Raw genomic sequence first — 539611 nt, 5'->3', positions numbered from 1 at the left:
TACTTTCACCCTATTTGCATTCAAGAAAGGAAGGAACTTTGGAAAACGTGTTCTGCCATCTAAGAAGTTGAGAATCAGAGTCTTAATACCGTCTGGAGACTGCCAGCGACTAAAGAACTTTTCTTGCAGTCATTGCATTTAATGCCCCGTGACTGGTCAATTCTTTGAATATAAGCACATCAAATGTAAACCAAGATCATTCAGCAAATTTATTGCATTTCTGTCAGCAATGTAAGTGCAATTTAATGTAGATCAGCATGACATGTCCTGTAAACGTACCGATTGGAGAACGCCATTACCAAAATTCAAGCATTAAACGTAAAGGCACCTACAGTATCGCGCTCCAATGGAAAGGGACATTCTGGTTTGGATTTTACCTGGATGGTCTGGGAAAACGGGAACGCATCATGAGAGTTAAGCTACATTGAGAGGATGATTGAAAATGTCAAGTGGCAACAACTGCTGGTTTAACATGCAATTCATGGGCATATATTGCAACATCAAAACTCATCTGAAAAAAAATGTTTCCACGTATTTAAAAAAGCTACATGATATGAGTTAAAAAGCATACTTATTGTGAATAGATGCTTGTATTCTTTAAATAACTTGCAGAAACTGGTAGTCATCTGCCTTTTAAATTGGGTTTTTTTCAGTAGATTGTGTTTCCGAATCCTAATGCGGATCCGGTCCAGTAATGTTATGTGGGAATGGTCTAAAACAACAAAACAGGTTTTTCAAGTTTTTTTTTTTTTTTTAGATCAAAATTATGGGATTAGTAAATTAAGTCCATGTTTTTTCAGTTTTCTGGAGAGCTGTGAATGAATGCGCCTCTACACATTTTGCTTGTACACTAATGGAACGTCTTGCGTGTGTGCTAGCATGTGCAGTTTGGGTTTCATACGTCTACCCTCGAAGTGAAATGAGTGGCATCTCTGAACGCTGGCTTCACATGGTGTCTGCGAGGAAAATGAGCCTAAAAACAAGTAAGGCACCTCTGTAATGGGCTGCAATACAGAAAAAATACCCAGCTGGAGTCAGGGTACAAGTAATGTAATGGATTATCATTAGTTGGTGTTTCCTAGCACGGAGTAACATTTTGGCCACATCAATCAATTATTTAAAATTGCAAACTTTCTTTATGTGAACTATTAAGCGCGACAACAAAATTGATTATCTTAAATGGAAGAATATAAATACAACCTAAATAGTCCATGATTGATGTTTTGAATTTGTAAATTCAGACTGCCTGGTAAAGAATGGCGGCAAAGCATGGAATCTTTGAAACCCAATGCTTTGAGTGGAATGGAGTCCATTGTTGACGAGAATGCTAGTCCTAGGTACACAACCATTCCATACTAGCGAAGCGCAGTGATAATTGAATATTTTGTGTTGGAATATGTGACACTACCTCGTGATGACACTGGATACAGTCTGTGCTGTAATGTAGGGGGCTATAAAGACTGATTGCTACACTAGGCTCACCTGCCCCTTGATTGGATTGAGAAGAAAACGAATTGTAAGCCACGGATCTGAGTGATTATGTTGGATAAAGAAGTAGACCCTAATGGCTCTAGTATTCATTTAGAATCCTAATGCTTGCTGCAATTCTAACACACTAAAGACATTCTAGTCCTGAAGAATCCAATGGTACAACATGTGGACTCCAGAAACTATAGTTGACAACATATTGTAGAAATGTGTAGACTTCGAGTGTAAACACTAATGACGTCACATTTTGGTAATGTTTTGTTGTAATACAGTAATGTGATGATTTGTACTTTCCACCCATGTGAATAATTTGTTTGTATATATCCTATTTTATTATGGTTTAGGCATGATCAGAAATAAGGGATAATGTTCTCATACAAACAGGTTGTCACTTTAATACGTAGTATGATTTGAATTCGAAATGTGTCTTGTAATATATTCATTAATTTACCCAAGGGTAAATTACTTCTCAATGTCCACTGGGCTTGATATTAATACGGTATTGCTGCTGCCACAATGGGAATCCATGGTGATATCAATAATGCTATCATGCAGCAACACTAGTTAAGACATGAGACAGTAAATCATTATCCAGGCCTCTTTCTTTTTGTCTTGGTCGCACTTTTAAATGAGACTTGCAGATTTTCAACCACAGCATAAGACTGCAATGACCTGCTTCCTACTGGTCAGTATTGAAACGGTCACGTTTTGAGAAATTGCTATTGGAGATGGCTTGATGAGGTGTGGAATTATTCTATTCATCCAGTAATGTATGATGGAAATCCAACCCCTAATTTTCCTTTGCATGGAGTTCTGGGGTGATTAGGGTAGGGTGAAAAAGGTGGGGAGACATTTGTATAACCTTTAGGGATAACTTAGAAGGAACCATGTCAATCCTCAAACTTATTTTTTCAGGCAGTCCCTAAACTGCAAAGCAAACGCGCACCCTGGCTAATAGGTTTAAACCTTTATTTCGAATGGAATCCTTCCTCCCATAGATTCCCCATCTTTGATATTGTCTCTCCAGTACCTGCTGCCCTTGGAAATGTGTGTGGGAACCAAATATTTAGATCCTCCACAACCCATGACCTCATTTTAGTTTTCTCCTGCATACAATGTACACCTTGGGAACTTCAGCTAGCTCAGCTACATTGTGCCACTGTCATGTCTAACCCTTGGAAGACCTCAGGCTTCAAGCACTGTGCAGATTGCTAGAGACAGAGGTCTGTCATGTACCCCACAGGATCTGCCTGTATATTTTGGGGGAGGGACACAACCTGCACGATGTGTTATGACAAACCATGCACTCAAAAGACCTACTTTTGGCCACAAAGGTGACGAAAATCCCTTCCAAGTCGCCGGACACGCAGTGAAGGAAGGTGTGGCCAGGAGAAGAGCACTCTTCTGTCTGGAAAGACATGAAGATAAAAGTGTAGGAAGAGATCCCACTGGCCAAGCAACTCTTTGAGGCACACTCTTCTTGGATGTTGAAGAAGTAATCCTCACTCCTGGGTAAGGAACTCATCAGAGGATTTGCCTCCCAACAATGCAGGTACCCTTTCCCACCCTATCTGCTACCTGAAAGGAATGGAGGGCTTCCAGCTGAAAATGTTGGACATTTTTGCAAAAACCCTCATGGCTTGGACACTGGTGGATTTAACCTGTTTTAATCGTGCCTGTTTTTGATTTTTGTTTTTTTTAAGGGGGGTGGTCTCCACCACCTTCACCACCCCCCAAAACCCTTACAAAACACACTATGGGGATAATTCATAGAATTCAGCGCACAAGTGGCGCATGCGGCTGGCGCAAAGTGTGCACGTGCGAATGTCTGCGCCAGCCACGTGCGCTAAAATCAATTTCCGTGCACAGCGTATTCATGGATTTTAGCCTCGAAAACCAGCCGTGGCGCAGAGTGGCGCAGCGACCCTGCAGCAGCGCCAGTTACGCCCCCAAGAACGCCCTCGCGCAAGGAAAAGCCATCAAAATCCCCAATCCAGCGCAAAGGGCTACGCTAACCCTGGACCAGTTTACAGGGCTGCCAAACAGCAAACGCCAAGTGGGGAACGTGTATTACTGGGGTTCGCGTGAAGTATCACACGCGAAAGGGCCTGTGTGAGTGATCAAGCTGGCCACGCATACACACATGGAAGACCACGCACCTGCCCTGAAGGCCATTTTCCTGCCCCCCAGAGCCCCGAGCACGCTCCCACCTGCCATCTGCTGCCTGACTGTCTGCTGCCCACGTGCCCTGTTATTTGGTGCCTGCACATCAGCCATCTGAAGGGGTCCAGTTGCTGTGTCCACCCCTGCTGGAACAGAAGACTCCCAACTGGGATACCATCACTCCACAGCCCAGCCCCAGGACCCAGTTGCCCACCCACTCCTGCCTCTGGGGTTGCCATGTCAGGCACATCTCCATCTGGCACCACTGGCAACCCCCAGCCAGAGAGGCAGAGGGCCACCAGCTTCACTGCCACCGAAGTTGGTGTCCTGGTGGAGCATGTCCTGGGATATTATGATGCCCTCTTCAGAACATCATGCGCCAACAAGGAAGGACGGGAGAGGATCTGGGATGACGTAGTGGTTGCCATCAACGCGGAGGGGGTGGCAACCAGCGACTTCAAGCACGTCAAGAAGCGCTGGGAGGACTTCAGGTACAGGACCCTCCACAAGGCCCGGCACCTCGCGGAGGGGGGCCAGGCACGCATGAGTAACATCCAGATGAGCGTCCTGGAACGCATAGGCCCAGCGCTCCACGCCCAGATCCTTCGGAGTTGATCAGTAAGTGGCCAAGCATTGCTGTGTGAGACAGCACATGTTGCAGTGTGCTGGTAGTCTGATGCTTGCCTGTATGTGTGACATAGGCCATGTATGGATGTGTGTGTGCAGGGACATCATGGTTATGCATGTGAGACCAGTTATGTGTGAACCACATGGTTGGTGCATGTGTTTTAATGCAACATGGGGAGCTCTATGTGGAATGCACACATGAAAGCATGGCTGTCTCTGTTCCTGGACATGAAGGGGGGGTGAGGAATGGGTGCTGATGTCATGTACATGTATGGTGCACGTGTGTGTGTGTGTGCCTGAGAAGCGTGTGTGTGACTTTGAAACGCCATGGATGCATGTGACTTTGAAGGCAACATCTTGGTTTACAGGGGCCCTTCTACATGGATGTTGATGTTGATTGCAGGCGCCAGGACTGTTTCTGCATGTGTGTTGTGTGCATTCACCCATGTGTTGTGAAATGACAGGATGGAATTGACATTTGACAGTGCCACTCATGTGTTATTGCTTCCTGTCTAGGGTATTTTGTACTGTACCCTGATGCTTGTGTTCTATGTCTCCCTCTACGCAGTGTCAAGTGAAGAAGAGGGCGGAGACAGCGCTATGGAGCCAAGCGGCGGTGATGCCTCCACTCGGCGGCGACGCTAGGCCCAGCCACCCTCCCAGGAATTACCAAAATCTGGGAGCGAGGGGGCTGGTGCTGCGTCTGCCACAACGGCTGTGGCGGAAGGGCCGGGTAAGCCCCCACAGGGGCTTCCAATGGCAGAAGACGGTGTGGAGACATCCAGGTTGGTGGTCTCCACAGAGGAGGAGGAGCCCGCTACTGAGCCGCACATGGGGCCTGGTGGGGGTAGTATCACTGGTGTAAGTGGTGCAGTCCAGGGCCAGGGTCAGGAGGCAGCACAGGTCACCGCGGAGGGGCTTGTGCATGTCGCTGTCCCTGACCCTGTGACTGCACCAGCAGGGAGGCCCCGTCCCAGGCCCATCCGCAGGTAGGGGAGAGTGCCATGTCATCTGCCTCTCCACTACCTGTGGACGACGGGTCCCACGAATGTATAGGCTCCGTCCTGGTTGGTGGGTTCCTACATGTGTCGCGCACTCTGGCGGACCTCTCCTCCTCTGTGGATACTATGCACCAGTCGTTCACCACACCCGTCTTCCGGCCCAGATTCCACCAGGGCCCCCTGTGGACCTGGCCCGACCAACACAGCCAGCTTGGTGGAGCTCACATCCCTGCCACAGTTGGGAGTCGGTGGCCCAGCAGGGGTGGACACCACAACTGGAGACCAACTGATGGAGGATGTGCAGGCACCATCAGAAACGGCACATGGACAGCAGGAGCAGGCTCTAGGTGGCAGCAATGATGGCTCGGGGCCATCAACATCAGAGGGGCAGGCATCGGCCAGAGGGCAGGAGGACCCAGGAATGGGAGTGTCTTCCGTGTGGCACCGGTTGGGCCAGCAGATAGGTGCGGAGCGGCGGCGGGCGCGGCTCACCATGGTCAGGGCGGAGTTCTCCATGCGTCAGGCTTTGAGGCGGGCAAAGTGCCTCGAGGCAACTCGCAGGGAGTTGGAACAGGCCATGAGTGCCTCCCTGCGAGACCTCGGGGCCAGGACAGAGGCCCGCCTCTGGCAAATAGACATGGAGTTCGATGATGCCCTGGCCCGGGACTCCACAGAGTGAGCCGCTGGACTTGCCCGCCCCCACTGTATATAGTTAGTGTTAGGTTTCCTTTCGTTTTTTCTTTATTTTGGTTGCGCTTGGACAATGCACCACGTTTTTGTATATAGTTTTTTATTAGGTAGTATTTTTGATAGGTTTCATTTCATCAGTTGGGCTCATGGACCCTGGATTGTTCATCTGTACATAGTTCACCAATGGATTGTTCTCTTTTTTTTTTTTTTTTCGTTGGGTTTGATTTGTTGGACTGTGACTTTGGACACCATTTCTTTTGGATTTCTTTGGATTATGATTTTTTTTTTTAAAAAAAATTTAAGGACATGCAGCTTTTCTTTTATTATTCCCATTGTTGTGTGTTGAATTTTGATTACATTCATGTTGGGTTTAATACATTTTTTTCTTCATACTTCGATGTGTGGTATTATCTCATTGGTTTCATGCATGTCATGATATGGGTTTTCACATTCACTTGCACCCATTGTGTGTGTGTGATGGACATGTGTTCATTTACATACTTGCCATTGGGGTTGTGTCATGTAATTGCCTTTTCTATGTGGGTGGATGCAATACTTGGTTGGGTCTTTGGGCTGGGGAGGCTGGCCATAATGGCCATGATTGAGGATCGTCATGACCTGGGGGCAGGGGGACATGAATGGGACATGAGTGGGGGCCTGCTGGTAGGTGTCCTTTACGTGTAGGACTCCCTGCACACCCCCGAAATACACGTACCCTGCTTAAAAGGCGTGTGAGACTTCCCGCGAACCCCAGCAATACACGTACCCCGCTCACACAGGGCCCTTTTGCGTGTAAAACTTCCCGTGCACCCGCAAAATACACGTACCCTGCTGAAATGGCGTGTGAGACTTCCCGCAAACCCCAGTAATACACGTACCCCGCTCGCACAGGGCACTTTCGCGTGGAAAACTTCCTGCAAACCCCAGGAATATTGGCCCTGTGCGAGTGGGGTACGTGTATTCCTGGGGTTCGCAGGAAGTTTTACACGCGAGAGGGCCCTGTGCGAGCCGGGTACGTGTATTTCGGGGGTGCACAGGAAGTTTCACATGCAATTTTGCTGTCAGAGTGGTGTACTGAATTTTGGGGATGCGTGGGGGAGTCCTAAACATGAATTGGCTTTGTGGGTCCTCCCAGGTGTTGCCTCTACACGCCCCCACGGCCCCTACAGGAAGCCCACACCACAGGGGACTACCCTGCACCCCTGGTCATGTCCCGCAGGCAGCCCATCTACCATGGGCATGCCCCCAGGCCAAGCCACATGTCAGCTTGCAATACTGATCACCCACTCATTTCCCTTTGCACCCCCACCCCCAGCAGTGCAGGGCACCTGCCAGCAGGCCCCCACTCATGTCCCTTTGTACCCCTACCCCCCAGCAGTGCAGGGCACCTGCCAGCAGGCCCCCACTCATGTCCCCTTGCACCCCCACCCCCCAGCAGTGCAGGGCACCTGCCAGCAGGCCCCCACTCATGTCCCTTTGCACCCCCACCCCCCAGCAGTGCAGGGCACCTGCCAGCAGGCCCCCACTCATGTCCCTTTGCACCCCCACCCCCCGGCAGTGCAGGGCACCTGCCAGCAGGCCCCCACTCATGTCCCTTTGCACCCCCACCCCCCGGCAGTGCAGGGCACCTGCCAGCAGGCCCCCACTCATGTCCCACTCATGTCCCCCCTACACGAAATAATGATGCACAGTCATGGCCCACTTCTACACCAAAAAATACCACATCACGCCACCCCATTCTTGAGATGCAATGATTTCCCAATCCACCCCACACTGACATGCCTATCTCAAGACACAAACCAAAACTCAACTATGTACATCAACACGTGTCCATCACACAGATACACTGGTTGGCATTGCCTGTGTAAACCCTCAATTTCACATGCATCAACCCAATGAGCAAATTCCACACATGGAACTAAAATATGAAAATGTATTATGTACATAAATAAATGAAATGAAAGCATACCAAAATATCAAACATGAAATGAAAAGCATGTGAAAAAGATGAAAGAATGAAAATGATGAGCAATCCAAAAAAATTTGAAAGAAAAACCGTCCAAACTCTCCCTCCTCCAACGCAAATCCAAAAAAGGTAAAAAAAAGATATCCATTGTTTCATGTTCATAATGATAAAAATGCGAAAGCAGTCCATAGTCCAACTATTTACAATACATTGTCCTGAAAAAAAAAACCATTACTCCATGTCCATAATGAAAAAACAAAATCCAAATGAATCCATGATGTAACTATATACAATCCATTGTCCAAAATAAAAATCCATTAATCCATGTTCAAAAATCCCAAAAGAAAACAATCCATTGTCCAACGATGTAAAGTGTCCATGAGCCAACTAAACAAATGAAATCTACCTAAGAAACTACCTAAAAATATAACTATATACAAATGTGTGTGGCATTGTCCATTGACCACAAATAAAAGTAAAACGAAAAGGAAACCTAACTCTACAAACTATTTACAATGGCAGCGGGCTAGTCCGACGGCTCACTTTTGGATGTTCCGGGCCAGGGCATCATCGAACTCCTGCTCAATGTCCTGGAGGCGAACCTCTGTCCTAGCCCCGAGGTCTCGCAGGGAGGCAGTCATGGCCTGTTCCAACTCCCTGCGAGTTGCCTCGAGGCACTCTGCCCGCCTCAGGGCCCTCCACATGAAGTTCTCCGCCCTGACCATCGTGAGCCTTGCCTCTTCTGCCCGCTGCCGCTCCGCATCTATAGCATGGCCTAACCGCTGCCACACGTTAGACACTTCCAGTCCTGGGTCCTCCTGCTCTCTGGCCGATGCCTGCCCCTCGGATGACGAAGGCCCCGAGCCATCATGGCTCCAACCTTGTTGCTGCTGCTGCTGTTGTGCCTCTGCCTGTGCCCTGGCTCTTGCTGCCTGCACATCCTCCTCCGGCTGGGGTGCAGTTGTTGATGTGGCCACCCCTGCTGGACGTCCAACTCCCAACTGTGGCAGGGATGTGTCCTCCGCCAGCCTGGCCGCAGGGTCAGAAGCAGCTCCACAGGGTACCCAGGTGATACATGGGTGGGAAGATGACATGGAGTACGACTGACGCATAGGGGGTTGAGTTGAGGAGGGGGTCGGAACAAGGTCCAGAAAACGGAAGAATCCGGCCCTGGTGAGCTGTCCCAATAGGTCAAGGCGGTCAACGAGCCATTCGAGAAGACGTGCAGTCTCCTCATGATTAGACTGCAGGTCACCTCTCATGGCCCGTTGACGCAACGCCACCCCACCCAGGACAGGCTCAACCCGGTCCCGGATAGCCACGTCTGCAGGGGGAGGAAGGCCAGTTGTTGTAAGCGGATCCCCTCCCTGAAAACGGGTCTGGACGTAGGCATCTCTGCTGGTGCGGGATGATGCAGTCACAGGATCGGGGACAGGATTACACACAGGCACCTCCGCGGTGGCCTGTGCTGCGTCCTGTCCCTGCGCTGCACCACTACCACCAGTGGAATCCCCACCTCCAGACCCCGTGTTCCTTGCACAGCCTCCTCCTCCACCAAACTTGATGACTCCATGCCCTCTTCCTCCGTCGCACCCTGTGGGGTCTCAGCTGCCCCTTCTGCTGCCGAGGAGTCCAACTCTGACCTCCGCCTCTTGGACCTTCCCTCGGCAGCTGCAGCCTGGGAGGCGGCACCGGATTCCTCACTCCCCGACAAGATGACTACCTGGGAGGGGAGCCGGGCCTTGTGTCTCCGGCTGGCGGGATGATCCCTGCTGCTGTGCTCCACAGCACCCTCTCCTCCCTCTTCTTCAGTTGACGCTGCAGACAGGGAGAGATGAAACACAGGCATCAGGGCACTGTACAATGGACTGATACACACATGACAGTTGCACATGAGTGGCATTGTTTAACTACAGACAAGGCATCGCACTCCAAGACACACATCGTTTTAACTCGCACACATGAACATTTCAACAGCAATATTGCACCAGGCAGCACCATCCATACACATACAACAGCATGAACAGCCAAAGGTGAGCCTGACATCACATGAAACACAAGGAGTGCACTAGACATGCACACACGCCACCACACATGCATGTCTACATCTCCTCCAACTGTTGCAGTGATGAGATCGCCATATATGTCACATCTGCCATTCATCCTTCTACATATCAGTGTCACATGCATCCATGTTGCATCACAGTTGCACACTTGTCAGGTACACATGCATGCACATGTACACAGTGCAGATACATGCATTATGAACCACCATCCATGCCGATGTACATACACAGAAATTCAAACATGTGTGCTCCCACACCTGCATTTACCCAGCATGCTTACCAACACATACACCATCAATGTGTCTCAACTGAGAGGACTCGCATGTGGCAGCCTCACGCCCATGTTCATACACATCCCCACATGGCCCTACATAAACATATGTGCAACCTGCACACTACTGGCACACCACGACACACACAGTGTACTATCAACATGCATGTACACTTACAGTTCGACTCCAGACGGGTCTGCCTCTCAAGGATCTGGAATAGAGCGCTGGGCATATGCGTTCCAGGACCCTCATTTGATGGTTCGACAGCTGGCCCCGGCGCCCCTTGGCATCCGCTGCCTTAGCGAGGCGCCGGGCCTTGTTGAGGGTCCTGGACCTGAAGTCCTCTCAGCGCTTCTTGACATGACGTAAGTCGCGGACTGCCACCCCTTCCGTGTTGATGGCAGTCATGATGTCCATCCAGATCCTGGTCCGTCCTTCATTGTCGGCGCGCAACCTTCCAAAGAGGGCATCCTACTGCCCCAGGACTTGCTACACCAGGACACCAACTTTGGTGGCAGTGAAGCTGGTGGCCCTCTGCCTCTCTGGCTGGGGGTTGACAGTGCTGCCAGATGGTGTTGTGCTGGACATGGCAACCCCAGAGGCAGGAGTGGGTGGGCAACTGGGTCCTGGGGCTGGGCTGTGGAGCGATGGAATCCCAGTCGGGAATCTTCGTTTCCAGCAGGGGTGGTCACAGCAACTACACCCCTGGCTGACGTGCAGGCAGCAAATGGCAGGGCATGTGGGCAGCAGGCAGTCAGGCAGCAGCAGATGGCAGGTGGGAGCGTGCTCGGGGCTCTGGGGGGCAGTAATTCGGCCTTCTGGGCAGGAGCGTGGTCTTCTGTGTGTTTTCGCGTGGCCAGCTTGATACGTAGTGATTTGGCACGTGAAAAAATTGCACGTCAGCTTGTAATTCGAGGAAAGGGCCTTAGCGCGTAAGCGCGTCAGCACATGCATGCGATTTCATTGGACCAAAGGCCCTTAGCACGTAAGTTAAATTACACGCGCGGGCGTTTCCCCCTCATAGCACCTGATGACAGAACACACGTGGAAAAACTGCACGTACGAGTGTCATCGCCTTGGTGCGTAAGTGCGTAAGTTACATTACGCGCACAGGTGTTTCCCTCATAGCACGTGATGACAGAGCACGTGGAAAAACTGCACGTCTGAGTGTCATCACGTGTAATTGGAGGAAAGCGCCTGCGTACACGCGTATGACATGTACGTGTGGGCCGGTATAAAAGCTACATGTAGGATGCCATTTCCTTGTCCGTGCTTTTCGTGGAGAGCAAGTGGGTGAAATCTGTACTTCTTGTCAGTTCACACGCAATTACTTCACAGCGTTTCTAGTTCGTACTCCCTGTTACCTCTGACAGCTTTTTTCTGATTTTTTTTTGTTGGTCCTATCTCCTCAGACAGAGTACAATTCTTCTTTTGGCGGGGGTGTTGCCAACGCGCACACGCGCATATTTTTTACCTTCTTTTTCCAGGCAGACTGTGAGTTCTGCACGTACTTAGCAACTGTGCTTGCCCCGTGTGTCGCGTTCCCCTTCAGAGGTCATTGTAGGCTGCGTGTATTACGCGTACGCTTATTTTTGTATTTCTGGGTGCCAGAGTGTAGTGCGGGTTCATTTTTTCCCGCACGTGGTCTACGAGGGGTTGCGTGCACATTAATTTTTGATTTTAGGCTGCCTGTGCGTTGCGTGACCCGTCATCTTCCCCCAGGGGTCACAGACAGCCTTGTTAGAGCACTAGGGTACGAATTCCATCTAGTATCCTACCCCTTTGACCCCCAATTGCCCAGGACAATATTTTACTGCAACTCCCATACACACAACAACATCAGTGCCATGGTTGGGAGGTGACCAAGCGGTAAGGGAGGCAAAGGTGGCCGACCTTCAAAAGGTGAGCGTGGTGGGCGCAGTAGGGGACGTGGCCGGGATTTGCATGCCCTCCCCCCCCCCCATGGTTGAGGGAAACGTGGCTGACACCATCCCAGCTCAGCCCCTGTTGGACCAGCCCATTGTGGCACCTGACCTGGCACAGGATGACTCCCTGGCTGACTTCCAGGTCAGCAAGTCTAGGCCACGTGTGGCGGTGCAAGTTGTTGTCACCAAGCCACGTGGATCTGGGGCAGCTATGTCATCTGCTGCCCCAAGTATGCAGGGTGGGGAGGCTGCAGGGGCAGCTGCAGCTCCATCCGCCCCAGCTCTGACTCTCCCAGCCAGGACAGTGTCAGTCCAGGTCCATCAAACTGACGTTCCCCCTGCCAACATTACCCTGCAACCAATGCCTGCATCAAGACCTATGGTCATTGTGCATTTCCCGCACTCCTACTACCCAGTCCATCTGTGATTCTGCCCCTACTGACCAGAACAGCGTAAGCCACTCTGGCTCTGCTCCACCTTTAAAGAAGAGGAAGAAGGGTGCTCTGACATGACAGGCTGAGACACCAGACACGGCTACACACTCCGGTACCTCAAGGAAGCCTTACTTTCATGAGGCAGAACTTGATGCACTTGTGTCCTATGTGTAGGCACATAGCCACGAAATGCTGGTGACTGCAGGGTCCAAGAACACAACTGGTCAACGTAAGGCACACTGGCAGATCATCGCCGACCGTATAAGTGCCCTTGGATTTGTGAGGCGCACAGCTGATGATTGCTACAAGCGGTGGAATGACCTGAAACGCAGAGCAAAGAACAAGCTGGCCTCAAATCATGCCGCTACTCTGGTGACTGGCGGTGGGTCTCCACAAGAGGACAACAAACTCACTGAACATGAGTCTGTTGCTGGGGCCTTCGTCACAGAGGAACAGATCCAAGGTGTGGGAGAACTACCTGATTATGATGCATTGTCTGGTGAGTGCCCATGCATGTGTGTGTAATGCATGTGTATGTTTGGGTGACGGGTTGTGATTGAGTGCCAGGTGAGGGTGTGTGTGCCTGAGTGGTATGGGTCACCCATGTGCTTCATCCAAAACATTCAGCGGCCTTGGATTTGGGTGTGACAGTATCCCTTCTGCCCACCGTAGTAATTTAGTGCAACATTACGGCAGTTGCCCTTGAAGTGGCATCTTGCAACAACATTGTTTGTATTTTTCAGTGTTCGTTCAGGCTGATTGTTTCTATTCTCCCACTTTTGCTACGCATTCCTCAGCCCTATTGTCACATTTGTGACATGCTTCTGTCATTGATGAACCCCACATTGGCCCACATGTGTTACCTTGTTAGGTGAATGATTTGACCTTTCAGGCTGATTGAGTATTGGCCTGATCACATACATTTTTGGGGCCTGTTTGAATGTGGAACATGCTAGTTGTTTCCGGTCATGTTGAAGTGCACAACCATTGATGTTTACATCAGCCTGCAATCACTGTATTTTTTTACACTGGATGTGTTGCAGTGTGTGGCACATGGCTATTTTTCGCACTATGTAGCATTTTTCATCTCATCATGTCCGTCTCACATGGATGGCTGACAGTACTCATTCACTGACATATGGATGTACTTGTGGAATGTACCATGGCTATGGTACATGCTATCTGTGTGATGGCATGTGTCATGCATGTGTATTGGACATGCCACTCACAGGCCAATGTGTTATTTGCAGTGCTACCCAGCATGCAGCGAATGTGTCACTCTTCCATCTTGGTGTCATCAGTGTCTGCCTTTTGCCTCCCCTTCCAACTCAGTGACAGTGCATGCATGGGAGGGTTATAGTCATGTGGGACATGTGTAAATCATGTACTGGTTCTGTAGCTTGTCAGGCCTATTTGTGTGCTATAGTGCTAATGCCTGTTTCCATTTTTTGTCTTTCATGTTTTTGAAGGGGGTGACACACTTGATGCTGTTGAGGAGATGGTGCAGACCCAGGAGGGATCTCAGGCACGACCGGGCACCAGTGGGGGACGTGGTGGTGTGGTGGGTGAGAACCCAATCTTGCTGCAGACCATTCTGTCCAGGGGTGTCTCTGGGTGCACCTCCCCAGACCTCTATTCAGGTGCTGATTCGGATGATGAGACCTATGTGCTGTCGCAGGTAACTGTTTCTGGCAGGGATTCTGTTCTGTCCAACCCACCTGCACCACGGGTAGAACCCTCTATGGGGATGTCAGTGTTGGTAAGTCTGCCTTTGGCGGTTACGGATGCAGGGTCACACTCCACAACATCTGATCCTGTTCCTGGGCCAGCAGATCAGAGGGGGAATGCAGTCCTGCAGCCTCAGGCAGTGCCGGCACAGCAAGGCGCAGATTGCCTTGCCCTAAACAGGTGTGGTGCCCGCTGACGCGGTGGCCGTACGCAACCAGGCAATACCGCATGGGAACAATCCATGTACGGTATGGCAACCCAACAGGCAGCATCAGTTGAGATGGTGGCTCAAGCAATGGAGAGGGTGGCCACTTCCATTCTCCCCCCTGAAAGGCAGATGGAGCAACTACAGCCGGCAACAGACTCCATTTGCCAATCACACAGGGAGGACATGTTGGAGTCCAACAGGGACAGACGGGCGGCACTGGAGACTCTACGCCAATCGATATCAATAGAGTCCCAGGGCCACAGGGAAGCCCGGAGGGTAGAACTCCATCACCTCAGAGAGACTCTTGTTGACCTTGAGGCTTCCACTAACTTGAGGACAGAACAGCAGCTGGAGCGGCTCACACGTTCACTCTCAGCTGAGATGCAGGCAACTCGGGAGGAGATCCGGGCATCACGTCAGGTGGTGCATGGAGATCTCCGCACTATAATCCTCCAGAACGAGAACTTCCACACCCGCATGCTTGCTGTCATGGAGGACCATACTAGGGCTTTGCGTGGGCTGCCTCCCATAGCACCACCACCTCCTGTGGCAGCAGCAGAGGGTGATGAGAGCGACAGCAGCAGTTCTCCCACATTGGCTTAGCCGTGCAGGCCATGAGCCCATGGAGGTGTTTTTTTTTTCCCAACATCCACACAGGTGGCTGTTGGTGCGCACCCTGTCCTCGGACCTCCTGGGTGCCCCTCCCCACCCCCCAGCCCCACATGTCCATTTTTGATTTTTTTTTTACAGTGTGTTGCCTTGTGTGGCTCCCATGGGCATCCACTGTATTCCGGCTGGGCACATGCAGGCTTGTCCTGAGTTTGGGTTAGATGCTTGGGTTCGTGAGACGCACACCCCTCCTGCTTCCCGTTTCCATGGGCTTGCAAAGGGTGTGCCCAAGTGACAGTGACTTACACAGTGATGTTGAACTCCCATGAGCTGTGTGGGCAGTCTGTAGTCAATACTGTGTATACATTCCTAGTGGATATTGTTGTTGTATTGTACACTGCATGGTGTATTGATATGTGCTTGTGCATCCATGTCTTCCTCCTAATTTGCAGGTTCATTCCTCATGTCTTCACAAGGCCGTCTACTTTGGAGATGGAGTTCATGTTGTAAGCAGTGCACTTACACATTTGCGTGGCAGCAACACTGTACAGTTGGAAGTGGTCGATGTGCTGGCATAATCGGGTTGTAAGACTATCACTACTTTAACTTAGTACTGTCATGTTTATGCTATGTTTGAGGTTGTGTAGCTGCATTGTATTGTTGGTAAGTATTTGGTCATGTGTGTTGTTAGTTCTACATTACTGGGAGTATATTGTGTGTGGCCAGTTTCCATTAGGGACACTGTACTTTGTGACACTTGTTATGTTTTGGGGATTGCTTTGTTTGCTCTCACATAGCATGACATGCCATGGTGTGTTGGGTGGCGGTGCTGGGGAGGGGTTGGGTGACATGGCACTGTTGTCCTGTTGTATTTTGTAGGGGGGTAATGAATTAAGCAGCATAGAAGTGTGTCTTTTGATGACACAGCATTGGTGGTGTTTGTGTAGGTAGGGATGCACACAATGTAACACTTCCAGGTGACCAATCTCAGGCTGGTATGGTTGTGACAGTTGACTGTCCCTTATGTCATCATCATTGATTGTCAGATGGTATGTGCCATGGCTGTGTGCACTCCACAGGGGTGTGATTTTAGGTGAAGTAATTGGCCACCAGCTGCGTTCGGGCTGCCTCACCCCGTGCCCTTTCCCCTCCCATGTGCAGCGGGCGTGCATGTGGTTGGGGATGTGGGGGTACCACCATGTCCACGGGCAGGCCCCGGCGTGTTGCAACATTGTGCAGGACACATGCTGCCACTATGATCCTGCACACTACTGGGGGAAGGTATAACAGCTGCCCGCCAGAACGGTCAAGGGAGCGAAAGCGTGACTTGAGCACTCTGAATGTGCGCTCCACTATGCCCCGGGTTGCAACGTGGACTGTGTTGTATCTTACCTTGGGTGGCATGGTCGGGTTCTGAATTGGCGTCATCATGTGGGGGCTCAGAGGGTAGGCACTGTCCCCTGGGGAGGTGGTGATGGGTATCATTAGTGGGGTTGTGACATTACTCAGTATCTGACATGCATGCATGTGCTGTGGCATTTATACTCACCGAGCAGCCATGTATCGCCATGCCGCCCAGCTTCTAGGTCCCGGTTTACGGTTGACATTCTGTAAATAAAACTGTCGTGGGTGGACCCTGGATAATTGACATATACTGAGGTGATGATTCCCTTGGCATCACATACTACCTGGACGTTGATGGAATGCCAGTGCTTGTGGTTTCTATTGATGTTCTCTGATGCCCTGGGGGGACATAGAGCCACATGGGTGCAATCAATGGCACCTAGGACTTTGGGGAATTGTGCCACCCCGTAGAAATCCTGGACAGCAGCCTGCCTTTCTGCAGGTGTTCTGGGCAGGTATATGTGCCTGCGGACTTATGGGCGTGCAGTCATGATGGCCAAGACCTGGTGTAGGCAGCGTGACTGCATGGCCTGTGACACCCCCCCCCCCCACTATAGCACTTGTCCACTGAAATGATCCAGTGGCCAAGAAGTGCAGTACATTGAGGACCTTCTCCAGGGGGCTGAGTGCTTGGGAGCACAGGGTGGGTGATGTGAGGTCATCCTCCCACTCACTCACCAGGTCGAGTATTATGTGAGGTGGAAACCTGTACCTCCCATACACCTGATCATCAGGCATCCCAAAAAGGCTGGTTCTGGGTGTGAAAATTCGGGGCCTGACTATCCTCCTCCTCCTCCTGCAGTATCCCATGACCACTGCTGCTAGGAACGGTATATTCATCCTGGTGTCTGAGCTTGTTTGTTGTTTGCACACACGTTTATGCTGTGCGGGTCCATGTACGCCTGCTTCCTGCTGGCTTACGTGTTTCCGGATTAGCGCGTCTTTTTTGGCGCACGCGTTAGCCCCGTTCGAATCCATGAATACGTGTTTTGAACGTGCGTGTGGGTGTTCCGCGCATTTGCCTCCTGTACTCCCCCCCCCCCCGTGATGCCCACATTTTCACGCGTTGTTCCCCATTCTGCGTGTCACCCCCTCTGTTCCTCCTATTTTTGTTGTGTGCACCGCGCTATGTGCGATTTCGCTGTGCACATAGCGTATGCTGTTTGGAGACGTGTGCGTCAACGTGTGCCACACAGAATTTTGGCACACATCCTGGGATTTACGTGTGCACGGACTTCCATGAATCGCTGGGCGCGGGTTTCGCTGCGATTTTCGCACTGGCACTGCGATTCGCACGCTTTCGCTGAAAATTCCAGCGCACATTAATTTCATATATATATATAATATTTGTTATTATTATTATTTTTTATTGCCAAAAACGGCCTGGGTAAAAACACCATGGTGAAAATAGCCTCAGCGAAAATTGCTGCCATTAAAATAAGGTACTGCGCTAGTGGTATCCACAGGACTCGCTGTACTTGGTAGAGCCGGCAGGGATTCCTCATGGGAATGTAACCACATGCGTATGAGCTCAGTGCTGATTCCATCAGATTTGGAACCTACTCTGTGCTATGGTGCTCCACGTTCGGCGTTAAGCACTCAACGCTTATCCCTGTTGTCCTGGCACCATTAATGCCCCCCAGGAGTATGCCCCGCTTTCAGTCGGCAAGTTTGTCAAGATTGTCTGACTTCTTTGATAAGGAGGTGATTCCTATTTGTGATGGAGCCCTATTACTCTGGGGAGACAGGATACTTGCCTGAGGAGTTCTATGGCGAATAAGGTGACTTGCTGAATCTAACTGCAGGCCTGCATGAGGCAAGTGGCCTGCACACCTGCCCAGAGCTGGACATCTTTCCCCACGTCAACTCTGAGTAGGCCTTTTGCTTCTTTACAGAGGATGATGGCAAAGGTGGTGGAAACATTGGGTTTGTTGGTACCCACCAAACCCAAGGTTCAGCTTTAACTAACAGATATCCCGGAGGAGGGCTCCCATAGAAAAGCCCTGGTGCCTTTCAGCCTAGCTGTAGAGGCCCAGGGTATTGATGACATGGGAGAAGTGGATCTATGTGATTATTGCGACCCTCACAATTGTGACGGCCGAAAAAGCTGACTTTTTAAAAAAACCTCTTTACACCACATATATATGCGGTGGGAGACCCCTGCAACCCCCATATTAATATTATATTCTATACCCCTCCCCCATATATATGTGGTGTAAAGGGGTGGTCTAAAAAAAAGTCGTCATTTTCGGCAATCGTAATTGTGAGGGTGACATTTTGGTACGATTCCAGAGAAGCTGGTGCAATCCCTTTGATGGACTGTGACCCTATGAAGAAGTATTGCCTGGCACCCACAGATCCAGCATTTGTCTGCAACCATGCATCACTGGAGAGTTTGGTGGTGCAGGCTCTAACGGTCAACCTCAAGACCATGCCCTCCCTTAACTTGTCTCCTGACAGGGAGAACAAGAGATTGGATGGTTGTTGATGCAAGTTGTTTGGTTTGGGCAGCCTCGCTCTGAGAAATGTAAACGCATCTGGCACTTTAGCCATGTACTCATTTGTCTCTCGACTGTTAGTTCCAGGGCAGCAGAACATCTCCTGGCTGAGGAGATGGAGCTTCACTGCCTTGGTAAAGGTTTTGCTCCTAACGCCCACGCAAAACTTCTGGATATGCCCAGTAATGGGCATGACCTCCTTGGGGCTAAAGCATATGCATTCCATCAGGAATTTCGGGCATCTAAAGCCATTACAAATTCCTGTTTGTTGTGGAGTGACTTCGAACCACTTCATACGATTGGTCTTTGAAGGTTGTAACTGAGGGTTACTGTCTCCCTTTTGCTCAATTCTAATCTCAGCATCTTACAACCGGTTCTTTACTGCCTCTGGCCCCTCTCCTCGTGGAGGAGATTTGTTAATTTCTAGCAAAGAGCTCTATAGAATTGGGGCCTCTCTCAGAACGAGGAGAGGGCTGATGTTCTCTTTACTTTCTAGTTCCAAAAGAGGACTGGGCCCCGCGTCCATCTAGAATTTAAATTTTTTCTGAAGCTTCTCTAAAAAACGAATTGTCTCTGAGGGTGACCCATTTGGCAGGACATAGAATGCTATAGTGGATGCTCCGAGCAGACAGACTTCGACCTCCCATGACTGTAACTCTGCTAGGAAGATCTGGAGGAGAACCTCACCCTTTGGGGGGACCCAACCTCTTTGCTTCCAGTATGAAGAGGGTGTGTAACTTGTTCTGCTCCAGGAACTTTCCACTGCAGGGAGCTCTGGGGAACGCATTGGTTGTCGTACGTAACTTAGATCTCCACTATGTGTTCCCCCTGATCCTGTCATCTGACCACTGTAGGTGGTACCCGGAGCTTCTGGGCATGCACATCTGCCTTCCTAGGTGTCGTCCTATGAGGGTGGACCTTCTCTCAGAGTCTGGGGTGCTCGGTCTCCATCTGACTGAACAGACCCTGCGTAGGTGGATCATACTCTACATCTTGGAATGTTGCTATCCAGTAGGGAAGGATATGTCTGGTGGACTCAGAGAACATTGAGCTGGTGGCCTGACGGCCACTTTTACCCTGGACAGGTGAGGGCTGGTTTGAAGATATATCAAGCAACCATATGGACTTTGTAGCACCCATTTACCAAACCTTGCCTGTACTCCCTTTTGGGTCCGGACGCTAGCTTTGGCAGAGTGGTCCACCAGAGTTTTCGTGTGCAAGTTGTGTCTCCTCATTCTACCTCCTCAAGATGTATGTACTGCCAGCGCAGTGTATCAAGGATGGGCAATCTCCGAGGGTGGGGGGAAATCCATTCGAAAAAACAAATTATTTACCTCTCGGTAAAGTTCTTTCTGGTGGATGTTCCTCCTACATATTCCTTATTGCCCTCCCGACCAGCCTCTCTTGGCTTATAGCTTGTACACCTTGTCTATGCTCTCTCAGCTGGGGTAAAGGGGAGGAACTGAAGTCATGCTATGTGACGGAACTATATTTCGGAGGCTTGTTGATCCGTAGCAGGACAGTTCGGTGTGACCAGTCATATGTACATGACATTATGGCATGGCCGTTTGGCAGCAAGTCCTGTTTCGGCGCGCACTATTTGCCACATCCAGTACGGCGCAGGGATCTCGTGGTGCTGTTATGTTTTGGCACGACTGGCATGGTGCAGTTTCATGAATGGAGCAATTTAAAAATGGCACTATGAAAAAACACAAATAAAATAATTTAAAAAAAATATGATTCCTGCTGTCGCGAACCCAGGCCTGCAGGACTTCGCGACCCGCACTTCACCACTAGGCCACAGAGATATTATCGTTGCATATTTAGCCTAAATGCCTTCTGTTGTTTGTCGTTCTAGGCAATTGTTAGCACAACAATTGTGTACATCATTTATCTAAATAGTAACGTGCTATGAGAAAATTACTATTTTGTCAAGCTCATTATACAAGTGTTTTATCCATCTACCTACGGCTGTCACCAAAGGTTGGAAACATAACATGGAACAGTAGAAATCTGAAAATGGTCCAGTGGTCTCGCTCCTGTTATTTGCATATCCTATATCATAGTAGCCAAAAATAAATGGGAAAAAGCAGTTTACAAACATCTCATCTGCAAATTGAGAAAAACTTCAACATCCTTAGCCTAACACACGTATGTTGGGCCACATTTAAGAAACTTTGCACTGGTGCTATGACTGGGTCATACATAGAACACCCCAATTGGAACCTCACCTAATATATAACAGTGCTTTGGCCATGGGACGAACTCCAGCGACTTTGATAAGGGTCTTCAACCATCGCCCCCTCGAGTGAGAATAAAGAGGGCCGCAGTCTCGAGCCCACCGGATCCCTGTGTTTAAGGGAAGTCACTGATTCCGCTGCGTATTTTGTGCTGTTTTACACTGTGCCCCGTTTTCCCACAGAGGCCTTCTGAACTAATGCAATCAGGATACATTGAAGCCCTGAAGATGGGAAATCCCAGACGGGTACTTTTCTCGGTCTCTTCTCCATACGCATGATTTGCTGCTTTTTCATACATGTATATGAAAGGCGTGCACCTTGTAAATCCTGCAAGGGACGCAATACTATGACGCGAAGCCCCTTTCTTCTTTGCTGACGTGTTCAGATGTTCCTTTAATTTCAAAGCTGGAAATACCAGACGAGGCGTTTAAAAAAAAAAAAAAGGGAACCCTTTTAATAGGCCAATGAGACAAAGTTAAAATAGCAACATGCGCAAGCAAAGCTGTCAAAGATGTAGACGAAGACATTGCATAGTTTAGAAAGCAAGGGCGCTGAAGGGGTGCTGTAGGAAGAAGTTGTTCATATATATTCTAGAGTAGAACCCCAAACTGACGCATGTAATTTGGTACGGAACCTCCTGGCAGTCTTTTATTTTTCACTATTCTCCAACGGCATATACCATGTTTAAAGGATCAATACACTTCTTACCACATGGATAAGATATATAATATTCTTAAAGAAGATATATGAAGAGGTGTCTATACCACAAAAATAGGATCAAGGCTAAAGGTTCATAAAGTTTCCATATTAAAACATATTTTTATTTAATTTTAACAATCTTAAAAATGATCATGTTGCATAAAACTCAATGTCAAACGTGATATGTAAAACAAATAAAGCATACACTTTACAGAACACAAGAAAAACACATACTGTGGGTTGATTTTCAATAATTGTAACACTTCTCCGTCCGAACTTTCACACTGGACTATTTAGTCATATTCTAAGATGTTATAAGTGTATTTATAAAACCCAACTTGCACAAGTTTCTGTCCTTAAAACACAGACAAATGTAGGACATTCATCAGGGTAAAATTGCTTGTTTTGAGATGGTGATAAAAGTTTTCATTTCCTATCACTCTCTTTTTGCCACTTCTTTAAGCAATGGTGAGCCCTGTAGGTAAAGACAACACTGTTACCAAATTATTTCTTAAATTTTTGATCTTATTATTAGATTGCAAAAAGGCACCTCGATCCAAATAGGGTGTTCGGTATGTTTCTAACTTACATCCCCCTTAAATTGTGGTATTTAATTCCACAGTCTTGTACCAATGAATTGGTAAAAATAGGAGTGATTTCCTATTCAATTAGGGAGGATCCCTCCAACCTCCTCTTTGTTCTGCAAACAAAAACACAGAAAGAGACTATCTAAAATCTGTTTAGACCTGTATAGAATAGTTCTTATTTCTATAACTAAGTCCTCTTACCTACAGATGAAGCAGGTGTATTATACTCATGTATTTTCCATATAGATGGGTCATGTGACAGAGGCTCTGCGTAATTCTATAAGGGGAAAACAGACACACACAGGGGTTTCAACGCCTAATATTATGGAGTCCAATCTCACATCCAAATGTTCAAAATGTATTTTATAACAATTTGTCTGAAGGTAATTGTTATGATATTTATTCACTCCTTAGGGGAACACCAGAGATTGGTCAAACCATTGGTGTTGAAAAATTCGACAGGTGGAAATTTATGTTGGTTAATGTGATCTCACATCTAACTGTTCAAAAATGCATATATATTCAAGATGCATCTGAAAACAGTTGATGTAATATTAACTCACTAATTCCAAAAAGCAGGTAGCCATTCCATATGTATTTAAAAAAAATGGATTTATGTTAGAGCCAGGGTTTCAATACCAAAAATGATCAAAGGAATCCCCCAACAACACACCATTCTTACCTGAAAATCAAGGTCTCTGAGGGATTCCCAAATAGAAACACATTTAGCGTGCCATTTTAGTTCTGAAATGGCCGCTATACGTATTGTGTGCGTGACGTCACGCAATAACGTGATGACGTCACGTGTAACGCAACAGCGCGATGATGCACGTGCGCATCGTATGGTAATGGAAGAGGGCCATAGTTATTTGCACATGAATTCTTAAGCCTGTTGGGGGATGTAGTCCCAAATGCTGACGAGCCTTAAATATAAGGCGAGTTGACCAAAGCTTGTGGATGCAAATCCCAGTTAAGGTCTGTGAGGTGGAATTCCACTCCTGTAACTGATTTCTACAGTGTAGGTGTGTATCTTTGTGTGCCTCTGATATATACACCTATACCACATTAATAGGGTCCCCTAATGGTGTAAAAAAACGTTATTTTTCAAAAGAACTGCCATTTATCACTGAGTATCTAATTCTACGTTTTTTGAGGGTCCCCTAATGGATTCATTATTGCATATCAACACAGCAATATTACCATTCTCACATACAGTGAGAAGTCAGGCTCCTCACAGCATAGTTTACATTTAGATGGCAGAAAAACACAACTTTGCAATTCTTGTACAGTATGATAACCAGTCACTGTTTATACCTATATGACAAAGTCCCCATTTGCTAACGAGTTGGCTGAGCACATAAGTGTATTCTATGCATTGTGCCACTCAATACTCTTGTTTAGACCATGAATGTGGCTCTTAGTCAGGAAGATTCATTTTTGTTCTAAACTCAGAAGTTTCTTGTTTATCAAATATTGTGTTCTTCCTTTCACATGTTTCAAGATTGTCCAATTGAAGTCGGTGCATTTATGATTTTTCTCCACAAAATGCTTTACGAGTGGTGCTTGTTCCACTTTATTTTTAATACAGCTTTTCTGCTCAGTCATTCTCGTTTTTCATTTACAATTAGTCTTTCCAATGTAAAGTTATTGGCAAGGGCATTTGATTACATATATCACATTTTCCGTATTACAATTAGTATGTTCTGTGATGTTCCATTCTTTTTCTAAACCCAGATTAACTGTGGTGGTCTTTCTAGTCTGCATGCACATAGTGCAATTACCACAAGGGTGGTGTCCTAATACCGGAGATAGACCCCATAGTTTTGTCTGTTGGAATTCTTTTTTTTGTTGTCACCAATGTCATTCCTCATAACTAGATTACGTATGGTGATGCTCTTCTTGAATGCTACCAAAGGTTTTTTGCATTCTTTTGTCATGCATTTGTTCCAATTTTTATTAATAATACCTTTAATTTTGTATGACAAATTACTAAAGGTATTAACAAAGACTAATGGAGTCTCCTTGGTATCCCTATTTCCATGCAGTTGTTGATCAAAGAGGGCTTCTCTATTGTTGTTAAATGCCCTCTTAGCTGCATCCTTAACTAGGCGTTTAGGATAGCCTCGTTTAGTGAGTTTTGCAATCAAATTATTTGCTCCTTGCTCATAAGATTCATTAGTACTGCTGTTTTTCTTGATCTGCAAAAATTGCACGAAAGGCAAATTATTTTTTTACATGTTGCGCATGGTGACTATTGAAATGGAGAATGGCATTCTTGTCTGTCTCTTTAGAGAATGGTTTATTTAACAACACACCCTGGTGGTGGTATATGGAGATATCCAAAAAATTCACCTCACTGTTGCTCATGTTCATGGTGAATTCATTCAAGAGCACTGACAACCATAGTGGACTTAGAAATCCCTCCACCTTTTGTGCCCCTTCCCAATCTTTTTCTCCCAAATCCATCGTCTTTGAAAAGAAAGTAATGGAAGACATACGAGTCCTTGAATCCAAGGGTATTCTGAAACACTCCAATTTGAGTAAGAATGAACAATCTATTTTGAAATCTTTAGGCTCAAATCCCAATATCATCATCTGACAAGCTGATAAAGGCGGTGCAATAGTGATTTTAGACAAGTCTTACTATGTAGAAGAATGCCTGAAATTACTGTCGAATACCGACCACTACAAGAAAATAGATAGAGATCCTAGCAAGGAGTTATCCATGACTATCAAAGACAAAGTGACCAAAGCAGTTGATTTGAAATTCATTACCAAACAAGAAGGAGAGTATCTTATGAGAGAAAATGGCAGAATACCGATCTTCTATATATTGCCAAAGATCCATAAGAATTTGGAAAAACCACCAGGTACACCCATTGTCTCCGGTATAAATTCCTTGTTGGAACCTCTTTCCAAATATGTAGACTTTTACCTTCAACTATTTATTCCGGGCATGAAGAGCTATGTAAAAGACACTACTGATGTCATTAATCGGATTGAGGGCAATCATTTCAATCCAGATGAAAATCTTCCTTTATGTCTTGACATACAAGCTTTATATACCAACATACCCCAACGAGCAACTTTGGAAGTGGTAGAGGAAACTCTTTTGAAAAGGGAAGATGACATCCTGTCCCTAATTCCTTTATTAAATGGTGTACAGAAATGGCACTCACCAATAGCTTTTTCCAATTCATGGGCCAGTTCTACATACAGGTAGAGGGAGCAGCGATGGGGGCTGTGATGGCTCCCATTTTAGCTAACCTATATGTAAACAAGGTTGAAGAAACTGTCATCTATCGTAGTCTCAATCCTTTTCAAGACAACATCCTATGTTGGTTGAGATACATAGATGATATTTTTGTCATCTGGAAGGGAAGTGAAGAAGAGGCCAATAACTTCAGTGGGTGGTTGAATGAACAGAATAGATACCTTAAATTCACCATGAACATGAGCAACAGTGAGGCAAATTTTTTGGATATCTCCATATACCACCACCAGGGTGTGTTGTTAATTAAACCATTTACTAAAGAGACAGACAAGAATGCCCTTCTCCATTTCAATAGTCACCATGCGCAACATGTAAAAAATAATGTGCCTTTCGGGCAATTTTTGCGGATCAAGAAAAACAGCAGTACTAATGAATTTTATGAGCAAGGAGCAAATAATTTGATTGCAAAACTCACTAAACGAGGCTATCCTAAACGCCTAGTTAAGGGTGCAGCTAAGAGGGCATTTAACAACAATAGAGAATCCCTCCTTGATCAACAACTGCATAGAAATAGGGATACCAAGGAGACTCCATTAGTCTTTATTAATACCTTTAGTAATTTGTTGTAAAAAATTTAAGGTATTATTAATATAAATTAGAACAAATGCATGCAAAAATCCCTTGGTAGCATTCAAGAAGAGCACCACCATACGTAATCTAGTCATGAGGAATGTCATTGGTGACAACAAAAATAAAGAATTCCAACAGACGAGACTATGGGGTCTACCTCCAGTATTAGGACACCACCCTTGTGGTAATTGCACTATGTGCATACAGACTAGAAAGACTACCACAGTTAATCTGGGTTTAGAAAAAGAATGGAACATCACAGAACATACTAATTGTAATACAGAAAATTGGATAAATGTAATCAAATGCCCTTGCCAATACCTTTACATTGGAAAGACTAATTGTAAATGTAAAACGAGAATGACTGAGCACAAAAGTTATATTAAAAAATAAGTGGAACAAGCACCACTTGTGAAGCATTTTGTGGAGAAAAATCATAAATGCACTGACTTCAATTGGATAATCTTGAAACATGTGAAAGGAAGAACACAAGATTTGATAAAGAAGAAACTTCTGAGTTTAGAACAAAAATTAATCTTCCTGACTAAGAGCCACATTCATTGTCTAAATGAGAGTATTGAGTGGCACAATGCATAAAATAGAATACACTTATGTGCTCAGCCAACTCGTTAACAAATGGGGACTTTGTCATATAGGTATACACAGTGACAGGTTATCATACCGTACAAGAATTGCAAAGTTGTATTTTTCTGCCATCTAAATGTAAACTAGTTGTGAGGAGCCTGACTTCTCACTGTATGTGAGAATGGTAATATTGCTGTGTTGATATGCAATAATGAATCCATTAGGGGACCTTCAAAAAATGTCGAATTAGATGCTCAGTGATAAATGGCAGTTCTTTTGAAAAAAAGTTTTTTTTTACACCATTAGGGGACCCTCTTAATGTGGTATAGGTGTGTGTATGTATATATTTATATATATCAGAGGCACACAGATACACACCTACACCGTAGAAATCAGTTACAGGTGTGGAATGCCACCTCTCAGACCTTAACTGGGATTTGCATCCAAAAGCTTTGGGCAACTCTCTTGCTTCTCCACTCTTTTTGACTGCTTACTCTCTGTTCTCTCCTCCTTTCCCTTCACCCTTTTCCTATCTCCTCCCCTTACTTTCTTCTATGCACTTACTCTATCAGAATTGTCCCTGGACCTAATATAATAGCAACCTCGTCTGTTTCCTCCACCCTCCCATTACCGTTTTTTTCCTCCCCACTGCCCCTCCAGCACGATCTGAAATGTCGTCAGGCCTAGTATGATAGTCACTTGTTTTGTTTCTCCCCTCCCTTTCTGCACCCCTCTCCCTCACCTTTTGTTTTTCTCCGGCTCTACCAGAAATGTCATCAGGCCTAGTACCTGTCTGTTTCCATTTCCTTCCCACTCTCCCCCTCCCTTCCTTATCTATGTCTTAGCTCTTGCACTATCTGAAATGTCGTCAGGCCGAGTGCGTTAGTTAATTTCACATCTTTACTGTTCATGGCCTGTAAGAATGTGGTTGTATTTTCCCCTGTTCCCTCCCTTGCCTTGAAGCGCTTTGAAACACATTGTGTATAGGCGCTATATAAATAAACTATCATATCATAACTCACCTTATATTTAAGGCTTATTAGTACTTGGGACTACATCTCCCAATAGGCTTTAGAAAACACGTACAAATGAGCATGGCCTGTTCACAGACCTGAACTGGGTTTTACATCTACTAGTTTTGGGCAACTCGCCTTATATTTAAGGCTCGTCAAGACTTGGGAATATATGTATAAATGAGCATGGCCTTTTCACAGACCGTAAAAGGTTTTTGCTTTCACTATCTTTGGGCAACCCGACTTACAGTTAAGGCTTGTCAGAATTTGGGACTACATCTCCCAACAGGCTTAAGAATACATGTGCAAATAAACATGGCGCTCTTTCATTACCATACGATGCGCACGTGCGTCATCGCGTTATTGTGTTACGCCTGACATCATCGCGTCACGCATGCAATACTTACAGCGGCCATTTTAGAACTAAAATGGCACACTAAGTGTGTTTGTATTTGGGAATCCCTCAGAGACCTTGATTTTCAGGTAAAAACGGTGTGTTGTTGGGGGATTCATTTGATCATTTTTGGTATTGAAACCCTGGCTCTAACATAAATCAATTTTTTAAAAATACATATGGAATGGCTAACTGCTTTTTGGAATTAGTGAATTAATATTACATCAACTGTTTTCAGATGCATCTTGAATATATATGCATTTTTGAACAGTTAGATGTGAGATCATATTAACCAACATAAATGTCCACCTGTCGAATTTTTCAACACCAATGATTTGACCAATCTCTGGTGTTCCCCTAAGGAGTGAATAAAAATCATAACAATTACCTTCAGACAAATTGTTATAAAATACATTTTGAACATTCGGATGTGAGATTGGACTCCATAATATTAGGCGTTGACACCCCTGTGTGTGTCTGTTTTCCCCTTATAGAATTACGCAGAGCCTCCGTCACATGACCCATCTATACGGAAAATACATGAGTAGAACCCACCTGCTTCATCTGTAGGTAAGAGGACTTAGTTATAGAAATAAGAACTATTCTATACAGGTCTAAACAAATTTTAGATAGTCTCTTTCTGTGTTTTTGTTTGTTTGCAGAACAAAGAGGAGGTTGGAGGGATCTTCCCTAATTGAATAGGAAATCACTCCTATTTTTACCAATTCATTGGTACAAGACTGTGGAATTAGATACCACAGTCTAAGAGGTATGTAAGTTAGAAACATACAGAACACCCTATTTGGATCGGGGTGCCTTTTTGCAATCTAATAATAAGATCAAAAATTTAAGAAATAATTTGTTAACAGTGTTGTCTTTACCTACAGGGCCCACCATTGCTTAAAGAAGTGGCAAAAAGAGAGGGATAGGAAAGGAAAACTTTTATCACCATCTCAACACAAGCAATTTCATCCCTGATGAATGTCCTACATTTGTCTGTGTTTTAAGGACAGAAACTTGTGCAAGTTGGGTTTGAAAAATACACTTATAACATCTTGGAATATGACTAAATATTCCAGTGTGAAAGTTTGCACAGAGAAGTGTTACAATTATTGAACATCAACCCACAGAATGTGTTTTTCTTGTGTTCTGTAAAGTTTGTTTTATTTGTTTTACATATCACGTTTGACATTGAGTTTTATGTAACATGATCATTTTTAAGATTGTTAAAATTAAATAAACATGTTTTAATATGGAAACTTTATGAACCATTAGCCTTGATCCTATTTTTGTGGTATAGACACCTGTTAATATATCTTCTTTTCGAATATTATATATAAGTCTTTTATTTTTAACATCATACACACAGGACGCTGAACCGGATGGACTAGTTCCCATCAGTTTTATCTGCACCTGTGACATAATGAGTTACAGGTGCAGGTTCATACATTTTTTAAAAATGGCCCTAGTTGAACTTACCCACTCTGTAAACATTACTAAGTTAAGAAAATGTTTTAAAAAAATTATAGTGTTGTCATGAACCCTGCCCTGCCAGACCTTGAGGCCCAGCCCTTAACCACAAGGCCACAGTGAGCTTAGCATTCCAACATGCACACATTTCATATAAATATTGGACAGGTGTGAAAATTGTCCATATTAAAATACTAAACTCTCTCTGGCCTAGTGGTTAAGTGCTGGCTCTTGAACTCTGGAAGTCAAGGGTTCAAGGCTGCACGTTTTTTTTCTTCTTTAATTTATGCGCTCATTTGGCGCCGGGCTTTTAAGGCCCGAATCCGTACAACCTAATGACAACAAAAAAAAAACAATGAGAAATGACCATCACTTTTTAGGGATTTTGATCTTGCACATCGACCTGCTCTTGTATTTCAAACATGTGGACCACATGAGATCAGCTCCTAAATCCCTGCTGTAACTTCTTGTGCAGCACTGAATCCTTTTCCAAGGCAAATTTCCTAATCCCCTCATGCTTATTGAGAACAAATACATGGCTAATAAAATAAATAAATAACCAACCCCCCCACAATGCTCCTCCTCGATCATGGAGATGTTCCGCAACCTTGAAAACGATACCGCCCTCTGTTAACAAAAATCAAATCAGCTGAGGGATGTTCGCGCCTCAAGTCCCACTATCTTCTGGACAACGGCCATCCCTAATTAAGAGTGGCGGGACGGCGCATCAAGTTCAACTAAGCCCTAAATGCAGTGCCCTTCCAGCAAGCCTTCCCTTACTAAGCGGCCATTAGATTTCGAGTTCAGCACTGGCTTGCATAGTCTTACTCCTGTTAGTATAGTGTGAATGCACATCAATTCATCTGTTGCCAGTTTGGATGATAAGAAGGAGGAGAAAATAGGTGAAGGAATGCATGGAAAGATTATGGCTGGATTGCATAATACCACAATTTTGCTGCTCCCCCACAGATGTGAGGGAGCTCTGGCAAGCAACAAGTAGGCAGGGGAAAGCAATTCCAGAGTCGGGTGGCACAAAGTGAGAACGACAACCCACCGCCACTGTCTACCTGATGGTCACAGTAATCTCCAGAAGAAAGGCAATGCTGCATCTAAACGAGTGTGGGGCGCCCATTGGGGGTGCTAGGTTATCACCCCCCTAATTTTCTGGATCCTGAAAACTAAACTGTCAAGTTTTTTTTTAAATTAAATGTATTTAAAATGCATTACGGCACGATTCTCCCAGAATGCAAATGTCTTTGCATTTGTAAAGAATCTACACATATTTAGATTTCTTGCAAATACAAAGACTGGGGTCCTTGATGCCCTGCCCAACAGCACTGCACATGGGTCCATGGCTGACAACCAGAGACACCCATGCACTGGTTAATGTACAGCCTGTGAAATGCAGTGGGGGCATGCCTTGATGTTCTGCTCTTCACTTCCTTAGAGGGGGCTGGGAAAGCCTGCCCTATGAGGGCATGGAGGCTTTCCAGACTGTCTTAGGCCAGGGGCGAGGGGTCATAACACTGGCTGCCTGCACCCCCGCCTGATTTCAGAGCAAGTAAAAGTAGGGGCGAAGCGAGACGCTTGATCTCGGACCTGTTGTATGTGAAACTACTGGTGCCTGGAGGCAGTCCTGGAGGATAATGCCACGGTTTTAGCATGGGGCAAGGCAAGTCTTTTAAAAAGTATATTGGAATGTGTCTATGAGTGCATGCTTTTCTGAATGTATCTGTGTCGGAGTGTCTGTGGATGGGTTGTGTGGCTGAGGTTTCCATGATGCGAGACAGGCCTCCATCCCGTGCCATCTGTTTGGCGGATGAGGGAGGCCTGCTTCTTACCATGGAAACTGTACTTTACAAGGAAATACGAGGTTGTTAGATGAGTGCACATCTGCACGCATCTAACATTGCAACGATAGATGTGTGCGGATGAAAATTAAACCTGTGCATGTTTCATTTTCATCTGCACACGTCCAGCATGTTAATATGGCCCCTATTGGGGTGGCGATGGCTGGCCGCCCTCGCTACCCCCCCAGCTCACATAATCAGGCTGAATTTCCAGATGCTGCTGATGGCATTAGGAGGTAAGCCCTTCGGGCCTCCTCGTGCAGCAACCTGTGCCTGAATTAACTGCCACTTCTACTGGCACACCACTGCCAAGCTAAACAAGCATTTTCTCTGTGTGCTTGTTGCATTTCAGCATTTCATCTGAAAAATTGCATATCGGACTGCATCCTTTGGATTTCCATAAGGCCTCCCCATTCTAAAATGGCTGCCCGCTCTCTTCGTACTAGCATTGCTATAGTGACCAGATAGCACACTCCTGATTGGCTGCCTAAGTGAATTTGTTCCATCAGGAATGGCAGGCGATAGCAGGCCCCTGCATGAAGGCCCGTACAAAGGCCCCTGTCTTGACCTGGAGGGAGCCCGCTCTATGACGCTAACTATTTAATCTGCCTACCCTGCCCTAGAAACAATGGCCCCTCTACTCCCTCACATTCCGGGACTACGAAAGGCCAGAAAACCGCTTCTACACCATCCCGGTAAGCAGACCGGCTCGCCTTGTCACAGACTACTTCAGACTGGCTGCTCACTGTCTGCGCTTCTTGCCTAGTAGCATAATCACTATATGTTACTGACGTCTTATCCTGTGCACCTGTCACATACTTGCACCCAACCCAATTAATGATGCAGATTAGTGTATTACTCAAATTTTCGCCTACTGAAATAGCTGTATTTAGTGCCTTGATGGAATCCCGCACCTAGGTGGAATTCCAAATTAAAGCACTGGAAATCTTCAACGGTGCTTGGCTAAAAAATTACATTTAAACATGTGGTTAAACCTGCCTACTGAGTTTATCTGAGCTTATCTGCCATAATGCTCTTTAAGAGTATCATGATAGCTGCATGCCGGAAGCAGCCTCCAGTAACAGGAAGCAAGGCTCTCCCGGTCTGTACACTTGTACGTATTATGTCCCAGATGTCTGCATGCCTGATATAGCCCCCCACAACATGAGGCGAGGCTTTCCCAGTCTGTATACTTACACCTATTATGTCCCAGCTGTCTGCATGCTTGATGTAGCCCCCCACAACATGAGGCCAGGCTTCCCAGTCTGTATACTTGCACCTATTATGTCCCAGCTGTCTGCATGCCTGATGTAGCCCCCCCACAACATGAGGCGAGGCTTTCCCAGTCTGTATACTTGCACCTATTATGTCCCAGCTGTCTGCATGTCTGATGTAGCCCCCCGCAACATGAAGTGTGGCTTCCCAGTCTGTATACTTGCACCTATTATGTCCCAGCTGTCTGCATGCCTGATGTAGCCCCCCACAACATGAGGCGAGGCTTCCCAGTCTGTATACTTGCACCTATTATGTCCCAGCTGTCTGCATGCCTGATGTAGCCCCCCCACAACATGAGGCGAGGCTTCCCAGTGCCTGATGTAGCCCCCCCACAACATGAGGCGAGGCTTTCCCAGTCTGTATACTTGCACCTATTATGTCCCAGCTGTCTGCATGTCTGATGTAGCCCCCCGCAACATGAAGTGTGGCTTTCCTAGTCGGTATACTTGTACCTGCATGCCCCCAGTAACATGATGTGAGGCTTGTCAGGGACGGCTCTCACCTCCCGCCATATCGCTATAATCCGAATGCATATTCTTGTACTAACGAACTCTATACAAGCACTTACTGTAACCACAAGCCCCTAGATGCAACAGGGCTTTGTGCACTGAAATAAATGCAACAATAAATAAATTGCCCAGTAAAGCACATCTCCATAGCTGTGGAGGGGGCCAGCCTCGCACAAAGCAGATGCATTCTCCAGGACAATAGGGCATTGCTGGGGAGTGTGCCCAGACAGCACACGTGTCCTTGCAGTGGCAAATTATGCCATTAGCGGGCAAATCCAGGAATAGTGTGGCTAGCAGAACGTCCTTGGACTTATTTGGTAAAGCCATCATGGATATATTCTTATAGTACTGGAATTATTGGGAAAAGGCACTTATAGTACTGGCATTATTGTCAGTCAATACTGTGTTTATTTATTGGGACTTTGTTCTTAGAACAAAGACATTATTGGGAAAAGCAAAGACAAGTGTGTTTCTCTTGTGGCTGGCAGTACTGACTGTGACAAAATGATTACTGTTCTGCAAGAGTGCAGGGATGAGTAGTGGTTTCTAAACCCCTACACAACCCCCACACTACTCCCAAGCCAGCAGTGGTCCCAATTACAAAGGTGAAACAGGCACAAACCTACAGATATAACGACTTCACCTCTTGTGGTATGGTAAAGCTCTCTGGGAGCGGTGTGAGCCTGTAAAAAAGACTCTGCACAACAAAAGTATTGTGATACTAAAACAAAGGAAATGTCAAACCATTGTTCTATTAAAAAGTAATAGGGCCTCATTACACGGATGGCGGTAAGGGTTTACCGGTACCGGTATTTTACCGGTACCGGTAAATCCTTACCGCCTTACTACGAGGTCCCTTTGCGGGTTGGGGAATTTAACGCCTGCTTTTTGCAGACGCTAAAAACCAACCCGCAAAGGGACCTAATTACGGTACCGCAATTTGCGGTACCGTAATTTGCGCCTTCCCCATTCCCATAGAGCCCTATGGGGCAAAAATGGGAATGGGGAAGGGCAATGGTGGAAGGGGGAATTACCACCCCGCCAACCTTGGAATAGGGCGGTAATTCCCCTTTCCACCAAGGCGGTGCCGGTATTTTACCGGCATGAACCATGGCGCTAATAGCGCCATGGTTCACCGCCATCCATGTAATAAAGCCCATAGTCTTTAATTAAACAACTACAACCATTAATAAAAAAAAACACTTCTAACCCACCACTGAAAATGTAGACCGAATATGCAGACTTTTAAATTAAATTAACCATTCGCTTGTGTGAAGCCCGGGGTACACAGGCAAAATAGTCCCTTTAGCAATGTTCAAGTCAAAACTATGTTTTAAATAAAGGTAAGGCGTGGGGTCTTAAATTGTCACCAGGGCTCATAAAACTAGGTCACATGGTCAGAACCACTGAATACCTTTTTGTTCTTGGGCGGTGAAGCAGTGTTGAGCTGGGCTTCTAGGCACTATCCAGGGTATCAGGTAATATTATCCCCACCAATAATATTGCGATATATATATACGGTCGTCGGGATCGCCATAGGCGATATTAATGGTGGGGATAATTGATGGGGTAAATGGGTGCTACATCAGTCTCATTGCGCTTTTAGCTCCTACCCTGGTGGGGCTTTCTCGATGTGTGGCTAGAGACGTTGTACTTTGCTACTAAGGTTGTATTGGCTCCGTTTCACTTTTAATGGTCGGTAATTATCAGCGGGAGTGTGGCGTTGCAATTTTAGTGGCCATCAATGCCATAGCCTGCGGATCCTGCTATTGATTTGATACCGCCTGACGTTCCTCAATGTTGCTGGATTGTTTCACCCTGTCTGTTACTGCGGGAGTGTGACGTTACAATTCTTGTTTTAAAGCCACGCCATAGCTTGCTATTTTAGATGGATTGTTGCACCTTCTTCTGGCTCCTATTTGGAATTGGATCTAAAACTTTTGGTGCAGGAGTGTGACGTTGTGAAATTTGTATAAAGCAACGCCATAGCCTGCTTACTTTGTGGACTTGTGCTGTATCTGTTTCGTCTTGGAATAGGTGCAGGAGTGTAGCGTGGTGATTTTCCTTGTAAAGCAACGCTATAGCCCCCCCCCTTTCCCCAGCAGTCTTCATACTATTTACTCTACTCGTTCAGTATTCTCTGTGGAACTGATAATTGGAAATACTGTGTTTTAAAAATAAAATTGGATCATCACATACCCTCTTCTTTAATTGGGGGGTTTTCCCTCCATCTTGATTTTGTTTTACATCCAGCATTTAGTTTCAAATAGTGTTCCTGTTTCTTTTTTTCTTTTTGGTTGTTTTCTTGCTTTACATTGAGCATCAAATAGTGTATGGGTTTCTTTTAATTGTATTCATGAAAAACCCTTGGCTTGGAAGGTTTGGTCTAAACTGGCGACATCCGATAGTGGTAAGAAACTGAATGTTATAAATGTGAGTAGTCCAATAGGTCCTTAAAGTCGCGTCTCACCAAGTCGGGGGTTTAGCCAAGTACAAGACCCCTTGCTGAATAGTATAAAGTATAGGTGACCTGGAAGGAGACTGCGCCTGATTCTTGCTTACATTTTTTGTGTTTTTTATTTTTCAGAAAAAATTGCCCTTAACGTTGATGACACGTGTTTCGGTCCTCCAAGGACCTTTCTCAAATCAGGGCTATTGATTAGTCTTAATCATAATAAAGTCATAAAAAGACAAAAAATAAACACATAAATAATCACAAAGGAAAATATGTGCATGTATCCAAAACATTAAAGTAACGGTTTGAGTATTGAAGTTAGATTCGCATAGAAAAATGAACATTTTTAGGTGAGATGCATACACACAAAAGTACATAGAAAAAATAAAAATAAATATAAAAATAAAAAGCCAGACAATAAATGGATGGGGAAAAAAGGGGGTAGGAGAGAAGGGGTGAGATTCAAAAAGAAGATAGATACAAAATCTCCATTAGTTATTGTACATAATAAATTACTAAAACAAGCAATTTGTAATGTTCATTGTATGTCTCAGAAACAAGTGGAAACATGTTACCTTATGGTCATGTAAGAGGCCCCTGTCACAAGATGTGAAAGATAAGCTTCCATATATCATTGGGATAAATCCCTGAAAAAGCAAACATAAACAAATAACAAAAAAATTTTCTTTTGTAATAAAATAAATAAAATCTTGTTTTACCCTAATATAAAGCTCAAAAAGTGAATAATGCACTGGGTATTTGGTTACCAAATAGCGTATATTCTAGAATTATAAGGATTAATATTTGAAAATCAAAATTACACGTGAAAAGAGTAGCTTCGCACTCCTAAATAACTAATGGTACGTTTTCGCGTGTGAAAATATGCGTGGATAGACATATTTCACGTATGAGTACTTGCAAAGTGATCCCGCGTGAAAAAATATGATACAATGAAATGATCCTAGTGCTTCGCGTGTGAATGTAAACCCGTAAAATCGTAATGCTGGCTTGTCGCGTATACTGAACTTAAAGCGCACAAACGCGTGCGCGATAATCCACAATGAAGCGTAAAAGTACATCTCTACAGTTATAATACGCACATTCGCGTGCGCGTAAAAAAATTGCTCTTATCTCATCTGACCGCGTGAAAATGTGATCGCGTGAAATCGTAATTAAGGATAGGGACGTATTCTGTACTGTATGCGTACGATCGCGTGCTTGACTTGCCACGTAAACTGAACTCTAAGCGCACAAACGCGTGCGCGATAATCCATGTTGAAGCGTAAAATGCATTTCTACAGTTGTAATACGCACATTCGCGTGCGCGTGAAAAAATGCTCTTGTCTCATCTGACCGCGTGAAAATGTGATCGCGTGAAATCGTAAGTATGGGTAGAGACGTATTCTATACTGGATGCGTACGATCGCGTGCGCCTAATACATGATAAAGCGTGCGAGTAATTTTATACAGGGTGGGTATGCACAATCGCGTGCGCGTGAAATTACAGAATCTTAGCGTGAAAAACGTTGTATTCGATTCACACGCGTTCGCGTACGCGAAAATCGCATGCGAATGTGGATGCGTGAAAAATTCAGACGCTCTCTTACCTGCTGTTCAGATTAAGCGCGTACAATCGCAGAAATGCTACAAGTCTCAAGGGGGCGCCATTATGCGTCCTCCCTGTTGTTTTATATGTTGCTAAGGGAACAATTCTCATAGAATGTCCTTCCTTCATGTTTAGTCGTATGTTCACTGGTGGCCATATTGTAATGGAGTGAAAATACGATAAAGGTATATGTTGAGTGGCAAATTGTGAAGTAATAAGTATTCAAATAAAGTTTGCACGTCATGAAAAGAAGGCAATAATATGGAATAATGTACATAGACTGGTAAGAATGTTACTCTTCATCATAGTTACCACAAAGTTGTAACTATAAAAAGGACACCATTTCATTATCAGAATTAAGTCCAAGTACTGTTGAATTGAATTTGCAAATCATTTTCGCCTCAGTTTGTCTGAGTCTCTTTTCTCTGTCACCTCCACGTCTTCCAAGGGTAACTTTTTGAAGGCCAATGAACCTGATGTCAGCTTTGTTATCCAATTGATGTTTCTCTTGCCAATGACAGGCAAGAGGCAGTCTAGGGTCCAGACTTCCAATTTTGGCAAAATGTTCACGTACTCTAGTCCTGAGTTCCCTAATGGTGCTTCCAATGTATATTAATTTGCACACACATACAATCGCATAAACCACATATTTTGTCCTACAGTTTATAGATTGCTTGATTTTTATAGTCTTGTTATTACTGCCCTTGAAACAATCTGTTTTTTCATGTGCATATTTGCAAATGGTGCAAGTTCCACATTTCCTGAAGCCATGGGTAGATTGTAACCAATTCGATGTCCCCTCTGGTAGGTCTGGTAAGTCTGAAGGGCTTAGTTTGTTTTTGAGTGTCTGTGCTCTCTTAAAGATGATTCATGGTTTGTTGTCAATAAAATTGGAAATATGGTCATCCAATTTCAAGAGATTCCAGTGTTTAGCCAGTATTTTTCTCACATGTTTGTGATCGTTACCAAATTTAGTGATGAATCCGATGGTGGACGGTTCCGCAGATCTGTTCTTACTAGCTAGAGTCTGTTCCTGAGTTAGTTGTAGACTTTTATCCAATGCCTTAGCGACACAATTGTTTGAATATCCTCTTGCCAGAAATCTAGATTGTAGAAGCCCACATTCTTTCTCAAAATATTCTTTGGTCTGACAATTTCTTCTTGCTCTTATGAATTCACCTGCTGGTATGTTGAGAATCGTTGTTCGATGATGGCAACTAGTAGCATGTAAGGTGGCATTGACCTCCGTAGGTTTACGAAATGTGCGCGTTTTTATCTGGTTTTGTTCAATATATATTGTAAGGTCCAAAAAATCAATACTATTAGCATCGCAGACACCCGTGAATTGTATACCCATTTCATTAACATTGATTCTGTTTAAAAAAGCCTGGAATTCTGCTTCTGTGCCTTTCCATAATATCAACACATCATCAATGTATCTTAACCAATACATAAGATCCTTCAGATACACTTTGTCCTTGTATATGACTGAATCCTCAAACAGTCCCATGAAGAGGTTTGCTAGGGCAGGGGCATATTTGGTGCCCATAGCAACCCCTCTTGTTTGTCTATAAAAGACATTGTTGAAATTGAAAATGTTGCATTGTAGGGAAAGCTCTAACATTTCCTTGATCATGACAATTTGATGGTACATCGAGGCTGACTCTTCCCTGAAGGTATAATCAATAGTTTTCAGAGCCCATGTATGTTGAATTGAGGTATATAATGCTTTCACATCCATGGTTGCTAAAAAACAATCATGTTCCCAGTTCCAAGATTGTATCTTAGTAATGACATCTGTAGTGTCCTTAAGGTATGCCTTTAGTTGAGTTGCCCTGGGTCTCAAAATATTGTCCAAATATTGTGAGATATTCTCTGTTGCCCAACCTATCCCACTGACAATCGGACGGCCCTCTGGTATTAAATCATATTGCTTGTGGATTTTCGGTAAAAAATATATTATAGGTATGGTTGGGTTCTTGATAGTAAGAAAGCTCTTTTCATTGTCCGAAATAAGACCTTTTCGATACCATTCTGAAATGTAGAGTTCCACTTTTTGTGTGAGCTCCTTTGTAGGGTTAACTGGTAATTTCTCATAACAACCTGGGGTGTTGAGATGATTGCCGGCCATTTTCAAATAATCATCTCGGTCCATAATAACAATGTTCCCTCCTTTGTCCGCTTCTTTGATGATTATTGAGCGGTCGGTTTCCAATTGATGTAATGCTTCTTGTTCCCTGAGGGTAAGATTGGGTTTAGTTTTGGATTGAGGATTTCTAAAATCCATTTTATACAGATCTTGAGATACTGCCTTATAAAAGGTGTCAATGACATTGTCAGTTGCTAATTGAGGTACAAATTTAGATGTCGGTTTCAGCTCCTTCATTGATAAGGAATCGGGTTGCACATTGAGGTCTCTTAATACATTAGTGATGTCGTAATCCATAGGTTCTGCGATTGATCTTAGTAAGTAAATCTCTTCAATCTCTTTAATGCTTAGGTCACTATGCATGGCTTTGGGTTGATGTGTGTACATGCCTGGTGCCTTAGTGGCAAAGAACTTTTTTAGTTTCAATTTTCGAACAAACTTGAAAAGATCGATATGTAGATCTGTCTCATTATGAATTGTAGATGGCGCAAACGAAAGTCCTTTGTTAAGAAGCATACTTTCTTCAGTTGAAATCGGTCTAGATGATAAATTGAGAATTAAGTTTGAGCCTATTTCACTCTGTTCACTTCTCTTGAGGTTGCTCTTGTAAGCCTTTTGTTTACATTTTCTTGTGATTCTTGACTGGTTAGATCTTGAACCCCCCCTCCTTCCTCTCCTCCTGGTGTACTGGGTGTTGCTCCAATGTTCTGTGGCAACTGAAAACGGACCTGTTTCAGTATGGGATTTCTATTGCCTTTTTTGTATCTCTTGATTTGATTCATGAATCCTGAGGATGATCTTCCACTTGAACTCGCTTTAACCCCTAATGGGTCACTTATATTGATTAGTTCTTCTGTATTCTGTGTTTCAGGTTCCGAATCAGCATCCGAACTGGCCGATGATGTGTTGGGCGTGCTGGTTTTAGACCCAAATTTCGTCGTTGAATTATATTTTGCCTGGAAAGTGTATACCCTATCATCTCGGTAATCTCTTTCGTCCCGGTAGTGTTTCCTCAATTTTCTCAGTTTCACTTCGTCTTGATAATTCTTTAGAATGTCATGCATGGTATTATAATTTTTCTCCTTTGTCGTTTCTTGTGATTTTTTATCTGCAATTTCTTTTTTGGTTTTGTCAATTAGTTCGATCGTCCTCTTGTGTTCTCGCGTTGCATGTTCAATAAGAAGTTCTAACATCTTTAGGGAACTTCCATTTAGATTTTGTTCCCACTTCTCTGCTAAATCATTATCTAAATCATTGTTGAAGTTAGGGAAGATCAGAATGCGTAATCCTCTGGGTATTAGTTCATTTTTAGTATAGTTTTCCAAGGAGACTATCTCCCAGTATTTGTCGATTTCTTTTTTAGAAAGTCGTTCCAATTTGAAGAATAGTGCTCTCAAGTCCTCATGCTTCTGTATGGGGTTGAAGAATGCGTGTTTATTGCTGCCCTTCGGTGTAAAAAGATTTTCCGTTTCTTCCTGTCTGTTCCTAAGATATTCTGCCATTGCGTTCTATGTAGAGTCAGCCGTTGACCACAACCAATGTAAATATATTCATGAAAAACCCTTGGCTTGGAAGGTTTGGTCTAAACTGGCGACATCCGATAGTGGTAAGAAACTGAATGTTATAAATGTGAGTAGTCCAATAGGTCCTTAAAGTCGCGTCTCACCAAGTCGGGGGTTTAGCCAAGTACAAGACCCCTTGCTGAATAGTATAAAGTATAGGTGACCTGGAAGGAGACTGCGCCTGATTCTTGCTTAAATTTTTTGTGTTTTTTATTTTTCAGAAAAAATTGCCCTTAACGTTGATGACACGTGTTTCGGTCCTCCAAGGACCTTTCTCAAATCAGGGCTATTGATTAGTCTTAATCATAATAAAGTCATAAAAAGACAAAAAATAAACACATAAATAATCACAAAGGAAAATATGTGCATGTATCCAAAACATTAAAGTAACGGTTTGAGTATTGAAGTTAGATTCGCATAGAAAAATGAACATTTTTAGGTGAGATGCATACACACAAAAGTACATAGAAAAAATAAATATAAAAATAAAAAGCCAGACAATAAATGGATGGGGAAAAAAGGGGGTAGGAGAGAAGGGGTGAGATTCAAAAAGAAGATAGATACAAAATCTCCATTAGTTATTGTACATAATAAATTACTAAAACAAGCAATTTGTAATGTTCATTGTATGTCTCAGAAACAAGTGGAAACATGTTACCTTATGGTCATGTAAGAGGCCCCTGTCACAAGATGTGAAAGATAAGCTTCCATATATCATTGGGATAAATCCCTGAAAAAGCAAACATAAACAAATAACAAAAAAATTTTCTTTTGTAATAAAATAAATAAAATCTTGTTTTACCCTAATATAAAGCTCAAAAAGTGAATAATGCACTGGGTATTTGGTTACCAAATAGCGTATATTCTAGAATTATAAGGATTAATATTTGAAAATCAAAATTACACGTGAAAAGAGTAGCTTCGCACTCCTAAATAACTAATGGTACGTTTTCGCGTGTGAAAATATGCGTGGATAGACATATTTCACGTATGAGTACTTGCAAAGTGATCCCGCGTGAAAAAATATGATACAATGAAATGATCCTAGTGCTTCGCGTGTGAATGTAAACCCGTAAAATCGTAATGCTGGCTTGTCGCGTATACTGAACTTAAAGCGCACAAACGCGTGCGCGATAATCCACAATGAAGCGTAAAAGTACATCTCTACAGTTATAATACGCACATTCGCGTGCGCGTAAAAAAATTGCTCTTATCTCATCTGACCGCGTGAAAATGTGATCGCGTGAAATCGTAATTAAGGATAGGGACGTATTCTGTACTGTATGCGTACGATCGCGTGCTTGACTTGCCACGTAAACTGAACTCTAAGCGCACAAACGCGTGCGCGATAATCCATGTTGAAGCGTAAAATGCATTTCTACAGTTGTAATACGCACATTCGCGTGCGCGTGATCTGCGGAACCGTCCACCATCGGATTCATCACTAAATTTGGTAACGATCACAAACATGTGAGAAAAATACTGGCTAAACACTGGAATCTCTTGAAATTGGATGACCATATTTCCAATTTTATTGACAACAAACCACGAATCATCTTTAAGAGAGCACAGACACTCAAAAACAAACTAAGCCCTTCAGACTTACCAGACCTACCAGAGGGGACATCGAATTGGTTACAATCTACCCATGGCTTCAGGAAATGTGGAACTTGCACCATTTGCAAATATGCACATGAAAAGATCGTACGCATACAGTACAGAATACGTCCCTATCCTTAATTACGATTTCACGCGATCACATTTTCACGCGGTCAGATGAGATAAGAGCAATTTTTTTACGCGCACGCGAATGTGCGTATTATAACTGTAGAGATGTACTTTTACGCTTCATTGTGGATTATCGCGCACGCGTTTGTGCGCTTTAAGTTCAGTATACGCGACAAGCCAGCATTACGATTTTACGGGTTTACATTCACACGCGAAGCACTAGGATCATTTCATTGTATCATATTTTTTCACGCGGGATCACTTTGCAAGTACTCATACGTGAAATATGTCTATCCACGCATATTTTCACACGCGAAAACGTACCATTAGTTATTTAGGAGTGCGAAGCTACTCTTTTCACGTGTAATTTTGATTTTCAAATATTAATCCTTATAATTCTAGAATATACGCTATTTGGTAACCAAATACCCAGTGCATTATTCACTTTTTGAGCTTTATATTAGGGTAAAACAAGATTTTATTTATTTTATTACAAAAGAAAATTTTTTTGTTATTTGTTTATGTTTGCTTTTTCAGGGATTTATCCCAATGATATATGGAAGCTTATCTTTCACATCTTGTGACAGGGGCCTCTTACATGACCATAAGGTAACATGTTTCCACTTGTTTCTGAGACATACAATGAACATTACAAATTGCTTGTTTTAGTAATTTATTATGTACAATAACTAATGGAGATTTTGTATCTATCTTCTTTTTGAATCTCACCCCTTCCCTCCTACCCCCTTTTTTCCCCATCCATTTATTGTCTGGCTTTTTATTTTTATATTTATTTTTATTTTTTCTATGTACTTTTGTGTGTATGCATCTCACCTAAAAATGTTCATTTTTCTATGCGAATCTAACTTCAATACTCAAACCGTTACTTTAATGTTTTGGATACATGCACATATTTTCCTTTGTGATTATTTATGTGTTTATTTTTTGTCTTTTTATGACTTTCTTTTAATTGTGACTTATATTTGAGATTGTGTTTTTTAAGCTGTTTTTATATTTCATTTTTAAATAGTGTGCTTTTTTTGTTGGTTTTATTCTGGGAACTTGTTTGTAAAACCTTGCATAACTTTGCACATCTTTGCATAGTTTGCACCCCGTCTTCCTGTCTGAAATCTTGGCATAATTTTGCAAAATTCTGCATTTTTGCATATCCCCCTCCCATTATCCCTTCTGAAATCCTGGAATCATGTTGCACATTACTGCTTATTTTGCACATTCCTTCTTTGGGGAATCCAATAAGGATCAGCACAATAATAGTATGGTCAATACATAGATACGGTCACTATTAATAATGCAGAAGGGTTTGATGAGCCAAATAGTGCTCCAAGACTTTTCTCCCTCGCGAGTTGCAGGGCACTTCCATTCCTACGAAAATAAGGAGGGGTGAGAATAAAATGAATGTGGGAGCTCCTGGCAATTTATTAGTTGGTACAGTGGTTACTGGTACCCTCCTAGACATTCCATGTCGAAAATAAACAAAGGTGGGAATTCAGTGTCTAATGACCATCCTCTTGGGGGCAACTCTGTGGCCTATGTCTGTAGTGGAAACCGCAGTGATCTAATTGGCCTGAAAGCGCCAGCTCGCCCCCGCGTTCGGAAATTAGCCATGGCTAATCAAACATTCACTCAGTCCAAAATCGCGGTGCAACAAATTATTGATTCTTTCTTTGGTAAAATTGTAGGAACTAGCACTGAGATGAAAGCGATTGCTCCGACTAAATCCATGGCATTTATTGACCATCCTATTATGAATAATGGTAGTGCTAAGGCTGATTTTAGGGAGATTTGAGACTTAAGCATCATTGAATTGTAGATGGCAGGGCTACAGGGTGATGGGATGGTGGGTAACCCTGAGAATGATTGACAGACGTGTGATGCATCTATGCCCAATTCACCTACTGCTTTGACCAATGTTATTGAGAACAATGACCATATAGTTGCAAATGTTATTCAATCTCCCGGGGTTGATGGTCTAGAGACTCTGGGAGATGCTGGGATGCACCACACACTGAGAGAAGTTGCTGAACGAGTCTGCTTAACCTACCCAACGGTGTCAGCATTGAATATGGTGCTGAGTTCATTTGTAAATCTGTAAGCTATCTGGCATGAACTTAAAGAACATAGTCTGCTATTGATGAGCCAGGGTGAGAAGGTTGAGAGTTTGAGTAGAAAAATGCTCATGTTCCCCGGAACTCTCACCCGACACTGAGGCTCATCAAATACTTGTGGGGGAGGAGACAGTACTTCTCCCTAAGAGGGTAGTTAATTCAGATCCTATCTTGATCAGTGACGACTCAAATAAAATGGTTGCTAACAATTCTCTGGTAGGTAGATCGGCCCCAAGTAATTTGGAAGATGGTACTTTAAAGGTGAAAGTACCCCTGGATACTCTAGTTGACTCCCAACCATTCTGTAAGCCTCTGGAGGTGGCCTTGTTTGTTGAAATACCGAGAGGAAACCAAAAGGGGGGGAAGCAATTGGCCATAAGACCCAAAATAATGATCTGTTTCGTTTTAAAACTAGTCAGCCCACAAAAAGGAAGGTAATTAAACCTGTTCCTAGTGGAAAACCTTCCCAAGTGTGGCTTAATTCTGATATAGTAAAACCTTTTCAGGGGGTAAATGGAAATGGGGTTCTATACGGACACCGCCACTGGTTGAGGAAACAATGTTGAATGGGTTGGGTAAGCGAAATTGCTCTAACAGTTCAATTTACGGCTGGTCCAAACAGTGGCAAAATTCAAGCCAGTAGAAAGTTTACCACCCAAACTGAATTACTGCCCCAAGTTGTATCTATTAGATAGGCTGTGGTTAAGGATACTAGCCCGAATTTGAGTCCGCTTTCTAAGGTGCGCTCAGAGAAGACGACGGCCCTCTAAAAATTGTAATACCCAAACAGAGCCCCTTTTTCCTGGCGATCAGAGTAAAAGGGACTTGGGTGGCCATATTAATAGACCCCCGTCTACTGGGCTTATTGGAGGTCAGGCTGGGGAGCAACATCATTCAGAAGTGAAGAGGGGAGTCACATTTAACATTCTAGAATTCCCAAAGAAGGGCAAGACTGGGGAATCACTGGGAGGTTTATTACCTAACCTGTATAAAGACATCCCTGATTATAGTGCAGGGCGTGTGGCTACTGCATCGGGCCAACATTTTGTTCAACGCAATTAAGCCTTCTACTCAAATAGAAGGTAGATTACAATTCCCTGAAACTGATCCTGATTTTGCTCAGCAGGGGAAAAATATTGATATGGTATCGCAAGGATTAGGAACCAGGGGTGATGAAGGACAGAGTTTGACTCAGGGGACTGCTAATACTAACTGGGAGAACTGGAGTCAACAAAAATAACAGTGTGCACGAAATGTACCCCTGAGCCTGTATCCGAGGTTTCACTCGGGGGCTGACCAATTGCTAGATGAGCTTTATAGATGTAATGCAAACAAATGGAAGAATGTGCAGAGGTTTGGGGGGTGTCAAAATCGAAACCTTATACTGTGTTAAGACATGAGAAAGATGGTGAGGACCAGTGGAGAATGACTGGCCCTAACGAGATGCAGAAAAGAACGGTTAGTGTCTTACTTGAAGAATCGGAAAGTAGGCAAATCAATGGTGAATTTAAATTAAGTTTGACCTGTGCTTTGGGCCAGAAGTCCAGGTTTGCTTAAATAGGGGGAATGTACTTACCATTTTTGCCCGAAATACCCACTCTGAGTTTGGTCTCATCAACTGATATCGCACATGTAGCATTTCCCAACCGTGCTGACACTAAACAATGTCATCTTTATTTTGGGTCAAATCTGGTGAAAGAATTTGCATTATCAGAAGCATCCAAATTGAAAGAGTTGATATTTGATATACGTTCCGAAACAGATAGAGTGGGAGGGAATATATATGTTGGGTGGCGGGGGCTTCAAGTTTCATAACCCTGCTACTTATGGCTTAAGATCTGCCAAATTGGTCGGGGCACAAGAAGATGTGTATGACCATAATTGGACTTTAGTGACATCCACTTTGAGGGAAAAGATGGGTCCCATAGCGACTCGCAAGTTAGGATCAGGGGTTCCCAGAAGATGGGCTTAAAAATGGTATCCTGGAACTCCAGAGGAAGCCAAAAAGTCTTTAGTAACATTAAAGGTATGTAAATGCTGAGATTAGGCAGTACAATATTTATTCAGGAGACATGGTTGTTGCAATCTGCCCTGGATGGTTATCAGGTGTTTACTCAGTTGGTCAGGGCCAGTAATGGGGGTAGGACCTTCCAGGGATGGGGGGTGTCTGCTGATCGCTGTGGGTTCTACCTTAGGAATGAGGGCCTCAATGATCTCAAATCTTCCATTTGGGGTGATGGCATTCTAAGTTATCTTTAAGGCAAAACGACTTGGTTGATTATGAATATCTACTGGCACAAGGGAGAGGCAGATTTTAAAGATTTCCTTCATGTCGTCTCTGACTGCATCAATACACGGGTGAACACCTACCCAGATGGAAAAATTCTTGGGGGAAGTGATTTTAACTCAAACTGTATAATTCCTGAGAAACGGGATGAAAATTGGCACATGATTGGGGAGTTCTTTCCAAACAAGCCTAAAGTCCAAAATGGTTGGAATTGCTGGTCAACCATGGAGGCGTTGGGTTTCAGTTTAATTAACTCCATGTCTACTGGGGAGAGAGAAAATATTCCAACTTGTCATCGAAGGGGCACACTCCTCGACTTTGGATTACATCTTTGCGGATGCATTCTTAATTAGCCACTATGTGAGCTTCTCAGTTAATCATAACAACTGGCGTAACAATGCAGTTCTTATTGCTGAATTTAATTTCCAGACTAAATCAAGGTCTCGTTCCACCATGGAGATCGTAGAATCTACATGTGCAGGGAATACGATCAGGTGGTCAGATCGGAATATTGCAATCTTGAATGAGGAGTTGGGTTGTGTCGTCAGAGGTACCCCTCTGGAATGGAAGTCGTGGATATTTAACCCTCTGTGTTTTGACGATTTCATGAGGGAATTGAATGGACGAGTAAAACTGAAACCCAAATGCTTGAGTAAGGTTTTTTGGGAAAACTCCTCATGTGTATAACACTGAAATGCTAAAAGCAAAGAGGAAACTGCATCAAGATATTAGGGTTTTGAAATGTGGGAGTAAGGGGAATGCTAATTTTGGCAAAGAAATGAAGTTAAAACAAAAATACATAAACCTCTGTAAATCAAAAAAAACAACTCTTATAGTTGGATGCAGAAGATATGCTCTGTACTCTGATTAAACATGATTCTCATGCATTCTGGGTATTAGTCAATAACCTGGACCCTTCGTCTCAGACTATTGAATTGAATGCTGTTACTGAAACCCAGTGGGTGGACTTATTTGGAGATATTTACGGGGGTGGGTCAATAGATATAGAACCTGAACCGGATATTACAAAATATATTATCGAGTCTCCGTGGGCCATTAAGATTGAGTCTGAGGACATTTGGAATCTAATTGTGAGTTGTACGAAGTCGCGTGCACCTGAGCAAAATAGTCTTATGAACAAACCCTAAAACTGGATCCAGCAAACTGGTCTATGGTGCTGTTTATATTGTTTCAGAGTATATTGGACTCAGGATTCTCCCTGTGTCATGAAGCATGGCTAATATTCTCCCTATCTTTAAGAGAGGTTCAAGGTCGGACCCAAACAATTACCGACCTATTTCACTAATCGATGCAGACTGTAAAATGTTCTCCTCACTTCTTTTAGGCCATGTAGAAGAATGGACGCAGTTAACTGGTAGACTAAGCCCATTTCAGGCGGGTTTTCGTAAAGGACACTCCATGACTGAACGGTTTGGTGGTGAGGGCCCTTCAAACTTCGGCATGGAATATGGGGAATGGATGCACTTATTTGGCCTCCATTGTCCTTTCAATTGCATCTGATAAGATATCTAGGAACAGGCGGTGGAGCAAACTTGCTAGTTAGGGTCTGCCGGGTGGATTGTTTAGGCTCTTGAGGATTGCAGCATTTGTGTCAGATAGAATAAGGACGGTGCCCTATAGGAAACACATTTAAAACCTTTCTGGGTTTAAGACAGGGATGTCATTTTGCACTGTGCCTGTTTAATCTTTACATCTCCAACGTAGTAAATGATCTTGTGGGGGCAGGATTGATTGCATCTAGGTTAGGCTCATGAGAGTGGAATGGTTGGCAAATGCTGATGATTTTTTGTTATTTGACAATTCGTGGATTGGCTTACAACGGTTTTTGATCAAATTATCCGTTTTTGCTAAAGATAATGACCTTGTGGTTAATCCAAGTAAGACCAGGATTTTAGCCTACTCCCGGGGCAAAAAATCAAAGGGTCTCTAGAAAATACAGTAATAGGAACTGTGGACTCTTTGGTTTATCTTGGCTTTCAGATAAATGCCCAGCCAGGGTCCATTAACACCAGAGAGAGCCTAATAAATAAAGGGAAGTTCCTGACCAATCAGGTCCTGAAGATTGATAGGAAGTATGGGCATTTTTCAATCAAACCAGCTCTTATTTTCTACGAAGGTAAGATTGTTCCGATATTACCCTACGGCTTGGAAATGGCTGGTGAATCTATCTTTGGATCTCTTGACCTAATCGAAGTGAAAATCTGACATAATATATTGAAGGTGATGAATGCTATACCATTAGTTGCAATCAGATTTAAATTGGGGATTGTTTGCATGAGGGCACAAGTGCTGTGGCAGCTACTTGTCATATTCTCAAAATTGATTGCCACTATTTCCCTTTCGCTTTATGAGCTTTTAGGGAAACAAATCCTTTATACAAAGAATAATAGCGATTTTCTTTCTCAATTGAAAGTAAGGTCCTTAGCGATCCTTTAGGGAAACAAATCCATTATACAAAGAATAATAGCGATTTTCTTTCTCAATTGAAAGTAAGGTCCTTAGCGATCCTTGAAAATCTGGTGATGGATATGGCTACTGGCAAACCCAGAATGAGTTAAGAAAGCTTTATTTGACTAGGACTGGGTTTGCACCACTGACGTACTCCATTCGTATCTATCTTTGAATAATTTGGTATTTGACCATAGAAGGCGGGGGAGCCCATCTATGATTCTTACAGTTCCCAAATGATTATTATAGAATGATTTTACTGAGACTGAGATGGAATCTGCTGCTAACTAAAGAGATACTGTTAAGAAGAGGAAGAATCTCTGACGAGAGACTAATTGTAGATTCTGAAATCAGGGCCCAACGGAAGCTGCCCGACCTCTGGTCTTTGAATGTGAAGCTCTAAGCTGAAGTAGGACGAAATACCTGCCAACAATATCTGATTAGGTCCACAAATGTGGCTCATTTTTTTGGAAAAAATGTGTTAATTCTGTTAAAGAGGGTTTAGCGGTGGCAGGCTTTGTAAGAACTATGGATTTGATGAACTGAAGTTTTTTTTTAAAAAGTGGTGGCAGAGTTTGTTAAAACCATGAATTTGATGAATTGATGTGCTTTTAGAAAGGGGAAAAAATGTTGATGTATTTGATGAATTGATTTTTTGTGTGATGCTTTTGATTTAAGATACTGAAGTTTTGATGTTGATGATTGCATTGCAATTTATTCTTGGCTCATTATTTTAACTGTTAAATTTGTGATACTTGATACCGCTTTTTAAAAAGCAAATATAAATGAAGAAAATATAAACAGATCTGATCACAGCTAAAGAGTGTCTTAAATTCCAGGTCTTTCACCCAGGGGTGGGAGATGGTAAAGATCCCATGAGTAGGGCCTACAAAAAGCTATTCCAGAGATGTTCTGACCACGGACTATGAACTGCTGTTTTAGCAGAATTTAATTTGTCAATGATTGCTCATCCAGATATCAATAGAAGAAAGACGATGCCAGATGATGACTTTTGACAATCCACAACCACCCACCAAACAAAGAAGGACATGGGTGGTGTTGGCATAATGACAGAGCCTAAATCAAATGTAATGGATCAGCCATGCAAATGGTTGGTTAATGGGAGGACCCCACATTTAAATGTATGGGGATTGGAAAGAAAAGTTGTAATGAGAATTGTCTGCGAGGAAAAACTGGAACCAAGCAAGAGCAGTTCCACTGACACCTCAGGCCTTGACTGCCACTGGATCAGCAGTTTCTTATCAACTGTCGCTCACAGCTCCAAAAGGACCAGGGCCATGCCACTGTGACAGATATATTCCCCATATTATCCAGAAGCAAACCATCACAGATTAGTCCTCTGCAGGATGGAAATCATGCATAGGATCAAGGACTCTGGAGGATCAAATGTTGATGTGTGCCATCATTTTCGATGCCCTTAGCTATGTGAGCAAGAAAGAAGGGCCTGTGGTTGGCAAAGACCAGAGGGATCCACTGCAGCTAGAAGCATTTTCTGACCTCCATAAAATCAGGCAGCACAATACTGATACAGAAGAATTGCCCATTTTTATTAGTGCAGGATTTAGGGTGGTGTGATGATTTTGCGCAGGGCATTGACGCTAGCCACCAGCCAGCAGGACTGTTAAAGAGGAGCCTCAACAACAATCTGAGTTCTTTGAATCTTCTCACTAGTCTCCTCTGCCCTTACACGTTATACAACCTCTAATGATAGACATTGACCTGAGGACCCTGGTATGCGACGTTTGGTTGGTTTGATATGCTCTTACCTTCATTCCTCACTTTTCCTTCCTCCTCATATGTCTCCTTTGTCCCTCTTCGTGCTCTAAAGTAATATTTAATGCAAGAATGATGTCACTGCACAGGAAATGTGTGTTAATAATACATGTTATGTTTTTTGATGTTTGTATTGCGCCTACTGGCATTGTAATGGCTTCAAAGTGCTGTGGGGCGGAAGGCCCTTCAGAACACCACCGCCTGTGCAAGCATGGAAAACAAAAGAGCATTACATTGCATGCGAATAGGAATTACCATTATGTGGCAATTTAATTACTAGCAGAGATGACTAGTTTGAAACATTATAAAAATCATGCAGAGCATTGTGTGCAGACGCAAATGTGGCTGTTATGTCAGTGACTGTGACAGCTGTACCAAATATTTGATGGGACTCAGCTGTAGTCCATGAGTTGCAGTGCAAGAGGGGGAATGGGTATTATAAATAGTCTATCAACCCCTAGGGCAACTGTCTACAGTTGAGGGCTCTGCTATACTTTACATGCAGAAGACATTTACACTGAATGACATGAAGTCGAGGCGAAACAATCTGGACCTCTGCAGTCCCACCACTGGCCTATTGCATACATGTCCCATTTCACTAGCTGTCACCGCACCTGCCAACCCCCTGACCCCCCCTCACATCGATGCATCAAATCCCATGTGCAGCAAAACAAGCATCTGTGAGTAGGCAGATGAGGGGGCAAACTCCAGTCAATTCCCATAAGCAACAGCTAAGACTTATTGAATGCAAGAACCTTTGGTTCAGAGCAAGGGTTACTTGAAATTTGGGGCCGTAGTCACCCATTTTGCCTTGTTAGCATGCTGTTCGGCAGACTGAGTGATGTAACCAGGAGCAGTTTTTAAAAAAACTTCAGAATGAAAGGTTGAAGATTGCGTGTGCATGTGTTTATGTGTACACAATCTGTTGAATGCACACACAGGCTCCTCTTCATTGTCTCCTGAAGAAGTGCATACATTTGAGGCAGTTGATTTAAAATCAACGTTCTGAGGCATTATGTATTCAAAAGTAATTGGGGAAGTAACTAGAAACGTGCAAAGCAACATGATTAAACATGTACGCTATGCTGGAGCCCAAATGAGGTTTTGCTGGGAAAGGATGGCCCATCACATCAAAACCATGTGTGACCAATGTACTATTATCGTAGCCCTTTAATGACCACTCTAGTGCTATGTGATCCACCAGAGATTAGTCCTTCTCTCTTTCCATGCCCCGGATTTTTGCCACCATTTTATTTAAAAATTCAACAGCTATGCTTTTTGTTAATGTCTTTATTTGAAGTTCGGTAAGTCGACAATCTTCTGGACAAATCTAGCATGAGTGCATTTCATAAACAGAATGTACATCTCCAGGATTTACAATTTTTAGACCATTAGAACACTGGTTATTGCAAGAAAACGCAATGCGAATAGTAGGGCTATTTCACGTGGGTCCTTTTAGCTCGCTGGGTTCAATGACCTACAATCAAACAATGTCACATTCCCATAGAGACAGCATGCAAATAGAGCACTTATGTCAAGAAACTGTGTGTGTGCATCTGTAGATATGTACATGTACACACAGACATATATAGTTATGTATATTTGTCCTCTGGTAAGAAAAACACCTATGACACAAAAGCTAAGCTACTCATTACGATACATCACAATTTTGGAACCACAAATCTAGGGTTCAAAGATTTCCCTTTCCTTACTCCATGACTGCCACATAGTTATAGACCCATGAACCAAAAACCATGAGACTGTCAGGGCCACTAAAATAAAACAAAAGGGTAGTGATGTGCAAGATGGAATGCCTGGGTTTTTCCAGGTCAGTGACTGTTCATCCAATTCATTCTTGAAGGTCGTTATTGGCTTGGTAGGTTAATGTAGGTATAAAAAGCCAACTACATTTTGTAGCAGGTTTTGGAAATGCAAGATGAACAGTTTCACTTTGCTTACCAGCCTTTAAGATTAGTGTGCACCCCTCAGCCGACCCCACATTATCTAAATCCAACGGAAATGTGAGCAACTTTTTATGTCTGAAAATGTATTTAGGTCTGTGGACTTGTTTAGAACTATTTGAAAAATTCTCCTTTGCTTTCAGCACCATCTTCGACAGAAGACCTACATTCATGTTTTTAAGACGTGTGTACATCCCGGGACACTCATAATTAAAATGCTTTTCTTTTTAAAGAACGAAAGCTATGAATTAAGACATTGAGTTTAACATTTGATATAGGGTTTTCTAATTGATCAGCACGTTTCCATAATGTCAACATAACATGAACCTTAAATGTTGAGGTTTACGTTACTTACAATGTCACTGCTATTGACAGGAAATACTGGAATGGCCGGAAGTACCGTTTTGTTTGAAAGTGTGATTTCTAAGATGGGGTTGACATGTGCCCCTTTCATTTCAACAGACGGTCATCCCAAATGGCCGGTCTTCTCAGCATACACAACTGCACTCAGTTCATTTGAGTGGAAGCTTCCACCTTTTATGACCCCTTAAATAACCTTCTTCCAAGAAGAGGTTTGGTTTGTGTGAATACCTATAAATTGGACAACATTGCAGCCTAACCAAAGCGATACCCCCAAAAAAATAGGTAAGAGTTTGCCGAGTCGAAATTGACAGCACAAAGATCATCATTATGTCCATGCAGGCCAGTTTGCGCCTGCTGAAACAGCACAGACCCTAATTAGTGTCCAGCGCGATCTTTGCTCTTACACTGCAAATAACCCCACTATCTCTAACCCATGTCTTCTCTACATTCTGTTAGTGCCGTTTCCCTGATCACTACAGCATGGCTCCAGCTGCAATCATTTAGAATGTGTTTTCCTTACCTATTGTTTCCAACCGGTCTCTTCCCATGAACCTTGTCTATTAATTAAACCACGGATAAGATTTTATTTCATATTGAGGTGTACTCGTAAAGAGTCACTTTTATCGTGGATCAAATAAAATAAAACATTTCCTTGAAAGTGGGACACACATTTGAAAGCTTCTGAAATAACTACATTTGACATGCTTGTCGAAGACTGAATGTTTGGTTTATGGAATTAGGGAGCCATATGATTATAAAAGCTTATTTTACAATCTCAAATTGATAAAAACCTATATTATCAAGACAAGCATTCATAGGATATCTAAGGAAATGGAAGGTATTGTGGAATAGATTCAGTCTAACTATTTAACTACATACGTTTTTAATAAAGGACCCCTTTGACTGTTCCACAGGGTTGTATGCACAACACCGGGTTTAATAGAGTATTGTTAGAAAAGTGTGCATTAAAGCAATCTTGATAACTACTTAAGGCAGCACAACAGGCTCTTGTGTGTTATCCATTAGTTTACATTCCATAGACGCTCACGGTTCAAATTATTCCGAGTGCTGGTGAAAGAGTAGTGAGTACTTAGTACTGAATGTCCCACAACATTACAAAACAAAATAGCAGAAAGCTCATGAGAATACAAATATTCTTTGCCCATTTGTCCGGATGTCTCTCTGGCTGATTTCTCATGTTGGCTGGTTGGCCTCCATCAAGCTGACTTTATACAATGGCAGACTGAAAAGATGACAGCATAAATTATGGTAATGGCTGACTTCCCAAGGTGGCTGACTGACCTTTGATGATAAGGGAATGCTTGAAAGCAGTTTCATGGGTCTTTGTGTTTGGCATCTGTGGCACTTCCAGCTATGCCCCTCTCTGCCCCCCTACCTTCACAATTCAAGCATGCAACATGATACTATGGCAAGCAGACAATCATGTCAATAACTGAGGGGAATTTGCTTGTATACAAAAAGAAACCCCCATTGTATCACAATGATGCTTACAAAACAGGCAACCATTACAAAAAAAACAGCACAATCCAAGAAACCGCTGTCGTTGGGTATAGAAACCAGCTACCAGTTCATCTTGATTGATTATTTGTGTGTGTGGCTTTGAGAATGCATCTTGAGGAAGAGGGAAAAAGGTAGAGTGTTTGTTTCAGAGTGTGCATGTGTGTAGATGGTCTGCGTGTTATATATGTAAGTGTTGATGCCTCAGAGAGCTCTTCAAGGCTGAATCTTTTCAGGGTTCTCTGGATGTTCTTCTTCTTGACTTCGGAACCGGCGCCCAATCTCTTCGGTGAAAGCTGAGCAGCAGGGTTTCTGGAAGACAGTAGAAGACAAGTCTTAGAATGTTCACCAATTGTACATCCTAGAGCTGTACTGGGCCCTGATGCTCATCAAAAGAGAAGACCACGCTTTAAAGGACTGCTAACTGCTATAATGGGCACATTGCTTTCTCTGTTCTCTTCAATGAAGACCGGTCCCTGCAGTGAAGCAAGTAGCGAATTCAAGATAAGTAGTTATCAAATAAGAGCATATATTTCATCAAGGGGTTTTGAGTCCGAATTAATTAAGCAATAAGCCCTGAGCAGAGGGGGCATTACCGCTTCAGGTAATGTCCGGCACCCCTAGTTACAGGCCTGAGCAAAGCAAGCATCTTAAAGCCGGCCCCGGGTCATTATCTGAAGAGGGGCTTACTCCTGTTAGTACTCCAGCTGTAAGACTGAGGTACTAAAAGCAATTTTTTCAGTTGCAAGACGCTCCAGAGAGAAAATATGGCTGCCAAGGAAGGGGAAACGAAGTCTGTGCTCCCTTTCCATGGCGGCCATTGAAAATAGTAAAAAAAATAAAAATAGTAAACAAACAAAATGGCCACCATGGAAAGGGAGAAGGGACTACATGTAGTCCCTTCTCCCTTTCCATGGAGTCCATTAAAACAATTGAAAAAAATAAAACAAAAAAATGTCCACCATGGAATGGGGACTGAAACATTCCCTGTGTGTCAGCTCCAGATCAGGAACAGAATGAAGGAGGTAAGTGGGGCGGGAGCGAGAAAAATCTGAGGGAAAAGGAGGGGGAGTTAGGTACTTAACTTTCACCCCGCGGGGAAGATGGCGGCCTCCAGCCTTGAGCAGGCTTAGAGCGGTGTCTGTTAGAGCCCCTGTTCTGCGCCTACACATTGGCTGTGAGGCCACCAAACCCCCCTTGCCGGGTATTAATAGAAAAGAGTGAACCTTGAATAATCTCTGAAGTCACTCAAAACCCTGAGGTGACATACACCAGCTACGATGTTATCTCATGTATGGACCAGCTTTTCAATACATGAAGAACGGAGGGATGCAGAGACAACATAGACGGGGCACCACCCCCTTCATACTAGATTATACTTGTCCCCCTCCTTCCTCGTTTTGTCTTCCACAACTCTCAAAGAAAAGGAAAGCAATATCTTGCTTACTGCCACCTTCATTGCCTTTTCCCACCCACTTACAACAAACTAAAAGAGTACCTGCCCCTTATCTGCTGATAACTGCAGCATCAAAGCTGCTTCTCTCCCACTGCCCATTTCCCAGGGCCATGACAATAGTGCCTTACAGTCTGATCAACACAGTACTGGCTCTCTTTTTTATGCTTTTATTTCTCATTCCTTCTGCCACAGGTCTTACTTTTTTTAATCAAGCTCAGGCAGCCTACGTTGAAACCATTAGTTCTATGGCAAGGGTGACAAGATCTTCCTCACCATTACATCCACCCAGTTAATGTGCTTTGTCTATGTACCATCTATCTAACTATCGTCCGATCTCACTTCTCCCTTTCCTCTCTAAACTTCTCGAACAGGATGTCTACTTACAAATCTCCTCCCATCTTAATCTTCATTGTCTCCTTCCCCTGACCCACTCTGTTTTCCATCCCGCCCACTCCACTGAAACTGCTCTCCTCCATTTCACTAATTCTTTTCTCGCTGCACGCCACACTAAATCGTCGTCTTTTCTCATCCTCCTCGACCTATTAGCACCCTTTGATACCGTCGACCACCCCATTTTACTTTCCTCACTTTTACTAAGTCTGTCTACTTCTATTATTCAGTGGTTCCGATCTGATCTTTCCAACCGTATCCTGGGCCGGGCACACCTCCCCTCCCCACCATCTACAATACAGTGTTACGCAATGTTCGTTGCTGGGTTCTTTACTGTTCTGTATCTACACGATACTGTCTATTGTGTAACTAAGCTGTGAATTATCCTTGCAACTATGCACCCTGATACCCTCGGGTCTGGAGCACAATACAAATGAATAAACAATAAACTGTTATTGAATGATTTAATATTCTCATTTCTACGTTGTCGATTTGCAAATAATTTTCTCCTTCTCGACCTTTTCTGACACCCCTACTGCCTCTGTTTCATCCTGCCTTTCTGCTATCCAAACTTGGATGCACTCCCATTTTCTTCATCTCAATCCCTCAAAAACAGAGATCCCCACGCTCCCTTCCTTCCACTCCCTCTCCCCTTTCCCCACAACCTGCTCAGGGCATCTTCTTCCCCCTTCTCTTGTCCCTTTTTCTTCCTCTGCCAGCAATCTTGGGGTCATTTGGACCCAACACTAACCTTTGCCTCACATATATCTGTAACTGCCTGCTGCTGTCGCTTTCTTCCTTTTCAGTGTGCATAGAATTCACCCCTGTCTTTCTTTCCATGCTGCTTAATATCTTATTACTTACTCTATATTTTGCCTACTTAATTATTGCTCTGCTTTACTCTTTGGTCTGCCCTCCTCACATCTCACTCCTCTCCATTTGTTATTTAACAGTTTGACTTCTTTTTCTACTTTCTCCGTGATCTTCTGTTAGGCTTTCTCTTAGCTCGGGCTCTCTCCTTTCCTATGACTCTCACCTCCTCTTTCATTTTCCTTGCATAGTCTTCAAGCGCTATCATGGCCTTGCTCCTCTTTATCTTGCTTCCCTTATCTCACCTTATTCTCCCTTACGCTCTCTGCTCTCAACACCTTCATCTTCTTACCACCCCTGAACCACCTGTGTGCCTTCATGTTTTTGCTCTTTCTCTCTTCTAGCCCGCAAGTCTTGGAATGCTCTCCCACCTGATATCAATGCCTAAAAGCACATCATCTGTGTCTTCACCTCCCTAAATCTTCTGTTATGAAATGAAATTGAAATAGTTTTTCTTATAATTACTTAATTTATTGTACCACTCTTGCTCCTTTTGTGAACACCGCTTTGGAAAGGTGCTTGATAAATAAAAATAAAAAACAAAATACTAATACAAATACAAAAATGTACCACCAAAGAAAATAGGTGAGAGAAGAACTCCATATCGCTTGAGCTTTTATCGCGAGACGATGGACTTTATTTTGAATAAGCAGTCTTAGAATGTTCAGCAACAAAGGGCATGTTCCAATCAGCTGCCATTTAATACCTCTCTCAGCACCTCCCTTATTGGTGCCTTGAGTCCCTCGCCTCATGTTCTCTTCCTTGCTGGGCTCCATTTCCTCCCTGCTTCTATGTTTCCGGTGTGCCCGAGCCCACTCTCACCCCAAGCTGCTTCCTTTATTAATTTTATTTGTAGAGCGCCTGCACCGGGTCCTTAGGCATAGCAGCGCTATGACAAAACAAACAACCAGCTGAAGATCTCACATACAGAGACAGGGATGCGAGAGCTTAATTCACTAAAACAGGTAGCATCAATAACATTCAGTGAAAGAGCACAGTTTTCAGGTCCCATTTAAAGTTAGCAAAGATGGAGCAAGCTCTTATGTCTGGCGACAGGGCATTCCAACATCTGGAAGTGGAATGGGCAAAGGACCCTTGAGCAACTACGGTTAGTTTAGATTTTGGGATTTGTAGTAGATGAGCGTTATTTGACCGGAGAACTCTACGATCGGAAGCCATGAGAGTCTGCTGGCCAAGTAACTGGGTCTTTTGTCATGAAGGCACTTGTGAGTAATGCAGAGTGTTCAAAAGGAAATTCTGCTACTCACAGGTAGCCAATGCAAGACCCTCCTTGCGGTTGAGATATGATCGGATCTGCGCAATCCCTCTACAACGCGTACTGCGTTATTCTGACTCACTTGAAGGTGAGCCATTTCGCCTTTACCAATCCCCTGGAGGAGCCTTGCACAGTAATCCAGTCGCGCCCCATTAATTGCCCTGAATATGGTGGCACAGTTAGCCGAGTTAAGAAAAGGCCTAGGTTGTGCAAGGAGTTTGAGGTAATATGACATGCTGGAGACAAAGCTGTTTACATGGGCCTTCATATTCAGTTTCTGATCTAGTATTACACCCAGTGTCTTGATTTTGGGTAGTATGGCAAGGGAACAGCTTGCGATCTGAAACAGCTGACACTCATTGCCAAGCTTAGGAAGCTGGGCTACTTTGCCAGATACCATACGCTCTGTATTAGTATTGTTAAGTGCTAGACTGTTATCCACCATCCAGGAATCAATCAGAATGTAAATGATATTGACAGTGATGGTGTTTTTTTCCTGGTCCCCAGAGAGCGGAATGAGACACTATGGGTCATCAGCATAGTCCGTCGGGGTCACTCCCAATGCCCCGCCCCCATGCACCATTCTTCTGATGTCCCAGACGTGGCATAGAACAACAGTCTTTTTCCCTATAGGCCTCCTTTTAGTCCCACAGATGGCTGCTGATAGTGGTAATCCCCTTAAAGGCGGGCTGTACCGCTGGTAACTGCCCTCCACCAACAGTAAGATACTTGTTTTGCTTGGGCTGTTGTCAGGTGGAACAGCTTGCCTAGAACAGCCTTATTGCTAACTAGGCCCTAGTCTCACTGGGGGAGAAGTTAATCAGTTTTCATATGATGTGGGCTGCATCGCATGGTAAAGGCCTGTGTCCATTGCAAGCTGTTGACTATTCTACCTCTCCTCCATCCCACTCCTTGTTCCATGGCCATTCTAAACTGAATATTGAGGCACATGTCTATGTCTGCTGCTCATCCAAGTGTCCGGCAGTGCTCATGGACTTGCCATGGAAATGGAAAGGAACTCCTCATCGAGCTGCCTGTGCTATCTTTGTAGTTTTTTTCTTTCCAGAGAAAAAGCAGTGCGGAAATCGCACAATTCTTTTTCTAAAACAAAAACCCATTAGCAACACAGATTGTATCCTGGGGTACTACTGCCAGTAATGATAATGATGTGTTATTTATATAGTGCTTATGCCTAAGCTCTTTACGTAGAACATATATACATACAATATCACCCAACCGCAGTTGTTACTCCTTTATCGACCTCGGATTGGTGACCGGCTGAGTTGGCCATGCTGGGATTTGGACCTGCAGATCACACACAGATCGCAGCAGCGAGGTCTCAATATGCTGAGCTATCTTACCAGCTCATGCTTTCAGTGGTGGGCCATAGCTGGATAGTAACCACTCCACCCTTGTTAAAGGTACTCATTTCTATTTGTTTATTAACTCTCTGTGGCCTGCAATTTAACTCATTATTAACTAATACGGAGAGGCATAAAGCAAGTATAGTGCGTATGAAAGTGGCCATGGTTCCAATTCCCTCTAAAACTAGTGCATGCCCCATGTATCCTAGTCAGGACACCTCACTCTATCAGGTAGAGGTTACCCACATGTGATCCATGCAAAGTCTTTAAGTTACCACAGGCAGACCAATACTATTTATCGATTTCAGCCTAAGGACTAGCCTAATTCAAAAAGGAGGGACCCATGACTAATCACAGGTCGTCCCCATAACACCCTGCCCAGACAACAGTCAGAAACCTTGAATTTATGATGCACAGTGGTCGTCCACTAGAATCAAAGGATCAAGTCATTGTATAGAGCAGTTTCTTTCACAGCTGTACTACCTGATATATCATGCATGACCTAAACTTTGCACACATGACCATGGCATTTATCTCCAGTGCACTCTTAAAAGTAGACTGTGCCAATAACCGCTAAACTGGGCTCTTGGAATAGTTAGTCAATAAACTATCAAGAATCAAAACCACAGAAGTCAGGCTCCTCCTGAAACAAAACTGCAAAGATACAACCACGTCACATCAGCCCTATGTTTATTCCAATGGCTCCAGATCAAATCAAAAGGAGGGTATGCTTCATATCTCTATGCATTGCTCATGGCACCTTTCATGGCAGGGGTCCTGTTTCCATCATAAGGAAATTCTCCCAATACCCACTATCTAAAGTACTTTCGTCCAGCAATGATGCATTTTTAACAATGCAAAGCTTCAACTGGAAATGAAACAGAGGATCTTCCTTCTGCTCAAACTTTGTAACTCTCTGTCTTAACCCCTCCACACTGTAGAATCCCACATGACTTTAAGAAAACCGCCAAAGGTCTGGCTATTCGACCAACGCCAGCACCAAATCCTCAACCAACTTGCATACATTTTAACCTAGTAGAAGGGCACCTAAAATTATAGGAACATATCAGGAACACATGCAACAAACACACACCACACCAACAAATATTACTAGAAAACCGACTCCGCTAGATCAGAGTCAGTGAATCTGGAATGGGGTCTTCTGAATAATACCACAACCTTCTGACAGACCTTTTGAAAACATTTCTGCAGAGGATTCCAATTAACTCTTTTCCTTGGTTTGGCTATACCCTTCTTCTCCTGGACTGATTCCCACCTAAAATCTCCTACAACCTTACACTACCTACACACATACCCTAATGTGTCCACCCTGGGCTATCGGTTACTACATCAACACAAATTGAGCTCTCATGAGGTTCACCTCCTTAGGTTCTACCACCTTCCCCTCTACATCAGCAACTAATTCAGACGCAGAGCACTGCATCTTATCAGATTTTGGTCTCTCTCCTCTGGATAAACACATTCCAAAGCATCACAGCTAAACTCGCCGAACCAGAGAAACATTCAGGACTATAGTACTACAGAGCTGCACCCAACAACATAAGATTATAAAGCTGCCTCTCCCTCTATCCCAATTTCAACCACTGGCCTCCTTTTCTGAAAGGCCAACGTGTAGACCATTTTACATTGCATAATATTCTGGTGTCCACAAATATGTTTTGGTTGCAAGTCGCAGGAATATGTCAGGCTGCACAAGCAGGAGAAAAATACAATTTCTATTGTTTGTTTACATTTAAAAGTCTAGCTGAACTAAACCAGCAAAATAATATATCTGGTGTGTGCAAACCTCCCGCTAGAAAAAATGAAAAAAAATAACAAATTTATTTTCTTGCATCTGACCCCCCTGAAACTAGGAATAGGTTTTTATTGTATCTAACATTGGAGCCTTTATCTTCAAAACACTTTATAAAAAATGTATTTACAGCACCGTTCAGAGAGGGTTTCCCGACTGTTGCTAGAAATAGTAAAAATACAGTTTTCACTTACACTGGAAGGTGGGCAGCAGGGGACTGTCAAAATAATGCCTATTTGAATCGCATTTATCTTTGATTCAACTTGATGTCTCTGATAATTAATGCATTAGTAATTGCTAATGCCTCACTGAGTTTGTCCAGGTAGCACGGGCACTCTGAAGGCGTTCAAACCCAGATTGGCAAATATCGTCATCTATGTAGGGAGATGTCACCATAAATGGAAACCCAAAACTGTTTTTCTAAAGCAAACTGCTTCTGAGAAACTTTCCTGCTTTTCTCAAGTGTGGGGCAGATGGTTCATTGTAGGGAATAAAATTAGACATGGAAACTGTCTAAAATCTGACTGAGGGAGGCGCCAGAAAAAAAGTATCACTTTATTCAGGACTTTTGCTTCTCACTAGCTGCCAGCACAAGGATGTGCTTGTGGGATGCAAGTAATTGTCTGCTCCCTCAAGAGTCAGCTCCCCAAAATGGCATAAAGTTACCCACATACCAGGAACTCATGTGAACTGGTCCAAAGACTGACTTTTGAATAGCTGGACAGCAGGAATTGCTAAAAGCTACAGTGTAAAAACACTCTGTCTATTCATGGAGAACTGAGCCTGCCACACTGGAAAACTACGATTGACAGCAACACATATATCAGACCCAAAGTATTAGTGAAATAGAGAGCAAAATTACATTTCAATAGATCCTTTTTCATTCACTACCAATCATGGGCCTGCACACGCAGAAATACCACAGCCCAAATGTGTCTGAAATGTAATTCAGCTACAGGAGAAACGGGCCTTCACGGTTAATGAACATTTGCAATTCCTTCTAAGGACAATGTATCCTTATAAATGCAAGCTAAAATCCAAACAAATTCTAATATATGGTGTGCTGCATGATAACAATCAGGTCTGCTTTCCTAGGGCCGAGTTTCAATCAAATCCTCTTGCACTTAGCTGATCAGATTTGACATCAATTAAGGCATAAAGCACAACCGGATGGATAGCCTAATGTAAGGTGAGCAAGGAAACCTGTCAGAGAAGAATTTCCTATGTTGACATAAATAATTATTAAAATGATAAATATTAATAACGTTATGAAAAATGATTGTCAAATTAACCGCATGTGCCCAGACTTGGGTCTGGGTGCGGGATTGCAGAAATCGGTGTTTTATCAATTTGGTAAATTGCACGAAAAAATATTTTAAAAAAAATGATTTTGAATTACTATTTCTCTGAGTGAATCAGCCCCCACCTGTTTTTTTCACATGTACATAAATTATAATTAACGGTTGCAAATTGGGTATGTTCATTCTATACGAGTGCCTTACTATGAGGAAAGCCAATAGTAAAACTTGACCAATTAAAAACTGTGACATAATTGAGATATAAGTGTGGGAATATTGGACATTAAAAACATCAGAAATAACAGTGAGAGGTGCTGGCTCTGGATGGGTGCTGAATATGGGTATTATCTACAGATGACCAGGCCTCTTCCTTGAGGAAATATGAATCAACTCAACCTGAGGCAGGCTTGCTTTCCTTAAATGGGAGGAAGGGATGGGGTTCACTGAGAAATTCCTGGCCACACAAGAGGGTCTCTGCTGCCCCTGCGCCATTAAATATCATTTCAATGTGATTATGAGAATTCCCCAAAGGAAAATATATATGCTCTATACATCTTTTCTTCTGCACAAGTCCCAAAAGGGGGTGGTCTGTGAAGGTGTTACCAAAAAACATTGGTTTTAAACAGGAAATGAACAGTTCAATTCCACAGCATTTAGAAATCAAGTGATATGTCATTTCGGCCTAACCAATACATTTCTGAGCTGTGTGTGCAGTGATACAGATAGCCCTCATGTGCAGGCTCCACAAAATTATTTGTAAATTATAATCTCATAAAATTGTACCCACACTGTTTTCACCAAAATAGGTAACATTAAGTAAGCTGTGATATGAAGAGGTCCATGCCATAGCCTAATGAATATTTGTTTGATAATGTGTGTTCTTTGAAGCTATATAATAAGAGCTGGGAAAAGGGAGCACATTTTAATTGCCATTTCTACTCCCAAAGAAAATTAAGCAAATGTAAATCTCATGCAACCCCTCACTCTTGACTTGACATACTACAGAGACAAATCTTATGGCAGTGGGATGTTATTTGTGAGGTTAAGGGGGGCGGGCTCCTTATACTTTGTTAATGAAATCCTGAAACCATTCGTCCATGTTGGTTGGGTGAACTGAAACTTTGTGTGTTCTAAATTGATAAAACAGCTCTGACCATGAATTTAATGTTTTCTTGTAAAGCCAGGTCATATACTACAAATGAGCCACATTAGATTTTAGGAGACAATAGGAATGACCAGTCCCTCTATGCAATTGGGGCACTTAAGGCAAATACATTATGCTATTTAGGATCCTTTACCCAGCTAACATTGCTGCACCATAACACAGGATAAGAATAGATGGCCACTAATTAGCATTCAGATTATAACTATGCTGTCATAACCCTCTCAGCCTTGACTGAGGCAACTTTTTATTTTTTTTATTTTACCTGCTTTGGCATCAGCCCCATGACACATATATGCAAGTCTAAATTAGGTACATTCTTGACATCTTCTAATTCCTATACACTGAATTTCTAAATCAGATATAACCAGGGTGTTTGGCATACTGCTGCGATAGAATATCCATGTATGTTACGATACGTATATGAATAATGACAATGAGGTTATCTACATATGACGTCATTGCAGTAATATAAACATGAATACAAAATGGCGTCGCAATTCACCACGCGACAAGCCAGTTTGGGTAGCCGAACACGGCCTGAATTAACTTATCCATATATACTTTATGGTAAGTCACTTAAACCTAACAGTGACTCGACCACATACATTCATTTTTAGCAAAAAAACTTTACAGAATCCAATTCTGAATGTTCTTTTTGACTTTGGGTTGTGTAGCTCTTTTAATATATACTACCCGAGGCATGGATTTAATTTCACAACTTTATGTTGAATTGCTACCATAAATGTATCCATTAGTGATTACCCGCTATTCTTGGCCCCTCTATTTAGATCAAAATTGTTGGTCTTGGAAGTATCCTGAAACTACCTGTTCATATGTAACATTTCAGGAGTCATTTACACATTCTGAGAGGTAACATTGGATTATACATCTATTCAGTAACACAATAGTGTGCTTAATACCTTTACCGTTCACCTGTTAATTCTTTAATCACAGATATGCATATATTAGGAAGTCACTGAGCACGGTCTCAGTGTTGTTGGTTGCTTTATTAACTACAAAGTTGAATCGCACAGAGAACAAGCCACTTAAATGGGTAAGAGTAATGCAAGCTTGGCTTATGATTCTGGATGAATCCTCTTTTACTCAAAACCTTATTGCATTGATATAACACTCACCCCTGTGTTTTTCTTTTTTTCTTTTCCCTCCCCCTTCTTCTTGCCATTTATTTTGTGTTTCATATATATTTTGAATGTACAAAGGTTTGATTCGAGGGGATTGGTTCCTCTGACGTATTCCATATCTATGACAGGTAATCACCACAGCTGTGCCGCTTTGGAAAATTTTTGGCGTCTGCATCCTGCATCGATGACGTCGATACGCTGTCCTCGAGGGCCTCCGTTGGGCCGACGTCACCGGATGTTATAAGTAGGACGCACGACGCCCATAGCCTCAGTTCCGTTTTTTCCCAAACGTGTTCGCTTCGGAGATCTCGGTGCGCCTCGGTTCTTCTGAGTTTCTATCGGTTCTTTGAACTTGGTTTTGTGAAGTTACTATCATGTCTTCGTCTTCTTCCACCCCGCGGTCGGGTTTCAAGAAGTGTCGGGACTGTGGTTCCAAGATGTCGCTTACGGACCCGCACAACGCCTGCCTCTGGTGCCTCGGTGAGGACCACGCTACGGATGACTGTGATGAATGCCAGTCGTTCTCGTCGAAGGCCTTGCGGGAGCGGAAGAAGAAGCTTTCTGTCAGTACTAGGGTTTCCAAAAACCCCGAAAGTCCAAATCCGCTAGGCTTTCGACCGACGATTCGAGAGGCGAATCTCCGCATCACCGGCGTAAGTCCAGGGGGTCTTGGTCCTGGAGTGGTTCCCGCCATCCCTCTGCCTCTTTGAGGCACTTGCGGAAGCGCCGTCACCGGTCGCCTTCCCCGTCCTCGTCCGAGGACTCTGCCCGTCGGCGGGTTGTTTGTCCCAACAAGCATTCTTCTCCTGCGGAATGGGATGCATTTCGTAAGGAAATTATGGTGATTTTTTAATCGCAGGGCTCCAGTCCGTCCGTTCCTTCGAAAGAAGCTGGCCGCGACCGTGCTAGGGCCACCGCTCGCACGCCTTCGGGCTCTGGTGGTCAGCCCGATCATCGGGAGCCTTCGAGGTCTGAATCGGACAAGGTGGATCGCTCTAGCCATGCCCGCTCCAGGTCCCGGTCCTCGGCGCCCTCGAGACTGTCGGAGCCTGTGAGGTCTTCTACGAAGACGTCAAGGCCATTGGCACCATGTCCGTCGAGGGGTTCCCTCGAGGCTCTGCCTCCGAGGAACCCATCAACGCCATCGGCACCGAGGTCGTCGAAGGACACGCTCAGGGCACCGTCCTCGAGGCCTGTCCTGAAGCCATTTTTGCCACGCTCGACGTCGTCGGCGATTTTGTCGACACCCTTGACGCCTTTCAAGGATGCTTTGTCGGAGGTACCCCGGATACCGGTGGAAACCCTGAAGAAGGCCTTGGCCAAGTCCAGAAATGTGTTTGTCCCTTTTTCTGTGCCCCATTCCAGTCTCTGGATTATATTTCTGAGGTGGAGGAAGGGTCTGATGAAGGTTTGGTTCCTGATGAGGTTCCAGATGAACTATTGTCTGGTCATAGCCAGTTGGATGACTTGCGTCAGTCGTTGCACAACGCCAGTGGTTTGGACACCTCCCCGGAGGTGGAGTTTGTTAGGCCTGAGCCTGGCACACACGCCGAGTCTTTGTACCGTCGGCTCATGTTAAGGGTGTCGGAGTACTTGGGGTGGTCTGCGCCACCAGTGGATTTTCTGCAGGATGACCTGACAGATATCCTGGACCAAGGTCCACCAACTGACCCGGTACTGCCATTCCATATGGCCTTGCAAAGAAGGTTGGCAGCAGTTTGGACTGCTCTGGAGAGTCTCCCGGCAGTTGGTAAGTTGTTGCCAAAAGAATACCGCCCAGTCAGTGGTGACCCCGGCTACTTGTCCGTGCACTCTACTCCGGAGAGTTTGGTGGTGCAGGCGGCTACGGCCCCGGCTAAACAGGCGTCGTACCCTACACCATCCCTCCTGATAGGGACGACAAGCATTTTGACGGTTGGGCAAAGAAAGTGTTTTCTTCAGGGGGTATGGCTTTGAAAGCAGTCAACTCCGTGTGTGCCTTAGCACGTTTCACTAACACTCTGTGGAATTGTGTTTCATTGGCGGCTGAACATATTCCCGAAGGGGAGGAACGGGATGGCTTTCTTGCTCTTGTACAGGATGGCAAGGATGCCATGTGTGAATCTGTTCAGTCAGGTCTGGATGTGGCAGACTGTGTCAGCCGGTCCATGGCGGCGAGCACCGTAATGCACAGATTTGCATGGTTGCGGAAGTCAGGTTTTGCTCCGGATGTACAAGCCCGACTTCTCAACATGCCCTTTGATGGTGACCATCTTTTTGGCAGCAAGGCTGATGAGAGCCTTGAGAGGTTGCAGACCTCGAAGGCTGCAGCAAAGTCTTTGAGCGCTGCAGTTTGCCAACCTCTGCCTTTTCGTCCTAGGGGACAGCAATGGAGGGGAGGTTCCTTTCGATATTACTCGACCTTTGGTAAATCAAGAGGAGCTGCAAGTCAAAGAGGCCAACGTAGGAGTACCAGAGGTGGAAAACAGGGTACTCTAGGTGTCTTTGCCCTCAGGCACTGCCGCAGCCGCTTCAGCTCATTCATGAGGCCATGTCCCATGGTTCGCCGGTTGGGGGAAGGCTGGTGCAGCATTTTGTAGAATGGCGTGCCATTACTTCAGATGTGTGGGTTCTGGAGATCATAGCCCATGGCTACTGTCTTCCTTTTCGGCAGAGGCCTCATGACAATCCACCAGGGAATCTCTCTTTGAAGAGTCCGGATCCGCTCCTTGCGCAGGAAGTCAAATCCCTGCTGGAGAAAGGCGCCATGAACTGGTGCCTGTAGTGGAGAGGAACAAGGGATGGTATTCCCCATATGTTTTGATTGCGAAGAAAAAATGGGGATTGAGACCCATTATGGACTTGCGTGGTTTGAACAAGCTCCTCAGGAAGGACAAGTTCAAGATGGTGACTCCCGCTCAAGTCCTCCAGGCCCTTCAACTTCAGGACTGGTTGGTGTCTCTCGACCTCAAGGATGCTTCTTTTCATGTGCCGATCCATCCCAAGCACAAGAAGTACCTGAGGTTCGCGGTTGGCGACTCGCACTTTCAGTTTTGGGTCCTGCCATTCGGATTGACCTCTGCCCCTAGGGTTTTCACCAAGCTCATGGTGGTGGTGGCAGCGTATCTCAGGAAAGGGGGGATTCACGTCTACCCATACCTGGACGATTGGTTGATCAGGGCGCGCTCTCCGGAGCAAGTCCTGGATCATATGTCAGTCACCTGCCACTCCCTTCACAGGCTGGGCTTCGCCCTCAACTTAAAGAAGTCCCACTTGACGCCAACATAGCGGCACCAGTACATCGGAGCAGTGCTTGACACATCCCTGGGGCAGTGTTTCCCTCCCCAAGTGAGGGCTCATCACATTCTGCAGATGGTGCACAAGTTTCAACTTGCCCAGAGTCTCCTGGCGTTCGAGTTCTTGATGTTGCTCGGCCTCATGGCATCCTGCATTCTTCTGGTGCCAGAGGCACTGCTATGGATGAGATCACTGCAGTGGGCTCTCAAGATGCAGTGGTCACAGTCCTCTGGTGGGATGTCGGATCCCGTTCAGGTGCCGCCCTCGGTCACCCAGGATCTTCTGTGGTGGGCCGTCGAAGGCAATCTGATGAAGGGGGCTCCGTTTTGGCTACTCTGGCCTGAGGTGACGATCGTGACGGACGCATCCCTCACGGGATGGGGAGCTAATGCCAATGAGTTGACAGTCAGCGGTCGTTGGTCTCTATCAGAATCCAGACTCCATATCAATCTTTTGGAGCTGAGCGCCGTCAGACTTGCCCTGAAGGCTTTTCTGCCGACTGTGCGAGGGAAGTATGTCCTGATTCTGACGGACAACACAGTGGCCATGCACTACCTCAACAAAAAGGGGGGGGGGCAGGGTCACTTCCTCTGTGCAGAGAGGCGATGCAGCTCTGGTTCTGGGCCATCCAGCAGGAAATTTCGATCTCGGCAGTTCATCTGTTCGGAGACGAAAACGAGACGGCGGACGCTCTGAGCAGGCAGAGCACGATCTCTCACGAGTGGAGCTCACTCAGGAGATTCTCCTGGAGATCTTCGCCCTTTGGGGGACCCCACAAGTGGATCTCTTCACCATCAGTGTCAACCAGAAGTGCGAAAGGTTCTGCTCGTGGGAATTTCCTCCAAGAGGAACCTTAGGGGACGCGTTCGTGGTGGAGTAGTCCTTCCCACTGCTGTACGCATTTCCTCCAGTCCCCGTCATTCCACAAGTGCTGTGGAGGTTACAGAGGTTCAGTTCCCGGATGATCCTCATTGCTCCGGCATGAGCCCGGAGAACGTGGTACCCGGACCTTCTCGACTTGTCCGTCTGGCCTCCACGCCGTCCTCCCTACTGAGACGATCTGCTCTCACGGGAGGGGGGTCAGGTTCTCCATCCAGAGGCCATGTCTCTCAACCTTCACGCTTGGCTTCTGAAAGGTTGAGGTATAAGGATTGGGACCTCCCTGAAGACGTGATGGAGGTGTTGCTTTCGGCCAGACGGCCTGCAACAAAGTCCTTGTGCCGTTGCCGTTGGAGAACGTTCTGCGACTGGTGCAGGGTTAAGAATGTGGATCCTTTTTCATGTGACATTCCTGTAGTTCTGTCTTTTTTGCTTTTGTTAGCCCACAAGGGCCTGCAAGTGGGTACCACGACCGTCTGAGGAGTGTTCTTATTTTAAAATTCCTTTAGTTTCTCAGTTTCTGAAAGGGCTCACTAATGTGTTTCCACCGTCACCTTTCCAGGTGCCCGGCTGGGATTTGAACCTGGTTCTAAAATTCCTAATGGGTGCTCCATATGAGCCTTTACATTCTTGTCCTTTGAGACTGTTAACCCTTAAAACTTTATTTTTAGTTGCTGTTATTTCCGCTCGCAGAGTGAGTGAGTTGCTGGCTCTTTCTGTTAAGCCACCCTTCACAGTGTTTCATAAGGACAGGGTTGTCCTTAGAGTTTGTCATTCTTTTCTTCCGATAGTTGTGTCGGAATTTCATTTAAGCCAGAAGGTCATTCTTCCGGCATTCTATCCTCCTACACATCCTGGTAAGGAAGAGGAGAGGCTCCATAGGTTGGATCCTAGGAGAGCGTTAAGTTTCTACATCTCACGCATGTCCCGGGTCAGAGTGGATGATCCGCTCTTTATAGGATACGCTGGAAGGGGTTTGGAACAAGCTGTTACTAAGCAGACTTTGTCTAGATGGATTATCTTGGCAATTTCTGAATGTTACCGCTTGGTGGGTAAGGACCCTCCAGTAGGCTTATGGGCCCATTCTAGTAGGGTGTGGCTGCCTCGACTGCTCTGCAGAGGGGTGTTCCCATTCGTAACATTTGAGAAGCAGCCACATGGGTTTCTGTCCATACTTTTGTAAGACACTAGTCCCTAGATTCTATCCATGGGCAGGAACTGGCCTTTGGCAAGGCGGTCCTCTACTCTGCAATTTAATTGGGAATTCTAAATTTCTAAATTCTAAATTCTTTTCCCTCCTCCATTTGGTACTGCTTTGGGAGTCTGTCATAGATATGGAATACGTCTGAGGAACCAATCCCCTCGAAGAACAAGTTACTTTCTTACCTAGTAACGTTCTTTCGATGGAATGTTCCTTTGACGTATTCCATATCGTACCCTCCCAGCCTGCACCGCTACCGAATTTCTTATGCAATTGCAGCTTACGTTTCCGCAAGGCTTTCTGTGGTCATACTGGCAGATGATTAGTGCCACATGTTCTGGGAAAAAACTATAACTGAGGCTACGGGCGTCGTGCGTCCTACTTATAACATCCGGTGACGTCGACTCGACAGAGGCCCTTGAGGACAGCATATCGACGTCATCGACGCAGGACGCAGATGCCGAAATTTTCCGAAGCAGCACAGCTGTGGTGATTACCTGTCATAGATATGGAATACGTTGTCGGAACATCCAATCGAAAGAACGTCACAGGTAAGAAAGTAACTTTTTCTTCTAAATACTATCTGAAATGTAAATATGTGCATGATACAAGCTAACTGTATGACGCATTGGCTAGTAAACTCCCATCCTGCTAATTGACTTAACCTTTCTACTACCATGTTTGTCAAGTTAATCAGCCTTAAAGAAGACCCTTGTGGGTCAAAATACATGTTGGCTGTGACATTGTGGATCTCAATTTGAATCTATTTTGAATGTGAACTTGGGATAATTAAAGTGGACATTGAACAGAATTGGAATTTGTTGAACTAATTTATTTTGGATGGATGATGCATTACTGAAGACAGGGCAACAGTATAGACTAAGTGCAATATTGTGACAGGACCATTGTATATTAATGACATGTTCTTAGTGGCATAAGAGCATCACCACCTACTACCTGTGGACAATCAATTAAGCCAGCAACTTATTGTTAGTCAACACTAGGCGCAGTTAGAGAAGCGTTGAAGTGCCCTCACCATGGTGAGTACAATGTTTTGTTAGGTTTTCAAGAATTTTAAGATCGTTTAGTCCTAAATATTCTCAGTATACTTCTGAGTAAACTAAGCTGCTAAAGGAGGAGAACTTTGGAGGAGATGTATGTGATTTGGGAACTGGAAAATACTTTTGTTGACTTATTTCACTTCTTCCGTTTTTTGTCATTCTGTTTCTTTCAAGGTGTAAGTAACCGGGTCACAGGTTTTTCATTTTTTCAGCATTGACCGATCATTATAATTTGCAACTAAGATTTCAAGTTTAAGAACATTCACCAAGCAAGATTTTTGCCCCATATAATTTTCAATGTATGTTGCAGTTTCATATAATAAAATATTAATTGATTTGTTTTTCGTCAGCTGGGCCATGATCAGACTCCACCTCAGGCAACACTTGCTCCAGACGACGCTACAGGCTCTTCTGAGAGTGAGGCAGTTTGCATGTGGCAGTCCTAAAATTGTGTGCAATGTAATATTTATAATGCAAGTTGACGGAAAATGATTGTATTTCTGAGGTCATGTACTGTCTGCGCCAACTAAACAAGTGCAAGTGGGAATTCTGAGCCTGTGTCATGGGATCCTCGGTATATGCTCTGTGTAGCTTTTAATGTGGATTGGGCTCTGCTCTCCGTTTATTATCTGTAAAATGATTGTCTGATGTGCAGACTTTAAAAGAGTAATTGTATTGTTTTGTTAATGCCACATACACTAACTGTAAAGTACTTTTTTCAAGAGGAGAACTTACTTGCTAAATATGTATTACTAGTTTTGTATGGTATGGCATGGATCCTTATGTTTTTCCACCTTTAAGGAGGCTACTCACGTTTAATTTGTTCATATGAGTGTTTCTGCAGACTTGTATTTTGCATTTGGAAAACCTTCTACAGTCAAATGAAGCCATGGCAAGGTCGGTGGATGTTCCCACAAGTCCACCTTCAAACGTTTCTTTGGGATATAAAGTTAGGTTGTCTTCGCATTTCCTTACTGCCTGTAACATTATAGCCCCGTTATTATGGGTTGTGTGATTAGGCACATTGTTTATGCCTTAAAGGGTGACCAAGGAATGTTACCACCTGGTGGCATTATTGCTTTTAGCATCTGGGTCAAACATCCTATCGAGACAACCCTCTAAGGATCAATGCAACACCCACTGAAACAACATTGAAACACCGTGGGTTCAACCCAACAGCATTATCTGCACAGGAAGACTCAGTGCCACCGCTAGGCCAGCCACCATATACCTCTCATGATATATCTACAGCTTCCAGGACCGTCCGGATAAGAAACTGACCACAGCTGGCTATCACACTGCTGAACATGGACGAAGTAGGAAACAAAGAAAGAGTGGATTCCTAAAATCAACACAAGAATCGCTGATTCTCATCGCAGGCACAGAGCATTCTGACCACTTCCAATACCATTTACCCCCCACTGACATAATTGCTCTACAGATATGGGGCCTCATTACAAGTTTGCCGGTCTGGAAACAAGGGTGCCGGTAAGCTCACCGGCACCATTGTTTTTGGATCGGAAAATGATGTGTCTGCCTGCCGTGGCTGCTGCGCCCGACAGGTCTGACCCTGCCGGGCGCAACGGCCATGTTAGGCAGACTGTTCACGGAAGTACCACCACCGTTAACAACAGTGCCAGCGCTTCTGAGTCCCCACTCCCATAGAGTCTTATAGGACTCTATGGGAATGGGGACTTACATTGTACCAGCGCCTGACTTCCCGGGCCGCCGGACTTGTAATCTCGCGGTGGCACCGGGAAGTCAGGCGCTGGTAAAATGTTACGAGTCCGGCGGCAACCCACCCGTAGCACAGGCAGGATTCCTGCCGGACTTGTAATGAGGCCCATGGCCTTGCCTACCCCTTCTGAGCCCATCTAAACTACTCCACCAGAATAGGACTTAAACAACCATTCAACCTTGCATAGACCAGGCATTTCAAAAGGCAAATCCCACAGAGCTGGCTAGCTGCTGCCAAATCTCCAACGTACCCTACCTGGCAATGCTTCAGCAGTAGATAAACAATCAACAGCTACTTGATTACAGCAAGGCCAACGGCATCCAGCATCACATCAATGTAGGATCAACAATGTCACCTATCCAGGACATTCTAAAAAACGACACAGATGTCAACGATCTCATCTTTCTGGACATCTCAGCAGCCTGTGATGCCATTATCAGCAGACTTCTGGTAAAAAGACTATCTGAAGCATTGTTTAAGCTAACATTGTTACAGTGAATGATGCCATGTCTCTCCAACAAGACTAAGGGCCTCATTACACGGTAGGCAGTAAACCATGGTGCTATTAGCACCATGGTTGCCGCCGGTACCATACCGGTATCACCATGGAGGAAAGGGGAATTACCACCCCATTCCAAGGTTGGCAGGGCGGTAATTCCCCCTTTCTCCATGGCCCTTCCCCATTTCCATTTTTGCCCCATAGGGCATAATGGGAATGGGGAAGGAGCTAATTACGGTACCGCAAATTGCGGTACCGTAATTAGCACCAAGGTCCCTTTGCGGGTCCCAACTTTAACGGCTGGTCTACACCAGCCGTTAAGGTCGGGCCCCGCAGAGGGACCTCGTAGTAAGGCGGTAAGGGTTAACGGGGTTAACGGTCACCGGTACCCTTACCGGTGACCATTAACCCTTACCGCCTTCCGTGTAATGAGGCCCTAAAACCACTTACATGCCACTACTCAAATCAAACCAGTACAGCATCACCTGCAGATTTCTGCAAGGATCCAGGCTTTCATACCTCTGCTTCCACATCTACTTGGCCACACCCATGGACATCAATAGCAAACAAGGCCGTACCTGCTACAATGAGGCCTACGATGCTCTACAAACTAACTCCAGACTCATCAGAACATCATGTGGGCCTATAGCTAATCACTAATAGACTCCTGGATGAGAAAACGCAGATTAAAACTCAGTCCAAAAATAAAATGTAAATATGATCTGCCCGTGTAAGCCCTCAAACCCCTTAACTACCCCTTGGCCTGAAGAAATGAGCTGCTACTGCAGCCCTTTCCATGAACCCTTAAGTGAAAGCACTGGTCAGAAGCTACCTCTTTCACTTTAGATCGATGTGGAACATCAAGCCTTACTTAACGTTCCAACCATTACACTGGTGCCTTCTACATTGGACTCTGCCAACGTCCTCCTACCTAGGCCTCTCAGACAACATTCTGAACTGTCTTCAAATAGTGCACCAAGCGGCAGGCAGACTACCACTTCACTGGAAAACCCGGGACACTTCACTTTCTGCTAGTGAAATGTGAGATCTAAAAACCCTATGCATTGCCCATCAAGCCTTCCATGGTAGGGCCCCAGAATGTACTCCAGGGATGTTCATCATTTATATGCTGGCTGATATACTCTGCTCCATCAAAGCAGCTTTAGTGACAGTGAAAAACTTCAACACAGAACACCAAGGAGGATCCTTGTTTGTAGGCACGGTCACTAACATTTGGAATTCAATATCCAGGCAACTTTCCATATGTTGAGGAGCACCAGAATATGTGTTCCATAATTGCTCTAGGCCCAAAATAAAATTCCACACGTCTGATGTCTCAGCAGTAAGATACACTGATGGACTGTTAAATTGTCACAATGTCAACAGGGCCTGCCAACCTGGCAAGAAGTAGCTTATACTGACCTAGCATCCTAGCGCCCTCAACAACCCGCTCATTCTCCACTTTCCACCTTAGATTGCACACACCGCCCTACAAAACAGTCAATCACACACTGCAGTGGCCTTCCTGTTGAACACCCCTGCTTCCAATAATTACATGATGGAACTAAAGCACACCCTCCAACTGACCAAAATCCCCTTGGTGCTCCCCCTCCAACTGCAATTGTCTCAAAGGTGCTCTAAAGATGGAATCATTAGTAAGTAAGCTATCATAATGAAAGCACCTGGGGGCTGCCCTCTAGCAACACCACACCCCACGTGCCGTAACTCAACTAACTTAGAATCTGACCAGCGCACAGTTACTGTATTGGCTTCTTTTGGTCTGTATTACCCAACCCTCTAGGTTTCGCATCTTGCCGCCTCCTTCGTTCTACTTACCCTAACTCTGCCTCTTCTACGACTCGGGACCAAGAGGTGGCACAAATGACAAAAGTCATGCTAAATAAGCTCCAGTTTATGTAGAAGCCATTTGGCAGTTTCACCTAATACACTGTATTTGCAGTCATTATATCTGCAAAGTCCTGTTTACCTGTGAAAGTTACACTGTTTTCCCTGGGTACAATGGTGCAGCTGTGTAAGAAGTCTTTGTTCCATGCTACAACTGGTAGTTCTCCAGATGTTTTGTACCACCACTTCCATGATCCCTCACCATTGACTATGGTGGCGAGGAATGATGGGAGTTGCAGTCCAAGATCTGGGCAGCCGAAGGTTGCAGACCCCTTCTGTAGGTGATGAGAGGATTCCATCTAAACGGGGCTATCTGCCTTCACATATTTCGCCTTTGCACTCTCTAGAGGAAACACCTCAACACAATGGACGTCTAGTGGGTCAGCACGCTCTTTTTTTCCTTCCCTTTAGAGAATCTGCTCACGATTTATGGAGGAACTCGGATAAAGGCAAGCCTGCACCGAAAGCCTGAAGTGTGAGGTGCACAACTTCACGCATTCAGCACTCTTAACTTTTTTTTTGCACAGATGACGCTCACTTCTGGGCAACTTCTGTGCTTACACCACAACCCTTAGGAAAAATAAGGTTCACTGGCTGACCCATGCCATCCTTTTTTCACTATTTTCCTTATTTCTATTTAAATTCATGTATCTAGCAAAACACATTGTCAAAATGAAAGTGCCTAGGAAGTAGGTTAACATAAATGAAATTTATGAGAGACCCTTTACTCAACTCTACCAAACCCTTTGCCATCGCCCAAGACATTATTTAAATTAATTTAATTGATGGAACTAGCGAGTGAGGGATGTGAAACACAAGGGAGAGTGGTGTGAATGCGTACCATGCAAGCCCATATAAGTGGTGACTAAATACGCACACCGTGGATGATAGCAGTTTCTTATATCACCACTAGATGTCAGCACATCAACAAGTTATGAATAGAAAAGCGTCAATTTAAATAAGAGGTATTACCCCACGAAAGGGGCACTAGACACATTTTCCTTTTTTTGGGTGCTAGTGCAGAAATGTCACAAATTTAAAATGTTCACCAGAACCATAGTCTAGATCCAATGTGAGTTCTTCATGTGGGTCTGGGAAGTTACCGTTAAAGTGCCAGAACAGTAAGAACTGTAGCACTTTCGCCCAGTTGGACCCATCACCAGATACGGCAGAGACAGATTTATGGTTCACTAGATGAGTAGGCAGAAGGGCCGCCGGCTATTAAGAGTGGAAAGGAGAAAGTTAATGAGTCTTACGAAGGCAATGGAAAGTGGCAAGATTGGCAGTCGAGTGTAGTGAAAGCAGGCGGGAATTCAAGAGCTCAGGAGCTAGCAGAGAAAAACAGCGGAACTGTGATTGAGCACATGGGGAGAAGAACAATTTAGAAATGATAAGGAGAGTAGAGGGGAAATGGGAGGAGTATAGAGGGAAAAGAGAGAAGATATAGGAGGCAGGAAGACCGTGAACACATTTAATTCTTACCTTGCCACCTTTTCTGTCTCGTGGGTGGATGACATTTTCTTTTTGATGGGTAAGGAGTGTAGGGAGTGGGGGCTCTGAATTGTAGCTAAGGCTCCACATTTCATCAAGGATCAAAGCTATTCCCATTAGTGAGCCTAGGGTGTGAGATTCATGTGTGAGACTCAGGTTGAATCTAGTAGATGTCAGTACTGTAAACGCACAGAACAAATGCTAAAAATGAAGATTTTGAATTTGGCATTGCATAAAATGATGTTATCGTTTTGCACCACTACACCACAGTTATGGGCTGAGTTGCATTGAAAAACATGAGACTAACATATACTAAGTTATACTAATATCCTCTAACCCCTAACATATTCTCTTTTAACATTCAGAGCAAGATCAGTCCATGCCTTTTATATAAACTTGGTGCAGATTATTAAATTGAATGTGCAAGGCATTTGGGCTGTGAATAAAACGTGCAGAATTAAAGCTGTGCTGTGTTTGAATGAAGCCATGACAAGTTTGAATAGTGGAAGTTTATTGTTTAAAAGCCTTTCAGAGCAAGAAACCAGCACAGCGATGTAGCTATTTGCATCTGTTGCTGCAGCCTGGTCACGTGTTTCTTGGGAACTTTCCAAAGGGAGGTGGTTTTTGATGAGTACATGATGTCACTATCAGAGGCAGGCTATTCTTACATTTTCTTTAAGGGAACATACATCAGGAGGCAGATCTCTGGGGTTGGTTTAAAAGAGATTTGCAGTGATGTTAAAGGGGTTTGTTCTTCCTGAGCTGTCGTTTGTAGAACTTACTGGTGGTGTGCAGGCTTTCTCATCTTGAGAATGTGAGCTGAGCTGTCCTAAGCACGAAGGGGAGAAGGCAGATAAACAACATCCTCTGCTATCAACTTGTTGGCTTAGGTAAGCCAAATTAATAAATACATAAATGAATAAAGAGGACTGGGGGTTACCACAAGCTCACCATCGCAGCTCCCAGGGTCCAACAACCCTCCCCCAATATACAAATGGAGGACTCACCCAGGGGCAAGTTAGAACTGTCGATTATTACGCAAACAGACAGGGATCATACAGGACATTCGAAATTTTCCAGAATCACTGCTCCCAAGCCTGTGTCAGGCCATTTTGTTTCATTACGACATCACAACATGGGCCTTTCCCCAGAGTCTGCCTGGTTGGGTGTTTGGGATGGTATCACTTATGGACTGCACCTTAAGATATTGTGTTATTGGTCCTCACATGTCAGGTGGCGGGCCTGTCTCTTCCCAAGAAACTACACTGTTGCAGGTTTGCAGGATTACCCTTGGCCCTTGCCCTCTGCCATCCACCCCTGGATTTCTGTTCCCTGATTGGCTGGAGCTGATCGCCCCAGGCCTAGGACCCAGCTCTGTTCTCGGCGCTCTGTGCACCTTCTCAAGGTGATGAGAATGACTACGTGTTCCCACTGTAACTGTTATGACTACCACTTTTGCCTGTGAGAGTACCCTCAGAGTTGCAACGTTGTTACCAATTCCATGTTTCACTTCATGTCTGTGTTGCTGAGAACCGTTTGTCTTCCCACTGCGGGTGAATGACTATTGTCTACCTTGGCAGCATCACGTGTTTGAGGACCACGAAATCGAGCTCTCTACTTTGCAATTTATGAGGAGTTATTCAGTTTTTCTGCAGATGGCTCTATGTCTCTTAGCTTTGTAATGTGCTGTTTGTCTCTGACCTTGGCTGCCATCCCTGGCCTGCTGTTCTATGCAACCTGGGTCTGCTTTCCCTCGTCTCTCATCCTTTGGCTTATGGCCTCATGTAATCCTCATTATAATTATACTATGAGTTCTACATATCTATACTGTGCTATGTTTCCCATATGTTAGTCGTATTTGGTCCTTCCAGGTTCCTTACATGATCCTGTAGTTCCATAGGGTTAGTTACGATAAGCGGCTGCAAGCTTGCTCTGCATCTGTTTATTTGCTATGCGTTCATCGTTTCTGCACTTGACTAATGAGAAAAATAATAAAAGCTTTTGACAGTATGTATATGTATCTGTCCTCTATCTACAGAACTGTGAAAGCATGTTCTTCGTGTGTTCATGTGTATGTTTGTGTAACTTCGTGCATGGCTGTGAGTTTACTTAGTGACTAACATTGCTATGTCGTGATGGCGTCTGGGTCCATAACCAGTGTCGAGGCACCTCTGTCCAGAAACACATTCACTGGATAAGATTTGAATTGTTGTCTAAGAGGGTATCTGTCCGCATATGTGGATATCACTGGCCCTCCTGGGGGCTGTCCAAATAGCGTTCTTAATTCTTCGGGCTGTCATATTCTTGGGGGTGAGGAGGGGCTTTCCAGGGACCCTCTCTTCAGTCCCCCCTCTGGTCGACTTGTCGACCAAACCACCATACTTCGCCACTGTTTCTTTTGGTAGCCATATCTTCGTTACTCCTCCAAGATGTCCCTAGTAATTTGCATGGACATCAAAACTCCAGGTCATATAAATGCAGTCTCTTTCCAGGTTGTACCATACCCATTTCACCCAGTATCTGTTGTTGTAAAAGAGATTGTTGCATGTTATCATCTCAGTCAGGAACAGTGGGCACTCCTTTATCTTTGTCCTCAGGTTATTTCGTTCTTCCACTGTCTTGTCATTTTCTTCACCACCATTTATATTCACTAGCACTTTCATCCTTATTGTGTTCTCAGTAGTTTTGTGACATTGTGTAATGCAGATCTTAATCACACACAATCCTACTAGTCCTAATATTAGTGCCCATAGTATTACCTTCTGTCAGTCCGCTAACCATGTTGGCATCCAACGCTGTCTTTTCCTGTTCTTTTGGCATACCTCCTCCATTTTGGTGTGCATTTTCGATAATCTTGTCACTGCTTCTGTCAGTGTGCCATTCTCTCCGTCATTTGTGGGCACAAACGTGCAACGGGAACTCCCGATCTTGGTGCAAACTCCTCCTTCCATTGCTGTGAGAAGGTCTTGAACATATCTGTTCTGGAGAGCCATCACCCTTGCTGCTCGGATCTTTTCTTTTATCGCGTTGAAGCCATTTCCTGTAGAGTTTATTGTCTGCATCAGCTCCCATCTTGTTATCTGCAACCATTTTGTGTTTGTGTATGTTTGCACAGCTGGAACTACGGACGCGAAAAACATTTCTGTCCTACTGAACAGCCTGTGTTCAGGTGGCATATCGTCCAGTGATGCTTCTGATACTGATGAGAAATAGTCCCTTTTCTTCTACTGATCTCTTCTTTCTTTTTTTATCATCCATTTTAGGGAAGTCATCATCTTGATGTCCTTTTGTGGCACCACCAGTGCTAGCATACTGATGTGTACCAGCGAGCAAACTCCTCCCCAGTTGGGTGGCATCTTCTCGTATGCCTTGGATCTGCTCGCCCAATAGTGATCCATTAATAATGCCGTACCAACCTTCATTGCTGGATGTTTTTTTGTGTACCTGCACTCTGTGTTTTCTCCAACCTTCACTGCTCTGTCATTCTGGAACCATAATGCTGGTTTCTTCAGTGGTATTATGGGCACTGGTCCAGCATCATTGTCCACCCAGGTCAATAACTTGGTACTTGCATCCCATTCCATCAGCCACTCGTCATTTTCTTCTTGTACTGCATTTACCAGTGCGTGTACTAGGGGGTGTGGCTTGCTCTCTACTACTCCCTCCTTCCTTCCTCTGTGTATACCTTGCCATACATAAACATTTGTGGTCTTTCCCAATATCCTGGTTTTCCACCTATTTCCTTGACCCCCCCTATTCGGGCAGGATAATTCATTCAGTGTTATTGTTTTTGTCTCTCCTTTCTCTGGGCCATAAGTTATGTACTGTTTAGCCTGGTCTAGTTGCCAGTAATTGTTCATCATGTCAAGAGTCTTTATATAACTGTCTTCAAAGGGAAATTTTGCATTGGATATCCATCTCAATGTTCCTGTTTCCCTTGGAATCTTCCTCGGGTTGTAACCATGGATAGCTACATAAGGCATTGTGCTCTTGCTGCTGGTATTTCAGTTGCTATAAACATTCTGGAGGCCCTCATGGCATAGGGGATTAGTGAGCAGACATAGCAGCTCTACCCTGTGGTTTATTTACCACATGTTTTAATAAGAGGAAAGACAAAATAAGCACTTTTTTAATTACCATTTCTATTACTTGCGCTACTTGGATACTGGTGCAGCTTGAAGATATTAATTGTCCACCTGATATTCGCAAAAACAAGTGTTATTGGGTTAATATTATATTATTATATATAGTATTAGTTCAAGGCCCATAGATGCAGTCATTGGCCATAGCAAGAAGGAATATCTGTTCCTTTGCTTCAACGTTGCATAATGCAACGTTGAAGCTGCTCGCTTTGGTGTAAATGAAAGTGTTCATATACACAGCACGGTTGTATATGAACACTTTAATTTACACCAAAGCGAGCAGCTTCAACATTGCATCCTACAACGTTGAAGCTGCTCGCTTTAATTGAAAGTGTTCATATACACCGCATGGGTGTATATGAACACTTTCATTTACACCAAAGTGAGCAGCTGCTCGCTTTAAATGTGTTCATATACACGTGGTGTATATGAACACTTTCCTATACACCGAAGTATAGCGCCTGCTACCTTTTTTGATATACACCGAAGTAAGCAGCTTCAACATCCTGCAATGTTGAAGCTGCTCACTTTGGTGTATAGGAACATGTTCATCTGTGTTCTCGGCAGCAGTTTTGTAAAATAACGACTTTGTCGTTATTTTACAAAAATGCTGCCGAGATTGGATTGCGCCCGTTAGAACTAAAAACAGGTGCAATCCTCACAGATCACTGTCGTGCTCTATGAGGACGCCCAGGCCCACTTGAGAATAGTAGTGGAGCCTGGGCGTCCTCCACTGGCGTAACAGGGGCCCCCACAGCCCCCGCGGTGTGGGGGGCCGCACAAGCACATGTCCTGGGAGGGGGCCCCTCTGGAGAAAAAAAAAAGAAAAATATTTTTTTTCCCCCAAAATTTATTTTTTTCTTTTTCAATTTACTCTGCATTCATAAAGAAATGATTTCTGTAACAGAAATCATTTCTTTATGAAGGCAGTGACTACAAAAAGAAACATTCTTTTTGAAGTCCGAGGGCTCCGCGCCCCCCCATGGCATGGAAGACCATAGGCTGGAGGCCTCCGTGTCATGGGGTGGGGGGAGCCCTATGACTTAAAAAAGAAATAGTTTATTTTTGAAGTCACTCTGCCTTCCCAAAGCAATTATTGCTGTTATGGTTTGGTCCTTAACGGAAATAATTTCTTTATGAAGTCAGAATGACTTAAAAAAGAAACAATGGGCCTCATTACGGGTTTGGCGGTAACCGTGCCGGTGCTACCGGCAGGTTGCCGTCAGACCCGTAATGATTTACCGGTACCCAACTTCCCAGGAACACGGGGGGATTACAAGCCCGGCGGTCCGGGAAGTCAGGTACCGGCAAATGGGAAGTCTCCATTTCCATTGGACTCTATGGGAATGGGGTCCACGGAAGCACCGGCACCTTTAATAACGGTGCCGGTGCTTCTGTGAAAACTCTGCGGCTGGGTGCCGATCCGCCTGGCAGGTCTGGTCTGACCTGCCGGGCGGGATAGCAACCGCCCACAGAGCTGTAATATGCCGGTCCAGAAACAACGGTGCGGTAAGCTTACAGGCACCGTTGTTTCCAGACTGGCATAGTTGTAATGAGGCACAATTTTTTGGGAAGTATTAGGGCTCCCCTCAACCTCATGATTTGTGTGTGTGTGTGTGTGTGTGTGAGTGTATGGTGAAAGGGTGCACTCTTTAATGTACGGGTGGCTGCCTGGGTGTGCCTGTATGGTAAAAGGGTGCACACTTAAATGTATGGATGGCTGCTTGGATGTCCCTGTATGGTGAAAGAATGCACACTTAAATGTATGGATGGCTGGGTGTGCGTGTGTGTATATGGTGAATGGTGTATGTGCTTGCGTTCAGGGGCGCAACAAATCTACACTTCGGGGGGCTAACCCTTCAAATGTTGGGAGAGGCGCTCACTTCATGGGCGATGAGGGAGGGGCAAACTTATTTGTTTGGGGGATCTCATTTCTTTACGCATTTTAATGAGACTATTCTAGTGCAGCTTCAATGTTACAAGCAGTTAACTCGCTCCTTTAAGGTTGAAAGCTCCCACTTATGGACTGCCATGAGAATGAGTGGTCTCCTGCTGCCTCCCTACCCTTCCAATCACTGCCCTGGCATGCAAGTATTAAACCCACATCACGATTTCAATTGCCTAAAAAATGTGGCATTTGAATGCAGGTACTAACAGTGAAAAACTTTATGTTAGTAATTGCTGGGCTCTTGTTAACAGCAAAACCCAGGTGCCATTTAACAACTGTGTCCTGTTCTGTCAGACAACTGCTGTGAAGGTCGACCAGGTTGAGTCAACATAGCCCAAAATTTCAGGGGGATGGGAGGGAGTGCTGAATCCCAGTCAACTCAATGATGTTGCACCAATACTTGCGTTTAATGCCTTGATTACTCATTACTCCTATCCCTATTCTTCCTCGTCCCAGTGTGTATGAGACAGTACTTGTGTATGAGGCAGAGTGCCTTATACACAAGTACTGGGATGAGGTAGAGGTACATGGAGGTAATACCTGACTTAGCTACCTGTAATCATCATTACTCCTAGTCCCACTTTTCCTCATCCCAGTACTTACCTATGAGGCAAAGATCCTCATACGTAAGCTCTGGGACCAGGAAGAGGGACATGGAGGTAATTCTGGGCCCAGGAGCTGAGTTTGGAGGTTGGGGTAGGTTTGGGAGGGAGAGGGGATGTGTGGGGGGAAGCAGGATTGTGCAACAAATCATAAAGGCTGTCCATGTCCAGGCTAAGCAGGCATGATAGGTGGTATTAGTGGCTAGAGAGGCATTTTGGTGTAGCCAGTCTAGTCATTCCTCAGTTTGGTATGACATTTTTTTAACTGGGCATTTCTGATAAAGCAGTCCTGCTAAGTGAATTACCTGGCTAGACTGCCATTTGGGTGCTGCCAGTCTAGCCGCATCTTACTGCGGCTTTGTATATTTTTCTGCGCATCTGTGATCAAATGATATGATATAAGTCATTTATAACGCGCCTGTACACAAGTGTTTCTAGGCGCAACAAGACAAGGGTGGGAAGATAGAGGGAGGACAAGACAAACAAACTTACTGGGCCTTTTGTCATTCAGATCGTGGAAGTGCAAGAACGAGAAGTGCAAGGGGAAAAAAGGGGGGAAGTGCAAGGGAGAGGAGAGGGAAAAACAGGGCAGCAATGCTCTGAGTAAGTGCAGCCAGGGCAGCGTGGTTCTGGATAGTGCAAGGAGAACAAGGGACTGTAGGGTTACAGTTACAGCCCCTAAGTACATGGTAGGCCCAGAGGCAGTGCAAGGGTGACTGATCAAGAAAGAATCTGGACTCAGTGAGACTCTCGAGGGTAGCCAAGCAACCAGTTGGTACAGCAGACAGGTAGGTCAGGTAGGCCAGCCGGGGAGGGAGAGAGAGAAAGCAGAAGAGAAGAGGAAGGTTTTGAGCTGCTTCCGGAACTTCAAGTGGTCCGGCTCAAGTTTGAGAGGGGCAGGGATGGTATTCCAGAGGGAGGTGCTTGCAGAGGAGAGAGATCTACCACCCACTCTCTGCCCGGAAAAGTGTTTAACCCATAGAGAGTTGTAGGTAGCAGAGGAAAGGGCTTGAGAAGGAAGATATTTTGGAAAAGAGCGTTGGATGTAGTGTGGGCCCCAGGCCCAGAAAGCCTTGTGGACAATGCAGAGGGTCTTGAACTTGATCCTTGCAGCAACTGGGAGCCAGTGGAGAGATTTCAGGGCTGGAGAGATACAATCCCTGGGCTTGAGGCCAAGGATACATCTCGCAGCCCTATTCTGGATTAGTTGCAGAGTAGAGGAAGGCAGATTTAGAAATTGGCTGTTGCAGTAGTCCAGCATAGAGAAAACCAAGGCTCTGGAGACAATGAGCTTCTGGGGGAAAGTGAGAAAGGGAGGAGGAGGAGCAGCTGGTAGTGGGACTTCCTGGCGACGTCCGAGATGTGAGGAGAGAATGAGAGAGTGGAGTCAAAGCTGACACCAAGGTTGTTTGCCTCACAGAATGTCGAAGGAAGAGGGCCCAAGGCGGGCGGCCAGAGTGAGAGAGAGGGAAAGCAGGGGCAGGAGTCCAAATGAGAAGGATCTACATCTTACTGACATTAAAGCAGAGATCTTTGGAGGCACACGAATCCTGAATCATGGATAGACAGTCAGGAATGAGTGAGAGAGGAGAGGAGTCTGAGGGGAGCCTGAAGGAAAGCGGAGTGTCCTCCGCATAACACTGAAAGTTAGAGGCGAAGGTAGAGATCAGTTGGGTCAAAGGGGCCAAGTAGAAGTTGAAAAACCAGGGTGAGAGGATGGAGCAGAGAGAAAGGGACCAAGTTGGACCTGGGAGGGGCTGTCCAAGAGGAAGGAGGTCAGCCACTCAAGGGCCTGATCCGTGATGCCCAGGTTCTCATTGAGTCGATTGATCAGGATTGATCAGGATGGCGTGGTTGACCATGTGGAAAGCAGAGGAAAGATCAAGGAGGATGAGGACAGAAGGAATGCTGGAATCAAGATTAGAGAGCAGATCTTCACAGGTGTTCAGGAGAGCAGTTTCCGTGACTCTGGCAGCTCTGAAGCCAGACTGAAGGTCATGGAGCACAACCAACAGATTCTGTGTGGAGAGTAAGCTGGGAGATGGCCAGCTTTTCCAACAGTTTGCCCAGGAAAGGGGTGATGGAGATTGGGCGATAGGTTGCCGGGCAGGCAGGATCGGCAGACAACTTCTTGGGGAGTGGATGCATAAGTGAGTGCTTAAGGGGAGAGGGGAACGTGCCAGTGGTGAAAGTGTGATTACAGAAATCGGCCAAGGCTGGAGAGAGGGTGTGTGCATTAAAACACATATTTATATCGTTCTGCTAGTGCAGTGTGCGGCATATACCTTCAGCTGCACATTCGTGGGTATTGCGCAAGCGTGATAATCTATGCCGGCCCAGGGTGTGGCGCGACCAGTGATTTGTTGCTGAGTTGGCGGGGCCCCCTCAGCATGGCTTGCTGGGGGGCCCCCACATTTTGTGTTACGCCACTGGCGTCCTCTTTTGGCGCAGTGAATCGTGCTGTTTACGAATTGGACAAATTGGCCTTGGAATGTTTTGGGATGAGGATCATGGGGAATCATGGAACAGATGCAATAAAAACAGTCGCTCTTTCACAATCAATGTGTGCAGAAAGAACAATAACAAACAAACAGTGTTCCCTCACACTGGATGTTTAGAAAGTCCCTGCCCTATCTCTCCTGCCCATGAGTAACCATTGGTTGTCCTCTGCTAGACTGTGCTGATTCCAGGTTATTGCTTTGCTCTTCTTATTGATGATTGTTGGCCCTGTCGATGTCGCTGCTAGGAGAGGCCACTGCTTTGTAGGGCTTGATTGATGTCACCAAGGTGGTTCCAAGTGTTCTTCCCGAGTAATATGACAGCTCGCTCAGTTAACAGTTCACCTACGTGTAGTCCTGTACACCGCCGAGCATCCCATTTTCAGTAAAAATTGCTCAAAAATATTTGATCACGTGCGTACAAATGTGACTGATTAAGTAAGTCAGTGTTGGTTTTGGTTTTATCACTCTCTTCTCCGGTTTCAGGCCTCTCCTGTTGTGTTTGCAGCTGGCGAGAATTAAAAGAGGCACTAGCAATCAAAGAAGTTGTGTACTCCTAAATTTCTTGACCCAATACATCAGACACACTTTCAGCATCTTTGATTGCCCTAGTGGGAGGAGCCAGAGGAAGTCCCACTGTAAGAGGCTAGAGGCTTCTGCCTCATGCTTGTCTTCTGTGTCAGTACTGTGGTTATAACCACTCCATCGGAGTGTGAGAATATGAAAAATTCCTTTTGATAATCTTTTAGGATCCCTAACACTGGAGCTCTGCATATTGTTTCCTTCAGCTCATCAAATGCCTCAGTCATTTCTGTTGTCCATCGTAATGTCGTCTCACCTCTTCCTGCTTCATTCAATGGAGTCAATAGGGACCTAGTGTAAGTGCTGTAGTCGAATACCCATACACTGCAGTAATTACATAGTCCTAGGAACTGCTGCATTTGTCTTAAAGTTGTGGGTTTTGCTGCCATGCATATTGCCTCTGCCCTTTCTGGTGTTACTCTTCTGCCATTTTGGGATATCATTTGTCTAATGTACATCACTTCTGTCTGGCAATATTGTAGCTTGACTTTGCCTACCTTGTACCCCATTTCTGTGAGTACTGTCAACATGTGTACTGAGTAATTTCTACACTGTTCCTCTGTCTTGCTGCAAATTAATATGTCCTCTACATACTGTATAACCGTGCTCTCTATCTGTACATTGCTTCATTTGGAGTACCCTGTTGAATATGGAAGGTGATTCACAGTATCCTTGAGGAAGTCTTGTATGTTTCCACTTCTTATTTCTATAGAGAAATTAAGTTAAGTCCTGCAAATCTGGGTGTAGTGGTATAGAGAAGAATGCCTTCTTTAAATCCGACCGTGAAGTAGGCAGCTTCCGTGGGGATGCTACACACAATTGTAGCCAGATTCTGCTCCTACAATGTAGTTAAGAGGGCGCAAGTCCTGTATAAAATGTCATGACCCCCCTTTGTCACCTTTTTGACAGGGTACACAGCCGTGTTGCATGTTCATTCTGATGGCAAATGGATGCCCTGCTTCACTGGTGCTGCAATGATCTCATACATACCCTCGTCTGCCTCTCTCGAAAGTGTGTACTGCTTGACTCGTGGAAAAATTGCTCCTTGCTTCAGCTTTATTTTTACTGCTCCAATCCCTTTCAGAAGCTCCACATCATAGGGACTTGTGGTCCATAAGGTGCTGGGGACCTTTGCCAAGTCCTCCTCGAGAAAGGCCGGTGGTGCTTTCAGCGCCATTCTCTGTGGTACCTCTCTGTAATGTATCCTCACCCAATATGTGATGCTCATTTCAAACACCATCTTGTGGTCTGATCTGTTGAATTTGAAAAGTTCAACATCTGTATCTGTAGCCAAACTGTATCCATCTGCCACGGTGATCACTGCTCGCCATGGTTGCTCTGTGCCATCTGTCCTGTGCACTGCTATCCAGTCATTTCCCACTATCACTGCCTATAATTCTACTGGCACTATTGTCCCTTCCTTCTCATCTAATGGTATCTCTGGCCTGAATAATTACTTGTTTAGAAGGTGCCACATTTTCCCCTGAATCTCTGGGAGCCATGCTATTATTAATTCAGTCCCATACTGAACCAGCTTCTCGTCTACTGGCACCCCCTCTGTAACTTCTGTCCACAAAAGGCTTGAATGATTTCCCTCACGTTTAGAAGGTGTATCCCTGGTGTGGAACACTCTATCCCCTGGTCAGTGAATGAAACGGTCATGTTAAGTCTGTTCATCTTATCTCTTTCCAGTATGGTTACAGGTGTCGGTTGAGAATATAGTAGGGGCAAAGCTAAGTCATGTTCCCCAATAGAAAGTGTTATATCTTCTGTGAATGGAACCACTTCTGTCACCACAGAGAACCCTTGAGCATTCATGGCATCACCTGGCATATTATATATTTTCCTTCCCGGATGCAGGATTTAGTCACCCCTGTGTCTACAAGAAAGGAACACGTTTTGTCACCTATCGTCACCGCTATATGTACTACCTTTGCAGGGTTGCTTGTATTGGATAGGATGGAACACATCAAGTTCGTCTGTGGCCTGTCCTATTGAGTGTATAATGACATTCCATTTCCCAGGAATTAGATGCCCTCCACTGCAGTGGGGGCCTAGTTTCCTAATAGGACCCGTTGTCATCCAGTCTGTGCGTGCCACCACCCCATCGTTTGGTTGTGTACTGTTCTGCATCTACAGTATTTGCTGTGCTGTGCTATGCTGTGTATGTGTGTTGTGTGTTACTTTGCATCTGTGGTATCTGTGGTGCTTGTGAATACTGCTGCATAGGCACTTGCATTTGTTGTGCCTGTATCAGGGGCTGGTGTGTCTGTGGGTATGTGTTTGGTGTCTGTCCCTGGTGTTGTGTCTGGTCCTGAGCATAGAACTCATTCTGTTTTCCTTGATATGCTGGCTGGTATTGCATTCCCCCATTTTGTTGTGTCCCTCCCCTGCTTCTGCATACCCTCGAGACATGCCCATCTCTCCACACACCCAAAACTGGGCTGGCTTATCATTTGCCTCTGATACCCCCAGAAATCCTCCTTGGTTCTGCTGTACAAGATGCCTGTACCCGTGTACTCTTGGTGCCCCCCCTCTTCTGCGGAACCCATGCTCTGCATCCCTCTGCCCCATGAACCCAGCTCCCACGGGCGCTGGTGTGTACTGCGTCTGTGGTGCCCCTTGTACTCCCATGTTTGTTAATACAAAGGTGTATTTAGATAGCTTCTTCTGTACTAACTTCACCTCCCCCTGCGTTCTTTCCTCGCACTCTCTTGCATTAACCTATAGTAATGTACTATCATGAATTGCATTTCTGACCATGGTTTTGCTTCCACCCCACCAACTTCCTCATTTGCCTTTGCGCCTGTTCTGGTAACCACTGCCATAGTATATGATAGAATATTGCCACTGTTTTATCCCCCGGTTCTCGCGTTTCAAGATGCCAGAGCTTTTGAATAGTGTGAATATAGTGCAAGAGGTCTTCATCTTCCCCCATGCTGCATGCCATAATCACACTAATGTCCGATGTATCTGGGTACTGTGTCCGTAGAGCTTGTCATATGGCTGCTCAGCAGTTAATAATAATAATTGTCTATCAATAATGTGCTTAATACCGCAGAGGATTCTAAGCGTGGTCCTGGGATTCAAACTAGTGTTGCTCTGCTTCGTCTTGCTTCCAAGACGAGCGTGTTACCACTGAGCTATACTACCCTTGACGAATGACGCGCCCTGTCCTGGGTTGTTACTCATGGGTACCCCGTTCTTTTCCATACATCGTCAGCTGCTTTCCTGAGGATCACCACCAATAGCCCCTTTATGTTTCCCACTGCTAATTTATGTCCCGCTGTCATCCTTTCCATTTTGTATATCCATTTCCCCATACCCACGGTTAACAAGGGTAGACTACACCTCAAGTTTTCCTTATCTACATGTTTCCATGGTACATGTTGAGGTTGCTCCACCCCCCTTTTCCAGTAAGGGCAACTGTAAACCCATTCTCCTCATTCGCTCCTCGTGTCACCCTGATTTGCCTATCCGATCTCTTTGCATCTTTAGTGTCAGTACATGCCTTTGCCAGTTCTCCCTTCCTTTGTCCAGGAAGGTCTCTTAGCCTCTGCACGTATGGGATTAGTTTGTCCATACTGCGCGATGCATCCCTGGACTGCTGTGATCTCTTGTCCTCGTCACCCCTAGATCTCCTTGTGTCCCTTTCTATTTCCCATGTCACTCTTCTCCCCCATCGATTGATGCCTGGCTCGCCCCTTTCCCTCATCCTCACTTCCCTCTACATCCGCATCTGATTCAGTGTCCCCCATGTCACTGTCAATATTGTCCACAAAGCTTAGCCTCCTTGAGGTTGTGTCTTCACTTAGCTTCCCCTCAAAGTCTATTACGTTCCCGCTATCCCCCCTCCCGGAAAACCCCACGTCTGTCCTGTTCAATGGTGTAGTATTCCTGCCATGTGTGGCGCCACTTTCTTGCTCTGTTCACCTATCTCCTCCCACCTCGTCATCTATTGTGCCCATTCCTCACTTTATTCTTATGTCTCTCATTGCACGCTCCTCCTCAACCTTGCGTTTGCGCTCTATTGCGAGTCACACTATTTCCCACTTTCTCCTTTCCCTTCTTACTAAAACTTTGTTTTCATTCTCATCTTCCTACCTTCGCCTCTCTAACTCTTCGAGCTCCCTCCTTCTTCTCATCTCTCGCTGCTCACGCTCCTTCTCTTCATCCCTTTGCTTGTCTCCTCGCATTCTCTCGGGCTCTTCCTTTTCTTTCCTCTCTTGCCTTTCTACTTCCTCCATCAACTCCGACTATTCTCACACTTTGCTGCTCCCCTTATGACCCACTATTTCTTTACTTCCCCCTGCTGGTTCTCCCATTGTCTTCCTATCCAACTTCAGAAGTATCTACCGTCCTACCCACTCATTCGATGCTATACCCTCTAGCCCCTCCTTGGTGCTCGTCTGGGTCTTGCTGTGTGCTCCTTTCTCACCATCTGTCTGTCCGACCCCTTTCTGCCCCTCCTCCTTGGTGTATGGTGGAGGTTGAAATATTGGATTTGTGTACCCGTTCACTGCCTTTAGCTCCTGTATAGGGTATAACCCCTGTGCTCCTGCTGTAGCCCCTTCTTTTTCATGCTCAGGGGGAGGTGGGGTAGCAGGAGCTGAGGGTGCTGCACCCAGTGTTTCCTGCTGGCTCAGCATCTATTGACGCCTCGCTACTTCCCCCTCGTCCTCCTGGAACATCTTCCAAAGTTCGAATATCACCATGCGATTGGTCAACTTCCCTTATAGGTGTCTTGTATGTGTTTCTGTAATGGTTGCTGCACATTTTTGGAGAAACTTCTGCATTGTTGCCATGGCTTAGCCAATTTACCTTGTGTACTTTTTGTCCTTTCCACGCTATATTTACAATCTTGTCCTTATCTCGTGGAAGGGCCTTACATTGGTGCTGTAGGGGATACCCCCCCACACCTCCCTTGATACATTGCTTTATACTTACTTGACCTCAAGTCGAGGCTTTCGATACTTCCGTATTATACAAGCACAAAAAATACCTTCAATTCATTTTTCTTAATTTCACAAATTCCAGTTCTCATCAATTCTTCCTGAGCCTCTCTGGCTCCCCATCAACCTGTCAGGTGTGCTCCACGCACCACCCTTCACCAACGTTGCGCATACACCTTCCACGCACCGCTACCGAACAACCTACTCCGTCAACTCTCAGCACCAACTTCTGTACCTCTTCATGCTTTCCCAGTCCTTTCCACAGGTCCTATGGGTGACGTCACAACTTCACTAAATAAGAGAGTGCTAGAGACCACTTACACCACACAATAATAATTTCTCATTACACAAACATTTTCACTACGCTAACATGAACCCACAGCTGTCTTCCTGCCTCCTAACAGGGATACCAATATTTCCCATGTTCAATCTGGTCCTACAGCGTCGCCTTGTGGATAAAACGCCTCAGTGGGACTTAACCAGAAGAACACCTTCCGCAATCTAGGCTAGCTCCCTTTGCTAAGCCTTTACACAGGGATACCATCTTCCATGACCTGAGCTAAAATGCCCAATCCATAGGGAATCCAATATTCACATAACTTCTGTTATCTGTATCCTTAAGTCAATAGTCTAGGTATAACTGAAGACAGAATGTTCCCTAACAACCATATGATAGGATATGGCAGAAATTACATTTACTGCTGCTCCTTTCCCTTCTATACTTTACAATACTCGACACTACTAAGCAATACTTGACAATACTTCAAAAGATACTCAACAATACTCGTTACTACCCCACACCCAGCATTACTTTACCACTTCCCAAGACAATACTTGCACTCCGTGATCTGCTGACGCTGTTTGGCTATCGATTCCCCCAAAGCAGCCACGTCACACTTCTGGTCTGCTGGGCTCCTCATGGACCGCAGGCAGGATATTTCCAAGCTGGCTACTGACGGCCTTTGCACTGGGTGCACCTCCCCGTAGGGCTCATTTTCTGTGAGGTGCCCCGCAGCCCTCCAGGCGATGCGGCAGAAGAGGTGGCTTATGCCAAGCGGGTGTAGCCAACCATACCTATGCTACCAACTTGTTGGCTTAGGTATGCCAGAGGACTAGGGGGTTACTGCAAGCTCACCGTCTCCGCTCCCAGGAGCCAACAACCCTCTCCCAGTATACAAATGGCGCACTCAGCCAAGGGAAAGTTATAAGTGTCGTTTATTATGCAAACAGACAGGGATCATAAAGGACATTCGAAGATTTCCAGAATCACCGCTCCGGAACCCGTGTCGGGCCATTTTGTTTCATTATGATGTCACAGCATGGGTCCTTCCCCAAAGTCTGCCTGGTTGGGTGATTGGGGTGGTATCACTTATGGACTGCACCTATAGATATTGTGTTATTGGTCCTCACATGTCAGGCGGCGGGCCTGTCTCTTCCCCAGGAAACTATCCATTACATTGTTGCAAGGTCGCAGTATTACCATTGGCCCTTGCCCTCTGCCATCCACCACTGGATTTCTGTTCCCTGATTGGCTGGAGCTGATCTCCCCATGCCTGGGACCCAGCTCTGTTCTCGGCGCTCTGTGCACCTTCTCAAGGTGATGAGAATGACTGTGTTCCCAATGTATCTGTTATTATTACCACTTTTGCCTGTGAGAGTGCCCTCAGCATTGCAACATTGTTAACAATTCCATGTTTCACTTCTTGTCTGTGTTGCTGAGAACCGTTCGTTCGTCTTCCCACCGCGGGTGAATAACTATTGTCTAGCTTGGCTGAATCACATGTTCGAGGACCACGAAATCGAGCTCTCTAGTTTGCAATTTATGAGGATGTACATAGTTTTTCTGCATACGGCTCTATGTCTCTTAGATTTGGAATGTTTTGTTTGTCTCTGACCTTGGCTGTGAGCCATGGCCTGCTGTTCTGTTCAGCCTGGTTCTGCTTTGCCTCGCCTCTCATCCTGCGGCTAGTGGCCTCATGTAATCCTCATTATAATTATACTATGGCTTCTACATATCTATACCTTGCTATGTTTCACAGAGATTAGTCATATTTTGTCCTTGCAGGCTCCTTAGATGATCCTGTAGTTCCATAGGGTTAGTTGTGATGAGCGGCTGCAAGCTTGCTTTGCATCTCTTGATTTTCCTTGCTTTCAGCATTTTTGCACTTGGCTAATGAGAAAGATAATAAAAGATTTTGATAGTATGTATATATATCTGTCTTCTATCTACAGAACTGTGTAAGCATGTTCTTCTTGTGTGCACAGGTATGTTCGTGTAACTTCATGCATGACTGCGAGTTTACTTCTTGACTAACTTTGCTATGTCGTGGTGTCACTAATGACATCAGCACAATGGTTTCTCTGCATTAGTCAACGTCATCCATCGAGGCATCTGAGTCCATAACCAGTGTCGAGGCACCTTTGTCCGAAAACACATTCACTGGATACGGTTTGAATGATTGTCTAAGAGGGTATCTGTCCGCATATGTGGATGTCATTGGCCCACCTTGGGGCTGTCTGAATAGTGAGTTGATTTGTGCGTTCTTAAATCTTCAGGCTGTCATGTTCCTGGGAGTGAGGAGGGGCATTCCAGGGACTCTCCCTTCAGGAAGACCCAGTGCAAGGGCTGTCCAGATGGCTACTGTGCCAGGCAGCTGCCATGGGGGTGTTTCCCAACGGCACATCTGAGGGGAATCCAAACCTTCCATGTCCGGGCACACGTTGAACCAGACATCCTCTAGGTGAGCATAAAAAGTATAATTGAGGTGTCCAGTATTAAAATCACAAATTTAGATATTGATTTTGCATGGCTTTTATACATATCAGGTATCCCAAAGTCTGTTTGTTCTCCTTTCTACTGAGGTGACGTGCATTTCCCAATGCAGATTCAGTTGCCAAAAAATTATAATTGGAAAAGGAAAGAAGTTACCATTATCAGGGCTACGTGTGTCAAGGTTGTTGCATAGTGTTCTCTGCCAAGTTAGAGATGGGAGAGAGGGCTACAGTAATTCTCTGAGCTTCAGGATGGACCATCGCCTGGGATGGGAGAGAGCAAACAGTGTGCTAAATATTGCTGCTGGAATTGTAAATGCATTGCATTATTTTAACAGATTGTGAAATCAGCATAGGGGAGTGAACAATGGTGCATATCTCTTCAGTGCAATACATATGCTGTTTTATTTTATTCATGAGTCTCAATTACTTACAAAGTGCTTGCAAAAGAAACAAGTCAGCCCTGGCAATTATTTCTGTGCCCTGGTTCCTTGTTTTATCATACAGAGGTGAAGCAAGTGGAAATTGCAATTTACCGCAGACAAGTTTTCATTGTAGCACATGCGGTAAAATATAAAGCAAAGTTGGTCACTGTAAATTGTGTTCTTCTAAGAGGCTCTGAATAAATGTTCATATCTGGTCCACATGGTAAATGTATTCTAAGAAACTGCCAAAAGGGCATAATATGGTATTGTAAATAAAATACTGCAAGGGCATGAGGTTATGTTCTAGAGTGTACTAAGTCCAGTCTTGGCTTACCGTTAGTGACCCCATGATGAAAACAATCACCAGGCAGATCCCTATATTCTAGACCCACAACTATACTACAGAAATACCACCAAAACACCAGTAAAACTTACTTTCAAGAAATATCTCTAACATATCCCTTTAAATTGTATGGGGGAGGTTAGGCGTTGGCTGGTGAGGGAATGGATTTCATAGCAGGTGACACCAGCCAAAAGCATGTGAGTTGAGAGATTGTTTATTTACAATGCAATTATTGCGGTCCACAAACCACTGCGGGAAGCAGGGCAAAGGTGCTAGAAAAAGGGCAACAACTCACAATACTGTGACATGCGTACAGGGAGATGCGCAACGGCAGTGCAGGTGGTAGAAAGGGAAGTGTGATGAGTGGTACAAAGGGAGGGGTGGGAGGTGTGGAGTGGGCATGAGTGTCAGAACAGGGATGCAGGGGTTGCTTAGAAACGCAAGGAGAGAAAATGGGAGAAGATGCAGACAGCACCTTGCAGGGGGTGGAATTGGCAGGCGGCCCTATGCAACGTCACTCTTTTGTCAGCAACCTACACTCCTAGATTTCAATGGAAAGATAGTGAAAAGCAAGCTTGCGAGAGAAAATGTAGGCGAGAGTGCGTTGGGAGACCAAAGAGTAAATGAAGGGCAGAGTTAAAAATGAACTGCAGCCGAGGGAGAGCAGAAGCAGGGAGATGAGGCAAGAGGGAGGAGCAACAGTCAAGACGTGAGAATATCAAGGTCAGAATAAGATTGATAGCCTGAAAAGAAAAGTATGGATTTTATGAATAGTATAGAGTTGGAAAGGACAGATGTGAAGCTTAGATGGTAGGAAAACATACAGTGCAAAGTTAGGAAGAGTATAAATAAAGAAAAGCAAGGGGAGCCAAAATGGAACAAAAATGGTGGCTATTTAATGGAGTGGGTGTAGGAAAGAGGTATCTCCCTATCAGCATGCAGAATACACGTGATAAAACAGGCAGGAAGACAGGCAACAAAAGAGCAGAGCCAGAGAGACCAAGTGTGGAGAGTGAAGAGCAAAGTATGGAGCGACCCACTGAGCTGAACACTGCAGGCAAGCCCAAACAAATCAGAAGAGATGAGAGTTTGTTGTGACAAGTTAGAGGGAGAAAATAAGTAATGTAGAGAACAGCTGCTTCAGTGGCATGGGCTGAGCGGAAACCAGACTTCAGAGGGGGATAAAAAGAGAAAATGCATTAAGATAGTGAAAGAGTTGAATATAAAATGCACATTCAAGAAGTTTAATAGGAAAAAGAAGAATTCAAATAGAAAGTTAGATGAAAGAGATGGGTCAGGGGATGGTTACCAGGATGGGAAGAATAGAAGCATTCTTAAAAGAGGAAAGAAATACACCAACATAAAAGAGGAATTGAAAAGACATGGAAATACTGTGCAAATGTGGAATGACATGGGTCAAAAGGGGCAACAGTCGGATTGGCCATGTGATGAAGGCTGGCTTCACAATCTGTCTCAGTAGGAAATAAGAGACGGGTGAGGACAGTGGAGATTCCCATTATTGAAGGGATTGAAATGATACGTATAAGCATAAATACTAATGCTGAGACAACCCTTAACATGATTTTAGTATATAGGCCTCAGGCTTCTTCCATGCCGGAACTTGTAAATCAACTTAGTCATATCCTACTGCCTATCTTGAAACCCAACACTAGGGCGATGGTTCTTGGGGGTTTTAACCTATGGTTGGTCAATGCCAGTGGCCACATGGCTAAAAGGCTAGAGGATTCACTAGGTTATTTGGGGTTTAAGCAACACATTTGGATTCCTACACATGAAAAGGGGAACACTCTAGAATGGTTAGCTACTCATAAAACTGAAATTGAGGATCTGCGTGTTTTACTTGTCCGTGGTCCAATCACTTTTTTTTACATTGTAAATTAATTTTAGATAAACATATTATACTCAAGTTAGAGGGGAGGAAGAGTATAATGGCCAGGAACCTTAAAAAGCTCACTCAAGAGTCGATGACACCATGGCCCAATACCTTAACTCAAAATGTTACAGGCTTGGTCACAGCTAAGTAGATGGTGGGGGCATATCAGCAGTCTATGCAAGAAGCCACAGACTCCTTAGTCCCTCTTAAACCTACGTTGGTTGTCAAGAAGAAGAGCAACTCATGGTTCTCACGTGACCTACAACAGCTGAAGGCTAAACAAAGTAAATGCTTTTATGTATGGAGTTATCTCAGCAGGGTTCTGATGAAGAAGCGTATAAGACTGCAGCTAAAGAGTATACGCTAGCAGTATTAGCAGCTAAAAGAAATGCATATGATTCCAGGATCAGTAATGCTAAATCCCACTCCAAGGAACCTTTTTAAATATTAAAAGTAGCTGGAAGATCCTTGTAAGACTGAAAGGGATAGCATAGTAAAGGATGTTGCCTAGTGCACCATGATCCAGGAGCCTACGCTTGGAAAACTAGACAAGATAAAAAGGTCCATAGAGAATAACCAGAAAAATCGCACTACGATAGTCAGCCCCTGGGAAGATCGTAATTAGTCCACTAACACTCATGACCTTCAATCTAATTTTAGTCCTATTTCGGAAAGAGATTTAGCAACGAAAATTTCTAACTTGAAAAACCAGCTAAGTGTAGGGGACATTCTTATGCAGCTCTAATAATTAAGGAATGTGCTCCTTTATTGCAGAGCACCCTATGAACTCAAGGATGCCTGTATCACTCCCTTATTAAAAAAATGATTGTGTCCAGCTACTCTTATAGACCAATAACTAACACACCATTCCTCCTTAAGCATAGCTCTCAACCATTTATCTCGCAAAGGCGGGTGAAATCACCCGATTTTGTTTTTGGCGGGTGAGATGCCCATTGGAATGAATGGGCGTGCAGGAGGCTTGGCGGGTGAGTCAGCCCTTTGCAAGGCGGGTGACACCGGCCAAAAGCGGGTGAGTTGAGAGCTATGCCTTAAGATTCTGGATAGAATGGCATACCTGCAGCTATCGACCTTCTTGAATATTCATGATATTCTGAACAAGTGGCAATCTGGTTTCAGGCAGGGTCATTGTACTGAGACAGCCCGGCTGGATCCTAAATCCAGAATGCTACAGTATGAGGACAAAGGACAGACATTCATGCTGATGCTGTTGGATTTATCTGTTGCCTTTGACCTGGTGGACCATGGGAAGCTGGTCACCAGGTTAAGGGAGGTAGCATTCTTTTCAAACACTGCTGCTCGCTGGATTGCGTCTTTCTTGAGCGATCATGTAGAATGTGGAGTGATCTGGCAGAAGCCCCTTCCACACATTTGAATTTTGATGTGCTACAGAGAGCTTGTCTTTCTACCTTGTTATAATATATTTACAGTCCCATTTTCTAACGGCCTGGCAGAGAGTAATATAGTAATATAGGTTTTACGAATTATGCAGAAGATACTCAATGCGTCATCCCACTTTCGGGACTGCATAAGGATGATGAGAAAACAATAAATAAGATATATTAAATCATACAATTATGGATGATGGAAAATGGTCTGGCATTAAATAAAGAGAAAACTGAGCTAATGGTGATAGGGATCAGTAATAAAATGAGGGAAGTGTGTCCAGAAAAAGGTGAAAGCGTTAGGCATCATTTTAGATCAAAGCCTGGATATGAAGGCACAAATAAATGGTCTTGTTTCATCTACTGCCTATAATATCAAATTATTGACCCAATGATGGCCTTAAAGCTCCCAAACCGATTGTGAGATGGTGGCCAAGGCCATTGTAGGATCCAAAATTTACTACTGCAGCAGCCTTATGGTTGGTGTCACTAAGTGGGATATCATGTGGTTGCAAACATTACAAAATAGCATGGTCAGGAATATTTTAGGCTTCAAAAAGAGAGACCACATATCAGACGCAAGGCATAACCTGAATTGGCTACCAGTCGAAGCTAGGATTCATTTTCTGCTTTTGGTGATAACACACAAGTGTATTAAGTGCATTGCCCTGCTTACCTGACTGAAGCTCTACTAAGCCGAAGGTCAGGACACTAAGGACCAACAATACTAAGCAACTTTAAATTCCTATGTGCCTTTCACTCAGGTGATGAAATCCACATTCTGCATGGCTGTGACCAAGGCATAGAATGCCATTCCATCGGATATTAGGGAAATAGATTCCACTGCCATTTTTAAGAAGAAGATCAAAACACTGTTATTTAAATAGGTTGCAGTCCTCTACCATTTTTTTCTGGTTTTCGGTTATCTTGGCATGTTTATGGTCACTGAGCCTTTGGCCTTACGGTCTATGGGCCTCATTACGACCCTGGCGCTAATGGGTTAACGGCGCCGTAAAAGGCTGCGGCGCCATTAACCCATTAGCGCCTTACTACAAGGTCCCTATGCGGGACCCGACCTGAACGGCTGGTCTAGACCAGTCGTTAAAGTAGGAACCCGCAAAGGGACCTTGGTGCTAAGTACGGTACCGTACTTAGCACCTTCCCCAGTCCCATTGAGCCCTATGGGGCAAAAATGGGAATGGGGAAGGCCAATGTTCAATGGGGAATTACCGCCCCGCCAACCTTGGAATGGGGTGGTAATTCCCCATTGAACATTGGCGGACTCGTTACGATACCGGCACCAACCATGGTGCTTATAGCGCCATGGTTTAGCGCCAGTATCGTAATGAGGGCCTATGTGTCCTTTCTAGTTTTTTGTTCTGTAGCGTGCCTGTAAACCTACGTGTCCTTGGTGTACTATACACGGTTCTACGTTATTTTGCCACGGGATTTTTCATCGCGGGACTTTTCATCGCCTTTTTTTATTGGAAAAAACTCATTTTTTTTGGGGGGGGTTACCCGCCCAAACCCCCCTTTATTTTATTTGTTTAATTATTCCCTTTCACCCTCAAATATTTATTACATTTTTAAATCCCCCCCAAAAAAAACGATGATTTTTTTTCGATAAAAAACGGCGATGAAAAGTCCCGCAACGAAAAATCCTGCGGCAAAAGAACGGTATACCCTATACACATGAATACAACTAAAGTAAAGTAAAGATAAAAAAGAAGAAGAAAATAAAAAGAGCAAAGAGTAGCAATCATAGAAAAAGTACAAAGCAAATTCATAGGCAGAGAGTTAAGAGCAGGATCAAGAACCAGTTCAAAGATAATTAAATGTTGCAAAAGGATGAAAGAAGTAATCAGAAACTATACATAAGCTGCTTAGCATATAATGTAGCTTTCACACCCTGGCTGGGGGGCGGCCGCGGACATGCCATTTAATTGTCTGCCAGCCCTCGGGCTGTGGAAAGTTAAATGCCTTGTCTGCCCTCCAGTCGGGGGGTGAAAACTATTTGCACCCCAGGATTTCCCTTGGGTGGGGGCGGGTAGTTTTCTTTTTTCTTCTGATGGGAGATGTCCTCAGCGCTCTCATTCGAAAAAAGGGACATAGACCCTCATTATGGGTCCAGCGGTAACCGTGCCGGTAAAACCGGCAGGTAGCCACTGGACCCGTAAACAGTTACCGGTGCCTGGCTTGCCGGTAACACCAGGGTATTAAAACCCCAGCTGCCGGAAATACAGGTGCTGGTAACTATGTTGATCCCCATTCCCATAGAGTCCTGAAGGACTCTATGGGAGTGGGGACCACAGAAGCACCGACACCGTTAATAATGGTGCCAGTGCTTCCATGAAAGTCTGCGGGCGGGTGCCGTTCGGCCCAGCAAGTTAGAGCTGCCGGGCGGGAGAGCATCTGCCACACAGACTTGTACTTTGCCGGTCCAGAAACAACGTTGCCGGTTAGCTTACCGGCACCGTTGTCTCCGGTCCAGCAAAGCTGTAATGAGACCCACAGTTTTCTATATTTATGGCAGCGGCCATTTTTGTTGACATTTCTTTCTTGTTCACCACAGGCAGTGAATACACAATCGCGCCCGGGAGAGGCGGATTGTTATTGGTCCATCTGCCTTTGCCAGGTGCGATTAGCTCATTGGCCCTCATTACGACCCTGGCGGAAAGTGACTGACCGGACCGCCACAGCGTAAATAGCGTTTCCGCCATTGCACGAAGGAGCAAAGTGCGGCCCATTCCGACCCATCGGGCACGAGCACCACGCCATGGCGGAAGTGCAAAGTCCGCGATGGCGGAAATGACCCCAAAACGGCCCACACCGCCGCCGTACGGCGCCCTAGGTGCAATACCGCCACCCCTCTTAGCGGTCACCGCAGTGTGCGCCTACCGGAAAGTACGGTGACCGGAAATATACGGAAACGGAAGTTAAAACATGGCCCCGGAACGGGAAACATCCCGCCGTACACCTATAAAACCACTAAAACCACACAACCACTAAAATCACTACCCTGAAACACACCCCAACCCGTCATCCACCCTAGCGAAACCAAGAAAAATGGGAAAAGTAGCGAAGAAAGCGTGCGACCGCAAGCGGCAGGTCCACTTCTCCCGTGAGGAACTCACCGTGCTAACAGAGACCCTCCAGGAGAATGCTGCCGTCGTCTTCTCCACGCAAATGATCAGAACGGCACTTGCAAACAAGAAGGCCATATGGGCTCTGGTGGCACAGCGGGTAAGTGCGGTGGGGACCGCACCCCGCACCCCACAGCAATGCCGCAAGCGATGGGACGACCTGCGGATACGCGTCCGCAGCATACTCTCTGCCAACCGCAACATTGCCACAGCCACCGGGGGAGGCCCTGAATCACCCATCAAGTTGACCCCCTGGGAAGAAATCTGTGCCTCCACCATCGGAATGGAGAGCATAGAGGGAGTCGGAGGGATGGAGAAAGGAGTGCAGACATCCGAAGAATCAGGTAGGTGGGCCAAATAAAACAATGCCAAATCCACACAGTCCATCCATGTGAAGTACCATGCGTCCACATAGTGCAACAGAAACACATGTCCAGGAGAACGTCCACACACATCGGCCTGATAGCGCACGTTAAAACCCACAATAAATACATAAATAATTAAAAACCCCTAAAACACGCACTACACGTGCAGCAGGCACACCCTAACTGCAGGCTGCAAAACAACTGCACCCTCACTCCACACACAAATGAAAGCACCTCCAAGGCCCCGACCCAAATCACCCTCAGGTACCACTCCAATGCATGTGATACAATGCCATTCCAATTCCCACAGACCCATCAATAACCCTCGCCCTCCTTTACTCCACCACAGGGTCCGATCCAAACGACGAGCTCCAGGACACCCCTACCAGCACACCTGCAAAGAGGGCCAAGACCAACGGCCAGAGACCCTCCACCTCAGCTGCACGCATCAAGACACGGCAGCAGCACAAATCAGGTGGCAGCACAGAGGAGGGAACATCAACAGGCACCCCAGCAGCCAGCATGCCCACACCACCACCACCACAGGTCCCCCCAATGGATGCCACAGAAGGCACTGCCTCTGGTGGCAGCAGCACCATAGGTGACACCCCATTGATGGCAGCATGCTCGGACACCGAAGACGGGGATGTCGAAGTCAGATCCATCCATGACCTGTCCCAATCCCCCTGTCTGTCCCATCCCGTACAACATGAGGATACCACGCAGGGGCACCCACAAGACGACGACTGGCCATCCCCCACAAGCCCTGTGGCAAGGCAACATGAGGACAACAGCCCCTCTGTGACACCCCCGCAAATGGCCATGGCCCAGCAGAGGCAACAGTCCCTCGACCAGTTAATCGTGCAACAGCAGCAAATGGCCATGCTCCTCAAGGACCATGCCGATGAATGTGGGGGCACTAAGGCAGACATAGAAACATCAACTGAGACACTTAGGGCAGAAATGGAGAGAGGTACAGAGACGCTAAGGGCACAAATGGAGAGTAGCACCGAGAGCCTGAGAGTCCAAATGGAGAGAAGCACCGAGAGCCTGAGGGGGGAACTGCATGCGACGTCCAAAGACGTATGTGCCGAACTTGCCGCAGTGCGCCGTGTGCTCACTGAGCTCTCGCAAACCCTTAGGGACATGCATGGACGTGAGCAGGCAGACACATCATCCGTTGCAAGTTCCGTCCAGGGCAGCCCCCAACGTAGATCTGGGAGGAACCTGCGCTCCACAGGCAGGGGTGCCCCTGATACCCGCAGAGGGGGCTTGCAATAGCGACTGCCCACTGACAATGAGCATCTTTGGACACTGGTGTTCGGGGGGGAGGTAGGAGGGTGGAGGTGGTGTGTTGGGCTCACTTGGGTGGCGGGTCGATAGGGTGTTCAACATGATATCACATATGCCATAAACAGTGCACGATCAACCAATGAGATGTGTGGACATTGATCTTTGTGTACTAGGCCATCATAGGCGTACAGTCCATATTGTGCATGTCCCAGACACACACAGTGCCACGAGTCCCGTGTCCATGTATCAGCCACCAGGCGTGAGTGCTAGAAGCATGCATCAATGAGATGCTGACGAATGTCACGGGCCTCCGGTGCCTCGCAGACTCCATGAGGTGCTGCCACATCCCCACCCTCATCATGACCATCATCAGGTGCTTGCAGTTCTGCGTCAGGGGGCATGGGCACATTTCTACGTACGCACATGTTGTGGAGCATGACACATGCCATGACCATCTTTGCAACCTTCTCATGGCGGTACAGGAGTGCCCCGCCAGACCTGCTGAGGCAGCGGAAACGAGTCTTCAGTAGGCCGAATGCCTGTTCAATGACTACACGGGTACGTGAGTGGGCATGGTTGTAGTCCTCCTCATGCTGGTCCCGTGGGTTCCGGACTGGTGTGAGGAGCCATCTCTTCAGTGGATATCCAGCATCACCTGTATGTGGACGAGAAACGCATGATGTGGAATGCCATTGCTACGTACGCACACCCCCCCCCCTTCCTGCCAGGTCATTGCCAAATCACATACCCCACATAATCATGCATGTAATGAGACTCACCGAGTAGCCAGGATCTGTTCCCTGCGTGTCGCTCCATGTAGCGTGGTATTGTAGAGTTCCTCAAGACCATAGAATCATGGGTTGATCCAGGGAATCGGGCACAACAATGTGTAATGATCCTGTTGGAGTCACACACCATTTGTACATTCAGGGAATGAAATTGTTTTCGGTTGCGGTACTGGGCCTCCATTGCATGTGGGACGACCAATTCAACATGGGTGCAGTCGATGCCACCAATGCAACCCGGTATGCCGGCAAGTGCATGGAATCCCACTTTTGTGTTGGTAATTTCCTGCTCCGAGCGTGGTAGAGAGATGTAGTCGTCTGCGTGCTGCAGGAGGGCATCGAGCACTTGCAATAGTGTCCGTGAGAACAGTGGCTGAGAAATGCCATGCAACTGTCCGACTGTGTGCTGGTAGGTGCCTGTGGCCAGGAAGTGGAGTACAGACACCACCTTCAGTAGGGGTGGGATGGCGGTTGGGCTATCTATCATGCTGACAAGGTCAGCCTGTGTCATGTCCACAATGGCGGCTATGGTGTCCCGGTCCAGACGGTAGAGGGTGTGGATCTGCTCATCAGTGAGGTTGAACGGATGTGCTCGGAGGCGTGGGATTGCGGGCTGCCTGCGTGGTGGTAGTGGCTGTGCTGGCGGCCCTTGCTGGCCCTGCCTTGGCCTCCTCCTCCTCCTGCGTCTCCTCCGTGCGGCCGGTTGTAGTTGGTGTTCGTCTTCTTCTTGGAGTTGGAGTACTTGCAGTGCTATCAGGTCCCCCAGGGCCAACATCGCGAGTCCTGGCGGTAGCATTTCGGTGTGGTTGTGGGAGGAGACTGGCTGTGCAATTTATGTGTTTTCAGGCTGTATGGCCTCCACCTGTGGTGATTCATTCCACCTGTGCAAACTGCTCTCCCCTTTGGCCGGGCACGTCCCGCGCACAACGCTGCAATTCGGGGAATGGCATCTTGCTATTGCAATCATGTATTTGTACCCGATGGCCGTGTAAGATTGGTTGATATGTTCATTCTGCTGTGGTCCCATTGTTTCCCATACTATCTGTGCAGTCGCGAACAGACTTGTGAAGGGTCAGTGGAACGTAGTACTCGAGTAACGGTGGGCCCTCATGCATCACTGTACCGAGTTGCAACGACGGGCGGGGCGTCCCATTTGTGGGTGAAGGCAGTTGCCATTTTCACACACAGCCGCACTCGATGGAATAATTAGTGATTTCAAACGGCCACAGATGCCTTTTCGACGTGATGTTGCAAATGAGGAATTCGAAGGGCGGCGCTTTCGGTTTCCAGCTAGCGGCGAGGAGATGCCCACAGGTCTGACTGCAAATATAACGTTCTATTGTTCAATGTCCTTGAGACAGGGGCCATGGCGAGGAAGCAATGATTGATATGAATAGTTTGGGATGCGCAATAGCTACGTGGCCGATGAGGCCGGCCGTTCCCAAATACATGTTACTTCACGACATTGGAATTACGGGCTGGGGCACTGTGGATTTTGCAGGCTGCATAACGCACAGACTCAATGGATGTTTCTAATGTCATGTGAGTGATTATTCAGGCGTTTTGATCCCGGGATGAGGGAATGATGGATGGATGCATGGCCAGGTGATTTGATACAGAGTTTGCCATGTACAGGGCTTCTTGGGATCTATCCGCCTCCCCTACGCTATGTGATGCAGGGCTGCCATAGTGGGACCATCGTCTATCTGGCCTTGTTGAGCCCTCCCTGTCTCGACGCGCCCTCAGACACTTGTGTCCATGCACGTTAACATTCCCATCTGATGGAATCTGTTTTGACAGACGCATGCACAGGTACACTCGTTTGTGATGGTGTTTGCACCTCGATATAGATGGTTATGAGTCGCAAGTGGTTTTGGGGTGGTGATGATCCTTTGGAGTGGGCTAGCATGCATATGGCTGTGGATTTAGTGTGATCATTGAAGTGAGTTGTTCGAATGTAGTTCTGATGGCCATTCTGTTCTTTTTCTTTTCTTTTGGTTGACAGGTATCTCCTCCCCTTTTGCCACTGCCATCTGTATGCCACTCCTGCAGATGGGTTTTACTCCCGACACCTGCTGCTTCGTGTTAATCAGTGGAGCAGCATTACGATCTTATGGGACGATCGCCAATGGCCCACATGCCCTTACGCAGTACTGGTGGCTCGGAGCAACATTTCGGCCTTTCAGCTGGACTAGTGCCTCCCCATTGGGACGGCCCTGCGGTTCTGTGCGCTTCCATGTTGCCTTTTCGTACGTGAATGTGGCTCTGTGTACCATGAGGGAACAGGGCGTCACACAAGTAGTGGCTGGTCATTTCTTGCGGATGCAGCCCACAATGGTGAAAAGTGTTTTGGAGTTCATGGCCTGATGGCTGTATGGGCTTGGTGATTTTGATGTGCATTAAATTTCTATTCTGATTTGGCCCGTGTAGCGTTTTTCTTTGCAAGTGATGTGGCATATGCCTATTTGGGGGGCGATGTATTGTGGGGAGATCTGCATTGGGTTCCAGCTTCGGAGTTTAGTTGCGTGGTACTGTACTGGGCGCGTTTGCCTACGAAGCCCGTGAGGTCAGGGATGGGGGCTGCCAATATGACAGTTTGAATGTTGTCATGCTCAGGGGCGGGGGATTGGGTTTTGTGTGACAGATGCCGGTCAGCCAGGTGGACTGGTGGAATGATGTGATTCTCGGAATATTGCTGGTCACAGGTGCCTGTGTTTGCGTGCGTTTCTTGGTGGGGGACTGTGGTCATGTCCATTGGGATGGCTTCTGTATTCGTGCCATCTGTGCCCTGCAGCTCCCATTGGCCCCTGTTGTGTTTCTTTTGTTCGTTGGCATGCATGGGTGACTTGTACATTTCAATGGTTGCATTGTGACTTCATTGCACCTACGGGGAGTTGTACTTTGTGGGCAGGGAGCGGTGTACAGGCACTCAGTGGGGCCGTTTACGGTTGATTCGCGATGCCGTACTTCTCACCATGGCGGAATGGTGCATTCCGCCATGCTTGATGGCGTTAGGTACATGTCCGCTAGGGTCGGAATTGGCGTACCCTTGCGCCATGGTGGTGTTTGCGGTTTGGCATGGCGCGCGCGCGCGTGCTTGGTGCAGTTAGCGTTGGCGTTCACTACGGTGTCGCTAATGGCTTCGTACTTTGCGGTGACGGGTCATAGTCGCACCGAGCGCTATTCGATGGCGGTATTGCATTTCCGCCATCGTTTTCCGAATTCCGCCAGGGTCGTAATGAGGGCCATTGTCTTGGGTGGAATGCATAGCGGAGAGGGGTCAAAAGTCAGAGTGGGACATCTTCTAACGCTGCCCAGCCTAGAGCTGAGGAGGTTTACAAAAAGGATCAAAGGTAGAAAGGAGTAAAGGAAAGCCAAAGTTTATATATATCATCAAGGTCAAAAGATGATTCCGGGTGTAGTTGGGAACATTCTTGAAGTGAAGAAATAGAATGCTGCACAACTCAACCTGAAATGTGCCATCCAAACCGTGGCAGCACGTGAAGACGCTTAGGGGAGGTTACCTTAGATGCTCTTGTGTGTTTGCAAGGTGGCGTTGGTCTGACTAAGGGCACTTGTGAATTGAGGGTGCGTGTATAATGGGCTCTTGTGTGTCGGGATGGGAGAGGCCTGCCACATGGGTACTAGCATGGTGGCTGCTTGGAGGCTGGCTCTTGTGTATCAGAGATGTTGGGGGTTAGGGAGAGAAACGTCACGTGTGTGTTTGTGCTTCAATGGTTTCGGGTGTCTATAACAAGTGGCTTTTACATTTTTGGGATTCTGATGGGACTACTACATTGGCTCTTAAGGTGTTAGGATGGTGAGCGGGCGACCAGTGCTAACCGGGACAGCAGTCATACACTCTAATCCTAGCGATAACTTCACCAAACCTTTTTGAATTCCCTCTTGAGATAACAGGACTGCTTGTCCCAGTAATCATTATATGCTGCATTTGTTGACCCTCTGTTATCTCCATTGACAGTGGGGGAAACAGAAGAAATACGAAGCAGATGCAGAGAAGAACAAGCAGAGAGCAATGCAGTCCTTGGCTCCTCCTCATTTCTGCATCCATTCAGTGCAACGCTGAAGCACTACTTGCACCAGCCTCATCAAAATGAGGCGCAGTGTACCGATGTGTGCCGAAGCGCAGCATCATTCGTCATTCTCTCCTTTGCTATAGCGCCTTTTATCATAATTATGGTCCCAGCGTGCTTTTGGTTGAATGCCCTTGGAGGGACCGGAGTCCAAACATTTGGGAGAATTTGGGAGGAGCTATTATGCATTGGTGCATTTCAGCCATTAATGTTACGCGAGTCTGACCAAGACCCTGCTTGTCACCCATGTCTAAATGCAGTGTGTAGGGGCGCAGCCGAATAATATTATGAACTAATGGAGGGGATTGTTTTTAAGCAGATAGAGAGTTATGTGGGAAGCTACAGTTCAAATTTCTGTCATTAAAAGTAGGTTCCCTCTTGTGGCAGAGGTGATGTGCAATAGTGTTTTGTGTTCTATGTGAGTGCATGGTGTGTGGAAGTGAGGCTCTGCTTTCCGCTAAGTTGCAAAGGTGTAGTGTGCGAGTATCGAAGCGATACTACTGCAGATTACCCACAGCTGAATGCAATCCACAATCCTAGTCCAGGAAATAAATGAATCACCATATAGGTAATTAGATAACACGGAACACAGAGGCTCAGAAAGTTGCTAGATGTCCTGCTGCCACGCTGCTTAGCAACATAAGAAAGCAAGAACATCAATTGATTGCGTGTACATGCCAGTAAAGCTAAAACATTTTTTTTCAATCTAATACCACGTTTTCGCCTGCATCAAAAGTGAGAATTCCAGAAAGTAACTTGTATAGAACAAGTACTGTGAACAATATATTAGAATTTGTTATTTTTAATTAGCACCCTAAAGGGGAGTTCCAGCCAATCAGGAAGCCTTGAATGCAGGCTGTGTTAACTGGTATAAGACCATATTTTGTGTAGCCTGTGTTCTGCTCGGCTGGCGGCCCCCACTATCTGACTCCCCCATCCCCCTAGCATCCATGTAGCTGATGCGTGGGTGCTAAGGGAGCTTCAGATAAATGGAGAAAAAAAAGAAACAGACTGGTCCTGAAGCCCATGCACATTCTAAAGTCCTGATGACTTCCTGGTCAACTGCTAAGAAAATGGTCTTCCCAAGAGCAGCGGCATCATGGAACCGCTGTGTAAGGTCTGTTTAATAAAAAAATATATAAAGTGTCTTTGGCACATGCGTGCCAGCTGCGCGGGTCTGAATTGGCGATATGACGCTCAGGGGTGGGCCCACAGCCCGTAACAGTACCGTCGCCCGTTTCAAGAGACTGTCGATTTGCTCCGCCCCATAATTTGGGTGGCGGGCCATTACTGGCAAGTTGCTCACTCCCTCGGGTCATATGGCCTGATTATAGTCAAGTAGTTTCTGCAGAGATTCTGTGCGCTGTACTGTATTAGTCATGATTTGTCGTTGGGCTGTCACAATGGTGCAATGACAATATTGGAAGTTAACCCTATAAAGTGGTTGCTAATCACTTCCTGGTTATTGTAAATGCAAGAATAAAGGCTTGTTTTGTGCTATGCACTCATCCAGGTGCATCCCAGGCTCTTTGTGATGATGGTGGTATGGCTGGGTGGTGTGTCTAATAACTGTTGAGGAGGGCATGGGTGGTCTGTTTGTAAAAATTCTGGTATGGAAACAGACAGGGAAAACAAAAATATTGATGGATATTACAGTTACCACACAGCCCTACAACCATCATCCTAAGGAACCTTGTATGGGCCCTAATAATCCGACGATGCACAAATATCAGGATCCTGAGCTAGGGGGTTGTCTTCTCACACAGAAATAATAGGCAGTGTTAATAACCCACTCATTTGAACACCTACAATGGACCTCGGAAGGGTGAAAGGTTTATTTATTTATTTTTGATTTGATGTATTTAGAATGCGCCAAAAACCTGCAGGCATCAGGGCGCACATGGACATGCAGGGACAATACATCAAAGAAAGACAACACAGGGCTACCCGTTGGACTTCTCAGCAGAGCAAGGTTTTTAGAAATTTGCTGAAGGAGCGAGCATTGGTTTCTTGTCGTAACTCCAAGGGCAAGGTATTCCAAGTGCAAGCAGACAAAACAGGGAAAGATCTGCCCAAGCCAGTGGCCCCTCTAAATCTAGGGCAGCACACAAGGTTGTTGCAGGATCGTAAAATCCTTTTAGGCTCGTATGTAACCAGCCTGTCCTTCAGGTAGGTGGAGGCCTTGCCATATACACATTAGTGTACCAAAGTGGCCACTTTGAATTGTATTCGAGCGGACATGGGTAACCAATGCACGTCTTTCCGAATAGTAGAAACGTGGTCTATATGAGAAATACTTTTCACTGTGTGGATGACATCTTTCAGTAGAACTTGGAGCCTTTGAAGGCAGCCTTTGCTGGCACCTGCTAAAAGTGTGTTACAGTAATCGAGCCTTGACAAGATAATGGCTCGGGCTATGGTGACACAGTTCTCTTCCGAGATAAAAGGCTTAATGTACTTTAGCAGCTTAAGGTAGTATTGACCATTTTTTACCATTTGGTCAACATGTGTATCTGCACCAAGTGAAAATTCCAAGTGGATACCAAGGGTTTTCACTTGCCCAAGTGTTGGGATGTTGCAGTCCCTAATGTAGAGCTAGAATATCTGGGATCTACTTTGGCTCGAGCTTCAGGTGAACCAGAAATCAAGAGCTCTGTCTTGCTGCTGTTTAGGCACATCCAATGGGTGGACATGAAGAGTTCGATGCCTTTGTAAATCTGGGTAAGATTGGTGGCATCAGTTTATTAAAGTCTGCCAAACTCAAGTAACAACTGCATGTCATCAGCATAGTTAGTAAAGTATACTCCCGTCTTGGTTAAGAGATTGCATAGTGGCCTTGTATAGATATAGACTGGCGACAGGCATGCACCCTGGGGTACTCCACAAGATATAGGGTCAGGATCTGAAGTGGCATTGGCCTAATGCAACTTGGACCTCTGATTAGTTAGAAAAGAGTGGATCCAGCCCACAGCACCCTGTTAGCAGGTACCTGTGGTGGCAAGGTTGTCTAAAAGTTGTTAATGTTGCAGAAGATAGAATGCTGCCGATAGATCCAGTAGTATCAGCAGCCCGGTTTTGCCATTAACTAAAACCTCAAGCATATCGCTCTGAAGATCTAGCAAGGCACTCTCCATACTATGGTCTGAAAGGAACCCTGATTGTCTTGTGTGCAACTTGGAGGCTGTCTCCAAGAATCCTTGGAACTGTGCTGTGGCTATTTTGTCAACTATTTTTAGTAAAAAATCAGTGTTGGTTATGGGTCTCATGTTCTTTTTTTCTTTCGAGTTTGACCCTGCTTTCTTTTGCTAGTGGGGTAACGGCAACTTCTTTTATAGAGTTCGGAACACAATTGTGGGCAAAAAAAGCATTCACTAACCGCACGAGAAAAGGTGAAAACTGTTTTTTGTTTCCTACGACTATTTTGGAAGGGATAACATCCCCAACGCAAGTAGTGGGTGCATCTGACCCAGGGCTCTTTCCATTTCGATCATGGAGATGGATTTAAAAATTAAATTTTAGGGAGTTTGGCTTTTGTGAAGGATCTTGTTGTCAGCTCAGTGAGCCAGCCCCACGATCACATTTGTTAGTAGGAATGTTAGTCCCTAAGTCTTTTTTAATTTTCCATCATGCAGTCTATCTGTGAAAGCTTGTTGCACCCCCACACGGTCTAACTTAGTTGGGTTGAAAGGCTGTGTCTGCACTTTTGGTTTTACGAGCGCTTTTAATATTTCAAAGAGTTTTTTGGTATTATTCCCCGCGTTGTCAATTTGCGAAGTAATGGTGAAGTAATTTTTCTTAGCCTCATAGATAACTAGTTTGTATGATTTCTCAAGATTTTTCCAATCTATTTTAAGTAGGTCTGAATTCATTTTCTGACACTCCCTTTCCGCTTGTCTCGTTTTTTCTTTTGAGGATGACAAGATCTGGTGCAAACCAGTCATTATGGTGGATATTTTCTATTACAATTTTCTTCTTCATGGGGTCTACCCCCGATCTAACATACCTGTCATGGAGGTTCTGTATGCTGTGGCTAAGGTGCATGGAGAGTTGAAGTCTGATGCAGGCATCATGAAATCATTAATACATTCTTGTAAATCAGGGGTTTGGATTTTTTTGTAGTTCTGACTGCGAACGTTCTTGGGGGCATTTGCTTGCTTTTTTAATGTATTATGGAGCAAAATGTGGAACTCAACGAAGAAGTGGTCAGACCAAATACATGCTAATGTCCAAATTCCCTGAAGCCACCCAGTCTAATATATTCCCCTTATAAGTGGGTTCACTATTGTGAACACAATATTCAATATTGTTAAGGCTTTGTTCTAAGGAGATTTCATCCATATCAGTGGTGTTAACTTCAGCGATTCAGGTCTCCCAAAAATAAAGTAGCACAGTTTGGTCTGTTTAATGTTCATAGTAACTGCGCGATTTCCACATTAAAGTTGGGCATGTCCTCCAGGGGACGATAGAAGAAAACAACATTAACACAACTGTTGTGAATTGGATTTAATTTCAGAAGTAGAATTTCAGAGTGATCCCAAGTGCTAGGGACTTCAAAGAGGTGGTATTCTTTCTTAACCAAAATGGCAACTCCTTCCCCACGGCCTTGCTCGCAATTTTCGAGAATAGAAAATGTATCCTTCAGATGTTACTAAATTGATTTCAGGCCCACTTGAGTCCCTGAGCAAGGTCTATGTCAGGCATAATATGTCAATGTTGTTATCTGTTATGTAAACATGCACATCAATGGCATGTTTATTTAGGGATCTGGTGTTCAGGCTTTAATGGTCTTATTGCCCGTCCTATCAGGGGATAAAGACAGTTTAGCTTGATTGGGTCGAGTCACCCATTCTTTAGATTTGAACCTGTTGACTGATTTTTAGCTACAGCTCATCATTCCAGCTGCCTATGTGGCATGTGTGCATTTATGTGGCATGCACAATAGCTGTCTAATTGTGAAATTCTAACAACTGTCTTGTAATGAATTGTACTTAACACAAATATTTAAGGGCACAATGTGATGGTCACATTTGCTAAAAGCATGTTTGTTTGTATTGGTGTTTTTGTAGCAATGGCTCTTCTGGGTGTTTATGGGTGCTTTGTGATAATGTTTCATGCCAGTCAAAGACACTGCTCACCAGAGTGTCCATGCTGCGGTTGCATGTCTGGCTTAGAAGGACCGAAGACCACAAAAGCCCTATAATGTCGGAGGGATGACTGGATAGCCATATCACGCTGTCAAGCAAGGGAAGCTTTAATTTATACGTTATAATAATGACTGATATTCCTAATTAGAGATCCCCCTCTACCCTGCACACCTTTTTAGTGGTAATACCAGTCAATATTGTTTAATGTTACATTTCCCTTGGAGTAAGAACACATTTTGTACATAGTAAATCTACATTACAAAATTAGTATTCATCAATTCAATTAAAAATATTATGGGGATATCACTCATTATTACAAATGTTTGCACCCTATGTGTCCCGGGTGTGTTTATGTCCCCCGAACCCGAGTTGAATCCACAATTCTTTACTTAAAAACAAAAGAAGATATTTGGTGTGCAATAGGGTGGTTTTCTTTTTTTTAGTTTATGAGTTTGACGCGGAGCCTTTGGAAAGAGTTTATGCCTCTTTACTTATCAGGCGCGAACCAACTGTCGGGTGGCAGTCCCGCCCACGCATCACACGTGGGTCGCAGCCCACTCAGATAGAACAATAGAAAGGAGACTAGACTCCTCATAGTGCTAATAACAGTAGAAAAGGGACATTACACCAACTAAGTCTACAGCCTTCTGTCTGTTGTGCTTCTAAGAATGGTTGAAGTCTTCAGGTGGCATGGCCCTGTAAGTGCAACAGGTGGCTGGAACAGCCCGGAACGAAAACACCAGAGGAGGTTTCCTGAAACTGCAGAGCCATCTTGGAAGAGGGATCTGAAATGTGTCAAAACAGTGAAGAATTTCCCAGCACCAAATCTGTTCATTTCTACTGAAGCTGGCGTGAATACACTACATAAGCAGATGCATTTTAAGGTCTCACATTTTGTCAAAACATTTATGTTCTCTGAAACGCTGCAAAAAGTGATGGTCACGGTGGCGGCTGCTGAGAATTCCGTGCCAAGGAGGAATCGCTTACCTTCTGCTCTTCTGCGGTGTTCCTCGCCTTAAATGTCAGTTCCAACAAGGCCACGATCACACCGAGAGCAAGCCCGATGGCCAAAATGAGGAAGACCCCGCCAAGCGTCTGCGGCTGCAGAGGGCTGTACCCGGAGCTGCTTTCCTTGGAACAGGAACCTCCCCACCATTTGTCGCGCAGGAAGTCCAAGTGCCCGGATTCACTCATTTGCAGGATGGCGATCGACAAAGTCTTGGTCAAAGGAGAATCTGGGAATCCAATGAATTTGACAGGAGTGTAAGCGAGCCACAGAGACACCATAACACATGATGATCTATGCTAATCACAAAAAACAAGAAAGGAATGAAGGCTATAAAACATATGGAAAAGAGAATCACTAAACCCAATTACATGGTTTTTGTGCTTCTGCAAAATTGAGCCACATTACGTGTATGATTTGGCACCACTTTTGCCCATAAACTCCATGCACAATGTATGCTACTCCACATACTGTGGCATGCATGGTGAACACCTCTCCTCCGCTATCTCTCCATTTGGCGATGCACCCCATAGAATACAGTTAAGCAGGGCCAGCATTAGGGCAAGGCCGTTCTGGGTGACTGCCTGGGGCACCATTACCACCCGCCATGCCAGCTAAGGGGAGTCTTTCAAGGGCTCCCCTGAGTTGGCGTGGTGGGAGAAGGGCTGGCAGGTACCCTATTGAAATTAAATGTGCCCCGCTCTTGTGTTTGCGCCGTGCTTTCCAGCGTGGGGGCAGGAAGCATTTAATAACAATAGGGTGCTGATGCTTTCACATCAGCACTCTACAGACGTGATTAACGTCTCGCTCCGGCAAAGCTCTTCAACACCATAATCTATGCAGGAGGCGCTGTAGAAATGCAAGGTAGAATATCAAAACATATAGTGTGCATAACGATTGCTAGCATGACCAACCCCCACACTTACCCGCTAACCAGGAATGTAGAGGCAGAGTATGCCATCACTGCCTTCTAACGTATTGGATTTTGGAACTGATCACCTGACAAACACCGCCATTTGTATGATCATGTTTGGCGTATGTCAAATCTGAAATAACGGCGACCAACATGTGGCACGGCTTGTGAGGACCATATAGGATACTGCCAGAGCTGGTCGATTTTTTATAGTTTGAAAATGATCTGATTGAAATTAGCAGCTCAGAAATGCAATCGATTGAAAAGGCAATAATTGAAGCGTCAAAAGATAGAAAATATGTCAAAACAATGTAATCTTAAAATGTGGGAATCTAGGAAAAATGATAGTTTATATATGTTGATACACTTTAAAGATTGAAACCTTTTCAAATGCAGCGGTGAATGAGGCCTTTATTTGAGTGCATTCGGGACATTTTGAGTGCTTTCTAAATGGCTTAGTGGAATGTTGGAGAAATAAGTGCTTTAGAGTCATTCCCGGTCAGGTCCAGGTTGGTCACCGCCCTACTTGTAAGAGGTGGAGTTGGAGGCAGACAGGTCTAGGAGGTTCTGCCATTCTGTATCAATGAACGAGTTGGTGAAGAGGATGGGGGTGTGATTTGAAAAATGGCAGGTTTTGACAATAGGTTTTGTCAGAGGCATATTTGTGGCTATAAGGGGGAAGAGGGGTTGTCTTTTATGTGCAAAGTAGTTTTCGTTTTGACCAAATAATGTGACGTTTCATTTTGGGGTCTTTAAGTGACTCTGGCAGTTATGTTTTATAATGGCAGCACCATTTAGACTCCGCCATAAAGCCTGGTTTACCAATCCCTTCATTGCTTTTTCTCATGGAGCTCACCTATTTTACTGAACGTTTCCGAGGAGCTGGACCTATTTTACTGAACGTTTGTGAGACAGTTTACTTTTAAAACTGTTTAATTTCGAGCTCCTAAGACATTTGCATTATGCTTCTTTAGAAAACATAAGATTTGAACTTTGCAATTCAAGCTTAAGAGTTTCTACCACTTCATTTTCAAACAAAAGAGGGTAGATACCCACCCTTGGTGGGCACCCAGGCAGAGCAGCAATAATAGCCGCCCCACTTTCCACCATGCGTCCACAGTTCCAGCTCAAGTCAACTGGTTGGACATGCGCATGGCTGACATCATCAGTATGGAAACAATTCATCAATTCTTACTCCAGACTTCACTCTTCTTCTTATAGTTCTTCCGAGTAGAAATTAGAAGTCCCAAAATGCTTCGGAATAATAAACTGTACTACTGGAAATTGTGTTCACTGTACCATACACAAAAAGGGCTGGCAACCTTTCCGGGACCTAAGCATTTTGTTTTCACCAGAGGCCTTCATCAGAGCAAACACAAAGGCAGAGGCCGAAACATCTATGCCCATGGGCCGAGTTGAGTGGAACAGGAAGTCTTACCCAGGGCCGCTGCAATGCCGTATCCTCTTGCTCCAACCACCTCCGGGACTCGAACTAAATTACAATCCTTGGCTACTACAATGTCCTGCATGACTGACTCTCCGATGAAAGCGTAGTTAGACTCCTTTGCGCGCTGTACTCCGTCCGCCACACTTTTCACCATAACATAGTCTCTTCTCCTTTCCATGTAATCATAGATCATCCGGTAAGTTGGATTCTTTGAAGTCTACAGCAGACCATACACAAAACACAGAAGAATGGTTAAACCCTCACTGTTGACCAAATCTAGGGCTGGATTAACACTGCATCGGCAAAAGGTTATAACATGAACATAAACTGGGTGCTTTCTGCTCCACTGAGCAAACATTACAATATATTTCATTCATCAGGTCCTTCCTCAAAAATGAAAAAAAGCATTGCGCTCTTTAGGCATTTGCAGTGAATCTATTGTATTTATTTGTATACAGAGAGTTTGGTCATGTGCGGACCAGGCATATACAGGCATGAAAATACTCTATGGGAGTCATCACAGGTCAAACAGAATTGGGAAAACATGACATGTCAGAGAGCGAATATAATATTGAATTACATCTCTGAAATGCCTAATTAAATGCGTTGACCTTTCAGCGCACTTACACTTGAATATAATACATAAGTAGGAACACACTTTAAACAAATATTATTTGGTTAGTAACATCAAGGGTCCATACGATTGAGGATAGGCTAAGAAAAATAAAAAATTAAGTTATGGGGAGCCCATCGTTTGCCATCCAGTGTTATGTTTTGGGGTTACTGAATTTCTGTTACTCCCACAGAAATCTGCTGTCATTTTATATTAGCGCTTACGTTTCACAAACGTAAATATGTGCCCCAGCAATGGCCACTGGAGTGGTGGAGATTATTACAGCATATAAATGTTTTGCTGCATGTTTAAAAACCCTAAAATGACTCCATGTGTCCCCGTGCTTTCATGTAAGGCCCCTTGGCTTTGGTTTTGCCTCGTTGTGCTTGCGGTTGGTTAAGTTATGCCCGCTTCGAGGCCCACAAAAGCGAGCAGTATATTAAAGTTCCTAAGAGCATGGCCATTTGCAGGTTGTGTTAATTGTTCACCAGAGATAACTAAGTCCATATTGTGCCCCTCTGAAGTCAGTATGTGTCTTCGTGGACCCAAGCCTGCACCTAACAGAAAAGAGGCAAATTAATCCGTCCTTTGTGGGTACTTTGCCCCTCAGCCCAAACTGTTTGTTCACATAGGTCTTTACAAAGGAAAGCAGGCGAGGAAGTAACCAGGCCTTACAACCTCTGGGTGGAGGCTTGCTGTGGAAGCATTTGGGAGACCTGGGATAGCCCAGAGTGGTCTGCTATCTCTGTATGGTATGCCCGTTGTGAGCGGGTGCTCTTGTAGGAATTGGACCATCACTCGGTGTCTCCATCCAGCCTGCCCTGTTTTACCCCATAACATGATAAACTCTATGTGGGAACCCGTTGACAACAATTTGAGCGAGAACGTTAATCCTGCCCTGTACCTCTTGTCTGAGAGAGTTTACAGCAAACTACCCAACAGCCTTGTTGTGTGAGAAAAACATTTTACAAGGAATTTGTATATAATATAAGCACCCTAGATGGGCGCAGCAGGCAATCAGTTTGCTAAAAACTCAGGCTGAATCACACAATCGAAGTCCGGGTTCGGAGCAAGATATGTGATGGTTACACCCCCCACCATTTTCCCACCTATGCCCCATGCCTGTGCTCCACTCACACCTCGTGTCCACTCTCCCCTCCCGGCCAAACTTTCCTATTGTTTTCCCGGGCTACTGCACTGCTCCTCAACAGCTCCTGGGATACCATGAAAATGGGTGAGGGCTCCACATGGATACCCCTACCCCATCCTTTTCCATGGAGGCCATCTTTGGTGAGTATTTGTTTCAATCAATGGGTCGTGGCAAATGCATGCCCTGTTGAGTCAAACAAGTACACTATTATCAGCATGCAGGTTTATAAACCCAGGGCACTAATAACAATAATCCCCCCCATGCAGGGCTTCACGGGTCAGTACGGGAGCTTGGGCCTGGCATTAAGGGCTCTGCGATCTTGGACCTGGGCCGTTACTGGCCTGTGAAGCCCTGCAGATGGGTGATTATTGCTATAGTCACACTGGGACAACATTTTGTATTCCACCACCAACAGTTCCTGACTCGGGAATCTGTCTGCCCTTGAGACAACATTACTTGAGTTGGGTTTTGGCACCAGAGAGACAAGGGCCTTCACGTGTTCACGTGACTTGGGAATAAATCATTCCCTTGCAGACAGAGGAATCTGTGTCCATGATCTAAAGCAGTAATTTAAAAGTGCGGGGACATAGACATATGTCGAGGGGAGCACAAACCTATGTGAAAAATGAGTAATGAGGTTGACTCGGGTATAAGCTTGTGGTTTTTATAAATACTTCTGAAGTAGCTATGTGCTTGAGGAACTCTTATTTTGAAAGGCACAACTGACCATCATTAATGTTTTTTAAATGTTAAATATTTTTATGTGCAAGAAAATGTTAATGGAAACAAATGATAAAATCAGAATATCTCCAAATCATCACGGTACATCCTGCAATGCCACATCGCAAAGTTTTAAATTTCCATGACTTCCAAGAAATGTATAGTGAGAATATCAGTATTAACCAAATTGACCTTTTACAATTGACCTTTTGTCCTAATTGACCTAATAATAGTGGTCCTAATTGACCTTTACCTTTACTTTAGACATATATATATGGGGTGGGTTTGGGGTAATAAATAATATGATGTGATTGGGAAGTGGGTTTCGGGGGGTTTTGGATTGAGTGGGGGTGACAGGGGGTTTCTCCCTACATACATGTCCTAATTGACCTTCATTTCACAATCAATTGTGCAGAAGGTCAATTTTCCCGCGATCAGTTATGAAAAGGTCAATTAGTATACATCCAGATAATATCAGTAGTACTGAACACAGTTTTCATCAATATTTTTGAAAGGATACCCACGAATGCTCCCATGAAAGATTTGGCTTGGTTACTCTCATTGGCCAGATTATGCCCGAGCTGTGTTCCACTAGACATTTTGGGGATTGCTTTTCTTGTGGTTTTGGGTGTAATGCTAGCACTTCTGACCAGTGCCTACATTATGTTCTGTGATCTATTAAGGGTTCCTTAGGTCCACGCTGGGTGTTGAAGTTCAGAGATCTCCATGAAGATGATACAACCCTCATGTCAAGCCTTCGTCAGCTGGCTGTTTCTGGTGATTTGTAGTCGTTTTATTATAGTTGTTTGCACGGTTTACGTTGACAACATCTGTGATTGCATCTATGTGCCATGCTGTAATCCGCCTTCAATACAGTGCACACTGAGAGTGCAGCCTTACTCTGAAAAGGTGAAACCGATGGTCATGAAAAACTTTTGTTCTACTTTGGATTAAGTGTATAATATGCTGGGCTGCTGATGAATTTAAGAGGACCACCTTTGGATTTCCCCATAGCCCCCTGTGCTTACATTTCTTCCTCCCACACTTGCAGCTTACTGTTTTGCATTTCAAATATTGTGAGAAATTGTCACAATTGTCTAGGGTTCTGCGCCTCAAAACCCACCTTGAAAGGTGCATTGCATCTACTATGCTTATTTGAGATTGTATCTGTGTAGCCCGGGTACTTCTGGCCCTTGTCTGGGTGTTTGTGCACACTACTTCACAAAAAGGACACAGAAAGACCACTTAGCAGCAACCTCCCCACAGACCAGCTGTATGTAGAGGGGCTCTAGGCAACCTGCATTGTTGCTTGATTATGAGTATGCTTCTAGATAGATATCAAGTCTGCACGCTTGATCAGCAGGTTTAATTCTAGTAAATTGACTTCTAGTAAAGTAACATGCTCCTACAACTGCGTACCCTCCAGTAAAATAACTACTTTGTCATAAACGGAAAACGCCCACCAGAACAATTGCCTCCATTCTAACCTCCCTGAATGCCCTAGGAGGTGGCCTGCAACTTGTTTCCAGTCTCCTCCTTTTCCCCACTTCCAGAGTTTTTACACTGTAGAGGAGCAGGTGGACACATTTTCCATAGCTCCTGCCCCCTCACTGCCGTCATACTGGAACAGCAGGAGGAGGGCTATATGTGGGACTCCATGTGTTATGCCCACACCTCATCGAGTGTATGAGAGATGATAGGCACTCAGACAACCGTATCAAATGTACCCTCACACTGAAAGTGTGGAAGGATGCCATATAGGAGGATGTCAGCACACACCATTGGACATCATGGAGCGCTGAGTGATATCTGACGTAGGCAAAGTGATGTCATAAAGAAGATATATGAAGCCATGCTGAAACGATATGAAAATACTGAAGAGTGATGATGTAACTGAAGTAACAAGAGAAACATGTACGAAATGATAAACTAATCATGAATGCAAAAGAAGATAAAGTAACTTGCTGACCAATAAGTGTTAATACGCAGTAACGCAAGGTAGAAAAGATGCATAGAAGCTTGCTATAGAGCAATATATAACGTGGCAAGGATGGCCATTATTGGAAAATGGGTGCTGGCTCATGTTAATATTGAATTCAACTACCTCAGAAGCCGATCAGGGTTGGGGAGTCAGGAGAAGCTGGAAAAACAGCTTTGTGTGCAAAACAAGAGGAGTCAATGTTGGCTTGGGATCAAGAAGCCTATTTTTAAGGAATAGCTGCAAAGCACAAAGGGAGGCAGCAGATGAGTCATGAACATGAGACATATATTTCTCTAAGATTAAGGAAGAAGAAAACATCTGCAAGAGCCAAGTATGGGACAATTACAAGTGTATAGAGTCTATGCAAGGTAGAGTGAGTAAGTGTCTAGAGGCCAATAGGCGCAATGACACCCAGTATAATTAAATCAAACAGCAGTCAATAAGAGGCTGAAATTGACAAATTCGTTGTCTCTTTACACGTAACCAAAAGTAAAAAACAAGGGCTATTCATTAAGCCTCGAATGGAGATAGTGATGTGCTTCCACTCCTTCGAATGTCTTAGAACAAAGAACAGGCTATAATTTCCACTGCAGATGGGAAACTTTGGCTCATGGACGAACTGATGAGATATGATGGACTAATTGGGAAAGTGGGGAGTAATCTGACGTGATCCAAGCACCTGGGTTTCGGTTACCTTACATGCTGCTAGCCGAGTCGAAATACTAAGGTTGGGTGGGAAGGCCAACCAATCAGTGGGTCTATGGGGCAACCTGCTATACAATGTTGCATAGACCAATCCGCTGCCATTTTGTTTGCTATAATCAGTATTATACGTATGTAGAGGTAGTTTGAGGGTTGTCTTACAGATAAGAGACAGCCAATGTATTACTAACCTGTATACCTTCTATAAGTAGATATGTTCTCCTAAGCCAATCCCTCCAGCTAATAGGTTTTATGGTTTGTCACGTAGGATGATGTCATAGATTACGCATATTGGGGTATAAGACCCCTATGTAATCAAGTTTGTGTGTGAGTGTGCAAGCATCAGTCCGATGTCTGCCAGATGACCCTGCTTTATTAAATTAAGAATAAATTAGCACTTTGCCATATTCCTTCAGTATGTCTGGTTATTTGGTCTGAGATCTTTATTGGTAATTCCATCTAGCACAAGAGACACTTCAAGGTGCTACATCCCAACATCTTCTTTCCCCATATTGTTTCCTTCGCTCCAGCTGAGGTGTCACGGCTCGCTCCCTTTGCTCCTGTTCCTGTCACTTGGGGGAATATTTTGGGTTTTTGTCCCTACTGGACATTTCCTCCGAACCTTGTGCTGCAGTGCTGTGATGAATTGGGAGCGCTAAAACCTTATTTTCCAAGTTACTTCCCTTCCGTATCCATTCCTGGTTTTTTGCAGCCAGCATGCTACTTTAATCTAATGACTATGCTTCCCAGAATGCCTGGCTCACTGCCTCACCTCCTCCCTTGCAGGACAAGGTTGGGTGGAGGATAGGCAACACCTGTGGCTGCAGGTGCAGCAGGCGGCACACCTGAGGGGTGTGCTCCTTAAGCAGCTTTAAAAGCCTCAGTTTACTTCAGTCCAGCGCTGGTCATTGTTGCAGTGTTCCTGTTGTGAATGGTCCCTTGTTCTTGGTTCCTAGTTTTTGTGCCTGGTTCCTAGTTCCTGTTTCTTGTTCCTCTGCCCTGGAATTCGAATTTATGTGCTTAATTGATTTCTGCTTTCTGGATTTCCCTTTCTGTCTTCCTCTGTCTGCAGGCAGCCTTTCTCTGTGCTTTACCCTTTGATGCTGCCCAATTTGCCTGTGTTCTCTGTTTCTTTGATGCTGTCCTTTGCTACTGAAAAACTTGATGCATTAGTCTTTCCCTTTATAGATTTAGCTTCCTGCCTTTTCTCCTTGGATGGGTGGGAAAGGTTTCCTTTTGAGATATCATTTTCCCTGCTCCTGATCCTTACTTTCTATTATGATCCATTCCATGTTTTCCATTGCACTTCTACATTTATTTCCCATTGATTATTAAGTGTGGGGTGCTGTTGTAACTAGTCCCTGTGTGAATGCCTTTTGTTTTCCTCTCTATTCTAAATCACCTTTCCTACTTGCCCCTTGACTAGGGTCTTATATATTTAGTTTCCTCCACCCATTGCTGTTATAGCCTTCAGGGTCCCTGTTTCATCAACTGGGTTTTGTGGGTTTACTGACATTCAAGTGGTCTTTCCGGTCCTCGTGAGTACTGTTTCTAAGTTCCTTATTCAGTATCATTGAGAGTGTCAGCGCACAGATCCTGTCCTTGCTTGCCTTCTATGTGGGCTTAGCGCTGTCAGTATCTGTAATAGCATAGTGGGTAAGGAGTTTGCCGACTTTCCTTTCAGTCATAAGGAGGTTCTAAGTGCTTACCCCACATCCCTTTTCATATATTGGTATTATTGTTTCACTCTATTTGCACTCCTCGGTTTTAGTATACACGAGTCTTGGGTATTGTATGCACGTAGTTAGATTCAAAGTTGTTCACTGTGTGATTCCGTGCACATTTCCCTTGCCATATTCATTGCCTTCTTCCTTTCTTAACAGAATGACCAGCCGTTATTCCCGTTTGAATATGGCCAGTTTAAGAAAGAAAGGCAGCAAGGCCACTAACAAGTTTGTACAGAAAGCTTCCCTTAAGTTTACCTGTGACAATCAAATCACTGATCCTGACTTAAATGAACTCCTTGTTACAAATGGGTATTTACGTGCAAAGTATTTTTCCCACAGGATGGCCCATCGTACATTGCCTGATCCTAGTTCTGTCTTTAATTTTGATCCAGATTCTATGTCCGCACAAGCCTTAGCAGCGGAAAACAACACACTGAAAGATTTACTACACACGAGTACGTCTGTTGTTGAACCCCATGATTCCGGTTGTGCTTTACCTCAGATTGAACAGTTTCATGATTCAAACATAAAGAATGGAGGGGTTCATTGCATATCTTCTATTTTCAGCCCTCAGTCTACTGCTTACTCCTCTGCACAAGTACTTACTGTAGTCCCTAATGCCAAGAGGTCTGATGTCAGTAGTCTGCTTAAGGGAAACACAGACCAAGTCGGTAAGAGAGAGTATAGATCACAAAACCTGCAAGCAGTAAATGACAATGTACAATCAGTGCACATCCGGGTGGCAAGGGCAGGATCCAGTCCTGATGCCACCATGCCTTCCCCTGTGCCTACTGATAGGGATGTACAGTTAAGGCGGGACATGCTAAAAGCTGAACTTGAGGAGTTAAAACAAGAATACATTACTTTACAAGAGGAGAATAAAACCTTACAGTCTTTTCTGAATACACCTCAAACTTTATCCGTTGATGAAGTGAATACTGTTCAGTCCCTGAGTGCAGAGGTTTTTGTAGGTCATGATACTTGTCAATATGTAAAATCTATTGGGAGTGAAAGTCCTTTTTCTAGCACAGCACTTATTCAGGGCACAGGTTCTGACAATTGTTCTACCGTTTGTCAGGAATTGCTGTTAGATGAGGATTTACAAGCCACTCCTTTACCTAAGATTTCCTGTGTAGCAGTTTGCCATAATTCTGAGCTTGAACACATACATGCTTCTGATTTCCAAACACAATCCACAATGGTGGCATACACAGAATCAGTCACTACTGTAGGCTTAGGTTCTGCCCTTGATCTAGCTGCTGAGACTGAAGTAGACATTCAAGCTGATGTGGAAAACGATGCTACCTCTGTGTTCGCTCCTCATTCTGCCAATTTTTGTCACAACGAACAGTCAAAGACAGTACAGAATTCATGTTTTGATGGACTCATTCCACAGTATACTGAACCAAAGACCCGGTAGGCAATTCCTGAACTGTTGATTGTTAATATGCCACTTTCAGAAGCTAAGACAGAGGAATGGACATTTGACGAAATCCTGATTAACAGAGACTTTACTATGGTGATTCCTCTGGTTGATTTTGACTTCTACAAAGGAAGAGACTCTGTGCCATCCACTAAGGAGAGGGACGGCAGGGGTACAGCTCAGTCTTTGGTTACTGGTCCCAAGGAGTCAGCCGCCCTAAAGGTGCTTTCCATTCCTGAGCCACAAATGTGTCTGTCGACTTCTGGGACTTCAGTCTGTCCCCCTACAACTATTGACTCTTCGATTATCCAGTCCACGGCTCCGCATTCATCGTTGTCAAACGTGTCTTCAATCAATGAACAATTGCTATGTCTGCCAGTCACTCAAGAGCCTTCACCATCTACGTGGTCAGAGCCAAAGACCTTGACAAGTTTGTCTTCAGCTAACGAGACGGCTCCAGCTTGCATGCCCTCAGCCTCAGAATTTCCTCTGACACGCCTGTTTTCGGCTACAGTGACTCATTCAGTGGATTATCCTTCAGCCATGGAGCCTCCGGTAGCACATCCTGAGTGTCTGTCTTCGGTCCCAGAGCCTACTGCTAGTTTGGCTTCAGTTCATGAGAGAACTGTATCCTGCTCAGCCTCGCTGCCAATATCGGAGGTGCACCTGTCTACTCTGTCTGATCATGTTGCATATTCTTCTACTTCAGAGTTACCTCCTGAATCCCAACCATTTATTATGGATGAACGTCCAGCCTGCCCTTCTTATGCTTCAGGAGGATCACCAGAATGCCTGCCTTTTACACAAGTTGATTCTCCCAACTGCTTGACTGTAGAATCAGCGCCTCCCGAATATGCAACATCTGAGTCTGAGACTTCTGCCAGCTCTCTCTTCAGAAACATCAAGCTGGATCACGACTCGGGAGGGCCTTACATGCAAGGCTGTTCGACTTGCCTGGAGTGTTACGAGAGGGAGATGGATACCATCCGCCATGGCCCAGACACCGAACAAGTAGCCGACCAGGATAACGGGCTGGACGGTTCGCATTTGGGGGCCGGTTTGGATCAGCCGCTTGACAGCCTTTTTGTTGCAGGATCCCAAATGAGCCTGAGGGAGGGGACGGGCATGGCCCCCCAGCTGCTGCACCATCCGGGCGCTAGTAGCCAATGGAAGGGTATGACTGCTGCAGTTCAAGATGTGCCTGTTATTGCTCCTGCTGCAAGTGTGCCTGATGTACCAAGTACTGTGTCTATCACTCCTATCGGTATGCCAAACGTCCCTGCGGTTGTATCCCACGTGCAACAAGGTGGCTACATGACTGACACCAGGAGTGCCACCCTCGTACAACCCATTGGACTTCCAGGCCCCCAAGGCGTGGAACAGATGCAGTCGAACCTTGGTCACCCTCAACCACAGGCCTTTAACCAGATGGATGATGGGAGAAGATCCGAACCTCTACCTCGGCCGTCACCTTCTTTTTCTGAACATGAACTTTCCTGAAACCTGCTATTTTCTCACCTTCTGTGTGTCCGCTCTCGGCAGGGAGGCTACCAGAGCATCTACCATTGTCTAAAGCATGTTGCACCAGCCTGCCTCCCTCCTCAATGATGTATGAGTGTTCGCTCCCAGAGACTGAGCTTCCTGGACCTTCCAACTCTGCTTCGGGTCCTGCAAGTCCTTCATGCCTTTCTTCGACCCATGAGTCTCTTCCTCACCGAAAACCTGCCTATGGCTCTTCTAGCCCTCGGCCTGATTCTATTAATTCCAGTCCCTCTGCTTTTGCCCGCGGGTCATCGTTTCCGTCAGTGCCACCTCCGAAGACAAAGCGCTCCTGTCATGGAAGGAAGATGTTTTGTGCGGGTGACAGCCGCCTGGAGTCGGCCGTGGGAGGGGGTATAGTGTCACGGCTCGCTCCCTTTGCTCCCGTTCCCGTCACTTGGGGGAATGTTTTGGGGTTTTTTCCCTACTGGACATTTCCTCCGAACCTTATGCTACAGTGCTGTGATGAATTGGGAGCGGTAAAACCTTATTTTCCAAGTTACTTCCCTTCCGTATCCATTCCTGGTTTTTTGCAGCCAGCATGCTACTTTAATCTAATGACTATGCTTCCCAGAATGCCTGGCTCACTGCCTCACCTCCTCCCTTGCAGGACAAGGTTGGGTGGAGGATAGGCAACACCTGTGGCTGCAGGTGCAGCAGGCGGCACACCTGAGGGGTGTGCTCCTTAAGCAGCTTTAAAAGCCTCAGTTTACTTCAGTCCAGCGCTGGTCATTGTTGCAGTGTTCCTGTTGTGACTGGTCCCTTGTTCTTGGTTCCTAGTTTTTGTGCCTGGTTCCTAGTTCCTGTTTCTTGTTCCTCTGCCCTGGAATTCGAATTTTTGTGCTTAATTGATTTCTGCTTTCTGGATTTCCCTTTCTGTCTTCCTCTGTCTGCAGGCAGCCTTTCTCTGTGTTTTACCCTTTGATGCTGCCCAATTTGCCTGTGTTCTCTGTTTCTTTGATGCTGTCCTTTGCTACTGAAAAACTTGATGCATTAGTCTTTCCCTTTATAGATTTAGCTTCCTGCCTTTTCTCCTTGGATGGGTGGGAAAGGTTTCCTTTTGTGATATCATTTTCCCTGCTCCTGATCCTTACTTTCTATTATGATCCATTCCATGTTTTCTATTGCACTTCTACATTTATTTCCCATTGATTATTAGGAGTGGGGTGCTGTTGTAACTAGTCCCTGTGTGAATGCCTTTTGTTTTCCTCTCTATTCTAAATCACCTTTCCTACTTGCCCCTTGACTAGGGTCTTATGTATTTAGTTTCCTCCACCCATTGCTGTTATAGCCTTCAGGGTCCCTGTTTCATCAACTGGGTTTTGTGGGTTTACTGACATTCAAGTGGTCTTTCCGGTCCTCGTGAGTACTGTTTCTAAGTTCCTTATTCAGTATCATTCAGAGTGTCAGCTCACAGATCCTGTCCTTGCTTGCCCTCTATGTGGGCTTAGCGCTGTCAGTATCTGTAATAGCATAGTGGGTAAGGAGTTTGCCGACTTTCCTTTCAGTCATAAGGAGGTTCTAAGTGCTTACCCCACATGCCTTTTCATATATTGGTATTATTGTTTCACTCTATTTGCACTCCTCGGTTTTAGTATACACGAGTCTTGGGTATTGTATGCACGTAGTTAGATTCAAAGTTGTTCACTGTGTGATTCCGTGCACATTTCCCTTGCCATATTCATTCCCTTCTTCCTTTCTTAACATGAGGTCAGAGCTAACCTACAGTTCAAACGTTACTAAATGCTGTTGGGGTGTCAATGAGGGGCTTGCCTGTGTTTTGAAGTTTCCCATGGGTCAAGTCCTAAAAATTAAAGTGGGGGGGACTCATCAACAAACTCAATGGGATGCGATGCACAAGAAATTAGCATATTAAGGCGAAATATGCACATTCCATTAAATTGGCTCTGCATAGCCAATCAAATTGAACAGAACGAATGGCATTTGCCTTTCATAAAATCAACACACACACAAAACCAAGAAAGGACATTTTCTTCTAATAGTGTTTTTGAAAACGTTCAAAGGTGTGCATGTTTTAAACTCCAAGAACCAATACATATTTGTTTCCTGGGACTTGCAGTACCGAAATGGGATATTTCACCTTTAGTTGTTTGTTATTTTTCATCAGGTTATATAGTGCAGTGGTGACCTGTCCGGCCTACAAAACCTGACGACTGCTGTTTTATGCCAGAGGTTGGCTTTAATTCACAAATTCAAAGAGAACATCCAATGATTCTCTTTTAGCTGGGGGGACTGAGTCCACCATTTGAATAAAGTGGTTGGACTCCGCCCCCTCGCGATAACCCTCGACTTGAGCCCTAAAGTTTCCCAAGACTTTTTGACCAAGGCTCTTTGGTGCTCGTTATGCATCCCATGCATTTTTTGACACGATTTCTGCATGCTGTAATTTATGTTGCCGCAAACGTAAATCTAATGGTCTTTGCAAAATTTGGATTTGACCTTCAGTAGTGCAGTAAATTATACAGATTTTCTGAAATAATCTGAATGCAATATTTTCGTATTTAAAAAATGTATTTCCAATCCTGTGTGGGGGATGGAAATTGATTTGTAACAGACAGGATTCTTACTGCTATTGTACCATGTCATTGAAAGCACAGCTGGGCCGTAATCACCCTCAGGTCTATTGAATTACAAAGAGACTCAGGGCCTAATCACGATTTGGGCGGTAACGGTAACGCTATTAGCACGGGCGGTATTAGCCCTACCGCCGAACTCCCCGGTGCTAATAGCGCCGGATCACGAGTTCGGCGGTAATGTAACTCCCCATTCCCCACTGAGCCCATTCGGGAATGCCCCATTCCCCATTGGGCTCAATGGGGAATCTTTGTGCTAATACCGCCGGTGGATTTCCCGCCGGCGGTAATAGCACGAATTTTCGGCGGACCCTTAAATCCGGCGGTAATAGCGCTACCGCCAGATTTAAGTGTTACCGCCGAAGTCGTGATGAGGCCCTCAGAGTAGATGCCGACTTTTTCCCACCCTCCACGGATCCCTCATACAAAATTGTTTCCTTGCGTGCAGGAAAATCTGATTGCCCATCCCTACACGTAAAGGAAAGAGGTTTTTATAATTTCGTGGGACTTTTTTTGCATCCACCTTTTGGGTGAAGTTAAAAATTGGCAGATTTATGAGGTCAAAATGCGACATCATAATCGTTCTGTATTTTCTATTTTCAGGGATTGATTCTAATAAATGCCGATCAGCCCATAAGGTGTGTGGGAAAAGGCAGTGATGTTTTAGTTGTCTGTTTTTACTATTATGACCCAGCTCCAGTGGTCGAAGTGAGCGGGAGCGGTCGGGAGCGGTGCTCCTCTACTTTTATAAATTACCTTGTACAGCTCCTATGCTTTTATTTTAAAAAGAAACCATTCCGTAATGGTTTCGTTTTAAAATGAAAGTATAGGAAGAAGTTGAAACGTGCACTTTCAGTGCTCTGCACCGAACGTTCCCTTAAACAGCAGGTGCAAGTGTTTGGGGGTTTGTTTTGTGTGTGGGAGGGGGCGTGGTGATGGGGTTTGTGGGGAGTGGGGGCAGGCCAGCAGGGAACATAGTTCCACTAATTCTTTTCATACACATCGACCACTGCCCAGCTCACACTGAAGCCTGAAGACTTTCTGAAACATGTAAATACTACACATGCATTGGAAAACCACATTTAAAGTTTTGAGTAAGGTCAATGTTAACACATCAAAACCTGCCTCTTCAGGTACTTTCAAAGGTTTTGTTTTATTAATACTTGATTTTTATTGTATGGGCATGTTTTGTTGAAGCTTGTTGTTTCTTCCATATGTTCAATGCTAGTGCATAATTGTGCAAACATACAGGTTTTGAGAAAAGTGTGCTTGCCCTCACTAGCCTACCGCCAAGGCGTGTTAAGGTTTCTTACTCTGAAGAAGTTGCAGTCCCCTCTTTGTACAGGATTATGCTAAGCAATTTTAACGAGAAAACCAACAAGGCATTTTCTATTGCGAATCCGCCCTCACTGTATTGTAAGATTTGTTGAAAATCGTATAGAATTACATATAGTATTTTCCTGTGTTAAAACCTATCAATGTTCAACTTTGTTTAAAAAATAAATGGCAGAGGGGATGGATGTAGCAATCCAGATCCTTTTGCCTGTATTGTGCCTGAGAAATCTTTGAATGGGCCGCAGCTTCCCTGTGGGTGGGAGAGGTTTAAGAAACTGACACTCCTTCAGATCCTGCAGAAGTGGCGGGATAGTGAGAGGGAAAGCGAGCCCCATGTCCACCAATCTCAGTAGGGCAGCGGGTGGGCGAGTGCCTGGGAATCTCTTTGGATCCCAGCTAAATCTATCACAAAGTCAAACCTTAAGCAGTGGTACATGGCCCTGGTGCCCTGCCCTGGGAGCCTCGCCCCCCTGAACAGACAGCCATCGTCTTTTTCCTAGGCTTCTACCTGACCCTGGATCTGGGCTGAAGTGACCTTTAAAAAAGTAATAAAGGCCTCAGAGCACCTGCGCATGTACCTTGTGGAGAGGCTGACCCCTATCCTGTGGTCCTGTAAGGAGAAAATTAAGCTGCTGGCACCTGCCACGCTGAAAAACAATTGAAAAGGTGGCCCCAAAATCGAAGTGTTAAAACTCCTCACTAGTCCAATAAGCAGCGCTCACATATTCTGGGAATTATACCATAGATTTGCCACGGATACAATACTGAGCTACTGCAGGCAATAGAGGTGTTGGGGCAGACGCGCCAGAGGAGTGCTGTTTCGGCTAGTAATGATGATTGGTTGTGTTGATGAGTAAGTCCCCAGGAAAGGATACTGAGACCTTCCTTGATATGAAAGGGGAAACGAGAAAGGTGCATGCTTCGCTCATCCTCCTCCAACTCCCTCAGGGTTAGTCGCTTCTCCAAGCAGCGAGTTGGTGGTAGATCTCTTTCTTCGGCTGGGGCCTCCCTCTGGAACAGCCTCCCTGCCTCTCTGAAACGTGAGGAGAGCCATCTCCGGTTCCGGAAGCACCGCAAGACCTTCCTCTTTGCTTTTGTTTTCTCTTCTCCTCTCCCCTGTTGATCTCCTGGCTGAATCTGAAACTGCACTGGTTACCTGGCTACCCTCTGATCTCAGGCCCAGCCCCCTCCACCCCGCCTCCAGCTGCACACCTGAACTGCCCCCCTGGCAACCCTTGCACTCAGGGACTGTTTCTGTATCCATACAACCCCTACTAGCACTTGATACCCGATGTCTGCTCGTACCTTTGCACTTGCCACCAGCCGGCTGTGCTTTTATTTATTGTCTTTTATTCATATATTTAGTGTTATCCTATGTACTGCACTTCCCCCTCCCCTTCCCCCTGCACTTGCGCGATCTCAATGTCACCTGGCCTAGTAGGATCGTTGTCTCTGTCTTCCCTCTGTGTCTCCTCCCTTGCCTCATCGCACCTTGAAACACCTGTGTATAGGCGTATTATAAATGCCATATCATATCATATCATAGTTAAATGCACCACACATTTGCAAAAGTTCCAGAGAATTAGCAGAATGGGCTTAGTGAGTATGACAGACAATAAAATACATGTGGCCATTGCGCCTGAGTTACAGTACGGTGTAACATGATATGTGCCATTTTTCTACCGGCAACAATTACCTTATTTATAGTTTGCACTAGAACGGATTTACACCGGGAATACGAAGGTAGAAAACTGGTGGAGAATCTGCTAGTCTTCACTTCCATGCATGGTGAAGCCGGTCTAGTGCAAATGATAAATAAGGCCATTTCCCCCAGTGGGAAATCAAAGGATTGTATGCTACACTGCACTCTGAATCAGGCTCTATCTATAAAAGCTTAAACTGATGGTTTCGTTTTGGGGAGTAGATTGGTGGCAGCTGTACTTATGATTTGGCTTCACCGGAGTGCAAGTCCTTTTTCGGCATTGGTAGCCCAATTAACCATTTTTGGTATCCATTGGGGGAACCAATGTTTTTTTTTAATCCTGCTCATAGAAGTTTTGTATTTTAGGGATTCCTTTGTTCAGGGCAATCATGAGGTAGGATCAAAATTGCCTTTCTGACAACATGGGCTCTTTGTGAGCCCACGTGGCAGCCTCCATATTGGTTCTAACTGGTTTAGACATGTGTCGTTCCGTGGGCTCTACCTCTCAGGCAGAGTGGTCTAGCCTGAGTGGCAGCCCTACTGAACAACCACTATGGTCGGTCTTCTGATCGTTTGTCCAGATCTGTCGACAAGATGAAGGAGATTTCCCACTGATTACCAGACTTTTTGACAAGTTTAGACTCTCACTTGTCCATAGTGGCCAGGTCCAGTAGTTTAGGCATTTCCTGGTTCGAGTTGTCTGCTCCTAGGGGGCCAGTCTGGGCTTTCTGAAGTCGCCTGCTGCTTCCCATCATCTGATGGTCGACCCTTCCATGCTGGAACCATTGTCAGGGTTGTTTGTCACTGTTTTACTGCCAGGGCCTTCTGCCTTGATGCTGGAGGTTGAACTGCCTGGAAAGTGTTGGAAGACCAACAACCCACCTCAACTTCCCATTGGGACATCCTAGAGTGCCCCAAACCATTATCCCCAGACTGGGATATTTTTCTGCTGGACTGATACGCTTCAGTGCCCACCGAGCCGCTGGACTCCACCTTCATGGGTTCCTTCATCTTTCCAGACTCTTTCTTACTGGACTTTTCACTCTTGGCTTAAAGGCTGTCATTGTGGGAAGGCTGCTAGTTCTTTTTTTCTGAATGGTGGTGTTTGCTTCCTCTGAGTTCAAGCCCCGAGACACTGGATCCTGTACACCTCATCTATGAAATAAGCCCACTCTCTCCTGGGTTGTTTTGCTGTGCTGGAGCTGTTTTCCAAAACTACCACTTTAAGTATTTACCTCTGGTGGGCAATTATTCAAGATATTCACCAGGGTCAGGATTCTCTGGTGGTGAGGGTCAACTGCGTTTCCCATTGCCTTACAATGAGGGTCCTCCTGCCTTGCTGCAGATTCTCCTGGGGCTCTGGTTCTGCAACCGCCCTCTGAATCTCTTCATTGTGGTCTCCTCTAGTCCCCACTCGTATTTCTTGCCACGGAGTCCACACCTGTGGGGTAAAACAGACTTACCTTCATTTTCCGCACACCAGAGGATGGCTCTCTGACTGTGTCTTATTGGCCTCCATTGTCATTTCTATCTGTCCTCAAACACTCCTAAAATGAATCTGGCCATGTTTAGCTGCCCCTGGATATTTTACCTGGGCCCAGAGGTATTCAGGGAGTATTCAGGCTTAGAACTGGATTTTTGGTAATTACCAGATATTGTTAATGCATTATTAAAGTCCTACATGTCAATACTATAAGTGCAAATGCTTGGTACACTGTCACTCATTTTAGTAACCGTGTGACTATTTTTCCTGGGAGTGAAATGTACTGGTATTTGTTGCTAAAAATGTATCCTGATTTTTTGGAAGCACTGGTCTGGGTGTAGAAATTGTTTTCCAATATCTAGTCCTGTCATGAATTAGCATGTGTGCATTAGGAGTACCATTTTCCTCCAGTAGAGAGCCAGAATTAATGTAGATTATTTGTGTTGGCATTAGAGGCCTTTAGGAATATTTGTTCATGTGGTAAAAATATATGCTCCCTTTTCTGCCTATCCATTGCCTGTACGTCTTGCTTTCTGATCACCTGTCTAGGCCCTGCCATATATAGCCAGGGCTGGTTGTGTCTTTAGGACACTGTGCTTATGTGTGCAAGCACTATGGGATGGTGCTTGCTTTGATAGGTTGTGTGGTTGTCTTGTTCCCCTTCCGTCCCCTGTTTATTTGTGTTGGGTGCCTATCTATGATAATGGGCCCACATGAAGGCATTGGGGTGCGGAGAGTCTTCTGGCACTTGCTGCTTTCATGAAATACTGTGCATTCTTTAATATGGTGTATTATGTGCGAAGTACCTATTTGACCCGATAGAGACCAATATGTGTGAGATAATACATTTATATATTTTTCAGTATATGGGTGTGTTGTATTTTCTTGAGATATGTGTGTGGACTAATTGTAAGTTTGTGCCGAGCTGCTACCCGTAACTGAGAGTTAAGCTTTGTCACTCTATTTTGTCTAGCTTTAAGAGAGGTTTGGCTTCCCTTTCTATCGGGTATGTTAGGATGGAATATGAGAAAAGAAAGGATTAAGTACAAAGAACTAGTGGACAACAAAAGTTGTGATCTCCCTATATCAGCCAGGAGACCACCTTTGACCATCAACAAAAATCTTCTTATACCCCGCACCTCTAAAAAAAATAGCATCTCATTTCTGTGGACTGCTTGAAGAACCTAGACAAATTCATCCTTTGGATTATTTCATTCACCTTCCCACTAGGTGGAAAATCCAACATCCTTCACACGCCATCACTAAAATCAGCGAATGCCTGGACACATCACACGATTGTACTCGTACAGATATATGACTGCAATGATTAATAGGACATAGAATACATCTGTGCTCATGTATCTATTTGATTGGAAGGGTACTAGCCCTATAGAAAGCTGTCCAGACAAGTGGTCGACTGTAAATTGGTCGAAAGAGAAATGGTCGACGTAATTTGGTCGAAAACCAAATGGTCGAATTTTTTATTTATATATGTATTTTTTAGGTTTTTGTTTAGGGGAAAAAAGGGTTTTTTAGAAAAAAAGGGGGCTGGGGGGACCCCCCCCCAAAAAAAGGAGTGAAAATAAAAATAAAAAAAATTCGACCATTTGGCTTTCGACCAAATTGGTTCGACCATTTGTCCAGTCGACCAAATATCTGGTAACCCTATAGAAAACCTTCTACATATTTTATACGTTGGCAAGTAGGCTACAAATCTTCTATTATAAGTTTCCTTTGAAGCCGGGTTCACCTTTGCTGATCGTGATCACTCCTGGAGAAATGACTGAGGGGGCACTTGTAATCCCCACATGCCATGGAGGAAGCGGTGGAAGAGGAGAAGGAGAGAAGAGGGAATTGGAGGGAGTGGGAGAGGTGGTTGAGGAGGATCAGGAGGAGAATGAAAAGGCAAAGGAGAAGGAAGAACAAGGAAAGATAGAAACCCATCTGGCTTGAGTGTTCTGATCCAGGACTTGCCCCACTAGTAGTTTTGAGGTCCTTGCCACTTTCTAAAGGCAAAGACCAAGACAAAGGTGAACAGTGTTAAAGATGTATCCACACATTCTTAAACCTTACAGCCTTTTCCCAAGAGGTTGTAAGTAGATGAGGTAATGCACCCAGGAAAGTAGCTCCTTCTAGAGTAGACCCTCTTCATCTGCCTTTGTTAACCCACCTTCCGACTCTGTTAGCCAGAGTTTCACCCGTCAGTGTTTTAGTTTCATCCCATAGGATTTGTCAGTGGATTCCCAGCATCATCCCATGGACCAAAACACAAGGGTTCCATTGCTCCTTGGGACAAGGGATGAAGAACTTTGATCGAAAGACGGGTGCTGAAACCGTTCTGCACATTTTCCTCCTCCGTCCTGTTCACCATTTTCTACACTTACGCCAAGTAGGACATCCTATGCTATTGTGGTAACTGACCTCTATTCCTTTATGCCTTCATGAAACTTTCCCAGAGAGAAGGGTTGAACTAAACCTCTAATGTGTGAGTACTTGTTTGATCCAATTGCCGCACAGAGTATATATTTCTTTTATTTAAACTTTTATACAGAGCTGGTCCTTCCCAAAGGGTCTTGGAGCGTCGTACAAAGTTCCAATGGAGGAGATGAAAAAAAGGGCTTCCAATGCGTTCAGAACAGTTTAAGAAAATTAGGAATAGAGAAAGGATAGCAGAGGAGGGGTCTGGATGACTTAAGCTTTACCCAGGCATGTGGACAGGAACGTGGGATGAAGAGGTAACCTGGCCTCATATCTCCTTATGGGGGTAGCGTGGGAGGAGGCTGGCAATGGCAGAAATGTAGTGGTGGAATGTGTATAATGGGCATCGGGGTGCAGCCATCACCATTATTCACCAGCCTTCACTTAGTGTGTCATGCACTGTGCATTACCGAGCAATGACCTACTGCCAGCAGCAGATTCAGAGGCCACAGAGGCTCTCTTTTCCGGAGTGGCCCCAGGTGAAGGTGCGCACGACCTCTGTGTCTGTGGGCAGTAGGGCATGCAAGGGCATCTGGTTTGCATTCCCATTGAATGCTCCTAATGCAACCCCCTCTTTCTCCAATGTGAATTAGTACCAAGAAATTGAACCAAGGGTTTCTGGGGCCGGTCCCCCGTAGACATGTGTGAGTGGAGCAAAGCAATCGCTGGGAGGAAGACTGCACTGTATCCTTGTCGGACGGTGCGCCATTTTGAGGGAAGGATCAGCGAACGCGAAAAAAAAGGGCAAAAGTGCCTCAGGAGTTTTAGAGAGTTCGTCAAATGGAAGTGGTGCAGAGACTTTGGGTAAAATGATTTATCAACCTGCGGCCTGACGGAGCAGACCATGCCCGTTGACCAATAGGCGCTCAGCCATTTTAGTGCAATGCAGTTTCACATAGCATAGCATACGTGAGTGTGAAGACTTACAAAGAATGTTACCATACATCTAGCACACATTGTCAATCAGAACACCATGACATGATGCATGCCAGACCTTGAGTGTCACCTTCTAAACAGCACACACTGTGCCTGATTTACAAAAGCATTTTACAATGGCAAAATCGTAATGAAAAACGCTTTGTAAATCAGGCCATTGTTGAGTGTATTAACATTGCATAAGAACGGATAACAGGACAACGCTTGCTAAAACATACCCACATGTAATGCAGCATAGTACAGCAAAGCATGCTAAGGCATAATATATGTATAGCTCAGAATAACATACAGTAACGTCACTAAGCACACCAAAGAAAATAACAGCATATACATAACAGAACACAATGTAGCACACCAAAACATTTCATAATGTAACATAATATAAAATTGAGTAACAACATGTAGCAGCATAGGGCATAGAGCAAGAAAAAATAAAAGCATACCACAACTGAAAATAACAAAGATAGCATGGCATAGCATAGAGTATTAGTAGAAATATGGAACTTCTCCTGTTAGGACACTGCAAACATGGCAAAACTACTGCTTGAAAAGACAGTAGTGTGAAGCCGGAGGCAATGCTCCCTCACTGATGCGACAGGTATTTGCTGCAGATGTAGTATTAGTGCACGCAGAGGTGAGAACGCGGATATTAAAATAATTGGAAAAAAAGAACCCCCGCCTTTCTTGGCATCAAAGGTTTTTATGAAGTTAGGCAAGTATACTTACGGACCACTTTGGTTCTAATCATTGAGTTGGCTTTATGTGTGCAGTGAATGGAAAATGATGAATAGCAAATGTATGGGTTCCGCTCAGACTATGGGCCTCATTGTGAGTCTGGTGGTATCCCGGCGGTTATACTGCCGGGATACCGCCAGCGCAAATAGCGTTACTGCTCCTCAGCCCAGTGCTATTAGCACCGGAACACGAGTAGTGTGCTAACGGTTATTTCCAGCAGGTAATAGTGCCAAAAATCTGCCGAAAACCAGCAGAAAGCTCGATTTTTACCTCCAGCAAAAAGCTTTTGCTAAAACTCCAAACTTTCCACCCAACTCATAATAGGGCCAGCCCTTAAATGCAGCCAAAATAGCGTTACTGCCGCATTTAAGGGCTACCGCCCAGCTCGTGATGAGGCCCTCTCTGGCGATTTCACTTTTGGTGCAGTGTTCGAAGCCTATTTCCAGTTGTAAATAGCAGCAGAGCCCAGAAGCTCACAATACCTGTCCTAGCCTGTAACTCCCACCTTAAAATAGTCATAGTGCGCAGTACAAATATCCATTAACATTAACTAAGCCAATATTCAATCAGGTGCTACATGGAAAGTGCTTCACTGCCCGAAATGGAGGGGCAACGGCCAGAACAGCCAATAATAAGTGGCCTCTGTGTATACCCCTTTAAATAATGTTTTATTGGACTGCCTTCTCTTTTTCCATCTAAAAAGGTCCCTGCTTCAAATCTGCATCCTCTATAAAAGGGATGATGAAAATTGCTGGCCTTGAATAATACGAATGAAATGACTGCAATTAACATCACTCGCGTGTAAACAGCCATTACCGCAGGCACGGTATGTAATGCCTTTGTCATAAATCCCTACTCAGGAGCTGTGATCAGGTGTGTGTAATTGACTTCATGTTATTGCAGCATACATATGGGGATCTTGTAAGCTCAAATGAGGTTATTGATTGAGCTATGGCATAAGACACCCGAATACAATATGCTGTGAAGATGGGACATGGTAACCTTTATTCTGAAAGTTGTAAGGCTGTCAGTACATTTGGCAACAGTTCACAACAGCTTCATTAGTACAAAGAAGTTATCTTCTAACATGGCATTGATATAGTCTGCTGGACGCAAGATATACATTGAACTGCTGTCCTCTGTAACGCAAAGAACCGCAAATGGCTTAAATGTGTCAAAATCTATGAATTATAAAGTGCATTAAACATGGATTGTTATTTTATTTTTTTCAGTGTAACTGTAAATATAAAGTGTGCATTGTTTTTATGCACGCACCTCGATTGGTGTCCAGCACATCTCCTCGGCTGCCAATGGGCCATACATCTTGAGGCAACATGGGTGCCCAGGGCACTATGGGAAGTGGGGATGTAGATGGCGCTGTTCAAGGTACAGCCCCTGCCCGCCCCTTCACCCACTCCCCCACACAGACCACATCTCTCTAATATTATGTATTTGGCAGATGAAAAGGATGCCCCAAACAGAAGAACTCCATTATGTGAAATCCATAAATTGGAGACCTCACCACCTTCAAAATGTGTTACTGATCTGTATGCACCCAATATCCTTCTGGGAAAGGAAGTGCTAGTGTATCGCTCTGGCCGGGCGTAGGTAGGTGGGAAATACTTATATAGGTTCAAGTTGTACTGCAGCTACAATGGGTTCTACGAACATGAAACCATGTTATTCTATCATTGCCCTTAGGATATCCATTGATAATACCGGTGGAGAAGTGGGACAATGAGCCATATTACGAGTTTGGAGGTAGCCATGCCATTTTTTAGCGGCATGGCTACCCCCAAACCAGGTACTGGGTCCGGGTCCCACAAATAGGGAATTACCGGGCCATTCCGACCTTGGAGGGCCCGGTAATTCCCTTTCGCAGGACCCGGACCCGGTACATCCCCATTCCCATTCCCATTTGAGCCCCCAAAGGGCCCAATGGGAATGGGGAAGATGCTAACAACGGGCCCGTTAAAGACGGGCCCGTTGTTAGCATACTGATCTGCTAGCGGGTGCCGCTAAGGACGTCTGGTCTGGAGTTAAATCAGTAGCTATTAGTAGTATTAAAATATGTGGGGAGAGTCTTGAAGGATCTGGAAATATCGTCTAACTGACATTATTTAGTTTGCTGTTATTATCAAATACAACCTTCCATAAACTGGTGAGAATAAAGTGTTTGGCGGCTTTCCATATCATTTTTTGTAAGCTCTTTTCATGTAATGTTTTAACCACCTCATAGTATTTTATGTTCATCCGGAGAAAACCATACATATAATAATATGGTAAAAAAAAATGTGGCCTGCCTGGTGACCCAATGCTTGGAATCCTTACCTTGAAGAAGTTGTAGGTGGAAGAGCCCTCGATGGTACCAAACTCAATGGCTCTTTGCTTCACCAGGTCATCGAAAGATTGAATGCTCGTTGGCGCCTGCTCGTTCCCAGAGTTCAAGAGAGCAGCAAAGCTGGCAATGTAGGCCGTCACCAGGATGATGGTGAATACCCACCAAATGACAGCAATTATACGCGCTGACAGGGATTTAGGATGAGGTTCCACACCTGTAACATGGTGAGTGTCAATAAGTTAAAATATCTGCCATCCATGGAAGAGGAAAGAGAAAAAACGCATTACTGCAATTACAAATGTTGGTCTTTTTCAGTAAGTAAATAACAGTATCTAGAATCTGAAAGTGACAAATGATTTTGAAAACCTATATCAGGAAAAAATGAAATCAAATACTTACATAGTTTCGTTCAATTGTATTAAATGTCCCGATCCGGGGTGGCGCGTCTGCGATGTGCACTGAGACACAGACCCCCCACACATTATGAACGAGCCAACCCAGCCCAGGGAAAACCCTGGGTTCTCCTGCAGCTCAGGATTCATTGCTGGGCTGACGACTCCACTCCTTGTCCACTCTGGTTGAGTACTTTTCTCTGTCTTTTTAGCCCTCATCCATATTTTGGAACCTCCCCCTTCTTTCCCTGTGTATGTGTTTCTTGTCAAAATAATTTTTTCAGAGGAGCTATACCAGTTTACTTGGGATTCAACACAATTGTAAAATACTCATGATGTTTGCTTTGGTGGGTGGGGTAGTAGATCAGCTAAAGGGCATGCTGCTACAAGGGACTCTGGAGAGCAAGGGGCAGGGGGTTAAAGTATGAAATCAAATCAAGAGATTGGTGGAGATGCTGTACTAAAGCCAGTGTAAAGGTATCCATCAATTTACACATTACACCTTAAAGTCCCGCACATGCCAACATGCCCTATTCCATTGTGGAGAAGAGTTCCCAGTAACAAATAGCACACCTGATACCCATTATCAAATACAGGACTACGAGTTCAATAATGCACAGAAATGTCTATGGCAATAATTTTCTGGAAAATATTGTATGTATACTGAAAAAGCAAACAGCCCTTTCCATGCCTTGATATGGATTTTGTTGACAGAATACAATATGGTGCTGTGTTTCCTTTTTTTAACATGTTTTTAATGTGCATTAAGAACTTTATGCAGAATATTCCTTTATTTTAGAGATATCCTTATTATTAATAATGGGCAAAAGGGCAGAGCTGCACAAAATCCAAGGAAAAGGTTCTTGGTCACCTTGCAGTGGCAAACTATGAAGAGTGGTATGATGTTTTATAAGGGATTGTAATACTTGCCTTCGCCCCTTCTCCTTTGAGCATTGGTTGCCTAAGAGGGATTGAATTGGTTAATAAATGTATGAGTTTAAGCTGGTCATGGCATTCTTTGCCTCAACCAGTTCCCCCAAACTTACAACAACCTTCTAAATATGCTGTGGTGATTTTTCTTTTTAAAATGCCTATAATGTATACGTTTTTCCTGTTAAGGAGTCCTTATTTTATATCTCATTATATCGCTGAACTAAAATATATACAAAAAAAACATAACGGATAGCACTGGTAATGCGGCTCAAACCCTGTCAAGTGTGGTAGCCTCCAGTCCAACAAATCTCAAACTAAAACCTGCACCTGAGTGCTTATGTGAATGAAAAGAGGTGCCTTCCTGTTTTGTAGATAGGACATGCAGTTGCCGGCATGATTATCTCTGTTGAATGACAAGTGTGATTTCAAGTGGTGAAATGATTGGCAGTGCCTGACACGGCTTTCTCGGCTGCATTTCAGGGAGATTTCATTTGGTGCCAAAATAGTGGCATGATGTGCCAATGAAATGTCAAAAAGAGAGATCTGTCCAAATGTTACCCTTAAGTTCAATAGTCTGATTTGTGCCAGGGAAAATTTGAATTAGAAAAAGTGAACCAAAGTTGGCAACAAAATGAATGCGGTATTTGTGTGGCGAGTTATTTCAGCTCACTGATCAGCCCTACGCAGCAGGCACATCAACCAGCAATGACTGGGTTGCTGACCCTGAGCTGCTTTTTTTTTTTACAAGCACTGACTGCTGACACTCCCCATTGGGCTGTTGTCACTGATGGCCTGCTGATTAGTAAGGGCACAGACATACAATGGTCCCCCCCCTTTCACTGCTCTTAAGTGTAACAAGATGGCCATGCTGTCACACCAGGGGCCTCTAGGAAAGAGGTGCTTGTTCGCCCTGGCTTATGACAGATCTTCCAGCAGGCTTAATTTTCCTGAGTGATCACCTGACTGATCAGTGGTAGTTTTCATTAAGTTTCCTCAGAGATGTTGAATGATTATCTGGCGGAGGAGCGAGTGTCTTCTTCCTCCTTTGGGGGTGCCTCAACCTCTAACTGGTGGCCTTATTCACCATGGTCTGGCACTCACTTTGGTACTGCTCCAATCACAAGGGGTGGCAGTTGTGTGTGGAGGCCCAACATCTCTTGACACTAGCTGGGAACTATGATTCCATGGGATCATGATGCCTGCACCATCTTGCATCATCTTGCATCGTGCATGTTCATTAATGAAGATGATGAGGTCCGAGCTCTGCTTACCAATGGGGGCTCCTCAACAAATCTATGCTGCAAAACCCTGAGAGAAGCAGGCATATTGCTCCAGAAAATATTGGAACTGGGGAGATCTGATGAACGGCGAGAGCCAACCACATGGAAGAAACACTTAAAACTGTGAAAATTGAGGGAGCACATGCAGTCAGAGATCACTCCAGAGTTAGAAGAAAAGCTTGAGGAAAACTTGGTTAACGAAACCTCACAAAAGGCAGTGGTCCCATATCAGAAGAATATGTGAGAATACGGTGCAATGGTTGTTGCCTCATAATGGCAAACGCTCAGCATCAGGGCGTGTGGCAAGGAAATGGTGAGGGCCCAGTTCGTTGTCACTGCTGAGGCAAAGGACTCTCGGATGAGTTGTTTAATGGCGAAGGTTTTGGGACTAGTTCACTTTGCTTTCAGGGCCTATGAGGAGGATATTCAAATGCTCCTGCAAGAGTATGATGATCTCTTTCACGGCATTGGCTGTCTGAAAGCAGGGGTGTCATTTCACCAAAATTTCACGACAGGGGTAGTAGAAGTGACATCACATTTCCCTTGACCTCACCCGGAAGTGACATCACGGGAAGCGATGGAACACGACCGTTTACTCCTTGACAAAACAGTAAGTGGCATCACATATGAAAAATATGGTTACAATATTACTGTAACGTGATATACATATCATAAAAGAATGGATCACCATATGTATCGGCAGAAAAAAACATGCTATAACTGCAACTTGTGAAAAGCAAAATACATAGGCCGAAATTGATGCTTATTCTACTCTAAATGCTTTTTTGAGGATTTTGTTTGCATTGTGAATTTCAGGTGTTTAAAAACAAACTAAATCAGTGACTCGCCCCCTGAAGTGTGCCTGAAATAAACCTTCAATGGGTCTAGCAATTATTGTATGGAATTCCAGAAAGACAAATAGCTCAAAAAAGCTACATGGCCATAACCCAGGAGCTTCAATTTATTTAAAAAAAAATGTTTAAAAAGAAGAAAAATTGGGGGTAGCAAGGGAGACCACATGGGTAGCAAGGGAGACCTCAGGAGTCTCACCGGAGACCCCTGGCGAACCCTAAATGACATTCCCGTCTGAAAGTCCTACGAGTTCACCTCCATATAGACCTGTCAGCCCAGCAGGTGGCGCTGTGCCATAGGTGAATCCCATTCCACTTTAGAAAGAAAGCAGGATCTGGAACCGGTGCAGCTGCAAGTGAAAGGGATAATCAAGAAGGTCATGGTCCCCTCATCATGGGTGTCCCGAATAGTGACGGCAGCAAAGCTCAGGCAACCTGATGAGGTTTGCATGTGTATCGACCTAAGACTAATGAACAAAGTCATCAAAAGTGGGAATCACCTTACACCAATAGTAGATAACACCCCCTGCAAACGGTTACATCTGCATACAACGAATCAAAAAATAGTGACTGAAATAATACCGAAAAAAGGAAACTATCAATTTTCTTTTATGGGGGGGCTGCCCCTCCAACCCACTGTTTCCCCACACTTTTAACCAGTACCCGAACCACACCACACACTTTATCACCCCTTACCCCCAACCCCCATAAATTTATTTTTCGTTATTTTTTCGGTATTATGACATTCGTTTTTTTTTCTCGATAAAATTACCGTGTACCCTCGCAAACCTGTAGAGAGAGATGCAGTCTTCACAAAGGTATATTTGAATTCAGGATACCACCAGGCGGCTATGCGCGAGGTTTCAAGGTGCATCATGTAATTCTCATCACATCTAGGACTGTCATCACAAATGTCAACGTGTTTGAGTATCTTTGACAGCAAAGGTATTTTTCAGCACATGATTTTGCGAGTACTGTTAGACCTGCCGGGAGCATTGAATGTCAGTGACAATATTCGTATCTAGCCGGCGTCAGTGAAAGAACAACTAGCCCGGCTATTGGCAATGTTTGAACAAATGAGAGAAAATGACCTTACCCAAATAGGGTGAAAAGTGCTTTCCTGCCTTCTGAGATTGAGCTCTTCAGGCACATGTTTCTAGCTAAAACCATCCCAGCAGGTGCCAAAAAGAGAATGGATATACAAGGGGTCATGGCTCCCTCTACTCTGTTTGAAGTGAGAAGCATCCTCAGTAAGGTGCATTTCTCTGGCTGATTCATGCCTGACCCAGCCTCACTGGTAGAACCTCTCAGAAATGGATTGCCTGTAGACATGGAGTGAGAGGGAACAGCCACATTTTGAGACATCGAGACACTGTTACAGGAATTGTTTGTTTTTTAGTTGCGTAATTATTTTTGTCTTAGTTGCGTATTTATAATGCGCTTAAACACCCAGAGGTTTCTAAGCGCGGACCCGAGGATCAAACCTGTGTGCTTCGTGTCGTCTTGCTTCCAAGGTGAGCACGTTGCAGCTGAGCTATCCTCCCTAAATGCTAGCTCATGTGTTTCAGGGCCCAAAATGAGGAGTAGAGTGCTGTCCTTCCCATGGCATGTGCCAGACATGTGTTCATACAAACAGAGCATTGCTGCTCCTAAATTTAGAGGGAAGCACTGACGGTTCTTTGGTGGTGTAAATACTTCAACGTGTACATTTTGGGTAGGCTTGTAATTATCATTACAGATTGTAAGCCATTATTACTGCTTATAACTCGCACGGTCACCCATCCACTGGCCAAATTGACCCCTCATTGCTCCAGTTGCAGGACTGCATAACCCACTGCCTTTTTCTCTCGACGGCTGGGAAAACCAGCTGTGGGGGCCGGGATGGAGACGCTTTGGTAGATGATTACATGAACCTGGTCATGTAAGCAGGTAGTCCCACGTCTATGTCTTTAGCAGATATCCTAACTGCCACCGTTGATGACTTGTGCCATAAAGCCATTCAAGAAAGCGTATGCACTGGCCATGGGAAAGAGCAGTTGGTAGAACACGCGCACTGTATGAGTGAGGCACAGGAATACCTCCAGAGCCTGTGGAGTGTCAGAGATGTGTTGTCCACCTCTAGTGTGGGCCTGCTGCTGAGTGGCACAAGCACGGTCATTCCATCTGCGCCTATAGACAGGTCATTGTGCTTGCCCATGCAGGGCATCAAGGTGTGAGGAAAGGGGCGCTGCCTCCTGTGTTAAGCTAAAGGAAACAGCAGTCTTCTGTGATGAGTGACACCCTGGGAGACTATTAGTATAGACTTTGAAATAGTGCTAAAGGATCAACACGTCATAGTAGTGCTTGATAAACCCTTGAGGTTCCCTGAAGCGAAATGTGTCTCGCCTACTGCGACACGGTCATGCCATTTGTAGCATATGGTCGGTCAAATTTCCTAAGGTGAGACAATGAACCGCTGTTTCAGGGGAAAGAGTTAGGGAAATGTATGGTGTCCCCAAGAGTTCAACACAAGGGAATAATTCTGCGTTGACCCGGGGCTAATGGAGACGTTGAACACTTCATGTGAACACAGCTACAACCTGTCCATCAAGGGCTTTGGCCCTGTTGGATAATCCATAGTGTGACGAATCAACATCCGGGCTACCAGTGGTCCAGGGGTGAATACTGGTTTCCAAACCATCAATCAGCCCCACACCTCTAATACACCAGAAGGGATCTGAACAGATTGGAATAACAAGAACATTATAGACCTCCGCAGCAGGCTTACCTCCAAAAGGTTGTGAATTGTTGGTTAGTTGCAACACATCGAAAATACAATTATTTCCCAATGATAAAAGGAGTGTCCAGTCCAGGTTGCCTTAAAAATATCGATTTTGTTAATTACAACAGACAGTCTAACATCACTATGAAATACAACCCACCCTGTAAAGGAATGCAGAGGACAGTTTCAAAGAAGGAAAAGTGATGCACTCTGGATACTGACAGGAGGGTAGTCAGTATGGTTAATAACCACAACAGTTTAAGGTTTCTTGGCTTCAGCACAAAGGGAGCAATGGGTCTTAGGATGTCTCTAGGTGCCTTCTGGGAAGGAACAGGGGGACAGAATCACAATGTACCTTGTGCTGTAGGTGTTCTTGGTGCTGGACAGGGTTGAGTCAGCTTCAGGGTGCTTTGCAGGCTTCTGTCACAGAGTTTGAGTTGGGAGTCAGCTCTGTGTATTATGTGGCAAGATGGATCGGTGTGCGAAGCTGGACGAACGGCTGCCGGCTGGCCTATATGGCGGCATTGGGTCAGGAATCGTTGTATCTGTACTGATCAGTGGTTCTGAAGCACTTGTCGAGACATCTTGGATGTCTTTCAACGACTGCAGCTTGACAATGGTCAGTGTTGCAGTCGGTTGCGGATCGAGGAACTTGACTGGCTCAACAATTTCTGTTAAGGAGGCACTCTCCCAGCTTCTTCAGTGGGCTTGCATTGTCCATTAAGGCAGATGGCCCAAAGCTGAGGAGTGTGTTGCTGGCAGCAGCCTTGTCCTTGGGTGTAGGTTCAGAGACCTTCTGGCACTTTCTATACAGGAAACCTGCTGCAGAGCCTAGCAGGGTACGCTGTGTGCTGGATGGGTACCGGTTCTGGAGTGGCTGGAGGGTCCTCTCGCTACTGTTTTTCCATCTGTTCCCTGCAAGAGGTTTAGGTGAGGGATCTTGCTTCTCTCTTTGGATATCCTGGCCTTCCTTCATTGGGGGAAGATGTAAGGCAGGCTGTACCTTCAGCCAGAGTCCAAGGTTAAGCTCTACTTTGTTACTTCTGGTGAAGTCTTTAGATGATATGCCAAAAGATGGGCTTTGCCCTCTTTTAAAGCAAAGTGGGCCACAGTGATTGGTGTAGGCTAAGCCTTCCTTTATGAACCAATCCTGGGGTCCTGACCAACAATCTCCTGTATGCGTGAGGTCAGAACCAGAGTCTTTGCAACAGAAAAGGTAAAGGGATGAAAACAGGAACAGGGTGCGCCCCATAACTAAAATGGCAGAAAACCTTCTCTCAACAGAAAGAGCTCTGGGCACACATCCTTGTGATACTAAGTCCTACCATCTTCCTATCTGTTATAATTATAATTGTTATTTTATAATATGCTTTGACAGTTCAGTGCCATTGATAATGAGAGGCAGGAGCTGGCTTCATGTTGACACAGTTTCATATGAAATGTTGTTATCCTCTGGAGCCAGGCCCTGTGTGGGCCTCTTTGAAAAACCCATTGTTGTTATGATAATCGCTGCCACCAGCTGCAGGGCCTAACAAAAGAGCAGGACGGATCAATGGAGCCTTTGTCAGTTAATCAGGCTGACCAATGGAGGGGGAAGTTTGGCCCTCCTTCTTCCGGGAGATGACATTGTGGACCCCTTGGCTGTCACTTTGCAACTAAATATGACAGGGGCAGACATTGCCTGTAGGTGTTGTCCCGCCGCAGTACATGGGTCTATGCTTTGCCGTGGTGTGAGCATAGGAGAATGTGTGTGGATTAGCCTTAAACATTTTCCTGAGGTTTGTCTTCAATCATTCCATTTAATTAAGAATGTAAAAAAAGCCCAAGTGAGCGCACACCGACCGTGCGGTTGGTCAAATTCCTCACACATAGACTAGAGAAGTGTTGCTATAGCCCCTCCCTCGTCTTCGTTATTGCGATATTGTGACATGGGGAGGAGTGGTGGTGTTTGGGTATAAGCTTGTAGGCTCCTGCACTGCAGCCCTACTACTGAACATGCCTTAATTGTCGAGGCTTCTGTGCCTGGTACTAGAAAGCTAGTTGAGTTGGGACGCCTGCCCGTGCAGCCACTTGGCGCCCTGGACAATCCACTGACATAAATCCAAAAGAGGAGAACATGTGGGCAATCATGAGGAGCGCTAGGCTTAATCCATGTATGCTAAGAAAGCTATTTTATATGGGACTATTGCATTCATGCAAAGCAGGGTGGCTAAAAGAGGGGACTCCTGTGCAGATGTCGTGCACCAGTCATTGCTCATCTGACAAACCGCTGACAAAAGACAGTGCCACCCGGTGCATAGGGGTACATGCGTCTTTTGTGGCTAGGATGTCAGGAGGTCAGTTAACTTGCAAGTTCCGAAGTGGATTAATGAATTATACAATTATTTTAGCTGTACTTGCCACTATTGGCTAATCACATGTGCAAAGGTATTCCAAAATATAAATAGTTCTTATAAGAGTATCCTATAGCTGCCTTGAGTTGTAGAATTCTCGGTATTGTAAAACATGAACTTATAATGTATTCTATAAACAACTATGTAGTATGCTTATGAAGAATGATCATACCTGCGATGAATCTGCTTACATCTAAGATGGCTATCGAGTTAAACACACGTTACTGTGATCTGTGTTTGGTCTGTAGGCTGCAGGTTAAAATCCTGGCACGGCCAACTCAGCCTTTCATCCTTCAGAGGTCAATAAATGAGTACCAATTTCGATTGGGTAATAATAATAATAATAATGTAGGTAAATATGTCCTATGTAAAGCGCTTTAGATTAAAGCGCTATATAAAAAATAAATTATTATCTATCAGAGTGGAAACATTCAGTGCAATCTTCATATTTTCCACAACTCATCCAGTCTCAAAATCAAATGTTCATTAACCATACCAAGACTCGTTCCTCAAACAAATGGGCAACGCACAATGACAGAATACATACTACTTTCGCCATTATAGCACCAACTGTAAGCCAAACCCATTGCACCTTGAAGTACATATAGGAGGGGAAATTGGATGGCAGGAGGAACACATATCCTGTAGGTGTTGTTTGTTACCCACTAATTGACCAACCAAGGACTTGGTCATTCCTGTGGCTGTTCCCACCCACTGTCTACCTCTCACCACCTAAAACACACCCTCCTGGGATTTCTTTGAGCTAGGGCTATCATGCAGTAACATCAAACACTGTCCTGTATCAACCCTACCACTGTTAGTCACTAGTGGCAGTGTAAAATTAAAAAGTAGTGGAACAGTGTTCCCTCTGCCCCGCCCCCTTTTCTGCTCCATCCACTACCCCATACTCACTGTCACTCGCCCTATACCACCAAATTAATTTCCTCCACCCCACCCCAAGACTCGGTGTTCTACAACAGTTCTTGCAAGAATTAAGGAAACACAGTGAAATAATATGCATTTAAATGACCACCATTAGTGGGTGACTATGCCCCTTAGCATGCAGCTTTATGCAGCCTCCAGTTCCAATCACCCATCATTGGCACCTCTTAAAAGACATGGACATGCCCAGGGCTATAGCCACTGACTCAACCCTCCCATTACCTGTAAACACTGCTGCGCCCACAACAATTTGTAGATTGCTGACGAGCTGGACATTTGGACTCCTTGGGAGTGGGCTTTATGTCCCAAGCAGTCTGTTGAAATAAACAAAGCTGATGTAAGATCCTTGTGAGATCAAACCTGTGAGATAGCGCAATTAAATGTGATACCGGATTGTTACCTGAAGGGTTTAGGTTCAAATCCTCACTGGGGAATATTTTTTTTTATAAAATATAATAAATGGGGCATTACCTACTGTCCTGGAACAGTACTCTGGGGATGATGCCAGATTTTCCTGAAAAGTAAGGGAACGTTGTACCCTTTAGTTTCCTCACACTTTGACCTCTGCTTTTAAGAAGTCTTCTGATGCTTGAATGAAAACCAAAATTGTTGGCTTTGCCAGCACTTGTAAGATATTATAACCCATTCCAGTATTTGCCTGGATCCCAAGTCTCCTTGAGTGCATGCTAAGGTTTTCAGCTCATGCTCTCCTAGGTTCTCCTTGCAGATTGATGTCTGCGATTTTTTCTTCAACCTTTTGGAATGCTCTCCACAGGCTCTCTGCACAATCACTCCACAGACCATGGCAGGTCACCTGGCCAACCACAGCAGGTACTCACACACGTCTACACTCTGGCCAGGCCCTTACCCAGTTCCTGGCAGACCCTTCTCTGCACAGCGAGTGAAGGGTTAGTGCTCACCAATGAAGTTAAGACTCAGTCTTCTGCTAAAAACAGCCTGTTCCCTCATAAAAGAGTTGTGTCCCCTCATCCTTTCAATGAACCACTGGCAAGTCAATATTCAAATAGATCTCAGTGCTACAAGTGGCAAGGGAAAACGAAGTAGGGCTTATCAAGGGAACGTGGCCTAACGCCAGGGGAGGGGGTGTCTCGCCTGCTGGCTTCGTTAGGCCATGCCCCTTTGACGAGTGCCGGATTAATGGGCTACAGGCACCCCTGCCGTTGGGGGAGAGGGTGCTGATTTCTGCATCTCTTAACTAAAAGGATGCCTGGCTGGGGAACGCACCACATGTTTTCAGACTTAATGGTGGCGATGCCCCTCGCCAGGCATTCCTTTAGCAAAGAGTGATTGCTGCATCTCAAAGGCTGAAAAGGTGAAGCTGCTGGAAGCTGAGACCTTTATTTCTAAAGCCTGAAGCTCATGCAAATGAGCGGGAGCTTCAGACGTTTATAAAAAAATGGCCTTGGCTTCCTGCTGCCTCCCCTTTTCTTCCATAATGGTTAAAGGGATGCCTCGCAGGTGCGGGAGCCACCATTATGGAGAAAGTGCCTTTTTTCTGAAGCTTGAAGCTCTCACACATGAGTGAGAGCTTCAGGCTTTAGAAAAAAGACTTGTCCTCTAGCGGCCGAGGCTGGAAGGGGACATTAGAGAGCCCCAGCAGGTCCCCACCTCAGAACCATATTTTTGAGCCTGGTGGGGCTGCGTCCCAGCCCACTGTAAACCCTGACAGGTCTCATTAGCACTAGTTCACTTACTAAGCGGTCAGATAGCACAGCAAGTAGAGGGCTTGCTTCGACATCCATGCAGAGCCTGCAGACGCAGGTTCGAATCCTCCCAGGGCCAAACCAGGGGTGGACTGGCCTATAGGGAACTCTGGACTGGTCTATAGGGAACTCTGGTCTGGCCTATAGGGAACTCTGGAGATTTCCCGGTGGGCCTCTGAACCCTGGCCCTCTTTCGTGTGGTATTTCCAAATTCTCTCATAGGAAAAGCATTGGGCTTGCTGAAAATGTGTAATATGGGCCCACTTTTATCTATATTTCCAGGGCCTCTTTTGGTCCCCAGTCCATTCTTCCGAGGTCGATAAATGAGCACCACACACCAGGAGTAAAAATAAGCCACACACAGATGCCTGAGGGTTTGTAGCGCTGTATAAAATACAGCTCTGTGATACTCAACCAACACTTGGTCAGATGACCCTCTGCAACACAAAGTTCTCTCATATGATTGTTGCCACTTTCTGCCTACACAAATCTAGTTATCACACAAGTCTGTACCATGAGAACTTTACATTTTCTTGGCGTGCACATCATGGATAAAGGGTCACCCTGATGTATACCCCATTTCTCTGCTACTTTCACGTTATAAAAACCCCTTCATCTGGGATTCTTCCTGCTTCTCGCATAGTAATCTCAGGTGACATGTGCACCTATTGTAACGGTACTGAGTGGTGATCAACCAGAGATGGATGCAGGGCTGAGGTGGTTCTGCTGGGATTGAATCTATTTCAGAAACAACCTCCTGCACAATGGTGTGAGATTTGCAGAGCAGGACATTTCAGAGTAACCCTTTGTGCGCTGTGCCGGCCCTTGAGGCTCGTGCGCCGCAGTTGTCGTTTCGGCGCGCTGTGCTCGCTGCGGTTAGCAGACCGCAGGGACCTCTCAGCGGCGTATGTTTCCTTAAATATATTGTCATCCTAAACCTTAATAAATGTAGGATTAGGATGACGGGTATATTTGAGGAGTACACGGCATGCTCAATAGATGAAGCTGTACTTTAACACGCAGGTTGGTGTGTCCCGTATGCATGCTGCATACATGACATGCGGGGCACAGCATGTTATGTGTGATTGGAGAGTGCACTTAAAGTACTTATCAATTTACTCAGCACCGTCTATTCCTCTGATATACTGTTATCCTAACCACAACATTTGTTAGTGTTTAGGATGACATATATTTAAGGAAATATATGGTGCCAATAAGGTCCCTGTCCCCTGCTGGTTGCTGTCAACAGGGCGCGCCAAAAGGACAATCCAAAAAGGCCGCAAAGTCAGATGTGATGATTTAGGCCAAAAAATTGCCCGTGCTGCCGCCTCCCAGTGGGGCCAAGCACGGCCCTACTTTTGGACCCTAGCTGACCTTTGACACGAGTGCCTAACTGGAACAATGCTTTAACGTTCCTTACTTCTTCCACAGCCCCTCCCCCGCCCCATCTAAGAACTCTCTAGTCAACCGCCAGCTGCAGTACTTGCCTCTCTGATGAACTGCGATAGTGGCTGATTTGAAACATAATTCCCTTTTCTTTATTTTGAACCGCCGCTGACCCCTCTCTCCTACTTGAATTTCTCATACTTCAGCAAAACGTTTGAAGCAAAGCATTCCTGGGAAAAGCGGGCCCCCTGCTGCTTCTAGCTGGTGTTTCGATTGGCTCACGTCTAAAGTACTTTTCCTAGAAGAACTGATCTATATTCTCTCGTGGGCTATATAATCTACTCCAGCTGGTGCTAGCTAGCACAGAAAACAACACCCGGCCCAGTGTAGTTGGGCCTGCACGAGGAAAGCAATGATAACATCATGGCACCTAAGGGCACGCAGGATGGTCGCCCTCATACGAGAGTAGCCAACATGAACTGTTTGAAATAGAAAGTGAGGCAAGGGGAGGGGGGGCAGAGGTGACCACCTGCATTAATAGGTAGACCGCACATTCTTGCATTTCTTCCCAGAACGTTGGTTAATACAAACATTCCTATCGCATCACTTTTCACCACACAAACGTTCTCTTCAGGCAACCGTTTGATTTAGGTACACAATTTGCCAAGTTTGGACCCCGTGTTTCGGGCCCGCTCTGGTCAACACCGAGGACGACCCGAGCGAAAGCCAGAAGGATCTAATGACCTTGCAAGGTCCGCTTGAGCCCGCCTGCAGAGGATGCCCTCGACCCCCACCTCATACCTGCCTACATTCTCAAAAGCAAAACCCAGGGAATGACTTCACCGATGCCCCGCCCCTTCCCCAAGAGCCGCCCACCCGGCTCGACCAAATTAAAAAACGAAAAAAGAAAAAAACGGCTGAGACACACAAACAAAAGAAAAAAAAGCAGTGTTCTTTTTTTTTTGTTTGCGTGTGCGCGGGTGTCACTCTCCACATCAGTACAGGAGATGCTTCTAACTGGGCGCCGGGCTTCAGATCTGTCGCAGATCCTTAGTTTCCACCCACACCTCTATGTGATTCACCACTGTTTGGGGTCAATCACATCGAGGCGTGGATGGAGTTCCTTGGATTGCGGGAAACCTGGAGACTCCATGCTCTTCCCCGGAGACCCGGAGAAGAGTGTAAAATCCTAGAGTCTCCGGGGTAAACCCAGAGACTAGGCAGGTATGGTGCCCACCTATGAGAGTGAAATGGCACTGCCCAGGACATGCAACATGCCTCTTGCCGCACTGTCCTCACCAGCCCCGAACCTGGAGGATGAACTGTGGTACAAAAGACCAACCAACGGGAACACCCACGTAACACCCTGCAGTTCAGTTTTTTTAAATTTAATATTTGCCCTCAATGTGCTTGATGGCTCATATGGTTCGTAGGTAATAGCGCTATTCAGAATAAAATAAAAAAATAAGCATGGGCAAAGCCAATATTTTTGACTGTTGTGTAGGCATGGGGTAGCTATTTGTCTGGCACTGCCATAATGGTCATAAGATGGCAGGAGCTGGAAGATGGCGTGAGAACCTGCTGGGCATACTGTTGGGTGTGTCAGGGCTTGTTATCAATCTGACTTCAGTGAAAGAACCAGATCTAAGGGCACACATACTGCTTAGAAAATCATGTAGCTGAAGGCACACAAGGTTAATGCATTTTTATTTCACCAGTTGCACATTCATTGCTGCAATTAAACCGTTAACTCTGAGAAGAGTGTTTTGAAATAACACTAAACGGCCCAATACAGCACAATGCTTGCTATTACTGTTTGATAGAACTAGCTCAAGGAAATCCTTCAAAGATGTGTATTAGCCTGGGAGGGGCAGATATCGGTGGGAATGGCCGGAGGAGTTGGATGGCCATGGGAAGTCCGTCAAGAGGCAAATAACCAAACCACACCCACAAGATCTGCAGCTCTCATATCTCATCTGCCTCCTATCTGTACTTCAATTACATTGTTTTGGGTGACCTGTGGGGGTAACAGCTAAAACGAATGAAGGTACAGTCAGTCTAAACTCGTTTCTATGCCAACCAGCAATGAATCCAGAGCCCTTGCCTTTTCTACCTATTTCACTTCATTGCAGCTTTAAGCTAATTGCAGACCAGTGCCCCGAACACACACCTTGGTCTACATATAACAGGAATCCCCCCACCTCCCCTCACCCAACTCACCTTGCAGGGTCAGGGCTCCAGCACCAAACCAGAGGCTGTTCAGGAAGGTGAACTTGTTCTCCTCGTTCGGAGGCTCCCTCCACTCGCAGGGACTCAATCTAAGAGCAGAGGGTACAATTACATAGGCTTCATCACATTTCAGTTCCCCACCCTGGAATGCGCTATTCCCACGTCTTCCATTTTGTTCTCATGTAAGCTGGCGTCAAGAAGCAGAATGGCACTTTCCTAAGTTGGCATGTCTTACGTTACACTTTTAAATCAGAAACATAAATATACTAAGCTAGATTCTGTATATTATTTTCATGCATGCCAGGCAGGTGTGCCTATTTGACAAAGAGACGTTTTCCAGGTAGCATTTAAGGGATGCGTGACAACTGCTGGTGTTTTTCCACATTTCGTGCCATCTTTCAAACTTCTAATTATACTTTGTGTGCGAAGATTTCTGGAAAGAATATTATGTCGGGTGGTCAAGGAGGACCCCCTTAATTATGAGGGATTCATGTTGTGCACACCATATTGATGACAGTGGAACTGCAGCAAACTGGGATAGTGTTGCTAATCCATCTGAATCAAATGGAGTTAATGATATGTTACTTCTAGTGTTACAATCATTTGGAATGTATACATATTAGATCTTCATGCACATAGAAAGATACAATATTAAAACTACAAATGCAACACAAACCCACACAATGGGATGCTTTTTTCCATGGTTAGTTGTTACACATGCGTTCTAAAGTAGCAGGGACATTCTTGATGGAAAAGAGAATTAGTTACCTAGTAATAAGGTCGCACAAACAGGACAAGGTTCACAATCCTTGCAAGGGAACAGATGTTATCTAGCCCTTTGTATGAAAATCTTTAGAGGGGATTAGTCATTTGTTTAGTGATAATAAACATAATGCCCAAGGCCAGGTTTTGGCGGTTAAGTGTTTTTCCAGGTCTTCAGAGGCTGTATGTAGTAGCATAACTTAGAAGGTCTTTTAGAGGTGGCAGGAGTCTGTAGAATGGAGAGCACATTCTATGGTTCAAGGAAAATCCTGTTTTATACAGACCTTCCTCTATTTGCTAAAATACGTCAGCGAGACCATGTGCAATCATACTTAAAGTTAAAGGTCTTAGGTCAGTTATTGCTAGCAATGAATTAGGTATTCAATATGAATGTTTAACCATGTACTGACGTCAGGACCTACTACAACGAATCCCAAGAAGAGGTGTGTTTTGAATATGATCTGAAGATAATAATGAAGATAAGCCTGACCAATGAAAATGGAAGAATTGGGGAAGATGAGATTTCTTTCAAGAGGTTTTGTCCAATCATACTTGGGGGTGGCTGGTAATAAAGTATGTGGGAGTGTTTTGAAATTATTGCAAAAAGTATATAAACTTCCAACAGATTTTGAATTGTTGAGACTTGGGCTAGTTTGGTCCTGCAACACCATATAACCATGTCCCGGAACTATGTACAATAAACTTGCTTTATGTACAACCGTGTACTCGCTTCTTAAGTGGTGGGCCTGTTTTGGGTTAAGGTGATTAAAGGCCTATCTCCACAAATGCATCTGCAATATACCTTTGCTTGTGATGCACTCATCAACTATCTGCACTGTAATATACAGAACATATATCAGTTTGTATGACATGTCTTACTCGACCGATATGCACAATCTTTTGTACTTTTGGCTGAGTGGGGAAAAGTGTAGCTATGACACTTGGAAACATAGTTGGACTCTTTGGCCCTCATTACAAGGTTGCTGGCAACCTCAGCTTACCGTTTCCGCTGCTTGATATCCCAGTAATACAGGGATATTACAGGCGGCGGTACACATTCCCATGGAGTCTGATAGGATTCCATGGAATTGGGAACACTGAAGAACTGGCATTGTTGTTAACAGTGTCAGTGCTTCAGTGATTTTTCTGCCGGTAGGGGACTGATCTTCCAGCAGGACCGGCATGCTCATAATGAGGGCCTTTCTGTTTGGAGGTTATTTCTTGGTGAGATCCCCTGTTCATCACTGCAGTGTTGTTGTGACAAACTACTTCCTTCTGCCAATTTACAAAAAGGGTATCCAGATTGTTATGAATCATTATGGACTGGGAGCCCTTCTAGATATCTCAGGGAAGATGTGTGCTGAAATGCCTTTTCCGCATTTAAAAGGTCGAAGGGAGGCAATAAAGGGCTGATCTCTTCTAAACAACCGAGAGTTCAGAGAAAGCTCTCCACAGGAGGGAATTGTGCAGCCCTAAGAATTCTGTCAGATAAGTGGTGGCAGATCTCAACATACGTTATATTGTACGTTGCCACCGCCTTTAATCAGGTAGGCCGAGGAGCCATGTGGAGAAAACTGTTTGGTTGGTTCAATCCAAATGGCATCTTCAATTTAATTAAGGAGCTTTCCATGGATACTTGGGAAACCATCACATTGGATGTAGAAAAACGAGGATGCATCGTTGTTTAAAGCTGTGTTCCGCCTTAGTTTGAACTTCTGGCTGCCTTCCAGGGCTAATACTTATGCTTACGAGTGAACTAACCTTTCACTACAATAAAAGAAACTGTGAAGACTACACCCAAATTCTACTCTGCCCTGTATCAAGTTCATAGAATTTCCCTTCTAATTTAAATGCATGGCATGGGGCCCAGGAGGGTCTCTGATTGGCCAGAAAGCTCAGAAGTGGCGATTATTTTGGCCCTCTGATTGACCAAAATAAGGGATGCTCCTATTAAGTAGAACTCTACCTAATATGAGAGGTCAACGGTGTCAAAATCGGAACTCCATACTGTTGGATAGCACCCAATCTACAATTCCAATTGACCTGGTGTAAACAGGATTGAGGTAGGAAATATTGTGATTGGAGTCATAGGTAATGCAAATGGTATCATGCATTTGGGCATTACTCCTTTTGGCTTTGCATGTGCTGTGAATACTATTTTTTTTTAAAGTATTTTATTGGCATTTATATGAATACAACACAACCATCAAATTGTAACTCAACAAACAAACTACAACAAATTAACTAACTAACTACCACAGTCTTCATAGGCGAATATATTGTTCATAATTGTGGCGCATGTGCTGTGAATACTATAAGCTCATAATGCAAGAAAATGTCAATCACAGAAAAATGAAAATCTTGTCATTTGGCAAGGCAAGACGGAAATTTTGCTGTGAATACATGATCTCAAATTAGACAAAGAAGACCCTCATCTCGACTTAGGTCTGATGTTTGATGCATTCTTGTCTTGGAAAAATCATGGGACTGATGGAACACAACAAATTAGTGCCTCAATGGTGGCCCAAGCCACTGTGGCAGGATTGATCAGAAACTCATCTTTTGCATCTATAACAAAGGCCACAAGTTAAAATATCCAAGTATGGGCCAACAGGGGGTGCACGGATTATGCTTGCCTAGCCGTGTGCTTGCGGCCCGTGACTGTAGCCCCCACTTTTGGCCCCCAGGGGCATGCAACTCGGAGGCCAAGCAGTGGTAGACCCCCCTCCCCCCTGAGCCCCATGAACGGGCACGATCGGTGCAGGAGAAGAGGAACATGGGCCGGGTACGCTGGCAGCGGGAAAGTGAAAGTAACTTTCCCTGCCCGCAGTGGCCGGCGCTTCCGACGGAATGCTGCTGGGGAGCGGCATTAGGGACTTAAAGCGGCACCGAGGAGAGAACTCCCCCGCCCAGGACACTGCAAGCAGCAGGTGGGTGGCCACCTCCGGGAGACCCCAGGTGGACTGCCCCCTGTCAGCCTGCCATCCCTCGAGTCGCAGCCAGCGGCCCCTCCCCCCACAGAGTGAGACAGGAGAGAGCCCTCCCCGGGAACCACGGCGGCCTGGAGCCTTCCTCCTAGAGGCTCCATCAAAGCTAGGGGCAGCCCTGACGGGGCCCTGTGGGACCAATGCATCGCCCCACCCACTTGAGAGGACCAACATACAGCGCAGACCTCAGGCTCCAGATATCAAAAGGTGCCCCAGATATCAAAGGTGCCCCAGCACACAGGAGGGTGTGGGGGCCCCCACACTGGGGCATGTTCTCGCCCCCAGGAGATAGTGGGAATTAGGAGCCCTACGCCCCACAGCAGGACATAGTGCGCATAGAGATACGCACTGCAGGAGTCCAGGGGGGCCGCTTCAACAAAAGGGGGAGTGAGCCCCTGATGCACTGGAGGACTGCCCCCTGCCAACCTGTTGCCCCGTGAGTTGCAGCCAGCAGCCCCTCCTCCCACAGAACATGACCGAAGAGAGTGCCCCTCACCAGCCAACACGGAGACCAAGGACCGCTCTCACTGAGGCCGCACCACAGTTAGGGGCAGAATGGAGAGGGGCCCCATGGGGTCTACACATGGCCCCCACCCCCTGTAGAGAGGCACTGGATGGCACAGACCTGGGGTCCCGGGACCCAGGTATTAGCAATGCAGTAGCAAATGGGGAGGTGTGGGATCCCGGCACCGGGGCGTGTGCCTGCCCCCTGGAGACAGTGGGCAATAAGGAGCCCCGTGCTCCCCGGCAAGATAGTCAGTGAGCAGATGAACGTGCCGTACAGGCCCTGTGGGCTGTAGCAACAAAAGGGGGAGCAGGCCCCTGGAGCATATGAGAAGGAGGACCTGACAGCCCCCCGTGTTTTCTAAAGCAGACGGGGAGCCCCCACTGTACACTCGGGGCAGCACACCCTCCATCAAGACCCAGGGGAAGTACATAGGCACAAGAAGGAGCGGGGCCCCCGGATAGGGGCGCGCACCCACATTCGGATGAGTGGCCTAGTGGGATCAGCCACAATCCAGCTGTGGAAAGAGTGTCTACTCATCGGCATAGACTTAAGAGAACTTGCCTGAGGGGCGGTGAGATCCTCCATACATGGGACAGCCCCGGGAGACCCGTGGGGCTTTACCTCCTAGACACCCCATACGAGAGCACCCCCTGGGTGAGGGAGTCACATGGACTGGTCGTTGAAGCTGGAAGGCTATACCTACACCCCGAAGGCTGACCCTAGAGCAGAGGACAGCAGAGAGAACATGGCAGGGAAAGAGAAGGACTCACTGGCAACAAAAAGATGTAGCCTCCATAATGGAAGAAATCAGAAGCATGACAGCAGACATAGGCAGAAAAGTGGATATGATCACCCAGAGGATTGATAAGATAGAGGAGAGACTGCAGGAGGTCGAACACAACCAGTCCTCACTGGACATAATGGAAACCCAAATTGACGTGTGGATGACCGAAATTGAACGCAGCAAAGCCAAGATCTCCCTGAAAATTGACTGTTTTGAGAATAGAGAAACAATCTCAGGATCTTTAGGATACCAGACAAGGAAGGAGAGTTGGAGAGGGACCTGAAAAGGAATTGCACAAAATCATACAACTCATTTCGGCAAACGACTCCATAGATTAACCCAAAATTGAAAGGGGACACAGAGCGGGTGGCACCCCTTGGGCCCCAAATCTGTCCTGGTCCGCTTCCACAATCATCCAGATACGGGCAAAGAAGGTGGGGCCAGTCACCTATGGGGAAGCCAGGATCACAATCTTCCAGAATCTATCACCCCAGACCCTTGCGAAGAGAAGGCTCGGCCAGCCCCTCACCAGGCGGCTCTGCAAAAAAGGCATCCGATACAGATGGGGGTTTCCATTGTCAATTTCCTTCAAAATCGATGGACATAGGCATAAATTGGTGACTGAGGAGGAGATCAACGGAGCCAATGTAGAACTCCTGGGGGCTGCAGAGGCTCCCTCTGGCTCACAGGAGACAGGCGCTCAGGGAAGACAGTGGCAACTCAAGGGCCCGAGAAGAAAGCAGTTACCGGAAATACAGGAAATTGAGTACATCCCATGCAACTGGAACTTGAATTCCCCAAGAAGCGGGCACATAGAACTGTAAATCAGTCCTAAGGTCACGAGAGGATGGGTTGGAAATGTCAAAGGATTCATCCGCACTATATTCACTGAGGGGTCGAGTACCGGGGGGGGTGAGTTCAGGGGGGTTGTTGTGTTGAGAAGATTGCAGGATGCAGGTATTAAGTGTAAAAACTGGAGGGAGAGTAAGGGCTCCAAGATTCAAAGATGCCACTGGGAATTACCTGCATGACTGGTCCGGTCGGTGGTTCGGCGATATCCTAGGATGGATCCTGGGGGTGGGCAGAGTGTCAAAGGGATGTGAGGAGGTGGGTGGAGGGGGTTGGGGGATGTGGGCTCATAGTTATGTTGAAGTGTGGTTTGGTTCATGAAAATGTGTGCACATTACAGCAGCATACTAAGTGGAGTAGATGGGGCATTGGCAGTGGGATAACGTGATGACAGCACCAACTGGTGGGCAGCAAATGGGCATCCTGAGGGTAGGTACCCTGGATGTAAAGGTCCACAACTCCCCTATAAAGAGATCATTGGTGGCTAGGGAATTCCGTAGGTCAGGGCTTGATGTCCTCTTCTTGCAGGAGACAATAGTCATGAAGGGGGAAGAGAGGAGAATCCCGAATGGGGCGGTGGGACACAAAACCTGGGGCTCAGGCTCCTGCAGGAGAGCTGAAGGTGGTATCCTGGTACGTATGTCGCTCAGAATGGTGGTCTCAAAGGTGTGGTCAGATGAAGATGGGCAGGCCCTCTTGGTATCAGAAAACATCCGGAAGGGGAACTTTCTGTTCACCACGATCTACGGGCCCAACCAGGGACAACTGAGATTCATGAAGGGCACACTCCCCAAGATACTGTGTGAGAGCTCAGGACCCCTGGTTCTGGGAGGTGACTTTAACAACTGGGCTGATGTGGCAATGGATAGGCAGAATACACAGGAAAGGGGACGGGAGAACCCGAGGCCAGGCCCTGGGGAGATTGGGGAGACCTTAGAATTGCATTGTCTGAGAGATATATGGCATCACTTCCATCCACAGGAGAAGGGCTACACGTTCTCCCCCCCACAGAACTTTTACAAGAATAGACTACCTATACGTTTCATGAGAACTATGGGTTGTTGTGCAGGGGTCAGAGATTTACCCTATTTCTTGGACTGATCATGAGCTGGTGACGATGGACCTGGGTTGGTTGGGTATGAACCCTAAGGGCTCGAGGTGGAAGTGTAATGACTCCTTGCTTAAAGACCCAGACGTTGCAAACAGAGATCAGAGAATTCTTTATCATAAACAATATAAGAGAGGTAGCAAAGAGAATTGGATGGGAAGCAGGGATGGCGACCTGGCATGGATTATTGATTAGAGAAGGGGCATGAAAAAAGGGGGAGTGGACCATTATCGAACAGGGATTGCGGGAGAAGATTCTCAGACTGGAGAAACAGGCAAAGTTAGCAGTCAAGGGCAAGGAAGGATTCCTCGCAGATGCGAGGGCTTAAAGGGAAGAGCTGAGACTACTTGAGGAACGGAAAATAATTCGGATTTTGCAATTCCTCATGCAAAAATTCAATACGAATGTGGACAAGGTGGACGCACTGCTGGCGGCCGGGATATGGGGACAATGAGCGGAGAGGTGGGTTTCTGAAGTCTCCGGGAAAGATAAGGTACTGGTGTCAACACCAGAAAAGGTACTAGAGGCTTGTGCCGCCTTTTACGAGACTCTCTACCAGTCGGGTTCCACTCAAGAGGAAGGGAACATTGACACATACTTGGCAGACATCCAACTGCCCACACTATCCAGAACAGAGTCCAGGGAACTGGACAACCCCATAACGGGAGAGGAGATCAGGCAGGCAGTAGGGCAAGGCACCGGGTAAAGATGGGTTCTCGATAGATTTTTATAAATCATTCCTTGAGGTTCTCTTGCCCTTCTTGATGGAACTATTCAATGAACGACTTGTTCTCGTAAGCTCTCATTATGGCAATACCCAAGGAGGGGAGGGATCCCAAGTCATGTGGGTCCTATAGGCCCATCTACCTTCTTAATATTGATGCCAAAATATATTCCAGAGTTCTTGCGGCCAGGCTGGAAGAACATATAGTTCGATTGATACACCCAGACCAGGTGGGTTTCATTAAAGGCCGACAGAAGGCGGACACAATGAGAAAGTCCCTGTATCTACTACACAAGACAGCTGGGGCAGTGGGGGACCCCGCCTTTCCCTCAGTGGATGCCAAAAAGGCATTTGACAGAGTAGAGTGGGATTTCGTGAAAGTGGTCCTGATCAAATTTGGCATGGGGGACAGGCTCCTATGGGGGATTATGGCAGTGTATTCATCACCAAGGGCATCTGTCATGGTTAATGGTGGGTATTCGAGGTGACTTAGCCAGGGGAGGGACTACATGTGGGGGCGATGGCGTATGAGGTAGCATTATATGCTGACAATATGTTACTACATGTGGTGAACCCCCTGACCTCAATACCTATGGCGATACAACTGATTGAACAATATGGCACCATATGGGAACAATCTGGCATGTTTGGAAGAAGGGCACTGAAATGGGAGGGATCACGACCTGTTCATCTCCGTTGGGACATATCTGGGTACCAGGAGTGAAAGACGCCGTAGAGAATCCTGAGAGATTTCAGCCCTGGTTCGAGGCGGGACTAGAGAGTATTGGACAGCCCTGGATGGAGGGAAGATTCATTACAATTCAAGAACTGGAAGAGGCCCTGTGCATTGGTAAACTCCTGGTCCTTCTCCAATTTAAGGGGGTATTGACGAGGGAGGGCTGGAGGGAACAGATCAAGAGGGGATCTCACCCCTGTTGAGAGGCTTCTAGACACCTGGACAAAGGGGAAGGGGCTGATCTCAGCCACGTACAGAGCCCTACTGGAAGCAGGCGGGGGGCCACGGAAAAACTTAGGAAAAGATGGGAGAGAGACAGTGGTGGGGATTGAACCAGCCTCTCTGGGATAAACTCTGGAAGGGGTCCTCCCGGTCCTCAATATCCTTCCAATACAAACTCCATGCAATCAAGCTTCTACACAGATGGCAGAACAACCCTGTTTGACTCTCCATGATGTCCCGGGATGTCAGCCCCTTATTTTGGCGTGAATGTGGGACAAGGGCAGATTACTGGCAAATGTGGTGGGGGTACCCCAGGGTCCAGGTGTTCTGGGATGAAATTCTGGGTTGGATGAAGGAGCTCGATGCCATCCCTAGAGTGAAGGCTCCTTTGTTGGTCCTGTTCGTACTGGAAGAGGTGGAGGGGGAGTGCTCTAGGCTCCCCCACCCCGATGGCGGCAGGCCTAATATTGGCAGCCAGAGTATGTTTGACAACCCGATGGAAAAATGTGCACACCCCAAGCAAAAATAAATAAATCAGTGTGGCTAAAAGTATGTATGTGATGGAACGAATAACAGCGGGGCACCACAGGGCTGGTGGATCCCTGGAATTGGAATGGGCAGAGTTTGTTAATAAATACATGTCATCTGAGGTAACCATAGTCGATATATTGCCGCAGAGTTGGACTGAAAGTACCGGGACCACTGTAGCAAAAATACCAAGCACCAGGGGGAGCACCACTGATCACAAGGGACAAAGGGACCACCCGTAATGCTCCAGAATCGTAAGGGACTCTGATGCAAATGAACACTGCCGCAGTATGACATGCCAAGCATTCCAGTGGGGAAAGAGCCATATTTGGGGAGAGGGGAGTAGAGGGCAGAGGGGGGAGGGACAGGTGCGTTGTTAATGTTCAGGGTTCGATGGTTGTGTTTTATGGACGGAAGCCTGATGAAGGAATCAGACTACCTAACATGTGCTGCTGCCCTTTTAACATTCATCTTACTTTTTCTGTTGCCTCAAAGAGGCAGTTTGGTTGTAATGCTCTCTAAAAAATGTTAATAAAGTTTAATTTGAGGGGAAAAAAATCCAAGTATTGTTGTGTTTGAAGGTGGAATATACGGTTTCTAAAGCCAAAGTTAACTGGAATGTGTTGACAGGTGCCACATGGAAGAATACCCTGGGGCTCTGCTCCAATGTCAACATAGTGATGATTCACTGAGTTAAGATCTTTAACACTCCATACGTTTCCAATCCAATTCCTGGTCCTTTTCTTCCACAAATTCCTGCTTGTGCATATGGACAAAAATCTTGTCATGTTTCTGATCTTTATTTCTTGACATATTAAATTGATTGTAAAGTGTTCTAAAAGTAGACCGACGTCCCACTTTCTGTCATGTGCCCTTAATAGGAACCTGACAGCCTGGGCCGGACCCCTATTGTATGATGTCTTCTTGACATATTTTGTTCCTGGACCAAACCATCGTTACTCGTTCATGTTGCCTTCGATGGGTTAGCATTAGCAGTTCATGCAATATGGTGTTGATCAGAGAAAGGATTCTTTTCAATGTTTCCATTAAATCAAGAACCTCATTTGAAAGGTAGTGTATTCTTTGCATAAGTTGACTTGAAACCAATGACCATCTCTTGATTGATAATGTTTGTGTTGGAATTGCATAGTAATGCCATCCCAGATCTCTAATAGCTGTTCCTAAGGAATCTGTTTTAAAATGTACTACTCTCACACCCTGGTGATGCTTCCATCTGCCAGGAAGATCTGTACGCGCACCGTGTTAGGTGCTAGCTGCTGAGGCCCATTCTCACAGTGTGGGATGTCATTTCACCAAAATGCCAGAGGTAGCGGAAGTGATATCACAGGACCCATGACCTCTGATGACATCACCGGAAGTGATGTTATTTGACCCGACCCCAAAGCGACATCATGGGAAGCGATAGAACATGACTGTTCACCCCTTTAATGAGCCTAGCCATTGTTGTATAGAATTCCAGAAAGACGCATTGTTTGTTATTCCTATTCTTTCTTATTTAGGGTCACTGCTCAAAGTGTTACACTTGTGGAACCACCTGTCTTTTTTAAGAGGCCTCAACAAATTCCATCCACTCCAGAAACAAAGATCCACAAGGCACTGGCCACAGCCCAGGAAATTCAATGTAAATGTACTCTGCTCACAGTGTATGTAGGAAGGACCAGATGAGTTTTTTTTCTTTCTGGGTAACATGTATCAACACCAGTGCTGTCAAGAAGCACTATTTTAAACAGACTATTAGAATATATTTTTTTTAAATTGTTTTGCATTAGAGTACAGATAGGTGGAAATGCTATACGAGGAGGGACACCAAGCTTGTAGGTGTTGGTTTGTTATTTGCCCACACATTGACTGCTCATGGCCATGCTAATCCCTATAGTATTCCCACCCAGTTCCTGCCCCTCCCTGCCCAAGATACTGCCTCATGGGGAATCTTTGAGCTTGCTTTAACAAGCCTTACCATCAAACATGGCACTCATGTGCCTGCCAGTGTTTTTTTTTTAAACCATCGACTTAATTGGGGTTTTAAACACTTAAACACGCTACTGGTGTAATAAAAATGGCTTAACCAAGTCTGCCTTCGGCCACTCTATTTATAAGCAGTATGCATGTCCTACAATGAAATCCTGTTAAAAACAAGCATTAGCAAAGCCAACAGTTTTGGTATGTATAAGTATTTGGCATTTTCCAGGCACTGCTATGAGATGCCCAGGTACTCACACTATTTTTTCACCTGCTACCATCAATGGCCAGATCAGGCTCTGCTCCTTCTAGAAGTCAAAAGGGCATTGCTGCTGAACCTGAAGTGGACTGATTCATTTTGTGAATAAGACAACCTTTCATGACATTTGGCATAGTTGGAAGAGGCACTACGGCCACCCTAGGTCACTGGGCCAGTGGGAAGATTGTAATGGCTTAAGATCTAGGAGGAGCCTTCCTTCCTCCAATCATCTACTGTAGGTTCACCAAGTCTGCGGTAACTCTAATCAGTGCATTAACAACATGAACGTTATACAAGGGTTAACATTGGGTCACATAGCAATTCTAGTTATCTGAGTAGGGCACTATCAGCAGAGGGGCACAAGAGGTTGCCAAATGGCCCTATAAGAATCAACTAGGAGCCCATGCACCTCAAGGAAGCACGCCCAAGTGGCGCTTCATCTATGTCAGCATCAATGCCTGATTTGCACCTGCTTTTCATGTCTGTGCCCCGGCATGTCATCTTTTAGATGAGCCATTCTCAGAGTCTCTACCAGGGTTTTTGGTGTTGCTGTGCACCACTCACTGTTGCAGGCTCCAGCGGTGAACTGATTGTGAGCAATTCTATGGCACATGTAGTAGTTTTGTAATTATTGTAGCCCTTTGTACACACATCCTGTGATTATACCAGTGTCAAAGAATGTGTGATGTCATTTCTTGTGATTTTTTTTCGGGGGGTCACAGTTGTCACTTGTTGTGAGACCATTGGGGGTGACAATGACCAGGTGATGTCACTTCCGTCACCCTAATGATTTTGATGAAATGACGCTAATGAGGAACTTCGACCAGAATGGCATTTTGCTTCTTGACAATGTGACAGGGCAAAATCATCATGCAAACCGAGTCCACTGCACACCAATCGTACATACATGTCTTTGTGCCGCTTAGGAAAGCCCCTGTCATGCCTCCAACTTCTGAATCATCTCACCTTTCAGTCCAATTTTTCAAATGCTGTGATCCCAAGAACAACATCTGAAATAAACTCTCTTTATCCACCTCAAGCCCCACACGAAATCCCCCCACAGACCTGGAGCGCTGACTGAGTGCTGCCCTTATTTGTTTTTAATTGGAAAATCCCCACCCGAGCCCCCGCATCCAAGCAGTGTGCAGCTGAGGTCTACGTGGACACATAAACCCGTCAGCTCCAATGCAAAGAAGTTCTTAATGGAGAAAGCAATATCCCTTCCACAAAATTCAATTTCCGTCAAGGAGTCTGCAAATTCCGTCTTTACGCCATGCGTACTGGCGTTCCCAATCCATAGTTATATGCACAACGCTGCTGCCCTCACACACGCTCCATCAATTCTGTCACAGTGCTGTAGAGCCCTCTCTCCGAGTTGAAAGGGATATGAAGTCAAGCCTACCTGCAGTAAGATGGCGTCCACCTTAGTCTCTCAGAAGCTTCCCTGAGCATGGAATTCAGATAATGAGAGGGAGGATCCCAGGCCTGTATATTCAGTGGTGGAGTCAAATAGTGTGGTGAGAAAATATGCCAGATGGCCATGATTGCCCAAAAGCCTGGACCATGAGTTGCAGAGATCCCAAGTGGCTTTCGATGGAAGCAGGATGGATTTTGTTTAGATAAGTGGTTTGCTGGTCGAGAGGGCAAGGGTGGCTATTAACCAGCGGGTAATGGAAAGGCTGGGCTAGAATGGAATTGAGCAATCCTTTCTAAGTAGGCAGATGTGTCTTAAGTTCCCGCTCCCACCTGACCATTCCCTCAATAGAAATATGTGTTAAAAAAATATTGCCATTTTATTTAACTCAAGCATGATGTTTCCTGGTGGGTTGCATTCAAGTTCAACATTGACGGTGCCGTGCCCACCTCCCGAACACATACAAGAGGCTTCCTCCAAATTCAGCTTTTTCCTATCAATTTATGCAGCGGATGCATTGCATTCAATGATATGTGTTCAAATATATGCAAAAGTACATGTGATAAGTGATGAATGTGGGACCTAAACCAATCATGAAACAGCCCAATCAGCTTAGGAGAAAAGGCGCACACGTCACTACGTCAGTAAATGCGCGAACACGCCAACTGAAAGTTGTCTCTGAAATAAAAGTATGGTAACAGATACATAAATGGAACCAAAGAAATGACTATATGTACGTTTCGGCACAGAAATATGGCCTTCAAAGGTTTATCTTTATCGGCAGATGAGGGGGGAGGAACCTGAGTGACCACAGAGGATGCATTCATGGTACGGTATAAAGACAACACAGAGCAATGGATTACCTGGCGACGATGAAGAGGCAGAAGCATGTCACCAGGTAGGCCACCAGCAGCCCGATCCAGGTCTCGGCGCTGAAGGGCCGCAGGAAGCGGAAGAGGAAGGACGCCTCCGCCCCGGTGTCCTTCTTCAGGAGGATGCTAATCCCAGTCTGCATGAAGGGCTTCGTGAAGTCCACCACCTGCTCCCTGGCGGATGTGACGGTGAGGGGCGCCATGGCCAAATCGGCCTCCTAGTCGGAAAAAGCACAAGCCGCAGATCAGCAGCGGGCAAGTCAAGGCCACTATTCCCTAGTCTTGAATAATTATCACTGGTCATGCCAGAACATAACTGAGCTCTTGAAGGGCCAATTTGAGTTTTACGTGTTTCATTGTACAATATATAAATGTATATATATATATATACATACATATATATATATATATATCATTGTTTATATAACGCTTTTAGCAGTTAATGGTGTCACAGTGCCATAAAGAATAACATAATATAAACACTTTGTACTTTAAATACGTTACACTGTAGTGACACGTGAGTGGGCATTTGGGTTTTTGTATCCTTTAAAAGTGAAGGGATTAAGGATTCTGGAAGAAGTTGTGTGTTGCTCAGATTGCGTGTGTATGTGCCCCAAACTACTCTCACTCACTTTTCATTGGTCCTCAAGCTCCTCACACCATGGTCACGTGCACTAAACTCTTTACACTACATGAGTACCAACTTCGATTGGGTGATATTGTATGTAAATATGTGCTATGTAAAGCGCTTTGGATTAATGTTCTATATAAAATAACACATCATTATCATTAACACATCATTATATATGTGTTCTAAATCCTCACACTGTCTATATTCCTGTGAACCCCAGCATGGACGGTCCATGTGCCCCAACATTTTAACTATGACCAGGAAGACCAGCACCTTGGCGTTGTCTGATCATGGGGCCCAGACTCCTCAGAATGTCTGCTTGTGCCCTAAATGAGTCACACGCTCTCTGTCCTCACACCTATCGTACAATACACTGGGCCTCATCACGAGTTGGGCGGTAACGCCGGCTCTATTAGCGCCGGCGTTATTAGCCCTACCGCCAAACCCACCGGCGCTATTAGCGCCAGATCACGGGTTTGGCGGAACGGGAAATCCCCATTCCCCACTGAGCCCATTCGGGAATGCCCCATTCCCCATTGGGCTCAATGGGGAAATTTCGCGCTCTTACCGCCGGCGGAGTTCCCGCTGGCGGTAAGAGCATGAAATTTCGGTGGATTTCCCCCCAGCTAAGAGCTGGGGGGAATCAGCCGAAGCTGTGATTTGGCGGACCCTTAAATGCGGCAGTAATAGCGCTACCGACGCAGTTAAGGGTTACCGCCAAACTCGTGATGAGGCCCACTGTCTGTTCACGCGCCCCAACCTGTAAACTCTGTCCATGTGCACCATCATCCTAACGTTGCCCCCAAACTTCTCGCACAGCCTTTTCGAGTCCCTAACACCACACGCAAACACGGTCTGTCCATTTGCCTTTAACTCCTTTCCTTGCATGCCCATGGGCTACAACATGTTACAAATTTAGATGTACACAGTAGCCGTACAATATCTGGTCATGTGCCCCAAACTCCTCACGCTGTGTGCCGGTGCGCGCCCTAGCTTGCTGATATGGATGGATAGCTTGCTGATTGGATTAAGGCGCTATATAAATAACACATCATTATCATTATTATCATTAAATGTCCTGGTCCAGGATGCTGTCAAGGGGAGATGTGTGGAGGCCATTCCACCCTCTCCCTTGGTCACACTACAAGAATTCCCAAGTTAGTGGAGAGCTAAATTGAGGAGGACATGTATATTGCCACCTTTGTCATCTCTTGAGATGATGTAAAATTACGTTATTCTTTTTAGAACAAACAATGCACCACTGATTAGGTTACCAGAACCCTCGCAGGATATTGGATTGCCATGGTGACATCAGGTTCATGTTTTTGCATTTGCTCATTTACATATTTATGGATTTGCTTTGCTGTACTTGTATCTATGCAGTTGCATCATTTGTTTTAATGAGGGACAAGCACACTACTCCCTTTTTGTTTTGCACACACTGCTTAACACGCCTGGTTTGCTTGTTCCCTGAGAATGAGCAGAACTGATGTAAATGCACAGATGGAAATATACCGCTGGAAATGCATCGATTTAAAGAAGGCCAATATGATGTCACATGAGGGTACGGGCAGCAGACACAGGGGGGATCTCAATGTGGAAAGGTGCTTCCCTTTTAAAGATTTGACATTGTTAAAAACTAAAATTGAAAAGGCAGGAATGCTAGAAAGTGAAATAAAGTAGCATCCACTTTTTAAAGCCTTTGCTGAGGGTGGCCAGAGATTCTCTATCGAGGGACCACTTGCTGGAATTTTGTTGGATTCCGAGTCTGTTTTCATGTACGGCCCTGTTGGTCTCTATCTATTATAGTCTGAAGAGGTTCTAAGAGTTGGACGCTCAAACCTGCCAGATACACGTAGGCAATTCTACAATGCAAAGTCTCCATATACAAGCGGATGATTCACTCAACTGCTCATGATGTGACAATAAAGCTTTGGCCTCCTGACAAAACCGATCTAGAACGCAGAGCATCTATTAAGGGTATATTAGAGAACAGCCCATGATGGCCCTCTCACAGAACCCCCTCTAAACATCTCTTACAGAACACCCTACAATGGTCCCCTTACAGAACACCCTATGAAGGGCCTTTGACAGCGCACCCTACAAAGGGCCTCTAACAGAACACCCTATGAAGGGCCTCTAACAGAACACCCTATGAAGGGCCTCTAACAGAACACATTATGAAGTGCCTCTCACAGAACACCCTATAAAAGCTCTTAGAGAACACCCTATGAAGGGCCTTTCACAGAGCACCCTACAATGGCCCCCTTACAGAGAACCCTATGAAGGGCCTCAAACAGAACCACCGTACGAAGGGCCTCTTACAAAACACCTTATGAAGGGCCTCTTGCAGAACACCATAGGATGACCACCTTACAGAACACCCTAAAAAGGGCCGCTTACAGAACACCCTACGAATGGCCTCTCACAGAACACCCTACAAAGGGCTTCTTACAGAACACCCTACAAAGGGCCTCTAACAGAACACCCCACAAAGGGCCTCTGACAGAACACCCTATGGAGGGCCTCTGACAGAACACCCTATGGAGGGCCTCTGACAGAATACCCTATGCAGGGCCTCTGACAGAACACCCCACAAAGGGCCTCTGACAGAACACCCTACAAAGGGCCTCTGACAGAACACCCTGAAGATGAAGTGCCAGACATCATCCGCATTCCAGACACCCCCTTCGAAGTGCCAGGAACATTGACGCCAAGATATGTGACATATGGAGAACAAATAAACCAGCAGAGAGCCGCAGTCGTGCTCTGCCCAGTGCCTATCGGAATAACAGCACCTATTGAAGCACTAACACCTAAGCAAACCTGGACAGTAAGGTACCCACTGAGAAATCCATATCTACAAACATGACAAAAGGACGTTTGTCAAAAAGGAATACCCGAAGAAGTCAAGAAGATACTAAAAGCAGCTGACTGGTGGCGTCATGAGAGAGTGGACTGACACACATATAGAGTATATAATGACCCAAGAATGCTAATAAGGAAAGGAAATGCCATGGATAAGTGACATCTTGGGCCTCAGGTAAAACAGTTGATTTCAAGATGAAGAAACTTATGCCATATGCACGATGAAGCCATTAAGGCAGTTTAAACGTGTACATATGCAGGAAACCGCAAGAAGCAAAGAAATCGTGAAGCTTGCTTATGCTTAGTAGTAAAATAGGTTGCGGCAAGTGCCAACTATACATATCTACCTCAAAGCACTTTTTAGGTGAGTGAAAACCCACTACGCACATGAGCAGAATAGAATCAACGTTACTAAAGGTCTCAAGAGAAGAGGGCCTCAGCAGACAATTCAAGAATTAAAGACGGAGAGAAACCGTGCTGAAGGTAACCATGCAAGGAAACCAAGGTCGTGTCAGGCTGGAATAGGCTAGCAATGCCTACAGTTAAAGAGAAAAATAACAAGTCTCCTGTTCAACAAGGTCGAGATAAACCGTAGATGGTAAACAACTGACAGAAGTAAATCAAATACACAAAATTGCACGAAGAAGAGGCCTGTTTCACGGTGTCCTACTCACGTGGCAAGGCAGGCAGAACGGGATGAGACTTTCACACCTACACATGGAGCCTTGTCGTTCCCATACTCAAACTTTCTCAGACCAAGAAGCAGACTCAAGGCCAAACTACAAAGCAGTAATTGACACACGGCCACTGAGGTGATGAATGGTTGTAACATAAATTGGAGGGAAGCTGGTGTGCAGACTTACTCCGTGCACCTGGCTTATTATTGTGCATGCTGCTAAGTGCAAGTGGAAAAGTATGTGTGGGCTCAATGCCAACCCAATCATAGTGGACCATGTAATCTAGAGTCCTATAAAGAGTAGAGCCAATGGGACGTCGTACTTTTTGTGACATTTACAGTGGCCAGTTTGAAGGAAGGGCTTAGTTGCTCCATCCGATATTATTATCAAATCCCCTCTCCTCGTTACCATATACAGATATAGTAGCTATGTCAAAGTTACCTTCCTATAACCAATCAAGTTGCATGTTAGGTTTTTAAGAGTACACGTCAATGATGACGAGTTTTTGGTATAAATGTTGTTTTTCTGAAACTAATTGGAGTTTAAGCGAGAAGGAAGATCGAGCGGTTGCTGATGTCATTGAACTCCCCGCTTTCTGTACTTGTCTTTAAACAGACTCCCTTTGCCAAACTATTGAGTTGTCATTAGTATTTGATGCAAGAGTATGAATCTGCATCCCCATCTATCTCGAGGGTGCTGCTGCTCATCTTAAAGGGCTGTTTGGAGACCCACAGTCTTATGGGCCGGCTGGGATCCATCCAGTTCAACCCTATGAAGGGCCTCTAACAGAACACCCCACAAAGGGCCTCTGACAGAACACCCTACAAAGGGCCTCTAACAGGACCCCTTACAAAGGCCCTCTAACAGGACATCCTACGGAGGGCCTCTTACAGAACACCATACAAAGGGCCTCTGACAGAAAACTCTACATAGGGCCTCTGACAGAGCACCCTATGGAGGGCCTCTGACAGACACCCCACGGAGGGCCTCTGACAGAACACCCCACAAAGGGTCTCTGACAGAACACCCTACAAAGGGCCTGTGACAGAACACCCCACGGAGGGCCTCTGACAGAACACCCCACGGAGGGCCTCTGACAGAACACCCCACGGAAGGCCTCTGACAGAACACCCCACAAAGGGCCTCTGACAGAACACCCCACGGAGGGCCTCTGACAGAACACCCTACAAAGGGCCTCTGACAGAACACCCTACAAAGGGCCTCTAACAGAACACCCCACGGAGGGCCTCTGAAAGAACACCCTGTGAAGGGCCTCTTAATGAACACCCTATGAAAGGCCCTTAATGAACACCCTATGAAGGACCTGTTTAGCATTCTCCATTTCCTGGATGTGGCAAAGGGAATTCAAAATGAGAATGGGGCATTGTGTGATCTGGTCACGAGGGAGTTACTGGAGGTTTTAAGGATTTGCCATTGCAGATCTTTCTGGAAAAAGGCCCGGGGGAGGCACGTGACGGGCTTTTGGGTCGGTAGGTAAGAGATGTGATCCAATGCTCGAGTAATTTACTGGAACCAGGTGAGCTGGTCACCCTTTGACCTTAGAGTTTTCCCCTGTCAGATAGGAGTAGCTTGTTAAGTAGTAGGTTTTAAAAAATAATATTCATAAAAAACGTTTACTTTGGGTTCAGGGCTTGTCCTGCACTTACAATGACAAAAGCGAAACTACGGTAAGCAGAATGCAAAGAAAGTATTTCCTATACTGCTCACAGCAGACCATGGTCATGGAAGCGGCGCGTGGTAAAAATCAATTTAACATGATCGTGGACAAGCTGTACATCTCGCCATTTGCCTCAAATGGTAAAATATTTGGCATACTTGGAAAAATAAAAGCAATATTCACAAGAAGGGTTCTTTTGGAAGTTTCTGGTGGAATGAGAGGTCATTCTCGGGTCTGGTAAAGACTGAGATGGATGTTGAGCAAGGAGAGTGTAATGTGGGTGGGGTGAGGGGCGCTGAGGGGGGGGGTTGGGAAGCAGGTGTTTGTGCAATCAAATGAGGAAGCCTCTGTTAAAACTAAAGCCTGACATCATAATTGCTTTAACCTGGAGGCCGAGAGAAAGTCATTGATCGCCACCAAATCCCAGGCCGCAAGCCTTTATAATGAAGGAATGTCTGTTACTATAGCAACATGGTGGCTGAAATCGACCATTTACGTCAACCTTTGCCGTGTGCTAAGTACCTCTGCCTTTACAGATTTCATTCAGAGCAAGGTACGAGGAGCCGGTATGATTTGTTTTTGTCGCGGTGCACAGTGTAGGGTGGCCAGATTTTCAAGATGAAAAACCGGGATGACCAACAACATAAAAGAAGGACTACCCCTCGTAGCCCAGTTCCCCAACCCTGCACCCCCACTCAAACCGCTCCAACCCCCGAAACCTCTCCATCCCACAGTATTAACAGCACTGTTACTGCATATACATTGCACGGTTTTGACAGTTGATATGAGCATATTACTGAAAAGAGCTTTTGCTCCGATACATATTACAGGCATTGTAGTTCATGTATTTACCAACTGGTCTCTGTGGCACAGTCAGTTAATGTGGTACCCAGAACCTGTTATCGTAGGGGTCCGAGCTCAACCCACTGTTACAAAATGCCGTGTCTATTTTAACATTTTTGTACTTTACAATTTTTGCAGACCTTTCCTTTCCCCCAAAAACGGAACAGCGTTTTTAAATAAAAAAAACAACTCTCAGGAATGGCGCCCTATTTACGGGACTGTTCCGGCAAAACTGGGGCATCTGGTCACCCTACACAGTGTATCCGAAAGGAATTAGCTGAAGGCACTACCAGTGTTGGCAGGGAAAAGTAGCCATGGCTGATGACGAGAGACACTGGCCACAGATTCACAGAATTCGGGGAGGTGAAGAGGCCTTGAATGGAAGCCTGCGGTGACCAGATGACTCCGTATGTTTGTGACTTCACTGTCACAGTGTTTGGAATTTCCTGCACCAAACAAATGCATTGTGGTAGTTGATTGATTTATTTATTATGCGCCTATACACAAGTGCTTGGAGGCGCAAGGCAAGGGAGGGGGAACAGAGGGAGGACAAGACAACGATCTTACTAGGCCCAGTGACATTGAGATTGTGCAAGTGCGCAACAAGAAGTGCATGGGAGAGGATCAAGGGAGAAGTGCAACCAGAGCAGCAGGGCCCTGAGTTAAGTGCAGGGGAGGCTGGGAGTACAGGGGGCGATCCCAGCCCGGTAGTGCAAGGTTAGCTAGGAGGCAGTGCAAGTAGGGCCAGGCAGCAAGTGCAGGGGGACTGGTCAGAGGGGGGGCTGGTGACCTGTAAGACTCAGAGGACAATCAGACGGCCAGTCAGCAGACAGAGCAGCAGCAAGGAAGGTTAGCAGGGTAGAGGGAGAGAGAAGGAGGAGCAGAAAAGGTAGGTCTTGAGGTGTTTCCAGAACTGAAGGAGGTCCAGATCAAGGTGGAGAGAGGCAGGGAGTCCATTCCAGAGGGAGACACCTGCAGAGGAGAGCGTGCTACCCCACAATCTCTGCTTGGAGAATCGACTTACCCGCAGATAGTTAGAAGTAGACAAGCAAAGGGCTCTAGGAGGAAGGTACTTGGGAACAGGGAGTTGAAGGTACTAAGAGCCACTGCCCCAAAAAGCCTTGTGGACAATGCAGAGGGTCTTAAACTTGATCCATGCAACCAGTAGAGGGATTTCAGGGCACGAGAGATGTGGCCCCTGGGTTTGAGGCCAAGGATAAGTCTCGCAGTCCTGTTCTGGCTGAGTTGAAGAGGGCAAAGAGTAGAGGTAGGTAGATTGAGAAAGAGGCTGTTGCAGTACTCCAGCCTGTAGAGAACCAGAGCTCTGGAGACACTGAAGGTGAGAAAAGGGAGTGAACCCGTAGGCCCTTTAAGCAAGGTACCGCTATATGGGATGGATGGGGATGCAGAAGTTACTCTTATACCAATAATAAGACTGACTCAGGAAGTTGGCAAACTTTAGCTGTTTTATTAACAATTATCTAAAACAGGGAGTACAACGGACATCAACAGATGTCCCACAGTATTTATCACAACGTGTTACTTGATAAAACACAGTTATATAGTAAAAACTTGTCACCATTGACATCATACTACGTGGCCAAAATAAGAAAACCTACTTGGGATTGTGGTTGGTCTACAGGGAACCTCTAGGTATACTTTCTATGGGGGATAGGATTGCGATTGTGTCTCTAAAGTCAGGTGGACAACTATGCCCACCCCTAGCGCAAGTCATCTTTGCTGTCATGAAATACACAATGTTTCATTGGCTTTCAAACTATAGGGCTCTTTGCTACGTGGCCCTCTATGATTGGTTGGCACGCTTGTACCCTTCTGGAATATTCCACTCTCTAGCAACACGCAAGCTGGTACCCCATGTGCTTGTGGGTGGACTTGACCAGACCTCCCCACCCAATTAGCCCATCGTTCATCCTCACTCCTGCTGTCTGCCATTCGAATTGTCTTTGAACTGGGCCTTGCAAAGTATCACTGCACGTGTGAATAGAAGGGAGTGTGAGCATGGTCTTATCTTCAAGTCTCGATGTAGCTTGCCCAAAGCCTATTTTCATCTAGACCATGTGACAGGAGACTGTGTTTGAGCTCTTTCTTTCGTATTAAACACTAACAACTCAATAAAACTTGGTATTCATAGTGTTTTTCCATTGTACCTCATCAGGAGTTCGCCTTGCTTCTCACGTTCATTGTATCTTCTCGAATAGATAATCAGTTTCTTGGCTGCCCCGACCCTTGACACTGGGCCAGACAACCTTTCTAGATTCTTCCTTCATCGTCAGCTGTTTTTCTCAACTGCGCCACACTTTTAGCCTTCTTACAACTGAGGTCCTAGTTTGTTAAAATGCGACGTGGAAAATCCAGATTCTATATACATATATATATGGAATGGCGGCACCGCCTACAGTCTATTCACTACGTATAGTCAGCTTCATGATTGCTTAGTCTACTTGTGTTTCAGCATCTGTACAATTATAAAATGGCTTGAATTTTCTTCAGTGCTTTTCACATGTACAATCTTCATTCGACACATGAAATGTGGCTCAGTTCTTTACTTCTCCATCAGATTCTATAAGGTCTATTCACCTTCTTCCTTGGCATCTCTTCTTGGTGTCATGACCCTTGCCCCCTGGCGCTCACTGGCAAGTCAGCCTTCCAGTTAGGGCCAGGTCAAAGGCCTTAAAACCTCATCCAAGACTCTCTTGGAGTCAGTCCTGGTGTTTTTGGCGCCAGGCTCATAACCATCGGGAAGACCAACATTAGAATGGAAATATTTACTTGGGACTAACATGGAGGCACACACATAGCTCAGTTACAAGGAACTGAGCTATGCGGTCTAGTCTTTTGGGTGTGGCAGGCCTGGACTACTTTACCTGGACTACTTTGGGTGTGGCAGGCCTGGGACTATTTTACCTGGACTACTTTACCTGAGACTATTTAAACCGCACCCAAACAGCAGAACATGCTTTGCGTTATTCTGCTGTGAGCAGCGTAACGCTCACCGTGTCCGGTTCTTTGATGCCAGCTTACCTGAAACCAAGGACCTGCAGAGAGAGAAAGAACACTACGAAATTTACCTGGAACAGTATCCTGTCTTCAATCCATCGCTGACTTCAGTTCCACTCACTTGAAGGTACGATCTCCATCATCCGGCACCGCATGCATCCTGGAATACCATAACCTGGAAAGAGGAGAAAGAAAGACAGCATTAGTAAGCGTTTACTCACGTTTCCTCCCGAATGAAGAAAGTCACACAATTTTTACCTGGGTAGTCATCTCCTGGTCAGTATCATTGCTGGAACATTACGGCGCTCAGCGAGGAATATCGCAACCTGCAAGGAGAGAAAGGAGACAGGTTAGCAATATAAAAGGTGAAACAGCGCCGTGCATCGCACATTACTCACCGGACAGCATCGCGCACACCGCGCTTTCGCCTACCGGCCGATGCTCATCTTCAAACTGCATGACAACACCGAAATACCTTTCTATACCTAAAAGGAAAGAAGCAAGACATTATTATTCGAACTAAGAGGAACATAAGACTGTAAAGCAGCAAACCTACAGAGTCGCAGCAGGCCTGGAATCCCACAGGGGGGCTTGCACCAGTGAAGTAACTTGGTCGCTGCTCGCCCCCCACATCTACGCACCCCTGCCATGAGGAGCAGGGTGGAGAATCCACCTTTTACAATATTAAGACCCATCTTTAACCAGAGGATTTACCAAGGGACTGGGAGAGGGTTCGAGAGTGAAAATCATCCAACCAGGGCTGGGTTGCGTCCCCGTGGATACTAGGTGAGCGTAACAGAACGCAAAGCCTCAATAATATTATCCATCTGGGCATCATGGAGACTTCAGAGACTGACCAGTTAGTTCAGTTCTTGGGACAATTACGCGCTGAAGTACATTCAGCCAGACAAGAAACCAACGCTCTAAGGAGGGATTTGATTGTTACTAAGGATTTTACCAAAGAAATAAGTAGACAATTGCTCCAATCACAGGCAGGACAGACCCAATTGCCTGGTAACATTCCGCCAGCACCTGCACCAACTTCTTCCACCAATCCAGTACAAATAACCCTTCCTCGGGCAGTTCCTTTAGCTCCACCTGAACGATTTACAGGGGACCCCAAGAAGTACGCAACATTCATGAACCAGTGTCGTCTTCATTTCCTTTGTAGACCTGGGACTTTTCCTAATGACCAAGCGTAGGTTGATTTTGTCTTGTCATAGCTGACTGGCAGTGCTGCCGATCGGTCTGTACCACTGGTAAGTCAGGATAACCCATTGTTACATGACGTTGGGGGCTTCCAGATGGAAATGGAAAAACTCTTTGCTCGTCATACCCAAGGCCAAGCATTAGACAAAAAACTTTTGTCACTCCGTCAAGAAAGTCAAGACTTGCTTACATATATAGCAACATTTAACAGACTAGTTATTGAAGCTGGGTGGCCTGAGGAAAAAAGGGCCACACTATTTCATCGGGGTCTACGAGGGGAACTAAAGGATGTCCTTGCTCAAGTGGTCAACCCACCTAAAGACTGCGGAGAATTCATCAACCTTGTGGTGCAATTAGATCACAGATTACAAGACCAAAAAGCGGACCGCATAAGGTTAGACACTCGAGCTGTGTATGTCCGGTCAAAGGATAATGTTCCACGTACATTGGAAAACACAGTAGAACCCATGCAAATGGTAGGTGTACGGCACCCTTTAACTAAAACTGAAAGAGACAAGAGAAGGCAACAGCAATTATGCTTATATTGTGGAAAATCAGGCCACTTCCTCAAAGAATGTCCAGTGAAACCACCAAGGAGAACTGTTGGAGCCTCAGAGAAGGAAGATAATAACAAGGAGTCGGAAAACTACCAAGCCCGGCAAGCGTAGAGGTCTGCTTGTCGAGCAAGAAGGATGAGCCACAGGCCTCACACTTTGCATTACCAGTAATTTTGATCAATCACCAACAACTGTCTCGGATGCATGCTGTCGAAGCATACATAGACAGCGGAGCAGTGTAGACCAAGATCTGGCAGCAGAGATGGGGCTTCCCTTATGCTCTAAGTCGACTACTGAAAAAGTTACTACTGTTGATGGGACAGAAATAGCTTCCGGACCAGTAATCCAATGTACAGCAGCACTAACCCTACTGTGCCAGGATGGACACCGAGAATCTATTGCATTCGATCTCATCAAAGCTCCTCAGTTTCGACTAATCTTAGGGATGCCACGGTTGGTAGCTCACAACCCTCTAATAGATTGGTGTGCCAAGAAGTTGGCCTTTTCCGATGATTCTGCTCGCACCTGTTATTACCAAGAAAAGGGGAAAACAGACTTATGTGCATCTGCTACTCCCAGTACGGCAGCGATTGTACTAGGTGTGACTAGCACTCTGCCAAATGAATACCAAGATTTTCAAGACGTGTTCTAGAAAGAACAAGCAAATACTCTACCACCGCTCAGGCCCTACGATTGTCAGATCGACCTCATACCTGGTGCGCAAATTCCTTGTGGTCGAATCTATGCACTTCCTGAACCAGAAAACCTCCATTTGAAATTTTATCTTGATCAGTACCTGGCAAATGGATTTATCTGCCCATCTAAATCACCGGCAGCCAGTCCCTTATTCTTTGTACCAAAGAAGGAAGGAGATTTGAGGAGTTGCATCAACTATCGTGCATTAAACCAGATCACAGTAAAAAAATGTTATCCACTGCCCCTTATTCCCAAATTATTGGATCAAGTCAAAGACACCCAAATCTATACCAAACTGGACCTTAGGGGGGCATACCATCTTGTTCGAGTGAAGAAAGGAGACGAATGGAAAACTGCCTTTCGTACCAAATACGGCTTGTATGAATACCAGATAATGCCTTTTGGACTTTCCAATGCTCCTGTGCATTCTAGTTTTTTATGAATGATGTTTTGCGGGAGTTAATCAACGTTTGTGCCCTGGTTTACACTGATGACATCTTAGTGTATTCTGCTACAAAAGAAGACCATGTCAGGCATGTCCGCTCCGTCCTTACTAAACTCTGCCAACATAAACTGTATGCTAAACTTGAAAAATGCTCTTTTCTAGTCACCGAAGTGGAGTTCCTCGGTTTTATCCTCACACCAAAAGGTATCAGAATGGATAGGCACAAAGTAGATGCCATTCTTAACTGGCCGTCACCAACTTCATTTAAAGGAATCCGGAGTATGTTGGGCTTTGCAAACTTTTACCGCCGATTCATCCCAGATTTTTCCCAAATAGTGCACCCAATTACATCACTATTGAGAAAAAACAATAATGCAACGCTCACCTGATTCTCGCATAGGCGCCGGTCTTGACTGGGCGACTACCGTATCTTCAAAGGTGATGTGTAGCACCCGGTTGGCTCTTTGGGCTGGACCTCTGTGCACTGTATGCCTGACGTGTAGAGTAAGATGTCTGCAGATAGAAAATATGGGGTTAATGAACTGGGGTTATTGGGATGTCCCTATCTCTTTCCTCTTCTCCTCTCCTGTAGACCCCCAAAGGTTAACGCTCTCACCTTAGGTAAGTGAATGCCGAGCTCTCCATCTGCCTCGGGGCAGGGTGCTGTAACCAGTTTCTTCACTGGATAGGTAGCGCAGGCCTCTTGACTTCAGAGGACTGCTGTCTGTCGTTTACTGCACGAACGGTAAGTTTCGAGTCATTCAAATGTCTTTAAAGTCTTTAGTAATGATGTCTCTTGTTTTGCAGGGTTCCGGCGATGGCGGATGACGAGCTGAAGTGAGTTGAAGATGGAGCCCGTGTGATGAATAGAAGCGCCTGGAAGCACGTAAGTAAGCGCTTGTTGCCTGCTTCACGATGCGCTCTAACTGTCTTTTTATTTTGCAGGTACGAGTTCGGAGCGGCTGCAGGGTGCCGGAATACCCACTGGATTAGATGTGGAAAGGAGTAATGGCGCGTGAGTATTAAAGTTCCCCAATGTCTTTAAACGCACCTTGTTTTGTCTTTCAGATGCGGGATGCAGCGCCGAAGGCCTCCGGAGCGTGCGAAGAGTTGGTAAGCTTTTGTCTTTCAGATGCCGGAATGCAGTGTGAAGACCTCCGGAGCGCACGAAGAGTAGGTAAGCCTTTGCCTTTCAGATGCCGGAATGCTAACCTGTTCTTTCTTGTCTTTATAGGTGTTGCTGAAGACTGGATTCAGGATGGTAAGCCTTTGCCTTTCAGATGCCGGAATGCTAACCTGTTCTTTCTTGTCTTTATAGGTGTTGCTGAAGACTGAATTCAGGATGGTAAGCCTTTTTCCTTAGGCCCAGGACCGGATGCAGAAGACACGATGAGCGTTCTGCTGCAGAGGTTGCAGAATAACGCAAAGCAAGATTCATCCACCGGGTGTGGTTTAAATAGCCTCCTGTAGTGCTTAGGTGTCTCCTTCCACAGCCACGCCTAAGTAAGAAAAGAGTTCCTGGTAAGAAAAGAGTTCCTGCCTTCCAGAAGAGTTCCAGTGTTCTGAATCTAGGGAGTGGCTCCAGCCCCACCCAACAGGAAAAGTAGTTCCAAACAGAAGAGGATCAGAGGCTCAACTGGCAGGCAAGTAAGCAGCATGGTCTGCTGAAGGTAAGTCCACCCAAGCATTATGAGCCCGGCGCTTCCAGCGCTGGGACTGGGCATATTTATGAGCCTGGTGCCACTGGCGCCAGGACTGGGTCCAAAAGGTCCCAATTGGGACTGGTTGGCACTCGGAACTTGGGTTATGGATCTGCTTCCAAGGGAGTTGGGAAAACCCTGACCTTTTGGAAGCAGAGATCATGACAAATAAAAAGTTCCATTGGACCGAACAAGCAGAGAAGGCCTGTCAAGAATTTAAGAAAAAATTCACTTCTGCTCCAGTTCTACGGCATCCTCGCCCAGACCTCCCTTATATAGTTGAAACAGATGCCTCTAGCATGGCTATGGGAGCTGTTCTCTCACAAAGGGACCCAGGAACTGGCCAGTTAGACCCTGTGGCCTTCTGGTCTCGAAAATTCTCAACTCCCAAACTCAACTATGCTATCACAGACAAAGAACTCTTGACTATAAAATCAGCTTTCAAGGCATGGCGACACTATCTCCTTGGTGCTACACATACTGTCACGGTCATAACTGATCATCGAAACCTGCAATACCTAAAAACAGCAAAGGCTCAATCCTCCCGTCAACTGCGGTGGGCTCTTTTCTTCGCTGAATATGACCATGTGATCACCTACCGACCAGGAGTCCGACACAGAAAGGCTGACGGCTTGTCCCGCATGGGTGTTGATGAAAAGGTATACATAACTCCAGATCCAGTAGCCATCATTCCAGAAGACAAACTCCTGGGTCTTACGACAACATTGACACAGGGTGAACTCCAAAACAAGATCCAACTCTTAATGGATCCCACTTTCTCTTAAGGAGAACAGTACACCATTAAAGACCAGTTACCATATTTTAGGAACCGCCAATACTTGCCAAGTAAAGATTTACAAGAGCAGGTTATTTCGGGTTATCACGACTCCTTGATTGAAGGTCATCCTGGAATTGCCAAAACTCTAGCTAAAGTAAAATGAAACTATTGGTGGCCCACAAAAAGACGACATACAATGTATCCAAACTTGCGGTGTGTGTGCACAAAACAAGTCCCAAAAGCAGAAACCAGCTGGTCTTCTCCAACCATTGGAAATTCTTCCCGCACCATGGCACACACTGTCCCTTGATTTCATTACAGATCTACCTCCCAGTCAAGCATTCAACACCATCTTAGTAGTTGCAGACTTGTTCTCTAAAATGGCACAATTTATTCCTTTTAAGGTGTTCCAAATGCATATAATTTAGCAAAAGAATTCCTGGAGGAAATCGTATGGCTACATAGCTTTCCATCGGTCTTGATCTGAGATCGAGGTAGTCAGTTTGTATCCAACTTCTGGAGGAAATGTTGTTCAATGGCCCAAATTGACATTCGACTACCCACAAGTCACCATCCTCAAACAGATGGCCAAACAGAAAGAACAAACCAAACCCTCGAGCAATACTTATGTTGCATGTTACATCAAGTGGAAAGAAATTGGAAGGACTTGTTATGGATAGTTGAATATGCCTATAATAATTCATTACACACCAGCACTGGACAAACCCCTTTCTACACTATATATGGCAGACATCCACATACTTCAGAATTGGATCTCCCAACCCCTTTGGAAATGCCAGCGGTTAAAACCCTACATACAACTATTTCCCAGACCTTCAAAGAAGCAGCGGAACATTTACCCCAAGCCAAGAACCGTCAAAAGAAATTAGCTGACCAACATCGTAGTAAAGCCCCCGACAATCAAATTGGAGACAAGGACTGGTTAGCATTAACATATGTGCCCATAAAAGGGACTCAGACCTTTCGTACCCGATATCTGAGACCTTATTCTATTGAATCCATAATAAATCCAGTGGCAGTTAAATTAGCCCTACCCCCCACTATGCAGATTCATCCTGTGTTTCACGTATCACTCCTGAAACCGGTACAACCCGGTACTCGGGTTACAAGACCACCAAAACCAGTATTAGTTGACAGAGAACCAGAGTTTGAAGTAAAGGATATCCTAGACTCAAAATACACCAGATCCAAACTATACTACTTAGTTGATTGGAAGGGATACAGCCCTCAAGGCAGATCATGGGAACCTAGTGAATACATCCATGCACCTCGCTTAATTAAAAAGTTCCATCAGAATTACCCAGCCAAACCAGGCAGAAGTGCCACTGTGAGAGGGGCCTTGAGGGGGGGTGCTGTCATGACCCTTTCCCCTGGCCCTCACTGGCAAGTCAGCCTTCCAGTAAGGGCCAGGTCAAAGGCCTTAAAACCTCATCCAAGACTCTCTTGGAGTCAGTCCTGGCGCCTTTGGCTCATAACCATCATGAAGACCAACATTAGAATGGAACTATTTACTTGGGACTATTTAACTTGGGGGGGTTCAGCCAACATGGAGGCACACACATAGCTCAGTTACAAAGAACTGCGGCTATGCGGTCTAGTCTTTTGGGTGTGGCAGGCCTGGGACTACTTTACCTGGACTACTTTGGGTGTGGCAGGCCTGGAACTATTTTACCTGGACTACTTTACCTGAGACTATTTAATCCACACCCAAACAGCAGGACATGCTTTGTGTTATTCTGCTGTGGGCAGCGTAACGCTCATTTTGTCCAGTTCTTTGATGCCAGCTTAACTGAAACCAAGGACCTGCAGAGAGAGAAAGAACACTACGAAACTTACCTGGAACAGGATCCTGTCTTCAATCCATCGCTGACTTCAGTTCCACTCACCTGAAGGTACGAACTTCATCATCCGGCACCGCATGCATCCTGGAATACCATAACCTAGAAAGAGGAGAAAGAACAGCATTAGTAAGCGTTTACTCACGTTTCCTCCCGAATGAAGAAAGCCACACAATTCTTACCTGGGTAGTCATCTTCTGGTCAGTACCATTGCTGGAACATTACATCGCTCAGCGAGGAACATCACAACCTGCAAGGAGAGAAAAGACATAGGTTAGCAATATAAAAGGCGAAACAGCGCTGCGCATCGCGCATTACTCACCGGACAGCATCGCGCACACCGGGCTTTCACCTACCGGCCCATGCTCATCTTCAAACTGCATGACAACACCAAAATACCTTTCCATACCCAAAAGGAAAGAAGCAAGACATTATTATTCGAACTAAGAGGAACATAAGAACTGCATATAAAGACTGTAAAGCAGCAAACCTACAGAGTCACAGCAGGCCTGGATTCCCACAGGGGGGGGCTTGCACCAGTGAAGTAACATGGTCGCTGCTCGCCCCCCCACATCTACGCGCCCCTGCCACGAGGAGCAGGACGGAGAATCCACCTTTCACAATATTAAGACCCATCTTTAACCAGAGGCCTTACCAAGGGACCAGGAGAGGGTTCGAGAGTGCAAATCATCCAACCAGGGCTGTGTGGTGTCCGCGTGGATACCAGTTGAGCGTAACACCCATTGCCCCTCTAGTGGCTTCTCACCTCGCTGAACTCTTCAACCTGTCCTTCCACTCCGCTTGCTTTCCCTCTGTTTTCAAAATAGTCGCAGTCATCCCTCTCCTAAAAAAGCAAGGGGTTGATCCGAATCTTCCAGCTAACTTTCTCCCGGTGTCTCTCCTTCCACACTACTCTAAAGTGCTCAAAAGGGTTGTGTTCAACAGACTTACCAATTTCTTAGAGATCCACAATCTTTGAGTTTCCACAGGGAAACTGCTCCCATGAATGTTTCCAACTTCATGGCCTCTGTTAAGCACGCCAACCTATACTCTGTCCTTATTCTCCATGACCTGGCTGATTCCTTTGAGACTGTCGATCACTCTGATCTCATTAATACTCACTTTCTTCTATGCATTCACGATCAAGCTCTTGCCTGGATTGAATCCTACCTTGCACCTCGCCAATTCTCTGTCTCTTGGAGCAACAACACCTCTCAACTCACTCCTCCAACTGTTGTTGTTCCACAAGGCTCTGTCTTGGGTCTGCTTCTCTTTACACTCTACACCTCGGCTCTTGGGTCACTAACCTCCCCGTTTGGGTTCTCATATTAACACTTAGCGGATGACACCAAAATCATCTTCTCTATCAAAATTTCCAACTGGCTCTCGGCGATTACATATTGGATGGCTTCACACTATCTGATGTTAAACTCTACCAAAACAGAGGTGCTCTGCTTCACTGCCTAAAGCTCTCTCTCATCTCTTCCTCTGCCTATCCATTTCCCACCTGACACTCTCCCTTACTCTTCTTCAGCTTTAAACCTCTGCGTCATCTATGACCATTCTCACACCTTCCCTACTTTCATCTCCAAAACTGGAACAGCAGCTGCCTCAACCTCCTAAATATTAGGAAACTCAGGCACCTCCTTGTTTTCAACACTGCATCTCTTAACCACTCTTGTCTTCTCTAAACTGAACTACTGTGCTAGCATCCTCATTGGCCTCCCCAACCATGCTTTCTGTCCCCTCGAGAAGATCATTAACTTTGCTACCAGGACTCTCTTTGATCTCCTTCACTTCACACCTACTTCCTTGTACCGTCACCAGGCTGGATGGCTGAACATGCAAAACAGGGCCAGATTTAAATGTCTTCTCCTGGTTCACAAATGATCCTGGTAAGGCACCACTGTATCTATCCTCCTTTATCCAAGCATTCTTGTAATCTCCGCTCTGCCTCCTCAACTACCCTTGTGGCTCCTCGCCGTCCCCTTGCTTTTTCTCGCTTCCGCTCTTTCTCTCGTCTTGCTGAACTCGCATGGAATTCTCTTCCCCCAGACATCCAAGAAACAGTCCATATGGATTTGTTCAAAACCAAACTAAAAGCCTGCCCCCTCATATCCGAGTTACCCTCTTAACGTACCCCTCCTTTGCCTGCTAGCTAAAAATGTTCCCTTGTCTCTGTCCCTTACTTCCTCTGCCTTCATTCTAGCATTTCATCCATCATTGTCACATCCTGAGCAAAACTGTCCGTACCGCCTAACTGCACTTAAAAATGCCCAATGTTAATTGTCCTTAATCTATTTAGGTCTACTTTTGTATTGCCCCCGGTGACTGTTCCATTTACTACCTTTCTCAACCTGGTCAGAATGTCCCTCAAACTCACTCCATTGTAAGAAGCTCACTGGTTCCGGTCAAATCTGATTTCTTATCTATTGTATGTTCTTTTGTAATCAAAAGAGCATCCACACCATAGGAAGGGTGCTCATCCAATCAGGTGGCTGGAACAGCGGGCAAGAATACACAATCCCCATCTACTGTTCCAGCCACTTGAGTCCCTTCCCCTGGTGGTGCTTTTTTCCTATTTTTTCTAAAGTCCAGAGACAACAGGGAGGATCTCCTGTTGCCTCCCCACATTAGAAACAGCCAATTCCCCTTCCCCCACCCCAACATACCTGTGGGACTGGAGCCTTATGCTCCTGTCCCTGATGCTCCTCTCGTCTGGCCGCTGCCATCAAAATAGAAAAGGGTCTAGGTCCATTTCAATGGTGGTGGCCATTTTTTTGGTACTTTCTTCTCTCCGATGCATAGCTGATCTCCTGACCGAGGAAAAAAAATAAAAACTATCTGCACTGCGGTAAATCCCAGGGTTAAAATAGCTTTCATGCTCAGCCTGGGGCGCGTACATGGGCTTTAATGACCCGCAGAGTCCAAGTTGAGGACCTTGCTTCGCTCAGGCCTTCCAAAGCTCGGGCTGGCGGGCCATTAAATCCAACGTACGGCCCTCATCCAGGTCGTGAAAGCTATATTGTTTCTCCTGTATACAATAAATAATTAAATGAATGAAATGTTGGCAACTTTCAAGATAAAAAAATGGTACAAAATTGATTTAGCCAAAGAATTATATTTGAAATCCGAGGTTCAAAAGATTAACATATTTCTTTCTTTCTTTTTATGATTTATGTTTTCATTTGCCCACATTTTATTCACATATGTTTTCATGTGGCATCTGTTATTTCATTGTGGTGCCTTTGTTAAAAAAAAATGCCATGTGATGTCCATTTTCATTACGTTTTAGAATGTCTTAATGTATTGGATCCACTTAAAACAGGAAAATAAATCTAGCACATTCAATGCTCAACCTTGTTAGTAATGTACAGTGAATTGCTCAATAGTTTTATAGTTTTGGTGGTACGAAATGCTTTTAAGAATTCAGTTATTGTTCAAATTATCCAATTAGGAATGGTTTAGTTGAAAACTATTGGCACTGTGATTCCCGCAGTGTTAATGCGGATGTACTTTTGCTTTGAAAATATAGCTCTCTACATTTGAACATGTAGACAACGCCTCGCCATGTGGGTCTCTCTGGCGAGGCCCTGTTGCACCAGTGTTGGGAGCACTGACATGAGCCTGGAGTGCATCACTGATAAAGGTGCTGCCATGTCATGAAGAGGTGATGTGCGCCCCTAGCCATTGGTTTAGCCCGTTTTCCCTATGTGGATGGCCTGCGCCTATGGCAGTGGGTCACACTATGCTAAAGGAGCTTCATTTAATTGGAGTGTTTTCTTTTGCGCACACTCCAGTGACCATACTGGAGTTTTTGCATTTATAGGCTGTGTAAATTGCTTTGTAAATAACAGATGTTATTGTTACCCAATCAACAGCTTAAGATGTTGCATTCGTCAGAATGTGCGCAACCACTTGCGCATCCGTCCCGCGTGCTCTTGATGAATCATCGCCTAATGCGGTCTTAGGTGCGGGCTTTTGTGCCTGACACTGCTGCATGAGGTGAATCTGCTTCAAACTCAACCACGTGTACACAGCGGAAATTGGTAATTGAGGCTGTCATTATAAAAGATGGCGGCCTCCAATACAGAGGATCCTTACGGGCTAGTCCTGCTCTTGGAACGCACCAAAAAACAGGCAGGGTGAGCGGGGGCTTCCTGTCTCTTCTAATGCATCAGAATGCTGATGTGGGCAGAGATGGATTCCCTGCAGGTTGTGGGGAAACATGCGGAGCAGATCTCCCTTAGTGGGTCTACTCCCTAAGGCAAATCTCACCCAAAATGGCGCAGAGGCAGCAGCACCTGTGGAAACAGGATTTCCATGGATTCATGTGCCTTTTTGTTCAGTGCTCTGCGGTTTGGTAGCTAAGTTTCTACCATAGAAGGTGCATACAGGTCAATGGATTTGGAATGTAAACTTTCTACAGTTAGTAATGTAGACAAACCCATGCTCATTTTATACACACAATTGCTTCATTTACACGTATGTTTTGTGAAAATATGAAGAAACAGTTCTTGACTCTTGGTCTACAAGATTTAGCATTATTAGCGCGTGCCATATTGCATTCCTGTAGAGCGTACATGTACAGATTTACAAGTACAAGAATTCAATATGATGTGGCCCTGAAACCAAGATAAAGGGTAGATTTGTTCACACCTGACTGGCACTATTTATGATTCAGCTCAATAAGTTGTGTTACTTTCAAGGGTTTGAAACCGGCCAGAAGAGCCTGTGTGATAAATGTCACATGCTTCTAGACATTTTTTGATACCAGATTGCTGCTTTATTTATACATCTTGGGCACAATGTATAATTACATAAATCCATCTGAATTTGCAAATCAAACGAGCACATATGCACCACCATCAGCAGTCAGGAACAGCTCTAAACTCCCCTGAGCTGTGGCCTGAATGGCAATTTGGGCTTTTGGGGCAATGAGGGTGGAGATTGCCCCTCATGCAACACCCTGTCTATGCCATTGCGACCTACCTTTCGAATGATCTCTCCAATCATTCCACTCCAGTTGCCAGCTATGTCCAGTGCGCCATATTTCCCGTCCTTCACGACTGCCAGTCTGAAGCCAAAGCCCAGCTTTCTGGCCAGGTCAGTCATCAGCTCAACACAATAGCCCTCCAGCTCTGAGCCCTTCTCGGTTGCAAATGGGGCTTGCTGAAAGAAAAGACACACATCCTAGTATTAGCTTTGTACGGATGGGACATTCCAAATGCTGATAGTACAATGGGTCTCGTCTAATAATATTTTGCCAATTTTATCTAGCTTATATCCAATGCACACTCCTTATACCAGATGCCAGGGATGTCATTTGGGGGTCACCAGGGGTCGCACCTGCGACCCCTGAGGTCTCCCGTGCTACCCCTGTGGTCTCCCTTGCTACCCCTAAAAAATGTTTAAATGGAAGCTCCTGGGCTGTGGCTAGTGCCATGTGGCTTTTTGTTTCTTTGTTTCTGGAGTGGCTGGCATTCTTGTTCAGGCTTCTTAAAAAAACAGGGGGTTCCACAAATGTAACACTTTGATCAGTGACCCCAAATAAGAAAGAATAGGAATAACAAATAATTTGTTCTTCTGGAATTCTATGCAATAATTGTTAGACTCATTAAAGGTTTATTTCAGGCACACTTCAGGGGGTGTGTCACTGATTTAGTCTGTTCTTAAACACCACAAATTCACAATGCTGACAAAAACTTCCAAAAAGCATTTCGAGTAGAATATTCATCCATTTAGGACTTTGCATTTTGTTTTTGACAGGTTGTAGTTATAGCATGCTTTTTTCTGATGTTGTCTCTGTTACGATCATCACAAGACATTCCATCTCAGTGTCCTCTGTCACTTGACAAAATCCTTGTGCCTAAAAGCTTGTGTACGTTATAGAAATGTTTGAGCATAGCACATAAAGTGACCCTTGATGTCATTGTGCCACAATTAATCCTTTGATCTAATGTGTCTTTCTTTCCTATCTCCATGGCATGGTGCTCAGGATGTTTGTTTGCATGTATGCGGTAACGAGTATGGATTCCGTGTGAGTGCACAGCTTTTCCTGTCCTACTCTAAATTCTTTAATACACAGTTATGAACCCTCCCAATGGTATTTATTTTGCCAAATTCTGAAGCCTATAAAGTAGATACTCGCAGCATTGACATATGGCCAACTTAGCACCAGACCTGCAGATGAACTGGGCTGCCGTTAAATCTCAGTTACCAGTTTAATGGTATCCACTACACTGTGTAATTTGTTTTCTGACTTTGAGAACATTCAGACATGTAATTGCTCATTGTACTATAGCCGCAAAGATGGCTATAGCCGGTAAAATAGCTCAGTGGGCTGAGCGCTCAGTTCTTCACTGGGTGTGTGATCTGCAGGTTCGAATGCTGGCAAGGTCAACTCAGCCTTTCATCCTTCTGAGGTTGATAAATGAGTACCAACACAGGTTGGGTGATATTGTATGTATATTCGTTCTATATAAAGTGCTTAAGCGTAAGTGCTATATAATAACACATCATTATCATTTGACCTTGGACATCTGCTTGTATTCACAGTAATTTGGTAATATCGGCCTATACACACTGATATTAACGTTACATATGGTGATCCATTCTTGTATGAAATGTATATCACATTACAGTGATATCACGACCATATTTTTCGTAGTGTACTTAGGAACAATGCTATGTGATGCCATGTACTGTTTTGTCAAGGGGTGAAAGGTCGTGTTCCATCACCTACTATGATGTCACTTTGGGGTGGGGTCAAATGACATCACTTCCTGTGATGACATCAGAGGCCAAGGGTCGTGTTCTGTCACTTCCGCTAACCCTGGCATTTTAGTGAAATTACGTCCCTTACAGATGCCTTTTTATAGGAAACAGTTTTTGACCTTGCTCTGAGATATTTTATGGAATTTACGAATGGAATTGATATTATTGTAAGAAAGGTAGGAAGGTGCCTAAGTCTGGGCTCGCTGACCCAACAAATAATATTCCTGGGAGCGCTCCGGGTGTACATACACATCCTAATTTACCTAGGAAAGGACTGAAGTCGGCACACACGAGATTGTAATCCAATCAAGTTTAGAGGAGGGCCACAATGAATATGCATGAGCAAATTACACAAAAAATGGATTTCGATGCAAAACATTTGCATAGTTTTGATCATACTGAAAACCTGTTTTACGGTTTGGTGCAGCAAGAAGCATGGTGCTGCACCCTCATCTCATTAGGAGAAGCCGAGTTGGCACGCGCGCAAGAAGCAGCGCCTCTGAGATGCCAAGCTGTTCTAGTAAACATCTGGATATGAAGACACGGGCCCTTCTGGATGCAAGACAAAGCCAATCGCCTCTGTTTGCTCTAGGAACTAATGAGTGTTCATGAAAAGAAGGACACACTCATCACTGGGGATTAGCTTTCTTCCAGGTTTATCGCATTTCTTCCAAGCACTGCCAGTCTGTGTTTCCACCCAGAATGCCTCAGTGATTGCAATTCCAGGCAATAAAGGCCATGTGCAAGAAGGTCGCGAAAGGGTGCTAAAACCAGAGCTTTAACAATGAGGGCGAATATATTGCGGGAATTGAGCAGTACTTTTCTGGGAATTAAATCAACAACAATTATGATAGGATCAGGTTTTTACATAGCGCTTCAGGCCAGATTCCTGCCGCTTCTAAACACTGTTATAATTGCTGTTATTGTTACCCACTTTCATGACACTTTTTTTTTTATGGACCTCGATCGGATAATGGACTTAGTGGGCACTGCCTGGATTGAAATTACCCATGTGCTATCGACCCTCTTACAGCTTCATAGATTTAATAAGGTGCTCGGGAGGGGAATTGGTAAATCCACTTAGAGACATACATGGCATAGAGTGGAAGTGACTTTTCATTGTACCACTTGAAGAAAAGCCCCACCCTAAGCTTTTCTGGGTCTATCCTATTCAGGCCTTTTTGCTGGCAGATTCCCAGCATTCGCAAAGAGGAGTGGTCTGGCCCACTGGGAAATTGACAGATTCTCTTCGAGGGCCACTAGCACTGAAATTCTGGTAGGGCTGGAATAGAGTCAGTCACATGTCAGACAGGCCTTTGCCAGCAATCTCCAAATTGGAGCCTCCTTGGCTTGCTTTTCGTTCTGGTGGCTAGATTTGACATTGGCTTCTGATGTCGGAATCTCCAAGGCCCAGATGCCATCAAGGAAAGGGCGGAGCCTACCACCTTGTGAATACATCACATATTCTTTCCAAGACTACAAGAACAATTAAACAAATAGGTTTCTTGGCATTTAATAGAGTGCTAAAATGCTATGCCTGGCTTCTTCTGAGCGCTTTGAGACACAGCAGCGTGCCTGCTGCCAAAAAAAGAGGAAGTTAAGAAATCTGCAGAAAACAGAGTGAGCATCAGTGCACTAGTGTCACACACACACACGCACACACACAGGTTCAGGTCCTCATGGTTCCAATGGGTGCACCTTATTGCCTGCCCATACGCCCCCACTTACCCGGCTGCAGCATGTTGGTCAGAATGGGCACCTCCGCAGGAGAACGGGCCGAGACAGCCGCCCGAGGACATTACGACCACGGTTTCATTGGCAGTTGCCATGGCGCTGCACAACGCCTCGTCCGAGCTGCCGACTCGGCTGGCTTCCGCGTCGCGTGATCGGGAAAAGACGATCACATGTGACTCACGCTGAACACATGACACGGAAACGGCAAGAGAGACTCGTCACGTGATGCTTGTCACATGATACATCGCTGTGTTTAAAACCAGCGTGGGTATGCTGATACGGCGCTTCACAGCTGCTTCATTTCGAGGACTGTCTGGTGTTTATTGGAACTCACCCTTGGCTCTTTTGACTACGGAAAGCTCACAGACGTTTCTTCTTTGGATCACGGACTAACTCGCACTGATTTCCTGGATTATCGGCCTCTGCCTGCCTACTGGCCTTGGCTCTGGACTTCCCTTGGACTTGGTTCTACTTCCTGCCTCTTGCTGCCGCCGGATAACTTCTTGTCCCTGCCCCTTTTGACCCTTGGGGTTTTGGTTGTCACCTGTCTTCCACCTAGGTAAGCCTGGTTACGTCTTCTCTCTTGATACTAAAATAAACACTGCATTGTCATTTCCCGATTCTTAACCCTTGCTTGCCTTACAGTGGTCAGGGGAGTCTCCGGCGTTCCTGGTTCCTGTTCTTTGACACTCAACGCTTGTGGCCTCAAGGATTGCACGGGGAGTCATTATCTCCTCGTGTGGTACTTGGGGATGGAGGTTCTTATAATCTTCACGACCATCAAGTCAGAACAGACTGTGAAGCCTGACTGGTTGTTCAGATTATGGAGGCCTCAGCCGGAGACCCCGTGGCCGCTCTATTGCAAGCTGTCACTGTCCTCAGGGCGGACATGGCTGCTGCTACAACAGCTATCCATCATCGCCTGGACTCTTTACACAGCGCCTGGAAATCCTTACCAGCGGATTCTGAGTTCGGGGATACCACACCCCAACCCCGGGGCCCTCAAATACTTCTCCTGTCCCTGTTGTTATCCCTACTGCTTTTCCTTTAGCAGCCCCTGAAAGATACCATGGGGATCCCAGGAAGTATCGCACCTTTTTGAATCAGTGTAAACTCCACTTACTTTGCCGACCTCAAGTATTCCCCGACTCGACTACCAAGGCTGCCTTTTTGTTGTCACATTCGTCTGGTGTTGTGGCAACCTGGGCAAATCCCTTGTTAGAAGACGATCATCCAGCACTCTACGACTTTGATCTATTAGTAGGAGAGATGTCCAAAGTGTTTGACACTAGGTACAAGGCCCAATCCCGGGATATGGAATTGCTTGATCTCAGTTAGGGCAAACAATCTCTCATTGAATACATAAGACGATTCAATCAGCTGTCAGCAGAAAGCTCCTGGCCCGAGAACAAAAAAGCTGTAGTGTTCTATAGGGGGTTATGTAGCTCCATGAAGGATGCCCTCTCAGTGGTCCCGTCACTCCCAGCTGTTTATGCTGATCTGATTGACTTGGCTTTGCAGGTAGATGCCCGAAGAACAGAACAGAGGGCTCAGATTGGTCTTTCAGGGAATCGGTCCTCCCTTCCATCTGGTACACTCAGCGAACCCATGCAAATAGGTGGGATTTGTAGTCCAATAACCCACTTGGAGCGAGAACGGAGAAGAACGGATAATGCCTGTTTTTACTGCGGCCTAAATGGGCATTATGTAAAAGAGTGTCCTCGTCGTCCAAGAAACAAGAATCAGGTTTTTCCCAAAGCTTGCCCTTGAGTTCAGAGACAAGGGTGAGCACCAATCCGATTCCCTCCAAATCTATTCCCGCTTTTGGACCCATAAAACCTATCACAGTCCATGCTCTGTTAAGATCCACCCCGGATTCCACACACTCTGTACAAATAGTAATTGATTCTGGGGCCACTGGTTGCTTTATTGATATCACCCTGGCCAACACACTTAACCTACCACTGATCACCAAAAAGTACCCCGAGCCTGTACAAGCTGTCCATGGGACCTCCCTCACTTCTGGCCCAATAAAGCAACAAACCGCCCCTCTTGAAGTAATCATTCAGGATATCCATAGAGAAACACTTACCTTCGACCTCATCTCAACACCTCAGTTCGGGGTCATTTTGGGGATACCCTGGTTGTGGGTTGTGACAACATAACCCTTTGATCAATTGGGGTACCGGGCAAGTTCTTTTTGAATCAGATATATGCCAACATTATTGTCTTGTGGAACCCGAGGGAACACCTACTCCACCACGAGCACTTTGGGCGGTTGCTCTCCTGACTATCAACAAAGACAATGAGCTGATCACTACTCCACATACAGTAGGTGCCGTACTAGCTGGCATCCCTACGGTTTACCATGACTTCCATGCCATCTTCGACAAAGGTTCAGCATAGGGTCTGCCTCCACATAGATCATATGATTGTCCCATAGACCTGGTACCTGATGCCCCGATTCCAAAAGGCAGGATTTATTCCCTATCACCATCTGAAGAGCAGTCTTTAAAGGAATACATACAACAAGCCATGCGTTTGGGTCATATACGACCCTCAATGTCGCCTGCAGCAAGCCCTATATTTTTCGTCCCAAAGAAAGAAGGAGACCTTCGCCCTTGTGTGGACTACAGAGGTCTTAATGCCATCACCATAAAAGACCGTTATCCCATCCCCCTCATATCCACACTCTTAGACAGGCTAACTCATGCTTCGATATACACCAAACTGGACCTCAGGGGGGTGTATAACCTGATCCGTATTCATGATGGGGATGAGTGGAAGACGGCATTCTGCACCCGACACGGTTTGTATGAATATACGGTGATGCCCTTCGGGTTGTGTACCGCCCCAGCCACATTTCAACGATTTATGAATGACGTGTTCAGTGATATCCTGGACACCTATGTTGTAATATATTTGGACGACATTCTAGTGTTTTCCCCTTCGTTGGAAGAACACGTCCATCACGTCAGAGAAGTGTTATCCTGCCTGAGAAAGAATGCCTTATTTGCCAAACCAGAAAAGTGCCACTTCCATACTAAGGAAGTAGAATTCCTAGGTTTCCACATCTCCCCAGGTGGACTAGCCATGAACCAATCCAAGGTTTGTGCCATTACAGAATGGCCAGTCCCAGTGAACCTCAAGTCCCTACAGTCCTTTCTCGGATTCGCCAATTTTTATCGGCGCTTCATTCCGGGTTTCTCTTCCATTGTTGCACCGTTAATGGCCCTAACCAGCCCTCATGTCCCGTTTCAATGGTCTGCTGAACAACAGGCAGCTTTTGAGTCACTGAAAACCTCATTTACCACAGCTCCCGTTCTACAACACCCAGACCCGGAACTCCCCTTTGTAGTAGAAGCAGATGCTTCATCCTTCGCTCTGGGGACTGTTCTCTCCCAACCCTGCCCGACTACTGGTCACTTACATCCAGTGGCATACCACTCATGTAAATTCACATCTACGGAGACACACTAAACGGTCACTGAAAAGGAGCTCTTGGCCATTAAAGACGCATTTCAGATTTGGAGACATCACCTCCTGGGGGCCAGACACCAAACAGTGGTATACACCGACCACAGGAACCTGCAGGATCTTGCTTCCCTTAAATGCGTCAATAGTCGACAAGTACGTTGGCATCTGTTTTTTGCGGCCTATGATTTTCTGATCAAACATAGGCCTGGTGTGGTCCACGGGAAGGCGGACGCACTATCCCGTTCTCCTGGGGGGTGTCCTTCCCATCTTTTCCAGATATGGTACTAGCTCCTAGTGACGTAGTATGTCTTTGTATTCCTACTTAACCAATGTTGTCCGATATACGCCACTGGGTCACTCAACACCCATACTCATTGTCTGAGTGGGATCCCGTCTACCATGAAGGACTGCCATTTGTACAAGGAAAACTAGTTCTGCCCACGAGAGACACATGCAATTTAGCACTAGAGTGGTCACACAACGCCGCGATCAACGGTCACCCGGGTCAACAACGTACTCTAGACATACTAAAACGTTGGTGCTGGTGGCCATCGATGAGATGCGACGTGGAGTTCTATGTAAACACGTATTCGGTGTGCGCTCAGTGCAAATCACGGAAAGGTCATCCGTTAGGATGCCTCCAAAACCTTGGCATACAGTCACGATGGATTTAATAACTGATTTACCCTGAACACAGGGTTACGTTACCATCTGGGTAGTGGTAGACTCCTATACCAAGATGGCTCGCTTTATTCCCTGTAATGGCGTCCCTTCAGCCCCTACTTTGGCCAAGCTGTTTTTCAAATCGATCTTTTGTTTGTTTGGGCTACCTACGGTAATAGTGTCTGATAGGGGATCACAGTTCACGTCCCGTTTTTGGCAGGCCCTTACTAAACTGCTTGGTATAGAAGCCCGGTTCTCCTCCACTTACAGACGGAGAGGGTTAACCAGGCCCTGGAATAGTATTTACGTTGTCTGTCCCTCCAGTATCAACAATCATGGCTCCATCTCGCTGAGTTTGCTTATAACAACGCCCGCCATTCCTCCACTGGTTTCTCTCCATTTTACTCCTTATATGGCCAGCATTCACGGACCCTTCCATTCCCGGACCTGAAATCCTCCAGTACCCCTGCTGCCACTGCTTGTGTACACGACTTACCACGATCCATGCCCGTACCATCACCCATTTACGGGAGGCCCAATCATCCATGAAGGCAGTGGCAGATAGAAAAAGGGTAAGGGCTCCTGAGTATCAAGTAGGGGACCGTGTTTGGTTATCCACTCGCCATTTGCATATACCTGGCTGCCACAAGCTCCTTCCCAGGTTTGTCGGTCCATACAGGGTTTCTTAAGTCCTGAATCCTGTGGCCTATCGCCTTTTGGTCCCTGCTGATTGGCGCATGCACCCTGTGTTTCACACGTCCCTGCTCAAGCCCTGTCCAGGCCCTACCCGCATTTCTTCTCCTCCTGCCCCTGTTTCTGTTGTTTCCCCTGATGTTTTTGAAGTTAGTGACATTCTGGGGTCCCGCCTCATTAGGGGTCGGTTGCAGTACCTTGTGGACTGGTTGGGTAACAGTCCTGAGGATCGGTCTTGGGTTCCTGCTCATGATGTCTTTGCCCCTCGCTTGGTTGCCCGGTTCCACCGGGATCACCCGTCCTGCCCACGGGGATGGGGGGCTCTGTCCCGCACACACACACACACACAAACAGGTTCAGGTTCAAGTCCTCATGGTCCCAATGGCCGCACCTTACTGCCTGCCCATACGCCCCCACTTACCCGGCTGCAGCATGTTGGTCAGAATGGGCACCTCCGGAGGAGAACGGGCCGAGACAGCCGCCCAAGGTCATTACGACCGCTGTTTCATTGCAGTTGCCATGGCGCTGCACAACGCCTCGTCCAAGCTGCCGACTCGGCTGGCTTCCGCGTCGCGTGATCGGGAAAAGACGATCACATGCGACTCACGCTGAACACGTGACACGGAAACGCAAGAGAGACTCGTCACATGATGCTTGTCACATGATACATTGCTGTGTTTAAAACCAGTGTGGGTACGCTGATACGGCGCTTCACAGCTGCTTCATTTCGAGGACTGTCTGGCGTTTCATGCAACTCACCCTTTGCTCTTTGACTACGGAAAGCTCACAGATGTTTCTTCTTTGGATCAGGACTAACTCGCACTGATTTCCTGGATTATCGACCTCTGCCTGCCTACTGGCCTTTGCTCTGGACTTCCCTTGGACTTTGTTCTACTTCCTGGATTATTACTTTGGATTGGTCCTCGGACTGCTTACGGATCACTCCATTCTGAAACCTTGCTCTCGGCACCCCAACCCTTCAGGTGCTTACTGTTACTTACAGTGTTCCATCCAGAGTGCTACAGGACCCTTACGCCTCTTGCTGCCACCGGATAACTTCTTGTCCCTGCCCCTTTTGACCCTTATTGGGGATTTGGTTGTCACCTGTCTTCCACCTAGGTAAGCCTGGTTACGTCTTCTCTCTTGATACTAAAATAAACACTGCATTGTCATTTCCTGATTCTTAACCCTTGCTTGCCTTACAGTGGTCAGGGGAGTCTCCGGCGTTCCTGGTTCCTGTTCTTTGACACTCAACACCTGTGGCCTCAAGGATTGCATGGGGAGTTGTTTATTATCTCCTCGTGTGGTACTTGGGGACGCAGCTTCTTATAATCTTCACGACCATCAAGTCAGAACATCTAGAGGGTCTGTGCTTGGACCCTGGGACTTTGTCCTCTGAGAAGGGGTGAATCCCATCAACACCTTCACGTACCCTGTTTTATACTTGGGGTTGCAGGGTGGCCCTGAGGACACTCAAGTGAGGGTAGGCCTCAATTCGAAAGGTCTCAATTGAGTCACACACACATATATGTGCTGGTTGTTGAACACAGAAGACTGCAGGTACTATGTGTATATTATTTTGTTGTCAGATATTTAGAAACTCGAGGACTTAATGTATGATTAACGTGTGTCATGTACACATCATTGTCCGGTTGATGCTATTGACAACCTAATCTAAACAAGTTTTTACATTGTTGTTTCACATTGTAGAATTTGCCCTGAAGAAGGACCACAGGTCCGAAATGCACTGGTGCTAGCAATATTCTGCTTCTTCACAAAGATTAACTATAAATAAAAGACTTTATTGATCACTTGACAACATTGCAAGACATTCTTGTTTTGGCTTATACATACAACAAGATGGAATGAATGAATACACATTTTCAGTAGTGTTCACTACAATATCTAGCGACCCCAGTTCTGATGAAATCTTCATCAGAAACGTTTCTTCTTTGCATTTGTAGACCAATGTAGTGTACATTGGGTCTCTGAGGTTCGCCGATCACCTTACAAGGAATATTCCGTCCAAAACGCCAACTGTTTTCCAAATTGAGTCTACTGTCTACCCAACACCCCCGTCCTCCCCAGTGATGTTGAGAAACCGAATGGTTGAACCTTTCGTTATCAAGGCTTTATATGCCTTTTCAGCTTCCTCTCAATATACATTCCACTTACAAAAACATATACACAAAGCCTGGTTTTGCATCAAACAATCAGATACCATTTACAATAGACAAGTCATGCGATTTAGCAGAATACTAGCTGTACTCGGCATATCCTACTCTAATCTAGCCCTCCCTCTCTCTTTCTCTCTCCCTCTCTCTCTCTTTCTCCACACTTGCCTTCTTTTTTAGTTCTCTCTGTCCCCCTCTATCTTTCTGTGGGTGAGAGTTGCATTGTGAGATGCGCGTTGGATAGAGCCCCCCAGCCTCTGCTGATGGCTGCGTGACCAGGGTAAGAACACACATACCTTGGAGAGGGTGGAGGTGGATTTTTATGGTTAAAAGTAGAATGAGAGCAGTAGCAACACCAGAGATGACCTGCTATTTGGAGTCAAACATTGTCAGTAATGTTGTCATCATACTAAGGGTGCATTGTTCATATGGGGGAAGTTGAGGGCATGCGGATAGGCTCTGCAGAATTTATTAGGGTTCTGACAGACCTTATAAGGGACCAGAAAACATGTGTGCACGGTCTGCAATTGCATTTCTTATTTTCTATTTTATGTTCATTGTTGGTGTTTGTGAATAGTGTAATAAGCGTGCAAGGTCAGCAGCTCTAACAACCAATCAGTGGTCTGCACATACAATTAAAGATTGCCTTGATGTTCTCAGAAGTGGCTGACTATTGGCTTTAATCTGAGCATGACCCTTTCCAAGAAGAAAGGACATTTTGAGGGAGAGTATGGTTTCATTTCTAGGCTAAAGAAGCCATTGAAAGGAACATTATGTAATTGTACTAATATTTTAATCAGACTCTTTTCAACAATTTTAAATGCTCATATGTAATAATCACTTACAGTTTATACTGTAGTTATAATAAGAATATTACAATTGTCTTACTGAGCAAAGCCCATTAGTAAAACCTAGACTAATCATATAATTTCTTTTCTGATAGATGTTATCATTCCAAGATGGATAGTCAGGTACATTCCTATTGTACTCTTTCAAAATACCCCAGTGAGAGAGGGGAATGGGCAAACAGCACCAATAAGGGTTCTTAGCTGCTGTGAATAAACTCAAAGAGGTTTTTGGGAACATGAAAATGAACCTAGGTCACTATATCTGTCAAGTCAATAATGTATGTTATAAAAGGGTTTATGCTCGAATCTCTAAATACATCATGAACACTGGGCTTGGTGTGCATTTCATTTTTCACGACACTCACCGTAGCATAGTGTTCGTGACCATAAAGCATATATGCACACATTCAGACAGCTTCAGGATTTGACTGTAAGGAAAACATTATTGTGACATCTGCACTCCAGGCTCACAGAATTCTAAAATAGGAGGGACTGGAGCACAGGCTAAGGGTCTCTGTGCGTGCATGTCATCCCAGACATTGTTAGAGAATTGGCAGCCTGATTCATGCAATTATTTGCGTGAAAAACTCAGATTTGCGCGCCTTTCTGGACGAAAATCTCCATACTTCAAATAGGGATTTTCGGGCAGAAAGGCGCCCAAATCTGCGTTTGTCACGCAAATAATTCCATGAATCAGGCTATTTAAGAACAAGCTACGATAAAGGTGGACAATCATACGAACTTGGAAGTGACCCTTATTCAGACAACTAGGGCACCTTTAGTTTCGACACTGGGCACTGGCAGATTTCCAAGGTGTAATCTCTGTCATGGTGCTCTACAAGCAAGTTCAAAGCGACAGAACAGGCCCCCTTCTTCACGGCCATTTAATGAAAGGCAGCGATAGGGGTAAGCAGTTATTTGGATATGCTGACTTTGACACAACATACAATTTGTCCTGTCTTACAAAACGGCTGCACCCAGGCAGAAAACAAAAGGATTTTCAAAGGGAAATTGCTTCTCAAATGGCAAATCCACAAGAAGGGACCTGAGAAGCGACTGGTAATAATAAATTGGGTTCTGACGTTCTCTTTTAAGCATTTTTTATACTTGTATAAATGCTGGTGCTACCAATATAATAATGACCTTGTTTTATATGTTTCCTAAATTTGGACTTTTGCTTCTCAACTTTGTTACTTTTAGAAACAGTGGTTCTTCACTTGAACGAAAGCCTCTGGAGTTTTATTGAGGTCATAACTGCAGCCTCCAATAGCTGTCCCATTGCTCTGACATGCTTGGACACTGAGTGCAGTGCAGCATAGCGAAGCCGTGAGTATCTAGCAGAGATGGGTGTAAGCAGTTTATGATAACACTGCGAAGCTCTCAGTTTGGCATTGGGGTGAGGGGGGTGAGAGAATTCCCTCCTGTCAGCACCCAATGTCTCTTTGGATCTACGTGATCACTTCTGACAATGAAAATGCCAACTTCGCAAATCGTGCTGGGCAGTGACCACATAGATCACTTTTTCCCACAACCCCATATCCGCTGCCCCTTTATTTCCCTACTTGCCATTGGGTGGTACACTTCTTTGTGTGCCGCCGACTCCCCTCTATCCATGCAGCATCAGTTCCCTTCCACTAACGTGCGTCGGCAATGGCGACACCGGGTCCTTTTTTTAAATTCTGCTTTCTTGTCCCCCGCTATCCATGTAATGGAATCGGAGAACACCCCTGCAACTCCTGAACCCATTTTACCAGTAAACCCCTGCAACCTCTGCTCCCTTGTTTGGTATAATGGGATTCAGAGTTTTGGTCGCAGCCGAAGGCACAGCAAACGCGCCTTTGGCTTTTTTTAATCGACATTTTCGGCTAATACCATCTCTTTACATTGGAACTTACCAGGATAGTGGTGACGGTCAACGTCTGCTGTGCCCTGGGTGCCGTAGTCTTGTCAGCCTGCGGGAATAACAGTGTTAAAATGTGCCAAGCTTAATCATTAAGAAAACCAAAACGTGCACAAGCCAACTGTTCTACTTGTATGGGAATGGGGCCCACGAAGATCCGGACAGCTGAGTCTCTCTGCAGAGAATTGGGGGCTGGTGTTGTGGGAGCTGACTTTAGGTTGTGGTAGAATAAGGAAGTGATGGGCTAATGGTTTCTGAGAATGGATTCCCATTTCGATTCAGACAGCAAGGAAAACACTCTCCCAAACTCTCTTATTGATTTTTTGGTTCGCCAAATGTTTGCGAAAAGCCTGTGCATTATGAGAAATGCAGTATGTAAAACATTTCTGTGGCTGGTGTGGCAGGTCAGCTTGGTGGGTCACTGAATTATTAGTGGTTAGGATCAATTTGGACAATAGTGAAAAAGGAGCCAGCATTGTCTGGGTGTAGACAGGCAAACTAGGGAACACGGAGATGGTAGAACTTTGGGCCTGGTTAGGCTCAGAAATGGTAACAGGCAAACATATGGTCAGGTGGGTTGAATGTCCAGGTTCTTAAAGGAGGACAAGTGGGGTCTTGAAAAGAACAGAACTTGGTAGATTGATTAGAATTAACCACTAGGTTAAAAGGGATGTAAAAAGTGAATATAACCTTATATTGATGGGGCGATGTTTTGAAGGTAAAAATGTAAGGATTTTGTTGTTGATGTAAGGGGTGAAGAGTGGGAGTTGACCTGGGCCAAATTGGAGGAGATGCGGGTAAGATATAGGGCCTCATTACGAGTCCAGCGGTAATCCTGCCTGTGCTACCAGGTTGCCGCCAGAATCGGGTCAGACCTGTCGGGAGCAGCAGCTACGGCAGGCAGACTCGGAGTGTGGCGGTCTGGAAACAAGGGTGCCGGTAGGCTATTGTAATGAAGCCCATAGTCTTGAAGGAACAAGTCACTTACCTGTAACTGTTGTTCTCCAGCATGGGTCTGGCATGGATTCACATGCTCATGAATATTCCCCGTTGTCAGGCTGGGAATCCTCGGTAAAGAAAGAATCAGTTTCAGTTTCGTTTCTGAACTGTCTTTCTACTAGTAACCAATCACTGATCTCTGGGTCACACTGCCCCCAGCCAATGACTGCCCTCTACCTAAGCCCCTCCTCTGGCAGCCATCTTCAGATTTGGTAGCACGTAAATTGGCAGTAGACCAAGAAAAGAGCCACAGAGGGGTTGGAGGGAGGGGTTGCATGTGAATCCATGCCAGACACATGCTGGAGAACAACAGTTACAGGTAAGTAACTTGTTCTTTCTCCAGCATGGGGTCTGGCATGGATTCACATGATCATGAATACAAGAATACATAGCAGTACACACATGCACAACCACGGGAGGTGGAAAGGCTCAACATTAAGCATTTCAACAACTCAACATTAAGCATCTCTTACCTCATCACCAGGCTCACCTTCAAGCGAACAGGTTGTGTAACACTGCCTGGCGGACTCTGGACTCCTCCCTGGAATCCTGGTCGACGCAGTGAATCTCGTGAAGGTGTGCGTCGACCTCCACATAGCAGCCCTGCAGATGTCCAGCAAGGGCACACCAGACAGGAACGCCGTAGTAGCAGCGATCGCTCTGGTCAAATGGGCTCTCGGACGGCCGCGCAACAGTCAGTTTGCCAACCGGTGACAGTGCATGATGAAGCCGGAGAGCCATCTGGAAATGGAAGCCTTTGAGAGGGCTTTCCCTTGGTTCACAGGTCCAAAGTTCACAAACAGCTGTGATGTCTTCCGAAAACTCTTTGTGCGGTCCACGTAGAACTTCAGTGCTCTAGCTACATCCAGCGAGTACAAAGTCCTCTCTGCCGGCAACGAAGGCGACGGGAAGAAAATAGGTAACACCAAGGGCTCGTTGAGATGGAAGTCTGACGGCACCTTGGGCATGAACGAGGGGTACGTCCTCAGCACTACCCTCATCTCGTGGAATGTCAGATATGGAGGTTTACAGGAGAGGGCCTGGATCTCTCCCACTCGTCGTGCAGAGGTGATGGCCACAAGAAACTGTTTTCCATGATAGGAACTTCAACAGCGCCGAATGTAGAGGCTCTAATGGTGAGCCCATGAGCCTGGTCAGTATCACATTGCGCTCTCACGCTGGGGTTGGAGCCTTCACCGGCGGGAATGAGTGGAACAGTCCTTTCATGAACTCCTTCACCAGGCGGTGAGACCACAGCGATGACCGCCCCAGAGTTCTGGTGTAGTGGGAGATAGCCCAAAGGTGGATCTTGATGGATGCATGTGCCATCCCCGCCTTGGCCAGCGACAGCAAGTACGGCAGCACATGCGGGGAAGTCATCTGTAGAGGGTTGATATTCTGTGCACGGCACCAGACAGAGAACCTCTACCATTTATGTCCATAGCACTTAAGAGTCGAGGACGCCCTGGCCTTTGCAAGCACCTCCTTGCAGTCCGCCGGGATATCGTACCCTCCAAACTCTAGTGCTGCAGGAGCCAGGCGTGCAGGTTCAGCAAACCCGGGTCGTGACTTAGGATGGTGCCTCCTTCCCTGGCGAGAAGATCTGCATCTGTCGACAGTTTGACTGGGGGGACGCTGACAAGTGCAGAAGATCCGGGAACCATACCTGCCTCGGCCACGCTGGTGCGACGAGGATCATTCTGCACCGGGACCGTCTGAGTTGACTGACGAGTCACAGAAGCAACGGGAATGGTGGGAATGCATACAGGAACAGGCCGTCCCAGGGGAAAGAGAATGCATCACCCATGCTCCCCGGCTGGGGAAGCCTGCTGGCGAACCTCCGGCACTTGATGTTCGTCGCCATAGCGAGGAGATCTATCTGGGGGTTGCCCCATCATCGGAATAGCAGATCCACTTGATCCTGCCGGAGTTCCCACTCGTGGCATGAGCGCAGCTCCCTGCTGAGTGAGTCGGCGACAGTGTTCTTTGCTCCTGCTAGGTGGAAGGGTACCAGGAACATCCCGTGGGCAACGGCCCAGTGCCACAGATCCTGCGCTTCCTTGGATAGGGCTATGGATCTGGTGCCCCCTTGCTTCCGGATGTAGAACATTGTGGTAGTGTTGTCGGTGAAGACCCTCATCACCTTGCCCCTGAGGGACGTGAGGAACGACCTGAGGGCCCAGAACACGGCTCTGAGCTCCAGGACGTTGATGTGTAGTGACCTCTCCTCTGGCGTGGAGATCTCTGGTGTGCGCTCCCCATCCTTCCAGGGAGGCGTCCGTCGTCACTGTTTCCTGATGTGTCGGGGTCTGGAAGTCCATTCCGATCGCCAGGTGCGCGCAGTTGCCCCACCACCGGATCGCTTGGTGGAACGTCTCGTTGAGGGAGATCTTGTCTTCGAAACTGCCAGCTGCTTGCATTCAACGGGCGTACGAGGAACTCTTGCAGTGGCCGCATCCTCAACCTGCATAGGCGCATGAGGTAGATGCACCACGACATCATGCCGAGTAGGGACTTGATGGACCTCACCCTGGCCATGTCCATGGTCAACAGCCGTTGTACCTTGCCCAGGATGGCCTTTGTCCTTTCCTCCTACGGTGAAGCCAATCGCGCCACTGTGCCGAGTCTGGCTCCCAGGAACAGGGAGGCATCTTGCGACGGTGCCAAGTGGGATTTTGTGAAGTTGATCGAGAATCCCAGATCCGTGAGCAGTTGGAGGTTCTTCGTTGTGTGATCAACGGCAAGTTCTCTTGACTTTGCTCGGAGGAGCCAATCGTCCAGGTAGGGGTATACGTGGATCCCCTGCAGGCGCAGCTGCGCCACCACCGGTGCCAGGCACTTGGTGAACACCCTTGGTGCCGACTTCAAACCGAAGGGCAGGGCCTTGAACTGGTAGTGTCGCCTTTGGACCACGAATCGTAAGAAGATTCGATGTCCTTTGTGTATTGGGATGTGTAAATAGACATCCTCCAAGTCCAGCGACAATAGGAAGTCACACAGAACCGCCACCAAATCCTTTGGAGGCACCTTGAGACTTGCGTCCGGTGGTCCGAAAGGATGGCCGTCGTTGGTGGAGAGAGCCCAAGGCCCGGGCCGTCTCATTATCCGCCTTGATGGCCTAAAGTGACTCGTCTACTGCTTTGCTGAACAGGTTGTTCCTGTCAAAGGGCATGTCCAGTACCCTGGTCTGAACGTCCTGATGGAAGTTGATGGCCTTGAGCCACCTGTGCCGGCGTAGGCAAACGTTGCCCATCTGGTGAAACCCGGTGTCGGCGATGTGCGTGGCCACCGTGATGGCGTGGTCCGACGCCACCTCCCCTTCCTGTAGGATTTCAAGGGCCTCTGCCCTTTTGTCGTCTAGCAGGAAATCCAAGAGGGGAGCGATCTTGAACCACGGCTCCCTGTTGTAGCGTGCCCCAATCGCGAGGGCGTTGGCCGCCTTGATGGTCATCGCCGCCGACGAGATGACTCGTCCCATGGCGTCCAGTTTCTTCCCCTCGCCGTCCGGTCGGTAAGTGGAAGTTGATGCCGTCTCTCTTGCTGATTTCTTCTTGGCCACCGCGGAGACCACTGAATCACATTGGGGTGGAATCTGGGACCCGGTACTTCTTCTCACACCGGTCTCTTTTCGCAGGAGCCATGGACGGGTTCTTGAGCAGCAATAGTCCCTCGTCCCAGATGTCGTCCAGTAATGGGACTGAGAGGACAGTCTTCCTCTTGGCCTCCCGTCGTTGGTAGAGGAAGCCCTCCTTCTGCTCTTCAGGACAAAGCTGGAAAAGCTCTGATGCCCTGGCGATCATGGCGTGAAAGGAGCCAATTTCATTGGGAGGGGAGGCCTGGGCAGGGGGTGATGGGAGATCTGTCCCATCGCCACCACCGTCATCGTCCGTCTCCGTCATCGCTGCCTCCGTTCCCGTCTCATCCCTCGGTGGAGGGGAAGGAGGTGGAGGCTGGAGAGTAGGGGGGGAGTATGGATTTGCCTCCATTTGTTCGGTGGGCTCCCCGACAGTCCAGGCGCTGCTGGGTTGTCTGCTGGGATAAGGGCAACCTTGTCCTTATCTCCATACACAGGCTCTGGATAGCCATCAAGATCGCTCCTGACTTGTCCTGTGGCATAGGCATCGGTTGCAATGGGAACGACGGCTGGGCCATGGGATCCTCTGTGTCCTCCACGCTCGTGGCTCCTCGTCGGCTCCACCGTCGCTCTCTATGTCTGCCTTGTCGGGTTCCCTCCCGTAGGACCGGACTTCCTCGAACTTCTTGTCCAGGATCTTTTTGACACCGCCAGCTCATCTTCGGAGTTGGTATCTGTGTCCGTTATGGCAACAATGCCCCCCCTCTTTCTCGTCCTGGGGTTTTACGGGGGGTCTTCCCGATAGGTTTGAAGTGGGAGAATGGGACAATACCCTCCCCCCAATCTCATCCAGACCATGGCCTAGAGGATCACGACCCAGACACCCCCCACAAGACTTACCAGATGACAAAATACCCTGGTTCAGAAACTTACACATAAGAGGAGTATGCCCACCAGCACGTCCGGCACCAGCCCGCCCGGCTCAAGCCGACGCCTGCGACATGGATGAGCTCGACGAGAACAACAGCCGCAAGTATCCACATCGTTAGAGATGCCATAACGACATAGCCAACTGCCAAGAACACACGTGCCACCATGCACACTGGTCACTCACACACCAACCTACACGAAGAACATACACAGTGCTATGACGTAGGTGACTGACACACCCACTGACGTGCATCGTTGTTATTTTTCACATAGGCCTTTTTACAGCGCCGCAGAAACGCAAGACGCCTGAAGAGCTTGTGTATATGCTTGCTGGCGCTTCTCCCGCCACCCAGCCCTATGACGATACCATCATGTATATCTAATGCTGCTTGTGACACCCTGTCAACCCGCGACCTCCATATCATGGATTATGTACCGCCACCCATGAACTAGGCCGGAGTAGGCCGCAAGCAAGAGTCCCCAGGCAGGAGCCTAGCAATGAAAATCCTCCCAGAACAAGAGTACAAGTGCTGACCATGCAGAACAAGTCCCGGGCAAGAGCTCACAGCGAAGGCCACAATGTTGCAACCCGCATGCCGCAAGCGCAGCGCCAAGGTTATACCTGTAAAATGCCCACAGAAATGAAATACAAATCTAATGCTCATAATTCTGCTCCAGCTACGGTCTCTCCACACGTGACCAAGCCGAACTGACAAAGTGCCAAGCTCACGAGACAGAAAGTCGTCAGGGTCCCACGTCTGGGACACAGGTTGCAACAACGAAGTGGCAAGATGGACCCCTACAGCGATAGGAAAGACCCGCTCACAAGCCATGAGCAGACCTGTCCATTGCCTGCACAAACACATAGTTGCACATTGTTGCTAATGACAGGTACACCGCGATCTGGGAACGACGATGGTCCCAGGCTTGGGGGCTCACGGGAGAATCAATCAGAATCCAGGGGGGCTTATTACTGACGCCATTACCCTTAACCAATCACCAAGGGTCCCCCTGTAACAATTCTAAAGTAACAACTGCAAGGGACAACCCAAGTGTACCACCTGACCCATCCTCATCCACTAATATTTCTTTTCATATGTTATCTATACTAACCCTACCACTCGGGGAACCAATCCAGAGTGGCGATAGGTTTTGTGCTAACTTTCTCAGGAGACGCGAGTAGCGCATCATACTGCCGTAAAAAGGGCCTGCGAGCCCCACTAAGAGTGAGAGTTTCATCGGACGCGTACGATCCGAGACCCATCCATGCCATTGTTATAATAAACAGCAGAACCACCTTGCTTCTTGTGTGTGTCTCATACTCCTTTTGGGTACACAGGAGGAGTTGGGGCCAGCCCGGAGGCCTGTGGACGGCTCTGCCGGCCCCGAGAGAATCACCCCGACAAGTTGGAGGCACTGCTGAGATCTGTTTGAGGTCTATCTCCTTGGAACTTCATTCCAAGGCCCTTGCAGCGAGGTGACCTGGCAGCGCGGCCCCCTCTGCCGTTGCCCCCTTTTGAGGACTGCAGGCCATCGCGGAACTGCAAGAAGACCGGACAGCGCAATCCAGATATTGGCCCTCGGGAGCTGATTGAGAAGTATCCCGCCAGAGGTTGGCGAGTGTCCAGACGTGGTCCAGACGAGGGGAGGTGGTGAGCCGCTTGGAGGAGTGCACGCAGTCGAGCGGCCCCGCATCAAGGGAACTTGGTGAGTATGACACACCCAACAATGTGACATTGTGAGGGAGGGGGAGGAATTGTAATACGGACGGCTGGAGGTGTTTATACAGTGTGTTGCAAAGATTTGGTTAATAAGTGTTGACAGACGAGTGAGCGGTAGCGTGACAGGCACGAAGGCCGTCTTCTACCGCATCACAGAAGCAGGGTGGGTGGAGCCAGAAGGCCCCACGTGCGGTTGCTCGAAGGTACTGATTTGTCTAGATCGTGAGCACCTGTAGGGAAGGGGTGTGGCTTTCCTATGAATTGGCGTTTAAGATCAATGAGTAGATAAGGATCCCTACTAATTGAGTGTTGAAGCTCGTTAGGTAGATGACGTTTTCCCATAGGTGGTAGCTAGATTGTTGTCGAGTGCGGAAGATAATTGGCTGGTTAAGCTCCCCTGGCGAGGGGCGTATCACACGCGAGGCGACGCAGCGTGTGCAGTTTGATTTTAAGAGTTTATTGTTGGTTACCTTGTTCCGGGCGTAACAAGAGGACAGATGTGGGGTTGACGGGGACAAAGAGTTAAAACATATCACGCTCTCTCTCAATATATAGAAGTTCATATCGGTAATAGTTTGAAGAAATTGGTGACGTCACCCGTAGGGCTTCCATAGGACACCGCGGCCACACCGTGTTGGTAAAAGGGGTGGCCATGGAATAAGTACCGGGGAGGGGGCAGCGTAGAAGAGGTGGGGAGGCCGCGCATGGAGAACCCCGGCACCCCTCGATACGGGGAGGGCAAAGAGGAGAAAGGTGGCCGCACAAGGAGAACGTCGGTCACGTGAGCAAGGTGGTTGAAAAGGGGAGGGAGAGGTTTGAAAAGGGGAAAGGAAAGGTGGGGCGGCTGTACTAGCACATCACACAGGGCACGCAGCCGCAGGGGGCTCAGTGCGCCACGGCCGCAGGGGGCCATACGAGTGATATCAAAGAAAAAAACATGAGGAAAAACAAATAGAGGAAAGAACTGTACATTTGCACTGTCTTACCTTTCAGCGGACGGTTGGAAGTCCCCATATATATATATAACATAGCAATGTCTCACGGGTCAGGATACGGGGGTGGGGAAACACTCTAACTACCCCCCTCCAACACATCTGTAAGACACTATCATCCCACAAGGAGAAACTTATCAAGTATAGTATAGATTGGACACAAGGAACAGACAACAAAATGACGACACCATGGCCGCCTAAAAGCAGCTTTGACCCATACGTCCAACACTCGCTGTTGACGTACATACATAACACATACAAAGGGAAGAAATTAGCTCATCATGTAGAGATATTTAACTTGTGGAGAATGTTCCAGGGATCCAGGCCAGGAGCAGCAGGGATGTGTACTATGGAAGGGGCAACAGAGGAGAAGGGGAGCAAAGAAACAAAGGAGGGTGAGGAGGTGAAGGAAGAAGAGGGGGACATGAGCACAGCAAGCAGCAATGCCCCAGGTATGGAGGAGGGCATGAAGGAGGAAGGAGGACCGGTTGCAGTATCAGAAGTAAAGATGGAGAAGGAAGGGAAAGACGATATGCCTCTAGCGAAGGTAGTAAAAAAAGAGGAGGGAGGATTGTACCCAGAGACGGAATTAAGAGAAGCCGCTAGGCTACAATTAACAGCTGCTGAGGGGTATTCAAACCCCGCATACAGCCCTCCACCTTACGCCCCTAAGGATAGCTACCAGAGGGGGGCGGCGGCAGCAACGGGCGTGCCAGAGTTCAACACAACACAGGCCGGTACGGGGGGAGGGGAGAAAAGTGGAGAACTAGTTTCAAGCATAGGACCAAATGAGTGGATAGCAGCACAGGTACTCCTAAAACTCTGAGGGACACTAACAGAGGAAGAGGAAGACAGGGTGCGGAGAGCGAAAGAGGAGGGAATGGAAAACACACTGACAGGGACTGAGGTGAGTAACACAGAGGAAGGACGGCTGTCACAGGTGGAGGAAGAGATGCTGGAGGAAAGATTGGCTGAACTAAGAGAAGTACGAAGCGACCTGATTAGACAGTACGAGCAAGCAACACAGAGGAGAAAGAAGGAAAGAAAGGAGAGTAGGGAGGAGCAGGAGAGGATGAGGGAGAGACTGGAGGAGAGAAAGAAAGAAGCGGAAAGAATGAAAGCGATAGTAGAGAGAGTGTCACATATGGAGCAGCGGGAAATGAAAAGGAAGGAGGAGGAAAAGGAAAAAGAAATGGAAATGTGGAAAAAGAAAATATTGTCTGAAAGTACACAGAAGTATGAAGAAGGTAAAGTAATAGAGAGCATATTGAAAAGAGGAGGGGTAAAATGTGGAAGATGGGAAGAAGACGAAAGGATACTGGCGAAGGTAAGTGCCGAAGTAATGGAAGAATTACGCAAAAAGAGAGAGGAAATAGCAGGTGTAATATTGGGAAATGAGGGAAAAGAGAGGGGGGATAGGATAACGGAGAATGAAGTAAGAACATACGCTCGCCAGGACTCAGAGGTGCCTGCAACCTGGGGGACAACCATTAAAGGAGGAGAACGCAAGGAGGCCAACTTGATCGATTTGAAGACAGTTACAGTGGGGGGGGTACTAACAGACTGGAGATTGTCTTTCCTTGATGAATTTTGTAGCGAGGAGGAAGGATGTTTGGGAAGGAATGGAGGAGATGACAACCGGGAAAGCTTAGACAAACTGTACATTACACGGGTAAATTGCGAATCAGCCTGGGCATGCAGGAAAAGGGAGGAGAAAAAGACGAGCGAAGAACAGGTAAGAGAAGTAGCAGGGAGAGCGCCACAACCAGTGACACCAACACCACGCCCTCAGATACCCACCCCTGCACACACTCCATATGTCGACAGACTTAGAGATCTCCCGGGGCGCAGACAGGAGGACAGGACGAGCACACCTGCGGTGAAACACGGGGTTAACATAAGAGGGAGGAGGAGTGAAGGGGACAACAGAACAGATAACTGTAATGATATAATGATAGGATATCATGACACAGAGGAAGAGGACGAATAAACTGACATAGCCCCACGAGCATTAGGAGAAGTGAATGGGGGGAACTTAATGCCACTTCTAGAAAGGGAAGGGGTCAGACCACAATACATCCCATGGAAGAATGCCGATAAAGAAAACAAAGTGCAGGCTCCCATCTCTATGTTGTGGAGCTGGGAAATGGATATATGAGATGGAGAAACATACTGCAGGACAAAAACTAGCGGGGGATGTGAAAGGGCTCCTAATATCAATACTAGGGGATGCTGCAGATGACATCTGGAAAAGGGCAGGCTTCCCAGGGGTCACAACAACAGACACGTCACATGATGGGGCACCATTTGCCAACTGCAGGCACGCACTATGGCAGGAATTAAGGGTCCAGTACCCAGACACGTCAGACATAGGGGCAATTATGTCACGCAAAATGGTGAGAGTGAAGATCCTGTTGATTACATCCAGGAGATTCAGGAGAAGTGGCGCTTGGAAACTCGGGAACCATTGGATAAAACACTAGCCATTTTCTACCACATACTGATACAAGGTCTTCCCGAACATGTGCAGAGACAGCAGAAGAAAATTGTGGGGATGGAGGTAAAGCCTTGGCCAGAAATACAACTAACTATAGTACATCACTGTAGGATGTGACAGGAAAAGATGAAGCAAAAGGAGGAATATAGGAAGGCAGAGGAGGCAAAATTGGTACACAAAAAGCTATCCAAATACGCCATGGAAGGAGCATTATTGACAGCGCCTGTGGTAGCGACACCAGCACCTGCTCAGGCCATAGTTGCACAAGGCACGGCACAACATGTAGCACAACTTCAGCAGCTAGCACAAATGATAACACAGCAAATGCCCCCACCTCCACCATACACGGCAACCGCAGGGGGGGATATATGCCAATGGGAAATGGATATTATAACAGCTACAGAGGAAGGGGGGATGATGAGAGGGAGAGGGTATGGCCAGCATGCACAACAACAAGGGGGAGGGTTCCGGGGCTACTACTCAAATGGGCAACAAGGGTATCAGGATAACACGGAGGAAGAGGACGAATAAACTGACATAGCCCCACGAGCATTAGGAGAAGTGAATGGGGGGAACTTAATGCCACTTCTAGAAAGGGAAGGGGTCAGACCACAATACATCCCATGGAAGAATGCCGATAAAGAAAACAAAGTGCAGGCTCCCATCTCTATGTTGTGGAGCTGGGAAATGGATATATGAGTGGGAGAAACATACTGCAGGACAAAAACTAGCGGGGGATGTGAAAGGGCTCCTAATATCAATACTAGGGGATGCTGCAGATGACATCTGGAAAAGGGCAGGCTTCCCAGGGGTCACAACAACAGACACGTCACATGATGGGGCACCATTTGCCAACTGCAGGCACGCACTATGGCAGGAATTAAGGGTCCAGTACCCAGACACGTCAGACATAGGGGCAATTATGTCACGCAAAATGGTGAGAATGAAGATCCTGTTGATTACATCCAGGAGATTCAGGAGAAGTGGCGCTTGGAAACTCGGGAACCATTGGATAAAACACTAGCCATTTTCTACCACATACTGATACAAGGTCTTCCCGAACATGTGCAGAGACAGCAGAAGAAAATTGTGGGGATGGAGGTAAAGCCTTGGCCAGAAATACAACTAACTATAGTACATCACTGTAGGATGTGACAGGAAAAGATGAAGCAAAAGGAGGAATATAGGAAGGCAGAGGAGGCAAAATTGGTACACAAAAAGCTATCCAAATACGCCATGGAAGGAGCATTATTGACAGCGCCTGTGGTAGCGACACCAGCACCTGCTCAGGCCATAGTTGCACAAGGCACGGCACAACAACATGTAGCACAACTTCAGCAGCTAGCACAAATGATAACACAGCAAATGCCCCCACCTCCACCATACACGGCAACCGCAGGGGGGGATATATGCCAATGGGAAATGGATATTATAACAGCTACAGAGGAAGGGGGGATGATGAGAGGGAGAGGGTATGGCCAGCATGCACAACAACAAGGGGGAGGGTTCCGGGGCTACTACTCAAACGGGCAACAAGGGTATCAGGATAACACTGGGAACTTTCCATGGCAGGCCAGAGAACCACCAACATGTTGGGTCTGTGGGATGGTGGGACACATGTCACACACATGTAGGATGAGACCCACCCCATCAGCTTGGGGGAAACAGGGGCAACAAGGGCATATGGGGGAGCAACAAGTATACCAGCAACAACAGGGAACACAACAGTGTACCCCACAACCACAAGTGCCCCTGCAACAACCGCAGCCGCAGATACAAGTGCAAACACCCTCGCCACAGCAGCAACAGATACAAACGTACGTAGCAACACAGCAACAAGCGACACAGGTACAAACATATGCACTACCACAACAACAAGTGATAGCAACACAACAACATCAAGTGCAACCAGTCCAGCAGCTCACACAGATACAGAACAATGCAGTATCAACAACTGATGTACCCCTACAACAGACACAATTGGGGAGGGTGACAATATTGGGGCACAACCCTTATACATGTGGTGGCCAGTCACTGTACACGCAATAGGACAGCCCACAGATATCCTTGATGTGTCCCATCTTATTGGTAACACCTAATAGTGTGTAGGAACCACGCATACAGGTAGCGATAGGTGACAAAAAATGTTCCTTTCTTGTTGACACCGGGGCCACTAGGTCCTGCATAAGGAAGGGTAAATTTAAGATGTCAGGCGAGGCCATGCACACTCAAGGATTCTCTGGGGCTTGAGGGTTGGTTCCCTTTACTGATAACATCTCCTTATCTATAGGAGATAATGATATGTCTGTCCCGCTCCTGTACTCGAAGGAGTCGCCAGTAAACATACTTCGGAGGGGCATAATGAGCAGGTTAAACATGACAATCTCCTTCACTGAGAATGGCATAATTTGCTCCACACCAGGAATAAACATGCTCACAGCACAACAAATACTGCAAGCTTACTGTGGCCAAACAGTAGCTCGGGCTGAGCCAGTAGATGGAGAGATGTTCCAATATGGAACAGACATGACATTCGCATGGACGCCAGGGATTGAGGGCAAGATTTGGAGGAGGCCAGCAGCATATTTGTTCAGGCCAGAGACACCAGCAAATGAACCAGAGGGGAAGATGATTTCAGTGAGAATTGAGAGCATCATGGCAACTGCAGATTACATTGCAGTTCCTGCCCAAGACAGGGAGGGAAGGACATGGAGAGCAGTAATAGCACTGGCTGAGGGGTGCAGGCTCACACAGGTATCAGATGAGGAGCTCTTCTCAGATGATAAAGAAGGAGGGGAGATGGTGTTTATGGTGAGTGTTGACATCTGGTTAAGAGTGACATACAAGCAAGTGGCCCTAAAAATGGCAGCGGCACTAGAAGCACCTGCCCCTACCCCAGTACCATTTCATGAGGAAGACATGGCTAAAGTTCCAGCATCACTGTGGACCACCAGTCCATACAACGTGGGCTGCATAAAGAGCATTGGAGGAGTAAAAATAAAGTTGAAAAAGGGAGCAATATTACCTAGGGTAAAGCAGTACCCACTATCAAAAGAGGCAGACAAGGGCATATACGAAACAATAACAGCCCTGATAAACAATGGCATATTGGTACCATCAGAATCAACATGCAACACGGCTGTGTACCCGGTGCGCAAAGCGAAGGGAGGGTCTTGGCATTTCATCCAGGACCTTAGGCCCTTGAACTACATTGTAGAGGCAGAGTACCCCATAGCCGCAAACCCAGCCACAATACTGTGTGGAATACCAGCAGAGGCATTATGGTTTAAGGTAATTGACCGCAAAAACGCCTTTTTTTCAATACCTCTGCACCCAGATTCACAAGACCTCACAAGCTTCACGTACAGGAACACAAAATGGAAGCACACAAGGTTGCCTCAAGGGCATTGTGAATCACCCTCTATCTTCAACAGAGTAATACAGATGGATTTGGGAAACATTTAAATGGAGAGCATGGTGCTGCAATATGTTGATGACATAATAATTTGCAGCACCACTGAAGAAAGGTGCAGGGAAGACTCAGTAAAGATGCTGACAGTGTTGGCTGAGAAAGGGTACAAGGTGGACAAGGAAAAGTTACAGTACTGTCAGGAACAGGTACTATACATTGGCCAACTCATTTCCCAGCATGGAAGAAACATTGTCCCACTGAGAGCACAAGCAATAACTAACACACCACAACCACAAACAGTGCAGGAACTGCAGCAGTTCCTGCGCCTATGCAACTACTGCAGAGCATGGGTTTTTGATTACAGTTGATACATAGGACCCCTGCTCGAAGCAATAAGAGAAGCACAAAAAGGGGACAAAAGGTTGGGGTGGACAAGAGAAATTAAAGAGGCATTTGATGAGTTGAAACACACGCCATATCCACTGCGCCCGTGCTAGCCACTCCAAACTATGAGCACCAATTTTTCATTTTTTCACATTGCGACTCAGCAGTGATGAAGGCAGTACTGACTCAGAAAACAAGCATGGGCCACAAGCCAATAGCTTTCTACAGCGGCCACTTGGACCCTGTAATGTTAGGTCACTTCCCTTGCGAACAGAGTCTCACAGCCGCAGCATTTGCGGTGGAAAAATCATCATCAATAACAATGGGGTGCCCCACCACACTATTTGTGGAACATGAACTGATCTCAATTTTGAACAAGCCCAAGTCCATCCTGACCACACAGAGGGCATCAGGTTATGAGATCATCCTATCCAGACCGGAGTTGAAAATCGTCAGGTGCAGTAATGTAAACCCAGCTAGGTTCATAGCAGAAGTAGTTGAGGACGGTGATCATACCCATGATTGCACACAGGCTATTGAAATGTATTCCAGCACAAGGAAGGTTGAGGAGGATGCCCTAAAATGGGGTGAGATAATGTACATTGATGGGTCATCAACTATTGATCAGAGTGATGGGATAAGGAGAATGGGAGAGGCAGTGGTTAGAAAGACGGAGGATTTGATATATGTCCCAGTGAAGTGTGTCCAATTACCACAGCATTATTTGGCTCAGGCAGCAGAATTGGTAGCACTGATTTTGGCACTAAAAGAAAGCTATGACAAGAGAGTGACCATATACTCTGACAGTGCATATGTAACATCAACGGTGCACTCGGGATTAATAAAATGGCAAAGAAGGGGGTTTAAAAGAGCTGATGGCACCCCGGTGCAACATGCCCTCCTACTGGCCGAATTGATTGAAGTAATTAACGATCCTCAAGAAATATCTTTGGTTAAATGTCAGGCACACACAACCGGAAATGACCCCATCTCAAAAAGTAATGAAACAGCAGACGCGCATGTCAAGCATACCGCATATTTTGGCGAAATGTGGATTCCCCCAGAATACGAGAGAGGCAGAGGGAGGTCGATAGCAAGACAGATGTTGATGAAGGATGGGTACAGCCATCTCCCTGCAACCCAGATAATGGAGTTGCAGGCAGCTGCACCCATGGCTGAAAAGGAGCTATGGGTAAAAAGAGGGTGTACAATGTCTCCCACAGATGCACTGTGGCGTCAAAATAATACAGGAAAGGTGGTTATGCCACTGGCACTGTTGAACACAACCCTGGCTCAGCTACATCATCCGGCACATACAGGAAAGGAAGTGATTGCAGCACAAATTAAAGAAGTATGGTTCTGTCCCGAGTTAAATTCCCATGTTGTAAACTTTATCAGCAATTATCTAACATGCCAACAGTGTACAGCCGGTCACACGCTACAAGTGATAAAAGGTACTATACCCCGGCCGGAAGGACCCTTCCTTCACTTACATATTGACTTCGTTGACATGATCAACGTATGTCAAGGACAAAGATACATGATTGTAGTGGTGTGCCCATTTTCAAGGTGGATTGAGGCTGGACCCTGCTCACACGCAGATGCTTTCAGAGCGGCTACATTTTTAGTGAGGGAGGTCTTCCCCAGGTGGGGTGTTTGCAAAGTGCTGTGGTCAGATAATGGCCCGCACTTTGCAAACAAAATGATTGAGCACATCACAGCTTTGCTGGGCATCAAGCACAAGTTTGCATGTGCATATCATCTACAGGCTAACGGTCTCTGAACGCCTGAATGGCCTGCTAAAGGAGGAGATAGCCAAAATACAGCAGACAACTAAGAGAAGCTGCTTGTACTGCCTTCCCTTGGCCCTATTCGAGCTAAGGAATAGGCCAGGGTCTGATCACCACCTCACTCCCCACAAGGTGGTGACTGGACGTCAGATGCGCCTTCCACTAACGCCAACATCAAGAGCCCTCACAGATTACGAAAGTACTGCAAATGTCTTTGGTGATGAAATGTATCAATATGTGTCTTCCTTGATTACTAGTGTCGCCTTTATCTCTCAACAGCTCGAGCGCACACGGGGCGGGTCGAAGATCACCCATCCAGAAGATACAAACGAACAACTAGAGCAGCAAAAAGAGTGGACTATTGCGGAAGGAGACAACGTTCTCCTCTGCAATTTCAACAGGAAGTAGAACAGCCCCAGATTTACGGGGTCCCACTTGGTAGAAGCAGTGGCTCCTACAGCCGTTAAACTACAAGACAAACAAGCTTGGAATCACCTGCATGACATCAAGCCCTACAAAGGCCAGACCCGCCCTAGCGTCGACGGCAGGGCCACCGTAAAAACAACAGCATCAGCAACGCCAGCGACAGATAAAGACACAGCAACTGCAAAAAAGGACAATTGTGACACTGCCCCTGGACCCTCCCCAGCCACAAACACTGCCATAGACTTTGGACAACCGCCCTTAGCTCACCCCATGGTCACGAGATCCCAAAGCAAACTAACCTCTGCCCCGCTCAGCCCCATCCCTGCCATCACCGAATAAAGGACATTGTATGAAAAACTTGAATGATACACACACATATGAACACTTGTATGTTCTCTTTTCTTTTTGTCTCGCACATGCAGGTACTGCATATTACTGTGTTGTTTAGAAGTTGAAGTAACTAAGGTCGTGTTCTGCCCAGAAGTAAATGCTACCCACGTATGATAACACCCCTGAGGCCCTATCACACCAATTTGTATACCATATAAATAAGCCAAAGTATCTCAAAAGGAGAAGGATACACGTGTACTACACCGCGTTTGTTATGACCATAGCACAATCATTTCCCCATCTCCACGAGCACTTGCCAGCTCTGAGGGATAGGTTACCTAGATTAGCGTGGGAACAGCTTTTCGCCTGGGCATTAAATGACTATCTGATAGGCAGAGCTTGACTGAAAACACTAACCGAAATAAAGCATACCTTCAGAATTTTCAGGTGGGCATCTTTATCATCGCAAAGAATAAGCTGCAGGACCGCAGCAAAGGTAAGAGCAAAAAAGCCAGTGAGATTAGCTACTGTAATAAAGATCATAGGCGTGTTGATTGTCACTGGTCTATTGGCTGCCTCTGACTAACTGACTTACTGACGCCATTACCCTTAACCAATCACCAAGGGTCCCCCTGTAACAATTCTAAAGTAACAACTGCAAGGGACAATCCAAGTGTACCACCTGACCCATCCTCATCCACTAATATTTCTTTCCATATGTTACCTTTACTAACCCTACCACTTGGGGAACCAATCCAGAGTGGCGATAGGTTTTGTGCTAACTTTCCCAGGTGACGTGAGTAGCACGTCATACTGCCGTAAAAAGGGCCTGTGAGCCCCACTAAGAGTGAGAGTCTCATTGGACGCGTACGATCCGAGACCCATCCCTGCCATTGTTATAATAAACAGCAGAACCACCTTGCTTCTTGTGTGTGTCTCATACTCCTTTTGGGTACACGGGAGGAGTTAGGGCTTCCCCAGCCCGGAGGCCTGCGGACAGCTCTGCGGGCCCCGGGAGAATCACCCCAACAGGTTGAAAAGATGATTCCCTCTGGGGTGGCAGGGAAACTCTAGGCCCAGAAGTCGATTCCACTGGGATAGCCTCCACAGGCTTCGCCAGAGCCGCCACGACTCCTTCAATCGAGGCCTTTGGCGGTGAATCAGGGCCTTCACGACCTTAGCCGCGTCTGGGGCCTTCAGCTTAGGGGGAGGGTCACCGCCTCGCCCCCCTTTGGCTTTCTCCATCGAGATTGACCGGGGCTTCTCCCAAAGCTTACCCAGGTTATCCGACTTCCTTTTCCCCGAGCCAGAGTGTTGGCTCGTGGTGGATGGCATCGGGGTCATCGCGCCCTGCCTGGCAGCTGAAGAGCCCGAACCAATGGTGCTCCATGTGCTCGCGGACTCACGGTGCTTTGCCTTATGTTGGGCCCCTGTCTCCAGAGCACCCTCAAAGGTCTTAGAAGACTGCTCAGACTTCTTCTTCTCACCTGCTGCTGGGCCCTTCCCTTCCAGCCAGTTAGTGATTAGAGTCTGATGGTCCTTCAATGTCCGGGCGGACATGTTCTTACAGAATGCACAGTCCTCCTCTACGTGGGACCTGTCATTGTGAAGGCAGTAGAGGCACTGGAAGTGTTCATCCTCCTTAAAGACATTCTGCAATCCACATGCAGGGCAGTTCCTAAACAGCTTGGATCCAGTAGGCATTGTGTCTCCTTTGTCCTGGGCCATGTCCACGCGGAGTAGGCCTCAAAGATCTTCCGGAAACCTCCAAGTAGAGAAACTCAACGAAAAATTCAAGGGCGTAGGAAAATTCTGAAACGATTCCCCGTTGATCGGAAGAAGAATCGGTGGAGCTTGAGGCTCGAATTGACCGAAAAATAAGAGAAAACTCTTAGGAAAAAAGGCAAAATGCAGTAAAAGCTCGAGAGCTCTAGCATGAGGACTCCCAAAACTTGAACGTGCGGTAAAAATCTGAAGATGGCTGCCAGGGGAGGGGCTTAGTTAGAGTGCAGTCATTGGCTGGGGGCAGTATGACCCAGAGACCAGTAATTGGTTACTAGTAGAAAGACAGTTCAGAGAGAAAACTGAAACTGATTTTTTCTTTACCGAGGATTCCCAGCCTGACGACAGGGAATATTCATGAGCATGTGAATCCATGCCAGACCCCATGCTGGAGAATTTGCATACTTATTTAACGAGATGTGTAAAGAAGTAAGCCAGGTTTGCATTGGTGGCAACCTTAGGCCTGTCAATTGAATGCAGCCTTCCACACAGTACCCAAGCATTTGTGATGGGCTCCCACCCTTCCCTCCCAATGCTCAGTGGGTCCTTTTAAGAACTCCTGCAGTTCATGTCCTTGTTTAGGCAGGTTCTGCCTGGATTTAAGAATCTGCGCTTTTTCTATTTCAAAGGGCAGAATATTAACACTTCTCAGCAGCGTAGAAGCTCTTCCACGGGAGAGAACAAGCACTTGCCAGGAGAAAGCAGGCTTTTTGAGGCAATTCGTGCCTGACCATTAACCTTTCTGCTTTTGTGAGGCCATACATGCAACTCAGGCACTGACCAGAATGGTCTCCCGGTCTTGAGGAGACTGCCTGCATTCGGCACCTTTTCTGCCATACTGTTGATGCAACAATGGAAACCCAGTGATTTTGATACTCAGGCAGATGACATACCATGAGGTCTATGACTAGGGTATTTTATGTATTTATTAATTCATTGGTTATTTGTAATGTGCTCTATACAGCAAAAACTGTGTTTCAAGGTGCATTGGGGCATGGATGGGGGAAAGGGGAGAGGAAATGGTATAAAACTAAACTAAAAACGCTCTTTTAAGGACTTGAAACGTTCAGAAAGTGCAAGTGCTATAGAATGAGGACAGTGGAGAGGGGGAGGAAGAAGTGCAGGAGGGGGAGGAAGGATTGCAAAACAATAACAAGCGTTTCTTCTAGGCCGTGAGACGATTTGGATTGTGCAAGTGCTCAGACATGCTTGATGCATGGGTTTATCCCCTGGGCAAACAAACAGCCCTTAAAATAGCAGCCATTGGTTGCACCCTGGCACTTGTACCAGTTATTGGCATCGTTCAACTTAATGTCACCGCATGTTTCACACAAACACACCACTGCAGCAGGGCTATTAACCCAGTGATCTCAACCGCAAAGTAGAGAAAACCGACCTCCCCAAAGGCAGACAGGTCATGCACAAGGGAGGGCCCTTAGCTGTCTCCGGGATAGGGAACCAAGCTGCTCCTCACTGATGGGGAACGCCGGGGGAATCAGGTCTTTGGTTGCCAGTGCTACGTGCAGAGAGAACTTGCCCTGCCAGTTCGTATTGGACTACTCGTATTGGTGGAAGGTTCAGACAGGCTAAAAGCGAATGCATGGGAAGATGTTCAGAGCATTGCAAGTGGTTATGTATAAATCAAAATCTTCCATCCATCACTTTTTTTTAGAAGAAATCTATGTGAGGTCTTTGGAAACACTTCAGGTGGTTTATTAGGCGATCATTACATCTCATGGAAGACACAATGCCAACAGGATTAAGACTGTTTAATCTTTAAATATTTGGCAATGATGGAAACTGAGAGAATGTACCTCATCACCGACCCCTCTCTTTTCTTCAGCACCTGGAAGGCAATCAAAAAAGATGTTTTTAGACTTCAAGATGTCAAAAGGCTATTGATGATGATACATTTTCATAAATTACTTTGGTTTTTAGAGGAACCTGTACTCGATCTAATCAGAAAGAAAGAAACAAAGAAAGAAACAAAGAAAGAAAGAAAAAAGAGAGAAAGAAGGGAAGGAAGGAAGGAAGGAAGGAAGGAAGGAAGGAAGGAAGGAAGGAAGGAAGGAAGGAAGGAAGGAAGGAAGGAAGGAAGGAAGGAAGGAAGGAAGGAAGGAAGGAAGGAAGGAAGGAAGGAAGGAAGGAAGGAAGGAAGGAAGGAAGGAAGGAAGGAAGGAAGGAAGGAAGGAAGGACAAATCAAGAAGAAATGAAGGAAGTTAAAGAAAGAAAATGAAAGAGTAAGGAATGGAAAAGAAAAATGTGATACAAGTAGGAAGAAAGAAAACAAGAGAAGTAAAGAGATAAAAACAGAGGAAACCAGTGAAAGAAAATGGGTAAAATTCAAAATGCCAAAGGAAAAGAGAGAGAGACACAAAGAAAGAAGAAAGGGGAAAAAAAGAAAGAAGAAAAGAAAAAGTCATTAATAAATGTGTGTGCTCATCGACACACAGAGCTATACAGTAGCAACTATTGATTTTTGGAAATACTTGTTTATTACTCATACACCGGATTCTCAGTTATCCAGTTTGCAGACCATATTATCCAGCGTTATGAAAGCAGAACTCTTCTATCACTGGCAAAGGGAAATGCCGGTCAAAATAATGTTCTGATGAATTCTGTGCCTGACAATAACTGTGACAACACATTGTGGTGCGTTTGTGTGTAATTTGATCACCTACTGCGAGTCAGGAGTTTGTTTGACCCAGCAGGAGACGTTATAATTGTCTGGCGAGAATTTCCCTCCAAACACCCCAGCATCTTCTTCCCCTCCAAATACAAGTCAGGTCAATGTGGAGTATTTCCGCTATTGACTTTAATGAAGATGAACATCTGGGACTGAATATATTTTCTAAAAAACAATACGCTTTGGTCCAAAGCCCTATAATCCCCTTCCTGTGTATTTTTAGACCTCGAGGTCTCTAGGCATTCCAGCCAGCAACCCAGCCCTGCACACTTCCTGCAAAACGTCAATTTCAAAGGCGCCACCTTGGCACTGCATGCCCACTGTACAGAAGAGACCCCTCAACGTCAGGTTTGCTCAAGCCAGAACACCATGGAACCAACATAGGAGGTAGTTGGTATGAAACCCAAAGGGGAGCTGCTCCTATTTCTCCTCGCGGGGCATGACTGGCTTGAAAATGTCCTTTAAGGCGGACATCGGTAGATGCTTGTTGATGCACTCCTCCTAGCTTCTTCACTGGGGTTTTGTCTTCCTTTAAGGTGGACGACCGAAAGCTGAGGATAGTTGCGCACGCAGCTGCCTTGTCCTTGGTTTGGTTCAGAGACTCTCTGGCACTTCCCACCTGGGAAGCTTGCTGCAGAGCCTAGCAGGGCAAGCTGTGTGATGGCTGGGTACCGGTTCTGGAGCTGCTGGAGGGTTCTCTGGATTCAGTATCTCCCTCTATTTCCTTGGATATGTTTAGGAGAGGGACTTTGCTTCCCTCTTGGAGGTCCTGGCCTTCCTTCACTGGCAGAGGATGTAAGGCAGACTGTACCTCCAGCGAGGGTCCAATGATGACTTCTTCCTTCTGATTCTGGTGAAGCCTTCAGATGATCTGCCAAAAGAAGGGCTCAGCTCTCTTTTGCAGCCAAATGAAGCACAGGGATTGGTGTAGGCTAAGCCTACCTTAATGAACCAATTCCTGGGTCCCCACCAACAATCTCCTGCATCCGTGAGGTCATATATAAATCATAGAAATGGGAGTGTTGCTGTGCCATGGGTTGGTGTTTTGAGAAACCGGATGGGTGAATATTATTCCATGACCTACCCTCAGTCAACCCAACATTGTTGCAATCAATGTTTCGATGAATGTCACCACTAGTCCTATTGACTAAACAGGTGGGATACCTTACGTAAGAAAAAAGAGAGAAAGACACACAGTCTATGTAAAAAATTACAAAATAATTTTGTATTAGCAACATAAAACATCAAACAGAAAATTGTTTGTAATCATTAAAGGCATGAGCAAATGAAAAGCAAATGAAGAAAAACACACACCTTTCGTGCATTCATATTCCTTAATCATACGACATACAGGTTTCAAATTTGGGTGGTGGTGTGGGGTCGAAGGGGAAGCATGCATAAAAGGAAACGGAAAAAAGGAAAGGACATAAAGTCGTGATAGCAGCAGGAGTGAGACAGAATCATTCCTGTCCTAACATAGTGCTACGAGCAAATCATTAGGCTAAACAACAATTTGATCACATTATGTTTGGGAGTGTCGCTTTGTTGCTTCCGTTAGAGGTCTAAGTTGAAAAAATACCGAAAAAATCCTGATGACATTTTATTCTTCCTCGGACGTGGCTTCGTACTCCGATGCTTAGGTTTGCCAACGCGGTGGGGGAATAAGTTCAGAAGTTAAGAAAAGGAAAAGCAATCTGTGTGTGGGTGAATCTAGACCTCCGTAAAGTCATAACCAGAGTGATTTATAAGAGAAAAGGTAAAAGGGGTGAAAACATGTACTACTAAGTCCCACCCATCTTCCTGTGTGTTGTGGATCAAAGGGTCTCTCTGGTTAATGGAGTTCTCTGTGATTCCTGATTAAAATGTCAGGTCTCTCTTGAGACCAGACTCTCTGGCTCCCCCAAATCACATTCTCGTACATTCTGAATGTGGCCCCCTGTGGGGATGACTAATGTAATACACGTAGTCCCAGACATGACATTTCACTGTACATAGATACTGAGGGTGGGAGCTGGCTTCATGTTCACACAGTGAATATGAAAGGGTGTTGGGGTTTGCTGTCTCCTTTAATAGTGACTGCAGCCAGGCCCCATGTGGACCTAGTTGAATTAAACTCTGATTAGTATTCAAATTCTGCCACCAGCTACATCGCTCCAGAAAACGACACAGCGGATCCATGGAGTCTTTGTTAGTTAATTAGGTTGGCCATGGCAGGGGGAAGGTTTGGCCCTACCCCTTCTGGAGATGAATTGTGTACTCGACCTCTCATATCCAAACTAAATATGACAAGGGGGACTGCACCCATAGGCTGTGTCCACCCAGAGTACACATGTCTATGCGTAGGTCGTACAGTGAGCAATGGAAAATGTGTGTGTACACATTTTCTGGAGGTTGATGTAACATCATTCAATTTCATTTAAATGTAAAGAAAGCCCCGGCGAGCGCACACCCACCATGTTGATAGTCAAATTCCTCACAGCACCCAATCAGACTCACAGGCATTCAGGTCATTCACCCAAAACCAGACACTCAAAAAAGTGGATGTGTATTGGGGGCAACTCCCCACCTTTCAGAGCACACACTGCATTCACTGCAGTTTTAAACAGGGCTGGCTCGGGCAGACCACAGATATTGTGACACACTACCAAAACAGACACCCACAACACAGAAAGTGAATTGACACCCCTTTCCATTAATTCAGGTCTCACCCCTAGGGTGCACCCAAAACAAGCAGTCCTTGGGAAGGCTCCTACCAGTCTAGCGGGGCAACCCCAGAGCCATATATTTTCCTTCCTCCCAACATCCAATCAGAGGAAGGGAAACAGAGCTGGGGTGTCTCAGTACTTTAAGAAACAGGAAGGGAATGGCAGGAAGCCATGAGGCTTTCAGTGGCCATCTTGCCTTTGTTCAGGAATACATTGATTCACATGGCAGGACCTAAGTGTCCCAAAATGGAGGAGACCCAGAGCCACTGTCAAGTCAATGTGTAGCTGCCACCAGCCTGTACCCTGCTCTGTGGGGCAACAGTAGGTCCTCAGAAATACACACTAGGGGTGCCAAGGGGTACCCCTACCCATGGATGCCAAAGGGGTAGCCAATGGGTATTGTTCACCAAAAATAAAAATAAAGAGCTGCATTGCCAGAGGTTCAGATTGGATTCCTCTCCTATAGGATTCTCTCTCCTATCGCCTGTTCCCCTATTAATGGTGGCACTCGCTGCAAGGTTCTCCTTGACCTCTTCATTATTTCCAGAGTCATCATTAATGTTTATCTCAATGGAACTATCATGGTTCAGGGTCTTCAGCCCAGCCTTCTTTTCTTCAACAGACTCTTCCCTCACCTCTCTAACCTCACCTCTCCCTCCGGCCAGGGTCCCTTGCCTTCTGTTCTGTGCCCTCCTCCTCCTCTGCACAGGCTCCCTTGTCTTCTATGCCCTCCTCCTCTGGACAGGCGCTCCTGCCATACTGTCCCGACTCCCTTTTTTGCCTTGGCTCCTTCGCCATCCTCCACTTACCCCCTGGCCCTTTTGCCACCCTCTGGGGGGACCAATGTCCCATGTGCGCCCTGAGGAAGACTCTCAAAGATGGCAAGCTGCTCCACATTGCCACTCTCAACACTCGCTCTGCCGTCAAACATTCGTCCGACATCTGCAACCTCCTCAAACTCATGGATCTTGATGTGCTCGCCATCACTGAGACTTGGTTCAGGGATAGCTCCATCACAAGCTTTGACACACTCCTCCTTGAAGGTTACAAAATCCTCTCTGCGCCCAGGCTTAAGAAGACAGGTGGGGGAGTGGCGCGTATCTTCCCTGAATGGATACCAGTGTCCATCATCCCTACTCCTCCTTCAAGTGCCTAGTTTGCAGACTCTCACTATCCCCAAAATCTTCTCTCATTATGGCCATCTTCTATAGGCCACCAGGTTAGTCATCCACTCTCTTCCTCTCGGAATGGGCTGACCTGGCCTCCTCCCTACTCTCCTCCTCTTCTCACCTCCTCCTGATGGGTGATCTGAACAACCATCAGGACTCTCCTGACTCCTCAGGTCTTATCCTCAACCTTTGCGACTCTCTCGCCCATACCATGGGCACACCTTGGATGCTCTCATCTCTACTGACATCCCTCTTTCTATCCCTCTCACTACCCCCTTCTCGTGGACTGACCACTCTCTTCTCACTACACACCTGTAGCTCTCTTCTCCTCTTGCAGCAATACATCTGGCACAGCCACTTGGCTTCAAAGTCAACAGACCCATGAAAAAAGTGACAGTGGCTGCGTTTGCCTCCCCCTACTCTCCTCCACCTATTCCTTCAGCTGACTCGAACCCTGACACAGCCCTTGATAACCTCAATCTCTCTATATCTCCAACACTCTTGACACTCTTGTCCCTGTCATGAGGGTCCGACTGAAGCCTTCCAAAAAGTACATCTCTTGGTATGACTCTGACTTGGCTGCCCTTAAACGCAAGTAGCGAAAATGGAATGCATCAGGCGTACCATTTGACAAACTGGCCTAGCGCCTTCTTCAAAGGCATTATTGACTCTGCATTCGCACCAAGGAAAGAGTCTTTATTGAAGCCTGCATCTCTGAGGCATCAAACAACACAGCCAAACCTTTCAAAGTCTGCAAGGAACTGGCCAATCCTGCAGCAGCCTCTTCCTATGTCACATCCACCCAGGACCTTTGCTCGGCCCTGGCTGCACACTTCACAACAAAAACTCAAGACATCCTTTCCACCCTCTCTTCCACACCACAGCATACACCGGAGCCTCCCTTGGCACCCCTCCACCTACCCTCTCTTCTCTCTCACCCGTCACACTGGATGAGGTCACCAGACAAGTCCAATCTATGAAGGTTTCATCCAAACAGGTGAATCCATGCCCCTCCAAACCCATTAAAGACAATAATGACTCCCTCGCTCCAGCCTGGGCTGATGCCTGCAATCCTTTTCAACTGGAGTTTTTCCAACTTCCCTGAAGCACTCCCTTGTGCACCCACTGCTCAAAAAACCCTCTGCCGACCCCTTCATTCAAGCAAGCTACTGGCCTAACTCCATCACTCCTTTATTGGGCAAATTCCTGGAGAAACTGGCTATCTCTCAGCTGACCCACACCCCCCCCCACACTGAATCTACTTGTTGCTTCATGACCATCAGTCTGACTTTAGAGCATCCAGAGACACGGACACTGCTCTTCTGAACGAACACCTGTGAAGACCTGCTCTCAAATCTTGACACTAACACACCTTCTATCCTCATTCTCCTTGACCTCTCCTCTGCCTTCAACACAGTTAACCACAACATCATGATCGCACATCTCTGTGACACACTCGGAATCACAGGTCATGCTCGGGCATGCTTAACCTACTTCCTTTCTGACTACCCATTCCAGGTGGAACTCAGAGCCTTTCACTCGACTATCACTTTCTCAACCTGTGGTGATCCTCAGGGATCTAACCTATCTCCCTGGTTCTTCAACGTCTATATGGGTGCCCTGGCACGGGTGATTGCCACTTTCACCTTTAACTTCCAGTGCTACTGGGATGACACTGAACTATCTTTCAGGCAACCATCAGCTGCCTCTTTCTCCTCGCTTATATCTAACTGTCTGTCTGCTATTCAGTCATGGTGCGCTGCAAACTACCTCTTCCTCAATGGCACTAAGAATGAATTGTTCACATCGGGACCCCTGCTCCCGCTTTCCCACTTTCACTCTGGACAGCCTCCCTTGGCCCTGCACCTGCACCCACCTGCAAAGCAAGACATCTTGGGGTCATCTTTGACTCCACTCTCTCCTTCTCCTCTCACATTTCAGACATCTCTAAAAAATCTGTCAGCTACACCTCCTCAGAGGTACTCTACCTTTTCTCACTTTCCCCCAGAGGCTCACTTTCTCCAGAGGCTTGGTTCTCTCCAGGCTGGTCTATTGCAACAGCCTCTTCCTAAACCTCCCTTCTTCTGCCCTGTGCCCTCTGCAACTCATCCAGAACAGAACTGCAAGATTTATCCTTGGCCTGTGGCCCAGGGACTGCATCTCTCCGGCACTGAAATCCCTTCACTGGCTCCCTGTGGCTGCAAAGATCAAATTCAGGACCCTTTGCATTGTCCACAAGTCTTTCTGGGGCCTGGGACCTACCTAACTGCAACTTTGCCTACCTAAATACTGTCCCTCATGAGCCCTCCGCTCATCTACCTGCAACGTTCTGCGAGTGAGCCGGTTTAGAAGTAGATCCTTATCCTCAGCAGGAGCCGTCCACTGGAATAGCCTCCCGGCTGCCCTCCGTCATGAGCCGGATCTCCTTAAATTCCAGAAACTCTCAAGACCTTCCTCTTCTCCTCTTCCTTCTCTCTCCCTCTTCCATGCTAACCCAGTTATGTGTTCTTTCCCTCTCCCTCCTCTACCTTAAAGCATTCTGACTGGCCACCTGGTGCACCTCAGTCTCCCTGTTCCTTGGTACCCCAGCCAGTCCTCTCTCACACTTCGTCAGGGCCCTACACCTCACCCACACTCAATGCACTGAGAAATTAATCCAAGGGAGTGGCTCTTTCTGCACCAACCACAGTCTCTACCGATCTGGTGCACTTGATCCTCCCCCTTCCTGTGACCCGCTGTGCACTTGCACGATCTGTATGCACTGCGCATGAAGATCGTCTGCCTGTCCTCCCTTGTCTTCACCCCTTAATTGCACTGTTAAAACTGCAGAATCGCTGTCATGCCCATTTGCTGTATCCCAAACAGTTGAATGTATTTCTTACGCACTTACTCTGCCTGTGTAGACTATTATTGTCTCAGAATTTCAAGGGCTCTGAGCGACTGTTGTTTTTTCCCATTCTCCCACCCTCCTTGAGCACTTCAAAACAATTTTTATTTTTTTTAATACATTTTATTGATTTTTACAACAAACACAACATAACCATCACACCAGACATTTTTGGTCACAAACTTCTTAGCATACATTTGCATATTAATTATTACTGTCTTCCCCCCTCCCTTGCTTTAACTCAAGCTTACACCTCAGATCTTCAGACTTCCCTTCTCTCAGGGTTCATCCCCTTTGTCGTTCTCGGACGTGTCATATTCACTAGAATTGTCATGGGAGGATCCCAACAATGTGGCTACCAATTGTCTCCATGCCGTCAGGGGTCCCACTTCATTATCCTCCCCTCTGCAGGCTGCCTCATACCATGCTGCTGTCCCAGCTTCTGCCCATTTCAGGAGATTGTTCCACCATTCCTCTAATCTGGGTCTATGGCCTGCCTTCCAGTTCATGGCTATTCTCCTTTTGGCCAAAATGTAGGGCAGGTCCTGGAGTTTGCCCACATGTTTCAGGTTGCGTGGTATGGTGAATCCCCCCATCATGCATGCCCACACAGATTCCACATCTAGCTTGATTCCCTTTTCAGATAGTCGTAGCTTAATTTCCTCCCAGAATTTTCCCACCTCCGGGCACGCCCAGAACATATGGATCATCCCGACATCCACCTCCCTGCACTTGTAGCATTTTTGTACTTCTATACTCCCAAATTTAGCGATCTTTCAGGGGGTCATATACGCCCTGTGGGTGACATATAACTGAATCTGCTGCAGCCTCGCATTCCTGGACACCTTTTTATGAGATCTCTGAGCTCTTTCCCATTGCCTGGGTACTCCTGCTTCCTCCTCCCAATCCCGTCTCAGTTGGAGCAACTCCTTACCTACTCTGGACATCACCAGTTCATAAATCCGGGATATTTCGTGCCCTCCCTCCGAAATATCATATATCGTTTCTATGGCAGTATCAGGTTGTTCTGCTAGTGCTATTTCGGACCACGTTTCCTTCACCTGTTTAAATATTATAGAATATGTGATATATTGCCCTGTATGTACCCCAGTTTCGTTCACTACCGTCTGGAAGTCCAATGCCTTCCCCTCTTGCCATATATCTCTCAAGGTTGCTAGGCCTACCGGCTCCCAGTGTTTGTGGATCACTTTCCTCAGTTGCTCATCTACCCCACATAGCGCCACAAGTGGTGCCTACGGGGAGCATGGGATCGAGTTTCACATTGCTCGACACGGTTTGTGCCATGTCTTCCAGCCCAGTTCCAGCAGTCTCGATCACCCATGCAGCTCTGGTTTGGGCAGCCATATCAGTTCTTTTAGGAAATAAGGGTTGCATTCGCCCCTCAGCAATCTAGATTCTGCTGTTTCGTCTTCTGTCAGCCACCTAGCGACATATTGTAATTGCCCTGCCAAGTAGTATATCTCAAAGTTCGGCAGGTTTATACACCCTCTATTGTACGTATTCTGTAATTTCCATAGGGCCACTCTGTTTCTGGAGTTGTGCCACAGGAAACCTCTGCATAAACTCTGGAGTTTAATAAAGAATCGTTTGGGCAACATGTGTGGGATATTTGTGAAGAACTTTAGTATCCTAGGCAGGGCCACCATCTTGAGCAAGGCCGCCCACCCCACCATGGCTAGGGGGAGCTTTGTCCAGAACCCCATGCTGTTCTTCATATCTTCTACTGCCCTCTCCGTGTTATATTTGTGCTTGTCTACAACTGTGTGATATATGTTAATCCCCAGGTATCTGAATGTTCTGGTCTGCCAGGCTATCTATCTACAAGATAGGTAACTTCTCCTGTGGGACTCCTCTGTACCTTCCCAAGGGGAACATGCACGATTTTTTGTGGTTCACCGCAATACCTGAGAGAGTAGCGTAGCGCTCCATCACCTCCAAGCTGTATTGCAGGCTTTCCTCTGGGTACCGCAAGTACAGCAGCATATCATCCGCATGCAATGATATCAAGTGCGGTCCCCCTTTAGTTTAAACCCCTATTTCTCAGATAGATCGCTAGTGGTTCTAGTGCAAGGATGTACAACATCGGGGACCATGGACAGCCCTGTCTCGTGCCTCTGCTAAATTGCCTTTTATCTGAAATTATTGCTCCCGTTTTGACCCTGGCTGTTGGGGAGCTATACAACATTTTCACCCACCGCAGGTCCCCTGGTCCCATCCCGTATTCTTTCAAGGCTGCCATCATCCAAGACCACCTTATGGAGTCGAAGGCTTTCACTGTGTCTAGTGATACTACTGCTATTTCACTTGGGTCACCCTCTGCCTGTTCTATGATGTGGTGGAGTCTCCTGTAGTTATCAGATATGCTTCCACCTGGGACATATCCGGTTTGATCGGGGTGTATGAGTTTGTTTATTACCCGCTTAAGTCTGTTCGCCAGCACAGCCATGAGAATTTTACTGTCCTGGTTTAAGGAGTGGAATGATTACCGCCTCCCTCAGAGATTCTGGCAGTCTCCCTTTCTCGAAGGTCTCGTTTAGCATTGATAATAGCGGGGTGAGCACTTCTTGTCTATATGTTTTATAGAATTCGCTAGGGAGTCTGTCTGTCCCAGGGGCTTTGCTCGTGGGCAGATGTATTACCACTGTCTATAATTCCTCAATAGTGATTGGGGCATCTAGGTTCTCCCTATCTTCCTACCTCAATTTAGGTAATCATATGTCTTCTAGCGTCTCCTGAGTCTCCTGCTCTGCCGTCTCTCCTTCATCTTCATAAAGGAGTTTGTAAAATCTAAGGAATCCCTCGTTCACACTCTCCCGGGTGTTCCAGACTTGGCCCGCTTCTCCCATTATCTCTCTAATTGCTGGTCTTGGTGTCTCGTTCTTATATAGCCATGTAAGCAGCCTCCCAGGTTTGTCTCCCCCTGTGTGTTGTCGTTCAATGTATTTTGTGTAATTCAGGTTGCATAACCTCTCCCAGAGCCTGCCACATATCTGTTGTAATTGACTTACATGTTCGGCATCCTCGTGTGAGGCGCCCCCTCTTTTCATAATTACTTCTAGTTTCTTTTCTGTCTCCTGTAGCTCTCACACTATACCCGCTTGGAGCCCTCTAGATTTGGATATGGCCGCCCCCTCACTACCACCTTAAACGCCTCCCATAGGGTACCCTCTGACTCCACACTTTCATTATGATTTTCGAAATACCTAATTATCTCCTCCTTTAGGTCCTCTCGAAATGCGGTGGACTTCAGTGCCTCGGATCTGAGCCTCCATGTTGGGATCCTAGCTCTGGGGGGCTGATGTCACCACGCCAGGACCAGAGGGGAGTGGTCCGATAATATTCTCGCCTTATATTCTGAACCCGTCATTTCCCCAACCAGTTCCGGAGTGGCGAACATGTAATCCAGTCTTGTGTACAGGTTTTGTGGGGCGGCGTAGTGTGAGTAGTGCCTATCTTTCGGGTGTTGCTGTCTCATATGTCTTCCAGTCAAAGTCTCTTAGCAGGGCTTGTAACGTTTTCGCTGCGGGATGGCCTCATCTAGTTTTGTGTCTGATTTGTCCATTTGGGGTTCAGCGTGCAATTGAATTCCCCTCCCCATATAACCGCGCCTCCTATGTGAGGGATGATTTTACTACATAGTGGGGGTCATTACGACCCAGGCGCTAATTGCGCCAACTTTACCACCATGGTGTAAACTATGTTTACACCATGGTGGATGGCGGATTTACCGCCCCATTCCAAGGTGAGTGGGGCGGTAAATCCCCATTTCCCATTTTCCCTTCCCCATTCCCATTTTTGCCCCATAGGGCATAATGGGAGTGGGGAAGGCGCTAATTACGCCACCGTAAATTACGGTGGCGTAATTAGCATCTTGGCAGGTTAGCGCCATGGATTTTAACGGCTGCTAAAAGCAGCCGTTAAAAACAGAATAGGCGTTAAGGGTTAACGATGGCGTTAACCCTTAACGCCTGGGTCGTAATGAGGCCCAGTGTCTTGAAATAGGCCATTGTATCTTGGTTAGGGGCAAATGTATTTATGATGCACAGTTCTCTATTCTCTAGCAGCCCCCGAATCACTACCATCCTCCCATCCGGCTCCACCGTAGCCTGCAGCATCTGGAAGGGCACATGTGGCGCCACCCATATGATTATTCCTCTGGCGTATGCCGAATACGTTGCTCCTATGGTGATCCCCCTCCACCTTTTCTTTACCACCTCTTTTTTCTCTTTGGTGAGGTGGGTTTCTTGCAATAAGGCTATGTACACTTTTTGCCTTCTCCTCAGGTAAATCATTACCTTATTTCTCTTCAGGTAGCTATTGAGTCCCCTAACATTCCAGGTTACTATTCTAAGGTCTCCCATTATCATCCTTATCCCGTCCCTTCTCTCCCTTCCCGCATCTGTCCTCACTTATCCTCTCTAGGAAGCGCAGATGCGCGCATGTGTAAGCTCATTTCCCAACTAATAACACTACAAATCCCACAACTCCCCTCCCTCCAAAAGCTCCCCCATCCCTAACCGCCCCAACTCCCCAAACAATTGCCCAGCTCCATCCCTGGATCTCAGGCTACCCCGCATCTAGCCCTTTTCCCGGTGTGACCGGTACTCAGTACTGTCCTAAGAGTATCCCAACTAAACTACCTCTGGTGGGGTAGGTAGCATGTCCTGGGTGCTGCCTCCTGATCTGCGCTGACTTCCCCTTGTAAAGTAACGATATGGTAAGACCCATCAGTCCTATATATGCTTTACAATAATATAGTCCCAGTGTCTTTAAGTAAGCTGTACTAATCACTTTAAAATTATGTTCTTCCATCTCAGCTCAGCGCTTGCGGGGCACCTATTCATTTCACTGTCGCTTTCTCCTCCTGCTCTATGGTGCCCGCCGGACAATTCCTGGAATTCAGCCATGTAGTCACATCCTCCAGTGATTAAAAAAACAGAGGTTTATTTTAGTAGCACTTCCATTTTGGTCGGATACAGCAGCATGTCCCGATATCCTGCTTCATGTAACCTTCGCTTTACGGCACCGTAGTTCATTACCGTCTTTGCATCATAAGTGTGTAGTCTGGATATGATCCCTCCTCCCCTTCCGGAAGCCCTAATATGCGTATGTTGTTTCTGCGGGCCCGTCCTTCCGCTTCTACCGCTCTGTTTTCAAGAGTGCGCATCTGCTGTTGTAGCATGTGGACGTCTGTTGCGTTAGTCTTGCATGAGCTTGTGTTGTCCTTCACTGCCTTTTCAGGGTCCCTGTGCGTTCAGCCAGGGCTCTAACATCTTGCCGTAACAGATTCACATCCACACTCACAGCATCAATTTTGAATTCTAGCACAGTCCTCAGGTGGGAGATGGCAGTGTCCATCCTGCTTCCCAGTAATGTTTTTAGATCTGCTATGGCCTCCAGTATCTGCTGATAGTTAGGTCCCATCTTTTCATTTTCTCTTTTGTTTTGGGCCCTTCCGCTGGCCCCTCCGATCACATGTGGTGATTTGGGGAATTCCTCGATGGTAGGTTGTTTCCCTTTGCCCTTTGCCAGCTTGGTGGCCATCCTCGCTCGTGGTTGGCCTGGGGGCCAGAGCCTTTGTCCTTAATGTTCTTCATTATGTAGGGACCATATTGTCTGGGCTCAAGGTGTCTCTTACAGCCTGTACTCTCCTTGTTTGCCGTGCCCCCTAGCCGCTCTTGTCACCGGGCTGCGTGCACCCTCAGAGATATTGGCGGGCTCAGGTAACCACCAGGTTTAGTTCTGTGAGTCTGGTTGCTGTATGTATTGTATGGTTGGAGTTCTAGAGGCCCCTTAAGGTGATGAGTCTCTGTTAGTTCCTGGGTGTCTCATCAAAGTGTTAGGGTTGCTGGTCGCCCAGTACAGTGCCTCAGATTCGTATGTATTCTTAGTTCGGGTCGTGCCTAGCGTGCTCTTGAAAGATTCCACCCGGCGGCTCTCACTCTGCATTCACTTTCCTTGTCCATTCATTTCAACTTTGCTGCCCAACGTTTGTAGACATCATCACTGGGCCATGCCGTAATGCCATTTTGTGGGCAATCGAGCACCTCTACTGTAAATAGATCTGTCCTATTTCTGGGACTTTCAGAGCTTGTCTCTGATGCCACCTCTGCTGCTCACCAGTTTTATGTGCCTGTGGCTCGCCTTGATCTTCCCACTTATAGGGCCCGCTACAGCTGTTGTAGTCAGACTTGCAGCCTTCTTCCAAATCCGCTTACGGTCTCAGTGCCTCTCTCCGTCATCTGCTGAGGCGCTGCCGGGCCGTCCTCCCCTGCGCTTTGGTCAGAGCGCACAGTAGCACAGTGGGTGCTCCTCCTGCCACGCCTCACTTTGGCAGGCCTGCACTTTGCCCAGGCTGCGCATGTCCCCGGCTGTTGTGGCAGGCCATGTGTGTTATGTGGGACACCTGGTGATTGTGCTGTACTGGCTCCTGGACCGCTCCTGTGCGCTCAAGGCTTCCGGCCCAGCTCTCTTTATCGTATGGCTGGGTAGCCTCCATGTCTCCAGCACAACTCCCTGTCCTCCCTATGTCAGAGCTCGTTGTCTGGTCACCTCTGTGTTGGCATGGGGTCTACCGCCCCCTCCCTGGCCCGCTGTGTCAGGAGCTGTGTCCTCACCATGCTATTGTGCTCCAGGCCGGCCCGTTCCAGGTCCCACGGCCATCCCGTGTTCGCGGATCACTACAGTTGTTGATTTCGAAAGACTGGCAACATTGTGTCCGGTCGGGCTTTCATTTCTTTTTCAAATGTGCTTTCGGCTCACCGCCCTCTTCCTCCACCGCTCAGTCGGGCTCATCCACAGGGCTCTCCCGCTGGTTGTGCCGCTCGCCCCCTGCAATCTTACACGCCTCTGGTTTGGTGAGCCTGCAGCGTGGGGCGCTCCACTCGGCCCCCTGCTTCCAGGGCTTCCCCACTCCGCTGCTCACGCCCAGTCTCGGTTTCAGTGGGGGTTTCTCCACTGCCTCTCCGGTCCACCGTGCCCCGTTTGCTATTGTCCAGTGGGTGAACCGCTTCTCGGCTTCCATGATTCCTCTTCCCTCTGCGCTTCATTCCCCAAGGCCGGTCCTTTGTTCTGGTGCCGCGGTGTCACAGCCATCTTGTTTTTACACTGTCTCGCCTCGCGCTGGGAATTTCGGCTCACTTCTTCGTTCCAATTTCCTTTGCATTTCAATTTTGCTCCTCCTCAGTTCCCAGGTTGTTCATACAGCTTTGGGACAAAATGCAGTGTTGGTGGTCAACATATACCACCTTTACTCGTCCGGATCATTAAGGATCTGTAGGAGCGTCCCGGAATCGCGTCCTACTCCATGGCTTCCTAGACACGCCCCACTTCGAAACACTTGACTGTGTATAGGCGCTATATAAATAAACAATACCATACCAGAAAAACACACATAAAACACCAACAGGGAAGTAGGGGGACAAGGGCGAGGAGGCCCTGTCCCTCCAATGCATTTCCAGCAACACAGATACCTCTGGCAGGGGAACAATGTGCCAACTCTCAGACAAGCCTGAGCAATCTGAGATTAGTACAGTGGTGATTTGGTGCAGTAGAAAAAGCTATTAACATGATATAACTATGATTATTTTTAGACAGTTGCTATGTTTACAAACCACGTTGCTATGTTTACAAACCACGTGTGTCATTCACTCTGTTAGGCAGGAGTAGTTCCACAGGTGATAACCTTTGTATTTATTAGATGCACAGGGATGCCCATTTCGATCAGAAATGACTCACAGTAACACATCGAGGGACATAAGGGAGCCACTGGTTCACACTTAAGTGGGATACAATTTAAATATCCCAATTTACACTATGAAGTGTCACTGGAGGCAGTGGTGGGATCAGATAGGGAGGATGGGGTGATGGTGCTCTCTCTTTAGCAAATAATTGAAGTCTAAGCTGAGCTTTGAAGAGATCCACAGTTGGGCTGGCTTTCATTGTTATTGGCAGTTGGTTCAAGTGGAGCAGGGCTACTAGGGATGAAGAGTAAAAGCAAGAGGAGGAACAGGGAGGGTATGGGACAGTGAGGTTGAGATCAGAGGAGGATCAGAGGGAACGAGATGGTGAATAAACTGATATAATATCAGACATCTAAGGAGGATGAAGACCATTGACAGCTTTGCAGACTAGGAGAAATAACTTGAATAGAGAGTAATTGTGCATGGCGAGCCAACCAGCATGTTATCGAAAAGTAGAAGCGGGGTAGGATCTGGGTATGTTGTAGAGAGTTTAGTAGCAAATTTGAGGACATTGTGTAGAGGGAGGAAGGTGTAGAGAGGAAGGCCAAGGAGTAGGCTTGAGTAGTAGTCCAGTTTTCGTATTAACCTTCTGAACATTTGGAAAATTAATTATATAATTATAAGTATACTCTACAGAAACTATGCACTCCACTCTTTGAGTGGAGTGCATAGTTTCTGTAGAGTATTTAGTAAGAAAATAATTAATTTTCCAAATGTTCAGAAGGTTAATACGATCAACAGAGGCAGAGGTAGTGATGATTTGCTGCAGTTGTAGGTCACTATCAATAAGTACCCCAAGATTTCAAGCTTTTGGTGAGAGAGCAAGAGGTTCAGCTGGCAAAGTGATGGGAGGGGAGGGTATGGATGGCATTGGTGTCCGGGGGAAAAGATTACTTTTGTTTTTGAAGAGTTCAGCATAAGGCAGCCGAGAGCAATACAGCGTTGTTTGCAGTGAGACAGCTCTTTTTAATCTTGTCTGCGATGGCTGGGTGAAGGAGAGAAAGGAGCGAAATATTTGAGTGTCATCAGCAAAAAGGTGATAGTGAAATCCAAAAGATGCGATAAGTCTTCCTAGGGAACAGGTATTGAGGGTCAAAGTCCAAGGATGGATCCTGGGGGATGCCGATATGGAGAAGGGTAGGTCTGAGGTTTGCAAGTTACAATAGATTTTAAAGGATTGATCTTCCAGGTAGGAGGTGATCCTGGCAAACGCAGATTTTCGAGACCCATGGTCCTGGAGAGCAAAGTGTTGCGATGAGTGATTGACAGTGACAATAGTGACAGGCAGGTCAAAAAAGATGCCTATAGAAGACAGTTTAGAGTGGTGAGCATTAGAGATATAGTTGGAGACATGCATGATTGCAGTCTTGATGGAGTGTTTATTATGGAAGCCAGATTGAAGTGGATCTGTAAGGCCATTATACTCAAGGTACTTAGTGATCCGGTCAAAGACCACCCGCTCAAGGATTTTAGAATAATGGGAAAGGAGAGCAACTTGGTGATAGTATTCTGGGTTGTTTGGGTCAACAGAGAGTTTCTTCATTGGGGTAAGACATTTGAAGACTTGAAGGAGGTAGAGAAGACTGCAGCTGAGAAAGAGGTTAAAAAGATCAGTGAGATAAGGGTAAGGGATTGAGACTAAGGGCCTCATTACGACCCTGGCGCTAAGTGTTTAACGGCGCCGTAAAAGGCTGCGGCGCCGTTAAACACTTAGCACCTTACTATGAGGACCCTTTGCGGGACCCGACCTTAACGGCTGGTCTACACCAGCCGTTAAAGTAGGGACCCGGAAAGGGACCTTGGTGCTAAGTATGGTACCGCAATTTGCGGTACCGTACTTAGCGCCTTCCCCATTCCCACAGAGCCCTATGGGGTGAAAATGGGAATGGGGAAGGGCCATGGTTCAATGGGGAATTACCGCCCCGCCAACCTTGGAATGGGGTGGTAATTCCCATTGAACCATGGCGGACCCGTTACAACACCGGCACCAACCCTGGTGCTAATAGCACCATGGTTTAGTGCCGGTGTTGTAATGAGGGCCTAAGTCTTTGAACATTTCGAGAGCAAAAGGGTTGATAGGAGTGCAAGATGGGTTGGCTCTGCAAAGAACAGGTGCTAATTCAATAGGCGAGGTAGGGGAGAAGCAGTTGAGAGTAGAAGAGGCAAGGGGAGAGGTAGTAAACAGATGGAAGGTTGTGGACTCAGAGAGAGGAGGGCTGTAAATGTTTCTGAAATGTTAGAGAAAAGTAGTGAGCAAAGTCATTAGCAGAAAGGGAGGAGGTGATGGATTTTGGCTTGGCAGTTGTGAGCAAAGATTGGAGGGTAGATACAAGTTTGTGGGTGTGATTGTCAACGGATGAGATTAGGCTTGTGAAAAAGGAGGATTTGGCAGAGTCCAGTGCAAAGGATATGGCAGTAAGGGAATTTCTAAAGCTAGAAGTAGGGTAGATGCTGGTGATTTACCTCAACATGGTAGGTCACATGACATGTTTGTTTGAGGGTCTGAATTTCAGAGGTGATCTAAGGCTAAGGGCGGGGACACGAAGGTGTAAATGTGCAATCAGCATATTGTTGGTGAAATGACATCATAAGTGCATAGTGAAAATCAGAGAAAGCACATTAATGGAAGAGGGATGAATAGGGGAAAGAAACAGTAGAGAGCTCCTTTTATGATCAAGGTAAGGGGCAAGTGAATCCTACCTGACTTCTTCTTAGTCATTGAAGATGGCAGATGATGAGAAGAAGATGGACGGACCAAGATGTTAAAGTGTCCAATGAAGTGAACAGAAGGAGAGGGGTCCTTAGAGAGGACGGAGGAGCAGAGTGAATTAGAGAGAAAGACAAGTTCAAGAGAGCTTTCAACAGCGTGGGTAGGCTGGTCGTGGTGAGAGTGGTTAGATAGGAAAGAGTTATGTTCAAGTCAGGTAGCTGCATATGACTCGAGTTTGGTAAAGTCACCCAGCAAGGAAGTGACGCAAGGAGACGGGTCAGGTCAGGGAAGAAGGAGTTGAGGAGACAAGGGGGTTGGCGGAGAGCCAGGATACTGAGAGGAGTATGAGGGAGGAGTTGAATAGTAGCATATTCAAAAGAGGAAGAGTTGATGTCTTATGGCCTTATTGATACATAACCCCACACCGCCTGCCTTCCCAACAGGTCAGAAAGAGTACGAGAAGGTAGCAGAGTCAGTGTGGAGAGCTGCTATTGTAGCAGAGTCATGAGGGGGATACACGTTTCTGTGATAGCAAGAAGTGAAAGTTGAGGGTGATAAGAGTTGAAGTGATCAGTGATGTAGGAATGCTTGTTGCAGAGGGATTCCAGAGGCTAAGAGAAAGAGTGATAGTGGGTCTGGGAGAGGAACAGTTATTGTCTTGTAGGTGAAGGTAATAGATGAGGTCAGAGATCCTGGGAGAATGGGAGCATCTCATTTCAGGGGGAAGGTTTAGTGGTGAAGGAGAAAGATGGGGAGGCCAGAGAGTGATGCAAACGTTACCCCAAGTTGAGGCTAGAAGCTATGATAGAAGGGAAGGAGAAGAGTGAGTAGAAGAAGAAATCGAGCAAAGTTAGATGCACGATGAAAGGGTTGAAGAAATAGGCAAGTGAATTTAATGAAGTAAGGGTGCAGCCCAAGAGAGGGAGGGAGAGAGAGCAGCACAATGAATGGCAAGGGAAGGAGTGGATAGTTGACTATGAAGAAGCAGGTGTGCGTTCTGAGTTTTGCTAGAATGGGGCCATCAGTATCCAAAAGACATCCCAAAACAGCAATGTTCATTGGTCCTGTGAGGTAAAAGACTCTCTGTAGTGAAGGGATAGTCAATGGATGGAAGGATCCCTATGTGTTAAAGCACAAGTCAGGTAAAGGGTGAGCTTAGTTATGTCCCGTCTTGAGCAGGGGTTCTGTCCCAAGTCCCTTTTCGGCCGCAACAGGCCCAAACAATGATCTGCTCTCTGCTGCTTTCCACCCTCATCTGCACACAGATGCCCCGTGTAGACTGAATAAGGGAGGCAGTGTATAAAATGCTTCTCTGAGAGTCAATCACAGTGCTCCACATGGCTCCCACATTAGCAGGCAGATTCCTGGGTGTTGTAGGGCCAGTGAGCTTTGTTCTTCAGGCAGGATCCTCAGATGGTGCACAGGGTCTTCTGCCAAAGCAAGATGTGGCCAAGAAAAAAAAATGAAAAGGAACCTCCAGAAAGTCACATGTTCCTCTGTGAGCCAATCACAGTGATCCAGAGGGCTTCTACACTTGCACGCAGAGTTTGGGTTTGTAGAACTAGGAAGCATTGTTTTGCAGGCAAGGCACTCTGATGGTACACATAGCCCTCTGGAGGTTGTCACTTTCTAAAGATTCACACCTGGATCCAGTAGTGTGAGATAAAAAAGATGGCAAACCACTGCAAAATGTAGCTATTGAGATTCCTGACAACCATTGCCATAAAAAGGTCTTGAGCCAAGGTGATGGGCCTTGAATGGTGTGCGTCCACCTGCATGGATGGGTGGGAATCTGTGCTCCTGAAGGAATGTGTATGTTTGGTCAGCCCTTATGCTCCCAGTGGCATTCTTTTCATTTTAACTATTGCAGGGCTCTGCGGCCACTTGCAAGTCAATTTCTGTGGAGGTGTGGGACTGGATGTAACCCAGGTGGCGGAACACATTCAGCTAAGCTCTGTGATCACTAACCAGCATGAGACCTTAAGATTTAGAGCAGATTTCTTCCAATATATCAGAAAAATAAGACTTGAAGAATACTTTAAAGATATGGCTATACAACCGTATCCATGCAGCAAATGCATTATGTATAGCCAGAGTGAAAAAACGAGTTATTTGGACATAGAACTAAGGAGTGGCTGCATACTCAAAGCCTTTACGAACTGCGATACAAAAAATGTCATATATATGATCCAATGCCTGTGTGGACTAAAATATTTTGGTAAAACTATAAGGTAAACACACGGATGATAGAAAATAGGAGCTGCTTAAAGAATATCACCTTAACGGGTAAAGCACTTCATAGAAGCTGGCTATAATTACACACATTTCAAATGGATTGTTATAGCCAAAATTAGAGGCAAAAAAACAAAATGTTATGGACGATAGGCTGTCAAAACTAAACCAGACAGCCATCTTCATGATATGATAGGTTATTCATAACACACTTAATACCCAGAGGTTTCTCAGCGAAGAGGCGGGGATCGAACATGTGTTGCTCCACGTCATCTTGCTGCCAAGGTGATCACGTTGCCCCTGATCTACCCTCACGAGAGACCCAGAGCCACATAACATAAATAACAGACTGAATGGCATAACATTCCTTTACAACAAAGTTACAACTTATCAGGTCTCTTCTATCTGCTATTATCTAGCAGAAGGACAAATCTGCAATACACTGAAACGAGCAGCAATTTAGTCTGTGCCATTGCAGTACCGTTGTCATCCTTCCCTCTACCCGTAGGACAGTTCTCATACATATGTCATTTGAGCCTTGCAATGTACAATTTCCAGTTATAACAATTAAAGTCACGAGGTCCCATTGGTGTCTTTAAGCCAGTCTCATGATACCAGGCTCACTAGACATAACCGGAAGGGTACGAAATGTCAATGATGAATTCTTTGTACATTTGGTTAACCTGGTCAGACTAGACCTTTTTATAATCCATTATAAACAACACCACTAAGAAGAAAGTGACTATTCAGTAACTAGACAGAATTTCTCAAATAAAAGTACAATATATTGGTAAAAACCTTTATCCCATGCAGTTAAATACATAGTATATACAGTTTCCATTTTGGAATACAGCCGTACATATGGGGTATCATAGTTGTTTTGTGAATTCATATATGTTTGGGATGAATTGTTCTTTACTTCCTTATTAAAGGCGACAGAGAAACGCTACTTACACCTTACAAACAACTACCGAGGTAACTTATTCCTCCAGATATGCTAAATTATTACTAAATTATTAATTAATGCTGGCAAATATTTGCATACATAGAAACTGACATAAACTGTTGTTAGTTAATTTTAAGTGGTATTAATTGTAAGAAATCCTTTTTCACAAGGGAATATGTTTATACACAATGAGGAAGAGATGACTTCTCCTGAAAACAATTCTTTACACTCAGCAAAATACTGAGCATTGAGTTCTTATTTCGAATTAGCTACAAAAAAGGGCCCATCAAAACCAATATTTTCCCTGATGAATGTCATTATTGATTTAATTGACAGAAACATGTTGGATAATGTATTGCATCTATGAGTATACATAATATGCACCATTTGTTGGACAATTACAAAGTATTGTAAATGCGTAAATATACTTTTTTATTTTGAATTTAAGCTGTGACACTACACCTGGGGATTGCCTATCCTGAATTGGGACTACACAAGTGTAACACCTTTTTAGAGGAGTTCACAAATAAAACCTGCACTCCAGTCGCCCATTTTGAAGTACCAGGAACATTCACACCATAATATGTGATGTATGATGAACAAATAAACCAGCAGAGAGCCGCAGTAGGGCTCTGCCCAAGCCTATCAGAAGAGCAGCACCTATTGAAGTACCAATACCCAGAAAACCATGGACAGTAAGGTATCCTTTAAGGAAACTCTACCAACAAATGAAACAAAATGAAGATTGCCTAAGTGCAGTCCCGTAGGAAACCAAAAAGGTCTTAATGGAAGACAAATGGTGACGTCACAAGGACCCGGACAGACTCACAGATAGAAGAACTAACGACCCGAGAATGACACACAGAGACATAACGCCATGAGAAAGGATATCGTGAGCTTAAAGTAAAAGAAGGATGTCCAAATGTAATGAAATGAAGCTGTAAGCAAAATGAAGATAGTCCACCAGTTCACACCTGTAAATATGCTTGGAACCGCAAGAAAGCTAAGAAAACAGTGCGGCTTGCTATGCTTAGTAGAAGAATAGTGCGGCAAGCACCATTATACATAATCTACCTCAAAACAAAGCACAGTATTATAAATGTATTTCTACTTTGCAGAAGAAGCAGAATCAACACAGGTTACTAAAGGCCAAATGAGAAAAGATTCATATTTAGCAAAACGAGAAGAGACGGCTGAAATGAAACTCGGCAGAGGCAACTCGTGCCAGAAAAGTCAAGGTCATACCAGTAGAAGAGGCGAACAGTAGCTACTTTTAATAGAAACTAAGAACAGAATATCCTGCCTCTGAAAGGTCAAGATAAGAAGACGTAGGCAGGTGGCGGGCTAAATAAGAATCAAGTACACACATTGAGAGAAAAGAGACAAATTCATGGTGTAGGAAGCACATGGCCAGCCAAGAAGAAGCAAGGGTTCACACCTACGCATGGCACCTGATCAGGCGGAGATATCAGAACTTTTCCAGACAGAAGATGCAGTCTTGAGGCTAACCACAATGAACTAATTGACACATGGCTACTAAAGTGATGATTGATTGTAACCATAATAGGAGGAAGGCCGGGTAACTAAGGGGCACCCACCACCTGGCCAACCATTCATTCTGCGTGCTGCTAAGCAAAGTGGAAAAGTATGCATGGGGTTGGTGCCAACCCAATCACAATGGACCAAATAATCTAGGGTCCTATAGTTAGTAGAACCAATGAGACGTTGTACTTTTAGTGACATCTACAGTAGTCGTTTTTGAAGGAAAGGCTTAGACGCCCACCTGACAGTGTTTGCCCAATCCCCTCACTCCGTTACCATATACAGATATAGTACCTATAGTAAAGTTACCTTTTCCTAACCAATAGAATTGCATGTTAACTTTTGAGTGTTACACGTCAATGATGACGGTTTTTGAGTATAAATGTTACAATTTGTATGAAGTTCATTGGGTTTGAAGCGAGAAGGACAATAGCATCACTGCTGATATCCATAACTCCCCGTTATTATACTTGTCATTAAACAGACTCCCTTTGCCAAATCATTGAGTTGTCCTTATTGATTGGTTTTGGAGTAATGAATCTGCACCCCCATCCATCTCAAGGGTGCAGCTATCTCGTCTTAAAGTACTTCTGAGCAAACCTCGCCTCTATGGGCCGGCCGGGGGTCTCAGAGTACACTTGATAGCAGAGATTGATGGTTATCGATTATCGATAAGAATAAGACACCCATTGACCGTCGACATAAAGTAACTCTAGGTCCTCGGCAATATCACGAGTCCTTTGCCATTCGGCCCCGTAGACATTGGTAGAGTTAGAAAACAAAACCTGCAGGACAAGGTCTCAAGGGACCTGTGTTTCCCCACATAAACCCTTCTCATTCCTACGGGCAGCTGAGTGGGAGAAAAGCCAAAGAAGACGGTAACAAAGGCGATGATCCTGAGGGTCCAGAGAGGAAACATGTGAACAGTGAGTGAAAAAGACTGAGTGTTTTGGCAAAAGTGCATGCTTTAGAACAGTAAAGGGAAAAGGTAACAGAGGGAGGCGGGAGAAACAAAATAGAACTAAAAGTAGAGAAGAAAGTATATATATGGGGGAAGAGAATAATGACTCGACAATAACTAAGTAAATAGAGGAAAGATACCAGGGAGGACACCCGACAAGAGAGGTTACCGGGGAAGACACCCTAGAAGTGAAAGGATTCACCTTATTCCTACGCTAATATAGTGGCTAGAAGAAACGTGTAACCAGAGTCCCAAAGAAAGGGGAACAAATAGACTACTCCAGCGATTAAAGACGCAGCTAAAGGGATATGTTTAAACTCCATCTCGGGGTAAAATTTAGAGGCAGAGATACATGTTACCAGCTGCTGTTCGTCGAGTCTGTTAAACGTCTGTCTTACATGTTGTCTGTTGCGATGTCATCAGATGAACATTTTCTTTAACAAATTGACTTAAAATGTATGCGATTGAATAGCTGAGATAATATACTATACACATTGATGTTTTTGGAGTAAAATAGAAGATATAAAATTTTGTGAAAAAATTGGGATTGGAGCTTGCAGTGTTTGGTGCTCGCTCATATTGTTGGAACTGTTTAAGTCACGTGAAGCTTTAAAAAGTTTTATATAAGGAGAAAGGGAACAGATTTAAGCATGGAAGACATAACTCCATTTGCACAGCTATGCACCTAAACTGAAGAAATATAGTACAGAGTGGGTTTAGGAACCTCCCACAAAATGTGTATGCTGTGGCCACAGGGCGTGTCCTTATCTAATGCTGTCTTGCAACACATGACGACATATTTGTGTGCCACATACACTAGCTATTCTAGAACTTTGGAAGATGTATGAACAAGAGAAGGGAGAGGATCCGCCAATAGATTGAATACTTAATGTATGCACAGAGGGGGTGAGATGCCTACTGTGCCACCCACCACATCTGAAACGAAGGTTGAAGAAAACAAAGACGAGGGGTTTTACCCGCTGAGAGAACTTAAACCAGCCAAGGGGTATAGCAACCTGGCATATGAGTTACCTACGCAAAGTAGTGACGAAAATCAAAGTAAAGAAAAAGATAAGGACATCACCTCCACAGTACCAAGGGACAAGGAGAGACGCGAGGATGAAAGAAGGGACGAGACACAGACAAGTGCATCTCTCAACAAGGAGACTGAAGGCAAAAGATGGAAAGGAAGTGAAGTTAGAACTGATGAGATGGCATTCGCAAAAGACCAATGGATGGGAGGGCAAATTCTATGCGAAAAAAAGGAGAGGCTAGATTATGTACAAAGAAAGGAGAGAGAGAAAGAATTGAGAGATGAAAGAATAAGAAAGAAAGATAGACAAAGGCAAGAAAAGCTATATCGCGAAGAGCAAGAAAGACAGCTCGATTGCAAACAGAAAACAGCCAATGATCAAGACAGACGCAGCAAAGGTCAGAGGAAGAGCAAAGAATACGAGAGAAGAGAATAAAGAGATGAAGGGATGAGGAAATCCGAAGGGCAGAGGAACGCAGAAATGAAAAGAAAAAGGAAGAAGATAGGGTCAGAGAAGAGACGAGGAAGCGCAGAGAATTCGATGACGATGTAGAACGTAAGCAAAGACAGAGAGCACGCAATCTTGAGTATCTGGAGAGTGAGGTTAAAAAACCTGCTCCGGTGATAGATTGGGAAGACATCGAGGAATTCTTTCCTGAATACGATTCAGTACCAGGCACATCGAGGGCGAATATTGAGGATGATTTTGACACCAGAAGCATCAGAGAAACAATCGATAGAATATATGATGAAATGGGGCTAGAACAAACACTCCAAGGGGAGGGGGAAGACAAGCGCCTGGAGACGACTCAACTTTACGACACTGAGGATGTCTCCCGAAGTAGTGGGAATAGGGAACTATTCTTGGATAGATTAGAAATAAGTAGGAATAAAGAAGACGCAAGAAGCTGCACGAGTTGGGGACAGACAATGTCCGATACAGAAAGGGAGGAGTGTGAGGAAAAGGAGGAAGAGAGAAGGTGTGAAAGACAACTCCCAAGGGAGAAAGGGATAAGATGGCCGGACACTAGCGAGTCCGCACCAAGGGCATCAGAATTAGCCACACAGTCAGACCAACATGAAGAAGTATCTCACGGTCAAAGGGGGTTGTCTCCACTGCCCTATGTGAGCAGGCTTAGGTCATTGCCAGGCAGGCAGCGATGCGGGAACATCACCCCTGCAATAGACAGGGGGACAATGAGAGAAGAGAGAGAGGGCTATACATCACAATTTACGTTAAATCGAGAAAGGGGGAACAAGACCACAATATATTCCATGGCCAGACATGGATCAGGGAAATTTGAAAAACAAGCTTCCAATGCTGACATCAAGAGCCGGAAAGTGGATACATGAGTTCAAAAAAATTACAGGAGGGAACACGTTAGCTATAGGGATATGAAGGGTCTCCTAATCGCCATACATGGTGAAACAGCAGACGATGTTTGGACCTGGGCAGGTTACACAGGTGGACCACAATTAACACTGCACATGATGGAGCTCCATTTAACAATTGCAGAGCCGCAGTATGGAAAGCACTACAAGTGCTTTACCCAGACACTTCCGATATGGGAGCTATAATGACACAAAAAAGGAAGGAGTCTGAGGATCCGTTGCTTTATATACAGAATTTCCAAGACGCTTGGGTGCTCGAGACTCATGAATCTTGGGGGAAATCTATAACTGTGTTCTACCATATATTGTGTCAAGGACTGCCATAGCCAGTACAGAAACAGCTCAAGAAATTGGTAGGCTTTGAAGCCAAGCCATGGTCAGAAATACAGCTGACCATCACACTCTATTGCAGACTACTGTAATAAAAGAATCGCAAAAAGGAAGCTGCACAAAAGGATGAGGAAGCGAAATTGGTGCAGAAGAAATTGTCAAAATATGTTCTTGAGGGAGCCATGATAACTGGCAGAGCTGAATCGAGCATGCAACAGGTGACTAACCCACAGCACAGTAATCAGGGAAATACTGGGTTTTACCCCAGGGGAAGAGGATTTAGAGGAAGAGGATGGCAGAGCAATCAGGGACGTTTTCAAAATAATCAAAGAGGTTTTCAAAATATGCAACATGGTAATCAAGATATGTCAAATGAGCAAATGGTCCGACCACCGCCAGTGTGTTGGTTGTGTGGGATGACAGGGCATTTAGCGCGCACATGCAGAAACCAAGGCATGGTGCAGAACGGCCAAGGGACAGGAGCAGGCATGGGGAATCCACCTGCATTTTTACAGCAGGGTTTTGCACAAAATCAAACGGTGCAACAACAAGCGCCACGAGCGCAACAAGGCTTGCAACCTCAGAATATGGGGAGTTTTCCACAAGGACAGTCCCAATAGTCACTGAAGCAACTGTCACAGACAGTGAGCACAGGACAGACTATGAACCCTGGAATGGGAAGTAATACTGGGAATGGGGGGCAATCTACCAGCACACGGTGAGCCAAAATTGTATATGGACTAGGACAGCTCACTGGGAACCCTGATGTGTTCTATCCTATCAGTGACACTAGACCCTCACTGGGAACATAGGGTGGATGTTGTTATAGGGGATTGTGGGGATACGCCTCGGCGCCAGCAGGATATGTTGGCTGCACCGGCTGCACCGGTGATCGGGGGCCCTGGGAACCGCGGGTCGGCTCCTCCGCTCTCGGCTGTCATAAGCGCCGACAGCGAGGGAACGCGAGCCGCTGCTCGGAAATGCGGCGCATCACAGCTGCACTCACCTGACGGGAGGCCCGACCCCGAAGGAGGGGGGACGAGGGCGCAGGCACTCCATGGTGGCGTGGAGTGGGGGCGACCGGCCCTTCAGCGTGGCGTGCCCCGCGGCGGCCCCGGAGCGGGTTGCGGCTGGAAGGCACCCAGAGCACGCCCATACCCAATGCGATCGCGGTTGCGATCACGTGATCGCCTCCGGCGTTTTCCAGGTCTCGGGAAACAGGAAATGGTGTACGCTAGCACGGCAGCCTTTAAGGGAGGCGGGACAACCCCTCCGCAGCCAATAAGGTGTAAGCCAGACAAGGCTGATGCTGATTGGTGGGGACTTGAACCTAGGGAACCCTTTAAAAGCGCGCCAAATGAAACTGACGTGGTTCTCTCATTTTTCCAGGAAAGAGTAGAGGACGAGGAACGAAGATCGGAGTGGTGGGCCTATCCGGACACCACGAGATAGGACAAAGTTGGGAACTGCTTCAATCTACATTTGGAAGGGCCAAACACTGGTGAAGGAAACCAGAGGACGATACTCTTTCTTTTGTTAAGGACCCTTTCCCCATTAGAATAAATCTTGTTTTAGCATCCGCCTGTCTCCTGAAGTTTCATTATCACACTGGCGACGAAGGTGGGATACCGACAACGTCATGGAGGCACTGATCAAAACGCTATCGGAGTGGCAGCAGCAGCTGCAACAATTAATACAGCTGCAAACCCAACAGGCGGCTGCCGATAGACAAGCCTTCCAGCAGGCCATCCAGCTGCAGGGCACCATACAAACCACAGCCCAGGACAAACAACACGAGACCATAGCCCGTCTCACTGATGTGGTGGCCAACGTCAGAAACCAACCATTGGTGCCATCAGCTCTACTCCAGAAATATAAGGAGGGGGAAGATCCTGCCTTCTTTTTTACCAGTTTTGAGAGGATCGCCAGGAATGCGCAATGGCCTCCGGACCGTTGGGGACAGTATGTCGCCCCCCTGCTATCCGGGGTGATGCAGGGTGCCTATCAGGCGGTTAACCCCAATGGCAGCACTCCCTACGGAGAAATTAAGGCCGCAGTCCTGGATCGTCTAGGCCTAGATGAAGAGGCTTACCGGATACAGCTGAGAGAGACCAGACTCAGGGTGGGGGAAAGCCCGCGCCAGCTGTACTATCGTATAAAAGACTTGGTCGAAAAATGGCTGCTACCTCCCACCCCAGCGAATCAACCCGTCCTCGACAAGATCATCCTGGAGCAATTCATCGAAGCCCTACCAGGACAGATGCAGAGGTGGGTTAGACAGCATCACCGGCCCTCCTTGACTGAGGCGGTAGATATCGCCTCAGCATACCAGAAGGCGGGTCACCACAAGATGCAGCCAACTGGAATAACAGCCCGGATAGCAATCCCGATATCCGACCCCCTTGCATTCCGTAGTGGTAGGACCCTACCCACGAGGTGGAGACACGCCGACGACAGCTCCAGAAAACCGGAAGACAAAAAAACAGGAGGTGAGGAAAAACACCCATTGGCAGCACCAGGATACAAGCAACCGCAATGCTACGAGTGCAATGAATGGGGCCATATAGCCAGGTTCTGCCCTAGAAGGAGACCAGCCGAACCGATGGACATCGGATACCTGAGCCCTGGGTCGGAGGAGAGCATCCCGGGTCCCTATGTGGTGGACATCCGGGTGGATGGCAGACCATCGCGCGCTCTACTCGACAGCAGCAGCCGGCAGACCGCCATATCACCAACCGTGAGTAACGCTCCCTATTTATCTAATATAACAGTACCCATTAGATGTATCCATGGGGATGTAAAGCGGTATCCAATGAAGAATGTGGTGGTAGAACTAAACGACACAACCACTCCCTTGAAGGCTGCCGTCCTGCCGTGTCTGCCTGCCCCGGTAGTTATAGGGACCGACCTGCCTGGCTTTGAACAGGCCATGAATGCCCTGGAGGGAAAGAGAATTCCACGCGATTCCGGCGCCCCAGCGCCAGACTCTGCTTCCCTGGCCCCTGTGCCAGGACAGAAAAGACGAACCCGGATGGAATGGTGTCAGGCTAGTTACATGACCAGACCCATCGATTGGAATTTGGAGGAGAATGAAGACACCCTTAGGGGGGAGACCCTAACTGACCCAACCCTACGGGTAGCACGAGAAAGGGCAACACAAGATGGGGAACCCGATCTAAGTAAGGGACCAGGGTTCCTATTACCCCGGGGTCTACTATATCGAAGATATAAGGGCGAGGATGAAGTCGCCAAGGAGCAATTGGTACTACCAAAAAAACATTGTGCCATAGTTGTACAACTGGCTCACAACCATCCCTGTGGCGGCCATATGGCTTCCCTCAAGACCCAGCAGAACCTATTGAAGCGGTTTTACTGGCCAGGCATATACGGGGAAGTGGCGCAGTTCTGTAAAAACTGCCCCACATGCCAATTGACCAGCGGTGTCCTACCATCAAAGGCGCCACTACAGAAAATGCCTCTCATAACAGTTCCCTTCCAGAGAATCGGCATGGATATTGTCGGTCCCTTGGAACCTGCTAGCAGGGGGTATAGATATCTGTTAGTGATCGTCGACTATGCCACCCGATACCCGAAAGCGTTTCCCCTAAAGGGGACATCCGCCAGAGTTTTGTGTGATCAGCTTATTCCGTTTTTCGCACGAGTCGGGTTGCCTTCGGAAATAATCACAGACCAGGGTACGAATTTCATGTCCGCCCTCCTACGGCAAGTATGTGAGAATCTCCAGATCAAACAAATGAGAACCTCAGTATACCATCCCCAGACCGATGGACTGGTTGAACGGTATAACCAGACCATCAAGAAAATGCTGAAGAGGGTGACAGGGCCGGACGCGAAAAATTGGGATCGGTGTTGCCTCTGGTGTTGATGGTATTAAGGGATACACCCCAATCTTCCACTGGTTTCTCCCCCTTTGAACTGCTATTCGGAAGACAACCCCGGACGATATTGGATTTGGTTAAAGAAGAATGGGAAGCCAGCGAAGAGGTATCACTCACTGAATACACTGAGGAGCTAAAAACCCATCTGACAGCTCTACGTACCTTGGCCGAAGCAAACCTCAGCCAGGCTCAAACGACCCAAGAGAAGAACTATAATAAAGGGAGCCGAATGAGGACCTTCAAACCCGGAGACCAAGTACTGGTACTCCTGCCTACGTCTGCAAACAAGCTATTGGCCAGATGGAGAGGGCCATACAAAATCACAGACGTGCTCAGCCCAGTGACTTATCGGGTGCATCAACCTGATAGGACCACAACCGACAAGATTTATCACATCAACCTTCTGAAGGAGTGGAGCGAGCCGAGTCTGAGTGCCTTCACAGAACCCGAGGAACCAGAATCAGAGGAAACCGTGAACACCGTTCCTAACACCCTCGAAGCCATCAATTGGGGCGATGTCCTCTCCCCGAACATGAAATCAGACGTCATGGACAAATTATTCCCCTATGCCGATGCCTTTTCTACGTTGCCCGGTCGGACCAGTATATTGGAACACGGGATCAACACAGAACCCGGAAAAACCATAAGGCTTAGGCCATATCGAATCCCCGAAGCCAGGCGAAGAGTCATCAGTTCAGAAGTAGACGAAATGCTGCGGATGGATATCATTGAGCCATCCAACAGCGTATGGTCATCCCCCATAGTTCTGGTTCCCAAGCCGGACGGGTCTGTCCGCTTCTGTATGGACTACAGACAACTAAACACAATTTCCCAATACGAAGCGTATCCTATAGCTCTTGGAAGGCCTCGGAGCGGCCCTCTTTCTAAGCACCCTAGATCTAACCAAGGGATATTGGCAGATCCCCTTCCGTTCCCAGGACAAGGAGAAAACCGCCTTTTCCACACCAAGGGGACTCTATCAATACAAGGTTCTGCCCTTTGGACTACACGGCGCCCCCGCCACGTTCCAGAGGTTAATGGATATCATCTTACGACCACATGACGGATATACAGCCGCTTATCTGGATGACATTGTGGTGTATAGCAAGTCCTGGGAAGCCCATCTGAACCATCTGGAACTAGTAGTTGCCGATCTGCATAGGGCTGGTTTGCATATAAACCCAAAGAAAAGCACGATCGGAACCCATGAAACCAAATACCTGGGGCACATAGTGGGTGGGGGTGTCCTGAAACCACAACTATCCAAGACTCAGGCTATACACGATATTCCGACTCCCACCAACCGGAAACAGATCTGAGTGTTCTTGGGGCTCGTTGGATATTACAGGAGGTTCATTCCTGACTTCTCGTCGGTGGCTGCCCCCTTGACCAATGCTTTAAGGCTCAAAGGTGTTCCAAACCTAACCAACAACCCGAGCGCCCTGAACGCCATAAAACTCCTGAAACATAGGATTACATCGAATCCTGTACTTTGTTGCCCGGACTTTCAAAAACATTTCTACCTACAAACAGACGCCTCGAACCAGGGCTTAGGGGCTGTACTCTCACAAGACCGGGGGGATGCCCTACGTCCTGTATGCTTCATCAGCCGAAAGTTGCTGCCTCATGAGGCTGCCTATTCAACCATTGAGAAAGAATGTTTGGCCATCCGATGGGCCATCGACTCCCTTAAATACTACCTATTGGGTCGCCGGTTCACCTTGTACACGGACCACGCCCCCTTGCAGTGGCTTGCGCAACATAAAGATACCAACCAGAGGGTGCTCCGCTGGTTCCTCTCCCTCCAGCCTTTTGACTTCCTCACGTTGCACAAACCGGCCAGGTTTCAGCTGGTGGCCGACTACCTGTCTAGGTGTGCTTCCTGGCCCGAACGGCCTGGGACTGGGGTGGGGATGTGTGGGGATACGCCTCGGCGCCAGCAGGATATGTTGGCTGCACCGGCTGCACCGGTGATCGGGGGCCCTGGGAACCGCGGGTCGGCTCCTCCGCTCTCGGCTGTCATAAGCGCCGACAGCGAGGGAACGCGAGCCGCTGCTCGGAAATGTGGCGCATCACAGCTGCACTCACCTGACGGGAGGCCCGACCCCGAAGGAGGGGGGACGAGGGCGCAGGCACTCCATGGCGGTGTGGAGTGGGGGCGACCGGCCCTTCAGCGTGGCGTGCCCCGCGGCGGCCCCGGAGCGGGTTGCGGCTGGAAGGCACCCAGAGCACGCCCATACCCAATGCGATCGCGGTTGCGATCACGTGATCGCCTCCGGCGTTTTCCAGGTCTCGGGAAACAGGAAATGGTGTACGCTAGCACGGCAGCCTTTAAGGGAGGCGGGACAACCCCTCCGCAGCCAATAAGGTGTAAGCCAGACAAGGCTGATGCTGATTGGTGGGGACTTGAACCTAGGGAACCCTTTAAAAGCGCGCCAAATGAAACTGACGTGGTTCCCTCATTTTTCCAGGAAAGAGAAGAGGACGAGGAACGAAGATCGGAGTGGTGGGCCTATCCGGACACTACGAGATAGGACAAAGTTGGGAACTGCTTCAATCTACATTTGGAAGGGCCAAACACTGGTGAAGGAAACCAGAGGACGATACTCTTTGTTTTGTTAAGGACCCTTTACCCATTAGAATAAATCTTGTTTTAGCATCCGCCTGTCTCCTGAAGTTTCATTATCACAGGGATAAAGAATATTCCTTCTTAGTTGACATGGGTGCAACACGCTTGTGTATACGTGAAGGCAAGTTTCCCTTTTCCGGCGAGGCCATTGATACTCAGAGTTTCACAGGCGCTACAAGTCGTGTTCCCTTGACAAACACACTTCCAGCCTCTATATGAGAATGTGGAATGAATGTGCCTTTATTAAATTAACAACAGACCCCAGTAAACATTTTGGGTCGAGATTTAATGACAAAGTTAAATATGACTATCTCATTCACGGAGGAGGGCATAGTATGTTCAACTCCAGGAATGCACTATTCAAACATATCCGAAATGATTAGGGCATACACAGGATACACAGCCATGAGGGCTATACCATTAGAGCCAGAAATATTTGCATATGGTATGTGCATACTTATGGAGGAGCTGCCAGGCCTTACAGACAGAATCATGAGAACCCCAGATGAGTTTCTATTTAGACCAAGAATACCGATGCACGAGGAGAAGGGACAAGTATTTCCCTTGATGATACACACAGCTGCAGTACGAGAGAGAATGGCCTTGATTGATGGTTATGACGACAAAGGCTGACAATGGTGCGCAGTAATCGCCATTGAAGAAGGATATCGATTGACTGACATCACCGATGACGATCTGTTTGAAGAGCAAGCAGATATGGGAGTAACAATGGTGGAAGTGAGTCTCACCTTTTGGGTGAGAATGATCAAAAGAGAAGTGCCTCAGAGAATGATGATGGCACGAAATCATCCTGAATATTTTGATGACGACATGGCCCAGGTGCCTCTCTCAATGTGGACCACAGGACCCTATGACGTAGGCCTTTTGAAAGGGGTTGGAGAACTGAAAATTAAACTGAAGCCAGGAGCAATTTTGCCCAAAGCACGACAATATCCCATGTCCAGAGTGGCAGACGAAGGGAATTTTAAGACAATTTCAGCTATGATGGAGCATGACATCTTAGTGACGTCAGAGTTGTCATGCAATACTGCGGTTTATCCGATCAAGAAATCAAATTTACGTCCAATAAATGATATTGTTGAGGCAAAGTTCCCTCTAGTCCCAAACCCGGCTACAATTCCATGTAATATACCTGTTGAGGCAAAATATTTCACGGTGATTGACTTGAAAAATGCATTTTTCTCAATCCCGTTGCACCATTACTCACAAGATTTGTCGTCATTCACATTCAGACAGATGCATCAGAAAAGCACGAGGCTACCCCAGGGGTACTGTGAGTCTCCTTCTATTTTTAACAGAGTCCTGTAGATGGACCTAAGCAATATTGCATTGAAGAGTGTTGTCCTGCAATATGTGGATGACATTTTACTTTGCAGCACGACAGAAGAGCAATGCAGACACGATTCTGTTCAGCTATTGACTATACTGGCTGAGAAAGGATCTAACGTTGACAAGGAAAAGCTACAATATTGTCAACAAGAAGTGCTGTACATAGGCCAGCTGATCTCACATGAGGGAAAAAGAGTGACCCAGAAAGGGCTGAAGCCATACTGAACACAGCTAAGCCACACACGATAAAACAGATGCAGAGCTTTTTAGGCCTATGCAACTATGTCAGGGCATGGGTCTATACTATAGCTCTTACACTAAGCCTTTACTTCAGGCCCTAAAAAAGGCCCAAGTGAAAAAAGAAAAGATTGAATGGTCTGACACCATGGAGGAAGGATTTGCTGAACTCAAAAAAGCTATTTGCACATCACCAGTTTTAGGGACTCCCAATTATGCAGCGGAATTTACCTGTTTTCACACACAAATGGCAGCGTTATGACAGCAATGATCACACAGACAACCACACTGGGGTACAAGCCCCTGGCATACTCTAGTGGAAATTTGAACCCAGTGATGAGAGGCCATTTCCTGTGCAAACAAAGTTTAGCTGCCGCAGCATTCGCCATAGAGAATGCTACAACCATTGTGATGGGTTGCTCAATGACGTTGTACATGGAGCACTCACTATTTGCTATTCTAGTGAAACAGAAGGGCACATTGACATCTCAGAGAGCTTGTGTTCATGAAGTCATCATATTGAATCCATTGATTAAAGTAGTCCGATGTAAGATAGTGAACCCAACTATGTTTATAGCAGAGCCAGTCACTGAAGGAGAGCCAACACATGACTGTGCAAACTATGAAGAATTCTGTGATGAAATTCGCAGGGTGAAAGAGAATGCTTTGGCAGAAGGAGAAAGTGTCTTTATTGACGGTTCTTCGAGGATCGATCAAAACGGTGGGCAAAGATATACAGGGGTCGCTGTGATGAAGCGCACAGCAAATGGAGAATTTTGAGTACTTATTAGTGCACGAATACCATCTCATTATTCAGCACAGGCTGCAGAATTATTAGCGTTGATACTCGCCATTGAGAATCGCACAGACTAGGAAGTAACAGTGTACAGTGACTCCGCCTATGTGACGTTGACAGTGCATGCAGGCTTAGCGCGCTGGAAAAGGAGGGGCTACCTGCGAGCAGGCGGCATGCCAGTGCAGCACGCAGCCCTATTGGACAGGCTGATTAAGGCACTACAGCTCCCAGTGGGCATAGCGGTCATGAAATGCACCGCCCACATGAAAGGGACAGATTTTATCTCACGCGGAAATCAAGCAGCAGACACGGAGGCCAAACGTATGGCATCCAAAAGTGAGACTATCATGGAAGTAGAAGTCACCCATACCAATGAGAGAATGATGGTTGCACGAACTACACCTGAAAGCTATAACAATCTAGGGCAAACTTAGTTGATGGAATGCCAATGGGAGGCACCACAGGAAGAGAAAAATCTTTGGAAGCGGTGAGGGTGTTCTTTAAACCCCTCTGACAGTTTGTGGTGACAAGACAGCACTGGTAAACCAATAATGCCTATAGCCCTGTTAAAAATAGCGCTGGAGCAGTTACATTATCCAGCACAAATGGCAAAAGAGAATCTAGTGGCCATGCTCGCAGAAGACTTGTTCATACCGAACTTGACTGAGTATGTTGCATTCTTTATAGTGAACTGTATAATCTGCCAACAATTCACAGCTGGGCACTCATTAAAAGTAATGAGAGGAGTCATCTCAAGGCCAAATGGGCCTTTTCAGCACTTGCATGTCGATTACATCGACATGATTCAAGTATGTAACGGGTACCGATACTTAATTGTTGTGGTGTGTCCATTCTCTAGATGGATAGAAGCAGGTCCATGTACACACCCAGGCTCTACCTGTGCGGCAAATGTTTAGTGAGAGAAGTGTTCCCCAGGTGGGGGGTGTGTGAAGTCATGAGATCAGATAATGGAGCTCACTTTGTAAAGTTTTTGTCGGCGCATCATACACAAGGTAACGTGATCTGTGAGAAGCTCAACGGCTTATTAAAGGAAAGGATAGCCAAGTTGAAGCTTACTCTAACAAAGGGATGGTTGCACTGCCTTCCTTTGGCATTGTATGCAGTCCAGAACCAACCTGGTTCTGACCATCATCTTAGGCCACATGAGATAACCACAGGAAGAAGAATGCATACTCCACTGACACCCCGAGATAGAGCTAGATGTGATGCCCAGTCAACTGCAGAAATCTTATGGTCTGAAATGCAGAATTACCTGAATTGCATGACATCTTGCCTTACTGTAATTTCTGACCAGCTGCAGCGACGACGAAAAGGGTGCAGGGCGCCACGGAACACAGAAGGAGCTACTACTACAGGCACAGCTCAAGGACTCTGTGTACCATCCGTTTTCCCTAGAGATACCATCCTGGTTAAGAATCATATGAGGAAAAGGTGGAACGAACCAAGATTTAACAGTCCCTTTACAGTGGAGGACTTCACTCCTTCCGCAGTGAAACTACAAGGCAGGAGAGCTTGGATTTTTCTGGGCGATATCAAACCCTATATCAGAGAAGGCCCCCTGCCTGCACCCCAACGCAACGAGACTATGAGTGACGGGGAAGAACCACAGCACGTGCAGACGAGATCCATGACAAGAAAGAAGGATGCATGACCAGCCAGACAAAGACAAAGAACTTTTTACAAATTGTGGCTTAAATTAGACACTGCCTGTGAGCAAAAAGGGGGATAAGGACATAAACGAAGGACACTCTGTGCATCATAGTTGCAGGGTGAAGAAGAAAATTGCACGTATAAGCCACTACATAGTATGTTGACTTCAAACTTTGGACTGAGGCATACGCAAGCCTTGATAAAAAAAGGATATGCCAAATTTTGATCGAGGACACATAAATTGGAAGAAAATACAGTATCCAGATTCATTGCACACAGAGACCCTATTCGGAATCACTTATGGTGTCACACAATAGTGACATCACCAAAGACGTGGTGACATATGTTAATCTAGTGCTAAAATCGTACCCGTCGTTAGTGGGAAGGCTCACCAGTGTCACTGACTTTCTTCAAGATCCTGAAAATGAAAAGACAATAAGAAGATTGCTTACTGTAATTGCCAAACATTTTCTCCTACTTCCTGAGTACAGTGAGGAGAAACCAAATGTCCCAAGCAAAGAGGGAAGTAAATGAGCTTGTCAATACATTGTTCTTTCAAATAATCAAAAACTGTCCAAATCTTGTTGGAAGAACGACAGACACACACGTTTCTCTGAGATCCAGCAAATACAGAACGTCTGAGCACACTCCTAAAAAACATTGTGATCTTAGTTGCACTCCACACAAATGGACATTGCAGACATTGTTTACATTGAAGTGAAAGCATACAGTCCTGAACATCAGCAAAACGGGACAGATGTCCCTGTCACTAGAAGACAGCAGGTTGGCCCACAACGTTCTCTTTCGTTTAGTCACTGATTTTCCAGAGCTAGTGGGGAGACCGATCGATGTTAACATCCTCACATTCATCAGAGATCCAGCTAATATTGCACAAATGGGAATGCTCTTACATGGAATAGTACTGCAAGTTGAACTCTCTAACCATCAGCAGAACTATTTGAGAACATTCTAAAAGCTTTCTGCCGAGGGACAAATCGAGGAAGCAGTGCCAGGGATTTTATTTTATTCTATTTGTTGTTATTTTGTCTCCATTTTTCATACTGACCAGGATACAATATGTCTTCGGGACTGAAGCAGATCAGGGGCACGGGCTGGGAGCTGAGATAATTTGAACATGCACAGTAAAGAGACTTGCTGAATTAGCACTTCATTTTGACACTTCCCATATTTTAATAAAGGAACTGTATCCTGAGATAAGAGACAATTCACCGCTCGCAAGGGGGGACAATTGTGGAAACACCTGCAACTCTTAACAAAGAATCGGAAAGACGATATTGTTAAAGGAGTATAATAAAGTAAATGCTGCTGCCTGACATACAGGGGCATAATGTATTTGTGTGTTATATTCATCATTGTTTTACTGTCATTAACTATCAGAACTGCATTTTTTATTGGTGCACAAAGCATTCCAATTCCAGTGTACCCACCTAATGATGCATGCATGAAGTCTACAAAAGCACCCAGATCTTACATAGTCATTCCCGTCCCTAGAAGATCTGATGATGGAATGAATGAACTTGAAATGGATGTGATTAGCAATGACACACACACACTTGTGGTAACAAACAAAAAGGAAATCTGGAGACAGGGTCGGCAAAGCATGAATGTTACAACATTACAGACAACCACACGCATGCAAACACAGAATGCACACGCAACAGGCCTAGTGTCAATGACTGCAGAACCACAATCCAAAACATCAGAGAAGAAAAGACTGCATACTATGAGAAACTCCACAACAGACATTGTGGAAAGACAAGAGGAGTTGGAGAAGAAACCAACATAAATGACAGTAATAAACACCCCTGAGACGACACTGATGGAGACGAAGACAAACTCAAAGAAAATCTCACGAGCACAGTTGATAGCAGAATCCATATGGCTGTCATTAGCCAGAGCCAGGAAGAGGCAAGAGGAAATAGAAAGAATTGACAGACTTTCCTCCACTCAAATGGCACAGATGAGAAGGCCTGCACCATGGCCCGGGATAGCTGAGAATCCTCCAGCAAGAAGGAGCCATACAGATGCATTCAAGGATGTAGTTGTAGCAAACTACATGAAAACCTTAAGAATCAAGAGACGTATGCATGGAGACGACAATGAACTAAATGATTATCTGAACAGCACAGCACATTGGGAAACAACATTTGGTACCAGCACATGAAGGAAGTTGGAAGGCGAAGTTCAGAAGGGGAATGTTTTGTTTGTGCACTCCTACCATACAGCATGGGGAAGTCCAAGATCTTCGTAGCTGTAGAAATTGATGTCCAAACAGCACACTGTGTTTTAAAAGTAGCCATGTGCAAAACTAGAGGCCAGTTCATGGGCAGTGATGCTTCCCTAATATGGGGAACTGAAACAGCCTATCCCGATGAAGATGATTATCTTCAAGACATTAAGACAAGAAACAGAGCTCATACTAGGAACCATGTAATCCGGTACGAGAAGCCTGGAGTTAAAGGAGCAGAAATCAGATGGGAATTGAACCCAAAGCTAAATGTCCAACGAAAAACTCCAGAAGAGGCTCAAAGTTGGAAGAAGAGAGGCCGAATGCAGATTTGGGGAACAGTGCTTTCACCAGACAGATGGGAGAAAGGAGTAGTAATATGTAGAGCCTGGATGGTCACTGGTCGTTACCAAGGCACCATTGACAGCGTACAGAATGGATGTAAGCCATTATGGCCAAAGCTTGCAAAACTACTGACATGGGTCACAGACAGAGGAGGACCCTTGCAGATAGTGCCACTGGAGAGCCCAAAGTTCTGCTTCAGGAATAATGGCACAAGAAAAATGGAAGAGAATCAGAACTGTGGACGAGTTTTTGATGCTCCAGGAATGGTGCAGGAAACTGCAGTAATTATGGATCATTATTGGGCATGCAGATCCAAAGCATACATCAGACTGCCGAAAAACTGGGGAGGTACATGCACAATAGTGAACGACCACGTTCCAGCATTGATGATCCTGAAAAGTGACCGGAACATTGACAGTTTCCTGAAAGCAGATGCTCACCTGAGGAAAAAGAGATCTGTGGAACTGCTAACTCGGATCAAGAGAGAGAATAACTTCTCTGCCAAATCAGAAGAAGCCTTTCATGCAATCCCATATGAACATAGGCTGTTCAGCCTCACCTCATCAGTGTCCACAACAATTTTTATGCCAAGATTCCAAGTTGGAGCAAATACTAAATGGTTGCAGATAACCAGATGCGAGTTACTGTAGACCATTAACACGACAATAAAAAGATTCAATGCGATTAAGGAAGAGTTAAGAGCCATCCGACTGATGACTCTCCAGAACAGATATGTCCTTGACATGATCACAGCTATGGATGGAGGAGTTTGTGCAAAAATCGGAGAATCATGTTGCACATTTACACCTTCTCACAATGAGAAAAATGGGACTCTAACAGAAGCCATAGGTATCCTTACAAACCTGCAGAACCAGATGATCAATGAACCTGATGAAGTTGATGATGATAGCTGGTCTGGAGCACTATTCTCATGGGTCCCACAATGGATGGCAGATGCATTCAAGTTCTTGGGAGCCCTGCTAGTGATGATATTGCTAGGATTTTGTGCGATCAAGATAATAATCTCCAGTGCCAGAAGACTGCAAAAAAGCCATAGGGATGAAGATCATGATTAATGTCATGGAAGCGCAAAGACCTGACTGATGAAGAAATAAGAGACTTTGGCCAGTATTCACGCACCAAAAGGAACAAAGTTTCTCTGTCCCAGGAAACACAGCAATTATGTGGGAAGATGGGTCTATTGCAGCCCAAATGGACAATGTCAACAAATGACATGGAATAAAGACGAACATGTAAGGACCACAGGAAGCCTGAAAGGAGTAATAAAGATATGGACTCCAACAAGACACTTCTTCAAACCATCATGTATAGATCCAGAAGATGAAGAAGGAATGATCCCAGGCGATGGAGTGAAGATGAATAGAGAAAAACCGAGTAAGATGAATCCAAAGACGGAAGTGAAAGTGGTTGATGAATCGCCCAGAGGGGGGAGTGTAGAGGAGGTCCCAAATAAAACCTGCACTCCAGTCGCCCATTTTGAAGTACCAGGAATGTTCACAACAAAATATGTGACGTATGATGAACAAATAAACCAGCAGAGAGCTGCAGGAGGGCTCTGCCCATGCCCATCAGAAGAGCAGCACCTATTGAAGTACCAATACCCAGAAAACCATGGACAGTAGAGTATCCTTTAAGGAAACCCTACCAACAAATGAAACGAAATGAAGATTGCAAAAATAGAGTCCCGGAAGAAACCAAAAAGGTCTTAATGGAAGATGAATGGTGATGTCACAAGGACCCAGACAGACTCACAGATAGAAGAACTGATGACCCGAAAATGACACATGGAGACGAAACGTCATGAGAAAGGATATTGTGAACTTAAAGTAAAAGAACGATGTCCAAATGTAAGAAAACTAAGCTGTAAGCAAAATGAAGATAGTCAACCAGTTTACACCTGTAAATATGCTTGGAACCGCAAGAAAGCTAAGAAAACAGTGTGGCTTGCTATGCTTAGTAGAAGAATAGTGCGGCAAGCGCCATTATACATAATCTACCTCAAAACGAAGCACAGTATTATAAGTGTATTTCTACTTTGCACAAGAAGCAGAATCAACCCAGGTTACTAAAGGCCAAACGAGTAAAGATTCATATTTAGCAAAACGAGAAGAGACGGCTGAAACAGAACTCGGCAGAGGCAACTTGTGTCAGGAAAGCCATGGTTATACCAATAGAAGAGGCGAACAGTAGCTACATTTAATAGAAACTAAGAACAGAATATCCTGCCTCTGAAAGATTGAGATAAGAAGATGTAGGCAGGTGGCGGGCTAAATTAGAATCAAATGCACAAATTGAGAGAAAAGCGACAAATTCACAGTGTAGGAAGCACGTGACCAGCCAAGCAAGAAGAAGCGAGGGTTCACACCTATGCTTGGCACCTGACCATATCAGAACTTTTCCAGACAGAAGATGCATTCTCGAGGCCAACCACAGTGAACTAATTGACACATGGCTACTAAAGTGATGATTGATTGTAACCATAATCGGAGGAAGGCCAGGTAACAAAGGGGCACCCCACATATGGCCGACCATTCTGCATGCTGCTAAGCGAAGTGGAAAAGTATGCATGGTGTTGGTGCCAACCCAATCACAAGCGACCAAATAATCTAGGGTCCTATAGTTAGTAGAACCAATGAGACGTTGTACTTTTAGTGACGTCTACAGTAGTCATTTTTGAAGGAAGGGCTTAGACGCCCAGCTGACAGTGTTTACCCAATCCCCTCACTCTTTTACCATATACAGATTTAGTACCTATAGTAAAGTTACTTTTTCCTAACCAATAGAATTGAATGTTAACTTTTGAGTGTTACGCGTCAATGATGATGATTTTTGAGTATAAATGTTAAAACTTGTGTGAAGTTCGTTGGGGTTGAAGCGAGAAGGACGATCGCATCACTGCTGATATCCATAACTCCCCGTTTTTTGTACTTGTCATTAAACGGGCTCCCTTTGTCAAACCATTGAGTTGTCCTTGTTGATTGGTGATGGAGTAATGAATCTGCACCCCCATCTATCTCAAGGGTGCAGCTATCTCGTCTTAAAGTGCTTCTGAGCAAACCTCGGCTCTATGGGCCAGCCGCGGGTCTCGGAGTACACCTTCACTGATGTTATTACCAAGATAAATGATGGAAACTGTAAATAATCTTTTCTTTTATATAACTTTCAGCATATGATTTGAATATAACAAATAAAACATATGCATACAAACTATTATTATTGGAAAATTAGTTGAATCGCTTCTGGATATAAATGTAGACCCTAACCCCCTTTGTTAAAAAGAACACCACCAGCAACAGGAAACGGATAGGTTAGATTGCAGTGCAGCCTTGCGATCTGCCACAACCTCTTGGGTGCTGATTCTAAAAGCAATATTTAGTGGCAGCAAACAGTGACTACCGCTCTTTGCACTTGCAGCCGCATCAGATTGAATGCTCATGGTACTCCCATGTGACCGGTGCGCAATGTATGCCTGCAGCAAATTTTAAGTGCAAGTGGATCCCGAATTTAAAAGAAAGAACAGATTGCATAGAGCAGATCCCTGAAAGGAAACTTGCCAATGGTGAGGTGGCAAGAAAAAAATACGTTGACATTATGCGATTTACATGCAAAGTGACTTTAGAGGAGGACAGGGCAGACTTTCAGGAAACAAATATATTAAATAAGCCGATTTGTCCCACGATATACTTCTATGTGTTTCGCTAATTGTATTGCTTGCCTATTACCAATCAACCAGACACAAGCATTTGCATATGCAAATTAGGTTTAATTGGCGGCGCAGCCCTCTCTAACACGTTGAATCACACATGTGCTTTGCACAGCATGCGCACACACGGATCAAAATTGCACATATGCAGTGAAGGAATATGTGCACTCATTCTTTTGTGAATCAATCGCAGTTTGCGTACCCGCAAATTGTGCTTCTTTGTGAATGCAAATAAAAACGGTATGATTCAGTCCCTATCTGCCCAGAGCTCTTACGTTGTATGCATCACTTGAGGTATTGAACACACCAGTGGCCACTATTTACTGTATCTATCACACTGTAACGCAAGCTGTGGTCTTTCTGCTTCTTCCTCCACTACTTCCCAGCATACTCAATAGTATTTTTTGATCTGGGCTCCACCAATGATGATGCAAAGATGAGCCCAGCTGCTGTGCAACCAATCATTGTGAGATCTGACACTCCCTCTATCCCCCAACTCCCCGACCCCAAATTTTGCTGCGCTTCAGTTTGGAGGAGGGACAGGGGGATATCTGTGCATGATTCTGAGTAGGGCGTTTTTCATGAATCTACGAGGGGGCGGAGTATGTGAATCTGAGGACAGGACCTATGTGGTTTCGCACGCAGGCTGTGTGCGATTCAGTGGGCAAACTTTGTGAGATTCTGCGGTCGGGTTTTGCGTGGACCGCGCTGCACAAATCTAAACCCCTGCCAGGCGTAGCACCTTCACTCATCCTTTTTTGGGAAGATTAGCGAGCGCCACACTCGGACAGAGCTCTGAATGTTAGCATGTTAAACATCATATAACCCACTAACAAAAAACTCAGCATTTCTACAGACTTATCTCACTCAAAAATCTCACACAACCATCTCTTGCACAACCACCCGCACACACTTCACAACACCGCAACAACACATAAGCCGCACCAACAGCACATGAGGACTGACATCGATCGATACACGCACCAAAGCTCAGCACCCGGTGCATACCGAGTTGAAGCTGCCAACAGAACACCACTCCTCTCACTATCCTACTCCCGCTTCACCTTACTAACCCATCCCACTTTCCCGTTTGCAGATCTGCCAGAGTGCCTGGGGACAAACTCCGTTGGTGACGGTGCGCAATACAAATACCTTTAACATTTAACATTATTATATCACTCCTTTTATTACAAAGGCCACTCCTCTTTAAAAGCTTTATTAGCTACTTGGGGTGAGGCTGCGCATCACCCTTTTTAGGCCCACCGCCAAATACGGCATCACAATGCTTTTCAGCCCCCACCCCCTCGATTTCTTATTCAACTTAACGCACTAGGGCTGAGCGTGCATGAATATGAAGGCATGTGCACATGATCCTGTGGTCAAGATGTGTGTGATTCTGCCAACTGAGTGTGTGTGTGATTCTGAAGGCACGATGCACATGATCCTGTGGTCAAGCTTCATGTGATCTGCAAGCAGACTGTGTGTGATTCTGGGACAGATATTCACAAAAGAGGGGGTCTTCACATATCAGCCTATTGGTGTCCTGCGCTTAAGGTGGGTGTCGACTGCAAAGTGAAGTAACAGAGATTACCCCCTGCTCCGTTTAAGTTAAAAGAGCAATCAGGGATCTGGGAGCCCTTCTTCACTTAGTCGGCAGCGCCAGCACAAAAATGGTCAACACCAGGCATTTTTGAAAGTTAGAGTATATTTGGTGTGCCCTTTTGTGAGACACGTATTTCTGAGATAACTTCACCTTTTTCAATCAGGGCTAATAAGTGTGACAATGACTGTGTATCTGATTTACAATTTGCTGGTTGCCCTGTTCATGGGTTAAATTCCACCTCGAAAGTGTTGGTTCAATCCTCAAACGTCAGCGTCTGATTCGGGGTCAGGCTTTCTGTGATTCTGCAAGCAGGCTGTGTGTGATTCTGCAGGCAGGCTGTTCATGAGTCTAAGGGGAGAGAGTATGTGATTCTGAGGTCAAGCTGTATGCAATTCTGTGGTCAGCCTGTGCGTGATTCTGCAGGGTTGGTGTTCGTAATTCTGATGGTGGGTGTGCATGATTCTGTGGGCAGGGTGAGTATGATTCTGCAGGCAGGCTGTGCGGGATTCTGGGGACAGGCTGTGCAGGATTCTGGAAAAACACACACTTGAGGCCTACCCACGTGAATTATTTTTGCAGCAGCGGATCCGTGGGAACCAAAAACCAAACATAGACAATGATCTGTTGCATATTATTGTAACACATTTTAATCTGCAAAGATATTAATGAACAATGTTAATTTAGATTATTGCACAAAGTGTTAAAAAGACGCAAAGTGAAAGTGCATAAAGTACAAAAGCTTCTAAGGCACCAGAGCATTCAAATACAGTACATGATCATAAAAGGACATATCGATGTAAGCAACAATTTACACTTCCAAAATAAAAGACGCAATTATTCTATACAGACACTCCACTCACACAACATCTAACCAGAATATACTAAGCATACAAAACCAAAACACATTCTAAAGTGCTATCTCATCTTAATGTGCAAACAACGCCTAAAAGTGCAAAACAACGCAGTGTCCTGAACACAGACAATGCTTGTCCAGACAGTAACAGGTAACTAATACCTGTAAGCACCAATGAACTGTGCCACTACTCTGTAATAACGTGGCGCTAAAGTGAATTCACACCTACTAAATATAACTGCACAAGAAAAGTTCATCAAAAAGGGAAGTCAAATTCAAACAGCATGAGTCTCTTTTGCCTACTCGAGTTTCAGCCAAAAAAGGTCATACATGTTCCAAGAATCTAGCCTTCATCAGGGCAAATATAGTATCTTCAATGAGTGGAGAGATGTTATTCAAGCCATCTGTTTGGAATCAAAGAATTCCCAATTACTCTCATATTGTGAAACCCCATCACTATCAACCACTTGACACTTAACTTAGTGCATGCATGCACATTTACACCAGTTTTGCAACTTACACTCTTCTGCACAAGCAATAGTTCAAAAGAATCACACTGGCAAACAGGAGTGTTCTCCTCCCGGGCCCCATCAACCTCTCAGCCAAGCACCAAGCACCATGGAGTGAGCCACACAGAAAGTGAAAGGTCAAAAACACCCAATTGTAAACCATGCAAAAGGGGGGACGCCTGCCACTGCCCTGCACCTAAACCAATCTACTAAGAGTAAGCCAAAGAACAAAACGATGTCTATATACCACTCAATAGTCAGTCAAGTATAACGGAAAGCACACCGCTACCTAGTGCCAAAACCAGTATCAATGCCTCCACCACCAGCCATTATTGAAAGTTAATGCGCATGCTGACATTCTTTATTTATTTAGATTTATATAGTGCCCAGGCAGCCCATGGGCATCGAGGCACTGTTACATGTGAAAGGCTTAGTTACAGAGGGGCGTCAGTGACACTTTTGGAATCAATACAGGTTAGTTACATACATACCTAATACATTTTGGCAAGCAGTATATGCAACAGCTAGTTACGCAAGCAACTGAAAAGTACACCGATATTTAACCAAAGTATTACATACCAGCATTCACCAAAAGACCTAATTAGAATGGGTTGACCCATATTCAAACGGCAGGCGGTGGCACTCTGCGTACAACATGCCCAACACTCCTCATTGACATGAGGAAAAGCTCCAGGGATAGATCATCGTTGCACATGCTCACCATGGCCTGAAAGTTAGAGACCACCAGACATGAAAAGCTAAGCAACGCATTCACCAGCGCTACCTAACTAAACAACAAATCACAGACTGAATAAAGCATATTGGAAAAGGCAAGGAGGTCAGAGATGTGGTTAGGGAAGGCCTCAGGGGGCTATAGCTCTGGGTCTTTTGGTTGTAGCTCTGGATAGAAGCTCAGGGGCTACAACTAAAGGCCAGCTAGTCCTGAGTCCCGACAGATCCGACATTAGCATAGCCCCGGATCTTTTCCAGACCTAGCAACACCCCTGCCATTACCTCATAGGCTCCTGCGGCAAACATCACCCGAAGGCGGACAGCAATCCCTCTCAGTCTGGGGTACTGCAAGATGCCAAAAGTGTCGCAGTCAAATGCTGCATCTTGTATCCTAAATAGACGCGTGGGGAGCATCGTCAGTAGCCCCAGCAAGCCCAAGAACTACAACGGCAACTAGCTCAGTACTATCTATACTGTCCTCTGCATGACTATGGGACAGGCTGTGTGTGAGCCTAAGGGGAAGGAGTACAGGGTTCTTAGGTCAGGCTGTGTATGATTCTGCGGGCTGAGTGTGCATGAATCTTAAGGCATGTGTGCACGATTCTCTGAGCAGCATCTGCGCTATTTGGAAATCATGGCATACATGTTTCTGCAGGCAGGTCGCGTATGATCCTGCAGAGAGGCTGTGTGTGATTTTGCAGGCTGGGTATGCGTTATGTTATGTTATGTTATGTTTAAGGTATTTGTACCGCGAACCGTCACCACCGGAAGTGGTCCTCAGGCGCTGTGGCGGATCTCAAAGAGCAGGGGAGGGGTGAGTAGGGTGTAGCGGGAGTAGGATAGTGAGAGCTGTGATGTCCTGTTGGCAGCTTCAGTTCGGTTTTCACCGTACGCTGAGCTTCAGTGCGGTTATCGGATCAGTATGAGTTCCCATGTGCCATTGAAAAAGGGTTATGTGTTGTTGGTCTGGTGTTGCAGTGTGTTGAAGTATGTGCGGGTTGCTAGGCGGAGAAGTACTTGTGTGGGTTTCAGTGTGAGAAGTGTATGGAGAAAGTAGAGATTTAAATAATTTAAGATTAGTCAGGTTTTTTAAATCAATATCTCATTAATCATTGTGTTTCTGTTCTTTCTACCACATCTGCGGTTCTCCTGTGAGTTTGGTTTTGTAGTTTGTCCATCTGATTGGAAGGTATGATGGGGTGGCAGTTTTCCTTCGTGTTACTTTAATAATATGTGTACCTGGTTGAAGCATGTGTGACACTGTGGGCTGGGTATGCGTGACTCTGTGGGCTGGGTATGCGTGACTGTGGGCTGGGTATGCGTGACTCTGTGGGCTGGGTATGCGTGACTGTGGGCTGGGTATGCGTGACTCTGTGGGCTGGGTATGCGTGACTGTGGGCTGGGTATGCGTGACTCTGTGGGCTGGGTATGCATGACTGTGGGCTGGGTATGCGTGACTCTGTGGGCTGGGTATGCATGACTGTGGGCTGGGTATGCGTGACTCTGTGGGCTGGGTATGCGTGACTGTGGGCTGGGTATGCGTGACTCTGTGGGCTGGGTATGCGTGACTCTGTGGGCTGGGTATGCATGACTGTGGGCTGGGTATGCGTGACTCTGTGGGCTGGGTATGCGTGACTGTGGGCTGGGTATGCGTGACTCTGTGGGCTGGGTATGCGTGACTGTGGCCTGGGTATGCGTGACTCTGTGGGCTGGGTATGCGTGACTCTGTGGGCTGGGTATGCGTGACTGTGGGCTGGATATGCGTGATTCTGTAGCCATAGTGCGCATGATTTTTCAGGCTGTGTGTACGATTTTGAGGTGTGTCTATGTGTGTGGTGTTGTGTTGATCCTGGGAAAGTTTTGGTTCCACTGCCTGTTTTCCCACGTTTTTAGTCACCACAATATTGGCCTTGACTGCTATTATAAAAACTCAGTTTAGATGAAAAATGTTGAAAACGATGAACTGAATACATTCCACAGAAGATGGAATGTCCTTATTCTTTCACGGTCTCACTAAAATCGGTTTCCCAAGCTTGGGCTGGCATCAGCTCTCAACTAAGGCAGTCCATCAAAACGACCTCCAAAGGCCCAAACAAACCCTAAATTGTGGCTCCACAAACCAGGCTTTGTCCAGGCCTTGCCAATCTTAGGCACTGCTTGTGACCCTTAGAGGGGCTTTTCTTCGGCGCTGGCACGCGGGGGATGTTTTTCAGACTTGTCCTTCTCCGAAGGACTGTTTGGAACCCTTTGAAGCCCACAAAAGCATTTGTGTTTGCAGCCAAAGGCTCCCCACTGGGCCCCGACCTCAGGCTTCGTTTTAGGGGTCTCGTCCAGCTGATACACATTAAATTCCCATAAATAACAGGAGCTGGGCGACTTAGAAAGAGGTTCTTGGCATCCTCTGGGCCGCGTAGCCGCCTCGCACTCCCTGAACGAGGCCTGCCAAGGAAACAAGCTGGGGATGAAAGAGGAAAAGAAGGCCCGTTGTTGAGCTTAGTGGGCTCGTGCTGTTGACAGAGAGTCTTGAAGCCCAGGGACCACCTGCTGGAGTGACTGACACTTAACAAACTAAATGCGCCAAAAGTCACTCTGTGCCACTCTTGCATGTGGAGTTAAAACCTGTCAATCAAGACGGACTGGCATTCCTGATTAAGCCCGGTTGCACCTTTCTTTGCTGCTCTAACCTAAAAACAGGAGGGCATGAGCCCTCTCCGAGTTACTCATTTGATCAGACTCAGAAGGATGGCATTGTTTGCTGGCTCAGCCAAGGTACAAACTAGTGAATTGCAGCTTGGATGACACAGAAATCGGTAATAGCTGCATCAACCGAGTGAGGAACCTTAAACATTACATTAAAGTATATATTCTGAAGTTTTGCTGGAGCGCAACTGAAAAATGAAGTTTTGGTAATGGAAAAATATCATTCTGACCTGAGCACTATCATTGCTCTGGGAAGCCACCTGGGACAGAATTAACCAGCGCATCTTTGCCATTAGAGTAGGGAAATAGCCAAAGGCAAATGAGTTGGGTCCGGAACCGTTGCCGCTCAGCATTCACCGCTTGGCCACATCCCTTCGGCGCTGGAACACAAGCACTCCCGGCCATTGTAGGTCTTGTGGTCTAGCCGTTTGGGCAAAAGGGCTCACATTAGTGCCAGGATGAAAAGTGATTTGCAAATAATTGTACGGAAGGCTGCGCAGAGCAATTCTAGTGTTTGTGATTGTCGGCAGTGCAAAGTCGATTTTCAGCAGTGAAAAGTCACTTTGCACTGAGTCACGGGGTAAGGATGTGTGTCCTAGTATGATCGATCATGTGATCAATCCCTAATGCATACATATCCTTAGAGAGTGATGTATATAGGATTTTTACCATGGAAACAGAATGGAGCAAATTTGTTGTATAATAAAATCATTTTCAGTCTTATATCTGCAACATCTGAAGTTCTGCATGTGCCTTTCAGAAATATCCTACTCTATGAACAACTCTACTGTATAAGTGTTTCTGGGTATACACAAAGTCACTTTGCACTGTGCAAAGAATTCCATGAATCGGGGCCAATGACTATTCACTGCAAAAATACACTTTGCGGAGTTCCATGAATCAGGGTCTGCATCGGCAGTGCAGTCACTTTTCAGCAGTGCAAAGTCACTTTGGACCGTGTAAAAAATTCCATGAATCGGGCCGTAAGTGTCCTCTTTTTCAAATACTCCTACGAGAAGGGGGGAGTGGACAAACAGCACCGATGAGGGTTCCTTAACGCTTTAGAGCATTTTGTACTCCGCTCTATGAACAACTCTACTGTATAAGTGTTTCTGGGTATACACAAACATCAACACCCACTCCCATATACAACATATTATGTAATTTTGTAATTTTATGTAATAATTATTTTAAAAGTATATGTATTTTATTTACAAGTCATTTTTATTATACATCAACACATTTTATACTGCTACCAGTCTGTAAGTCTCTTTGCAGTGCATTGTATTGTTTTCATCATTTATATAGCGCTCTTTCCCCCTTTGTATGGCCTCAATGTGCTTTGTGGTTGGAATGCCCTCGGTGACCGCAGTCAATGTGTAGGAGGTTCTAAGAGTTAAGATTAAGAGATTCGTGTGTGCATTTTCCCCTACTTAGGACTTAGGTGTCTGGCTAGGCTCCAGTAAACAGCCCAGAGGTCAGGCATGTGGGAGGGCGAAGTTGATGGTTTAGGATTGAGTGCTACTGCTGAAGATTCGATGTGTGCCCAGCTATACCGAATTTTATTTTCATTGGTAGTCGCTGTATGCTAGTCGCAGAGGTGTTGAGGTACATCAGGGGTTTCAGTGTAGACGGCTATGTGCGCTGCTAGACCGGAATGGCATAGCCATAGCTGCATTCGATGGTGCATGGGTGGATGGATGGCCGTGCCTGCGGCCTGTGTCTACAGACGTGGTGTAAGGTATGCGCACCGTATGCTTTGATGTAGTTCGGCTGCAGCGTTCTTTTTCTTTGTCCAATGTGTACGGCATGGTCTCAATTATTCGTGGTCACTCTGAAGCAAAAGTCTGGGCAGCGGAGCTGTAACTAGTGTTCCATTAGTTACAGAGCTATTAGCATACAATTACACTGGATTCCTACCCACATAATTCCTTGTACATTCTTACATCTATAAAGGCTTATCGCGTTACACCAGCAGATCCAATTGGAACATCCTCTAATGTTCCAAGTGCATATGTGTTAAAAAGTGCAAAATATTCCCAATTTCAACATCCCCTGAAGTCCATCATTGCTATCATATCCACCACCTGACAAGGTGACCTTACCCTATCTTGCCCAACATGTTTCATTCCTTCTAAACTGAATAAATCCTGGGACTTCGTCAGGAGCTCTGACCCATAATTACCACTATTCACAAGAGACCTAACAACATAAGCTTTTAGCTTCTTTTATCAAAATGACCTTATTGGTGTCCAAACAACGCACATTTAGGTGCTTATAACCATTGCCCATCTATTTAGCATACATTCTGAACCACATAAAGGCGTCCCATTCTTAAACCCCAAGTGCTCAATAACTCTTCTTTCATCTGAGTCATATGTCTTTGCCTCAAGTATCCTCTGTACGTTTGTTCTATCTTTTTGGCTTGAAGACACTTTCCAGCAGTCAAAGGTTTATGCAAACGTTTGTACTGAGCTTATTATAAAACCTTTAACTTCTTTGTCTTAAAATGAACCCAAAGATATATGTTTTCTGCATTCCAAGGGAGGACTCCAGATAAAAAATATTTAAATGGTTTTGAAATTAGGAACTACACTCATGCCTTTAACTCGGTCTCCATGGCCCATAACTCCCAGGACAACCATCAGATTGGGCTAATAAACCTTCATTAGAACATTGGAACTTTGGCGGTTCCATTGCAGACAATGCATTGGCAGAGGGCAATATTGACTATTAGTACACAGCTGGCGGGGGGGGGAGGGGAATGGATTTTCATGTGATTTTCGACGACCACAAAAAAAAAGCCTGATGCTTGTGAATGGGATGGGCGTGTCACTGAAGATGACAGTGGGAGAGAATGCAGTGATGACTTTTGCCATTGGCTGCCAGTACAGCAATTTTCCAAAAATATTGAGCAAAGAGGTTCCTCTTTTTTCAGGGAATAGTGTGATTGCGTAGGTAAATATCTATAAGAGCACTTTCAACATAGCTTCCCACCTTTCCAAAACATCCCCTAAAGAGGTGGTGGACAGGGCAAAGGGCAGAAAGCAAACTTGTGGGGATGGGCTTTTCCCAGTAGACTTGCGCAACATTGCTCTTTGACATGTGATACATGGAGCTAGATCCTTGGAGCACCTTATGAAGACTGGTCCATTCAGGTTGCATTCTGCCCTGGTGATAGATCCTATGTACGGATGAATAGTGAATACAATAAGGTGCCCCACATCCAGCTGCTATTCAACGCTGCAATTTACGACTGAACAGCCACGGCACATATCATCACAGAAAGATAGCTTATTGAAAAAGTAAGTGAGGTCCGTTAAGATGATCATTTAACGTGTCCTAACTCCAGTAGAGATTGAAATGACTCCTCAATGTGTGTCATTAACTTTAGAGGAAACACTGAGGGATTATGGGCAATGCAGTCCCATCCCTGAAGTGTCCTACCTTCAGAAATAATGAATGATGAATAAAACTGAACAAAAGAATGACAACACAAGAATGACACCATCAACTGTGATAGACATCCCATTTAGCTGAAAAGGTAAATCTGATGATTAATACATGCTTAAATGAAAATGAGAGATGAAATAAATCACTTTGCAATACAGAAAAGAAGAAAAAGTAAAGTTTTTCTTTGGTTTGCAGTTATGGATTCTTTCGGATGCACAAGTATTGTGCGCAATAATATTTGAATTTAAACTCCTCCCACACTTGAAAGAAATTGAAAGCGGCAGGTCAGTGGGACAATCACCTCCTTCTATGTGTGTCATAGAAACAAGCAATATATTGGTATACTAGTTTTTTTAAACTGGGTTTTATTTTGTTCCTAGGCAGAAATGGCTATGCACATGGACCAGTGCAGATAGCCAAATCGATCCTACTACTAACGTATGCTAGCGTTCTGAAGACGGGGGCCGACAACACATTGACATCAGGAATTAACCTGTTGGTGTGTTTTTCTGGCCCCAGAAACACGATTTAGTTTAGACACATCATGATATCTAGAAATGTGTTCATGATTGTTCAAATCGCCTGTGTTACTAACACCACACACCTCCGAATGTAGAAAACTGTTGGTTGATTTACCTCATTTGCGGAGGCTGACATTACTACCTCCATGTGATTTTTGTTTTGCGTCTTCAAAAAACGCTGATTGTTCATATGGCCTGAAAGAGGCCTTTTATTGATTGGTTTTCATAATATATGTTTTTATATATTGTTGTATACCTATTAAAATATGTCTTTTTGATACTCGAATTGATGTTGACACACATGGTTGAGTGAAAGTTACCTTCATTCAAGAAGTAGTTACCTCACGGACGATGTGTTGGAAAGGTGGGAAGCTAGTGGTGAAAGTTCTCTTATAGATGCTAGTACAGCAATCCACTGGCACCAGTTAGTTCTCCAAAGGTGTGTACGAACGTGCAGGTATACCGAATTCTTAGAGCATATTAGTTCAAGGAAATGGGCCTCATTCCGAGTACGGCGCTAACCAATGGCGCTATTAACGCCTTGGTTGACGCCGTACCCGGACCGGCAGCGCCTTGGTGGATGGCGGAATCACCGCCCCATTCCAAGGTTGGCGGGGCGGTAATTCCCCATTCACCAAGGCTCTTCCCCATTCCCAAATGAGCCCCCATCGGGCTCAATGGGAATGGGGAAGATGCAAATAACGGTGACCGTTCATTACGGTCACTGTTATTGGCTTGGAGGCCCCTTTGCGCCCTCGACTTTAACACCTGCTCAAAGCAGGCGTTAAGGGCGAGGGCGCAGAGGGAACTCGGAGTATGGCGGTAAGGGAATACCGCCACCGGTCTCGTTACCGGTGGCCGCTATCCCTTACCGCCATACTCGGAATGAGGCCCAATGTGTTGTGGCCATTGGCAAGTACAAAGAGAATGTTCTCCTGTCTGTGCACGAGATACGCCTCTCAGGACACTTTAAAGACATTATAATGCATGTCTGAGTATATAGGAAACAAGGCAAGAATGGGTTGTTTATGAAAATGTGGGGCAAATTTCTGACATTGTATTGATTCTGACAATTTCATATTATATGATGTGTACCTGGCATCTGTAAGGGGCAGGGGGTATTTATGTGTTTGTAATTATGTATATAGTTTTTGCTACAAATTCCTTTGTTATTTCATGTTTTGTTGTTATAAGTAAAATGAAAATAAAACATGAAAAAAAATGCATGTCTGAGTAATGCATTGGTATGCATAGACATAATTTACACATGACATGGGGAACATGGCATGTCTTCAGGTCAGCGGGTAAGTCCTGGTAGATCAGAGGAAATCTAAGACAACCATGACCCCCATACATGTAGTAAGTGCCCTCTGAGAGGCAATAGGTTTATGTATGTATATGTTTACACTCTTCTACGCGCTGTGGCGCACAGTTGAATTGGTGTGGCTGAGTCTTCAATGCAGATTTTTCCGCAAGGTGAGATTTCATGAGCAAATTATCTTAGATCGTGGGCAGTAGTACATGAGCACCCTTGTGCACGTCTATGGCCCCTCATTGCAATTATCCAGTGCATCAGTACAGCTATCACCCCAAGACAAAATGTCTCTGTGAGTCTGTTAAGAGCGCACTGGCGGGCAGGCCCCTTGTCTAAGCCTAGCAACATGGATTGTGAAGGAAAAATATCTATGATATCTGCTCTTGTCAATCTGGCGTATTATAAAGTTTCCACCTTTGAATCCCTGTACAGGTCGTGCATAAAGGGCACCCTCCAGGCCATCCGGGCTGGTTTAAAGAAAACTGCAGCAAGAGGCATGCATCAATTGCGCCTTACAGCCTTACATCCAGGATTGACTCAAGGACACCTTCACTTTGTTAGTGGACCATCTGGCCATTTTCTTAAAGAGCCACGAACTGTTGTATGAGAGCAATACATGCATCAGTACAGGAACAGGCCTGTAGCGTCAGGTAGCACCAGGGCAGAATGCAACCTGAATGGACCAGTCTTCATAAGGTGCTCCAAGGATCTAGGTCCGTGTGTCACCTGTCAAAGAGCAATGTTGCTCAAGTCTACTGGGAAAAGCCCATCCCCACAAGGTTGCTTTCTGCCCCTTGCCCTGTCCACCACCTCTTTAGGGGGGAGAGTTACCCCCAATCTTCTGTTTTTACCCCCTCCTGGTTGTCCAGCTCACCTGCCCCCTCCTCCACTCCTCTCCCACCACTTCCTGCACTGGCCCCACTCACCTTTTTCTCTTGTTAGTGGTTTGGATGCAACCATTTAGAAGCACAGCGTGTTCTTAACCACCAGCCTCTGCACAGCACTGTTTTGTGACCAGGCTTCTCCCAATTCAGCATTTAGACCATTAACAAGTCCAAAAGTTGAATCACGGGCTAGGTCAGGAGCCCACATCAACTATCATATGAACACACAGATTCGTAATTTTAAGTGTGCTGTGATGTTCCAGTGTGTGTGTACCTCAAGGATGAACCTTCTAAGGGAAAGCATGTAATTCTCCATAGATTGTATTGAACAGCTTTCCCTAGAGCTTACTTCCGAAGTAGCAGTGCTCAATAAATTGTGTGGCACATTTTCTAGCTATGATAACATGCAGAAGGGCATTGAGCATGACTGTGACACAGTGTGCCCCCATCTCACTCATACTGCGCCACTGCAGGGATGTCAGCAGATATTTGTTCGGAGCTCTACAAAAGGTTGGAACCCAACTTGGTTACCCATCATTCAGTCAATTCAGTGACATTCTAATTGTGGTAGTAAATACATCTAATGATCATACTCGGTTTTGCATAGATTACTGCTTCCCAAATGAGAAGGCCAAATCCACCCCTTACCCATATCTAGAGTGGATGGGTTTCTGAACATAATAGGGCCATCCTACAACATTTGAACCATGAACATGACTTGACATGTATTGGCAGATAATGCTCGCTATCAAGTTCGGGCTGCTTGGCAGACGTGTGTCCTCCAGATACCTTTGCATGCACCGTTATGTCCCTCTAAATATACAACTGGGACACAAAAGGTGCCCTGATAGAGTATAGGAACAGAGACATTGATATTGATATTGATATTTTATTTCTATTGCACCCATACACATGTGTTTCAGAGCGCGACAAGGCAAGGGACGGGAAACAGGGGAGAAACAAAACGACGATCTTACTAGGCCCAGTGACATTGAGAACACACAAGTGCATGGAAGAGAAGGAGGGGGAAAAGTGCAGGGAAAGGGGGAGAAGTGGACAGTGCAGAGCAAAAGGAGAACAGAAATAAATACAAATAAATAAATAATAAATGCAAACAAAAAGTGGTAGTGCAGCCAGCAAGTGGAAAGTGCTGAGCTTAGGGAAGCAGACGGTAGGTCAGATATGTGCGAGGAAGGAAGAGGGGGACTGTATGGGTACAGATACAGACCCCAGTGCAACGGGTGGCCCGGAGGCAGTGCAGGATGTTGGCAAGCTGAGCAGGTACATGAGCCTGGAGGGTGGCCAGGTGCACAGTGCCAAGAGAGAACAGATCAGCAGGGGAGAGGGGGAGCAAAGGCAGAAGCAAAGAGGAAGGTCTTGAGGTGCTTCCGGAACCAGAGATGGTTCTCCTCAAGTTTTAGAGTGGTAGGGAGGCTGTTCCAGAGGGATGCCCCAGCTGAAGACAGAGATCTAACCCCAGCTCGTTTCTTTGAAAAATGACTGACCCTGAGGGAGTTAGAGGTAGAGGAGCGAAGAGCTTGAGAGGGGAGGTATTTGTGGAGGGATAGCTGAAGGTATTTTGGACCCAGGCCCCAAAAAACCTTGTGGACAATGCCGAGAGCTTTGAATTTAATCCTTGCATCCACTGGGAGCCAATGGAGAGATTTCAGAGCTGGAGAGATACGATCCCAGGGCTTGAGACCAAGGACAAGTCTCACAGTCCTGTTCTGGAACAGTTGAAGAGGGCAGAGAGTAGAGGCAGGTAGATTTAGAAAGAGGCTGTTACAATAGTCAAACCTAGAGAGAATCAGAGCTTGGGAGACCATGAGCTTCTGGGTGAAGGAGAGGAAAGGGAGAGTACCACTCAGGAGGTGCAGTAGGAAGTTAGACTTTTTAGAGACATCATAGATGTGGGAGGAGAAGGAAAGTGTGGAATCAAAGATGTCCTCGATATTCTTAGCACTGGAAGTGGGGGTAGGAGGAGGGCCAAGAGAGGCTGGCCAGAGAGTGAGGGGAAAGGATGGAGAAGGTGTGCCCGATGAGGAGGATCTCACTCTTGCTGGCATTCAGACAAAGATCATTGGCGGAACACCAGTCTTGAATGGCAGTTAGGCAATCAGAGAGGAGAGAGGGAGAGGAGGTGGCCAAGGGCAGCCTGAAAATGAGTTGAGTGCCGTCAGCGTAGCACTGGAAATTTGAGCAGAAAATGGCAATGCGGTGGGCGAGAGTTGCCAGGTATTGGTTGAAAAGCCAGGGCGAGAGGTTAGACCCCTGGCGAACACCACAAGTAGAGAGGAAGACAGATGATAGGAAGGACCCCAGTTGGACCTGGGAGGGTCGATCAGAGAGGAAAGAGGTCAGCCAGGCCAGAGCCTGATCAGTGATACCCAGGTTATCGCGGAGATGGTTGAGCAGGATGATATGGTTGTGTCGAAGGCAGAAGAGAGATCAAGTAGGATGAGGGCAGAGGGGGTGTTTGAGTCAAGGTTGGAGAGCAGGTCTTCACGGATGTTCAGGAGAGCAGTTCCCATGCTTCTGGCTGCTCTGAAGCCAGACTGGTGGTCGTTGTGACAGCCAACAGAATCGGAATGAAGGTTAAGCTGGGAGATGGCCAGCTTTTCCAGGAGTTTGCCCAGAAAGGGGGTAATGGAAATTGGGTGATAGTTAGCAGGACAGGAAGGATCGGCTGTGGGTTTCTTGAGAAGAGGATGCACAAGGGAGTGCTTCAGAGAGGAGGGGAAGGATCCGGAGGCAATGGAATGGTTGCAGAAATCGGCAAGGGCCAGAGCGAGGGTGTCAATGTGGTCCTTGATGGTTTTAGAGTAACAGGGATGAACCTGTTTTGCTGAGGCTTTCATAGATCGGATTTGTCTAGCGACCTCATCAGGGGAGAAAAGAGAAAAGGACGAGAAGGGGGTTGGTGGGGTGACTGAAGGAGGGCCAGCAAGTACAGATGGTGAGGGGAGTGTAGAGGATAGGTAGGAGAGGGTGAACAGGATGTCCTGAGTTTTTGAGATAAAATGGGAGGCCAGGGAATTGGAGAGAGCCTGGGAGGCAACAGGAGGGGTAGAGACTGCAGCAAGGTTGGCCAGCTCCTTGCAGATTTTAAAGAGTTTGGCTGAGTTGTTAGATGCTTCCGAGACACGGGCTTGGATGTGGACTCTCTTCTTGGTGAGGACAGAGAGTCAGTATTGCCTTTGGTGCAGGCGACAGATCAGTTTGTCAGAGGATGAGCAGGAAGTCCTCCATTTCCTCTCAGTTGCCCTACACTTATGTTTAAATGTAGCTAGGTCGGAGTCATACCAAGAATGGCACTTGGCTTTGGACTTCAAACAGATCCTCATGACAGGGGCAACAGCATCAAGAGTGTCAGAAATAGAAGAATAGAGAAGGGACAGGGCTGTGTCAGGGTGTGAGTCAGCCAGAGGGGTAATGGGGGGAGAGAAGGTGGCAGCGAAAGCCTCAACTGACACGCGCTTCATGGGACAGATGTCCAAGAAGGTAGGTGGCAGTGTTGGGGTAGGCTTGGCTTGGGGGGAAGAGAGTGAGAGATGAGAGGAGAGGAGGACATGATCACTCCAGGAGAGTGGAGTAGTCAGAGAGATAGAGAGGGGGAGGCCAGAGGAGATTAAGACATCAAGTGTGTGACCTGTAGAATGCGTAGGGCCAGAGGGAAGGATAGAGAGAAAGAGGGTATCACAGAGGTCGCGAAAGAGCAAAGATGAGGGACAGGGAAAATCAAGGTGGATGTTGAGGTCCCCAAGAAAGAGGAGTTGAGTGGTTGAGGCCAGAAGGGAGGAGGAGAGGTCAGGCTACTCTGAGAGAAAAGAGGTGATTTGACCAGGGGGCCGATAGAGAGTAGCAACCGTAAGAGAGTGGCTAGGAGAGATAGAGAGCCTACAGACAAGGCATTCACAGGAGGGGTACATCTAAGTGGGAATGATGGTGGCAGGAATCCACTCAGGGAAAATCAAGACTACACCAACTGTGGGCCAAGTGGATCTAAGGGCGGAGAGGATTTTGTAGCCATCAGGGAGGAGAGTGTCAAAGCTTGTGACAGAGCTGGCTGTGAACCAAGTCTCAGTGAGACCGAGGACATCAAGGTCAAGTTCTTCGATAAGGTGGCAGATAACAGAGGAGCGTTTGGCAGTGGAGCGAAAGTTGAGAGTGGCAAGGTGAAGAAGGTTGTCAGACTTAAAGACTTTCCCGGGGAGGGGTACAAATCAGAGGTACGTCCTGCGGAGGGGTTGGGGTAGCCTGAAGTGGGCCACAGGTGAAGGAAAGTGTGGGCAAGATAGCCGAGGAATGAGAGGAAGAGGAAGGGATAGCCAGAGTTGAAAGGAAGTTGATTAGGCGAGGGAAACTCCCATCAAAGAGGAGGAGATTAGCCTGAGGACCTTGGACCATGACAATGCCGTTTAGATAGACATTAAGGATGACTCTGGAGGAGTCGAAGGAATCAATGAGGACTTCCCAACGAGTGCCACCTTTAATGGGAGAGTAGGAGACAGGACGGAGCACAGAGATCATATGCGGGGTCCATAGATCAGGTGAAGGAACGACAAAGAGGATGTCTATGAGGGTCTGTCTGGAAGAGGCGCTGGAATAGGTATCAGCGATAAAGAGACATGGATTAGAGGCCAAGATATCCTTTCTAAACATCTTCTTGCCAGACTTAGTGAGAAGGGAAGGATAATTGATAGCGAAGCAGTTGGAGTAGATGGGAGAGGCAGAAGGCGGAGTATGCAAGTGCAGCGGTATGGAACAGTCACTGGGCTATTAGGTTACAATCAATGGCCAAAGTTAAATGCAAAATACACCAAGTTTGACTTTCCAGTTAAATGCAAAATGCACCAAGTTTGACTTTCCAGTTACATATAAGGCCATGTTGATACGAAATGTATTTGGTAAGATGGAAAGGTGAGTACAGAAAGACTTCAGTTAATACATAAGAGGGTGAATTGAGAGCAAAGGCAGGGATGAGAAGGCAACTAACCCATGATGGGTGAGGTAGGAGAGTCATGGTAGTCTAGCGATAGCAACCTGAGGAGGGTTAGGCGTTGGTAGAAGTCTCATGGCACGCAGCCTGTCAGCGTACAGGAAGCAGACAGGGGCCTTTGTGTGGGCCTTTAGTGCTCAGGGCCGGCTTCCGCATTCCAGCTGCAGTTATTGGCCTATCTAGGCCTGGCAGCCAATGGGGGTGGGAATCAGACCAGACCAGGTGGAGAGGCAGTCACAAAGAACAAATTACGGCCATCTTTGAAGGTCCAGGAACACACGTGCAAAGGAATGCACAGACGTAGTTGAATGAGCCACAAAAACGCACAGAAAAGGGTCCAAGTAAGAAAACAGCTGATCTTCAGCAAGCGCTGTGCCCCCAGTAGCAGAGGCGGATCTCCAAGCCTTGCAGTCAAAAAAATATGTAAATCGCGGTAAAATATCGAAATTCCGATTTCTTACCCCTGCAAGGTCCAAGAGCAATCAGGAGGCTTGAAGAGCAGGGTGAAGGCAGCATAGCAGGGGAGTTGCTAGGTCTGGAAAAGACCCGGGGCTACGCTGATGTCAGAACTGTTGGGACTGGGGGCTAGCTAGCCTTTTGGCTGTAGCCCCTGAGCTTCTATCCGGGGCTACAACCAAAAGATCAGGGGCTATAGCCCCCTTAGCCCCCCCTAGCAACGCCCCTGCAGCACAGCGTCAGAACAGCCTCAGAATTGAGCCATGAGGAAGCAGAAAGTACATTCATTCTTGTAAAAAAATCAAAATGTGATCCGGTGACCCTTCAAAACAATACAGTGGACTTGGCTAATTTCACACAGGTCCCCCGTGGGCAGAATGCGGTGGATTAGGCAAAGCCATGCTTCCGGAAGCGCACTAGTTAAGCTTCTTATTGGGCATAAGCTTGCTTGGCACGTGTTCCACTGTTTGAAAACGCTTCAATGAACACAGGCGTGTTCATATTCCAAGGGTCTGCATGGCGAGTGTCAGCGATTTCTCGCCAGCTCTCGGGCACCAGTGAGAGGGTGCGCTGCCACCGGGCACAGAGAAACTGTTCGACCCCGTACCGAACCCAATTCATAAAGTCAGAAAACTTTCTAAACAGTTCGCTCCATTCATACGTTTGCGAAGAGCTGGGTTCCTGCAGGCCGAGGAGGCGAAGGTTCTTCCAGGGGGCCGCCTCTTGGCAGCGCGTAAGGGAAAGAGTTGGCACCACCTGCCGAGCAGCTGCAGAGTGCGAGGAACCATTACTCCTCTGGCTCCTTTCCAGGGGCGAAGTTACAGCTCACTCAGCCGCAGAGCAGCAATTGCTACTAAAAACCGTGTGGGAAAAGTGAATAGCGTGCAGCAGAATAATTCACAACACACTTCGGATGCATCAGGCTTAAGCTTCTAAATGACAGTTTTTAAGGTCCAGATTAGTCACATTTTAATTGATGACGTGTGAATGTTGATTATTTGGATACTTCCTTTAGTGCTGCTTTCTGGTAATACATTTGACAATTGCGCGTCCCAGGAGCTGTAAAGCAGAGACTTTTGTTTTCAATTCCCAAATCAATCCACGTTTACTTACAAGGGGAGAGGCTGGTTTTCCTAAAGTGATATATAGCCAGGTTTCTATGTAATGCAGGTTCCTTTCATATGAAAGATAGCGCCCAAAAGCAACTTCAAAGCACTGGAAAAAGACTTAACCAGGGAATGGCATAAGGAAAAGTCAAGGTCCTGTTGTTGAAATAGAGTGGGCGGTGTGGGCCCAGTTGTGCTTTTGATAGGTGGTGGGACCAGCATGCACTTCCGCCTCTTTAATCCGTAGTGCTGTTCCCAGGTGGGGCATATGCACATCAGACACGTTCCACCTCCCAGAGGCCAGGGAACATCTTCACTACTGGCCAGTGCTGAGGAAGCAATGTCAACGCTTTTGGGATCGACATTACCGCTAATACTGAAGGCGATGGTGGAACAACGTTGATGATGTCGAATTGTAATATTTAATTTGATCACTGATGCTCTTCTAATGGCTGTACAAAGGTTTAAATGTTTGATTTTGCATGAGGTTGAATTTCATTTCTATTTAATGTTTTCTTTGGTATACAGAGTTTGTTAAAGGGTAGTATAGCCAGGGCTGGACTGGGAACTAAAAAAGGCCCTGGAAATAATTACTGGGGACCAAAAGAGGCCCTGAAAATAAAGTTAAAAGTGGCCCCATATGACACATTTTCAGCAAGCCCAATGCTTTTCCTATGAGAAAATTTGAAAATACCACAGAAATGAGGCCCAGGGTGCAGAGGCCCACCGGGAAATCTCCAGAGTTCCCTATAGGCCAGTCCACCCCTGAGTATAGCTCAGTGGCAACGCGCTTGCAAAGCAACACAGGTTCGAATCCGGGTCCGCACTTAGAAACCTCTTCGGTATTAAGCGCGTTATAAATAACCATTTATATGTTATATACATAAGACAGGGGAATTGAAGCATTGGGAATTTAAATCATTTGACCTGCATCACTCAAGAGGGACAAGTCAAGAAGTCAGGATTCAAACTCTTGTCTCTTGGTACCACAGTCAATGTTTTCACTGCTCGGCCCAGTCTCCGCACTGTGATGTCACACTCCGGGCACTTTGGTCTGAAAGACACAAGTCGGAAATGTTTTGGCCGGAACCATAGCATGAAACGTGAAGCCCCCAACTGGGATATCTCTTTTTTTAGATTCTCCAGTCCCCCCTCCCCCCAAGCAGAAAGAATCGGCCATGAAAAATTAAACGCTCAGTTCATCGAAGGATCAGTGTCTCAAGCCCTCTTCCCCCCCAAAAAACGAGTAGATTATATAACCTGAACATCAAAGAGGTGTCCCAGCTGATGCTGCTTGACACTGGATGGAAGAAGTGGAGTGCCTGGGAGGAGCAAGGAAGACATACAGGATGTGCACTGATTTAAACAAATAGAAAATAACTAACAGCATTAACATCTAAACATTTATAACGAAAGAAATACCGATTATATCGGGGCAGGGTAAGGTGTAAACATGGGTGGGGGGGGTTGGGTGGGATTATAAATGAAGGGAAATGGGCGATTTAGGGGGACCCCGGAATAAAAAATAAAAACAAATCTGTATTTTATTCATTATACATTTTTAGATATAAATTATGTTTGTTATTTTCTGTTCGTTAAAATCACATGTAACTGGCTGGAAGGTTAGTAGTAAGCTTGACTGCCCCTCAGAGAACAGGAGTCCAGTGTAAAAACATACTGTAAGCCGTTGGGAGATACACTAGTGAACATGAACCTGGCAATTTTAATTAAGCTTTATAGACCCGGTCCGAAGGATGTAACCGGCATTATGGACCTTGAAGACCGACTTGAAGGCCTGAATGCAGCAGGGGCGTTTAAAAAGGCAAACACAAGCCACGTTTTCCTTGATATTATATGGTATATATACGTATTTAGAAGTTATTAATATATAACATGGCGGGATTGTTGCAGGAAGTTGGCTGTGTGTGTACTTGGAATGCAGGATTCAGATCAACCTGCGGGCTATACCAACCAACCTGCGGGCTATACCAACCAACCTGCGGGCTATACCAACCAATCTGCGGGCTATCCCAACCAACCTGCGGGCTATACCAACCAATCTGCGGGCTATCCCAACCAATCTGAGGGCTATCCCAACCAATCTGCGGGCTATCCCAACCAACCTGCGGGCTATCCCAACCAATCTGCGGGCTATCCCAACCAATCTGCGGGCTATACCAACCAATCTGCGGGCTACACCAACCAATCTGCGGGCTATACCAACCAATCTGCGGGCTACACCAACCAATCTGCGGGCTACACCAACCAATCTGCGGGCTACACCAACCAATCTGCGGGCTATACCAACCAATCTGCGGGCTACACCAACCAATCTGCGGGCTATACCAACCAATCTGCGGGCTATACCAACCAACCTGCGGGCTATACCAACCAATCTGCGGGCTATACCAACCAACCTGCGGGCTATCCCAACCAATCTGCGGGCTACACCAACCAATCTGCGGGCTATACCAACCAATCTGCGGGCTATCCCAACCAATCTGCGGGCTACACCAACCAATCTGTGGGCTATCCCAACCAATCTGCGGGCTATCCCAACCAATCTGCGGGCTATACCAACCAACCTGCGGGCTATCCCAACCAATCTGCGGGCTATCCCAACCAATCTGCGGGCTATCCCAACCAATCTGCGGGCTACACCAACCAATCTGCGGGCAAAACTGGTGTGTATAACTCGCAAATTATCCAACGAGAATGATCTTTGAGCATTCCAACGGGTAATATAAATGTTACTTGCCTAATGTGCTTCAAAGAGCACCATTTACCATAAATGGTCTAAAAAAATGCCCTTCAGGGTTCTCCGCGAATAGTTCATCGGGAAAAGCCATCAATTACAAGTTGTGAATGCGGACCAATGCTTGGGGCTCTTGGGGCTACTTTTTCCCAGTATGATCCTATGCATCCTATGCAGTGCTTTGAATAGGACCAATAATTATATAGTGACATTTACCTGAATAATGTGATACTGCAGTAATTATATCAGACAGTGCTAACCTTTTCATGGCACCGAGGGTTGAAGAAAATGGTTTGAAGGGTTGCTTAGAGCAATGCCAGTGGTTAGGTTTGCTTCTAATCCTGCCATTAAGCACTCTTCATTGTGGCAGGGTCCTCTAAGCCCCGTGTAACATGGCGGGTAACTACGCCAGTATATTAAACATGAATGATGTCCAATGGATGCGAAAAAATCTTGGGGAAGAGACGGAAACTGCAATCTTAATCAAAACATTATTCCATTTTCCATGTTATTGTTTGTTAACAATTATTACAAAAATACTTCTCTAACGTCTTCTCATTCATTCATTCATTCATTCATTCATTCATTCATTCATTCATTCATTCATACTTCATACCACAAGGCTTCTATCGTTCTAAAACAATTCTATATATACAAAAAGCTTCTATTCTAGCTTTTGTGACTTCCAATTTTTTCAATAGTAGTATTACTACTATTGCCATTAGTCCACAGAGTAAACTTTCAGCCCATGCTTGAGCCAGCTGGAGCAGTGCGACTGGAGGTCTGACTCTGCTCGCCGAGACCTGAGCTTGCAAGTCGCCTTTACCTTGACGCTTAGCTCTGTTGTCTGAACCTGTCCAATCTGTGCATGCTCCGTGATAGGTAGCTTCCCCGCCGAACACGTGAGCCTTTAAAATACACGTAGTCATGCAGCCCTCGACTCCTGCCCACCCCTTTCCCATCAAGATACGGCACAAAATAAATACTTAGAAATGGAAGTGTGTTATGTGAAGCCGGGCGCGGCCCTGGCATATTGGGTGGTCACGTCACCACTCATGCAGTAAGCACTCTTTGTACATGGGCACATGGAGCAGCCCAGCCACCTTGGAGCAGCGTTGGTGCAACAATGAGCAGCTGGCATCATTGAGAATCTTTCCGGTCTATTTGACCACACACGGGCCTATTTGAGCTGCACAATAACCTATTTCAGTGAGACCATGCTGATCTCTGTATGGTGGCCAACTTTTTGATATCCTTTTGCGGGACACTTGCCCACAAGGCGGTGATGATGTCACAGCGTCATTCACGTTTGGCCCGCCCCATTTGTAATTTAAATTTGTTAATGGCTCTTAACACCTGGCATAATTGCAATGCAAATGGTTGGAGAAAGAAAGCAGCTGGTGGCACCGCCGTGGTGTGTAGACGGCCACTTCAGTTTGCAGAGTGACTGTGCTGGACGCAGGTTGTCCCGACTTGCTGTGTCACGGGAGTCACACTCCAAGGAACAAAGCAAGTCGGGACAACCTACGTCCCACACAGCCACTCTGCAAACTGCGGGACAGAGTCCCCAATTATGGGACAATCCCGCAAAATACGGGACACTTGGCCACCCTATGCTGACGAAAGACAGCACCGTGGAATATTTAACACACACTCTAGTTTATATACTTGGAACACTTTTACATTTGAAGGCAGGCGTTGCTATATGACAGTTGCATTTTGCAATGTAAAGGCAGAGACACTGATGGTGTCATACAATGGAGTCAGATGCTTTGCTATTTACTGGCTCTTTAGTGTTACAGAATCCATTATGGGAAGCATTTCTCCTGGCAGAGTATTTAAAACTGGCCTCCCTCCTCCGTTCTTATGATTTATGTTTGATCATTTCCGGTAGTGGTCACTGAACCTCAGAAATAGCAGTTGTAATGGAATGCAAATATTTTCTGTAGAACAACCAGTGTTTCTATTGGGCAAATAGCTTCTCATAGTCACATATGTAATTGTTTAGTATGGAGGAAGACTTCCCCTGGCAATAGGGTGATAACCTGTAGAGCGGGAAGATTTTGTTACATCCCCCTCAGAGCTATCTTTAAAAACTTGCATCTGTTTTGTTTATTTCTTTCGAAAATTGTCCTATGCAATGGACTGTTCCACCCCGCTTTTAAAGATATTTCTTAGGTGAAAACACATTAAATCCTCCTGCAGAAGTTCTTGCTCTAATGCTTGCTTGCTACAGTGTGGAACTGGTGTTTACCTGCCTCACAGCTCACCGGTCACCACTGGTTAAACATGGCGGCTGGTGAAACAAAAGGGCACACTCTGTGTGCTTACATTGCTTCGCGTTAAAGGTGCATCATTGTACTATGGAGTGTTTTTGGAGCAGGGCCTTCTGTCTAGCATAACTCGAGTTGCTGGTGCGGATAGAAGTCAAACATCTATAGAGCATAGTTGATGGCCACAAGAGGTTTGAGGCAAGAATGTTAGACTAGTGTAACTGGTAATACAAATTATTTGCACTGTGTGTCTTTTCACCACTGTAGATCTGTCAAAGTAGGAGGTCATTTCATAGTCAGGCAAGTCCCTTGTCTTGATTAGTTTTTTTTTTAAATATCGCATGGCGTGACACCAAAATGGCTGAAATGTGAGGCCACGCAGAAAGTAACTTTTCCGAATCAACAACGGACTCCTCATTAACAGGTGGCGAACTGAGATGGATGCATTGAGGATGAGGCGTCTTCTGCGTCAAAGCTGCACTCAGAGCTCGAGTGAGGGTGCTGACTGTGGATCCCGTTATGCGCGACCGAGTCCTTACGGTATCATGGTTGAAGGGCGTGTGTGATTTCAGTACTGTCCCGTCGGCGGCATGTGCCCTCAGGCCTTCACAGGTTGCCTCCTCCAACTGTCCTCGCACTTGCAGGTGATGCAGCTTCTGAAAAAAATGATATGTCAAGACCGGAAGTTTCTGTCAATCTGCACTTGAATGGCTCTGCATTGCTACGAGCGCACCACATGTTTATGTAATGTCACCCAAAAGTTGTTAATGTCACTTTCTGTGGTGGATCCAACCATCCATTTAAGTTACAATTCGAGTCCTCTGCGGTCATCACCCTCTCTAATGGTCAGGCAAGTAAAGCTGAGAAATGTTTGCTGCTTTAGATAGACTCTAATTAGCAGCGACAAACCGCAACTGAGAACCCTCTGGTTTCAAACAATATACTGTACATGCATTTCTTGGGGGACCCCTCCCTCAAGAAAACCCTTTAGGCACAAGGAAATCATTCACAATACACAGAGTGCAGTGGGTAAACGTGGGCCGCGTATTAGGCAGGAGTTAACTTACAGGTGATCCGTAACGGACGATACAGCTCCAGCGTTTCTATGCTGAGCTTCCGTCCTAAACTGTCCCCCGAGGGAGGAATAGCTAACTCCTGCCATAGTTTATGGCTTTGAAGCACTTTGCATGTCAGAGACAAAGGAGGAGTGTGATAGAACATTCAGTAGTGGTATTGAGAAGCAACAACAGGTAATACACGACACTGATGATTAACAGAGAGCTCAGCCATGGTCCAGCTAAGTGAAGCTCCAGAAGACCACGCCCAGCCCTCCAGTTATGCTGCAAAACCATCGATGCAGCGAATGGAACTTCCTAGGAAATTGTGCTAGTTGCTGTGGCCTGATGGGGAAGGCTGGCAGTTGCGAGTGCCATGCCATGATGAAAGTACCTTACATATGATAACAGTACCTGTAATAGATCGTATTTCACAATCGCCTGGCAAATCATGCGATTGTGAAACTGTGCACCTGCGAGGGATCCTGGGCATGGTCACCCAGTACTGCAGCTGCAACAAAGAGCACATGCTTGTGCGTTTGGAGAACACAGAAAACACCAAGTTGAACAAGACCTGATTTCATAGTTTCATGGCACAGCCTTTATGGCGCAGCCACACCTTTCCAGAAGCATCTGCCCGCCCCCTAGCACGATCTATTGCCCACCAAAAACGCGTATACGCCACCAGGGTCTGCCCTGTCCTAATCCAATGTGGCTCCAGCCCCACCCCACTCCCGACGCTCGGTTGGTATTTTCATTTTTCATGCGGTATTGCTGAGGAATTCTGCATGCAGTAAATACTGCCTATATTTAGTGCATTTTTTGAGCAAATCAGTCTCTGAATTGCTAAAAAAATGCACTTAATTTGTACCTCTACCGTAAATGTAAAACGTCCACTCAAGTTTTTTAAAGTTGTTTACCGTATTAAAGGGAAGTGCAGGCACGCCGCAGGGAAGAAAAAAACCCCTCCTGAATAGGGACACACACAAAGGGGTGAACAGTATCTACTTGTCAATCTTTCCAATGGAACACAGAGCAGAAAAGGGTCAAAATGGCTCCTGTCGACCATTCTATATGCGTAGACAGCAGCTTTGTGATCCGACACTGTGCGCAATGTATTTCCACCCCAAAAAAGATAGGTGAAATAGATTTAAAAAGAATTAAATAATGCATGTGAATTTTCAAAAAACAATGTATGCGGTAGTTCTGGAAATCAACATCTATTGCTGCCAATTGGCAGCAATATACTTTGCGTGGGCGGATTTCAAGAATGATGGCATGTGGTAACAGTTATGCGTGCATTCATTGATACTTTAAAAACATCCAAATGATGGTTGGATTTTATGTGCTTCAATTTTGAGAGCTAGGGAATAAAGGCACAGGAATAAAGTGAGGCACCTTTGGTCATGCTTACAAATAGAAAATGGGCATACGTGTTCCCCCTGCACAGTCTGGCCTCGGTAGTAGTAGTTGTGGTAGTTTGTCATTTATATAGCACATTTATCCCATTGGTATGGCTTCAATGCACTTGTGTGGGCAACGCCCTGAGGGGACCAGAGTCCATGGTGTGGGAAATGATCAGATAGAACTAGAATGCGTGTGTGTATTTGGCCATGGTAGGGGTTTAGTTGGGATGGCCGAGCCCCAGTAAGCTGATGGTCAGCCATGTGGATGGGTGCGGAGTGGTGTTCGGAAGAGTGCACAAGTACAAGAGACTCGATATGTGTCCAGCTTTTGTGGCAGGACATAGCTGCATTCTGATAACAACATGCACACAGCACATTCAAAAAGACATACTGCAGATGGAACGGACAGCAGGTGGCCAGAGCAATTAAAATTACAGCCACTAACTCTGGATACAGGGGGGAGTAATTCAGAGTAGGGTGTGCTCGCCTACTTGTATGTGGTCTTGTTAAAAAAACTATTGCCAGAGAGAGAGAGAGAGAGAGATACCAAGAGAGATATGAAGAGAGATGGAGAGAGCGAGCACAAGGGGGATAGAGAGCAGAGAAAGAGACTGAGTGAAAGAAGAACATGCAAAAGAGAAAGGGTGAGAAAGAGAGTGAGAGTGAAATGTGGAGAGAGCGGGAGAATGAGTGAGAGAGAGATGCATACATCTGAAATTGTGTGCTTTTAGTCCACCTACCCGCCAAGCCCCTTACCCATCCATACACTTCAATGGTTCCTCGCCCGTAAAAACAAAATCATGTGTTTTCATCCACCCTGGGGATTGAAAAGGTTAAGAGCTGTGGAGATGCAGAGAACAAGAGATTCAAAGATACAAAGGTGATGAGAGAAAGAGAGGGCGAGAGAAAAAGATAAATGGTGAAGGAGAGAACAAAAGAGGAAGACAGAGTAGAAGAACGAGGGGCTGAGAAGGGAGATAGAGAGTGAGAGAGAGCGAGAGCAAAAAAGGAGAGAAGAGTGTGTGAGAGGGAAACAGAGCATGGCAAAGAGACAATGAAAGACAGGGAAGAGACAAAGAGTGAGAAAGCAAGTTGGAGAATGGGGGACAGATAATGATTGACAGGGAGGCAATGAGCATGAGAGAAAGAGCGAGTCATAAAGAGTGAGAGGAGAGAGTGGAGAAAGGTAGAGAGAGAAAAGATAGCGAGACATGGAGGAAAGGGGAGAACCACATCAGAAGAGATGGAGAGCGGGAGCTAGATAAAGAGAGGGTGAGAGGCACAGACAGCATGAGAGAGAGACAGAGATAGGGGGAGAGATAGAGAGTGAGAAAGACAGTTAAATAAAGAGGGACTAACAAAGTGAGAGACAAAAAGAGAGAATGAGCGTGAGAGATAAAGCGAGGCAGAAACAGCAAGGAAAGAGAGAGGAGAAAGGTAGAGAGAGAAAAGATAGCGAGACGTGGAGAAAGGGGAGAAATACATCAGAAGAGAGGGAGAGCAAGAGAACCAGAGCGAGAGCTAGAGAAGGAGAGTGGGAGTGGCACAGACAGCATGAGAAAGAGACAGAGAGAGATAGAGAGTGAGAAAGACAGTTAAATAAAGAGGGACTAACAAAGTGAGAGACAAAAAGAGAGAGAATGAGTTTGAGAGATAGGGCGAGGCAGAAACAGCAAGAAAAGAGAGGAGAAAGAGATGGAGAAAAAATACAGGGATGGAAGAAAGGGGAAAATAGATCAAGAAAGAAAAAGAGAGCAAAAGAGTGAAAGAGTGAAAGAGAAGGAGAGCGAAAGAGCCACACACACAGAGCACAAAGGAGAATGATAAAGAGTGAGAGTGAGAGAGAGATATAGAGAAGGGAGAAAAACAGGGAAAGACTCAAAAAGGGGAGCACTAGAATGAGTGAGAGTGGGAGGGGCAAAGAATCGAGAGAATGAGAGAGGGTGAAATTTGTATTTGTATTTTATTGAATTTATATAGCGTTTTAATCCAAAACGCTTTACAAGAGGAACAAACAAAATACAGCAAGCATTACATAACAATTGAATTAAACCAGAAAGCCGTACAAAAATAATTTACATTATGGAAGGGGAAGAAGAGTAGGGAGGGTCCAAGATGTGAGGAGAGGTAGGAGGTATGAGCAAAGGTGAGAGAAGAAGTAAGAGAGGAGGCAGAGGGAGTAAGGGAGAAGGAAGGAAGAGATGAGGATTAGAAAAGTGCAGGACATGGGGTAGGAGGGAGTAGAGTGAAAGGAGAGAGAGAGGTGGAAGGGAAGTAGGAGAAGGAGTAGGAGGGAGTACTAGTAGAAGTAAGGGAGGAAGTAAAAGGTTTTAAGGAGGTGAATGGAAGAGATAGGATTTTAGAGAGGCAGCAGCGAAAGAGTGGAACAGGGAGCAGGAGCGAGAGAGGGGGGAGTGACTGACAAAGTGAGAGACAACAAGAGAAAAAGACAGAGATAGTGGGGGGATAGAGTAAGCGTGGCACAGAGAGAACAAGCGTCAGCGATTGAGTGACAGAAAAAGCGAGAGAAGAGCGAGGAGAGGTAAATAGAGAAAAAAGAAAGCAACAGGGATCGACGATGGGAGGTCAAAGAAGAAAGAGAGAATGAAACAAAGAGTGGAAGACAAGGAGAGCAAGAGAGACACAGAGAGGGCACACAAGAGATAATAGAGAAAAAAAGCGAGAGAAAGGCAGAAAGACTCAAAAAGAGAGTGAAACATGGACAGAGAGAGTGAGTGATAAAGAGAGAGCATGACCGAGAGGGGCAAAGAAGGGAGAGATAGAAGAAATAGAGAGCAATGGAGAATGAGTGGAATGGGGGGAAAGGAGGGTGTGAGAAAATAGTGAAAAAAGAGAAAGTGATAAAAGAGAAACAGTGAAAGAAAGATAAAACAGAGAGAAAGAGAGAGAGAGACGGGGGTAGATGATGGTGATAATTTAATTTAGTTTTATAACACATCTGATGGGCTCAATGGACATGATAATAAACCAAAAAGACTGAATGACAGTCAAATGTCGAAAGAGTTTATCTGTACAAACATCAATGGAATTGATAATATGAGTATTTACTGTGATTGTTAAACACTCACCCACATGACCTGGCTCGCCCAGAAGCAGGAGACTGATCACACAGAACACAAAGCCCAGGGCTCGATCCATTCCAGCAGAAGCCGCCGCCCAATAGGAGCTCCTGTTTAAGACAAAACCATATTGTCAAACCCATGCACCAGTTCACATCCCACGAGCTGCTTAACATGAGCAATAGTGGCCCCTCATTTGCCGATTCCTCCCCACAAGCAGAACCAGGGCACATTTCTCAGCAGGAGAGTCACATCAGGATAATGGGTGATTTTTAATTCATGAGTACAAAGGGAAACGTGATCAACCAACGTGATCATGATCATGGAATTCACCTAAAGGTATAAGTAAGTGTTCCAGGCAAGCTCTTGGCTTCCTTTTTTCGGACTCCCATCCTGCTGCTGCCACCCCTCGCCCGCCCCATCTTATGAATCCTCTTGGAAAGCAAAAAAGCACATATGCTCGCTGTGTCGCCTCTGCATCTCACCTCCAGCTCAACTCCTATTGGGCCACCATGGAAATGGAAGAGATGCGCCACCTTTTTCTTATTTGGGGAAAGAGGTGGTATGTAGGCACTCAGGGGCCTGTTTTCTCCCAAAATATAGTCTTTCAACACTCCAGACATGAACCCGGGTAGTAATGGTGATAAAGAGGTTCTGTGTGATAATGTCACTTGGGGAAAAATCATTGCAGGGTAGGCTGTTTTCTTCCTGCACCCCTAAACGTCCCCCCCACCCATATTCTAGGATGGGAATTGTTTACGATTATAAACTCAAGTCCTAGAATATTTGGGGAAAGTGCTTGATTTTTTGGGGAGTGATAATTTGGGGAAATGACGACCCTCACAACCTTTCCCCTGGCGACTTTATCAAGGAATAACGATAAAGAAATCTACGGTAGGCCATAGCAACCGGTAACAGCCGTTGGCAATAACCCTTGCTTTTCTTGGGTTAATACCTATAGCTGGCGGCCTGTTACTGGACAGTATGACCTGTCACCAGTGGCTTTATCGACATGTTGCATTTCTTTTACATATTTCATAAGAATATGTGAACACTTCCTTCACCCCTACAAACTATTGCACATCCCTGACAGCCATCAGAGGCAAGCGGTTGCGCAAATTGCTAACTCTGCGTTTTACAGCCACTGCAGAAAATAATTGAATCATGACATGACTTTACATGCTAGTATCAAGACATATATGTCCTTGTTTTTTTCAATAGAGACACAGGCTGCTCTTTTAATGACATTCATTGTGAAGCTAAAGATTATTCGTGCATTTAAGATCTTTTATGATTTTTCGCACTTCATTCCTTTTTGTGATGTGGCACATTTTTCGCATATGGCAAATCCAGCCAATAACGATGAGGCAGCTTTGAGGAGAGTCCTGTTTATAGTGATTGTCATTTTAAGCCACTTTGTGAATGAGTCTAAAGCGACCTTGCAGTTATAATTTGCAGGCTTCCTCCACACGTGTCATTCCGCAGTTTTTGGTGTAAGCTCGATCGCTGTCAATCACAATTTTGTTTCTCAGCCGAGAAGTCAAACATAGATGTGTAAAAATGTAAACCCTGTTCAAATATTGTGCTGGCCAAAAAAATTGATATCATTCATACTGGTATGTTTGATAGAGATTTCAGACAGGCCCTGCAAGGTTTCTTTTTCCTGAGAGGCTAGCGCCTCCTTTTGTACACCAAATAGGATCCACTATGTAAGACCCAGTAACTAAATATTCACAAAACACAAACATTTTGCCTATTTTCTGTCTGCCAACAATTAATTTGTCTGTCTTTTTATGTTTCAGTGGAGACATGATGTAATAATATGTTCACAAAGACTTGGTTTGCTTGTGTTAACCAAGGGTAGAATAAAGGGTTGATCCAAAAGAAAAGAAATGGGTACCTTACTTAGGCGCGCGCGCGAACACAAGTGTATGAGGAGACCAAGTGATTTGGGGCATGAGGTGGGTTGAGGGGTGAAGACCTTACATTTCATGACTGCAAAAGGGTTTGGGTGTGTTTGACCAAATAAATGTTGATCACGGCATACTGACTGCAATTTATCTGCTCAGGGCCCAATTTAAACGCACATTCATTTTTTTTGTTCTCCCCTGTCTCCAATTTTAAAGAAGCGGGGGACACCCCTGCTCCCCCAAAATTGCAAAATATCAAACATGGGGAGCGGGGGACAACCCTGCAACGCCAGCTCTCCGGGGTTGCTATTTTGCAATATATGCGATTGAATTGCCCGAAGGCCAAATCACCCCTGCAAAATTCGATCAAATTGGTCATCAGGTCAATTGTTTTAGGTCAAATAGGCTAATACCCTGCAAAAGCCATGATGAGATGTGGGGCTTGGCAGGGTTCTCTAGTAGGAGCACACACTCTGTTTTTGTGTCATGGAGCTTCAGGTATGTGCCAGACACACAGGATCACGTTATTAAGCTGTCTGATCGTCACCAACTCATGACATCTTTAGGTAGAGTTAAGCCTTGTCTCTGTACTGGTGCATTCGAGTTCTGTCAAAAATGAGCCCTGGAGGTCAAGACAGGTGCCTGTGGGAAGTGCAGGTGTCCAGTTGCACGCCACTCTACCCAGAATGATGAAACTCATTCTAGGATTTTGCAAGGGGTGATGGTGTTCTTTGGTGTTAAAGGCCACTGTGGCACTAGGAAGTATGAAGCGTGTTATCCAGGCTATCCAAATGCCATCATCCTCTCCATGGATGGGGGCTGTCCCTCTGCTACAGTTGGGTCTGGAGCCTTATTGCTAGGATGGCGGTAGGCGTGCCCGCAAATATGTTCCTGCAGATAAATGCAACTATCTTCTCAAGGAATTGGCCTTACTTCCTCACCCCTCTTCCCTTTTTACTGTACTGCTTGGAGACAGCCTATTGTGTAAAGTGCTATCCCAATACGTGTTTACATAGACACCTATAGACACCTCTTTGAAAGTCAACAGTTTGTTCATGCACTTTTAGGTAAAATTGAGCAATTACATATACATATATACGTATATATGTGTATGTGGGGATTGAGGGGAGCAAGGGGTGGGGGTGTGGGCTACGGGGAGCATGAGGGGTACCCCCATTGAAAAAACAAAACTGCCAGCAGTCATATCGACCAAAAGTGAACAAAGAAAGTGCTAACTTTTAAACAGCAGTCTATGAAAACACGTTGAACCACGTGCTATACAGGCAACCAATGTAACAGACCAGTAATAATAATCTAGTTGTGAGTTAATCTGATGGGCTCCTAACGTGACAAGTGTTAATAAATTAGGTCTCAACCAAAATAAACGTCTGTATGCTGATGAATTTTGTCGCATTGAGTGAGGGCATGGAATGCTCACACTGCCTTCTTGTTAACAATAGAATTAATTGACAACACACAAATTGCGCCAGTCATAAATACATTTATTTCAACACTGGTAACGTCTTTTGGGCGACACGTTTTTCGGCATTAGGCCTTCTTCAGAGTCAGACAGATACCAATTAGTCAGTAATGAGTATGTACTTCACCATTCATTCAGACTTTAGTTACTGGGTATATTGACTGTACCAATTAAATGGATTTCCATTCTCCTCACGTCCGCATAGGTAACTAACTTGTTTAGTTTAGTTTGTTTATTTGTATAGCGCAGCCAAACCCTGGGGTAACTGGGCGCTTTATCCTTAGAGAGCAACATAGGTTACAGAAGGTTGCACATGCGAGAGATGACAGAGGATGATACAGTACAATAAATAGCATGAGGGACCAGGTTACAGATGGGTTCATAATAAAAGGGCATAGAAGAGTTCTAGAGAGGACCAGGTTACAAGTTGGTCGGTAGCAGTGGAGGCATAAATTTAGCAGGATGCGAGAATTAGCTAAGTGCAGTTAACCGTCTATTGCTGAGTTGTGAGCAGCTCCTTCACCTTGGCTCTGAACGACCAGAACGAGGTTAGTTACCTAAGTGGACTTTGTGTGTTGGCAATTAATTCAAATGTAACAGATCATATTGGAGTAGGGCTGCTTCAAGACCTTGCCACTGCCGCAGTTAGATCTGCACATAGCTTACCCTACGGAAGCAGATGCGACCATTCTGCCTTAAGCTGGAGGTTCTTTGGTGCCATTCTGAACTCAAGTGGTTGGTACCAGCCCCCGGCCACAGATGCCATGCAGGCGGGGCTATGGAAACTGAGCAAGTCAACACAGGAATTCTCCTCTACGCGTGCATGCCTTTTCTGAGCCATGGGTCTAGCTTTCAGCCCAGGAAGCCTCCTTCTCCGCTGGCAGAGAAACATCTCTGTCTCCCCTGCTGGGGGAAGAGCTGCACCTCCAATGTTGGTGTTTCGGTGCTAAAGCACTGGCCACAGACAAGTTCTGTGATTTTTAAACTGTTTGTGTAAGAAGGTTACTCTCTCACATCCCGGTCTACTGCGGACACTGGCTCCATCAGTCAGAAGGGTGACAAATAATGCACTTTGAAAGCATTGACCATTTAATCCTCCCACAACAAGGCTACTGGGATTTCTTGACCTGGATTTTTCTGGTTGATCAAGAACCAAGCTCTGGTGGTAGCCCTCCCTTTACGGGACCAAGCCCCGAAGGAGCCGGCCCCAAGAGCTGGATTGCAGGCTACAGTAAAGAGGTGAACTGATATAGGGCCTCATCACGAGTTTGGCGGTAACCCTTAAATCCGGCAGTAGCGCTGTTACCGCCGGATTTAAGAGTCCACAAAATCAGGGCTTTGGCGAATTTCTCCCCAGCTCTGAGCTGGGGGGAAATCCACTGAAAATTCGCGCTCATACCGCCGGCGGGAAATCCGCCGGCGGCATGAGCGCGGAATTTCCCCATTGAGCCCAATGGGGAATGGGGCATTCCCGAATGGGCTCAATGGGGAATGGGGATTTCGAAATCCGCCAAACCCGTGATCCGGCACCGGTGGGTTTGGCGCTAGGGCAGATAGCGCCAGCACTATTAGCGCCGGCGTTACCGCCCAACTCGTGATGAGGCCCACAGACTCTGATAGACTTTACTGCCACTAAATGTATTAATTGTTACAGTGTGCAAACTCCGGTTTTCATCCACATTTCTTTTTGCTGTATTTTATTGGTGTGGTTTTTGGTAATACATATCATTTCAGTTACAAGTTACTCGGCTAAGATGATTTTTTTTTATTGGCAGTGTCTCATTGGTGTGTTCTATCGTGCCTCGTGACTTGTCCGCACAGCATAGAGTATTCAGCCTCACTACTCAGTGGCGAATAACAACACTTCTAATTCCTGATATGACCATACATAAAGGCCAGAGTTGCTGAGTTGGCGACACACACGCATACACTTCTGATATCGAGTGCACTGATGACGCCTAGTTTAGTCCTATAGCCTCTGATCGTCAACCAGGAAGAATCCGGCATGATAGGGCCATCAAAATGCTCATTCTGCTAGATTTCACTTCGGAGGAAAATACCCAGTATTGGTGACCGAAATGTGTGCTGTTAGCGAGGAAACCCTTGTCAGTAACACACAGTTATAACTGTGCTCATGGCTTAGAATGTCTGAATAAACACTAATTCAAGAATATTTTTGTAAAATAAATTGAATTTATCATTGAGTACATATTTCTTTATCACATCTTCAGACAAATCTGGATCCCTTCTACTGTCAATATGGGTAACTGAGCCAAAGAGAGCTTTAATAACTCACCAGAAATCGCAAAGCTTGTCATTGATTCGTACGCCCATGTCATAACTAGAAAATATCAAGACCTGCTCCTGGTTATCTTTTATCATTGAGTACATATGTCTATATCACTTAATCACATCTTCAGACAAATCTGGATCCCTTCTACTGTCAATATGGGTCACTGAGCCAAAGAGAGGTTTAATAACTCACCAGAAATCGCAAAGCTTGTCACAGATTCATACTCCCATGTCAGGACTAGAAAATATCAAGACCTGCTCCTGGTTATCCTTTCATGGAAAAAGGTGGTCATTCTGACTAAGGTCCTAAGGAATCAAACCTCAGCCAGAATAAAAATGTCCCATTCTGGATGGAGAACCCTCTAAGCCTGGTGTCATCCACGTTCTCTACTACCACCAAATACTGTGAATTTTAATGAGCCTTTCCACGTGCTCGTAGAGACTTCAGTATGTCGAACATGCTCTTATTTATCACGACACATCATGCTCAAATTTCCAATTATCTACATCCTTATTCACCATTTGCTCACAGTCTTCCATACATTTAATCAGGGTACTCCAAGTTTCCGCAGCTGGCATTTTCACAGAAACGACTCTCACCTGTTACCCAACTTCTTCACTACTATCCACCATTACACATGGTCCTCTGTCTTCATTCTCCTGGATGTCTCTACAGCCTTTGACAGTGCAGATCCCCTCTTTCTCTGCCTCCTACGGCTCTGACTGGCTCTTATCCATCTCTTGAATTATTTAACACACACCGCTGCCCCTTCACCGTGGGAGTACACAGGACTCTGTCCTCATACCTTTCTCCTTTCCCCCTACACTTCCTCCTTACTCCCTTGTCTTCTCATATCAGAAATGTGTACACAACACCCACATCTTTTGCAAGACATTGAGAGCATATAGGGGAATGAGGCCAAAGGCAGAGTTCCTTTATAAGGTAATTGACCACTGAGACGAATTGCAATACTTTTTTTTTTTTGAAAATCAAATTTTATTAGGTTTCGCAAGTGTGTTACAACAAAGCAGAGCATATTTAAACATGAATAAACAGGAAACCAGTTATAACCCCTCGCCCCCCACCCCCACCAGTTCAAGTTCTCAATAATTGCGTATTTGACGGGTTCCGAAAAAAACATTGCAAAGTCAACATGTTGTGCACTTGGCACGCCGAAGTCATGGGCCGAGCTTTGAAGGACTCGGAGTTGGACCAGTGAACGCTGGCCTGAGGTCCCCAGAGGGGGGTTCTCCGGGTCCGGAGCCTAAGATTACACTGTGCAGCCGTATTTTTCGAAGAAGGGAGCCATATTTCCTCGATGTTGGATCTAGATTTGTCGAGTAAATGCGTGAGGAATTCCATATCGTAAATGGCCTGTACCTTGGTTACCCATGCTTTTTCCTCGGGCATTCCGGGGTTCTTCCATTTTTGTGCCAGGCAGCACCTGGCCGCCACCAACATGACCTGGAGCATGTGGTCATGGGTATTTTCATGATCGTCCCCAATGTCAATTTCGAAAAGGAGAAGCCAGGGGCAGGAAGGTCGCTCCACCCCATTTATCCCCTTAATCCATGTCAAAACCTCCTCCTAGTACTTTTGGACCACCGGGCACCTCCAGCACATGTGAATATAATCCCCCTTTCAGTCCTACACTTCCAGCAATGTGGATCGTATCCCGCCTCATTCTGGCAATCCTCTGCGGGGGGTAGTGCCAGCGATGCAATACCTTGAGGGCCTGGTGGCGATACTGGAGTGAGGCCGTGGAGCAGTTGGCCCGCCTACACATCTCCCTCCACCTCTCGTCGTCGATCTCCTCACCCAGGTCCTTTCCCCATTGCGTGCGTGCAGGTGGGGGGTCTCGCGGGACAGAAAAGAGGAAGAGCTTGTAGAGGCGGGATATTATTCCCTTGGAGCCCCTCGCCGAAAGGAGTAGTTTTTCAAAGTCTGTAAGGTCTCTCCTGAGGGTGTCCCTCCAGGATGGTTCGGTAGGACTCCCTTGAGCTGGAGATAGCGAAAGGGGGACAGGGTGCTTATCCCCAGGGCCTCCTCAAGATCTTTCAAGGGTAAGAAAGAGCCCCCCACCCAGAGGTGACCAGTCCTGCTAAGGCCTGCCTCGTACCACGTCTGGTACGCTGCTGGCTCCGCTATCTTGGCCAGGAAGGGGGGGCCTAAATGCAGCTCAAGGCGGATGGCCAGGTTTTGAGGCAGTGGTAATAACCCCCTCCCTCTTTCCATAGGGACCACAACACTTTTAGGACTGGGTGATACAAGACACTTCTGGGGATCTTTTTCCTTGGGACCCAGAGCCATTCCTCTATGGTGACGGGCGCGAGAGGCCCGTTGTCCATGGCTACCCATTGTTTTTTTGTCCCCGGGGCAAAGTGGTCGACCAGGACCTTCAGTTGGGAGGCCCTATGGTAGGTTTCAAGGTCAGGGTATCCCACCCCTCCGTCCTCCTTCCGTCTGGTCAGCACCTCATAGGAGATTCTGTGTTTCTTCCCTGACCAAAGGAAGTTGAGGAGGACTTGCTTCGTTTCCTTGAAAAACGTTTTGGGGATCATCACCGGGAGCATTTGGAAAAGAAATAAAAACTTGGGAAGGACTACCATTTTTATGAGGTTGATACGTGCCATCCAGGAGAGCCCCGACCCTGACCATCGCTCTATGTCTTTCCGGATTGCTGACCGGGGGGGGGGAAATTGGCCAGGTATAGACCCTCAGGGTCACGGGTGACCTGGACTCCAAGGTACCGGAATCCGTCGTCTCTCAGCCTGAAGGGGAGCCCGTTAAACAAAGGTCATCTCTGAGTCTGGTAGATTACCCCCTATGAACGCCACCAATTTCTCCAGATTACCTTTGTACCCCGATAGGTCCCCATAACGCGAGAGGCCCTGCAGCATTCGGGGGACTGTTTGGGATGGGTTTGTAATATAGAGCAGTGCATCGTCAGCAAAAAGGCAGACTTTGCACTGCATCTCTCCGACCTGTACTGCCCTGATGGCCGCATCGTTGCGGATCGAGATTGCCCATGGTTCCATCACAAGCGCGTAAATTAGGGGGGACAAAGGACATCCCTGCCGTGTACCACGCTCGAGGGGGAATGTCCTCGACTCAGTCCCATTTGCCACCACTCTAGCGGAGGGGGAGGAGTAGAGCGCGGAGATCCAACCCACCCACCTCGGGCCCATACCGAGGGTCATGAATACCTCCCTCATAAAGGCCCAGGTGACCCTGTCAAAGGCCTTCTCCGCGTCAAGGGCCAGTAGAAGCGTGCCTTCGTCGCGGACCCCTCTCGAGGCAAGCACATGGAGCATCTTCCGCATATTATCAGAACCCTGCCTGTTCAAGACAAATCCCGCTTGGTCGGGGTGTACCAGGCGCGGGAGGCAGCCCTCAAGTCTGGTGGCCAGGACTCTGGCAAAGATCTTAGCGTCCAGATTGAGGAGTGAGATGGGTCTGTAAGACCCACATTCCGTCTGGTCCTTGCCAGGTTTGGGTATAACAGTGATGAGGGCCTCCAAATATGTCGGTGGGATGGACTCCCGGTTCCTGATCTAGTTAAACAATTTGGCCAGGGGCTTCAGCAGGATGGGTTGGGTCTGTTTGTAAAAGTCGGCTGTGTAGCCGTCTTCCCCCGGTGCCTTTCCCACCTTCAATCTTTTGATGGCGCCCTCCTCCTCCTCCTCCGATATCTCTCTCTCCAGAACCTCTTGCTCCATGTCGGACAGCCTAGGCAGAGGGTGTTCTGCCAGGTAGGCACGGATGTCCTCTAGTGATTCGCCTACCTTTTTGGAATATAGTTTGCTGTAATAGTCAGAGAAACACTCCACTATTTCCTCGCGGCCCCCGTGAATCCCGCCCGCTCCATCTCTGAGCCGAGTGACTCCCCTCTCAACCCTGCAGCCCTGAGCCCTCTGCGCCAGTAGGGTCCCCACCTTATCTCCCCGTTCATAGTACCTCTGCTTAGTGTATCTCATTTTCTTGATGACTTCCCCTATGAGGACCGTATGGAGTTCCTGTCTTTTGCCCTGCATCTCCTCCAGGAGAGCCCCTCGATCCACCCCCGGGAGGCCCAGTCTGGCTCGGAGAGCGCCCAACTCTGCGCGGAGTTTACCCTCAATTAGGCCTCTCTCCCGTTTACATCTCGAACCCTCCGCTATGAGAAGGCCCCTGAAAGTGGCTTTTGCGGCATCCCACACCATGGACATATCCGTCTCGCCGGTGTCGTTTGTCTCAAAATAGGCCAGCATTTCCTGCCTCATGAAATCACGAAATACTGGGTCCCTGAGGAGTGTATCATTGCAACGCCATCGGGAGGATCTTGGGGAGATGGGCAGTGACCAATTCGCTATGAGGAGTTCGTGGTCCGACCAAGTTATGGCTTCCACCATCGGCTGTTGTGCCACCCCGTTCCCCTCTTCCGAGATTAACAAAAGGTCGATTCTGGTGTAAGTGCAATGAGGGGGTGAAAAAAAGGTGTACCCACCCTGGTTCGGGTTTGCTGTTCGCCAGATGTCCACCCAATGGTGCTCTCTCAGGAGGGCCTGCAGGGCCAGATTGTCCCCCCTCTCGCGGAGAACCAGTCGAGCCTCGGCTCCATTATAAGGTTGAAGTCCCCCCCCAGTATCATGGCTCCCTCTGCCCACTCATTCATGACATGAAAGACCTGGGTGAGAAAGTGTATTTGTTTTGAGTTGGGCGCGTATAGAGTGGCCAGGGTAACGCGCTCTCCCTCACAGGTTCCCTTAATGCCCAGGAAACAACCACCAAAACCTCTCTTGGTTTCTATGTCCGTGAGATGGAACGCCCTGCTCAGGAGGATTCCCACTCCTTCCTTCTTAGAACTTCTATGTGAAGCCCAGTAATTGCACCCGATGTCTTTGCCCTTTATCTTCGATTCCCTGCCTTGCCTGTAATGTGTCTCCTGTAGGAAAAGAACCGTTAGGTGTTGCTTACGGAACATGTTGCTCGTGAGAGATCTCTTATTCTGGGAGTTAAGGCCCTTGACGTTCAACGTGCCTACCTTTGCTTCAATCATTGTCATTTTTCGTTATGCGCACTGATATCGCCTCTAAGTGTCCGCTACTCGGAGCCCGTTGCAAAAAAAGTGTCCATAGTTTGAGCTGGTTTCCCCTTTCCCCTCGAGCCCCACGGGGGCCACCCTCTCCCCACCCTTCCCCCTCTCTCCGTCCTCCCCCTTACCCGTTTTGTGGGGCGTTCGCCGCTGGGTCCCCGGGTGGGGATGTGACTGGCAACAAACCACCAGGGTCGCTTCCCTGGCCCCGGGAAAACATTTTCTTAGGTGTAGCGCTTTCCAACATGTCTCTCTTTGTTAAGTACCGGCCCTTTCGGATTCGCGGTGGGGAACTGGCTGTGGCGACTCCCGAGCCAGGCCCCCCCCAGCCCTGGTACCTGGTCGTATCTCCTTTGCCCCTGGCAGGGCGTATCACGACATGAGGCCCCGGAGAGGCATCGGCCGTTGTCCGTGTGGAGTCGCCGTGCAACTTCCTATGAAACCATACAACAGCCTCTAAATGGGCAACACTTCAACCCTGACCGAAGACGATTAAACAAAGAACTCTCCACGGGTCGTGGGGCGAAAACACTATGAACGGCGGGCTCCACAAATCGTCACGTGGGGTGTGGATCTGGCCTTCTGTACAGAAAGGCGAGCCTTGGTTGCTACTTGTACGCTCATATAGGATCTCCTCGGTCTGTGGGTGGATGTTTGGTTTTTCGGAATTTACGTGAGCCTTTGACCTTTAGCTTCCTCTGGGAGAGGTCTGGGCCTCGAGGGGCACGAGGGCGGTCTCCGTTGGTTTCGTCCCGATTTTCTGATGGTCCCGCGATGTTGCCTGTGAGATCCTCGGTGGCCCTTCGGATTTCCGCCTCCGTGACTAGTTGGTACCTCTGGCCCTGCCATTTGAATGCTAGGTGGAATGGGTGGCCACAGCGATAGCATGTCCCCTTTTCCTGTAGCCACCTGGTGATAGTGCCGCATTTCTTTCGCATCTGGAGAGTGAGGGCCGAGAGATCCTGGTAGATCGTCACCCTGGAGTTACCATGTTGAATATCCCGTAGGGTTCTAGCCCTCTCCAACTCCCTAGCCTTGTCCTTATAGTAGTGAAATCTTGCAAGAACTGAGCGTGGACCTCTGCCCCCCCCACCGGCCCGATGGACTCTATCAAGCAGGAGAGTCTCCCCCGAGTCCAACCCCAGGACAATCCTGATGATGTCTTGGATTTTGCTTTCAAGTCCAACCGGGGTCTCTCCCTCTGTCTCCTCAAGGCCAAAAATTCTCAAGTTGTTTCTCCTCTCCCGGTTCTCCATGTCGTCGACCTTGAGCTGGAGGTCCTCCTCGCGGTGGTGTAGTTCCTGAAATCTAGTTTCCATTTGTGCCTCGAGGATGCCTGTCGATGCCTGGTTACACTCGACCCCTTCTACCCGATCCTCCAGCATTGAAACCTTGGCTGTGAGGTCCGCCAACTTGGCCCCCATGTCTGTCCTCATGCCCCTAATCTCTTCTAAGATCGTTAGGATGTTGCTCTGTATGGTATTCATGTCCGGGGGTTGCGAGGCTGCAAGGCCGGTCTCCATTTCGAGGGACCCAGGCGTGTATTGGTATTGCGCAAGGGTCTCCCTCCAGTTCATGGGGTATCGATCGCACCAAGCTATAAGGTTCTCCTGAGGTGTCTGCCGGGTGGCGGGGTGGCCCAGGCGCGCTCCCGCGATGGCCTGAGCCTTCTCCGGTGGTCGGGTGGGCGCCTCTGCCACTAATCCGGAGCCCCGTGGGGGCTGTGGGGAGGTAGGCCGTTGGGGCAGTGGTCAGGTGTGGAACCGTGGGCCGTTGAGATGGTTCCGCGGTGCGCCATTGGCTCGGGCACAGACGAATCACTGGTGGTGAGAGCGGTAGGTGTGGCGGTGGTGCCCCCGTCTCCCCAATGATGGATGGGCCGGTCGCCGGCAGCCGTTGGAACTTCTCGGAAGGCTCGCCCGGTGTTGGGCCCTATGTGTTGGTCGCACGGGCCGTTACTCCTCTCTGGTGGGGTCGGATGACCCGCCGCATCCAGCGTGGGGACTCCTCTGAGATGTCCGGAGAGGTGGGGGCCATCAGCCGTGTGGCCCAAGCCGCTGAGGGGGATCTCCGCAGGGCCCGCCCGTGCCGTCGAGAGGACCTCAGGCCTCGGTGCACGAGTCAGAGCGGGTGGAGATTTCGACTCCTCCCACCGCTACGCAGCTAGGCGATGTGCGGCTCCCGCTCGGGGCCTTCCCTCGACTAGTACAGAGGGCAAACTGGCTACAAGAAATTGGAAAATTGGGATTATAATGCAAGGCTGGAGGGGGTGGGCATTGATGAACTACCACTGAGCCGCTGGAGAGCGGAACAGGCCACACGTGTGCCCATGTGTATCGATTTTGGCATCTTAAGAAGATTGAAGCAACTGAAATAATGAGCTGTAGCATTTACATCAAAACTACTTTGAGCCCTATTCCGAGTTTAGCAGAATTAGCCAAGATAATTCTGCCAAACTCAGATACTGATACTGCCAAATTAAGTGTTTGGGTGAGGAGGTGTAATTCACCATTCTGGACTCCACTGCACTCCATTGGGGTTTGGCGGAATTATCGTCTGTGTTTAGGGCCAGTAAATCTATTACCACATTATTTACCAGATCAACGGTACTCGTAATCAGGACATTTTAGTGTTAGCTGTTGCAATGTCTATTGGCCCTCATTACGAGTCTGCCAGTAAACCGCCGGTGCTACCAGCAGACTCGCCTTGTCGTTTCTGCCACCCGATAGCCCGGTGTTACCGGGATATTACAGGCGGCACAGGAACGGTAAGTTCCCATTCTCATAGGACTCCATGGGAATGGGAACCCTGAAGCACGGGCACCTTCAGTGAAATATCTGCTGGTAGGGTCCAGGACATCCGGCAGTTCAGGCCTGCCAGTAGTTCACAGCCTCTACCGGCAGATGTGTAGTTTACCGGTCTGGAATTTTTCCAGACCGGCAAACTTGCAATGAGGGCCATATAGTGTTTCCACAAGGGGATTCTAGCCAGCTATTGCTCTTCATGTGAAACCATACTGAACCCGTTGCAAGTTAATGGACTTTCCACTGATGGGGGGAGGGGAGGTCTGGTTTGCATGATTTTTCTTTTCCTGCTTGAAATTACTCCCTAGCCTGTTATATATAGCCGCATACATTAATGACAGCCAGCTGGCTTGTTTCACTGTTGCCTTTCATTCTGTGAAACAAGGATGTTTTCATTTCACATTTTCAGTTTTCAGCATTCTTCTATGCAGCTGTGTTATCGAATCAAAGATGGGGAGGAGCTTTGCAATTTAATAAACTGGGTCAAATGGCCTTTGCACTTTGGGTAGACAGAAAAAGCCTACCTCTAAACGTGAGCGACCAACAACTGGCAAGAGGCTAAAAGGGATGAGTGCAGTGTCCATTTCAGGAGGTTAGCACGAGCCCAAGCCAGCTGGGAAAAGAATATCACGCGGGAAAGACGGCACAGCAAGAACAACTCGGCCCTAGACAACACAGACACTGAACCATCATGCCAGGCATGGGGTCTGGTCTGTGGAAAAATCAGTCAATAACGAAGGGGTGGCAAGGGTTAAGCTCAGCTCCAATGGTTAATGCTTGCAACTGATGGTCACTCCCGCTCCTCCAATTTAGCGCCTGTCTGTAATCGACTCCATATTTTAGAATATTTTGATTTGGCCAATCTCCTTATAAACAATAGCATACATTTCAATCAATCAATCAGTACCTGATCCAGTTTTGTTGGAGGATCGTCAACGAGCTTGGGCGTGGCTTGCCGCTATTAAACTCCCCAAACATACACACACGAGATACAACTTCAGACATATATGGTGACAGGGGCATGCCATATGATTCCCCACGACACACATTCCTCTATTTATCAAAATCATACATTGGATGTTAGATTGTAAAACTTTGAGCACAACACGAAAATCCTTCATGTATGACTACTATAACCTTAAATAGTTTGATGATAGAAAGGAGAATTTAGCGATGGTACTATTTTGGCTCTATATAGATAAGAATTGTATTGAAAATAACCACTTGGTGAATACACACTTGTTGGAGATTATAAGAACTAATGCGGTATTAATCTAATACGGAGATGATATGAAAATAGTTGATCATGTATAATTGTTTTGAAAGCGTGTAGCAATCATGATATAGTTAAAAAAAAAAAGATAAGTGTTCTTCAAAAATAGGAGGACATCGTTCTCCAGCGTCCCGCGCCTACCTGTTTTGACCGCCTTCGTCGTGAGCAGCTACAGTAGGCCAGGCTGACTCATCACTCCCACCACCCATGAGCACAGCTGTGCCTAACCCAGATATTCAACCATTTTACTTTCAAAAGCCTCCCGCTCGCGCGTCACGAACTAAATGCGGAATTAAAGATCGGCAGCTGTAATTAGCAAGGCTAGCATTATTCTTGTTATTACGGGGCTTGTTCGGTGCTGAGCGCAGGGGGATATTTTGCCTCTCTTTGAAGGATAGCAGCGCTCAGGCTGCGGAGCAGACCCAACGCCTCCATTTTGCATGAACGTCATTCGGCTGTACCCTTGAGGCCCCTTGCTAGCCCCTAACACTGCCCTGGCGACATGGGTGGACTGGCCTATAGGGAACTCTGGGGATTTTCCCGTAGGCCTCTGCAGCCTGGGCCTCTTTTGTGTGGTATTTCTGAATTTCCCCATAGGAAAAGGGTTGGGCTTACTGAAAATGTGTAATATGGGACTACTTTGAACATTATTTCTAGTGCCTCCTTTTGTTCCCAGTCCACCTCGACCCCTGATCAGAGATCACAGGGGCAGAGGCAGAAATAAAAAGAAACAGGGCTCGCTTCAAAGGTGTAACATGCCACAGAATTACTAATAACTTTCAAAACAATACCAAGAGTTCCTACATGTTTCTTTCTTCAAACAACACGGATTACGTTGATTTAACTTTTAACTAATTCTGTAAAGTTTGGTATGATTTTTTTTTAGCAATAAATCATGTAATGTAATGTATGCTTCTATAGCGCCGGTAGCACGCAGGCATCAAGGCGCATTAACAGAGACAGACACAAACTATCTAGGGAGCCTCACTAGAACTGCTAAGTGTGCTGTGTTATGAGTGAAGAGAGTTACTTGAAGAGATGAGTCTTCAGAATTTTAGGAAATGGTGAATGATTCCCCTGTATTCTCAAGTTCAAGGGGAGAGAGTTGCACAGCTGAGCTGCCTGCACTACAAAGGATCTACCCATGGTTGATTTAAGTTTATGTTTGTGTATTACGAGCAGGTTTTTCGCCGCTGCGCGCAGCAGTCTCTTCGGTGTGTGTAGTAAAAGATTCTTCTTCAGGTAGTTGGGTGTGTTTCCGAAGAGGCATTTGTGCATTTGTGCATATCATGTCTTGATATAATCCTCAACTAAAACTCCCCAAAGGAAACTCAAATTTCAGTGTTTCTTATGCACAAAACAAATTCCCTCAATCGCCCATTGGAGAATGGTTTTCCAGTTCATGCTTTTTTTCTCCAGTATTGAGGAATTTTTCATTGATGGTCCATATCCACGATTCCATTTTATAAATTCAAAACCTGAACATGTTGGTATTGGCATAAAACAGCGGGGGGGAGAGGGGGGGAAATGGTGAATGCGTGTTTGCTGCGCATCCAACATGGTCAAAAATGCTGCATCTCATCATACTAAACGGGTGACCCCACTCCCTGTGTTCGGTATAATGGTTTCAGGGGCTGCGGCAGTGTCCCCTGCATCCAATGGAAGGGGTGCCGCGCTAGCGGCGAAAAAAAGTACAGAGAATAAAAAATAAAATTATACAAGCACCCTTCGGCGGAAGTCCCAACTCGCTTTAGGGGAAGGAGACATATGTTGCAGGGCAACGGACGAGTGGAGGACCAGTCGGGAGTGAAGGTAAGTGACAAGAGGCAAAAGTAAGTGGGGAGCGGGGGTTGCAGGTTGGGGGAAAGCGGCACTTTGAGATGCATGTGCACGCCGCCGTTTTTGGATTCGACATTTTCGGATTCATGAAAACGGGGCGCTCAGTGAACACAATAAATCTGGAAAGTTGAGCCTGCATGTTATGCATAACAAATGCAATAAATAAATAAATACATGTCAGAACATGGACATGTGTATCTGTACTTTACATATGATGACTATGCAATGTCATAACTGTCACGAAATTCCCATATGAGGCTGTACCGGCATATGAAGTTGGAGACCTTAGCCCATGAAATACTATGTGTTCCATGATTGCACCCATGACACATCAATGAGGCACTCTCATTATAATAGAGAAGGTACCTAAAATAGTGTTATAACTGACAGAATCTCTATTTGTTTTTTCATTAAGTGTAACACATATTGTAGCTTTTTAAACTTCAGTAATGTCACGTTCTGTGATGTCACGAGGCTCCGAGCTCAAGTAACATCACTTCCTATGATGTCGTCAGGAATGTAGAATCACTTCCTCTACTCCTAGCATTTTAGGAAATGGATATATATCCATGCTAGTCTGTTCAGATGGACGGGGCTATGGGAAGTGGGGTAATTTACTGTTCTCTTTTGGGGACCAGTTTCTCTCTAGCTCCAGAATGCTCCTCAAAAGACTTGAATGGAATCAACTTCAAACACTTCAATGGGTTTCTGTTCTAGGAACATGCCCTTCAATAGGATCACAAGCTTAAGAAGTGTGACGTGGCATGGAAACTAAATCCATTGAGCTGAATACAAGTCACTTCTTCCATGGACGTCAATGGGATGATCCTCCCAAAAATCATGCACTTTCATACAGTTATGAGAAAACACTCTGTAAAATCAGGCACTTCTATATCATTCTATAGGAATATCCACCCCACAAAATAATTTTATTAGGAGCATCATCTACAACTGTGTTCCCATCATAGACCATAATTGGAAGCAACCAACACATTTGTGCACTTGGATATATTTGGATAGGAAAGTATAAAATAATGCAGTTTTGAGGACTTTGATAGAGAACAGCACATCATGCACTTCCATGTACCAGAGAAGACTCTACAAAGCGTGCACTTCCATTCACTTTAATGGGAAACTCCCTAAAACGAATTCACTCCCATAGTTTTTGATGAGAATTACATGATCAAAGAATCCTTTCCGTAGTGGAACCACTTCTAAAAATCATATACAGCTTGCCCTTACAGAGTCATAAAAGGAATCACACCAGGGCACAGAGCAGAGTGTGCTATTAGTTGCACACAATTCATCAGCACTGCTCGTCTGCACTTTTCTTCCACAGGGTCTGGTGGTGAGGAGGCCTTCGTGTACGGCAAAGGAAATTCCATAATGCCTCAGTCAGTGGCATTGCCAGGAAGTGGGGGGGAGGGGTGTTGTACCCCTCTGAAATCCTGGGTCCCCATCAGGCCCCCCCTACGTCAGCTGGGCTACTCACTCTGCACTGTCTGCAGTGCTGTGTTCGTCTGCACAGCACACACAGGGCCGCAATCAACAATGAAAAGCTGTTAAGTTCCCTCTGCCGTCAAGACCTGCCCCTCCAATAGGAATGTAGCGCTAGCGCACAAAACTGTGAATGATGGGTCATTGGAGACTTCATGGTTGTGTGCCTACATTCTGATGGGAGGGAGGTGCAGTGGGGTTTGGTAGTTGGTGTGCACAAAAGCTTCTCTACAAGAGTGCTTGTGACGTCACATATTCCTTTTCCTAGGTGCCCCCCACCCCTATGTTTGTCTTTGGCCCCCTTACTTTTGTCTTTGGCTCCCTCTGTACCCCCCTACATTTGATTGCTGATGATGCCCCTGGCATCAATGCACCAGGACCTGGATGGGCCCTGGCCAATGTATCATTTCCTGCCAGCCCTGCTCCGTAGCGGAGAAGACAATTCAAAATGGAGGACAAGGCTCCAGCACAGGCTGCAGAGACCTGACCATGATTTTGGGCTCGAGCTGGTGAGACTATGAGCAGGTGGGAGAGGGAGGAGCAGAAGCTCATGATGCAGCGGAAACCAGCTGGTACTGTGGTTTCTAAACAAGCCCTCGTCTGGGGGGATGTGGGATGTTATCATTATTATATATTTTTACAGTGCACACCTACCTGGGAGGCAGCAGAGAGATGTGCCGGTCTTAGAGCAAAACATTGGTAGTGAGAATTTAACAAGTCATCAAGTTAACCTAGTAATAATTATCACAGTTAAATATAGGGAAGGTGGTGTGCATGAGACAGATGAAATCTAGGTTACACCAAAGTGTTGTTGGAAGAGCCTGGTCTTCAATTCTTTCATAACGTCTGGATTGCCACTGGGATGGCGTTCTAGAGGTCTGGAGCGTACCATGAAAGGGACTGTTTATTTGTTTTCCACTGGCGAGACAGTCTAATTTCCTGGTGATGGTGTTACTGCGAGCTGCCAGGTGAGCATGATGTCACATGCTTTTAGTTTGGCCATCAGGTAGGCCGGCGCACCGACTGTGGTTGCCTTTTCGGTGAAGCACTGAATTTTAACCTAGATCCTAGTTTAGAGGTGGAGCAAGTGTAATTCGCGCAAGGTGGGTATGATGTTATCAAATTTCTCAAATACTGTGATAAGGTGAACCGCAGAGCAGTGGGCCACTTTGAGGGGGACCAGGTAACCACCTGGGAGTGCTGCGAGGTGGGTATTACCCTAATTGCGAGATCAATTGGGCCTGCACCACAATACAGAAGTCTTGGAGCGAGAGGTAGGGCTTGATCTCGCGGAGATGTGGGAAAGATGGAGCTGTTTTGGGCCTTGGCAGTTGGAGAGCTCTAGGCTGAGGTTATTGTAAGCTTCCGCAGGAACTTTCCTTAGCGATATGAGATGTTCTGGCTATTTGATAAGCAGAGTCTACTCAGGGAATTACATATAATGGCGTTTTAAGCATTTCATCCTAGCTTCCTTGCTCTTCCCGCAGAAGACCCAGATAATTTAAAGTCAAACAAGAGCTTCAAGAACAGCAGAGTGGACTTTTAGCAACCTCAGATGCCAAGTGAATGCTCTGACTAGGAGTAGCGTTACCTTTGTTAACGCTTTGCTTGTTTAAGTACTTTCAACATGAGTTACGGTCAATTAAATCCCGTAGCGCCCTCTCCCAAAATAGAGACCTTCAAGGAATCATATACCATCTAGGACACAATGTATTGCACACTTCTAACACCCATGGTGAGGGCTCCTGTAGACTGGAGGATATAGTCTCTTCACAGAAGAATAACATCAACAATAAAAGCAGATGCATTTCAGATGGTTCCATGTGTTATAATATCCCTGCAAGAATATCGCCATACAAAAATATCGCCATTTTTTGCGACAATATTAATTCATGGGACCTGTGGGGGATACCCCTGCAACCCCAATAATTGTTTTATGGAAAGGGGGACACCCCCGCAATCCCTGGTTCCAATAACCCTGTAAATTATCACGATAATAATATCGCCTATGGCCTTACCCCACGACCATATATATGGCGATATTATGGGTGGGGATAATATTACCTGATACCTTTCAGATTTGATGGCATACAGGTGAGCTGGAAGGTTAACTACACGTCCTGATGAGTGACCTGCAGGCTTTTCACTATTGAGTCACCCTTATAAGAAGGCTTCAAAAAGAGGCACAATATGTCCTGGAGGAGTAGCTGCACGCCCCAAAATGGACCAATGCACCCACTACCATTCTGATTCAGGCATGGTGCTAGTGTCAAGCTCCCTCTCCAAAAGCAGTCCTCTGCTCGCCCCTCCTTCCCCCACATGAAAAGTGGCCGCTGACAAGTGGGGGCCGTCTATGACAACAACAACAGAACCTTGATTAACAAAGCAGGAGCTGTGCTCCAGGAGGCCCTACGGGTGGTTCTTTCTCTGCTCTGGGAAGTGATGTATGCCCTGCAGTAGAAAATCATGAAATTAGCACTGAGCTCAAGGGACATTTGCATTGTAAATGTAGGATGCTTACAAATATACATGCAAGCTCCTGTGTTGTATTACCTTATTTTAAACCGACAAGCTTTACTGTGGGTCTTACTAACAATTCCAACCTCCTAAAAATGCTCAGTTAAAAAGTAACACTATTTTCTGCAACTGAAAACCACCTGTTGATTTTGATATCTTAATGTATGTTTAGGTTTTTATGAGCAGCCACTTGCATTCGCATCATTTATTAAAGGAAGACACAATATAAACAATGACTAAGAGCAGGTGATTCTGGCGCAAACATATAATCCACACAAGACATTAAAAACATCTCACATTGGGAAATGTGATTGATATTCTCCACCAGTTCTGATTCTCAAGGTTCCATCAAATAAAGGTATGGGGGTCGTAGGGCTGCATTTCTAGCTGAAATATTGTTTTATTTTGCATTTTTAAAGTGCTCACACGGCCCTGGTCTCGTAGTTGCGTATTTGTTTAATATCCGAAGGTTTATAAGCGCGGACCTGGGGATCGAACCTGTGTTGCTTCGTGTTGTCTTGTTTCCAAGGCTAGCACGTTGCTGCTGAGCTATCCTCTCGGGACAAATATATGAAAGTACAAATACTTTACAAATATATAGAATGACATCAACTAAAACATCACTATTTGCAAAACATCTCAGTCCTTAGCCAGGCCGCCTTGAGAACTTTATTTCTGCATACCTTTAGTGAAATGAGTAAATATCCAGCACTTTCATTGGACTAATGCTCAGTTTTGCTTCTTATAGAGTACTGGGATATTTGAAACTGAACAGACGGAGACCCAAATAGCATTTCTATGGTAAGTCTGAAAAAGGGACTACATTGAAATTCAGGCACACTTTCCTTTTCCCTTTATGCCAACCCTTAATTGGTTTGGACACGTCAGCCTTTCTTATAATGTCTCTTCTGCCCATGCAAAGGTTGAGTGCTTTAGAATTGAGGCCACTCAAGCCAACGCAGAAAATAGACGAGTTGGCGTCCATGCCCAAAGTACTAATTTATCTCTTGCCACACTAATAAGCGGAAAACATTGCATGTTGCTGCAAAACTATAGATGCAATGGAAACATGTGTAGTTTGAAGCCTATCAAATCTGGGCTCACATCCCTGTTCCAAATGTAGCCAATATAGGCAATCTTTGACAAATCACCCAACCCACACGGGTCTTATCTTCTTTTGTTGCAAAAATTGGGAGACCCTCAAAGTGATTCTGATAGGAGTGCACTGCACACATGTCTTGTACTTAGATGGCTCTGTATATAATAATATTAATAACCATTTATGTAGCACATGTAGAGAAGGAGCCAAATGCCTCTACCAGAAGTCCCGTCCCTATTCTGCCTATATGTTGGAAGCCGGAAATTGCGACATGCACAACACCCATAATGATATCTATAAAGCGAAAGATCTTCGAGATAAGGTATCCATTGAGAAAGCCCTTTAAGATGTACCTGCAGAGAGATGACAGTCTCTTAGGGGAGATCCCTGAAGAAGAGTGAAGCAGGGAATGCAAGAGATTGGTGACATCACAAGAAATGAGAGTGACACACTGAGAAGGATGATCAGAGAAGAGAATGCATAGACGCTATAGAAACTGATGACGAAACAAGGAATTGAGTAACAATTTGATGTGTGAAATGAAGATTGCACATGTGAAGAACGTTGAAGAAAATATAAGTCGATTCATAACTGTACAGATGCTGCAACCCAAGTAGACTAAGTAATCCTGAAGGCTGGCTATACGCAGTGAATAGACTGTTGGCAGTGCCGCCAATATATATGTATATATTTTTTTTTAAAGTTTTTATTAAAATTTTCGAACAAACAAGCAATAAAACCAAACAAACATTGCATGTTCAACAGTTTCATTACACTTTATACATTCTCTAACCACTACTCCCACTCGAGTCGAACACCTTGAGTCATCAGATTCCACACCCCGTGGTTCGGTCTCCTCCTCAACAGGTTCAGTCGGGTCATCTAATGACCCAAACAGTCCGTCCGGCTATCAGTGATTTCCAGGCCATCAGGGACTCATTCTCCTCCCCCCCCCCCATTGCTGCACACCTCTTGCCATGCTATGGTTTCGGCTTCTGCCCATTTTTGCAAGTCTTTCCACCACACCTCTATCCTCGGCACATGGCATGACTTCCATCCCATGGCAATCCTTCTCTTTGCAAGCACATAAGCCAGGTCCCTTAGTTTGCTTACATGCCTGAGTTTCCGTGGTCTGGGGAACCCCTGCAGCAGGCAGGCCCATACCGTGTCCACTACTATCTTGACCCCCTCTGCCTTCTAGTTTCTCCTTTACACACCTCCAGAACCTCTCTAGGATCGGGCAAGACCAAAACATATGCACCATGCCTGCATTCTCTTTGTCGCACTTGGGGCATGCTTGCCGACCTGCATTCTCGAACCCTCGATATCCTCCAAGGCGTCATATAAGCCCTGTGTGTTATGTAAAGCTGTATCTGTTTCAGTCTCGCATTTCTATACACCTTCTTGTGATACCTTTGCGCCCGTTCCCACATCCCATCTCCCATCTAGGCCCCAACCTCCGTTTCCCAGTCCATTCTCAGCTGCGTGACCTCATTCCCCAGTTTAGACATCAACATCTGGAGACCTCATGGCCCCCTTCAGCTATATCATATATAACGTCTATGGTGGCGTCCAGTTCTTCCTCCAACACAGTTTCGGGCCACATTCTCTTAATCCTCTGTACCATTCTATGGTACGTGATGTACTGGCCTTCGTGCAACCCAGCCTCCTCCCGCAGCCCCTCGAAGGTAACACAAGAGCCCCCCTGCCAAATATCCCCCATCGTTGCCACCCCAGCCGGCTCCCAGTGGGTCCGGAGTATCAGTCGCAGCTGAGCGTCTGCCCCTGTCAATACCACCAATGGTATCTGCGGCGAGCATGGGGACGGGTTCCCCATCAATTGGCATGCCCTGCGCCACACCTTCCACCCCAGCAGCATCATTTTAGGGCGCCCCACCATCTCCTCCCTGGGTGCCCACATAACTTCTTTCAGATAAAAGGGTGCACATTCCCGCCCAAACAGCCTGAATTCGGAGGTCTCTTCATCAGATAGCCATTTGGCAACATATTGCAATTGGCTCGCCACATAGTATGCCTCGTAATTGGGTAGCTTTATACCCCCCTTGTCATGGAAGTTCTGGAGCTTCCATAACGTCACTCTGTTTTGCGTGCCATGCCACAGAAAGTCTCTACACATGCTATTCAGTTTGGCAAAAAACCCTTTAGGAATCAGATACAGAATATTTCCGAAGTAATGTAGGAGCCTTGGCAAGACCACCATCTTTAGCATCGCCCCCGTCCCATCATCGCCAAAGGCAGCTTTGCCCAAAACTGCATACATTTCTCAATTTTTTGGATTGCCACCTCTGTATTGCACCTATGCTCCTCCCCCACGGTGTGATATATATCTATCCCCAGGTACCGAAAGGTACTAACCGCCCACCGTACCTGTAAGACCGGTAGCCTCTCCGCTGGAACCCCTGTGCATCCCCCCAACGGGAACAGACTAGACTTCTGGGGGTTCACCGCTATGCCTGATAGCTCAGCGTATCTCCCAAGCACTTCCAAAATGTACTGGAGGTTCTCCTCCGGGTACCGCACATACAGCAACATGTTGTCCGCATATAGTGAGACCAAATGCCGCTCTCCGCTCACCTCAATGCCTAAGGTGTCATATTGCTGCCTCAAGTAGATTGCGAGAGGCTCCAGGGCCAAAATGTAGAGCATGGGGGACCACGGGCATCCTTGTCTAGTACCCCTACTAAACTGCCACCTTTCTGATAGCACAGATCCTGTCTTTACTCTGGCCAGCGGTTCACTATACAAAATCTCTGCCCACCTTACATAGCCGGCCCTAATACATAGTGTTTCAGGGCCGCCAGCAGCCACGGCCACTTGACGGAGTTGAAGGCCTTGATCGCATCCAGGGACACGATTGCCATTTCCTCCTCACTTCCGTTGCCAAACTCAATGATCCTCTGAAGTCGCCTATGGTTGTTGGTGATTTTTCTATGGGGGACATAGCCCGTTTGATCCGGGTGTATTAACTTACCAATGACCTTTTTCAGTCTGTTCGCCAAGACCGCAGTTAATATCTTCCCGTCTTGGTTCAACATTGACGCAGGTTTCAAGGAACCACAGCTGCGCCCTGGTTTATTTGGTTTAGGGAGAGGTACTATAACAGCCTCTCTCAGTGACTGCGGCAGGTGGCCCGTCTCAAACGCCTCATTTATCATCTCTAGCAGCGGGGGGAGGACCTCTTCTATATATACCTTGTAAAATTCACTTGGGAGCCCGTCTGTCCCTGGGGTCTTACTAGTAGGCAACTGCCTCACCACCTCCCCCAGTTCTTCTAGGGTAATCGGGGAGTCCAATTCCTCTCTTTCCTCCTCACTAATCGTGGACAACCCCATATCCTCAAGTGTTTCTTCTATCATTGCCCGGCTACGCCTGATTAACCCCCTCCTGGGTGTCCTCCACGCTACCATCTTCCCTCTCTATAGTTCTGATTTTGGCTCACAGGGTCTCGCTCTTATATAACCACGCCAAAAGTCTCCCCGGTTTGCACCTCCCGCATGCTGTCTCTCTATGTACCTTTAATAGTTAAGGTTGCACAACCTCTCCCAACAATCCGCACATTTTTGCTGCAGCTTAAGTATCAAATCTAGTTTCTCCGCTGTATCGTCGCCGGCTTTTAAGGCCTCTTCCAATTTTGCTTCCATCTCCCTCAGTTCTGTTGAAACCCCACCCTGTAGGCCCTTGGATTTCACCATGGCCGCCACCCTCATAACAACTTTAAAGGCCTCCCATAGCGTCCCCGCCGAGTCCACACTCCCAGTATTGTTTTCAAAATAGTTTACTATATCCTCCCGTAAATCTTCTCTAAAGAAGGGGTCTCTCAACGCCTCCGCTCGTAGGCACCATGTCGGGATCCTCGCCCTCGGGGGGCAATATTGCCATGCAAGAATCAGGGGCGAGTGGTCCGAAAGGACCCTGGCCCTGTACTCTATGTGGCAATCTCCGCTATCATTTCTGGTGATGCGAAGATATAGTCCAGTCTTGTTGATAACTGCTGTGGGGCAGAATAATGTGAATATTGCCTATCCCCAGGGTGCCACACTCTCCATGCATCCTCCAACCCAAAGTCATCAAGCAGCGTCTGTAGCGCTCTGGCTGCAGGGGACGGTATATCCCATTTCCCGTCCGTATCCACCCTCGGGTTTAATACACAGTTGAAGTCCCCTCCCCAGATCACTGCGCTTCCCACACACACGCTCAGGTTCGCACTAAGTGTCCTAATGTACGCCGCTGTGTTCTGGTTCGGGGCGTACGTGTTAACAATACTTATCTCCCTATTCTCTACCAATCCCCTCAGCATAACCATCCTCCCGTCTGTTTCAGCCACCACTTGCAACCGCTGAAACGGGACATGTGGCGCCACCCATATAAGTACTCCTCTTGCGTAGGCAGAGTACGAAGAGCCCACCAACACCCCCTTCCACTTTCCCGTTATCGTGTCCATCTTCTCACGTGTAAGGTGGGTTTCCTTTAGCAATGCAATATCTATTTTCTGCCTGCGCAGATACAGCATAACTTTGTTCCTTTTTAAATAGCTATTAAGCCCCTGCACATTCCATGTGAGTATTTTAAGGTCCCCCATGGCCTGGTATGATCCCATTCCCTCCCCCCCAGGTGCAGTGTAACCTTGAGTTCCATTCCAGTCTATATAGGCTCGCCTCCCCTTCCAAAACCCCATTAACCAAAAACACACCAAACTTCCCACTCCCTCTACCCCCCGGCTCCCACCCCTTCCCCAACACACCCCCCCCCCAACTGTTGCCCAGCTCCATCCCTGGATCTCAGGCTCCCCCGCATCTAGCTCTTTCCGGCTTTCGCCTGTACTCGAAGCTCCGCAGGGTGAGGCCGCCCTAGTGGCCAACCTACTATAACTACAACTACATTTCGGGGGGGGTAGGGTGCTACCGCCCTGCCGCTCCGATATCGCATCAAAGAACTACACATTGCTATGCAGTTTAAACATATGTAACCGCCACTATATTCAAGTCCATCAAGTCTCTCACAATCCGCAATATGTTATCGAATATCAGCCCCTCGTTCTCAGCCTTCGCCTAGGATGTTCGCTCGCCACCATATCAAAATGCATACCGTGTCTGAGTCACTTTTCACGTCCATTTTGTGTCTCCCCCGTGTCTTGATCCGGGCAACCCTGCAGATCCAACCACGCTGTCGCTTCTTCCGAATTGTCAAAAAAGTGCATTTTGCCCTTATACACAACCTTCAATTTCGCAGGGTACAGCAGCATATATTTTATCCAAGCAGCCCGCAGCCTCGTTTTGATGGTTACATAGCTGTACCGCTGCCTCTGAACCAGCATAGTGTAATCCGGGTATACCGTGATAGAGCTCGAGGCCCTCTCGATTGTACCGCCTTTCCGAAAATACTCCAATATTTTTTCCCGGTCTTTATAGTTCAGTATTTTGGCAATTATCGCTCAAGGAGGGGCCCCGGTCTCGGCTTCCGCATGAGGGCTCTATGTGCACGCTCGACCACAAATCCTTGCGAGAGTATACCGGCCCTGACTCCTTCTAGGAGTAGGTTCTCGATGTAATCAGTTGGGTCCTGGCCCTCCTCGCCTTCCAGCAGACCCACCACACGAATGTTGTTTCTCCTCGCTCTCCCTTCTGCTTCTTCTGCTCGAGACTCCAAGTTGGCCACCTGTTGCTTGAGGACACGGATCTCTTTTGTATTGTTGGCACCGGTGTCCGCATTAGATTTCACCGCGCCCTCCAGGCTGCTTGTGCGTTCCGCCAGTCCCCTGACATCCTGTCTCAGCAGGGAGACTTCGATGCCCACTGCTTCAATTTTAGCCTCCAGGGAAGTGCGTAGGTCCATCATCGCAACCCCCCAAGGTTCCTTCAGCTCCGTAATGGCCTCCAAAATCTGATGATTATCAGCCGCTGTCACTCCCTCAGCCTGTGCCATCGGGCCTTTGGTTGAGGTGGCCGCAGGAGACAGTTGTGCTTTCGCACAAATGTCCATCGTGGGTTGTTTGGTCTTATTCTTGCCCACGGCCCCTCGAGCTGCCATTTTATGGTCACCGTAGGGTCTCCCTATCACGATTCAGCGACCGAGTGTCCCCCCAGCCGCAATTTCCACTCTTTACCGACTGTTACGGTAGTCTCCAGGCAGTCGCCACCTCCACCTCCCCTCACCGTTGCTAGTTCAATGCCGGGCGAGCACTTCTCGTGCTGGTCGTGGTGCAGCCTGCATTTTCACACCTCGGGCCCCTGCCGTCCAGGCCAGCGCCCATGTTTTCACGACTCAAGACCTGCGGCCCACAGGGGGTTTTTGTATTCCGCCTTCACCTCACCATTGTCGTTCTTTTCCCGTGGCCGCCGCCTCTATTCGTCCTCTTCGGGTACCCTGGTTCTTTTGTCGTCGGCCATCTTGTGTGACAATGGACCGAGCCGCCGCCGTCATTCGTCGAGCAATTTCTCTAGACTCCCGCCCACGATTTTCCTCGATCTTTATACAATGAGCGGAGCATCCATTCCCATGTGTGTGTGATCGATTCTGGAACCAGTGGCGCACTTTTAAAGGTAGTTTGTACGGATCAACTGTCGGATCCTCCGGAGCTTCACGGGAAGCACATCCTACTTCATGGCTGCTCAGGCCACTCCCCGCCAATATATATATATATATATTTGTATAGAGTCTGGATATTCGATGTGGCAACTTTAGTAAGCCAGGACCCATGAAAGAGAAGGTCTGAAAGTGTGGCGCATTAGAGAAAAGCAGCTGAAAATCATGGAAGGATCGAGAAGGCTGCCTGGGACCAGTGTCAAGTGTTGGGGTATTCAAGGAGATACAAAGAACGTGAGAAACGAGGCAAGCTCCTGTTAAGGTGCGGCAAAAACACTATGAGTGACAAGTTTTATTCATTTAATATTATTAAATGCAAAGAAAGGAGCTCAACACAGTCTCCTGTCACGTGGGATAGATGAAAATAGAAAATGGGCAAGCTGCATCGAGACTTGAAGATAATAACGTGCCTGCACTCCCTTCTATTATCAGGCGCAGTGATACTTTGCACGGCCGAGTTCAAAGACAATTTGAATGGCAGACAGCATGAGTGATGATGGATGATGGGTTAATAGGGTGGGAAGGCATGGTCAAGTCCACCTACAAGCACCTGTGGTACCAGCTTGCGTGCTGCTAGCGAGTGGAAGGTTCCAGAAGGGTACAAGCGTGCCAACCAATTATAGAGGGCCATGTATTGAAGAGCCCTATAGTTCGAGAGCCAATGGTGTGTCATGTATCGAACAAATATTGAGGAGGACTTGCACAAGGGGTGGGAAAAAGTTGTCCACCTGACTATAGTATCCAATCACAATCCAATCCCCTACAGAAAGTATACCTAGATGTTGCCCGTAGACCTATCACAATCCCAAATAGGTTTTCTTAGTTTGCCATGTAGTATGATGTCACGTATGACAAGGTTTTGCTATATAAGGATGTTTTTTCATGTGATGCTTCGAGATTATGCTGTGAGAGGTCTGTTGATGTCTGTTGTACTCCCTGTTTTAGACAATTGACAATAAAACAGCGTTTGTTTGCTAACTTCCTGAGTCGGTTTGGTAATTGGTGTGAGAGTTATTCTGCACCCCCATCCATGTAATGACACGCTTCCTCACTTAAAAAGGACCTAACGGTTCACACACACACTGCAAGCCTAATTACCCATCAGCTTGCTCATGGCACTGATACTTAGCAGCCTTGTTTCGTCTCCTAACAGAAAAGATGAATAAACTATATTATATTATTTAGTATGAGTTTTATAGTATGCTCTGCTGCAGTTTTTCTGGTTTCTTGCTACTTGGGATCTGAACAAGTGTTTGTGTGGGTTTGGGGGTTGATTAGGAGGCATCGATGGAAATGAAAAGATTGCTCAGAAATTGTGTTAGTATGTGCAGGTCACAAGAACCTGGATTCTGCATGCAGGTGTATTTTTACGTGATTTGTGTCGAGGCACGTGAGATATCTGTTTTCAGAAGGAAACTATGTGTGCCCACAGTGGCTGTGTGTGTTGGTTCAAACTGTGTTATATAGGTTGGTGTCAGAGGTATAGATTTGTGATGTTTTTAGTGTGTTTTCGGAGGGTTGTTATTTGCTGTGCATCTGAATGGCTTATTTGGTGTGCTTATTATGAGGTGGAATTTGAGGGTGAGGGATGTAATTTCACTAAAATGCCAGGGGTAGCCGAAGTAACATCACATGACCCTTGACCTCTGATGAACTGATTTCATTTGACCCCACCCTCAAGTGGCATCACAGGCTGTGATGGCACACGACCATCAGATTCGTCTAACACACATGTTTTCAGGCGCTCTTATTCCAGCCAGATATAACATATAAGAACCAAGGCACAGAGGAAGGTGTGATTTTTCACCGATTACACACTTGTGGAATGTCATTTTCCAGATTCGACATGGGGCCTATATGTAAAACATACATAATGCAGTACTTGTAACAGGGTTACCAAAATCTCTAATGTAGGCAACAGCTAGTGTATGAAACATTTATAGATCAATGGACACAGAAGTACTCGTTATCTGTGGCACTGATGTGTTAAGCCAAAAGCCAAAAAAGCACTGACCTGGGAGGCGTGCGTTTTCTGTTTACCCAGGAGAAAAATGCTGCCCGAGCAAGGCCTACAAATGAAATCACTGAACAGGATTTAGTATCAACAAAATTCCATGGTTATAAATGTATCTATGAGTCAGCTGCCACTACGATAGAAGAAACCTATTGTGCGGGTGTCAGCCCAGGCCATCTATCTCTGGGTGCATTTATTTTTAAGTTATTTGACAAGCAACCACATGTTGTCCCCCTCAACCCAGAGCCAAACATAACACTTTAATGTCCTAGGCTTTGATACATGACCCTTATTCAAATTCTTTTAAAAGGATGAGGTGTGGGGAGGTGGGTCTGCACTTCCCTCAAGAGTGGGTCTCAATGCATCTAGGATTTTCAGAGCTATATGTGCAAAGTGCGTTTTTCAATGACCCCCCCAGGACCGGCTAGTGAATGAAGCTTCCACAAGGCCCGTTCCAATAAGGAGTTTGAGAGGGGAGGGGTGGGTCACTCCATTGCTCTCTCCCTTCTGAGACTCTCTGTCCAGCACTTATTTTATTAAACAGTGCTGCACCAGAGCAGGGTACTGGTTGAAATTGCGTCCCATCTCAACCATTTTTAACTCACTTGAATGTGTTCAAGGTGAGCAGATGTCGTAAATCTCCCCCGTCTCACCTGTGATCGGGATCTCCCTTGTTCGGCCGCAGGACTCTTCCTGTGGATGGTTCGGGTCTTGAATAGGCTCGCCTGAGCCTCGTCAGGTTGCAGGACACGTTCAGAGTTCCGGGAAGTTCGTGGTGCCAGGGTATCCAGGATAGCGATGAACGAATAAGAAGGGGGGGAAATCCAGGAACAGGATAAAAGGCAAGGAAGGAAGTAAGAGGATCAAAGGAAACCAATGTAGAGAGTAAACACACGTCGGGTCACTACCGAAGATAGCGTTGAGACGCGCGGACCCGCAATTTATAGTACGTGCCATGACGTGAAAGCTAGTGCGTAGCATGGAGCTTGGTACGGCCATGTTGGAAGGAACAAGGAGTACAAGCCCTTCGTGACAATGACCATGAGGTCCAGAAGGGGCAATTTCGCCGGGTCATGACAGCATGCCCCCTCCGAAGACTGGTTCCTCCAGGCTTGCCTGGGTGAATAAGATGGAATCTTCTGAGCAAACGAGGGGTCTTTAAATTAGAAACTGGTTCCCATGTTCTCTCGCTAGGGGGGTAGCCTTTCCACTCGACCAGATATTGCAGTCGACCCCTCCTATACCTGGAATCACATATCCTGGACACCTCATATTCCAACTGGTCGTCCACAACAACAGGTGTGGGTTTGAAGGGTTTTCGAGTAGAACTAACGTAGGGTTTCAACAGGGAAGTATGGAAGACTGGATGTATCTTCTTCCAGGAATCTGGGAGCTTAAGTCGGAAGGAGACAGGATTGATGATCTCCTTTATAGAAAATGGACCATAATAGAGGGGAGCTAATTTGTTTGGTCGTAGATGTCGAGGTAACAGTTTTGAGGCTAGCCAGACTTGATCGCCAACTGAATAGGAAGGTGATGGTCTTCTCTTAGAGTCTGCATATCTTTTGGTTCGAGTCTGGGCCTGTTCTAACTGATCCTTGGCCTCTCTTTGTAAGTCGATCAGCGTTTGAATCCAAGAGTCAAGGGTAGGTACCAGAGTAGATTCAGGAAGAACTGATGGTAAACCAGACGGGTGATAACCTTGACTGCAATAGAAAGGGCTGATCTTGAGAGCTGAATGATCTGAGTTATTGTAGGAGAATTCGTCTAAAGGTATAAGGAGAGACCAATCGTCTTGAACCTTGGTGGCAAAACAATGAAGATATTGTTCCAGGGTTTGATTTACTCGTTCCGTTGCCCCATTGGTTTGTGGATGATAGCCTGAAGAAAGGGCATGTTGGATTCCTAGAACACGACAGAGATGTTTCCAGAATTGTGAAATATACTGAGGTCCCCGATCTGAAATAATCTTGGAAGGAAGGCCATGAAGACAAAAAATATGTTCCAGGAAAGTTCCAGCAAGTTCTGAGGAAGATGGTAGTTTATACAATGGTGTAAAATGAGCTAGATGAGTGAACAAGTCAATGGTTACCATGATGGTTGTATATCCTCGGGAAGGTGGTAATTCAACAATGAAGTCAGTGGCAATAACTTCCCAGGGTCTGGTTGGCAACATAGGTTGTGGAAGCAGACCCGCCGGCCTCTGATTATCGTATTTGTTCTGACTACAAATAGCACAGGTCTTGATGTATTGAACTACACTGGACTTCATCCCTGGCCACCAGAACTGTCTTTGTATAAGACGGAAGGTGTTGGTTACTCCTCGATGGCCGGAGTGAAGAGTATCATGGCATAGATTCATTACCTTCTGTTGAAGTTCTTTTGTCGGAATGACCACTGAATTGTTCTTGAATAAATATCCTTCCTTGATTGTTAGACGCCAGGGATTTTTCTTCGATATGTCCTTCCAGAGTTCAGATAATTGAGTCTGTACTCTGATTTCTTCCAGGATATTGATCGCTTGAGCTACAAAGATTGTGGGTGGAAACATTTTAGGATAGATCTTATCCTCCAAGGTAACGTAGTCGGGACGCCGAGAAAGGGCATCGGCAATCAAGTTTTGCGATCCAGGAACATGTGAAATTTGAAATTGATATTGAGCAAAGAAGTAGGCCCATCGAGCTTGTCTACTGTTCCAGCACTCCATGGATTGTAGGACCTGAAGATTTCGATGATCAGTACGGACTTGAACTGGATATTTAGCACACATGAGTAGATGTCTCCATTCAGTGAAGGCATGACGAATAGCCATTAACTCCTTCTCCAGAAATGAGTAGTGAGTCTCGCTGGTGGTCAGGGTCCGTAAGAGATAAGCAATGGGGTGTTCCAACTTATCATCGGATTCTTGTTTTAAAACTGCTCCTATGGCGTAATTGGAGGCATCAGTTTCCACTAGAAAAGGACGATTTATGTCAGGTTGGGCCAGGTATGGGGCCTGAGTGAATTCTTCTTTCAAGCGTTGGAATACCTTGTCTTGTGGTATAGACCAGTTAAATGGAATGTCTTTCTTCAGGAGGTTAACAATGGGTTGAACAATCTCGGAAAAGTTGGGAATGAATTTCCGGTAGAAGTTGGCAAGCCCCAAGAAGGATTGTATTTGCTTAACAGATGTTGGGGCGGGCCAAGCCAGTATGGCCTTCACCTTTGAAGGGTCCATACTAATTCCTTCTGAACTAAGGACAAATCCCAGATAGTGAACTGATGTAACATGAAACAAACATTTTTCTGGTTTGGCTAAGAGTTGATTTTCATGGAGACATTAAAGTACTGCTTTTACATGTTCTTCATGTTTCAAGGAGTCTTTGGAGAAGATCAATATGTCATCCAAGTAGACGATAACATTGAGAAATAACATGTCAGAGAACACCCTATCCATAAAACGCTGGAAGACTGCGGGAGCATTAGTCAGACCAAAGGGCATGACTAGGTATTCAAAGTGACCAAAGGGTGTTCTAAAGGCTGTTTTCCATTCGTCTCCTTCCTGGATACGGATCAAATGGTAAGCACCTCGGAGATCCAGTTTCGTGAATATCACTGTACCTCTCACAGCTTCAAGGATATCCGAGATCAGGGGTAGTGGGTATCGATAGTCCAGGCAAGGTCTAAGCTCTTTGGTATCCTTTTTTGGAACGAAGAACAATGAAACACCAGCTGGTGATTTTGAAGGTCTTATGGTGCCGTTCTCAAGATTAGTGTCTAGGTATTCCCGGAGGGCTCTCTTTTCGGGTTCTGAAAGGATAAACATCCTGCCAAAGGGAATCACTGCTGAGGGTTCAGTATCTATGGCACAGTCTTCGGGTCTATGTGGAGGTAAGGATTGAACAATGGCAGTAGAGAATACATCAGCATACCCTTGATAGATCTCTGGAACTTGTACAATATTGGAAACCATGAGTGGTGTCTCTGGACACCTTGGTAGACTTATAGGAGCTGTGACTGAGGTATCCAGGTTTAAACAATGGTTCATAGAGAACTCCGAGCCCAGGAATAAGGATCCGGCCGTCCAGTTAATATATGGATTGTGCCTTTGTAACCAGGGCATGCCCAGAACAAAGGGGTAATGGGCTGATGTTATAATGTCAAACGCAATTCTTTCTTGATGATGATTTATGGAAAGATGGATCTCCCTTGTTTGCAGACTTATGGGTCCTGAGGAAAGAGGTCTTCCGTCAATTGCTTCCACTGGCTGTGAAAAACTTCTTGCTTCATATGGAATGTTATGACTTCTGACCCAATCTTGATCAATGAAGACTCCCATTGCTCCGCAATCCACCAAGGCCAGTATGGGGTAGACCTTGTCCTTGGATGGCGATAAAAAGGCCTGTAATATCACCAATTTGTTTTGTCCAGGAGAGTTCAAGGATGGAATTGATGTGGAGCAAACATCGCTCTCCCGAAACCTTGCTCCATTTAGGATCGGGAGCTGGCATTTCCCGAGCATCGGTGAGGAGCCAGAGGACACTCTTTAACTAGATGTTTATCTGAGGCACAATACATGCATAAGCCTGTGTGTATCCTTCTTAACCTTTCCTGCGGGGAAATTGGTCCACGAAAGGCTCCAAGTTGCATGGTTTCAGAATCAGTGCTCGAATTCTTGGCAGATTCTGTCCCTGTAGTATTCTCTGGGGAGTTTCTTTGAATTAAGACTTTATTCTTCTTCTTTTCAGCCTTTCTTTCTTGGATTCTGAAGTCTATTTGCATAGACAAGTCCAGGAGGGCCTGGAATGAACTAGGACGTGCCACCCTGGCTAACTCGTCCTTGATCTCTTCATTTAGACCTCTGCAAAACAAGGTAAAACTGGCTTCCAGGGGCCAGTCCGCCTCTTTGGCTAGCTGTTTGAATCTGGTAACATAGGTCAACATGTCTTGGGATCCTTGTTGGAAGTCAAGTAACTTCTCTTGAGCACCGTGGACCAGCTCTGGTCATTCGAACATGGTCTTGAGTTCCGCGATGAACCCTTCATAATCATCCAGGAGAGCATCCCCTGAATTGAGTAAAGGAGTGGCCCATGTAAGGGCTTTACTGCAAAGATGCAATATTATGAAGCCCACCTTAGCCCTAGGAGTTGAGAAATAGTAGGGCTTCAAGGTAAAATGTACCAAACAAGAATCCAGGAATCCACGTAAGGTCTTTGTTGAACCATCGTATTTATCAACCACTCCTCCCAATAATACGCTGTCCTTGTTCGCGGGGTCACGTGACAAGACAAGCTGTGTTAGCGCCGCTTTTTCTCGGCTTTTAAATTCTGCATCTCTGTGGAAAGTTCTTTCATTCCGCGCATCAGGTCCTGAATAGCATTCTCCATGGTAGAATCTGTATTGATCGTTTGGCGTCTCAAACTATTGTAAATCTCCCCCGTCTCACCTGTGATCGGGATCTCCCTTGTTCGGCAGCAGCACTCTTCCTGTGGATGGTTCGGGTCTTGAATAGGCTCGCCCGAGCCTCGTCAGGTTGCAGGACGCGTTCAGAGTTCCGGGAAGTTCGTGGTTCCAGGGTATCCAGGATAGCGATGAACGAGTAAGAAGGGGGGAAATCCAGGAACAGGATAAAAGGCAAGGAAGGAAGTAAGAGGATCAAAGGAAACCAATGTAGAGAGTAAACACACATCGGGTCCCTACCGAAGATAGCGTTGAGATGCGCGGACTCGCAGGGGCGTGACCAATTTATGGTACGTGCCACAACGTGAAAGCTAGCGCGTAGCACGGAGCTTGGTACGGCCATGTTGGAAGGAACAAGGAGTACAAGCCCTTCGTGACAATGACCATGAGGTCCAGAAGGGGCAATTTTGCCAGGTCATGACAGCAGAGCCCAATCAGTGATGTAGCACAAAATGTGGGGGCCCTCCTCCCTCAAGCTCCTTAACAAAGCACAGGGCAGGCCACACCCCTGGCCGGCCCAGAACACCACGTGTGTGCAATATCCATGAAGATTATGCCACTGGAGGGGCATGCACTACTCCAAGTGAAAGAAGCAAATATGTTTTTTAATCAAAGCTTAAGTGTTACACCTTGTGTAGAAAGAAGGGGGCGGGGACTGGTCCCCAAATATACCAGCCACCGGTGGTGGTTGGTGAGTTGTTTTATCGGAGGGTGTAAATATTTGCTACAAGTATGTGATTGCGACTGAGCATGGCCAGAACTAATGAAAACGGGTTTGGGAGGTTTGTCAGGGTGGTCAAGGAGGATCCTCTTTATTATGAGGGATTCATGTTGTGCACACCATATTGATGACGGGGGATGGCAGCAAACTAGGATAGTGTTGCAAATCCATATGAATCGAATGGAGTTTATTATATGTTACTTCTAGTGTTACAATTATTTAGAATTTATACATATTAGAGCTTCGTGCACGTAGAAGGATACAATATTAAAATGCAAATACAACACAAACACAAATCGATACAATGGGGTGCTTTTCTCCACGGTTAGTTGTTACGCATGCATTATAAGCAGGGACATTCTTGATGGAAAAGAGAATTAGTTACCTAGTAATAAGGTCGTACAAACAGGGCAAGGTTTACAGTCCTGGCAAGGGAACAGATGATATCTAGCTGTTTGCATTAAAATATTTAAAGGGGATTAGTCATTTGTTTGGTGGTAATAAACACGAGGCCCGAGCCCAGGGTCCGGCGGTTAAGTGTTTTTCCAGGTCTTCAGAGTCTGTATGTGGCCGCATGAATTAGAAGGTCTTTCAGAAGTGCCAGGAGTCTGCGGAATGAAGATCGCAATTTGTAGTTCAAAGAAAATCCTGTTTATGCAGACCTTCCTCTATTTGCGAAAATACGTCAGCGGGACCATGTGCAATTATACTTAAGGTTAAAGGTCTTTGGCCAGTTATTGCTAGCAAGGAATTATGTTTTCAATACTAATGCTTAACCATGCACTGATGTCATGACCTACTAAGACAAATCCCAAGAAGAGGTGTGTTTTGAATATGATCTGAAGATAATACTGAAGATGAGTCTGGCCAATGAAAATGGAAGAATTGGAAAAAGACGGGATTTCTTTGAAGAGGTTTTGTCCAATCATATTTGGGGGTGGGTGGTGATAAAGGTATCTGGGAGTGTCTCAAATTGTTGCAAAAGGTATATAAACTGCCAACTGAAGTTGTATTGTTGAGACCTGGGTTAGTTTGGTCCTGCAATACCATCTAACTGCTCCCCAGAGCTTTTGTACAATAAACTTGCTTTATGTACAACCGTGTACTTGCTTCTTAAGTGGTGGGCCTGTTTTGGGTTAAGGTGATTAAAGGTCCACCCCTATAGGTTTGGGGGTATTCTTTACCCTCATTGAGGAAATATTTTGAATAATGGGTTACAATGGTGCATTACACAGCACACTTTCTGTGACAATTTGGGTAAAAGACCAGAAAATGTGCAATCGGTTTTCTAGGGTGTAGAGTAACTCATGAAAAAAGAACAATAGATGCAGGTCACCAAAAGTGCACAAGCATATTTCCCAATGCATTGCATTGCCGGTCCCTCCAGTATATGCCAGTATAAAAACATTTTCCTGCTACCTGTGCCCATACATTTCCATGCTGGCTCCACCAGCATATGCAAATATTACAATATAAGCACATACTCATGTTCGCTTTGAGATGTTTTTATAGTATCATTACTGGCAGTAGGCACAAAGCTGGCTCTGCCAATATATGCCAGTACTCCCAAGCAGGAAAATACTACTGTTGGTTTGGCCATTACAAGTGACATGTCACAATAAGAACACATGTCCAAACTGGTTCCAATGTAAGCCAGTCTAGACCCATAAGAACACTCATCCTTGCTTCATCATAGATGCTCAGTTAATAAAAGGTCATGCTACCGTAAGAAATGTACAGGCCGCTACACCAAAACATCAGTCCAGCGAAGCATTACTACTTATCATGCTTGCTTTATCAAAGATGCCGAGTAATAAATGTCATGGCATAGTGAGCAATGACTAGACTGGCTGTACCAAAATCCCAGTCTAGCCAGGTAATGACACACATGAACTTGGCTTTGCCCGAAAATAGCAGTAAAACATGCAAAGCCAATACAAGATGTGTCAAAAATGCTCTAGTGATCCCCAGTCTCCTAGGGGCATTTACTTACACACACACACACACACACACCCCCTTAACATTCATTTACACTGCATTCACCACCCAGAACATTCACTCACACAATCACATGCATACCCATTCACCCACCAGTCACTCACCCATATACCTTCTCTCACGTGCACTCACACTGGCACCCACCCACCCAGAACATTTACACACACACTCACATTCCTTCTTACTCAACCACCATTCACTCACCCATAAACCTCTCACTACACTTGCACTGCATTCTCCATACAGGAACGCACCCACCCACGCAGAACATTCAAACACACACTATCACATTCCTTCTCATTCACCCACCGCTCACTGACCCATACACCTTCTCTCACGTCCACTCACACTGCAGTCTCCACACAGACATATAGCCATCCAGAACATTGAAACACACTATCACATTCATACTCATTCACCCACCACTCACTGACTCATACACCTTCTCTTACATTCACTCTCACTGCATTCTACACATAGGCACTCACCCACCCAGAATATTCAAACACACACACTATCAAATTTCTTCTCATTCACCCACCACTCACTGACCCATAGCACATACATACACCTGACACGTATTTCACACATTCAAAATACACATTACCTTTTCTTTTTTTTAAAAGCCTACTTACCTGTTTTTCCAGATTCGGTCCCTCTCTCTGGGCAACCCTTGATTCCTCGGTGCTGCTCACAAACAGGAACCAGGAAGATGCATCAGCTTCCTGGTTCCTGCATATGAGCTGCGAAGAAGCCAGAAGAGAAGGGGTTGGAGCTGAACGTGGCATGTGACACGTGCCACATGTCACGGCGAGCTGCAACCCCTACTGAGCACTTATTTCTCATGCTACAAACCCCGGCCCAGCCTTCACCCTGATGGGTGAGGACTGAGCTGAGCCCCCACCCCCACACCTGGTGTGGGACCCTTACTACTCCATTGCCTAGGAGCTTTTATTTGAAAAGAAAAAAAGCTTTTTAAAACAAAAAAATACAAGGGTTGCAAGGGAGACCCCAGGGGTCGTGGATGAGACCACTGGAGACCCCCAAATGATGTCCCTGTTGAGGGTGTAAGCGAGAAGAGCATGTATTCAACAGCCTGATGCACATTTGAAGTTCATTACCTAATGTAGCCGTGTGGATGTTGCAGCAGTTGTGCAAATCGGAACCACGTCACCCAAGACAGTGACACCCATATTTGGGGAGAAAGTATAGCTTGAAAGGTCATGGAGAGTGTTCAAGGGTGGGAGCGGAGAAAGGAGGTGAGGTTAGTATAGTAAGGGGACTTGTTGAGAGCCATAGCTAGGGTCAAGGAAGAATCCTTGAAGCTTGTTTGAAGAGTACAGGAGTGTTCCACAAGCCATCGTTGTAGGTAGAGGGGCCAGGTTGTTTTGAGCTGATGGGTGAATGGGGAGACACATGATTAGGGGCAAGGGTGAAAGCGGGTGAAATAGTCAGTAGAACAGTGATGATTGAATGAGATGATGAGTGTGGTGTTGAGATCAGTGAATGCTAATTCAGTGGGGTGTGAGAGTAAGAGAGAGAGGGTGTGGAGGGAGGATTTGACGTGGTCTAGGTATAGGGCAATTGAGTCCTGCTTGAATTTCCTCTTGATGATGGGAAACGAAATGGAGTGAGTGGGAGCTGCGGGAGTAGAGAAGGTGAAGCAAATGATAAAAGTGGTCGGAAGGAGTGGAGTCAATGGAGAGGGCAGAAATCTGAGGGAGGAAGACAGAAAGATATCGGAGATCCCACAAAAGTGGGAAAGGAGGCAATGTAGGTTTTTCAGTGAGTGGTCTGGGAGACGAGAGATCAAATATAACTTGGTGATATTGGAAAGTTTTAGATCGATCCATTATTACTGTAGGAGCATTTGTCGGGAGCGACTTGAGTTGTAGTCCATGTTTAGTAAAGAAAATATTGGGGTTGCCAGGTGGTCGGTAGATGAGGAGGATGATACCAAGGGACATGGTGAGAGGTTAGACTGGAATGTGTTTGTATAAAGTAGGGGTCAAGTCTGAGGGGGCAAGTGGTGCTGAAGGTGTGTCTTTGCTGATCGGATCACCTGTTATGGTGAGATGGGAGAGTGAGAGAAAGTGGCAAAGTCAGTGCGGAGGGTGACTAAACCACATGCTACATGCATCAGAAGACTCAGAGATCACGAGTGAGAGACTTGCACCCCTGCCCCCCAGATAAATAAAAGGAACCCAGAATCCCTCCAGATACATCTTCTTGCAAAAGAGTTGAAATAGAGGGATGTATGTCTTTACTTCTTCTGCATTCACTTTGCTATACATTCACTTTGTCACATTTACCTCTTCATACCTTTACGTCTTCTGTCTTTCACGTCTTCTAACATTCACCTCGTCATTCGAGACCCCCTGTTACCCTCTTCTTTGCTAACCCAAGCACGTTTAACCAAAACTGTAAATTCAAATACACATTCCAGGAATTGAGAGGCAGCCTTGGAGAGAAGAGCAAGACCTCATCTGCCAAAAATGGGACCTGGGGTTGGTGGACAATGAAGTCCACTTCTTTGTGCATTTCCCCAAATAAATGAAGACATTGAGAAAGTACAACAAATACTTTTCCAGAATGATCAACAACTTAACAAAGCACAAAGACGAGCATGAAATCAAAATCCAGCTAGAAGAAAGCCCAGACATAGTAGAGCAGGCAGAAACATAACTGAAGCCGGCAACACCACTGGGAGCATGCAATGCTAAGTGTAATGCATTGTATAGTACGATGAATAATCTGCAGGCCTTGGCAATGCTTGCATCTCTGTGAGTCATGCCCACAAAGCATCATCATATGGATCTGAATTGATCAGAAAGAAAGAAGGAAAGAAAGAAAGAAAGAAAGAAAGAAAGAAAGAAAGAAAGAAAGAAAGAAAGAAAGAAAGAAAGAAAGAAAAAGAAAAAACAAATAAGGAAGGAAAGGAAGGGAGGGAGGGAGAAAGGAAGGAAGGAAGGAAGGAAGGAGGGAAGGAAGGAAGGAAGGAAGAAAGAAAGAAAGAAAGAAAGAAAGAAAGAAAGAAAGAAAGAAAGAAAGAAAGAAAGAAAGAAAGAAAGAAAGAAAGAAAGAAAAATAAGGAAGGAAGGAAAGGTAGAAAGAAAGGAGGAAAGAACGAAGGAAGAAAGATAGATGTGTATGTGTAGAGAGAGAGAGAGAGGCTGAGGGTGATAGACAGAGCGGGAGAGGGGGGATTTTGCTCGGAGGCAGTAATTCTTCCCAAAGCTTAAAATGCCTGTATGGTTATTTGCAACAGCGGTGTTAGCTGACACACATGGATCTGAAAGATAGACAAGCACAGCCCTGTTGTCAAGTGGCACCACTAATGAGGATGAGCAGAAATGCTCCCTCTGTTATTTTTTTCCTTTTTCTTCCTCAATCTGGTTTTGTCAGCAGCCTGACACATGGAGCAGGGCAGGCAATTAACTCCCCTTTGGAAGCGGCACACTGCTGGCATTCGGCTCGCTGTTCAGATTTTTCAAAAAATAAAGAAAAGGGAAAAATACAGCGTCTCGCCAAACATCAGCTGCAACTCGAGCCAATAAAGCACTGTTATCTGGCATACTTCACAAGAGCCAGGACCCGTTCTGCAAGGACCAATAGATGCACAGGAACTCAGAAAAAGCCTTTTCATTGTGACCTTTTTCTAACACTAAGACTCCGGATAACAATGACAATGAGATCATAATCACGGTGTAAATCGCCGTTATAGTTACCTTTACTTGACCTGGAAATAGAAAAGGGAGAAATAATGTCTATCTGTAACTTTTGACCTCATCAATGTGCACTCACTTCATATGGTCTGGCCCAAACACACTTGCCACATTTAATGCACTTTCAAGAGGAGTGTCGTGTAGAAAACAATGTTCGAACAATTTATCTTTGTGTATTAGATTTTTCATAGACCCCCCAAAAATACGAGTTTAGGATGCATATCCCCAAATTGTTCTCTCTCGTAGCCCTTAGCTGAAGAGGTGCATGCTGCAGAAGTCTAAAATAACAGATCGGTCAAATATCAGAGATTCGTTTCCAAAAATAAATACATGATCTACTATTTGGACCTGAGCAGTATGTCCCAACACAACCAAACTGTGAACATTTGTGGAGTGTGCATGACACGGAAACACACACAAACACACTGAACGTATGCATTGTCACGAGGGTGATAGTGATAAGACACCAGACCAGGACTGGATTTCCAAGAACAAAACATTTATCAAGGGAAATAACGCATAAATAATAACACGAGGAAGGACTGTCAATTTCCACCTTAAGACTTTGGGACTCCCGTCCTCCATCTTGCTGCCTCTCAACAAAGCCTCTGTGGACGACTTCAGTCTGACTAAAAGGCTCCCGCACCTTCTTTTCTCTCTGCCTCAATCTCCGGCTTGAGGGTTTCCCTCACCTTTCTGCTCTCTGTCAGTCTGGGGCCTAATGGTTTCATGAACCATTGTTTCCTCTTCCAGTCTCGGGCTGAAGGGTTTACTGCACCCTTGTTCTCTCTTCATGTCGCATGCTTCAGCTTCTGCTTTGGTTGTTGGTTCTCGGATACTCATGTTGGTGGTGCCAGAGTGTTGCCTTTAAACTCTGTGCCATCTTTATGAGCTTCAGCAGATTCACAGGAACCTATTAAAGGTGCTCTAGTTTTCCAGATTATGACAGTCTCCTCACCTGAACACCCCTCTATTCTGGTCCTGGCCCTCTTCATCACTGTGTTGTGCTCTTGTCCCCCCCCCCTTCTGAATCGGGGTCTTTCCCGTACCCCATGTCCCTCTCTGTTCTTCTGCAACACTTCTTCTTATGTCAGCACCTTCTCCTGCTCACTGACCGTCTCAATTTATTTGGTCACCTCCTCCTGATGTTTACCCACCCCCTGACACTAACCAAACATCTGCTCAATACATTTTTCGAAATCTTCATGGGGTTTAACAACCCTTCCTTCCTCTTTCGCCTCCTCCTGTTTTTTCCAACCTCCCCCTTATCATCCTCTGCCACCTCATCCTGATATTTACCAACCTCCTCCATTCCTTCCTCCAATCCTCCTAATGTTTACCAACTTCAGGTGTGTCTTCTTCTCTCACCCCTTAGAGGTGTTCATCAGCTTCCACAAGAACTCTGTCTTCCACCTCACCCTGTTGACCAACCTTCTGGTCATTTCTTTTCTTCCACCACCTCCTGTTTACCATCTGCCTTACCTTCTTCTCTCACCTTCTTCTGGTGCTCAGCAACTTCCACAATTCTTTCTCCCTCCTCCTTTTCCCCCTCCATTTTCCAACCTTAACTCCAAGCTTCTCTTTTGTCCCAATCTTCTCCTACTCTCCCAACTCCGGCTACTTCTCGCCAGGCTCATACTCCTCTCCAGTGATCTAAGTGTATGAAAAGAAGTAGTGGAACTATGTTCCCGGCTGGCCTGGCCCCGCTCCCAAAAACAATATAGCCACACACCCTCCCACGCACAATACAAACCCCCAAACAAATGGGCCTTCTGTTTAAAGGAACGTTCAGTTTGATGCACTGAAGTGCACGTTTTAACTTCTTCCTACACTTTTATTTTAAAATGAAACCATTCCAAAATGGTTTCATTTTAAAATAAAAGTATAGGAACAGTAAACCTTAATATAAAAAAGTAGAGGAGCGCCGCTCCCAACCGCTCACGCCCACTTCGACCACTGTTCCTCTCCATCCAGCTCCAAACTAGCACCAGCAGCTCCTTACAGTGTCTGACTGAGGGTCTGGGGATACCGAGCCCTGTATACCCACTGCCGGGGCTGAAGTCCCTGTATGGGTCTGTAACTGTGATGGGGAATTGGTGAGGAGGCTGTGGGTCACCTGGACTCATTACCTGACTGGGGAGATGGACCAACTCTTTCATTTGATGCTCCACCATCTTGGATATTATCTATGACTTTACAGAGGTCTTCAGGGAACCGTGAGATCTGTGGTGTGCTGCTTTTCTAAGGCTGGAAGGCGGGAATGCTAGCAAGCACAGGGCAAGTGGTTTGGCATCTCCCTTGTCTGCTGTGCTTACTACACATAGAAAGAGAGAGCTGTTGGCATTGTCAGAGCACCCAGCAGTCCTGTGAAAATGTGATGCATGGCCCATACTTAAGATTTCTGCAAACTCCTGAGCCCACGAGTGAGTTCACCCAAAATGTGCTAAGACCCTCGGATGTCTGAGTGGGCGATGGTGCCGGACAGTAATTTCACAAGCAATACTTTCTATGCTTTTCTGTGACTGGTTGGCATCCTGGTCTGATCGGGTGCAAACGTCGCAGGGCTGCTGTCAGTGGTTGAGTTGCTGACCTTTTATCAGCTAGTGTGCCTTTTGTTTTTTTATAATGTCAGTGTCATTGTTGCTTTTTCCGTGAATGTCCTGCACTATGAAGGAGTCTAAGTTGGGCGGACGGGGGATCAATCCCATACCGCTCCCAAGACCACCATCCTCTAGCGGTTCCATGTGTTAATATCCCCGCAAAAATATCGCCATAAAAATATATCGCTATGGTGATATAAGCCATGGAACCTGCGGGGGACACCCCCGCAACACCCATAATTGTTTTAATGGAGCGGTGGACACCACTGTAACCCCATAAATTATCCCCACTAATAATATCGCCTATGGCCTTACCCCACTACCATATATATGACAATATTATTGGTGGGGATAATATTACCGATACCCCGCTAGCTTGCGGGAGGTACCCAGCTCACTATGTAACCTCACTAGATGTGCACATAATCAGGCAAAGTGGACACAAATATAAGAAAGCACTGAAATTCCAATTGTGACTGCTCAGCTGGTGAAGACATGTGCAAACACATGCAATCACACATACACACATTCACAACTTGGAGATCTGGTGGGCATTCCCGAGAAAATGGATCACAACAATCACCCACGCGTGCACGGGTAAAGCATTCCCAATCACACCTGCACGCACTCAACCACGATTTGTACACACTCAACACTGGCAAGCACACAGATACACACATACACACTAATACCAATATACACTCACACGGGCAGACATACTCTCATACACACAAAGCTCTACAGTCCGCATGGGCAAACAAACACACAAACATCCATACATTGCAAACATGTTTCTACTTTCACCAACACATGAACACACACACACTTGCATGCTGGCAAACACACATACACACATTACAAAACAAAGGTTTCTACTTTCAAACATGCTGTAATTTATTGAACCACGCTCATATCTAGTGCTGAAAGTATGTCCTAGAGACGTCCTAAGCCTCATATACAGTGTCAGAGTAACAACACTATATTTACTGTTACATTATACTTCAGAAATGTTTTCCCTCTGCGACTTTTGATCATGTCCATGAAATGTCACCAAATCTGGGAGGAAGCCGATCTAGCCACATTCAAGCACTCCTATCAAATTCTGTGAAGTTTCGTGGTCGAGCAAATGTGGGGAAAGAATGTTACCTTGAAATTGACCACTCTGATTTTTGGGGTGTTTGCCAAAATCAGCAGGAAATGACCATGTGGTGAATGACAGTGCATACACCTCACCACACCCTGATACCCTCACACGCACACAAGAGCACTTATATTAATGAACACAAACATGCAGATACAAAGGAGCACATACATTCACACAAACACACACAATGAGGTAATTCACTGAAGAACATTTTATTTGACTAGAGTTAAGTTAATGTTACTATCAAAAGCAAAGGCTACAAGTGTTGGAAAGTTCAATGTTAAGATTAGTACTAAAACTCCAAGTGAGAAAAAAATGGAGTCTATAACCGTTGGATATGCCAGTGTTAACGTTTCTACAAACCCTATTCCGTTTCTCTGACTACCGCAATGCCATCTATCGACTCTTTCAACCCCATCTCAAGAGACAAGTTAGTTGATCTACTGTCCGGCAGCAGACCCTCCAGATACCCTGTTGAGCTCTGTCCCACCTCTCTTCTGAAATAAATATTCTCCTCGACTTGTGCAGGAGAACAAGCAAGGTCCATACTAAATGACTCCCTTATTGCTGGCATCTTTCCTGAGGCATTTCGAATAGTGCATGTCAAACCGCTTCTAAAAAAGGTATCTCTCGAATCTCAACCCCATTGACCCTAAGAATTGCAGGCCGATCTCCAACACCCGATTCCTGGTAAAACTCATTGACGGTGCTGCGTAATCTCAGCTCAACTGCTTAGTAGAATCCAACAAACTACTCGACCCCGCTCAATCAGGCTTCAGGCCGTGCCATGGAACAGAAACCACTCTGATCTCGATCTGGGATGATCTCAAGGCAGCAGAAGACTCAGAGGGTTGTGCAGCGCTGGTTCTCCTTGATCTGTCAGCAGCCTTTGACACCGTTAGGCATGCCATCCACCTTGACAGGCTCCACTCCGTAGGAATCCGAGGCTCAGCACTCAAATGGATTGCCTGCTTCCTCAACAACAGGAAACAAATCACTTTCCTCTCCCCTTTTGTCTCTACCACTCAAACCATGATCAATGGAGTACCCCAAAGCTTCTGCCTCTCTGCTCTCCTTTTCAACCTTTATCTGACCACTCTACCAGGGATTATCGGCGTGCACAAACTCACCTGCTACAACTACGCTGACGATACCCAAATTATCCTGAGAATTCCCAAAACAAGCTCTAACCCACGTCCCGATATTGAAGCATACCTCTGAGATATTGACCGATGGATGACAAGAAGCCACCTCCTTCTGAACACAAATACAACTGAGATCATGGTGTGTGGCAACACTGCCCTTCTCCCGCAACCACTCCCATGGCCCTCTCCCTTGGCACTCCCCTCCTACCTCGAATATAGTAAAAAACCTTGGCTGCACTATGGACTAGGGCTTAACCATCTCCCATCAGATCAATAATGTATCAAAATCCTGTTACTACCACCTCAAACTCCTGAGATGCATCTTCCCCTACTTCACCTACCCCAACAGACTAGTCGATATTATGTCCATTGTGATGTCGAGACTGGACTATGCAAACTCATTATACCTGGGTGCACCGGCATACCAACTTTACACACTCCAAAGAGCCCAAAACGCTGCCGCCAGACTCCTTCTTGCTTTGGGACACAGGGATCATATCTCCCCCGCTCTCTGCACCCTTCACTGGATCCCTGTTGGACGAAGGGCCACTTTCAAAATCCTATGCATTACCCACGAGCAGTGCACATGACCGGCCCAGCATACCTTCAAGAGAAGATTACACCCTACCACCCATCACTCATCCTGAGATCAGGCACTGCCCTCTTCTAGTGATTCCAGCCTCCAAATCAGCCAGGAATGGAGCCTTCTCAATCTTGGCTCCAACTCACTGGAACTCATCGACACACCCAAGACTACATGGCTTTCCGCAAAGCTCTATAAACATGTCTCTTTCCGTAAACCGTGATAAGGACCATCCAGGGCCACTGAAACCCACCAACATTGTGGATTCATGACTTCAACGACATTACTCTGGAAAGTAATTACAGCCGGCCGACAAATGTTACAGCCGGCTGACAAGTGTTGAGTCTGTCCCTTAGTATCACTGCCTCGGTGTGACCAGGCCGGTGCAAGATATCTCCTGTCCTATAACCAAGTATCCTGCCTAAACCAACCCTGCAAGTGACCATAAACCACAAGCAGAGACCTGGAAAATGAGGCTCCTGAGTCACATAGTGCTGAGTTTAAGAATAATGACATAATAATTTACCATGGTCCTACCTCACGGTGCTGCTACCGTGAAACATGAGGACGACCACTGCCAGCTCGCTCAGATCCAGAATGTAATCCAGAAACAGTGGGTTCCTAACAGGGAATCATCTACTCCAGACCTTCACCTCTACTTCCGCTATGCTCACTCTCTACCTTACACCAACACACAATAAAGCGCAGCTATACTCCTGGATCAATTTTGGCCTAGCTGCACATATACGAACGATACTCCACGAACACCTTAACATCCTGCTAGAACGCAGCTATACCCCATGAAGAAATCGGCACAATCCCATACGATAACGCTCAGTGAATCTCAGACTCAATGCGTCTTTAAACCTAAACTTGAAATCCATAAATACATTATAAAATAATAATAACAGAGCTCAAAGATGTTTTGTTATAATTGTAAAGTGAATTATATGAATATGAATCCTGGATATACTTGTATTAGCAGTCATTTTGTCCCCATTAAAACATGTTAGATAACATACACCCTTTACTCCCTGGATTAGTTCAAAACTCACACTGAAAACAACCTTGCATAAGCCAGAGGGCAGGGGGATTGAACAAACCAAAGATGCTGATACAACTACTTCTAAGAACATTGTTAACATGTAGTCTGAAGCTAATCTCACGGCTAAACATTCCTTCTTTGATAGGAAAATCCCAAAGGGGGATCATACAAGTTGGAAACTTTTATAAATTATAAAGGACTATTTGACTCCGCAACAATGTGCAAGCACTATGACATCATTACAGCTGTCTTTCAGGACAATAACGACAAGATACAGATAGATAAACCTTTGTTGGCTGCAAGTGTCTGCTTGGTCAATACATGTCTTCAGAGGGAGCCAACAGATATCAAAACGATATCGTACTATACTGGGTGCAACAAGCAGGCTGCCATCTCAGGTCTAGCTTCGCCCTTGCTTTATTCTTCAAAGGCTGAGGGTCTCAGGATATATTGAGTAGAAAACACACTGGATCAACAATCACCTTCCAACTCCCTGGACCCAAGCATTTTTGATAGAATTCTAAACGGTGTGGAACATAATGAACAGGAAGAGATAAGCTATTCACACGTGGGTTGCATTACAAGCAATTTAAACGGGAATGCATACACAGAGCTATGGCACAAGAGCATGAGGCCTGCTGTGCCTCTTACCTTTGCACGAGACACAAAATTTACAAGCATCTCCATCTGAATCTAATGTTGATGGGATGAAGAGGATTGAATCCAGATGGGATCTGTTTGCCTTTTATAAGGTTTATGGGGTTTGGGGAAAGTGATAAATATGTGCGCCTCCCTTCATTATCTCGGGTTTTTGTTTCAATGTGTGTTAGCCGTCTGCAGTTACCTAACTGTAATTGACATTCCCCTAGTCAATCAACATAAATGTGTGCTTTGTTTGTTAACTAGGTAAGGCACTGTCCCATGGCAAAGAAATATTAAGTCTGCAAGAAGTGTAAGTTAGATATTTATTCATGTTTATAATTGGAAACAATAAATGTCGGTATCAACATTTTATCACAAAAATTGAGTGTTACTTTAAAAGCCTAATACACGCATTGTGTGTTGTAATTTGAGCCAACATTAATCGTATGGCGGCACAACCTGATGTTTCGCCCTGCTGTGGGCTTTATCAAGGCTGTTACTTTTTGGTGGTTAGCTTTTGTATCTTTTGTAAGTTGTATGACAGTCTGTAAAAGCATACAGGCAATTGTTCATAAATACAGTCAACCATGAAATCATGGCTGTTGGCATATTTGGCCCTCGTAAATTCTCAGTTGATTTCAAATCAGTTTGAGCATTTTATGTGATACATCAGTTAGTGCACTTGTATAGAGTATTCATTGCAAGCATGCTTGTGCCAATAATCATGTGTGGCACATTATACATTTGACATTATTACTGGTGCTCACAGATACAGTTTTCCACTGTTTATTTTACTGATAGTTGTCAGCCATGCCCTTTTTTAACTGATTGTTTGGGTCGGACCCTGGTACCATTCTCAATAGTTGTGGTTCCTCCTAGATAGTATTCGTTAAACTCCACATGTTGACTAGTCTGGCACTTGCAAGCCTTAGGCCTTCCGTGTCTTTGTTGGCTGTTCTCCTCATGCACATTTGTTACAATCCTGATGGTCGCAAGAGAGGCGCGCGGTTATGCCTCCGGCTTTATATTTCTTTGCAGGCTTTTCTCCTGATTACGAGTGGTGGACTTGGTTTGTTCAGTCTCTGATGGCAGTGCTTAGCTATGTTGTTCCGCACAATATAGCGAAGACATTGGTGATAGTAGAGTTCAGCAGGTGAGGTGAAACAACACAGTACCATGTAGCAGTGAAAGACTCCATCCCTGTCCCATGTCTGTTGGGTAATCATCTTCCTGACTCCGTGTTAGTCCCAGTGGCTACTCGATCGTGGGCCAAAGAGGTTGTCAGATTAAACACGCTCAAAGCCTTAGGATCTGGAGTGCTTCCGGAGGGCTTATTGGAGGGACCAAAAGGCGTGGCCGGTAGCCACTAGTCCAGTTCTGCAAACTGCTGAGTCACCTACTCCTTTCGGGAGAGGGGCCAGTAGCCACTGACGAACCTACTTTGGTAGCAGGGGACTCAGTGACTTCAGAGTTGGATGGTTCAGCACAGGAACCTTAGGTGGAGGTCCAGGTGAGTGCAGACCTAAAGGGTCTGCCCATGCTGGATGAGTTTACATCAGCTGAGGGCCCAGATCAGACTGGCTTCTTTAAAGCCCAGAAAGAGTGTCCCACTCTGGCAGGCTTGTGGAAGCGGGCAGAGGAGCAGGCAAAGGGTTAGGCCCCATGACTGTTCAAAGTATACTGGGAGGATGGACTCCTGCACAGTGAGCAAAACGACTCTGAGGGTGAGTGCACAAGAAGGTTGGTGATTCCCCAATGCCACAGAAAGTTGCTTTTGGATTTGGCTCACCAAAGTCCTTTGGCGGGTCAATTGGGAGTGAATAAGACATCGGACCGGTTGTCTGCACCCTTTTACTGGTTGCATTTCTGTGTAAAAGTTAAGGAATTTGTCCAGTCCTGCCCAACTTGTCAGACTTCTTGCAAGTCAGGTGGTGCCACACAGGCCTCCTTAATTCCACTACCCATGGTGGTGCGGCCTTTCGAGAGAATAGATATGGACATTGTGGGTCGTTTGGATCCTCAAACCAGCTCAGGGAACAGATACATCTTGGTGGTGGCCGACCAGGCCACAAGGTACCCTGAGGCTGTCCCTCTAAGGAACATCCAAGCCCCTGTGGTTGTGAAGTCTCTGATTGGGATATTCTCCCATGTTGGTTTCCCCAAGGAAGTCATTTCTGACAGGGGATCAAACTGCATATCAGCAAATATGAAGGCTATGTTGAAAGAGTGTGGAGTCACCTACCGCTTCTCTGCATCCTTCCATGCACAAACAAATGGGCTTGTTGAGCGGTTCAACAAGACCCTGAAAGGCATGATAGGTAAATTGGAAGAGCACCTGAGGAGAAAATGGGATATTCTCCTGCCATGCTTTCTGTTCGCCTGCAGGGAGGTGCCACAGAATGGAGTAGAGTTGTGCCCTTTTGAGCTAATGTCTGGGCACCCTGTACAAGGTCCCCTAGGTGTAGTGAAAGAGGGATGGGAGGTCAGCCCCTTATCCCCTATGTGGGATGTGGTGGACTGTGTACTTAGCTTTCAGTCTAGAATGGCAAAGTACATAGAACTGTCGACGAAAAATCTAAAGGCCAGTCAGGAGCTAATGAAGCACTGGCACGACCAGAAGGTCACAGAAGACAGATGCTCAGCCCGTTATTTGGGCAGAAGAGCTCATTGACAATCCTTGTGCTGCCAAGTACACGAGTACCTTTGACCTCACAGCATGGTACTGGCAGGTCTGTTTGACAGACCGAGCGAGAGAGAGCTCAGCATTCTCAACCCCAGAGGGACATTATCAGTTCACTGTAATGCCCTTAGGGTTGAAGAATGCCCCTGCCACTTTTCAAAGGATGGTTAACCAGGTTTTGTCTAGTCTGGAAAACTTCAGTGTCATCTATTTAGAAGACATTGCTGTGTTCAGCCAAACCTGGGGGGATCACTTATCCCACCTCAAACAAGTGCTTCAGGTGCTGCAGAATCCAGGTCTGACTTTCAAGACCATGAAGTGCCAGATATGATAGGGCACAGTGACTTACCTAGGCCACCTGGTCGGTGGAGGTAAGAAACAACCTCTCACAGCAAAGGTACAGGCTGTGAAGGATTGGGACAGCCCGACCACACAGACACAGTTGAGAGCCCTTCTAGGCCTCACCGGGTACTTCCGGTCATTCATCAAGGGATATGAGACCATTGCCATGTCCTTGAATGATGTAACTTCCAAGAAAATGCTGAAGAAGGTAATTTGGACCCCCGCCTGTCAAACCTCCTTTCAGGATTTAAAGGACAGATTGTGCAGGGCCCCAGTTCTGAAAGTGCCAGTCTATGGCCAGGAGTTCATAATCCAGACAGATGCCTGTGATTTTGGTATTGGAGCACTGTTAGTGCAGCCGAACTGTCAAGGGGTAGAGCAAAATGTCGCCTACATTAGCAGGCGATTGACAAAAGGGGAAAGGAATTGGGCTGTCATTGAAAAAGAGGCTGACACCGTTGTGTGGGCGGTAAAGAAGCTGAAACCCTACATCTTTGGTCACACTTTACTATCCAAACAGACCACTGTCCTCTTCGATGGTTAATGGCCATGCAAGAGGAGAACCCTAAGCTTATGCATTGGGCCATATTGCTACAGTGATTAGATATGGACATACAGCACAAGCCAGGCTCCCAGCATGTAAATGAAGTTTGCCTCAGCCGGTACCTTCACCTTGATGACGAACCAAAGCCTTGCTAGGGTGCTGGTTCACATGTTGAAGCTGGGAGGCATTTGAGGAATTCGACCATCCGCACTGTGGGTGTGCGCTCGCCTGGGCTTTTTAGACATTTTAAATGAAATTGAGTGATGGTAGATCAACCTCTTGAAAATATGTGGGGCTAATCCACTTGACATACGCATAGACCCGTGTACTCTGGGTGGACACAGCCGACAGGCGCAGTCACTCCTGTAATGGTTAGTTGGTGTATGACAGGAGATGCATCTCCAGAAGGGGGAGGGCCAAACCTCCCCCTGGCATGGCCCGCCTAATTAACTAACAAAGGCTCCATGGATTTGCCCTGTCCTTTTGTTGGGCCCTGGAGCTGGTGGCAGAGATTCACATATGAAATCAGACAGTAATTAAAACAGGCCTACATGGTGCCTGGCTGCAGAAGTAACAAAGGAGACAGGAAACCCCAACAACCTTTCAGATGCAACTGTGTCAACCTGAAGCCAGCTCCCGCCCTCAGTATCAATTGACAGTGAACTGTCATGTCTGTGGCTGCGTGTTCATAGTAGTTCACCCAGCAGGGAGACCCCAATCTTAAGGTATGAGAATGGGGTTTGGCGGAGCCATAGAGTCTGGTCAGGTCTAGCCGCAGCTTCAAGGGAGACTGGCCGCTTTAATCAGGAACCACAGAGAGCTCAAATAACCAGAGAGACCCTTTGATCCACAACAGACAGCAGGATAGGTGGGATGTAGTATTACATGTTTTCACCCCTTTACCTTTTCTGTTCCAAAGCACCCTATTTATGACCTCATGCATACAGGAGATTGTTGGTGGGGACCCCGGATTGATTCCATAAGGTAGGCTTAGCCTACACCAATCTGTGTGGTTCATTTACCTTTAAAAGGGGTCTGAGCCCCTCTTTTGGCAGATCATCTGAAGGCTTCACCAGAAGCAGGAGGAAGAACTCGTCAATCGACCCTGGCTGACATCTACCACAGTGAAGGAAGGCCAGGACCTCCAAGATGGAAGCAAGATGCCTCCCCTAACCATCGCCCAGGGAACAGAGGGAGACACCGAATCCGGAGGACCCTCCAGCAGCTCCAGAACCGGTACCACGCTAGCACACAGCGTGTCCTGCTAGGCTCTGCGGCAAGCTTCCTAGCGGGGAAGTGTGAGAGAGTCTCTGAACCTACCAAGGACAAGGCAGCTGCCTGCAACACAATCCCCCACTTTGGGGCATCCGCCTTAAAGGACATGAGCCCAGTGAAGAAGCTAGGAGAAGTGCATCGACAAGCAACTACCGACATCCACCTTAAAGGACAATTTTGAGACAGACGAGTCTCTCGAGGTGCAATCGACTGCAACAGTGACTGTTGTTACGCTTCAGTCACTTAAAGCCATCCGAGACATCCTGACCAGTGCTTCAGAACCACCGACCAGCACTGAGAGAACGATTGCTGACCCTGAGCCGCTGTGTAGGCTAGCCTGCAGCCATCCATCCAGCTTCTCTCGTTGAACTGTTTGCCGCCTGATGTTGTCTCCCATCTTGAACTACGTCACAGAAGCTGCAAATGTGCCCTGAAACCGACTGGACCCACTTGGGCACGAAGAACACCTATAAGCACAAGGTACATTGTGGTCCTGTCCCCCTGGTCCTTCTCCGAAGGCCCCTAGAAACATTTAAGACCCATTGCTCCCTTTATGCTAAAGTTAAGTATCCTTGAACTGTTGCGATTATTTACTATACCGACCACCCTCCTGTCAGTATCCAGAGTGCATCCTGTTTCCTTCTTTGAAACTGTCTGTCCTCTGCATTCCTTTATAGGGTGGGTTGTATTCCAAAGTATTGCTAGAACTGTCTGTGTGATAATAATAAAGTCAATATTTTTGTACAACCTTGACAAGACAGTCCCTTTTATCATTGGGTAATAATTGTACTTTCGCTGTGTTGCAACTACCCAACGATCCACGACCTTTCGGAGATAAGCCAGTACCAAAACCGTCCACCTTACCAAAATTGGACAAGGAGGTTTATAAGTTGCTTGTTATTCCGATCTGTTTGGATCCCTTCTGGTGTACTAGAGGTGTGGGGCTGGTTGATGGTTTAGAAACCGCTATTCATCCCTGGACCAGTGCTGCCCCAGAAGTTGATTTGTCACACCATGTATTGTGGACACTGCCCATGGCTTCAAGCCATGAACTCTTGCATTGGCCACATTATCGGGGTATAGTGGTCACTGGAACAGGATTCTGGCTAGGTGCAGTGATTAATGAGGGTGGTTTTGTGGGGCTGGAGTCACAGTTGAACCTCACACCTTAGCTGCTGAAAATGAAACACATCAGTATGTGCTGCAAACATTTTTTGTCAAGTTAGCATTATAGTCTTTTCATATATGTTAAAAGAGGACTTAATAACTTATATACAGTGCTGGAACATCATAAAACATTTCAGTTATAAAAAACGATTGACATTCAGTGAAAAAACATTGTCAAAGGGACATCGCGGTTAAATTGCTGTCATAAAAACTTGTGGAAAATGTTTTTAAAAGAACGGTATGGTTGTAGGGCAAAATCTAAAAAACAAATGTGCCATTTATGGTAATCTATGCAACCACTACCATGCACTGCTGAGACTAACACCCAGTAGATCAAAGATGACGTAATTTACTCATTCTGTGCTCCAGAGAGGACTAGGGTACATAACCCACACCTTTCCCAATTATTCATCCATTTCCAGTAACACAACCCTGGCAATGTTCTGGTTCTGTTGCTAATGATTATAGTAAGAACTAGGACCCCTGGGAATAATACAGAATCCTTCTATAGTTCTAATGCTGGATGTCTACTTCTGAACATCTACTAGATGTGCCTGGATCTGAAATTCGCCAAATCGACCTCTCGTCCCACTCCTATTTAACCATTACACAAAGAGCTTTACCTTCCAACCCTAGAACCTGCAAAGAGCTTCCCACTCGAATAGAACTATAGTGGATTTACCATTTCTGAACACCTCCCAGTGCATACAGTGTTATAACTAACTGTATGAATGCATTATGCAATCAGTAAAGGAAGCTGAAATGTAACTGAGCAACTTGCCAATGCACTATTGCCAACCGGATAGTAGCTTGACAGCACTGGTCAGTAGCTTGACTCTGAACTAACGCAAGCTTGTGCAATATGTTGCATCTTGCAAAGAGAGAACTGGTCTTGAGTTAGATGCAGTCATTTTGTATTTACCACTGAGGGTTCTCTGGGTGCATTACCTCATACGCATTCGTCTATATGCCGCTGCACACATTGACCGAGGAGGCATGCACAGTAGTTGCTTAGAATGAATGTGGTGCTGACAGAAACACAGGAATGTTAGCACAACTTTTTCGGACTGGGAAAAAAAGATGACTACTTCTGCCATACTTCTGCCGTACTTCCGCATTTACCGACCGATGTAGATCTAGACCTGAGGTTGCGCCATGAATACAATGCTCCTAGGTCTAAGGTACCGCTTCTGTGTCACGCACCGAGATAGGATGGTGGATATTGTGTGACACTGATTGCAGTTCACCAAGGAGTACTTGTGTTCCGCTGGAACCATTATGTAACCCAAGTAACCCTCACTCGGCCTCCATGCCAACAGCCATTCGCAAACATGGCCCCACTAAGCTTCATGGTTGATGATCTACCATTTCATGCAGAAAGCCAGGACACGCTCCTCCGCAACAGCAATTGCATGTTTGTAGCATGATCATGCAGGTTGCAGTGATTAAGCTTGAGTCTCGGGTATAGATTCATGTTTGCTTCATACTTCATAGGTTGCAAGTCTAAGTTCCAGGTTACGTAGAACACCCACGGGACCATCTGACACTTAGAATCCCACTCTACATCACTCAGCTGTGTCACTCACTCGTATCCCTGCACAGGTCACACCAGACAGGAAAGTGCAATTGTTTCACCCATTTAATACTCCGCCAGACATGATATGATATGATATGATTGTTTATTTATATAGCGCCTATACACAATGTGTTTCAAAGCGCTTCAAGGCAAGGGAGGGAACAAGGGAAAATACAAACACATTTTTACAGGCCATGAACAGTAAGGATGTGAAATTAACTATTGTACTCGGCCTGACGACATTTCAGATAGTGCAAGAGCTAAGACATAGATAAGGAAGGGAGGGGGAGAGTGGGAAGGAAATGGAAACAGACAGGCGCCTACCGTACTAGGCCTGACGACATTTCTGGTAGAGCCGGAGAAAAACAAAAGGTGAGGGAGAGGGGTGCAGAAAGGGTGGGGAGGAACAAAACAAGCGACTATCGTACTAGGCCTGACGACATTTCAGATAGTGCTCGAGTGGTGGTGGGGAGGGAAAAAACAGTAATGGGAGGGTGGAGAAACAGACGAGGTTGCTATTATATTAGGTCCAGGGACAATTCTGATAGAGTAAGTGCATAGAAGAAAGTAAGGGGAGGAGATAGGAAAAGGGAGAAGGGAAAGGAGGAGAGAACAGAGAGTGAGCAGTCAAAAAGAGTGGAGAAGCAAGAGTGGAGAGCAAATACAATTGCAGAAGTCAGAAGTAACACATAATGTTGCAAGCCAGGATACAAGATGAAGACGGGAACAGCATGATTCAGGGCCACCATGAGTACAAGATGCAAAGGAAGTCCTGCATGAGAGTTGAGAAAGAGTGATGCACTGTGAATGAAGTCCATAAAAGTCAAATCCAGCAAGACGGTGATGGTGAAGGAAGGCACCAGGTGGGCGGGGCTTGCTAAGTGGTGAAAAAGAGCAGCAGGCAGGAAGGCGGGGCTTAGGCCAGGTGACCTAGATCCACTTGCACCTGCTCCCCATCTGCAGAGGAAAAGAAGCTGGAGTGCTCCTTAAGTAGGGAAACAGAGCGGCAAGCAGGAAGGCACCAGGTGGGCGTGGCTTGCTAAGTGGTGAAAAAGAGCGGCAAGCAGGAAGGTCCAAGATGTCTGCCGGCTGCTCTCTTTCAATCACTTTGCTTTATTTCGCCCCTGTTTTCTCGCTAAATCTCGCTTGACAAAAAGAAAAGAAAAATGTACCTGGAGCTTCAACACTTTATCGCTCTTTATTCTCTGCGGCACCTTTTACTTCAGCTCTTATGCCACCATGGAAACAGAAAGGGGTCTCCTGGTCCCAGAAAGCTGCCTTTGCCGGTTCCCTGGTGGCTATGTTCGTCCATTCTGTTTGTTTTTCTTTCAGGTGAATGGGTATGCCCTCTTCACATGAATCCTCTCACCAAATGAAATTCCATCGTGCCCGGTGGCTAATGGTGATAATGGCCACCGCAACAGCAGTCCTGTTAAAATGAGCTGGCAGGCTGATTACAGCCAGTACATCTCTCTCCATTGGTCACTATCCCGTAATGTAGGGAACAGGGACTCACAAGATTTAGGGTTTGTTTCGCTTTCATTGCACCGCGTGACACTTTCACCTAATTGGAGAGGGTGAAGTACACCAGTGCCATCTCCAGAGGTTTGCAGAGGTATGTGACACACCAGTCAGTGTACATCTCTTGAAGCGATTGGACGAGGCACGTGCCATTGAGCGACACCTCAGAGAAGGAGTGTAAGGAACTGTGAATACCCAAGGTCAGCTTGTGGGAGAGTCACGCTTACCTGATTTTGCTCCGGGGAGCAGCAGAGGTTCAGCAAGGTGGGCCACACACCTGTCATTCTCTGTCTCTTGATTAGTGAATGGATGAGACGCATGTCTTTGGGTGACACCAGATAGGAGCAGTGGGAGGAGCTAGAAATCCCTACGGGTGGCTTGTGGGAGAGTCACGCTTACCTGATTTTGCTTGGAGGGAGCAGCAGAGATTCAGGCAGGTAGGGGGTCACACACTTGGAAACATTTGAAACACCATGTCAGCACCACAATAAGTGAGAGGCAAGATGAGACCTGCTGACCCTAGTCGTTTTCCCCCTGCAGCACCACTTGCTATGTGCACTGGGGACTCCAGAATTGCTTGTGGTCACCCAAACAATTAACGTTCAATTCCACCTGTCACAAGTCACCCGGTGGTGCATGACCCAGTACAAGAAAATAAACACTCATTCAACTGCGACAATGAATATCCACCAAGACCAGCAGAGTAGTTTGCACTTGTTTCAGAATCTCTGCGGCAGAAGAGGGAGGTGTGCAGATCTTATCTGATGATGATCACGGGAGAACGACAGAGAATTTGAATGGCAGGAGGAAACTAAAAATCCCAGGTCTCGATCACTGCCACCCCCATGCACTTGGTCAGACAGTAATGATGATGAGGTAGGTGATGATCTAGACAAATATTCTGCTCCACCAGACAGGGACAAGAATTGCTGTTGGAAAGCAGCGACACTGAGGTGAAAAAGGAGAATAACAACACTCTAGATACAAATTGTAGTATTAACAGAAGCGTACCCACACCTGCAAACACACTCTTTTAGAAAAAGACCACTCGTCGCAGATCAGGAAGCACATAACATCCAGAACTCCAGCAGCACTACCACTTCCAGCACAATCATGCCCACATAAATATGGACTGTATGCTGCTATCCCACTATGAAAGTCAAAGTTGTGGCAGTACTTCACAGAGAATAGAAAGCAGCCAACTGTGGCCACATGCCTACACTGCTGTGAACGTGTGCCACGGGAAAGCAGGGATAAACATGTGAACCACATGTCTGCAGACCATTATACAGCAGCACCATGTACAGATATGGGAAGAAGTCAAAATATCTGCGATGCATACCTCCCCTTAACAACAGACAAGCAGCATACATCCATCAGTCTACACTGTGACCCCCAACAATACTTCAGCTGCGTCAGGGTTTGGCACTGGGAGAATGAAAGGAAGCTGTATCCCTTTTATTCTAGCAACGCATAGCAGAGATCCCCTATTGTTTGAAGGCAGTGTTATGAAAGCGATTGAGCATGGCCATGAATATCAAAAGTCCCATGACAGATATGCTAACCTGGCAATGTTGGCAATAGATCTTTTGCCCTACGCATTTGTACAAAACATTGGATTTGAGCGTCATATGGGAAAAGTCGATCACCCCTGTGAGGTTTGGGGCTGGCTTTTTTCTCCCAAAAAGCATTAACGCAACTGATGAGTTTCTGGATACAGTGTGGCAGGAACTACAGCTGTTCATGTGGCAACAAGTCCACCACACCATGGGCATTTGGACCTGTGCTCAGAGCATTGACTATATGGCCAGCACAGCACTGTGGGTGGTCTTTCCTTCCTCCAACAACCAAGAGCGGTGCAGGGGTAATTCAAGGGGCAGCAGGTGTGTTCATTTCTGCACCAGGCAACTTTGTGCAGGGAAGTGTTGCAGAACAAAGTCACAGGGGAGTTGACATCTGGGTGAAGAGGGAGAAGTAGAAGCAAAGTGCTTATGGTTGATAAGGGACCTGCTTTCAATGCTGCGTGGTGATCCAAGGGTAGCTTTTCAGGTAACATTGAATACCTGGTGGCTTCCTTTGCGGACTCACAAGTCAAAGTAAAAGAGGCTGGTTTTCATCCACGTGTGTTGGGCGAGGACTCGCAGGAGCATCACAAGGAGAAGACACTGTACAAATGTCCAGGGATGCTTTGCTACAGCACTTGCAATATCACTTGGTGCAATAATGCATGCAGCAGGGAGAACACCAATCTGCCCCTATTTTCCCCAGTGGACTGGGAATGTCACACTCACGAATGGCAAAAGCATCAATGGAAAGTACGTCACTGACACCGGTTGAATTCTTTGAGAGAAGTCCAAGCACGGCCTACCAAGAGGAGAATCTGTGGTACACCTTGTTTGGTGACTCAGGCATCCCAAGTTGAGATGTGTCATCAGGAACAGACACTGGTCCATTAGCCACACAGACACTTGATACCTAGGTACTGGACACTTCATCCTTGCGAGGGGATGATGACCCATTACCGTATTTGTACAAAAAAGGGACCATGTGTCACAGAACTTATATGAGTTTCTGTAAAATCTCGATGCAAGGGTGCAGTCCAAGAGAGTTTTTAGTGAAGCCTGGGCTATTCTCCTCCCCTTACTTTCTTCTACGCACTTACTCCATCAGAATTGTCCCTGGATCTAGTATGATAGCAACCTTGTCTGTCTCCTCTCCCTTCCCCTTACTTGTCCCACCCACTCCAGCACTATCTGAAATGCAGTCAGGCCTAGTAGGATAGTCTCTTGTTGTGTATCTCCCTTCCCTTTCTGCACCCCTCTCCCTCACCTTTTGTTTTTCTCCGGCTCTACCAAAAATGTTGTCAGGCCTAGTACGGTAGTCGCCGGTCTGTTTCCATTTCCTTCCCACTCTCCCCATCCCTTCCATATCTATGTCTTAGCTCTTGCACTATCTGAAATGTCGTCAGGCCGAGTATGATAGTTAATTTCTCATCCTTACTGTTCATGGCCTGTAAGAATGTCATTGTATTTTCCCTTGTTCCCTCCCTTGCCTTGAAGCACTTTGAAACACATTGTGTATTGGCGCTATATAAATAAACTATCATATCATATCATATCATATCATGCAGGAGAGGCCTGGCAGCTCAGTATGGTAAACATCTTAACACTTTATAGAAAATAAACAGTGACTTCTGTGGAAGACTACAGAATGACATCTACCTGTAGGCAGAACACCAGCACAGATCATGACGATGATCTCTTAACCCGTACATGCAAGACGCTGAAATGTGGAGCAGGGATGTTTTGTGGTCCATGTGGTTGTGAAACAAATAGGTGTAGTAGTGACTGTGACTGAATAGTCCTGGCCAGTTGCTGACTTACATATTCCATTGCATTTACCATACTATCAGAAACAAGATGAGAAACACCCCGGATGCAATAATACACTAGTCCCCTTGCAAAAACTATGCCACGATCTCACAGATCACTTTAAAAGTAAAATCACCAACATACGTTGGATCATATAAAGTAGACCACCCAACCCAACCATTCACCAGATCCAACAACCCCTGGCTCACAGAACAGGCTGTACATCTTTCCCCAAATGTCAAGAGAATTCATCAGCTTGATCAACAAAAGCAACAAGGCAAGCTCCCCAATTGACCCATGTCCACCAGGCATCTACAAATCCATCCTTACACAGGTTTCAACATTGTAATACTACCTAACCCTCTTCAATCTGTCCCTTTCAATGGGAAGAGTACCACAAGATCTCAAATCAGCCTACATCAAACCTCTCCTCAAAAACACTGTGACAAAATCAACTTCCAGGACACCTGTGGTCCATGGATGAATATAGGTTTCTAAACCATCAATCAACCCCACACCTCTAGTACACCAGAAATGATCCGAACAGATTGGAAACATAAGCAAATTATAAATCTCTGTCTCCAATTTTGGTAACGTGGACGGAACAGCAGGCTGATCTCCGCAAGGTCGTGAATCATTGGTTAGTTGCAACACAACGAAAATTCAATTGTTACCCAATTATAAAAGGGGCTGCCCAGTAAAGGTTGTGTAAAAATATCCACTTTTATTATTATCAATACAGACAGTTCTAGCACACTACAAACTACAACCCACCCTGTAAAGGAATGCAGAGGACCGACAGTTTAAAGAAGGAAAAGGGATGCACTCTGCATACTGACAGGATGGCAGTTGGTAAAGTAATTAATCATAATAGTTCAAGGATACTTGGTTTCAACACAAAGGGAACAACGGGTCATAAAATGTCACTAGGGACCTTTGGAGAAGGACCAGGGAGACAGAACTACAATGTACCTTGTGCTTGTAGAAGTTCTTGGTGCTCGACATGGTCGAGACTGTTCTAGGGCGCATTGCAGCTCCTGCGTCAGAGTTCAAGATGGGAGACAGCTGCGGGTATCAGGCAGCAGGCAGTTCGGCCAGCGAGGCTGGACGAATGGCTGCAGGCTGGCCTACCTACACGGAGGCTCAGGAATCATTGTCTCAGTGCTGGAATCTCTGGCACTTGCCACCTAGGAATCTTGCTTGCAGAGCCTAGCAGGGCATGCTGTGTGCTGGCTGGGTACCGGTTCTGGTGCTGCTGGAGGGTCCTCTGGATTCAGTATCTCCCTCTGTTCCCTGGTAGAGGTTTAGGGGAGGGATCTTGCTTCCCTCTTCGGAAATCCTGGCCTACCTTCACTGGCGGAAGATGTATGGCAGACTGTACCTTCAGCCAGGGTCCAAATTAGTTCTTCTTGTTACTCCTTGCAATGTCTTCAGATGATCTCCCCAAAAGAGGAGCTCAGACCTCTTTTAAAGCCAAATGGACCACAGTGATTGGTGTAGGCTAAGCCTACCTTAATGAACCAATCCTGGATCCCCACCTACAATCTCCTGTATGCATGAGGTCATAACCAGAGTGCTTTGCAACAGAAAAGGAAGAGCGGTGAAAACATGTAATACTAATGCCCACCCATCTTCCTGTCTGTTGTGTATGAAAGGGTCTCTCTGGTTAATTGAGCTCTCTGTGGTGTCTGTTTAAAGCAGCAGGTCTCCCTTGAAGCTGTGGCGAAACCACACTTTTGGTTGCCACCAAACCACATACTCGTACCTTCTGAATGGGGTCCTCCTGCGGGGATGACCACTGTAAACAGCTGTCCCAGACATGACAGGTCACTGCCCTTGATGCTGAGAGGTGGTAGCTGGCATCAGGTTGACACAGTGCATATCAAAGATTGTTGGGATTTTCCTGTCTCCTTTGTTTTAGCCTTTGCAGCCAGGCTCTATGTGGGCCTGTTTGAAGTATGCTCTGTTATTATGCTAATTAAGTTTATTGATTCCACCATTTACAGATGGTAAACAAACGGACAGGGGGTAATCCATGGGGCCTTTGGTAGTTAATTAGGCTCTCCCCCGTATGGGATGTACTGTGTACTCCACCTGTCAGATCCCAACTAAATATGACAGGGAGGACTGCACCCTGTTGGTTGTGTCCACCCAAAGTACACAGGTCTATGTGTATGTAGTGCGATGAGCATAGGAAAATGTGTGTCGACTAGCCCCACACATTTCCCAGAGGTTGATCTACCATCATTGAATTGCTTATAAAAATTTTAAAAGCCTTGGCCAGCGCACACCCACAGTGCGGATGGTCGAATTCCTTACAGATACATCGGGCGATTTGAGAGACCTCTCAAACCACAGACCAATTCTAAACATTGCTTGCCCATCAAAACTAATAGAGACGTATGTCTTCGAACAAATACTGAAACATGTCTAACAAAAACAATTGATTTTACCAGGCACAAGTAGGTTTCAGGCCCATGAGAGGAACGGAGATGGCACTACCCTCTATATGGAACAACCTAAAGACCAACGCAGATTCCAACACTACTCGACCAATCTGCAGCATTCGACACAGTCAACCATAACACCCTCGTCAAGAGACTGGAAGAACTAGGGATCAGCGACACAGCGATGCTTCTGATTAAATCTTTCTTGTTCGAAAGATCAGAAACAGTTTGGATAAAACCATTCAAATCAGCACCACAGGACAGCACTTGTGGAGTACCACAAGGCTCCTCATTATCCCCACTACTGTTCAACATCTATTTGATGCCACTAATTAATCTCATCAAAAGACACAGCCTTACATGCTACAATTAGACAGATGATACCCAAATCGTCTACAAAATCAATGGCAATGAAGAGGAGAACCCCATGCTAACAGACTGCCCCATAGAACTCTACCAATGGATGAACACTAAAAACCTTAAAATTAACAGAAATCATGATTAGACCCGGCAGCCAAAGAAACAACCAGAACATCCCATGGCCCACAGAACTGTGAACCCCACCTGAACCATCCAAAGTAGTCAAAAACCTTGGAATCCTAATGTACAACAGGCTAACACTAGAACTGCAAGTAAATGTGATAATTAAGAAATGCTTCTTCAATTTTCACACAATCAAAATGATTCGACCCTTCCTTTCCTTCACGCACAAAACACTGACCATCATCTCCCTCATCATGCCCAGGATAGACTACGCCAACAGCATATACATTGGAATGCCGGAGTACTTGCTGAGGAAACTACAGCGAATACAAAATGCAGCGGCCAGACTTCTCCTCAAACTCTCCCGAGGAGACCACATCACACCAGCACTAAGGATGCTACATTGGCTCCCAGTCCAAAAACGAATCACCTTGAAAACAATGTGCATAACACAGAGAGCAATCCATGTGCAGGGATCAGAATTTATACAAAAGAAAATCACCATCTAAAAACCAACAAGAACATTTAGATCCAACAACGACATTTGCCTAGAAACTAAACTCTGCAAGAGGAAAAAACGTGGAGGATCAGCCTTCTTTTGCACAGCCATAAAACTCTGGAACTCCCTCCCGTGAGAAATACGAACTACAGGGGACCATCTAAAATTCAGGAAACTTCTAAAAACCTGGCTCTTCAGCTCCAAAGGGGATGCAAATGACTAAACAACATCTACGCAACATGAAATGAAAAAGAAAATATACAGAAAAGAAGCCCAGCAAAACTAAAGACTGAAAGAACACACCTGACATGAACCGAGAGTGAGCAATGGAACCGACACCCATCAACACAATCCAACAAACTAAACCAGACAAAATCCAGCAAGCGAGAAATGCCTGAAAAGAGAGGAATACAACCACTAAAGTACAGCAGGGAAACCCCCTAATCAAATAGCCTGATACTATACGCCTACCCCCATTTAACCTACCTGCATAGGCCAACCTTATCCAGCATACACACTATTCGTGTAATTCAGCCACTCTTGCACTTAGCATGTATGTGCAGGTTAGCCACATTCAACATCCATTCTAATAGTATAGCTAAGCATTATGCCCCTTGTTGCACCCTGAGACATACACTATATAACTACAGCATCATGCTGGATTATTTGGGTTGGGGAATGCATTAAACCTAAAAGACTGATGGGAGCAGGAATTGTAACACACCACCTGTGAGTTAACTGCACTTCCCCCTTCCCCTCCCCCCTGGCACTTCTCCCCTTCCCTCTTCCCTGCACTTACATGATCTAAATTACACAAGGCCTAGTAATATTGTCATTTTGTCCTACCTTGTCCCCCCCCCTTGTCTTGTTGCACCTCAAAACACTTGTGTACAGGCGTGTTATAGATGCCACCTCATACCATATCATACCAAGATGTATTGATTAAGAGTGGGCAGTGTGTCGCACCCGGGGTGGAAGATGGGAGAGGTGTCTCACTTGGAAGGGTGGCTGGAGACCAGAAGGGTATCTCTCCTTGATAGAATGCTGAAGGTGGTAAGCGTCCCTCAATAGGATAGACGAACAGGGGAGGGAGAGGTATCACACTTAAATAGACCACAGAAGAGGTGAAATGGGTGACACATAAAGGAATGGGTTTGGGGCAGAAATCGTGACACACACGGATTGAGTTTGGGGGACAGGGAACGCATCTCTCCTGAAGGAATTTGTAGGGCTGGTAATTGCCAGGGGGAGGGATATGGGTCGCATTTAGTTGTAATGCCGGGGGTAGAAAATGTACTCCCACTAACTAACCGTACTAAAAACTCACCCCTCTCCATAACCCTTCTCAAACTCTGAACTAAACACAGGCATACCACTACAGCACCACAAACCGCACACACGACACAACACCCCGGCAAGGAAACAAACCATACACAATCTCATCTCAACACCGCACAACAGCTACAAACCGAAAACGAACCTACGTTCATTGACCGGTGTCTCAAAACTGAAGTTGCCAACAGCGCGTTACAGCTGTCTTGCTCTTCTCCAGCTCAATCCGACTAACAAACCCTGGCACCCTCCTTGCATTGCAGATCTGCCAGAGTACCAAGAGACCACGCAGGTGGCAACAATGCATGGTACAAGAACCTTTAACATAATATAGCATAACATACTGCAAGCAATGCTTCTGAATCCTGATCATGCACCTGTCAAACCAGGGACGTCATTTGGGGGTCGCCAGGGGTCGCAACTGCGACCTCTGTGGTCTCCCTCGCGACCTCTGTGGTCTCCCTTGCGACCTCTACAAAAAAAAAAAACGTTTTTTTTTTTTTTAGTAATGCAAGCTCCTGGGCTGTGGCTCTTTACTTCTGGGGTGGCTGGCTTTCTTGTTCAGGCCCCTTAAAAAAAGACTTGAGGCACTCCTGTTCTTATTTTTCTTCTAACACTTTCAGCACTGACCCTAAATAAGGAAGAATAGGAATACCAAATAATGTGTCTTTCTGGAATTCTATACAGTAATTGCTGGCCTCATTAAATGTTTATTTCAGGCACACTTCAGGGGGGTGAGTCACTGATTTAGCCTGTTCTTAAACGCCTCACTAAGCCTAAGCCGTTCATCCTTCTGAGGTCGATAAATGAGTACCAACACAGGTTGGGTGATATTGGGTGTATATTTTTTCTATATAAAGCGCTTAATGATGTGTTATTATATAGCACTTACGCTTATCATTTGGTCATGGACGTCTGCTTGCATACACAGTCATTTGGTAATACGGGCCAATAAACACTGAACTTAATGATACATATGGCGATCCATTCTTGTATGAATGTACATCATATAGTGATATCGTAACTATATTTTTCGTAGTGTACAATGCTATGTGATGCCACTTCCTGTTTTGTCAACGGGTGAAATGTCATGTTCCATCGCTACCCGCTATATCACTTTGGGGCGGGGTCTAATGACATTACTTCCTGTGATGTCATCAGGGGGTCAAGGGTCGGGTGATGTCACTTCCGCTACCCCTGGCATTTTGGTGAAATGACGTCCCTGGGTCAAACGTGTTCAGGTTGTAAAGGGTGCAGCTACCCACCAAGGTTCTCGGCTATTTTCACAGGGCACGGCCATCTGCAAATTTTCTTGCGTATGTTTGCAGGGTGCAGCCGCACGCTTAAGGTTTGCAGGGATTTTCAATGGGCGCAACAACACCTTGAAGTTCAAAGGGCGCAGCCACCCCTTAAGGTTCTTCGGTATTTTCAATGGAACAAACCAAACAGTCCTACAACTACAACCTAAATCTATAAATACAACTACAACTACATTGTACAATCAACAATCTATAGTCTACAGCTACAATGATATAGTATGATACAATAAAGCAGTACATGGCAAACACATAGCAGAAAAAGTGTAGATTTAAAAATGTTTGTGTTTTGGGGGAAAGAAAAAAGTGTGCAAATTTGTTTTGTCTTTTTTTACTTTTATACAGGGACAGAAAAGGGGAAAGGAACATGAGGAAAACGCAAAATAGTTTTTGATTTTTATAAGTGAAAATTAACAGAAGAGACTACAAAACACTGAATAAACACTTAGACAAAGAAGAACGAAAAAATGACTGCAAAAATACACTAGAACAGCAAAACACTACACAGAGGACTAACAGCAAACAGAGAATAATCGGCACAATTTCTGAAAAGACTGCTCATTGCCCAAAAGCCTCCAAACACCCTTCCAGTGTGAGTCTGCCCTGTGCAATGTCGACCCTCAACACCTAGCAAAAACGACAAAGGAACAGGAAATGAAGTGGGTCTTATATAGAGGGATAAACATCCTTTAGGTGATTTGTGGCCTCCGATTGGCTGCACGAACTCCGACAAACTCGATGTATCAATGAGAGAGCATAGATTGGCTAGAAAAAGCGACATATAAACCAGTTAATTGTCACGGGATCCGTTGCTATGGTTTGGGCTGCGAATCATCTCACGAGAACCCATAAGCCTTACAGGGGATTTGTCAGCGTCCAAAAACCTGGAGGTGGGGACGAAACTTCTCTAAACGTTTTGCCAGCTACCACTGACCTATTTAAAGCGGTTCATTCCATGCCTACTTATTGCGGTCATGCATGGCATAATTAGAAAACTAGACTGCACCCATTTGATTCTAGTTGACATGGTGATTGACATAGACTAAACGTTTCTCTTCATTGCCCCCTAGTCCTGCTTCCATCCTATAAGATCACGGACTAACCTACTCGGGGCCTAACAAGTAGGAGGGTTTGGAGGACAGCAATTCCATTCAAAGCAGAGCTACACCCTTTCTGCTGCAAATCCAAGTAATGATGAACTTAAAACATTGGACTCTCAGGGGAGGCACTGGATTCTTCACTTCCGGTGTGTACCTGTGTTCACTTCTGGTGTGTACCTGTGTTCACTTCTGGTGTGTGCCTGTGTTCGATGCAGGTCCAGCAGGGATTTCGCTTGCTGGGGTGCTATTTCTATATGTACACAAGCCCACGCCCACTAATAATAATCTGAATTGTTCATAATAATATTTATTTATTTTATTGCTTATAGCTAAACTAAGATCAAGAGCAGCAGACTGCTTTAAAACTGGAGGGTTCCAGCACTGTGCTTGTGGTAATGCAGTAGTGTTGGTGGAGGGAGGGACTTTTATTCACCCCGGAAGGTATTGTAAGTAGCAATAAAAACAATAACCAAACAATAACAATACAATCATTATTGTATCAATGATAATCGATAGACAAATAAACTAGCAATATAAAAAATGTTAAAATCCCAAATAATAATACCAATAATCTTTAAAATAGTAACATTATAATTTATGGTAGTAAACAGTAATAATTATTACTGGCTTTGAACCGGGAGTATATTAAGGCAATCCTGTGCTCTCTCTCTCTCTCTCTCTCTCTCTCTCTCTCTCTCTCTCTCTCTCTCTCTCTCTCTCTCTCTCTCTCTCTCTCTCTCTCTCTCTCTCTCTCTCTCTCTCTCTCTCTCTCTCTCTCTCTCTCCATCTGCGTCTCCCATTCTCTCTGTGCAAGAGTTGTGTCGTGTAGTCTGGTTTAATCTCCCTGTTCTCTCTCTCTATCAGCAGTGCCATTTTGCACGCTCTCACTGTCTCTCCCAGTACAGTTTGTTTCTGTCTCTTTCCCTGTGTTAGTGCAGTCTCTCTCTCTCTCCCTCTCTCTCCATGTTTTAGTGTGGTCTTTCAGACTGTTTTCTCTGTATCACTGTCAGAATGGAATGGCTTTCTCAGTCCCTCTCACTTCTCTCTTCCCTTCGCTCTGTCTCTGCCGCCCTGTCTCTCTCTCCCTCCTTCTTTGTCCCTCTCTTACGCTAAAGCTCCCTTTTGGTGTGTGCCTTTTTCTCCCTCTATGTGTGTGACTCTCTTCCCCTCTGTGTCACTCTCCCCCACTCCTTCTCTATCTCTCCTCCTTCCTCTCTTGCACTCCCTTCCTCTGTGCGTTTCTCAATGAAACCTTGCCTTGCCATTCACCGAAGAAAGAGATATTTCCTTTTAATCTGAACGCAACCCTTTCCAAGAAGGAAGGACATTTTGATAGACAAAATGGTATATGTTCTTGGCAAAATAAGCTATTAAAAAGGGACATTATTGTATTTAACTAACTTTGAAAACTGTCTCTTTTTAAAAGTGTACACAGATATATCTTAATCAGAAGTGGAACATTACAGCTGTGGTACTGAGCAAAGCACACCATTAAAACCTAGAATACCATGTACATTATTTTGTCTTATACTCTTTTGTTATACCCAATTGACAGAAAGAGACCCTTATCTATGAAAAGGCTTACTTCAAGCAGCATTAATATCCACGGACCTTTTCACGTCAAGAGATTGAAGATGGCGCCTCTCCAGAGACAGAGAAAAACACTGGCGAAGCAACCTCCTAATTGCCCTGAAAAGCTGACAGCACTGTAGGGAAAAAGGATTGACCTATTTGCTGTTTTCAACACTAACATATCAGTCAGGGAACTTAGGTAAGGAACAGACTTAAACAAGGCAACTCAATCCCTCATGTTCCTTGTTAAAGTCAGGGCCACAGAAAGAAACACCTTCCATGAGAGGAAACACATACTCCTGCAAAGGTTACAAATATCCTTCCTGGAGGAATCGTAAAACTGACCCACATCATAAAGATCAAGAATGAACCCTAGGCGAGGACAAGGATGCTCAAAGCTTCACAGACTACTGAAAGCATAACCATTTATCTGACAAAGGGCACTATATGGTCCGCAGAAGCCTAACAAGACAACCTGTTGTCAATATTATTATTATGGATTAATTGGTTAATACCCAAAGTTTTGTAAGCACGGACCCAGGGATCAATTCTGTGTTGCTCCGCGTTCTCTTGCTTCCAAGGCAAGAGCGTTGCGCCTGAGCTATCCTCCCGAGAACAGATTAATCAAGCAGAGCCTCTTATTTAAGAATCATAGCAAACTTCGATGTGCACCATTCAGGAATTCAGGAAAAGCTGGCCAAAGACTCATATAGTCCTAAAGGTGTGATGGTCTATGGGCTCCTTTTTAGCGACTGGGATGCCACTGAACAGCCCTCAACCACTGTCCTAAGTCCAGCCTCTCAACATCGAGGCCAAGGATTTCTTAATTAAATTCATCAATGTGAAACAGGAGGAGTTCCTGTTAAAGATATTATTTGTTAAATATGTATAATTACTATTATTACGTTAGACAAAGTAGTAGTAACAGTAGCTATATATACGTGAACAAGCGGTCGGAGCCCCGCGAAACGCGTCGTTCTGTTACTTCAGGTTTTCCCTTTCTTATGCACTTTGGATTAGTAAAGAAGATTTTGTGCTGCCTGATTCTGCTGTCAAGCCTTTCATTTTAGATACACACAGATATAATTTATATTTATGTAAATTATTAATTTAATTAATTATTAAATTATTAATGGGTGTCTATGCATACCCTACTTATCTTCTCATCCCCATCTCTTCTCAAATTTGGGGTGGGGAAAGAAAATATTAGCTTGAGAAATGACTAGGTATGTGGCTTTTGGATCCGAACAGAGTCACGGACGTCACAGCCAATGCAACCACACATCCAAATGCTGCAGGCATCGAAAGGTAAATATAAGATTCACAGTTACAAACGCTTTAATGTTAGGGTTAGTGTTGGTAAAATAAAATAGGTACAAGCACAGTGTGGGATGCAGCCCTTTTTCACACACATATTTGCCAAATATAAAGATCGGTGGTCATTCTTATGTTCCTAAAATGTTTTTGAGTTTTATGCACAGCAGCCAGTAACCCTCATTGGTGCAATTTGTTCCCTTTGTCTTTCTCATAGGGCTATTTTGAAAGGGTAAAATAGGAACAGACCATCCATTTTGGGATGATACCCTTCTATCAGAAAATAATGCATGTTTGTTCTAGGTTTTGATCATGTGTATTGCTTAGAATAACAACTGTATTGTTTTTATTATGACTGTGATATATACTGGAAGTGTTCCGTAGACATGAATATTGCACCATTTAATGAATTCCAGTTTAAAATGTAAGAACAAATAAATAATGTCCTTTTTAAAATGACTCCTTTGACTGAGAATACACACCATTTCGTCTTTCTAAATCTTTTCCTTCTTCGCAAATGTTAGGATTAGGTTAACACCAATGATCAGTTTCCTCTGAGTACCAAGGAAAAATGGAATTGTGCGTGCTCTTTACCCATTGTGTCCGAGTCTAAAAACTCACACATTTGTTACACTATGCACAAATACTATTTACTAACAAAAAATATAAAATAACAAACACAGTTGTAGACTATGCAGCCTAGTCCGATGTCCATCACAAGGAGTGATAGAATCCCGGCATGCACAGAGTGTCTCTTCTCGATGGCTTCTCCTTTCCCTGTATGGACAATGCAGTCTATGTGTGATGGCGACGGTCCTGAAGAAGACGCGTGATGACGCTATACGTGTCCAAAAACCAGGCCAGTCCCTACCTCAGGTGAATACCTCTGTCACTGATGCTCTCGTTTCACTTTTAACCATAAAAACACTGCACCCCCACATCAAGATATCTGCGTTTTTTTCTCTGGTCATGCTGCAGTCAGCAACAGCTGGGGTGGCTCTAGCAAATGCCCACCTGACAATACGACTAGAGCCAAGAGAGAGAGAGAGGGAGAGGGAGATAGAGAGAAAGGCATGAAGTAAGTGAGAGAAAGAGAGAGAAAAAGAGAGCATGATAGAGATGGAAAGAGAGAGAACAAGAGAGAGAGAGTGAGTGCGAGGGAGAGAGAGAACAAGAGAAAGAGAGATGGAGCTAGACTAATTATTTTCTATTTATATACTAAAGAACACAAAAGTGTTGTTTCACTTTTTCAATGTGAAGGGGAAACTTTGCAAGAGGCTAATACAACAACACAGCTAAAATATTGCAAAAATCAGACTGCTACATTTTACCCCACTGCAAAACATCTTTCGGTGCTATAGGCTGGACTTATCACTATTTGATCTAGTCTGTAATAAGCAGCAAAAACTGGTGTTAAGTACATTTGCTCAATTTGAAGGCTGGCCAAACATAAAATTATCCTCAAAAGATAATAATCTCCATGAACTCTTCACCCTCTATTAGTATTTAAGTAACCCAAAGAACTGTCTTCTCTCAAACATTCTAAGACCCCAACCCATTATTGCTTTCTTACAAGGTACCTTTTTGGGGTCTTTGTGATATATGCAGCATATGTGCGTATATAGCCTCCAAAATAAAAAATAACATTGCCCCTCTAGATTACTAGTTTAAAAGCCAGCAGGTCTGACTCAGCTTCTCATCACATTCAAACTAGAACGCAGGTAACCTACTGAGAAAACATGGGCTGAAATATGTGTACAAATGCTAAATCACCTGAGGTTTTACTGAATTCAGGATTTGCAGAATGTCCCAAACTTTTAAGAGACTGGGGTAAACGAGTTTGGGCAGGCGGATTGGCCTGGCTATATATAGGAGGCCCACCTGAAGCTCTTCTGCAGTCTCTAGGAATCTTTCAGAGCAGGAGCTGTTTGGTCTGGAATAGCATTGTTGCTGTTTGAGAGCTGTAGCTCCAAACTTTCTTTTGCATGTTGTACATTTAATATATTTCCAGGGAGAGACAAAAAGAAGTAACATTTAAAAGGAAGGAGACTTTAGGTGTCTATTTTTGACTGTTTGAGAGCTGAGCATTTTACTTTCATTTTCATGTAGGGCTTCTGGACTTTGAAAAAAAACATAATTTCTTGTGCATTTAATATTATAGGAGAGTACTTGGGTGGGGGAATTTTAGATAGTGCTCAGCAGAATATATAATTTTGCATTTTATGTTTGCAATCACCATTTAAAAGCAATCTGCATTTCAAATGTTTTGCGTGATTTCACGTTCTCTGTCAGCCACTTTGACAATCTACTTTGCACATATGCACTGGGGCAGCTCACACAAAAGCAGTTGAATTTATTTGCTACGAATTTGGGGGAACGGAAAAACATGGGGCTCCTTTGAAACATATTGGAGGTGGTGTTGACTACAGGTGGTGGTCACGGTTGATTGGCTCTGTGAGGAAACATACCACTTGGTGGAGCAGGAATTGTTGCGGGCCTGTGTGATTGAATGGATACACTCACACACAACACAAGCAGTTGAATTGCTTTGGGGTAACACCATTTTTTTGGGGGAAGCAGTAAAAATTGTTGAAGGTGATGATCACAGGCGTTGGTGGGCTAATTGGCGGTGTGACACAGCATGACACCTGCTTGACCAGTAGCAAAGAGGCGGAATTTGCACTGGGTGAGCTTGATTGAATGGGCGCATTCACAGACAACACAGGGAGTTGAATTGCTTTGAGTAGCAGAAACAAAATTGGGGGTGCTGGAAAACATTTTGGAGGTGGCGACTACAGGTGGTGGGCATTAGCGGTTGATTGGCTTGTGACGTAATGCAGCACATGCTTGAGCTGTAGGATTCAAGAGGCATTTGATTTCAGAAGTCTGAACATTTCAGCTTCTTTCAGCAGTTGAGTTGAGGTCAGTTGCAACTGCATACAGAACCGCCTCCTTTTGAAAAAGTTTCTGCGAGAGCTGTCAATGTATGTGATATTTCAGGAAAAAGCAACAGCAGTCAATGTGCCCTCAGAGCCAGCTGCCAAACGTGGGAGGGGGAGAGGAAAGTGCAATGGAAATGCTGCACAGTTAACTGCAGAAACAGTAGCTTCTGCAATTGCAGTGGTTACACAACTCTCGAGTATTAGGAACAGATTATGTCAGCCAGTAACCACAAGTTGAACATCATCAAACATTGCTAAAGCAAGTACTGCAAGCATTCAAACTCATATCGTGGTGGTTGCCACTGATCAGGGCTGGACTGGTTTACAGAGAAGTCTGAAGATTTCCTGCCGGGCCTCTGCCCCCTGGGCCTCTTTTGAATGGTTACCTATTTTATTTTCAAACGTTATCTTAGATAAATGCTCCAAATGCGTAATATGGGGCCTTTTTTTAAAAATGATTCCCAGTGCCTCTTTTTCTTCCCAGTCCAGCCCTGCTGCTGAACCTTCAAAAGTAATCTCTGGCATAGCAGTGTCTGCCACTCCCTTGCAGAGGGCCCAACGCCCAACTTGCCTGAGATTAGAGTCTGGCACAAGACAGGATGTATCCCATGCTCCCTTTTCGCAACAGACAAGCTTATACTTCCAGCTCGCTCCTGCAGGGATCTGTTGAAGCGCTAGCGGAAGAGACTTCCACTAAATGCCTGGCAGAAAGAGGGGAGTTTTCTTTTAGGAAGTCTCGGATTTGCAGCTCTCAGTCGTAGGTCAGGGGAAGCAGAGCCATGCCCAGTTGCCCAGGTTAGAGGAGCAGAATGTCTGCCATCCTAGCCCTCTCAGTATACCCCCCAACCCTTTGCACTTCTTTGGGCAGTGGGGGTGATGACGATGTAGGTGATGAGGATGGCTACTTGTCCTCTTCTCGTAAGAGAACACTCAGAGGAGGAGTATAGGTACAAGCACTCAGGGAGGGCTGGAGGAACAAATGCTCACTGAAAGGGCACTGCCCACCACCACAAACCCTGAATGCGTTCGGAGTACAGTAATATCAGCACAAAGCACACGTTCTGTGTGCACTTTCTTTGCAACACCTCAGAGGTCCTGGGGTGTCAAGGTGCATGTCAATCAATGACAGCACCTACCAGACCCTCACAGAAAACAGTACCGCCTCTTTCACCCAGGTGCCTTGTAGAGCACCGTGTTCCCTCTACTTTTGCCTCCGCTCGATAGCCAATGGCACCTACTGTGAGTCCACAACGTATAACGATGGTGCGGAATTTCTTTGTACACGGGCCAAGAGCAAAATCGCCACCTGCAATCTGTGCTGGAAAGGTGTGTCCTGTGCGGAAGATTGCGACCAATCTGGGTATGCCTTCATTGCTGGGTCACAAGAAGGGACATCATGCACAAAAGCGGGACCAACATATTACACAGCATACCCCCACGAGCCGGCGAACACTCACCACATGATGGCAATGCCCCATGTGGTGAACCCATGCTAAATTGGTGTTAATGCTGGGAGTAGACCTTCTGCCATGTGGCTTTGTTGAAAACAAGGGTTCCAGAATGCTGATGGCAAGAGCTGATGCCCAATTGCAAGTTCCCAGCTGGACTTTTCCCATAAAGCGGTACCTGCGTTGTATGATGCTGCAGTTCTTGTTGGGAGAAAGGCCTTGGACAGGCCAGAGTGTGGGAGAGTCCACTTTACTATGGATTTGTAGACAAGCGGGCAAAGGACTAATTACATAGGTGTATCAGTGCATTGGGTCACATTCCCCTCTAGTGCAGAGCAAGGGAAGTCATTAGTGTAGCTGCATGCTGTCCAGCCACAAACCACTAAGCGTGCAAGGCATGGATGACTGGAGCCTCACAGAAGCAGGCAAATGGGATAAAGTGGAGCAGATGGTGTAATTCCATGGCAACTACCATTGGGCTTTGTGGCAGCAGACAATGTTTCCAATGTCATTGCAGCACTAAGGCTGGAGAACACCATGCTTGTACTCTGCTTTGCACATGTTCTCCGCCATGTGGTCACATTTTATTCAGGTTCATTTTCACCTCACCGATACTGCCAAACAAGTCTGAACAATGTGTTGGGGGTTGCTGCTTGATCAGAGGAGAATTACCCAGCATTTCTTTGCTGGACTGCCTTTGTGGTTGGGACCAGACTGATATGCAAATGGACATTTCTCCTCTGTGAAAGGCACAATGAGCTAAAATGTGGTTGTAGAGCCTGCTAAGTGTGGAAACATCCTATAGAACACATTATTTGAGCCATGTTCACTCTCAGAAGAGGTGCTCCCACAAGGTTAGTAAATCTTGGGGTTTAATCCTAAATTACTAGGGGTAATCCTGATTTTGACCCCTTGCTCAATGTGCTGAACAAGGCTGAAAGATTAAGTCTGGGGTTGCTGCTGATACACTTGTTCAGATGAGAATAACCAGGTATTTCTGTTCCCGACTGCCCTTGTGGGAGGGACCAGAGTGATATGCAAATGGGATATTTTCTCTGATAAAGATACAGTGAGCTAAAACGTGGTTGTAGACCCTCCTACGTGGGGAAACATTCCCTAGAAGAGGTTATTTGAGCCATGTTCATTCTCAGTAGAGGGGTTCCCGCGTTTTTGTACATTCTGTAAGTGACTACATCTACAGTCACAGATGAGCATTGGACGGGGCCTTCTTCTCAATGACTCAGCGGCAGCTCAATGTCTGCTGTTTGCTACGACCCTGTGCGGAAGGCACCCAGCGTGTGAGCCAAAGCTCTGTGTCACTGACAGAGGCCCTTCCATTGATCTACTTGCTCAAAATGAAGCTCTCCAAAGGAGCAATGGAACACGATAACACAGGCAAGTCAGACACTGTGCATCTGGTGAGAGAACTGTTGGAAAACTTTCAGAATCACCCACCTACAAAACAAATGAAAAATAACATTGAGCAGCTTTTGGCATAATTCATTGACCCCCGTTTTAAAGTTAAAGTTACTGCATTCTAGACTGTGGGCAGAAGGACAACACATACAAAAGTCATAGTGATAATGTGAAAAGCTGCACTTGGGGGATGTTGGCAAGATCACTCGTTTGCAAAGCATAGATTTAAAGGACAAGTCACACAAACAACTGAGCATCCTCAACATCCAGTAAGATGCCTGTCTTCATCTGGGAGTGCCTTCTGCACTGCAACTGTGCCAGGTGCTGGGACACCCCCTGTACGCTGTGCAATGCTCACACATACCCCTACGTGGGACTCATTTCCAGATTCTTATTTTTTCATAGGGCCTGACCCTGGAGAATAACAGGTAGCTGTAGTGGGCCCACGGCTACACAGATAGTGGGTATACACATAAGTTGGCATCGGTGGTGACCCACTGCAGTATTAGTTTTTCAAGATGTCTGTGGCTGCCCACAAGCTGGTATACAGTCAGAGTGTGTTTTTGGTGCTGCTAGTCTGACCACAGGCGAAGCCTCTCTGTAGGGCATGTAGAACAACTGACACACTTTAAAATGAATGAGCGCCATATACCAGGCAAATATGGCAAGATAATGTTGCTTTCGCAAGCAGAGTGACGGGGTCTTCAAAGTCAGAAGCAGAACATTGCTGAGTCAGAGAATTACCTGTGTCCCAGTGGACAGGGTAAGCTGGACAGTGGCGGAGTGGCGACTACTGTGATTTCTATTGATACTACTAGGCCAAGCTCTGGAGATTAAATTGTATTGTTGTGGTGATGGATGGTGACCGAGGTTATGATGAACAACAATTTTGATGATGCCCCTAGCCAGAGTGCAAAGTACCAAGGGTGCTGCATTTAGTGTGTATACAATCAGAGCATAACTCAAGTTTGTATGATGAATTTATCCGAGATGTTCCAATGACTGAACAGAGTAATTCACACACTGAATTTGTATGTCTCTGCTCTCACACAGGATTGGTTATGTTATATTATGTTGATTTATAACACACACCACTACCACCCAAGGGCAGTCTCCAGGGACATGTCGCTTCTGTCTTGCGGGGGGAAGACACACACTGAATTTGTATGTCTCTGCTCTCACGCAGGATTGGTGGCACATGCAGAATGTGTACGTCCCTTCTGTCTCGCAGAGGAGAAGACACACACTGAATTTGTATGCCTCTCATGTCCCGCCGGAGTGGTGGGAGGGACTGAATTATTTTGTGTCTATTTTCTCTAGGGAGTGGGCGCACAAAATGTTGACGTCTCTCCTGTCTCACAAGAGTGGGGACGCACACTGAATCTTTAAGTCTCTCCTGTCTCACAGGGGGTGCATACACTGAATTGTGATGTCCCTCCTGTCTCGCAGTGGTGGACGCACATTACATTTTGACATCTCTCCTCTCTCACAAGGGTTAGGGCACAGACTGAAATGTTATGCCTCACCTTTCGCACAGGGGTGTAAGAGCCCACTACATTTTTACATTCCTCTACTCTCAGGGGGCTGAGGGCACAGACTGAATGTTTTCATCTATCCTGTATTGCAAATGTGGGTGCAATTCCTAAATGTTGAAATCTGTCCTTTCTTGTGTGGGTGAGGGTACACACTGTATTTTCACGTCTCGCCTGACTTGCTCTGTTAGGGGCACACACTGCAATTTTATGTATGTCCTTTCTCGCTTGGGTGGGCACACACGCTATATTTTTACATCTCTCCTGTTTCAAAGGAGTGGGGGCACACACTGAATTTTCACATCTCTACTGTCACACACAGGTGGATGCACAGACTTAATTTGTATGCGTCTCCGGCCTTGCAGGTTTGGGGGATAGGCTGAATTTTGATGGCTCTCGTGTCTCGTAGAGGTGGGGGCACACACTGAGTTTTTACATCTCTCCTGTCTCTCAGGGGTAGATGCACAGACTGAATTTCTCTCCCTCTCTCTTGCTTGTTGTCTGTCTCTGTCACTCAGGAGTTATTCGATAAAGCAATTCCAAGTGTGGGTAGAGTTGAGTTGAGGACACCTGGTGGTACTCGTTGGAAAAAAACATGACCCAATATCAGCAAAACATACTACACACGCTAGACTATCAAACATGCTTACATATTAGTGTTGTTGTGTCAGGAAAGATAACTGTCTCTATGTATAGGCTCTTTCACTAAATAGGTAAATTGCTCACCACCTAGGTCGAAATGGATAGAGAGATTATTCAAAGTCCCATTCAGTGTCATATGATGCCATCAATTGCTCTCTCTAAACCATGCCCCCCTAAGACCTACGTATACCAGGCCTGTACATTTGTCTTTAGGGGGCGTGGCCGGGAGGGAAACTGGAAGAGTGCTGTGGAGTACGCTCATGTAAAGGGAGGTGGGGGAGTGCGGTGGTAAGACCACACAGCGGGAGGGAAGTGTGGAGACCCCTAAATTGACAGAGAGATGGATGGTGAGACAAAAGACCAAGCTTGCAGGGTGGCCTTCGTGGCTGTCTTCCACAAAGCCAGTCTTTTGAATACAGAGTTTAGACCCTGAGTCGATTCCATTCATATTCGAAAGAATTCCATCATGGTTTCTGAAGTAGGGCACTTGCTTTTTGAAATACATTTCTACACTCATTTGAATGTGTACCCTTCAACACCCATTAAAATGAGCAAACTTTTACATGACTTTTTTATATTTAGTTTTTAGTTTTAAGAATTATTTTTTAAAGTTCTGATCTTTTGTAATATTGTGTTCCTTTTATTAAGGGAGTGGAGGAGAAAACAAAAAACATAAATAGTCCAATCCAAAAACAAAACAACATTTTTTACAGTTCTTGTCATGCCACTGCACCACATTTTTTCAAATGCTTTCAGGGTGGTGCTTCTCAAAATGAGGGTGTGCATTGCCTACTACCGCCTCATGCACCAATTCTACCTGGCTTAAACCATGCTTGCACACTAGACACAATGTGCCGATCTGCAAGGCAATGTTGCCCATGGCCATGCCCTCAGGGACAATGAACCTGTCTCCCACATGTGGGATGTTTTTATCCACGCATCCAAGCCCTACCTCAAAACTGTGCAGTACTGACATGGAAAACATCATGATGGCCAGAGCTTCCCAGAAAATGCACAGGGAAATGCATGAAGAATAGGCTGCCACTCATTTTTGCCGATGTTATGGGCACAGAAGGACACTGCCTAAAACCACCAGTGGACTACCCACACAGTAGTCTGAAACCATTGGGAATGGCAATGCTGATTGCCAAAAGCAAACCCATAACTGTTGGGAATTCATTTTCTTAAATCCCAAAAAGGGGTGCAGTACCAGTACTCACCACTATCAAAAAGCCGGCGTTTTAAAACAACACCAGATTTTACTTTTTTGTGTAAAACTGAATAAATGAACCCAAGGCAAGCCAAAGAAAGACTTACTGAGAGGTGGATACAATGTAAAGTTATTTCTGAAGTGACTTGAAGGTTTATAACAAGACTGGCTGAGCTGTGGATTTCAGCAGTTTAAGTAAATTTGGACTGAAAGACACTAAAAATCTAAATGTTTAAAAGAAACGAGTGACCTACTTTTGAGTGTCACATAGGTTGCAATTGTTTAAATGTCATAGTTTTAAACTTAGAATCAGCATTCTAGCTGCATATGTAAAAATGTTTAGTTTTATTTGAATGCAGAAAACTGGGGAACAGAAATGACATGTAGCTAAAAACTGGCTTAAAGAGATTCCAATTTTGCCTGGCAACTACCCCCCATCAGGAGTGAAACTTGAGTCACAGCTGTGTTCCCAGGCCTATCTGCCTTTTGCTGGCCACACTAAGGATATGCCATCTCTCTGATAATTGAATTAAGGGGAGCCCCCACAGAATACAGGAGCTCTGAACAATGCAACCCCCTTCACCCAGGCAGATGGTTTATTGCAGATGTCGTAAAACAGCTTCCTCCTGGAAGGACAGGGGAGGGGCACTGCCTGTGAGAGCAAGCTGGCTTGGCAGAACTGGAAAAACCAGAAATTCAACCTTGTGCTGGGGGGAAACCACACCCCTTTGGGGCCAGAACATAACTCTAAAAAGATGAATAACTCATAGTACGGACTTGTGAAAATTATTTAAATGACACCATAATTCTTGTGATTTTTCTGCCCACATTTTAAGACGTGTTAGGACCCGGTGGTATGTTCAGGGGGGTTTTAGCGGAAAAGAGGATATTACTCAAAATGTGTGCATGTGAAAAATCTGACACTTCATCAACTAATGTCCATACTCCTTGCGCACATGTGTGTAAATTTGGGTTAATGTCCGAAATTGCAAAACCAGTTAAAAAGTGAAATATGTGCCATTTTTGAACCCAAGCCCCCAGGAAGAGCAGATTTGGACAGGGTATACCTCCTGTGATATGTGATGGGTGCATGTAATTTCAAACCACTGTGTAGCTACGAAATATGTCTTTTGGGTCAAAATATAGATTGTGTGTAATTTGACAGGGGTGGGTTCTCTGTATCATAAACAGACCTCATCATGATGACACTTCATTTCATTCCCCCAATCAAGTGGAAGCGGATGAAGTGGCCAATGACAAGGGGAGAGGGGTAGGGCCTAGGAAGCTAGCCTCTCCACCCATTTTCAAAACACATAAAAGCAGACAGACAGGACAGATAGGGACCTTCAATTCCATTTGCTGCAACGCACTCTGCCGGACCATACCACATCCAGAGATCCAGACTTCAAATCCATCAATCTCCAGAATCCAGAGAGAGAGCAGACCCAGACCAGACCCAGACCAGACTGCTGTTAGCAGAACCAGAGAGAGCTGACCCAGATCACTGTGAAGTGCAGAGACCAGAGTCCAGTCTAAAACCTGACCAGATCCGTGGCGAGGCCCATTTAATTCAAGAATATAGTGTGAGTACCTAGCAAGACTGTGCAGAACCAATCTCTTAGTTAAAATAATATAATTCAATCTATTTTAATCTAAGTAGAACTGCCTCCTAACTGTCACCTGTCATTTTCTAGTTGCAAGCTGCACTTGTCTTTTTGAACTTTAAAATTTCAAATCTGAAAAACGACCTTTATTTAATCGCTCATATCTCCGTGACCGTTTGTCCTAGAGACTTGCAGTAACTTTCACCTGGAAGATGAGATCCTAGGCTGTCCTAGGACCCCAAAACGATATTGATAGTCCTTGTAGTAATCGCGCCCGGCGCACTTGGGAAAATCTGCCGCGATTTGACATTTTGCCGCGATTTGCAAGTTTCTCCACGTGTAAAAATCTGCTGCTGCTTGCCTTCCGTTAAAGAAAAAATTTGTTTAACCTGCCAATCATTCCTGAATCATTGCTAGGGTGAGCCTGGACTAATATTAACTTGATACCACTCACCCTGAACCTCCTAGAGGGAATTAAAAGCATTTTAGCATATTTTTCACTTCATTGCCAGCACATATAAAAGCATTTTGGGCCTGTGTTTCCAACTTCTGTAGTGTAAGCTTGCTGGGGTGAACTGAATTACAGTTGATTGCATTTCTGAGAACTGCGTGCTTTCCTTCCATTTCCTTGCATTGCATAAAGGGGGGGAGGGGATTGCCAGAGAAAAGTGATTACATTGTTTTGTTGAAATTATATTGAGTATTTTCTGTATTGCATTTCATTCAACATTACATCCATCTGAACTTAGATTAAGTATTCTCTGCCACCTTATTCTTCTGTTCCTATTCACAAGTGTGCTAGTGCCAGATTCTCCGTTGTTAATCTTTATCATATCAGATTAAGTGTGATATTCAATTATTAATTTATTATAAAGCGTGATATAATATATATTGTTTAAGTTATCAAATAAACCTTTAAACTTGCAAAACAGAACTACTTCTTGGCTCAGTGGGTTCAGGGGGATTCCAAGGGAGGGGTGTTATATAGGGGTAGTCATCCAGAACGCATGAACTGGACATAAAGATATATTAATAAGGGTTTCCATTCAGTATCCCAGACTAGGCATTGACTTAGCTGTAGTGTTGAATTGAATCCTCTTACAAATTGGGGGCTCGTGCCGGACGTTTGGGTTAGATCTACCATTTGTGCAGATTAATACAGCGTGCCAGCTGACCAGATACACATATCCGGTCGGATCACCACGCTGTGTTACGCTGTAAAGCACTCCTCAAAGGAACGCTCTTAGGAAAAGGTCTGTTTTGCAAAAATAAAATACAAACTTCTGTAAGTCAGGACAGAGACCAATCTCTAGAATGACGACCTTAGTAGACATGAAAATAGCCAGAGAGCACTTCTTACATAAGTTATTTGTGAGAGGTGAGTGGACTCACCAGGACCAAACAGTCTGGTTGCAGGCCATCACGCAACAGGTCACGGAAACAGGGTCAGATATATGGAGAGATCAGGTCCCTTACATGTGGCCCTGAGTGAACTATATATATCCTCTAAGGCCAAGGATGAGCACAACAAGATTGCCAGGGTAGCGGCATATTTATATTTACATATGGGAGCCATGCAGGACAAATGTGTTGAAGGCCAAGATTTGGCGAGTAGGCAACTGCTGGCATTACAGAAGGCCCAATCTGATCTGGACTCTTCTGAGCAGAGGCTGCAGAGGAGCCAGGAGTCAGAAAATGATAGTAGGCAGTATATCATTAAAATAAAAGAGGACATGGATATACTGCAACAGGAAAAGGCTGACCAGGATACCAGATTTCTGGCCTTGCAGAAGGAGTACCAAGAAGGTTTGGACTCCCTGCTGCAGATCCAGAAAAAGCTGGAGCAACAGTTAGACTTCAATAGGGCATGTGCTGAGCAGGTAGTCACCCTGCAAAGCCACCTAGATAGGGAGAAGGCAGAGAGCAATAAACTGATTTTGAAAGACCTGGATACCCAGGCAGAATTTGACCAGGAGTGCCAGAAAGCTGGTGCCTTCCAAAGGCAAAGGGACGACCTGGCGGCACAGATGCAGGCTCTTAGTCAGGAAAGGGACACCTTAGGCCAGGAAGTCTGCCACTTAAGAAGAAAAATGGAAGAAAATCACCTGGCCCACCAGGGACTGGGTGACCTCCAAAAAGAACACCAGAACTTGGTAGAGCACACCAGGAAGGTGGAGGATGCTCTGGCAAGACAGGAGCAGGCCAATAGGGACACAGCTCAGGAGGTAACCCTCCTGCAGCAAAGACTGGCCCAGTGCTCCAGGACCAATCAGGAAACGCAGAGAGAGAATGAGGCTCTCTGCCAGCACAATGATAGGCTCCAACAACAGGTAGCGATGCAGGAGAGACTGATAGAGTCTAGTAAGGCCTTAACTGAGGAACTGAAGGCGCAGGCTCTTGCATTGCAACAGGGAGCAGGGGCGGATAGAGATGAGGTTCGCTGGGAAAGAGAAACTCCTGAGCATAACCCCAGGAGCCCTAGTACCAGAGGCCTTTATTTCTCTCAGTCCCTGGACTCTGCCACCTCGATGTCCCCTGGCGCACATGAGCACAGGGCCACAGGGATGGCAGATTACTATCCAGCCAGAAGCATGGGGCTCATAGGCCAGTACCACCCAGGAATGGAGGGGCGGGCATCCGGGTATGGGCACCCAAGCACAGTGTAATTTGATGGGGAACCCCAGGAGAGTAGGCCCATTAAGGGCATCCTGAAAACCTCTGCCCAGTTAGGTCAGTGGGGGGGGTACCCATCAAATCCTGGCAGCAAAGAGGAATCTGAAGACTCCTCTGAGCGGTACAGGACACAGGAGACCAGGTCCCCACATTCTGCCAGCCATTCCCAGGCTCGCAGAATCCAGGAAAACCTGGAAGATCTGACGGGAACCTCTGGGAGCAGTGCCTCTGAGTCAGAAGATGAATGGACAAGGGTTACCCGAACCAAAAAGGCCAATAAGGCAAAAAGGGCCTTGATTAAGGACCCATTGAAACAGATTAAGGCAATCAGGAGTGTCATCACGCCTTATCATAAGAACGCCAAGTACTCTGTTTGGGAACACTTGGAGCTCTATGAGCAAATGATGGAGACTTTCCATTTGAAGGACAGCCAAAGCTGTATTCAATATGTAAAGTGGACCTTCTCCCCGGAATACTCCAGTTTCTTTGCGGGGCTGGAGGACCAAAATCATTTAAGATGGTCCGCCTATAAGGCGGCCATCTTGAAACATTTTTCTACTCATAGAAATCCTCAAGAGGCTCGCAAGGCAGCCTACAATTTACAATGTGGGGAGGATCAGGCCCCACAAGAATTTGTGCAGTAGTTAAAGCGTGCCTTTGCACAGACCACAAGAAGGGTGCGCACGGATAGCAGAGAATTTATTAATACGTTTTTCCATGCCTTGCCCAAATATATAATGACCCAGCTCGTGAGAGATTTTCATGAGAAAAGATCTTTAGACTGGGTCATTGAACAAGCCACCCGCATCTACGAGGTGCAGAAACCGGTGGAAAACAAAAACCAGCCTAAAAACCCCAAAACCAACAGCACCCCTGCTGCTGCCAAGGTGGCAGAAGTAAAGGTCACCCCCGTTTTAGATTTGGAGATGGGGGGGCCTAAAAACCTACCTGCACCTAATAATGCTAGGCCCAGAAGGTCTTCGGGCCAGTCACAGACAGGGAGCCAGGGAGGCAGCCCCACAAATGGGGTCCCTCGCTCTCCTGATTATGTAAGACCCCGGTACAAGGGAAACAGACCCATCCTGGGTTATGTGTGGACTCCTCCAGCCCAAGGGGGGGGATCCAGCCAAGCACCTAACCCAGGGAACTTCCCTCCCAACTTCCCACAGGAGGGCAGAAATTCTCCAAATCCTGGGCAGAACTTTTTCCCCAGGTATCCACCCAATTTCCAGCCCCAAAATCATCCATCCTTCTTTCCCCAATTCCCTGAGCCCAGACAACCTAATCCGGGAGAGGGGAGGCCAAGGGTGGAGGGGTACCAAAATCTTCCCAACCAGGGGTACTACCAAAGAAGGGATAGCTACCCTTCCCGGGATCAGCCCAGGGGAGAAAACAGGGCCCCGTATCAGCCTGAGCGGGTTTCCCAGTTAGAGCGCCAGGTTCAAAACATGGCGCGGGATCTGGGTCACATACTGAGGGCTCAACAGAACCCTCAGATCGGCATGCCAGTGCAGAACGCACCCAACTCTGGACCTGGTGCTCCAGAACAATGACGGGGGCAGCACCCCGATAACTCACCGGTTCCCAGGGAGGAGGCACAAAGGGAAGGGGGGTGTAAAGCCTTGGAGGAAGCTTCCTTCCTCACTTGTAAACAGCCCCTGGAAACCCAGGAACCGGAAACAAAATCTCTTGCCCCTGAAAGTCTGCCTCCTAAGGAGCAGAGGGGGGGTAGGAGAAACAAAAGACCCAAACAGACTCAGTTTGAGGAGGAGGTACAGATCTTCCAATTTGAGGGAGAGGGATCCTCAGAAGATCCTGGGAAAGGATCTTCTCCTTCAGAGAGGGGGGAACTCCTCCCAAAGAAAAATGGGACCCTAGGGATGCAAATCCAGACTGGGGAGATGTGGAGACTGAGCTACCGCCGCCCACCATCTCATCCCAGAACCAACAGCAAGAAAATCCCCTGGTTCAAACCCAGCCTGGTGACTGCCTCCAAAAAGAGGGGGGAGGCCCGGAACCGGAGCAAGGGGAACCCACAATGGCTCTGATCTCCAGTTGCCAACTTTTTCTTTCAGATTCCCAAGGCTCTCCACAGAATTCTGCCCAAATCTCTTCTCTTGAAATGTCCAAAACCAGAAAGTTAGCCCACCAGTTGTCCAAAAATGTGCATTATCTGTGCCCCCTTGAGGAGAAGGAGGGAAGATATTATGCCCCGGTACAAGTACAGGGGCAGGGTACAATTTTGGCACTGGTGGACACTGGATCTCAAGCTACCCTTCTATCCAGAAGGGCCTTTGACGAACTGAATGCAGGAAGGGGAGAGAATTACCAAATTCCTCTCACCTCTCTTCCTGGACAACTGCAGAACTTTGACGGGAAGGAAATTCCCGTTGAGGGGACTGCAGACTTGGACATTAAGATCGGGCGACACAAGGTGAAACACCCGGTCATAGTAGTGACTCCAGAGGGCACCCCTTGTTTTCTGGGGAATGATCTCCTGAGGAGGTTGTCACCCTTAATAGATTGCGTAAACAAGGTCCTCTGGACCCAGACTAGCCGACCAATAAAATTAACACAGAGTGTCAACCATGTTAGTTTAAACGGCACCTGCCACATGGTTGAACAAAAATCTGACCAAGTAGAATTTCACTTCCAGAATAGCCAAATTCCAGACGTGACAGTAATAGCAGTAGGACAACAGAATGGTGATGGAGGGTCCTCTCTATTTCTGAAAATCAACCTTCCTTCCAGTCTAAAGTGGTACTCCACGCTGGAAGGAAACACTCTGAGATTCTATACTAATCCACAATCAGAAACTCCCACTCCTATAGTCCAGAAAGATGTGAAATCAGCTCAGAGCCTGGCTGATATTCAGCAAATTGGAGAGCAGTTGTTCATCCCTGTCCAATTAAATGATGGGAAGGACTCTGTTCTCGCTCGAGTGTGTGTGAACAACGGTAAGAGCTTCATCAGCGAAGCCATGTTCCGCCAACTCCCAAAAGATCCAGCCATTCCCACATTCAAACTGATAGACAAATGGGAAATGGACCTGGAAGCGCCTAATTCCAAACATCTCCTGCCAAGCAGGTGTATGCTCAAAATCTCCATTGGCAACAAGAGCATAGTCCACAATTGTTGGGTCGTGCGAGACGTCCCTGCCGCCTTTTACTTAGGCAGTGACATTCTCAATCGCTTTGCCATTAGTTTGGACCTAATAAACTTCAAAGCTTGGTCCCGATTAGCGGATAATCCCATGGGCTTTGATGATCCAGAAAAAGCATTTAGGTCAGCTCAATTGCTACCTTATGCAGTTGAAATTCAGATCAAAGAGGAAGTCACCATCCCAGAAAGGACCCGACAATTCTCCCTGGAAGTGAAAGCTAAAAGAGGACAACATTTGAAAAACCCTGATGCTTACATACATCTAAATGCTTCTCTCCAACAGCAAGGGTTAGGGGTAAACCCAACACCATTAGTCAACATAGAACATGACACCATTCCAATAGAGGTGGATAACAGCGACTTAAAGAGTATTACTCTAGCCGCAGGCACCATTATTGGAATGGAGGTTGATGACCGACATTTTTCCATAGATTTAGGTAATGAACTGTTAGGGCCAATCCCCAAGGACTGCTTTGACAGCGACAGTGATGACAATACAACACCGGACAGGATTTTTACCCGCCATGGGGGGAACTTCCTGGTGTACACTTCTTGCCCTTATGGTAAGGAAGATGTGACTTGTGACTTCAGGAGGGATGAGGTGATTTTCCAGGTCCATGAGGGCTGCCTTTCCCACCTGAAGCCTCCAGTCCAAATCAGCACTCTGACCAGGGACTTCTCCACCCAGCTGGAGGAGGCCGCTGAAATAGCCAAACCAGAAGTCTTTCCAGGCTTCAGGCAGATGGTGGAAGAGAGAGTCAACCTAGCTGATGCCTGTGTGACTCTGGAACAAAAGCAAAAGTTGAAACAAGTTTTCTTGGATTTCCAAGATCTCTTTGCGGTAGACTCATATGACTGTGGTCGCACTGACATCCACACAACAACAATCCCCACAGACCCTGGCATGACTCCTGTGTTTGTGAAGCAATATCGCTTGCCTCTCGCATCAATGGAGTCCCTTACTGAAATAATTAAGAACCTTGAGTCCCGGGGAATAATCCGTCCAGTCCACAGCACCTTCAATAATCCGGTGCTGGGAATATTGAAGCCAAACGGCCAGTGGAGACTCTGCGCCGACCTCAGGGAGCTCAACAAACGGGTCCATACTTCCCGATGGCCTCTTCCCTACATTGACCAAGGGCTGGCCCAGATTCAGGGGTCACAGGTATTCACTGCAATAGACCTGACCAATGGATACTGGACCGTGCCTGTCAGCAGGGAGGACCAATACAAACTGGCTTTTACCTTTGGGGGCCAGCAGTACACATGGACCCGGACTCCCTTCGGATACCTTAACTCCGGTAATGAGTTCAATATTTTCCTACATAAGGCCATGCCCGACCTGGGTGCGAGGGGTAACCTGGCTTATGTAGATGATGTCCTCATCAAAAGTTCATCTGTGGAGGAACATATAGCGGAGATCCGTTATGTTCTGACGCAGTTGAGGGCCGCCGGAGCAAAACTTTCCTTTCAGAAAGCACAGTGGTGTAGAACCCGTGTTAATTTCTTGGGGCATGAGATTACTCCTCAGGGTCTCTGTCCCCAGGAAAAGAAAGTGGAAGCACTTCAGAAACTGAAAGACCCCACAACTCTGCGGGAACTAAGGAGCCTCCTTGGACTGACTAATTACAGCAGAAAGTTCATTGAAGGCTACGCAGAGATCACCAGACCCCTGATTCATCTCCTGAAGGGGGGGGTCAAGTGGGAATAGGGTCCAGAACAAGCCGAGGCAGTAAAACAACTCAAAAGAAGCCTCTCACAAGCGCCTTGCCTAGCTTACCCTGTCAGAAACAAGGAGTTCTTCCTGGAGACGGGGTTCTCTAATACGTGCTTGACGGCAGTATTATACCAAAAGCATGACAAGGTCAATAAACTAATCTCCTATGCGAGCAAAACTTTATCCTCTGTGGAGGAAAAATTCAACGATTGTGAGAAGGCACTCCTGGCAACGGTGTGGGCTTCGAAGAATTACCGCCCGTTTATCCAGGGGGAACACATCATAGTGGAGACTCCACACCAGCCTCTGCAATATCTCCAAAGTGACAGAATCCGGGCCGGAAATGTGAATAATTCCCGAATTACTTCCTGGATTCTGTCAATGCAAGGCTTTCCTGTGGAGGTCAGATATGGCCAAAACAAGAAGAGTCCCCTCGCGCAAGGTCTGGCTGACTTGCATGATTGTGCCAGAGAAAACTGTCTCGAGGACGAAAGGCTAAAAATCAAGGACAACATGGAGGCATACCTTAATTCCCCACACAAAGTCTTTGAAGAGGACAAGTGTGAGGGAATGCCCACTGTCTATGTGGATGGATGCTCTTACCATGTTGACAACGACGGGGAGAAAGAACTGGTGGCTGGCGTAGGGAATGCATGGGTGAATGAGTCCCCAGAACCCTCCGCTGGATACAAAATTGGTCCCCGAAGTAGTCAGGTGGCAGAATTGATGGCTGTGCATCAGGCCATCCTCACTGCTGTCCAGCATCAACTCCGCGAACTGGTCATAATCACAGATTCGGATTATGTACGGAACGGGTTCGTGGAGCACCTGGTTAATTGGAAAACCAGAGGCATGTTATGTGCTAATAACAAACCCTTGAAACATGGGAAGTTGATCCAAAACATTGACGATCTGGTCACCTCGAATGAGATGACCATCTATTGGAAAAAGATCAAGGGTCATTCCAAAGTAGAGGGACCAGACAAAACTGGGAACGACTTAGCTGATCAGCTGGCCAAAACCGGGGCCATCCAAGGGGATCTAATTGAGATTGAGTCCCTGTTGGGGGAAATCCAGGTCACTGCTATCACTAGGTCCCAGACAAATGCTCACAACAACCTTTCAATTGCACAATGGAGCAAGGAGACCCCTGATGCTGATTTGATTACAGCTCAGAAGGGGGATCCAATAACACCTTGAGGACCCTGAGAACTTTCCCCTGACGGATACCGATTACATTGGGAAAGAGGACCTAAGAGTGTTGATGAAATGTCCAAAAATGTTCCGGATCCAAGACGGTTTGTTGGTAAGGAAATCCAAAGCTGGCCATGACCAGTGGGTGGTTCCTACCTCATTCCGAAGCCTGATGTTAAGTCACGCCCATGATGCGGCCACCGCCGGTTATAGGGGGTTTCACACAACACTGGAAATCTTAAGAGAGGTTGCATACTGTCCACACATGGGGCAGGACCTCGACCAATATTTGAAGGGGTGTCTTGTGTGTGCACAATTTCAGCCATCATCCCTCACGCACCGTGCGCCTCTCCAAAAGAGGGGGATGACACTGCCATGGTCAGATTTACAAATCGACTTTGTAGGCCCCGTGATTCGCTCTGCTAGGGGGAATAAGTACATGTTGACTGTGACATGCTTGTTCACCAAGTGGGTGGAATGTCTCCCAGCCCCAAATTGCAAGGCAGAAACTGCAGCTGCCCTGATGATTAACCACATCTTTTCCCGTTTTGGTCTACCTCAAAGGATTGAGTCAGACAGAGGTAGCCACTTCACCAGTGAAGTAATGACAAAGATGTGGGAGATACTGGGGGTCAAGAGAAAGCTACACATTGCTTACAGGCCAGCTTCTTCTGGAGCAGTGAAACGCTACAACCGGACAATTGTGAGCATCTTAAAAAAGTTTGTGGCAGATTCTGGGCCAAGTTGGGATATCCGATTACCTCTGGTCCTAATGGCCATCAGATCTACCCCTTCATCTGCCACCAAAATGTCACCATTTGAGTTGATGACTGGGCGCAAGATGGTGCTTCCTCAGCATTTGCTCTACAGGACCCAAGAGCAGACACTGATAAATGCCTCCACTACTCATGAGTATGTGGAGAATTTAAGGAAACACCTCCAACATGCTTTTGCTTACGCTCAGCGGAATCTAGAAAGATCAGCTGATAGCATGAAGACCCACTATGACCTGAAGACTTCCAGGAAGGAATATCAGGTGGGGGACCGGGTCTATCTATACAATTTCCAAAGGAACCAGGCCAAACAGCGAAAATGTTTGCCTACATGGAAAGGACCCTTTGAGATTATAGACAAAATCTCCCCTGTGGCCTACAAAATCCACATCCCCAAAGGTCCTTTGGCAGTGGGGGAAGACAAGTGGGTCCACATAAACCAGTTGAAGTGTTGCCATCCCAGGCACACTCTGCAACAACTGGAGGAATCCTCTGGAATCCTAGAGGGTACTGTCTCAGATTAATTCAGTTCTAACTTAAAAGATCCTACATATAGCCTATCAAATTCTGTGTTTCTCAAGTTCATGTGTTCCTGTCTCTTAATGTAAAAAGAAATGTGCATGTTCATATATTTTGACTATAAATTTATATGCCACCCCACTATATCAATGGTGGGGGAAAAATGTCTATGGATAGGTATTGCCGCTCTTCCTTTGTCGTCCTAGGAGAAAGAAAACCGGGAGACGGGCCAAGGAGGACGATCCGGAAACCGGGAGCAGAGACGCAAGGGGGCCCGGTGTACCGCCCAATATTCCCATCAGGACCGGCGAGGAGAACCGATCGATCTGACCGGATGGAGAAAAAGATGCTGAACTGTGCCATCTATTGGAAGAAGATGAGGAAACATCCCAGGTCTTGCGAGTCCCATTAGTGAAATAGAATGGCCATCGCAAGAGGGGGGCTTGTGGGATGTTTTTATCCACGCATCCAAGCCCTACCTCAAAACTGTGCAGTACTGACATGGAAAACATCATGATGGCCAGAGCTTCCCAGAAAATGCACAGGGAAATGCATGAAGAATAGGCTGCCACTCATTTTTGCCGATGTTATGGGCACAGAAGGACACTGCCTAAAACCACCAGTGGACTACCCACACAGTAGTCTGAAACCATTGGGAATGGCAATGCTGATTGCCAAAAGCAAACCCATAACTGTTGGGAATTCATTTTCTTAAATCCCAAAAAGGGGTGCAGTACCAGTACTCACCACTATCAAAAAGCCGGCGTTTTAAAACAACACCAGATTTTACTTTTTTTTGTAAAACTGAATAAATGAACCCAAGGCAAGCCAAAGAAAGACTTACTGAGAGGTGGATACAATGTAAAGTTATTTCTGAAGTGACTTGAAGGTTTATAACAAGACTGGCTGAGCTGTGGATTTCAGCAGTTTAAGTAAATTTGGACTGAAAGACACTAAAAATCTAAATGTTTAAAAGAAACGAGTGACCTACTTTTGAGTGTCACATAGGTTGCAATTGTTTAAATGTCATAGTTTTAAACTTAGAATCAGCATTCTAGCTGCATATGTAAAAATGTTTAGTTTTATTTGAATGCAGAAAACTGGGGAACAGAAATGACATGTAGCTAAAAACTGGCTTAAAGAGATTCCAATCTTGCCTGGCAACTACCCCCCATCAGGAGTGAAACTTGAGTCACAGCTGTGTTCCCAGGCCTATCTGCCTTTTGCTGGCCACACTAAGGATATGCCATCTCTCTGATAATTGAATTAAGGGGAGCCCCCACAGAATACAGGAGCTCTGAACAATGCAACCCCCTTCACCCAGGCAGATGGTTTATTGCAGATGTCGTAAAACAGCTTCCTCCTGGAAGGACAGGGGAGGGGCACTGCCTGTGAGAGCAAGCTGGCTTGGCAGAACTGGAAAAACCAGAAATTCAACCTTGTGCTGGGGGAAACCACACCCCTTTGGGGCCAGAACATAACTCTAAAAAGATGAATAACTCATAGTACGGACTTGTGAAAATTATTTAAATGACACCATAATTCTTGTGATTTTTCTGCCCACATTTTAAGAGGTGTTAGGACCCGGTGGTATGTTCAGGGGGGTTTTAGCGGAAAAGAGGATATTACTCAAAATGTGTGCATGTGAAAAATCTGACACTTCATCAACTAATGTCCATACTCCTTGCGCACATGTGTGTAAATTTGGGTTAATGTCCGAAATTGCAAAACCAGTTAAAAAGTGAAATATGTGCCATTTTTGAACCCAAGCCCCCAGGAAGAGCAGATTTGGACAGGGTATACCTCCTGTGATATGTGATGGGTGCATGTAATTTCAAACCACTGTGTAGCTACGAAATATGTCTTTTGGGTCAAAATATAGATTGTGTGTAATTTGACAGGGGTGGGTTCTCTGTATCATAAACAGACCTCATCATGATGACACTTCATTTCATTCCCCCAATCAAGTGGAAGCGGATGAAGTGGCCAATGACAAGGGGAGAGGGGTAAGGCCTAGGAAGCTAGCCTCTCCACCCATTTTCAAAACACATAAAAGCAGACAGACAGGACAGATAGGGACCTTCAATTCCATTTGCTGCAACGCACTCTGCCGGACCATACCACATCCAGAGATCCAGACTTCAAATCCATCAATCTCCAGAATCCAGAGAGAGAGCAGACCCAGACCAGACCGCTGTTAGCAGAACCAGAGAGAGCTGACCCAGATCACTGTGAAGTGCAGAGACCAGAGTCCAGTCTAAAACCTGACCAGATCCGTGGCGAGGCCCATTTAATTCAAGAATATAGTGTGAGTACCTAGCAAGACTGTGCAGAACCAATCTCTTAGTTAAAATAATATAATTAAATCTATTTTAATCTAAGTAGAACTGCCTCCTAACTGTCACCTGTCATTTTCTAGTTGCAAGCTGCACTTGTCTTTTTGAACTTTAAAATTTCAAATCTGAAAAACGACCTTTATTTAATCACTCATATCTCCGTGACCGTTTGTCCTAGAGACTTGCAGTAACTTTCATCTGGAAGCTGAGATCCTAGGCTGTCCTACGACCCCAAAACAATATTGATAGTCCTTGTAGTTCCTCTGTAATCGCGCCCGGCGCACTCGGAAAAATCTGCCGCGATTTGACATTTTGCCGCGATTTGCAAGTTTCTCCACGTGTAAAAATCTGCTGCTGCTTGCCTTCCGTTAAAGAAAAAATTTGTTTAACCTGCCAATCATTCCTGAATCATTGCTAGGGTGAACCTGGACTAATATTAACTTGATACTACTCACCCTGAACCTCCTAGAGGGAATTAAAAGCATTTTAGCATATTTTTCACTTCATTGCCAGCACATATAAAAGCATTTTGGGCCTGTGTTTCCAACTTCTGTAGTGTAAGCTTGCTGGGGTGAACTGAATTACAGTTGATTGCATTTCTGAGAACTGCGTGCTTTCCTTCCATTTCCTTGCATTGCATAAAGGGGGGGAGGGGATTGCCAGAGAAAAGTGATTACATTGTTTTGTTGAAATTATATTGAGTATTTTCTGTATTGCATTTCATTCAACATTACATCCATCTGAACTTAGATTAAGTATTCTCTACCACCTTATTCTTCTGTTCCTATTCACAAGTGTGCTAGTGCCAGATTCTCCGTTGTTAATCTTTATCATATCAGATTAAGTGTGATATTCAATTATTAATTTATTATAAAGTGTGATATAATATATATTGTTTAAGTTATCAAATAAACCTTTAAACTTGCAAAACAGAACTACTTCTTGGCTCAGTGGGGTCAGGGGGATTCCAAGGGAGGGGTGTTATATAGGGGTAGTCATCCAGAACGCATGAACTGGACATAAAGATATATTAATAAGGGTTTCCATTCAGTATCCCAGACTAGGCATTGACTTAGCTGTAGTGTTGAATTGAATCCTCTTACACACACACCTGAGAATGGAGACTGGGAATGGCCTGGCCCTTTTGTATGTAGTCGGCATCAACCAGTCATTGCTTGATCATGACTCGCTCACTGCAGGGATAAGCCTGCACTTAAGTTGATGGCATCGCTGGACCCCTGTCTCCTCCTTTTATGCACCTGTTGAAGTCTCATCATCATCACTGGTATGGGTTGGGGTGGGTGGAATTTGACAGACAAACCCTGGTGCCAGCAACGCAGGAAGTTCAGGAGGGCACTGCACAGATTCACCATCCGCTGCTAAAACACTATCGGGCAATGTAGGAAAATTGCAGTCCCAATAGGATGATGGTAAAAGGAGGGCTCTTTCCCTGTCCTCCCTGTACTTTTGGAAGAACTCCTGGGACTTCCTTGAACCCTCACTGGGCTAACGTACCTCTTTCTGACCCCTGAGGTACTGGCTCTCCTGACTCCTGCACGACTGGTTGTGCCACCGGCTCAGCCTCCTCCACTGCCTCTGTGTCACCACCATTCCCACCAACAATTTCTGGAGGTGGCAGGTTTCTATGTTCTTTTACTGATAGGTTTTTGTTCGACGAATTTTTCACGAATATTTTTAATCGAACAAACTCATTGAATTATTTTGTTTATATTTTGGGGGTTCCCACCCAAACTCCTTTCCCAATTATTTAATGCCTATCCCCAACCCCAAACCCCTTTAATCCCCTTACCCACCCCCTTTTATTTTTCAATGGCCCTCATTACGACCCTTGCGGAAATCGGAAAACGATGGCGGAAATGCAATACCGCCATCGAATAGCGCTCGGTGCGACTATGACCCGTCACCGCAAAGTACGAAGCCATTAGCGACACCGTAGTGAACGCCAACGCTAACTGCACCAAGCACGCGCGCGCGCGCCATGCGAAACCGCAAACACCACCATGGCGCAACGGTACGCCAATTCCGACCCTAGCGGACATGTACCTAACGCCATCAGGCATGGCGTAATGTACCATTCCGCCATGGTGAGAAGTACGGCATCGCGAATCAACCGTAAACGGCCCCACTGAGTGCCTGTACACCGCTCCCTGCCCACAAAGTACAACTCCCTGTAGGCGCAATGAAGCCACAATGCAACCATTGAAATGTACAAGTCACCCATGCATGGCAACGAACAAAAGAAACACAAGAGGGGCCAATGGGAGCTGCAGGGCACAGATGGCACGAATACAGAAGCCATCCCAATGGACATGACCACAGTCCCCCACCAAGAAACGCACGCAAACACAGGCACCTGTGACCAGCCATATTCCGAGAATCACATCATTCCACCAGTCCACCTGGCTGACCGGCATCTGTTACACAAAACCCAATCCCCCGCCCCTGAGCATGACAACATTCAAACTGTCATATTGGCAGCCCCCATCCCTGACCTCACGGGCTTAGTAGGCAAACGCGCACAGTACAGTACCACGCAACTAAACTCCGAAGCTGGAACCCAATGCAGATCTCCTCACAATACATCGCCCCCCAAATAGGCATATGCCACATCACTTGCAAAGAATAACGCTACACGGGCCAAATCAGAATAGAAATTTAATGCACATCAAAGTCACCAAGCCCATACAGCCATCAGGCCATGAACTCCTAAACACCAATCACCATTGTGGGCTGCATCCGCAAGAAATGACCAGCCACTACTTGTGTGTCGTCCTGTTCCCTCATGGTACACAGAGCCACATTCACGTACGAAAAGGCAACATGGAAGCGCACAGAACCGCAGGGCCGTCCCAATGGGGAGGCACTAGTCCAGCTGAAAGGCCGAAATGTTGCTCCGAGCCACCAGTACTGCGTAAGGGCATGTGGGCCATTGGCGATCGTCCCATAAGATCGTAATGCTGCTCCACTGATTAACACGAAGCAGCAGGTGTCGGGAGTAAAACCCATCTGCAGGAGTGGCATACAGATGGCAGTGGCAAAAGGGGAGGAGATACCTGTCAACCAAAAGAAAAGAAAAAGAACAGAATGGCCATCAGAACTACATTCCAACAACTCACTTCAATGATCACACTAAATCCACAGCCATATGCATGCTAGCCCACTCCAAAGGATCATCACCACCCCAAAACCACTTGCGACTCCTAACCATCGATATCGAGGTGCAAACACCATCACAAACGAGTGTACCTGTGCATGCGTCTGTCAAAACAGAATCCATCAGATGGGAATGTTAATGTGCATGGACACAAGTGTCTGAGGGCGTGTCGAGACAGGGAGGGCTCAACAAGGCCAGATAGACGATGGTCCCACCATGGCAGCCCTGCATCACATAGCGTAGGGGAGGCGGATAGATCCCAAGAAGCCCTGTACATGGCAAACTCTGTATCAAATCCCCTGCCCATGCATCCATTCATCATTCCCTCACCCCGGAATCAAAACGCCTGAATAATTACTCACATAACATTAGAAACATCCATTGAGTCTGTGCGTTATGCAGCCTGCAAAATCCACAGTGCCCCAGCCCGTAATTCCAGTGTTGTGAAGTAACATGTATGTGGGAACGGCCGGCCTCATCGCCCACGTAGCAATTGCGCATCCCAAACTATTCATATCAATCATTGCTTCCTCGCCATGGGCCCTGTCTCAAGGACATTGAACAACAGAACGTTATATTTGCAGTCAGACCTGTGGGCATCTCCTCGCCGCTAGCTGGAAACCGAAAGCGCCGCCCTTGGAATTCCACATTTGCAACATCACGCCGAAAAGGCATCTGTGGCCGTTCAAAATCACTAATTATTCCATCGAGTGCGGCTGTGTGTGAAAATGTCAACTGCCTTCACCCACAAATGGGACGCCCCGCCCGTCATTGCAACTCGGTAAAGTGATGCATGAGGGCCCACCGTTACTCGAGTACTACGTTCCACTGACCCTTCACAAGTCTGTTCGCGACTGCACAGATAGTATGTGCAACAATGGGACCACAGCAGAATGAACATGTCAACCAATGTTACACGGCCATCGGGTACAAATACATGATTGCAATAGCAAGATGCCATTCCCAGATTTGCAGCGTTGTGCGCGGGACGTGCTCGGCCAAAGGGGAGAGCAGCTTGCACAGGTGGAATTAATCACCACAGGTGGAGGCCATACAGCCTGAAAACACATAAATTGCACAGCCAGTCTCCTCCCACAACCACACCGAAATGCTACCGGCAGGACTCGCGATGTTGGCCCTGGGTGACCTGATAGCACTGCAACTACTCCAACTCCAAGAAGAAGACGAACACCAACTGCTACCGGCCGCACGAAGGAGACGCAGGAGGAGGAGGAGGCCAAGGCAGGGCCAGCAAGGGCCGCCAGCACAGCCACTACCACCACGCAGGCAGCCCGCAATCCCACGCCTCCGAGCACATCCGTTCAACCTCACTGATGAGCAGATCCACACCCTCTACCGTCTGGACCGGGACACCATAGCCGCCATTGTGGACATGACACAGGCTGACCTTGTCAGCATGATAGATAGCCCTACCGCCATCCCACCCCTACTGAAGGTGGTGTCTGTACTCCACTTCCTGGCCACAGGCACCTACCAGCACACAGTCGGACAGTTACATGGCATTTCTCAGCCACTGTTCTCACGGACACTATTGCAAGTGCTCGATGCCCTCCTGCAGCACGCAGACGACTACATCTCTCTACCACGCTCGGAGCAGGAAATTACCAACACAAAAGTGGGATTCCATGCACTTGCCGGCATACCGGGTTGCATTGGTGCCATCGACTGCACCCATGTGGAATTGGTCGTCCCATATGCCATGGAGGCCCAGTACCGCAACCGAAAACAATTTCATTCCCTGAATGTACAAATGGTGTGTGACTCCAACAGGATCATTACACATTGTTGTGCCCGATTCCCTGGATCAACCCATGATTCTATGGTCTTGAGGAACTCTACAATACCACGCTACATGGAGCGACACGCAGGGAACAGATCCTGGCTACTCGGTGAGTCTCATTACATGCATGATTATGTGGGGAATGTGATTTTGCAATGACCTGGCAGGAAGGGGGGGGTGTGCGTACGTAGCAATGGCATTCCACATCATACGTTTCTCGTCCACATACAGGTGATGCTGGATATCCACTGAAGAGATGGCTCCTCACACCAGTCCGGAACCCACGGGACCAGCATGAGGAGGACTACAACCATGCCCACTCACGTACCCGTGTAGTCATTGAACAGGCATTCGGCCTACTGAAGACTCGTTTCCGCTGCCTCAGCAGGTCTGGCGGGGCACTCCTGTACCGCCATGAGAAGGTTGCAAAGATGGTGATGGCATGTGTCATGCTCCACAACATGTGCGTACGTAGAAATGTGCCCATGCCCCCTGACGCAGAACTGCAAGCACCTGATGATGGTCATGATGAGGGTGGGGATGTGGCAGCACCTCATGGAGTCTGCGAGGCACCGGAGGCCCGTGACATTCGTCAGCATCTCATTGATGCATGCTTCTAGCACTCACGCCTGGTGGCTGATACATGGACACGGGACTCGTGGCACTGTGCGTGTCTTGGACATGCACAACATGGACTGTACGCCTATGATGGCCTAGTACACAGAAATCAATGTCCACACATCTCATTGGTTGATCGTGCACTTTTTATGGCATATGTGATGTCATGTTGAACACCCTATCGACCCGCCACCCAAGTGAGCCCAACACACCCCCTCCACCCTCCTACCTCCCCCACGAACCCCAGTGTCCAAAGATGCTCATTGTCAGTGTGCTGTCGCTATTGCAAGCCCCCTCTGCGGGTATCAGGGGCACCCCTGCCTGTGGAGCGCAGGTTCCTTCCAGATCTACGTTGGGGGCTGCCCTGGACGGAACTTGCAACGGATGATGTGTCTGCCTGCTCACGTCCATGCATGTCCCTAAGGGTTTGCGAGAGCTCAGTGAGCACACGGCGCACTGCGGCAAGTTCGGCACATACGTCTTTGGACGTCGCATGCAGTTCCCCCCTCAGGCTCTCGGTGCTTCTCTCCATTTGGACTCTCAGGCTCTCGGTGCTACTCTCCATTTGTGCCCTCAGCGTCTCTGTGCCTCTCTCCATTTCTGCCCTAAGTGTCTCAGTTGATGTTTCTATGTCTGCCTTAGTGCCCCCACATTCATCGGCATGGTCCTTGAGGAGCGTGGCCATTTGCTGCTGTTGCACGATTAACTGGTCGAGGGACTGTTGCCTCTGCTGGGCCATGCCCATTTGCGGGGGTGTCACAGAGGGGCTGTTGTCCTCATGTTGCCTTGCCACAGGGCTTGGGGGGGATGGCCAGTCGTTGTCTTGTGGGTGCCCCTGCGTGGTATCCTCATGTTGTACGGGATGGGACAGACAGGGGGATTGGGACAGGTCATGGATGGATCTGACTTCGACATCCCCGTTTTCTGTGTCGGAGCATGCTGCCATCAATGGGGTGTCACCTATGGTGCTGCTGCCACCAGAGGCAGTGCCTTCTGTGGCATCCATTGGGGGGACCTGTGGTGGTGGTGTTGTGGGCATGCTGGCTGCTGGGGTGCCTGTTGATGTTCCCTCCTCTGTGCTGCCACCTGATTTGTGCTGCTGCCGTGTCTTGATGCGTGCAGCTGAGGTGGAGGGTCTCTGGCCGTTGGTCTTGGCCCTCTTTGCAGGTGTGCTGGTAGGGGTGTCCTGTAGCTCGTCGTTTGGATCGGACCCTGTGGTGGAGTAAAGGAGGGCGAGGGTTAATGATGGGTCTGTGCGAATTGGAATGGCATTGTATCACATGCTCTGGGGTGGTACCTGAGGGTGATTTGGGTCGGGTCCTTGGAGGTGCTTTGATTTGTGTGTGGAGTGAGGGTGCAGTTGTTTGGCAGCCTGCAGTTAGGGTGTGCCTGCTGCACGTGTAGTGCGTGTATTAGGGGTTTTTAATTATTTATGTATTTATTGTGGGTTTTAACGTGCGCTATCAGGCCGATGTGTGTGGACGTTCTCCTGGACATGTGTTTCTGTTGCACTATGTGGACGCATGGTACTTCACATGGATGGACTGTGTGGATTTGGCATTGTTTTATCGGGCCCACCTACCTGAATCTTCGGATGTCTGCACTCCTTTCTCCATCCCTCCGACTCCCTCTATGCTCTCCATTCCGATGGTGGAGGCACAGATTTCTTCCCAGGGGGTCAACTTGATGGGTGATTCAGGACCTCCCCCGGTGGCTGTGGCAATGTTGCGGTTGGCAGAGAGTATGCTGCGGACGCGTATCCGCAGGTCGTCCCATCGCTTGCGGCATTGCTGTGGGGTGCGGGGTGCGGTCCCCACCGCACTTACCCGCTGTGCCACCAGAGCCCATATGGTCTTCTTGTTTGCAAGTGCCGTTCTGGTCATTTGCGTGGAGAAGACGACGGCAGCATTCTCCTGGAGGGTCTCTGTTAGCACGGTGAGTTCCTCGCGGGAGAAGTGGACCTGCCGCTTGCGGTCGCACGCTTTCTTCGCTACTTTTCCCATTTGTCTTGGTTTCGCTAGGGTGGGTGACGGGTTGGGGTGTGTTTCAGGGTAGTGATTTTAGTGGTTGTGTGGTTTTAGTGTTTTTATAGGTGTACGCCGGGATGTTTCCCGTTCCGGGCCCATGTTTTAACTTCCGTTTCCGTATATTTCCGGTCACCGTACTTTCCGGTAGGCGCACACTGCGGTGACCGCTAAGAGGGGTGGCGGTATTGCACCTAGGGCGCCGTACGGCGGCGGTGTGGGCCGTTTTGGGGTCATTTCCGCCATCGCGGACTTTGCACTTCCGCCGTGGCGTGGTGCTCGTGCCCGATGGGTCGGAATGGGCCGCACTTTGCTCCTTCGTGCAATGGCGGAAACGCTATTTACGCTGTGGCGCTCCGGTCAGTCGCTTTCCGCAAGGGTCGTAATGAGGGCCAATGAGTTTTTCTATTAATAATTTTTGTAAAAACTCATCCAAAAACAAACTGCTGGCAAAACAAGTGTATACCAGGTGGCAGACTGTCAGTGTATGGCCTGAGAATGTTTATGAACTCTGCCTCCACCTCTTCAGATTCCAAGTAGGAGGATAAGACATCCATGTCCACCTGTGGATCCAGTTCACAATAATCCTCCTGCCCAGACAGCACCCGATCACATTCCTCCTCCTGCACCTATGCCATGCCCCCAACAAACAATAGGGTGTCCTAAACAAAATATGATGGCCTCACCTTCCATATTAGCTACGGCCCTCCCTCGAATGTATACCTGACCTCAACAGCCAGATCAATATCACCTCCAACATTCCATGTCTCTGGCCGGACCACCATATACTGGCCTTCACCTTCCCGCCCACCACACATCCAGCACCCACCCATCTGGCTCTCTCACCCACCTGGGCCTGCAGCACAAGAAAGATGACCAAAGATTCCATCTCACCTCTCCTATCGCAACTACAACCAAAACACATTCTCTCAGATGACCCTAACCTCCTTACTGACATCTACACTACCACACTCACAAAGGCAGTGAACTCAGTAGCCCCGTTGGCTCTGGGCAAGTCCAAACCTACAAGTCATATCAATACTTAGTTCACTCCTGACATTCAGGCACTGCGTAGCTCCAAACGCCTAACAGAAGCCACCTGGAATAAATCTCCTACAGACACCCACAAAAAACTATTTCAAAACTCACTACAAACAAGCCATCATTACCGCCAATTCACTAGCCTACAACACCCAAATTACCAATTATAATTCCAATTCTAAAGAATTATTTAGAATTCCTAGAGAACTTGCATCCCCATTCTCCCCGCCAGCCTCCTTCATTAAAGACGAACAGTGGTGCATAAATATACAAAATTCTATGCTTCTGAAAATACGCTCCTTACAGGAGAACATAACCCTGAAACAGAAGTCCATTATACCACCCTCCACTCTGCACCTACAGCAAACAGGTAACCTGCCTCACGATACCCGACCTTTCACTTCAGAAACATTACTGAATCAGAAACAGAGAGCATCCTCAAGTCTCTCAAGCCCTCTTATTGCAAAGGAGATATCTGCCCAGCTTCCCTCATTCAAGACTGCTCAGAAGTGTTAATCCCGTTTATCACCAAATTCATCAACTCCTCCATCTCCACCAGCCTTGTCCCAGTGAGTATCAAAGAATCCTTGGTCTGGCCGCTGCTAAAAAAACCTTCCCTCGACCTGTCTTCCCCAATAACTACCACCCCATACCAACAGTTCTCTTTTTGGTAAATATCCTGGACCGAGCAGCCTACAATCAAATGCAAACATTCTTTGAAACCCACCGCATCCTAGGTATGGGACAATCAGGCTTCCGACCAGGGCACGATACAGAATCAGCCCTTCTTAATTTGAAAATTCAGCTTGACAGCTTTAGGGATACGGGCAAATCCGTCTTGCTCCTCCTACTGGATCTCTCAGCAGCATTTGACTTAGTTGATCATCAAATCCGTTGTCACCACCTCACTGCATCCGCCAACTTCTCCAAAGACGCCTCCAAATGTCTTGCCTCATTCCTTGAAGATAAATCCATGAGAGTCTTCTCAGAAACAGCTTCCCCTCCACCCCCAGCTCCCATGGCCTGCAGCATCACACAGGTTCCTGTGTGTCCCCTACCCTCTACAATATTTTTACCAAACCCCTCTTTGACATCTTTGGCACCCTGGGCATTTCTTACACCAACTACGCTGAGAACACCCAAATGTTCCTCCCCCTGACAGGCGACTATGAAACAGACTCCCTTCTCCCATAATAAAATCTACCAAACTATCGAAGCTTGGATGGCCACTAATCACCGATGGCTAAATGACAAGACCGAGATCCTGCTGGTAGGCTCCCCGGCAGTCTTAAAGAAGCTCAACAAACATAACTCTAGCTTCAAGATTGAGGAACTTCAGATTCCTGTCTCAGAGTCTGTGGAAACTCCAGGCATTTACCTAGACGCCACCCTCTCCCTCTCAAGACAAGTGAATGCCATTGCTTCCTCCTCAGCCTACACAACAACATGGATTAATGCGGTCTGACACTTTCCATCCTCTTCCAGCTGCCTCAAACTAGCTCGAGCGATCATTGGGTCTAGACTACTGCAACGCCCTTTTCGCTGGCACCTCCAAACAGAACTTGAAGAAACAACAAGTAATTCAAAACAATGCCCTACGCTCAGCCCTCAACATTCCCAAAGAAGACCACATAACACCTGCAAGAAAGGATTCCCACTGGCTCCCCATTCGAGAACAAATCATCTTCAAAACCTTATCAATCACACACAGATGTCTCTCTAATACTGCCCAGCTTACCTTGCCCAGAAAATCGCGAGAGCACAATCCTCCAGACCAACCAGGCCCGCTCATGCTCACTGCCTTGTTCAACCGATATACCATTGAGCCAGGGCAGGTGGCTCAAGCTTCTCCACAATGGTTGCTACACTTTGGAACTCCCTTCTCCCCGCCCTAAGAGCCGAGCAATCTTACTGGGCCTTCTGCAAATGTCTGAAAACCTGGCTATTTGCCCAATGATGCCTCACCGTATCGATCTAACGTGAGCCACCCTTAATACAGGTGCTCCCAAAACCTAAAGTATTATCCTTAAGTGGATTAATTGGAACACCTCACTGTTTTCCTCTTTGTATGTAAATGCTCTGAACAGCGCCCTGATGCCTAAGGGTGTAGGCGCTTTACAAATGCACACATAAATAAATAAATAAACTTGCAACATAATTCCGAGCCCCCAAGCTGCTTGCGACCCGCTCGGATTAAGAAAACAAAAACCATAATAAAGGTTCCAGAAAAAAAAAAATATATATATATATATATATATTGAAATGCCACATAACACATATGGTCCCCAAAGAAAAAGAAATCCTGCATAACCCCTCAAAAATGTCCCTCTTTCTCCAACTCCTGTTGTGGATCAGCTCTCCCACTCCTTCCTGTAGCCAAACTCAACGCACAAAGCAAAGAGTAAGTTGCTGGTTCTTAATGTAGGCCTAGGAACTTGTTTCCTGCTTAAGAACACAACTGAACTCATGAGTATACCCGAATCTACCACCACTATGATGCTCTCAGCCGAATCCTTTCACAATGCCTCAATCCGAGTGCAGTCTTCCTGATCTTGGCCGAACTCGCAAGAGAAATTCAAACATCACAATTCTTCTGCGGACTTAAGTGGGTTCACCGAATCCGGTGAGTGAGTCTGTAGGGATTCCCTGGGAAAAGGGGAGGTTTCGGGCGATAAGCCCGTGCTTACTAATGGGCCATGAAATTGCAAAATTGAATAGCAAGTGGTATATAAATAACACGTTATTATTATCATTATTACATCGGATTAATAGGAGCGAATTAGATGGAGTTCTTTCACGATATCAACTCATCAAATGGAGATTTAATTACATGCGCATATGGAGTACATTCAGAGGCGTAGACAGGATAGGGCCCGAGCGGGCAAGGCCCACCAAAAATCTATAAATGCAGAGCTGTGTGGGCATTTGCAGATGTCAATTTCACTGCGCTGGGCCCAACTACGTTAGCTTCATGCCCCGCGTATCAGACAACCCTGGCTAAGCCTTGGAGTAAATTGGAAATCTCATAACCGTTCCCAATATGGCTGGTATCCGCCTTTCACAGACAATAATAGAATTGACGCAATGTGGCACCACTGATGGCCTTCTTAGCAGAGAGGGCAGGGGCTGAATATGCAAACCTACAAAATGAACCACATTAGCAGGTGATGTCAGTTTCCACTGCTTACGCTTTCCAGCTTTTAAGAACACATTTACCAAGAAGACAGCCAGCAGTGAAAGGGTTTCTCCAGAGTGTTCATTCAAAATATAAGAGGGAGGTTTAACAATGCCATTTTTGGGGTACGTTACGTCAAGAGTAGCTTAGTTCCATGTCTGGGTATTGGGTACACACAAAACTGGTCTAACTTACACCAGATTTACAAAAAAGACTCACTTCCTACCCCTAACGGCATGGAGCACCTTGCTCGGGAGTAGCGTATTACAAAGCCAAGCAGCAAAAAATGTAAACTTCACAAGGATCTTGCATATTTTTTTAGCTCTCTAAATCCCCAAAATGTTTCTATCCCGTACCCCTTCTTATTCCATATATTCCACAATTCGCAAGCACTTTCAAGCACTTTTCAGCACAGATCCAACAGTTACAGCGAGAATATCCAAGCGTGACAACTGTGAAGTTTTAGAAATGTACATTTTTGCAGACAAGTACATATCCTCTTGCAGGCATGCCATTGACCGATTTAAACGTACATACAAAGGTCCTGAAAATACAATGTGTTCCGTTTGTAGTCAATTACGCACGTGCATGTTACGCAACTGTGCGTAGTACATGCCAACATGTACACAAATATCAAAGTCAGAAATCCTATTGTCTGGCCACAAACTATCTAAGGAATATCTATCATACCACACCTGCAAGGCATTCAAATACTCAGTAATGTAACTCTTTTTGGCAGCTTGAATAGTTTTCTCATGCACAGAACCGGGTATGGGGTGATGTAAATGTTTCTAGAACATACCACACGCTCATGAAGGCAGCAGGATCATCCTGAAAGTGTCCACATGTCTGCAGCGTGCCATGTCTGGTCGTGCAGGCCCCCTGCAGGCAGACCAGCTGCACCTGTGAGAATATGTGGTTGAGAAAAGGGGACGAAGAAAACCATCTCCCCCACTTCTTTCTCCTCGTGGAGCTGGAGCTCGGGATCTTTGATATGATGTGGCATTTATAATGCGCCTGTACACAAATGTTTCTAGGCGCACCCAGACAAGGAGGGTGAAACAAAGGGAAAACAAAAGAACGATCTTAATAGGCCTTGTGTCATTCTAATCGGGGAAGTGCAGCCAGCGGGTGGCTCATGAGTGCAGAGAGAAGGGACCTTAGGGCTGCAGATACAGACCCTTAAGTGCTGGGGTGCCCGGAGGCAGTATGAGGGCAACTGGACATGCAGGAGCCTGGACTCGGGTTCAGAGGGAGACCAGGTGACCAGTGCGCAGAGCTGTCAGGTGTATCAGCAGGGGAGAGGAAGAGAGAAAGCGGAAGGGGAGAGGAAGAGAGAAAGCGGAAGGGGAGAGGAAGAGAGAAAGATCTTTATGAGAAAACACGATTGGTATAGAAAGTATATGTGGGCTTGCCACTTTTTTTCTGGCATTTGCGGAGGCATGCGCATCTGCCAGTAGTATGACCAGGGCACATTTGCTCATTGCGTGTTTGCCGGTATTCTGGCGGTAAATCTACCGGAATACCAGCAAACAGAATTACTGCCACTACCACTTGGTCAGTCGGTATTACCACTGGAGGTATTACCTCTGGCCTTAATACCACCTGATTACAAGTGGGTAACTCCTCCACTTTACCTCCAAATATTGGCAGTATTATCATTCGATAATAATGGTGCCAGTAACACTGGCAAAAATCCCCCATGGAGTCCTATCAAGTCCATTAAATGGGGATTGACACTGGCAAACCACCACTTGTAGTCAGGTGGTATTACTGCTGGAGGTAATACCACCTGATCAAGTGGTATGTAGTTTTGTGGTGCTGGAAAAATTGAGGTAAACAGTATTGCCTTCATTTTGTTTCCACACTGCCAACTCGTGAAATAAGCCTAATTGTGTTCTCTAATTTTTTGTCACTTTAAAGTGATTTAAAACAGCCATTTCGGCCTGCAAAAGAAAATTGTCAGAGGTTTCATGAGTTAGTTGCATAGCTGCTTCTCATCTAAATCCTAGACAATATTAAAGTGATTTAAAACTGCCATTTAAGCCAACAAATGCATCTGTCTGAACATGAATGCGTTAATTGCAGCTATTAAGCACCTCTCTGTGGAATAAAAACGTCTCAACCAAGTGTAGCTATAGCCTTGTAAAAAAAATGCAGCATCTTTGCACACAGTCCTGAATTACATTAGACATCGTGGGCCAGATTCACAAAGTGTTTTTCAATGGGATTTTCCCATTTAAAGACACATAAATACATACATGTTGTAATGTTAGAACGTATGTCTAGGATGAACATGACCACCAAAAGATAAGCAAAAACTGTTTCTTTTATCAGTGCCCTTTTTCTTTTTATGCTCATTGGCGAGGGGGGCCCTTTTAGAAGAAAACACAGCACTTTGCCCACTCAGAGAGACGTCAGAAACGAACTGCTGTTGCCAAATCGAGAAATACCCATACAGCCTGGCCACTGAAAGACGGGAGTGGGAACAGGTGACATATTGGGCATCAGGAAAGAAGGATGAGATACAAAAGAAATCAGGAAAGAGAGAAAAAGTAAAAGACAGAAAAAGAATAAAGATGAAAGCAAGAACGATTTAGAGAAAGGAAAGAAAAAGAGAGGAATGGAATAAAGAAAAGAGCTTGAACGAAAGAAGTATGATATGCATAAAAGGCACACGAAGCCCACTTTTCAGCCAGAAAAGCTAAACCTCAGGTGCAAATATGTATGCAGCGTGGCCTTTAGATTGGTGCTGCTGTGGGTGTGGGCTAAAAAGAAACTTAGGGAAGGTCTGTGAATAGATCCTGCCACCAACCTTTCACCCACCGCGTCAGCGTGTCCGCGCTGTGGCACCGCACACGCGCGTGCAGCACACTCCAGAGATCCCTTTGCTATGATGGCTGCTTCCTTAGGGACCACAAAACCCTGAAAGGATGCCCAGCTGGCATGTGTGCAGGGACTGTGATGTCCAAATGATCTGATCTGTGCCCAAAACAGAGTTTTGGCTAAGCAGTTCACACCGGCTCTGTGGCAATTGGGAGCTCTGCTGAGGGTAGGCACACACATACAACAAGGGAAGATTGTCGCTACGTCCAATCGGAGCTATGAGGACACAATCTGTAGCAAACGTTGAAAGGCCTTGGAGAGAGAAAGTGGGCAATCATAGTGTGAGAGGAAAGATTATGCTGGAGGCTAAAAAGCTCATTCTGAGCCTGGTGGTTGCAGAACATTGGCTTTGCCAGGAAAGATCCTGCCTCTCTGCAATTTTTGCACTGTGGAATGAAGTGGCATGGCGTGCATGTGAAAACCTCACACATGCTGCAGAAGCCCAGTCAATGATGCCAGAAGATTTGAATATCCATTGTCCGGAATGAACCACAGCCTGGGTGGGCCAAATCTTCCAAAATACATTTGAGAGGGTTGCAATGGAGGCCACCATTGCTCATTTCCATGCTGCGCATGCCCAAGGCATTGCACGCGGCAGATGTGTCTAGAGTAGTCACTGCATGCGTGGAGCAAAACATTTGAAGTAACAAGCACACCCTCTCGCATTTGGCGAGTGCAAATATTGGTCAGAATGGCCTGGAAATAGCACTTTCGAGCCATTTCCATCATGTGTGATTCCAGCCCATTTTGAATGCACATGTATGTAGAGTCTAAGGGCCTGATTCATAGAAAAAGCGCAGAGTCCCTGCAACACACTCTGCACGTAAAACTACTTTGTGCCTACCTGCAAGCAAAAGCACGTTTTGTGCATTGCGCATATTCCTGGAATTCCAACCGCAAAGTAACCCTAGGTGCAAGTAGCGCCCGGACACCCACGACACGTCCCCATGCAAAGCAAAATTAGCTAAATTTAACAACGTTTGCGCCTACCTTTTTTACACATCATCAAACACCCCAGCAGAACAGTGGAACACTCACCCATGCAACCAAAGCAACACCCCAGAGACACTGCGTACGAACCCCTGTAATTCCTCCAATACCCTGATAATCTTTGTACCATTTTGCGTAACTCAAGGCAGCAGCCGGTAAACCTGTGTGCGCACCCCGGTAGTTCATGGCTGCACCCAGCTAATCTGCATACTGTGAGAAATACAACCATCTGCACGGTCGATGTGCGCTCACTTGGGCTTTTTTGAAAATTTATAAGAAATTGAATGATGGTAGATGAACCTCCGGAAAATGTGTGGGGCTAATCCGCACACATTTTCCTATACTCACTGCACAACATACATATAGACCCATGTACTCTGGGTGGACACAGCCTACAGGTGCTGTGCCCCTTGTCATATTTAGTTGGGATTTGACAGCCAAGAAGGGGGAGGGCAAAACCATCCTCCTGCCATTGCCAGTCTAATTAACTAACAAAGGCTCCATGGATCCGCCCTGACCTTTTTTGTAAGCACTGCAGTTGCTGGCAGCAATTAACATAATGAACATACTTATAGAGTATACTTCAAACAGGACCACATGGGGCTGCAACATTTAACAAAAGAGACAGCTACCCACAACAACCTTTGATATGCAGTGTGTCAACCTGAAGCTAGCTCCCACCCCTCAGTATCAAAGGCAGTGACCTGTCATGTCTGGGACTATGGGCCTCTTCCAGAATATCACCCAAACTAATTACTGTTACCGCCACTTGGTACAGTGGAATTTCCACTAGATTACAAGTGGTGGCAGTGATGTAAATTCCAATTTAATTTGAGTCCACTGGACTCAATGGGGCTTTTTGGTGGGATTTTCCTGGAGGCAAATCCTCCACTCCATGCCCAAACCTGTAATTTGGCATAGCGATAAAGTTGGCAGTAACAAAGTTTATCACTTACTACCAAACTCGTAATGAGGCCCTATGTGTTTACAGTAGGCAACCCCTATAGGGGGCCCCCTTTCAGAAGGAACGAGTATGTGGATTGATGGAGACAGAAAGTCTATTCTCGCCGCAGCTTCAAGTGAGACCTGCCGCTTGAATCAGGAACCACAGAGAGCTCAATTAATCAGAGAGAACCATTGATCCACAACATACAGGAAGATGGTTGGGACTTAGTATTATATGCTTCACCGCTTTACCTTTTCAGTTGAAAATCACTCTTGTTATGACCTCAGGCATACAGGAGATTGTTGGTGGGGACCAAGCACAGGATTGGTTCATTAAGATAGGCTTAGCCTACACCAATCACTGTGGCCCATTTGGCTTTAAAAGAGGGCTGAGCCCCTCTTTTGGACAGATCATCTGAACACCTCGCAAGGAGTAATAAGAAGTACTCATTTGGACCCTGGCAGAAGATACAGTCTGCCTTACAGATTGCACCAGTGAAGGAAGGACAGAATTTCCAAAGAGGGAAGTATGATTCCTCCCCTAAACATCTCCCAGGAATAAGATGGAGATACTGAATCCAGAGGACCCTACAACAGCTCCAGAACTGGTGCCCATCCAGCACACAGCGTGCACTGCTAGGCTGTGCAAGCAATCTTCCTGGGTAGAAATGTCAAAGAATCTCTGAACCAAACCCAGGACAAGACTGGTGCCTGCAACACTCTCTTCAGCTTTGGGCCGTCCGCCTTAAAGGATGACACGAGTCCAGTGAAGAAGCTAGTAGGAGTTCATCGCCAAGCATCAACCAGGGTCCCCCTTAATGGAACTTTTCGAGCTATTCGAGCCCCTCGAGCTGCAACCGACTGCACCGCTGACTTTTGTTATGGCACAGTCACTCACGCCATCCTAGACACCTCGATCAGTGCTTCAGATCTGCCAACCAGCACTGAGATAACAATTCCTGACCCTGAGTTACTGTGTATGCCAACCTGCAGCTGTCTGTCCAGCCTTCATCGCCGAACGGCCTTGTGCCTGATACCCACATCTGTCTCCTGTCTTCAACTCTGTCTCAGAAGCTGCAAGCGCACTGAAACCGACTCAACCCTGTCGAGCACCAGGAACTTCTACAAGCACAAGGTACATTGTTGTTCTGCAACCCCGGTCCTTCTGCGTAAACTAGTGCCTGAAGAGAAGAAGGCGGGCAACAGATCCTGCAGTAGTGGCTCAAACCAGAGTGCGCGGGAAAGGCTCTGATGGCACATCCCCAAAGACTTAGTGCAGGCGTACAAAGTGAGGAAGGATTTTTTGACTGGTTTGAAGCGCTCAAGCTGTTTTTCAGCTATAGGGGCTGGACAAGGTACTGTGAGGTGCAGCCGTGACAAATCGCTTACCGACACCAGGCACTGATGCAATTCTTCAGTTAACTCCTGAGGAAAGTCCCAGTTGTGAAAACATGAAGGCGGCCCTGCTGAGGAAGTTCTGCAAAAAACACAGAACAGTATCTCAAGAGCTTCAGAAAGCTCGGAAAGAAAAGTGGGCAGTAATTTCAAGCGTTCACACACTTGTCGTTGAAACATCTGAGCGGTTGGGTGGCTGGTAACAAAGTTGATACATTTAAAGGGATGTACAATTAGATTGTGTGTGAGCATGTACTGAAGAATTGTGAGGTTGACCTATACCAACATCTAGTGGACAAGACTATCAAAGATCCTAGGGTGCTTGCAAAGGCTGTCGACAGGTTTGTGAGTACACGAGTCATGAAAAAGGTTCAGGCGAGCACGCCCAAACTGGAAGAGAAATCTTTAGACAAAATAGTAAAGAGGGATGGGAAGGACAAAGGTTCAACCAAATCCTCTTTGAAGTCCGGTCCCCAAAACAATGAAGGAAAATCCCAAAACTTAGTTCAGCTGTACACACTGTAAAGAAGACCGCAGGCACCCCTAACACTGGGACACATGCGTTCTCACCAGGGGTGTTGCTAGGCCTGGAAAGGATATGGGGCTACACTAATGTCACTAATGTCAGGACTGTCAAGATTCAGGGCTAGATAGTCTTTTGGTTGTAGCTCCTGAGCTTCTATCTGGGGCTACAACCAAAAGACCCGGGACTATATCCCCCTCAGCCCCCCCCCCACTCTAGCAATGCCTCTGGTTCTCACCACCCAAAGGTTGCTTTGTGTGTAAGGAGCTGGGCCATAGGAAAGGGAATCCTGCTTGCAAGGGCTTATCCAAGCAAGCCATAGTGAATGTTGGAATCATGGAAGAGGCCATCATTAGTCTGGTCCTCATAGAGGAGGACTTCCCACTAGGCCAAGAAGTGGCTAAATGTGGATTGGTTACACTTAGTGGGAACGGTACTAGGTCTCCAGAACAGTTCCCAGTTCCCAATAATGCTCAACTCTATTTAGAACATGTGTATATCAATGGACACAAAACTGATGCAGTCCGAGACACTGCGGCTAGCGTCACTTCTGTCACCCGGCAGCAGGTACAGCTATGCCAGCATGTTGATGGGCCTGAATGTAGCGTCAGTGGGTTTGACGTAAAGAGTAAGTGCCCCTTGTCGGTAGTAGAGTTCAGCTTTTCGATAGAAAAGGCGTGGATATTGTGGGTTGTTTCGATCCTCAAACCAGCTCAGAGAATACATACATCTTGGTGGTGGTAGACCACGCCACAAGGTACCCTGAGGCTGTCCCTCTGAGGAGCATCAACGCCCCTGTGGTTGTGAAGGCTCTGATTGGGATATTCTCTTGTGTTGGATTCCCCAAGGAAGTCATTTCTGACAGGGGATCAAACTTCATATCAGCATATATGAAGACTATGTGGGAAGAGTGTGGAGTCACCTACCGGTACTCTAGGGCCTTTCACCCACAAACAATTGGGCTTGTTGAGCGGTTCAACAAGACCCTCAAAGGCACAATAGGTGGCTTGGAAGAGCACCTGAGGAGAAAATGGGATATGCCTCTTGTTCATCTACAGGGAGGTGCCACAGAACAGAGTAGAGCATAGTCCCTTTGAGCTTCTATTTGGACACCCTGCACAAAGTCCCCTCAGTCGAGTGCTGGGGGGATGGAAGGGCAACACCTCATCCCCTACACGAGATCTGGTGGACTATGTACTTGGCCTTTGGTCTCGAATGGCAAAGTACATGGAACAGTCAACAAAAAACCTGAAGGTCAGTCAGGAGCTGATGAAGCACTGGCACGACCAGAAGGCCACAGTGATCGTTTATTCTCCAGGCCAGTGGGTGTGGGTTATGGAGCCTGTCAAACCCAGTGCCTTCCGGACAAGTGGGCTGGGCCTTAGTGTGTGCTGGAAAAAGTGAGTGAGGTGAATTATCTTATTGATGTGAAAGGACCGAAACAGATGTGCAGGGACTTTCATGTCAACCGGTTAAAACCCTATTATAGCCGGAATTACTTGGTCATGGCATTAGTGATGGATTAAGAGACTGTGGAGAAGATCGATCCTCTCCCAGACCATCTGCACACTGAAGCCCAGATCGGTCAGTTCAGTTGTCAACCTTGCAACAGACCTGTCAGAACAACTGACAAACTGTTACCATTTACTGGGACAGTTTGTGGATTATTTTTGTTTTGGTGACTACAGGTCGTGCAGATTGGTGCACCCACGATTTGGACAATGTAGAGAGTAACCCGGTGACGAGTAGCATTCACTGAATGCCGATAAGTCAGGGACACCATCAAGGAGGACGTTTCCAAGATGCTGTACCTAGGAGTGATAGAACCTTCCCCCAGCCACTGGGTTAGCCCAGTGGCACTGTCTCTAAAAAAACCAGTGGAGGGAAGAATTAAGTTTGGTTTTGTGTGGACTACAGGGGTCTCAATTCTGTCAAGAAGACAGATGATCACCACATTCCTTGGGCAAATGAGCTCATTGACAAGCTTGGCACTGCCAAGTATATTAGTACCTTCGACCCAATGGCAGGGTATTGAAAGGTCGGCTTGACAGATGGATCGAGAGAGAGGACATTATCAGTTCACTGTGATGCCCTTCGGATTGAAGAATGCCCCTGCCACTTTTCAGAGAATGGTTAACCAGGTTTTGTTTGGACTGGAAAACTTCAGTGTCACCTATTTAGATGTCATTTCTGTATTCCGCCACACCTGGGAGGATCATGTATCCCACTTGAAACAAGTACTTCAGGTGCTGCAGAATGCAGGTCTGACAATCATGGCCATGAAGTTCCAGATTGCCCAGGGCACAGTGGCTTACCCAGGCCACCTGGTCGGTGGAGGTAAGAAACAACCTCTCGAAGCGAAGGTATAGGCTGTGAAGGATTGGGACATCTGAACCTCACAGACGCAAGTGAGAGCCTCTCTAGGTCTCACTGGGTACTACCAGTCGTTCATCAAGGGGCATGGGACCATTGCAATGCCCATGAATTATGTCTCTTCAAGAAAATGGCAAAGAAGGTATCTTGGACCCCTGCCCTTTAAACCTCCTTTCAGGATTGAAAGGATGGATTGTGCAGGGCCCCAGTTCTGAAAGTGACATACTATAGTCTGGAGTTCATTATCCAGACGGATGCCTGTGATTTTGGGATTGGAGCAGAATTCTCACGGGGTAGAGCAACCTGCTGCCTACATTAGCAGGTGAATGACAAAAAGGGAAAGGAACTAGTTTGTCATTGGAAAAAGAGGCTTACACGGTCGTGTGGGCCGTAAAGAAGCTGAAACCCTGCATCTTTGGGTCTCACTTTATGATCCAGAAAGACCACCGGCATCTTCAATGGTTAATGGCCATTCAAGGGGAGAACCCTAGCTTTTGAGTTGGGCCATAACCCTGCAAGGATTATATATGGACATCCAGTACAAGCCCGGCTCCCAGCATGGAAATGCAGATGGCCTCAGCTGAAACTTTCGCCTTGATGACGAACCAGACCCTCAGTAGGGTGGTGGTTCACATGTTGATGCTGGGGGTCATGTGAGGAATTCGGCCAATCGCATGGTCGGTGTGCGCTCACTTGGACTTTTTGAAATTTTAAAAGAAATTGAATGATGGTAGTTGAACCTATGGAAAATGTGCGGGGCTAATCCACACACATTTTCCTATGTTCTCGGCATGCCATAGACATAGACCTCTGTACTCTGGGTGGAACAGCCTACATGCGCAATCCCCCTGTCATATTTAGTTGGGATATGACTGCCACGAGTACATCAAGGCATCTCAGAAGGGGTAGGGCAAAACCTTCCTCCTGCCATGGCCAGCCTAATTAACTATCAAAGGCTCCATGCATCCGCCCTGTTCTTTTGTGTAAGTACTGCAGATGGTGGCAGCAACTAAAATAATTAACATACTAATAGGGCATACGTCAAGCAGGCCCATATGAGGCCTCGCTGCTGAGCTTAACAAAAAAGACAGGAAAACCCCACCAACCGTTGATATGCACTGTGTCAACATGAAGCCAGCTCCCGCCTCTCAGTATCAAGGACAGTCCCAATGGTAGTGACCTGTCATGTCTAGGACTATGTGTTTACAGTAGGCAACACCTGCAAGGGCATCCCATTCAGAAGGTACAACTATGTGTATTGATGGGAAAAAAATGTCTGTTCTCACCTGCCGCTTTAATCAGGAACCACAGAGAGCTCAATTAACCAGAGAGACCCTATGATCCATAATAGAAAGGAATATGGGTGGGACTTAGTATTACATGTTTTCACCCCTTTACCTTTTCTGTTGCAAAGCATTCTGGTTATAACCTCAGTCATACAAGTGATTGTTAGTGGGGACCGAGGATTGGTTCATTAAGGTAGGTTTAGCCTACACCAATCACTGTGGCCCATTTGGCTTTAAAAGAGGGCTGAGCCCCTATTTTTGACAGATCATCTGAAGACTTTGCAAGGAATAACAAGAAGAACTCATTTGATCCCTGGCTGAAGATACAGTCTGCCTTGCAGCTTCCGCCAGTGAAGGAAGGCCAGGATTTCCAAAGAGACAGAAGCAAGATCCCTCCCCAAAACATCTCTCAGGGAACAGAGGGAGATACTGAATCCAGGGGACACTCCAGCAGCTCCAGAACCAGTACCCAGCCAGCACACAGCTTGCCTTTCTAGGCTCTGCAAGCAAGCTTCCTAGGTGGGAAGTGCCAGATAGTCTCTGAACCAAACCCAGGACAAGGCCCGTGCCTGCAACACTCACCTCAGCTTTGGGCCGTCCAACTAGAAGGACGACAAGACTTGAGTATAGATGATAGTAGAAGTGCATAAACCGGTGTCCTAAAACGGACATTTTCTAGCCAGTTGAGCCCCTCGTGCTGCAACCGACTGCACCACTGACTGTTGTTATGCCACAGTCACTCACACCGTCTGAGACGCCACCATCAGTGCTTCAGATCCACCAACCAGCACCGAGACAACGATTTCTGACCCAAGCTACTGTGTAAGCCAGCCTGCGGCAGTCCGTCCAGCTTCGCTCACCGTACTGCATGCCGCCCGATACCCGCAGCTGATTCCCGTCTTGAACTCTGTTGCAGAAGCTGCAAAGCGCTCTGAAAAAGTGACTCAACCCTGTGGAGCACCAAGAACTTCTACAAGCACAGGGTACGTTGTGGCTCTGTCCCACTGGTCCTTCTCTGAAGACCCCTAGTGACATTGTATGACCCATTGCTCCCTTTGTGCTGAAACCAAGCATCCTTGAACTATTGTGATTAATTACTTTACCGACTACCCTCCTGTCAGTATCCAGAGCACATCCCTTTTTGTTCTTGAAACTGTCTGTCCTCTGCATTCCTTTACAGGTGGGTTGTATTTTGTCGTATGCTAGAACTGTCTGTTGAATAATAATAAAGTAGATATTGTTATACAACCTTGACTGGACAGTCCCTTTCACCATTGGGTAATAATTGTATTTTCGATGTGTTGTAACTAACCAACGATCCACGACCTTGAGGAGATAGGTTACCAAAATTGGACAAGGAGGTTTATAATTTGCTTGTGTTTCCAATCTGTTCAGATCCCTTCTGGTGTACTGGAGGTGTGGGGATGATTGATGGTTTAGAAACCATTTTTCATCCCTGGAGCACTGGTGCCCCAGAAGTTGATTGGTCACACATACAAACACCCCTAACTGCAAGTGGCATGCCAACTACTTGCCATCACCCCTAAATTGTTATGTAAACCTTACCTTTTCACGTTGGATCCTATGCGGACAGTGCTCTGCGCCTGTTAGCATGTGGTGGTGAGTTCACAAGGTTTGCGCGTAACTTTTCACATCGTGAGTTTGCGCGTTGGGTTCCATGAATTTGGTTAGGTTTGCGCTTTGCTGGGCATGTGATTTCTCTGCCTGGCTCGTCCCTCAACACGCCCACATAATTCCTCATTTTGCCGGCAGAATGGGGAACATGCATGTTCTGCCCCCTATTTATTTCTCTGTGTAGGCCCGTCCCACACTTTGCGTGGAGTGTCACGCAAAGCGCTCAACTGCATGTAAAGATGTGACGGAACCGCGCAGAATCCCAGAAATACACGCAAAGTGTGATGCATGATGCGCTGAAAGAAGTTTTGCGTTCTGAAAAGTGCAAAGTCACTTTTTATCATGCAAAAAATTCTATGAATCCGCCCTACGATGTTTCGGTAGACAAGTGATATCGGCAAAATGAATGCCTTCTACCTAATTAATGTACTCTTTCCCAGTGACCTCTTTTCCCGCTAAACTTCCCTCCTTCCAAACCAGCCATCTGCCTTTTTCTTTCTCGCCTCTTGACTTTTTGGGTTCTAAATTTGCTGAGAATGGAGCTGCCGCGAGCCCCATTGTCCCACCATCCTCATTTAATACACCCCATAAAGCAATTCTCCACACTTTCACTCGCTTCCCTCCTTCCTTTGTGCCCCTTTTCCTGCTCCCTTGAATCCTGATGGGCTGACAACAGCCACCACCATCCTCCCCCGCTCTGCAACCAACCTCTCCTCGCAGCATGCGCTCCTGGGCTATTCTTAGTAGCAATATCTGTTGAAAAGTATACTTATTTTATGTATAACTTCCATGCTGTACAGTACACCTAATTGCAATGGCGCTACATAAAAACATAAACAATTTGCTAAATTTCCTGAACTAAAACTTGCTATGTAAAGTGTCTCAGCTCCTCTGGATAAAGTGCTCCACGCCTTACTTGCTAACAGGCACTTCAGAACCATCATCAGCCACCCTGACCTTTTACCCAGCAACAATGTACTTGCTAGAACTTGTCGGACAATATTTATCATGGCACAGCACAAACTACATGTCCCAGCATGCAATGAAAAATTGGTTAAAAAATAGGACTGATTTACTCATGACTGTAAACATGGGACGAGTTACCATATATGCTGTTATGGAATTTTATGTCAGAAATCGCTATCTGTTCATGTCAGGTGTGAGTAGTTCACAATGTACTATGAGGCCTCACCCTTGGCTTTCTAGCACTTTACAAATGTGCAAGTGACATGAATTATCAGTGCTGGATTTCCATGTGTTATCCTGGTACTTTTGGTCATATTTGTACCGCAGGGCAAATCAGAGCTAATCAAAAGCGTGGGAAAAGATGTCTGGACGAGCTACTCACACAGCAAAGAAGTGAAATGACTAGACGTCACGCGCGAGAAACTACTGCTGTGCGATTTTGTTTCCTTTTCATCCTTGGATCTGTAGTTCTGAATTTATGAATGGAAAAATGTATCAATGGAAACATTCCATCCAGGACTGGGGACCTACGTGTGCGTGACACGGGGCAACTTGGGAAATCTACGCAGCATATGGACACTTTGAAGTCTTTGCAATGGTGAGCCGTGGCCCAACTGCCAGAGAAACCCCCTCAGAAAGTCCAAGAGGTCTCTAAATAAATATATATAAAAAAGTGAAGATTACCAATTTGGGCAGCTGGAATGTATTTTCCTAGATGTGGTAAGGCAGATTCTCTTCAGTGGCGACCCTGAAAAAGAAACCAGACAGTGAATCGCTTCATTATACAGGGAACCATAATATTAGAGTTACATTGCCAAGCTGAGACATTCTGCAAGCTCTAGTTATGGTTAACTTCAATTGATCAAATCGGATGCAGGGGTGGACTGGGGACTAAAAGAGGCCCTGGAAATAATGTTCAAAGTGGCCCCATATGACACATTTTCAGCAAGCACAATGCTTTTCCTATAAGAAAATTTGGAAATACCACACAAAAGAGGCCCAGGGTGCAGAGGCCCACCGGGAAATCTCCAGAGTTCTCTATAGGCCAGTCCACCCCTGATCGAATGCAAATTGATCCTAATATTTAAAAGAGAAGCCCGCGGCCAGAGAACGGGGCCTCATTACAGAACAGGTGATATGAATACCGCTGACGGTAAATGTCAATTACCGCCGGCTTTAGTGACATTCCAATTACAGGAAGTGAACATTCTTTTCGCCAGTAAAACTCACTCTGCTGGGTTACCTCCAGCAGTGAATACCTATGGGTAAAAGAACTGCCAGCACTAAAACTGCAGCCCACAAAATGGTATTACTGCCAGTAAATCTCTATAATGGAAAAAAATGCAGACAGTATTGCCTGTTTTTAGCGCCTAAAATAAGGTAGCATTCATAAATAGCAACTGGTGTATGTTAAATATTGTGAATTTGCTTTTATAGTGCAGCGTCAGAGCGCCTAGGCTTGTGCATGGTGTGGCAGACTCCAGCCAGAGGGAATTGAGACGTTAGTCTGCTGGAGGAAAGAAAAAGAGCGGTATGATGAATGTGTCTTGTGTGAACAGTACAAACACACAAATGTGAGCATAGGGGTGGTTTGTGCATGTGAGGGTCACATGTCAGCCACAGAAATGGAAATGAAAGCTTTCCTGTATTTTAAAACCAGCAGTAATGACCCTTTATGACATTTATCCTGGTAGTATTTGTTTAGCTGCTGGAAAAGAGTGGTCCACTGACTATTTGTGATACCACTGGCAGCTATATCAATCCTTTTGACTAATACATTCGTTGGTCGTACATTGTATTCAATTAGTCCATTAACCTAAATTCCACTCCCAATGAGCTCAGAACCTTGATTCCATGTGCCTATCCTGGCACATCTGTATTCAATCGTTCCATTAACGTAAATTGCACTCCCAATGAGCTCAGAACGCTGATTCCATGTGCCTATACTGGCACATCTGTATTCAATTGTTCCATTAACCTAAATTCCACTCCCAGTGAGCTCAGAATGCTGATTCCATGTGCCATCCTGGCACATTGTTCCATTAACTTAAATTCCACTCCCAATGAGCTCAGAACGCTGATTCCATGTGCCTATCCTGGCACATCTGTATTCAATTGTTCCATTAACCTAAATTCCACTCCCAATGAGCTCAGAACGCTGATTCCATGTGCCTATCCAGGCACATTTGTATTCCAAATCAGCTCAGAACGCTGATTCCATGTGCCTATCCTGGCACGGGTGATACTGTGAGAAGATATAGACAAGAAAAGAGCCCGATTGATCGATTGTTTATTTATTATCGCTTATAGAGCAAGTGTTTCAAAGTGCAACCATGCATGGGAGGGGAGACATATGGGAGAACAAGAAAAACCAGCTTACTGGGCGTGGTACATTCATGTCGTAGTCCATAGAAAGCAGTCCAAGGGGACGGAGGGGAATGTGGATCAAGTGCACCCAGTCCAGCAAGAACATGGGTTAAGTGCTAAGAGGTACCATTCTCATGGGTCGTAACCGAGAGTGCAGAAGTGCTGTGGCAGAGCAGGGTCCAGAGGCCAGTGCAGAAGACTGGTGAGGAAGCTTGGGACCTGTGAGGCTCCGAAGGTGCACCGGGCAACCAGTCAGCAAACTGAGCAGAAGTAGCGGCTAGAGGGGAAGAAAGCAGGGGGGAGGTGGTTAGCAGGGGAGAGGGAGAGAGAAGAAGGAGGCGAAGAAGGTCTTGAGGAGTTTCCGGAACTTCAGGTGATCCGGTTCAAGACACAGAGAGGCAGTGAGGCTGTTCCAGAGGGAGGCACCTGCGAAGGATAAAGATCTCCCCCCAAATCTCTGCTTGGAAAAACAGCTCACTCGTGGAGCATTGGAGGAAGATAAGCAGAGGGCTCACGGGGGAGAGTATTTAGGAAGAGAGGGTTAAAGGTAGAGCGGGCCCAGGCCCAAGAAAGCCTTGTGGACAATGCAAAGGGTCTTGAACTTAATCTTTGCAATCACGGAGAGCCAGTGAAGGGATTTCAGCGCCAGAGAGATGCGGCATTGGATACGTCTTGTGGTTCTGTTCTGGATGACTTGAAGAGGACGGAGGGTAGAAGAGGGCAGGTTGAGAAAGAGGCTGTTGCAGTAGTCCAGCTAGAGAGGACCAGGGCTCTGGAGACAGTGAGCCTCTGTGGGAAGGTGAGAAAAGGTAGCATACCTCTGAGAAGGTGCAGTTGGTAGTGGGACTTTTTAGCAATGTCAGTGATGTGAGACGAGAAGGATAGAGTGGAGTCGAAGATGACCCCCAGATTGTTATAATATTTGTGATGGGAAGCCAAGCAGTGGAATTTAGGTTTATGGAACAATTGAATACAGGTTATGATGAATTAATGTATTAGTCAAAATTATTGATATAGCCTGGAAAAAGCTCACTGGAGGCCACAGAAGGTGTATTGTGACCTCGAAGCTAAACTTGTGTCGGCTTGATTGTTGTGTATTGTATACATGTATCAAATTTGCACAATTTGGCATTTATTTTGTGTATTGTGCGGATGTATCAAATGTACAGTTCATACTGAATAACTTTAAAAATAGAAGGTTTAAGAGTTCTGGAAATAATTGGATGAATTATACAATTGATTAAACACTAACATTTTAACAGGGATCTGGTATTAAGGTGTGTTAATTAAGTGTGGCGCATAACGGGGTTGGTTGTGTTATGGTATATTTTAACAAGTACTCTCACAGAACAGGGCCAGATTAACCAAATATTGCCATATTTAGGCAGGATACATTTTGGGGTTTGAGTATAATTAGTATAGTGTAAGTGGCATGCAAGTAGGATCACTTGAGGAACCTGAGTTAGTACTTTCCTAGCTGTATTTACCCCAGTTTTAACGTCATTCTGCCTGCAATAAGTAATTGTAATACCACAGGTGGTACTGCCTGTTGGAGCGCTAGTTATAAAAAAGATTTAAATCAGGACTGGCAGTATGTCCTCTGTAATAAGGTCCTGGAGCTGCTTCAGGGAACTGAGATGAGATGGCCTCCTTAACAAGACCTCGTTTTGTACCAACCTGATTTTTCTCCACGGGGACCACGAGACATACATATTTTGCACCAAGACAAACATTTTGAGCAAACTGATTTTCGACAATACTTTCTGCTTCGACACTAAGTAATGGCACATTCTGCTTTTGCTCCACTCTTGAAAAGTAAAACTGTTTCAAATTTGGAGCGAAAACCAGGTTGTTCCTTTCGGCAATGCATAATAAGCATAGAGAGCGAGAAATCATTGATTTTGTGCACGTTTGAAAAGCTTTATTGAGTCTGTGCTGTAAGGAAAAAAACTGCTGGACACATCCCTTGAAACACGGGTAGAGAAAATGGCACAAAGTGGGTTTCCCGTATTTTAGGTGGTAGGCACCTTTACCTGCCTGTCATATCCTCGTCGTGTCAGCTCTGGGAGTTTGCTTTCACCTTTTTTGCCAGAGCATGTTGCTCTATGGGGTGTGGTGCTAATGGTAAACAGGCCTTGAATGCCCCGCCTTATTAGCATACTGCATTATGATTGGCTCTTGAGCCATGCAGTAACTGCTCGGGAACACAGAGGGCAGATTAGTGCATTGCCAATGTGGGACACCCCTCTGTTCTGCAGCTGCCAAGCTGAGGTAGCGCAATGGAAAATAGAATTCCTGTACTGGTGGCATGGGGCACTACTGCTCTGCAGAGCCCAGAGAAGGGTCTTGCAGTAACACATAGGTGTGGCTCTCATAGGAGTGGCATAATTATAACTATAATTGGTTATTTAAAACGTGCTTAATACCCAGAGGTTTCTAAGCACAGACCCGGGGATCGAACCTGTGTTGCTGTGCGCCGTCATGCTTCCAAGGCGAGCACTTTGCCCCTGAGCTATGTACTCTATTTATGGGAAGGAGGTGGGTTCAAGGGTGAGTGTACTGAGCTGAAGCCAAGTGATAATATGTTGGATAAAGTACCCTCAACAGTACATTAGGAGGATATTGCAGGTCACCAAAGATTTCTGTGGCCATATGCATGCATGGGGAGGCCGGCTTTGTCTAGAATCCGGTCTTCTGTTCACTTTTTAATGTTGTTAATGTAATTGTGATCGTTAAAAAATGTTAAAATGGTGAAAATGATCTCAGGTCAAAGGGCCATCTTCAAAATGTAAGAGTGGATACTGTGTTTCTGCTACAGGTCGACCAACCAATAGGTCGACACGCCACAATGTCATCAGGAGCAAAAGTCGACCAACACAATAATATCCATTGCGCGTCGGTCGGCCACGGTTGCTGTGCTGCCGACAAAAAGGGCCGTGCAGGAAACACCACCCACAAAACCTGCCAAAGGAAGTGGAGGGTGCAGGAGGACTGAGCAGACAAGTGGCTCAGGGGGGTCAATTGGCAGAGGGCTTCTTGGGGCGAGCCGAGACGGGGACGTGTGTGGGAGGGGTGGGGGGTTAAACCATACCTAGTGGGTCTGGACGTTCCGGGGCGAAACAATGCTCTGATGAGAGTAAAAAAAATGCCCTTTTTTTGAGCAACCTCAAATGGACAACTATTAAGACACAAACCTTTACTATCACCTGTTCTCCCTGGATTCCTCCAGGTCCTAAGAACCGTAATAATACCGAATTTTACCAAAAATGATCAACCCTGGAAGAACAAAGGGACTAAATCGCTGCTGTCAGGATTCATACTTGCGAACAGAGGGTTGCCTCAGGTAAGCAATTGTCTCACTGAGCTATCATACCAAGACTTTTAGGAAAATAGCGTGATGGTTAAGGGTTAAGATGAATGTGAAGGGTAACAAAAGGAATACTATAGGAACGAAGGGAGGTAGGAAGCAGAAGGTGGACTTTGGTTGGGGAACAGAACAATATGCTGGGACCCCTTTGAAAACCATCAACATAATTAAACAAAACAGGGTCTTCTTTGGAAATGATTGACATTTAGTAATCGACTATAAGGGCATTGCAAGTAAAACAAAATGGACGACTCTTTTGAGAAAGTCGATTAGTGGAAGTCTCCATACAGGTAGGGCCCAGATTGGGAAGGCTATCTATGGACATGTAAGTAGGCAAAACACGGTGTGAGCTCATTCAAATGATGGCTGTATATTTCACCCAAGTTAATGGTACCTTACCATTCTTTTAACCTCCGAAAGATGCAAGGCTGAGGATGCTCGGCCTGTTGGTTCCTCCACGGTTGCTGCGATGGAAATTCATTGGGCAGTGAAGCCCAGTCATCTCCAAAACCATGATGCTGCGCTCAGCTTTCACTACTACTGACCCTACCCTGCCTTCCATTTGGTGCCCATTTGGTCAACACTTGTGGTCACCCTCTTGAGAAATGTGTTCTTCGGTTAACAGTGTTTCGGGAGAAATGTGATGGGCGATCTCAGATAACAATGTTGAAGCATGGCGTGCTCTTGGTACAATTACTTAATTTCCCTGTAGAATGAGAGGGCACTCTCCCTTGTGTAGAATTTGGCAATGCCATCTTAGTTTTGGAATACTGAAGTCTCAATAGCCCTTGAGATCGAGTCCTAAAGAATAGTACGGAAGCAAATACCAGCATCTCAGGTGTTCAGCCCTTGGCTACACTGGATTGACAAAGCCTACAACTGGAGCATATCTCGTAACCAGGACTAATGTCTGGCAGAGGGGCTTCCCAGTAACCACCTTGTTTTTTGAATAATTTAAGTAGCTTTGGGTCTCACCCTAAGTTACTAGGGGAATCCAGACGCGGACCCCTTGCTCACTATTCTTAGAGAGGCACAGCTCCACCCTACTGATGAGGTTCAACCAGACCGAAACACGTATCTGGGGTTGCTGTTGGTACTCTTGTTCAGAGGAGAATTCCCTAGCATTTTGGTGCTGGACTGCCCCAGGGCAGGACAAAGACTGATATGTTTGGGATATTTCTTCTCTGTGAAAGATAGTGAGCTAGAGACTCTGGGTAAGGCTCTCGTAACCAGGACTAATATCTGGCAGAGGGACTTCCCTGGACCCCCCTTGTTTTTTACACATCTCATGACGCCATCAAGCAGACCTTTGAGAATAACATATGCACGTGAACATCTCAAAGATGCTGCAAGCTTCGCTGCACTGCCTCTCATTGTAGGCTTCCTGAAAATCAGAGGTGTTTCCTGGGGGGGCGGGCTGAGGGGGTTATAGCCCTGGTCTTTTGGTTGCAGCCCTGGATAGAAACTCAGGGGCTACCACAAAAAGGCTAGCTAGCCCCCAGTCCCGGCACTAGTGTGGCCCCAGATCTTTTGCAGACCTAGCAACACCCCTGACTGGGATGCTCACTGGTATCTCCTGATCTTCTCACTGCCAATCCTTATGAATTAAGCCATTGGGCTTCTTAGGGTAAGCCCCTCAAGTTCCATGACGTAGTTGGAGGTGGAAATCCTATGAAAGCAGCATTTTATACGAGTATGTGGAAACCCTAGTTCTAATGTCTCCCGGCGCTTCTTCCACCTCTAAGCTTCTAAGCAATAATACTCCCGGCGCCCCACCCCCTCGCGCCTAAACTGGACAGAAAACCGGCCCCGTACACATTTGGAAATAATTGCCACCTTTGTAACAAGTACAAATGTACATTTCGCTACATCCACAAAGATTAGCCAAACTGACTTCTTGTTTGGATACGTAAGCGCGTGTAGTTAGGGGATCAGTCAACAGCTGTCATGAGCATGATGTGCGGGGGTGCTTACAATGTCCAAAATATGCCCTCCCTCCTTGGGAGCTATGGATGGGCGTGTCTTCACGCCGCTACCTTCCATTTCCTGCAGGTAAAAGCGGAATGGCTCGTTCCCGAGGTAACGGAGTCAATTAACTCACTGGGCTCCGCCATCAAAAAACTAATCAGAATGGGAAGCTCAGCTTTTAATTCCGGCTCCCCATGGAACAAGTTTTGAGAAAACTTTCCTCTGGGGATTTGTTCTTTCCCTGTGAGATGTAATGAGTTAATGTACTGCGTTACCTCGAAGCCCGCTTTAAGTTAGAGTCGGGTGGTTAGTTCCGCAGCCGCCCTCGTGCGGCCTCCCGGATCAATGCGCGCCCATCGATCCCGTGTCCATCTCAACAAAGGGTGATAAAATGCCTCGCTCGCGCATACCTCCACACCTCTAGTTTAAACGTCCTATATGCTCCCCTTGCCGCCCTTTTCGATGGTATGTTGGCCAGAACGTTCACTCGTAATAGACATAACGGATCCCGACATGACCCGACCTAACGTAACGTAAATGCAATTACCAACGTAATGCAAAGTAACATTGCAAATTAGTGTAGGCGTTGTTAGTTGGGGTGGGGGGCGGGGCTGGGGGGGGCTATAGCCCCTGATCTTTTCGTTGTAGCCCCTGATAGAAGCTCAGGGGCTACATCCAAAGGACTAGCTAGCCCCCAGTCCCGAAAGTCCGGACATTAGCGTAGCCCCGGATCTTTTGCAAACCTAGCAACACCCTAACCTCACGTATCGATTCCCAGGGTAACATACTTGATACACGGTGACATTTCGTAACATAACAAACATGGTATAAACGAACTTCGTGTTTACAGTATGTGATGTAACATAACCGCTGTAACATAACAAAGCGTACATTACTGTATAACGTCCCAAAAGCAACATAACACGACATCGCGCAACATGACTTCTGGTTAAAATCTCCTTTACCGCCGTATTAATCATTTTGGAAACGTAACAGACTGTCGGAACCAACTGTTTGCTTTCGGTAAACAATCTGGGTGGCACCAAGCCACCACACTCTCTCTCTATAGACACATGCAGATATGCCCCAAACAAAACGAAACATAGCGTAACGTAACATAATGTTGTCAGGGGGTGTAAGGAAGGCATGGCTGTTGTTTATTAAAATATAACTTACCATATTCTCAAAAACCCACTGTTCGTTTCAAATCTACTTACAGAAACGCGCACATATGCTAATGTACATGGACCGGGAGCGCGCAGCTGGAAAACCACCGTTTGCTCTGTGCGTAAACACCTGGACGGTGGACGGAAGATTGCGCGCTGCCTGGGGAATTTAGCAGAAGCCTTGAGATGTGTTTAAGAAGAATGCAATACGCAAGATGCAATGTACAGCATGCTTGTCCCCTGTCCCCCGTGGATAAAGGCAGAACAGCCCGCACGGGCGGGGCGCACTTACCGTCGCCTCTGTCTGCAATGTGGCACTCACCGTGTCTCTGGGAAGGAGCACGTCTGCTGGTGCCGCTAGGACTATCAAAGAAAACCTCTCAACACCCTTCCCAGATCACTGGGGGGAGGCAGAGAGAGTCGAAGGAGGAGGGGCAACAGTGCTTGTATGGATGGGTGGGCTTCATGGCGAGTGGGGGGAGGAGGGACGGGTATAGAGGGGGTGGTCTTGCTATTGTTGGATGCACCGCTGTAGGCGGGCCCGTTGCCGCAAACAGTAGTGTATTAATGCGCCTTACACACTCCCTTGCTTGCTTATCGGGACTTTGGAGAATTGTTTATCCCTATTGGGGTATTGCCTAATGGTGACGAACGGCGGGAGACCTGGGCAGGTACAAAGCACACACGTACCCGGACCACTCACTATTCCTTGGTCTGAGTCGGGTTTCAGAGCCTTTCATGATTGGGGAGTAAGCAGGGGCCGAGTGCTCGGAGAAGAACTCGAGACAATGGCCGGACAGTCCCGGGACCCTTGACCGTGCACAAAGGAACGCAGAGCAGAACCATCACATGTAAACATCTGCTCTCCTGAAGGGGCCGCACCCGGGAAGGCGTTGGCCGCCGTCCCCCGGTTTGAAGTCCAGCCACCCGGGCATTGTTTATGCGCTGGGAAACCCTGATGGTTTTACGAGTCTGAATATTCTGATTATGAAAAAAGTATGTTTTTTAAGTCATTTTTTTGTGCGCTTCTTCGTGCCCTGCCAGCAACCGGGAGGGGTTGCCATGGTGATTTTTTGCAGCCCATCGTAGAGACCAGTCAGAGGCGGCGATGACCTGCTCGCAGGATTTTGTAATCAATACATAAGACATGTCAACACTGTACACGCACAGGGGTCCTGAGGGGGAGGCGGCTCGTGCCGGTGGAGATGTTGCCTAAAATGAAGTGTTAGAATCACCATTCACATGCTCCCGTTTTTTTTAATTTTGTGTAATTGTTGGCATGATGAGGGAAACAAAGGGCCTCCTTACCCATGTGGTATTAGCTAAAAGAAAGACAGTGAACACCGCCTGCTGGACCATACCTCCTGCTTATGGGCTTGGAAGCCACGAGGCAAAGACGAGGCTTCATAAAACGCCACTCAAAATTGCGGTAACAATACCGCCCCTCCCCAATGAAGGAGTCCCAAGGGACCTCAGAAGGGTGAGCAAGAAAAACCCCATAATTAGAAAATGCATTACCACTTTCAGAAACAGTAATTCAGCGCCTCAATGCCTCAGGGTTGTTTGTGCGCTTTACAAATGAAATAAATAAATAAATTAGTTTGGCGATATTAGCACTACTAATGCCACCAAAATGGAAACGAGGCCCAAAGTGTCTTTTTTTTGACGTGTGTGAATAGGTCAAAGGTAAAACATTACTATGATTTATTTTTAGAATCAAAACGAGGCGTGCATCAGTTGGACAGAACCATGCCAGCCGTCTGTGCAATTGCTCTCATTCAACTGTTAATATGTAATGAACCAACAAGCGCCACCCGCGGAGGGTTATGATTAGGGGCGGGTGAGCCTGAAATTGCAAGCCGAGCCGGCCTTAAGGTGGGGCGAGCCGGGTGACAGCCCGAGGCACCACACCCCCCAGGGCGCCATTAGCCCCCACCATACCAGCTTCGGGGAGTCTTTCAAGGGCTCCCCCGAGCTGGCGCTGTGGGAGAAGGCGCAGCGGGCGCCTTTAATGATGAACGGCGCCATTTGCCCCCCACTACGCCAGCTCAGGGGGAGTCTTTCAAGGGCTCCCCCAAGCTGACGTAGTGGCAGAAGGCATGGCAGGCGCCTCACTGTCATTACATGCACCTGCAGCGGCGGGCTCATTTAATGACAATAGGATGCTGACGCGCCCTATTCGTATCATTACCTCTTTGCCGGAGCGAGGAGGTAAAAAATAAAAAGTGTCCCATTCTGGCCCAGCCCCCTTCCGCCCCGCCCCTGTTAACCAGGGCCGTGCGGGGGGATGCAAGGTGGGGCACCAATTCACCCAGGGCGCTGCTACCCTTAAGGCCGGCCCTGAGTGCAAGACTCAAATCATGATTCTAATCAATACATATTTGCCATATTCCTATTGAAAGGACAATTGGGAGGATTCAAGTGAAAACTTGACATTCTCATTTTCCCCAAGCTTTTAATTAAAATTGGTTCAAACCAGTTCGAACGATAGGTACCTCCTTGATGGAAAAGGTCTGATTGATACCAATCATGATACAGGCATCATGTTACAACTAAAGAAAAATAACACAAATACAAATAAATAAATAAATAAATAATCAATATAAATTAAGTGGAAAACAAAACAGCAGGTAAAAAGATAGTCTGGGTGGTGGTCAACTACAGGTATTCTTAGATCTTCGAGCCATCTCGATTGGGGTTGGAATCTTTTTGACTCATTTTGTGTTTCAGCTCCAAATCTTTAGAAACCTTCAAGCGGATTCAAACCCCCATCAACCAAGCCTGGTAGTACATTCTGCATTTGCTTGGCATGGCCAGCAATTTCCCTTGACGCCTAGTTAAAGAATGATGGAAGGTCCGTAAAAAATAGTATCCTCTTCTCTTTAAATCAAAGCCTATTATGAATTGTAACAGCTGTCATACAAAAATGCAGAGAAAAGTGGAGATTTAAAAAATCAACCTGTGAGCTGTGGCAATTGGTGCATAACCTCTAAAAAAGATAAGTGCAAGGAAATGTGCGATGTTAGCTGCCCATCTGTAACAAGAGTATATGTCCAAGGTAGATCACAAGGCACAAAATAAATCTCTTCAGTGACATGGAATCTTGCAACCTTTTTCTAATTGGAGAACAAGTCAATTTTGTTTTCTATACGCACAACATGTTATAGAAAAGTGAAAAAAGGAATTGGGCCCTGCATTGTGTCTGCTTGCCTTTATGGGACTGAGAATCAGCTTTGCATCAAGAAACATACAGAAATATTACAAATGTGAAATGTTTCATCGTAAAGAAATGTTATAATGATGCTCTGTTTTGTGGAACTGTAAAAGCACTGGGGAAAATAAAAAAAAGACTTTCAATGGCTGCATTTGTGAATACAGCCAGAAACATGGCCTGGACCGTCTAATGACATTCAACAGCCACAGAAACAGGAGGGGCTATCTTGCTTTCCCATGCGAAATGTGTGAACACGGACTTGAGTCCGACCATAAAATCTTGCTCCTCACCATTTACAACTTTCATCTGTCTCTGAGCTTAGGCTACACACCCTTAATATACAACAAATAGATTCTGACCAGTGGTCTCTTCTTAAATAATCTTTGTATCAGCCAGGAGAAGGACATTTTTACCTTTGGAGAATTGATGTTGGATACAAGGAACATGCAGATGCTGGAATAACTGAAGGAGGTGGTACTCGGTCATAAATGGTTCTTGACAGCAGTCCACCTTCATGCCCCATGGCAATCAGCCTTCTCAGGGGGTCACAAATATCCCAACTCTGACCTCAAATGAACTGATACCAGATGTTCTGTTATCAGACAGAGGAACTGGAGATGCCGTTTAATATTTTGTTAAAGAAGAAAAAAGAAACAATACTGCCTTTTGAATACATGGAATCACATTTAGTAATTAACTTTTGTAGGCTGCAGAGGGAATCAAACACCATCTTGCTGACTCATGCCCACCTGATGTTAGAGTAGGAGAATCGAACTTGTCCTTAAGAGGGTGACCACCTACCTATCTGTGAGACAGCTACGAGAAATTCCTATATAAATAAATTATATTTGGGGAAATAATTCTGAGAGGAGCGATACTCTATATGGGAATAGATACTTTTTTAAAATTCAAATCAAATTGGTTTAGTTGACATATCAACGTTTTCAATTTACAGAATTACAAAAACTTTCTCAAAGCGTTTGAAAATTACTTGATACAATAGATAAAGTGAACTTAAAATGATACATAACTTGTGCTTTCAAGAAACAAAAGGTGATACAGTCGTAGTATTTGAAAACCAGATGTAGAGAGCTATGCAAGGTATAAGAGTGAAAACTAGCAGTCTCAATTCAACGTACGTACACATAGTTTTAAATTGTTATTAGCAGTTCCGTATATACAGTGTTCCAATTGAATCCTTCTTACATCGAGCTAGTGCAGTTAATTTATCAAAGGAATGTCGAATCACACATTAGCTAGTCATTGTATGCGCCATATTCAAATGCTGAGAATAAATGAAGTTCCGCTAAAAATTGAATTATATCAATAATGAAAGAAGTTTTAGTAGCATTAAATAGCGCCTCCCAGAGTTCGTCTTGGGTTAATAAAGTTACAGGGCAGAAATGTTTATACAAATATTGAGTCCTCATATCAGCTAGTACAGGGCATTCTAACATAAGATGTCTTGTCGTCTCTATGCTATCAGCAACTTTGCAATGTCTACACATTCTAGATGATTTAGCAGAATTATTGTACGTTGCAATTTTATAATTTCTAAGCAGTAAATTTAGCCAGAAACGTAGGAACGAATCAGCATATTTGCGATCAGGAATCTTCATAAGATATTGAGGAAGTTCATTCAGGGCTCTAATTTGAAATTAGCCTTCTATAACCACTTTATAGGTTCTGATTTTGTCAGAAGTGATGATCCAATCTGATCTCCACAGCTTGAGTTTAGCTTTATTCGGGGTATCAAGTAGCATAGCTTCAGCAATATCAGCCTCCTCGAGTATTTCTTGACAGGACTGCTTCCATTCTTGTAATGGCGTAATTCCAGAAGCTTGTAGAGCTTTTTGCAGAATGGGAAATAGGTTAGCTGAAGTAGAAGAAGAGAGGAGGCATGTCCTGTACGTTGATAGCATTAACTTGGAAACTATGGCATTAAGAGATGTTGAGCCGAGTTCATATCTAATAAGGGCAATTGGCATGCTTGATGCAACTGGCAGAATATGCTTCCAATAAATACCCTCTAGGATATCCCATCTGACTGACTTTGGAAAAGTTTTGGTTTGGCTTCCATAAGTAATTATGGGTCTGACTTTTTGTGTGTAGAATATATACGAGCCGGTACAAGGGAGAATTTTCCATAGGCTGCTTGTAATGCCTTTCCTTGGATTGCTAGCAGCCTCATTCAAGTAGCAAGTTCCCCTTTATATGGTTGATCCGAAGGGTGCGAGTTTATATTAACACCAAGATATTTATATTCATATATGTGAAGTAATGAGGACTCATTAAGTTTCCAATTAAATTTAAATCTTGATTTCTGGCTTTGATGATGGAAAATCAAAATATTAGATTTTGATGTGTTTATAACCAATTGATTCTGCTGGGCATAAACTGACAGAGTTGTAAGCTTCCTCTGTAAATCAATCGGAGTCATATCTAACAGGACTAAATCATGTGCGTATAATAAATACGAGATTTCCCAGGATCCTAACTTTGGCGGAAATTATCGTACAGAATTAAAACAAAGGTGAATATCACTAATAAAACATTTTAAAAAAAAGGATGGAAGCAAATGGGCATCCTTGTTTTAGGCCTGTGTTTGTCTCGATCCCCTGAGATAAAAGACAACTTGTTGTCAATTTGATTTTAACAGATGTATTAGAATAAAATTGGAAGATTAAAAACCTGATATAAATAGGGCAATTTGCATTTAAAAGTTTTAATCATAAAATCTGACTCGGACTGAGTCAAACGCTTGCTTAAAATCAATTACAGCAAGGAAAAACATTTTTTAATAGCTTGGTCTTTTATAGTAGAAAGTATTAAAATATTTAGTGCTGTGTCAATACCCGAAACAAAGTCTGATTGATGTTTGTCCATCAATTGATTATCAATAAGCCACTTTGTAAAATCTCAAACCACTAATCTAGCAAACATTTTGCCCGGTGCATCTAAAAGGTCTATAGGTCTGTAGTTTTCCGCTTTAGATCTTTCTCCTTTTTTTAAAATGAGAATAAGAATAGCCTCTCTCCAAGATGGTGATATTTCAGTCGTGTTTATTGCTCTCGTGAAAACTGTTTCAAGGAGAGCAGCCCAGGCCTTAGGATTTGATTTAAGTATTGCATTCATTAGGTTATCTGGGCCTGGGGCTCTGGAGGAGCTCAACTTTTTAATTATTAGAACAATGTCTAGAATGTCAAATTTTAGCTGTGTTAAATCAGGTTTGGTTTGGAAAGTGAACGCCCGGCTGTAAGTTAGAAGACCGGAGAAGATTTTGATAGAACTTTGTCCAAGTGGACTCAGAGATGGTGTTTATCATGACCAATCTTCCGGCATTAGATAGAGTGCTATTAATTATTTTCCATATCTCATTTGAAGATCTAGATATAAGAGCCTTTAACATTTCTTCCGCTTTTGTTTGTTTATGAAGTGCTAATGCTTCGTTGACATTATTTTTATGTCTAGTTTTCAGAAGAGTCCTTAACGCTAAAGATGATTTTGCAAGTGGAGTTTTTAGAGCTTTTTTAGTTCTAACTTCAAATTGGTAATGACTGTTATTCTAGGATATTTGTGAATATAGACAGGGCGGTTATGGGGAAAAGTAATTTGTTTAAGTATCAATATGTATTAATTGTAAAACATTTGAGGGAACATTTGAGCATTAATGTTGCCTTGTAAAAGCCTCTGATTCAAATTGGTAATTAGCCTAAGAGACCATTTGAGGCGATTATTAGCGCTATTTGGTTGCACTTGATGATCGTAGATTTTATGATTTAGTTGAATATGAGAAATCCAACACATCTTAATAATGTTATGGTCACTAGCCGAGGAAGAAATAATTTGAAAGGAGGCTACTAATTTATTAGAATCTGATGAGATAAACACGTAATCTAGAACCGAAGCCCTCGAGTTCCTGTTAAGGTGTACGTCTCGCAACTTGGACGTACCTCTGTTTCCAGATGATGTCCGCGTTGGGGAAGCCAGTCTGAAATTCGGATAAACCAGTAGAGAATATGGTACAAGGAAGCGGCCTCAGTCCCGTCCTGATAGTACAGGAATGGACGGGGACCACCCCCCAGCACCAAAGATCTTCTTCTTGTAGTGACCTTGGTTGCTGTAGCTGGCACAGGCGAGACGGGCAACAAGGAGGTCGAGAAGTCCTGGGAGGTGAGAGCTCAGTAGAATGGCCCAGGGGGGAGGGCTCAGAAGATCGCCGGGAGAGCCAGACACACTCAGTTCAATGGAATTCCAAGCAACAGTCAATTTGCAGGCTGTGGAAGGATGGGTAGCCGAGTTGTCGGAGAGAGTCCAGGCCCAGGCAAATCCGGAAGATGTTGAGGTTAAATTGGAGCAGGCAAGAAGACTGGTACCCCAGCAAGGCAACAAAAATAGGGACACCAAGTAGGCGGGCAGATAGACCTCAGGGAACCTCAAAGGATTGAACCAAGGGAAAAGTAGCAAGGGAACAACAGGGAGGCCAGGCAAGGAGTAGGTAGCCAATCTGGGAAGCGGGGATACCAGGCAAATGGAGGGAACCAGGCAGGGAAACCAAGCAACAGAAGGCAGAGGGTCCGGTGGGAAATACTGGAGAACCAGGCTGAAAGGCAGGAAGGCCTGGCAGGAAAGCGGGGACCCAGGCGGGCAAAACTGGAGAGTCTGGTAGTGGAAACAAGAAGACCAGACAAAAGGAAGGGCTGGAATCCAGGCCGAGAAGAGAAGCAAAGCTGCAGAGTCCAACAGGAGCCGGCGACGAAACAACGGTGAGTCAGGAACGAACCGCGTTAAGACGCGATTCGTTCCTGCACCAGATCGCTATTTACAGCCGCGGTACGAAACCGAGGCTTGGAGCGTGAAGAGAACCGCGCATGCGCCGCGGTCCTTCCGGGGCGAGAACGAGGCTTGAAGCGCAAGCCTTCGATCACCTTGGTCCGCGGCTCACGCGTGCGCCCATAGCCTGGACCAAACAGCTGATTGGGGTGTCGGAGAGTCTCCCTCCTACTGATCCGATACCTGGAATAGAGCTGCCAAGTAAAGTAGCGACCCGCAGCTTTCCAGGTACGTGTCCTAACACCATAACCCCCTCCAGAAAGGCCAGTTGCACCAGGTTTCCAGGGATGACGGCGATAAAACTCTCTCACTAAATGAGGAGCATGGACATTACCCACAGGTTCCCAAGTGCGATCACAGACAGGGTAACCCTTCCAATCGACCAAGAATTGCAATCTCCCCCTAAGGTAACGGGAATCACATATTTCTAGAACTTCAAATTCTGGCGTACCCTCAACCTCAATGGGTGCTGGACGTGAAGGGGAATGACCATAAGGGTCGGGGCGATAGGCCTTCAACAAGGATACCTGGAATACTGGATGAACACGCCAGGACGCAGGAAGGGCCAACTTGAAGGCCACCGGAGAAACCCGTCTGATTATTTGGAAGGCACCAAGAAATCTAGGAGCCAATTTCAATGGTAAGTTACGGGCCGGTAAGTTCTTAGAAGATAGCCACACCCAATCTCCCACTAGAAATTGAGGCGCAGGACTCCGATGTTTATCGGCAGTCTTGCTCATGTATTCTTGTGCCCGAGTTAGGGTACCAGCTGCCCGAAGGTGGAGGGACTGCATCTCGGCAAGCAACTGATCCGCGGACGGGACTGGACTGGGTTGAACTGGAGAGAGAGGCAGCAGCTTGGGGTGAAGTCCAGAAGAACAGTAAAAGGGACTGAATCCGGTTGCTGAATGGACAGAATTGTTGTAGGCCACTTCGGCCAACACAAGGTGGGAGGCCCAATTAGATTGAGATGCGTTTGTGAAACATCGCAGATACTGTTCCAAAGTCTGATTCGTTCTCTCAGTCTGCCCATTAGTTTGAGGGTGATGACCAGAACTAAGGGCTCAATGAATTCCCAGATGTCGACACAGCTGGCCCCAAAAAGCTGAGATAAACTGAGAGCCCCGAACCGAAATAATCTTCTCTGGTAACCCATGCAGGCGAAAGATGTTTTGTAAGAAAGAGTTAGCCATCTGGGTTGCTGTTGGTATCTTCTCAAAGGGAATAAAATGGGCCGTCTTGGTGAAACAGTCCACCACCACCATGATACATGTGTTGCCTTCGGAACTTGGTAGGTCCACAATAAAATCTATGGCGAGTGTATGCCACGGATAAGGCGGCCTTTCAGTAGGATGTAATAAGCCCAAAGGTTTCCTGCGGGGAGTCTTGACTTGGGCACAGGTGGGACAGGATTCTACGTACTGCTTGACCTGAGTCGCCCAACCAGGCCACCAAAATTGGCGCACTATCACTTCTTGTGTAGATCGAACTCCTCGGTGTCCCCCAACCTTGGAATCATGTAAACCATGCAATGTAGCTTTACGTAGAGCTTCGGTAGGTAAGTATAATCTATTTTGGAAGAGCAGCAGGCCATCTTTCTCACGCACTTGTGGATGTGTTAGCAAAGCAGACCGTTTGGAATCCACTGACGTTTCTTGGGCTACTCTCTGTAAGAATGGTACCAAGGCCAGAAGGAAATGTTCGGGGGCCAGCACTGGCTGATCTCTGCCTTCATGTTTGACGTCATCCTCAAGGGATCGAGACAATGCATCTGCTTTCACATTCCGAGAGTTCGGTACATAGGTGATGTTGAAATCAAAATGTGAGAAAAAGAAGCCCAACGGGCCTGCCGAGAAGTCCTACATTGAAGAGATCATAAACATTGTAGATTGCGGTGGTCAGTGCGTACCTCCACCGTAAACCAGCCCCCTAGAAGGTGGTGACGCCATTCTTCAAAAGCGGTCTTGATGGCCAAAAGTTTCTTTTCAATAACCGGATAATTCCGTTCACTGGCCGAGAGTTTCCTGGAATAATATGCCAATGGGAATTCCATGTTCAATCTGGGATCATGTTGTAACAAAACAGCCCCAATCGCAAAGTCGGAGGCATCAGTCTCTACTATGAACGGTCTATCCTCCCGGGGATGACAGAGTATCGGGGAAGTGCTGAAGGCCTCCTTTAACTGTTCAAAAGAAGTCGAGGCTTCCGATCCCCACTCAAAACTCTTCTTGGTACTGGTCAAACTGGACAGTGGAGCAGTCACCTTAGAAAAAGCCGGTATAAAACGGCGATAGAAATTGGCGAAACCGAGAAAGCGTTGGAGAGAACGTCGGTCCTTGGGAGTCTTCCATTCCAAGATAGCACGGACCTTTGCCAGATCCATATTTATCCCGGAGGCACTGATCACGTATCCAAGAAATTCGATGTGATCCTAATGAAACAGACACTTTTCTGGTTTTGCATATAGATGGTTCTGTTGTAGTCGCTTAAGGACCTCCCTCACTTGAGTAGTGTGTTCCTTCAAGTCTTCTGAGAAAACCAGGATGTCATCCAAGTACACCCATACAGAAACTCCGATTAAATCAGCGAATATATGATCCATCAGACGCTGGAAGACAGATGGGGCATTACATAGGCCAAAAGGCATCACCCGATATTCATAATGGCCCAATGGTGTCTTGAATGCTGTCTTCCATTCGTCTCCAGGCTTTATGCGCAGCAAATAGTAAGCCCCTCGTAAATCGAGCTTGGTAAACACTCGGGCTTTGTGCAAGGATTCCATAATAGTGCGAATCAAAGGAAGCGGGTATCTATCCTTTCTGGTGATATCATTCAGCTGTCTATAGTCGACGCAAGGCCGTAAGGTACCCTCCTTCTTCTTGACAAAGAATAATGGAAACCCGGCGGGAGAATTTGAAGGTGCGATATAACCCTTCTGAAGACATTCCTGCAGATATTCTCGTAGTACCTCCCTCTCTTGGGACGTCAAGGAATACACTTTACCATGCGGAATCTCTGAATCTGGTAACAGGTCTATGGTGCAGTCCAATGATCTGTGAGGAGGTAAAGGAATATCACTAGGTTCAGAGAAAACTTCTTGAAATTCGGTGTACTCAGATGGAATTGAGACGACAGAATATAGACTGGTTCTGTTCTCCCCATCGGTCTGTGTTGAAGCGGAGGCAGTTGTTTGAATGGGATCACAAATACAGCATTCCTTAGAGCAACGATCAGAACAGAATACCAACGTTCTAGTCTCCCAATTGATGTTAGGATTGTGATGCAACAACCAAGGTAATCCCAAAATTATGGGGTACGTAGGTGTCTTAATTACATCAAGTGAAATCTGTTCACTATGCCCTTCAATCTGTAGATGCAAGGTTTCAGTATGTTGGTGAACAGGGCCTGAAGACAGAGGAGTCCCATCGATTACCTCCACCATTGAGATGCGCTTCTTTTCAAGCAAGGTGATTCCATTTCTGGCCACAAAATCGACATCAATATAATTACCAGAAGCACCGCAATCCAACAAGCCTAACACTTCAACTGGTTTATTACCCGACCAAGAAACTTTAATAGGCAGAGCCATGAGGACCACAGGCTGCATGGGCTGTCTCTCCTGTGTCTTCACTGGAAGGTCTGGAAAAGAAGAGGGGCCTGACGTAGCCTTCCCTACATACGACAGGCCATTTAGTTTTCCGACTTTCGGAGTGGTCGAAGCGGGCAGGTACTGAGGTAATGTCCTGAGGCCCCACAATACAGACACAACCTGAGATCTCTTTTTCTCTTCTTCTCCGCCTCCAATAAGGGGCCTCTGACGGCTCCGAGTTGCATCGGTTCTGGCGCCGATTCGGTGGAACCCAATGCTTTGGATGGAAGATTCAGGAATCGAGGAAGTGTTTTCTCCGAACGCCGTCTCTGATTTCTTCTCTCGGCCAGCCTGTGATCGATTCGTAAGACCTGTTCTTGGAGAGACTGTAAGGTATCTGGTTCAGGAATATGAAGTAGCTCATCCTTGTACTCTTCGCTTAAAACCCTTCGGAAGAGTGTCTTCTGGGTAACCTCGGGCCATTGAGAATCGGTGGCCAATTGCCGGAAACGACTGATGTAGGAGATAATATCGGTTGACCCCTGTTTTAAGTACATAAGTTGGTTCTGAGCGGTAGCCGCAAGGTTTGGTGATTGAAATACTTCCAAGAATGCTTTCTCAAAAGTCACAAAATCTTCGAGAATGGGACTCTTGGCTACCACCAGCGGGGTTGCCCAGGCCAATGCATTTCCAACTAAGTTTCCCAAGATATATCCAATCTTGGCCTTGTCTTGATTGAAATGCGTTCGACGACACAAAAAATGGATCCTGCAATGGTTACAAAATTCGGCCACTCGGCGAGGATCACCATCAAACTTAACTGGACTAGTCTGAGCCATTACAGACTCTGCAGAGATGGCTGAACTAGCCCCATGTTTGACTACTTGCTGCAGGGTAAGATTCTCTTGTCGTAGGGCTGACATCTCAGCACGTAGGGCTCTGATTTCGTTTCTTAACTCTTCGGTTTCATCCATCTCAGAATCTGAACTGGTGGTAAGGCGTCTTAATCTGTTAAGGTGTACGTCTCGCAAATTGGACGTATCTCTGTTTCCAGATGATGTCCGCGTTGGGGAAGCCAGTCTGAAATTCGGATAAACCAGTAGAGAATATGGTACAAGGAAGCAGCCTCAGTCCCGTTCTGATAGTACAGGAATGGACGGGGACCACCCCCCAGCACCAAAGATCTTCTTCTTGTAGTGACCTTGGTTGCTGTAGCTGGCACAGGCGAGACGGGCAACAAGGAGTTCGAGAAGTCCTGGGAGGTGAGAGCTCAGTAGAATGGCCCAGGGGGGAGGGCTCAGAAGATCGCTGGGAGAGCCAGACACACTCAGTTCAATGGAATTCCAAGCAACAGTCAATTTGCAGGCTGTGGAAGGATGGGTAGCCGAGTTGTCGGAGACAGTCCAGGCCCAGGCAAATCCGGAAGATGTTGAGGTTAAATTGGAGCAGGCAAGAAGACTGGTACCCCAGCAAGGCAACAAAAATATGGACACCAAGTAGGCGGGCAGATAGACCTCAGGGAACCTCAAAGGATTGAACCAAGGGAAAAGTAGCAAGGGAACAACAGGGAGGCCAGGCAAGGAGTAGGTAGCCAATCTGGGAAGCGGGGATACCAGGCAAATGGAGGGAACCAGGCAGGGAAACCAAGCAACAGAAGGCAGAGGGTCCGGTGGGAAATACTGGAGAACCAGGCTGAAAGGCAGGAAGGCCTGGCAGGAAAGCGGGGACCCAGGCGGGCAAAACTGGAGAGTCTGGTAGTGGAAACAAGAAGACCAGACAAAAGGAAGGGCTGGAATCCAGGCAGAGAAGAGAAGCAAAGCTGCAGAGTCCAACAGGAGCCGGCAGCGAAACAACGGTGAGTCAGGAACGAACCGCGTTAAGACGCGATTCGTTCCTGCACCAGATCACTATTTACAGCCGCGGTACGAAACCGAGGCTTGGAGCGCGAAGAGAACCGCGCATGCGCCGCGGTCCTTCCGGGGCGAGAACGAGGCTTGAAGCGCAAGCCTTCGATCGCCTTGGTCCGTGGCTCACGCGTGCGCCCATAGCCTGGACCAAACAGCTGATTGGGGCGTCGGAGAGTCTCCCTCCTACTGATCCGATACCTGGAATAGAGCTGCCAAGGAAAGTAGCGACCCGCAGCCTTCCAGGTACGTGTCCTAACAGTTCCTGGACCATGTGGGTTTTGGAGGTGAGTCTTCAGGCGTAGAGCCATTTAACATAGTACATTTTCTTGCTTTCATTAAATTTAACCACCTGCATACTCTCGAATCAGAAGATGTGTTATAAGCTGCGAGGCAATTTAAGTTGAAGTCTCCTGCTATTATTGTAGTTATAACATCAGCTTCTAATAGAATTTTATTCAAAGTAGCTTAAATTTTATCGATGAACTGAGCAGCTGAGGCGGAAAGAGGATTCCAATATGTATTTATTATAACAACTGCCGGATAAAAAGGATGATTTTTATTTGAGGTAGTTAATTTGACAACTTGGATGCCTGGATCAGGAGATGTCCATGCTTCTAGAGAGAGTTGAACATCGTTACGGACAGCAACATAAAGCCCGGCAGTTGGGCAACCTTGTGCTGCTTTGGAAGCTGCCACAACTTTAACTTGGTGATTTTCCCATATTGGGGTTGACAACATCCAAGTTTCTTGAAGTAAAACTATAAGACATTCATTAAATACAAATGGGTTTGTGTTAAGTAAATGAGAGAATCCCCTAGTATTCCAGCAAGCGAGAGAACACACATGAGTCGTGTCAGGATGATCATGTTAGTGAGCTGAAGATGTAGGTCCTTCTTTTTTTGGTGCTATCACCTAATCCCAATTAGAATGAGTAGGATGGTGTTAATAATTTTTGCATCTGGAGCACGGAGGTTCCTTAGATGAAGGATTGTTCATGGTACTATCAGTACGGAGAAGGTCTGTTTGAGAGTTAACCTTCATTGGTGGTGGTGGGGTGATGGCTTCTAAGCGTAGTCCTTTAGTAAACAAATTCTGTCTTTCTTTCCATACCAAATTCTTGACTATTTGTGAGCGAATACTAATATCAGTGATATCCTGTTGGGCAGGAATAGGATATCTCACCGACTCAATGTCACCGGAACTTGATCTGAGTCAGAGACGGAATTGAATTGAGAACAGCAAGAATTGTTATTCAATTCGGGAATGGGTCAGAATATAGTCTGTCGAGCTTGGTCATATGGATAAGCCTGTTAGTAATTATAGCTGGATCAGGGTTATATATAGACGGTCTGCTTTCTTCATGAATTATATCAGTAGGAGCTTGAAATGATGCTCTAGATGATAATACAAATGGTATGGAAATATTGGGGTTAGGTTTTTTAGCAACAACTAACGTCATTTGAGATTCTAAATTAGCAGAAGAGATATTTGAGAGAGAATTGGCAGACTCAATATTTTCTGTATTGGAAGGACCCTTAAAAGCCATCTCCTTATGCTTCTGATCTAATGTTTTAAAAGCAACAGTGTTTATATAAAAATGTACATGGAAAGTTGGTGGCAATGCATGGCAATTCGACGGAACATCATGTAAACTGTGATGTACATCTTCTAAGATAGAATTGTTGTTATGCGAATACACAGATAGATTCATAATATTTTTATGTGCAGTATTTTGAGAACCTTGATTCAGGTCCCCAGTAGCAGACACTAAAGTATCGCATTGTATATTTGAATTAGGAATAGACTTACCTCTGGAGATGATTCCATCTGATTGAGAGGGAATGGCTTGGCCCGCAGTCTCAATTGGTAGTTTATGGGCAGGGCAGTCAACATTAGGATTCAAACTGGTAGGTGGGAGAATTGAGGGGGGAGATATATTTGCCACAAAAAGTTTAGTTTTAGATTTGGAATTTGTGTTTTTTGCAGGAGTTGGTAAATTTTTGGACTTTTTATTTTTTCTCTGTTCAATTTTCTGATTCGGATTTGGGTCAATAACAATTTGGGAGGTTGTTTCCTGTTTCTCTTGCATTTCCTTTGTTTACTTTGAGAAACGTGGGAAAAAAACATTGTGTAAGGGCTTCTCAATTGCTTGGATGACTGTAACATCACCCCCATTATTATCGTCATGAGGAACATCATAGAGCAATGTAGGGGAACAATCTTGGACTGAGTTTAATGGACCTTCCATCTCACTCAGAGATCTCCAGAGGTATTTCTACGTTACATCCGGTTCAAAGCACAGAAACAACAGGTTTAATGAACATGGCATTTAAACCGGGAAGTGGATTGAACGCAACCCAGTCAAGTTTACTGTGGAGTGAGTTTAAAAAAAGACACAGAAGTGAGGGCCGATTCTAGGGCCACATTTGAAATTGCAGGAAAGCCAAATGACAGACGAGGAACAGGTTTAGTGAAAGAGGCTACCAACGAGGACTCTGAATCACCCAGAGAAATGATGTCCTCCGGGGCATCAGTGGGATATAGTTCAGGGGAGTTTGAGAGAGCAGAATTGGCCCCATCACTCTGACGAACTGAAGTTACCGAAAGAAGGAGATCAACATCATCAGCCATGGTGGATTGGGCGGAATGAGACAATGGCAATGAAAAAGGCAAAGTTAAATTCTGCATTTTTACCGACAATTTGCAAGCAAAGCTTGCAGCTTCATTTGTATAGTGTTAAAGGTCTGGCTGCTTCTGAATAGAGCATAACCGGTAGTGGTTGGATAGAAACGGAGATGGGGACCTCAAGACACGGTGCCAGTAAATAACTAGGAGTATAATATGTTTTGGGATTAGAAGGGGAGAGAGCAGCTATAGCTGAAACACAGCCTTGCATAGTGAGATCAGAAAGCAAAGGTGTTTCATCGCCACCTCTTAAGTCAGAATGCAGAGTTACTCCGAGATTTGTCAATTGGGCGATGGCAGTATTTATTCCAGTTACGTTCGATGTTGTGGCATTGTTCGTTTCAGCAGTCGCAGGAAAGTTCCGAGTGTCGGCGGAGGAGCCCAAGGATTTAGAAGGGATAATAGACTTTAAAAGTAGGAGGGCTAGACATAGATTTAAAAGGCAAGAGCCGCTGTGTTGAATGATTAGGTGGACAAGGCATAGCTGTAGTAAGACAAAACAATGGTATATGTTCAGATGCCAAAAATAGGCTCCAAAATAATACTTTTTTTTCTTTTTTTTTCTTCTTGTAATTACCTGTTAATTACCTGTTGGTGTTAGTGAGCCAGAAGAAAAGGAGTAAGAGCAATAATACTATTACAGCAGAGGCTGAGAGAAAATGAAACCAATGTAGGCACCAGTGTACCAATAGTTAAATCTCTAAGACATTGAAACGCTGACACACGGCACCGCAGTGCAGCGGTCAGCAGTCAGTACTCAGCAGGTACTCTTGCTGGATGCACGCGCGCTAGTGCACGTGGCGCCTGACTATGTAGTCAGGGTGGGCGGTGTTAAAGGAGCTGTGTAAAAGAAAGAGTATTTAGCTTGTTGATGATAGTATATTAGGCAAATAAAGTGGTTAAGTTCAAATAGTAGGGTTATATACCCAACAAGTCCAAATTTGAAGTTAGGTTGAGATCCAATGCAACAGCAATTTTGAGCGTGTTGAGAGGAATCTGAAGCAGCGAATTGTGCAGATGTGCAGTAAGTACTCAGCAGGTACTCTTGGGAATAGATTAAATCCCTGCCCTTTTTATTAGTGAAAGTATTGAGGGGGCAGCATATATAATTTCACTATACACCCAGAGAAATTAACACATATTTCAGAAGTGTACAATAGGTCCTATGGTGTGTATGCTGGGAGATCCCTTGCCTCCTTCTCTGTTTAATGATTAAGCATATAAAAGTATTCTGGGAGTCAAAAGGATATCTCACTGTGTACATAGCTTGAAAAAGACGGTAATTGAAGTCCTTTCCTGGTTACATCACCAAGCACTTTTCTGTTACTAGAACTGAGCCATTCAAGATAAAGTGGAAAGAGCGATTAACAGCTACGCATTTTCCCACTTTTAAGTAGTCCATTAAAAATGAGAAATTTATATTTTTACACAGTAATGCAATAGAAGAGCCATTAAAGGGAATCTAATGAACAGAAATGCTAACCAGACTTTTTTTCTCTTTACAACAGATTTACATGCCTGTATGCCAACCAGGCAGTATTTAAATTTAGTTTTCAAGAGCGCTGTTTGAAATTCTGACATGTCAATTGAGTAAGGGAAAGGTACCTATTTTCAATAAATGGGAAGTAGGGAGACTTAGATAGGCAGTGAAGTTCTGAGTTAATTTGGTTTTGTATAAAAAATGAAAGCTTTATCTTGGACCCGCATGCATTTTTCAATCCATGGTGCATGTGTGCTCAGGGTAAACAAAATGTATATATGGTGATGTACAGGTTTTTACGAAACCCTATAACTAAGCTTAAGGTAACATTGGAAGATGATCTGACCAGTTTATTGATCTTTCTTCATTGCAGTCACTATTTAAATTGGAATTTGATTTATGCATAATTTATTTATACTTAAATTGATTCTATTAATACTATTTTATTAATGAATGGACCTTTCGTTGAATTTCTTGTACCGAAATGGGAGGGATGTTGTAGGGAATCAATACTATTAAATAGGGGTTGCAGGTTCATAAAATTAACTTTATTCAATAAATAAATATTGTGCGTGCCTGATATGGGGTTGGTGGAAAATTCCTCTAAACTAGGTGTCGCCCGATTAAAACATCCTACAAATAAGAACACAATGTGAAGAGATGTGCCCATATTTTTCAAGCTGACTCCTGGGTAGTTGTGCAAAAGAAAAACTTGAACATTTCTATAGAAATTATACCTCTATTATCCATTGTCAATTTCCAGGCCTACTCTAAGCCCACAAATATGGAGGTGCTGGGTCAAATTGGGATCATTTGCGGCCGGATTACAAGAACACTGGGAATTCCCCTAGAAATACCATCAAATGCTAATAACATTATTACATGCAGTAAAACTGCAGTCATTTGAAGGATTTCCATCATGTCAAGTCATGTTGACCGTTCTTTTATTCCCTAATTTGGAGTGCCATACGGCTTCATGGGAATCAGTAATTAGCACAAGCGGTAATGCTTTTGTGTGAAATTAATGAGCGCTTGACAAAAGATGGTGGAAATTAAGAGTTTCAGTACTAAAACTCAAAGTTTGGTGGAGTAATAAAACATCCAGATGTCTAAAATAGAAGCAGTTTTACCACTACCGCCAAAATTGTAATCAGACCCTAAGCATAAGCAAAAGTGGCTCATGACAATCTTTGTGACTTAGTGAGGGATCTCTCTGTGTATCCTCTTCCATCAAGACACCTTCAGTAAGTAACTAATTAGGGTACAAAGGTGCCTCTTCCACAATGTGGTCCACATCTTTGGGATTCCTCCTTTCCTTCAAGCTCATCATGTTCCTTCTCTGTTACGATTTCTCCATCCATTGTGCCAGCTGCATAATTTCCTGAAAAATGAGGAAAAATAAGGATGAAAAACATCCAAGAAAGGAAGGCATGATGGAAAAGGTTTTTGCAGCTTTACAGGGGCAATTCTGGCCTCGGTGGTCATCTCAGATAAAGAGAAAGCATAGAAAGCCTCTTATACCACCAGCAGGCCTGCATAGACGGAGGCCCAGCACCATTCAGAGCTTTGAGAGCCTTTGTGATTAAGTGCACTCTGACACAGAAGACCACAGGTACTGAGTTCAAATTGCATAAAATGGGGGTTATATGCTGAAAGTGGGAGACCTGTTTCTTCATCTGATAAGCATCACTGTGAGCTGCAGTATTCTAGACCCGTAGGGGAAGCTTTCCATGTAGCCCGCGTTTGCTTCAAATGCTTCTGAACAAAGAGACTCTTGGACGCCATTTTAAAATTGTACTATTCGATGGTGCTTCAGCAACATCTATATTCTGAAACTATTGCATTGGAGTTCAGATAGAAGGGACAATAGATGTCAGGAGAGACACACAGTTTATGAGTGTTGTTTTGTTATTTACCCACACCTTGACCGTACATGGCTCTTGTAATCCCTATGGCCGATATCACCCACTACCTGTCCTACCCACCCAAAACGACACATTCTTTGAATTTCTTTGAGTTAGCTCTATCAAGTATTAACATCAAACACTGGACTGTAAAAGAGCAAGTGTTATTTCTAAGCAGTCTTCTGCAAGGTAATAGCTCAATTGCAGCAGTGATTGCGCCACTGGTGTAACCGAGAGTGCTTTCAGCCATTTGATTTATAAGCACTAAAGCCCTGTTAAAACAAGCATTGGCTAGCCAACCGTTTGGCTTTTTTATAGGTGCTAGGTAGGCATTTGACAGTCTCTGCTATCCTATGCCCGGGTAGTCACACCCTTTTCCAGTTGTTGCCATTTGATGGACAGGAAGTACCATTATTGCAGTGCCTGGGAAATTCCTAGCCAATATATACACAAAAGCCAAAACTGTTGGCTTTGCCAGTTGTTGTTCTCCTGTTCTTTCATGGGTTGTTGTTCTATAATATTTCACAGTCAGGTGACCCTCATTATCTAGAGCAGTATTTTGGGTTCTTACTCGCTGACCATCTTTTATAGCTCTTGAATTTACAGACACACTTCTTGGTTATCCCTCGTCAGACTAGAGCCATGTTGCTGCCACCCCGTCTCTGATTTTTGCGTCTCGACCTGACCTGAGGGTGGACAACTCATTGCATTGATCCTTATTCTTTAATCTTGGTTTCTTACTCATCTTTTGCACTTCCTTCCTGAGTTTGAGAAAGCTGATTGCAGACAGGATTTTGCACTATAACACATATCATTCACGCCTTCATTGCGTTCCTTGGAATTTCAAGGCAAAGGCGGGACGATGGGACCACTTTTCAAAAGGGTTTCCATGTTTATTACTTGTGTTCCATGGAATTTCATGCTTTATGGTATCTGGTCTTTCCATCGAAAGCCATACCATCGAATACCATAACATCAAAAATTATTAATTGAATTGCCTTTCCACCGAAAAGCATATTCATTGAATAATCTTGGATGGTTAATTTCGATGGATAGGGTTAGGGTTAGGGGTTGGGACTAGGGTTGGATTTAGGGTTAGATTAAGGGTTAGATTAGAGTTAGTGATAGGGTTAGGGTTAGGGCTTAGCGTTGGGGCTAGGGTTAGATTTAGGGTTAGATTAGGGTTAGGGTTGGATCTGGAGTTAGATTAAGGGTTGGGTTAGGGTTAGGGTTGGATCTATGGTTAGATTAAGGGTTAGATTAAGGCAGAGGTCTTCAAACTGTGGGGCGTGCCCCCCCAGGGGGGCGCGGCCACATCCCAGGGGGGGTGCCAGATCCCAGCATGAAACGTAAAAAAAAATGTTTTTTTTGTTTTTTTTAGATTGGAGGAAATGGGAAGGGGCAGCTCACATGGTCAGACTGGACCATAACACGGTCTTAGGCACCAATGAAAAAATGGCCAGCAGTTGCAAATGGATATTCAGTCCTTAAGTCACAGACTGTTTGAATAGTACCCAAGGGGTTGTTTTTTGTTTTAATGTAAACAAATGGTGATATTTAAAGAATATTTATTCAGAAACAATGGTCAAAACTACTAGCTGCATAGTGAAGTAACTCCTCAAACTGGCCCACATTGGCCAAAAATGTGGCCCATATTTACTGGCCTACACTAGCATTTTGCATTTTTGGTACGGTCATCGCCCCATTGCCCTATAGGCCAGTCCAAGCCTGCCAGCTCATCCATAATGGGTGAGGGGGCATCCACCCACTGGCCACCTCACCCATTATGGAGGAGCCGAGCAGCCAGCCCAGTGAAACACTGAGCACTCCCTCAGCTGCTTTTTCCAGCTAAGGGAGTGCTGCTGGGCTGGCTGAACTGTCAAAGGGAAACTCTGTTTGCCTTTGACAGTTCATTTCGCCAGCCGCACATGATCACTGAGCCATGCAACGCTGGGGGTGTTTTGCTTCGCCAGCATTGCATAGCTCATTGGAAATTTTGGCTGGGGCACTGCATATATGTATGTGCGAGGGGGTGCTACTGCGCCCCCTCGCACATACGGGCAGAGCAACCTGGAGCGGGGCATTTTAGCAACCACGCGAGGTACGTTTATGGCGATTTATTTTTTATTTAAATGTGTATGGATGTGTGTATGCTTGTGTTATGGGACTGTGGTGGGAGCAGGATGCGCGGCAGCACTGGGATAGTGGTGGGAGTAGGGTGGGGAGAGCCCAGGGTCTGTACTGGGAGTAGGGTGCTATGACGGCACGCAAAAGTTCATAGCGATTTCTACATACTGTCCATCTGGCACTTTTGGGGGGCCCGGCCTGCCCAAACTTTGCTCAGGGGGGGCCCAGGCCAAAACATTTAAAGACCACTGGATTAAGGGTTAGATTAGGGTTAGGGCCAGGGTCAAGTGTTAGGGTTGGGGCTAAGGTTAGGGGGTGGGGGGTGGGTGTGGGGTCGTGGGGGGACTCAGGGAGCAACCCCCCCAATATATATTTATAAAAAAAAAATACAAGGAGCTGGCCAGTGCTGAAATTTCAGCACTGGACAGCTCCATGTAACGTTCTAATGTAGAAAAAAAAAGCATCGAAATACTATTTTTTTACATTTAAAAGAACATATCCATTCGATGGAAAAGTTTCAATGGATATGTACTTTTAATGTAAAATATGGAATGTCGATGCTTTTATTTTCGATGCATCTTTTTCGATGCATTGGCATTTCGATGCATCGTTTTCGATGCAATGACTATAAACCATGATTTAGGTCTGTCTATTGATTCCTATGGATTTCCACCTCACTGGACAGTGTGGAGAATTGGAACCAGTTTCCACACTTGTCCGTGCTTTTTCCAAGAATGGTCCTGTGTTGCGCATGCAATGCTGAGGTGTGCAGCATTCTTCCACTGCACTTTCAAAGACCGATGGTGTTTGGAAACCTCTTGAGTCTTCCTGGCTGTTTCGTCTGTTGGTTTGGGTGCTCTTCTCAAGCTTTCTAATGTTAGCTTCCTGTGCACAAGAAAACTGTGGGGAAAGTTTCTTCTTTATGGTCACCATCCTTTGTTGATAGCATCTCTGTTGCTTCTCCGAAGATTCTTCTCTCCAGGCCACTTGGTGGGAATTACTGTTCTGTACATTTCATGGGCCAGAATTGCCTACTTGGCATGTCCATTTTGATTTTATAGGGACTGCCTCGAAGAGATTGATTGCACTCTTTCGCCATTAAATCACATCCAAGATCAGTCCTTGAGTTGTTCACTCTTCTTCCTGTATTCTACTAGCTAACTCCTTCCATTCACAGTAAAGGATGTCCTTTCTACTATGTCATTGATAGCATTTCTGACCGTGAACCCTCATCTTGCATTCTCACCCATCCCCTTATCATGACTGCTATGTTTGTATTATCTGTCCCACTTCCTATCCCTATCACATTCCAATTCTGCACCCCTTTCCTATCCCTTTCCCGGATATTGCTCCAACCTCTCTGTCTTTGGCAGCAAGGAATGCATCTCACTTTAGCCAAGCAGCTCGGTCTAAACTCACGGAAGTCACATGGACTTTGTGTTTGACCTCTGCCTTTAGAGAGGGCCTCTTCTACCCACTACCAGCACCTCTTGCTGGGTCAGTGTACAGATTGCAGGTGGGAGCATCCATGAGCATAGGAAATAGGGGAGCAGGGGGGACAAACCCCACACAATTTAAAGCACGGGGGATTTAATGCCAGGGGCGTTGCTAGGGTGGGGGCTAACGGGGCTATAGCCCCTGATCTTTTGGTTGTAGCCCCGGATAGAATCTCAGGAGCTACAGCCAAAAGACTAGCTAGCCCCCAGTCCCAACAGTACAAACATCAGCTTAGCCCCGGGTCTTTTCCAGACCTAGCAACACCCCTGTTTAATGCCATTTACCCCCACCACAATCTTTCCACAATCAGAAGCGAGGGGAAAGCAGGGGCTTTATTTTTCCAACTTCCAAGTGAAGCAGGGCAGTATTTTTCGAAATGTGTATTGTTTAAAATGTGCTCTCTTGTTCCCCTTCCCTCGAAATTCTGCTCAGACAGCTCAGGCTTAGAAACAAGACACAATCATACATGTACGGAAAGCAAAAGAATAGGGAAGGGCAAGTGACAGGGCCCGACAGAGCAGGAAGGGGAAAGTCCTGTCTGGACTGCTGTTACAGATTTGTAACAGTTTTACCTGTAAACAGGGCTGTTCTTTTGGTAACGTCATGTCACGTGTGTGCTCGTCCAGAGAGATATCAGACATACCGAGACCACTAAAATCAAATGGTCTCATCTCCGACACTCTCCCCAGAGTTATTTATGTCGAGGTGCGACTTCTATCACACTGCCATCTGAAGTGCTGCACTTGCTACTGCAGTCTGCTGCAAGGACACTTCTTTGAAATAGACCTTTTCTGCTGCTCCAGTCAGGTTCGTAAAAATGTTTATTTGCAGTTCTCCTTGCTAATGTATTTGAATGATTGGGACTGAGAGGCCTAGTCAGCTCTGCAGATTCAATAAGTCTTGCTGGACAGGCAGACTGGCCTGGCAATCTATCACAGACTGGCTGAGGCTTTCCTTGTATGGAAGGGCAGCTGGACTCTCACACTCAAGAAGGACACAGAGAGAAACAACGCAGTAAACCTTACAATACGGCTCCTAACTGACCATGCATACTGAGGTCTAGCATTGCTTCCCTCGGATCCTTCCTTCCTGGGCAGTGATGAGCCACTGTCATTTAAATATATAAAGTGAGCCCCATAGCTTTTTTGCCATAAACCTCCTTCAGTCAGTGCAAGAGGAATCTTTGCCTTGCCTTTAAACACTGGCCATAGGGGAACTCACAGCAGGATATCTGGCCGCAGATACACTGCAGTGCGATGCTGGACTGGATGTTTCTTGCTTCCTTAAGACCCACACACTTTGGGTTATCAAACAATGTCGAAGTCTCTGAAAGGCAAAAAGAATGCAGGTACATTTTAGCAAGCATGCATAGACTTGTTTTCTCAAAAATGTCTTCAAGCAGCTATAATGGTCCTAGTAGGTTTAGCAGTGATGCTGCACACCCTGTTTCTAAGAGCAAATTGCAGCAAGGTGTCTGTATGCAAGTGACAGTCACATGCCGTTTAGTGCAGCACTGCATTTAGTTATACATGTTGCTGGCTCTTAATTATAGACCTTAGAAACCGATTTTTAATTGGAAGTAAACATCCTGCATGATAAGATTAGCAGCTTAAATGCTCTGAATGAAAGTGCAACTCCAATTTTTAGCAATACTGTAAAGAGACATTTTGACTTGCTCTGGTGTTATCTTGACCATTCCCATATGACAGCAACAAGACTCCTTACATTGAGTGGACGAAACATGGAGTTACATGTCCTCCCCTGTGCCTTGAATTTTATGACCTTTTTTCTCCATGATTAAATTCTAAGCATTTTATCACATTTTATCATATTTTAAGCAGTTTAAAAATGCATTAAAAACATTTTCATGTTTAATGAACAATTTCATACAGATTCGTGCTGGCATGTGCTAAACCTCAGCAGTGCACACATTAAATATTGGACCATAAACAGTTTCTGTCAATGAATGGCTGTAAGGTATAACAGAAACTATTTTACAGGAATGGAATTCAAAAAGGTTGTCAAGGCTTTAATTCAGTGGTGCAGGGACAGCTGGAATTCTCAACAGCAGGCATTGTGAAGTCACAACTGAAGCGTAATAGCTGAATACAGAGCGGCTGTGATGTCATTTTCATATTTCAGGTCAGTTGTGATGTCAAAACGAGTCTGTACTAAGACTATTATTTGCTGGCTTTTATATGGCTATTGTAGGCTGCCATGTATTATATATATTTTTATGAGGTGAATCGAAATTACTATTGCATTCTAATGCAAGATTAGTGCATGCAACTGATCAGTGACCCTCTCTACCGCAGGTCACTGGTGCAGCTATGTGAGGCAGCATTCTACCTTAAGAAAAATTAACTTGTTTAGCCCTGTATATTCCCTGAAGCTGTATAGACTCGGGTTCTGCCCCAACCACGCCCTACTTTAATTCAGCATGTCCTTTTTCAGTCCAGCTCTAACCTTAACTCATAAGCTTCTTCTCTACGCCTTGCATGCCCTTTCTCTCTGTCACACATCCTGCTACCCCTCACAACCCCCTTCCTTCCCAAATGGTCATATGACATCCTTTCTGTATAGTTTGCCCCTCAATACCTCTTGCTTATTGTCTGTGCATTCTGCTTTTCCTCCTCTGTTTCTCCTTTGTCCACTCTGTACCTCCTTCTCTTTGTTTTGTCATTGTATATCCAGAGTTCCTAACATCACTCCACCTATCTTCTCATGCCCATGTTTACGTGGCTTTCCTTTCCGTCTACTGTTGTTACTGTTTGCTCCCTCCCCTTCTACACACTAAATCCCCTAAGGTTCCTTTAATGTCTTCAGATACCTCCCATTGAGTTTATTTGCACCTTCACCTTTTGTGCCAGTGGAAGGATCTTCATTAGCTACCATATTGCTTTGTTTCACACGTGTTCTTGTATAGCTAACACTGCTAATTAAATCACTTCTAGACACTTTAGTTATTTGTACATTGCTGTTTCACTTCTGTGTATGTTTATTTTAAGTTTCTACATTTTTCTAGATTGAGAAATAGCAATATTCAAAATATTTTGTGAAAAACTGTGTTTACAGAGGTAAGCAATATATTTTCCTAGTGATGTAATTTCCCATGAAGTCATTTCGTGTGTGTCACCATATACACAGTTGAGGGGTCCCACACTTGAATTGCTGGACTTGGTCCCACACATCATAGGAATGGCCCTGCATGCACAGACACAGAAACAAAATCTTTCTAGCAAGCCACTCACACATAGAACACCCACTGACATATACTGTAGGTTTATGACCCTAAATGAAATGGATCAACTCCTCAGTGTTTATTGGCGAGTGGATGTTTTTATTTGTACTTCTATATCAACTTTCACTGTAGCATTCAGTCTGCCTTTTAATCCCCCCATGCACCCAGGGCATCACATTGTCTGTGTGAAAGCCACAGGTGTGGGCATCTTGAGCTCCAAATGTTTTTAGATTGACCTGCCTGCATTTATCATTAAATTGCTTAGCATGGTGAGAATCGCTCTCCAGTTATACAAATACTGGCTATTCTTTGCATGTTGCAGAGGGATGGGGAAGCCTATCAATCTCTCCTCCCACCTGCTAAATTCATGACAAGGAAGAAAGCCAGAAAGCACTGCAATCACCCATTTTATTTTGGACAAATTCCCAATGGACACATGATTGACAAATATGTCAAGAGGTATCCCCTCAGCCAGCCATACTGCCAGAGGAACATATAAACCTACCCATGTGTGGATGAAGAGCCGTGTGTCGTGATTAAGGATACCTGTATGGACAGCTCGGACTAGACAGCAAGAAGCCATGTTGCTGACGTTGTTAGAGACACTACAACATAGCAGCGTTAGACATGAAGCACATGTGCCACCATACTTCGGGACTCAAACATGCACTTGAATACATGAAGAACACGAGCGTACAGTTCTATAGTTAGAGAACAGATACATATACATACTGTCATTGCTTTTATTATTTTGCCATTAGTCAAACGCAGCAACGCAGAAACCGCAAGAGACAAAAGATCCCGATAACAGCTTGCAGATGCTTACATGCAAATAACCCTATGGAACTGCAGGAGCAGCTATGGAACCTGACAGATTCAAGTGTGACTAACCCTTGGAAATGTAGTATAGTATGGACACAGCAGAAACCGCATTATAAGCTTTAGGAACATTACAGCAGGCTTCAGGCCTCAGAGCAAGAGACGTGCTGAGCAGATTCATGCTACACAGAGAGCAAGACGTCTGAGACAGGACCCGAAGCAAAGGGCAAGAGATACGGATAACATTCCAATCCCCAGACAACAAAGGGACCAGCTGCAGAGAATGCTAATAAATCCTCATAACTTATAGCTGCAGAGCTCAAATTCTTGGTCTCTGAACACGCTGCACGGCCGAAGCAGACATGGACAGCGAGCAACGGTAGGAAAGAAGCACTGGTCCCAGGCCGCTAGACACAGACAGTGACAAGTATGCAACAATATGCAACAAGTGTTGCGCCGATCAGGAGAGCACTCTCGTGAGCTAAGGTGGTACACTTAAGTTACAAAGCAGACACATAGTCATTCTTATTACCTTGAAGAGGTACTTAGCTAGCTCAGAACCTTTGTGGATCCCAGGCCTCAGGACGCCAGCTCTAGGCAATCACATTAGTACCCTAGGGGTGGGTAGCAATGGGCAAGAACCAATGGTAAGTCCACCACACTGCAACAATGTTATAGTTAGTGACTTGGGGATGGGACCAGGCCAACCACCTGACATGTGAGGGCAAGTAGAATAACATCTATACGTTCCACTATAGGTGGTATAATATGGGAGGATAATTCAGATGGCAACGTGCTCGCCTTGGAAGCAAGACGACACAGAACACCAAAAGTTCAATCCCTGGTTCCGCGCTTAGAAACCTCTAGGTATTAAGCGCGTTATAAATAACCAATCATATCATATCATGCTCAATACCCAATCATCTGGTCTGATAAGTTTTCTGGAAAAGGGCACAGGTTGTGATGTCACTCTGACGTAATTGGGTAGTAAAACCGGCCTGCGAGCCAAGGAAGAGCGAGATGTGAATGGATTTTCTCTGTTCCAGTGCTGGTCCCTGTTGGCTTTGCCTGTAATAAACCACAGTTTCAACTTGCTGTTGACTGAGTCATCTGTGCATCCTGGGGGGAGGGAGTTCGGATCTCCAAGTCCGCGGACTTCCAGTTTCCCTCTGGCATACCTGGTGGTCCTCCCCAACAATGAGATGGGTTAATATTACATTTTCTTCTAATTATTATTATTATTGTTATTATTGTATTTATTGCGTGCAGAGATAGCTTTGAGAAGCAACAGAGCACCGTACAGAGGAATATAACAATATAGACAGACACAGAGCGCTTTACAGAGGTATACAACAAAACAAAAGCATAAACGGAGCACTATTCATGGGTCACAACAGACCAGATGTACAGCGGGGGCTAGGATACGGAGGTGTTCCGAGGGGGTTACAGCTATACAAGGTGTGGTGGAGGAGAGGGGTGGCCGATTGTGAAAAGACTTTGTGTTTCAGGTTATTGATTATGGGTAGGTGGGGTTTTTCATCCATAATCCGATCTGCAAACCACTCTCAATTCTACCTGTGAATGTTGTGTGACAGTGTCAATAAAGTATGCATGTGAATGGTGTGAGCATGTCTGACTTGGTCTCCTCTAACTCCGGTGTTATTGACAGCGTTTTGAGTGATCGTCCACCAGTAGTGTCAAGTTATTGCCCTGGCACCAGCCCTGTGAGCTTCCCTAAGCAGTGACTTGCCAATGGAACAGAAATCACACTGTGTGAGTTTCTTCTCACTATGCTACCTTCGTGGTATAGGACACCAGTAGGGTGACATTCTCTACCAATGAATACTCAGACATTTAATCCTAAAACATTGTTTTTGCAGACAATGATATTGGGATGATTTGGTTTTTAAACCAAAATTAATTTTGTATAAAACTGTAAACCTCTCACTAATGCAGCTACTGTTACGGGGGCCCAGCAGTGCAGAAAAATATCCCTGAGTTGCATTTCCTTATTCGGAGAAGCCTTATTCAAGTACTGATTTAACCTTTTTTATACATAAGGCAACCAATCTTAAGTCTACCATTCAAAACATTCTTCGAGACTAAAACATGTCCACTGATCACTTTAAAAGCCGCCTCTCTACAACTACATCGATATCATGAAAGATATTAAGAAAACTTTGCTTCCTCAAATTCCCTGCTGTAAAATCTTAAACCTTTGAAAGTTTGTTCCAGCAGCACGAAAATACTTTGTCTAACACTGTTGATGAAAACTTGTTTACATTCAGCTTTAAATATTTTGGCATAGTTGAGAAATCTGCAACTTGTTTGAAGTGTGACAGCTTTTAAAACTGCCCTTATTGCTGGAGTTTTCTTTTAAAATGTATTAAACATATGTGTTTATCAGAGTTTTAAGGCTTTGCCACTCGGCTGGCCTTGACTTATGTTAGTTTGAATATGAGTTGGTTTGTGTCTGTAGTAAAGTCCCCAAGGTGGCGCCTGTCCCCCCAGTTTGTATGTGTCCCCTAGGCCCCTGGCAGCATCTATCCCTGATGGACTGCTAGCCGCTTACATGCCATCGTATGGCGCTGTACCAGGGCTCAACTCCTGGCAACAGGTATGCTGCCATGGTAGAGTGGGTCCCTGAATCTGACACAGGCACCTTGCACACGGGTTGCGTGACCTTCATCTAGCCCATGCACCCAAAGAGGTGACAGCCTCTCAGTTTGCAAATGGGTACCCATGGTATAGAAATGGTTTAACATTGTTAAACAATTGGGGGATTTGGAACATTGCAGTACATGCGACCCCGCCAAAAGACCAACGTAAGGCATTGCTAAAAAGGAGGGCAACTGAAATAGAGCTCAGGACAGCATGGAGTCGCGCTAAAAATCTACCCTCAATGAAGCGGTTTAGTAACCATATAGGTGCAGAACCCAAAGCTGTCAGACAAATTCAAGGCGCCGGGGGAAAAAGTGGATCCCGCTAATGACACGGCTAAACGTGCTCCCCTTAATGGCTTGCATGGAGTGGTGGGATTCCAACAAAGAGTATTAATGCGAGTCAGGTAGCGTTGAAGATTTATTGCACATTTTATTGATTTGTACGAATTGTTTAGATCTTAGGAGGAACTGGGTTTGTCCTCATTTTCTTAGAAACAAGATAATGGTCTGTTCGGACGCCATGTCGATGATTATCAATTCTAACGACCCTCTGTTTATGCATCATGTTGTGGAATTTGTAAAAGCTGTTTTTAGCAGATGACAAAGAGGTTTATGATATTTTTCTTTTTATAAAGAATCTGTCTCTGATTGTTTTATGAATCTTTTAATGGAATTTTATTACGAATAAACTTTTGAACTGAACTGCACATGAGGTGAATATACAATGACCCTCAACAGCCAAGAATGCGAAACGAGCCACACTTCACATTTGTGGGATCCTTTTGCTTTAATTGGGTGATTGCTGGCCCTATTGGCAGACTGCGGGCCTTGGAATGCGTCCTATAGACACAGACCGGACAGCGCCGGCTGTTACTGTTCAACCCACTAGCGCCATAATTAGTAGCAATTCTGTAGTGTACAACCAGAGCATACACAAAAAATAGCTTGATAAATCACACAATTTGCAGCATTCAGAATTCCTTACGACTCATTGTGGGTTTGGTGTTAGTGAAAAAATAGGCTTTAGAGGTGGTAATACTTGTACCACCTGTCCTACCACTCTGCATGATTATAGGCAAGAAAACCACCCGCTTGTGAGTGGGGGTTTTACCTCCACTTCCAATGGCGATAATGGTGATGACGGTAACACATGTTATTTGGCATTTATCTAGCGCCCTATATATCATTGGTATGATCTCAAGCGATGTGGGTTGAACGCCCTTGTGGACTGTAGTCCAGGTCAGTCGAGAGAGTAGGGTAGAATACAGTGGTTGCGTGCACTCAAAATGTGTGGCCATCATGATTTGCGTGATGGTGGCTGCATCCTAACACTAGGTGCAGTGGTAGTGAAAGATCAGTCGAATGTGTGTAGTCAGGGGTTGATCTCCGAGACTGCATTCTGGTGGCATTAGGCCTGTGTAGGAAATGTATGTGTACAGCTAGGCCGATTTTGTTTGTGGGGTATGACTGCATTCTAACAAGTTGTTGAGGTGTTCATGGAGAATTGTTGGTATGTGTGCAGCTGGGCTGAAATTGATCGAGGGGTATAGCTGCGCTCCATTGTTTGTTGGTGTAAAGTGGAGAGTGAGTGTCTGGAGTGGATGTTTACTTTTAGGAGCCCGCTGTTCCTGGTTATTTTTGGGTCTGGATGAGCTGGTAGTGATCGTCCTCATGTTTCGCAGTAGCAGTACTCTGAGGTAGATTCACAAGTTGGACTGGGGTAATTTATGATTTGCACGTTCTGAGGGTCATTATTCTTAGACACAGCACTATTTGTGAGGGAGCCCATCTCTCGGCTCCCTGGTTGTGGTTTATGGTGGGTTACAGGTTAGGTCCTGGCAGGATACTGGTTATCGGCTGGGACATATCTCGTAGTAACGTAGACCTACCGAGGCAGTGATGTTAATATGCAGAAATACCGCCACTCCTCACAGAAGGCTTCAGAGTAGGGAGAAACAGCCACAGGTACCCATAAGAATGCAGTGAATTGGTAACACCATTTCAGTTTTGCAGCATTATCATGCCTATTTGTAATAAGGCCACTTTTTTGTGCGGGCAGACGACCCAAAGCCCCCCCCCTTCCCTCCAGACCCCCCAGTCGTGTTTAAGAAATGAATAAAGAAAGAAAAACAACAGGCTGCAGTTAACAGGGTACTTAGCCTCAAGACCACTGCAATCATTGGAATGAAAGCTGGGAACTGTCTCCTATTGACATCTTTCTAAACGGACATGTTTTGTTAGAGGTTCTGCAATCTTAAGGGTGCGCGCATTTTACACTTAAGCAGCAAGGTAATATAAACACCTGCCACTTCTTCACATCTTCTGAAAAGATAAAAGCGACCTTTAACTGGGCTGGTAAAGGTGTTGACCGCTTCTCGTTAGCTTCCCCAAGGTCTGACTTCCTTTTCTGAGACGCCCCCTCCTCCCGGTGACAGCCAGACGACGTGGCGTCGGCGTCGCGCGGCAGACAGCGTGGCTTCCTCTGCCGCCTGGATTGGGCGAGAGAGACCCTCTGCACAGCAACAGTGTACAGCGAAGCTGCTTGGCTCCGATTCCATCCAGTTATCGATGAAGCAAGAGGAGGGTAGGGGGGTGACGGGAGTAGAGAGAAGCAAGGCGCATGCAAATGCAGGAGGTTGGGCTGCTCCGTGTGGGGGCGCATGGGCCAGGTAACATGCACGCTTCTTATTTTTCTCGATGGAGGATGACGGGGGAATCCTCCTCTACATTACTATGGCCCAGTGACAAAGGTCGCCCTCCTGAGGAAAGCCAGTAAAAGTGGATGTGCGTGTGCCTGCCTTGTTCATACGAGGACTATTCTACAACCTTTTACTCCCTTTTCTAGTTTCCTTCTTTAGTAACTCTTCATAACAGCAGCAACGTTTGGTAATGACAAGATTCGATTTTTTGGTGTGCACGGGTGAGTCCAGGGAAGCCAGCATGGAGGGTGTCTTTCCTAGGTCCCTGGGCACCCCTCTGACACTTTCCCCACCTTAGACAACGTCGCAGTGTTCTAACCGGGAGATGAACCGAAGATTGAATGCCCATCTCTATGAGCTCTGAACGCATAAACGAAGGACCCCCTTCTCCAGAGTTGGACTTGCACTCCAAACCAAGACAATCAGGTCCTAGTTTCTTCAGGGTTGACTAGACATGTAAAGTGAACAGCACCTGCCCCATAGACAGGGGTGTTGCTAGGTCTGGAAAAGATCCCGGGCTACGCTCATTTTGGGACTGTCGGGACTGGGGGCTAGCTAGCATGTTTGGTTGTAACCCCTGAGCTTCTATCCGGGGCTATAACCAAAATATAACCAAAATACCTGGGGCTATAGCCCCTCAGCCCCTCAGCAATGCTTCTGCCCATATATTTCCAAAAACCACACACGTGTACCAACCCCTTGTGATCGGTTCATACAAGGCCAGTATTAACTACTCTCATCCACCCACAGATCTTCCAAGCACATGGCATACTGCTGTCTGAGGACTCTCAACGTTGAAATGAAATTACCCATCAGGAGTTTTAGGGGGAAAGCCAACCCCCCCTGACCTGTAGTCCCAGCGATAGAGTGAGATGTTGTGGGGAGACTGCACAGCAAGACTCCTGAACATGACACCTGATGCGAATGCCATGTTTTAAGGGCTTCTTTTCAGCTTGTCCGATGGACATGCAGCTATATATTTTAATGTATTTAACATTTGTTTGGTGCCTGTAAAGCAGAACGTGTTTCCAGGTTCCACAAGACAAAAGGGGGGGAGGGACGCATAGGAGAAAAACAACAATATCGGTCCTACTTGGCCTTGTGACATTCAGATCGTGCAAGTGCAGTATCAGGAAGTGCAGTGAAAGAGGTCAGGGAAAGGATTGGAAAGGAGAGGCGGAGAGGGAGCTATGCAGGGGAGGGGGCAGAGGGGGCCCAGCAAGTGCAAAAGGTGGCCAGGAGGGATAGTGCCAGGGGAAGCTAGGGGTAAGGTAACAAGGGGATGGGGAGGCCCAGCATCAGAAGGCTAATGAGGAAAGGGTGCCCAAGGGCAAGTTCTGGTAAGGAAGGACTGGATGAAGGAGGGCCTGAACCTGGGGAGACTCATAAGGGACACAGATATCCAGTCGTAGCCGAGGAGGAGACTAGCAGTGCATGGGGAGAGGGAAGAAGGAGGAGGAGAAAAGGAAGGTCTTGAGGAGCTTCCGGAACTTAAGGAGCTATAGCTCAAGACAGAGGGGCAGAGAGGCAGTTCCAGAGGGAAGCTCCAGCCAAAGAGAGCGATCTAGCCCCCATTCTCTGCTTGTAGAAATGCCTGACCTGCAGAGATTTGGAGCTAGAGGACCGAAGGACTCTACCAGGGAGGTATTTAGGGAGATCGGGTTGAATCTAGTGAGGTCCCAGACCCCAGAATGTCGTGTGGATGATGCAGAAGGTCTTGAATGTGATCCTTGCAACCACGGGGAGCCAGTGGGGAGATTTTTGGGCCAGAGAGGTGTGGTCCATGGGATTGAGGCGAAGGATACATCTCAGGGTCCTATTCTGGATTAGTTGAAGAGGGAGGAGAGAGGCAGATTAAGGAAGAGACTGTTTCAATAATCAAGCCTTGAGAGAACCAGAGCTCTAGAGACATTGAGTTTCTGGGAGAAGGCAAGGAAAGGGAGAATACCTCTGAGGAGGTGAAGCGGATAGTGGGCCTTATTGGCAAGGTCATCAGTATGAGGTGAGGAGAGAGCGGAGTCAAACATGACACCCACAATTCTAGCCTCACACAAGGGGAGGAGGCCAAAGGAGTGTGGCCAGAGTGTAGGCAGGCAGCAGGGAGTATGGGTCCAAATAAGAAGGACCTCAGTCTTACTGGCAATAAGGCAGAGATACTTAGCAGCATACCATGCCTGAATAGAAGTCAGACAGTCGGGAATGAGAGAGGAAGGAGAGGCGGAAGAGGAGGGAAGTTTAAAGGATTGCGGTGTGTCATCAGAATAACACTGGAAATGAGGAGAGAAGGTAGAGATCAGCCTGGCAAGGGGGTCAAGTTATATGATGAAGAGCCATGGCGAGAGGATAGAGCCCTGAGGGATGCCACAAGTCGAGAGTGAGGTAGAGGAGAGACAGGGGCCCAGTTGCACTTGTGAGGGCCGATTCAAGATGAAAGAGGCAACTAATCCAGTGCCCGGACCATGATGTCGAGGGTATCACAGAGCCTATTTAAGAGGATGAGATGATTGACTGTGTCAAAGGCAGAGGACATATCGAGGAGAATAAGGGCAGAAGGAGAGTTGGAATCGAGGTTTGAGAGCAGATCATCAGGGGTGTTCAGGAGAATAGTTGCCGTGCCTCTGGATGCTCTGAAGCCACACTGGTGGTTGTGAAGGCAGCCAGCAGATTCAGTGGGATGGATTAGATGACCAACTTCTCCAGGAGTTTTCCCAAGAAAGGAATAGTGGAGATAGGGCAGTAGTTAGCTATGCAGGAAGGGTCAGACGACATATTGTTTAGGAGGGGGTGCACAAGGGAGTGCTTGAGAGGTGAAGGGAAGGAGCCAGTGGTTACCGAACTCAGCCAGGGAGGGAACGAGAGAGGTAATGTTGTCCTTGATAGTTCTAGAGGAGCAGGGGAGCACTTGTTTGGAGGACACTTTCATAGAGCAGATTGTCTTGGTGACCTCATCAGGTGCAATGGGTGAGAAGGAGGAGAGTATGGGGAGGGGAAGGATGGCAGGGGGCCTGCATGCAGGCGCAAGAGGGAAGGGCACAGAGGAGAGAGAGAGAGGACAGGATATCTTGGGTCTTGCTTGTGAAGTGGGTGGCCAACGTCATGCAGAGGGCCTGAGAAGGAAGATGAGAGGTGGAGACTGCAGTAGGATAGGCCAGCTCCTTTCAGATTTTGAAACGTTCCGCCATGTTGTTTGTGGCTTCACAGATGCGGGATTGGATATGGGCCCATTTCTTGGAGCAGATGGAGAGTCTATATTGCCTTTGGAGCAGGCGACAGGCCAGTTTGTCAGAGGGTGTGTTTTGGAGATTGAGCAGTGAAGGTTAGCAAGAGCTGAGTAAGTGTGAGTGTGTCTAGAGGGAGTGGGGGGGTGAAGGAAGCGGCAAAAGCAGCTTCTGACACTCGCTTCATCGGTCGAATAATGCAGAAGGACACTGGGAAAGCGGGCAGAGGCTTAGCCAGGGGGCCCAGGAGCTGCAGATGGGAGGAAAGGAGAGAATTGTCAGACCAGGAGAGAGGAGAAGTTAGAGGGTTCAAGAAGGAGATATCAGCTGAGAAGAGCGCATCCAAGGTTTGCCCAGCTGAGTGGGTTGGGTAAGAGGGAAGGATGGTGAGTGAGAGAGAGCCGCAGAAGTTGGGAAAGAGTAGTCGACATCAGTCTAGCGATGTAAAGTGCCTGTTCATAACAGCCTAATTAATGAGTTGGATAAGCCTAAGACAGTCATACAGGAAACTCAAAAGGTCTCTGTTTTCACCCAGTAATGGTTCCAAGGCGATTTTTTATTATTTACACCTATATTCCTATCCGCAAGAGAGACAACGCCACAATGCAATTGAAACATCGTTTTAGTGATGGTGGCAAAGCATTGTGTGCAGTACCAGCTACCTGTAAATTGATCTTTCTGTTTGCCTGCTCTGCTTGTCTGCAGGAGGGAGGATGGCATGTCTATCAAGAGGAGAAAGGGGGAGGAGGGGCTACGACGTATGACTGGTTTGTTTGATGGCGAGTTGGACATGGGAGATGCTCTTCTTTAGGCTGGGAAGCATAAAGGTTTGTGTGTCAGTTATTTCACTTGTCTACCAGTGAAAGTGAGGATACTACTTAAACTATACCCCCTCCTCGGCTACAAAAAGCAAGGCCCCCTGACCCTAAAAGGACAGTGGGGAAATAAAGATGGCCCTGGACGTCCTGGGGCTTACACATGCTCCTTGTATCGAAGATTGGCATGTAGGATGTGTCTGCTAACCAGAGGTACCCTTTCTGCCAGTACTTTGTGACCAATTCTGCAACACAGTATGTGGATTAAAGTACTTGACCATGTTGTTTCAGGGGAAAGGCAATGGTATTTAAGGGTATATCTGCTGACAGCATCCCTTCAGATCTGGGAGCTATTTGGACACATTAATGCAGGATCCGGATTGTAGCAAACGCTCTCCTGCGTCTGAAAAAATGCACTCGATCATTTACTTTTCTCCAAGGCGAAATTATGACAACAGTTATACGATGAGGAGTTACTGCACGCGACTACAGCGTGTGGGCATTAAAGACAATGTTTGGAAGACACAAATCAACAATTTTGAAGGTTAGTGTCCACTAACACTTGTTATATGTAAAGAGAGTAAACTATGCCAAAGGTCAAGTTGTTGGTATTTGCCTATAACAAAATTGAATGTTAAACTGGACAATCTCCTTAGCCTTGGTCACAATCTGTGTTATTAATGAGATTCCCTTATTATTGGACAATACATAATTAATAATTATCATTATGAAGTATTTGATTAGCTATCTTGCACAAAGTAGGATTTGTATTCATATGTGATTTGTGGATTTTAATAAACTTGCATGACATATGATTAGGGTGAAACACGTGTAGAGAGTTCTGAACAAAACAACTTGAATTTCATGAAAGACTATTTACCTGAAAACCATTTAACTGGAAACAAGACTGATTTTTGCTCTCACCTACCAAAAACTTAAATTACTCGTAGAGTTGGCGCAACAGGGGATACAGTTTTGCTGGACATATGATCCTATACATATGCAATGTATGTTTTGTATTCAATGTTTTGTATTTCTTTTTTTTTTAAACACTTAAGTGTAGGGTTTAATAAAAAAAACTCACGCGCACTCACACACACAAAAATGTTTATTAACTTTTGTTACGGAAAAAAAAGTTGAGGAGCAAATGCTATTTCACACCCACGTCACAAATTAAATTAAATTACAACCTATAGTAATTGATTTTGGGGAAATAGGTGAATCTATTGTTCTGTTGGGGTATACTCTTGTAAATGAGTTGTATCCTCCTAAATAGCGATTGGAAGGGGTGAAGAAGCAGTGGGGGTAGGCAAACTCATTCTCACAAACCTCGAAGCACCCCAATGTTGGGTCATTTGAGGCCCATATACTTTTCCAGATATTTATCCGGAAAGGTTTGCGGTCACCCATGAAGAAAGAATGTGCGCTACTGCCATCTCCTCTGGGGCCCTGTAACATGTGCCACCGCTCGACTGTAGGCGGGGCATGTCACTGCATAGCAATGGGGCATGTTTAACTTTGAAAGCTATATTTCCATCACTCCTACATTGGAAATAGAAAAAAAAGTACAATTATTCATAGGTTAGTGTGGGGGGGTTGGGGAGGGGCCATGCCAAGGAGTGGAGGAGTGCATAGCACACTTTTAGGAGGTGCGGATGGGTTGGTTCACAACCTAAAAAAAAGTGTTCTTTGAACATTTGCAGGAAATAGAACTGCTGGCACAGTACCCGAAAATGTGCAGGACACTTTTGGGGGAGTTTTCGCAGGCTTAATAAGGAGTCTGAAATATATCAGATGCTGTACATATGCACTCTGGAAGGAGAAACAGATTTAGGCAGCAAGGCTGACATTACTGTGTCAACATCGTTACTAGGGACACCGCACAGCTAATATCAGGATGTTCCTGAAGGCAAAAGACAGGTGATATCAGTGCATGTTGATTCAGATAGTCCATGCATTAGAGAGAGATTGAAGGCAATGTGATACTTTGTGGGATACGGGCGCAAGATATGTTACATCCCAGATCATGAGGGCAGCAGAGTTCGTGGCACTTTCTGTGGTATGCAAGCCCGCCGTTTGCACACTTTATGCTTGCGACCCTGGCCGATGTGCATCCCGTGCTCACGGCAGTGCCCATAAAATTGCCCATGGTTTGGTAAATACCTTCAAAAATGCCTGGGCCCGCTGCACTATTGCAGCTGCAATGCCCTCAGATTCACAGTCCCAAGTATAGTCATCGTCAAGTAAGATTTTTGGATCTAGTAATTAAGAAATCTGGGAATCAGCTTATCAATACCCTTTTTAAAAAACCTACTGATAAGAATTCCCTTCTTCATTTCAATAGTTTTCATCCGGCAAGTTTACGCCAGAACCTTCCCTATGGGCAGTTTTTACGTATTAGGAGGAACTGTGCGGAAAAAGAGGAGTTCAAGGTACACGCAGAACATCTTAAAGCAAGACTTATGAATAGAGGGTACCCGAGGAAACTGATTAAAGATCAAATGAAAAGAGCTGAATACACCAATCGAGATATATGTCTCACCACTCGAGAAAGGCAAAAGAGTGAACGTCTTGTATGCGTGACTACATTTAACCCTGTAAGTGGGGATATAAAAAAGATCATAAATAAACATTGGAACCTGATCAAACAACCAGGGTCACTAACACAAAAACCTATGTTCGCTTTTAGGCGTAACCAAAATTTAAGACAAAGATTGGTACATACCTATAGAGAACCAACTAAAGAACAAACTGTGAATAGCCAATGGGGATGGCCACAAATTTTAGGCCACTATAGATGTGGTAAATGTGTGGCTTGCCCACTTACTGAAACCACACGAGGGTTCAAATATGTGGAGAAAGTTTGGAAAATGAAACATCACACCAACTGTCTGACCAAAAATGTGATCTATTTCATTAAGTGCCCGTACCAATTGCTGTATGTGGGGAAAACGACAAGGGAGGTTAGACAACGGATTTCTGAACACTGTAGCTGCATAAGGAATAAAGTGGCTGATAAACCCCTAGTAGAGCATTTTGCAAAATTCCAGCATAAAGACACAGATTTGCGATGGTTTGTACTACAACACATTAAGAACAATATGAGAGGTGGAGACATGGGGGTGACATTACATCGCATTGAACAGAAATGGATTTACACCCTAGATACAGTCCGGAATGGACTTAACATTTCAGTAGAGTGGAGCAAGCTGGTTGCGAATAAATGATTAGAAATAGAACTGTGCCCTAGTCAAATTATGTATATAACTGTGTGGGACATAAAGTCACCATATGAATAGACAATGTAATTGTAATAGGAAAATAGTATTTTTAAAAAATACAAAAAGAACGCTACAATAATCATCTTGTTGTTTGACACCGGGCATTTGTTGAGGAGCCACAACCAACCAATGGATAGGCTGGAATTTCCACATCTGAACAATGATTACGAAGTGTCACTGAGGATAGATCATGACGATCGAACACTGGTAATTTTGTGCATATACTGATGACCCCATCTGGACTATAGGGGAGTCCTTTTTTTCCCTCTGATTGCTACTGTACTGTTTTTGATCAGTTGCTACACGTGTGCGCATTATGTGCTTCATACAATATGATATTCTTTGTAGACAGCTCGAGATACAGTTGGACTTTTAAATTATATTTGTAAGCATGGCTGCTAGTCCTGGTGTACATGGCCTAGTTGAATACGGGACCGTCCGCGGTGATTACTTCTGAATCGTCCCGCGGCCATCTTGGGATTCATATTAGTCCCTTTTTTATGTTTTAAGCCTGTTCGATGATGTTTGCACGCTCATAAATGGGAGTTTGTGCTCCCTCTATGTTTGGCAGCAATAAGCTGGGAGATCTGCTGCTGGATGGTATTCTGCAAAGTCATACTGGTAAGCGTGTGGAAGTTGGAGTTTTGTATTCACTTGGCGCTGACTGTAATGATATGCGGACGCTATGCGCCGGAGGCAGCTGGTACGCGCCATAGGCATAATATATGGCTGTCACAGATTGATAATACATGTTTAAAGGCGAGACGTAAACTTGTGCCGCCACTCATTGACAGTATCTACACAACGTTGGGTGGTACGGGGCGTTCGAGTACTTGTGTTGGCACGCGTTAATAGGACCACCTGAGGTGTGTTCAAGAGTTACATTGGTCACATGAGAGGGGGTGGTGGGATCGAGCACCAGTGTTTATATCTAAGAGATCGCACGAGAGGCGGTGGAGTTGGGCTATAATGGATCGTGATTAAGAATGCACTAGTGGATTCAATGGGACACTGGTGCCTGTAATTCTACCAGAATGGACTTTATTTTATATTTTTTATTACTTAGGGCTAGCATGTTTAATTCATTGTAGGTAGAGTGAACAGGAATACCCTTCCAGTTACTGATTACTTTGTTCTCCCTATTTTTTATAGTGTTATAGACCTGAGTTGGGTCTGTTGATGGATTAATAATGGAACCCACTTGACCCATCTACTGTAATACATCTGTGGATTGTGCCGAAGGCGTGCTAATTCTGTCTACACAAACCTGCAGTGATTGTAAGTGGTTTGTGGTACATTTTTACTGTTTTTAATTTGGTGAAACGATGTAGAAGTGCCTTGTGATGATCATCACAAAATAGATTACGTGGCATTTTCTGTCTTGATCCACAGGATATCTAAAATTGGTATAGAGTCCCGTGGAGGATTTATTCCACTGGTCAACTTGTTTGCCCTTGAATAGGCTCTTGGGGTTAGTAGATCGTGGTGTTACTATTGTTTAGACACTTTTGTGACAACGTAAGTCACCGTTTAAATGAAAGAGGGATGACTCTTTTTTGATGATTGTATATGTATGTTTTTTAGAAGGAACATTGGTCTATACGTTTCCAAGAAGGGCAGAGTTATTTCTGGGTGCCCTACGTCCTGAAGAAGGTCTTTGTGACCGAAACACGTGTCAATGATCTACAGTGTGTCTCTGGACTAATCTAAACACCAGAGTTCTGACACCTGATACTATAGACTGGGTCATGAGTATATGATAAAATTAAGGAAGACTGTATTAATAATAACAGCTCACACTGTCTTGACATGCCAAAATGGTTGTATTGTTGATGGTTTGAATCTGAAAGTATGGGGTTAAGTATGAATGCTTGAGATACGAATGTTGAATTAATGAAATGAACTATGTGGTTTTATGATTTTATATCATACATGTACTAATGATGTGAAATTTGTACTGATGAACTATTAAAATTACATTTATATTTGAATTAATAACTTTACGTGTCATCTCATTCCACTGGTCCACCTTGCTTTATTATGGTGTAGAAAGCAGGCTGATATTGTAGGAATCCCCTTTACTTTTACCAGCATGAAAACGTCCTTCTGGAATAAATGCTGGTTTATTTGTATGGTGGAGAAGATATCGGTGGGGGGGATCGTAAATTCCCTCCGAATATGAAACATCCTTTATTCACTAACATTCAACACTGTGTCACCACCTTATGTAACCTCTGTCAGATGTTGCTATCTACAGCACATTTTATATGCATTTTCCTTGAACTGTACTGATAACGCGGATATGATAGTCCTCCATATTTCTTCCCTAGTTTTGCAGTTTATCGGCCGTCCAATTCACATCCTGCAGTGAGTTACAGGAACTCCCCATCCTTTGCTATTAGAGGGCTGGGCCAAAAGGAATGGGGTGAAATGGATGCTAGCAGACGAGCCTCCCAGTAGGTGGATGGAGCAGAATTTGGTGGGCTGCTCATCCCTGTTGAGATTCAGTATCTAAAATGCCTTTTGATTCCACCACCGTCGAAAGTGGACTACAAGTTCCAGCAGCCCAGGGCTTTGATGGAGGAACTGATGTGTTCGCTGAACTGTGAGGATTTGGTGGAACAAACATACCTGCCTATTCAGGAAAAGGTCAAAGTTCGAACAAATTGCGTGTTGAGGTGAAAACACTGCACCAGCTTTCCTGGCATATTCCGGCAACTGTGGAACACTGCAAAAGAGTCGACAAGCATGAAAGTGATTTCAAGATGGGGCCGAGGTCATGGCGCATATCCAATTTGAAGAGGGTAACAATACTTTAAATGCAAACCATTAAAAGAATGAATAAAGAGTCAATCAAAAGACCAGTGGTAAATCATGGGAACGTCAAATCCTGGACCGGCGTGCACATTGTCTCTTCGGCCAAAGTGTATGAAAAGGACCAGGGAAAACTATTAAGGGCACAAGCCATGATGAAGCAAATGTGCTGATGACAGCCCCATGACAATACAGGGAGATAGCTACCTGGATCGAGGAAGCCCATCTGCTAGCAGTATTGGAGACGAACCTCTGACAGATAGTAGTGGAGTAGTGTGCCCTGCCAAGAGAATCCTGCATACAAATAACACTTGAGAAGGGGAGATCCCTGGAATGAGGTTGGAAATATTGACTGCCTTACCAGGACATAGATTGAAGAGGGAGAAGAGCTCTTTCCATAAAATAAAGGCAGAGGACCATGGCGAGGTCTATGCAATGAGAAGACAAGAAACCCAGGAAAAGTGTAGAAAAGAGACAGTGTGGAGCTGTGTGCCCAGAAGAAGAAGAAATTCCGAGATCCTGGAGTGGTCTAGAGAACGAACTGAGACCAAGATGAAGGTCTCAACCTAGCTTGAAAACTCAATAAGACCCTGGAGAAGTCAGTATTCCCTGGAAGGGACTACCCGGGGAATCGTTTGATGTGTTAGTTTGTTGATTAGTACTGGACATTAATAAACTAGGTTTTGAACACATGTATTGGGCAAGCTTTAAAGGCATTTCTTTTGGAATAGTGGTGATAGCCGGGGTGCTAAAGGACTTGATAAGAATTGGTTAGGACTTCTGGTGCTGGCCACCAGTTTGGAACGTTGGATATTAGAACAGGGGTTGTTTGGGGGTGGGGAGATGGGGAGATATTTATACAATTAGGATTTGAGACGTTTCGGTTGGGAGAAATCTACATCCATAGGTGCGGGGAGCATCTATGGAAAGTCAATTTGAACTGTCCCATCCATGACACACTTTGATAGATCTACCCTTTATTATTTTCAGATTAGTTACATAGTTTCTGTAGGCATTTTTGCAACCCGATCCTAGAACTACAAATACTAAATAAAAGACCCCTTGACTTAAAATGTGGCCTTTTTTGTATCCTTGCTCACTTTCCTAGAGTCCCCATGCTTGCATTTACTTAAACCTTTCTTCCATATCTTTTGTATCCAGTGCACATTCGATTTGTTAAACCATGTGTTTAGTTGGGGGAAGTCTAAAACCAGTTTATCAAAGTCATTTATTGTGTTCCCTTCTTCTGCCTTAACAACCTTATCAGTCAATATCCTGGATATCATATGTATATAGCTGCATTTCTTTGATCTATGATGATTAATATGTCTTCACATTCAGCAAATGTGGGTGGAATTGAATCATTAAACAACTGTCCAAGTCTCAACATACCCTCCATTTTCCATTTGGCAAAAATAGTACCCTGTAGGACTGACGCAAAGTAAGGATTATCTCTGGTTTGATTGAGAGGACCATCCCTTGAAGGCACTTGATTCTGCCTATGGGCCAATCCTCATCACAAAGAAGTATTATTCTCAGATTCCATTCAGAATTTTGATCCTTGTGCTGAACACATCTTCAGTGCTAATTGTGTCTATAGTGGTTCTTTATCCAGAATTGTGCATAAACATGCCCTTGGAGGCAGCCAATAAGGGCATGGCTGACTCCAAACTCGGGTCTGGGTTCTCTGAATGGGGAAATACCGGGCCATTCCAACCTAGGAGGGCCCGGTATTTCCCCATTCAAGGAAACCTGACCCGGTACATCCCCATTCCCGTTAGAGCCCCCATAGGGCTCAATGGGAATGGGGAGCATGCTAACAATGTGCCCATTAATGAGACACTATGGAGTTAACGGCTCCGGCAGCTCTACTGGCGCCATTAACCCCATAGCGCTAGGGTCATAATGAGGTCCCTAGACTGAAAAACATCATACATTGCCATTAATAGTGGTAGTAACATCAATGGATGATATTCGCCGCTTGGTGATGATTTGATTGGACCGCTCCACTGCCTTCAATGCCGTTGACCACTCTATTGTCCAGGCCGTATCCCATGTTTTGCTGGCAGGAATTCCTTCAAAATAATTTACTTTGAAGGAATTCCTGACAATAAAACAACATGGAAACGCCCAGGCTTTACAATATAAGAGTCAGAGTCACAGCTCTGTCTTTCACTTCCCTTGAGAAGATGCCAGTCAGTCATATCTCCTCCTTTTGAATACCTCTAAATTCTGTATCACGTATTATATCCTTCAAGGTTAGTCTGATGCAGTTTAATTAGTGTATGAGACCATTAGCAGATATTATTCTGTCTTCTGAGGCTTCCATTTATTTCTTTTACACGCATGATACTCAACTGTTCTCTTCGCATATGGTTTCCAGATGGACAGAAGGCTAACTGTTTCAGGGAATGTTAGGAGGATAGCCTCTGGATGAATGCTAACTGCCTGAAATTCAATATTCAGAACATAGAGAGTCTATTATGTTCTACTCCCTCTTCAGTGCCTTTAGATTCTAACCACTGGGTCGCGGAACTCTGGCCTAGTAGACTCGGACCCTACCATGTTGCATCTAAAAATGTAAGGGATTTGGCTGGATCACAAGCTTTCCCTGGATCACTAGACCAGTAAGGTCATGAATGCTTTGTTTTTCCATCTCCGTATTTTGAAAAGACTCCCGGATCAATTTTCTTTTCCGCATAACATAGAGTTGGTAAATGCCTTTATAGCCAGTCACCTCTAGTTCTGGAAATCTGCATGTCTGGGCTTGCCTAAATCAGCTTTACTGCCATCGGAATGCTCTTTGATTTGGGAAGGAGGGCTCACATTTGATCAGCTTTGCAGTCACTTCACTGATTACCGTTTGAGAAACGCATCCAGCTCAAACCCTTGTGCCTGGACAACAAGTCCTTTTATAGTCAGACTCCACCTTTCTTCAGGGATCCGTGTATACATTACAAACCATTGCGATTTCTGTGTTCTTCCTCTGTTGACCTTCTTGTTCCGAAGCTTAAATTGGTCGGGTGTGTTGGTGGGGGGAGAGTGGAACGTGCGTCCTCAGTTCTTTCTGTCAGTCTCTGGAATCCCATACCTGCCCATCTTCACTTTTTAGATAACTATTTGGAGCTTAGCCGGAAGTTAAAAACACTTCTGTTAATGTTCTGGTTTGTTTCCTTTATGGTAATGTTGCTTTTTGGTGATTGTAGCACCTATATACCCTTTTAAGAAGATTGTTTCAGTTTTATAAGCACTTGATACCAATACCAATATCAATAAATTATTTCAAACACCACCTCAGACTCATGAGCTCCAAAAAGGTTTGTAGACAACTGCTTATGGCCAGACAACAGCTGACGGTATCCAGTGACAATGGCTCTGTGAAAATGGCCGCCATCTGGTGACATTTCCTTAAAAATACACCCTCCAGACAAACACTTTCCCCCAATATTCTAGGATTGGAGGTAATAATATATAAATATATCCTCCTAGAATATCTGGGGAAATAATTTTTAGGGTTCTGGGAAAAAAAAGTCACTTACCTGATGACCTTTTCACAGAGAGATGATCACATGGAAGCCAGCTGACTGCACTTCAAATTAATAATACGGAATTCCTAAACTGTAATGCCATCCAGAGGTTCTATGAACTCGTGAATATACCATTAGACTTATATCATTTCAAAACCCCTATATTTAGAGAGTTGTATAAAACATTGTGTATAGAGACCAGAAATGGACAAACAAAAATGCTCTTTTATTAGACAGGGTCCCAATGCCTGGACTCTCCTTCACTGATAGACTTTCCTTGGAGTCTCCAGTTGATGCTGATGAGATGCTTAGAGACATCACCTTTTTGAAAATCAAACCCCAGGGCCAGTCAAACATATTTTGCTCTTCTACAAAAAAATATAGAGACCCATACTGAAGACAAGGCCTGGCTGAATTTTCACAAAAGTGATCCGTGGGCTCCCACGAATCTCCTAGTGAGATTTTAGTAGGTGTGTGTGTTCCTGCAGATTTGTGTTGCAGCCCAAATCTGCTAGAATCTCCATTAAAGTCACAAATCTTCAGAGATGGTTGGGAGACATTGGGGCACATTTGGGTTGGTTTGTGGGGAATAAAATTGCAAAATTACTTAAAGGGTTTCAGGAAGGGAGAGAAAGGTAGGAGGAAAGCGAGGGGGTCGGCGTTAGCAAGAGGAAATCGTGTCCTGTGCACATGTTAATGTTATCCAAGTCAGACAGCACATTAACCTTTGCAATTACATATCTCAGTAGATTAATGCACCTCTTGCAGAGATCTATGTATAACCTGCAGGCCCCAGGTCTAAATCTGGGGAAGAAGAACTCTGCATTTCATCCTTCAGAAGTTGGTCAAATGAGTAAAGTTAGAGTGGGGAATTGTAAGATTGCACATCAGCCCAACTAAGGTAGTCATATGTAAGGCATGCTTGGGTCTGCTTTTCATCATTCAGTGGTCAACACATTTTGCATTATTTTTAGTTTATATTATTAGCATATAGGGAAATCATAACTGACATGGACCTCTGAAAGGTCTATAGGGCTGGGGAAGAGTCAGTCATGCTTTCGGGGTGTAGGAGAGTTCATCCTGCTGAGTTTGCTTCCATGATGACTACTGAGGTTATTTATTTAATAATAGGAAGGGTCCATGGAAGCAGATCAGTGACCTCAGATAAGCCAGTTTGGCTCAGGCAGAGCCAGTCACAATGCAAGCAATGTTATCAGGTCTGTATCTGGGGATGCAGTCAAATACGATCAAGAAGTAATGAAACAACTTAACAACAAGGAGGTCTATGTCAAACTACGAGGCGACCCAACTAACACCATTTTGAAAGAAATTCAAATGTTGGGGAGAGATGGCTTAGATAAAGGGACTGTGAACCAAAGGGAATTTTTGTTTTTGACACCCAACACAACTAGAACTCCATTAATATACGTACTGGCTAAAATACATAAAAGTATGGATGAACCCCCAGGGAGACCAATTGTGTCCCTGTTGGGTCAATCCTGAAACCAATTAGCCAATGCCTAGATTTCTTTCACAAACCTCTAGCTAAAAACACGCTCACGTATCTGGCAGACATCTCAGATGTCATCAGAGTGGTAGAACATTACCATTTGACATAGACAGTGACCTACTTATTACATTAGATGAAGAATCACTATATTCTAATATTCCCCAGGCAGACTCCCTTGGAGTAATGAAAACATTCTTGGAAACAAGAGCAGATAAAGATAAAGTACCAAGTGATTTCTTGATAGAACTTTTAGAAATTGCCTTGACCAAAAATGTCCTTAAGGTACAGCGATGGGGGCAGCATTTGCGCCGAATTATGCCACCCTATATATGTGGGATTTTAAATAATGTAATATGATGGTTGACACCAACCCGTTCAAACCGGCCCTAAAATTATACAAAAGATACATCAAACGACATATTGATAATTTGGGATAGTACAAAAGGAGATCACAATGCCTTTTTTCAATGGATAAATAATCTCAATCCGAACTTGAAATTCACTATACAGTCAAGTGATAAGGAGATCCCATTTCTAGATCTACTTATCAAAGTAGAGAAAGGGGTGCTATTGGTAGATCTCTTTAGAAAAGAATCAGACAGGAATACAATATTACACCATCAAAGTTTCCATTCCCAGTCCTTGAGATCCAACATCCCTTATGGACAATTTTTAAGAGCATGTAGAAACTGCTCTAAACTAGAAGATTTTGTCAAACAATCCTCAGCTATTGAAGAAAGATTGAAAAATAGGGGATTCCCCAGCAAGTTGCTAAAACAATCAAAGAAATGAGCAAGATATCAACATAGAGAGTATTTACTTACAAAAGATGGCAAAAATAGTAAAAAACGGAGGAATGACCAACTAGTCTGTGCTTTAACATACAACACTCAGCACAATAAAAGGAAGAGAATCATAGCCAATCACTGGCATTTGGTTCAATTAAATATTTCAGCCTTACCTAAACGATCTACGCCTTTAAAAAAGGTATGGACATCAAATATTGGATCTCTAAAGCTGATAGAAATACAGCACAAGAAAAACAACCTAAGATAACTTTGAAATGGGGTAGGTTACCCGTTCTAGGTCATTACCCATGTGGTAGTTGCTGCATTTGTGCCACAACTATAGCAACCACTAGTATTATCATAAATGAGAGAAACTGGACATTGAGAAATCATACTACATGCCTAAGCTCCAATGTCATCTATGTGATAATATGCCCCTGTAGGAAAGCATATATTGGGAAGACTTCTCGAGCAGTTAAATTGCGCATAACTGAAGACAAATCAAAAATTAGGAATAAACAAATGAATGCACCTCTTGCTGCACACTTTATAGAATGTAATGACAGCTGGGAAGATCTAAAATGGTGTGCTTTGGAAAAAGTCATGGGGACAGAAGCAGCTAATACAGCGAATAGACTGTCTCAAAAAGAACAATGGTGGCTTTACCATACCCAGAGTTTTTGAAGGGTCTCAATTCACAAGAAGAGTTGAATCAATGTATTAGATATGAGAATCCTTTGAGCACTCTTTTGACATTTCCATTTCTAGACTTTTTGAAATATGGTTTTGTTATAAGAGGCACTTGAATATAATGAGTTCATCGACGTTTATCCATTCAAACATGGAGGCAAGATTTGGACACATTTAAAATATAGGGATATGTAATCATCTATGCCCTATTGTCCATTAAACATTAGAATTTAGAGTTGACCATGTTTTGTAATGGCTCACTGTAGCCAGGGGTTCTCTGCTGTCCATACCGGTGGATTGCCCCAGTTAGATCTCCTTAAAATAAAAATAAAATACAAGGATGAAATATGTAATCATCTACCACTTGTTATCCTTATGAATGCCTATAAGCATTTCTGCAACATTTCTATTGGAAAATACCATGGACATAAATGTTTTTGGAACTCTATGAGTTCATCCATGTTTACTGAATTTAGACGTGGCATCATGTAGTTTTTTTCAAAATATAGGGATGGAAACACACAACCATCCATTTCCCATTGTTTGCTTAAGTAATAAAGCTCAGAAGCATTACGACTAGGCGTATTGAGATGGCTAGTATGTTGCATACAAACAGGAACACAAACGCAGTCCCCTTTTACTTTTTACTCTCTATGCTGGTAGACTGACACATCTAAACTTTAGTCCTCTTTTGATTCCGCCTCAATTAACAGCGGAAACAGAAGACAGCCCAATTTCAGCTCTTCGATACATTCACAAACGCGGGCTGGATACCGACGTTCGTCAAAACGAAGGGGGATAACGGACACACGCCACAAAGGTGAGTTCTGCTAGATGCGGTTTTTGGGAAACTTTAGACTAAATAGTTAGATTCTAATGTCCTTGTTACTACGTTCGTAGGTAAACACTAAGAGGTTCATGCAAAACCGAGGACCCGGCAGTGAATAACTATTGAAGTCCCGCACCAAATTTAAACACAAGAACCTGGCGGACTGAATGCGAACAAAGGTATATATAGTTGATTGTACTAACTTAAGTTGGATAAATATTTGAAAAAGATCATAAACATTTTTGTTTTCCTTGCTCTGCAGTGGAATTAAACATTTAAACAGCACACGGGCAGAAAAGAAAACAAAAGCTATTTAAAAAGACCAACCAGAAAAATATGTTAAGAAAATACGTTTGAAACAGCTGACACTATTTACAAGGTAAAGAACATCTCCTAGTAAACACAGGAACTAGCCATGATATATAAGTGGTTATATAACAGAGATACTTACGTCCGTTGTTTTTGCCAGATAGAATGCCACTATAAGAGTGTTGGAAAAACAGAAAATAAAACGAGAAACAGATTGAGCCCTTTTGAGCCTTTGTGATGCAAATGCTAAGGTAAACACCATTAAGACAAATTGTTCTGTGGGAAAAGTAGACAGAGTTGCCTTTCGCTACCAGCTAATGGTTTTCAATTTACTTTGGAGACATTGAAGCTTCTTTGTGTTTTTTCTTTTGTGTATAAATAGTGAACTGAATAGGGATGATTTGATGTACCCCTGAAACAAGGTCAGATAGAAGGAGACTTGTTCCTTTCACTGTCTATGACTAAATGAAGGGTTTAGAGCAGAATGAAATTGGCTCCCCCTCTTTAAAGAAACAATGAAAACAGGTTTGAGCATTGGATTGAAAAATTTGCTCACCGATGTAGATACATTTGATTGAAGGGGATATACGGGATGAAGAGACATGAGCTGTGGAAAAAGTTTTTAAACAGTACGTTTTGTTTGTTTTTTGTCTATTTTTAGAATTGAAAATTAGAAATGTTCACATATCCCGAAGAAGACGTATACAATTATCTGGAACATATCAACTAGATATTGTTAAGTCGAAACTATTTGCATGTTTGAAGTCCCACACAAATTGGAGAATAAAACTGCGGGACACAGATAGTCGATAATGTTTACAATTTACAATGTGGACGATTATTATCATTATTAGTATGATAAATTTGAAATTAAACAAATAGAAATAGAAGGTTTATATGAAAAATTCTAGCTTTCATAAATGAATTGTTTTAGAATATTGGAGATGAATGGTATGTATGGAATATGAGTGAATGAAGAACTATGTTTTACTGAATCAATTTTGTAACTTTTTTATATATTAAAAAGAATGAAAATAAAATAAACTAATGATTAATCAGACGCAGCTCTTGTTTCCTTCCCCGATCCTTCCTAGTTTCCACTGGGTACAATTGCTCCTTTAATCTGTATCTGGGAATAAACACACAACATATCTACAGTAAGAGACATATGGGTGCAGGGAGTGCCATACATGCCCCCAACAATAATGTATGCAGGGGGCTGGCCAGCACATAGTTTAAGCTGCAGTACAGCCACCTGGAAATGTGCAGGCCATGTTTGTGAATAAGGCCATCTGTGTTTTTCTGAAAGTAATGTACATAAAAAGGGGCATCCTCTGTGTATTTTTATTTGTATTCATTTTTGTGAATTTCGCACTCTGTGCTTTTTTTTAAAGATCTCAGCGAGCAAGGAGTTAATTTTGGTTTCTATATTAAAGAAAGAGCCAATAGCCCCAGACCAAGTTGCGGTATCGCTAATTGTGCTGGGTGGTATCTCGCCGCAATTTATGTAGGGATACCGCCCAACTCACTATGATGCCCAATGGCTGCAGAATAGCTAATCTGACCGACATTGCCCATAAAAGGAAGACTCCATCTCTCCTACTACCACTTGATGTGGAAAAAGCAATGGAACTGGTGGAGTGGAGATTTCTGAGGGGAAATTCACCAACGTACTCTCCATCAGTCCTGATAGTCACCCTGTTGGTAGCGACCCCTCTTTATGTGGGTGATCTTTTCACTGGGACGGGCCGCTAAAGGGCCCGTCTTGGTGCAATGCCCAAGGAAACAAACTGTGCATCCCTATCTGTGGGATGGAAATTCAAGTGTGACAACCACAATGTACCCAGTGGCTGTCACTTAAACACTTGTTTATAATGATAATAATAACTATAATAATAATAACAATAACAATAAATGTATTTATTGAGCGTGGACCTAGCTTCGAGAAGCAACCAATATACACCAATACAGGTACATAATGACCACTTTCAGTAATTATTGTAGTCATAGAAAGAATGACACAAATATCTTACAGAGGAAAGCCCATTATCACCTCCTAGAATAACCATGTACATTATTTACAACAATACCCTTTCAAAATGCTGCAAGTAGAAATGGGGAGGGGACAAATAGCACCAATGAGGATAACTGACTACATTGAATACACACAACAAGCATTTTGGGAACATAAGAATGACGACAGATCTTTATATTTGACACATGTGTTTGTGATACAATATGGAGGTCATTACAACCTTGGTGCTAAGTACACCAACTTTACCACCATGGTGTAAACTATGTTTACACCATGGTGGATGGCGGATTTACCGCCCCATTCCAAGGTGAGTGGGGCGGTAAATCCCCATTTCCCATTTTCCCTTCCCCATTCCCATTTTTGCCCCATAGGGCATAATGGGAGTGGGGAAGGCGCTAATTACGCCACCGTAAATTAGGGTGGCGTAATTAGCATCATGGCGAATTAGCGCCATGGATTTTAACGGCTGCTAAACGCAGGTGTTAAAATCAGAATCAGGCGTTAAGGGTTAACGGTGGCGTTAACCCTTAACGCCTGAGTTGTAATATGTGTATGTTTGAAAGACTACGTGCATAATCCACACTGGGCCTGGTGCTCATTTAATGCTTCACAACAATCACCCAACCTTAAAGCATTTGTAACGTTGAACCATATATTCTAATTTGGAGTGCATAAGGAGTCTGATGAGAGTTTAAAAAAGCTGCAATATATGTCACTCCACTGGGATCTAAGTGCCACCCACTAACATTTCCCAAGATGTTTCCTCACCCCAAGCTGCATTTTAAAAGAGGAGGGGGCAAACAGGGGAAGCTTAGCATGAACAGATATCCTTACAGATTTATATTTGGGATAGGATATAGGTGGTACAGAACACGTGGAAATCTAACACATTTTGCACAGACAAAGACTGCGCTATGATGCTGAGTTTCTGGGGAGCAGGATTATTCCTGCACGTTTGGTGGTTGCTACGCAGACTGGAGAAACAATGGTAATTACTTTTCAGGGAGATTGCATAGATCACGGGTCAATGGAGACCCATTGGTATTGCTGTTGGGTAAGCCCATTAGAAATGTGTTTCCGGTGACTTGCAATACCACTGATCTGGCTATTAAATGTCTCTAATCAGCGTGACCCCTGATCACACACAATGGAAAAGCAAGGCAATCCCTTGCTTACTTGACTGGTGCCAGAAACTATTAGTGATTGTAATGAATGAGACGATATCATATGATATGAGGTGACCAGAAGATTTTCATTTGCATTTGTGGGCCCTTTTTGAAACACGTGAAGACAGACAACATGGACTACACACACCCGAATCAACACTGAAAACGGACAGCTGTTCCAGACGCAGGGTCGCAGGACTGAAGAAAGGTACATTTCATTTTTTTAAAATGTTTTATTTCTCCTTCCTCTTTAGCACCCATGTGGGGTTACTTGCAGGTGCTACAGGTGGCATGGGGAGGGGGAGAAAGGGAGGTACAGGTCCAGGGGTGCAGAGAAGTGAAGGCGCTCAGAACACAGGCTTATACCAGAGAATACCGTTGCAATCCCAGCTCCCTGTTTGGCTAGTGCCCCCGCCCAAGGGGCTAATGTTTATTAGTTCATCAAGGGGCCCATATCACCCCTGTTTCAGACAGTTATTTTTTAACTGTAGTTCTTTCAAAAAAGATTAATAAAAAAATAAAAAAAGTAGTTTGACGAGTGAATCAACAATGGAAATTCCCCTGGTGTCCCTCCCCTGTGCCAGCCCCGTTTTTCTGTATTGGCTTAGTAGCTAGGTTTGCATTATATAAACCACATACATAGAGAGATACAAAGATTTCTCTTCATCATTCTGAAGCAAGAATGCAGACAAATGGCTGCCCACCTTTTTCATTCAACTACTTTATTCAAAATCTTCTTTAAAAAAAAAAAGAATATATCCTGAAACATAGCTCTCCAAACATAATACGTACGTGTTGGTTGTTGTCATCACTTGTCGTTTTGAATTCCTGCGCAGTTTACAGAACTGGCCTACAAGTGCAAGATTGGTTATTATTTCAAACCTGGCATTGGGCAACCTGAAATCCCATCCAATGAGCTGTACTGCTTTCAAGATTTAGACGCGCTGCAGGTAGGAGGTGACTAAACAGCCAAGAAACAGTTTTCAGCACTTACTATGTAGGCACGACAATACTTGGGTGACATATTGATGGACTGAACATAAATAGAATTTTATGCCCCAGGATATGAGATCTTCAGTGGCAACACATTTTGTGTAATCATGTCACACGCTAGGTCGAATGCAGTTTTTTGCCTTGGAAGTGGTATTCTGCCTCAACATTTACACTCTTTTAGCAAGATGGGAATGCTTTTAGAAGGTTATCCAAAATTCAGCATTCCAATGTGAGGGTACAGATTCCTAAGGCTTTTTCCCCAGTAGTAACATATACATAAAAGCAAAAAAGAAAAGAAACAAAAAAAACAATCGCAGTCCAGAACGTTCCATAGGAAAATGTCTCACAGTATTCTTTAGTCTCTGCCACGTAAGGCATATTGAATGTTTGATAAATTTTGGTCACTTTCATCTGAGGACATGTGCCTCATTACAAGTCTGGTGGTAACTGTTGTAACTTGAATGTCATGTAGATATGTGCGACCTCCGTCCCCAAGTGCCGCACAGGGAGAATGATAAAGTCACTCCCTATACAACCTTTGAGGCCACAGGTGGAGAAGAATCCGGAACCGCAAAGTACTGGAAGCCCCACGGAAGCTGTAAAGGAAAGCAGTGTTAAGTACCAAGCAAGCAGGGTAAAACACGGGTAACCAAAAAACAGGAAGGATCTTACCAGGAATTGATAGAAGAAGGGATTCCGGGGCTCAAGAAGGCAAAAGGTCCCGAATAGGAGACAATTACTGGTAGTCACACCAGACCCCACCTGGAGAAGCAACAACTATCAGGAGTAACAAGGGATAACAGGCGTATCTCAGTACTATGGTCTGGCCTGTATATAACCTTATACTAATTTGAACATCGAAGACCATAAAACTCGTGAATCTGTGTTAGGGAGTTCAAGTGTACAGTTGGTTAACAAAACTTCATTTCTTACCTATATCTAAATAAGAGGACCAAGTGTCCGTATTTCACAGCAATGTGTGAGGAGAAAGAATTCAATTCTGCTCACTAGGACATAATACAATCATAAATATTTTTTATTCACATATTGACACTGTATAAAAAACCTATATAAAAATCAATTATATAGTTCTAAAATTCAAAAATTCAGTAGTACCTCTAACAGTGCAAATCTAGAATCGGTTAGCGATAAAATAACCTATCTGATTAGGTACCTCACCAATATCATATCTTAAAGCAAGAATACCTCAGACATACTTCATTCATATACACTCAAACATTCTAACCTTCTCATTTTTAATACATTCAAATTTAAACAATTATATCAAAAATATAAAACAAGTATCTAAAATACAATCACAATTCAATATCATTCAGAATAGTGAAATAATGACATATCAACAACCTTCTGAGTTTTAAATCACTACTACCGTTGTGATATGATCTGATTAACAATGATATACAAAATAGGATTGTTTTCCCCAACCCGACATGTTTCTTTCTGTACTCAGATTATTTTGCAGAAATTCATCAGGGGTTATGTATATCCCGTGTATTCAAAACTGAGATATTTTTCAATGTAGACCACCGGACAGCAGCAAGAACTCTTCTATAAAAAACAAACAAAGAAACACGCTCAATAAAGCTCTAAATGCAATAGTAAACTGATTGATATATGCTATCTTCGTACTATTAATGGGCGAAGTGCACAACTAAAGAGGCAATTCTAACCTCTCTAATATCATCTTCTGAACAGAAGGGGTCACTATTACCAGATGGTAAAGTGACTAGGAGACCAACTCAATTGGTCTAATCCTAACATACTCCCACGATTGTGATCACCGCTAGACTTACCCATACCATCAAGACCAATGGTTCTATTAAACACACTGTGACAGTGTCAATAGTTTTTCATAACCACTGTTGTGGCCCAGAATAGGGAAAGAGAGGAAAGACGACCTATCCCACCTGGAGAAGACCTGCAAGCAGGACTGAACCAAATTGCAGGTAAGTGTGGTGATGAGTCGTAGTTCATACAATGTTCCAGATTCTTAGAAGAGGGGTAATCCACAAGAAGTCCGTGACAACAATGCAGGGTCTAGAGCCAAGTGTAGCAGTCCAAGCTGACGGAACAATGAAGAGCGGGATCCAATGAGAAGTCCGTGACAACAATCCGAGGTCAAGAGCCAAGTGTATCAGTCCAAGCCAATAAAGCACAGATATAACGTGATCCAAAAAAGAGTTCCTAGAAGAGTTAGCCGGGTCCAAGATCAATTGTAACACAAGGTGAGAAATGCAGGCCAAACAGGGTCTCCGAGAAAACAGCTGTGAAGCGCGGTACTGAAGCACTCCACTGCTTAAGTATCGTTTGCTTCCTGATCACGTGATCGCGAGTCCGGGTCACGTGATCGCGAGTTCCGGTTACGTGTCCGCGAGTTCAGGTCACGCGATCGGATAGACCCAGCAGCACGATGCAAAGAAGCAAACTTGATCTTTTGATGGCTTAATCTCCACGGCAGCTGCTAATGAAGAAACGGTCGCAGTCGTGACTGTGGAGTGGTAGAGTGAAGCTGCTGCTGTAGCTGTGTGCGAGCCGGTCTGGACCGCCAACGTGAGCCCCGGAGGGTAAGTGGGGGGTGTATTCGGGCCGAGGGGGAACTGGGATCACTGGTGGGTCGGATGGAGGGCATGACAGTAACCCTGCTGGTGCTAACGGCGGTTTGCTGCCGGTCTTGCAATATTTACTGGTGCCTGGCTTGCCGGTAACACCGGGGTATTACAAAAACCGGCGTTCCGGGAAAATCAAGCGCCGGTAAATTGTTAATCCCCATTGAGGCACCGGCACTGTTAATAACGGTGTCAGTGCTTGCGTGATACTCTATGGCCGAGTGCCGTTCCGCCCGCCAGGTTTGACCCTGGTGGGCGGGACGGCACCCGGCCACAGAGTCGTACTGTGCCGGACCGGTAACAAAGGTGCCAATAGGCTGGCACCGTTGTTACCGGACCGGCACAGTCAGCATCAGGCCCATGGACTTTGAGAATGATTTTGAGTTGTTTGTTGTGAAGAATGCAATACATTTTATTCTTGATTTTCTTAATGTTAATTATTAGGCTTTTACTATAGTGTGCATTTTATAAGGATAGAGGGTTACATTATATTTATGAGGTGTTCTTCTTTATTTATATTCACATGTTTTATTAGGTATTAATGCTTTTTACTATGTGAGCATCAAAAAGTTGTTCATTTGGGACTAGAAAAAGTTATAACATGCTGAACATTATATCCCAGTGATATGTTTGAACTAACTCTTGTGTTACAATCTAAGTACAATCTTTCAAAGTTATTGTGATAATGGAGATGAGAGTTGCACGAGGTCTGACCACAGCCCCACCCGCTCCCGAACATGAACGAAAGTATAAGCTGGGAATCAGTCAGTAAAACACTAAGGGCCATGCAGTTACCATTGAGAGTAGAATAGATTGTGTGACTTAAGTAAATGGATTGCCTTTTGTGCAGGGATTAAATGGTGAAACTCACATGTAGACACGAAGAACACATGCAAGCAGACACGAAGAACACTAACATGACAGAGAGTGAATCACAGTACCACCATTACTCAGAGCAAACTCTGCTAGGCCTCAATAGTGAAATACTGCAGCCTGAAATAAAATTGCTTTAAACAAGTTTCCAGTCCTCACGATGCTCAGACGAGTCCCAGACACCAAGATCAGTGCGCCAAAGGGAGTTTTGCTTAGAAGCTGAAACTGCACCAGATAACGTTTCCCAGGGTATACCGTTGCAATCATTGAAGTTAATTAGTTTCAATTGATAGCAATAAGAAGTACACATGTCCTTAAATACCAATTTCTAGTAGTTACTGTGCTAAGTGACCCCATAACAAATTATAATACACAGTGCCCGAGTGGCTGCTAAAGGAAAGCATACTCACACTCATTAAGATTGCAAAAAATCCAATAAATACATGAAATTGAACTCCGAATAGTTGTCATCTACAACATGATCCCCAACAATGGCCATTCATTTCAGTCCGAATTGGATAGTGCATCTGCCACTTTCTTAGCACATCCAGACACAGAAAGGACAGCCAAGACCACAAATGGACTGATATATAAGACCTCATGCCTGGAAACAGAGGGGAGTAGCTTCTTTAAACTCGATCATAACGGTTTGCCAATCTATCCTTCCTCACCACAAAATTTGGTACTGCATAAAAGTGTTCGAAGGTCAGATGAGCAAACAACCGACCAATCGAAGTCTGTTCTTCGTATCGACAAATGTAGTAGAATAGCAACCAATTGTGTGCTAGATTGAAATGGATTATCTATAGAGGAACCAATCCAAACCTCCCACAACTGGGGGGTGGCGGGGCGATAGTCCACTGCGCATACCACTATATTGTTGGTTCTGTATTCTAAAACATACAGTTGAATTAAGGTATGGAAACTACTGCTTCAAAGACTACCAAAACAGACTCAACATCCCCTAACGAGTCTGACTCTGAACCGTGAATAAAAAAGATTTATGGTCTGTCCACTGCACATAACCCATCAGTTTCTCTATTGGAAACAATATTATATAACCTTTGGTTAACATACTCTACAAATTACTAAATAACCACTAATGGGTATTGATCAAACCTTTTCTCAATTGTTTTGTATTCTTATTCTATTTCATTCTGGTGATTTTCATGTTCCCACCAACACGTGTTTCGACCTCACTATACATAGGTCTTCATCATGGCTGGTAAATCACCCTTGTACATATCACTATTGTATTACATTCATTTCATCACATCAATATATCAAACAATAGTCACATTTCATTTGTCATCAAAGAAAATAACAATATTGAATTGAGAAAGACAAACATATATAAATATTGAATACCGACAAGCTCATGTACCAGGGGTTGTTCCACATCAGGGGAGACAAAAATAAAAAAAAAATATACATAAGAATATTGAACAGACGGTCATCAAATGAAACTTAATTCATATTGCATTTTATCCTCACAGCCCATGTGCCATACACTTATCCTTGTGTACATTGTGAATGAGCTCCTCTTAAACTGTACACTTTATTTAATTTGTGAGTTCAAAAGCTCACCTGTGGTGTAACAGTGTGCCCACCACCATCTTGAATGCCAGTGGGACTAATGTTTACTTAACAATTATATCAGTCTCCTATCACCATGTGAAATCTAATCTCCATAACAACAATTCATGCTTAGATCAATCAATTCCTAATCACCATGTATCAGTGATTTTGCATATATCCCAAGCTCCCTAAACATTTTGCCTCTCTTCTTCACAATGAGGTGCCGCCTCCAATGCTATTCTAGTATTGAGTCTTAAGGAATAATTGAGCCAGTTTGCTCGTTACATATCCTACAACAAAATATGAGTGTCAATCTACTTTCATTAAAACAACTGGGGGTGTTCGATCTGAATATAAACGAGTCCTTACCTCTCCAGAACCATCAATCATCATCAGGACTATAACCATAACTATATCGCTTTTTTAAAATCTTTCCCAAGTGGACGTCTCTAGTTAACCTGCAAATAATGAGTACATAATTGCACAAAGGATACGGTTATGCTTTTTTTGTATTGTTATTCTCATTTGATCTAATGGAATGACTCTTAAGTCAGATTCAATATATCTAGCGGTTGCCTCTTGTTATCATCACAGTTTCCGTAATCTACTGTCCTTCGCAATAATCCACATGTATATTATAAAATATAAATGAGAATGCAAAGCCCCCTTTAACATCAGCTTATGCTTATGGCCATTGTCTTACCTACATCACACTCTTGTTAGCACTCATGAACCTCTCCTTCGCTTCCCAGTTAATGGCTTCGCGCAACTGCGGCAGCACCTGCGAACTGTTTATGTAGTTGCTGGGTTACCCAACATACTGTTCACTGGTTATGGACACACCGATGGACTCGCTTCCAGCTACATCTGATCAAACTCCAAATAATTATGTTACACATCCATGTTGACACAATCTTTTCTGAAATCCTTCTACATCATACGACTTGTCGTTATCTGTTTGGCAACTAGACATGGTTTTTCATTGTAAAATGTTGACACATAACAGCTCCTCGCATATTATTTCAAACTTTGATACTTTCTTCAAACAGTTCATAGAGGGCAGTTAAACTAGAACATTTTTGCCTTTATAGGAAAACCCCCATCTTGTGATCTGAATTCAAGCCACTAAGCATTATTCTATATTTACAGATCATTCTCGCTTCCAGTTTGCAGATTTCTTTCTGTTTATCTTCCCCTCTTGGGTTCTTGGACACTGTTCTTAACCCAGTAAATCTAATCCCTGCTTTGTTCTCCATTTGGTGTTGTACCTTCCAATGTGTGGCCAATGGTAACCTGATGTCTTCTTTCTGCAAACTGTGGATGTACTCCCTAACTCTGAATCTTGGCTCTCTTATTGTGCTCCCAATATACACCAATCCACATACACAAATTATGGCATACACCACATATTTCGTTCTACAATTAATGAATTTTGCACATATGCACTTCTTCCTTGATATTGATTTTCAACCTGAAAGGTAGCCCAACTTTGTACCCCTCAATTATATGGGTAGCCCTAAACACGCTCACACCAGAGTAAATGCCCCCCTCTAGGGAAGCAAGGCCAAGAGTATTATCTTGCAAGGATAACAAGTTTAATCTTTACAGAATTGAGGATGGGGGCAAAGAACACTGCTCACTGGATTGCCTTCTGTCCCTCTTCCGTTCCAAGCTCCTCCAGACTGGTGCCAGGCAGGAGCCTTATATACTGTTAACTTTCTGTAGTGCCATTTCTGGAAATGGGCATGGCTCCATCCCACACTGTCCTGTTTCCATACCCGGGATACCCTAGTCTTCCTTCCTTCATGGTCGGATTTCCGTTTAGGACATACTACTTAACATATTGCTAGCCTATGCAAGAATACACTGTAGATTCATTTTTCATAATTTTGCTATATTATGAACATTTATATATAAACACATTTTCCTGCCATGCTCTCCGTGCTTCACTCATTTGACTAATATTTGTATCTGGTCCTGTAATTTCTATTTTTATTTGTTCCTGTCATTTCCCTTAAACCCTTGTTTTCCATAATCCTGCATGTCGTGCATCGAGCATGTTAAAATCCCCATTTAGCATACATGGGCTTTTGACAAACAGCAAACAGCTGCTCAGCCACTTCATGTGCTCTGTCAGAGACTAGCCTCAGTGACACAACCCTGCATGCTCTGCGATCCATTTTTAGCGCATACCACATTCCTTCTGGGAAGGGAGGAGGGAGTATTTTTGACTCATACCGTGCTAAGAACTGCCTAGGTTTTAACATTTACATTAACATTAAAACATGTATTCAGCTAATAGTTATTTGCACCTTATATTTAAATATGAACTGCCTTCTCTTAGGGCCTGCCCATGTCTGTGTGTGATTATATTTACATGAAGAAAGCTTTTCTCAGTGTTCCTCCTCCCCCTGGTCTCTTGTAGTGCCTAGAGGCAGTCAACAGAAGTCTTTCCTAATTCTAAAGTGCTTGGGAATGAAGAAAGGCTCTAGCTCCTTCCCAACAATCCCCCCTTTCGTTACTTCTACAGTAACAAACTCATCCCCATCCAACATATCTACAACCCCAGAAATATTAGTTTGAGTTTCACTGTTTATTGTATGACAAGGTGCTTTAGATCCCCCAATTGATACCATCACCCTTGCACTATTAGGGACTATATGAACACCATATTGGAGACCCAGTTGGCATGCACAGAAGAGGACCAAGAAGAATACGATAACAGAAACCAGTTTTTTTACTGCTGCCCCGAGCCATGAAGAAAATCAATCAAAGGCCACCGATAGCCAATCTGTGTTCTGAACTCCACCTTATTTCTTCATTTGAACACCTAGATTGTGCACCACCTCAATAACGTGGGATAGTGACCCGTTCTCAGCATCTTCTAGAGGTATAAAACTGCAGCAGTTGCTTGTATCCCAGGAGCAAAAAAAGATTAAAAGAAAGTCTCTGCCGAGCTGAAAAACTGATATTCGTCACAGTACCACAGATCAACAGTTTGTATCTTTAAGATAAAACCACATATGGCATGGTGACGGACAGGGTAGTTGCTAGGTCTGGAAACGACCCGGGGCTAAGCTAATGTAGGAACTGTTGGGACTGGGGGCTAGCTAGTCTTTTGGCTGTAGCTCCTGAGATTCTATCCGGGGCTACAACCAAAAGACCAGGGGCTATAGCCCCCTTAGCCCCCCCCTAGCAACGCCCCTGGTGACGGATGAGTGCTGGTCTTGTAGATGCAAAGAGGTTTTCTACAGTAACATATTCTCGTTGCTAAAGAGTCAGTAATGAGTTTAATTGCTCCAATCATCTTTGCTGGGATTTAAACCCATTACTTACTCTTTAGTAATGAGAATATGCCATTAGAGTTACGATCCTCATGTTCCTATGATCTACACGAAGATATGTTACTGTAGAAAACCTCTTTGCATCTACAAGACCAGCGCTCATCCGTTACCACATCATATGAGGTTTATCTTAAAGATACAAACTGTTGAATTGTGGTACTGTCACTGATTTATAATTACGTGCTATGCTACAGACGCTCCTTGCAGTTCTTTTTCATGACAACACCATTATATGGTACATTTATTTCCATTCATGACATCAGGCCTTGAGGACAACCAGTTGGGTCGAAACACATGCCGGCTTTTCACTACCTGATTAAATATCTTAATAGAATCAACACTAGTGTATTTGTGAGTGTAATATCAGTTTTAATAGGATTTTTCACAGAAATATTTTTTCTTGGCACTCCTACCAAACTTGAATCTTGTTTGGAGGGGGCTCAGTGGAAGTACATATGCAGCAGGCCCCTTTCTGTTTGCTACTTTCCAGGTAGAGATTTTAGCACACCGGTAGATTTGGCTAACCCCTTACCTTCAATCATTATAGTTATATTTAGTTTACTGAGCAGATCCGTACCCAACAAGTTCACAGGGGAACTCTCTGAATATAACAAGGGGGCTCATACTACCTTCCCTCCCACTTTTATATGCAGCTCCTCAGTGTATGGAACCGAAGAAATAGTCCCAGAGAATCCCTATGTGTCAAGTGTTTTACCTGATGATGGAGAGTTCCCCTCCATAATGCATGATTTATTTGCGCCTGAATCTACTATAAATATAAATTCCTTGTTTCCTATTTCCACATACACCAAGGGCTTTTCTTCAGGGTGTGTGGTTATCAATCGGATTGGATACGTGAGTGCTCTCTGTGGGCTGTCCTAATCAGAATATGTATCTGTCCCGGGGTATGAAAAAGGGCCGCCCCACCATTGTAACTCCTTGGAATGGGGCACCTGTACCCCTGCCGTCCTGTTGAACTGTGTTCCATCACCCTGCTGTGGTTGTTGCCCATATTGCCCTTGGCTGACAGCCCCATAAGGGAACTCATTTTGACCCCCTTGCCCATATTGCTGTTCCATTCCTTGAGGCCCTTGGAATCCATGCCCTGGAGGTGATGGCCCATAATTAAATCCCATCCCAGGCCTGTTCCTGCATTCCCTTGCGAAATGCCCCATCTCTTGCAATACCAGCACTGTGGTGTTCTCAATCTTCCTCCCCAAGGCCCTATCCCCCCCAAAGCCTCCTGCTCTTGCTCCTCAAAATCCACCTCTTCCCTTCGGTGCTCCTTCATACTGCAACTGTGGTTTGGGGTATTGTCCCCCCCACCCTATTGTCCCTGTCATCCTTCGCCGCATTGTGCCACAATTGTGGCATTTACAATTTGTTGTGCGTCTCCTGTTCTTTCCCCCTGATCCGGTGCCGTCACCGGTGCTTGGATGACAACCTTATTTAGTTTATTTTCCACTAGTTTTGCCTCGTCCGTTAGGCGCTTCTGGGCTGTCTCCCTGTCCCGCTTCTTGATTCTCTTATAATGGTGGACTATTATACTTTGTATCTCTGCCCACCCTTTGGCTTCAACTCCCACAATTTTATCTAGTGCATTCTGGTCTTCTTTTGGTATCCCCCTCTTTATGATAAAATAGAAAAATTGTACTGTCTCAACTCTCCACATTTCCTGTAACTTAAGAATAAACCTAACTGGTTCCTCGTCATCACCCATTGTGCACTGCATTAAAGAACTTAAGACAGAGGTGTCTGGGTACATCCTTTGTAGGGAATCCCATACCCTTGACCTTACCTCATTAAAGGCTGCTCCATCATGTTCATTATCTGCAAGACTTATCCCAGAGTAACCATCCCTTGCCCATATGTCCCCAGACAGGTCCCCAACTATGGTGACCAGTAATCTCTTAAAGTCTCCTAGTGCTAAGGCTACCCCTGCTGTTTATTTTTCAAATTCATAGATCCATTTACTAGCTCCGGCTATAAGATGGGGGAGAGCTTTAATCAAATTATTTTTATCCATTTCAGGCCATGACACATACTGCGTTAAGAGGCATCTGCATATCTATTTTGTCTTCGACCACTTTAGTATTCTTCTGATTTTGTACTATCAGCATTGACTCTGGTCTATTTCTTGGTCTGTCCCTCCTTACTGCCTCTTGTGGCAGAGGCGGTTTTCTCGCTGCCTCTTCTCCTTGATCTCCTTCTGGCCCTGCCTCTTCATCATTTCTACCACCTTGAATTTCGCTTCCATTTTCCCTTGCTTGTTCTACTTTTTGTCCCAGAACCGTCCATACCCTCTGCCCATCATCTTTTTTAACACAAATATTTCTTATTGCCCCAGGTTGGAATCTAAACAAAAAAATCTCATGACTTCCAATCCCCTATTTTCAGAACTGGTACCCTTATTTCTGGTAATTCTTTTTCAAGTTCTTGTATCCTGATTAACCTTTCCCACAATGCTCTTAACTCATTATTTATATCTGCTTGTGGACCCTCTGGGTACACTGATGCTACGGGCATGTCAGTGCTTGTGGATGGGTTATATGGAGGTGGAGGTGCAAAATCTCTTGAGTCCCCCCAGTTGCCAATCCTGATAACTCTCTCTACTAGTGGAGGCCAATAGACTGGGTTTGTATACCCTACTGCAGGTTTAGGCGTTACAGGATACATCCCCTTACATTGGATCTCTTTTTCATCTTCCTGATCTTCCATATCCTCAAATAATTGCCAGAGATATAGAAATGTTTTTTTTTCTTTTTTGGAATTTGCCCTTTATATTTTACTGCTAAAAAGATGCACATTTTTCTAGCATGTTTCTGTTATGGGATCCCTGCTCCAGCCAGGAGCAGGACATCCCCCCTTCCTTTGTTTCTACTATCCATTGTTTGTAGTGCTTGCCTATCCTGTCACAATACAGTGGCAGGACCCTATGCATGTGTTTTATTGGAGTTTCTTCCTCCATAAAGTTGTACGCGTACGTAATGCTTCACTTAGACCCTAATGCTATGCTGCGTACACTTCTGCTAGTTACACAAAATACAAATCAACCCACTTTTCCCCAACCCCCTTATACTTTTTCCACTTTGATTTTACCCCCACACCGCGACTCATCCACCTTCCTTCCATTTTTACCACAAAAGACAGCAGGAGAAAATATACAAAAAAAAATTACTAAAATTCAGGCCCATTCCTTATACCGAGCCACTACTTTTTTCATTACATCCTTTGTAATACCACCTTCCCAGCTTTTTAAAAATATGCTGAGGATCCTATTGCTTTTATCGTCATAAAAGAATAATGCGTGGTACCCCCTTCTCAACCTGATATGGCCGAGGATCCCTTATTTCACAGTCTTTATACGCAGAGGTCCCCTTTTTCCATTATAAAAAATAGAAAAACAAAAATATGTGACAATTTCAATACAAAATCCTATTACATAATACATCACCAAAAAGTCATATTCCAGACTACATCACCAAAAGTCCTATTGCATCTATCCCATTGACCTCGTACATCATCCACATCACCATACTATCATAGATTCATACATACATGTTCCCATGTTGTTATCACTTGCAAAAGTATACTCACATGGGTGTGTTTCATTTGAGTTTTCCTCCGTTACGAAGCTGGCCTGTCTTTCTGGAGCCACGCCCCGCCTTAGTGAGCAGAGAAGATTTCTTTTAAAATGCTCCTACTAAAATCGCTCAGGATACATGCGTTTTTTTATTTAGGGGACCGGTCGCTATAGATGGACGTGGTTGACTGGGTCTTGGCAAAGTACAGGCGCAAAAAACTAAGGTCACATCGGGTCGTCACCACTGAAAGGTAGCCCAATTTACAGGGGTACCCCTTAATTATACGGGTAAATCTAATCACGCTCACACCAGAATAAATGCACCCCTCTAGGGAAGCAAGGCCAAGAGTCTTATCTTGCAAGGATAACAAGTTTAATCTTTACAGAATTGAGGATGGGGCAAAGAACTCTGCTCCCTGAATGACCTTCTGTCCCTCTTCTGTTCCAATCTCCTCCAGACTGGTGCCAGGCAGGAGCCTTATATACTGTCAACTTGCTGTAGTGGCATTTGTGGAAATGGACATGGCTTCATCCCACACTGTCCTGTTTCCATACCCGGGATACTCCAGTCTTCCTTCCTTTATGGTCAGATTTCCATTTAGGCCATACTACTTAACATATTACTAGCCTATGCAAGAATATACTGTAGCTTCGTTTTTCATAATTTTGCTATATTATGAACATTTATATATAAACACATTTTCCCGGCATGCTCTCCGTGCTTCACTCATTTGACTAATATTTGTATCTGGTTCTGTAATTTCCCTTAAACCCTTGTTTTCCATAATCCTGCATGTGTGCATTGAGCATGTTATTAACCCCATTTAGCATACAAGGGCTTTTGACAGACAGCAAACAGTTGCTCAGCCACTTCGTGTGCTCTGCCAGAGCTTAGCCTCAGAGACGCAACACTGCATGCTCGCTGATCCATTTTTAGCGCAGGTCATATTCCTTCTGGGATTGGAGGGGGGAGTATTTTTGACTCATACCCTGCTAAGAACTGCATAGGTTTTAACATTTACAAATGTATTCAGTTAATAGCTATTTGCACCTTATATTTAAATAGTAACTGCCTTCTGATAGTGCCCGTCCATGTCTGTGTGTGACTGTATTTACATGAAAAAAGCTTTTCTCAGTGTTCCTCCTCCCCCTGGTCTCTTGTAGTGCCTAGAGGCAGTCAACAGAAGTCTTGCCTAATTTTAAAGCGCTTGGGAATGAAGGAAGGCACTAACTCCTTCCCAACAAATGTGTGACATTCATGTGTATATTGACACATGATGCAGTGTCCATATTTGTGCAAGCCATTCAAATTCTGGCGCAACCAAGTTGCATTTTTCGATGTTGGTTGTAGACACGAGGGACTTAAATGATTCTTTAAAGTGGGTACCTTGGTATATACTGTTTATTCTCAATATAATATGCTAGACCCTTATCTAGGGTAAGTAATTTCCAAGTTCTGAGTATATCCATGCATGTAAATACCCGTAGGTGAGAGTATTTTATTGTTGTGTTGTTTAAGTTGAAAAAGAGTATTGAAGACAGAGTAACAGATACTGCCTACAGTCTTTGGGGAAGGCCACGCAGCAGGGTGTAAAACCTAGCCTCCTTTTGGGGGGCAGTAAAGAGATAAGAAGAAGGAAATACCCTATATAAATGTAAGACAGCTGTGCAGAATAGATTTTATTGATGATGATTGCATTGATATTGTTTTGGTATATAATAGGATAGTAGAGGTGTTTATTGTGTGATGATAGAGTAGCAGTTATGATCATCTGGAGGTAAGCAGACTGAGATTGTCTATTATTGATGTGAGTTAGGAGGGATATTATGTTGATAATGTGGGGCATTGTGAGGGAGGGGGTGAGAAGGGGGAAAGAATGGTGGGAGTGTGGGAAACAGCAATTATTGCAAATTATTGGTACGTTGAGTTTTCATTATTATAATGGCGGACACCCCCCTTATTAATTTGTGTAAGTCGCTTCCCCAGTATAAACGGAAAGATTTTTATATATCATGTACAATGAATGGGTCAAAGACATGGCCAGCTATGGCCCCAAGAATGGACACACTCAAAGCATCTCCTACAACATATGCACACATATTTATATGCCACATACAAGGGAAAGAAATTACAGAGCAGACTAAGCATACTCGACTTATAAAAGATGTTTGAGGAGGAGGAGCAGTTAAAAAAAGATAGTAGTAGAAGAGACGATGAAGGGTGTGTACTGCCCATAGCATGCCCTCCATACTCGAATGTGCCAGGATTATATCCATTGTAAGCTGTTGCAGGTTATATTTATCCTAGATATATGCCACAGGAGGCGGAAGGTAATATTAAGGAAAAGGAAAAGGGAGGTAGCACAAAAAGCACATTAGAAACGCAAGTAGAAAATGATGAATGGCGCAGTTTAGACATACAGCTAAAGGAAGCAAAGCAAAAGTTGAAAAGGGTGAAAAGTATAAAGCGAGGGGAAAAGGGAACAACAGTTACACTGGACAAAAGGGCAGGAGGACAGATAGTATTCAAAATAGACAAATCGAGAACTGGCAATGATAACATGAATGTCTTGGAAAGAGAGGATGAACAGGAGAGAAGCAGAGAAGAGTATAGGAGGGGGGTGAATGCCGTCATCAGTAGTAGGGTGTCAGCAGACACAGAAGGGGAAGGGAACATGAGAGGAGGTGCTGATGATGTCAGCAGAAACATATAGACGAGATTGAAAGAGAAGCTTATGAGAGTGGAGGTGTAAACAACAAGGTGCTAGAAGAAGTAGAGGGAGAGGAAGAAGAGTGGGAATAGGAAGAGGAGGAAGAGGCATCACAAGCCCCCAAAATGGCATGCTTGAAAGAAGAGTGTCCATGTGACAAATCAACATCTGGGGCACCAGTGGTCCAGGGAGGAATGTCAGTTTCTAAACCATTAATCAGCTCCACACCTGTAGTACACCAGAAGGGGTCCAAACAGAATGGAAACACAAGTCAATTTTACACAAGTCAATTATAAACCTCCTTGTCTAATTCTGATAACATAGATGAACCGGCAGGCTTATCTGCGAAAGTTTGTGGATAACTGGTTAGTTACAATACAGCAAAAATACACTTATTACACAATGATAGAAGGGACTGTCCAGACAAGGCTGTTTACAAATATCTACTTTATTATTATCACAACAGCCAGTTCTAGCACACTACAAAATACAACCCACCTGTAAAGGAATGCAGAGGACAGACAGGTTCAATGAAGGAAAAGGGATGCACTCTGGATACTGACAGGAGGGTATCGGTATAGTCATTAATCACAATAGTTCAAGGGTACTTGGTCTCAACACAAAGGGATCAATGGGTCGTAAAAATGTCACTAGGGGCCTTCGAGAAAGGACCAGGGGGCCAGAACCACAATGTACCTTGTGTTTGTAGATGCTCTTGGTCCTCGACAGTGTAGAGTCAGTTTCAGGCTGCTTTGCAGCTTCTGCAACACAGTTCAAGATGGGAGACAGCTGCGGGTATCAGGGGGCAGGCAGTTCAACGAACACGGCTGAATGGGTGGCTGCCGGCTGGCCTACACGGTAGATCAAAGCCAGTAAGCGTTGTCTCAGTGCTAGTAGTCGGTTCTGAAGCACTGGTCAAGGCGTTTTGGGTGGGTTTACTGACTGCGGCATAACAACAGTCAGTGGTGCAGTCGGTTGCAGCTCTAGTGGCTTGACTGGCTCGAAAATGCCCTTTGAGGTGGACGTTGGCAGATGCTTGTCGATGCACTCCTCCTAGCTTCTTCACTGGGCTTGTTTCGTCCTTTAAGGAGGATGACCCAAAGCTGAGGAGAGTGTTGCAGGCAGCTGCCTTGTCCTTGGTTTGGTTCAGAGATTCTCTGGCACTTCCCAACTAGGAAGCTTGCTGCAGAGCCTAGCAGGGCACGCTGTGTGATGGCTGGGTACCAATTATGTTGCTGCTGGAGGGTCCTCTGGATTCAGTATCTCCCTCAGTTCCCTCCTTGGAGATGTTTAGGGGAGGGATCTTGCTTCCCTCTCAGACTTCCTGTCCTTCGTTCACTGGTGGAAGATGTAAGGCCGACTGTACCTTCAGCCAAGATCTTCTTGCTATTCCTTGCAAAGTCTTCAGCCGATCTGCCCCAAAGAGGTGCTCAACCCTCTTTTAAAGCCAAATGGACCATAGGGATTGTTGTAGGCTAAGCCTACCTTAATGAACCAATCCTGGGTCCCCACCAACTATTTCCTGTATGCATGAAGTCATAACCATAGTGCTTTGCAAAAGAAAAGGTAAAGGGGTGAACACATGTAATACTAAGTACTAAGTTATACCAATCTTTGTGTTTGTTGTGGGTCAAAGGGTCTTTCTGGTTAAAAGAGTTCTATTTTGTTCCTGATTAAAGTGGCAGGTCTCCCTTGAAGCAGCAAAATGACAACATTTCTGGTGCCTTCAATCCACACACTCGTACCTTCTAAATGGGGTCCCCCTGCGGGGCTGACTACTGTAATACACGCAGTGCCGACATGACATTTCACTGTCAAAGCGATACTAAGGGCGGGAGCTGGCTTCAGTTTGACACAGTGCATCTGAAAGGTTGTTGGGGTTTCCTGTCTCCTTTGTTAGCCTCTGCAGCCAGGCCCCACGTGGACCTGTTTGAAGAACACTCAATTAGTATGTTACTTATGTTAATCAATGCCACCATCAATAGGGATAAACATAATGACAGGGCGGATCCATGGAGCCTTTGTTAGTTAATTAGGCTGGCTATGGCAGGGTGAAGGTTTTGGCCCTCCCCCTTCTGAGATGAGTCAGTTTTTGTAAGTCACAAATTAATTAAAAGTGCAATGTCGTAGGGTGGAGGTCAAATCGCAACTCAGAAAGTTTGATCCTCCAGAGGGGAGGAGTGTATACCACTTTCAGGGTATTGGTATAGGGCCCTGACCTCATTTGAGGACCTGGATTGACTCAGGGTTAAGTGGGATAGTCAAGTGGACCCGGAGGGCAGCAAGATTGTGAGGGAACAAACGCTATTGAAATTAGCCCCTTCTCTGGCTATTTTGATATCCCTGAACATAGCTGGGGCCATGGGGAAATTTGAAAGGGGGACTACTGTGGAGTTCTTGAAGTCTCATGAAGTTATCCTCCTGCAAGAGACGTGGGCCCTGGAGACTCTGCTACTAGAGGGATATACATTGTATGGGATCCCAGGAGGAAAGAATGCAAGGGGTAGATGTTACGGGGGTTTGGCCATTCTGATTAAGGTCTTGCTGGACTGCAGGTTAGGATAGTGGAAACCAAGCTGGACTACCTACAGGTATTGCACATCTCACCTCTGATAGGAGGAATGGTAGAGAGCAATGCAAGAGATTTTAACCTTAAAATGGGCCCATGTGTGCCACATGACCTAATAAACCCGTTGGAGGTTTAGTCACGGAATATCCCGTCGCCGATAATGAAAGACAAATGGGTGTGTGGTAAGGTTATCCAAATGTGTTTTTGGATCCTAGAATGGGGATTACGTTTGGTGAATGGTCTCATAGCACCCAATATACCAGGTAACCTCACATTCAACAACCACCAGGGGTCTTCGACGAGATTGATTATTTTTGAATTTCGCTAGAATTGTGGGATAGAATTTTGGGCTTTGAAGTAATGCTGGATGTAAGCAGCGACCATTAGTCTTTATGTTTGAAACTGAAGTGTGTGATTGGGAGGGTGGGGTGTCGAAGACAGTTTAGTGTGCCTGGTAGATCCGAACCCAGCCACGACTAGGAGAATTAGATGGGAAAGAATTTGGGATACCCACCTACAACTTAACATACTGGCAGAGAAACTGTCCCTTATTTACGAAAATCTGGATAGTAGTGCAACCCCTGGCTTTGTAGTAGATCCGTTTATGAAGCTACAGGGGGATTTGGAAAAGGGTTTTATGACCAACTACAAGAGGAGGGACAAGCCCCATTGAAGTGGGTGGTTTGATGACGCATGCACCTCTGCAAAGAAAGCACTCCTACGGGCCCTGAAAGCGCGATTTGCATAAGAGGAGGGATTGCTCAGGCCAGGACAGACTATCGTGGGGAGTTAAATGGAAGGAAGAAGGAAATTGAAAGGGAACAATGGAAGGGCTTGTTGGATGCCTCAAGGCGAAATGATCAAAAGGCGTTTTGGGAGTTTGTGAAAGGGGGCGCCTCCGACGCCAAAGATATGCGGCCTAGTGGCATGTATGTGGAAGATGCGTCATGGGTGGTGTATTTTAGTAATCTGTTTGGTGGTGGGTCTCAAGCTGATAGCCATGGGGGAAGTGATCCTCCTTTAGAGTTTGAGTTGGAGGAGGTGTCCCGGGCCATTATGAAACAGGCCCGTAATCAAGCACCAGGCCCGATCCAATACCTTCAGATCTCATCCAGGACCATTTGGAACTACGGGCCTCCTTTTTTACAAAGGTATTTAATGCTTGCATGGATACAAGATCATACATGCCCTTGTGGAAATCAGCCATCATTTTCCCCATATTAAAGAAGGGGATCCAGCAAGCCCTATGTTATATAGACCAATATCACTATTGGACACCTCGTTTAAAATCTTTGGATGGGTTCTGCTGGGGTATATTGAGACCTGGTTGTTGGAGAGGTTGGTTCTCTCAGAAGTCCAGTTTGATTTCCTCCCTGGGGTGGGTACCATGTAACAGAGTTTTAATCTTTATCTACTTGTCACTAATTCAGTGTTTTGCAGGGGGGAGGGTGTGTATCTTGCAAGGCCTTCGATAAAGTGGAAAGATCTGGGCGGTAGACCGTGCTCGGCTCCATGGGTTGTCAGGAGAATATCATGGGAGTATTGCGGTCACTCCATAGGGAGAATGAAGCGTGTGTGCATAGCAGTGCGGGGGGTCACTGCAACGCATGTTTTAAGGTTGGTGGTGGAGTCCATCAAGGGTGTGTCTTAGCCCCAATCCTTTTTTACCCTTTACATGAATGGCCTCTTAAAGGCTTTGGTGGACACAAGGGCAGATTATCTGTATCTGGGGGGCCAGGCTTTTCTGGGTCTGGCTTATGCTGAAGACACTGTGCTAATTGCCAGAACCCCAAGGGCCCTGCAGGTGCTGATCTCCTCCTATGTGGCCTTTATGGAAAATCTGGGGCTCAAAATTAACACTAAGAAATCTGCAATAACGGGTTGCACGGGACATAAGGGATCAGCAAAGAAGATGCTCCCAATGATTTGCAATGGGTAAATAATTCCCAGAGTAAAGGAATTCAGTTATCTGTGGGTTCGATTTTCAGAGTCAATTCCAGGCAGCGCACACATTAAGAAACAATCTGCCAACCTAACCCAACAAGTGGGTGGGATATTTTGTTTCTTGTCCCGCTGCCAGGGACAACCATTGGATGTTGTCCTAAAGATTTACTCTGCCCAGACAAAAGCAGTTACTCTGTATGGAGCACCACTTTGGGGCTTCCAGAGAGCCCATCAGATTCAGATGAAGAAGAACACCTTTTAGAAGGTTATTGGGAGTGCCGGGATCCGCTCCCTGTTTTTCTATTCATAGGGAGCTGGGAATGGAATTCTGGGAAGACCAGTGGGCCTTAGCCCCTATAACATTTTGGATAAGGCTCTGGGCTAATACATTTGCATCCTTAGAACATTTTATCATTAGGTCCATAATGGTGAGGGACAACTGGAGGAAAATCCTGTGGCTCTCCTTTATTGACAATGCTTTGTCCCGTGCAAACATTTGGTTACTTTCACCCCCAGCTAATGTGTTAACTAAAAGCCAAATGGGATCGTTCAGAAGTAGTGTGCGGGAAGAATGTTTGAGGAAAAGAGATCTTGTGGAGTTTGTTATTAATTCAGACAGCGTGCATGCTGTGTTTAGCCGGGTGAATGATATAAAGCCCTACCTTATATGGGGTCCCACTAGGAGAGACCGCTAGCTGCTTACCCGAGCCAGATTTGATTGCCTGCAGCTGAGGGGAACTACAGCTAAATTGAATGGATATTCTGATGTAGCGAGTTGCCCAGCGCATGGTGTTGCTAAAGAGGATTTGGTTAATCTCTTACTGTTTTGCCCTGCTTACAATGCCATTAGACGGTCTACTTTACTGCCGGTGCTTAGGTCAGCTAACATCCATTCCTATAGGCCAGCAGTTATATACATTTTGACTGCAGACTCTATCTTGAAAGCTTGGGCACTAATGTCGTATCTGAAAAGAGCCATGTTTCAAAGAAAGGAGCTGCTTATGTAATTGCCCCAATTGATAGGTCATCTTTGTAACAACTCAAAGGAGTATGGCTCCTAAAGAAGTGGGAATATTTTGTGGCCCTTGTGCTTCCCTTGCAATAAACGTTTCCGTATGTTTAAACTGGATGAAATGTTAGGTATGCACCCTAATGGATCGAATGTGTGTTGGTATTTGTGACATTTCTTGTTTGTTATGTAATTTTACCCATTTAGAGAGAGTCACGTTTTGATTGGCCCTTTTTTCTTTGGATAATTGGATTTAACATATATTTGTGAGCAACAATTATATTTCACTATGTATTGTGTCATTGTATTTTCTATGTGTTTGATGGATTATTTGATCTGAATAAACATATTGACTCACTAAAATTTCACCAAACTAAAATCCACTGGTAGCAGTTCTTCCAGATGAAAATATCCTTTTCCAACTTTAGCCAAGGAAATGGCACCAATGGTAATCCTGGATGTCTTCCGTCTAGGATTGCTTACCACAGTTCAGAAAACAGATTAGTCAATTCTCCTTCTACAACTCTACAAGTTTGTGTAACCTCTGCAGTACCTCTGGTATATTTGTCAGGATGCTTCTTCTTGGGTTGTTGTTCATCTCTCAACAACCACCCTTTTTACTACTGTGGGGTGTAATCCAACGGAACTGAAGAACCACTGGAAAAAATGACCTGCAAACCTTCAGAAAAGGACCTTTACACTGAAAATCGGCCTATTAAGGAAGACAGTGGGGTTTCTGCAAGTAACACAAGGAAGTGCAATGTGAAAAAGGACTATCTGCATTACAAATGGAAAATCAGCCTTTAAGTTCATGTTGGTGGAAGAACATCAAAGGCCCCTTTCAAATGAAAAGCAGGATTTGCAAATACTGACACGAAAATGGCTTAACATGTGCTTTTGCAGTTTGAAAGCAAGACATGAGAAAAGTGTTCCCCGTCTAACAAAGATGCAAGGGAAGGAAAATCTTAGTATGTGTTAAACAAGAAGTAATGTATATTATGCTTTTATGATTCACATGCAAAATACAGGCAACAAGTGAAAAGAAAAACATTTTTCCATGGGTCGCATGAAGATTTCATTTAGGCCTGAGGCAGACCCTTTTGGCATGATGTTGGGCAGACTATGGCTTCCCACACTGAAATCAAAACACAAAAAATCATGGGGACACCAGGTACTATAAACTCAGGTCATACTGGTTAGTTTCAATAACAATACGAAAGAAAGGGGGACCGGAGTAGAGGCGTATCTGTGTAGGAAATGCAAGTAAGCACAGATCTCGACCACTGTTGCAATATTCAATTCACACTGGTATACATACAAAACTATGAAAATTACTTACGGATGGGAAAGAATTCAATTCACACCCCGTTCTTCATAATTCGTATACATTTATTAGACTAAAAAATCCACCATCGGAGTACTAAAATGTCAATAAGAAAATGAAAGATTACAAGATATATTGATACAAAAATGCTGTTAAAAAGTATACATAATAAACTTTGAATTCCCAAAAGAAATACAAGAACATTTTTAGAGAATTCACCACAATAGTTCATGAGTGAAGAACATACCAGACAAGATTACCTTCACCTAAATTAAACGTTCAACCACTATAGGCTAGACATACTTAAACAAGTGTATAACAAACATAAACATAGATAAACCATCAAAATTAATACAGATCAAATGCACCAAATCCAACTGAGAAAAAGGGGCAAAAGCAAAAACAAAAATTAATAATAAAGTAGAAAAACTATTAAGTATAATGACTACCTAACTAGCACTGTCTAGCTAGTGTACAATATTAGGTCATATTAATTAAAATTAACCTGAAGGAGGGGGCAAGAAGTGAGTTGACAGGGTAATGCCCTCACTCTAGATACTATGTAACACAAAAATTGGGGCAGAACACATCTGCAGTGTAATTTAGTTATAGCCTAATGTATACGATTTCTGAGAAACAGGAGAAAAATAGACTGTTTTGGGAAAAACCCACTGTGGTTGAGGGCAAAGTGGGTTATAAAAACACAAGGCTGTGGGAAAGACAGAAAAGGATACGATGAGGTTCTAACTATCCCTTCCTCTTTTCCACATCTTTACCTGGACAGCGACGTGTGACGCCTATCAAAAAAGAGATAGGATAAGAAGGTAAACTACTTACTTCTATGAATTGTAAAACATCCAGCCTTGTTTGAATAATGCCCATCAACCACTCTCTTCCACTATGTGTATGTATTGGAAGAGACAAATAGCCAGACAGCGAGTCAGTGCATCAATGGTCTTAAGTACAAACATCCACTGGGTTATTCAAGACTTTAATGACCCAGGGATTGCCTGTGAACCAAGTGCAATGAAGTTTAAAAGACACAGACTACAAACAATCCATGTTTGTTCCACAAAACAACATGAAGACAATACACACTCCACTCAGCATTTTAAGACCATACACATACACATAGTGGAAGAGAGTGGTTGATGGGCATTATTCAAACAAGGCTGGATGTTTTACATTTGATAGAAGTAAGTAGTTTACCTTCTTATCCTATCTCTTTTTTTGATAGGCGTCACACCAGCGCTGTCCAGGTTGAGATGTGGAAAAGAGGAAGGATAGTTAGAACCTCATTGTATCCTTTTCTGTCTTTCCCCACAGCCGTGTGTCTTTATAACCCACTTTGTCCTCAGCCACAGTGGTTTTTTTCCCAAAACAATCTGTTTTTCGGAAATCGGATACATTAGGCTATAACTAAGTTACACCACAGATGTGTTCTGCCCCGATTTTTGTGTTACAACGTATTAATTAGAACCCATCAGATCCCAATATGTTTCTTTCCATCGAACCAAAACCTTCTGTTACATGGAAATTCTTCAGGGGTTAATTAGTGTTGGTGATCTCGTTGGTATACATCTTTGTAACAGTAATCCAGTGGTAGAGCCGTGCTCCTTGGATTTTCTTACACACAGAGATGCACATAATTATTGAACTTGTTTTATTCAAAGTTCACACTACTCGACGTGGCAAGATAAGTAAGACACGTTCATGTCAGTACAAGAGAGAGAAAAACTCACACTTACCCAATTGATAATCAAATGATCAATCAAGGCAATTTAGGGAGGAATATCAATTTCCTCAATGAGCGGAGACTGCGTCACATAAACCATGGAGGAAGAGGGAGTACCCAGAGACAAAACAGGAGAGCAGACAAAAAGAGTGAACCATTAGACAGTGAACCAGTGCAATTAGATATAGTAAAAGCCTCAAGGTAACTGGACATGCCCAAAGGACATGTTTTCCAAATAGGTACTTCCCCCGCAAACTCCATAGGTGAAAAGCATCTAATAATTCAAATCCCACAGGGTTTCGCGTACAGGCAGCTGTCATGATGCCTGCCCCCGGGAAGCCAGACCAGGCCCAGCAACCCCGGAAGCAGGCATCATGCCATTTAAAGCATGCCCAAAAACCGCAGTTAGGGGCTGTTTGCGTGCAGTCCTGGCGCCTATGGCGCCAGGCTCATAAGGATAAAGTCAGTCCTGGCGCCATGGGCACCAGGCTCATTACAGAAAACTTACCTAATGCAGACCATGCTGCATACTCACCAGGTGCAGACCATGCTGCACGAAGCCACAAGCCAAATGTGGCTTAGGAGGTACTATTTTACCTAAGGGACTACTTTTTTCTCGGGTGGGGGCTGTGGAAGAATACTTACCTGGGACTTCTTCCTAGGCTATTTAAACCACGCCCGGACAGCCACACGCGCTTCGCGTTATTCTGCATTCACCAGCGTAACGCTCACCGTGCCTCCAGCATCTTCCAGTCTTCAGCCACGCCCGCTTCAGTCCTGGACCACCTGGAAACGAAAAGAAAGAAGGAGAAGAGGTTCAAACTTGAAACCTTACCTGAATTCTTGATCCATTGCGCCGTCGATCTTGAAGGAGGAGTCCTCGCACGCGCATCGTCACGCACCTCGCAGCGCCGCGCTGCACTCACCATCCAGTGCAGCTTTTCCTCACTCCATCGCAGACTCTGCATTTCCACACCGCTCTCCGATATCTAAGGGGACAAGAAAAGCCAGGTGAGCACGGGAATGCAAAAGGGCAATACAAACTACCCCCAAAGACTTACCGGATTACCACGGGGGGTACTCGCCTCATCTCGGGTCGGCGCAGTTAACTCTGCATCACCGCCGCACCCCGGCCCCTAAGGGGAAACCACTGGACATTACAAGCAACCCCCCCAAAGACTTACCTGATTTACCACAGGGGGTACTCACCTCATATCGGGTCGGCGCAGTTAACTCTGCATCATCGCCGTACCCCGGCTCCTAAGGGGAAAACCACTATAGACTTACCTGGCTCTCACCAACTGCCCTTTCGACTCTTCGTGGTGGTTAAGTCGCCAACCTACAAGGAATCGGAAAGAGTGAAGATCAGACATTTGAACTCTTACAAACTATTGGATCCTAGAGTCAATACTGGAACTTACCAATTCCTCCACGCCAGTGAAGTAACTGGTCGTCTACGCGCCCGTGCGCTCGAAGCAGGATGGAGAGCCCACCTTTCTAAACCATCAGGTGAGAACAAGAGGGAACATCGGGAGTGGTCAGTGGGCAGGCAACGGGAGTGGAAGGTGGATTAACGCTCGAATTACGGGAGTTTAATTCCCTTTCTCCTTTGCAGAAAGATATTCATACGAGCCGACAAACGAAGTGAGTGGGGGTGTCCAGTCAGTCATCTCAGCTCTACGTGGCACCAGGCCGGTCCAGATCGACGTCCCCGTGGGAACCAGGTGAGCATAACAGAACGCGAAGCCTACCCACAAATACCCACCTGGGCGTCATGGAGACCTCGGAAACGGATCAGTTGGCCCAATTATTAGGGGAATTAAGGGCCGAAGTGCATTCCGCCCGTCAAGAAACTAATGCCCTCAGGAGAGAACTGATAGTATCAAAAGAACGAACCGATGATTTGGCCAGACAACTATTGCAAAGCCAGGCTGGACAAACACCTCTACCAGGACTTGGGGCAAGTCCAGCTCCAGTACCACTGAGTAACCCGGTGCAGATAAATCTACCTGGAGCCGTTCCCTTGGCTCCGCCTGAACGCTTTGCCGGAGACCCAGAAAGGTTTGCTATAGTCATGAATCAATGCTGCTTGCACTTTTTATGTAGACCTAGAGCCTTCCCGAACGATCACGCCAAGGTGGGCTTTGTGCTGTCATATCTCAGCAGCAGTGCGGCGGATTGGTCTATTCCACTGGTCAATTAGGTTGACCCGATTCTTCCAGATTTCCAGGGTTTTCGAACAAGCATGGAAAGACTATTCGCCCGACACTCCCAAGGACAGGCTTTGGATAACGAACTTTTATCCTTACGGCAAGGTAATCAGGATCTTTTATCTTACATTGCAACCTTTAACAGATTAGCAGTGGAAACCGAATGGCCTGAAGCCAAGCGAATCACATTATTCCATCGAGGGCTTCGAGGAGAACTCAAAGATGTTTTAGCCCAAATAGTGAGCCCGCCTCAGGACTGTGCTGAATACATAGATTTAGTGGTCCAGTTGGATCACAGACTTCAAACCAGAAAGGCTGACCGAACCAAGTTTGAGAATAGGGTGTTGATTAAAACCCACGTAAGCTCCAAGGGAGTAGATGCCCCAGAACCTATGCAACTTGGGGGGTTAGAGGACCCCTAACGCAGAAGGAAAGAGAAAGAAGACGACAACTGCAATTATGGCTTTATTGCGGAGCTACCGGTGATTTCCTTCGGAACTGCCCAGTAAAACCACCCAAGAAAACTATAGAAGCAGCAGACGAAAGCCATTTAGAACCTGACTCGGGAAACGATCAAGCCCGGCAAGTGTAGAGGTCCGCTTGCCGAGCCTAAAGAAGGACACTCTGACCTAGCATTTCACCATACCCATGGTCCTTGTAGATCCAGAGCAACCATCACGCATGCACGCGGTAAAGGCGTACGTTGATAGTGGAGCCATAGGAAACTATTTGGACTGTGAATTGGCTTCCAGGATGAATCTATCTCTCATCCGAATCACCACTGCCGATGTCGTCACCACAGTGGATGGAACGGAAATTGTCTCTGGGCCCGTAACTCATTCCACTGCAGAAATGACATTGCTGGGTCAAGATGGGCACGAGAGGTTATTGTGTTTGATTTGATCAAGCGCCCCCCAGTTCCAACTAATACTGCGAATACCTTGGTTAGAAAAACATAATCCCTGCATTGATTGGCGAGAGAAGAGACCTACCCTCCCAGAATGTGCTCACACCTGCTACCCTAAGAAAACTCAAAACTCAGTCCTGGCCCCAGTAATCCCAGCTGCCACGCAATTACCTGCTGAATACCAAGACTTTTAGGATGTCTTCCAAAAGGAACAGGCAAACACTTTACCACCTCACAGATCGTATGATTGTTAAATAGATCTTGTACCGGGAGCACAACCACCTTGCAGCAGAATCTATGCCCTTACGGAACCCGAAAATCTCCACTTGCGCCAGTACCTTGACTAGTACCTTGCTAATGGTTTCATTCGCCCGTCTAAGTCCCCTGCATCTTCAGCTTTGTTCTTCGTATCAAAAAAGGAAGGCGGCCTTAGAACATGCATAGACTACCGCGCTCTGAATCAGATAACCATCAAGAATCGATACCCATTACCTTTGATACCTGAACTACTAGACCAGGTGAAGGACGCTTGTATATACACTAAACTAGACCTTCGGGGGGCATATCATCTGGTACGTGTCAAAGAGGGCGATGAATGGAAGACTGCTTTTCGCACCAAGTACGGATTATTTGAGTACCATGTGATGCCTTTCGGACTATGCAATGCACCAGCAGCCTTCCAATTCTTCATGAATGATGTCCTCCGAGAGCTCATCAATGTTTGTGTGGTCGTTTACATCGACAATATCTTAGTATACTCCTTATCAGAATCTGATCATGTAAAGCACGTCTGAGCAGTCCTAGAGAAGTTACGTCAGCATAAACTATATGCTAAACTGGAAAAGTGCGTCTTTCACACTACGGAAGTGGAATTCCTTGGATTTATTCTGACCCCGAGAGGAATCAGGATGGATACACGTAAGGTGGACGCAATTCTTAATTGGCCTTCGCCAACTTCAGTCAAAGGCGTCCAAAGCATGCTTGGCTTTGCCAATTTCTACCGCAGGTTTATCCCGGACTTCTCACACATTGTGCATCCCATTACTACGCTATTACGAAAGAATAAAAGCTTTGTGTGGACAGAGGAATCCGAAAACGCCTTCCAAGAGTTAAAAGCAGAATTCACATCTGCCCCTGTATTAAGACACCCGCGCCCTGAGCTTCCATACATAGTGGAAACTGATGCATCCAGTTCAGCCATGGGAGCAGAGCTCTTCCAAAGGGATCCCGAAACTAACCAGCTTCATCCAGTGGCATTCTGGTCAAGGAAGTTTTCGGCTCCCGAATTAAACTATGCCATTACCGACAAGGAGCTGTTAGCCATCAAGTCCGCCTTCAAGGCTTGGCGGCACTATCTGCTGGGTGCCAGACATACCATCACGGTCGTCACTGATCACCGAAACTTGCAATACCTAAAGACAGCTAAGGCCCAATCTTCGCGCCAACTCCGTTGGGCATTATTCTTCGCAGAGTTTGATTTTGTAATAACCTATCGACCAGGTTGTAAAAATGGCAAAGCAGACGCCTTGTCCCGAATTGGAATGGGAGAAACAGAAATAGCCTTAGAACCTGTACCCATAATTCCCGAACAAAGAATCCTTGGCCTGACGTCCATACATTCACTGGAGGACATTCAAGAAAAGATCCACCAGCTCTTTGATTCAGTTGCCTTACAGGACTGGGCCAAGAAAGGTCCAGAGTATTCTGTCACCGATGATTTACCTTATTACCAAGGCCGGCTATTTCTGCCACAAAAGGAACTACAAGAACTTGTCATTTCCCGGTACCATGATACCTTACTGGAAGGACATCCTGGTATTGCAAAAACTGAAGCCAAAATTAAGAAACAATTCTGGTGGCCCACCTGGCGCAAAGACATTAAATTGTTTGTCATGTCTTGTGGCATTTGCGCCCAAAATAAAAGTCAAAAGAAAAGACCCGCTGGACTATTCCAAACTTTGGATATCCCACCCACTCCTTGGCATACCTTGTCATTAGACTTTATAACAGATCTACCCCCGTGCAATGGCTTTAACACCATTTTAGTTATTGTGGACCTTTTTTCCAAAATGGCTCACTTTATTCCTTTAAAAGGGATACCTTCAGCTTTAGTCTTGGCCAAAGAGTTCCTTGAAAACATTGTTCGCCTACACGGCTTTCCATCCGTGTTGATTTCGGACCGGGGCAGTCAATTCATTTCGCATTTTTGGAGAAAATGTTGCCAATTGGCGCAGATAGATGTTAGGCTTTCCACCAGTCACCACCCTCAGACCGACGGTCAAACAGAGAGGACCAACCAGACTCTTGAGCAGTACTTGCGTTGTATGCTACATCAGTCTGAGGGTACCTGGAAAGACATTCTTTGGATTGCCGAGTATGCGTACAATAATTCCGTACAGTACACTCAGGAACCGGACAAAGTCCTTTTTTACCATCTATGGACACCATACTCGAACCTCGGACCTTGATTCGCCCCAACTCTTGGAGATGCCTGCGGTGGACCATCTCCACACTGTTATTACACAAGCCTTTAAGGAAGCAACTGCACATTTGCGAAAGGCTAACGAAAAATACAAGAAAGATGCAGATCTGCACAGGAGTGAAGCACCGCAATACCAGATAGGGGACCAAGTATGGTTGGCCACTAAGCACATCCCACTCAAGGGAACACGGACCTTTAACCCTAGGTATTTAGGACCTTACTCCATCAAGGCCATCATTAACCCGGTGGCTGTCAAGTTGGACCTACCTGCTCACATGCGGATATATCCCGTTTTTCACGTATCCCTTTGAAGCCAGTACAACCTGGAACAAGACTAACCAAACCTCCAGACCCCATCCTCATAGACGGAGAGCCCGAATTTGAGGTTAAGAGCATCTTGGACTCAAAAAAAGTGAGATCAAAAATCTTTTATCTAATCGACTGGAAAGGCTACGGTCCTCAGGAAAGGTCGTGGGAACCTAGCGACCACGTGCATGCACCTCAATTAGTGAAGAGGTTCCACCGAGAATTTCCTAAAAAACCAAGGCCAGGGGGAAGAACGACTTTAGGAGGGGCCTTGAGGGGGAGTGCTGTCATGATGCCTGCCCCCGGGAAGCCAGACCAGGCCCAGCAACCCCGGAAGCAGGCATCATGCCATTTAAAGCATGCCCAAAAACCCCAGTTAGGTGCTGTTTGGGTGCAGTCCTGGCACCTATGGCGCCAGGCTCATAAGGATAAAGTCAGTCCTGGCGCCATTGGTGCCAGGCTCATTACAGAAAACTTACCTAATGCAGACCATGCTGCATACTCACCAGGTGCAGACCATGCTGCACGAAGCCACAAGCCAAATGGGGCTTAGGAGGGACTATTTTACCTAAGGGACTACTTTTTTTTCGGGTGGGGGCTGTGGAAGAATACTTACCTGGGACTTCTTCCTAGGCTATTTAAACCACGCCCGGACAGCCACACGTGCTTCGCGTTATTCTGCATTCAGCAGCGTAACGCTCACCGTGCCTCCAGCATCTTCCAGTCTTCAGCCACGCCCGCTTCAGTCCTGGACCACCTGGAAACGAAAAGAAAGAAGGAGAAGAGGTTCAAACTCGAAACCTTACCTGAATTCTTGATCCATCGCGCCGTCGATCTTGAAGAAGGAGTCATCGCACGTGCATCGTCACGCACCTCGCAGTGCCGCGCTGCACTCAGCATCCAGTGCAGCTTTTCCTCACTCCATCGCAGACTCTGCATTTCCACACCGCTCTCCGATATCTAAGGGGACAAGAAAAGCCAGGTGAGCACGGGAATGCAAAAGGGCAATACAAACTACCCCCAAAGACTTAGCGGATTACCACGGGGGGTACTCACCTCATCAGGATGGAGAGCCCACCTTTCTAAACCATCAGGTGAGAAGAAGAGGGAACATCGGGAGTGGTCAGTGGGCAGGCAACGGGAGTGGAAGGTGGGTTAACACTCGAATTACGGGAGGTTAATTCCCTTTCTCCTTTGCAGAAAGATATTCATACGAGCCGACAAACGAAGTGAGTGGGGGTGTCCAGTCAGTCATCTCGGCTCTACGTGGCACCAGGCCGGTCCAGATCGACGTCCCCGTGGGAACCAGGTGAGCGTAATACACCGCAACATGAGCTGGTGAGGTCGTCACCCAGCAAAGATGTATAACTCTATTTAACCAGGCCTATAGAAATAGGAGAATTGGACATCTGTCACTCTCAAGGATCAAAATCATCACTTCAAAATTATCTCTGCCATCTTGTGTCACCAAACAACATTGTAAAATGTTTACTTAATGTTAAATCTGTTGAGATGCAGAAAAATATGTTGGCTGCTCGCATATCTCTCAGATAAGAAGATACATCTCCCCTTCTGGATTCAGTTCCGCTACTAAATCATCGTAACTGCAAGTATAAACAAAGATGAAAACTGTTACTCTCAAATATGCAATCCATCCAATTCAGTGCATCACGCAAATGTTTTTGAAAAAAACGTTCTAGCCACTCGATTGTCGGGCGGCTAACACACATCAAATGGCCAATCCTCAATGGAATGTATCCGTAACTGCAAACCCATTCATGTTTGGGTGCCTGTTTGGTTCTCATATAAAATTCAGTCGAAGTTTTAGACAGCTTTCATGTTTTAGAGCTGCCGATGAAGTGTCGGACAGCTCAGTGTTATATACAGTAGCTATACCGCATCACATGAGCTTGCTCCTCCAAAGTGGCTCCTGATACATATTACTCATAGTGGTGACATTGCCAATATTGGTCCTGTGCACTGCCAAGTATAACCCACAACACCACTGCCGTGTCTGTTCTAAATTCATGTTAATGGCATTTCAATTATAAATGACCTGGCCATTGGGCACAGTCAGCCATTTAGTGAGCAGTTCACATAGCATCATATACATGACAATAATTCCATATGGAACCTGACCACGGGGACACTCACCCCCAATATGCTTAGTAGGTTGTCTCATCAGTACACCGGCTCGCAATAGCTTTCTCCACCAAACTTTTAGAGGATGGACTTCCAAGGTTCTATAAATAGTAGTCCTTCCCCCACTGAAAGACTGGCTTGCATCCCAACTCGTTACAACAGCAATAAAGTGTCGCCTGCTAAGAAGTGTTGAAGACAAACCTTCCCCAGACTTGGTGTCTCTGAAACACATTTCTGTGCAGGGCAAATGGCATGGCTAGTGCATGACTGGAATGTATGGGGGAAGTTGTGAAAACAGAAGCTGCACTCAAGGCTGAACTCCGAAAAAAATACCAGAAAATAGAAGTTTTTCAGATCAACATGGTGATATGATATGACATTGTATTTGTATCACGCTCGTACACAAGTGTTTAAGAGCGCGACAAGGCAAGGGAGGGGAACACAACAACGATCTTACTAGGCCCAGTGACATTGAGAACGTGCAAGTGCATGGGAAAGGGAAAGGGGAAAAGTGCATGGAAGGGGGAGAGTGGAAAGTACAGAGCAGAAGAGAACAGATAAATAATAATAAATAAAAGAAAATAGATAATGGAAGCAATAAACAGTGGTAGTGCAGCCAGCAAGTGGCAAGTCGTGTGTTTACGGCAGCAGACTGGGTAAGTCTGATAAGTGCAGAAAAAGAAGAAAGGAGGCCCCAGCCAGAAGACAGAGATCTACCCCCAGCTTGTTTTTTTGAAGAATGACTGACCCTGAGGGAGTTAGAGGTAGAGGAGCGAAGAGCTTGAGAGGGGAGGTATTTGCGGAGTGATAGCTGAATGTATTTTAGATCCAGGCCCCAGAAAGCCTTATGGACAATTCAGAGGGTTTTAAATTTAATCCTTGCATCCACTGGGAGCCATTGGAGAGATTTCAGAGCTGGAGAGATACGATCCCAGGGCTTGAGGCCAAGGACCAGTCTCGCAGCCCTGTTCTGGATTAGTTGCAGAGGGCAGAGAGTACAGGCAGGTAGATTTAGAAAGAGGCTGTTACAATAGTTTAACCCATAGAGAACCAGAGTTTGGGAGACAGTGAGCTTCTGGCGGAATGAGAGGAAAGGAAGAGTACCTCTGAGGAGGTGCAGTAGGAAGTTTGACTTTTTAGAGACCTCAGAGATGTGGGCGGTGAAGGAAAGTGTGGAGTCAAAGATGACCCCGAGGTTCTTAGCCTCGCAGGTGGGTGTAGGAGGAGGGCCAAGGGAGGCCGGCCAGAGAGTGAGGGGAATGGATGGTGAAGGTGTGCTGATGAGGAGGATCTCTGTCTTGCTGGCATTCAGACAAAGATCATTGGCGGCACACCAATCTTGAATGGCAGTTAGGCAATCAGAGATGAGAGGGGGAGAGGAGGTGGCCGAGGGCAGCCTGAAATGAGTTGAGTGTTGTCAGCGTAGCACTGGAAACTTTTGCAGAAAATGGCACTGCAGTGGCCGAGTGTAGCCAGGTATTGCTTGAAAAGTCAGGGTGACAGGTTAGACCCCTGGGGAACACCACAGCTAGAGAGGAAGATAGAGGATAGGAAGGACAGCAGTTTTCCTGGGGAGGTTCGATTAGAGAGAAAATAGGCCAGCCAGGCCAGAGCCTGATCAGTGATACCCAGGTTATCACAGAGACGGTTGAGCAGGATGGTATAGTTGACCGTGTCGAAGGCAGAAGAGCGATCAAGTAGGATGAGGACAGAGGGAATTTTAGAGTCAAGGTTGGAGAGCAAATCTTCACAGGTGTTCGGGAGAGCAGTTTCCGTACTTCTGGCTGCTCTGAAGCCAGACTGGTGGTCATGGAGACAACCAACAGAATCAGAATGAAGGTTAAGCTGAGAAATGGCCAGCTTTTCCAGGGGTTTGCCCAGAAAGAGAGTAATGGAAATTGGGCGATAGTTAGCAGGACAGGAAGGATCAGCTGTGGGTTTCTTAAGAAGAGAATGCACCAGGGAGTGCTTCAGAGGGGTGGTGAAGGATCCGGAGTGGTTGCAAAAATTGGCAAGGGCCAGAGCGAAGGTGTCAATGGGGTCCTTGATGGTTTTAAAGGAACAGTGATGAAACTGTTTTTACGAGGTTTTCATAGATTGGACTTGTCTAGCGACCAAATCAGGGGAAAAAAGAGGAAAGGAAGAGAAGGAGGGTCGGGGGTGGTTAAAGAGGGGTCAGCAAGCACAGACTGAGAGGTGATAGGAGGGGGAGGACAGGAGAGGGTGGACAGGATGTCCTGGGTTTTTGAGATAAAGTGAGAGGCAAGGGCATTGCAGATAGCCTGGGAATCAAGAGGAGGGGTAGAGACTGCAACAGGGTTGGCAAGTTCCTTGCAGATTTTAAAGAGTTTGGCTAAGTTGTTAGATGCCGCAGAGACACAGGCTTGAATGTGGACTCTTTTCTTGGTGCGGACAGAGAGTCCCCATTACCTTTGGAGCAGGCGACAGGCCAGTTTGTCAGAGGATGAACAAGAAGCCCTCCATTTCCTCTCAGCCAGCCTACACTTACGTTTAAGTGTATCTAAGTCAGAGTCATACCAGGAATTGCACTTGGCTTTGGACTTCAAGCGGATCCTCATGACAGGGGCAAGAGCATCAAGAGTATCAGAAATAGAAGAGTAGAGAAGGGACAGGGTTGTGTTCGGGTGTGAGTCAACCATAGGAGGAGGGGGGGAGAAGGTGGCAGCGAAAGCCTCAACTGAAACAGGTTTCAGAGGTTGGATGTCCGAGAAGGTAGGTGGCAGTGCTGGGGCGGGCTTAGCTGTGGGGGGAAGAGAGTGAGAGATGAGAGGAGAGAAGGCAGTGGTCACTCCATGAGCGGAGTGGTCAGAGGGATAAAGAAGGGGGCGGGGGGCAGAGGAAATCAATACATCAAGTGTTTGTCCTGCAGCGTGCGTCGGGCCAGAAGGGAGGATAGAGAGGGAGAGGGAATCGCAGAGGTTGTGAAAGAGAAGAGATGAGGCACAGGGAGAATCAAGGTGGATGTTGAAGTCACCAAGGAGTGGAGTGGTTGAGGCCAGGAGAAAGGAGAGGTCAGCCCACTCAGAGCTAAAAGAGGAGATTTGACCAGGGGGCCAAGTAGAGAGTTACAACAGTAAGAGAGTGGCTAGGAGAGATTGAGAGCCTGCAGACAAGGCATTCGAAAGAGGAGTAAATCTGAGTGGGAATGATAGTAGCAGGAATCCACTCAGGAAAGATCATGGGTACACCTCCTCCAGGCCGAGTGGATCTGGGTGTGGAGAGGATCTTGTAGCCATCGGGGAGGAGAGTGTCAAAGCTTGTGACAGAGCTGGCCGTGAACCATGTCTCTGTAAGACCAAGGACATCAAGGTCCAGTTCTTCAAGGAGGTGGCAGATGTCAGAGGAGTGTTTGAAAGCATAGCGAGAGTTGAGAGTGGCAAGATGGAGAAGGTTGCTGGCCTTAAAGACCTTCCGGGGAGAAGTAAAAATCAGAGGTACATCCTGCGGCGTTGTGGAGGTAGCCAGAAGATGGGCAGAGGAGGAGTGAAGAGTGGGCAAGGGAGCCAAGGAATGAGTGGAATGGACAGCTGGAGATGAAAGGAAATTGATGAGGTGAGGGAACCGCCTATCGAAGAGGAGGAAATTGGCCTGAGGACCTTGGACCATGATAGTGCCATTTAGGTAGACATTTAGGATGACTCTGGAGGAGTCGAAAGAAGCAATGAGGACTTCTCAGCGAGTGCCACCATTAATGGGAGAGGAGGAGACAGGACAAAGCACAGAGATCATATCGGGGGTCCATAGATCCGTCGAAGGAACAACAAAGAGGATGTTAGTGAGGGTCTGTCTGAAAGAGGCGTTAGTATAGGTATCAGCAATAGGAACACCAGGGTTGGAGGCCAAGATATCCTTTTTAAAGTTCTTCTTTCCAGACATAGTGAGAAGGGAAGGATAGTTGATAGAGAAGCAGTTGGAATAGATGGGAGAAACAGAAAGCGCCATGAGTGGGAAGAGAGGAGGCAGAGGGAGGAGTAAGCAAGTACAGCAGTATAGAACAGTCACTGGGCTAGCAGGTTACAATCAATGGCCAAAGTTAAATGCAAAATACACCCAAGTTTGACTTTCACGTTAAATGCAAAACACAACCAAGTTTGATGTTAAAATTTAATGCAAAATACACCCAAGTTTGATTTTTAAGTTAAATGCAAAATACACCCAAGTTTGACTCTTACGTTAAATGCAAAATACACCCAAGTTTCATTTTCAAGTTAGATGCAAAATACACCCAAGTTTGACTTTCACGTTAAATGCAAAATACACCCAAGTTTGACTTTCCTGTTAAATGAAGGCCAGGTAGTTAAGGAATCAAAGTGGTAGTCAGATGGTAAAGGTGAGTACAGAAACGACTTCAACTGGGTACATAAAAAGGGAGAGGTGAGAGTACCCACAGAGAGAGGGAGAAGATGGAAATCAGAGGGAGGGAACAAACCCATGCCGAATGCGGTAAGAGAGTCATGGTAGTCCGAAAGTCCAGGAGAAACAGCCTCATGGAGGGTTGGGCTGTGGCAGAAGTCTCATCTAGCGGCCTGTAAGCGGACAGGGAAGCTGACATGGGCCTTAGAAGTGGGCCTTTGAACAGCAGGCTGGCTCCCGCCTCCCAGTCCCACCGATTGGTGGATGAGAACAGAGGCGGCCAATGAAAGGGGGCCAGGGCAGGCTGCCGAAGCATCAGGAAGGCATCTTGAAATGAGATCAGGTATTTAATGGTGGGTAGAGGCTCGCAGCTTCAGCAGATCTGCACACACATCTGATTGCTATGACAAATAAAATCACGTGTTGCACCACATACTTTTACAAACAAAAGTTTTTTTTTAAACAATTTGTATTTGTTTTAACAACAACCAATCAACAAAAACAAACCCAACAGTGCATGTCATATAACTTCAAGCATCATGTACAACAACATAAAACGTCCCCTGCCTCCCCAATTACCCCCCCTTAACTCGAGCCTACTCCACTTTGCCCTCCGCTGTTGTTTCTTCTTGGGATACCACCCCCTGTATACTCCCGGAGGAATCATGTTCACTTGCACAGGCCTGGGTGGACCCAGACAGTGTTGTCACTAAGTGTCTCCAGGCCAGCAGAGTTCCCGCCTCCTCATCACCCCTCCTATTGGCCGCTTCGTTCCATACTGCTGATTCCGCTTCTGCCCATTTCAGGAGATCGTGCCACCAGGCCTCTACTTTTGGCCTATTGTTTGCTTTCCAGCCCATGGCAATTCTGCGCTTGGCATGTATGTAGGCCAAGTCCTTGAGTTTACTCACCTGCTTCAATTTGCGAGGTCTAAAAAAAAAAACTGCCATGCATGCCCTCACGGATTCCACATCTAGCGTGATCCCCTTCTCGGTTAAGCGGTGGGCTACTTCTCTCCAATTTCCCAATTTCCGGGCATGCCCAGAACATATGTATCATCCCTGTATTCACTTCCCCACATGGGACATGTTTGTATTTCTGCGGTCTTGAATCAAGTTATCTTTTGGGGGTCATGTACACTCTGTGGGTAACATATAGCTGGATCTGTTGTAGCCTCGCGTTCCTAGGCACTTTTTTATGGTATCTCTGGACCCTCTCCCACAACCCCTCATTCATGAGTTGCCCGGCTTCCTCTTCCCAATCCCGTCTCAGCTGGGTCACTTCCTTTCCCACCCCAGACAGCAATTCATAGATCTGAGAGACCTCATGTCCCCCCTCTGAGATGTCATAAATTGTTTCTATGGCTGTGTCTGGTTGGTCTTCCAGCACTTTTTTGGACCATGCCTCTTTAACCCGATGTACAAGTCTGTTGTAGGTAATATACTGCCCTGAGTGTAGACCCGTTTCTTCAACGAGTACGTTAAATTCCGTTATCTTCCCCTCATGCCATACATCTCCTAGCGTTGCAATGCCCCTGGTTCCCAGTGCATGTGAATCGTCTTCCTCAGTTGCTCGTCCACTCCGGTCAATGCCACGTGCGGCACTTGCGGAGAACATGGGGTCGGGTTCTCCATGGCCTGGCAAGCCTTACGCCACATCTTGCATCCATGTTCTAGCATCCGCGTGTGGCCTTGTGTTTTGGCAGCCATATCCATTCTTTCAAAAAGAACGGTCCACATTCAGATCTCAACAATCTGGACCCCGATGTTGGGTCTTCCGTTAACCACTTAGCCACATATTGTAACTGGCTGGCCAGATAATAGACCTCAAAGTTGGGCAATTGTATGCCCCCCTTATCATACATGCTCTGCAGTTTCCACAGGGCTATTTTATTCCTAGTATTGTGCCATATGAACCCTCATACATATGCTTTGAAGTTTAACAAAGAATCGCTTGGGTATCATGTATGGTATATTCCCAAAAAGGTGTAACAACCTCGGCAATACTACCATCTTTAACAGTGCCACCCTCCCTAACATGGCCAGACGGAACTTAGCCCAGAATCTCATGCTGTTCTCAGTGTTTGCCACGGCTTTCTCTGTCTTATATTTATATTCAGCCTCCACCGTGTGATAGATATCAATCCCCAGGTATCTAAAGGTTGTAGTCTCCCAGGGTATTTGTAGTACTGTTAAATTTTCTCATGGAATCCCTTTATATCTCCCAAAGGGGAATATACACAACTTCCTAGGGTTAACCGTGATGCCAGAGAGCAACGCGAATCGCTGCATTACTTCTAAAATATATTGCAGGTTTTCCTCTGGATATCTCAAGTATAACAACATATCGTCAGCATACATTGATACTAGGTGTGGCCCTCCTTTCGTTTAGATTCCTACTTCCTCATATTGTTGCCTCAGATATATCGTTAGGGGTTCTAGTGCGAGGATAAACAGCATCAGGGACCAAGGGCAGCCCTGTCTGGTGCCCCTACTGAGTTGCCACCTCTCTAAAATGATTTCTCCCGTCTTGACTCTGGCTAGTGGCGCACTGTACAGTAGTTTCACCCACTTCAGGTACCCGGGCCCTATTCCATATTCTTTTAGGGCTGCCACCACCACCTAAAATACCTGCCATAGAGTGCCAGCCGATTCTACACTTCTGGTGTTATTTTCGAAATATTGTACAATTTCCTCTCTCATGTCCTCCCTGAACACTGTGTCTTTCAGTGCTTCGGCTCTAAACCGCCACGTTGGGATCCTAGCCCTAGGAGGTGAGTATTGCCATGTTAAGATCAATGGCGAGTGGTCTGAGAGGACCCTCGCTTTGTGTTCCGACCGCACCAGATCCTCCGCCAACTCTGGAGTAGCAAACATATAATCTAGCCGTGTATACAGGTTTTGTGGGGAGTAATGAGAATAATGTCTTTCATGTGGATGGTGTTGCCTCCATATATCTTCCAAATGAAAGCCTCCCAGCAGAGTCCTCAAGGTTTTGGCTGCAGAGGTAGGTTTACCTAGCTTCCTTTCTGATCTGTCCACCCTGGGATCCAGCGTGCAATTAAAGTCCCCTCCCCATATCACCGCACCCCCAAGGTATGGGCTGACTTTACTATATAAGGTCTTGAAGTAGGCCACAGTATCTTGGTTCGGGGCATATGTACTTATGACACACAACTCTCTATTTTCTATCAGTCCCCATATCGCCATCATCCTCCCATCTGATTCCACGGTGGTCTGTAATAACTGAAACGGGACATGTGGTGCTATCCAAGTGATCACCCCTCGGGCGTATGCAGAATACGTTGCCCCTATGGTAGTCCCCTTCCATTTCTTCCTTATCACCTCCTGTTTTTCTTTTGTGAGATGAGTTTCTTGTAATGGGCAATATCTATCTTCTGCCTCTTTAGATACATCATGATTCTATTCTTCTTCAAGTAACTATTGAGCCCCCTGACATTCCAGGTTACTAACTTAAGGTCTCCCAGCTCTCATCCATACCAAGTCCCGCCTCTGTCCTTCTTTGTCTCCCGCACCATGCGCAGTAGCACATGGGTGTAAGCTCGTTCCCTGTCCCCAACTACCTCCCCCAAACCCCCACACCCAACAAACCCCCAACCCACCCTCCCAAACCCCAACTGTTGCCCTTCCCCCACCCCCCTTCCAACTTCCTCAAACTGTTGCCCAGCTCCATCCCTGGATCTCAGGCTACTCCGCATCTAGCCCTCCTCTCGGTATAACCGATACTCGGTACTCTGCAGGGGGATACCTCCCTAAAAGTATCCCAACTAAACTACTTCTAGGGGGATTGGTAGTGTGTCTCCTGGTATTGACAACTGACAAAAGACTAATGAATTTTATAAGTCTTACATCAACAGCTACAAATTGAAAGTAGTCTTGGGTGTCATTGATCTAACTAACCCCTTTTCAGATGAGTTTGTTTTAGTATGGGTTGAGAAGATTATGTATTGTGGAAAATCTTGCTCTCTCTTTTTAATTTTTTTTAATGTCTTAAAATAAATAAAATTGTATGGACCTATTTATGAACTTTTTTGATGTTTTCAGTTTTGAGTGGTTAATAGATATGTGGTTCTAAATCATATAGGAATGTGGTACTAGTCTTATAAGGTAGTATTAGATTAATATTTGTTCACACTACTTAAGTGATAGATGTGTACTAGTCCGTAGGGTAGTGCAATTTATCACCAAGGCTTAACCTATACTGACATAGAGCGGAGTACTCAGATGTCTCCTTCTTGTATAGTGTATCCTGGTATTACCTCTGGCTTTGCGCTGACAGCATGTCATAGTGTAGGCTCCGTACTTTGAACCAACACTCCCATGTGCAATACGCTATAATCTAGTCCCAACGTTGACGTGTCTGACGTATTTATCACTTCGTATTGGCATCTAGTGTCTCTGTGCAACGTCTACCAGGCTCCGGTTCACATCTCTGTCTCGCTCCCCTTCTGGTCTTCCGCTCCCGTCGGACAATTCCTCGAGTCCAGCCGCCTCTGGTGAATCAAAGAATAGGAGCACCTTCATTTTTGCCGGGTAAAGCAGCATGTATCTATATCCTGCCTCGCACATCCTCCTCTTAACCGCCAAACAGTTCAGACGTTGCCTCTGTACCATGAGTGTGCAGTCCGGGTACGCGGTGACAGTTGCTGACGCTCTGCTTAGGGGTATCTGTCTCTAACCTAAAATTTAAAAAATCCCTAAACTGATCTCCATCCTCAATGATTAAAATAAATACAAATATATTTCCTGTTTACCGGCCTGGTTCTTGGCTCATTGGTAGCTCAGTCGGAGGGATCCCATGGGCTTTATACAAATCTAAAATAGGGCTCAGTAAAGAAAGGACATTAAACCTTTTATTGCGTGACAGCTGGTTTGGGGAGGAAAGGAAATCCCCGGGTTGATGGTGGCCTCTCAATAAACTGTTACAAATTGGGGGCTCGTCTGGGATTTGGCTGGCTATTTTTGCCTCATGACAATAGCATTGTGACAGTCTGTTCATTTTGATGTAATTGCATTCATGTGTGGGGAATGGCAGCTTTGCTTTGCTGAAGTGCTGTGAGGACTTGACTCCTGAGTTCCAGGGACATGTATAGGTGAGGAATTAACATTGAGTATGAATTGATTTTTTTTCTGGTGTTATGAGTGGAAATTAAGCAGGATAAGGGTGATTTTTACCCATGCGCAAAGGAAATTCTACAAAAATCGTCCAAAAAGCTATTTCTAAAAATGAATGCAATTGAATTAGATGATGCCAGCAGACATTTCCTGCCTAAGCTGTTCACTCATGGTGAGTGGACAGAGGCGAATGAAGGGAGCTGGCAAGCTAAAATGATCTTTGGTGTGAAGGTGGGATATGGCATAACACATTAGAGGCATTTTATATGACCCGTAATGTTCAGAAGAACTGAGTGAAATGGCTCATAGCTTATCTATACCTCCACTTGCAGTTAGTGGAAGAGCGACTGCCGAAGAGTGAGGCCTGTGCGTGGAGTCAGACTGAGATTCTAAACGAGGAGCCGAAAGAACTTACAGTTAGAAGATCAAGCACATCAATTTTGAGTTAAAACAAGAAAGCCTCATGTAATAACTAAAAAATGAGTTAAAAACCCAGCAGCAAGTAAGTGCAGAGTGTAACATAGGTTTCTGCACTGCAAGATGCACAAAAAGAGTGTGTAGAAAATGTGAGCACACTACAACATAAGGTCAAACTTCACCTGGTGAAGTAAAAATACCTCTTGAACCAGGAGAAAAGTGTCCTTGCACAGGAGGTACTTCAGTTGAAAATTGAAAACTGGAACTGTCTGGAAACAGCCAAGAAAATATAGAACTCATGGAGCGTGTGAGGCCAGCGGAAGCTGACCCAGGCAGCGCAGTGTAGAAATGAGCGAGATAAAGAGATTGACATTTTGAAAGCAAACCGATTTGAATATGCACTCTCAATGAAGGCCGCACAAAAAACAAAAATGAAAATGAGTCAAGTCGGAATTAAATCAGGGAATTGAAAGATCGATTAATGGCCCAGCGTAAAGTACTCGAGGTCTATCAGGCCCTAGTCTCAGAGTTAAAAAGCCAGCTCTCTGAACACCATCAGGAAATAAGGACAGAGAGGAACAGGTGTGAGAGTTTGACAAATAAAATTGAAAATTACAAACATGCATTGTCGCACCCTGACCAATCAGGGTATGGAAAAGGGCCCCTCTGATCCAGGGGTGATGCCCTCCCCATGAGAACATCATGCCAGTTAATCACAAGTTCCCATGGGCCGACTGTGTCTGTCCTCATGCTTTCCACCTCCAAAGCCCAAGGAAACATGAGGCACCTAGACTCACCCAGGCCTAGCCAAACAGATCCAGAAAGCCAGTCCTTATGTGAGAGTGAGGAGTTCTCACTTCTACCACACAGAAGGAAGGTGGCCGATCAGTGTGCCCTGGGAAGTTAAGAATAATCGAGTCAGTACTTCAGATCATAAAAACTACCTTGATGAGAAAATGAGGGCGTTGGACTTAAAAAAAACATGAGATTGCAGAGAGGCCACCTAGCTTGCTTAGCTGGAGAAGAACATTCAAAGCTTTAGCCCAGGAGGAGCATATTAAAAACCTCCTTACATTCGTGGAAGGGGTGCATTTCCCAAGAGTCTAGGGAAGGGGGAAGACTACACAATTGAGTCAGTCTGAGGAAGAGACTGAGTATTATCCTGTGCCAAAAGGTGACTACATGGGAAATGACCCTGAGAATTCATGGCAGCCGAGGTCTCATAAAACTCACGTACAAAACATCTTGGATCACAGTAAATCATTGCAACCTTCTACAATGAAAACCTCTCTTGTCTGCTTCTCTTCAGACCACTGTACACCTTCCTTCTCATTTCGAGAGGTGTCAGAAAGTGTAGTCCAAGATGTCATATCGAAAATGAAACCGACCTCCTGCAAAGGAGAGAGGTTTCCTGTTTCGCTCTTTGAAGAGTTTCAAAGCAATCTCTTACCATGGGTCACTGCACTTGTAAATCGCTCCTTTGCTGAAGGATAGGCTCCAAATAGTATTAAAGAAGCTTGGATCTCATCCCTATTAAAAAAAATCTAGATGCCAATGATCCCAGAAGTGTTCACCCAATAACCAATGTTCTGTTCCTCTTAAAGGTTTTAGACAAACTGGCAACAAACCAATATCAGAGATACGTGCAGGAAAATAACATCCTTGCCACAGCCGAATCTAGTTTCCAAGTCGGTTACGGAAGTGAAACTGCCCTCCTTGATCTCAAATCTAACATCATTGAAATCATTGATAGAGGAGGGCAGGCTCTGTTGCTTCTTTTAGATCTGTCAGCCGCATTCAATCTCGTTGATCATACCATCCTGGCCGACAGACTAATGCAAGTGGCCGGATGCTCAGCTCTTGCAGCAAACTAGCTTAGATCCTTTGTGGGCTCCCGCAATGTTTATGTAACCAAGAATAATGCGCACTCTTCCAAAGCAATATACACTTGAGGAATGCCACAAGAGTCTTGCCTTTACCCACTATTGTTCAATGTGTACATAAAACCCCTGTGCGACCTTCTCTCCTCTCTGGGTGTACGTTTTGCGAACTATGCAGACGACACCCAGGTAGTGATTGAACTCTCGGCGACTACAGTAAAGACCTCGAAACAGTTAGCATCATCTTCAACAGGTTTCAATCCTGGGTGGCCAGAAATTCTTTAGCTTTGAACAGCAAGAAGACAGAGCTTCTTATTTTGGGCACACAAATGAAACTAAACAAGCTATAGTAGCTTCTTAATTGCAGACAATCAGATGATCAAGGTCTCTGACTATGTAAAAACTCTGGGGTTCTTTTTTGAACCGCATCTCTCCTTCGAAAAACATGGGCATCAGCTCAAATCTTCCTGCTCCTACTATATCCATCTTCTTTGGCAACTCCGCCTCTATCTTTCAGAGGCAAATAGAACCATGATCGCATCAACATCATCAATACCAAGCTTGATTACTGTAATAGCTTATTGATTGGATCATCCCATACGAATATAAGAAGTCTTCAAGTAATTCAAAATGGAGTACTGCGAGTGGTCTGCGGCATCAGCCGACGCACCCATGTCACAAACACCTGCAGGAAATCGCACTGGCTCTCAGTCAACCAGCGAATTGAATTCAAAGACATTATGATCACTCATAACTCCTTAACAGGGAAGGACCCTCAAAACCTTTCAATGGGAATTTCCAAAATCCCCTTTCGTCGTACACTTTGATCAAATAAAGATACACTTCTACAACAATCCTGTGTCATGTTAAAGAAACTGGGCCATTCCATTTTTATTTAATGACTGGGGTCCTTCCCTTTGGAACCAGTTACCGACAACTGGTAACAACAGCTCAATTAAAAAAACAATTGAAGACACATCTGTTTGACTCAAGCCCAGATTAATCTCTAGTCCTACTTTCTCTCTATAGGCCCACTATCTTTGACCTCCATGTTTCAAGTTTTTATTTCTTGTCTTGTCTTGTGAGCACCTAGGGGCCCATGGGTGTAAAGCGCCATACAAAATGTAATTAGATAGATAAATAGATAGATAGGGAGCACCTAGAAGATAGGGAATGGAGTGCAAATAGCAACCCTGAGTTCGAAGGTGAATGGACTCAGGTGCAGAGAAAAAGGAAGACAGGTAAACAAAGAAAGGGTTTTGTCAACGACCCAATAAGACATATCAAGGCCATAAAGAGCTTCATGACCTCATACCATAAAAACGCTAAGTATTCAGTGTGGGAGTATCTAAAATTGTATGAACAAATGATATCCTCATTTGGATTTAAAAATGACGTAAATTGTTTACGTGAAATGGACGTTCTCTCCTGAGTACTCCAGTTTCGGGAATGGAGGACCACAATCATTACAAATGGGCCACCTATAAGGCAACCATTTTGGAAAAAGATTCCACCCATAAGAGATCTGTAGGCTGCATATAATTTTCAATGTAGGGAGGATCGAGGCACCTAGGTGAGTTTGTGCAGGAGTTAAAGTGGGCATTTGCTCAGACTTTCCGGCAGGTGAACACAAATAGTAGAGAGTTCACAACTACATATTTCCAAAAATACTCCTTCTGCCAACATGCAGAATGAAAGGCAGAGGAGACCTTCAGACCCAGCCCAATCAAAGGGTAGTCAGGCAGGATTTCAGGTCAATGACCCTTCTGACAGTGCCATCTATGTAAGCCCTAGGCGCAAGGGTAGCAAACCAATCCTGGGGTATGAATACACTCCCCCGGCCCAAGGGTGAACCAATCAGGTAAATACTGCCCCGGGAAACTCCCCGCCAAACATCCCTCAGGAGAGAAGTATAACTCCACCTCCCAATCTGAACTTTTTCCCCAGATATCCCCTGAACCAGAAGTCTCAAATCAATCCTCCTCTCTCTCCCCGGTTCCAGGACAATAGATTCCTGAGCCCAGGAGAAGGGAGATTCAGTATGGAAAATTATGGGGGAAATTTCTAGTACCCAAGCTACTCTGTAAGAAGGGACAGTTACCCTTTTCAGGAGCAGCAGAGGTATGACTCAAGACCTCCCTACAGCCCAGAAAAGGTCTTGCAGCTAGAGCGACAGGTCCAGCAACTGACCAATGACCTGGGGCTCATTTTGAGGCTCAGGCCAACCCTCAACTTAACCCTGCTTCCCAGAATGACCCAAAACCCATGGCTGATGCTCCTGGGGTGAAATGATGGAAGTAAACATCTGACAAACCACACATTCCTGATGAGGGGGCCCAGGTGGAGGGGAGATGCCAAGCCCTAGAAGAAGCTTCCTTTCTCACCAAGACAGAAGCCATAGATACCTCTCAGCCTGAAAGTGGCTTTTCTAGCCTGGAAATGTTAGAACCCAAACCGAAAAGGGTAAGTAGGAGAGGCTCAAGAAGAAACCATTTTGTGGAGGAGCTAAAGATTATCCCATTTGAAAGAGGAGAGCCCCTGCAGCATTCAGAGAAACAGACCTTCTCTTTCAGAAACAGAAGGATCCCTCCCAAAGATAAATGGGCCCCAAAAGACCCTGAGTCGAACAGGGTAAGTATGGAGACCGATCAAGTACCAGAAATTATTCTACCCCAAAAATGTGAGTCAGACCGAATAGAAACAGAGGTGCCCCCCAAACAGTTTTTGAGAACTGCCCCAGGAAAAGGGGGACAGCAAAGAATCAGAGGAGAAAGATGATTCCCCACATCCGCCCATTGTTAGTAAACTTTCTTTACAGATTCCCGAACGCCAACACGAAAATTTGGCCAAGATCACATGGTGTAGGAGTTCAATATTAAGAAAATGACCACCGGGCTGGCAAATAACTCACACTTTCTTTGCATCCTGGAGGTGAAAGAAGGCAATTGTACCCACTGGTGAGGGTGCAGGGTCAGTGTGAATTATCAGCTCAGGTGGATATGGGATCCCAAGACACCCTCCGGTCCAAAGAGGCCTTCGACCAACTAAGCTCAGGATGGGGGAGGGCCACCAAATTCCCCTCAGACCACTTCCCAGACAACTCCAAAATGTCAACAGGATGACATTTCCGTTGAAGGAACTCCAGATCTGGAAATAAAATGTGGGCGTCATCGACTAAAACATCCAGTCATAGTCATGACTCCAGAGGGAACGCCTTGTTTACTGGGGAGCAATCTCCTGAGGAGGTTATAATCTCCGATCGACTGTGTAAACAAGTTCCTCTGGACCCAGACTAAACAGCCCATAAAATTAAAATTGTGTATCAGTTATATTAGCAGGAATGGTACCTGTCATTTAATTGATCGACTTTCTGAGAAAGAAGAATTTAATTTCAAGAATAAACAAAGTGGTGATGGGATCCCTTATCCATTCTTGACAATCAATCTTCCTCTCCGTTTTAAGTGGCAAAACACACTGGAAGGGAACACCCTACAATATTACACTAGTCCCAAATCAGAAGAAGACTTGTGTTCCATGAAACCAGAGAAGGAAGAACCTGCTCAACATCTGAAGGACATTCAGGGCGAACAGTTGTTTTTCCCCATTCAGTTAAATGAGGGGGAGAAGCCGATGCTTGCCAGAGTGTGTCTAAATAATGGAAGGAGCTTCATCAGTGAAGGATTATTCAGGGAACTCGAAAGATCAGACCATTACCACATTTAAATTAATTGACAAATGGGAAATAGTTTTGGAAACTTCAAACATCTCCTGCCTAGCAGGTGTATGCTAAAAATTTCCATTGGCAAAAAAAGCATAGAGCATAATTGTTGGGGTGTGAGAGATGTCCCCTCTGCCTTCTATCTGGGCAGTTACATTCTCAACCAATTTGCAATCAATTTGGACCTAATTAATGATCAAGCTTGGTCATGACAATACCAAAAAAACATTCCTGTCAGCTCAATTGCTGCCTTATGCAGTTGATGTTTAAGTGCGAGAGGAGGTTACAATGCCGGGCCAGGTGCAACAATTAACTATTCCCCTCAAAATAAAGCGAGGACAGAACCTCAAACATTAGGATGCCTACATAATTTTAAAGTCCCATCTCGAACAACAAGGTTTGTATTTAAATCCGACACCTATTGTAGACCTAGAGCACAAGACTATTTGAATATTGGTGGATAACAGCGACCCTCGAAGTATCACTTTGGGCGCAGACACCATTATTGGAATGATGGTTTATGCCCAACATTATACTATTGATTTAGGCAATGAAATCATGGGACCGATCCCAAAAGACTGTTTCGACATCAGGTACGTTATTCTTCCAGAAAAGATATTTACTGGGGGGAATTTCATGATGTACTCTTCCTGCCCCTATGGGGTGGAAAAGGTGACCTGTGACATCAGGAGGGAGGAGGTAGTGTTCAAAGTCAAGGACCATTACCTCGTATCCCAGGAACCTAATGTCCAGGTCAACACATCATAAGAGATCTCTCCACTACTGAAATTGACAAGCCCCAGGTCTTTCCAGGTTTCAAGCAGATGGTCGAGAAAAGGATCAATCTTGCGTCGGCCTGTAAGACCCTGGAGCAAAAACAAAAGCTGAAATAGATCTTCCTGGAATTCCAAGATATCTTTTCAGTGGACTTATATGACTGTGGACGCACATCCATGCATTAAACCACCATACCCATGGATCCTGGGATGCATGCTGTATTTGTGAAACAATACCGGTTACCTCTCGTGTCCATGGAATCACTCACAGAGATTTTTAAGAATTTAGAATCTCGATAGGATAATTTGTCCAATCCACAGTAATTTCAACAATCCGGTACTGGGGATACTCAAACCAAACAGCGAATGGAGACTATGTGCAGACCTGAGGAACTTGAACAACCGGGCCTACATGTCAAGATGGCCACTTCCCTACATCGATCAGTGGCTGGCACAGATCCAAGGGTCAACGGTGTACACCGCCATTGATCTGGCCATTGGCTACCGGGCAGTACCTGTGAGTAGGGAAGACCAGTACAAGCTTGCATTTACCTTCAAGGGGGGTGGGGGGGCAGCATTACACGTGAACCCGAAACCTCTTCTGGAAACATCAACTTCGGCAATGAGATCAACATCTTGCTACAAAAAGGGGAAACCTGGCCTATGTGGATGATGTTCTGATCAAGAGCTCAACTGTGGAGGAACACATAGCAGAAACCCGCTATGTTTCAACCCAGTTGCAGAAAGCCCGGAGCAAAACTGTCCTTTCAGAAGGCACAGTGGTGTAAGACCCGAGTGAACTTCTTAGGGCACGAGATCATCTCTGATGGTCTTACTCCCTAGGCAAAGAAGGTAGAAGCCTTAATGAAATTAAAAGACCCTACTAGTCTGTGAGAATTAAGAAGCCTTCTTGGGCTCGCTCATTTTAGTCAGAAGTTCATTGAAGACTATGCATAGGTCAATCGAACCTTGGCCAATTTATTAAAGGCCAGAGTCAAGTGGGAGTGGAGTCTGGAACAAGCACAGGCAGCTAAACAACTGAAAAGATGCCTTTCCCAGGCACCTTGTTTGGCTTACCGTATAAAGAACAAGAAGTACTTCTTGGAGACAGGGTTCTCAGATACTTCCCTAACAGCAGTGTTGTATCAAAGGCATGACAAGGTCAAAAAAGTAATCTCATATGTGATCAAGACTCTGGGCTCTATCAAATGCACTGCTGGGATAGCGCCAAACACAATTAGCATTACCACAACTTGGTCTGGTGCTATTAGTGCTGAATCACAAGATTTGGTGGAGGGGTAAGTCCCAATTTTATTCTGAGTCCATGAGACTTCATCTCAATGGGGCATTTTCCCGACAATTACTGCTGTGGTAATTCCGCCATGGTAATTGTGCCAAAAATGGGTGGAAAGTTGGCGCATTCACCTCTAGCTCAGAGCTGGAGGTGAATGCTCTGAGTTCCCCTCAAACTCGGGATTTGGCATAGCGATAATGCAGCAATAATAGCGTTACCGATGCATTTTTACGACTCTGCCCAACTCCCGATCAGACCCTTTGTCCTTTGTGGAGGAAAAATTCAATGACTGTGAGAAGGCACTCTTGGTAACGGTGTGGGCCTTGAAAAAAGACTGCCCATTCATCCAGGGGGAGCACATCATTGTCGAGACTCCTCACCAACCCTTGCAATATCTCCAGTGTGACCGAATCCGGGCGGGGAAGATCAGTAGTTCCAGAATTACTTCCTCTCGATTCTGTCCATGCAAGTGTTTCCTTTAGAGGTCATATATGGCAGCTTCACCAGAATATGGCAGTAATGCAGCTATCATGAAGAGACACAGCAGCACCACGGACCACAGTCTTCTGACTACGTGGTGATTTCTGACTTAGATGAACGCGAACATTGATTTCTTGTAGACGCTAGCTTACTTTCAACCCGCCGAACCACTGACCTTTGACGGGCTGAGCCACGATTAAGTCTCGTTCAGTTGTTCCCAATTCTGAAGATTTTATGTCTACTGTGAAGTCACCCCGACAGAATCGTGTCAAGGAAACTGAGAATACTTTTGAACAGGGTCCTGACCACTACTCTACACTCTTTCCATAGTGTAAAGTGTAGCATATGTACTGATAGTTAGATGCACTGTGCTTGTTGTGTGCTGACAGTTGGTTCCCCTGATGAAGTTCACAAAACTTATCGTTCCCTAACAGTAGTTGAACGAAACATGTTGGGCTGAGGTTCACTGTAAAAATAACAGTGTTAGCAACTAACATATTCAGTTGGGTGTTCACCCTTTGTAGCAGACAAAGGGAAATCTTATTTTCAGAAACTTTTGAATGTATAGTGGGACATTCCTGATGTTAGGAACCGATGAGTTCCGCTAACCACTGCTTTTTCTTGCACTTTATGCGTTGTTTGCACCTAATCATTGTACTGTATGGTTCTATCATCATACTCCTATTGTTTTGTAGTTTTGTATAGGAAGGGTGTTTGTTTTTCTACTACTTCACTGTGCACAGAAGGGTTGCTTTTATAAAGAATTGTTTTATGAATTATGTATTGACTATGTGCTTTTATGTCAGTAATGTTATATGTTTTTAGAATTGTATTGCAAGATTGTTTTCCCAATACAAATTTGTATGTTGATGAAGAAATTTAGACTCAGTACCTATTTGGTCCATGGACTGAGGTGGTTGAATCGAGGTAGAGGTTGTAAAGAGACTTCTCGGTTCTTTAGTCATTGATTGACTTTAATTTGCGTGGGCCAAACCCAGGTGTCTGTAAATGGCCATCAAGTCTCTCTTGGTATAAGTTGGTTGTATATGGCAAAAACAAGAAGAGTCCCCTAGCGCAATGTTTGGCGGACTTGTGTTCAAGAAAACTGTCTTGAGGACAAAAATCTAATAATGAACAACAACATGGAGGCATACTTATCTTTTACACACAAGGTCTATGAAGAAGACACGTGTCAGGGAATAGCCACAGTTTATGTGGATGGGTGCTCCTAACATGTTAATAACAACTGGGAAACATAACTAGTGGTTGGCATTGGGAATGCCTGGATGAATGATACCCTGGAAACCTCTGCTTGTTACAAAATAGGACCCCGAAGTAGTCAGGTTGCAGAGTTGACGGCTGTTCCACAAGCCATCCTCACTGTAGTGCACCACCAACTCAAAGAACTGGTCATAGTCACTGATACTGATTATGTCAGGAATAGGTTCGTGCAACACCTGATTAACTGAAAGAATCGAGGCATGCTTTGTGCCATCAATAAACCATTAAAGCCAAACTGAGCCAGTCAATTGATGATCTGGTGACCTTCAATGTGATGACCATCTATTGGAAGAAGATAAGAGGTCCTTTCAAAATAGAGGGGCCAGAGAAGACTGGGAATGACCTGGCTGACCAGCTGGCTAAAACCAGAGCCTTGTCGGTCAAGTGGCACAGTGTGTAGAGCGCTCGCTTTGACATCTGTGCAGAGCTTGCTAATGCAGGTTCGAATCCCGGCGGGGCAAACTCAGCCTTTCATCCTTCCGAGGTCTATAAATGAGCACCACACACCGTGGGTAATAATAAGCAGCGCTCAGATACCTGAGGGTTCGTAGCGCTATATAAATGCCAAATTATTATTATTTTTTTATTATTGCAGGGGTCTTTCATAGAAACAGAATCCATGCTGGGGGAATTCCAAGCTGCTGCTGTCACTAGGTTACAAACTTGTGCAAATAGTGAACTCTCAAATGGCCAGTGGAGTAAAGATACCCCAGATCAGATTCAGATTTGACCACTGCACAGAAAGAGGACCCTGTCATTGGAAAATTATATTAACACATCGAAGACCCCCGTGAGTGTTCCTCTAACAGAGTCAGATTATACCGGTAAAGAGCATCTCCGGGTGTTGAAGTTTTCCAAAATGTTCTGGATTCAAGATGGTTTGTTGGTAAGAAAAGCATTCTCTGGGGTAGGTACCAGTGGGTGGTACCTACCTCATTCTGAAGCCTGATATTGAACCATGCCCATGATGTGGCCACTGCCGGTCATAGGGGTTACACACAACATTACAAATCTTGTGCGAGGTTGCCTACTGACCACACATGGGCCAGGACCTCATCGCTTACCTAAAGGGGTGTCTTGTGGGTGCTCAATTAGAACCCAGTTCACTCACACACAGAGCTCCACTACAAAATGGAATTACTTCATTAGCCCAGCAATGAACATGTTCACTGTGACATGCTTGTTCACCAAGTGGGTAGAATTTCTTCCAGCCCCGAATAGTAAGGCAGAGACTGCTGCTGCTCTAAGGACCTTCTCTTGTCTCAGCCTCCCACAAAGGATTGGGTCGGACTGAGGAAGCCATTTTACCAGTGCAGTGATGGCGAAGATATGGGAGATTCCAGGAGTAAAAATAACTCCACATTGCCTACTGCCTGGCCTCAAGCGGGGGCAGGGAGGTAGAGAGATACAACAAGATGATTGTGAGTATCTTAAAGATGGTTGTGGCAGACTCTGGACCCAGTTGGGACATCCGGTTACTGCTTGTCCTGAAGGCTATTAGGTCTACACCATCTTCTGCAACAAAGATGTCTCCATTTGAGCTCATGACCAGACAAAAAATGTGTTACGTCAGCATCTGATCTATAGAACTCAGAGGTAGACACTGATAAATGCATCCATTACTCATGAGTACTTTGAAAATGTGAGGAAGCACCTCCAGCATGCTTTTGTTTATGCTCAGCACAATTTGGAAGACCTATTATGATTTAAAGACCACCAAGAAAGAGTATGAACTAGGTGACGAGGTTTACCTGTACATATTTCAAAGGAATAAGGCCAAGGAGCAGAAATGTCTTCCATCTTGGCATGGTGCCTTTGAAATGTGTTCTGGATGGTCCAACCACCCCCACTCTCTGGGCCTGGCATTTCTTGGGATCATAAAGAGACACTCTGGAGCAAGCAGGACACACAGGCAAGTTTCAGAAGTCATCAGGTTTATTTTCCTCAGGCAATACACATCATACACCAGGGATATCTCAGGAACTTTGCTCTAAATTACTGGGTTCACTAACCCTTGTATACAGTCTTAGGGAGGTGAGGTAATGGCTTGGTCATAAAGACACCCCCCATCCTGTCTGTGATTTGTTAATTTTACATGGCATGATCAATGTGCTGTCCTTCTTCCTACTTCTGATTTGTTGGCCTATCTTCCACTTGGCCTGGTCTAAACCGGTTTTACCCACTCCTTGCCCACTCCTTGCCCCCTCCTTTGTCCTTTACATGAACTCTTTATAAAAAAGATCTCCACTGGTGTCATCATGACTCACAGCAATGCACCATTTTAGGAATTGCCTGACCATGCCTGACTTATCACAAAATGATGGATCACCCTATTTCGATCATATTTTGACACCTGGTCCGATTCAAGTCTAGTTTTTTTGTAAAATATACTTAGCATGTACTACTTAACAAGCCATCTATTGTTTAAAACATTCTGACTTCATAAACATAAATTCTAATTTATTTAATGTGATTTAGTTTAAGTAAATTAAACTTTACACATATCAAAAAACAAACATACACAATGAATAAAACAGAATAAAAATAGGAGTACACAATATCGATATATATATATATATATATACATACTCACATGATTACACAGTTATCAAGATAAAATACCTTCCTATATCAACCACAGGAAAATGTATGCTGATACTCAATTCAGGTTAACCTCAGTCACAGTTAGTATAGTTATTTTTTATCACACTTTATAGCAGGGGGCCCAATTTAGATTCAATCCTTGTCCGTATGTTGTATAAAGCCACTAATAGGCTCATATTCCCAGAGTTTATGCAATATTGCCAAAAAGATCGATCGCCAATGGTTCCTAAATTATGTACATATTTGGCATAACAATTCGATCTTCTATCGGTATTTTTGCTCTACATCCCAAGTTCATCCTAGTGGGGAGTTGTTTCAGTTTTAGCAAGATGATGAATCGCCTGAGTCTAATTGCTGGGCAGAGATTAAGGTATGCCTGGGGCTTCATGAAGTCATAGTGTCTGTGGTGGACAAACTGGTATCTCTTTAGCTTGCTCAGATGGGCATAGTTTTCTAGCCAGTCCAATAAGGCTACCCGCTTATGGACCGCATTTTGCACTGCTTTCGAATAACTAGTTCCTCTGTGGTTCCATCCTATCTCTGTTAGGAATTCATATCTAGTAGGAATTCATATCTAATAGGAATTTATATCTGGGCTCCGTTGTGAAGGGTTAGCCCGCTTCCCAAACTGCTTAGAGTAGACCATGGCAGTTCTCGTTGCTGCTACTGGGGAGTGGTAGCCAGTAACTTGAAATCGGCTGTCCATCCCAATGACTGCAGGCTTTGCTTTGTAAGCACGTCTTGAGTCTCCCTTCACCTCTACATCCCTTCATCCCTTCACCTCTCCGCAGCAGGGGCCTCCCTCTGGAACAGCCTTCCTGCCTCCCTGAAACTTGAGGAGAACCATCTCCGGTTCCGGAAGCAGCTCAAAACCTTCCTCTTCGCTTCTGCCTTCTCTCTCCCTCTCCCCTGCTTAACTCCCCACTGAAATTCTGCACTAAACCTGCATCTTGGCCACTCTCAGCTACCTCGGTCCAGGGCCCAGCCACTCTCCACTTGCACTGCCTCCCTGGCTCCCCCTGCACTGTGGGACTGTCACTGTATCCCTACAGTCCCCTTCCTAGCACTTGCTCTGCACTTACCTCGCACTTGCCACCAGCTGGCCCTTTTATTTATTATTTTATTACGCTACTTACCGTGTGCTGCACTTTCCCCCCCACCTCCCCCCCCTGCACTTTCTCCTTTTCCCCTTACCTCTGCACTTGCGCGATCTGAATGACACCTGGCCTAGTAGGATCGTTTGTCTGTCTTCCCCTTGTTTCCCTCCCTCCCTGCCTCGTCACGCCTTGAAACACTTGTGTATAAGCGCGTTACAAATACCATATCATATCATATGATATCATGGGTTTGTACAGTGAGCTACTGGTGCAGCTTTTACCAAGTTCCTGTCGGATAGTTATCAATAGTGGGTTGGTGGAGCCGCCAGTCATCCTCAGGAAAAAGTATGCTCTCTTTTTTAGAACAGTAGCTTTTAAAGAGAGGAGACCGAGTTTAAGCCGTATAAGGGCCATTGGGACTCCAGGATCCAACGCCAACATTTTCCTTCGATAACCTGGAGCCAAGCCAGATCCGATGTCCATAGTGCCTCTAGGCCGTAGGTGATCATTGGATGGAACACTTGGATGTACAATTGCTGTGTAGCCCACATTGTGAACCCCCCCCTGTTTGTAGGAGAAACTAGCCATAAGGGTAGACACTTGAACGGCTTTGGTTATGCGCGTTTGTCTGCATGCGTTATAGTCACCAAGTGGTTCGAATTCGATCTCCAGGTGTCGATAGCATGGTGTGTATGCTTTGCTCGTGTTGCCCACCATGAGGTTGACCCGGCTGACTCTTTTGTGCGTATATCTGTTGACCTTGGTTTTGTCAAGGTTAATCGTCAGCCTGTTGTTATTGGCATACTCCCATAGTGTTATAGGAGATCTTCTGGGGCCGCATATGGTTTTTTCCAGCAGTACCAAGTCATCTGCATAGGCTAACACAGCACAATGAGAATCTCCAATTTTAGGGGGGCAGTTGTTAGCAGCCTCGATGACTACTGGTATGTTGTGCACATACAGGTTATAGACCAATGGTGCAGTGACACACCCTTGTTTGACTCCCCTATTTTGGTAAACCATATTAGTCAGATGCCCTTCCTGATCTAATTTGAGCCTGACCATAGTATTATGATGGAGGAGTCTGAGGTAGTATAGGAATCCCTTTGGGCACCCAATGGTTTCTAATTTGAGCCACAGCCTGTCTCTGGGGATGGAATCGAATGCCACCTTAAAATTTATATACAATGCGTAAAGTGGAGGCTGCTCCTTGGTGAGTGCTCTAGTGCGTAAAATGTCCATCACAGCAAGATTGTGTGTCATGGAATATTCTTGCCTAAATCCACACTGAAATTTAAACATAATGTTGGCATTATCCACCCATTTCTACATTTCGCTCAATAGCAAGGATGCAAATAGTTTTCCTGTTGCATCGAACATAGATAATAACCTATAGTTATTAGGATCTAATCTATTTCCCTTTTTGAAAATAGGGACGAATATTGCAGATTTCCAGGAGTGGGGGATTATTCCATGTTCCAAGATCTTATCGAACAGGATGGCTAATAGATTGGCCCAAAATTCAGGATAGTTCTTAATGACCGCATTGGCCAATCCATTAGGGCCAGGTGCTCTTGAGGATTTTAGGTCTTTGATTTTGGCCAGTATGGCTCCCGGTGAAACATCAAAAGGGCGATATATCAGCGCTTCGTTGTTAGAATTAATCTCGTCTGGTTCTAATGCAGAGTTGCCATCGTCCAAATATTTTTCCCATTCAACTCTACTTATTGGATTATCTAGCAGGCTTTTACTTTTGCCTCTGGAGTCACTTAGAAGTGACCAAATGCTTTGCAAATTTTTAGAGCAGATGGTTTGGACTAATTGCTGATGAGCATGATTTCTTACCGCCCTTTTGATGTTCTTAATGATGGTCCCATATCTATTTTTTATTTTCTTTGCTAATGCATCATATTGTGAGATGGTAAATTCTGTACCTTAATTTTGCGAAGATTAGCTCTCAGACCCCTCTTGGCATCTCTAATCTAACTGTTAAATGGCTGCACATTTCCTTTCACTCTTATCATTGGTCTTCTGGTAGATGTGGCATGTTTAATAGAAAAGGCCGCCATCCACTCCTCAATAGAATGAATGGACATGGCATGGAAATCAGGCAGGTTACAGATATCCTCATCAAGTAAGGCTTTAGTGGCCCGGCTGATGTTATTGTCTGACCAACTTATTCTATTCCCTGCCTGATTTACCTTAATTGTACCCATGCTGCTCTACGCACAGCTGTCTCACACAATGTTGAGAGTGCATCGGAGGAAGGCATGGTCTCTCCAGTTGTTCAATGTCGCTGCCATATCAACAACTAATTGTAACATTTTGGGACATAGAAAAATGTAATCCAAAGTACTAACTGCTGTACCGTTTGTCCATGTCTGTTTACCATGTATGTCTCCGAGGGTACGGCCGTTGATCATTTCGAGTTCCCAACCATCAAACAGCCGTATCCAACCCATCCCCATTATTATGCATCATTGTAC

The 539611-nt window shown here is 45.7% G+C and overlaps 1 protein-coding gene across 4 annotated transcripts; it reads right to left on the bottom strand.

Moving 5' to 3' along the window:
- Positions 1-52993: 52993 nt before the first annotated feature.
- On the bottom strand, positions 52994-428935 carry LOC138472164 (glutamate receptor U1-like). Of its 4 annotated transcripts, none has more exons than XM_069610199.1 (12): positions 428783-428935; positions 419909-419972; positions 299249-299349; positions 226098-226129; positions 205442-205498; positions 192173-192352; positions 170213-170439; positions 156480-156577; positions 141588-141811; positions 118130-118355; positions 115760-116007; positions 52994-55875 (listed from the first exon to the last, which is right to left on the bottom strand). In XM_069610199.1, exons 3-12 carry the CDS (start codon positions 299316-299318, stop codon positions 55780-55782), a joined length of 1458 nt encoding a protein of 485 aa, XP_069466300.1. In that variant the 5' UTR covers positions 299319-299349; positions 419909-419972; positions 428783-428935; the 3' UTR covers positions 52994-55779. The 4 variants fall into 4 exon arrangements, with proteins under 4 accessions (XP_069466300.1, XP_069466299.1, XP_069466301.1 ...); XM_069610198.1 differs by lacking the exon at positions 428783-428935 and adding an exon at positions 428415-428576; XM_069610200.1 differs by lacking the exon at positions 428783-428935 and adding an exon at positions 428385-428463.
- Between the last annotated feature and the right edge of the window lie 110676 nt (positions 428936-539611).

The sequence above is a fragment of the Ambystoma mexicanum genome, chromosome 8, assembly GCF_040938575.1.
Source record: "Ambystoma mexicanum isolate Mex_15411 chromosome 8, UKY_AmexF1_1, whole genome shotgun sequence".
Lineage (NCBI taxonomy): Eukaryota > Metazoa > Chordata > Amphibia > Caudata > Ambystomatidae > Ambystoma > Ambystoma mexicanum.
Note: the sequence above shows the minus strand (reverse complement) of the source record. Positions and strands in the feature narration are given on the sequence as shown.

What these genes read in the sequence shown, in the direction of transcription:
- LOC138472164 (XM_069610197.1), bottom strand. Translation starts at nt 428,171, where the DNA reads ATGTACATTAGCATATGTGCGCGTTTCT. An exon ending in TGGAGCCCTGACCCTGCAAG is followed by an intron (nt 141,812 to 156,479) that starts GTGAGTTGGGTG and finishes ACCATGTTACAG; the next exon opens with GTGTGGAACCTCATCCTAAA. An exon ending in CCACCTACAACTTCTTCAAG is followed by an intron (nt 118,356 to 141,587) that starts GTAAGGATTCCA and finishes GGTCTGCTGTAG; the next exon opens with ACTTCAAAGAATCCAACTTA.